General features: G+C 42.6%; 8 protein-coding genes and 1 long non-coding RNA gene across 16 annotated transcripts in view; 7 read left to right on the forward strand and 2 right to left on the reverse strand.

Annotated features, from left to right (window-relative positions):
• Positions 1–366: 366 nt before the first annotated feature.
• Positions 367–58610, forward strand: vps13c (vacuolar protein sorting 13 homolog C). Of its 5 annotated transcripts, XM_018763690.2 has the most exons (86): positions 367–547; positions 2553–2596; positions 4396–4438; positions 6790–6885; positions 11903–12004; positions 14953–15015; positions 15524–15586; positions 15938–16047; positions 16156–16215; positions 16589–16648; positions 16799–16879; positions 18535–18592; positions 19112–19239; positions 19411–19517; positions 19653–19824; positions 20137–20199; positions 20356–20491; positions 20650–20744; positions 20857–20999; positions 22083–22275; positions 22887–23001; positions 23116–23252; positions 23345–23477; positions 23779–23896; positions 24029–24161; positions 24798–24879; positions 25458–25555; positions 25819–25972; positions 26141–26220; positions 26379–26438; positions 27869–28013; positions 28273–28389; positions 28535–28638; positions 28953–29120; positions 29831–29866; positions 30998–31302; positions 31456–31603; positions 31806–31914; positions 32020–32159; positions 32267–32423; positions 32812–32891; positions 33490–33549; positions 33839–33995; positions 34445–34564; positions 34788–34891; positions 35074–35241; positions 35441–35745; positions 35840–35987; positions 36304–36454; positions 36606–36724; positions 37564–37733; positions 38375–38628; positions 39055–39278; positions 39380–39472; positions 39568–39933; positions 40205–40294; positions 40532–40687; positions 41061–41325; positions 42089–42249; positions 42357–42478; positions 43040–43337; positions 43543–43932; positions 44040–44144; positions 44259–44420; positions 44510–44635; positions 44952–45085; positions 45399–45525; positions 45650–45885; positions 46311–46455; positions 46951–47091; positions 47322–47403; positions 47517–47586; positions 47796–47907; positions 48551–48664; positions 48933–49066; positions 49437–49518; positions 49636–49749; positions 49887–49962; positions 50089–50252; positions 52032–52077; positions 52476–52599; positions 54279–54393; positions 56811–56902; positions 57148–57271; positions 57395–57478; positions 57641–58610. In XM_018763690.2, the coding sequence occupies exons 1-86, from the start codon at positions 448–450 to the stop codon at positions 57740–57742; spliced, it is 11268 nt and encodes a 3755-aa protein (XP_018619206.2). In that variant the 5' UTR covers positions 367–447; the 3' UTR covers positions 57743–58610. The 5 variants fall into 5 exon arrangements, with proteins under 5 accessions (XP_018619206.2, XP_018619208.2, XP_018619209.2 ...); XM_018763692.2 differs by lacking the exon at positions 29831–29866; XM_018763693.2 differs by lacking the exons at positions 14953–15015; positions 15524–15586.
• A 62644-nt stretch (positions 58611–121254) lies between these two features.
• Positions 121255–332728, forward strand: roraa (RAR-related orphan receptor A, paralog a). Of its 2 annotated transcripts, XM_029256184.1 has the most exons (11): positions 121255–121552; positions 269340–269369; positions 324484–324569; positions 326443–326584; positions 327218–327613; positions 328191–328312; positions 328410–328542; positions 330012–330119; positions 331193–331303; positions 331921–332033; positions 332459–332728. In XM_029256184.1, exons 1-11 carry the CDS (start codon positions 121399–121401, stop codon positions 332621–332623), a joined length of 1560 nt encoding a protein of 519 aa, XP_029112017.1. In that variant the 5' UTR covers positions 121255–121398; the 3' UTR covers positions 332624–332728. The 2 variants fall into 2 exon arrangements, with proteins under 2 accessions (XP_029112017.1, XP_029112018.1); XM_029256185.1 differs by lacking the exons at positions 121255–121552; positions 269340–269369 and adding an exon at positions 288125–288248.
• LOC108941212 (uncharacterized) lies at positions 302293–303548 on the forward strand. Its single transcript, XR_001966618.2, has 3 exons — positions 302293–302390; positions 302713–302828; positions 303165–303548. It is a non-coding gene; the product is annotated as an uncharacterized LOC108941212 (long non-coding RNA).
• A 10292-nt stretch (positions 332729–343020) lies between the features above and the next one.
• ice2 (interactor of little elongator complex ELL subunit 2) lies at positions 343021–356776 on the forward strand. Its single transcript, XM_018763984.2, has 15 exons — positions 343021–343124; positions 343623–343724; positions 344203–344431; positions 344764–344883; positions 344986–345120; positions 345477–345593; positions 346665–346824; positions 347030–347199; positions 347709–348561; positions 349214–349383; positions 349544–349673; positions 352703–352787; positions 353521–353571; positions 354043–354304; positions 356137–356776. The coding sequence occupies exons 1-15, from the start codon at positions 343111–343113 to the stop codon at positions 356374–356376; spliced, it is 2838 nt and encodes a 945-aa protein (XP_018619500.2). The 5' UTR covers positions 343021–343110; the 3' UTR covers positions 356377–356776.
• A 1039-nt stretch (positions 356777–357815) lies between these two features.
• LOC108941211 (annexin A2-like) lies at positions 357816–365667 on the forward strand. Of its 2 annotated transcripts, none has more exons than XM_018763887.2 (13): positions 357816–357896; positions 358952–359012; positions 359220–359313; positions 359942–360036; positions 360144–360257; positions 363193–363283; positions 363384–363463; positions 363574–363633; positions 363794–363887; positions 364090–364185; positions 364676–364734; positions 365068–365190; positions 365348–365667. In XM_018763887.2, the coding sequence occupies exons 2-13, from the start codon at positions 358962–358964 to the stop codon at positions 365405–365407; spliced, it is 1017 nt and encodes a 338-aa protein (XP_018619403.1). In that variant the 5' UTR covers positions 357816–357896; positions 358952–358961; the 3' UTR covers positions 365408–365667. The 2 variants fall into 2 exon arrangements, with proteins under 2 accessions (XP_018619403.1, XP_018619402.1); XM_018763886.2 differs by lacking the exon at positions 357816–357896 and adding an exon at positions 357936–358050.
• A 56025-nt stretch (positions 365668–421692) lies between these two features.
• Positions 421693–423134, reverse strand: foxb1a (forkhead box B1a). The gene has a single exon (XM_029256456.1). It carries the CDS (start codon positions 422632–422634, stop codon positions 421693–421695), a length of 942 nt encoding a protein of 313 aa, XP_029112289.1. The 5' UTR covers positions 422635–423134.
• Positions 423135–477861: 54727 nt separating this feature from the next.
• gtf2a2 (general transcription factor IIA, 2) lies at positions 477862–480498 on the forward strand. The gene is made up of 4 exons (XM_018763453.1): positions 477862–478065; positions 478685–478789; positions 479356–479482; positions 479696–480498. The coding sequence occupies exons 1-4, from the start codon at positions 477994–477996 to the stop codon at positions 479719–479721; spliced, it is 330 nt and encodes a 109-aa protein (XP_018618969.1). The 5' UTR covers positions 477862–477993; the 3' UTR covers positions 479722–480498.
• A 5263-nt stretch (positions 480499–485761) lies between these two features.
• otud7a (OTU deubiquitinase 7A) lies at positions 485762–557620 on the forward strand. 2 transcript variants are annotated; one of them, XM_018763943.1, is made up of 13 exons: positions 485762–486084; positions 504926–505020; positions 523341–523494; positions 535834–536016; positions 536709–536927; positions 537947–538048; positions 539568–539695; positions 540657–540769; positions 545291–545418; positions 546687–546836; positions 553688–553802; positions 554558–554642; positions 554866–557620. In XM_018763943.1, the coding sequence occupies exons 3-13, from the start codon at positions 523410–523412 to the stop codon at positions 556312–556314; spliced, it is 2757 nt and encodes a 918-aa protein (XP_018619459.1). In that variant the 5' UTR covers positions 485762–486084; positions 504926–505020; positions 523341–523409; the 3' UTR covers positions 556315–557620. The 2 variants fall into 2 exon arrangements, with proteins under 2 accessions (XP_018619459.1, XP_018619460.1); XM_018763944.1 differs by lacking the exon at positions 485762–486084 and adding an exon at positions 495881–495900.
• A 14532-nt stretch (positions 557621–572152) lies between these two features.
• The window catches only part of klf13 (Kruppel like factor 13), an 18264-nt gene continuing 13700 nt past the window's right edge, over positions 572153–576716 (reverse strand). The window contains exon 2 of the mRNA XM_018763706.2: positions 572153–574547. Coding sequence (XP_018619222.2) covers positions 574255–574547 — 293 coding nt within the window. The 3' untranslated portion in view covers positions 572153–574254. The remainder of the gene's footprint in view (positions 574548–576716) is intronic.

A 576716-nucleotide genomic window follows, 5' to 3' on the forward strand; every position in this document is an offset into this window, starting at 1 on the left:
CAGCAGGAGATGATCTGATTAACTCAACTGTCTGCAGGCGAAATAATATATAGCACTGAAACAGATCAGTTTTATCAGGATAGAAGCTGTACACGACGTTTCCAATAGTGGGGGAAAAAAAAACAACATCAAATACGAAATGAATTAGAATAAATAACCGCAGAAAGGACGTTTTGCTACACGATTTATCTCACACTGGCTATTTCACAAGAATCTGAGTTAGACGAAGCGAGGCAGCGTAAGGATCTGATAACTAGGGGTAAGTAGTCGATCACAGAGTCCTCTTTCGTTATCCTAGTTGGAAAGGGCCTTAGCGAGCATCGCGGAAGTTTCCTTTATCGGCTACGCGTCCTGCGGGCAGTGCTGTATCGCACAGTCAGTGTTGTGTGGTGCGGTGCTGTTCTGTTCCGTGCCGTGCGGGCTGCATATGAGTGCAGAGTCATAGCCATGGTGTTCGAGTCCCTGGTTAGCGACCTGCTGAACAGGTTCATCGGAGACTATGTGGAGAACCTGGACAAGTCGCAGCTCAAAATCGGTATTTGGGGAGGTAGGTCTGCAGCAGGCACGCACGGCTGTGCGGTGTTTTCGTACACACACTGCGACGTACTAGCTCGCTGTCCCAGTGTCTGCAAATGAGTGCAAACACCGAGTGTGTGGCAGCAAAAATACCCGGCTGTACTGTGTGTGTGAATGTACCTTATCATCTCCCTGGATGAAGCGGTGTTGTCAGTGTCCGCCTGCACCTCTCTTCTTGTGTCGTCACTTGGGTGGGTAAATATTAATTAAAAAAAAAAAAGACCAGGAAAAATGATTTAAAAAAAATGTTGGCGAAAGGAAGGATAACTATCATGTGTTCTTCTTTCACGTGACAGTGTGTGTGCGCGCGCACGGGCGGGAACTCGAGGAAAGGGACAGTACACACACACACACACACACACAGGGAAATGGGTGGTGCACTGCTGCCTGATCACCCAGGAATCCCGAGGAGTCCCAAAGGCAAATGCAGAGAGCAAGTGAAAGTACCAAGTGTGCAGTAAAGTGAAGGCAGGTGATCTGCTGGGAAATCTGTGACCGCAGTGTTTTTAAGGGAAATACACACACGCACACACACACCGCATTAGCAAATCACTGATGCAACAGGATGTCACAAGACACGGGTGAAAACCCAACGAGAGCAGTCTGGACTGGAGCGGCGAAACTCATTTCGCTGGCAGTACGGTTACGCACCCACCCTTGTTTGCATTATGCCTTCAATCCCAGTTGAGCACTTGCTCTTATTTGGAGGCCCAGGGTTAAAGGTCATCCTCAGGAATGGCATCAAAGAACAACTCGTTATTAAAAATTGCATTTGGGCATTGCGATTCTCGTTTCGTTTTCAGGAAGCCCTACGGGCTGTTTCCTGGCCTCGGCACGGTATTACCGTCGGCACCGTGTGCTCGGTCAATGCTTTGTTTGCCGTGAAAATTTGCATTAAACTTTACCCGCTTTACAGTGCTGGTAAGTCAGATTCATTTCCTGTATTGCCTGCTGAGGTTTCCCCCCAGGTATGTGCTGTCGTTCTGGCCTTTATGACAGTTCTAACCACATTCCCGATGGGTAAACACAATTAACACTGACACGGAACTAGGACAATTAGAGAAGCCTTTCCCAGAAGATATGCGGTATAATACTGCTGAGATACAGCGTAAGTGTCCTTCCCCCCCCTGCATCAGTGTCACCCGTATTGAATTTCTTTGATACGAATGACTTTTCGGGGCTTCCCTTGTGGCACTTTGGGAAACTGTGCTGCATCCTGTATCGCAGACATAAAGCGATCAAATCCCAGTTGCGGTCCTGCCGCGACCCGCTTGCTATCCGTCGCCAGAATGTCCAGAGAAAGCGAATTAGAGTACGTTCCTTCGGAGACCATGGGTGAAATGGTTGGGATTCTACGCCCTCGTTGCAACAAATGCGATCGGCCGAGCGCCTGCAGAACCGAGTGTGAAATTGTGTCATGTGTGCTCCCCGCTCCTCGTTTTATGTAACTTGATAAACCCTTTCGGCAGCAGAGTTCAAAAAAATAGACCATTCACGGTGCACACACTGGGCATTGTGTGTATTGGAGCTCTTAAGACTGCAGTCGTGCTTGAAGGGGAAGACGTGAGAAGTGGGTGTCTGGTCATGATTACATTGGAGGAAAAGGGGTTTAAATGGTACAAAAATGACTTTTTTTTTGTAGTGTCTTTACTGGATCTCAAGGTCCTCATTGTCAAAAATGGTTAAAAAATAAGTGTGATGTATCTTGAGAGTAAAGAGAGAAAGCTTTCCTTATCTTTTTTTCTGTTTGTAGTTTTGCTTCATTTCCTCCACACCTTGTGATTAATGATAGAAAGCTGGAAACCTGAAACTTTGTGTAAAACTCAGCACGGTTTTGGTTGGACTGTAGATGAAACCAGTGTACGTTACAGGGTTTCTCCTTGGGTTAAGTTTGGTATATTACTGCAGAATAACTATTTATTCAGTATTGCTCCAACCTTTAATTGTGATATAAACAAAATATTCTGTCGTTGCAGGAAATGTTGTTCTTGAAAATCTGAGAGTTAAAGAAAATGCATTGGTAAGTATTATGTGCTAAAATGAGTTAATTTGAATACAGACTGAGCCAGTGTCATCAGTGATGAATATACAGTTTTGTAGAAAAATGAAAAAAGGTGAAAATGGTTAGGGAAAAATAAATCTCATTTTCCAGCATTTATTTATTTTATTTATTTATTTTAAGTATGCTGTCAAATTGTCTCTCTGCTTTTCTAGTTTTCATCATACAGTCACTAGGCCTCTTACTGAGTAGCATTACTTGAAACTGGAGGAGGTGACAATATAGTCAGTTCTCTTGATTATAAACATTGAAAAGGAGATTTTTTTCTGTTCTTTAAGAGCACTTGTCAAACCATCATTGGAATGCTGTTCCAAATAGTAAAACATCAGAGTCCTTTGTGGAACTTGTTGCCTTTAGTTAAAAAATCCATGTCCTTAACTAAGTTTCTTATGTGATGGACTAATGGACGTCGCATGAATGTGTATGTGGTGGTGAATTAAAATAGGTTATGTCATTGTTACTTAGGAGTGCAAAACTCTATTGTAGAAAAAATATTGTCCATGTCTTTGATTTAGTCTGGACATTTATTGCAGACTGTGATGGAAAACAAGCAAGTTGGTTTTAAAGGGTCATAAAATTCTTCCATGAGTCCGTACTTTTCCTTTGTGTGGAATTCTATGCCTTGACACCACTGTTTCATGTATTTAATGAAAGTCTGTCATTTTTTAGTATTTTAAATATTATTCTTGAAAGAATCGGCTTTTACTGTTCTTTTCAAGGCACCTGTTCATGGACAGAGAAAGGGGAGAGCCTTAACATGGGCTTACAATATATGGTGCTTAGCGTTTCTTATATAAATTGAATATTTTTCTTAAAAATTAAAAAAAAAAAATTATTTTTTCCTCTAAAACATACGTTGTGTGAATTAAACACACTTTAATTAAAACTATTTCCTTTGCCAACTGGCAATTGCATTTCAGTGTTTACTTGAGTCCAAGTATCCTACGAGTAGTTATACGTGCTATTTAGAATTCCCTTTTGCTTTTTAGTGATCAAATTTTAGGTCTAATATATTGCCAGTACCTTGAGTTATGCATGGTTTTAAATGGTTAATATACTCTCTCAACTACCAGTTGTCGAAGAGAAAGTCGCAGCAGACTCAGCGATGTGGTTTTCTGTACTGAAAAGCTGGAGCGGTGGTTCTGTTGGTTTCCTGCTGGTGGAGTGTTATGTAGTGGCTAATCTTGAGTTTATGCTGCACTGTGTTGCACTGGTGATGTACCTGTGCAGCTGCTTTAGCAGTAGTGGTTAGGACCATTGCCTAGCATTCAAAAGACTGGGGTTCAAGTCCTTTCTCTTACAGTACCTGAAAGCAAGGGACTCACCCTGAACAGCTCCATTAAAAATTACCCAAGTGTATAAATAAGTCAGATTGTAAGTGGCTTAGTATGCAAACATAACATTGTAAGTCACTTTGGAGAAGGGTGTAAGCTAAATTAATAAAGTAAATTAAATTCTGATTAGCAGGCCAGAATTGAGGTTCTATATGTAATTTGTCATTTTTTTTCATTCTAACCACCGGTGGATAGTTTTAGCCACACTAGTAAAAATACCTTCTTATTGAGCACTGGCATCAACAGCACTGGCTGTTTGTTGCAGGTATGATCTATGATACTGCAAGCCCATAGCCAAAGGACAGCAGGTATTTTTCAGCATGGAGGGCAAGAGATTAAACTGACATTTACCAAAGTATTTTCTTTTTTGAAAAAAAAAAAAAAACTTGGCCTGTGCTGAATGGGATTTCTTTTTTTCTCTGATAGAGTGAATTGGATGTCCCCTTCAAAGTGAAAGCAGGACAGGTTGGTAAGTATCAACAGCTTTATTTTCACTGTGCTTTAACTGTTTCACCTCGGCTCATCAGAGAGAATGTAGATCTGAGCATATCACGCTTGATTTTTTTTTTTTTTTTTTTGTTTTTTAAAAATCCCACAATTCATCACTTTAACTTGTCTGTGCATAGCATACACTGTATAGATTTGACATTCCCTTTCAAATTCTAGCGCTTAGTTGTGTCGGTTACTGCTGCTCATCTGGCTCAATAGAAAAAGCCATTGCTCTCTAAGCTGGAGCATTTTTCAGTTTTCTTTTTATTGTTCTGAAAATAAATTTAAATGAAAGCAAATCCCAAGAGCAAAATAATAGGTCCACATTTCACTGTAATCATGTTCCTATCTTTATTCCCCCCATTTATTGATATTATCTTTAATTTATTCATTAACTGTTAAAACTATACATATAGTTCTTACATCATAAATTCTATGTACTACTAAATCTACTTCAGTGCTGTTATTTGGGTTTTCAGTCTAATAATAATTATTGTAGTAATTTGCAGATACCGTGTTTCAGATTTGCACATATTTATTCTCATATGAATGGAAACAGCACTGCGAATAAAAAAATGATGTAAAATAAAAGGGGCACAGTGGTGCAGTGGGTTGGACCGGGTCCTGCTCTCTGGTGGGTCTGGGGTTCAAGTCCCGCTTGGGGTGCCTTGCGATGGACTGGTGTCCTGTCCTGGGTGTGCCCCCTCCAGCTGTTGCCGGGTTAGGCTCCGGCTCCCAGTGACCCCGTATGGGACAAGCGGTTCAGACAGTGTGTGTGTGTGTGTGTGTGTGTGTGTGTGTGTGTGTGTGTGTGTGTGTGTGTGTGCGCGCGCGCGCGCAAAATAAAAGTTATTTAGCTTATGCTTTTGTATACATCATTGTATTTTGATGCTCAGTTTTTCAAATAATTATTTCGTAAATGAAGTGGCATCAAGAAACTAACATCTGATGATACTATTTGTTATTGAACACTCTATGACAATATAACCATTATGAATGAAGGGTTATAAACATGTGTTAAGACTTGAGCAATTTGTATGTGTTGTGCATCATATTTGTCTCTGCTGAATTGTAGCTTATTTTGATTAATTTTTCGCAATAACTGACCGATAGACTAAAGGTTTTTATTGGCTTCTTGTGAGTACACGTAACCTTTGCTTTTCATCTATTTGATATATGCTGTATTTCAGTTGTGACACCATTATTGAATAACTTGCATACGATATTTTACTGTAGGACTTGTGTTTATTAAATTACTCAGATGACATCTGCTGTCTCTTTATGGCGGCACAGAGCATGAACTCTGAAGGTCCCTTTTCGGTGTACTCATGCAACGAGGGAAATCAAATATGCAATTTGCATTTTCATTTACTTTTGACTAAGATATAGCCTGCAGTACCACACCAGTAACAGAGGATTATACTGTATTTATTCAAACAAGGTTGAAAAATACAACTGGACTTCATATTTGATAATTGTGGCACAGCCACACTACTAGGTGTTTAATAGCTGTTCAATAAACCGATTCTTTTCAAAATGCATTGTTCCTTATTGGCATCTGGTGTGGTGTCCAAAAAATGTGTGCTTCAGGGTACGGTGGGCTTCTCCCTGAGCTGAAGTCATTCTGGTATTGTTTTGCTATAGAGAGTACTTATGTACAGCAGTCTTGTTTTGTAAAGAATATTAGCTCATGCCTCCCTTATAATCTAGTACATTAAAAAAAACCCCTCACATTAGTGCTGCTGTCAGATGACATTGATATCTGTCATTTTGTCATCTCTTCTCCTTTCCATGTAAAATGTCATAGTTTCTTTGGAGTGAAGTAGGATCACATGTTGTACCAGCACAGTATGTTTTAATGCTTTGATGAAAAATCCACTTTTCTGAATACTTTGACCACCTATTTTCATGTTTATGTAGCTTTTTGGGAAATCTTGCTTCTTGTGGTGGCAACAAAGCATATAGAGGTTGTAAGGCACATTTGAGATTATAGGTACATTTCATGTTGTAATTTAATAGTTCTGAATCAAAAATCAAAATTCCAGTATCACGCCATTTCACAGAAATGTATTGATATGCATTGTTTAAAATTTAAAGGTGTCTTACATTTTGTGTGCTGTATAACTTTTAAGCTTCCAAGGAATGTGGACTGCAGATATTTATCATAACAATTATAAGAATATCTTAATATTCTCCAGCTTTGTCTACATCTGGGTGTAAATGTAGCATGTATATATATAACAGTCCATCTCATTGTAAAGGAATTTCAATTTTAGGGCGGCATTTAGTTAGTGATGTCCAGAAAGTGTAATTCTGCATTATGTCTCACAGGAAAGCTGACATTGAAGATTCCTTGGAAGAACCTCTACAGTGAGGCTGTAGTTGCTACATTAGATGGTCTGTATCTTCTTGTTGTTCCGGGAGCAAGTAAGTGCAGCTTTATTACATCCCTCTTTTCTTCAGATAGTGCCTGTCTCTGAAGCTAATGTCTCTGGTCACTGCTCTGGGGCAAGGCTATGCATCTTTCTTTGTACCAAATCTATGTTGTACAAGCTCCACATGAAAAATACTGTTTCAGCTGTTTTTTGTTTTACTGCTTTCAGGGAGCAAAGTGACTGCTTTGAGGTAGTTTTTGCTCTGTAACGCTATAAGCAAAAGAATCTATGATCTTTTTTCAGAATAGCAGAGAACATACAAATAACACGTTTTAATGAACAATCAACCAAGAATTATTGAAATGTATGATATAGGGTAAATTACTTGAAGAGTGAAATATAAGGTATTAATAAACAAATTACATAATGGGATTCTACTGATTCAATAGCAAATAAAATGTATGTGTTTCAGCTGAGTCTGATTTCTTTACAACCCCATACAATGGTAAGAGTTCTCTAGGATTCTGGGATTGGTGGTGCATGATATAAATGATGGGGGAGTTAATTACAGGGTTTTTCATGGCTGATGATTTACCCTTACTGTGTAGTGTTTAGTTTTTTGGGTGAGCTTTCAAGGTTGTTTATGTTTTTGGTTGTCAAGTTTATTTTCTTGACACAGAGTCTTCGTCTCATAAGTCACTCAAATTCTGATAATTTTATAGGTCTATTACTCAAATGAAATTTGAACTTCTTTCATATAAAATGTTAAGGAACGTGGATGTTTTATGCACACTATTTATATCACAAAAAAGTTTGTCGAATGTGATTATTTGCATGATGTTCCTAATGATTACATATACTGTGATGGAAAACAATACTATGTATAGTAAGTGGTTCTCATAGCCAGTATCTTGCATTTTCATTTAAAAAAAAAAAAAAAGCATTTCTGGCTTTGCCTGCTTTTTAGATAAAGCTTTGTTTAAATTTCATATTGTATGCTTCCCATGTATAACAAATGCTCATCTTATGAAAATTTGGACTTGCCAATACATGTATACCCTAAAATTCCAATACAAGCTGTAAATTCAGATTTATGAAACCAGAAGAAAACTCTGCTCAGATCTCAATTTATCACTCTGATAAATTGTGATAATCCCACAGAATGAATCAATGGATAGTAATTTTGAAAGCATTTTCTCAAAGAACATATAGAACAAGGATATATGAGGTACAGCTCAGAAATTTACTATCAGCATTAAAAAAAAAATGACAACAATTAAAGAACTTCAGAACTCCATACAGAGTGAGTTGGACTGGAACCCATGTTCCATTATTTATTTTTACCATTTAAATTAGTGGTAATTATGAGCTTTTTTGTGTTATACAGGAGTTTTTATTTTTTTTTTTTACATTTTTAAAAAAAAATAATTCAGGAATGAATTACACTTGTTATGCAAGGGAAGCCTCTATCAGAATGTTGCTTTTAATCAAAACACTTCAGTAGTAAATCAGGTGTATACATATTATATATCTGTGTTTATTCTGAGGTAAGAAAAATGCTGACAATTTTCAGAAGAAATGCAGATTCGTTTAAGGTACATGGAATTCCATGGAGCGGAAATTTCCTTTGCATGGAATTCGATTTAGATATGATTTTGATATGACTGACATCATCAAAAAAGAAATTAGGAATTTCCATCCAAAAATTATACTAACTAAAATATGTTATGAGACAAAGGCCAACAGTGATGTTCTGCACTACTTGGGGAAAATGCTTGGAAAACTGGGAGTATTTTTCCATGAATCATTCAAAAACTTGATTGATAATGATACCTCTTTTTCATATTCAGGTAGGTTAGTTTGTGTATGTGTTAAACACTGTTTTTCTTAAAATATAGATGTAATAATAATGTGCTATTTTTAGGGTGGCAAAGAAAAAAATTAATGATCAGACAATCTGAGAGCTGGGGTTGTGGTCTCTGCATTGTATTAGAAATATTTTATAATTTGAATAAAAAACATTTGCTATATTTCTATATTTTGAACTGCAGAAGGAGACAACCCCCCATTTCAAGGAAGACTCAGAACCTTTATAAACTGTGGGCTGTTCAAAATTGCACCTTTTATTTTCTAACTGTACATTTAACAGCAGAAAGGATTACCTGCCTCAGTTGCTCTGAAATTATGGCCTTAATCAACGTTACTTCTTCGCCTCTCTGATTATTCTCTTTTAGTCTTTTCCATGATATCTTGGACAGAGTGGTGGGCTTTAAGATCTTTTTCACCATCAGTATTATGGACTGTGTGTCTCACAGTTTCAGGGCAAGCACTGAAAAAAATTGATATTGCTGAGAAGACTGTTTATTTCATTTCAAATGCCTCTTGCTTCAGTGTACCTCATTGTGTTCCACTTCCTGCTTTCCTTTTCTGAATCTCTGCTTTTTTATCAGAAATGTGACTTTTCCAGCATGTGTTTACTCTTTTAAGAGAATTTAAAGAGGCATTAAAGCTTGTATAACAGAGCTTCTAAGACCAGCCTTCTGATGTTTTCAACTTTGGACCTGCCTCTTAATTGCCTCCACTGCTTCATCAGGGTTTTTAAGATGCCAGACCTGGTTAAAGATTAACAGCAGGCTGTTAGTGTTGCATGGCAGTCTGGCTAAATGCATTGATAGAATGGGAAACAGGGAATAAATCTTAAATCCAAAATGTCTCATGTATTTTCACATTTCATTCTCCCTCCTCTCAGCAACGATGATCCTAATCTGTGATGTAGAGTGAGTGTTGTTTTGCAAATTCAAGGAGTCATTTATTGAGTCTAACTTTCCTGTCTTGGTCTGTAACAGAAAATGTGCCAGTTTTCATGACAAATTCTTTTTTTTCCCCAAGTTCTCAAAGTATAACATTGAAATTTCAGAAGGGCCGGTTTTCAGGTCTATAATTTAGCCAACATTATGAGTGAAATGCCCTTTTATACTGGATTAGTTTTTCCATCCTCAGATTGGCTTTCTGAGATATTGTTTATAATTACAGTAGATTTAACTTAGTGTTGTTTTAAATAATCAGATTTCCTGAAAAAATACTTGCGTTCTTCCAAAACTAAATGAAATCTTAAATTAAACTTACAAGAAAGAGGCTTTACCTTCAGATTAACATTACTTGTCAGTAGATACAGTATCTGGATTATTTGAACTGTTTAAAAGATGAAACCTTTCGTTTGTGTTCATTTCACAGCTTGTATTATTTATTTTTTTTAAATATATTTCCTGCCTTAATGCCAGGTGCTTAGACTTTGTCATTTATTCCAGTTTTTATGAGCACCCTTAGGCCAGCACCATGTGCATGCTTTTACGCTAATGAGGACTGACACAGCTGCTCTGCTTAAATCTTGTTTAACTTTCAAGTCAAGTAGAAGCTAATTCAAATTTAAGGTGCATTTCAGAAAGCCGTATTTTAAGTTGTGGTTAGCAGTTTTAAATAGAGGTCTTCTCGTGTTTTAATTTATATCCTGCCTGGAAAAATGGCCCCAAGAGGTATAGAAGAGCAGTTACTGTTTTTTGAGAAAAATACAGAGAAATAATTGAGGTAGCATGCCAAGACTTGCACATGGTAGATTTTATAGTGTCCAGGATGCATTGACAGTTCTTCATATCTGAATAGAATTATTAAGAGGATTGGGCTGCTTTCATGGCCATGCTGAATGTGATGAGAATGTGTTGCAGCTTCACACTGGCATGCTCACAATGATTAATTTATGTTAAACAACAGTATGGATGATTTTCACATTATGTTTTTCAAAACATCTTTCTAGTCTAATGAAAATATATATCTGTATTAGCAGAAAGTCTCAGTCATAAACACCGGTTTGTATGATGAACATCGTTTAGTCTGGCCATTCCTTTAACCTGAGTTGCTTCACTGAAATACCCAAGTCAGCTCTATAACTTGGCAGTCTTTATCAATTTGAATGAAAAGTCTTGGCTAAGCAACAAATTGATAATCTCATTACATTTATCAAGGTAAGATCAGTAATGAATGACTTTGTTGTGTAGTATGTGCAATACTATCAAAGCCTTGGCTAGCCCTTTGGCTGCCAACCGTGTACAGACCAAGATATGGAAAGAGCATTAGACACAGTGGAGTGAGAAGCATTTCCTGCAACGTGATCGGACAGCTTGTTCAGTATTCAACACCATCGAGACCAACGTGAGAAGGATCAGAGGCCTTTCCAAGATCCTCAAGCCAGAAAATCCTGGATTTTTCAGGGCCCCAAGGTGTCATGAATGTGAAAGCCCTTAAAGCAGGAACCGGTTTTGAGTTCCATGTAAAATTCAAAAGGGCTTTTTGTGTGGCAGTTGCTTGGTAGCACAGGTGTTTCCCTACCTCAGACCAGGAGAAGGGTTGAATATTGCATCTGCACCAGCTGGATTTGCCTGCATCCATCCTGTAAATTACCAGTCATCTGAATCTGCATCTTGCCTCAGCATCAGCTGTGTCATAAATGTTAATTCTAGACATTTGTTTGCAGGAAAATGCATTTTAGACAGGATACCAGCTTATAAATTGCTCTGTGGTAGTCTATGTTCACAGCTGTTGCAGAAGTACATGTTTGGCATAGAAATAGTCCACATTAACAATGGATGCTGAATTTGGCAATGACAGGAATTTTTGAAACTTTTCACGTGTAAGACATTTAAATAATAAAAACAATTTTATTCTGTGCAACACCATAGAAAATGGTGTGGTATTTAGAATGAACAGCTGAAGATTGTTCCAGCACCTGGCAGTTTTCTGCATTGTCTTAGACACAGTGAACGTGACATCCCACCATACACTGTGCACAAAAACACAAGTGGTTGGCTATGACAGGCAGCTGAACACATGAACTGCCGCTTTTGATATCTTTTTCAGATATAAGCTCTTTTAGCTATTAAGTAATGCTTTGCTTGTTTGGTATTTATATACAAACGTGTACAGAAATGATAAATGGATTTATTTCAGTCTGTTGCCATTGAGCTGTGCTTTGTTTTTTCACTGTCTGCCCATTTGACTTTTTTCTTTTTTTAAAGCCATTAAGTATGACGCAGCAAAAGAAGAGAAATACATCCAGGAGGCCAAGCAGAAGGAGTTGCAGCGTATTGAGGAGGCTCTGCAGATGGCTATGCGCAGAGGTGGGTGTCCTTTCAACATAGGGCTACACAGTGCTGCCTACAGCTCCTTGTCCCCAGCTTGTCCCTCCAACCCCTGTCTACACTGGCTGTTGCTATCCTCATCCTGTCCACCTGCATTCACCACTGCTATATCTGTTCCTTACTTCCCAGGCATCAGCACTCACATGCTGGAAATTAGATGGAAAAAGGAAATGATTCCATGGCATTTGCAATCATTGTTGTTTCTACATTGCTGGTTCCATAGTGATGCTATTTACCTTTGATCTGTTGTAGAAAATGATTTTCTCTAAAAATTAGAATGATGTTAAAATAAATCCCCTGTAAAGAAAGACAGTTTATTATTTTCCTTTCCTTACACTTTGTGTAAAAAATTGAGAAAGCTTCATCTGAAAAAGCTGGAGATACACTCACCCTGATTGAGAATATTTGGTTTTCTCAATAGGACTTTGCTTCCTCTGCTCGGTTGAAAGTGCTGCTTTGGTATACACTATTTTGATGAGAAGTCATTCCAGGAGTACATATTATCAGCTCTCTCTGCCAAAATGAAGCCTAGTTATGCTCTTCCACAAAGCAAAGGCTGTGTTTATTTTACATACAAAATTTAGCTTGTTGCGTCACCTATTCTGAAGAGTAGCTCTTTGTCCTCCACTGTTCACTACCTGACTAGTATTGGAAATGTTGGTTGTTCTGAGTGTGAATAATGCATTAAAACTGATATTTTGTTGCATTTTTAACTCAAATACATGGGTAACAGAGAGTCCCAGGGCATATGGCTAAGTGGTATTATAATTTCCAGAGTAGGGGGGGGGAAAAAAAAACCATACGGAGGTACAAAGGCAAGGCAAAAATGTGTCCATAACCAGAGGTTTTTTTTTTTTATTTTATTATTATTATCTTCTGTGTATTCTTCTTTTCATCATTTTATATTGATACATTACCGGTGTTTGACCTCGTCAGAAATATCTGTGTGCTTGAATCACTGCTGGATGTAATATTAATGATCTGCATCTTGCAGGTTGATAGTGGAATTTATGGTGCAAAATTTCACATCACTCCAGTCTGTATTTTATTGCACTTGGTAAAAGCAGGGCAAAGGTAAATGGTAAACTGTTAAGATTCTTAACAGGAAAGAAACTTGTGTGAAGAAAGTAGTTAGGCTGTTTCTTAAATTACAAGCAGATATCTCTTGTCTCTATTTGTTCTGGGAATAGTATTATCAGAACAGATCTCTCTTTCATTGTCAGCCAGAGCGCTAAATGTCTTGTATTTATCCTGTGATTTGCATGGTCTACATTTAGTTTTGTGCTCCCGACTTGTTGCTTAGTTTGACCTTCTTTGCTCTCTGCTTTGAAACAGAGTTTTAGCATTTCAGGGTAAGACCTTTGCTGTTTAGTCAATAGTGAACACTTCACATCCCTTGATTTATGAGCTGTCTTCATCTGAAATTTTAGTATAATGGCTCTTGGCTTTGGATAACCAATTTTTAGTTTATGGAACAAAAAAATAGTATATTATTTAAGTAGTATAAATTAATTCAAAGCATGTACAAAAAATGAGAAGTCTTAATTTGCGCTAGTGAAGTGAAAGTGCCATAATGTACTGTAAGTTCCATTTATGCATCCGGATATCTCCGTCTGTTGGTGTTGGGGCATTAAGGGAAGTTTATGAAATACCACAGGAGTGTCTGTCAGCTATACTGGGTGAGTTGTTTAGTTTAATCATTGTAAAGACAGCAGAGCAATTAGCAGAAAAAATTTAGCTGATGGTCTTTTGGGAATGTATGCACATTTTGGCAACAGACTGCAGTTTTAGAAAAGTTGTTCACAAAAAACCCAATGCATTCAGGAGATCCCTGCTTGGTTTATTGCTCATCCTGTGGAGAAGTGATCCGTTAGAAAAAAAGGGAATTGCCTGGTTCAGTGAGTTTGTAAATGTAAGTGTTTTTTGGGATTACATCATGGGTTCATAGTTATATAGGTGTTGTTCTAGTGAAATTTGGGAGAATTTATTTGGTGTTATTGGGTGGAGAGAGAATGCATTATTTTTCCTCTTTTAAAATGATAGAAAATAGGCTTTTGGTATCCAAAAGTTTGATGCCTGCACTGTTTACAGGAATGGATTAATTTCATAAATCAAGAGATGTCTGTATACGCTTTATGGAATGTGGCATATATTTGGTGTACTTCTTCCTCCACATTTCTCCCTTTAACTCCTATTCCCATTTAACAAAGCACTGATTCTGATTCTTTAGATGTCAAGAATAACAGAATTAAATATGAAATGTAAGTCTCAGCATAAAGTGAGAAGGGCCAGAAGGCAGCATAGTGGTTAGAGACACCTTTTTGAAAGTGAAGGTTGCAGGTCTCACCTCCTGCTGTAGAACCCTTGAGCAAAGTTCATAACCTGAATTGGTCAGCTGTATAAACAGAAAAATTCTTGTAGATAGCACTAAATTGTTTTTTAGAAAAGTAATGTAAGTTTTAATTTGTTTAATGTGTTATCTGGGGGAAAAAACATTACATCTACCAGAGAATCCTGTGGATTCTTATGTTCACTTATAACAAACACTTTTAGTAATACTTGTGTGTTGTCTGTCATAATTGTGTAATATGAATTTTTATGAGTGGTAAGTTGTATAGTTCAAGTCTTATTTAGAATTTTCCTTTCATTACAAGGATTAATAAATTGTATACCATGTTTTTCTTAATGGTCTGAGTTGCTTTGGGGATCCTATGATAAACCCGGGGTCCTGTGAAAAGAAACATTTGTTGATTGAGCACAATGGGCTTGATTTCAGTGGGATCAGTACTATGCAGTGGATTTTAGAAAGGCTGAGCGTAGAGGTGGGCTTGGGTGAATGGAGCATGGAGCTGTGCCTCATTCTCAGGGACCTAACTAAAACTGCTGTGCTCTCTCTGCCATGTGCCTCTCGCCAATGCTGGCCACAGGCTCCCAGTCGGGGGAGTTCTTGTTCAATCTGGAAAGCTATGTGTACAACGAGTCCAAACACGGTAGGTACTGCACAGTGTTTGTGCGGCACAGCTTCAGCTGGATTTCTGCCTTCATCTCCTGCATTTTCACCCCAGTGATATCTCAGGATATCGGAGTAATAGTAGCAGAACATGCTTTCACTTTTTTCTTTTTGGTTCTGTTAAGACATTGTGTTGTGTGATAGTTTATTTTTTCGCTTTGATCTGGAGGAGCAAAACCCATACATTGTCATTTCTGTGTTCCATCACCAACATCGGACTGTATTTCATTGTGCAGTTTTGTGAAACTTGTGAATCTTATCCTTTATTTGCCAAGAAATATATATTTTTCTCTTAGTATGTAGCTTCATGCTTATCCTCATTTGAGTGTTTGTCCTCCAACTACTTTCTGTGTTTTTCCAAAATTTGTCCTTTTCCTATCTGTTAATTCAGTTTGCCTTGTATTATTTCTGTTTGTTGTTTCCCTGTTTTGTGGAGCTACTTAATAATTCTTCTTCCTCTCTTAATGCTTTCATAAAATCACAAAAAGGACATAAGCCTAAAAAACGTAAAAAACCATTTAAGAAATCTAAACGTCATGAGCACAAACAAGGTAGGTGTGCACAGTGTTTCTGCTCCTGTTGCCTTCTTTCCTGTGTGCCAAATAACTTCCATTCTTTTTAGACAGCATCCAGCAAAAAATGTGAAAAAAAACCTTCGCTATTCAGTGTCTCTGTTTGTTGTAATATATTTCACAGAAAAATGTTTGTATGTGTGATGTCATTCATGCTCCATTACCCACCTTCTGTTCTTTGCAGTACTGAATAGTAATCACAGCTCTTTTTTACTCACAGTTGCACCATAAAGGTGAAACTAAAAGCTGTCTCTTTCCATATTCGCTATTGTTAAAAAAGTAGCGCTACATGTAATTTCTTCCATTTAAAGGATATATATGAATTTTCAGAAAAATCGCAAGATGAGAAAAAGGACACATTTGCCGAGAAGCTAGCCACACAGGTCATTAAAAACCTTCAGGTCAAAATCACCAGCATTCACATCCGATATGAAGATGATGTAAGTCTTAATCATTAACTCAACATAGTTGTCAATCATTTAGTGCCACTAATTTTGTTCATAGTGTGTTGCCCAACTTGTAAGTGATCATTTGATTTTTTGCCATAGCTCTCTGATCCTGAGCATCCTCTTTCCATGGGTGTTACCCTTGCAGAGCTCAGCTTACAGGTTTGCTACAGCATCTTTTAGCTCATTTCTTTTCTGTATAATGTCTGTGGAATAAAAGGATAGTTTTTTGTTTTCATAAATAAATTAAGCTTTTTGTCAAAGGAGATTTAGCTATATCTGTCTACCTTGCTATATTTATGGATCATAGTACTTAGCAGTTATTTATGTGTTCTTATTTTAGTAATACAGTTGATTGTAGAATATAGCTCCCTATGTAAATAAACATTTTTAAAACTGATACATTAATAAAATCGATATTAAGATTGTTATTCATAATATTAATTCAACCATATCAAACAAGCATAGATTATTGTATCTGTTATACATAAATATTGATGTATTTCAATTGTTACTTTTTTATTTTAACCTGCAGACAACAGATGAAAACTGGAAGACGTGCATTTTAAATGAGGCTGCAAAAATAATCTATAAGGTACGTGAACCCTTGCAGATGGAAACATATTGCAAAACATCTCTGATATTTCCTGCACTGGTTTCTGATTAACGTAGAGCAGGCACTTCTGTGTAGGATAGATTTCTTTGTCTCACATACGACATGTTTTGTCCTTTCTCTCTATCCTAGCTGGGCCGCTTAGAGTGCCTGTGTGCATACTGGAATGTCAACAGCCAGATATTCTACAGAAGTTCCTGGGAGCAAATTGTGGTAATGTGTTTACTTACTTTACTTTACTGCCAGTTATCACTTTGTTTGCTTGCTTTGTTGATCTGTTGGAAGGGAAATTCATAAACTCTTTACTTCAGTTTAGTACTTAGCTTGGAAATGTTTTTAAATGGAAACATATTTCAAAGGTGAATAAAGCACACCAGCATAACTTTGCAATTTTGCAGAGCTCATATATCATGCTTTTAAAGTGTGTTCAAATATGGCCTTTTGAAATGGTGTAATTCTCCAGTGCATCGATTCATGTGTAAATCTCACTATCTGTGTATAACAGGAATGTTTTTTCTTTGCTTGAAAATGCAGTTCGTAATCTTTTTTTTTTTTAAATTTCACAATTTAAACACTTTAGTAAACTCATTCTTCTATTCTGTAATGATTAGTTTCAAAAGTAATATTTTTCAGATTTTATTGTATTTTATTCCTGGTAGCTCTGCACTGTGGTGCCTCATTTATGTTCTTAATTTAAGTGGGTGTCTACTGTCAGTGACCCAGTATTATTTGATAAGTGCAGAGTGAGAATTTACAGTACATCTGAACACTGGCTCTGTTTATTTTGCTCGGTCCGCTTAGAACCCTCAATCTGTGCATGGCTGCAGCAGGCTTACCCTCTTGAAGCTGCACTGCATTGTGGGAGGCTGTATGTGAGGTCATGGGGACTGCAGTAAACGTGCTTAACCAGCACACTTCAGACCCACCAGGAACCCCCTGCACCTGCCGCACCTCCTCAGCTCACCTGACGTATTGAATGGAGCTCAAACCAAGCATGACATGTTCTGTACACAGCAGCCATACATAACATGACAGAATTTAGAATATTGTACTTCCGCTGATTTTTATCCACTTTGTGTAAACAATACCACTCAACTGTACTGTGTCAAACATACTATTACAACATACTGAGACCTTTGTGTTTTCTTTTTTTTAATATATTTATACCTGGTTGTGGAAACAAATGTATAAAATTTGTTAGTTCTTACTCATCTCTGTGGTTCCTTTTCATCTCTAGAATTCCTGCTGCCATTATTAAAGATGGACAGTAACAATGTTATTACGCTCCGTGACTAAGCCTCACACAGATTCATGTGCGAGAGGCCAGGTTCCTTGCCACGTAGGATGTTGTGTAATATTGGCTCAGCATGTGTGACAACAAGTGCAAACAACTAGCTGCGAGAGCAGGTCTCTAATGTTCTGTGTCTAATGTTTTGTGCAGCAGAGCTGTAAATTACATTAGAGTGGGGCTGATGGTGCATAGATTTTATATGGGGTGATATTATCGGAGCCATGTCAAAGCTTGAATGTTCAATGTTTTAGATATCAGCTTCTCTGTGTTCATTTTTACTTGAAGAACCCACCAATGACTGAACTACAGCGTGTCATTTAGCTGTGCAATATATTTTCATTTGCACTCCCATAAAATGTAAAATATTAATTTTCATTTAACCATGTCTATCTTTGGTTATAACACATGTAATTATTACATTTGTATAAATTAACACACTCTTTAGTGTAAGAATGGAAACGGCAGCAAAAATTTTTCTCCCTGTATGGTTTACTGGTCCTCCTGAGAGGTGTCTCAAAATAAGAAACACGGCAGTATTTTACCTTGCATTTGACCTCTTGTCTTTATTGCTCCATAGGACAAACTGAAGGCAGGAATCAGCACAAAAGACGAGGAGCTCAGAGGCTACCAATATAGTATGTATGCAAATATAGGGCGGCCTATTGGAATTACCATGAGAATGAGGTGGTGGTTGTTCTGCTTATCTCTGAGGGGCTTACACTTTCTCCATGGCAACTGAAGCAAACTCATTCTGAACCAAAAGCAAATCATGGAATTCAGGTCTTATCAGTAGAGGGCTTTTATTTTCAAAACACCTACACTGATTCTGTTCTATTGTTTTTCTAATCTAGGTTAACCTAACAGTCTGTCTTATCTGCTATATTCTCTCCCAAACATAAAACAGAGGGTGATATGCAGAAGATATTCATTATGTGAATTAGTATTGCATTCCAGTGTGGACTCTAATTTCAATGTGAACTCAAACATTTGTTTTTTCAGGTTATATGCTATAAACACTGCAAATATTTGATGTACAGTTCAAAGATTATGTATTATATGAAGGGGGTTTTATTGTGTTGGCGAACTATGATTGTTGAAAGGGTGCCCTCTATAACACGGGTGCAGTTTTAATAATTATGTTATCCCAAATGCAGTTTTCAGACCCATTTTTGCATTGGCAAAAATATGCATCAATCCAAATGCTGAGACTGAACTCAAGTCTCCCAAGGCAAACCTTTACCTGGAGGTGAAGAACATTGGAATTGAGATGACCAAACCTCAGGTAGAACACTGTTTGTGTGGCCTTCACCAGAGGAGAATGCTGCATTCACAAGCACATAGATATGAACCTTTCCAGAATTCTTCTGTTAGACTTCATTCCTTTTCTCTGACAGTGCTACAGCGCATAGGGCCTAGGTGGTCTTTTTACGTTATAGTCTTTAATCTTTTTCAGTACCTCTCCATGGTGGACCTTCTAGAGTCCATAGACTGCATGGTTAAGAATGGGCCCTACAGAAAGTACAGACCTGATGTAGCTGTGCACCAGTATGCTAAACAATGGTGAGTTAATATTTATGCTTGACACTGGGTAAGGTCAGCAGGTTATGCATTCACCTGGGAGAGAAGAGTCCCATTACAGGGTTGGACTGCTGAAGCTTTGAACTGGACTCTTCATTTCCACTCTTCATTCTGTAGGTGGAAGTATGCTATAAACAGCGTCTTGGAAGTACACATCAAGAGGTTCAACCGGATGTGGTCATGGTCGCACATTGAGAAACATAGACGTACCTTGAAAGCTTACAAAGCTGCATATAAAGCCAAACTGACACAAGGAAAAATCAAAGAAGATGTTGAAAAGCACATTCAGGTGACTGAATCATTATCAAAATGATATTTTTAATGAACTTTCTTAAATGGTTTCGTTTTTGGTTGGAAATTACAATCAAAATGGGTGGTGCGGTGGCGCGGCGGGTTTTGCCGGGTCCTGCTCTCTGGCAAGTCTGGGGTTTTGTGACGGACTGGTGTCCCGTCCTGGACATGTCCCTTCCCCCTCCAGCCTTACTCCCTGTGTTGTCGGGTTAGGCTCCGGTTTGCTGCAACTCCGCTTGGGACAAACTGTTTGAGTCAATGTGTGTGTGATTACAATCAAAATGTAAAACGAATGTTGCTGTTTTTACAGGATCTTGAAAAAGTCCTGGATGTTTTCAACATCACATTAGTCCGTCAACAAGCACAAATGGAGGTTTGTATTTAGATTTTATTTCTCTTGGACAGGTTGTCTTCATAATATGTAGCTGTGCATTACTGTAGAAAAACACTGTAATTTCAGGTTCAGGGCCTAATGTACGATGAACGATACCGGAAAGGGTTGTAGCACAAATCCGCCTTTGCATTCCAGGTTATCCGGTCTGGTCAGAAGGTGGTGGGGAAGAAGGCTGTGGGGCAGAAGCAGGGTGGAGGGGGGTTCTTTAGCAGCTTTTTTGGGAAGAAAGAGGGAAAGAAGAAGGAGCAGGAAGAATCCAAGGAGCCTGACAGTGAGGATTACGGACCTGATCTCACCCGTCTTATTCTCACAATTTTTCATAGCCTGAGATTTGAGTATAAATGTGCCTTGAATGTCTGTAATTAGATTGATCTTCACAGTTTTCATAGTTCTGGTGTATATATTTTCCTCCCTTTCTTTTCCCTGCAGGCATAGATGAGTTAATGACTCCAGAGGAAAAGGCTAAACTCTACACAGCGATTGGATACAGCGGCAGTTCACACAACTTGGCGTTGCCCAAAGAGGTTCTTTTTTGTGCTTGTTTTATAATTTCCCGCTGAGACACAGTTAAAAACACATCTCTGAACAATGGCAGACAGATTGACTTTCTCGTGCTTTCTTTGTTCTGCATTTTAGTACGTGGCTGTCGTTGTGACCTTCAAGCTGATGCAGACATCTATCACGGTGCGAGAGGGACCAAATGTGCCGGAAATAATGAAAGTGCAGATGAATGACCTTAGCACAAGCATTTCGCAGAGACCGGGCGCACAAGCAATTAAGTAAGCTCCAGCTTTGGTTCTTATCACTAAGATCAGCTTTTTAATAGTCCATTAGGATACATTAATCAGCATGCTTCCGACTAATGGCTAAATACTAGTGTTGCTTTACTGATACTACAGTAATTCCATTTTATTCTTTATCCTGATTCATCTTGTTGTAGTAGTGTGGTGACTATACTACACTTAAAGGACCTTTGCAGACTGTATTCTCTCATTTTTATTAGTTCTGCAAAACATTTTTGATGTGGTACTCTGTTACAGCTTTTTCTTTCCTGCAAGTACGTTGTTTGGCTGTGCTGCTTAGACAATAAATCAGACAACAGCACCTCTCTCCAGCTGCTGGGGGAATAACAGCACAGTTGTCGTGCTGGAAAGTGGAAACTACCAAGGCTGTGTTTCATCCAAAGGCCACCTGTCAGCTGGGATACTCGAGTCACAGCTAATTGCACTGACTCATTTATAGCTTTTGGATCCTGTCCTGTTTTCTTTCTTCCTCATAATCGTTGTCAATACGTCTATCAAAGCAGCTTTGACCGATGAGCACCATCTCTCGTCCAAATTCTCTTTTTCAGTATTTTCTCCTACTGTAGTAGTTTGGGAACTAACAGCTGCTTAAAAATGAAGTGTAAAGTATATACTTATATTTAATATTTAAAAAAGAAACATAAACTTGGTTTTTCTGTAAATAAACTTGCTTATTTATGTACCTAACATTCATTTACATAACTTATGTACTTATCCCTGTGTCTTCATAGTGTGTGTATATGTAGGTTTTGTGTATGTATGTTGTACATTTTGTGCTGTTGCAACAAAACAGAATTTCTCTTTGGGAATGATAAGTATTAAAGTAAATAAAGTAATTCATTAATTCATTGGAACATAAAAGGATGTAATGTTTCAGTAATTTTTGAATGAGTCACTGTGGTGTCTTTGCTATGGTGGCAGAAGGCTGAACTGTGACGCATACAGCCAGCATGTGACCCTTTCTGCACTTGTTCTGCCTCTCAGTGCAGCTCTGCATTTCTCGAGTGACAGCTGCAGACCGTGCTGTGGTTCATTCTGAGGTATCTTTGTGTGTCCCAGGGTGGAGGCCAAGTTGATCCACTGGAATGTCACAGGGTTGCTGCAGCAAGGCTCAGTGCCCTTGCTCATCACCTCTGCGGGAGACTCCGGGTCCTCGTTACTCAGCATTCTGTTTGAGCTGAACCCAGAGGGAAGCAGTGCTGACCAGCTGCTCAGAGTCCAGTCCCAGCCAGTGGAGATCATCTATGATGCAGTACGTCTAAGCACAATCGTCCCGTGTGTGATTTGACATGCTTTTTTCTGTTCAAACATAGTTTTGAGCTGGAGATGGCATGTACCTCTGTGGGCTGACCTTTGTCTAGAACCTTGGTGCATTTGGTTTGGCTGATTGATATAGGCAGCACGGTGGCACAGTGAATAGTGCTGCTGTCTCACTGCGCCTGGGTGGTGGGAGAGGATGTGGGTTCGATCCCCGCTCAGTCTGTGTGGAGTTTGCGTGTTCTCCCTGTGTCTGCGTGGGTTTCCTCTGGGTGCTCTGGTTTCCTCCCACAGTCCAAAGACATGCTGTTCAGGTTCCCCAGAGTGTGTGTTCCACTGATGTATGGATGAGTGACCCATTGTAAGTAGTCTATCTAGCAATATAAGTCACCTTGGTGAATAAGGTGTGTGGACTGATAACACCATGTAAAGTTCACTGGAAATTGCTTTGGAGAAAAGCATCTGATAAATAAGTAAATGTAATTGAGAAGTTGGTCATATTATACCACTTAGGAAACACAAAAAAATAAGTAATAAGAATACACTTTGCACCATCAGAGGGCCAGACCATTTTATATTTTAATTTTGCTGCTTTGCTTTTTTTAGATGACAGTGAACAGCATGGCAGAGTTTTTCAAGACTGGCAAAGGGGTGGACCTTGAAGTCATTACATCTGCGACCCTCATGAAGCTGGAGGAGATCAAGGAGAAAACAGCTACTGGTGCTCTATAGTTATTACATTATAAATTCTATGAATGTACACGGGTAAAGACTTTACCTTTATGCAAAGAAGTATTTCCTCACTTTGATTAACCTTCTGTGCTTTGTCCTGCAGGGCTTTCACATATAATTGAGACGCGCAAGATTCTTGACCTGAGGATTGATCTGAAACCATCATACTTAGTCATACCAAAGTCTGGCTTCTATGATGGAAAATCAGACTTGATGATATTAGATTTTGGTAGTTTGCAGGTGAGTTTATTAAACTTTAGCTCTAATCCATAGCTAGTTGTGTAACTAGTTATGTGTTAAGAGTTTGCATGCTAAAACTCTTCTTTCTGCAGTTGAACAGCGTGGACCAAGGAGTCCATCAACAGGTTTCCAGCAGTTTCTCCTCCCTGGAGGAGATCATGGACAGAGCCTACGAGAGATATTCTCTTGAAGTCACAAATGTACAAGTGCTGTACAGCAAATCGGGTAAATAAATTCTAGTGCTCAGTCATGTCACCCAACAAGGGATATAGAAACATTTGTATGCAGTCTAGACTTTTCAACCATTTTTATTCTCCCTTTTTTATTCAATTTCTTATTTCATATTGATCTCCTTGAAGGACATATATCAATCTCCAGTGTTTGATCACCTATTAGATTTGCTAAAAGCCATCAAAACACCTACTATGGATCGAAAATATGCTCAGAATTCTGGTTTTGTAGTGCATGTGGAGTATTCAGAGATGTGCATTTGTAAGTAGATATCGCTCTTGCCTGCATTATACAGGAGAGGTGTGGAAAAGTGCTCGCTTACAGGGTTCCTCCAAGCAACATATTCTCCACCCCATGGACTTCAAACTTCAACTAGCCAAGTCCATGGTGGATAAAGATGCCAGAATGCCCAGGTTCATTAAAACAAGATGACTGCTTCTGCACAGAATGAAAATCTAAACATTTCCACAAAGAGATTTGATTGTTGTACAGTTAGCTTTTGAGTATTGTATACAAATGGCTTTTTACTCTTTATAACTTAATAGGTTAAAATTGTCTGGCGAGCTTCCCTTGCTTCATGTGAAGATTTCTGATCAGAAACTTCATGGTGTGTTGGATCTGGTGAATAGTATTCCTCTCCCTCAGATGGTTTCCACACCAACCACACCTACAAAGAAGGTCAGTTCCACAGTGCACTGTACCTAATCTTTGCCTGCAGAACTGAATGTTGTCATGTAAACATGAATCTTCTTCTTGCTAATCAGGCCAAGTCATGTAATACTTCTGTACTGTTAGACTTTTGCTTGTATTGTTGTATGAAGATGCCACCACGAAAAAGTAAATCCTATGTGAAACCTTAGAACATAATAAATATCATGGTTGATATGGAAGAGACTTTGGCTACTCAGCATACTCTATGGCTCCCACAGTGAGTCAGCACTTACTTCGTTCTTTAGTTTTGATTTCAGTATGCCTATATCAAATGAAAAATAAGTCTGTCATTCACTGGTCTTAGTGTTGATCTTTGTTAACTGACAGTTTCAAGAACACCTTTCAACACCCAAAAAGCTAATGCCTGGCATGTCCAACAAGGAGTTAAAATGTTTGTGTTTCATAAACTTTCTTCTTTTTGGTAGACCATTTCCTGCAGTTTTTACTGCGGCTTTGGCGCATGCCTCTTCCGCTGCTTTACTGTGCAAATGTGTACAGAACAGGAAAGTTCAAAGTGCATCATAGATTACCTCTGTGAGGTTCAAAACTTAAAAAATGTAATGGTATTAAACAGAAAGGGCAACTTCTCCTTTTTTGTTTCAGACACTGGCTATTCCATTAGCAGATTCTAGAGCTAGAGTGCTGAGCTTGGGTCCCTCTGCACTTCCTGATGTTATAGAAACAGGTGTGTATAAACAAGGCTTACGTTGATGTGAAGACAGGTTGGTATATGCCAAGGTTTTCTAATCCTGGTTGTGTATGCGATAGTGTATGTACACTTTTGATTCTGCCTAAGTGCTGAAATTAGCACCCCAGTCAAATAAATTTAACTTGTCTCTAAGTGTTTAAAGTGTTGAAGTTGATAGCTGGGGCAAAACCTGTATGTACATGAGCGTACATATGGGCCAAGACAGAGAATTCCTGGTGTAGAAAATATCTTATTAAAGTGCAATAGCTACCCCTGCAGGAAAATACACACTTTTACAAAATTGCACAAGCTGGGCAGAAAGTAGCATGAGCTGTTGAGTTATAATTAAATGATGCTATGTTACTGTGGCCATGTAATTTGCATTGTTATAAAAAAGGGGCAATATTACTTCTGTCCTCCTCTTACCATTTGCTGGTACAGAGTATGGGATTTTTTACTCATCTGCCGTTATAGATAGAAATTTGTGTCATTATCTCAAGTATGAAGCTTGTGCTCTGAAGAAAGTCGACGCTTTGTGTGTTTGAGCTTGTTGTGCCTGTGGTGATTCACTCCAGATTCTGATGAAGATGTGGGTGAGAGGTCACTAAGTGAAGATCCTCAGCGGGTCTCAGAGGATCTCACTAACCTGCAGTTCAAATTTGAAGTCAAAGTGGTATAACATGTCTTTCTTTTGCTTGTGTGTAAATTTTTGTTATAGAAATTATGCTGCATTATGCTTCAGTAGAACAAAATTTGTCATTTTTCTTTCTCAGCTGTGATAAAATACATGTTACTTTGTAGAAGTCAAATAAGAGCATTGCTTTGTAGTTGATACATCTGTTTTATTATGTTATAAGGATGGTGTCTTGGAGATGTGATGTCACCTCTGTCTTTTTTTTTTTTTTTTTTTTTTTTTTTTGGTCCACCCTTGCTTAGGTTTTGATCGAGCTGACCAGGCAGGTGGAGCTGGAGAACACTGTGCTTGCCCTGAACGTATCCCAACTTGGAGCACAGGGTGAAATGAGGACCTATGACCTCACAGTCACCTCGTACCTGCGCAAGATCAGCCTGGACTACTGTGAGAGCCAAGGTCAGTTTAGGTAGAATTGTGGTCCCAATGTGGATCAAGAGTGGATTCTTGTGTTAGAAATTGGTTCCACACACCTTTCATACTGTTATACGGAATGTGAATATGTAAATAACAGGATTGATAAAGGAGTTACTCATATGAGAGAGGTTCATATCCCATTTTTTTTAGGTCTCCAAAGTCAACCCCTGCATTTAATCAGCTCTTCTGATAAAGATGGATCAGACCTCTTGAAAGTGGAATACATTAAAGTAAGCACACCCTTATTGCTGGCGGCTCTCTAAATGTGTTTTTCCCTCTCCATTAAAATATCATCATTTTTGTATAACAGTTAACATGATACAGTTAGCCCCTTATCTTCAACACTTTGCAAACTCTGTTTGAGCTTCAATGAGTATTTTCTTTTCAGGCTGACACCAGTGGACCCAATTTTCAAACCATGTTTGATAACACCGAGCAAACACTAAAGGTAGGTAAAGAGCTCTTTACTTCATTAAGTAGTATAACATTTCTCTTGGTTTATTTCACCACTTATGTTTGAATAGTAGAGCACAGAGCGTCATCCTACCCCACCCATGATAATATCTTTCCTCAGGGATTTTTCATTATTAAGGTTCGTATAACTGAGTTTTAATATAGTTTGTCAGGGTTTGTTTTTATTGCTGAAATATGTAAAGAAGGCAGACAGGATATATCGGAAAAAACCTTTTTAGACCAATTCTTGGCTGTTATGATTACCTTTGGCCCAGGCATTGTGTATATATGAAGAAATTTCTTTAACAATTTTAGAACAAAGTAAAACGGCTTGTGATTTTAATTCTGAAGCATACATCTGAGAATGATCAGTAAGATCTGTACTGTTTGCTGCAGTGTGCTGTGAGTTTTTACTTATGCTGTTATGTGCTGTGGTTTATGCCATTTAAACTAGTGGTAGTAGCTGATCATACTTATGTCACAGAAATGGTGAAGTAGCACAAACAATTTCTGATTGTTTCCTGAGCTACAGGGTGCTTTTATTTTGTCTGCTCTTGCTCAGGTTTTTAATAAATTCCTTCTTAGGAATGCAGTCTGACAGACAGAAATAAAGCCATGTAATAACATGAGATGAAGTAGAAGGGCAAGAGTGTGTTTGAATGTGATCCCTTGCTGTCATATGGTGCTGCTGCTTTCCTCTGCTGACCTCTGTTATAGGCTTCACTGTGCCCTGAACTGCATGCTTTCTGTTTTGTTTTGGTGCCGATCCTGTGAGTTTTAGACTCTTTGTTGTCATGAATCCTTTGGAATAATAAGGTTATATGTGGTGTAAAGGGAACGCTGAAGGGACAGAGCAGCCTGTTTTGAGGGCTGCCGTTTTGTTTGTCTTTTTTTTCTTCCAAGTAGACTTGCCATCCTAGTACATTTAACTTAAGCTTCATGCATTGATAACAAAAGATATAGGCTGAATGGCATGATGACAGCATCACTGTGCACCGGACACATAATTATGTAGCACAAAGGTTGGATGTGCCATTTCAGTCGTGTTTTAATTGAAAATTATCCTGGCGTGATCTAGGTTAATGCATTTTTATAATAGGTTAATAAGTAATACATTTTCTTTTGATAATTAAAAGTGAACATAGAAATTGATTATGCCAAACTATTATGTGAGATTTCACCAGAACTGGTTCCCTTCTCATTTGCTATCCAAATGAGCTTTTATGTATGGAAATTAGGACATCACTGGAGGTGTTTTACTAACTGGACATTAGTGGGGAGTGTGCAGTAACAGTATGTCATTAATTGATCTACAGTCAAAAGTACTTATTGAACCTGTGAAGTCTTATGTTTAGGTTTTTTATTTAGTGCGTAACGCATGACTGCGCATACTGCATTCGCAAACCTTCTTGTGTTTGAATATAGGTGGAATTCTCTTCCCTCCATTTTCTGATGCACACCAGAGCACTACTCTCCACCATCAACTATCTCAACACTGCTGTGCCTAAAGAGCTGACTGCCCCCAAGGAGACCACCAAACAGGCAGAGAAGGATGTCTCTGGCAAGAGTGGTACAGACCACTGCCCTTCTGTTAATACACAGTGCTCATATACCTTATATACTGTAGTTTGTCAAGACATATCATAAAACACATGCACTAAAACTCTATTTATAATCAAAGTTCCATAAGTAGTCAGCTGGCCCATGTGTAATGCATGTGTGACATTTTTGCTTTTTAAATGCTTATAATAAGATTTTTTTCCCTGAGAACGTGTTTTATGTTTCACAGAATGAGGCTTGAGTAACGTGCTTCTTTTGGTTTATTACAGTGTTTAAGGCTTCCAAAGAGCAACATGTTTTTAGCTTCAAGATGTTTGCGATGCTGGGTTCCATTCGAGTGCTAGTATGTGATGACCGACACAGCATTGCTGACATCATTGTCCAAGGTAGGGGCACTTTGTATATTCACGTTTGGCTTCTGTTATGAGAAGCAGTTTTTCCTTTTTTTTCTTTGAAATTGTGAGCCATAATCCTACTTCCGATACACAACAAGTGGTTTATCTATTTATCTATTTATTTATTTAAATCCAGGCATTGATGCATCAGTGTTGGTCCATGCAAAGGAGACTGAAGTTTTTGCAAGGCTGCGGGACATTGTTGTGGCAGACGTTGATCCAAAAACCATTCATAAAAAGGTAAGATTTTGTGTTGCTTTACTGCTTTTGTAATTCACATTTGTCTCTGTGTTACAGTAGCATCTCATGCTACTAAAATAATCAGTTATATTGTATTTAGTATAATATATTTTAATGAAAAATTTGTATCATGAAACAGGTAATTGCCCAGATTATACTGTATATATTATATTGCTGTGGATGTATTTGCAATTTCTCAGTTTACTCTTTCTGTCTCTCTCGTTGTGACCCAGTGCTGATCTGTTGTTAATAAAAAAAAGATTGTATTCTGCTTGTCAGTTCTCATTTCACCTCTTGCGGTATGTTTGAAATAGGCTGTGTCCATAGTAGGAGAGGAGGTGTTTAGTTTCAAAATACTTCTGTACCCTGGTGCCACTGAGGGTGAGAGCTACACTGACACTTCCAAAGTGGATGGAAAGGTGACTCTACGACTGGGCTGTATCCAGGTTGTCTACCTACACAAGTTCCTCATGTCCCTCCTGGTGAGACTCCGCATATCTCCTTAATTGTGCTGAACATCAAACTAGAGTGAAAACCTTCCTGAAAACCATTTTCGTGTGAAAGTGGCCAAGAGTGACATTTAGAAAGCAATGCTTTTGAAAATGAAAGGATCAAAAAGTATTAAGAATATTGCGTTATGAATACATTAGTGCAGTAATCCAACTCTACAGCAGGTAGTGTAGTGGTTGAAAATGGTGCCTTTGGGGTCAAAAGACCCAGGTTTGGATCCCACCTCTTGATATAGTGCCCTTGAGCAAGGTACTTACTCTAAATTGCTCCATTAAGCATTAATGTGAATCAAATCAGTTGTATAAATGAGTAAATCATTATCAATAGCTTGTCATTGCGAGTTACTTTGGGGAAGAACAACAGGTAAATGATTAAATGTAAATAAGGTTTCCTGTTAGACGTAATTAATGCTTCCTCAAAAATCCACATACAGCAGTTTTCCAAAGAATCAAAAGAGACTCTTTGGTCAGAATGTTGAACCAAATATTGATGTGTGGCGATGTACTATAGAAGAGTGATAAGCCTTAACATCTTGTTGGAGTTAAAACAAGAACAGTTTCAAGCACGATCTTTCTAGTCTTCTAGAAACTCAGACCATAATGTATTTTCATAATTCCTTTTCCAGCTACCCACATTTTTTTCCATCCCCTGTTTCTTCCTAAACCTTTCTTGTTCTTTTCAGGAATCTCTTAGCTATCAGTATGCATCGCCTGATGAGGTACAGGCTTTGGCATGCAACCCGAAACAACACTTAATCCTGTCCATGCAGCTTCACATAAAACACTCCTGCACAGTTAACCAGAAAAAATGAGTTTTTTTTCTTTTAAAACTTCTACTGAAAAAACCTCATAAATACAGGCTGACTGTAAAAAGCATATTTTGTGTTCTGCAGCAAATGAAAAATGTTTGATCACAACAGTACAAGTACTAATGCAGAACTAAATGTCTTTTGTATTGCTTTGAATTTATTTGCCGTAGTTTGACAGTTAATGCTTGAGTGATGTGTGGGAGGCTTATGTGTTTAGCAAGGTAATACCCCACGCAAACACCAACTACATGCTTGTTTTCATATTTTTACTGTGCTGCTTGAATTAATCATTCGTTCTTATTCAAGCGATATGATAATATAACTCTTTAACCTAATTAATTATTAGATATGTCTGCTATGACTAGAAGTATAAATATACAGTTATGGAGCCTAAATGTGTTTTGTTTTAATGGAGTGATTCATTTTCCACTATACACTGCAATAAATGTATTTCAGATGTAGCTGTATACAGATTTACAGCCTGGCATCTAAATTAACATCTCGGACTTATATGTTTAGTATAGAATCAGGGTTTCTGTGGTCTATATTGCATGTCTGTAAAGTATATTACTCTTTGTAGTCTGGGTGACCCAACACATATCACTCCAAACTCTGGAATGTTCCATTTGGCATGAAAGGAATGGTTTATGCACCACAGGTACCAGGAGAGGTACCAAAATTTTAAGAATATCTGGCACATTTTGCCTAGTTGAATCTCTTTGTTGCTGTTTTATGTTTGTTTACTTCTGTTCATCTTTGCAGCTATCTTTTATATGCTTTTCTGGAATTCGATGAATTTGGTGATACACAAAGACTTTTTTTCAAATTTGCGCCCGTTTGTCAGCAAATTTGATTGTAATGAAGAAGCACTGGCCTGCTCAGAATCTTGCATGGCTTTGTACAACTAACTGAGTGTAAGACACAAGACTCCACAGACTACACCTCTTTAATGACAGTCTCTTCCACCGTGACTGCTGCAGTGCACACATTTATGGTGTAGGTCATTTGGTTTTGATTTTAATTTTAATTCTTTCTCCATAGAAATTTGTGGATAACTTCCAGACGGCAAAGGAGGCCCTGAGCGCTGCCACGGCTCAGGCAGCGGAGAAGGCAGCTTCAAGCGTGAGGGACTTTGCCCAGAAGAGTTTTCGCCTCTCCATGGACATCCGGCTGAAGGCCCCTGTCATCATAATCCCTGAGTCCTCTGTGTCCCACAATGCCGTTGAGGTGGACCTGGGTCTCATCACGGTGTCTAACAGTTTCTCTTTAATGTCAGCTGAGGGGTTCCCTCTTCCAGCTGTTGTTGAAAGAATGGAAGTGAAACTCACTCAGCTGAAGTTGTCTAGGTGAAGTAGCCAGTGTTAAACATTCCCAGTTGTCTTTGTTCTATGTCAAAACCTGCAAGAACATTTGATGTATTCTTCAGTAAATGAAAGCAAAGGTTTGCCTGTGATTTTGATAAAAGTTTTTGATGTTAAACCCCCCTTTTCATCTTCCAGGACGACATTAAAGGGGAACGCCCCACAGGCCGACATCGAGATCCTGCAGCCTGTCAACCTGGAGCTGGTCGTCAATCGAAATTTGGCCGCAGCTTGGTTTACAAAAATCCCAGGAGTGGAAGTTCAAGGAGTCTTGAAGTCCATGAATGTAGGTTCTCTGACAGAAATTACAGTAACTGTTAGCATCGCATTTATGCTTGTGCATTTTCTAAACCTCACTTTATAATATCGACTGAAAACAGATTTAAAATGCCTGCTAAAATGTGTTTAGTTCTGCTTGGTTGCTTTGAATTTATTTAATTGTACAATGATTAAGGTGGCTTCTTTTGGTGCCTTTTATGTCAACATAGATGGAGTTGGGTCAGGAAGACTTTGGTCTCTTAATGAAGATCATGGTTGAGAATATAGGGGAAGGAAGTGCAGAGCAAGCTGCAGAAACCGCAAGACTTGATAACAAAAGTGAGTATTCTTAAGCATGGGCAAATTGTAAATTGCATATAAATGTAAAAAATTATCTAAGTAGTTGGTTGTGGCTAAGGGGGTTTTGGACAATTTTTGTTGCAGTGAAAGAAAAAGTAGAGGGCAGTCAGCAGCAGAGGCCAGTTGCGGTGTCAGCAGCGACTGCTGAAAGCCAGCCAGTGATGGTCGGTGGAGGAATCAGTGAGGAAACCATCAATGTGCTCATCAGTTTTGAAGTCAAAGAGGTCTGTGGGAGTTTCCTACATCATTAGGTGTTTTTGATGCTTGTATTTAGTTTACAGGTCTACCTGTGTTATGCCATGAGGATTGCTTGTTTGTTGCCTGGACATAGGTTGTGCTGAAGCTAAAGAAAACAAGGAACCAGAGAGAATGTCCCTTTTTGGTCCTTTATGTGGACCATGTTGGAATTGACACAAGAATGCGGCAGTATGATATGTGTGCTGCAACTTACATCAAGAAGATCACTCTGAAGTGCCTTGAGTTTTCAGGTCTCTTTACTTAACTTTTTATCATTCATTCCCTTTTCTCCCAATTGTTAACCCTGCCAAATTACCTAGTTATGTCTTGCCAAATCAGGGGTGAATACAGACAGACATTTCTTTCCATATATATTGTGTCACTTTTGGGTTCAGTCCCATCTCTCTCACCCACCCAAGGCAGCGTACTGCACTTCGTGTTCCTTAGCCTCTATAGCATAGGTGACTACTGAAGCAAGGTGGGGGCAAACACTGGGGCCCCCTTTTAGAAGGTGCACAGCAATGTATTATATGTCACTGGGGAGTCCCTATATGTGTTTAAATCACTGGAAATTGTTTGAACAGCTGAAATGTGTAAACATTTAACACAGGCTTTTAACACAAATACCCTTTTTTGCAGATTCTTGTGGTGAGCCACTAAGTATAGTAAGTTCATCTGTTGAGTCAGGTGGAGAACTCCTCAAAGTGCAGTATTTCAAGGTAAGGTTTGTCTTAACAGCAGACCATATGATTTGACTCTTTTATGGGAAACTGGATTTTTTGCTTTTTTTGGCGGCATTAATTACCATATGCTGTCATATCAAACATGATATGAGATTAAATGTAAGAAATGCTGACCTCCCTTCTTAAGAATTTCTTAAGCACACTCTCTGAGTTTTATTATTTGCATTTTTAGGATACATATCTGTTTGATACATGTTTTAAAAAGTCGCAATTTTTTCTCATGATTAAGACAAGTCAACAAGCTTGCACGTGAGAGTTAAAAAGGCCTGCCTTCCTTTAGATTTTTCTGTTGTCTATTTGTACTTGTTTAATGAGAACAAGGACATGGTTGGCTAAGTAGGGAACAGTATTTCTCTTGTTGAGAAGAATGGCATTGTATTAATCCAGTATGGGCTGTGACATCATACGCTACTTCAGAGCTGAGTCGCTTTTTGAGTGTCCTAAATGCAGTGACATAATCAGATCTGCTAGAGAGAGCTCCATCTGTGGTTGAGAAGTTCACAGGTTGGTGCCTCCCAGACCATAGGATGTCACATTGCCACTCTTCACAGTTTGTTCTTGCTGTTCTCCACAGGCTGACAGAAATGGACCAAACTTTGACACTGTCTACAATAACACTGAGCAAAGGATCGATGTAAGTCCAGTTCTGATTAAAAAAAAAAAAAAAAAAAAAGTTTTTGCTTTATTACAGAAATTTTGAAAAATACAGTTCACCAGCAAAGAGATCAAGCTTTGTGTCCTTCTCCGTATTAATCCAGTTAAGCGCAATTTTGTTCCATCTGTTTGAGCACAACTGACGTCAGTAGAAGTACCTTTAATCAGTTGTTAAACAGTGTGTCTGTTTTTGGGTTTCTGTGTGTATGTATTTATCTGTGAAATAGCTGCTTTAATAATGGAACATGTGCCTATTTCCATTTCTGTAGGTGACGTTCACATCTCTTGACCTGATACTGCACACAGAGGCTCTGCTTTCAACCATTAATTTCCTGTCAGCCGCCCTGTCCTTCAGCTCCCTGCCCTCACCAGAGAGAGAGCCAAAGCTGAAGGCAGAGGATGGCCGGGCCCTTGTATCCAGGACAAGTAAACAGTCTTCTCATGACTTTTGCTTCTCTTGCTGTGAAGCCACACACTTTTTCTTTAGCTAACTATTTTAAAATTAGTTTAACACAGTTATTATTTCAATACAGTTACCTTGTATTTTCCAAGATGTATGCATCATTTGTACTTTGCTATGTTTTGAGACTGTTTTTGTGGCTCAACACATGATGAAGTTGTCAAAATGTATTCTCTGGAAAAAAGTTACATGGACGTTTTTGGTGTATTAGAGTTCTTTTGAGAGTCATGATGCTTCTCATTTATGTATGATATCACATTCTTAGGGTTTTCCTCCTTTGTCAGATAAGGGAATCTGGTTCCAGTCAGTATGACAGAATAAAATACAGATTTCACTCTCTGCTCAGAAGGTTAGAGAATTCATGTGGGCTGTGATGTTCCTCTTACCAGTCTCCTCTTGGTTCATGCATCCATAGGACCTCCAGCTTCTGTCTCCGATGGGAATGTGATCGACTTGCAAATAGCCATGCAGCTGGGTGCTTTCAATGTATTAGTGTGTGACTTGAACAGGAGCATTGCTGACATTAAAATCCAAGGTAAAAAAGTAAGCTGTTAATAACTGCTGCTGCCCTAACAGTTTGGTTTTCTTAGAAAACATCTCCACATGTATCAATCTTTTGCTGAAGAGAAAAAAGTAAAAATCACAACGTAGCAATAATTTACTTTTGGGAGATTTTGTTAATGCAGTCTGTATGGGATGTTGTGTATGTTGTCTAAATAATTGCACAATTATACATGCTAAACTCCCTTTCTCTATAGGTATTCATGGATCATTACTGATGCAAGGCACTGAAACTCACATTTCCACCCGCCTAAGAGACTTTATTGTGATTGATGATGATCCAAAGACAATCCATAAAAAGGTAAGTTAGTGGCTTCTGCCATGGACTATAGACCATGTATCTCAGACATACAGCCTAATGAATGATGGGTATTCAGTTTAGCTGTGTCTCATTTGGCACCCTTGTGACAAGGTAAAACAGTGACACCTGATTGGACCCAAACCTTGTTGTTATGAGTCCTAAGAGGTGATGCTTGCTTGCAGGCAATCTCCATTGTTGGAGATGAAGTCTTCAGCTTCAGCCTGAGCCTGACCCCAAAGGCCACTGAGGGAAACGGATATTCAGACACCTCCAAGTATGATGGCAAGGTCAAACTCAATGTGGGGTGCATCCAAGTTCTTTATGTACACAAGTTTGTCATGTCTCTTTTGGTAAGTTTCTTAAGGATTTTAGGCAGTGTTTTTACTGTACTATATTTTCCACCATACAAACGATCAGTTGAATATTTTCTGAGTTTATTGGTTGTCTCAAATACATCTCATAAATAACTGCCATTCAGTATCGTTTTATGGTATTTTTTTCGAGCTACAACAAATGCCTGCACTAATTTTCTTTTTCCCTCCATATTAGAATGTTATGAATAACTTCCAGATAGCAAAGGAGGCCTTGAGTGATGCCACAGCTCAGGCAGCAGAGAAGGCAGCCTCCAGTGTGAGGGACTTTGCCCAGAAAACCTTCCGCCTCTCCATGGACATCCGGCTGAAGGCCCCCGTCATCCTCATCCCTCAGTCGTCCGTGTCCCACAATGCTATTGAGATGGACCTGGGTCTCATCACAGTGGCGAACACTTTCTCCCTGCTCCCCGTGGAAGGCCGCCCTCTTCCAGCTGTTATTGACGAGATGGACGTGCAGCTCACGCAACTCAAGTTGTCCAGGCAAGCGGTTTCCACAGCCTTGCCTTACCATTTATTGTATTTGTGTAAGTAAAGTGTGCCTACAGTACCCTTTTCCTGTGGTATGTGTTTTCAGAATCTACATGGACAAGGACAATGTTCAGCCCAGCATTAGGCTACTAGAGCCTGTCAATTTCCTGCTGTCTGTCAAGAGGAACCTGGCATCTACTTGGTTTCAGAAGATGGCTGCAGTAGAGGTTGAAGGAGACCTGAAGCCCATGAAGGTATCAATTTTCACAAGCAGCATAAGAACTATTAAGAAATGTTATGAAATTATATTCCATTGTTCTGAAACTAGTTTCCTTCTCTTTTTGGTTAACTTCATACAGATCACTTCAATAAAGGAATACCGAAATAATTGAATATCACCATGTAATCTGATGACTTTGGATTTTATTAAGTGAATAAAGTTTACGTTTAAGGTTTGCCTACTTCTAGAGTGAAGAAAATAGTGGTTTATATCCAAAAACACCTTCTCGGTCTTTATTTTTCTGCATAATTTTCATTTTTAGGAACACGTTTTTTGGCTTGTTTTTTCAGGTAGCTCTGAGCCAAGAGGACCTGTCTGTTCTGCTGAAGATCTTAATGCAGAACATTGGAGAAGCGGCCCTTCTTCAGTCTGACTCAAATGCTTGTCAGCAGGTCCCCATCAAGCAAGAGGTTGTGCTCTCAGAGTTGGACTCTCCTAGAGGTAGGCATGGCATTAAGTGTTTTGTCCCACTAATTTCTTGCTTGTATCATATATTTAGTTTATTTACCTTTAATAAAAGTAACAACTATCATAATTATTAAAAATATGGCCGTGCTTTTCATAAACTAAAAAATATTTTATCTATGCTAAGGTGTGACCAATGTGGAAGAAGAGTCAACAAAAGTGGAGCCAGATCCTCTTATAACTATCAAGTTCAGTTTCAACATTGAGTCTCTTGCTCTGGTGTTGTACAGTAATGATCCTAAGCAGGTATTAAACTTACATTTCACGTTGTTAGTCACAGTGAATTATGTCTCTGTGGCTCGCTGGAATATGGTTCTCAGTTTGTTTGAATTTTGGTTGGCTGTTTCAGTGTTCGCCCAGACTAGTACAGGCTACAGTCAGTCCTCTGCCTACACGATGCTGTTACTGATATGACTCAAGACTGATACAAAAGTAGTGGTTTTTGTAGGTGAGGGTGTGAGGTGAGACTCCTGTTATATTGTGTCTGCTGTGATATAGTAAGTATATACCCGTGTAAATTAGTGTGAAAGTTCTCCAGTAATAATGATTCTTATAGTAAGAGGACTGCTGAATATTTGGGTCTACCAGCAACCACTAACCTGGTACAATTAAGGCAGAGGGCTAAAATAAAGTATATCATTTAAACATGTAATTTTATCCTTGTGCTTAAGTGTTTGTGTGGATAACCCACACATTCAGAAACAGAACCGTGTAGCTCAAATAGTAATAGTAACTGATGTGATCACCTTCTGTCAGGGCTTACAGCACCACACCAGTTAGCTGAGGGAATCAGTAAGGCTTGTAATTGCAGTCATTTACTTTAATTACCACACATGCACGCCACACTACAGCTAATCAGTGAAATAAAAAAACAGTAATGGCTTATTGGTGAAAATAAAATCACAGTGTGTTTATGATGCAGTTAATTAAAATAGCGTTTTGTTGCATAGGCATGAATGAACTGAAACAATCATCAGACAATAGCTGTGTAATTGCCGTATTGTGAGTCTGCACATTACAGTGATCTGTGCTGAAGAAACCAGTTTCTAAACTGGTGACATTCCCTCCCCTTCTTTCTCTTTTAGGTGGCTTCAATTAGCCAGCACCAGGAGAGTCTCTGCCTGGGGGAGTTAACCTTGCGTTTAATGAAGGCATCAGGGAAAATGTTCAGCAATGGTGCCTTGGAGGTCTCCACCATTCTCACTGCTTGTACCCTAGATGACATGAGAACAGGAATCCAGAGGGTGACTTCAAGGTAACCCAGAATGCTTTTGCAGAAGTCACATTGAAGGCCTCTCTGAGGATATCTCAAGACAGACTAGTGGCAGAAATGAAATTTACTTTCTCCAGAAAATCTTCATAACATGTTTAGATGCAGTTTTATATTTGTTATATTTGAATTTTATGTGCATTACATATTCAGCTCTCTATTTATTAAGATTACCGCTTTTTTCAGTGTGACTTCAAATGTTCAGCTACTTATAGTAATTTACCCATTTGTAAAAGAGTAATTTTTATGGCAGCAATTTAGGCTCAAAAGTACTACAGCAAGGAGGTAAGATTTGAATCTTGCTCCTTCTAGTGCAAGAAGGCAGCTCTAACCAAAACACTACTTGCTGCCCCCAGTTTTCAAATAAATGTGAAATTAATATAGCTGATATAGCAGGAAAACTGTTCTCCAGAATAAAATCAGATGGGAGATTTCAGTAAGATTAAGAAAGAGGATTGCTCTGTTATTGGGATGCAGTGTGTTTAGTCAGCTAGTGTTGGTTGCTTTCACAGATGTGAAATCCAACACTTAGAGCAACCCTAGTTCTGTTTTCTGCCTGTAGCGTGTCAGCTCCAGTATGCTGCTCTGTATGTTTGTGGACACTACAGTTTGTTATGATTTGGCAGGATGCTGGGGAAACGGTTGGAGGACAGTCCTGATGCCATGATTGACATAACGTACTCTCAGAGCGACAGTGAGCGCACTGTGGTGGCGGTCCTGCAGAAGCTCTACCTATGTGCCAGTGTGGAATTCCTTATGGCTGTGACAGACTTCTTCATCCAGGCCCTGCCCCAGAGCCCTGGTGGACTCCCTGACAAGGCTGGGCAGCTTCCCCTCAAACAGATCTCAGAGCCAAAGAGCAGCCCAGAACCCAAAGCATGTGAGTAGACGGGTGTTGTGCTGCCCCTCTGTGTACATCTAAATAACTGGAAGTTCAGCTTTGGAAAAAGTATTTTCAGACCAGATCAAGTATCAGACAAGAATCCCTGTTTCTTCCCATGCAAGCTCAGGCTGTGTTTTGAGAGTGAGACTGTGTGTGTGTGATACGTTGTTCTGTCTGAGTCCCACAGGGCACAACATACTTACAATGCCTGTGCTCTAAGAAAGAGTGAATCAGCCACAGTGCCCATATGTACAAACTTTTCTACAGATTTTCTGCTAGCTTTTAGTTACTTATTATCTTTTTCTGTAGCACTAACAGACAAGGAGGGTGAAAGAAAAGTTGAGGGGCTGTATTAGATATATACACTAAGTGCCCTTGCTACTTAAATTTGGGCAACTCATTGAGTGTTTGCTTCCTCCTTAGCTCCAATGCCCAAGACTGTGGTTCGAGCTGTGGTAGTAGACCCAGAGGTGGTCTTTGTGGCTAACCTCATGAAGGCTGATGCTCCAGCAATGGTGGCCTCATTTCAGTGTGACTTCTGCCTAGAGTCTGAGGACTCCACTCAAAAAATGAGAGCCAATCTCAGGGAGCTGAAAGTTCTGGCCTGTCCCTTTATTCGCAACAAAAACGACAAGGCTGTCACCACGGTAAGAGAGTGGTGCAAACCTTATTACAACAGAATCTGAACCTTCAGTTTTTGGTTGGCTAGTAGTCACGAGAACTTACAAAATGTTCTGTGTTCCCTCAGGTGTTGCGCCCATGCTCTGTGCTACTGGAAACTAAAATGCCTCTGAATAAACCACTGACAGGCTTTTTGACTGTCGAAGAAGTCATTATTAAAGTGAGAGTCTCTGTGTGTTCATTTAATTTGTGCTACAAATCAGTAGAAATGTTTACAGGATGTTGGAAGGAAATCCGTTTTTAATTCTTCTTCAGATCTCCCCGGTCATTCTCAACACAGTTATGACCATCCTGGCAGCCATGAAGCCAAAACCCAAAGAAGTCGAGAGTGTGGAAGAGACGAGCGATGTCACCAAGCTCTGGTCTGTTATGAATATATATGAGTCCAACTTCTGGTTTCTTGGTGTGGATACAGCTAGCGAAATCACAGAGAACTTCAGCGAGCAGGATAACAGCAATGCTGGAGAGACCTTTGCTGTTGACGTGAAGGTGGTGCAAGTGACCTTGGAGTCCGGCATGGGCCATTACACCGTGCCCTTGTTATTGGCAGAGTCGTCCCTTACAGGAATGGCTAGGAATTGGTCCTCGCTCCTCAATGTCAGTGCGGATATGACCCTTGAGGTGAGGTGAAATAAAAAACTGTGTTCAAACAGTAGGTTCCAACAGAATTATGTCCTGTATTTCAAAATTGAATTTATATTCTTATGATTAACTGAGATATTTGTATAGCCATTATGTATTTAATGTTTTTTCCTACAGATTAGTACCCTCAGTCTAGTTTGATTTTTGCTTTCTTCATATTAAAATGGAAAAGTAGAACTTTTGTAATATTGGTGAATATTTTCTAAATTCTGTTTAAATAAAGTGTTGTGGTTTCTGGCTTTTGTTTCAGGTCAATTACTTCAATGAAGCCCATGCTGTGTGGGAACCTCTCATTGAGAGAGTGGATGACGGAAACCGTAGATGGAACCTTAAATTAGAGGTACAACTTCCACTTAGTCATCTACACTTTATGACTCTGAACTATGCAGAACTTATAAATAATACTAAAATGATCAGTAACAGTGAAATGGTTCATGAAGGATATTGCATCTAAGATTTTTCAAATAAAAATTGCAGATGTGTTGCACCGTAACATTTACGTTGTGAACAGTATCTTTGCAAGAAAATGAGTAAATGTTGTGGAAGGCTGCAGGAAATCTTCTTGTTTACGCCTTAGCTGAAGAACAGTCCAATCCAAGACAGAAGTCCAGTTCCAGGAGATGATTTCATTATGCTGCCAGACCCCCAAACTGCTGTCAGCATCTGCTCAAAGGACACCATGAACATCACTATATCGAAGTGTTGTCTCAGTGTGTTCACCAATCTAGCAAAGGTACATTAATGAGAACAACTAATAACATAAACATTGGTTAGAAAACCTTAACCACTGAACAAAGCAACACAGAACATGCAGTATTGTCTATACTTCACACTGGCAAATTAAGATGTTTACTCTGTGCTTTCTTTCTGTCAGACTTGTTATGACTGATAAGCTCTTATCAGCATTTTACAGAGAATGCCCTTATGTCTGTTTAGAATATTAATATTATAGTGCCAGCCAGGACAGGACATTGCTAGGACACAGAATCTGTGCAATGATCTCTATAAATGTAGGCTGATAAGCAGCAGTTTGATAAATAACAAGCATGCACAGTTCATGAAGATTAATGCATATGTAACCCATCTTTCTCAAAAAAATTTACCAGGCATTCTCTGAGGGAACAGCATCTACTTTTGACCACTCTCTGAAGGAGAAGGCCCCCTTCAGCATCCGTAATGCCCTGGGCGTCCCACTCTTTGTCCAGCACAGTGCTAACCTGAGGCTTGTGGGCCCTCCATCAGGAGGCCGGCGGCACGAGATAGCTGTGGGTCAGAGTGTGGATCTGGAGCACTCCATCTTCGAGCCCTCGTCCCGCGGCAAGCTGTCTGCTCTGCAACGCCAGGACAGCTGCCTCTTCAACCTCAGCCTCAGTCAGTAACTTCCAAACAGTTCTGCACTGGAGTTTTTCCATGTACAAAAATGGATTTAAACACTGAATATCTTTTCCAGATTTCAGTTTATTTAAAAAAAAAAAAAAAAGAACAAAAAACACATAACCCTGTTAATCACTGCATCTGTACCAAAACAAACACAGTAAAAATTGGTGGTAAACATTGACTTTTACACACACACACACACACACACACACACACACACACATACACACACACACACACAGAGTCTGAAATTCTAGTGTGTGTGAGTGACACAGAGAGATTGTGTTCCACTGTTGTATGGATGAGTGACCCATTGTAAGTAGTGTATCTAGCAGTGTAAGTCACCTTGGTGAATAAGGTGAGTGGGCTGATAACACTACATAGAGTTCATTGGAAGTCGCTTTGGAGAAAAGCATCTGCTAAGTGATTAAATATAAATGTAAATTACTTGTTCCAAGTGGGGTCGCGGCGAATCACGCCCAGGACGGGATGCAAAGCACCCCAAGCAGAACTCAAACCCCAGACCTGCCAGAGAGCGGGACCCAGCCAGACCTGCTGCGCCACCGCTACCCCCCCCCCCCCCCCGCCCATTGGCTTTTATGAACATAATTTAAGTTTCCAAATATTATGTTTGTATTGCGAAGTGAAGCATGTTTATTACAGGATTGCTCATTGTTGAAAGCTTTGCATTGCAGTCCTGAAATCTTTCTTGTGTTTGCTTGAGCTTTCTTTCTTCCCCTCTCTTTAAACTGCTCAGTTCCTACCGGCTACAGTGAAATAACAAATATCCCTGTGGACAAGCCTGGGCGGAGACTATACAACGTGCATGGTCCCAACCTGCAGGAAACGGTGTCTGTGCTGGTACAGATAGATGCTACCGAAGGCAACAAAGTGATAACAGCACGCTCACCATTGCAGGTAGGAACCTTAAACTCAGTTCCAGGTCCTCTGACTTAAAACGGTTATATTTTGTTTTCTTGGACTCATACAGACTTCACCAACACATATACTTTGTTTTCTTCTAGATTAAGAATCATTTCTCTGTACCTTTTACCATTTTGAAATATTGCACATCATCCCGAAGCCTGGTGCCTATAGGTGTAGCTGAGCCTGAAAAGGAGTGTCATGTAGCTCTAGACTCATACAGGTACAGTATGTCCCACAGCCCCTGGGTGTGGCCTCACATTACAGTACCGCACAGGTGGTAGCTTGCAATGAGCAAAGACGAGCTAAATGTCCGATTTATTAATTGATTAATATATGCTTTGATGGGTCTCAAATTATTGTCAAAATATCATTTATTCCATAGTCTTATATGTATAAAAATAGGATAGGATGGTACTTCATTAATCCTTGCATGGAAATCTCACACACAACAGCTCAACATGACTCATAACACTTTGTAAGTACAGTTTTACTGAGAAAACAAAGTTTTAAGTAAGGAAATAACAATCAACATTTAAAAGCTATGTAAAGAATGAATTAATTGCGTTAATGAAAGAATTGTCCTTGTTATGTGCTGCACCATGAATATATCTTAATTGAGACCATCTCAGAATTGGTAATAGGTCATTACAAACAGGATGTCACTTTTGATTTACTGAGTCCGTACTGAGTTTTGAATACCTCGTCCACCAGCAGTGAGCAGAATTGTGTCTTTGTCACTTTAGGGTTCATTTGTTGCTCTTTCTGCTGCCTTTGTGTGCAGAGGCCAGCTTTTCCTGCAGCCCGTGGGGCATCTGAGAGGCCAATACAGAGAGTCCACCACCTGCATCTCCTGGAAGGAGCATGTTCACGAGACCTCTGAGGTGCACTCGGTGTTGTATTGCCCAGCCAGTGAGAGCAACTTCCTCCCGCTGGTGGTCAGCACGCTGGCGGTGCCCGACGACTTGTGCTTCATCTCCTCCCATGGCGAGCAAGACTGGGACCCGGCCTACATCATTAACCTCCACCCTCCTGTCACCCTCCGTAACCTGCTGCCCTATTCCATCCGCTATCTGCTAGAGGTAACACAGCCCTTGTGGAGTTTTTACATTTAATCTTTCTACATTCCAGGTAAAATGTGTTAATTGGCTCCCCCCCCCCCCCTTTTTTTTTAAAAAAAAAAAAAAAAACCCTCACTTGATATGTGTTTTATCATCACTTTATCCTCTCCATACATTCACACCTCCTAATGGAACTCTGATAAAGGGTGGTTTTGTTTTCCTCTAGGGGTCAGCAGAGACACACGAACTGCAGGAGGGAAATACGGCTGATGTTTTAAATGCCCGCATCAGTGGGGAGATAATGGAACTGGTTCTGGTGAAGTACCAGGGCCGCAGCTGGAACAGCCACGTGAAAATCCACCAAGCTATGGCTGAGTTCTTCCCCATCTGCTTCATGTGTGACTCTGCTGAGAAGCTCACTGTGGACCTGAGCATGCATGTGTCAAGAGTGGGTGGCCGTCTGGTGCTGTCCGTCTTCAGCCCTTACTGGATCATCAACAAGACATCTCGGGTCCTCCAGTACCGGGCCGAGGATGTCCACGTCAAGCATCCCTCAGACTTCCGTGATGTTGTTCTCTTCTCCTTCAAAAAGAAGAACATTTTCAGCAAGAACAAGGTTCTAGCTTGTCTCTAGTGATGGCAATCCACTTTTATATTTATTTATTTTTTTTACCCTTCCTGTTGTTAGTAGTGCTCTGTAGTAAATGATGTCTCTCGTTGCAGATCCAACTCTGTGTCTCCACTAGTACCTGGTCTGATGGCTTCTCCTTGGACACGGTGGGAAGTTACGGGTGTGTGAAATGCCCTGCTAACAATATGGATTACTTGGTAAGAGATTTTGTTCTGAAATACAATACACTGCACTGACCATTGCTGTTTCTGTTTTTTTTAAACGTACCTCCGTCAGTACTGCTAACATTAACTATAATCTCACAAAAATAGGTGGGTGTCAGTATCCAGATGAGCAGCTTCAACCTGACCCGCATAGTGACAATGAGCCCCTTTTACACTCTGGTCAACAAGTCTTCCTATGAACTGGAGATCGGTGAAGTCCAGAATAAGGTCACCATGAATGAAAAGTGGCACTACATTGGATCCAAAGAGGTAAATCCAAAGAGGTCCAAAAAGAAAACACAATACAGTGTTTTAACAAAAGTCTTTAGAGATCCTGTCATCTTTTTTCTGCATTTTAGTGTCTTCCATTGTGGCCTGAATCTACCACAGGAAAGCTCTGTGTTAGAGTGGTGGGGTCTGAATCATCATCAAAATCCTTCTTTTTCAACAAGCAAGACAATGGCACTCTGCTCTCTATGGATGCGGTGTGTATAAATTTTGTCTGCCCTGTGTTACTTTAGATTTTGGTTTTGATCTCAAAATTCATCTGCCAACATGAATCGGCAACAGCTCCCATGTGACCGCCTTTTATTGGGTTTGTGTAATGATCACACAGTACTTTGTTGGAGGGGAAAAATGTTACCCTGAAGCATTTGCTTTAAAAAAAAAAAAAATACCCAGTTTAGGGTGCTGTATAACAAAAACTGGCCTTTGATGTCATGCTGTTCTTACTGCTGCCAATCAATGATTGATGCTTATTATATATGCCATTGTAGTCTTATATTTCTTTTATTTCTACAGTATGGGGGTATCATAGTCGATGTTAACATCTCAGATCATTCCACTGTGATCAGTTTCACTGACTATTATGATGGAGCTGCCCCAGCTCTTATTGTAAACCATACTCCATGGACCGTGATCAGCTACAGGCAAAGGTGAGCAAGTGCAACTAACCTTCAATGGAGGGCTGTCTTTACAAAGTAAAATAGTCAAATGTTGAACCCTTGAAATGTTATGCTGCTGTCTCAAGTAATGATTCCAGTAACATGTTTTACTATTGGGCTTTTAAACAGTAAACTGGGGTGCAGTTGTGAAAAGTAAATGAAGTGATTCTACATTTCACTGAATGTTTATTAGGATGTTTGTCTGTTGTCAGGCTTTTGTATTTCTCAATTTCTGGAAATGGTGATGACCAATGTTATTGATAATGTGGAACAGGCTTACTCACAGCAGTGGTTGTTTCCGTAGCGGCTCCTCTGTAGTTCGTGAGCTGAAGCCTGGGGAAGCGCAGCGGTTCGCCTGGGATGACCCAGCTGCAGTCCGGAAGCTCATCTGGAACTGCGCAGAACACGGAGGCGAGCTGGACCTGATTAAGGTGGGACACAGTGTTTGTATGTCAATAACTGATTCTCTGGACAGCTCACGGCCAGAGCAAAACAACCAAAGCGAAACAAGCGGTCCTGAAATTTAATCTGTAGCTTCCCCCTGCTCCCCTGTAGGATGAATGTAGCCAGTTTGCCTGCAATGATAGCACGCAGATCCACTGGGTGTCCTTCTTGGATGGCCGACAGCGGGTGCTGCTCTTCACAGAGGATGTGGCACTGGTCACCAAGGCACGGCAGGCAGAGGAGCTGGAGCAGTTCCAGCAGGAGGTCAACATTTCCTTGCAGAACCTGGGGCTGTCCCTGGTCAACAATGAGAGCCGACAAGAGATCGCCTATGTGGGCATCACCAGGTAGCTTTGCCCACTGGGGCACGCATATTGCTACCTATGACTTTTGGTTGTGGATGGCAGTTGCAGGCATCACGATGTGACATAATGAATGAATGAATGAAACGTTATTAATTTCAAATGGAAATTCACCGATTACAGCAGCATAAATTGTGCAAAATACATGCATGCATGCATACAACGTGCAAATGTACACAGTCCATAAAACATATCAATAAGTAGAAAAATAAATGTGATAAATAACAATAATAAGTGAATCAATAGGCAAACATTTAAATGAAAGAAAGGGAGGACCAGACTGAAGTGAGATGGTGAGTAAAGTGAGGTGGTGCAGGGTGTTCTGGGATGCAGAGACATGCAGATGTGTTCTCAGCCAGGCTGTGGCAGTAATACACTATGTGATGTGCTTTGTCGTTTAACCATTTTAGTTCTGGTGTGGTGTGGGAGATGAAGCCAAAGAACCGCTGGAAGTCCTTTAACCAGAAGAACATCAATCTCCTAGAGAAGGCTTACCAGAACCACTTATCTGGAAAGAGTGAACCTGGCTGGGTGAAGCTGGAGTCAAATATAGAGGTGAGGCCATTTAATAATTTAGCTTTTCCTCTTCACACTCTGCTTGTGAAAGGTAGATGTGCACTGTGTTCAGTGCTTGGGGCGCTGGTGGAGGAGGGGTGCACACATACAGTAGAACTTGCCAAATGAGCTTGTATGGGCTGTATGCAGCTGCTTAGCCATCTGTAATTTATAGCTATGCTTGAAGCAAAAGCTGTGCATTTGAATTCTGCACATATATCTTTTTTCTACAATATTTTCAGCTGTTTAATAGGGTTCATAATGTACGCAGTAATTATGAGGACTGCAAGTCTACAAAGCAAGTAGGCTCAGCTGAGCAAACAAATAAATAATGTAAAATTTAAAGGTTAATCACCATAAAAATTTAATGGGGTAATGGCTAAGAGAGGTCCCATATCTTGTTGCCTTTCTGAACTACTCAGAAAGAGAGAAAAGCCCTTTTAAAGTTCAGTCCAGAATGTGTCACTGCATTATGTCATTATTGAAACCGCACAGGTGAACTTCAGCAAGGTGCCTATGGCAATGCGCCAGCCGTACGCCTGCAGCATCAGGAGGAACTTCCTGTCAGGGATCCAGGTGGAGTTCAAGCAATCCTCCCACCAGAGGAGTTTACGGGCTCAGCTGCACTGGCTCCAGGTAACGCTGCACTGCAGTACAACACCCAAAGAGGGCAGATAGACTCAAAGCACATCAGTCATTGTGTGGGCTTTCTCATTTAATTTACAGATTGTGAATCTGGAATTGTGGAACAAAGTTCTGGATTGAGAGACTTTACCAGTACATCCATGATGTGTGCACAAGCTTATCTGGGGTTTACAGTATGTGTGTCTTTGTATGCAGTTGATTTTATTTTCTGGTCCATACAGGTGGACAATCAGCTTGTTGGAGCAATATTTCCCATTGTGTTTCATCCAGTCCCCCCTCCCAAGTCCATTGCCTTAGACTCAGGTAATGGAAATACCGGCCCAAATAAAAAAAAAAAAAAAGGGCAGTCCTCTTAGCAGCAGTGTGGACACTGCAGGAGCAAGTTACCAGATGTGATGTCTTGTCTTGTTTTGCAGAACCAAAGCCTTTCATTGACATCAGTGTCATCACTAGGTTCAATGAACACAGCCAAGTCACGCAATTCAAGTAGGTTCACGGTTCATTTACCATGCAAAATATTAGGGTTTTGTTGTGCTCTTTGTTTTTCCCTGCTGTATGTTTCAATTTAAACAAGGTGATTATGATGTGAATCATACCTCTGTTATGGGAAGGTGTCAGCTATCTTTTTAATGGTGTTTACATAGGAACGTCAATGTGTCAGCTCTGCACTAAGATCTAAATGTGCATTTGTGCAGGTACTTCATGGCCCTGGTTCAGGAGATGGCTGTAAAGATTGATCAAGGCTTCCTGGGAGCCATCATTGCTTTGTTCACTCCAGCCACAGACCCACAGGCTGATAAGCAGAAGGTGATGGAGTCATGGTTCAATGTCAGATGTAGTGAATACTTCCCCCTGTAGGCAGTAGTGAGCCGCCTTTTTTATTTTTTATTTTTTAAATAAGTTCTGTGTTGTCATGATTGTCACTCTTACATCAGGTGAGAAAACTGTTTTCAAATTTTCTGCTTAATCACCTTTTTAAAATTTTGCGTATATTTTGGGGGGTACGGTGGCGCAGTGGGTTGGACCACAGTCCTGCTCTCCGGTGGGTCTGGGGTTCGAGTCCCGCTTGGGGTGCCTTGCGATGGACTGGCGTCCCGTCCTGGGTGTGTCCCCTCCCCCTCCGGCCTTACGCCCTGTGTTACCGGGTAGGCTCCAGTTCCCCGTGACCCCGTATGGGACAAGCGGTTCTGAAAGTGTGTGTGTGTGTGTGTGTGTGTGTGTGTGTGTGTGTGCGTGCGTGCGTGCGTGCGCGCGCATATATTTTGTTCACATATTTTGCGTGGTATATTTCGTTCATTTCTTAATTTAGTTTCTTAAGTCTAACAATGGCTCTATGGTTTAAAGACAGTTGCATTTATGGTAATTAGAGAGATGCTTTCTTTGCACTTCATACTTTATGTAGTCAGTATCAGTGCTCTGGGTATTAGTTGCATCTTGTGCACACTTGCAGACCAAGCTCATTGAGAGGGACCTGGAGGCACTGCAGGCAGAGCTCATGGAGGCATCCATGACAGACACTTCAGGCCTCAGCTTCTTTGAGCACTTCCACATCTCCCCCATCAAAGTGAGACTCTTCTCTCAGCACAGTTTGACGTGGCTCTCTGGAAGCAATCAGGCGGGCTCTATGATGTAGAGGCGACAGCCATGAGTAATAAAATAAAAATAATGCCTCCCCTAAAAAAAACTCCATCCACATTTTGGACAGTAAAGCAAATCTGATTTTCTGCATTCACCTTTAAATGTGTGAGTAGACAATGTGCAGATTAAAACCCCCAGCAGGTTAAAGAGGTCTATGGAAAACATTGACAGGGGGTTTCTTGTCTCCATGGCAGCTGCATCTGAGTCTGTCGCTGGGCTCCAGTGGGGGTGAATCAGATGAGCAGGATATGGTCGCCATCCAGTCTGTCAACTTGCTCCTGAAGAGCATTGGGGCGACCCTCACTGATGTCGATGACCTAATATTCAAGTGAGCTCTCTTACATTTATCATTTTAAGTGTGATTTAAACAAATTTTCACTGAAGTTAGCTGAGTCATTCCTCTGAGGCGACTTAAAATATTTTTAAGGTTTGTCAGTTGCGCTACTTAGAATGATTCAGCCTTTTATACAGCGTATCATTCAGAGCTAATACCTTGTTCAAGGGTACTTCAGTAGCCTCATGGATTTGAACCTGGATTGTTTTGATTATAAAGTGATGGCTCTGACCACTGAGCTACTGTAAGCTTTCAGAAATGAGTACTGTAGAGATCACACCATTGATTAGATTCAGTTATGTTCCATCAACTCTGCAATGGCATCCTTTCACAAATTTATTACTGCCTGTCTTGCTTTATACAGACTTGCCTGTTTTGAAGTGAAGTATCAGTTCTATCGCAGGGAAAAGCTGATGTGGACTGTGATTCGACATTACAGCGAGCAAGTAAGCCGCTTCATGCTTAGTTTGAACTTCCTTTGAAGAATAACTGCTTGTAAAGGTAATGAGGCTGTGTGGTTGCTATTGTAGCCTTGCTCCATGTTTCTGCTCACCGTCCCACAGTTCCTGAAGCAGATGTATGTGCTGGTATTGGGCCTGGATGTCCTCGGGAATCCATTTGGGCTGATCCGGGGCCTGTCAGAGGGTGTCGAAGCCTTTTTCTATGAGCCCTTCCAGGTGACAGATGATCACAGAATCACTACATAGAAAGGATAATAATTAATGTACAACCATCTTCATTTTACTTGCACAGTGTATTTACAGTTTCAGAAATAATGTTTCGTCATTACATTGTGCTTTTTTTCGTGTCTTAGGGTGCAGTGCAGGGTCCGGAGGAATTTGCAGAAGGGTTTGTGATTGGAGTGCGCAGCCTCCTGGGTCACACTGTTGGTGAGGTTCAGTGAAAGTGCCGTCTACTGTCAGCTCTTTCCACTTCTGCGTTTTTTGTGTGGATATAGTAGAATTCCCTGGCACTCGCTCTCAGTATAGCCCTTTCTTTCCATTTTCATTTTCCAGGGGGCGCTGCGGGAATGGTGTCTCGCATAACCGGCTCTGTCGGTAAAGGCCTGGCTGCCATCACCATGGATAAAGAGTACCAGCAGAAGCGTAGGGAGGAGATGAATCGACCACCCAAAGACTTTGGGGAAAGTCTGGCCAAGGGTGGGAAAGGATTCTTAAAGGTACAGCATTTTGCATTTCTCTTCTGAAGAGCCACACACTGTTTGGAGATACAGCACTCACACAGTCTTTCATCAACCTCAGTTATGAAAAAGCATCACTATTAGTTACAGTTTGGACCAATGAGTCCAACTTACTTGTGGTAAGAAAACATTAGGGTCCTAAAATTAATCTGATCATCAGCTTCAGTTTGCCCGCAGTCGGAGCTGGATCTTTACCATTTATTTAACATGTTGTTTACGGGCAAGTACAGCAACGCTTAGTGAAGACACGTTTCTGCTGCTGTTCTTACGAATCTAGGAATATGCAGGGTGAGACCTTTTTGTTCCCAGTGCTATTTTAAGAATAAGAGATGCCTTCCAGCAAATATCACATGAATATGAATGGTGCGCTTTGCTTTTTGGATGTGATTATGAGCAAAACACATGAAAGCGATGAAAGCAGCCAACAGGCTTGCAGGTACTGGGTATACGATGTTTCTCCTTGTTCTCCTGATTCCGATCAGCTCATTTTACAGTGGAGGTGGGCTTCTGATTCACAGGGGAGTAGGGCTTGTACCTAAATGGTTGATAACATTGTTAATGTCACAGCTTAATGTGTAATTTTAAGACAACATAAAGATTAATATGCAGAATCATAGACGATTTGATCAAAGGTCAAAACTACATAGGTTGTATAGTTTTTCGTTTTTTTTTTTTTTAAATATCTGAATCCTTTATAGTTCAGTATTTTTACATCAGACTTATTTAGTTTGTATCAGATATGTACAAAAAAATATTGCTGTACAGTCATATTTGGTAGAACTATTTTGAAATTGAGAAAAGGCCAACTGGGCTTAAACCTACAAAAGCTGCCATTATTTCCTATCTGGGCTACAGCTGCTGCTGTGTTGCTGCTCAAGGGTTAAAACGATTTTTTCCAGCCTCATTATGAGATGAATGAATTTTTATTGCTACTGCTAAAAGCACCTGGATCATTTATTAATATTTTTTGCTGCAAGGCTGGAATTACCATGTCACTTGCAATAAAGTAATTACTAGAAAATGATGCAGTTACCAATTACATTCATTATAGATCAAATAGGCAGCCCTAACACATTATATTATGCAGTCATTGTAGATGGCAAAAGCAGTACGGCCTTTAATTGATGCATTCTATATTTAGTAAATCTTTTATCTTCATTTCTACAGAATGGAATCTTGATCTTAAGAGCAAGTATAAATAGATTACCTTGAGTTTGTTAATGTAGTGAATTTCTGTCTGAGAAAGCCGTGAAGCAGGAAACATGCATATGCATTTTTATCTGTTTATTTTTTAGAGGGGAAGGCTGCTGCTGCAGTACACATTTTATGACTTACAAAAAGGCATGGCATTCAAGAAATGCATAAAGATTTATATATATATATATATATTTCTTTTTTTTTTCCCCCAAAGGCCTTACTGCTCCGCTGGAAGGATTAATGAGTTAATCTTTCTCAGAATAGAAGCTGGCTTTTTGGGGAGAGTGTACATGTAACATGTAACTTTAAGGTTCATTAAAAGGTTGATCAGAGCACAGTGGCTGTCCATTCCATTTTAAAAATAGTGATCATGATCACCCTTTTGCCTTTAATAAGTCTGACCACAGGTGACATAGTTACCTCTATATGGTTACCATATAGTTACCTCTGAGCCATTCTGACACAAAGTACAATGAAATGAATTCATTGCATGATGCTATAGTGCAGTTGTTTTTTCCTTAAGCAGTTTTGATCTAATGCTCGTCTTTTCTTCAATCTAAGGGTGTCGTGGGAGGGGTGACTGGAATTGTGACGAAACCTGTTGAAGGTGGGGGTCTTCATTTTGACACAATAGTCTTATTCTTTTTCTTTATTCCCTTTTGACATTTGATGTCAGTAGCTGTGATGGAGTTGAGCTGAAATGTTCAGTATTTTTGAAAGGTGCAATACTGATCCATGCTAGATGATGACCCCTCTATAATAAACAGACACTGTCAGAGGGGGAAATAAAGTGTAAGGCCCTTTTTGGCTGAACCTGATGTACTTAGTGCTGTTGTGTTGGGCAGAGTTGTGCATCGCTTTGGAAAAAAGCATCTGCTAAATGAATAAATATGAATTTAAGATGACTGGAGTTAGCTCTTTCCAGCGGCTTCAGCTGCTGGGGAACCAGCTGTTTTTAAAGCACTGCTCTTGTTTAAAGCAGCAAACGCACGGTCTGGGTTTCAGGTGCAAAGAAGGAGGGAGCAGCTGGCTTCTTCAAGGGCATCGGAAAGGGCCTGGTCGGTGTGGTGGCTCGACCTACAGGAGGCATCGTCGACATGGCCAGCAGTACTTTCCAGGGCATCCAGAGGTATAAACCATTATTCCTTCTCTCCCAGATTCACACTTTCTGCACATTTCTTACTTTATACAGTATTTATGGACATTACGTGATTTAACTGTTTCCCATTTCAGCACAGCTCTTCAGTGTTTAATTAGGTAGCTCCTCTCAGAGTACCTAACGTTTGATACATTATTGTCTTAATTCCACTTAACTAATTTAATATTCATGTTATCATTTTCTCATAAGTTGGCGCTTTGGATTTTTTGGGGGGGTTTTCGGCCGAGTGAGTATTTCATCATTGGCAGTGTGACACCAGTTCTTTCGCCGATTTCATTAAAAGCGTACTGTAATAGCTCTCACGGCTGGAACTTTGACCGGATCCCCATTCACATGACCAATGTAAAACTACCTGACAAAAAAAGAGAGTCTGCTTCTGTGCAGATTTGGCAGGGCTGTTACTGAACGACAGGTAAGCAATGCATCGTGTGAAAGGTTCAACTCATTCTGCAGTTGCACTATATCCCCATAATGTCTTATGCATATTCACCGATACGAAAATGACGGATGAATTCCCAGCATTTTAACGCCATCATTTTAACACCGCAGCTGACCTCCCTTCCCCTGCTGGAACATTTTTGAGACAAACAGCCCAACTCCGAGGGCAGAACAGCTTGGTGGTTTGTGAGTAAGGCTTTAATTTCAGCACGTGAGGCAAGCGCCGTAAAAATTAGCCCTCTGCAGAACATGCAGATAAAAGGAACAACAGTATTGCCAGCAGCCACACAACACGGTCACGTCAACACGAAAGTGAACTGCGGCGTTGACCGAACTGAGCTCCTTCCCCCAACTGTTCTCTTCTCTGGGCTTGGCCAGCTGTACGAATGCGCTGGCGTGCTGCACACCTGCAGAGCAGCTGCCTGACATCCAATAGGGACACAGTTTTTTTTTCATTTGCACAATGCAGGTCCTCAGTAACAGTGCATTGTGGTCACTTCTCTAAGTGCAGCTGTTATGATGCAGACGAGCTGTGGGTATGAATCCACGCCCCAGCTGACATGGGCCTCGCTGGCCCTTTCGAGTCTCTGTCCAAAAGGCCCTCAGTGCAATCTTGCAGATCCTCCAGTGTTTACATTGATTTTCCTTGCTTTTGTCTTGAGCTTCCCGCACCCTTCTTCTACACCAGTGGTGGTGCCCTACACCTCCCTCGAACCCCAGGAATCATGTCGTACAAAGACTCACAGCCTTTCTTCCATCTCTCATTTGGCACCATTTGTCATGAAACTGAACAGTGCATCTCTTGATAACCAAATTAACTTGTTATTCCATGCTCTCACACTAGGGGTAATGAAAGGTGAGACACAGAAGCTCCTCTGGTATTCCTGCACGCAGGTGTTTGTAGGACTCTACGTATATATGTATCTACATGTAGGTTCCCAGCATGACAGAAGACTCTGGGATTGTCATTTAGTTAGAGTTTCAGCTGTTATGCATCCATGACAGTAAGGCAAATTCTTAATACCAGATCAAAGTCTTTTTGTGGAAGCCTTTTTTTTTTTTTTTTTTTTTTTAAAAAAAAAAAAAAAACTTTATGGGATACAAAAAAATTAGAGAGAAAAAAAAAGTCTGAGTGAAAGTAGAGCCTTTGAGGGAGGTAGTGAAGGAGATATGGACACCATTGCCTCCAGTTGACTGGTGCCTCTTTGCAGGGTAGCAGAGTCTACTGAAGAGGTTACCAAGGTGAGACCGGCGCGCCTCATCCGGGAGGACGGCATCATCCGCCCCTACAACCAGGTGGAATCCAAGGGCTACGACTTATTCCAGGTGAAAAACAATGTGTATTGCATACACTTCACAGTTTATTTGGGTAGACAGAATTTTTTTGCTTTGTTTAATCCAGTAAATGCTTGTCCAGAGCAGTGCTGTTGATATTGCATGGCCTTTTCTGTTTTCCTTTTGGTCATTTTTAAATGGGAAATGGAACTAAAACAGATAGGTACAAAACAAGATACAAGACAAGTTAATATTATGATATTCAAAAAAAAAAAAAGAAAAAAAGAAAGGAAAAAAAAAAAACCCTAGGGGAGAATTCTTTAGCTGACATTTATTCCAACTCCTTACGTCTCATTCTCCTGTCCTTTCCAGTTGTTTGCTAATCTACAATTTAAATTTGGTGTCAGATTTGAATATACAAATTTAGCAGTTTTGCACTGTTTCTACTGTTTTGCAGTGTTCTGTATTTCAGAAGTAACATTTAAAATTAATTGAGGCCTAACTGAAGATTTTTTTTCTAAACCTTTTTCTTGTGTTCCCCTTTGAAATCTAACTGCTCTCCTTTCTGTTTTTTCTTTACATGCAGCATGAGAAGGAGTGAAATGGGATGGGAAGGGTTGGGGGTGCAGAGTTATACACGGAGATTTTAATATGCACATACAGAAGTGTAATATTTGTCATTACTCACATGCAGCCCTTTAGAGCACCTTTTGGGATCACACGCCTACACTGTTTTGCAATGCTTATGTGAAAGGCTTTGGAGTGTCGTGACATCAGTGACGGACAGTAGCCTCAAGCGAAGGCTCCGGCTCCGGGGCAGGGCTCTTTGCTCCGGGTCTAACAAGGTGGGCCTCTGAACCACTGACTGTGCGAGAACTCCGCAAGAAAGTAAAACTGGTTCAGAGTTTGTGGCGGTTAGCTGACAGAGAGGAAGAGATGCTAAGAGACACTGTGGCCTTCCAGTTCTGGTGTCGAACAGTCATGCTCTAGCCTGATACCGTACTTCACTTTCCGTTACACAGAACACAATTACACGATTTTTGTACTGACTGGAATTTGGGTTTCTTTCGCTTAAACTTTTGCTTAAAATGTGCTATGTTTGCCGAAACAAAATCGTATTCCCATACCACAGCTGTCTTTTAAACCTCCCCAGGGCTGTGGATATTTGTTTTGCTCACGTTGTGACAGATAGCCTGTTTCTAAATGTCACCACGTTTGCATTTCATACCGAATTAAATTTAGAAACCTCAACAAAGCAGTCTGCAGTGCCAGACTTAAAGTGGTGCAGAACATGATAGTTTTGGAATCCTTGAGAGAATGTTTACTGATAGGTATTGCTTAGCTTGACATAAAAGGTTAACCCTGTGCTGATTGTAATTTTATTGTTGCGTCATGTACATTTTTCACATGCTCTGCCAATTGAATACGATATTTTAATACTAAAATAACAATTATTTTACAAGGTTTGTGTCCTAGTTTAGCAAACCTATGCTATATATTTTTCTATAGTCATCTTGAATGGCATTTCTCAGATATTACCTGCATGATTGTAAAAATATGAATTTTAATCTTCTATCTTGTCCTGATGTCCTGTTATAACTATTGATATACCCAGTGGTTTTTACAGTAGAATTATGGAATTTATGTATAAAATTAAACTCATACATGTATTTTCATAAATCATACAGCATGACTGACCTACAATATGGCTTAGTCATGTACACTTAAAGAAAAGAAAAACAAAAAAGCTATTTAAAGAAATTTTTTTTCCCAGAACTTTTTTGTTAAATTTCTTGAATATATATTTTAATCAGGGGGTGCGGTGGCGCAGTGGGTTGGACCACAGTCCCGCTCTCCGGTGGGTCTGGGGTTCGAGTCCCGCTTGGGGTGCTTTGCGACGGACTGGCGTCCCGTCCTGGGTGTGTCCCCTCCCCCTCCGGCCTTACGCCCTGCGTTACTGGGTTGGCTCCGGTTCCCCGCGACCCCGTATGGGACAAGCGGTTCTGAAAGTGTGTGTGTATATTTTAATCTGCCCTAAAATGTCTCTGCGTTTGTGTTCCAAGAATGTATCTGTAATGTGGAAATAGTAATTTAATGTTGCTTGATGTGCATTCAGGATTTAACATCTTATGTAAAGCTCATTTGTGAAACACAATAAATTGGTGAACCCTTGCTTTGTTGTGCAGTTTTTCAAGCATCCATTAGCTGTGCCACAAGAGCTGCATTGGAAGAAAACGGAGTGAATCAACACCTGAAATAAATAACCTGAGAGAATACAACATGTTGTAATATCTGTGAAAATATGTGCTGCTGCACATTGCTTACCGGGGTGTTGGGTTGTAGTGTGTTACTGTGTGTTTCGTCAGTGTTCCTCAGTACATCTGATCAGTGGAGACAAACGCTGTGAAGCCCCTGCCGATCTGCGTGCATTTCGTTAACTGTGTAAATGTCTCCCTGTTCTGTCGCAGAGGTCAGAGATAAAGCAGTTTGATGGAGAAGTGTTCCGTGAGCACTGCGAATACCCTGGACACAAGAGAACGAATATTATTGTCACAAACAGGTAGAGTCTTCGGTCTCTCGCGCACACCGAGTCAGAATGCAAACATTTATGTTGCCCTTGCACTTCTGCATTGTTTTGGCTAAGCAGCACAGATATTTATAACAGTAGTTATATATGCATGAAGTTCCAAATGTTTAAACTTGCATTCAGTATATATGCATTTATTTATCGAAAACCAAACGTAGATGTCTGTCAGCTGGATTTCGTGCAGTGCTCCTGCATAGTTTTTCTTGTTTGCGTTACAGGAGAGTTCTGTGTGTGAAGGAGATTGAGTTTGTGGGACACTTCAATAAAGAGTGGGAATGCTTATTTGAGCACTTCTCCCGTACGCCCAACGTGGAAGGCAGCAATCTCAAAATATATTGCAAGGTAAAGCAGGCTCTCCGGGAGCCCGGGGAAGTGTGAGAGATCACAAAGATGGAGTGTGTTCCAGCACTTGGTCAATGGGCGTGTGGCGCTGTGTCAAAGTGTTTCTTCTGTTTACTGCTGCAGGAGCAAAACAAGCTGAAGATCCAGTGGAAGGATGTACAGGAGTCTGTGAGAGTGCTGCAGCTGAGGGAGACAGCCATTGCCCAGGTGCCCTACAAACTCAACAGAAGACACTGGTGCCTCTTGATTCAGTGCACCTACTGGAGCTTTATACAGGAGTCTGCTGTCTGGGTGCTGAGGTCTGCCAGGCTGGGGTGCTGTGGCTGACGTGAGGTCTGCTTTGAAACATGCTTTGGTTCTGCTCCACAGAAACTGCGAGATGCCATTGAAGAGGCCCAGGTGGCACGGCGACAGCATCAGATGGTGAAACAGAAGTCTCAGCGCTTCCTCAAAGGCAGCACCATACAGTGAAATCACTGGACTGGCTCCCATCTAGGCAGCACAATATACTTCTGCACTAATTGAATGACTTTTTTCTGTTTATTTTACCGCACACAAATTAGTACGACCTTTTCTCACGGAACGGTGCCTTTATGAGAAGTGCTAGATTTGAAATTTAATGCCAAATGATTATTTTTTATTATGTCATTGGAAAAATACCACTGAATGTAAAGAGTACTTTATAAATGTCGGGCTTGAGTACTTGGTAATACACCTTTTTTGTTGCTGTCATATTTTATAGGTATTTCACAAATATTAATTAATGGAATATAAATTGCTTGCACTGAATGTAAAATATTGCATGTGCAATTTCATGTGGGGGTTTGATGCAAACGTAAAGATGTGGCACACTCGGTTTTACATCCTTTTGCAATTTTTGCACTTCTATGCACAGGATATGTGTATCTGTATAGCAGGCCTGTCAGATTTTTTCTTTTTTTTTTTTTTTTTTAAAAAAAGTCCAGTGTTTGCACCTCTTTGGAGTAGTACTTGCTCACATAAGGCCATATTAAATTTGCACTTATTCCTATTATTTACACATGTATAATGTGTTTTCTAGATGAGATGTTTCTTACAAGACATTGTAAAGACAGTATGTTTTTAGTGCACTATAAGTAACATATCCTTTTGCAAAACTGTTTTGCTCACCCAGCATTTAAAACATTTTTTGTGTATCTGTTTCGGAACGCACGAGGTAGGAGGGAATAACTGAGATGGAAGAAACTGACTATATATTCTTTCCGGCAGGAACCAATTTATATGGGGGGGGAATCAGCTTTAACATTTTTAGCAAGAATATGACGGTTTGAAGCTTTTGTCAAAGGAAACAAAAAATAAATCCCTGATTAATATATTATACCCTGGTCTTGTATTCATAGAAACTTCTGTAAGACAAACAGCTTTCCTTTCTCAATGTTCTTTGCAAGTCAATACATTTGAACCACCTTTGTGTGTATATATAACTTTAAATAGGACAATTTTAACTTAGCACACATGCATCTTAGAAGTCGACAAGTTTATTTCGGTAAAATGTCATTTTTCAAGTCTCCTTACGCGTCAAGCCGTCTCCTTGGGAGGGAGGGCACAAGGAGTAGTGCTTTCTAAAAGGAGTTCTCTGAATCCTGGGAGGGGAGAGCTACCGCCTGCCAGCAAGTGCAGACTCTCGGCCCGCGCTCCAAGCCGCTGCCGTCGAAAGCGTGCCGCAGACCTGACTGCTGGACTGACCCCGCTTGCTTGTGTGCCTCGGGGGCGAGACTGCTGCGAGGACTCAGCGGATGCCACATGAAACCACAGTCAACTGCCCCCTTGTGGCTGAAGGCAGGAGGGTCACTTGTAAGTGGGGGTGGGGGGGAAAGGCACAGCAGATGGCAGTCCTGCTCTCTACACCTTCCTCCCCAGATTCTCGGAAGGCTCACGTGCTGCTCTGGGTGGCTGAACATGACATTGCAAAGAGGAGCTTCTTCTGCCAAGCCAGAAAAGTGCAAAGTGGGGGAAAGGTATTAACCCCCAACACACACACTTCCGGGCCCTGTACGACGGACCACTGAAAGGGATCGAGAGAGCAAATGTGAAGGAGAAGTGTCTTGGTGTGAAGGCCAATGAGTCACCCCCGGGAGGTGTGTGTGGAAGGTGCTGATAAGCCAGAGGCTGGCCAGGACAGCCGTGTGAAGAGGCCGATCTCTCACCTCCATCCTCACCAATAACAAATGGTGGAAACAATTTGGCAGCACTCAATGTGACACCTGCTTTGTGTTTGTGTGAGTCTACGTGTTAGATTAATTGGTACTCAACGGAATTTTCTGGCTAGATTGATAAAAGCTTGTTAGATGTTAATAGCACAAGCGGCGGCACTACACCTTAAGCATCTGCATGTTTTTTTCTTTTTTTTGTTTAAAAACTCTACCCTCAACGCTGTCACATGTAACATGAGAGATGGTGTTGCTGCAGTTTAGTGAGGTGTGCCCCATTAAGTAGGAACTTTTTGTCTCTCGTGTACAAGTGTTATATGAGACACCGAGGACATGCGGCCAACAACGTGTTTGTCGTCAGTATCCGTCACACGCGTTTGGATGTCAGGGAGCAGGTACGGTGAGGTACGAAGCACCCCCTGTTGTCATGCTGCTCTTCTCAGGGTTGTCACCTCTGTTAGATTCGCCTTTTTGCTCGCAATGGCCAAGTTCCTCTTGTAGCAGGAGCGCTCAGGTGCGACCGTGTCCTCGCCTGCTGGAGATGATGCGTGTCCCGCAGATGGAGCAGATACAAGGTGACGCGCGCCCTGTCACGGGACGAGATCCGCAGTACTGCCTTCTCTCCCTGCGCTCTGCTGTTTTTGTTCCCGGGAATTCATGCGCATTAATTTGCAGGGATGCAGCTGAGAGCTGTCGAAAGGACTCGGATCAGGGGAGAAAACAGCAGAGAACCTCCCATGTTCAGCCCCAGTCGGCATGACAAACATTAAATATGAACGTTGTCTTTTGGTAAGCGATGCATTAAGAAACTCCTCTTCTTCTCTCAGTTCCTCTCATTTGTTCTGTTTCCATTGAGAAGACGGATCCATTAGGGTTATAACGCCTTTAAAGGCAATAGGTTCCTCATTAAAAAAACATTTTGTTCTTTGAACAAAATAGTCTTATTACAGCTTTCTGCCAATTAGCTACTGCTTTTTTACTCACGCAATATAAAAAAAAAAAAAAAAAAAAACACATTAAAATCATTGAATCGGGGTCTTGTTCTTTGAAGAGCTAATTCCCCTTCAGTAGATGACCATTTATTTGTCTCATTTTGTTCAGAGACGGTTCTGCTCTTTTTCTGATTCCTCTTCCGTGACCGTCTAGCGACACCAGCGGCCTCGTGGTCGCTGTGCTGCAATATTGCACGAAGGGGACCGCTGGGGGAAAACCTTCGGTCGCGGCTGTAAAGGTGTGTCCAGAAAGCAGGCCGACGACACGGCTGCGGCCGCAAAGGAGGCCGTCGGGGTTGACGGGGAGGAGAGACGGATGAGCTCGATCCAGCAAAGAAGTGACTAACGGGCTTCAAAAAATAATGCACGGAGAGACGGTGAAGGAGCAGGTAGGTCAGAAGGTATCCAAAGAGACTGGGACTTGGCAACAGGGCCGCAGACAGGAAACACAGAAATCTTTCGTCTGACTTTAGAGTTGTACTCTTCTAAATAAAGCCATGTGCCAGCTATTGCTGCTAAGGACAAAATGACATTGCAAGCGCTAATATCTGCACAGCCTTGCAGTCGCAAGTGCCCCTGACCAGGACTGAGCAGACTCCGCCGACATCCTCCAAGGAGCAGCCATTTTGGAACGCACGCTCGGCACAGATGTTGCATATTAAAAGCGGTGCGCTTTTAGAAAGTGAGCCATTTTCTCCATGGGGTTCACCTGTGCTGTCATCCGATAAGGCAGCCCAAATGGGGAGGATGAATAACCGAGAGTACAAAACTGACAACAATAATAAAGTCACGCCGCTTCCGTCTGACCTTGACTTAACAAAAAGCTGGAAGAAGTAGTTCCACCGCCGTAGAACTGAAAACACTTGTTCACTTTTTTCTCCTCTGTCGTTCTAATGGGCCCCAAAGTTCCTTAAAAAATGTGTTTTAAAGCAGCCCTTATCTGATGAATGCACGTCACCCGCTGCTTCAGTGCCGTACGCACAACTAGAGCATTGCTGCGCTAAATGTTTCGAACTTCGGAAACCCCTCGGGCTGGAAGGCGCCGCACAGCTAGCAGCGGCGGCGGCGGCGGCGCACGGCGAATGTCCACCAGATGGAGATATAAACCCAACAAAAACAACCGAAAACAAAAAAACTGTACTTTTCTCTTATGCGCCATAGAAGACAATAAAAGGGATGTCAGGGAGGAGAGGGGGAGGATGAAAAAAAACCCTTTTGAAGTAACATCAAAAAGAGCCTCCCATCCAAGGTGGGAATCCGTACATGTGTGTGCTGGCTGTGCGAGCACTTCTGAGAGTCGTACTAAGATGGCAGTGTTACTCCTCCGCTGAGCCGTCAGCAGCGCGCTCCCGCCGCTCTGCTAGGCTAACTACACCCCCCACCCTCCCTCCACGAAGCCGGAGCGCCCAGGCCGTGTGACGGGTTCAGGTGTGCTCCGACCCCTGTTCCTCCAGGCAGTAAATGAAGTTGTTTGGACCTGCTGGGCTCGCACAGGGTCCTAATGGCCGCGGCGGGGGCAGCCTGGCCGCTAGCCGCTCGCTCCCTGAGCCGGCTGCCTCCCTTCTTCGAGGCTTTGCCATAAATCCTTTGAAAGCACCATGAAATTGGGTTCATTTACATGCTTGATGCTCACACATGGAAATAATGGTCATTGTGTAAAAGGACTATGCGTTAAGGACGCAATAGCGCGAGTGAATCGTCTTCTCTTTGGGTTGCTCTTTCAAGGGCAAGAGAAAAGTATTTTAAAATATTCCAGCAGAAATGACCATGCAAATTACAAACAACAGTACGTTTAACCAATATTTGAAGTGGAACAGCTTCTATGAAATTATAAGATGTTCTTTGTTCAGAATGATGTTTCATGTCAGGAAGTAATAATTTTGACAGAGGTGGTGCCAACACCAATGTGTTTTAGTTTTGAGTTCTGTGATAATGACTGGAAATATCTTTACTCTGGATATGATTAAATTTGGACTGCAATTTGTTTCTCTAATCCCAAAAGCTTTATCGCAAAAGTGGAAAAAAAAAAAACAGATCTTCTGAATTTTTCTAATTTTTGGTTTTGTGTTTGTTATTACCAGCCGCTGACAAAAAAAAAAGCACTCTTAAAAAACAAATGTGCACGCACAGAATCTCTCAACAGTGACAAATGGCTGCAGTGTACCATACATTATGATCTTGCCAATTAATCTGACAAATGCAGACTACCGTGGTTAAGATGAATTCATTCCAGCCACTGTGTCCACAGCATGGACTTCTCATCAGGAGCCCTGTGAAGGGACTCTACATCAAATACTCCATATACAAAACCTTTGCTGGGTCAACAGCACACGCAGGAAAGACACAAGAGCAGAATCTTTTTGGTTGATTGCTAACTTCACACATCTTTTTGTTAGACTACATAAATACATACCCCTCATATGTTATTATTGCTCCAGAAATGTTACCATCAGCCAGTGTCCAGGAGTTTTCCTACATCCTCCTGGGAGAAATGCACATTTTTCCTTTGTGTAATGAAACGACTGACCCATTTTAATAAGTCATAAAGACTGATTGAAAGTTGCATTTTAATAAAGTGCATGTTACGGCCAGTGGAGGTAATATTATGCAGGTGATAGGGCACCTCGAACCGATCCCCCAGACTGCAGCAGCGGGGCTGCGTGGGCTGGGCTGCAGGTCAAGGACAACTCTTGAGAGCAACAAGAGAAAGCAGCACAACTCTGGGGGGTAAGAGAGGAAAGTCAAAGCAAGGGGAAGACGTATCTGTTCTCCGTGTTGCAGGTTCTGGGAGAAAGGAGCTGGCGTAGGGGAGCAGGAGAACTCTGGCTCACCGATGGCCAAACCCCAAGGGCCAGACAGACCGGAGAGTGCAAGACGAGGAACATCTAGAGGCTCTTGATTAGAGTGGAAAGCAGCTCTGGCTCGTGGTGACTGAGATCCAGGACTAACCGTGGATGCTAGCATCAGACAGCCAGTGAGGAATACCTGCTTCCTGCAAAAGGTGTGACTATGGCTGTTCTTCTCTGGTGGGATGAATACATGAGGCGCTACTTCAGAGGAGCACTGACATCACAGAGCTGAAGACACAGGGAGACAAAGTGTGCTCCTGGGCCTTCTGTAGACCTTCCCAGCTTCTGAACTCCGTTACAGCTTCATAACTGTAGGTCGCTTAACATATTAATTCGCTTTGGAGAAAAGTGCCAGCTAAATGAATAAATGTTTATATTTTTTAATTAATTGCTTCTAATTTCAAGGCCTCGCTGATTCTGTGGTTTCCAGATTCTCCGTGGTGCCAGTCACATGGAGAACGCTCGGGCACAGGAAGGCCGCTTGCCATGAATGGAAGTCCGGAGTTCCATAACGGTTGAGCAGAGACTTTGTGAGTTACTTACCTTTGAGGAACAGTGATCTTGACAACTCCAACGGGCCACAGAGACTAGTTCCGTAAGAGTAATTATTATACGTATGGTTACCTAAATTGATAGTGCATTACCAGTCTGTACTGTAAGTCCCATAGGAAGAAGAACCTAATTAAGCATTACAGCATTTGCACCTGGTTGGCACTTAGCTGCTCTTTAAGTTTTTTGCCCTTTCTATGGCCCCAGGATTCCGAACATGAAAGATAATATCAGCTGTGCCTGTAGTACATGTGGCCCTTGCCAGTCATGGCACAGTGTGAGACACGATGTGAGGAAGACAATGAGATCAGGGACCGAGAGCAGACACGAGGCTCTGTGGAGACGCCCACATCCCTCTGGATCTAGGCTTGTGCATGAGCTGCCAGTTTGCATAACAAGTAACAGTTGATTTGTCACATTCGTTGAAGATGGAAGAATACCAAAGTTGACTTGACGAGGAAAAAACTTCATGGCAAGTGGGCAGGAAAAATAAAATCCCCCTGCTGGACCTGTCTCCACGCTAACTAAATCTGAAGAGCGTTGTGTAATTCCAGCTTGCTGCATTTCCACCACGGCCATTAGATGATCCCCTTGTGCTGCGTTCACACAAAACTGTGACCTCAGCAGGCCTTTATTGACCTTCCCTTGAACCCAGCAGCTGATGAAGACTCTGTCACACCACTGAGAGGCAATCCGTTCAGTTCTGCTCCAACATCTCTGTCACTGGTTTACGGAAGATTGAAAGCAAAATTTCTGTCTGCGCGCTTCACTTCCCGGTGCCACAATGCACACTCGAGTTTGAGAAAAGAAACATATTTTACATTATTCAAAGAAGTATGATGCAACGCCAAATAAACCATTGCAACCTAAAAAACACTTGAGAATTCATTAAATAAGTCACAATCTGTTGCAATAAACTGATGTGTCCTATTTACACTAATATCACTCCTAGTGTCACACCTGACCTTAGCTGTATCGATGACGCTGAGGTTCGGGGCATTGACCTCCCTTAAAAGATTAATCTTTCAGTGATGTTTTGTGGGCTTGCGGAGCTTTGATGATGCAGCATATCTTCCTGGGTTTCAAACAATGCTCCACCCTGTAGCTCAGCCGGCTGTCTGAGACAGCATCACTCGGAACAAAGGGCTGTCACGTCTTTGCCCAGCGGAAACTTCACCCTCCTGCCACTAATTCACTGCTCCTCCTAGGCTGCCAGCATTTTCCTGTGGAATTTGTGAAGGATTCCCAGACGCAATTACTGATATTATTAGTGATCATTGTGGAAGTGATGCGGTAGAATTCTCCATAGCAGCCCGGAGCCAATTTAAGTCCTTACAACTCACTAGACAATGTCTGAGATTAGAGAAATCAATGGCAACAAAGCATTTTAAAATAATGGAATGTCGGCAATGTTAGCGTGTTACTTTTATATTCATCTGTTGTTAGTCAGTATTTATTTTCATAGTATTATTTTGGAAATAATGTACACCTTACCTTCAATAATACCGCAATACTCATGCAATCATTTAGAGCATGGCTAATGTACAGTACATTTGTTCAATTAACAGATGTTTTTATCCAAAGCAACAAAGCTCAGGGGGGCGCAGTGGTGCAGCGGGTTTGGCCGGGGCTTCCTCTGTAGTGGGTCTGGGGTTTGAGTCCATGCTTAGGGTGCCTTGCGATGGACTGGCATCCCGTCCAGGCTGTGTCCTGTCCCCCTCCAGCCTTGTACCCTGTATTGCCAGGTTAGACTCCAGCTTGCCGTGACTCTGCCTGCACAAGTGGTTGTAGACTGTGTGTGACACAGCTCAGCGAAAACAAAAGTGAATTTCAACATCAGACAACACAGTGACACTTGATTCTGCAAAGTACGGTCACTTTGCCTGATGTTCAAACCTATCTGTGAAAATTGCTCCAATGTAAATTTATGGAGAAGATAGGTGATCTGAAGAGTAGTGAGCATGAAAGAGGTGTGTTTGAGACCATTCTTGAACTTTAAGGGGGATTCAACAATTCTGAGTGAGAGAGGGGGATCATTCCACCACCGGAGCCACAGCTGAGAACTTTCAGCTTTTTCATTTAGGACCTCCTGACTGTGGGGCCACAAAATGGCCAGAGGTGGTGGGGTGTGGGAGTCTGGTGCGGGTCTTGCAGTCAGATCTTGGGGAACAGATCTATTGATGGTCTTGTAGCCCTTAACATGAGTGTTAAACTCGATATGGGCAGCTACAGGCAGCCAGTGGAGAGAGGCAAGAAGAGGAGGTACATGGGAACACTTTGTCGGGTCAAAATATTTTTCATGTCATTCCATGTATAACATGTAAGACATATCTGTGCCAACTATCAGAAGGTTTAATTTAAATTTAGTTGATACAATACGGGACCCATATTCGAATCCTTACTCCCACTGCATTAGCCTTGATCAAGGTACTTACCCGAAATTGCTACAATAGAAATTACCCAGTTGTAGAAATGATTAATTCATTATAAATTGCATAGTATGCAAAAATTCATTAGTACATTTCCTGGAACAAAGGTGGTGATGATAATAATAATAATAATAATAATAATAATAATAATAATAATGTAATTATTATTATAGAGTTTGCAGTCAAGATATCTGCACCGTGTAAACTACTGTTCTTAACAGCATGTTCCTGGCTGTGCTCTGAAAGATACTGGATCCAGCATATATGGATGTATATTTTACATATGAATATGTAAAAGTCATGAGATAGTAATGATGGGAATGGCTTCTTAGATAACCACTGACGAGACAGTAAAGGCTGTGCTGTGCTGTCACCAACCTGGGTAAGGAATGTATTCTGAAGGGGCCCATCAGCAAGGAGCTGCTCAGGGCACATTAATTACGCACATCATCATCTGCCTCTTGGTAACGATTTACTATTACACACCACAGTAAAGAGAATGCCTAAAAAGGTATGAAACATGCATTCAGACCTCTATGAAGTCCTTTTTTCAGACTTCGACATATTCAGAAACCCGTTTAGTTGAGTCTGTACTTTTCAGCTGTTCGTTGGCTGTGATATAATGTTTTGCCAACATGCTGAGAAGAATTTATTGCCAAACAGAAGAGCAACGAGTCCACAAGGTTTAGAAAAGAGGAATCAAAACAAACTTTAAATATTGAGAATTGAACGGGATTCCACGGCTGATTAGATCCCCAATGGAATGACACAACAATGGAATCTCACACTGGCCAAGCATCAGCTATTAGTACTAACAGGCTCTTCAGCAGAAAAAAGGTGTGGTCAGAATCCAGAAAGAAAGAAAAAAAAAAACACAACTGAAGACAACATATGAGCTGTTCCCAGTATCACAGCTGGCTCTTTTATACCTCTGTTGCTCATTACGGAAACAGGAGCCAGCTGTGCCTCACTGTGTGAACCTTTCAAGCTCTGGGTGCTGAGGACTGTAGGCCTGTGATGCTCCCACTCTGCTCCCACTCTGCTCCCACTCTGCTCCCACTCCTGGCTCTGCTACAGGGCCACCATCACTTCCATCACGTGCTTTCTAGTGACACCCTGCTCTGCAAGTGGTGTCACACACACTGAGGGCACCGTGGTGAGGGTCATGTTTGACCAGGTCAAGTAAGTGTGATCTTTAATTTCTGCTTTCTCAAGGTTCATCTCACTCTTAACATCCTTGGGAAGGACACATTCTGATGTTTTGCAAAGTCCTACAGTGGAATATGTGAAGATTCTCAATCATCCAGGTCATGGTATATCTAAAAAACGAAGCTAAAACAAAGGCAACTGGACTGTCCAGTTGCCTTTGTTTTAGCTTCGTTTTTTTAGATCCTACAGTGGAGATCTTGGTTTATATTGTTTGGTTTTTACAACTTCTTTTATGTGATAAACATGTAATGATGGAAGGTAGCTTGGATGTGCTGCATGACACAAGGTGCAAGGTGGTTAAAAGTAACTTCTAGGAAAGTATTCCTATTTTACCTGCTCAGTTATTCCTACTACATTTTAAAATATGCTAAATCTGCAAAACACGGTGCTTTAAAAAAAAAAAAAAACACATTTCTGTGTTCAGCAAAAACAATGGCAACAGACATCCTGTGCTCTGAGGAAATAAAAACAAAATCAAAGGTTGGCAGAAAACAAATGATGATGGCATTTTTTTCATGGCTGTTACCGCTGGGTCAGAGTGGCTAACCTGTTAACACGATTACCCCACCAAACATCAAAATGTGTGCTGACATTTCTTTGCCTGAGGTTGTGGTTGATGGCCATTACCTTCAGAGCAGGGTGCTAACTGTGTAACACATGCCGGCCGGTGGGGAGCTAATTCATGCCCTGGGAGAGTCCGGAGAAGAACATGGATCATTTCAAGCAGTTTTATGTGGCTGAGTAGAATGTTATACATTTGCTCGGAGAAATAAATTGAATAACCACCCTGAGTTATAGACAGTTATGGAATCTTTATCGACAGGGCTGTTGCAGGACCATTTTATTTGCTGTTTACAAAGAATTATGAGTCACAAAATTATTTTAGACAATATCCTTGTGCTGAATGCGAGAGTCGGTCAGACTTTTAAAGCGCAAATCACATGGGTAAGTTACAGCTAGGGTTCATAGCGAAGGAGAGAAATGCATTCCTTCAAGATGGTGTAATGTATCATGTGTTTAAAACAGTGATATTCTTCGCTGGACTACAGATCCATCTTCTGTCTGATAACCTTACCTGTCCAGCAGCCAAATCCAAGCCCTTGGTCTGCGCTTGTAAATATCTGCGAAAGGACTACTCGCTTTACGCTCCTTTGTGATCCAGTGTGAAGAAGGGGCTCTCGTCCTGCTTGGAAGAACTATTAATGTCTGTATCCGCAGTAACTGATGAACGGCTGCCTGTGGTTTTGATTGGAAAAAAGAAGTATATGCAGGTCTTATTCTCTATTCCAAGAACGTGATTTTTAATTAAAGAACGAACAATGGAAGAATTTTTTTGAAGATACCTATACTAGGTTGTGAATAGAGTAGCACACATAGAGTACAAGAGATGCTAGCAAACAGAAATTGAGAAAATGTGTTTTAAACTGATCTTGACAGCATATTATTAGAAAACAGTCCGATTTCAAGAGGGGGTGCGGTGGTGCAGCGGGTTTGGCCAGGTTCCGCTCACTGGTGGGTCTGGACTTCGAGTCTTGCTTGGGGTGCCTTGCAATGGACTGGCATCCTGTCCTGGGTATGTCCCCCCCGAAGCCCTGCACCCTCTGTTGCCGGGTTAGGCTCCGGTTTGCCGTGACCCTACTCAGGACAAACGGCTTCAGTTAGTGTGTGTGTGTATGAGAGGGTCCTATTTCAGAGAGCGGGCTAACAACAGCTGGCATTCTTCTATGTGATGTGAGGTGATAATTGGTGCAACACTGTAAAGAACTGACCCTTGACAAAAAAGGACAAAGGTTCAAGTCCCAAGGGGGTTCCTGGAGCAATCTCATTCAAGATATTTAAAAAAAAAAAAAAAAAAGATCAATACAGTCACTCTTGACAAATGTGTCTGTTAAATAAAGTCATGCTAAAAGGACTTTACCAAAATGCACTCTTCTGTAGTTTATTTCCACAGCGCTAAGTGTTTATCCCACCCAAGAATAACCAGTACACTCTTTGCCTGGTTCTCGTAGTGCTTTAAAGCTCTGTTGCTAAGATACTTTATCAAAGTAAGTGTTCTTTAAGCCTAGCAAAAAGTATTACAAGGACCCTTTAAAAACAACCTACCAACCACACTGACACTTTTTTTCTGAACCGTGGCTTTGCTTGCTATAATGTGTTCTATTCTTTTGTTTGTGAATGGCAGTGATTTTTTTTCTTTTTCTTTTTCCCCCTTATCCTTGCAAATACATGATAAAAGGGTAGCTCTTGGCATAATAGTTATCTGCAGCTGAAAAATAGAAAATAATCACCACCCAGTGTGAAGCAGGAGTTGTTTTGTTGCACCACTGCCAAACGTAATGGGAAGTTGATTTGGCCAGTGTTCCTTATTATGGTGCGATACCTGACAAGTCGCTTTTAAATTGTTTGTCATATGTCAACGACTGAAAATTGGTTATTTTAAACGGTGAAAAAAAATGTTTTAACCTCAGAAAAATCTGACTATACCTACCTAAAAATGTCATAAAATCGCTGGCACGTTATTTCATTTTTGTAGTGTGTGTTGTTATTGATATATTTATCATTCTTAAGGGCTTAAAATGTGAGATGTATCTTGTTTCTCATTTTCTGAGCTTGTCATGTGTTTAGTTGCACGGGGCAAAGTGAGCATTATACCCGAAACTGTGCACACCGGCAATCCGAGGCACATTTTTCTGAATACTCAGACACCCTTCAGCTGAGAGAGTAAACATTGCTGACTTTTACACTTTATCATGGATTTATAGGTTTGTAAAGCTGAATCAATAGAATTAAAATGGGCTGTGCATTCTGAAGTTCCCATTCTATTTCAAAGTGTATTCTCAGCAAACCGTTTCCCCCTTTTTCTGTTGTTTGCATCAATATTATCATCAAAGAAAGAATGCTTGCAAACAGCTGGTTGTGCATAAGACAAATTATTTCGGCATGTCAACAATGTGTGGCAGAGATGATAATCTGCTTATTGGATTTTTTTTCTCAGGCATTACAGGCTACTCCTGCACTAAATGCTGTGACAGCATGCTGTGGAAAACTGCTTTGTTTGTGTTTGTCAGTTGTCTTTGTTCACACCCATTACTTTGGAAGGGGCAATTCAACATCACACCATTCCATAATTTTTTTTTTTAATGAATGCTGACTGTGCTTTAGTTTTACTTTTTGTTGTTTTAAAACGGAAACGTACAACTATACGTTTCAGTAAGGAACATTCGTTCACTTATGTCATGTGGCACAGGGTGTGAAGTGCAAATGTTCTTTCTTTTAATGCCACGGTGATGAGACTGATCTCAGAACAGCGCAATCACAAGTCAGTGACATGGCTAATCCTGTTTTCTGGTGCTGTTTGCTTTGAAACCCGAAAAACATCGGCATCATTTGGCGTGCGCATGTGTGTGTTCCGATGCTGTGTTTTTGGACATTAGCTCTTTGTTCGGTGAACCGTAGCTCCACATGCTGCACAATCTTACCTGATGGGATTCTGCCCCATGTCTCATTGTGAATTGTACTTTTACCTCACCACGTTAGTCAGGCTTTGGCATCGTTAAAAGAAAAACATGCCTGCTGTTTTGATGCAATTTGATTGGTAGTTCAGCCTCCGTTTATTTGCAGAATCCTGTTGCTGATAATTACAAAGCAATTCCATGGTGAGAAGTCAGAGGATGTCAATAACATTTGCTAAGTAGGTTCAAAGGAAGCAGGAGCATGTCGAGGGTTCAGAGAATGTATGATGACTCAGAACAATCCCATTCATCTCTGAGAAAATCAACTTCCTTTCATGTTTGGAAGGCCTCCGGTTTCCATTACCCCCAATGCTTTCTTCCAGAAACAAATTATTGAAAATTATAATTCAACTCTCCACACTTTTCACCCTCCTCATCGGTCAATTATATCACAATATTGATCAGTTCCGAAGAAATCTATTAAGGGAGCAGGGGTTGGAATTTACTCGTATGCAGACTAATATGATAAATGTGTTTAATTCCATGTTTCATTATAGGCAAAATGAATATATGGTATGATTGAACAGCTTCGGTTCCAAGCTTCCCGTAACTTCTCCGAGCTCTGAGAACCTTCATGGCATGTGTCTGCTCGGAATCCATTCTTATTTTGAAAAGGACTTAACAATTCATTACACTTACTCACAAATAACAGAGACTGTAACGACGTGGAAGTGCAAACTAATCCATCTGTATTTACTTGTGCTATAGCCGTATCTATCACGCACTGAGTACTTTTATTACAGCGATGCTTTAAGTCTGAAAGCTCAGGCGCTGCTCGGCTGGACTCGATGCTGGAGTGCGCTCGATGCTTTTGTTTCTTGTTCACGGCGGTGCTCCATGTGACATTGTGTCGGAAAGCGTGGCGCTCGTTGCCCACGGTAGCCAGTGAGCTCGGAGAATGAGGGCATCGGCTGAGCCAGCGGCCTGCTGAAGCCTGGCTGTGTGCTAGAAGCTGCCCGGTTTGGCCTGCGCTCTGCGCTCCATACGGGGAGCACTGTTCTGGGAGCCCTGGGGGCATGCGGTCCCAGGTCAGCAGATGGCCCTGTGATTATTATTTCCAGCCTGTCTTACCTGACCACTTCTTCCACTCCGTGAACAGCTGTTTCACTCGCTTCACTGAGACGCTACATGAACGGCCATTTTTCTTCTGTTCTTAACTTTGTACATAATATAAATCTTTGCTGTGACCCTGCTCTTGGCTCCATCCACCTGTGTCTTACCTCAGGCACAATCTCCCGCTAGGGTTTTCTTTTCTTTTTTTCTTTCTCCTTCCCCATATTACCCACTGAATCTAGGACTGTTAACCAAACTTTGTGAAACTGCACAATGACATTTTCAGTATTCTGAAATGCAGGCCATCGTAGGAGCTGGAGGACCGGGCGAAACATTTGACGTAAACCACACCGTTAAAGAGAGAAAAGGGGATTTTGCGGAATTCTTAGGGAAATATATCACATTTGTACATTTTCCATTTCTTGAAAACATCACTTGTATAGTATGGCCACCCTTTGGGAAAGATCTCATTTCATAGTCATCTTAGTCTAAGGACAATCCAGTATTGTCATAATGTGATTTTTCAAATTAAAAGGAAAGGTTGCAGATGGCAGTGAGACAGTGCCATTAGTATTCAAAAGCTTAGTTCCACTTCTCAAACTAAGAATAGTTCCTTTGAAAGTAGGCCAAACATCTTCCCTTCAATGCCATGGAAAGGACATCATGCACTCTTTATGATGTAACAGTGATGTCTTGATATTGACTAATTGTGACCAGGTTCAAAAGGATAATACAGCAATCCCTCATCAAATTCAAGGAATACGTTCCTGAAACCCAGTGCGGTTTCAGAGCTGTAAAGTACTGGTTTTCAGGTTAACACGTTGAGAAAACGGAACTCTAAGCAAGACTGCATTTTGTATATACCTGAGGTCTGCATTAATGCTCAAACACTAGGCTCATAAAACCTCACAAACTTAGGGTTTTGAAAACTGTCCTTTGATGACCCATGCATGTTCAAGAGGTTCACTCTCTCCTTCATGAGAAGGGAAGTGTACATTTCATTTCAGGAATTCTTGCCATTTATCCTCAGCAGTCCTCTCCTGACCTGTCAAAGTAACGTAATTAAATGTTATCACTTCAGTTTAAAGACACTGCTTACTCAACACTTGGCACAGGCTGTACCAAGTAACTCAGCTCGTGAAGTCTGCTTGCACCCATTCATCAGTAAACTCCAATACATACATAGTTAAGCACCCCCCATCAACTAAGTGATACCATGAAAAAGAATGTTACACGCACTTGTACTGCATTCTCTTACACAGTGCTTCCCATATTTCATGTTGCTGCCTTTGTGGATTCCAATATGTACACTTTCACGTTTTTTATGAGATTTGCCTAAAGTTTGGATGTACAGACCATACAGTCTTCCATCTGACACACAGGCATGAGAGTAGAGGTTAGTGAAGAAGAAACAGGAAGAAATAAAAGAGTGAAGTGGTGGAGTTCACAGCAACAGCCTTTGAGGAAAAGAGGAAGAAGGTCTATAATAAGTTCTTCATTATGGTAGCCATTAGTTGACTGTCTTTTTTTGTTTGTATCAATTTTTCTTGCTGTATGCCTGTGTTAAAGCGTTCTGTGTCACTGCGTGAGAAGAGCGCTCTATAAAAAATAAAAATAATAATAATAATAATAATAATAAGGTGGACCTTCGTCACCCACCTCGCCACCCAGGTTGTGGACAGATTAATTAGACATGAAGGAAAAGTTAATGTCTGGTTACTTGTGCATCCCATGCCTTTGGCCAAGTGGACAGCTTTACTTCTCATGCAGAAGGAAAGATTTTTTCCACTGTCTCTTCTCATTTTCCTTTCTTAAACCCATTATTGTAGCGTTCCATCATAAATTTTTTTTTCAGGAATTCATCTTTGCGTTGCCAAAATTTTAGATGTTGGCAAAAAAGCAAAGCAGGAGGATAAAAATCTCCCGATTTTTATCCTCCTGGGGTATTTAACTTAAACTTGAATAATTTCTCCATGGTAACCTTCTGCTGCATGTAACATCTCCCACCAGTGGGTGATCTTCACAGGAGTGTTAGGTACTCTTGATGTCTGTTTGTCAAATTTGAAAAAAATGCTCAAGGATTACTGGGCATGATAAAACAACATTCTGTAGTTTTTAAACAGCAGTATGAAAATACAGTCATATTCTAGATTTAATCCATGTGAGTGTGAGATTCGTTGTCAATTCATTTACATCAATAAATCTACCAATAAACCAAAAGGCTGAGTCTAGTTCATAGGAGGAAGGTGAAGTACATGTTTATCTTGAAAAGTAAAAACATTTACAAATAAAAAGTCAGCACCATTATTGGAGACTACTGCTGTATACACAAACTGATCAGGGATTCTTCCTTCCAAAATATGAGTGCGGTTCCCCTCCCATCCCCTCCTTCGCTCCATATTATGCATTTTCAAGGAAATGCATGGAAATGAATTATGTAAATTTTGATTAGGAACTTTGTGGGTTTACATTTCATTTAGCTCCCTCATGTCCTGGGGCATTTTCACAAACGGCAAGTAATGGAGTCAGAAATATCACTCTCAGCAACAGGAAAGCCCAGAGGATGTCTCTCTGTACTGCCATAGGATGGACAATTTATCTCTGAGAGGGCCGCACTAACGCGCCACACGCTGCCCTGCAGGCTTATATATCACCTCCACCTGGAGTTACCGGCCAAAGAACACAGGGTGAAACCCTTTTGTATTCAGCAAACACAAGTCTATCTGCATCCTCTGTTTATTTCTTTTCACCTTTGGGTCTTTGACCATTGTGCTTCATGTGACATATTGCACAGGGTCACTTCTTCAGAAAGATTTTTTTTTTTTTTTTTTCCCCATATTGACAAAGGGGGGCTCTTTCTCTCCAGATCTGACCTTTGATGGTGAGATTTCGGGCAAACCGTCTTGTTCGTGTTTGGCCCGTAACTTTCAGTGATTGGATGCTGGTCTTTGGCTGGCGAACTACTGTGATGGCCAGTGCTGCGAGGTGCCTCCGTAGTTCGGGAGGCAGCCTCTGGGGTCACCGAGGATACCAACCTTTCTACTTCATGGAATTTCCACTTTCCTAAGAGCAAAGGGATTGTGCCATTTTGCCGAGCAAAGGCATTTCCTCTCCAGATGTTTCCTCCCACAGAAGGTTGTCACATTGTGTCACAGTGAAAGAACTGAGAGTGTTCTGCGGTAGGAAGAAAGTCTGCCATGATGTCATATTACAAACATCATTTATGATGTGATAAATAATACAAGTATTACAGGCATGTGGACAGCAGTCCCTTTATTGGCCAGGTGCTCCGAAGTTATATATTGCTCTTTGTTACAACTGCCAAGGCATAGAAACTGTTAGGAGATTAAGGCCAGCAGTAAGTGAGTCTGTTTGATCAGCTTACACCAGTGGTGGGAACCTGCAAGCCATCATGGTCACAGTGAGGTTTGCAGGCATTGCGTCCACGTGATCCACAGAAAGTACTTTTTTTAAAAAATTTATTCTACAAATTTGAGGTTGAATACTATTTGTGGCTTATTTTGGCTTATTATTGTGCAATATCTGCAATTTTTAACTTTGACTAGTGCTTTTTTCTGCAGTTAATGTTATATATTTTTATAGTTTATATATTTATAATATTATAAAAATGTTAGCCAGTCAGACCTACGCTACGATTGACCCATGTAGAGGGCAGTGACATAACCAGGTGAAAAAGTAGAGCAGAAACAAAATGAATGCTGAACAGTTAGATTTTTAGTTATTGTTAACGTCTGTTTAAAATTAGCTATACGTATGCATATATGTTGCAACTTTTAAAGGTTGTTGGGACCACTTGAGACTTTATTTATGCTTAGCAAATATCACAAAGGGGGGGTGCTGTGGCGCAGCGGATTTGACCGGCTCCCGCTCTCCGGTGGGTCTGGGGTTCGAGTCCTGCTTGGGGTACCTCGCGATGGACTGGCATCCCCTCCTGAGTGTGTCCCTTCCGCCAGGCTTTGACTTGCTGCGACCCTGCCTGGGACGAGTGGTTTCAGACAATGTGTGTTTGTGAATTATTACAAAGGAAAATATACCAAGTATAATACATACACATTTTCTGAACCGCTTGTCCCATACAGGGTCGCGGGGAACCGGAGCCTACCCGGTAACACAGGGCGTAAGGCCAGAGGGGGAGGGGACACACCCAGGACGGGACGCCAGTCCGTCACAAGGCACCCCAAGCAGGACTTGAACCCCAGACCCACTGGAGAGAAGGACCCAGTCCAACCCACTGCACCACTGCACCCCCTACCAAGTATAATATTTTAGCTAATTAGTAAAGCAAGCTGTTTAAGCATGTGTCTCACTTTCAGTAATTGCGGTCACTTTGCATTGACTATAATCCAAACCTGTAAAAGCAGATAAACAACAATATACAGTTATATAAAATCGTTACCATGTGTATGAGACAGAATTCCTCTTTCTTTGTCAATCATATGCCTCAAAATATGAAATGAAAAATACTTTCCTTTAAAAAATTATAATGTAAATTGCAGGGCTGTGTATAAATTGAATAGGATAAAGCAATTTGAGGTCCAGTATGTCACCATTTTCATCAGTATGTCTCAGAATCATGGTAGAGGTTTTGCAAGTAAATTACTGTAGAAAGGGTTCTTTTGCTCTGAGCAAAATCAATGAAAGGTGGTAGACCCCTATGGTCGCAGCAATGGAACTTACCTTGGTATTTATTTAAACAATAATATCCGCAATCGAGGGGGTGCGGTGGCGCAGTGGGTTGGGCCGCAGTCCTACTCTCCGGTGGGTCTGGGGTTCGAGTCCCGCTTGGGGTGCCTTGCGACGGACTGGCGTCCCGTCCTGGGTGTGTCCCCTCCCCCTCCGGCCTTACGCCCTGTGTTACTGGGTAGGCTCCGGTTCCCCGTGACCCCGTATGGGACAAGCGGTTCTGAAAATGTGTGTGTGTGTGTATCCGCAATCAATTCATCAACTGAGGGAAACACTGAAAGCCATATTATTGAGACAATGGACAACTTGATTGTGAATACATGAATAGTTTTTCTCAGTATTATTTGACTACATTTTGCAGCTACAAACTCTGCTGACCTGTAGTAAATGCGGATAATGTAACATGATATGAACAAGTAATATGTAGTGCTTCACCAGAATGCCATAATTAAATGGGGTCAAGCTGAAAGGTCGCATAATTCAGTTTTGGCACACAAGATGAAATGGAGTACAATGAAAGGAACGGCTTCACAGATGTGACGTGACATGTCAGCGAGTGGGTCAGGGCTCTGGTCTCCGCTCGCTGTACTATGGCAGAGGCAAACACGGCAGACTGCCCTGACCTGGAACTGCCTTTGAGCAGCAGGAGAGAATGTTCCAGCCATTCAACACAGACAGTCAGCACTCGCAGGGCATTACCTCACACCGCCTGGGGCCTCTAATAGCACTTACGTAACTGCAAGGACTCAGAGGAAAGAACACATGAGTTGCAGGTGTGTGTCTGGGTTGTTGGTGAACGGGAGGCCGTTTCTTTGGGGGGTGTGAACGGGACTTGGGAGGCACGCCCAAGAAAATATTCGGGCAAAATGCCCCCACGAAGGTTTCAGCGCTGAAAAATATCCATCGTATAGCATTTATCAAATATGACATACACCATGTAGCATTTATCAAATATTCCACACAATCAGGTCATAACTTCAGAGGTCTGTTCTGAATAACATGAGCCATATTGCAGTAGATTGCAGCAATTATTGATTATTGCAAAAAATGCTTTTCTTTTGTATTAAAAGCAATGGCCAGTCTGTTTGGCCCAGCGCTGAGGTTTCTCACGAGCTCATTAAAACCAGATGTTCTCCTGCAACAAAATGAGACGTGATGTACTTCTTTAAACGAGGATAAATCCCACCCACTCTTTGCCGTAATATAAGAAATGGATGAAATGTGTACGTTAATAAGAACAAAAGGAAATGCAGAGAAAGGTTTGACATCCCAGTGTTATACTGTGACCCAGAGGCTCCTCAGACTTCGTGTCGAGCGTGTTGAGCACAGACAAGTCAAGCAGTCACAAATTAGTGAAGAACATGAAACGGGGAGAAAGGGACTCCTCTTACAGAGAGAATTTTATACTACTGAACTAATTGGCTTCTCTAGAGCTCATGGAAAGAAAGATCAGCATGATGCCCTTTACCCTGTCCTCGCCTGCTTAATATCGGCAATTCTTGCAAGCTGTCGTAGCATCAGGACCGAATCAGTTATACAGGTTGGGTTTTAATTGTTATCCTTTCCATTAACGAAAATGATTTTTAATACATTTTTTGCCCTTTGCACATACTGTACTTGAGCATGATCACGCAACAGACCAAGTCACTTTCCAGAAGTGCCGTAAACACATCAAAATAAAATGTGTCTTTTCTGAATATCCGCATTCAGAACCAGCGTTCACAACCAACTGGTCACCAGGCAGGAGTTGAGCCCTTCAGCCAGTGGCACGCTGGGTCCGGGCCTCCTGGGCCCCCAGGCAGGAGGCGCACGCAGGCACGCGCGCCCCGAACCTGAAGCACAGCCCCGCCCGTGCTCTGTCATGCTAGCCCGCGGTGCGAGCCTGGCAATGGCTGCTGCGCCTTGCCAGGAAAGATTTATACCTGGTGCTTGACCTACTTGAGTTTGCATCTATATTAGTGGAAGGGACGGCTTGATTGTGGGAGAGAGAAAGGTCACCGAAGGCCCAGGTACTCCACTGATGCATCAAGATGATGGAGCTGGCTAATTTAATGAGCAACAGTTGTTCCCTCCACCACCACAGATGGTGCTCTGCATTCTGAGGCACTTTGTAAATGGACCCTTGAGCAGAAATATCCTGCTACTGAAGCCATAAATATTAGTCAAGGAGTTAACTCTTTTTCCGCACGTGCGTGTAAATTTACATTTTACATTTGCATTCCATTGACTCTCTTATATGGTTATAGTGGCAACAATGAGATATGTGCAAATAACAAACAGAACCACGGCATCATTAAAGTCGAAGCATAAATCACCTGCCTTTAAGATCGAGATAATTAAACAGTGGTTAAAAAAGCAAACAGAAGAAAACAAACAAACCAACCAAAAATATCCTGCACATGGTAATTCATAAGATGGAGTCGTCTTCCTCTGCTGGGGAGGGAAAAAGAAAGAGATCAGTTATTCACAGTATCTGACATCAGCTCTTTATCACCAAGAGAATATAATTATACCACCTCACTGAAGGAATGAGCCTGGGGAGGGAAAATGAAGGAGCCTCTGGTTATAATGAATTCCTTTGAGAATAAACAATCTTCAGAATAACGACTAATCACAAATTAAATGTTTTCCTTGCCTCCCCTTTCCAAGTCTGAAACAAAATTACAGCAAAGGTACTTGTACATGAAGTAAAAATTGCAAATAAAAACATTTATTGTATGTATATAAAAATTAATCTGTAGTATAAATTTTTCTGCAAAAATTGCAACAAACTGCTATCTAGATTTATCTCACTATTTATCATTTATTATAATGACTTTTATGTCAAAAAATATACATCTTCCTAAAAACTAGTATTAGCTTCTAAGGAACTTCTTTCTATACAGATGACTGTTTTTGCACGTAATACAGTATAAAATTCTATGGAGACTTTTAAAAATGCACTACACAACCTTTTAAAATACAGGCAGGTGATAAAAAGGTGATTGGATAAACAAATAAAAACTTTGTTGAAACATAAGGAAATTGTAAAGATTCAGGACATAAAGTCAATACGCAACAATAGCAACAGATAATAAAATAACTGTTTCGCAGCTTTTCTCCGAGGCAACTTCCCGTGTTAAAAACCACCCTGCCTCATATGGGAACCTTACCCACAACCCTGAGTTTGAGCCTCATGCACTACAGAGTGAGTTTGTTGGGCCAATTACGACACATTTCAGCCGCCGTTCTTTCGTCCGCTTTTCCAGGAACCTGGCGTTGCCTCCGTGTTAGTCGGAGGCTCAACAGTTGGAGGTCGTACTTGGGAAAGATGTGTTGCAGCGATGCCTTTTGTTTAAGAAGTAGGGGGCGGTTAGAAACCTGCGTTAACGGCACGAGAAGTGTTGCTGCAGGTGCTCCTGCTGCTTCCTCTTTGATATCCACTCTTTTCCGTGCTGTTTCATCACACTGCCCCCTTTCCAAATATGGAACTGATATTTGCGGTGATGGAGACTGCTGGTGCAGAAGGGTCTTTAGCAAGTCGAGAATGCTAATTTTAACAAATGGCATCACGTAGGAAAGAAGGACGGGACTAAAACCCACAGACTCGTCGGTGGGATTCTGAAAGCTGTTATTTGAGCACAGGTCACAGTTTGAGTATCTTGTTAAATAATTGATCAATGGAAATGCAGCGAAAAAGAAACACAGCTAAGGACTAAGTTTTCCATTTCCTCTATAATGTGCCTGGCATCAAATCCGAGAGATCCATCAGCCATATGTGGAACTCCGTTGCACAGAAAAGCTTCCAAGTTCAGTTTAATTATTCAGTATCCCTCCATAATAATGAATTATTGAGGCGAAAGTATGTTCCTATATACAGCCATGCACCCCGTCTCTAACACAGCCTACTATGTAGGCTGGAGATTAAGTTGCATTCGTGGGGAGGCATGTCGGAGCAGAAGCGATGGCACTCAAAATCCTCAGGACGACATTTTGCCAACTTTCAAAATGGCGCTGAAAGGTCCTCCGTAAAGATGCCACTGGAGTCATACTTCCCCTCATTACTTGTCACCGAAATGCCTCTGGAATGCGGGCGAGCTCGTAGCCAGAAAGCACAAGATTGTGCAGAGATTAGCATGGTCCTCGCTGGAAGCTACGCGAAGCCGTGGGGGCGTCGTGAGCCTCTCGCCGGAGCTGAGGGAAACAGACAGGCGAGGTGAAGCCACGGGGTAACATGCAGTATTCATGTTTCCCCCGCCAGCCCAGACATCCACGCATAAGAGCGGCGGGAAGCGGCGTCTTCAGCGATGGCAATGGGCTCATTTTACATTTGCATACAGTAAAAAGAATACGTGCATTTGTCAACGTTGTGCTCCGTTGCTCCTGTCTGACGGCGAGTGCCGCCGCCTGGCATCTTCATCCAGCCCCGTCTCTCGCCCTCTAACGAGGTGAATTTATAATGATGTTTAATAAGGTGACATTCAAAGAGCCCGGTGCGTGGCAGCCGTAACTCTGCAGCGTCTCTCCGCCACCGCGGGCCTGACGGGGCTGCGCCCCTGCTTTCTGGCAAGCCGCGTCGGGGATCTCTTTTTGGACTTGCATGAGAGAGCAGACAGATGACGCGATAAATTATCGATAGCTCCCCGGCAAATTCAAAGCTTCTTCAGCAAGTCGTAGCGGCGCTGGCCAAACGGACCGAGCCCCGGCTTCATCTCGCATTCTAACTGCTCTTAGGCCTCCCTGTTTGAGCCCCGAGGTGTTTGAATAAACTGTTCAAATATTTTTACTGGGTAATCTCTGTGAGGTGCGAAAGTGATCCCCCCCCGTGCAGGGCCAGGGAGCGTCCTGAATGGGTTAAATCTCCGTTTGTAATGAGCACGGCTGCGGGTAAGTCGGGACCGGGTCGCTCATCATGTCTCATTACGTGTCCGTAAAGCCAGGCCTCTGTGTCTGCGTAACCACGTCTTCTGGATGAACACACATCTACTCGTTTGAGAACGGCCGGGGTGCGCGCTGTCATCGGGCCACGGTACTAAACTGAACCATTTCGCTTCTATTCCTCATTCAAAGGGTAAATAAATGCAGCAATATTTACAGCAATCTGTGCTCTTTTATAATAAAATTATGCAGTTATTTTGTAATCAGTGCCCTTTGTTGCCCATTAATTAACTGTGTGTGTGTGTGTGTGTGTACGTGAAAACATGTGGAACCTCTACATGTTTTCAAGCACATAGTAAAGGTGACATGGGAAGGCCGATGAAAGTTGTACATTTAAACTTGCACAAAGCGTACGTTTTGCATCATAGTAAAAAGAAATTTAAAAAAAAAAAAACCTAATATGTAGGCCCAACGTGACTTGAAAAAGTGGAATTTACAGCTGTCTGGAGAATATTCGCCTGTGGTAAAACACTACAACTGCTCCTTTATAAGGTTCTGTGTGTCAGTTTACGGACCGAACAGAAACCACTAACTACAAAAGCATTACGATCTGTCAGCTGAGAAACGTGTCTGAACACGTTCTGTTGAAATGGTTCGGCCTGTCAAGGCAATTGTCGTGAGTTTCCAGAGTAAATAAACAGCAGCAAATGTGGGTAAACAGGCCCTTTTGTGGGTGCTGTATAGACTTTACTCTCTTGCCTACATTTTCGTAAAACAAATACAATGGAAGGTTGGATTGTCTTCGTTTAGCGTGGTATGACAAAGTTAAACGAAATCACATTCTAAATCCCGTGGGGAAAAAGGTCTTGTTTACACGAACCTCCAGAAATTATCTCAAAATAATTTGCATTATTGGTGGTCAAGAAAAAAAGTAAATGTGGCTTGACAGATTAAGGTAGTGTTGGGAAACACCACTAGAGATGTAAACAGGAATGAGACTCTGGTGGCTCCACCACATGGTTCTCCTATGTGTTAAATCCGTATGTGCTGCTCTCTTTACATATATATATATATATACCTGGATTACCAAGCATCGCCACGCTTCCTGCCGCTTTTATACGTGCAGTAAGCCACCCAAAAAAATCCTCACTTTTGATGTTTTATGAAGTATATGTTTGCTTTGAAATGATTGTGGTGCAGGAGCCACTATTGTCTATATATTTACTATTGTGACTATATAGAGTGATTAGCTGTGTTTTTGTCTCCTTCCTGCTGCTTGTGGGATTAGCCCAGGCAAGTGATGGGCACGCAGCCGCCACTGCTCCCCTCTCCTCCCCCTCCTTCTCCCCATCCCTAGGGGGCAGCGCCTCCAGGGGCCGGACAGAGGCTCATTAGGCAGCCATCGCGGCCCATTTCCCAGCTGCAGCCCACTGCCAGACGCTGCTTTGTGTCTCACATGGCATCCCACAATGCCGCAGCTCTGGGTGTCCTGCGGTACTCACACGCGCTCAGCCTCGCCGAGAAGGGAACGTCCGCAGAGATCCCGTCTACCGTACCCGCTCCAGGACAATTACGCTCTTGTTTCCTACACCCACGTAGTACCGTGTCTTCTTCATTAACGGTTAACACGATCTCTTCATTGGCAGCAATCGCTCCATTTCAAAGACTCGCGAAAAAGAACACAGCTGTTTCATACATGTTGCAAAAATATAATCTTTCTGTCATTTTAAACTTGTTCAAAAAAGCTTTTTGCTTTTGTATAGCCCAAGTTTCGTATGGCTGTAGTATATTTTTAGAACGCTTTTAAAAAATATTGAATAAATGTATAAAAATGTTTTAAATATTTTTTACTTTATTTTCTCTTATTTCAATATGCAGAAATAAACATGATTGTTGATTTTTATTCTTTTTTGGATCATTTCTATCTGAATAAGAAAATGTAATTTATTTTTAGCGTTATCGTGTAATCTTGAATTACACTTTGCTACTTTTAGTTATTATATCTGTTTTGCTATATAAATGTTTTTTTTTTCATTATTCATGTTGTGAAAGATCTTCATTTTCTATTAGCACTTTCATCTGAGGGACAAATGAAAAACAGCTGTAGAGTCCAGTTATCAGAATTTCCCATTTACGCCACAACATTTCCACCATACATAATGTAATCTATATAAATTGCAGAGTGCTGGAGTGCACACTAATTCCATTGTTGTCCACATGTACTGGGTTCTACCTTTGTGGCAGTGTGTAGCGCTGCAGATGGTGACCCACCTGGACGAGGTGTAATCTCAGCTGTCAGAGCCGCAGCCACAGAGCAGACAGGGAAGCCCATCTTCCAGAGAGACGGCACACAATCAGACTGCATGCAGCTCACTGTGCACCACATTAAATATTCAAATCTGTGTCTCGCAAGGTTCCAAAAAGCATAATGGTTCCACTGTACCACAGACAACCTTGTCTAATCTTGTGTTTCATTGTAAAATTCAATACTTGATCGAGGAAATTTTTATTTTTTTTACCATATCGCTTTAAATAACGGTTAGACCTCTTATAGCCACCACATTTTTTGTTCTTGCAGAATTATTTTATTGCTACTATCAGTGTGGCACTACCGTCCAAATCCTTTGTCACCAAGTAGGTGGGAGAATCTGTTTGTAAAACACCACTGACAGGCTGACCATGACTTGAGGTTCTTTGGTTTCATACCCGTTACTTTACCATGCCTTCTGTGCCTAATTGCACTTATTGAAACTCAGTCACTTCTTAACCTAGAGAAACGAAAAACTACGAAAAGCATCACATATGTTACGTTTTTTTTCTCCGTGTATTCAATGGCAAACATTTTAGTGTGTTTGCACAACAAACATTGTGAGAGCAAGTACCAAACTAGAGCACTCATTTCAGCCATTCACTTGATGGTTAATTCCCTGAACAGCTTATTTTCAAAATCATTCAACTTTATACATATATTTTATTCAAATTATTTAATTTTTTGCTTTTATAAAATTCTGCTATTTGAGTGTGGTGTGGGGGGAGTCTTATCTACTTCTCAAAAATAGAAAACCCTTAAGTGGCTATTATAATTTGCATATGGAAAACTACATTTATCAACATTATATGTGCTTTTAATAAAAACATGTAGAATGTGGGCCATTCTCTTAATCAGATTGAGTATATTCAAACAAGGTCAAGGCAATATTAGATAAATTAATTTATTCACTCATTAGGCTTCATGTATCCTTTCTCAAGGTTGATCTACTGAAAGAAGCCCTTCACTCCTATCCACAGTTTTCCTCTTGAGTATACAGTATAAAATAAAAAAAAATAGTTTTGTGATAGATTTGCCAGTTTTACAGATTAAAGTAGTTTGTCATTGATGTTATAGATAATTTATGCTAAATACCACTTTTACATTCTCTGTGAAAACCTTTTGGTATATGAAAACATCTATATCCTTGCATATTTTGAAAGTTTTTCATAAATGCCATTTTGATCTGGTCTTAATTGACCTGACTATATGTCTGCACGTCATTTGCAATGAGAAAATAAAAACAGACCCATTAGAATCCACACAGGTATTACCATGTTACGTGACCTTTAAGAAGAAATTTTATGAATCTTTAAGGATCTGAGTCTTGTCTCAGTTTTGTATCCATTTCAACTTTTAACAGATGTGCTGAACAGAAGTGTTAGCACCATGTTGCTTTTATAGGTACAGGACTGGCTAAAGTTTCATGCAATGGTCTGTCAGTATACGTTTCCTGTGTAACACTTCAGGTACAGCCATGGTCAGGTAGCTGGTAGTGTAGTGGTTAGAGCTACTGCCTTTAGATCCAAAGGTCACACGTTTGGTGCTCGCGAGTGAGATACTTCCCCGGAATTGCTGTAGTAAAATTACCTGCCGGTATAAATGAATAAATAATTGTAACCTTGACATTGTAAATTGCTTTGGAGAAAAGCATCAGTTCAATGTATACATGATGGTGGTATTTATGATGGGAGTGAGTGGCTCACTGCTGATGAGTCAGTGGATAGCAGAAGACTTAGACTCAGCTGCTGGCACTGCTTTTTTTTGCTCTATAAATTCCAATAAACTGGGAGTAGAACTCTTTGTTATGTCTCAGATGTACTGGAAAGGGCTAGTTCTCAAGCTGGAAGAAATCTAATGTAAGTCAAAATATCCACTTTGGCATGTGATTGGAAAAAGGGAAAAGAATAGAAAATAGGTTGTGCACAAAGATCAGCGTTTTCTTAATTGGCAAACTTTATAAAATTAATCTATTTTTAGGACCACTATAAATTCCTGCTGTGTTCTGAGTAGAAAGTTTTTCTAAATCTAGAATTATTCACTAGTGAGAACACAACAGTTAATTTCCTGTTAAAAGGATTACTGAAGTCCTTTGGGTAAGTCTTTCAATATTCCAAAAATTACATTTGAGGCAGTTTCATAAGTTGTTTGTCTGTACTTCTTACTCTACCTTTGCCAGGATAAATATATGCATATTTTTTTTGAGGACAACTAAATTTACCCCCCTGTTATTCTGCACTTAGAACAGCATTTACATTTATATTTATTCTCTTGGCAACTCTTTTATCCAAAGTGATTTACAGTTCAGAGGAGACAGTAAGGTCATTTGCCAACAGACAAGAGCTTCAATTGTCCAAAAAAAGCGTAGCTAGTTTATGTGCACTAGTGCACTGGAATGTATTACTAATGGAAAAATGCACGGACAGATTTAGGTAAACGCAAAACAAGACAAACTTCGTCTCAAAAGAGGATTGAATGCCAGCAGGAGATCTGATGTGAACTGGGTCTCCTAAGTGTGTTTTGAGATTCTTCTTAAAAACCATGATATGAAGTTCATTCCTCCATTCTGGGGCCGCTGGTGTTTGTGCTTTGAAATGAATGGCTCAGTGCAGAAGGGTCAGTGGACAGTGGCAGCCTTGGACTTGGCTGAGTGACGCTACATCTTGCGTTGTTCAACTGACCTGGGATTTTGGCACGTCAGTGATCTCGCAACACAGCCATCGCTGAGGGCTTCTGGGTAGTATAGCACAGAATATGACTCAGCTGTTTCCAGACTGTTACTGAAAAGCCAAGCATACAATATGGGTGAAGAAGAAGTGCATCTGATGTTACCAGTTCAGAAAATTGTGCACAGTTCAACTCTGCTCTCCACCAAGGTATTGAAACTAAGAGATGCTATGTGGGGTTCCTGCGTAAGACTTTATTTCAGAAAAAGTAGCAAATGATTCATGTCAGTTTAATCACATAACATACAAATTCTTTTTTTTTCTGCAACTGTTTGAAGATTATTTTTGAAATAATTTCTATGCATCCCTTCCTAAAGTTGCGTTTGCTCAAATCCATATTGTTTCCAGTGCATTCCCCTCCAGTGCAATTTGAAAATTTAGAAAATTGTAATTGTATCTCTCTAAACCGCTTGTCCCATACGGGGTCGCGAGGAGCCGGAGCCTAACCCAGCTACACAGGGCGCAAGGCAGGGGATACACCCAGGACGGGACACCAGTCCGTCACAAGGCACCCCAAGAGGGATTCGAATCCCAGACCCACCGGAGAGCAGGACCTGGTCCAACCCACTGCGCCAGCACACCCCCCTCATAACTGTATAGCAATTAAAAATAGTTAATATTTATTCCTGGGTGTGCATAGATGTGTAGCATAGAGTGGCACACAATCATGACAATAGAGCCCACAAAGTTCAGCTAGAGTTTGAAAATTATGTAGAAACATTCCTTGTGGGAAGACTGATGCTAGACCAGCACAATGGACAAGGTGTAAAACTCATGATACTGCATGTATTCAAGGAGGAAGTGAGTAGAAGAAGATTAAAGTGATGGCAGGCCTTAAGCTCTGCAGCCTGCTGAGAAACACAGAGGAAAGTCTCGGTACCCTCATCATCCTCAGGCTGGGATGTTGCACTGGTTTTCTTTCATAGTTTGTACATTATGATTTGTGCTCTGCATGATACAAAAAAGCTTGTTAACATGATATTTTCTGTGATTTCTTTGTGTTTAATACATGACAAATGCTGTCTTGGGCAAAAGTACAAAATATTATTTCAGTTTGCTAAAAAAAGGAATGACGCTATATTAAGGCTTTTCGTGTTATATTATTATAAGTATTTACATGCATGTCATAAATTATAACTTCATAGTGAACAACAAAGTGAGCTGGGTTATATTTTAGAATTAATTATCTACATTCTGTCATTTTTTTTTCATATTCTCTGTCTGCAATGCCAACACACAGGCAGTTCACGGCATTACAATTTATAGAAATTTATTCCAGTAGATTTATTTTTCCAGTAAAAAATAATTTTAATTTCTACTGAAATGTTCTCATTTTTTTGCCATGCCTACATCTCGAGATATTTTTCTGCTTTTGAGACTTATTGACAGCATGTTTGTCGAATGGAGTTTCATAACACAGAATGTTAGGTGCAGATGCTGCTCTTTTTTCAAGTGAACCTCTGTGCACATCGCTGTTCAAAAACACACAAGTTACTGTGACAAAGAAAAAAGGAGAGGAAAAAAAAAAAAAAAAAACAATGGAACAGGTTGGTTTTTAAAGATGTGGCCACTTTTGCCAGACCCAAAAGGAAAGAGCGTGGTAAGCTGTTTTATTATTTTTTTGAACTTCACTTGAAATTCTGTGCCCTGCTCTGCCAAGTACAAAGGAAATGCAAAGCAGCCTGTGCAAATGAATTGCAATCGACTTTCTGGGGTTGCGGACGGCCTGCCTTCAAATTAAGGCTGCTAAGCAGGAGAGTCAAATTGGAATTCAAATTCTATTAAGCGTCCTTGCCCAGCAGCTAAAAACTCAAAATGGGTCCAGCACGAAGAAAAGGAGACCATTACGGGAGACACATATTAAAGCACGACTGATCTATTTCCGGAAGATAAACTTAGCGTATGTTTCAGAGTGCTCACGGGTCACGCACTGTCTAATAAAGTTGTCGCTTTGTCAGCTGATGAATGACGGACTACAAAACAAGATCTCTTGTTCGTATTAAGCGTTGCAAACTTGGCCGTGTTGTTCCAAGGCACAGAGATGCTGTCGCATATTTGCATCAATGAGAAGCCAGTTTGTAGCAGTGTTAATGTCTTACTTCATTTATCTGTGCTTACTTTCTCAAATTACATTTGCATTTATTTACTTAGCATTTATTACATTTATTCACTTAGCAGATGCTTTTCTCCAAAGCGACTTCCAATGAACTCTATGTAGTGTTATCAGTCCACACACCTTATTCACCGTGGTGACTTACACTGCTAGATACACTACTTACACTGGGCACTCATCCATAAATCAGTGAAACACACTCTCCCTCTGTCACTCACACCCTATTACCAGTTGTGCTACATGGAAGTCTTACTGAATATTTAAGAATAATGATACTGTAAGTAATATGTGTACTTTTTTATTTCTAAATACACATCCTTTTAATTCTCTTGAAACACGTGCTTGTTAAAATCTTAAAACGTATTCTGCTTAAAATGGTTATGACAATTTAATTTTTGTCCATTTTAAGGGGTATTTTATTGTTAAAGAGTTGTTGTTTTTGTGAAATTCAGACAAATGTTTAGACATTGCATATGGATATTTATGACTGTGGATGTTTTAAGAGCAATAAATATTACACAGAAAACAGTAATTCTGCAGTGAAAAAGACAGCAGGTTACAGAGTCAACTGCACCTCACTCTCTTCCTCTAAACACAATTAATACTTCATATATACGGGAAAATTGATAGCCACAACGGTTCCAGTTTTTTCATTAAGCTGAATAATGGTGCTCTCTTTCTTCATCTGTTGCTATCTGACCTCTAGCAATAACATATGTTAGTGCCAAACCCCGTGTCGAGAAGCGGCAAAGTACGCGACTCTTCCCTTTCTACAGTATCGGACTTTGCGTGCTGCCCGAGTACGTACTATCTGACGGTGCAGTGTGTCTTTGGAGTCGCACGAGGAGGCCTTGCTGGGGAGCTGCCATCACCGAGCAGCGGCTCACGCCAAGGTGCCTGCTGCACATCGTTTCCACCGACGGAGGCGCCTAATAAACACTGACGCCTCTCCGATGAGGATCTTCCACAGGGATCAAAGAATGATCAGTGCAAGGAGAAGCAAATCAGAGCCAATTACCAGGCCAACAAAGAGATGTGTTGCTGAACCGATACTGCTTATCTAGGCAAAGTGCCATCATATTGTGGACCACACATCTTGAAGTGATGCGCTGCTCCATAATCTCAGCACAGCTCATTTTGATACGATAGAACTAGACAACGTCATGTCACTATTCTTTCGTACTCTTCTTTCAAGGTCTAAAAGAGCTAGGCACCGGGATACGAGGGAAACGTCCTTAAGGAATGGACACAAAACACTTTTTGAAACGTGCAATTTACAAACAAACTACAAATTCAAGCGCAGTACATAATAACGAAAATAGATTAGAACACATTGATGAGGACACTTTATTTTACTATCAGTAGCAATTACCTTACTAATCTTTCACTGTTATTCCAGTGGTGTTTTTCACTTGCAGCAAACCAGCTGGTTTTCTGTTCAAGTATTATGTATTTTTACTTTGTCACAGAAATTTCAACACTTATCAAGATATGTTTATGACGTGCATGATATGTTTTATAGTGGCTGATTTCACCATGTTCAAAGTATAATTATTAAAAGAAAGGTATTTCTAACAAAAAAATGTCTACCATTGAGTTGATCGATTAAGTATTTATGAAGGAATGGGCAGCTATTAAGATGCTTCGTAGTTAAAGTTTAATTTCCTGCAGGAACAACAGAGCTCTACTTTTAAAATCCACACATTACTTGTGAAGTTACCTGAGCTTCCGCGGTTTATTTTTACCTCCTTGTGTTTCTCCTCATTCTTTAGTGGATTCGGGAGATGGCGTTAGTTTGGCTTCATCTCTGACAAAAGATGAATGAGCTCTGGGTCCTTGGTGATTCACTATGGCTGCCAGGGGGTTCCAAAATAGCAAACTATTTTTCATAACGGCAATGTGATATGGAGTCAGATGCAGCAGGCGCGTTAACATTTACCATCACAGTGTGTGGAGCGGGAATTAGATTCATTTTCCATTTTCCAAGTTAACTTCCCAGCCTAACATTGTAAATTTACATGGAGGCAGAACTAACTGCATTAGAATAAATAAATAATTAAGACAGCTGCCTTGCAGTGTTAAGCATAACAGAGAAAGCGGGAACAGTGCAGTGTATAAAGCCTCATACTGGTTATTAAAATGAATACAAAATTAGAGCAAATAAGAGGAACTTGATGCAATTTTTAAAAAAAAAAAAAAAAAAAAGATACATACAGTATATATTACGTTTTCATCTTCATGTAAATAAAAATTAGAACTCTCCCTGTATTTCATCTGGGATGATTTAACAGCAAAGTTGTGAAGTTATTGTGGGGGGATTTACCATGTTAAACTGAAATAGAGTAAAGGACATGGAAAAACAGAAATGGTGAGTGAAATTATAGTTAATAATTAAGTTCTGAGTAATATCTTTGCTTTTATTGTCGTTAAAAAACGTCTCCGTTAAAAGTGAACGTACTAAACGGGTGTGTTGGTGTGTGACAGCTATTCACATGGAGCAGTTTGAGAGCTGTCTTTGAAGACGTGGGCTTGGCGCAAAGAGGAAGCACAGCCCTTCCTGGGCTTTAGAACCTCAAACACCTCTGAGGCGTAATGGGTGATCAGATAGAAGTCCAAATGTTCGCTCATCCCTCTGCTCCCATTCCAAACAGAAATAAGAAGAACACTACAGATCCAGTATTTATGAATTCCTTCAGATGCAGCCACTTCCATGTGGTCTTACTTAGGCATCTTGTTAGTATTTGTATATTTTATATGGTTGTATTGCATTATGACATGGCCCAAGCAGACTACCGTGAATAGAAAGCTGGAAAAAGCCACTAGCATTTCCTGCATCAGAGGTGAAGCACTGAAATCCCATCATCACAGACATTGCCAGCGATGTAAGTCTAAGGACGACGTTCTTGCCGAACCTGTTTCACGCATGGAGAGAGGTCAGGCTCTCATTCACGCCAAAGGAATTATATTTTTATCTATCCATCCATCACTCTGGCTGCATAATAATCCAGCCTAGCCGCGAGTGCATGGCGACACATTGGTGTAATATTAGTGCGTATGACAAAGTCAGGCCCAGTCAGATTAGGAGAAGGCAGAGGGCAGCAGCAGTGGTGATGTTCTCTGTGGTGGGCTCTGCCCATCAGTGCAGCTGGGTGATTTATTCTTCAAAAAAGGGCGGCTGCTTTTGCACACTGTCTGCACACATCCTGCCAGTCCTCTGTGGGTTCCTACTGTTCACCCCTTGCTAGTTTGACAGCCAGCTTCTCGTCTCAGTCCAAGTAATTAATCTTAAGCTTATGCAGTTCATATACAGAGAATTAACTCAGTAGAGAATTAACTGCTCATTTCTTTTATTAAAAACAAGTTCTCACAGTTCATGTAGTGAGCTTTAATTTTGGTTCATTTTGAGTTCTTAACATTATAAGCAACAAAATGCGTTATATTTAGATGCTCCACAAATGCTGTGATTTAAAAGATCAGTCACTAAGTAAATTGTAAATACAAACTTATGTGATTTTCATTCGAACCTACGGTTTTTCAGTTTTACACCTAGAAAAAAAAGACAATGATGGCTCCCATGGCGCAATTTATCCTTCACCTGCTAATACTGGTTGTAAAGAACGTTATAAAGGCAATAATTAATCAGTCACAGTATCACAACAGCATACAGGTACAGAAAATATACCAAGAAACTGCAAATATGTCAACATACATACAGTGAGGGGTCATTTTTAAAAGCTTACGGTTTATCGCAGGTATGATCATGTAGCACTTTCTGAAAACTTCCAGAAGGGTGTCCAGATATTGCAGAATTCATTAGGATTGTTATGCAAATCAAATGTCAGTTTTTCAAATGGGAGAAATTCATACGCTTCAGTCACCCACATGTTTACAGACGGAACTACAGGTGTAGAGGATAGCATTAAAATACTATTCTTTGCCAAAAATGTAAGAGCAGTTAGCCTACCTACCATAGCATCATCAAGAATTTTTTTTGTTAAAGCTGTCTTGGATGGTTGCATGTTTCCCTGTCCTGACATTTATTTTCTAAATGAAATATTTTTATTCTGGATTTTTAAAAGTGTTTTGCAGCATACCCAAAATATAATATGTAAATGAGTATATTTCAACCACTTGTGTATTCATCGTTTCTTGAAACAAAGACATAAAAATTGCATGTAATAGCACAAAAAATGACAAAAACCGCAGCTTTGCTAATTTCTCTGTGCAGGACTCTGCAGGCAGGCCGAGCAAGTTCACTGTAAAAATAAATGAAGCTACACTAAATAACTAGGGTAGAGCTTGAGAAACACTCTGAACATGGTAACAGCGCAGGACAGGTGTCCTTCGCCTCAACTCCTGGCTGAGGTTCTGCAAAGACGCAAAGGTGGCTACAGTTACACGTGTTCACCAAACTCATTTAAACCATATGTGTGATCAGCTTTCAATAGCGGAGCCGAATGCGACGTTGATCAAAGAAGTTACTTTCCCCCCGGATCCTTTTGCTGTTGAAACTATTGGGAAACCAGTGGATCTGATTCTTCACTTTTAAGAGTTAAGAGCAGCAGCTTGTCATTTACCTCAGTGATGCGGCACTAACAGTCGTAAGATCAACACTAACATCTGGAGGAAAACCAAAAAATCTGTACTATCCCAGGTCTGTTTGAAATAACCAAAGAATCAGCAAGTCATTTAGGCTTTATGTTGTTCTAACAGAAACAGATATTCAGCGTGGCTCTAAGAGCCAGTAGTGAAATGCATATGAAATATATTTTAGAAAATAGAAAAAATGAACTATATTGCATACATGCTGTATATATTTCATAGCTGGGGCAAGTGAACATTGTATGTACTTATAAATAATTCATGCATTATGTAGATGAGAGGAAAGAAGCATAGCATCATAAGGAGGAGGAAAGATATATGTGTAAAAATGGGCAAAGCATTAAGTAATCTAGGCTAAGAACTACTGTGGACTATAACTCTTCATGTTAGTGTTAAAATAGTTTTTTGTGAACTTCATTTGAGCAAGGAGAAGCCAAATTTCATAAACTTGTTGAAACTATTTTTTTTCTGTGATTTTTTTTTTTTTTTTTTTTTTTTTTTTTTTTTTTTTTTTTAATACAGAATATCAGCCCATAAGAAGTAGGACATTGTGTTGTTATATTTCATAAAATGAACAATATTTTGTGAACATTGATTTTTTTTTTGTATTTTAAATACAATCATGTTTAATAGTATTTATCAAAAATTTAGTCTTACAGAGGAGCTCATTTCAGTCAGGATCTGTTTGATAGAGATATGACTTGCAGATATCTAATTTTCTAATCTTTTAAAAAATTTTTCATTTTTATATAATTCATTTTGTTTTAAATGCTGTTTCAATGCCTGTATGATGCAGAAATCGATCTACTAATTCTTAAAAATATTACCAGTCACCATAAGAACTTTGTAGCTTGTAATTACAAAGGTTGCTTGTTTTTTGCCTTTGTTTAGTTTACTATTTTTTCTTGCCGTCGATGGCACATTTATGTTAATGGGACTGCTAGACAGCCCTGAGAGTGATTTTGTAAAGATTGATCGCTGGAGTTACAGCAAGGTGACTTCCACTCAGTACCATCAGGTTGTTGCCGTCTGATCAATAGCAACAAAAAACAAACAAACAAAGGAGACAGATAGCACTATGCTGTAATGCCTCATTCATCAGCGCACTGTGGACTTTTTTGCTCTGAATTAGACACTTCTGTACAGACATCAATGATAAATCAAGCAAGGGTTTTTTTCTCAACGCAAGAATAATACGTCTTACACTGTAGAATGCTAACCAGTTGCTTGGAACAGGTGCCCTGATGGGATGTTTCTTCCGTCTTCGGTTCTAAAATTTAGGAAAATGCAAAATCCTGAGTGGTGGAAGATTGCTTTGTTTTATCTAAAAAATCAAGTGCTGAAAATAGAAGAAAAACTGCCTCTCCCTTGGATCCACATATAAGCCATTTCAGCAGTGTCACAGTGCTTTACAGTCCAATTGTCTCTTTGCTCTTGTGCCAGGCTTGGCCCCCGTCATACAGCTCTGTCATCACTGCACAGGATTCAGGCATCGTGCAAAATTAACTGCCTGCATGTCCACGTGTGTGTGCGTGTGTGTATGTGTTTGTGTGTTTCTTAGAGAAAGACTAAGAGTATTGGTGCCTGGGTATAAATCACCAAAGAAGGTGTGAGGGATTAGCATGACACCAGAACCAGGTATGCCATGTATGGCACCAGAACGTGAGAAACAAAGAGAAGCTGATCTATATAATTTTGAAGTTCTCTTTATTTTATTTATTTTATAATTTATATTTTTATCTGTAAAGTTTTTTTTTTTCGCTTGCTTGCTTGCTTGGCCAATCTGTTTTCTCCAAGTCAGTTTCAATAGCCAGTTTACTAAACCAGATGAGCAAAGGTTGACACATAACCTGCACATTTTTATGTATCCTTATAAATAATTTAAAAGGACATTGATTTTTGATGGCAGTTTATTTTGAGGGCATTTTGGCTCTCACCCCAAGGGAAACAATAGCAGAAAAAAACACAGTATGAGTCCCCTCCGAGTCAAAGCATGTGTCCCTGTTTGTGACAGCAGCGGAGAACCTAAGCAAAAACGGTAAATGTAGCCTCCAAGAGAACTTCACCACTGTGCTGATAGAATTAATATTAGCCTCACACTGACATTTACTGTCAGAGAAGTAGAGTAAGTCATTTAAGTGTCTTGCCCTATATGAATAACATCAGCAGATCCAACTATGCATGGCCATTTTGACACTACCTGAATCTCCTGACATGGTCCCTTGATGGCAGCGCGGGCCCTATCGCAGTCCTTCTGAAGTCCCTTAGCTGGGGTCACCCCATCTGCACAGATAAAAGCCCAAACCCATCCCCCCATCTCGGCCCACCCCATGTCGCTGTGGCAGAGCAGCCAGTGCCCCTGGGCTACAGCAAGCCCTGGCCTCAAAGCATCATAAACGCATGTAAATAGGGGGTCCCATGTGTTTGCCAGAAATGAAAGATCAAACCTCAGTGATCATCACGCTGTATGTGTGCATGATGTTAGTCGCGGGGAAACTTCATATGCTCCAGTTGGAAAAGGAACACCCCCAGGGCTGTTCAGTCAGGTGTTTGTTTTCATTGCCATCAAGTACAAAAAATATATATTATGCATAAAAAGGGGAAAAAAAACAGAGCTTTCTTGATCTATTCCAAGGTCCCTCACAGCATGGTCAAATTAATTAGAAGCATGAAAGATTCTGCCACTGGATGTATCCCTCTACCTTAGTGAATAACTTCTCCAGTGTCGCCTTCTCTGTCAGCCACTTTTGATCTTGCCAACTTTCTGATGTTAAATTACTGTAGGCTTATGCTGCGTATGTTACCCGACATATTTCAGGTGTGCTATTTTGTGTATCGAACATAAGACACCAGCATAAGAGATCATAATGTATGTCTGAGAAAAGCAAAAAAAAAATGTTGTATTTTTTTAAGAGTGAATAATGTAGTGTTTGTATACGCTGCCCTGGCTGGGGCAGTATGCCGCCAGTATGGTTGGCCAAGATCCCAGATTACGGAGATCCAGACAAATAATGACACAGACAGGGATGGAAACAGATTCAGCAGAGACTATTAGAGCTGTCAGTGATTTCCTCTGAATCTCCTAACCCTACCCAGCCATGACCTGATCAACCTGAATCCTTACAACTCAGAAAATGGAACTTACCCTGCCAGAATAACTGATAACATATTAAAGCATTTGTCCCGAACAAAGACGTTTAATGGCTCATGTGGCAATTATAATAAAAAACTATGCTGTCCAACAAAAAGTTAATTCTACAAACAGCCACGTAATTGAACATTTTAGGGAATGCTGTGTCCTTTAGTAGCCGTTTCTGTATATGTAGACCAAATATGTACACGACAAAGTTGTCACAAGTGATGACCGGGAACAGACTCCAACCTACTGCCGTCTAGTGTCGGGTGTTGCGTTGAGGGCTATGCTATTGAGAAATCATATATCAAACACGCACGTACAAATGTACATACTTGAACATGTATGCTAGCTGCTAGCTTTGCACACTGTTGCTTGTGTTGATGGGATGACTTCTGTTGAAGATACAGGAGAGACAGACTTTGTTTTATTTAAACCAGAGGATACTGGATATGTCCCAGTGGAGAAACTCTCTGAAAGAGTTTTGAAAGAAAGCCAAAAAGTATGATTAAAGTGAAAAAAGGACAGAGAGTCGTCAAAAGCAGCTAAATTGTTCTTGAAAGGCTCAGGTGTTGGGTTCATCAAGAATTCAATGATAGGCAGATTTCTAGAGTCGTGTCTCTTGTAAGTGAGGACAAAGTGTGACTCCGGTTCAGATCTGAGTGAAAGTGGCCACAGATCTCCCCTGTTCAGAAGATCATGCAATTTCAAGTAATAAATGTGAGCCATTTACACAAATGTTGCACACCACGCACAGGTAGATGGGATATAACCTGTCTTGACAAGTATTCTGTTAAGTGTTAATAATATGTGCTAGTCCTATATTAATTTTTATTTGTTCAGACTTATTAAATTAGTGTCTGTACAGCAGCTGTGGCTGTTTTTACTCCATCTTACTTTCATTGAGTAGATTGCAATTAGAAGATTCAATGCTGTGCCAGACTTTTTCATGTTAATTAATCCCAAGGTACATGTATCTCATTCTTAAGTGTACTCCCACGTATACCCGGTAATAATCAAAATAATATTACTACCACTGATTCTCTGTTATACAATATCTCACACATGACATTAGTCTTCTACTATTTTAGATGGCTTTGATTTGATATAAAAGGATTCATCTTTTGAAATTATTCAAGATTCACAATCAAGCAGAAACTATGTAAAAAACATTTAATAAGGGCTCTTATATACCATTTTTAAAACTTTTCCAGTGGGGGTCTGAGCATGTCAGGTATAACATTACATGAAGTTTTTTTCTTTTTTGCATTCACAAGCTTCCATCGTAATCAACTGAAAAACATTTACTCTACTTCAGTGTAAAGTGTGTAGCTCTTTCTTCAACAGCTTAATATACCATTTTGTCCTTTATCGTAATGACCTTTATCCAGCTTGTGGAAAGGGGTTAGGAATCTTTCTAAGGATAACACAACGTAAATGATAGTGACACCGAAGTATGCTCTGAGAGGGTCCCGCCCCTTCCAAAATCCCTAAGCAACCCCAGCAGGCGGGAGTAGCTGATCCCCCCCATCTGAGGTGAGGCAGCAGGCACCCAATGTGAGGAGAAAGGGAGCACCTCAAAACATGGCAGATAAAATGGTGGAGAGCAATGCTTTGCTTTTGTGGAGAGCCTACATGTACCCCGGGGGAGCATGATGGATTCATCCCTACCTGCCGATGCTGCAGGAGGACTTGGGCTGTCATGAGAGGTGAAAAATAAGTCCTGGAATGACAATGGAGAGGGTCTCGGTGATTTAAGGCATTTGTAAATATTTTTTTGGTTGAACAATAGGGTTATACAAATTTATCATGCAAGATATCTATTTGTGCTCTTTATCTCTGTGTGGGACACCATGAAAATATGAAAAGGGATAAATATTCATAAATGCTGTAGCTTTCCCACAACTGAGTTCAGCTCATTTTCCTGATCTCCATCATCATTGGCCTTAGACTGAATTTTATTGTGATCCATACTGTTCCATAAGCAAATATTTGTCTATAGTTTTCCGAGAAAAATAACCAACAAGGGAATGACTAAACAGTTGACATGTCAAAATCTATGAGAGCATTTAGTAAAGTGTCTTGATCTTAAACAGCTATTTCCACTGGCAGTTGGTTTTGTGCCAAAGCTATATTTTTAACTGACATTTAAGTAAAGAAACATGAATATGCACCCACATGAAAACATGAACTTGTTTCAGCTGAAGTTTTAAATCTTGCGTTTGTATTTGGTATCAAAGCCGCAGGCAGCCAACAACCTCCCGCAGAGGTCCCAATTGCCAGCAGTCAGTGGTGCTTGCTTGGCTTCTGACATTTACTACGAAAGGGAGATCATCTGATCATGTTCATCCCTGGGTGGCCTGCCTCATTTTTTATAATGGAATAAACAGATTACGATGTGCGGGGTCTAGAGACTTCACCATGGCTTCATTTACTTCACACGGCTTATTCTCAGTTTGATTTGAGCAGGTAACCCAGGTACTTGCAGTTCACTTGGGAAAAGAGCATTTGTAGTAAAAATCAATAGACCCACGAACATTGTAACCCTTCCTGTGCAGATCTTGACAAGGTTAGTGTGGCATGTTCTTGTTGAGTTTATCATGTACTGATCACTGCTCCAAATACATGCCGGGTCTCTGTATGGTATGCATCTGGTATCCATCTGATGTACAGAACACGCACAAGGTCATGGTTCAAAAGGGTCTGACTGAGCAACATAAAGAAATTCTGCAGTTGTAATAGTCTTCAATGTTTAAATCATCACTCTCCCGATAACCTCTATACTTGATATTTTGATATCATATTGTTATATGATATTTTCCTATACGCACGTACATACATACAAACATACATGCATACATACATTTAAAAAAATATGTTCAAATATGTTCCTGGAATCATTATAACAACTGGAAAAGGAGCTATAATAAAAACATCGGCATAATCCTTTTTTAATTGAGTAAGGTAGACAGATAATTGAAATAATATTCCATAGAAAATAACTCCAGCATAGTCTACACAGAACATGTTAATTCACCACAGCATAAGTGGATCTTTAAAATAATTGCTCCTTCTGATTTATTCAAAACCAATTACCCAATAATATTTATAGTTGTTTGCCTGTTTACAGATATGCAATTGGCTGCATGAAAAGCGAATAAAAATTAATCCATTTCACAACAGTTCTCCATGCTTGTTTGTGATTATGACTGTAGAAAATATTAATCTTTTTCAGTTAATAAATAGAACATCACTTTACAAAATAGCACATTTAAAAATAGGGCCAATGAGTATGATAAACAGAGGTAAAAGGATGCAAAAGAAGTAATGTTTATCATTACTTATCCAGCAGTTCAATCAAAGAGCCAAGAGTTGTGAATACATAGCTTTCTTTGTCTTCCACAAAATAAAAGTGTACTTAATAATATTTTTTTGCCATACCTTTTAGCATTTTAAAGTTCAAGTTAAGGGTGGCTTATGTTTCTTAAAGGACAGCTGAATCAATATATGTCACAAAGTTTATTATTAGTTCACAAAAGAATGTCATAAGACTTTGCAGATGTGTTGAAACCGTTGTTTTCACATTCCTGCTCTGCACTGCTGGAATAGAATTCTCTCTAAATTCTGATATACATTCTATTTTTTCATTATTACCATTATTAAATAATAACGTTATTCCTGATAATATTATGACACAACCAACACCATTAATGTTTTATTCATATAGATATGTATGGATATTTTCAATGCAAAAAAAGGAACTGTGAACCTAAAACTCAAAGTTTTTTTTTCCTTTCTCATATTTGGCACATATTTCAGGCTGAAGACTACTTTTAGTGCATTAGTTCATACAGAGATTAGTGTGAAGACAATCATTAGGGTTGATTGAAAAGAAGATTTAGAAATGATGTGGTTTCACCGGAAACGGTACTCTCACATTATGAGTTATAGGGTTCCACTGGGGAGGAGTCTCTTCATTAGAACTTTGATTAGAATTGATGGCACACCAAAAAGCTTTGCTTACACGGACTCTCTGAAGCATAGATTTTATTATCAGCTCATTTATTTTTGAATCTGTGTTGATCAATAGAAAGTGACCACTACTAACTATGTGGTCTCGATTAAAAAAAAAAAAAAAAAAAAAATCATTTAAAAATTAAAGGAAGCTATACTACAGTGTTCCCTTTCAGAGATAATTCGGTTGTAATGCAAATGCTAAAGGTAAAATGTATGTGTGTATGTGAGTTTACTTTGAAAAATGAATAAATGAAAAAAATGAATGTACTTTGTTTAAGTTAAAGTAATATGTTTTTTAGCATAAGATCTGTTATGGTGTGCGAATCAAAAATATTTATTAAAACCTTTATAAGCACCATGTAATAAACAGTAATAGCTAAGTAAAATGTATTTACTGGATGTATTTTTTTCTAACACATACCATGTATACAGCTCTTTGTAGTGTGTCTTCACATATTCAGTTGGGCGATATAATCGCCCTCTGTGATTTATTTTAAAATATACCCATGATTTTGTTGTTATGAAATCTTAAAATCTTGTTACGTTAGTTGAAATTTTCAGCATATGACCATGTGGTCAGAACATGTTTAAGTAATTACTGGAAAGAGTAAGTACAAATTTTTTTAAAAGTTGCTGAGAGCCAACTGCAAAGTTAAGTGAGGGTAACTGAGTCAGAGACAAAGGGAAGTGTGCAATTCCCAGTATCTGAAAGCACTCAGGAATGGTCTGAGTGTGGCCCGTTTACAGCACTGAGTGCAATTTTGCTGCCAAAGTCAAAGTCAATGTCAATTTTTTTCATTAGCTTAACATTACCTCATTTAGTTTGAATCTTTCATTATCTTTACTTAAGCTACAAACCATGTTAGTGTAAGAAATGACGTCATAATAAATGGGTAATGATAGTGATGCAGAGAGGTGACCTTCTGCATCTCAAGCATGGTTCGAGACGACTTTTCACTTTTTGGCTGCACGTTTCTGCATATCATCACTGACATGTGTCATGGAGCTGGTGGAATAAAATGATTTAATTTAACATGAATTTGTTTGTCCTCCTACATCAACACCATGCTGTCCCTAGTTGTTCCATCCTCTATGATAGAGGTCTTTGCATCATAGACTTGCTAAACCTTCTTGCACCTGCATGCACCTTCTTCCCAGATAACTGCTGGGGAGCACAAATTGCTTGATGGTTGACAGTCCCTCAAAGAGCCAGGCCAGCACCTTATGATCTCAGACCAGTCCATGGATTTTGCTGGTAACAATTTTCCCTGTGCGAATGACAATGAAGCAGCAACAGTGGCCCAGAGGAGGTGGAGGACGACAGACAGAAATGAAACGAGGGGAACAAAACACAAGTTATATAAAGGTCTCCTTGAAGCCCTGCCTTACACCTCTTTATCCGTGATGTGTCTGCTCTGCACCAGAATAAAGCAGGAATGGGAAGACATTGTCTTTTTCATCTCTAAGCCTTTTGTTAACATGCAGAAACAGAAGAAGGAGGGGCTGCAGGGGACCGAACCCGGTCCCTGCTCACCCAATTAAAGGAATCTCCTGCTCAAAGACAGCCTGGCAACATGTGTTCTGACATTTGTCATCTTGAGCATGACGATTTACAGTACCGCCGAGCTAAAGGCTTTGGAGACGGTGGCCATTTCGAAACGTCGGACTAGTCGGAGGTCTCTGGACATGCTGCACCCTGCCCTCTGCTTCCACAAGTTCTGCTGAGAGCGAGCCCATTTCTGCATTGTGCTAAGCAATTTTAAGAAATGCACAAAATAGATTATTAAAAAGGAATTTCAAGTAGCTACATATTTTGATGTGTTTAGGGGTGTTTGTGAGTCGAATGTGTCTCTCGCAAAACAGAGGGGAAGTGGAGACACCGCCAGAATTGTTGAGAGCCTCCAATGCCACAGGGAACAGCTGTTGATAGGTTTAGCAAAGGGAAGCAGAGGTATAACATACAAAGGTTCCTCCTCTCTTCCTCTAATTGGTCTACCTCACTTTAATCTTCCTTTGAGGCATCGTCAGGGAGAGCTCTTTTAATTGTTTTGAAGCCAGGATTCAGCAGAGGAATATGATGCTTCATTCTCTTATCTTAATAATTTCATTTTTAAATGGGTGGGCAGCCTTGAACCTTGTTCCTTCCATTCAGATCTACACCATATCGGGGCACCTTCCCTATTTCCAGCTTCCTTTTTCGTGATATATTTACAGGGCTCGTGGCACTTCAATTCTTTTCGGCAAATATCATTTTCAGGAGAGTGAAATGGATAATAAAGATAATTATCTGCAATAAATGAATATCAGTGTAATTAGTCCTCTATTTGTATTGGATTTTCAAATATAGAAACCTTGAGGTGTTACAAAGTTTTCCCTGGTTGCACATTTTCAAAAACAACAGAAATGACAAAGCTAAGAATAGGAATTGTAAGAAATTCAACTTCCTTTGTGTTTTATGCTTTGGTGAAGTACTGTAGAAAAGTAATACGAAGAGAAGCTATTCACCGGGCAGTTAATACGTAATAAAGTTACTCGTTGCGGTGAAAATCACAATTCTTTAAAAAATCTAAATCCTAACCATTTGTTCTGATCATACTACAGTGCATCTTTTTTCAACTATTTTTCTAGTTACCAAAGTATTAATAGGGCAGCACAGTGGCACTGGGGGTATTGCGTGGAGTTTGCACGCATTCACCGTGTCTTTCTGGGTTTCCTCTGGGTGCTCCAGTTTCCTCCCACAGTCCAAAGTCATGCATTTCAGGTGAACTGTACATGTTCAATTACCTGTAGTATGTGACTGTGTGGCTTCCCTGTAGAGTGAGCTCTCCAGCCTTGCATCTACCAATGACCTGTGACCATTACCGAGACAAGCCGTTAACAAGAATTCACTTTTCACTTTATGTCGTTTGTTCCTATGAAAAGCAGCTTGCTTTGGAGAGAGCAAACTTGAAGAGGAGGGAAGGTACAAACTTTATTTACAGTGATACATATGAATAAACTGGAACATATCTCTCTGCCAAGTTGTTCTTCTTTATTTCATAGTGATGTGGTATTTAGGGCACATAAGAGTTTCCTGCATGACCAGTCCATGGGGTGACTTCATCCCCTTACACTGCACCTCAAATCACTTTTAAGTACTTGAAACACCCAGGGTGTGCTGAGAAATCCAGTAGCCATGGTAGAATTTTTCAGCAAACGCATACAAACACATATACACACTAACACTATTGCTGGCAAAAACAGTGAGAGTTTAAGGCACAGAGGTAGATAGACCAAACCAGATGGTCAAAGGATCTACACCGCGATACCGACAAGACTTGATCACTGTCTAAACCCCAACAAAAGCGCTGTGCTCCTCCACCACAGGATGCTTAGTGGCCCAAAATCAAAAATTCAGCTCTGATGCGATGAAATGGGCTCCATCTCTCCCTCAGAACTGCTGAATCCCCTTCAGCACTCAAGAAGAGTATCAAAGCACATCACTTTCAGAGCAACTTCTCTGCTGATCTCCCAACAGGTCCATAAATTTGCATCATGCCATCTATCACAATCTCCTCCGTATTTCCTTTCAGACTCAATTCTATAGGCAGTCACTCACATACCGTGCCCTGGCAAAAATGGTGTTATAGGACAAACCAACTGTCAACAGCCAAGTGTCTGCATCTGAAGCTCTTCACCTGTTGTGAAATGCACTCTTCTTTACTCTGAGGTACACGTCACTTCGGAGAAGTGTCTGCTAAAGAAGTGTAGATGTGAATGGTAGAGACGTGGAAAGAGACATGGGTAGAGACCCAGTTAGAGACACAGCGCGGATCGACTGGAGGCTGCGCAGACGGATGCTAAGGCAGCCGAGCTCGGTGCAGACACGTGCTGCTCCGCGCCGTCCTCTCGCAAGGTGAGACGCTGCTGGAGGAGAGGCAGGCCGGCGGTCTGCTGGGAGTTTGTACGCCTCGGGGAGAAACTCTTAACTCCTGTCAGGTACAAATAACCATACCATTTTTTACCTCCTTATTTCCTAGCCAGGAACCACTTCTCTCTGTTCACATTAACTCTGTTCAACCTCTGCAGCTTGCTTTTTTATTTTACTTTAAAATGCTTTGTGTTTAATGAAAACAAAGCTGCAAATGGATCTGCAGGCACTTTTAATGAAATGGCAAAATGAAATGCTTGGCACTTTTATCCTGTAAAGACTGATTTTCACAACTTTTGTTAGATAATTATTATGTCAGTTGCATATCCGAACATTATTGTTTTTTTCTGTAGTTGTAAAATATCAGAGACATACATAATGATTTCGGTGAACTATTTGCTTTGACATATCCCTAGTTAATTTATAACGTACTTTCATTGGTAATTAATACTTAATCTATGCCATTTTTTGAAACTCCTTCTGTTGTTTAATTTATAAAGATATTGTAGGCAATGTGTGTGGTGTGCAGTTGACTGCTACTAGGTGGCACTGTTCAGTTGCATTGTCTACACAGACAATACAATAATCTGGGGAACAGGTTGTACAATCCCAGGTGCTATGATCCTACTCAGGTTTGCTCACATTCTTCTAGGTTGAAAGGAGCACGCAGCAGGAATGGGGCTGTAACGCGAGGGACTGCGATCGCAGCGTTGCCTCCGAGATGACAGGAACAGATCCCCTTCAGGGCGGCACTTGGGCATGCTCGGGTGTGCAGTGATTCAGCTTTCCTCACTTTGCCCCATCAATCATCTTTAAAACAAGCATCGTGTGTTCCTCTATCTTCCCATTCCTACGATTTTTTGATTCGGGCTGAACCTGAACTTGGAACACCTCCGTCTCGTGCACTGTCCTCCTGTCAACTCTTTCCCGCTGTCACAATGCAGAAGATGTGTATCGGTTTCCTTTGGAGTTCATGCAGCCTCACTTGTTGCTCCTGCATCTTTGGAAAGGGCTTTCAAATGTTGTGAAGCTAGCCGACGCCTTCAGAAGGAGCCCCTGCCCCCTTGGCACTTTTCCTTATATGCAGTGCATGATCCCCTTTTAACCTTGATTAAATGTAACATGCTTCCATTTCACACTCCAGTCCCATATTGCGTGCAAACGCATCGCTCTTTGTCAGTGGGTTCTCTTTCTCACTAAAGGCCAATTTTCCACCCATTCTGCAATAGGCATGCAGTCAAAACAAACTAAGCAAGATGAATGTGCTGGGAAGACACTCTGTTGGGGAAATTAAAAAGCGGGGGTGTGCCAAGGCCGAAGGCTCTTCTGCTGCTCTGACAGGGGCTCCCCTTCCCAGCATGCAGCACATCCCCACCTCCATTTCCATTTGAACAGTGTGCTGCTGGTGGAGGTCTGAGCCACACAGAATGCAGTTTGCAGACAGCTCGCCGTTCAGCCCATCAGGCGGGAAAGCAAATGCAGGTACAGCACGGATGTACCTGTCATGTGTCTCCCGTCTCGTGTAACAGCCAACTTCAGGCTGGAGTAAACCAAAACCTATTAGCAGTAGGCCCTGCATGTAGACACTGGGAGGGAAAAAAAAGCATAAAATACATGTTGGATAGTTCTTTAGGCTTTCACTCATGTTTAATAAAGGTCAGCGCGGAGCTCTGTGGAGACAGAGTGCCAGAAGGTGCAGTGTGAAACATCTTCAACATTCATTTTAACAGCCCTGTAATACAAGATATGCCTCTCACAGAAGTGGTCAGAGGTCAATGAAAAACTTCTTTAAGCCACTGCTGCCTGGAGGACAAACTTTTAGTTTTAATTCACCACAGTTAAACATAAGAGGCAGTCCGGCCCCTTCTCTTAAGAGATCAATTTGTCTTGTTACAGCATGCACATTCAGTCTAATGCAATGCATTTTTCTGTTGCTTAAGGCAAGTTAAGCCAGCGAAACACATTCTGTATCAGTGACAGAACCTCCCAACACACTCAGTGATAGGTAGCAGCATAAGGATGTTGTGTTCAATCTGTGAGTGCACTTCTTTAGCATTTGGACCCTTGCAATCTTCAGAGGACAAAATGGTGCAGCAAAAACAAATCAAATCTGAGGTTCATCTAAATAAGACAGGTGAGCGATAATTATGTAACACTTGGGTGCCTAAGATGCTTTTCTGGCTGCAGGTTTGAATCCATCTCATGTCCATCCATGTGCAAACTTTGCATTTCTCCCTGTATCTGGAAGACATGTGTGGAAGAAGGTAATGGTAAACCCATCTCTATTCCCTCCCTCACCACGAAAACCATGAAAGAGGTTGCTTTAAATTGGACTTTACTCAACAGCCTACCCTACTTTATGGTCTTGATACACCTTCTCATGGTGAGAAAAGGCACATGATATGTCTCTCTTCTAATTTGTTGAGGAAACTCACCTATAGTGTATTAAAACCTCTTACCAGCAATCCCTATGCTGAGTATGAACAAACTGCATATGCTGAGCTACCATATGACAAACCAATGAGTGTGTAAAGATTTTTTTATTCTCATAAGTAAAATATTTTCCCAGATATGTGTTGGTGTTTGTGAATCCACTCTCCAGTATTCATTTCCTTCAAACCTGTTTGATGTCACTCTTAAAAATTCTTTACTTATATCAATTCTCATTGCCACAACTGAGGTCTACAACAAGAACCTTAAACATTTTTTCGATTTATGTGTTACAAGAATTCATGTGTTACTCTGTGTGTGAGTGACAGAGTGTGTGTTCCACTGATGTATGGATGAGTGACCCAGTGTAAGTAGTGTATCTAGCAGTGTAAGTCACCACGGTGAATAAGGTGTGTGGGCCAATAACACTACATAGAGTTCATAGGAAGTCGCTTTGGAGAAAAGTGTCGGCTAAATAAATAAATGTAAATGTAAGAAAAAAACAGGTTTAATCAAAAATGCCTACAGTTATTGTAAGACAGAGAATGGCCATTGATGTTATTGCAGAAAATTAAATATTTATCTTAATAAAGCTGGAAACCACCAAATAACAGTTAAGGTCAACCCTGTTAATTGAAGTGATTCTCAACAAAATTTGTTAGCCTGGGCATATGTTATGTTCTCTGTCATTTTCTTTCGTGAGCATGACTACTATTAAATAATAAATGCTAATAATTGATAATGCTCAATTTTTGTCTGAGGTTTAACTTTATCTGAAGGATGCGATAGTACCTTGGATGTCTTCTCTTGTACTCTATTGATCTGAAATATTGTCTTATGTGAAGAGGAAGAAAAATTGATGGCTGGTGCTCTTCTTAGCTGGTGTCAGCTTAATCAATCATTTTTAAACACAGGCAGGCATGAAGCGAGGCACAGCTCAGATCTGCCGTATCCTTCTTGTGCTCCAGTCTATGACGGAAGCCATAATTCATCATAACTTAAAAATTAACCGTCAGCCTCGTCCTTGCCTCATCTTAGGTTTCAACAGCAGGAGGGAAGGGGGGTGGGAAGTGGGAGACTGGGGGTGGGGGCTTGGTGGAAGTACAGAGTGTGTCTAATCAGTGGTGTAAAATAAGAAATCCCCCCTCCACCCTGAACAAACACATGGCCCCTCTGGCACCACTGCTGCCTACATCGTTGTACTTGAAAGAGGAACTAAGTTTAGAGTAAGTGTTGGTGAGGTGAATAACACTGGGTCAAAGGGTTGCTACTTTCCTAGAGGGACCCGAGAGAGAGTGAAAGACTGAGATGAAGGGGAAGGATTTTGTCTAATCGCAGAGCAGTGTGTGATCCTTCTGGCTGTTGGGAGCATGGTATTCCCTGGAAAGTCCCCTCACCTCACCTTGCCTTGACCCTGCTCACAACCTAGGTAGGTAGCATTCATAATGTCTCACTCCGAGTCTTATCCCCATTGCTGGATACTCGGTGGTTTTCAGACGGCTGCCCTTCCCTCATCAGCTGAACTGGAAAAACCATGAGGGAGTTTCCACTTGATTAATCTGAGAAAACCTTGATCTTGTGTGTTAACCTTGTGCCACCTCTGGTCTCTGTTGATACATAAGCCTGAGTTTCCAGGATATTCATTCCATCTCTAATACTAAGTATACTCCGAAGCATTCTTCTTCCAACCCGAGAAAGGTTAAGAGCAATTAAGTCACCTAATTAAGGTAGATTTTTCTCTCCTTTTAACCTTTAAGACATCAGAACTCTCTCACTGTGCCAGCTCTTCTATATATTATCAAGTCAATATTTAACCAGGCTGTTACAGACTTTCTTTATAGATTTTTGGTTTTGTTTGTTTGCTTTCCGAGTCCTGCTAGGTTGTACACAAACTGCAAAAAACTTACTTGCTCTCACACTGCTGCCGAAAAGGCACTTCCCTTTGTAACCTCTAAATTCAGAGATTTTCTTTACATTTCTGCCCAAGAAAGAATAAATTCGGCATTGTTTTCTTATCTATAATCTGCTCACTTAATTACCGTAAATCTGCCTGGCATTGCTACTATGACGCCTCTGTAAAGTGTTTTCACAAATGAAAGCGAGAAGCATTTGCATGCATTAGTTCCCAGCCTCTTGTGACTTAATCGTACAAGTGATACATTGTGTAACACCAATTAATAACAATTAGTACAGGAACATTGCTTCTTAAGCTCATTTGTTCTTCCTGTGGAAAACAAGGTGATGTGTACTCAAGAAAAAAGTAGAGCTTTATAAGAAAACGCTGCTGCTTCGGCAATGACGGCACTAGAGCTTGAGACTGCAATTCCTTAGAACGCTACAGATCCTGATCCAAGAGGATGAGTAAATACGGGGTATTCTGTGACGGCAGATGGTTAGTTATTGTTTTCTCTGTACAGTGATGAAGTGCTCAGACGATACTCAGTTTGGTTCACGCCAGAAACAAAACAAATAGGCTGCTGTAACGCTGGTGAACACTTAATTTTTTTGCAAATGAAAATGTCAGTGAGTGGTTACTAAAAGGAATATAACGGAGAAGGTGTTTGCCCATATAATTGTGCTGTCACTGAGCTAATGTGTTTAAAGAAAGCTCCAGAAAGATTCCGATGAAAACACCCTTAAAACATTTATAATGTAGATGTAGATGAAAAATAGACATGGCTCTGCAGCCAGCTGAGTGATGAATAGATCACCAGGAACCTGGAGAGAAGAGTACAGCTCCAGTGGGCTGTGGTTATTTTAGTGTGCCTTGGACTGAAAGTTATCGTGGGCCTAAATCAGTGTTCAAAGACACCAAGCAGCACCTGAAACTATGTGAATGGTTCATTAACACTCGGCGGTTTTCGCGTTTAAAAGTTTTGCAGCAGCGGTTGTTTCAGACATGGTCTGGGGAAATGCTATTTTGCAGCGGCTGAGTCTATGAAGGGGACACCAAAGAGATGCCCTCAGTGTTGTTCAAGTGACAGGCATTTCACTTTCAGTATGCCTGCCTGTTCGCTGAATATTTTTCTATCTTTGCATTCCTGGAGAGCTGAACCATACCAAGGCCCACAGCGATGCCTTCAGAAACACAGCCACGGTCATCTGCACAATCCCCAAGCACATTTTCCTATTCCGTTCCAGGTGAGGGGCTAAATGTAAAGAAAACCAAAACAAATACTTAAGAGATGGCACTTCTTTGTGGTCATTACAAGCAGATGGTAATCAAAGCAAATTAGAGATGAATATTTTATATAGCTCGGGATGGAAACTTCATGGAGTTTAATCCATATAATCCATTTGTTGAAACTAGAAATGAGAACTTGATATTGTGGAGAAAGCTGCACCTATCCAAATATTTCCATGTCGATTCCTCGTGGTTTTACTGGTTTAGCGAAACTGAATTATTGTAAGACCCATTCATGCTTTAATTTTACTAGTGTGAGCGCTCTGCTGTCCCTAAACAAAATGTAAATGATTTGAATTTAATTTATTTTTGCATTCCGTAGTACTTCGAGAGGAAAATCTCTAATGCAACTTGGTGACCAACAATAGACAGAGTTACATGTGCTCCAAAGAGAAACCTATATTATAACAATAAAATGTTTAGACACTCACACTGCCATGAGAAAGGGCAGCAGGTCAGTTTTGTATTATGAAACAAAAGTCTGAGCTGTGCTTATATATTTGCTGTTTACATGCATTCAAATGAGCTAGTAGATCTGACTTGCAATTTACCCCCACTTCAAAGTCAACTCGCAAATGGCTGTAAATTTTCTGGAGTGGCACTTCAGTCCTTTTATTTCAGCTGTTTTGAAAACAAATGTTTACTCTCCACTGCCTGCTGTATATATTATGGAAAAAGCGGTGTTTGCACTGTAGATTGCTCTCATAGTCCAGCTGATGGACTGTACTGCAAGTGACGCTCTTATTGATGGGCATAAGGGTGGGGAGCTCGTCAGCCAAAACATATTGAGCTTTACTGAAACAGATATGAAAAATAAGTCCCCTCACTTGGAAGCATAACAGAAAGCTAATACATTCCTACACTAAATTCGTTCTCAAATTTTAAGAATTACAGTTTAGGATGTTCCAGTGACCACCAGTGAGTTTAAATAAAATATTCATACTTTCGAGTGGTTTCTGATGAGTTCTTTTTGTTGCAACTTTTTACAATTGAAAGCATTGTGTAATTTTTTTTTTTTGGTTTTTGCACCGAAAAGAGTCACATTGTAGTCATAACTTACAGCAATTTTTGAACTCCAGGGTCATATATTTTAGGTTTATATTCTTTGACCAAGACATGGAAATTCACTCTATCTTATGACATTTGGGACACTGTGCAGTAAATTTCTGAGATGGAAGCAATGATTATATAAACGATACATAGACTTCAATTTCCTTTATGAGAACACCATCAGTTTTCAGTTGCCTGTTTATTTGCAATTCAGTTCCATTGACTGGACCTGGTACCATAAAACGTTATAGTTAACAATGAATAAAAGGCTTTACATGTATTTAAAATGCTCACAGTATAGTAAAACTCCTGGATGGGGAATGTTCTTCAATATAGAGTGGATTATTTCCTGTTTTCAGCACTGTTAAAGAATCTGCCTCAGATGTTATTGAAGAAAACAATTCTCTGATGAATTACACTAATTGTTTTGTAGATAAACTATTTATCCAGGCTTCGGGGTTGAAAGAGCCCCAAGCAAAAGCTCAAGTCTACTAAGATCAGTTTTGGATCGTGAATGTCCATCCAGCAGAAACTAATAAGGTAATAATGTGTTTGTGGTGTGTGCAGAGGTGGGGGGGTTGATGTGAGGGCATCTGCATCATTGAAAAATCAACTGAAAGATGCAAAGTGGTATCAAATCACATTAGGATTCCCTCTCTTTTGGGAATAGACTCACAATTACACTAACAGCCGGGCTCAAATCCCCTGTTCGTTTCTATTTACTTCAAAGAATTGTATGGTTATAATGCTCATTTTTTGGCAAGTTTCCAAATGATTTGTTAGTGTAATAATATGCTTCAGTGTATTTATATGTGATGTACTGAAATGTGTGTTGACAGCTGATGAAATGTAAACTTATAGTTCTTTTATCAAGATTTATAGCTAAACACACACAGGGGTGTGAAAGACTGCGATAAAACAAAGTGATTTGTTTACAGCAGCATTTTGAATATATATGTATATACTGTATATAAGATTATATACAACTTGTGCATTAAAAACAACAAATAATTTAAATGTAGGTATGTAGGTATATAGGTATATATGTATATGAATTGGTACTGTATAGGTACTGTATGTAGGTATATATGTATGTATGCACTGTATACATATATTTTTGTTCAGACTGTTGATAGTGAGAAGGGCGAGAATTTTATTTAAAGTGTTGAATCAGTAATAACAGCAAACCACTTTTTAGTTTGTCACTTATCTTTGCACCATTGATGAATATCAGAACCAGAAATGTTGTGATTTACAAGTCAACCAGGACAAATGATCTCTCATCCTATAAAGCTCTTAAATTGCACAGCAAAGATAATTACTGGTGGTTCACTACTAAATCAGACAAAGAAAGCACTTCACTCTCTGAATGGTGCTGGACTTAAAATGTACTTGTACTATTAGTTTTCCTTAACAGCTCAAACAACATTTTACCTGAGCTAAAATTTGAGCTCATTTTCAAATAACTGTTGTCTAAAGTCTGTCCTTGGAGCCTATGAAAATTTAAAATATCAGAGTATGAAATATTTCAAACATAAATCGACCAAAAGCAGACCAAAAAATGACCAAAAGCATACATTACAATATTTATTATTTAGAGGCATATGCTCTATTGTTTGATCAGTGAGACAAGTGTGAACGGAGCGAAAGTGTACTTCTGTTCAGTCTTTGCACACCAGAAGTCAAACTTACAACTTAAACATGTAGTAGTTATAAATACGAGCAAAACACATAAGTTTTAATGTCTACTGTGATGTATGAAAACATCACTGACGATGTGAACCTGAGAGCTTGGCCTTTGGGTGTGATTGTTTCACCTGCATTTTCATTTTCCATCCATGGGGTGGTGGTCAAGGCAACTTTTGGAATCACAACTTGACATTTTCCGAATCTTGAATTGCCTGGGGTGGGGCAGGAGAGGGGCATGAGCAGGGGAAGAAGGTGGGGCAAGGGCAGAGCACAAGTGGAGCAAGAGTCTGGCAGACCTGGAGTCACAAGTGTGATTACAGGTCCAGCCTAGGAGCTGAGCGCAATGGCCATGATTCTGTTTCTCAAAATCCTTGAAGAAATTATTTATTTCATACCTTTCACTGAAATAATAACTGGAAACCAACCCCAATTCCTCAGACGTGTCATTCTATTCGGAAACAAATTTATTCACCATCCAAAAAATCTACTGTGTATAAAGCAATTTTCTGGAACAGCCTTGGTTTAAAGAGAACCAAAAAAAGAAAATGTAACATGTAAACACATTAACAAGGTCAGAATCATTCTGCAAATAGTAAATTATGAAATAATTAAGAGACTTAACAAAATGTTAACATCTGGCTTAGGATCTGTATTTTTATTTGTATCAGAGGTGCATGATTATCATTACATATTTTAAGGCTGGGTCACTTTTTCCAACTTTATTTTTAATGAATGCATGATAAGAAATCAGAATTCATAGTATTCAGTCAACGTATTGAAGACAGCACATTTTAACTGTATTTAATTACAACTTGCACTGAACAGAGGGAAGATTATGACTGAAATAATATTGTTCGTCATTTTGGCAAGTTGTTATTCAGCATTTGTTTTCCCCTGGAAAGTGGGTATTAAAAAATATTCTGCATGTCAAACTTTAGTCCTTATTGTGAAAATTAGAAAGCTGCACAACACGAGAAAAAAGAATCCAGCTGAAGTATTGCTGTGGTTTGAAGTTTGATCTTGCATCTTATTTTGCTGTGGGCCATCATCAGCGCAAACACAGACCTTGTAAAAGACAGCTAAAAAACAGCTGACTGAAGACTGACTTAATTTGAAATTCAAAACCTAAAACTTGACTGTGTTTAATTCTGCATTTTATTTTTCTTTTGTTGAAATCATATCCTGTATTAATCTTTCAAATTACAGAAAAAAGGACTATATAGTGCTCTATATGTGTAATTAATATGTTTTATATCTTACAGAGATGAAAGGCAGCTCACCACCAAACTCTATTAAATTTCCTTTGCATATATCACAAAATGTATAATTACTTTATTGAAAAAAAAAATGAAATTCAATTATTTAATTCTACAACCAAAATAATGCAAAAAAATTATTGAAGTGATGAAGAGCAGTCAAATACGCTGTACTTATTTACTAATTGCATTATACTGACCAATAAAACTGAATTTATTCTGCTCAGCTCTAGTAGTACTGCACATAATTTGAAAGATCCTAGACTTTTTTTGCTGAACATATTTCTTTTGTTACAGTCACTTACAGTATATGTTTAAAGTAGAAGTAATACCATTTACAGTATACTGAAGTCAGATTAGTTCAGGACTAGAAAGTAATCTTTGCTAAAATGACACACACAGGTGTGTTTCTCTCCTGCTTAATTATTTAGCATTGGATACCATGGACTAAGAGCAGGGCAATCAAAATTCTTCAATCCAACATATGTTTCGGAAGTTCACATGAAATCACTTAGTGGATGCAAACAAATTAAAAATCAAACTTTTAGGTAATCAAATGACAGTTACACGGTCATTCATTGACTGAAAATAAATGACAGGGAACATAGGTTGTATTGGCTAGCAATATTCCACAAATGAAATGGAATATGGAATGAAATGTTAAAGACGCTTCAATTCAATTCAATTGGAATATTTCACACAAGGTAATTCTTGTAACTGTTACATTGTAAAATGTCAACCCAAACATTCTGTTGTCTTTGTCAGACATATGTTATGCAACCTTAGCTTAATTTGTAGTTCAGTATGAAAAGGTAGGTATCTTTTTCAGTTGCCAAGAATTGAAGAAAGAACTGCCAAATTTAAAAAATAAAAAAAAAGAAAGGATTGTGCTGGATGACTTAGTTTCAAAGAACCATGTACAGCATGTAAGAACAGATTTTTTTTCAACTTTTAATGCAATTGTTAAATATCCTGGATTCACAATGTATTTAATTTAATGATCAATCTCCATATCAGTCTCAACAAGGCTTTTGCATTTCAATATAATGAGAAGGCCTATATTGTAGAGCTGGGCTTCTCAGTCATGATCCTTGTGGGCACATGTCCTTTGGGTATTTGTTCCAACCATGAACAGCACAATCTGATTTAAGTAATTAGTTACCTGCCTTAGTTCAAGAGGTGAACTAATTACTGAAATCATGTGTTGTGCATGGTTGGATTAAATGCCCACGGGATATGCGCCTATGAGGACCTTGATTGAGAAAGCTTGTTGTAGACTAACCATCCCACAAAAGAGAGAATATCTGAACTCAAGTCATTGTGAAAAAACACAAAATATCAATGCCATCTTACAGCAGAGGACAGTTTGACTTAAAACTGACTTTAGTCCATCACTCCTAAATGAAAAAACGGTAAATGCACTTGCAAGTCAAGTAAAACACCTCCTCATCCTCTATAATCCTGTGGGATCGTCTGCCAAAACACTTGCTATCTTGTTCTTACTTAAATTGCTAAGGGCAAAGCAGGTGGCAAACAGTTCCACTTAGCTATTCCTGTTAAGGCTGCAGTGTGCCAGGGAGTCCATTTTGGCAGACACCAGATAAGGCTCAGGCTTATTAATACATCATCGTTACACAGCTTGTGAGTTCTACAGCAAAGCCTGTCAATCCTCCCAGATAATTAATATATATCTTTAGAAAATGATTCTCAGATGCACAAAGCCTGTAGTCTGCTACACCTTGTGAACATGTATAAAAATCTCATTGTGGGCTTTCGTGTAATACCCTCTAATTTTTCTCTCCGCCACATTTGACCCTGTAGCGGCTTACAGAACACCACCTGGATCTCCTGGACTGGCTGTTGTCTCATGAGACACGGGCTCTCCCGCTGAGTCCGGTCCCCTTGAGCTTTATTCTTCCGAGGGAGCTTTTTTATATATTGTCCGAGGGACTGTTTCCTTCCTCCGAGGGTTTTACTTGACATCATTTTTCATAGCTTGCTTTTTCAGTGGCTTTCAGGTTTGTCCTTGAAAGGACCGCAGTACTCATAGACCTTACAAGCAATTAAAAACTTAAATAGGTGTGTTCAGACTACATGTTAGTTAACTTCCATTTCCCATTTTACTCCCATAAAATTGCATCTCTTAATATATGACGGGGGATATAACAGGGGTACCGAGAATTTTGAGCCAAAACCCAACATCTTAAGGATTTCAGTTTGTAAACTGAGGATGGGATAACACGCCGTTACATTGGATAGCATGTTCTTTTAACCTTACACCTCGAATTTCTACTGTTTTTTTAACTGTACCTCTTGAAAATATCTCGAATATTTTCTGTTGTCTATAACATGTATACTTAAACGGTACTCTGAAGATGTATCTTAAACTGTAGAGACAGCTAATTAAATCAACTCACATTTTGCACCGAAATGCACCTGTCGGAGATTATGTAAAATTTCAAAACATTTTAAATGTGAAAATGTATTATTAATGACTACTGAGATATTACCGGAGATATTTAGGCACCATATGGCTAACAAAGGAGTATGAAGAGCTGGTATTAAATCATCGTTTTTTTTGTTGTGACAGCTTTCTGGAGGCAAATCTTGGAAGCAAAACCTCAGCTTGTACTGTGCCTGTAGGATAATGCAGAGCTTACTGGCATGGGGTCCCCTGACAAAGGCAGGTTAAACCATAGCACCACATCAGGTATTCCTGCTATTTTCATTGTCAAGATGAACTTTTCTGTGTTTAATTCATATTCATTTTAATGTTGCAAAACATTACTGAATACGACTTCAACTACTAATCATAGAATGAAGCTCACACTGCTGTCACTCTCCATTATTGGCTTTACATTTAATTATTTTTGTGTTATTTTGTTAACATTCTACTGTTTAACATAAAAGTCATAAAACAAATTTCCTCTTTTATAGTAGTATTTTATCTGAAATTAAATAATTTAAAAAATCCTATTATATTTTTCATTTAGCTGATGCTTTTCTTCAAAGCAGCTTACACTGCTCAGCTACTTATTATTATTTACCCATATATACAGCTGGCTAAGTTAATGTAGCAATTTAGGCTAAGCACCTTGCTCAAGGGTACTACTAAAATCACAAATAATAAATTCTTTATCTTACCTTGTGATGGATAGGTATCCCATCCAGGGTGTACCCTTCCTAGCCTAACGCTCATCGATTCTGGGATTGGTTTCGGACTGCCGTGAACCCTTCAAGGACAAGTACTTTATGAATATGTGTATACATGTCTGAATTTGTGAGTATTCCTTTTCCTTTTTTGCATTAGTGTTAAGAGATATGGACAAATATCCTAATATAGCCTCAAAATACAGCTCTATATTGTGAAGGTATACAATCTGACACTTACATTAAAAGATAGCCACAGCAATATTGCAAGATATCCCAGAATGATTACGACAATGTCCCCGCTGATTTGTTCAGCTTTCTAGATTTTGCCAACTAGGTTTTACTAACTGGTAGTACCTCTTTGCAAAGTAGTTGGTGAAGCAGCAGGAAAGATAAAAGGAATAGAAGTGAGCAAAGGGCATTCACTGTCCACACCAATATTTGGAGAACCGCCTGTGAGAAGTGCTTTAGGGAGGACAAAACCAAACTTGTGTCTTCCCCATTTTTCCAGCCCTTTTGTCTTGGAGACATGTTCCAGTCATCAAGGCTTAAGCCCTGTCCTTTCCCAAGAATACAATGTCAAAGTAAGGGTAATTGCTTTTGCCAGTAGGGGCCTGAGGCCCACAAAGCACAAGATGGGAAATTATAGTCAATGAAATAAGAGCTTTTATGCCTAAAGTGGAGTGTGATGGAAAAAACTGGGAACTCCTGACAGGGAGGCATTGTGTGGTATACATCAGTAGTAATCCTCTGAAATATTTACAGGCTGCTAATGGGAACCTCGGCTAGCCAAGCAGCTTCCAGTTGTTTGAGATGGACGGCTGTCCACGTCAGCTAAATGAAAGAGCCAAAGCACTGTCGTGTCAGCAGGTGGCTAAAGTTCAGAATATGGTCAATTGGGACAACTTTTATGTAGGGGGTGCGGTGGCACAGTGGGTTGGTCCGGGTCCTGCTCTTCGGTGGGTCTGGGGTTCGAGTCCCGCTTGGGGTGCCTTGTGGCGGACTGGCGTCCTGTCCTGGATGTGTCCCATCCCCCTCTGTCCTTACGCCCTGTGTGCCGGGTTAGGCTCCGGTTCCCTGTGGGGCGAGCGGCCCGTTCGGACGGACGGGACAACTTTTATACACAGACACTGTACTTCATTTCTGTCTCTGGCAGCACTGCAAACACTAGATCCTGAAGCAGGAGCCTCCTAAAGACACACAGGAAGGATGATGTTGGTCAAAGACAATATTGGTGATTGTCTAGTACGGGGAAACATTAGTGAAAGACTGGTTTCCCTGCTGCCCACGGGCAGGTTAAGAAGCTCGTATAATGGTTGCTCCCTGAAGCATTGTACAAGAAAACAACCAGTTTACACGTCTACTTTTTGCACACGACCACCTGGAGGTGAAAGTTTACTGGCCGTGTCTGGGAATGGTTTTAATTAAGCATATGTTGAATCACGTTGTGAAACTGTTAACCGTGAAAGGCCCCTAGTAATCAATATTTGTAAATACAGCAATTAGAAAGTGTTTCTTTTTTGTATTCACTGTAAAAAAACAACTGCATGGCTTGACACAAAGGCAGCAGCTCCAACCACTACCCCTCTTTTCGCACATTTTCTCTCTTTGTGAAAATTTGAACAACTGAAGAAAAACCTTTGGAAGCAACTGAAATGAATAGGATTCAGAGACACAAATGGAACTGTAATCAAATAGCAACTGAAAAAAATTGCTATGAAAGCAAGATGATAAATTTCTCTGCCGACAGCAAGCTTATAACAACTTGTGACTGCATATACAGACTGCGTTAAAATTTTTTCATTGTAGAAGTAAATTTTTGTTACTATAACGGGGCTGGAACCAAGCAGGGATCAAACCCGCGTCATCACAATATGCTCACCAGAAAAGACTGTCAGGCTGCTGAACTATAGAACCATAGAAGTCCCCACATAAGGAAACCAGTCAAACCTTTGGCTCGACTGCAGCAGCTGACACCTCTTTTGCAATGGGCTCATACAACGGAATTGCTGTGAACCCCGTAGCAACCTGAGAAGACAGATACATTTCAGTCTGTGGACATCCATGTAACAGGTTAATGTTTTGAAACAAGGAATATCCTCTATAAATGGGTAAAAATGTTCTAGTAGTGTTACTCAGAAAGCCCACCACTGGTTTATAATAAAAAACAGGCATTTTTCCTTTTTAATAGAGTATCTTATTTGCATCTGGTGTAGAGAGTAGGTTTAAATGTAAATACAAGATTTTAATTGATAAACATCAAAGTACTGTACAATGGACATAGACTTAAAACCTAGAAATAATATGATGTGCTCACTGCCATGACATGTATTACTTTGATTACTTTTCTACTTTCATTTAAATCAACGTGGTTAGCCAGTTGTTCAGACGTACCTGTATCCATAAACTGGCAATCGTTAAAGCTCACCAAGCCGAATGAAAGAAAAAAAAAAAAACATTTCTAGTATTTTTTCAAGAAGTAAATGAAAAGAAAATAAAAAAGAATAGTCAATAGACAACTAAGATTTCTTGACTCAGCCAAAACAGCAACTTTAATCGAACAGGTCTGACCATTTCCATGGTGACCAATAATAATAAGCATTGCGCTTGCGGATATTTCCGCTGCACAAGGACTAGTTCTACTTGCTCTAATGCGCTGTTCTTACACGCTCAGCGCTAATTGCGAAACCAGTGCAACCATGCCGAAGTCCACGTGCGGGGCCCTAGGGGGCGGAGCTTCGGCAACGCACGCGAGCGGCCGCCCGCACCGGTCACATGTACAAGGCGTGCTCCTCGCGGGCGAGCGGAGTCGTCGGGCACGTTCGCAGGCGCTAATATTCGCTTCTATGCCGTTTCCCCACCTCGAGTCTCTCTCACGGGCGTTAACGAGAAAGATATTATGGGTAGTAGAGATGTGTACTCGCGTCTGACTGCGGTAAAACTGTATTTCCACAAACTTTATGAAAGGAAGAAAAGCGCGGCCCGGCAGCTGCTGGGATCAGCTGCTTCAGTCAATCACCTTCCAGACCAACTTAATCTACAGAAAAACACACACACACGTACACACACTTTCATAACTCGGCCAGCACACACACGGACATATGGATATGCACGTTGAGAAACGTATCAGATATCTCATATTAGAAAATATTATATATTACAGTGGAATTCCATTTCAAACTGCTTGTTTAGAATTTAAGTATAATCATATTGTAAATGAACCATTTTAAATTGTTGAGCCATTTTTGCAAGCATTTCTTGAAACCATTATAAATTATTCTGGTGCAACCAATTATACACGCCTCCTTGAGTTATACACCACAACTCTTAAAATATAGATGAACGAGTTAAGCCTGCCTTGAACATCTTGAGTGGCCTTAGTCGTGTGTATTCGTCAGAAAAAGAATGTTAGCAAATGCTTTTTAAAATTGCACCCTGTGCCAGAAAAATACAAAAATCTTACCAATCATTATTAGAATGACATTATGTATTATTAAGGTTTCAGTTGTATAGATTTTAAGATGGCACATATATTTTGCCCTATTTTCTTGATGAGAGCACAAATCTATATTTATTACACTACAACCGTGTTCTCATGTGAAGGAGTTTTTTCTGTGTCCAGCCTTTCCTAGGTTACCTTATCTATGTTAGTAAAATGACATATAAATAACATAAATATATACACATTTAGTTGTAAATCCTTCTATTTTTGTAAGTAATAACGCGTGGACTATGTGAAAAACAAAGTTTTTTTAACATTAAAGTACTGCAAACCCTCCCTGTCCACCTTACATGATCTGCTGGTTCTCTGTGAGTGTCAGTAACACGGCTATAATCTGATTCTTCTAATATAGCTCCTAGATAATACATGCCTCATGTGTAGCGTAACGTTTTTTTTAATAAAAACACAAGTAAACTGCACAGATTTCCCGACCACGGTGCGATGAGGCACACGCACTCCGAGATCCTCATCTATTCTCTCGGCGATTGACAGCTTTTCCCTTGGCGGCTCTGTGACCGAGGCTGAGGCTCTCTCTAGCGCTACCAGTGGACAATCCAACCAACACACCCACCTCAGCCCAGACTCACACATACACATTTCACACTTCTACTGTAAAATACACCGCTCGGCCACACTCGCACGGCTCTCAATTCATTTAGTCCAGCTTTAAAATACCTGCGACGTTTTAGGTAGTACATCTTAAATAAATAAAACATGGAGTCTCCTCCCGATCCAGCGAGCGACCCGGGCAACAGCGCCACGGAGCCGGCTACCCCGGTCAGGGACACCCCGGTAAACCTGGAGACTCTCCGAAAAGCCGAGCACCAAGCCCCCGTCCGGAGGCAGAGCTGCAGCAGCACGAACCGAGGTAAGACGCCAGTAATTTGGTGAATTGTTGCGGAAACGTCGCGGAGAAGCGCTACACCGTATAGAAGGACTGACTGTGTGTGTTTAACTTCAAAGTGGCGCCGTGCAGCTAGGATGTCGAATCGCAGAATGAAAATGCCTCAGTGTTTCCCCCCCACACATTTCTCTTAAAGTGCATCTCGAAACAGGGATGAGGAAAGTTTCTCCGACGTGTGTGTGCGTGCGTGTGTGTGTGTGTGTTGTGTTCCAGCGAGACAGGGAGGCAGAACGGCTAAGCAGCCGAGCAGCCGGAGCGCCGTCCGACACCACTGACAGCAGCAGCGGCGGCGGCGGCGGCGGCAGCAGCAGCAGCAGCAGCAGCACCGTGAGCGAGCTGTGACACATAGCTCGCATTCCAGCCGAGCGAGACGCGCACTTTTCCCGCGAATAAAACGCTCGGACACACACTCCGCACACGGCGTCCAGCTCATTCGCACCTCGAGTCCAAATTACTGCCTAATACGTGGATATTTCTGTGAAATCTTAATTACTACACAAGAAAGCTTAGTAGTGTGAACTTGTGCGGAAAAAAGTCCCGATTCTGCGGCTGTATTCGGTGGTATGGCTAACTTCGTACTTTTCGGAGGTTCTGTCTTCACATTTTTCATATAAATAAAGTTCAGTCGACCCGTGTGGACTGGTGAGAAGACATATTTTCCAGCGGGTGGATTTTTAACTCGTCTTTCCCGCCACCTCCAGGTATTCCGCGCTGTGACAGACAGACTGACATGGCAAGGGTTTAGGGGGAACATGTCGGTCCGGCGAGGCTCTGCTCAGCAGTCCAGCCTGCGGGACAATTCCATGCATGGGAAACATGGCTGGTTATCCGCGGTTGCTGTTTTACAGTACAGACAGTGTGGCCACACCCCCTCCTGCCTGCGTTCGCGCTTTGCTCTGCTCTGCTCTGCTCTGCTACTGCGAGTTCAGCGGAACGATGTGCCTCAGCAGCCACAGTGCGTGACACGACCGCTCGCGCTATAAACCTTAAACCCGCCACGGTGACCGGGCACCGTGCCGCTGCACAGCTCTCTCTCTCGCGCGCGCGCGCACACACACACACGCGCACACGGTGCGTGCCTGATTTTAACTCGGGTAGCGTTCAACGTGCAGCGAAAGCTGGTTATGTAACAGGTTTAGCCCGTGTATGGAGGCGAGAGCAGTGAGAGGGAATAAAATAAATGAAATGTAAAAATGAGTGTTTTTCAGCCAAGGGCCGAGAATCCGCGTGGGAAAGTGAGTTTATTCGTCAGAGGTGGCGTTAGGCAGGCGCGTGAGAAGCGGCGGTGGGTGTGGGTGAGAGGGCCGGCGCGGTGGCGCGCTCGCTATCCCGCGCCGTCCCCGTCTGACGAGTGGTTATGTAACAGGCAGCGCGAGGGGATGCGCGGCAAACACGGAGCCCCTTCGCTCCTCGGCTCCTCTGACGGAGGGTCTCGGCGTTTAGTGTGAAGAAGGGCGGCTTCAACAGTCTGCTAACCTGCTGACCCATATTCCCCCCCGTTTGTGGCGGGGATTAAAGTGCGCGGTGAGGAGAAAGACGAGGAGAAGGACGCCTTCCTCTCCGGTTATGTAACAGCCCGCTGACTGTTGGCGGAGAACAGTGGGGGAAAAAAAAAGGAAAAAAAAAAAAAAAAAAGCACACACACACTCGCAACGGGAGAAAACCAGACGACCAGAGTCGCGAAACAGTTTCCCTTTCAACTTATCTTCCGCGTTTTTCATTCATTAATATGTGCCTAAAACAGGCTATGAATTAATACAAATAAGCACAGAGCTGAAGTGGTGAGGAGATTCTGTTGTTGGAAAAAAAAGGGTCTTGAAAGATCCTCACACTTGTGACATTAATTATGTGGGGAAACTACCTTCCTAAAACACTGTTGAAAGAGAACATCTTTGTTCCTCGCTCCACAGACATCCTTCGGCATCTTCTTTATCACCAAACTTTTGGAGAAGTTGGCAAGTTTTATTTACTTTCGAATCAGAGTCAGTGTAAGAAATCTGCTCCAAGCCTGTGAAGATTTTGAAAAGTTAAATACTGCGCTATAGTTGCTGTCACAGTGCATTGCAAGTACATTTTTCCTATTTCATATAAATATGGATCCAAAACTAAGGCCGGTTTCTTATTGTAAATTCCGGGGGGGGGGGGGGGGGGGGGATTCAGTGTAGTCTTAATTTTAATATTAACCGAAAAAGTGGAAAAGACTGAAAATCTGAGCATTTTTGTAAGTTTCTGACAAAATACATAGTGTTCTGTTGTAGTTCCCTCAAATAAAGCAGAATTTTTAAAAGTGAATATACCTCCTCTACGGAACAGCAAATGGGCTGTTTTAAGGTGATGTGAAACTGGGTACTTGGCAGTTGGAAACACAGTGGATATGCAATACTCCTTCTGATGTTGGATTTCTCTGAATGTTTTTTAATATTAGCTTATCACATTATTTGACTTTCAGTGCACATTAGTCACCTCTGTCCACATTCTTTGATTTTTATAGAAATCAGCTATTGGTAGGCATTCATGAGAGGCAAATTTTAAATACCCTATAAGATTTGGCAATTTGTTTATTATTAACAATAGAACTGGATTGGATCACAGCAACAAAAAGACAGAAACGGGGCACTAACATATTGCAAATACATACATATAATATATATATATATATATATTATATATATATATAAAACAAGGGCAGAAGATTATAGTACTTGATACTTGACAGGTATGGTCATGTATGCTTGATCTGAGAAATTCCAGCAAGTTGTTCAGACTTTCCAGAATTCATCTGAATTATTATTCAGAATGTTACTTTTTTCTGCTGAAAGAAAGTAAGGACTTCACATTTTTGTAGAGGGACATTCAGCTGTAGACCATAACATCCATCCATCCTTCCATCGTCAACAACCGCTTGTCCCGAGCGGGGTCGCGGTGAGCCAGAGCCTTACCCAGCAATACAGGGCGCAAGGCCGAAGGGTCACACCCGGGACGGGACGCCAGTCTGTCGCAGGGCACCCCAAGGAGGACTCGAACCCCAGACTCGCCACACAGCGGGTACTGGCGGAACCCGCCATGCAACCATGCCCCCCTAGACCATAACAATACAGTACACATCTTTGCCATGTTCCTAATAGTAATCTGCCAACATTCCATAACTTAATCGGAGATAAAAAAAAAAAATAAAAAATTCTTGATCTTTTAAGTATTAATTAAAAATAATTTGGCACATTGACAGACTTAAGATATGAGGAAGGGAAGGTAAAGATGGATGGTGGAAAGTAACAAACTAAGTGTACTTTAGAATCATGCGTCTGCATCCAAGTCTCTCTTTCTGCTAATGTAATGCACATTGTTTTTTCTATGAGATGTACATTCATTCGGAGAAGAGCTTCTGTTGAATGAATGAATCGAAATGTAATGTAAATGTAGGTAGTAAAGTGATACAGTGTAAATTAATTTCTAAATTACCTTAAATTTTAATATAGGAGCAGCAGGTAGTGTGACTGCCACGTTGCAATCTGAAGGTTCCTGGTTTGAATCCCACTCCTGCTGAAGTACCCTTGAGCAAAGTACATGCTGTGTAAGTTATTGCAGTGTTCCTTATCTGACACTCTTTGGAGAAAGGTGTCAGCTAAATAAAGGCAATAATGTTTAATAACTAAAATTAATATTTAACATTCTTAAATGTTAAATAAGGCCAAAACAGTTTCTTTTCAATGTGACGAATTTAAGTGCCTGTTTCATGTGCACTCAGGCTATCAGCAGAACCAACATAACATACTTAAATAACACGCCTGACTACATTTTAAGAAAAAGTTTTTCTTTTGATGTGGTTTGTGAAAAAATGTTTGTCACGTAGAATATTTCCAGGTAGCATTTCTTTCGTTTTAACCTTCGTAATTCCACAAAAGTTAATGATAATTCCCGAATAAGGGTGTAAGATGACGAGTATGTGCACTGAGTTGGGCTGGGAATTTCTTTCTGATCAAAGGAGTATAAATGGGAATAAACTTTGTGGCACCTTTGTGTGGGTTTCTTTATCATTTGTGTTTTTTTGGTCCCTTCAACAGCCACTGGACCTGCTGATCTTTTCTCTAACTGCATTTATGAGAGCTTTCTTTTTAAAAGCCAAGATTTTTCATGCTTGGTTTACTGATAGCCCTTTGTCCCAGTTTTCCAGCAGAAATTCATGGGCTGTCCTAAGACACACCTTGATGACTTTCATTGGTCTGAACATCTCATGTACCTTTACTAAGACAGTGTACAGATAAAGTTGGTGGAATACCACCACATAACTACAAGTCTTTTGCCAGGAAATATACTCCGCAGTTAGTAAGTCATTATGATATTTCTGCTTTATGATGCGGACCCCATGAGGGGCTTATTCATGGGCAAAAAACATGTCCAGGCTTTCTTTATCCAGTGGAGAGTGTGATAGACTTCTATATGCTTGTGCTGACATAGCATAAAAGTTGTTCTTTTCGATACACAGTGAAACCTGGTATAGAACCGTTTCTGATATGTGCCTTTTCAGGCTGAAGGCCGTGTAGAAAAAGGAAATCTAGGACAAAAACGCGGCCTACCATTATGGAGGGCTGAGCGGTCTTTCCCCTCTGGTGCTTCTGTTCATCAGTAGTCCTGCTGGCTGGATGGCGGACATTGCACTTATCAAAGACAGATAGGGAACGAGGCAGGATTGGGGTGCAGACATGAGCGCTGGAGTCCCAAAATTACTACTGGCCACATGGAAGTCCACTTGTAGGCCATGTTGTTCAGCTGGGCTATTGTCAAAAGAGAATGATTGGTTTTCCCCTTAAGCATAGTGAGTGCAGACTGTAGTCACCTGCGAGACTGCCCTCAGAGATCTGAAAGCAGCCTGCGGGAGACGTGGGGCACGGACAGCACGAGCTGAAGCGCCAGACGGCGGCCACGCTCCCGTGACTGCTCTGAGATGGGAGCGCACCAACAGCTCGTCGCCACAAATATCTTTGTGGTGCTTAGTTTCTTTCCCCGCTCTTCTTTGCCTCTTTGTTTACTGTCCACGCCTTCGTTAGAGAAGCGAGATGCAGCTGCGTTGGGTTTATGCGAGTCTCGGTAGCTAGTGGTGCCGTCGGAGGGCTGAAGCAGACGGTTCCACCGCTTGGTTAGGCTGGCCCCAGCCCCGATCGTTGTTGCAGTTAGCAAGAAGCTCTGCCTTTGTGTGATCAACAGTCATTACACAGCATAGTGATGGGTTCGCTGTTTTATGTTATAGGATTGCGTTTTCATTTCTCACAGATGCTCTCAATACCTTTGTTTCAGTACAAAAACTTTTGTTAGTTTCACAGTTTTTCTTTGCTTCCTAGAACTCCAAATTGTTTGTAACAATATTGTGTAATTAATTAGTTAATTTGTTGGTTTTCGATCCCCTTAACCTAGACGATTGTGGTGACGTGAAAATTTTTCAACTTGAAAGGAATGTCACTTTGACGTCTAGGGCATTTTGTAACGACAGTACTCCTTGCATCTGCTACTGTGGGTGTCTTTAGTATGGCTCCAGCGTGTTCACAAATCTCGCTGTCTCTGTGGTCAGATTGTGGCCTCGAGTCCCTTTGCGAGCTCGGCTGCCTCCATCAGGCCCCGTGGTTACTCGCTAATGAAAGAAGCTGTTTGGACTTCATTTGAATGCACAGCCTTTTTTGAGAAGGAGCACTAGGATGAAAAACCGTGCTGTGGGACTCTAGTTTCCACATGTACTCTTTGGGGTATTTCTGTTTTCACTTGGTGGGTTTTTAATGCTTCAGACTTCCCATTTTTCTGGTCACCGACATCTGCTGTTCATTTGGCTCTACACTGTGTTAGCTGTGAGGAAAGAGGAGATGTTTTCTGTTTACATCTTGCCATCAACGGGTCAAAGATCACTCGTCATTATGTCTCATCTGTTCTAACCTGCTTGCTTTAGGAGACATGTACTGCTACCCAGTACAAGGGAGTATGCAATATATTTTTTAATGTGCTGGTGGAAACTTCATCATTTACGACATTTAAATTTTGCAGTTTCTCCTAAAGACGCAAGTTAAGAAGGAAGAAAAGCCGAATAGAGTAAGTTTCATGACAGACTCTACTGTATGTCGTATTGGACTGCAGTCTGAATACTGATGAAAAAATGAGAAAATTATGTTTTACATGAAAGATAGGTGTTTACATAAAATCTTGGTTTTGGGAATTATAATTTATGAAGAAAAAAACTTTACAGCTATGATCGGTGCTTCACAGATATGAATGATTTAGAGAAATATATTCCAGTAGAACTCAATTTCCAAACAATAGAGTTTAATTAAAATCTGAACTTCAAAGACTGCACTCATATTTTTCACCCCAACTCAGAGAAGATGACAAGTGCAGAAAGAGTGCCAAATTTTCAAACGCTGGATGTATTGCAGATCCTATTATTGTAAAAGAAGTGGCAGTGACCATTAAAACCAGACAAACAATCGAGTGCTTAAAATATGCTAAATAGGGTATATGTAACGCGCAGACATTTTTGCTCTAAGGATTCTAGAAGAGTTGGTGGTAGCTTTCTTTAGCACTGCTCAGCTCGCTCATGTGAATGGTATGTCAAAGAGAATTTATGACGCTGTTGCTTTTCAAAGCCAGAACCACAGGAGTTAGTTTCTGCGCACGACTTAAGAATTTTCCCAATAGAAGATGTCAATCATGAAAACAGTGTCAGTCACAAACAGGGATGTGTGCGTAATGAATGACTGGGTTTCACTCCGACTATCAAAGCTAGCAGGCAGAATTTACAGCTACCCAAAAACAACTTATCAACAGATTTTTCTTACTTTTTTGTGAAAAAATGTTTTTCCTTTTTTTAGACAAAAATATATCATTTTATCTATTTTATTTTTAATGTCCTGAGTCAGAAATTGAATTGTTTGTTGAGCAAAACTGTGTCTGTGGCCGAAAACTCACATTATTCATATTAGAATATTATAAAACTCATCTAACGACAAAGAAAATTTGTAAAGAAACATTGGCCTAAATATGTTTCACCTTGCAAGTTAAATGTCTGCCCTATTTTTGGTTAATTAAAATAACTTTGTGAATAACTTCAGTCTTATGTTTTATGTCATTCATTTGTTTAGACGGTTTTGGAATTTATGTCACATGTAACACTTACAGTAGCCAGCATTTGTATGAATTCTCACTGAGTGTACCTTAAATTTACAAATTCAAATGTGATGTCTAAATCCACAGAGAGTCATGTAGCCGATATTGTTGGATTTTATGTTGTTTTCGTCCTTGTCTGCACTGCAGTGGTGTAATTACAACATAAAGCTGTAAGTATTACGTAAGAGACTTTGGAAACATCTGATTCACAGCCAAACATCTGCTTACTGTGGTATTCTGAAGTGCCTTCTATATTCAGTTTATAGAGAAGAGGAGTAAACACAGGTGCATTTTTTTTTTTTTTTTTTTTTTTTTTTTTGAAGTGTCTAAATGGTGTCAGTGTGGTTGTAAAAATGAGCAGTCAGGACGATGCAAACGTTACTCAAGCTGTAATTTCTGAATTTACAGGCGTTTGTAGGGCTGTCAAGCTGCGCAGGACCTTTCTATTAAATTACAATCAATTGTGATAATAAATTCGGAAGATTTTACACGTAATCTCACTTGACACACATTTATATTGAATAGTGTAAGAATAGAATAAGTAGATTTACACACACACATTGTCAGAACCGCTTGTCCCTTATGGGGTCACGGGGAACCGGAGCCTACCCGGCAACACAGGGCGTAAGGCCGGAGGGGGAAGGGGACGCACCCAGGACGGGACGCCAGTCCGCCGCAAGGCACCCCAAGCGGGACTCGAACCCCAGACTCACCGGAGAGCAGGACTGCGGTCCAACCCACTGCACCACCGCACCCCCGCTAAGTAGATTTATATCAGCAATATTTCTGGACAGCCTTTTGCTTATGGAGCCATTCGATTTAATGTTAACTTCCTAGAATTTTCCTAGAATATGCAGCCATGCCTGCTGTTGTCAGTGGGGAGGATGGAGTCCTTTGAATAAAGGGTGTTAGATATGCCCTGGAAACCAGATTATTACTTTATCTAGGGAGCAATTTTATAGCCTTACAGCTCTTCGCATACCAGCTTAGATGTGTGATGCAAAAAACCGATTCCATTAAGTGTATTTTTATATATGCAAGCAAATAAAGTAACATTTCTGTTTATGCACTGAAATACAGTGTAGAGAAAGGAATATTTAGCAGATATTTAGACCCTGACCGCAATACATTTATCACACATTTGAAGCCTGACCTCTTTTTATTGATTAAAGCAGATGTTTTAAGTAATAAAATTCAGCAAAGTTAACTTCCTTTAAAGCAAACAGAAAGTTGTATTCTTGCGGGACAATTTATTTTGGAGTGCAGCTCACTGGGGGCTCAACTGGGCCTGGCAGTCGTGCATCCGCTGGTGACAGAGGCAGGATTTGATGTGAAGTCTCCGGTGATACGGGCCATCTCAGATCTATGGCCCATTTTAAGAAGTTAATATCTAAAATAGCTTGCTGAAATAGTAATGAACGGAAATACTCCAGATGCATTATTAGAGAGCTTTAAAGAAGTCTTTGCTTTAAGCTCAGTGATGTAATAAAGTTTGCTCTATAGCACCATTTACAAACTTGTTTCGATGGCATTAAGTCCTTGAATGTGGTTTGGACAGGCAAGGTGGCTTGTGGGATGGGAAAAGAAGAAGCGTTCAAAGAAATATTGAGGCCAAAAGCCTATTTTCATGCAATCTGTGACTTTCAAAATTAAAAGCGTTAAATTTAAATCTTTCCATTGAAGATGACCTGTTCCTGTCTTATTGGTAAGGAGATTATTTTGTCATCAGTTTAAACATCACACACATTTTATAAAATCCCGTTTTTATCTGTGATACAGTATCAGTAAAACAATATTATTTTCATTTAATAATGATTAATGAACTTCAGGCAAATGAAAGTGTGAGCCAATGTGATTGGTACCAAGTTTCCCTTTCCACTTGAGAAAAGGAATAAACATGGATTTACCACTTAAAGCAATTATAAGTATCCCCACTTTCCAGCAGAGATCATGTGCAAATGTTGCATTTTAAATTTAAATGATCAAGTTTTAGCATAGTAAGAATGTTACACTGGAACAGGACAGACACCAGATGCAGTCCCCCAGTCGCCAATATTGCGGAACTGGAGAAATGTCTGTTTCAGCGCTGCCTTGGCTTCATGCTGAACTAAAAAACCTTACCTGAAATCCCTTTTCTACAAAGGTCTAGAGCAGTGCAGCTTCCCTGTAATCTGTATACATGTTTCGGAAAGTTAATTTATTCATTAGCGTTGAACTGTATTTGCTTGATTTACCCAGTGTTCTCATATGTGGACAAGTATGGAAATACAGCCCCGGTAAGTGGAAGTCATTTCCTTAATTAGACTGCCTCTCTAGGGGCCTCTTACTAGACATTTGTGAGTGGTTTATTTTTCACAAAACACAATAAAATGTCAAATGATATTAATAAACACACTCAGTGGTATTTATGAATAGTGAGTGCGAGGGAAAAGGGATTTTAGGTCTTTGCTGTACATTGTCTGGGCTGTACTTTGGGATTGTTCAGGGAATAATTCAGACAGCATAATGAAATTGTGGTGCAATGTATCCAAGTAAAATGAATGGGAAGGATGGGATTCCTTCGGTTTTTTGTTATTCTTCACTGTTTCCACTGCCATCAACACGTCAGATAAAATAATGTATGGTAGCACAACCTCTTTAAGCTAACGTAGCAATATATTTGAAGTAAGAAATAAGGCAGACATTACTGTAATGCAATAATATTTGAAAAAAAATATGGCCCAGCTGAAGTGGATACCGTACTGGGTAATTGTTCAGAGACACTGGTCATACCAATTCTTTTATGTTCTTGTGGAATAGGCAGCACAACGTATCCAAAAGCTGGCAAGATTACCTTTATTTAAGAGGAACAGACTTTACAATGTACAATAAAACTTTTATGTCTCTTTGACTTCAGCAGTCCGCTGAACGGGAGGAGATGCCTGAAAAACATGAATCTTCCCAGTTCCACACAGCGCAGCCCCTGTTAGCTTTAGTGAAGTTAAAACAATATGTTTCATGTCTGGAAATCAGAACATGCAATCCTGATCATTTGCTGTTAAACTACTTGTGGAACAAAAAAATGCACAAATGACAGTTTTATTGTAATAACTAATTTTTCACCTTGTCATATGAACATTGGACACATGTCTGTCTCATTACCAGTAGAACTGATATTCTTACAATTTCTCACAGTTATATATTGTATAGTTGTTGGTAATTATGTTTATGTTTGGAAAACAAACTCATCGCAGCAATACAGTTCTACACGTTTGTCCCTTTCAGGTTCTAACATGAACTTAATCAAATTTATTTCATATTCATACTCATTCTTCAATTACCCATCTCAACGTGGATGGTGACCAGGTGCTATTTTCAGAATTTGATTAAAATGATAATATTCTGCCGAACAACTTGAATGAACTTACGCACTAATTATCAATTTTGGAACCTGTTTCCACAGTTAGTTCACTGCCTAAGGCCAACTGAATAGAATCTGTGCATGTTATCAAGTGAAATGAATTGGAGAGCACTGAATGATGCCTATTAACTTTACCAACTCATATTAATCTCTTGAAGATTAGTATCAGGGCTCATATTTAGGATGCACAAGTTAACATATGGACACGCAAAACTTCAATTAGTGTTGAATGGTACAAGGTAGAGCACTTTGGATACACGTCCAAGAGCCATGGCACCAGTGGAATATGACTTCACCCCGTCAATGTCTGCAATATCAATAATTTCCAAATTCCTGTCTTAAGTTTTATCCGACTCAATATTTGCCATTTTATTTTCCTAATGCTGTAATTAAGGGGTAATAATGAACCAACTGTCAGGTTATTAAAATGCTATTTTTAAGTGACAGACTGAAATAGTTGCACAGAAATAGCAAGATTGAAACTGGTCTGTCAGTGCAGGACAAGCAGTAATTTCCCAGCAGTGAGACCCAATGAGAAAGCAGTGGGTAGGCTTCTTGTACTCAGTTTCATGCAAAAATTGTTTGTTCCTCAGTGCCATCATTTATAATATACACATATACTTTTGGATATAAAATGATGTGGAAGTTATTTGCAAATAGCATAAAATAAGCGTGGTCAAATTGCTACTGAATCTTTTGTGTTCCTTGATGCAAGTAGCATGAGTATACAGAACAAAGTACTTCCAGAACCAACACAAGAGGTTTTTGATTATTTTCGTTTTGATTATTTTGATTTCATTTATGTTCCTGGGATAGTCTGCAGACAACCTCAACCCCTGCAGTGCACAAGCAGTTAATGGCAAGCGATAGATGGATGGATGCACTTTTTTTTTTTTTTTTTTTTTTTTTTTTTTGGAACAAGGGTAATTGTTTGATTTTGTTTAAGTTAAAACTGCCTTTTAAAATATTGCAGTTTTTTTGTTATGGCACATGAGCTTTTTATTCTGTAATATTTCATATTGTATCACAAGCATTCAGTTTCAGTATCTTCTGTGCAAAGAATGCATTTAATTGCAACATTTTCCATTGTGCCACAACATAAAAGACCCAATTATTTTTTGCTCTCATTTCTACATGGCTTGTGGCAATATGTCTCCATACTATATTGTACAGTTTGCAGTCTAGCAAACATTGAAGAAAGGTGTTCTGCACCACATGTTATTAGAGATAAACTATTGGAGATAATATTGTTGTTACTAGTAGACTAGCAATGACAAGTTATGTACAGTATTTTGAGCCCTTATATTCTTTTCTGTGTATGGCAGAGGAAATATTGTTGCTCTGCTGTCAAAGTGAGATTCGCTTGTTTATTAAATGCATTTTGTAGGGTAAAAGCATTATGTCATAGGTCGGAAATGGCGTTGAAATGCAGTACGTTCGTTGCTTTATGTCTTCAAATCTTAAAGCAAACCGTCTTCTCTCTTGGCATTTTACCCACTAACATTCCACTAACAGTTTACTTTATCGATGTATACTGGGCTCCTCTTGTTGCAAGCTAACATAGTAAGGCAGTGTGTGGAAACAAACCTCAGTGCTGGGGAATAATACACAAACAGAAAGAAAATGAAACAGTCATGATAAATTAGGGTTTTAATTATGAGAGAATATTCATTATCTGTCATTTCTTGTTAAGGGAGGGTTTGCCTGCAAAGCTCATTAATTGTGGCTAGCAGCGGCTGCAGTGTTTGGGCGCTTCTACCTGGCTTGGCGCCACGGTAACCACTGAAAGAGCTACTTCATCTTTGTCAGGGACAGGTGGAAATTTTCTGCACAGTTCTAATTGGACAAAGTGCCTTTCAAACTCGCAGCCATCACTCAAATATCAGATTAGCGGCCAAAGGAGGTATCAGCACAGCCCCCTACGTGCCCGTCTTCCCTGAGTCCTGGTAGCTCCGGGCCTATTGCGAAGGGTAGATCCCTAGAGAAGACAACTCAGAAGGAAGACTGAGGCCACAAGGCTTGGTCATGGGACACAAGCGTAGGCAGGGTCTGATTTTAATTACTTCTGAATGACTACAATTTATTGAACTACATTACTGTACCTTTTCTTGGTTTACAGTATCTAGAAAAATCTAATGTTACAATCCATAAAATATCACAGTAACAAGGAAACTTCCTTTGACATTTGCGTGCCTACAGTGTTTTGTCTGTTTTTGCGAAAGACATTGGATCCGATGACAGGGAAGTCTCAAGTACAGTGCGTGTTGCTGATATGTATTGAAATGACGTAAGGTGAGGGTACAGTAAAGGAACATTTAAGTACAGGTTACTCTCACAACAACATCAAATACAGTTTGAAGTGACGGTATCGTCAACAGAGTGGGAAGCTCATTTCCATACGATGATTTTATTTTGCTGCGTAGAGCGAAAGCAGGAGTTTGATGGTGAGGGCTGATAATGCTTGATTCCACCTGTGGGAACTGTCTGGCACGCGCTGTCAATGTGCCTCAGATCTAGACTTTGTTTAAGGTGAAAGACTCCCCCACTGAATGCAAATGTAGAGACAAATTAAAAGATTATTTGTGGAAGGTTGTGCCAACACAGCCTGGAGCACTTCGCGAGTCATAATTTGCGTATCAGTGGTACCTGGGAGAGTCTCAACTTGGAACAGACATTTGTGCGGATTACAAAGTACGCAGCGCATCAGTAACCAACACGATCAAGTACACGCGCACACACACACGCGCTCCAGCGCACACACACACGGGCACACAGACGCACACATTTTTTGATATACACTTAGGGTAAATCGGGAAAAGATTCGATATGTTGTTGTTTCAGCTTTTAACTGGCTTTATCTCTAGATTTTTGTAACATCTACTCTATTTAACAAAGATTGCACTTTCAACATGAGGTAGGTGGTGCCTTTGGAAAAAAAGAGGACCGTTATAATATGTTAATGGCTCAGCACTGCTCAGTTTTGGTAGTCCATGACATTCAAATGGGTTTTGTTAAGTAGGGTTTTTGCAGTCTGTCAACGTTTAGCTGTGCTGTCAATGAAAAAACACTGCAGAGACACAACCGTCTGATGCTCCAGTGATATTGTCCAGCCTTTCCCAATTACTGACTTTGCTCCTGACCGGAGGACCTTGTACCTAAGTCTGGGGAGACCTTGAAGAAAGACAGTAGACTGTCATGTCAGAGCCGAGTTTTGGAGAATACTGCTTGGAGAATACTCTTTTTTTAGCCCAGGTCACTTTGACCTTGAAATGACAAAGTTTAAAAACGGTTCTTCAGTCAACCAGTCCTTCAGCAATACCCTGTTTTTTCTTTTCATTCAAAGCATATGACAATTTGTTTGTATTGTTGTTTATATTGGTTTTGATGGAAAGGCAGAGAGATTCTGGGAATCCATGAAATATTTGAGCGCTGAGGTCCTATGTGTACCTGAAGCAGCCCTTTTTTGTTACCCCTGAACTGTATAATCTTCACAGTTTGATGACACAGATGGGCCAGCTCCGCCAAAGGCGCTGTATTTTATTTTGATTCACGTGTAAGTGTATTCTTGGAAGATGTCCCTTGAAAACAGAATGAATGTTGTTTTTCAGCCAAAAAGGTCAAGCTACTATTATAGCTGACCCACCTGACAGTTTTTTGTCATTGAACAGCACTTGAATTTGCTTTTTTTTTTTTTTTTTTGCTTCCCCATTGAGGTGCTGCACATAGATAGTATGTTGTGAATTGAGCTGGCAGTGATTGGGGCGATCATGATGTACACTATGTTGCTGTACCAAATCTGAAACAACTAGAGAAGGGTAGAATGTAGGGGAATGCTTCCCTTCGATATACAACAGATGTTTTGAATTCTGCCCTCATTCTTGTTTGATATCACTAGGCAGGCGAGAATAAAGCTAAATCAAAACACACTGTGACAGGGTAATTGACGTGTTTAACATGGGAAAAATTGATTGTGAAGAGAGGACAGTTAAACAAAAACACACTGTGACAGGTTTTAATTGATGGGTTTGAGTGAAGGAAATACTGATGGTAAGAGTAGAAAATTTACATTGTATTTACATTGTGTCCTCTTAGCTTATGCTCTTTTCCTGCTATGTACAGCAGTCACGGCTAACGTGTCACAGTCAGTTTGGCGAAGCACGATAAAAGGTGTGCGCTATACCACACAGATGTAACTGACAGGGGGACAAGAAAGACTTGAGTGCCAAATGCTTTAGAAAGCCTTGGCAGTAAAGCCCCCTGCCAGAAAAACTAATAACAAATTGAAGTTACACCCCTGCTGTGCCCACTACTAGAGGAAATGTTGGGGTGTCTTCTGGAAATATAAACAACATGCAGCCATATAAAACTAGCTCCAGTGTATTATGAATGTAACTGTTGCTTCCACTTTGGCTGCCCGTTCAGGAGCAGTGTGTAAAGCAGATGGTAGGGCACTGCTATATCATACATCTCAATATTAGCATAACGGCATGCTGGGAGAATGGACGGATGGAGTAACACAGTGTAAACCTCTTAGCAGGGACCCGAAGCAGTGACCTTCTGTCTCATCATTTACCCCCCTTATGCCCCCTGCAGCTCTCAAATTACTTTGTTTTACACAATTAAAGGAGACAGCTGGGCATCGATTGCATTGTCATTTGCGCAGTAAAATTATCTTGCTTTGATGTGTCTCACCCATGTCTCCCAGTCACAGAAGATATATGCATCGCACGGAGTCCAGATCACAGGAGGGCACTGAAACGCCACTTGGACTGTGCATATGATGTTCTGAGATCAGACACCTCTGTGCACTGACACTGGCTTTTTAGCTGTTGTTATTCTCATATAATTTCTTTTCAGCATCTTGCTTCTCCTTGCTCAAATTTACATAGAAAAATAAGCAGGAACTTCTGTGCACCATTAATAGAGAGCACATTTTATTATGATCTTCGATTATCCTGACATATCTTGCTATACCTTGAATTAAGAAGAATTGGAGAACCCCCACAGTCCTGTTTAGTGTAATAAATAAACTTGGGACCACTGGTACTGTCCATTTTTGTATTGTTTTACTTATTTGCAGGGACTAGCAACCATTGCTGTTTTTTATGATTTAGTGTCGTGCAAGTGTAATGTGCAATTTGAAGCTATAACTATACTAGTAAAGTTCTCTCATGTGCTTCCTTTTAATTTGTCAGCATTTTTAAAGCTTGTACAAAGCTCTTACCAAGTTTATAGTTGGTTTGGCAACATAATAAATTTCAGCAGCATTTTCATCCCCATGTCCTGAATCTAGCTTGGAACACAGTATTTTGTACATTCGTAGCTATGTGTAGATAGATGCAAGTGAAGATGTGCGCACAGATACAAGCTGGTATTATTTCACCAGCTGTTCCAATCACCTGATAATGGAAGAATTTTGTAGGTTAAAAGATAGTTTGCTTGCTCAAGGCAGATGGAAGGAGGTGATTTTTTGACATTTTTCTGAATGTTCACATTAGCATGATAGGACATGGTGGTATGTTGGGTAAAGCGAGTGCCTTAGAGCTCCTGAGCTGCTTGGTGGGCGTGAGGTTTGAGTCCAGTTCAGGGTGTGCAGTTTGCATGTTTCTCCCTTCGTTTGCACCCCTCTCCCAACATGCCTGGAGAAGGCCCTGGAAAAATGGTTCAATTTGTCCTTTGCCTTGGAAACCATGAGCGGTTGCTATGAGCTCATTTGGTGGAACTTCCGTCCATCTCTTCAGCATGACTCATCTGATTTTTAACTGTTTTTGCTTAGCTAACATCTTCACCCAACGCAACTCATAAATTCATTCCTTTATAGGGTTGGGTATTTCATTGGACCAAATCAAGGTGTGTCCCTTGCCTTAAGGGCTTCTTTTATGTCCTGAGCCAAAAACCTTAAACCTGGAAGTCTGTGTCCTTTATGACTATGTTGCTTGGTTTGAATTGAAAAAACAAATAAATACAACAAAGTCCTGAGGCGATCCACCTGCATACAGAAGTAATAACTGGTGTAATTTTCATTTAAACGTGTCTTCAACGCCAGTAAACATGTGCAGAAGAGTACTTGATCTGATTTGTAGGTTCATTTTAGCAAATTAGAAAATTAAGGTATGACTCCAGGCTTCGTGTTTTCAGCACAATGGAAATGGCATTCTGTGGCATTTCGAGGCATATGCTGTTGTGCCGGTTGACAACAGCGGGGGAATTTAAACATTACACAGCTGAATTTAGACAAGCCAAGCTGGGTTTCATATATTATGTGAAAGAGGGGTAGAGAGAGAAATCTCACAGTAGAAAATAGTGCTCTGTTGTTGCATTGCCTAGGGCCTTTTTGAAAAGCCTTTATTATCCGCAGGTGGTTATTGAAACTGCATATACATTTTTATTTTAATTGTCACTTTGAAATGTGCATTTGTTTATGTATATCATGCAGATTTCCACTTGTTGCAGATTCTTCCCACTGTTCTTATGTGTCTTTATTCCCTAGAAAATGGTGTTCCTTTGTCAAAAGCTTCAAAGAAAATATTAGACCTGTGCTGCCATAAGAAACTTAAACATCTTCTTCAGAGCTGAAAGTGTGCTTGCTTCGACTCGAGGAGAATATGGCTGTCTTGTCTTTGAAGTTGTCCACTTGATCCAAGTGTCTTAAGAGTAGCGTGCAATCTGGTTGCTGAAAGGCCCTCTCTTATAATGCAGTACTTGTCAGTGCTATCATGTTACTGCGTATTACCGTTAGCAGCACTGGAGTAAACGATCTGTGGTGTAAAAACAATTTGGAAAGTCTGAGCTTATCAGTTGTTGGTATGTTTATACAACATGCCAAATGAAAGCTCCAGGAATATCAGGTTGCTACGTTGTCTTTTGTCTTCCTGTATGTTTTTCTGCGAGATGACAGGATAACTAACATATGCAAAGGCAATGGCCCAGCAGTCAAGTTCCCCAGAAGTGAGTCCTGACAAGGGCAATAGTTGTTAATTGCCATATGACTTCAGATTCCCTGTTTGAACAAGTCAAAGCCAAATGCAGCAATGACAGTTGGGCTGGGAGTTGAGGTCGCTGTAGCAGTGCAGCTCAACTCTGCTCTGAGACTTCATTGGTCCTCCGCCCCTCTCTGTGGTCCATGCTGGCTTGGAGAGATGCAGGCTGGCCGGCACTCCCTGTGCCCATTGGGGAGATGGGGGGCTGGGCCTTCCTGATGAGAGCCCACTAATGGTGGCTTCTTTGAAACTCAATATGGTTTATTTGAGGAGCAGTGTCTTTTACCTCCCTCCAGCTTCACTTGGCAGATCATTCGTTAATCACCCGTCTTTGCTGTCCTGCCCACTTTCTGCCCTGCAAGGGGGTCTTTGGCAGCTCCCATTATCAATTTGCATCAGTTGCGCTCTGCCTTACTTTAAACTAAAGTTGATGATCTTGTGTAAACAACTAAAAAAAGCCCAGTGACGTTCTTTCTTTAGCTAGTGCGGAACGGTTATGGAGAAACGGGAGTTGATAACACCCAACAGAAATGGCACTCGTCTTCATCCGGAATGGCTTTAGGATGGTGATTGTTTAAATAGTGTAATGGTCTTCCGAGTTCTACTATAAATAGTGCCCGTTTTTGACTTCATTATTATTATTATCGTCGTTTTTATTGTTGTGTCGTGGCTCATAGTATGTGGCGGTGTAAGGTTCCACCTCCTGCTATCTTTTGAGTGCAGAGACTCCAGATTCCTCCATTCCAGGCTGGAATGCAGTGGGGTTGGGCCACATTCCGCTTTGATCCTAATTGAGTTGACATCAGTGGTAATCACAATTCAAAGCAATTTCTTTCCATGAGAAATGAACTGCAAAGGCAGTCTGGGTGGAAGCTTGCTACTGTGCATGCGCACGTCACAGGATCTTACCCCACTGATGCTGAAAACCGCTTCCCAGAAACTGGAGATAACCCAGTGCTGGGTCTGTGTTTGTTTCTGGTTTCGGGTGTTGTTGTCTAAGCTGTGTGTGCGCGCTAAAATTATTACTGCCCTTCAGGATATACTAACTTTCCTGTTAGGTGATGTATGTCCTGCATGGTATAGTGCCCTCATACCTTATATAACAGGTTATTTTACAATTAAAAATGCTTCAGTGGCCTATGAAAATATATACCCTTTTTCATACACTAGGCTTCTTGTTTTTTACACTTGAGATTTAGCCTGTTACACGGTCATTTAACTTCCTCAACAGGTATTATATTCTCTACAATGGCATCACCACTTACATCACGCAGCAATACACACTTGTTTCAAGCCCAAAAGGTTTTCGTCACTCGCGTAAGCAGTCTGACTATTTTTTGGCTAAATCTGTTGTATTCACTTCTACATCACCCTGGGCACAATGACCACTGGTGTAAATAAAGCCTTCATCTTCCAATCAAATGAAAATCATTTAACATAAAACATTTGTTAGTAGCACTACGCAGTCCTTCTGATGCCGTAGTGTTCGCATGGTCTGCACAGTGAAAGACATAGGCAGTGATGAAAAGCGCTGGGAAAGGCTGAAAAATTAGAGGAAGGTAAATTAAAAAGAAAAATATAACATTAAAAGAAATGTTACAAATTATCATTTTCATCTGTGAATGAATTATTTTTTTAACAGTAAATAACTTTGATGTGCTCACAACAGGAGTTCCCTAATGGTGTTTTTTTTTTTTGTCTTGAATGAATGAACCCTGTTGTGTGAGGGACAGGTGTTACTAAGGTATAGTAAGTCTCCTGCAAGGTGTTGCAAAAAATATCAGTGTGCAGGACCACAACCTGTCTGTTAGTGGCAGTGAGCTGGGTTGCTGGGAGGTATAGGACCTATTTTATGCTTATGCAGAGATTGAGGTTTGATCTTTAGTTTTGCAGTAGAGCCATGTAGTTTGAATTACAACCAGGGAAGAGCAAATTCATGACTTTTTGATATATATTTTTTTTTTGCATTTTGCAAACGCTGCAACTAATAAAAAATAAAATATAAGGAAGTACATTTATATTAATCTCACATGTTTCTTTGCATCAAGTGGTGACCCAGTCAGTTTTTTGCAACGTTATCCTGCAGAAACCTGCTTATCCTTGTGCTATACATATTGCTGGTGAATTTTGTAAAAGATCATTTTTGAAGTAAATTATTAATTTGCTCAAGTTCACGGCTGATCTTCCCGGAGCTGGGTAGAACAGAAATCTGTATGATGCCATTTTTGGTTTGCCCTTGACCTCCTCCACGAGTCGGGCAAACTGAGAGAGAAACAGCGTGTGTAGAAAAGAGGCATCCTTCTCTTTTGTTCCCTTGCGAATACCAGAATACCTTGTGCTCCTGTGGTTAGCTTTCCCTGTCTAACTTCTCTTGCCTTTCTTTCCTCTGGTTCTCCTTCTGGATGGTCTAGCGGATACCACTGTGAATTTAGTGTGAACAACAAGTAAAGGGAAAAAATGCAATTAACCCCAAATAGTGTGTTTGCATGTAGCACAATAACTAAACTTTGTTTAATATGTAAAGAATTAATAGTGGGGAACAAAAATTCACTTAACTGAGTCTTATTCTTGGAAATGTAAATTAAAAAAATAAAAAATAATAGGAGATTGTCAAGATTAATTTATCCTGCGTTTTATGCACCTACTCGATTGAAGAACATCGGTGCATCAAGCGGAAGGTAACAAACTAGGTTTACTTAAGAGTCACATGTCTGCAGCCATGTCTCTTTCTCTTAATGTAATGCACAAAATGTATTTTTGCTGAGATTTATGTCACTTTGGACAAAAGCATCTGCTAAATGAATAAATGTAAATGTAAATGTCTCAGGAGTGACAAGCAGTTGGTAAAATCTAGCTCCAGTAGTGTTTGCTATACATGTCAGTTGTATTCCTATTGCCCTTTAGGTACCCTCTTAAATAAAAAATTGTATCGGCCTTTTCTGGTGTTTCTAATCAGTACGTCTCTTGGATCTGAGAAAAAATAAGCCCTTAAAATCTGCAGTTTGGCAGTTTAAACAAATCAAATAATCATGTTGCATAATAGTAAGCACTATTAGCAGTTGAGTTGGCAGTGGTAAAAGAAGAAAAATTGAAACATAGACCAATAATTTCTGTGTGTGCATGTGTGTATCACGAGCCCATACATTTTGTCTGCTAACCTTTTTTCATGAACTCATTGATGTTGAATATTTATAATATTTATTCACAATTCTTACCTGGGTATTTAAAGAGAAAAAAAATTGGTTTGATTTATTGGGTGAATTGGTTTTACTCACTTCCATTGTATGAAAATAGTTTCCCTGGTTTTTCAAAAAGTATGTGTAGCCTGCATGGCAAGTTACTATTAATTTTACATTCAATTTGCTGTTGTCTTATATTTCAATAATTTACGAAGAATTCGATTCAATACATTTCCAACTGAATAATTTAGACTAGTCTATATACTTAAAAAATACTGGATTAGAAGTAAACAAACACTATATGGTACAGCACAGTTGCTGGGCTGTTGTAGCTTAACTTGTTTGCTTTTTGAGCATTATCACTAAGTCATTCCCCTGTGACAACACAACAGTTCAAAGCTGGGTTATTAAAAAATCTAGTGTTTTCATAGTTGTGTATGATCCAGAACATAACCCTCATGCAAGGTTACCCTCAATCTGTGTTCTGTTCAGCATGGTTACATTTAACTCTCGATATTTTACAGTGTAGCCTAAAGTCTGTCCATTTGGTCTCATCATCCGTTTCACCATTTATTTAATTGACCAAAAATACATAAGAGTTAATTACATGGGTCAGATTTTAGCTTCAGCAACATTTGCTAGCATGTTGACGTAAAACTGCAAGCACCTTCTTTGAGGTAATATGTAATTCTCTTCCAGGAAACACTCACAGCCAATTACATACCAGAATACTTCACAATTATACAACCTTTTCCTCATTCATGTGACATACAAAACCTTTTTGTGTGCATAAAATGCTTCCCTATATTAGGCAAGCACATGAATGCGGATATTCATATTTTGTTTCCTGGGAATAGTAACAGATTTTCCAGTATTAAGGGTCAAAGCAAAGAACAAGCCAGGTAAAATGCTTAGCTCTTAGGTATTGGCAAGATCGGAGCAAAAAAAGTGACAAAAAAGATGCATTTTGGGTGTAATATCACTTTCTTTCATTTACTATTCATGTACTGTTGGGAAAAAAACTTTTTGGAATTATCCAGCATTTTGCATGAATGGCTCCTAAAATATGATCTGATCTTCATCAAAGTCATGATAAAAGACTTAATTCTCAAACAACACGCAACATTTGACAATGCCATATCGATACTGAAGAAATAATCATTCATGAAAAATATTAGACAAACCCTTATTTTTAGTAACTGATTGAACCTCCTGTATGGCAATAACCAGATGGTTTCTGTAGCTTCTGATTAGACCTGCTTAGCAGTTCAATAATTTGACCCAGTCTTCTACACAAAACTGTTTCACTTCATATATTTTTGGGATCCCTTGTTTGAACAACCTGCTTCAGGCAGCGCTGCAGCATTTCAGTGAGACTTTGATTCTAAACTATGGAATAATCTTCTTTTTCAGCCACTCTGTTGTTGATTTACTTCTGTGCTTGGAATTATTGTCATGTTGCATGGCTCAACTTCTTTAGAGTTTTTAATGACAGATAGATGCCCTGACATTCTGCTGTAGAATTTCCTAATAAAAAATGGAAATTCATTCTTCCCTCAATAATTAAAGTCATCCAGGACCTGAGGTGAGGCTGCAAAGAAGCCCCACACCATTGTACTCCCTCCACAATGTTGCAGAGTTGGGATGAAGTTTTGGTATTGGTATGCAGCACTTTGTTTTCAGTAAACATGGTGCTCTGAATGTTTACCATGAAGTTCACCTTTTGTTTGATCTGTTCACAGAATATTTTCCTGTAGGTCTATGAAGAATCCAAGTGGTCCTTAGCCAACTTGAGATGGGCAGTAATACTTTTTTGGAAGCAGAGGTTTTCTCTGTGTTAACTTCCCATTAACCACCACTCTTGTTCAGTGTTTTTTTCCTATGGCAGAACACAGATGCTGTCAAGAACAAGAGGTGTCTCTTAATCCACATTTATCACCTTAGGGTTCTTCGTCACTTATGTGTGGATTATAAAATGTGCCCTTGCACCGATCTTTGTAGGATTGTCACTTTTAGGGAGAGTGGCAGTGGTGCTGTTTTTATATTTCTTATATTTGTAAAATTTCTATTTGTAAACTATCTACCTGACAATGGGCTGATGGAGGCACAGGTATTTGCAAATTCTTTTGTAACCATCTCCAGTGTTATGAGCTTCAGCAACTCTTTTTTCTGAGATCCTCTGAGTTATCTTTTGATTGGGCTGTACTGCACTTCAACAGAATTCCCCTGCGAAACCAGATAATGAAAATTGTGTGATTATTTTTTTTCATATGATAGGGTAGGTCAAACTCACTCTGAACACCTAACTCATTGTTTGGTACACCTCACTCAATATCCTTTTTTCACAATGTCATTATCCTAGTGGTTCACATACTTTTTCATCATTGACCTTGATTGTTCACACCATTTGTGCAATGTTAAGTAAAGATGTGGCAGTGTAAAATTCTTATTATTACGACTTAGTTGAAGATCAGTCACATTTTAGGAGGTGTTCATGCAGAAATCCTTGCAACTGTACCTTTGTATACACATACTGTACAGATGTACATTGTGTGTCTTTGCTCATTATTTAGTATATCACAGTGCCATTTTCATCTCTAGAAACCATTTCCATTGCATCACTTTTAATTATTATCCTAATTTTGCTGTTCTTTTGCATATTTTATTTAGTTATTAATAGACAATTGCTTTGGTATGTCTGTTCTCATTTTGTACTGAAGTAACTTGAAAGGATAATTTCATTAGTTTTGTGAGGGAAATATGTCCTTTTTTGCTGGTATTTAAACAAGGGAAAGCTTACTCACCACTCATCCTCGCCTAGCGATTTTCTTCCCTAAATAAATTAATTTTTGAAAATGACATTTTAATTGGTACATCACTCCCATTAATTAAACAAATTTTTGGTGTCTGTAGGGGAAAGACAGCTTCCAAAGTGAGATGATTTCGAAAGCACCCGTTTAAGAGTGGGTCTCGACACTCATGCTTTGTCTTTATTGTGTGGCAGTTGTGGAGAGAAATCCAAGAACACAATACTCACCATAATCACAGTGGACTTCATTGAAACCGCGCATTGTATAAATCTAGTTGATCTTCATCGGTTCCGTATTCTAAAGCACTTTGGAGATAAAAATCAAAAACTGTCAGGACAGTTCTTGGTACAAGTGTTTTTAGAATACAGAAGGATTTAATTTTCATTTAAGACATGATGAGGGTTTGCTGTGAAATGTATCGACATGACAGTTTAAACATCATCTTTTTTTTAAAAAATTGACGATTAGGATGGGAGGGACAATTTTCCTCCTGCAAATATGAGTTTACTTACTGATGTACAGTATAGGCTAATAGTGTTTTTGGCAAGGTAAAAGTTTTAATATGCATTCCTCATTTTTCTTAATTTCAACGAATTTGTTTACTAGGGATGCCATATGGGACTGGGGCCTTTTTTGTGTGGAATCCAGAGTAGAGCTGACACACACTAACTGTAAATGTAAAATTAATATTTCAGGGCAGGTTGGCCACCTGTCTGGTGAGATCCAAAGGCAGCGCTGCCCATTTGGTGAGGACGAGGAAGGTGCCAGGGGGACCAGGTGGGGCTCTTTCGCCCCATATGTCAACCGCTTGAGGAGGAATTCAGTGGGACATTTCAGCTTTGTCAACTCCTTGGCCAGACTGCCACTGAACAGTGTGGACACACTAATATCAGACTATTGTTGTTCACCTCTAGTTGTTGTCCTTTAGCATCAGAAGGTTCTCAGTTGTGACACTTACACCATAGCTAAATCATTTTTTTATACAGGCATGCTATAATAAGCTTTTGTCCAGTAACATTATTTTGGTGTATAAATCTCTCCCATGTAAATTCACTCTCCAGGGTGCAGCATTGCAGCAAGCAGACCCAAGAACAGCTGTGACATTCTTTAGGTGATTCATATTCTCCCAGACTCCATGTGCTGGGTGTAGTCACACACACAGCTGTTTTTTTCCTGAAGGTTTGAACCATCTATTTATTTCGTTCCGTTCGTTTTAGTTCAGTACAAAGTTATGGTGCAGACAAATACACTGTGTGCTTAGTGCTTGAATGGGATTGTTTCCTGCTGGTACGAAGTACGGGAGGGAGCACTAGCACTCCTTGGTGCACGCCGCCACTTTTTCAGTGCATACGTACCTTTCGCACTCCTCACAGAGAAAGTCAAGGGCACTGCCAAAAATGGCATCATACAGGTTTCTCTCTTAAGCGTACCGGACCCTTTTTACTACGCCGTTTATGTTGCTCATATTTATAAGTCTGTTAGACACCATCTTCTTCTTTACTTTATTATTACTCTGCTCTTTATTTGGCTGACAAAAGATGGCGTGAGTTCTGCATCTGAACGTTGCAGTACATTAAACTGACAAAATGTATGCGTAACTGATCACGGGGATGTAAAGTGAAACATGGGAAGAGTACGCAGGGAACCAGAAGGTAGAGCGTTACTTCTCTCAAGGCCAAACCACAATACTTTGACAGCATTATTAAGCCACACAAGGATACAAGAGTAATAAGGCAGGTGCTCCAGAGAAGATCAGAATTTGCATCTTGTCCTAATTTGACATTGTATTCGTTTCTATGTTCCATGCAGTTCTCTGGAGGTCCTTAACCGTACTTTGTAATCAGTAGATCAGTGAGTGTCAGTAAACTACAGTTTCCTTAATATTTCTCCTACTGAGACACTGATCTCTGTTTCTGGGTAAGTGAATCAAAGACGATACTTTTGAGGACTATGTACTGGAGTGTTCCTCCAGCTATATGTGTGAAGATGAACGGAAACCATCAGATTTGTGGTTCTCTTGTCGGAAGTGCGACGACTGCGGAAAAAGTTCCCCCTGCGCCTGTCAGAGCTGTATGGAAATTTATGGAAGCCGCAGTCTGCTCATTTTTGTCGAAATCACCTAAGTGGTTTGGTTAATTTTCCATCCGCCTTGCGTCCCCTGCGCTCCCCACCACCCGAACCCTTCCTGGCCTGCCTACATAGCGTGAAAGTATGAGGAGCTGACAGTAGGAACAGAAGCCTATTTTGTGCCTAGCTGACTATGAGAGCGGCGAGTACTTTTAAAGAGCAGACATGGGCCTGTGCAGCAGTGAACAAGGCAGTGGCAGGGGGAGGAAGCAATGAGGGGAAAAAGGAAGAAAAAAGGAATTGGCAGAGGGGAAGTGCTGAAAGTCAGGAGTGGACTGCAAAGGTAAAGTGTCTTTGCATCCACAAAAGTTAAAAGCACGGGTCAGGACAGCTGGGCTACAGAGGCCGCTCCGTCAGCTCCGGGTTTAAACGAACAGCCGGCTCCCTCGGGGAGGCGCCCTCTTGTTTCTCGGTTTTGCTTGCTGCTCTGTGCCTCCCAGAGACCATTTGCTGTCCAATCTTTTTTCTCCGGGCTACGACCATACTTTGGAATTGCTGTCGTAGAAAAAAAAAATAAATAAATCTTTTCCCGCACAAAGAGTACAGGAAACAACCAAGCCGAGGTGAAGATTTGAGGGAAGCGTGCCAAAAAAATGATTTATGACTTTCTTTTCAATAAGAATTTTCAAGCATATGCACGCTGTAGTTGTAGCTTTTTAATTTTACTTTTTCTCTTTAGTGCATTTGCTGTGTGTTGATTATTTAGGTAAAGGGGATTTTGGTTCCACGAAGGAGAATCAGGTGAAAGTCAAAAGGCGCTGTTGGGGTGTTTTGGCCTCATTTCTGCATATTTGTCTAAACTTGTCAATGACAGCAAGAACACCGTCTTTTCTAGTTCTGCGGATTTATATCTACTAAATCTGCTTTATTTGAGATTTTTACCTAAATATTATGCCAGTCTGTAATAATCTATGTTTTCCAATTCCATAAATTAAAGTGTTTGCAGCGGGTTCAATGAAATATCATTGAAACGTGAATATCCCTTGATATTCACTCATATCTCCTTGACTTCGAAAGACACCTTGCGGTGACTTGAATAAAAATATTAATTTGTTCAAGTGCAAAGTGCCGCTGTCCTGAAACAAATGTGAGGTGACTGTTTATATGCATGTCCTCTCGTTAGTACATGCAAATTCAGCTCCTGCACACTAATCAGATGGTGGGTCTGAGCGTCCGAGGGGATGAACAGGTCGCAGATGTGAAGAGTTCTTATTTACTTGTGGTTTCCGTTTACGTTTATGTTTTGCTGTTAACGTGTTTAATGTCAGTTTATTGCTCGCGTATCTTGGTGTTAAACATTAAGATGCAAAATGAATAATGATGTAGCGATTATAGCATTTATGTTTGTGCTGATGTGAATTTGCACTTAATTTGATGTCGTAAAAATGTCAGGAAAGGCATAAGAGAGAGATAATTATATAATCTTAGCTGTGATAAAAAGACCAGGTTTGGCTCTTCATAAGCTCAATGCATAGCGTTAAAGTTACCCCAGTGTCTCCTCGATATTTTATTTGAAAAGCAGCAGCTGACAGCCGGCCCATGTAGAGCAATGAAAGGCCAGCCCAAAGTATACAGCTAATTCATCATGCTTATCTGCGGAGACCCAGTCAAGATGACTGCGGAGCTGCTAGCCAGCTGAGCGGCCCGCTGGTGACCCTCAGAAAGTCACCTGTTTAGACCGAATGTAGACCAGCGCACTGTCAAGCTTGACTTTACTCTCTTCTGCAAACTGTGAACTTAACTGGAACTGCGAGGAGTAAACACATGGGTTTAGTAAAACCGTTAGTTTTTTTAGAGATAGCTAGTTATGAGATTGGTTATTATATGCAAGTCATTCATGTGCTGCCCAGAATGCTTTCAAAGAGGAGGAGAGGAATGGACTTCAGCTACATGAACATAGACCTACGCATCACCTAACAGATCTTTTACAGAAGCATTTAGTTTTCCTGTTTAACCCAAAATGGTCCTGGTCTGCTCCAAATTTTTCTTTGGGTAAACAACTAGAGAAAAAGTCTGTGTAGTACCACCTTTGCAATTTTCTGCAAATTTCTTCTTAAGCTGTAAAATTACTGGTATTTGCTGATTATTGTACACCGATCGTGGTGGTGTGGCGGGTTTCGCCTGTATCCGCTGTGTGGCAGGTCTGGGGTTCGAGCGCTGCTTGGGGTGCCTTATGACAGACTGGCGTCCCGTCCTGGGTGTGTCCCCTCCCTCTCCCGCCTTGCGCCCCGTGTTGCCGGGTTAGGCTCCGGTTCGCCATGGCCCAGTTTGTTCTACTGTAAGTCCCTACTTAGTGGTGTCGCACATCATTTATTCAGTTTTCTGGCCGGGGTTGCGAGATGTAGCTTAGGGATCCCTTTTCGTATAGGACACAACACCCAGGTAATACCTACAAGTGAGTGATCGTTAAGGGGCTCTTCTCTATGTATACATGACTGGCCTGAGGTCAAGTTCCACAATATTAGGTTTGTTAGGGAGGAAACGTGTCACAGGTCACAGTACATATTTTTATGTATGAGATGGTCTTGAAGGAAACATTTATATTGATTAAAATTTTATTTCTGTTATTTATTGACAATAACTGTAGACATCTTTCCAGTATCGGTAGGAGGAAGCAGCTCTGGTTTGTCGCTAAACACCATTCGGTTGGCTTAGATTTTGTTCTGTTTCTGATTTATCACACTAACTCAGAACAGAATGTGAATGACTTCTAGTTTGGTTCTTTCCCCGTAAGCAGCCTTGGACAAAAGAATCAGCTGAATAAGGGATAACAACAATACTAATACTAATACAGTATTCACGTGTGGCTGATCTGAAATTTAGAATTTTTAAAAAATTTTTTCCCCTGTGACTTTTCCATATTTTTCCCTTTATTGTATGTAACAATTGTCTCTGGTTTCACTTGTATGTAACGTGGTAACGGTCAGGCCGTACACTCTGCGTTATATGCGATGAAGGAGCTTACGGAGCTACAAGATGTCTTGAGAAGCCCAATAATGGAGTCCGCAGATGGGCCGGTCGGAAAGAGGAGCCTGCGTTCCGCTGTGACTCCTCGCTGCTGGGAGTGCTAAAGTGTCTCTGGTGCGGGATGAACTCGGCCAGATCGGCTGGCAGGCTGCTTCATTCCTCCAGTACCTGTGCTGGAGCCCGGCCAGGGTTAATTATAGTGTTCTGCCAGAGTCCCGTGGCATGCAGGGCGCGGAGAGCTGTTGAAATACTGTCACGATGCCATATCCTGGACAACAAAGACAATATGAAAGGCAGCTTTCTTTGCTTCAGCCGTGTCAACTTGCCCGTTTCTTGAAAACGTGTTTTCCTGGAATTTTAGCTCATCAGGAGCTAATCAGTCGAAACCCCGAGGTCACATTTGGGTTACCATAACAACTGTACGAACAGGAAACTAAAGTCTAATAACAGGACACTTCATGTATTCTCCAACTTCAACTTTTGTTTCTCGTTTTGTTTCTGAACTGCGCTGAGTCGAAATCACCCTGCACCCGCAATTTTGTATTCTGCCCTAGATAAAAAGAATAGAACTTTCTTTTTTACATTTTTTTCCCCCCTCTCCATCTAGTTATTTTTGAAATGGCCCATTTTCAGTATTGTTGTGGCATTGTTTTGACCTTATGCAGAGCAATTTCACAAGCCAAATTAGCTTTCATCTTTCACAAAAATGTGTGTAATATGATGGCTTGCAACGTGAAGACATGGAAGGATGTGCCACTTGGGTTAATAATATTCCTCTTCTTCAACAAGTTCCCTGGGACCCTCGGCGTCCTTGAAGCAGACAGCGGCTGACTTTGACTCCACACCTCCGAGCGCTGCTGCGCCGACAGCTCTGCACGTCCGTGTTTGAAAGTGAGAGCGGTCGTTTCTTGCGGACCCCAAAATCATTTTTTCTATGTTGACGTGCTGTCGCTTTTTTCTCCGGAATCAGTGAAACCGTTCATTTAATTAACGTGGATTGTTAACGGTGTACTCCACTAAACCGAGTGTTTGCTTTCAACGATAATGGAAAAGCAGGGACGTTTTCATCGCGATGGAGGGAAACTGAAGACGAGGAACACCGGGACCAGTGCTGTGCAGGATCCCCGAGTTAAAAATCAGACTTCGCGAACGTGTGTTTTCACCTGGAGCAGCAGTCCCCACGAGCTGTTGAGAGGGAGGGCCGGGAGACCGTAGCGGGGGTCCTGCAAACCGCTTACACACGAACGTACGGGCAAACCTGCACGAACTTGCAGGAAGTTGCACAAAGCCACGTGTGATTTCCTCTGAGGTTTACACCACCTGTTTGTTTTTCTGATCTCTGAGGGTTGAAGTCTTAAGTACTGTTCTCTGGCCACCCTGGGGAGAGGAGGTGTGAGATTAAACAATAAAGGTGGCAGAAGAGTTGGGGTTGTCCTGGCAACTGAGGATTATGATTTATTAATCTTCGCTCCTTCAGATTCAAAGAGAACCATTTTGGGTTGTGCCGCGTTTCCCCTAGGGGGTAATCTTAATGCACGGAACAAATCGGAAACGTTGCATTTTTGTTTTTTTTCAGCAGGAAAGCGGCTGAAACGGCGCGGTGCTTTGTCAGGTGGCGCTGCTTGGCTGGTGGTTGGAGGTGGTGGGTTGGAGTGCCGCAGCAAAAAGAGCAAGACGAAGGGGTCACCAGTGCTGGATTCGGTGAAGTTTGCTATTCCACAGAGCATTTTATTTTTGTCCTCGGCGACAAACGGCGAGTTTATTTTAGTGATTTGCTGTATGGAAAATACGATTCAGCACAAAAGAAGGTTAGCTGTTATAAATGCCCTTTCATTTCTGAAGTTTCCCACTTACATTACAATGTCTCCCTTGTGAACATTTTTGAATGCTTGTGCTCAACAGCAGAAGAATTTCAGAAGTTAAAAGTAAACCGCCGGTATTCATACTATGGGTAAATATTATTCAAAGAATAAACACTTTTGCAGACTGTGGACTAAGGAAGTAACCCTTGAAAACATTTTTTTTTTTTTTTTTCCTTCAACTTGTTTCATCGGTTGTAGTGTAAAATATTACTACCTCTCTGGAGCTGTGCCTAGTACGAAGGACTGTCTTCTACATCACTATGTTCCAGCTGTTCACGGCTCAACTTCACTTGCTGGCTGCAGCTCCTGTGCTAGTCAGTAGGGCAGTGAACCAAACATTGTAGTATTTTCTTCTAAAACAAGAGGGATGTTTTTATGATTTCATGGGAAGTGCTTTAAACTGGGTCTGGATTTGGTCTGTAATGCATGGGTCACTTGGTAGTGTAATGGTCAGAGGAATGACCTTGCGTTCCAAGGACTCAGGTCTGAATCCCTGCCCCTGCTGTAGTACCCTTGACCAAAGTACTTACCTTGAATTGCTCCAGTAAAAATTACCGTGCTACATAAATTAGTAAATATCTGGAAGTAGCTTAACACTCTAAAGAAAAGCAAAATGAGTACATTTTTATCTGGAGCTGAAATTTGACCAGTGACTGTGGCACGTGCCTGTTAGCGCAACTACCCTTCAGGTCATTCTGGTTAATACGGGATGTTGTTAATTGTTTGATTTTCTAAAATTATATTATCAGATTATATGAAATTTAGTATTTTAGCTTTCTACATTTACTGCTGGGCATCATTCTGTTGTTAGATCACTCTTTTTCTGTCTTACTCTCAGGTGCGGGTTTGATATCTCTTGCTCCACATTGTCTATGAATTGTGGTCCACAGTTTTCTCCTGAATAATTACAAGTTTTGTCCCATTAATTGTTTTAATGCTTTTAATAATAATAATAATAATAAGTGAATGTCAAGGTTTGTAATACTTAAGTTAAATTCATCAAGTCAAATGTTAATTTTATCTCATAGAATAGCTGTGTGGCATCAAAAGGCATTTTCCTTTTTGTCACAGTCATGGAAAGCTTGGATTCCATAATTTGCTGAAATATGTTACATGCCATTGTGTTTGTATTTTATTCCACTAATGCTGAAATCACACGCAAGTATTTCCCTCAGGGCTCAACATAAAACTCATTCATTACTGCACGATCTACCTGGCCTGACATATTACTTAGCTGTATTGAAATGTGATCCATTTTAAAGAAGGACCACAGCGGCACGGTGATTCCTTCTGCCGCGGTGTTTCTTTAATTCTGCCGTTCGGTGGCTTTGGGTCATCAGACCATAGCAGGAGTCCTGTCCCATGCGGCCTTGTTTGAGCGCTTCTTTGTGATGTCTGCTCACTTATTCCCCTCTCCGCCTCTCAAAATGTATATTTCTTCCCCACAGAGTGGTCGTCCTTTCGATGTTTTGAAAAACGAAGAACTCCCCACTGAAATGGCCTGATTACAGTTATATGTGGCACAGCATATCCTGTCCTACAATTTTGTTTGTTTGTTTATTTATTTATTATTTGTGTAATATCCTCTTCCAGAGCTATTTATATTAGTGTTACCAGATGCATATGTGGATTATGGTACAATGACAGCAAGCAGTGTAGTAGTAAAAGCGCTGCCTGGAAGGACCCAGGTTCAAGCCTCCTGTAGTACTATAAGGCACGTACCCTACGTTGCTGAAGTACAAATTACCCAGCTGTGTAAATGGATGAACTGCTTAAAATAAGTCAATTTGAAGAAAAATCTAGGTAAATAATTATATCTAAGCAAAATGCAGTGCTGAAAAACTGTGTTGAACCTATTCTTTGAGTAAACAATGAGCGAGTACTTATGCAGGTCAGTTAAATGCTCTTTTTCCATACCAGTGGCCGAAGTGTAGTTTGGGGGTGTTCAGGCAAACTCTAATGAAGTGAGAATTAAGATGCCACTGAACTGAACTAGCACTCTACTGAGTCAGCTTGGCCAATATCCTGCAGAGAGCCATTAGAGTAACACACTGGTGCCCTGGTAGTACGGTACATGCATCCTGCAAACAAAGGCACTTGGAAGTATGTAGAACAGTAAGAGTCAAAGGGACCAAATAGTTTTGATAAGGAGATTTGCTTAAGGAAGATATTTCACATTTTAGACACTTCAGCTTGAGAGCCTTGATCAGTATCTGCACATGATAAGTCACATGAGGAAGAAGGATGTGTCAGATGCCACTTCCTGCTGTAGTATCCTTGAGCAAGGTACTTACCCAAAATTTATTAAGTTAAATTATGGAGCTGTATAAATGGGTAAATAATTGTAAGTGGATTAACCTTGTAAGTCGCTTCAGGGAAAATGTGCATTCCAAAAATGAGCAGTCCTAATTAATCAGGAAAGTCACCATGTCTCTTGAGCTAAAGTCAAGTAGAGCTTTGTTGGCAATATTTAGATTTGGAAAGTGCAGGTGATTACCCTTATGTTCCTTGAGCGGGTTAGCGTTTTACGATTCCCATCACGAAGCAGCTGGAGAGGAGAAGGATGTGTAAGAAGGAAGTTGCTGAGTACTTGTTCAAATTAGTTATTTTTCTGAATTTTACTGATGCAATGATAGGTATAGGTATAGTGCAAAGGTGACCGCTGTGTTGCTTTATTTAAGATTAATCAATTTCCATTGCTCCAGCACTCAGTGACACAGGCAATCAGTGTTTATGGTACAGATCATGACAATTTGTTCACTGTAGTTTCACTGGTCTCACTGTACATGTAAGTATGCCAGTCACACTGGAAGCACAAGAATTACAGGACTGTTTGGGCTATTAAGATTATTTCATAATTGATTCATTTCACTCCATATCCAGCACATTATAATGTGATATTCATGATTGAATGTTACTCTTTTACAATCTGCCAAGTATCCAGTCTAACTTGCAAAATATTTGACCGATTGGGGAATAAAGTCTTGCTCAGCCATTAGGCAAATCCTTCCATCCTTTACCCTGCAAAGTTTGTGTCAAGGAGAGCAGCAGTGTTTCTCCTTAAGTTTTCGGACTGCAAAAGACATCAGCTGTGAGGACAGAAGTTTAGGTACCGTGTATCGGGAGATCAGGTGAGAAGGGAAAGGAGAGGCAGGTCTTAGCGGACGTGGACATGAATAGATGGTCTAAAATAAGAAGTGGCCTTGGTTAGCGTTGTGGAAGACGGGAGAACAAAGGCAGAAATGTTTCCTCTATTCTGCGTACAGCATCTTCAGCTGGCGCTGTGCTTTGTTAAGGACAAAGAGCTGGGATTTTACCACGTTGTGACATGACAGTTTCTTCAAAATGCAATCTAATCATAAGAAGGTCGATTTAGGCTATTTTATTTTGAAAATGGCAAATAAAAGACAGAAAATCCAAACTGGAAAAGTGCGAGGAAAATTAATTGGCAAGAAACAACAAGGGCATCTGCTTATAGAGAACCGAAACAAGATCAGCACAGTAATGTTGTTTGGATGTTTTTTTTTTTTTTTTTTTTCTTCCCTCTTCCCTCCACAGAAAGTAGCTGAAGCTACTGGTGAAAAGAGTGTTGAGGCTCTGTCTGGAGTCTTTCTTATCTTCAGGATCAAATTAAAGAACAATATTGACAAACTCCTGAGGGATGGCAACTGCAAACAATTCATGAACTCAGCATAGCTTGGCTCCATTTAGGTGATGTATGTTTTCAATTTGCTGCAATAAAGCGGCGTTGGGCCACACGATATGCCAGTAATGCCAGCCCACACTGCGCGCGTGTGGTACTAAGTGCCACTAAACGAATTTAATTGTCCCCACAGAGGTTCCTACAAGAGCTGGACTGCACGTTACTAAAAATTACGTTAGCAAATGAATAATTTTTAACCGGTCTATCATTTTTTCTTGATTTGAAATTTCTGCTTCCACAAGTGCAAATTTGTCCACTTCCACAGTTATGCTGTAAACATGTTGTATTTGTTTAGCTGAAAGTTTTCAGTTTTAAGCTCCTCTCGGTCTTAAGCTCTTCAGTACTAATTACAAAAGGGGCAATGATAAGATTAGAAATTGCCTGATGTGGAACGATAACGGTTTGGTCTATGAAGCTGAGATAATCCGTCAAGCCAACTGAGGGAGAATTTGTGTGCTTTTCTTGTCAACTTAGTTGATAAAAGCTGTAAACATGTCACTTCTTCTTTTGCATAACCTTAGCAATAGCATTTATATTCTATCAGCCTTATTTTATATGAAATAATTTATATGATTAAATATTAAACAGTTAAAATTTTTTAATGTACTCCCACATCATTTAATCTGAATGTTCAAGAATTAGCAATTTTTATTAGCAAAAAAGTCGCTGCTAAAACTGCATTACCTTTTATTTTTGTAAAAGCAGCTTGACTTATCAAGCACCAGGAGCATACGTTGTGCCCATGACTTAATGTCAGTACTTCAGATTTACTGTAGCTTGATAAATGTTGAAGAAGGTTTGTGATGGGGACACTACATGCAAGTGGCACCAAGACTCCTTAGAATGACTTTGAAGGCTGGAGTGACCAGCATGTCATCTCACCAGGCCTCTGTGGTCAAGGGAATGGAAGTCAGTAATTGGTATCTCGGCTAATGACTTGGGAGAATGAACCTCAGTCTCTGAACATCTTACGCTAGTATTTTTAGCCCTGGTCAACGTGAAGCTTATCCTTCATGGGGGGACCATTTTTCATGATATTGGATGTGAAATTAAAGTTGAATGACTTGAGGGCAACAAACGCACACATCAAAAGTAGGCTACACTGACCTCCAGAGGAACTGAACTTGACACCTTTTTACAGGTATGACTTCAGAATTGTTCGGTACTTGGGAAGCAGTTTCCAATTTCTTAATTAATTACAAATAATTAAATGAACAACCGTGTTTTAGCAAAAAGTGTTAACAGGAGTGTCTGTCCATGGGCTTTTTAAATTGGTTTCATTACACTCTTGATGGTTTTAGACCGTGGTGAAGGCTGGGTTACCAACAAGCCTGAGAAGCCCCAGCTGCATCTGTTGTCTCTCCAGTAGCCCCTTGCACTCGCTCATCAATAGACCCCTTGTCCTGCCCCATCAGCAACCCCCTTGCTCTGCCCATCAATCTTTTCCATTACGTTCTCTGTGTCAGAGTATCCCATTACTGTGGTTGTTTGTCAGAACATCAATAGAAAATCTTCTCTATTTTGTTGTGATTGATCCTGGAATGAATATTGGGCTCAAAAATATTCAATGATAAAGCATGGACAACATATAACTTATATAGTCCATGCCCTTGTTTGCAGTCTAATCAATTCAGTGGGCAAACTGCTGTGTCCTGTAGCATTTAGTATTAATGCACTGGGAAAGGTTTGTAATTTAGTTTCATTGCACTTTGATTTAACTGCATTCAAATGTCTGGGAAGCATATTTATTTACATTTTGAGAAAATGAACACAAAAGTCCCATAACCTTGCTCTGTCGGAGTAATCGCCAACTGCGTTGACCTAACAGGTCTTATTTACTCCATCGAGGTTTGCAATTCCGTGAAATCAAGTCAATAGAGCGGAGCTCTTATCGCGTAGATTGTATCTGTTAGCGATTTGTAGTCCTCGTTATCACCGCAGTGAGGCATGAATCTCCGCCGTGATCTCGGGGCCTCTCGGTGCAAGCAGCGAGGCTCTTTGTTTGTTAGTGTGCTGTCTCACTCATAAGTGTAGTCTCCTCTGAGGACGGGATGGAGCAGAGGCTGCCGCGTTGCCATACGTGCGCCGAGAGCGGTCCGCGAGGCCTCCGGTGGATCGAAGACGCCATCAGAGCCAATGTGAGCGCTCGCTCAGAGGCTGGAGAGTTACAGATTGATTGCTGTTGCTGCTGTTATTAATGGTTTATATCTTTGTCTCCCCTCAGACGGATCATGCCAGACAAAATCTTTCTCTTTTTTTTCCTCTCCAGACTATTAGTGGCTCCACATGACAAAATTCTTGCCCTCTCCCATCAGACAGGCTATAACTTTGCTCTCAACTGTACAGTTGGAACAGTGATGAGCAATTCCGTGTTCATATCTGACATTCATAGGGTAATTGAAAAGGCATTTGAGCGTCTTCCATTTATATGTGAGTGCTGAATAATTTTATTCATGTTTTCTTTATTCAAGTTTTATCAAATATAATTCTTTTAAGAATAACATTTCAGCAATCATCTTCTGTAGTGCAATACATGAGAATAGCTGAATTAAAAGAAAGAGTTGCTTACAGTTGTAAGTAATGCAAACCGATTAATAGAAAATAATATTTAGTAAGCTACAATTACAGAGTTGTACAATGAAATTACTGGTAAGGCAATCGTAATTATATTCTAATTAGTAGTAATATTGTGACAAGGACAGGGCTTTGATGTCTTGGTAATACCTCTCATAGCCGATTTCTACCATGCAGTATCATAGGGCTGTACAATAACAATTAGGGGCTATACAGGGGTTATAAAGTGCCAGCTGTGACGACAATTTTTGAATAGTATTTCATATCAGTATATCAAGACACAAAACAAAAGTTATAATATAGGAACGACTGATGGTGATTTGGGAAACGGAGACTTTTTTTCCTACATCGCTTACTGAAAGAAGGTCTCCAGATAATTTGATGCCAGCAAGCTTTGGAATATTTATTGGAAAATGTTTATGATGCTAGATACCAGGGCAGGCCTCTCATTAGCTGATAAATCAGTTGCAAGTGATAGAGCCATAATAGTCTTTTGGGTATGTCTTCAAAGGCTCCCCCATTTATACCCATCAACTAACAGTGACATCATTCCGAGACCCACGTGACTGCATTTGGGAAAGTTAGTTGGATGCAGCAAATGAAATGCCAGGATGGGAGGGGCATTTGAGCACTTTAAAAATAAAATGTCAGAAAGATCAAATACACTTTTTTAATGGACAGACTTTGGCCAGTGTTCTAAACATTGCATAATTCATGTTCTTCAACACTCTGCCTAATGAGGCTTACGGCACTTTTATTTCAAGCTGTGTAAATCACTGAGTGACCCACTCTGGTGCCAGAGAGCTTGCAAATACCTTCAAATTATTTACTGAAATGAATTGCAAATAATAAGCAAACGGGGGTCGGGAGAGTGTGCGTGCATGTGCGTGCATGCGTGTGCATGCGTGTGCGTGTGTGTGTGTGTTGGGGGCAGCTGTGGCCGTATTTTACCTCTGGGGGCAAGGGTGAAGGTTAATAAAAACACGAAAACCTAGGGGAAAGTGGTCTGCACACGTCAGATTTTTTTTTTTTTTTTTTTTTGCATGTGAATGTAGTTTAAGCCTTACTGAGGTACCTGAGTGTTTGCGCGGTAGATGTTGCTGCTGCAGTATTTAACAGCGCGTATCGCCATTAACAGTGTAATCAGCCATTGCCACAAATAAAGATTATCTCTCCGGGAGGTGCTGAATCTGAAGTTAAAAGCCTGTGCGAGGCCTTTGCATCCTGCCCAACTATTAATACCAGCAATCCCTTTTATAAATGTGCAACACATCGTTATTGAACAAGTCTTCTTCATTTGGGTATCAAAAGATGCAGTATAACATACTACTGCTAAAGGGCTTCAATTAGAGACTTTAAAATACTGTGTAATTGGTGTCATACTTTGCCTCCAGTAGCTGAACAAGTACATTAGGGTTTTAAAAGAAGGCCCATCTTATTTTAATGACTGGCCACGTTTCCTCCTCGCTGTCACTGGCCGCCTTCCCCGATGAAGGGCTGTGCTCTGGGCAAGCAAATCGACCGAGTGCGCTAAGGCACAGACATCAAAACACAGGCGCTGCCAGAGCTCCCCCCACCACCACCTCCAACAAAAGGCAGCCTCATTTGCTTGAGCGCACATTAACACATACACCCATTTGCACATATGCATGCACGCTCACACACATGCGCGAACACAAAATATTTTTGCGCGATTCAGTGCTCTGCATGTCCAGAATTGAACCGCAGAGAAGTTCTTTTTTTTTTTACGGATGGGAGTGTAAGGAGAGCTGTGCCTTCAGCAAGCAGTAGCAGAACGGTGTGTTTTCTGTAAGAGGCAGACAAGCTCCCTGCTATCGTAATAAGAAGAATGACGAGGCTTGTTGTCTTCTTCTCCTGAATTGTGACTGACGTCTGAACAGAATGGTGATTATCCACGAGGAGCAAAATGAGGCAGACAAGCAGCAGCGGAGGTAGTCAAAACACTGCTGGAAAGTTGACGAAAATATCAAGTTCTCAGATGAGATCGTATTCGTATCTGTTTGCCCTGTATGTGTTTGACATCGGTATTTGTAAGCAAGCCGAAAAGCACGGGGGCAGGGCTGTTGCGGGCAACGTGCAGGGGTCTGACGGAGTAAGAGCGAGGTCAGCCGACCGATGCGGTGGTCATGTTGTCGGACCACGTTATCTTTAATGTCGCTTGTAAGCCTGGGAATCCACTCACCTTCCTTAAGGTTTTCATTCTGTGCTGGGGAAACACATGGTTATGCATTAAGAGTAAACACATTATTGTGAGCTATGGAAGCAATAGTGAAGAAAACTCATTGTGAGGAGCACTACTGTGTATACTGTTAAAGTACACTAGCTCGAGTATCTCACAGTGGTCATGCGTGACCTCTGATGCTCTGTAGGCCCTGCTCGATGTCTTTTAGTCGCCGACGAGCGGGAAACAGCATGCCGCAAGGAGCGAACCCTCGAAAACCAGCTGCTTCGCCCTCGGGTTCTCCCGCCCAAAGATCCAAGGGAGGCCACGTGCGCCTCGGTACGATTTTTATAACACCGTGAAATCAGACAAAAGAGAGGGCTCATGGCTACAGGCGTCGAGTGCTCTTGACCGTACTAAAGCCCCAGGATGGCGCAAGGTGAGATCGGATCAACCAGACCGGATAGAGCCCTTGCGCTGTTACACCAAAGGGCCAGTTGCAGGTGGGGCTTAGACGCTTACGGTGTTTATTCGAAGACCTGACGCTGCAACGAAATGAGAAGTTCTGTCAGATAAGACGTTACGAATCGGAGAAATTTAAAAAGAGAAAAAAAAAAAAAACTTTTGTCTTGCATTCAGAATATGTCAGAAAAAAATCCACGTTGAATTTTATGTGTTTGGCAAATTTTGGTGATTTTATCCTTGTCACTGCAGCACGGTTTCCAGCTGTATCAGGACTTCAGGACACTTTCTTTTAACCGTGACTGAACGCTTCAACAGAGTAGGTAGTCCATAGATCCCAGTTACGTCCTTGTGTCTCAGCGGTGTTTGCCGGTGTGTGTCTGCAGCGCTCTCGCTCATTGATATGTCGAACAAGATGTTGTCCGGCAGATGCAGATATTGGACTTCGGGAGGGGGAAGCTCCGTTCTCCCTTTTCAGGAGAGCTGCAGAAAAGATTAGGATCCTCGGCCCTCTTACTGTTCTGAATCTCAACAACCCTTTATTGAAATCCTGTCAGCCCCCTTCTTCTTAGAAGTCATTAGCATTTGGTGGTGGTTTGCATGCAAAACTGCTTTAGATTGTATTCTCTTTTCGGTTCTCCAGGCCAGAAGAGCTTTTAAAGTGGGTTTCTTACATGTCACTTGACAATAATTAGGTTATTCTGATCCAGAGCAAAGTAAATGAGGTTTTTTCACTGGTATCCAATTGCGCAGCAAACGTCTAGATGGTTTCAACAGCATTAAAGTACAAAAAAAAGGAAAAAAAAAACAAAACAGTGACATACATGACTTACATGGTTTTCAGTAGTATTGCCTTGTTGCGGAATTGAAGGTTTTTGATGAATAAACTGCAAAGTTCACACACAGCTACCTACCTCACAAGGCCTAATCATCGGAAAGATGGCGAGCCCTAGACCAGAAACGCACATATACGAGAAAAGCATGGGAATTAATATTTTATAGCATTTGAATGAAATTATTGGCATCTTGAGAGGACAAATTCTGCTTTCTTCCAGTTGCTATGGACGCTTTCTGTCATGGATCCCCTGTTTTCGGTAATTAATTTGGACCAGCGCTAGAGCAGTGAGCGAGCGGAGCGCGGCATCGGCGCGCCGTTCTGCGTGAGCCCCCAGTCATCGCTGCCCTGTAGGAAGCATAGGGTGCTGCCCACTCGCTGACTCAGTAAATGCTACATTTGCATAATTGTCTGTTTAATTGCAGAGATGGAGCTGAATATTATCAGTTTATTGTGAACCAGGGAGTCCACTCTGTTTATGGTTCAGAGATGCTAGGAAGAGGAGACCACTAACCAAGCAAAATGCCAGCATGTGTTTCCCTCCTTCTGCTTTCACATTCCTTTCAACACATGGCTTACTTAAAGCAATTAGAAATATTTTGTTGTCTTTTAGGAGATAGGAATGCATCTTCATTTAGGATGTAATTAGGTATAATAATTCATTGATCATTTTGCCATGAAACATTGTGAGCAAACAGGGATGTGAGCGACAATTGGAATTTAACGTGTGAAAAAACACATTTGTGCCTAATTGAATTAGTCAGCGGAGTAGGAACAGACTGCAGTGTGCTGACGACACGTATGTCGGCTAACAAAATGTGAGACGAAGCAATGCTGCCGACAGCAGAGGGATGGACCGGCGCTGTGACGCCGTGACGATTCGCTGACGTGATGCAGCCTTTGTCTCGGCCCGTATCCGGGGGGGGCGCACTGGGGAATGCATCGGGGTGTGAACTGTGGTGGAAAAACAGCCAGACCCTTGGGGGGTAGGGGGCAGCTGGGTGCCCCTACACCGTCAGGAACGTGGAGCCGACCCATCGTACTCCTAGGCATCTCCCAGGCTTCAGCTGGGGCCCTGCGAAATCCGTCACCGCTGACCAATTAACTGGGAAAGTGTGAACTGTAATGAATGTAATTAATATTTTGTGTGGAAAAAAACCACCCAAGCTTTAATTGAATGGAAGGATGGGTACAGGTCAGGGAAGCTGAAATAGGGCAGATCGGAATTCTTCTCTTTTTTTTTCTTTTTCTCTTCCGTGGTAGAATCAGGTTCATCATGCCTCAGACAATACAGTCTTTGTTGGGCTATAATGGAAGAGGAAATTAAAAACTGGGAGCATACACAACTGCACGTAGGGAAAGACGACATACCCAGTTGGCCGGCATATTGATTCGTTATTAAAGCGGGTGTATTTCGTAGGCTCCGTCGTGCCTCTCTTGGTCGTGGAAGAGCAGGAACCCACAGGTGAAATGGCAAGGAATGTTGTTTGGAACCAGAGCTGTCTTATCGTAATTATAGACAAAGTGCATTTTGTGTAACCTACACTTCTGAAATGGCAAACTGTCAAATTGTCGACGGAGCAAAGCTCTTGCAGGTTGTCTCGTCTCGGGCTCCCCTGAATGAACCAATTATGCACACTGAGATTTTGCTCGGGTTCGCGCACGCGGTCCGTGATGCGCGTGCTCTCTTTACGGAAGGGGGCGACGGCGGAGCGCGAAGCCTGTTCAAAGTGCACGTTGGGCTCGGGGACGGTGGGCACGCTCTGATCCGGCTGCGCTTCGCCCAAAGAGAGCTGGCAGGCTCGCAGATATCCTCTGCGTTCAAAGGTAGAGCAGCCTCTCATAGGCCTGCCTTTGATGTCTTCTCCCACACAAATGTCACATCACAGCCATCCTGTGTCTTTTGGCATCACACACGAGATGCAGAAAGAAAAAGGTTAATTGGTTAGTCACAATGCGTCTCTCCGCGTGCCGCTCGTATTTCAGCCGCGGCCCCGTTTCCTCCGTTTGTTGACATTTCCCATTGTTAAGTAAGAGGTAGGAGAAAAAAAATGAAAGAGAGAAACAAACAGAAACAAAGCTGTCCGTGCTTCTCACTTTGATTATTTCCCCTCTTGTCTCCGAGTCCGGTCGGCGCTCTGAAGGGAGGCAATTTGTCAGCATCCGCAGGGCACCCCGGTTAGCAGGAGGACGTCGTCATCGCTCCACCTGCGCAGCACCGTGCTCCTCGCACCCGGCTGAACAACACGAGATTTAACCTGTTACATCCGAAATACTGAGAACGTATCAGGGTTGCACGCTTGGTCATCGTGGAGAAAAGAGACCAGTTTAAAGGAGGCAGTGAGATGGAGAGTTTCGTTAACAGTGGGCACTGTCCAGGGTGTAGCCCAACTAGCCTTGGTGTCTTGGGCTTCCGGAAGAGGTCCCGAAACCCTGCGACCCTGACTTGGACGAGCAGTTGACGAGCGAGCGAGTGAGTGAGTGAGTGAATGCATTTGATTGGTGTTGCCAGAGTTCCCTTATTGAAATGCTCTGGATTCCAGACAAGAAAACTTTTTGTGGACCTGGTGTCAATTTCATTATTAAATAAATTAATAAGACATTTTACATAAATAGGGAGGTAGGACGGTATTCCAAAAGCGAGTTTATTGCCGGTAAAAACTGCAACTGAAACAGGTCTATATTGCATATTTCACTTATCTGACTGAACGTCTGCGTTTCGGCTGTAAAAAAGTCTTCGTATCACAGCATGGAATACATGGAAATACCGGGTGACAGGTTTTGTATTACTAATGAGAAACGTGCCAGAAGTAAATTAATGAGAATTTTTTTTTGAAACCTACACTATTTTCGGTGTCTTATGGTCTTCCTGGTGGGTCCTAAACATTTAAAAGTATTTAGAAATCCATTGTAATTTTTAAAGGTAGGCTTAAATGCCAAAAGCATTATTTTTTTTTCTCAGGATATGGCAATGGAGGCTGTTTGAGTTCTGGGTCATTTTACTGAGGAATATTTACAGTAAGTGGACTCGGAAAAACCTAGAGGCAATTACAGTGCATTTCTCCACAATGAAAATTACATTTTCTAGACAACATTGGCAGTAGGAAAAAAGCCATAATAACATAAATTGTTACAATTTTGCCCAGACTGCCAATTCATCCCTGCCATTCGAGTGCTAACATTAGTGCCTAGGGAGGTTTTGTTCACTGAACAAATATAGTATATAACTGCAACCGCTGTTATGCTATATACAATATATAATTGTAAATAAAAATCCTTAAGCACCTGACTCTTGATGGAAATTATCAACAAAATACGTTAGCATAAATTATGCTTTTCAGCAGTGAGTGTTGTAAATGTGTAAACACTATAGACATATTTTTTTAGTCTATCTTTTCAAAGGCTCCTTAAAAGAAGACAATACGGTGATAGATGTGAAGAAAGTTTACATCTATTGAATCCCTTGAGTTCCATTGGATATTGGTTAATTGCCTTTACAGGATACTTTGTGGGTGATGAGAACCCAGATTTGAGTCCGATCTCCTGCTTTAATATCCTTGATTACGGAACTTACCCCAAATTGCTCTAGTAAAAATTGTGCCGACGGGTAAATAACCTTAGGTTGCTTAACGTTGGAAGTTGCTTTGCAGAAAAGTATCTGCTACATGAATAAATGTAAATGTGATGTAAAAGCTAATATGGGTTCACTGCCAACAACTTACTGTCATTTGAAATCGAACGGTGGAAAAAGATCCCTGTGAGCCCTGCCCTTCTTCCCCAGAATGAAGCCAGAGGTAAGAGCACCGGTCATTTGCGACTCCTGTTTGCCACCTAGGAGCACTGTACTGTACTGTACACCGGCAAACTAGTTTGAACAGATGCGGGGTTCAAGATCTGTCCCTACCAAAGAGTTAAATTTGACACTGCCTGGTAAAAATTAATGTACCTTTTGGGGGCTGGGGGAGGAAAAAGTGGAGACCAAGTGAATTCAAGCGCCGGCTGCAAGATGTATATGACCACCTTATTATCTCAAAGGAGATGGCTGTCTTTATGATTTATACCACCAGATAGACCTTTGAGTATTAGCTGTTGAGGGCAAGGTTTGTTCGGTAACATTTTGTACTTGGAGACAAGAGAACAGGTTTTCGGGAGTAAGCGTGGGCGTGTGTTGAACGGGGGGTCAGCCGTCTCCTTTTGTGAGACCCCGGCGTGCTCCTTTTTCCCTCCGTTCTGGTCCAGAGTGATAAAGCAGCTCGGCGGCGCGGGCCTGTCTGTCCGTGCGTCCGCTCCCAGGTGCCGGAGCCCTGCCTCATTTTCATCTCGGGCGCGGAAACCGAAAAACAAGCCCAATATAAATATATAAACCCCGGCTGCCGCCCGCTTGTGGAATAAGCGGAACAGCTGTGGCGTGTGCTGTACTGCGTAGGCCCATGGGACACGCGGGTCGTTTAAGAAAATAGGCGCGCTGTCAGGTAGAGCTCTGGAGGGACTCCTCCAGCCACCGCCGGACCAAGGCTACGCAGCAGGTACACGTCGCAGCGCAACCCCGATGGCCCGCTCCCTTAATGTGCTTCGGCACTTCAGAAGAGCAAAACTTTTCCACAGAGCAGAACTCACCTGTGCAAATGAAAGAAAAAATGACCGTTAGCGCACGGATACGTGTTCCGATACAACGTGACGGCACTGATTTTCGCCAGATTAATCGAGCTCCGAAATGGTTCGCTTTTTTGGATGTCTAACGGAAATCCAGTTTGCTGGGAAGGACTGGAAAACTTCACCATACCTACAATTAACATATGTTGAAACAAGTTTAGAAGAAGAAGCTGCTGTGCATTCCAGATGTGATAGGGACCAGAGAACGGGGGTATTTTGGCAAAGGAGAGCGCACATCTGCTCTGCCAACACAAGCACCGGTGTTTATGGAATACTTGCTGGGTAAACACAATGTACAGAGTCTCACTGTTTATCCCACAGTTTCTCAGACATATGCTGACAATAACATTCCCCCTGGAGTACTCGGGGGTGGGGGGCGGAAGGGGGTGGGCACGGCTAGGGGTGCAAGCTCCCACGGTGAGCGGGGCAGCTCCAGTAGGTGGCGGTAGAGTTGTGAATAAGCCCACCGGGGGGACCACACCCTGCGGTGCGTCCAGCGTCGCCGCACTCGCTGAGTTTGGTGCTGTCTGTTACTCATGGACTGCAACACTGCTAAAAGTAAGAGTAGATTATTACATCCTCACTCTTGTTAGCCCTTTTAACTGTTTTCTCCTGTAATGTTTTGGCCGTTAAATAAAACACCAGCTCGTACGTCTAATTTTCTTTCCACGGGATGGCTTTTCTCGGTACTATTAAAAGGCTGCTTTTGGAAGGATCTGGAAATGACAGATAAATCGATATGTTTTATAAGTTATGATGAACATGTATTTAACACAAACAAAACACACAGGAACTGCAGACCATTTTTCAGTTATTGTCCATTTTATCAGTACACAGTTGCTGTAATGAAGGTGATCAGTCTAATGGTTTTATTTTGTCTTGGATATAGTGATGAATCAGTGATTTATACTTTAAAAAAGTTATAATGACTGCATTTGCATTTATTTAGCAGATGCTTTTTCTCCAAAGCAACTTCCAATGAACTCTATGTAGTGTTATGAGCCCACACACCTTATTCACCGCGGTGACTTACACTGCGAGATACACTACTTACACTGGGTCACTCATCCATACATCAGAGAAACACACTCTCTCTGCCACTCACGCAAGGCGGGTGAACCTGAACAGCATGTCTTTGGACTGTGTGAGGAAACCAGAGCACCCAGAGGAAACCCACACAGACACGGGGAGAATGTGAAAACTCAACACAGACCGAGCGGGGATCGAACCCACGTCCTCTCGCACCACCCAGGCGCTATGAGACACCGGTGATACTCGCTTTGTACTAGACGCTCACGAGAGAGCATTTTCAGCGATTTAAGGGGTATCGGGTATGTCTCTGTTTCCTGTCATCCTTGTGTACTGCGCTGATTATTGCTGCGGTGGTCCTCCAGCAAATGTCAAGGAAAAGCAGAGCGCTGTAGTCACAAAGGATGGCGATGCACAAGGACCGGGGATTTACCGCAGGAAACGCACAGAGAACAAGAGCGCGCAACTGGCAACCCCAGGTTTTGTTCCAATTTAAGCCATTCTGCAAGGCGCTGCAGTGCGAACGTTACAGAAGCACGGGATGAAAGAGATCTTGTGGGACTCTATCAGTTTGCAGCGTGCTCTATTAGGAAATCCCTAGTCCATTAGCATTAGCTTCAAAAAGCGCAATTAAAATTCCGCTTACGCTTTATCTGGGTGCCGCATCGGTCTCTGTGATTAAAGTTTGTTGCATCGGCTCTTTGGTATCATTCAAACACGCGCTGATCAAATAATCCGGACCTGCATTATCCTCCCACTTGTTTCTTCAGTCCGTTTTATTACCTTATAATCTGCTGGAGAGATAGGGCCTGTGCTGCGACCGGCTTATTTAAACCCATTGGAGCCAATTGGTGGAGAAGGGCTGTCTTGGGACACTCCCCGGTGGAGGCTTGCTGGGCTCATTAGTTAAATCCCCACTGAGGGCTAATGCAGCCCGCTAGGAGAGCAGGAGAGTAAGACATTCCTTTTTACTCCGTCCCCCTGGCCTCTCCACCCCCCTTTCTGGCTCGCGCTCTCTCTCTTGCTCTCCTCCTCTCTCCCCGCATTGTGCACGCATCAGCAGTCGGGTGCCGACGCCCGTCCCCGTGTTATGAAGCCTCTTGTTTTCGGCAACAAACCGAGCGCGGTGTCTGCCGGGGAGGCGGGCTGCTGAGCCAGCAGCTCATAATCATCAGATTAGTGGTGTAAGGAGTCCCTGGGACTCCTAACTCAACCGGGCTACCTCGAACCCGAGGCCCCCGCGTACGTGGCGGTAGCGGCGGGTTGGGCGGGATGCTAGTGTGGACAAAGAATGGGAAAGAAAGGGATCCCCTTAGGGTTAGGGTTAGGGTCGCTCAGCTCGGCCAAAACCCCGCCGTTGCACTCCGTAGCTGTTGCGTGCCTACGCACGGGCTGACCTTTCCCGCTTTAGAGCGGGGCAACGCTTCTCTTGTGTAAATAATGACAGAGAACTGGAGACCGCAAAGCAGGCAGGTCACCACTTAACCAGAATTTATCTTTTTGGCATTTAAAGGTGGGGTTTTCAGCACCGTTATCAATGGCCTCCTCTTCGAACAAGTAAACATCCCATTTATTATTAACTTGGATTTATAGTAGATCATTAATCTCTGCTGACAGTTTGCCTACTTGTTAAGGCAGCCAGTTTGTGCAATTGAGCACAGGGGGGTTGCGTCTCTTCGTGCTCCGCCACACAATCCAACAGATATTACCTTTCCGTTTAAAACCTCTCTATTACGTGCATTGCGAATGATATGTATTAAAGCGTTTTGAAAGTGTGCTTAGCAAGAAATAGCAAATAATGGTTGGATCTGGGTAATATAGCCCGTAAAATGGGTAAAGGTGTGAGTCATTTTGGGCAAAATTGTTGGATGACGAAAGAAACTGCAGCAGAGAAAAGGAAATGTTGCCTGTATGGCTTTTGACTGCATTTGGAGGAAGGTGCTCCCCCCGTGCCGCATTTCGCTCTTTCCTCCGTGTTTAATCCATTACAGGGCTGGCTTTGACCCTGTAGCCTACGTTGGAGCGACGGTGGTGGGGGAGCTGTTATGAAGGATTAACAGCTGCGCGATACGGGAACCTCTCTTCACCGTGCTGCAGCTAGGAGGCTCCACCGCCGCTCTCCGTTCCCGCAGGCGCCCGGCCGAGGCTCGCGCGCGACGACCCTACGGGGCCGCTCACGGCCACGGCGTCTCTTCCGCTGACGTTGCGTAACAGCCTGTTGAGCTCAGCATCCAGCTGCAGGACAGCGAGTCCCCGCTTGAACCGAGCTGCCCGTTTGACTCCGCCTGCTCGTCGCGGGCGGGGTTTCTCCGAACCGCCCTCCCCCACCTGACCGGGCGCAGGGCTGGGGTCCCGAGCCCGGTGCCCGACCCTGCATCCCGCTTCGGCCTGAGCCCGTGGTGAGCCGTGTCTGAGCGCGGTGATGCTCGCGCGCGCAGTTAATCTTCTGCACAGCACTTACGAAATGATGTTAGACATAGCAGTTTTTTTGCCTTAGGTAAGAGGATTTTTTTTGCTTGCTCCTACTGCTCATCTCAAACCCTTCAATCTAATGTGGAATCCTTTGTAAATATGACTGCACAACTGTTTCCGAGCTTCATTACGTAATGTCTATAGAAACTGGCTTTTTCGTACGAGCTCAAGTTTACCCCGCAGACATTCGGTCGCTCCACGGCTGCGCTCTGGCCTGTGTAATGCGCCTACAAAGGCATAGAAAACATCTCCTTCCATCAACGCCGCTGTGCTCCTTCCTTACAAACGCTACCGAGGAGGTGGGATTCTCATATTTAGCTTGGGACGTCCACTAGTAGTTAAGGCGGAGAATTTCAATCGCAGCTATTTTTTTTTTCCCCTAAAGTGATGCACCAAACTAGCTTTTTCATCCCGAATCCAGAGCGTACGAATGCCTAAGCGCCCCCGCTGCAATGCGGTCATGCGGAGGTGCGTGTGCTGCCCTGCCCCGATGTGTGGGGCACCAGCCGCCGCACGCCTCCCGCCCCCCGCACGCCTAACCCCAAGTAGAAGAGCAGCTTTCACGGGTGCCCAGTTTCCGACCTTTTCGTCGGCTTGTCGGTCAACTTGTCGAGTGTCGTACTTCGCGGACGGCTTTTAACAGCACCGGGGGCGTTTCGGGAAAGAAGGCGCGCGTCCATCCTTGGTTTTAGTGAAAAAAAGGTCAGGAGAGCCGAACAAGTTCACCCGGTGTCTTGGGGGCAAACGGCGTAATTCGTGAGCTAATTGAACACGTGTGGTCCGTAGCGTGCGGTTAACCACACGACCGGCTCCGAGTGAAGTCGTGCAGCCGAGCTTCCCCTCTCCTCCGACGGCGGAAGTCCCCAGACACTTTATTATTATTTAGAGTCGCTGCCTGTGCGCCTGGCACACGCCCCAGCATTGCCAGTTTGATGTACATCTCTCTCCTGGTTTTCCACAGGAATTTCCTATCTGAGTTTTTGAAAGTCTCGCTCGCGCGGAAACGCACGGCCGCAAGATGTTGCTCGCTTTTTTCTTACCTTTAGATTTCCATCATGTTTTCCACCAGAAGCTTATTTTGCATCTATATCATTCTTTTGGAAATGACTTGAATGGTTGTAATCAAAGATCTCCGGGAGCCACTGGGATGGGCTGGCATTTCGGGCGCGTCTGGTGCCTCAAAGGCCACTCTTCGGCTTTGTAGTCCCCCTGCCTGACGTCTGAGTGCCAGAGTGACACTCGGGCGCAGGCTGACTTTAAACAGCGCCACGCCGCCAGCCGTAATGCGGTTTGAGCCCTCGGCTCGGAGGCCGGCGAGAGATGGGCGATCCACGGAGCGCGCGGCGTCCGCTTCCGTCCACGTGGCTCTCCGCTTAATGAACGCGCGCGTGCCGCGCCGCGCGAGAACAAAGGAACCTTTTGAGGAGACGTTACATGGTACAGGACACGTACGTTAACACGCTCAAGAGGCGGTTGTATTGTCTGTCGAATTCGGCGCGAGTTCGGCTTAAAAACCGAGAAATGAGGATCGGTCCACTCCACCTGGCGGGAAAGGCGGTAGAGGTGCCGGCGCACAAAGAGGCCCTTTTTGTGTCCTAAGCTAGCATATTGCAGCATGTAAATCAATATCTGTCTGCGAGAATCAGGTGTGAAGTTGAGAGGAAGGGGTAGAAAAGAGTTCTTTCAGCCTTGAAAGCCCTGTCTCTCGGCGGCGAGGGGAGAGGGGCGGCCTGTTGTCACTGCAGAAGGACTTTAAAGGCGGTGCAGCAGGTGGCCGGCGCTGTCGCACAGCACGAGCGCCACGTGGACTCGGCGTCGAGGAAGTGCTTCGCTCGCCCCGTGACTCCACGTGCTTCAAAGACCACCCGCGCTGGTTTTATATGTCTAACAATGCCCGAATGAAAATCCCAAATGTGTCATTTCGTGTGTAATACGTGGCACTTTTCTTTTTCGCGGTAAACACGTTACGTCCGAAACGCACGTTTTGCAGTAAACACGGCGGACGACTGCCTTTCTGTGAATGTATTTAGTTGGGTCAAAGAGTCAGTGCACTGACTGCGTTGACTGTATCCTGGTGACGGCTCCGTCCTTCACGTTTTTCGCTTTTCCGGACACGTGCACGTCCGCTGCGACGGCGTGTTCGGGAATTTCCTCCTAAACCAACTGAGGCCGTTCCCATGGGCTAAAGCTTCGTGTCGCTCTCTTCTGCACGTTACGGGTTTAATGGCGAATGGACTCGGATCCCATTTTTAAGGTAAAAGGTAAAAGTCAAGATGTATTTTCTGGTACGCCGGAAGGACTGTGCTTGCGAACAGAATTGCGCAAACAAAATTAAATATTTTACGAAGCTGCCTGATTGACGTTGTACATGTGAAAATGGCGGAACGATGTTCTTCGGCTGCTTAAACAATAATGCATAATGTTCCGGTGAGCTGCGGTTCAGACTCGAAGGCTCTCCGTAATGAAGTTGCTGCATATACGGCATGATCGAGGCCCGTCGGCTCTGATGTCACCGGCAAGGTCGGGCCGGGCTCGAGGAGGCACGGGGAGGGAGGCACGGAGAGAACCCGGCGCTCTGATTCAGCTCCAGCATCCAGTCCAGCAGGCACAGGCGGACCCGGACCCTCCCAGCGCTCAGCAGCCAGTGTGTGGGCCCACTCTGCACCTCGCTGGGGGGCAAAACACTGGAGATGGCTTTGATCTGGTTTTGCTCTGTCTTGTCCAATCACAGTCATGTCACCAGCTTCCAGCGGCAGAGACTCATTTATGGCTTCAGAGGGAGAGCTGGGCCCTGTCATCCTTAGTATAAAATGTACAAAGTCTTAGCAAATAAAAGGGATAGCGCATAAACTCTGGCACATCTTAAAGTCCCACCAGGAGCGGCCACATTTGTTTGCCCCCCTACCCCCGTCCCTTGTGGTCTTTAAATCCAAACTCAGATTCCGCGTGGTCCGATCTGATACGTCCCGACTACTAAGAAAAATCTAACAATGCTGACTACAGTTATCTCTAATGCAAACTGTTGTTTGGTGTTACAGTGCAATAAATTTCAAATTCTTTATGTGCCCTTATTCCTTTCGTGCTGCCACACAGTATGCATATAGTGATTTTTTTTTTTTTTCCCCACTGTTAATGGAATAGCTACAAAAAGATATATTAGGGAAAAAAATGCAGAAGATTGCAATTCTGTATGCTAGATGCCAAAAAAAACTGGTTTATCTGCTGCCCTCACTATTTTGAGGCAAATCACGCCTTGAGGCAATGAGAAATTCTGTTTCTGCCGCGAAGACGAAGAGGCTTCTCAGGTCTCAGGCCTGTGTACAGTGGTTTTATTCCCCCCCTTTGGTTGTTCTTGAATTTCGGCGGCAGAGTAGAAAAGGAGGAGTCCGAAGTGTGACTAACTGACAGTATGACAGGTTTGTTGATAACTAATGCTGACAGTGAATGACTGAGTGCAAAATTGTCTGCTCTCATTACCTTTTGAAATTGAAATACGGGTTCTGTTATATCTTTTGTATCCATGGCAACGGCTGCCCCACTAGCCTGTATTGTTACATTGGGCAAGGTTCAGCCATGCGCCATATCAGTATATATGTATTTTTTTTTTCGTTTTCCTGTAGTTAAAAAATATAAGAACAATTTAATTCAATAAATGTCTCTGAGCAAAAGTCCAAAAACCTTTAAAATCAATGTAGAACCGAGATGGCCGGGGCAGCGGTTTATTTAAACGATGATTGATGGCGTCTTCGCCGTTGCGCTTTTCTGCCGATTCATGTCTCTCCTTTGTGCTGCGAGGAGGACGACCCCTAACCCCCACAGGGTACCTGGCGAGGCCGAACCGAACAGGATAAGTCTGAGTGGAGCAAGAGATCCACCGCATAGTCTAGTCAAAGCCATCCTCATTCTAGACCAGTGGTTTCATAGTATTACCTTGGCAGGCAGGTGTACAGGCAGGTAAGCAATTAGCTGCTTGGAGAAGAGGGTTAAATTAGATAAACTCAAGAATCGATTGGTTCGATCGAGGCCTTAATTTACGAGCCAAAACCAAAGGCCCCGTACATCCCGACCCACCAGAATGAGCCTGAGAAACGCTGCCCGTATTTTCTCTCTCCGGTTTTTAGCTTATGTCATGGATGTGATTTCTTTCTACGTGTTTGAAATCGGAATTTGTTGAAATTCGACAACCTGCCCATTTCTCACTTATTTTTAGAGCATCTTTTTCAAACGGTTTGATTTTAATTTGCAAAAAGGGTGTTTTCGAAGGCTCGGAGAACCGCTTAAAGGTCTGAATGTGGTCACGTGAGAGTGTGCGCAAAACCCATTGAAGGGCTATGCGGCGAAAAAGCGGGAACTCGCGCACTTGATGCAAACGTGAGAGAAAACATGGGGTCCGGTAAGCGCGAGCACGCACTGCACGCCGCATCGCATCCCGTGCGGACACCGGCCCGGGGAAGACACGGCGGGTGTTTCACGTGGGCCTCGCAGGAAAGGTTTCGCTCCCCAAGGCCTTGAGAAGCAGCGCCATCCCTACTCCGAAGAAAGAGGAGAGTCGGAAGGGGGTGTGTTTGCATGTGGGGTAGGGCATCGGAACGATAACAAAGACTAATGTTGTTTATGAGAGCCGAGTTTTTGCATCTAATCACATTGTCTATTCCCATGAGTATGCTTGTTACTCATGGCTCCCTTCAGATTGCGAGAGCACCTCGCTTCCAGAGCCGCATTATTTTTAGCATGTTGTGAAGTTTCCCCTGCCGCATACCGAATGAGACGCCCTCCTTTAGGGGTATGTTGAGTTTGAAGATGATGTCCTTTGGATTTGATTAATTCAGTAGCAGGGAAATGAGCTGTCCCCAACTGAAAATAGAATCCCTGTAAACGACATTTTTTTACCCCCCCCCCTTTGTCTTCTTCTCGGTAAGACATGTATTACAACAGGAAGGAGGAAAGACGGAGAAGGATGATGGTCTAACGGCGGAGGAGCCGGTCCGCGTGCGCGCCTGCGCGTGTCTATGTGCGTGTGACAGCAGACCGAGCTCTGAGCAGTCTGCTGCGTTACTTTGCTCTGCTAATCTGGTCTCCTCTTCTTCCCAGCCTCCTCCCTTTTATTCTCCTCTTCTACAGCAAGTTTAAGGGCGTCCGAAAAGCGCGCAACATGCAAGTTTGCCGTCAGAGAGCAATTTGCTAATTACTTTCCGGTCGTGTTTTCCTCTCTTCGTGAATCCGTTCGGAGGTGTGAAAATTTGAATGTGCGACGAGCGCGAGTTACAGGTGGTTTCGCGTGGGCGTAGGTAAAGCGTGTCGGCGAAGAACCGAGCTGAAGGGGCGGGGGGACTCGGCTTGTTTTGGCTGGCTGCCTCTAACCCCCGCCGTTACGCACTGTGAACCCGCTGGGGTTGGGTGTCCGAACCGACGCTGACGGGCGGGGGGCTCGTACTCACCTGCTGTCGGCAGGTGTGACAGCATCGCCGGTTGGCGGTAATGTTACTGTGCGTGTGTTTGGAGCGCTATGAGCCACTGTAGACAAAATAAATCCACTCTCGTGGAATCCAGTGATTTCTCTTGCTCCGCTTCTCTGGCAGTTGTTTAGTCACGTACTTTTCGTTATAGTACATTTTTGTTTGTGCGGAAGGGGTTCAGTAAGTTTCCATGATGCTGCCTTACAAAAAAGCTCGGAGAAAGACTGATATTTTTGGATGTAAGAATATGCATATTCCTAATCGTATGTGTGCTGAGCGCTCTGGTTTCCTCCCACAGTCTTAAGATGTGTTTCAGGTGAATTGGTGACTCTGAATTTACCCTACCATATGCACGTATGAGTTTCTGTGTGATTTCCTTGCAACAGATTGGCATCCTGCCTTGCAGCCTGTGTTTTTGGGATAGGCCCTGTGATTGGGTCCTGCAGCCTTGCATTGGACTAGCAGTTATTGATGATGGATGGTTGGATGGTTGGATGGATGGATGAGTAATATGCTCCACTAATGAGATACTACACTAGAAAGTGTGCAAATTCATGTGATACTTGAGTACTAACACTGTCATTCCATTATTATGTTGTAGATACTGCAATACCCTCATTGCAAACTAGATGAATGCGATGTTTATACTTGTGTTCATGAAAATTTGTTTCCCGGATAAAGCAGTAACAAAAGCTGGCGGACAGCGATATTAAAAACATTCATATGTGTGATGTCATCCTCGGGTCATCCGCGAGGCCTCCGTGGAGGACCCAGCGTGAGCAACAGGACGCTGACTTTGTGCCTTGACTGTTCCCCACCTCGTATGACTAATGAAGAATACTCTGCTTCTGATCATGGTGCTTAACTCCCCTCAGCACTAATTAATAGATCAGGGAAAAGACCACATTTCCAAAGAACCTTATGCACTGCTTTAATAAAAAGCAGCTTGGATGTCATGAGCATGTATTAAGCAGCTGAGTTAAGCTGACCTGGGCAGGACTGTCCCACAGACCGCTCTTCTCTAACAAATTAAAGATCGCCCAAGGAAACACCTAGGCTGCATTTTTTAGATGCGGATTACCAGAAATGAGCACCATCTTTAATGCACATTTTCAAATCCTGGCTAAAGAAAAAAGCAGTATTTTTAAAGTCTCGTTAGAGGCACATCGCAAAGAACGCAGGGCCAGTGTCTTCTCGAACGGCATTCACCCGCTGCGTCCGTGCACGATGTTCACGAGCACCTTCCCGGTTGCGCTCACCACGTGCTGTGTAATGGCTCTCAGTCCTAAACATGCGTGACCTGAGCTTCTGACCTGCGGCCGACCTCTTGGTTTTTTACAGTCTGTGGACCGCAAGCTAAATCGCAAGTATAGCTGGGAAACCGGGCCCTAATCTGGCAGAACAGCCATAAATGTGAAAATTGCTCAATTAGAGAAGCCATAAACTCGTTAGGCCCGCATTTAGCTCACGGCGGGGCAGCGCTTTCTTCATCGCAGTCGATATTGCCTCGGCGCATTAGAGTGTGGGCCGGACAAAGGAGGCGCACATGCGGCGCAAAGTGCTCTCCGGGTGGACATTTACGCAGAGGCCCGGCCGGCGAGGCTCCCGCAGCCCACAATTACACAATTACCTGCAGCGCAACGTGGCACGCCTTTCCTGGTGGCTAATGACAGCGTTTCACACGTCGTCGTGGTTCGCGAGAGTAAACATCAAAACAAGATCCAAATCAAAGACAAAAAAGTTTCATGCGAGCGCTTATTTTTGACAGCTGGTAAGACGTCCTCCTAGATCGTGGGAAAATCGGAATGCGGGCTTATTGCTAACGGGATGTGATTTTGGTAGCGTGTCGGGAGATGCTGTCAAACTGCAGGCCATCAGGAGGCCTCTACCATGGGCTCCATTAGTGTGTGTGTGTGTGTGTGTGTGTGTGTGTGTGTGCATGTGCATCTGTGTCTGCGTAATTCTGTCTGTAGCCTGTCTCTCCAAAACATGTGAAGGTACTGCCATTAACTCCACCGCTGACGGGGTGCTTGGGACACGTCTCCTTCCGCGTGGAGCATCTTGTCAGAATCCTCGGTCACTCGGGATGCATAATGCATCGCTAGTCCAATAAGCAGCAGAGAAGCATTTATCATTGTCTGCCTTTCAAAGACACCTTTTTTTGGACATGACAAGTGGTCAGTAATTCAGACTCAAGTTCTCGAGGAGGACTTTCATTTCACCCACGTTAGCCACAAAGGACACACTTCTACATGTGGTTCCGCACATGATTCAATTACCATCGCATTTTAACCATGCCTTATATACTCTCAAGAGCGATGGAGTTAATTGATAATTTACAGAGATGCTATTCCGGATAGGGTAACAGCAGAGTGTTCCCTAAACTACCCTAAAGTAATGTTCCCTACCCTAAAATAAATTGTAAAAACCGTTAAGCAAACCATTCTTTTTATTTCAAGAATTTGTGTAAATAACACATTGTTGTTCTCTACCCTTGAGAGACCCGCTATCTTCCAGCCTTGAAAGGCCTGTACTTCTGCATGAAATGGGAATATTGTTGTGTTGAATGGATTGTGTTGGTGAAGCAACAACAAAACTTTAATAATAGATATATAGCAAATTATTTTTTAATGTGTAAACCATGTTTTTACATGTCAGGTTTATTGTGGGAGGCACCAGAATGCAAATTTAAATGTATGTGAATTTAAAATATCAGAGCGAGGCCAAAGAATTGTGAAAATATGTTGTGCGTTAAACGTAATTGCAACATGCATCTGAGCTGCTGGTTTGGGCAGTGTGTGTTGTAGCGATTAAACTGGGGAAAACATGTGAATGAATTTATGAATTTCCATGTCTGAAAGTGACCCAGATTAATATTCAATGTGTATGTCTTGTGATTGTATACATGTATGCATTATTAATTGGAAAACAGTTTTATGCTGTAGTTGTGTCGAAGGTGACGGGCAATGTGACTAATAATTCTTCCAATTTTTTCTACGTTTTGCGGCTGATGGAATTGACCAACCCAGGTAACCCAGTCTGTTCAATTTTGTGCTCATACCAGAACAGTTATACTATTATTACTGTTATCTGTTAAATATTATAGAAAAACTAGCACTGCTTGTACATTGATAACTTTACAGGACTTTTTTTTTTTTTACGTAAAATACGTAATTTGTGCTGTAACGCAAACCTTATTTAACATTTGTAAATAATCATCTAGTTATTTCTGATATGTCACCAGATATGAGTAGGCTGCTTTTATGTATCAACAATGTTTCTTACTGTACATGTTTGGTCCTTGAGCGTGCCACACATTCTTTTAGAAAGAAGACTATATAAGAGCTTATATAAGAGCTTATTAGATTCAAACCTTTGGAAAAGAGAGCCGTTCCTCCCTTTTCATACTCACCTGTTATGGTAACAAAAGAGATTGGACACAGAATGTTTTGTACAGAAGCCGACTTGGTAAGGTGCCGTATTCAGATGCAAAACATCAAGGGAATGTTGCTCGTGGTGTGTTACTGTCAAAGTTTCCTACGGATGTCTAATTGGCTCTGAAACACAAATGGTTTCACTTGTAACCAAGATAGACCATTGCTGTACTTGGCTCGGAGACGTCTGAGAAGTGAGAAGTCCTCTCTCCGTCCAGGGAGGATGTCACTCGACGCCAGACGAGAGAAAGAGCGGAAAGACTTGTTATTGTTCCTCAGATTCCAACGGTTAAAAGCCGACTCTTTACTGCTTCCCCTTCTGTATAAATATGCTATGGTGAATAATATTTTTAACTTTTTTCATTTTGGTCAAAATGTGACTTCTCTTCACGAGACATATAATTAAAAACACAGAAACAGCACTCTCATTTTCAGCGTCCTTTCCAAAATGGAGGGAATTTGAGCAAAAGGAAAAAGCTGAACAGCTATTTTGTTAGAGGGCAAAAGAACAGCTTTGCGAATTTCTGATGAGGACAAAAAAAGATCCCTGCTGATAAACCAATAAACGTATGGCTCAGCCCTGAGGTTCCGTTGAAGAAACCTGTCTTGGCACTTTTTGTTTAAAATTTTTTAAAAAAAAAAAAAAAAGGAGAGCGCACATGAGCTAAACGCAGCTTCGGATCGGATGTTACCGAAGACAGCTTAGGCTTTTCGGTTGGCGCGGTTCTTCTCCTTCTTCGGGCGTCTGGTTTTAATTTGTCTCACCGTGCCTGAGGAAAGGTCATGTTCCAGATGCTTCCAGCCTTCCACCTCTGTCCCGCAGCCTCGACGGGACGGGACGGGACGGGGCCGGGGAAATTTGAAAACCTCACACCGTTAATTTTCTCTTCTCCCCCCCAACCCCCTCCACTCCCACCCCCGCGCTGTCCTTCTTTGTTAGCATTGGCTATGTTTTGCAAGCAGACAGCTAATTTGTACTTTCGGAAAGGAGTCGGTTGGCGAGATGGGAGCGGCCGATCGATAGCTGACAGTAGCGGAGCTGAGGGGGGCGCGCTATGGCCACCGCCCGCTCCCCGAGGCTCCCTTATCTCCAGGCTGCCCTCTCCCTGTCTGACAGGTGTAATTCTTGGCTCGTGATTCTGCCCTCTGACTGGCTCCCTGCTCCTCCTCTTCCCCCTCCCAGTCCTGTCTGTGCTCACGGTCCTACGGGGAGTGCTGACTTTGCCCAAATGCGGATGTGGCCTTGAGAAAGGGTAGCTATGGACTAGAGGGTCTACGAAATAATAATGCAAATTTAAAAAAAAACGAACGGAAGCAGAACGCTCTCCCAACCTTTTTTCGTGCGCAAGAGCTCGTTAATGTTTAGTACTGGGATCAAATTAATGTTTTAATTCAGCAACATTTATAATATGATTCCATCACTGTGTATATTAACATACAAGTGTAAGTAAGCATAAAGTAATTTTTTTTCTTTTTCTTTTAAAGGAGACACCAGGGACTTTGCTGTTGAAACATATAATAAGGCAGCAATGACGAGTTTCATTTTTAAGGGACTTAGAGGAAGTATAAGCATTTGATATCGTTATTGAGATATATTCAGTCAGTGGTAAAATTTAATTTATGTTAAAGAAACAAGTTGTCTTCTACTTATAAGGAGCTTCCGTTCCAACGACCTTGTTGTAAGTCGCCTTTGTCATATGTCACAAATCACTTATGCTGTACTATACGAACCATAAGGATGTATAAACAATTGAGTTGCATCAATGCTGTGATGTACCAAGATGACTTTTTATAATAGTTTTTCATGATATTTTTTACTAATTTTACTAAAGTTAAAATAATACTGATATACAACAATAATAGTAAAAACTATAGTATTGTATAATTGTTATATTTTCATGCTGCACTGTTATTTTTACTTTCATTTCTAAATACATTGTCTTCCACCTTTTCATTTCAGCAGCAACAGAACTCTTACTTTTCCACTTGCTTGCCATTTTAAATAAAAAGTAGCTTGAAGGGAATCACAAACAAAAAGATTTGTAAACAAAATGCAGTCGCTGCTAGACACCCAAACACTGTCTATGAACAAAACAGTAATAAATATGGTGGCTTGTGGCAGGCACATAGTTGTTGTTAGATGTTACCACCAAATTTCGAGATGTGAAAAAAATATAATAAGGTTAATGGGACAGCCATCGTAAGTCTGGATTGTTGTAATTCAGAAATTACCTGGATATATACATTTGTACCCCATTAATTGGTCTGAATTTGTTCTTGAAATCTGACTGAATGTCACAAAACAGAATAATGGAATTACTTATTGTCTGTTATAGGGAAAATTTCCATTTCAGGCCATGCCTATCCAAGTCCATCCTAAAATCGGCCTAAATAATGTGTAATATCATAACAAAAAAGGTAGTGTAATGCAATAAAAATACAATTAATAACAATTATAACATTATCCACTGAGGCTGTTTTGGGTTTTTTTTTTGGTCTTTGTTGCCGGAATTTTTCTAAACCCCCTTTTCATTTGATCGAGTTTCCAAAGCTTTTTTAATTGTGCACATGGCTGAAAAAGATTTTTTTTTTGAACTGCAGAATTGGAATTTGGTTGTTGTAGCAAACATCGGCCTGCGGATAAAAGGCTTTCTCCCCGTTCTGCATCTGAGGTTTTTTTATTTTTTTATTTTTAATGAATGTCTACTTTTATCTGACACTTTCCTCCAAAGCAACTTACAGTGGTAGGCTACTTACAATGAATTACCCATTTATATACCTGGGCAGTTTTTTTTGGAGCTGAAGGCATTAGCTTTAAGCACAGTATTGCATGCTGTCCAGTTTGGAATGAAGATAAATATACACACACATAACAAATGCAGACCTGATGATTTTCTATGCCCCAACCAGACTGCTAAGCTCCTCCACCTCTGGCTGCTTGCTGGTCCCATTCACAAGAGGGTAAAAATGGTAAAAAAAAAAAAAAAGGTCCTTGGTTGTGGCTCCTTTGTGGTAAATGAGCAATGAGCTTCTTTTCTCACTCAGAACTGTTGAATCCCTCTTAACTTTCATGAAGAGCCTCAAAACACATCTCTTTCAGACTCAAATCTCTTTTGATCTCCATCCATTCATCCATCCATCCGTCCATCCAGGCAGCCAGCCAGCTTCAGTAACTGCTTTGTCCTGAGCAGGGTCACGGTGATCCGGAACCTATCCCAGAAGGTTAGGTTATCCCAGGCCAGTTTAGAGACACCAGTTCACCTGAACTGCATGTCTTTAGACTATGAGAGGAAACCCACACAGATATGGGGAGCACACGCAGACTCAACACAGACTAAGTGGAGATCGAAACCACGTTCCCTCGCACTACCTGGGCACTGTAAAGCAGAGGTAGTCATAATCGTATAGGTATGAGTGGTAATGTGTATAAATGGTAGCACTGTTAAACAGCAGCTCAGTGAGAGCACATGTTATTTGTTGGTTGATCTTGGGAGTTCTGCCAAAGTGTCACTCATATTGGATGTCCCTGTGGCTTGTCTTGAAAAATAACTGTGTGTTCACTCTGCAAAGGAGGCGCTCAGAGCAAGCGGGAGGAGGCCCGGTGAGATCCCTCTCCATACACAGAACAGCTTCACGTGCCATCTTCTCTCTCATCTTTGCAATCTAGTCACTCTTTGCAGCTTACGCCTCCTTAAAGAACATCTTTTTCCTGCGCCGTCGTAGCTACCCCCATGTACCAACCGGCAGCGGCGCCCAGAGCCACGTGAGCGCTTTGAGATTAATCGGTGAAAGTGAGTTGAAAGGAGCGAAGACGGGCGTTGCGTTGAAGGAATGCACAGAGAGCTCGGTGCAGGGAACGGGGAGGCGAAGGAGGTGCAAACAGCTCTCTGGAAGAACAGCCACCCAGAGGGCTCTGACTCATCCAAAACACAAAGTGTGGGTCCACGAGATAACGCAGGCCGTGAGGAGCCCCGAGTTGAGGGGGCCCGCCTGAATTATTGAAAAAGCACTTGATTAAAATGGCCTGCAACTGCACTGTATGTGCAGTGTTAACCCCCCCCCCCCCCGAGGCTTGGCGTCTTCATGCAGCTCCATGGGTGCAGAGGCGACTGAGAGCCACTGTCCTTCAGTGCTACACACTCCTGATTTTGATCTCATAAACTCGTGCGCCTTCCTTGAAACACAACACAAGAAATGTATCTATGAAGTGTCATATTACATATTACAAAAATATCAAAATTCTAAAGAATAAACTGCTGATGATAATGCGGTCAAAGATGATTCTGTATGATTTTCCTATAGTGTAAGAAGAAATAACATTTTGTGCATAATTTTACAGAATTTAACAACTATTGCGCATTTCTGGTGTAATTAAGAAAAAAAGAAACTGTGACGTGAAAGTGTAGTTTTAAATAATATTTAAAACTTTGTGCTCCTGCCTAAAGTAACAGGCTGAAAATTTTGAGACTGCCCTCGTTAGAGAGTACACTCGAGATATTAAATTTTCACCTTAATAGTTCCTCTTGTGCCTTATTAAATATCGTGATGTAATTGTTCAGTTAATTCGCAGTAGGATCTATTTCCACAAATGTACAGTATATATCTGCATCTTGCAGGATTTGCTGAATTACTGTTTACATGTTTACAAATCGTTCCTCGGGTTTATATTATATATCTTAGGTATGTTTCTGCGGCGTAAAAATGATCAGTAAAGCACATAAACACACAGGGACACGGTGGTACTCGAATGGCAGAACAAACGGTGGGATGAAAATCTCCAAATGTTTTATTGATGTTCAAGGCCTGTCTCAGAATTATGAATCTGAGGATTTCGAAAGTGGTGAAGCATGAAATACTTTACCATGAAAGGTGCGTTTGAACAAACGCTGATTTCCGGCTTTAGTTTTTCAGGAGAACAGGAATAGGTGCTTGCATTTTGACACAACAGGCTGCATCCTGGCTGCCTCTCCTCACTCTGTTCCCAAACCTTGCAAAGCAGCCACGCAAGTGTGTTTGGTATAACCTACTGGCCCTCTTTCTTTTCTACCACCACATGGTTTTGTTTGTATCATTCACTCAAATGCCCAGATTTTCAAATTGACTGTGGTGCGAGTTAGTTGGGCGGCGGGTATTTGTCTGGAGTGATTTTTACAGCATTTAAAAACATTGGGAAATTTTACTGGAACCGTTCAGGGTAAGAACCCTGACCAGTAGCGGGGAGTGGGATTTGAACTAGCAACTTCAGATTACGGTTCTGTGTCATTAACCTGCGTGCTGCTGCCTACCAGCATAATGGTTAAAAACACAGACTTGCAGCATTAAGATTTAATGCTAAACTGCCACAATTTGGGACAGTTTGTTTTAGAGAAATTTGTCAGCTAAGCATTTCAACTGAACATAACTAATTTTGAATTATGTAAAAAATTTAAAATAAATATAGTATAGTATAATATATATTTACATATACTCTATAAATATAGTACGTATAATAACATATATAGTAATGTGTTAGTAATTCATATTTATTAATAGCTAGATAATCTAGTTTTTTTTCTTTCTGGAAAATGTCATTGTGGCATTGTTTAGTAGATTCAGATTTCATAATACTGCAGTAATTTGATTTTTGCTGGGCTTTGGTCTATTTTGTAAGGCGTGGTATCACAGACTCCAGTCTGTGCAGAGAAAATAACAAGCTGTGGCTTCACAGATCTGGCAAATATGCAGAAAGTGTGTACAAATGGTACGCCACAGAAACGTGCTTTTTAAAGAAAACGTCTTTTTCTTTCTTTTTTCCCGCCCCGTGTTATTGTAACTGGCAAAAACCGAACAGTACCTGTTACAGTTTATATATTTTTTGGATTTAAGGAGAATGTTCAAAGTGTGTGGACCGGGCTTAAATTTGGGTTAAGTTTTCTGTTTATCCCAGATCTGAAACCTCATTCGTACGGTGACCATGTCAGGGCTTTGAAGCCCCTGGTATGGTTTCCTTCATTGGCCAGGCTGCTAAAATAGCGTTAAACACAGCATCAGTGCGTGTGAGACTCTTTGTTCCTCTTTGTCAGCCGCTCTGATGAACGTTTATTAGTGTGACCGCAACGCGGCGCACGGTCATCGTCCAGCGAGGACCACCGTAGTCATGAAGAAGGCTGTGAGATACATGATCACATACACACGTACTCACACGGCATTTACAGTATCGACCACAGTGTTTGACTCAGTTTACCCTACTTCACGCAGCCTGCCTGGTAATGTAGCGCGCAAGTTTTGCGTTCTACATTTTGCTCTTTCCTTTGAGCTTACCCATGCATACTCACACACAGAGATTTGTAAAATGTAAGAAGCCGTATAGTGTCCTTTTTAAATTAGGCTTTAAAAAAAAAAAAGGGAGACGAGACGAGGGGGGGAAGTGAGGGTCACGGGTGTAAAAATAAAAGAGGTGCGCAGAAGCGGCGACGCAAGGTCACCTCTGCTGTAGCGCCAGGGCCGGCGGAGGGAACGCGCGGCGAAGGGGCTGCCGTAATACAGGCGGGTCTCTCAGGAATGCTTCAGGAAGATCTGCTGCCATACCTGGGGCAGACGCTCATTTATCTGAGGCACTGCGCTCCGACTGCTAACGACCAGCTCAAATTGGCTTATTTTTTCACATTTGTCAGGCAGCCAGCTGCATTGGCTCAGCTGCGCATCTGTGAGGAGGGAAGGCGTAGGACAAAGAAAGTTTCAGCCCCATTTTTCTTAATCACTTCCCCTTTCATTCTTCGCTCCTGTTTTTTTTTTTTTTTTTTTTTGGGGTGGGGGTCGGGGGGTGAATTTTATTTTTCTTTTTCTGTTTTATTCCATTTTTCCCTTACGACTCTATATCTAATTTAAGCCAAATTGGTAAAGTGGATCAGGTGTCCTGTTTAAGCAGTTATCCAACGGACTTCTAAGAACTCAGATTCCTTTCACTCAATTTTCCATGGAGTAGCAGCGTTTTTGTGTGGGAAGAAGGCGCTCGAAGGGAGACAGTCTTTACATTTTAAAACGGTTTCCTATGTTTGTTGTAATAAACCTTTTTACAGTCTTCACAATTTTTGTATACCTTTAGTGCAGTTTGTCCTTGTGCCGGACGATGGGGAAGCGACACAGTGTTGTGTTGTTTCTAGCCTCCCTAATGTGTTTCATACCTGAACTATGAGAAGTTCAACTTTAGAAGCGTTAATTTCTGGTAACTGTATCCACAGCTGAGGTTACATGAAACACAATACTGTTCATCGCAGCAGCCACATGTAATTCTTACTTCAGTGAACCATTATTGCTCCTTTGCAGTTTTGCTTTACAGCGATTGACAGTTGATTAAAAGTGATTGGTTGCAGTATATTGATGGAAGCAGCTGTGCCGGACATCTACTGCCTCCCTCCAATTGTGCTGGTCAAGCGCTGTATGAAAACACCTCCCTGGTTTCTCTTTCTCTTGCATCTCCTGCGGTACTCTCTCGCAGACAATGGCAACCTCCTTTACTGTGCTTTCACTGAAGTTCTAGTTATTAAAGTGTTGCTTTCACCCATTCAAGGCTTATGCATTACCGTAAACCACCTGTGCCATGTTGAAATTGCGAAAAGGACAGCGGTGATTGCGTGGCATGGCAAACGCACGCATCCATGTGCACACATCTGTGTTTCAGCAGTTGCAGAAGGCAACTCCAGTACTGCTGGAAGAGAATCGGTGGGGAAAATCGATCTTGTGTAACAATGCTGAAATCTCCGTATTGAATATGGAAGGTCAACATCATAGCGAGTCTATTACTCATGTACTGCTGAGTTCTCTCACTGTAATAAACACATCTCAGTATGTTTGGATGATGAAATCTTTATGCAATATCAGAATGCTCTTCTTTAATATGTTCCGTTCTACAGTACAGACACTTTTTAAATTTAATTTGTATTATTTTTTCCTTATATATCTTTTTTTAAATAAAAAAATGCATCATGACCATACATGCATTTCGACGCTCAAAATGTACAGTGGCTTGTGTACTGATTGTGCAAAAAGCAGAATAGGTTCCAGTATGCTATATTAAGATATAAAAATGCAAAATTGCACTTTGATCCTTGTCCTTTGCTTTGTGCGTGTTACTTTAATACTAGCTTGAGAAGTCTGTCAGCAGCAGGAAAGTGTAAATTACTGTCACTGTCCAGGATTCTCCAGGGGGCAGTCAGTGGCCTTAGAAACAAACAAGAAGTGTTAAACCTCATAAATTAATGAGGTACTGGGATGTACCAGCGCACGCGCAGCGACACGCATTTTGGCAAATTTTGCGTCACCTTTCAGAGCAGTTTGTGGACGAACGTTCTTTCTTAAGGAAACAAAGACTTACTGTATATAAATGACATGCATTGTTTGGATTTATTTAGAATGCTGTCGTGATTCGGGCCCGCATAATCTGAGGTACATGCTCAGAACAAAACGGTTTGGATTGCCGGAGCCGGGCTAAATAGTGTGTCCCATCTCATTTATATTGTCTGTCAAAACTGCCATTGACTGGCAAGACTCATTAGGCTCCTTTCATTAACATTCAGTGGGAAACATAAACTGTCAGAGAGGCAAAGCAGAGGTGAAGGAATGCCACTAAGCCTCCGCAGGCTCTCGTGCCAGCGTTGCTCCCCACCACTTTCATTTTAATTACGAAAAGTGCTTGGCAAAATCCCCTGTGACTACTGGGCATCTCCGTTTAAGTTGCAGGCCCCATAAAATAAACATGTTATGATTTAAGATGGCTTTTTTTTTCTTTTTTTTTTTTTTTTTTTTACGCCAACTATTGGCTGTTACCCTTGTTTATTTGGCCTAAGTGCACAATTTAACACTGCTGCAGATCAGCAACAATGGGACCTGCTGGCTCACTTCGCATAGCTACAGGCTAGTGACTTCACCAAGGTGCGTGCTCTTAACGTTTTGTGCGTTAGGAACCGTGTGTCACATAATTGTGCACATCTCACACTCTGTTGAGCGCAAGGCTAAAGGCCAGCGTCACTCTTCAGTACAGACGCGGTTACTGAGCGTGACTCCTCGGCCGTCTCGTTCTGTGTGGCATCAGTTGGTTAGCTAGTTAGCTAGTTAGCGCTGTAGCACGCCCTCCGGTCCGCATTGCTGTTTGCTTCTCGTCTCTTTACGCTGCGAATACGTCCCCCAAGCAGCTGTGGTCGAGTGGCGGAGCGCGGCCCGCAGTTCCCTCGGTCCCTCGGTCCCGTCCCAGTTTCCTCTGGCCCTGCTCAGCGAGCGCCTCGGCACCGGAGGGCACTCGCCGCACGGCGTGCGGAAAAACCGGCCCGCAAAAGCAGCCCTTGTCCTCGCGGTATAATGTGAAGTGCGCTGGAGGCTTGTCACATTTCCGAGCGGTTTTGAAGTCGGCTTGCGCACCGTCTTCCTCGGAGTTTCCAGTGACAGGGCAGATCAGGCTGTCTGCATCCGCACCCCGGTACCGCGAGGCAAAGTGGCACTTGCTGTAAGACAGCAAAACACAGACTAATAAATAGTGATGCGTGATGTCGGCGTAAGGGCTGTGACACATACCTGTGAGCCGCGCTCCGTTTATTCAGGCGCTGCATGTGATTGTGTCGCAAACTGCGAAACAGCCTCGCCCGTGGTTTTGTCATTTTGGACTTTAAACTCGCTACAAGTAGGCTGCTCAATAAACAGCATATGTACGACCCTCACCTAATGCCGTTTCCGTTATGTAAAAAGACATGTCCTATAACACTGACGAACATATTCCGTAACGCAAGGAGCTTTAAAGTATTGGTACTGCAGTGGTCGTGATTTTGTAGTGAAGTGCTCTGTTGCGGGGGGGGGGTGCGGTGGCGCAGTGGGTTGGACCAGGTCTTGCTTTCCAGTGGGTGGAGGTTCAAGTCCCGCCGCTTGGGGTGCCCTGTGACGGACTGGCGTCCTGTCCTGGGTGTGTCCCCTCTCCCTCCAGCCTTATGCCCTGAGTTGCTGGGTTAGGCTCTGGTTCCCCATGACCCCGTATGGGACAAGTGGTTCAGCGTGTGCGTTCTGTCACAATATGGACACTATGACAATATGGGCAATACACGGTGGCACAGCGAGTAGTGCTGCTGCCTCACATACTCTTGGGTGGTGTGAGAGGACATGGGTCCAATCCCTGCTCAGTCCGTGTGGAGTTTATGTGTTCTCCCCATGTCTGTGTGGGTTTCCTCCGGGTACTCTGGTTTCCTCCCACAGTCAAAAGACATGCTGTTCAGGTGTCCCCCATAGTGTGTGAGTGACAGAGAGAGAGAGTGTGTGTGTGTTCCACCGATGTATGGATGAGTGACCCATTGTAAGTAGTGTATCTAGCAGTGTAAGTCACCATGGTGAATAAGGGGTGTGGGCTGATAACACTACATAGAGTTCATTGGAAGTCACTTTGGAGAAAAGCGTCGGCTAAGTGAATAAATGTAAATGCAATATACTACTAATATCCCATAATTGCAAAGCATCTGTGTCACATGTGTTAACATTGCCCATTAGTTCCCAAAATTATTGTCCCCCGAAAAACCAATGCCTTCTTGCAGTGTCTTTTCACAAATGTTTCAGTTTGTGTGTATTTCTGTTTCATATTGAAAAGTTGTTTTTTTAATTTTTTTTTTTTTTTTTTACTGCAGAGTAGATAATCACAGGTCAGTATCATGTGTTGTTTACTGTTGCAGTCTACAGAGTAGCGCAGTGTACCATATGCCCATTATCAGCAAAATTAGCAAGTTTAATATCCTTTACATGTTTACTACACATTCCACTACAACAAGTGGGGCAGAAACTTTAATTGTGGCTAATTAGTTCCCAGGAGGTTAAAGTGGATCTGCATTCTGTATTCCCCAGCTTACCTGTAATATTCAAATACTTCTACATCAGTGCCTTGAAAATAGTAATAAAAATAATAAAGAAGTTTTGTGTTGACAGTAAATAGGAGGTTAAGCTGAATTTGGTTGAGAAACACATTTCTTCAGTGCTGTAAATACACTTTGTGGCTTAGTCTTTGCTTGGCTTCTGCTATGACAATCCTATGAAACTCACTCGAATTTAAATTAATTTACTTAGAGTACAATTAACTAAAATACTACAGTTCTTCTAAGCTTAATTTAATGTATTATGAAATGCTTGATACACTCATGGCAGAACACAGGGTTTCACAAATGCCGGTAATGTACGTATAACGATAAAATACGTCTCTGGTGAATTGACAATGTACAATCGTGAAACAGATAAAATGAATCACTTAGCATACATTTTTTAAAGTTTTTTTTTTTTGTCTATATACAGAGATTTAACTTCTGACTTCTCGAGTATAGCTATTTGTCTTCATTCTACGGACAGTATAGCGTAGCCGAAGTGTAACTTAATTACTTTTAATGGCGCAACTGCAGGTGTGTTTAATTCCGTCACAATCATTTATTAGCAAAGTACCGTTGTCACCGCCCTCTGTTTTCCCACACAGGAGATTCAGATGCAAACACTGTAAGGGGGCGAGCCATTCCTGGTCTAATAGCTGTCAATCATATCCCGCTGTCGCTACTCTAATTTTAATACTGTATCCAAAGTGCTATGAGTGCTGCCAGGGTTTTATGAGAGTAGAAACTGTTTTTTTTTTCCTTCCTCGTGAGCTGAAGCTTCTCCAGCCTTGTTGGCAGGGCACATGAACACCACCAGCAGGGGCCGAGATAGGAGAAAATAGATAATCCATATCTTTTGCTAGTGATGGCGTATGACAGCTGCCAACGTTTGCGGAGTGGAGGGCTCCTTCCAGCGCCACCAGCCATTTACAAGGAGCGCACAGCACCCAGATGATCATAGTTGGTGTGATCTGCGTTCCATTCATTTTGAATGACACGCATATAAGCAGCTAGAATATTTTAGTTTATATTTAGACGAGGCAATTTTCTGGCAGTTTTTTTCATTTTCGTATTTCTGAGAGAACATTTCCCCGGGAAGCATGAGACACCACGGACACGATTGTTTGGGTTGCTGTTATTTACTTTTTACTACCAGGCCAACATCTAGTCGAGCCACAAACACAGTGGCAGATGTACAGTTCTCAGCATCTTATACCAGTAACATCTGTGCTTATGAGATGCTGAGACGTATCTCGCAGTGTAGAAAGCTCTGGTGCTCCACGGATGGTCCGAGATGATGCTGAAAATCTATAATGACTTTGACATAAAACTTTAATCTGTTTTAGGACTTTTGACTTTGCAGTGAAGTTTTTACATCACTGCATCATCATGTTTGTTCAGTTACCTCATGGAATTTTCTTTTTTTTTTTTTGGTTTTATTGTTGACAATAAAATCTGGCAGAGTTAAAATCAATCTTAATACTGTCTGAAGACAATCTTGGATACACTGTATTGTTGTTTTAAACTGTCGCCACAAAAACACAAGTTTCCTTTGCCATGTGAGATATCCTTTAACCAAAGCTATAGGAATAGTTTCTATAGCAACTGTAACCCCTTTTCTTGGATTATACTGACCGAGCCTGAATGAATAGTCAGTAACTGAACCATTAGAAAACAGGCTTTGCGTAGCTGAATATCGTTCCATTTTACGTACTGTTTCAGCTCACATTTTCATCAGCTCACTGCTTTTTTTTCCCACTTTCATGAGACTACTGTTGTGCCTGCTTAGTGAGCTGGTTTGGATTTCTCAACGGGAAACGACCTCAGTGGCATATTTGTAATTTGAAATGAGACATTGCATGAGCGTGTTAGTCTTGGAACAATAGCTAATGATAGCAATTTGACAGTATTGCAAACGGCTGTAACAGTTGTTTAAAAATTGTTATAATAGCGACAATATGCTGGAGGGAAAAAAGTTAGCGATGAAGTGGAATAGATTTGTAAGGAGACTGGGTATGGTATTTTAAAACCAAGTGGTTATGAGAATGTTTTGTTTTTCCGTGTGGAAATCTGCAATACACCTCTAGTGAAATGGTAGTTGATGCTATAGGTTTGGTGTTTCTCTGTTCCGTGGTTTTTATTCTTAACATGACAGTTTACAGGCTAAACCATCATTTTTAGATGGTATTTCCCGCTATCAAGCTTCAAGACACATTTCCCAGGAAAGATTACACAACAGAAAGCAGCCATACATTGTGTGCTGACACCAGGCAGTGTTAGGATCTTTCAGCACTTTTAGTGAAGATGGTGGGAAACTGTCCTGTAGGACTGTACACTCTCTTCCTGCAGGAATTCCTCCCATCCACGTAGGTTGGGGTGAAGTCACTACTGGAGGTCCCTTCCTTATTGGGCTTCGAAAGGTTTAAGAGAATGGGGTCTTGAGATCATGAACTTCATGAAATATGGGTAACCAGAAAGAGAATTTTACTACGTTATAGTCTTTTATTTATTTTGTATTTTTGTGAGACAGTTATAGAGAAGCGTTGAAGAAAACATTTTTGGAGAAATTTGCATTGCCTTTAGAGCAAAGTACAGTATAACCTGAATTTGATAATGCACTAAAATTTGGTTTGTGGATGATAATTGCTCCACTAGAAAGGAGTCTGGTAATCCGTTGGTGGCTGCAGGGATGTATCAAGATTGGGAATTACCAAGGTAATTGCACAGACCAGCCCTGACAATGAAGAAGATTTTTTTTTTTTTTTTTTGCTGTCAGATAGTAGAAGGTCAAAAGTACAACTGTATGACATCCATGCATGTTACAGCATATTATTCCCAAAGTGCACAGGGGTTATAAATCTTTTCATAGATATCCAGCTCATTGCCTTCATTTGCAGTATGACACTAGGAAGAGCTGATCTCCTCTGATGTTGCCCAAGTGAGATTCTGAAGCGGACTGCAGTACAGGATGCATTGTGTCAAGTGCATTAGGTCATGGTGACATCAAGCCAGTGTCATCCTTTATTTATTTCTACTTTTTGGTCAAGCCGTTATTTGATTAATGTCTGCATGGTGTTGTCACAACGCTTATACATTTACCAGAAGATGAATGACAAACAACAGCAGTTTATTTCCCAGGATTAAATATTGATCACTCAGTGTCAGCTATCTCTTCAGAGAAGGAATGTCAAATTACAGACATGATCGCCTGAGCTTGGTTCCAGCTATAGTTGTGAACCAGACATTTACACTGACAGGCAACGCTATTGACCTGTAGTTTAGCTGAAATAATATGAGCTGTAGACAAACTCACAGTTTTATATAAAAGTGAAAAAGTAAACATTAAATAAAATTTCTACTAACTGAATTGTTATAATTGGACACACCAGCTCCTTACATATCGGGATCAATTCGTTCCAATAAATCACCCTGTTAGGTTAGTTCCTGTCGGGATGCTCGAATTACCATTACTTCTTGTAGAAAAAATAATTGGTTCCTGGACAAGAAAACATGTCACCTAAAAATTAATACAGATAGCAAAATAAAGGGTATTTTATGCATGACAATGATAACACCAACATGTTTTACAATATTTATAGCAGAATTCTTTCTAGTTTTAATGTAATACTTTCAGTTATTCATTCATGATCAATCACTCGTCCAAAACATTGTGGACAAATGCCCAAAAAAGGTTGTGAAGGACTTTGCAGAAAGCACAGGGCTTGAAACTGCTAATACCCTGGATGAAGACATTTTGATAATATGGGTCCTTGGGTGTTTATGAAATAATAAATAAAAATAAGTAAATAAATTTCCAAAGATTCACTCTGCAAGTTACGTGGAAACTCTGCTGTTACAAGTGCTGTGTTGCATTACTAAGAAATGTTTCATCCTCCCAGCTGTTATAGTACCACTGATCAAGGTACCTACCTGGAAGTGCTCCATTAAAAATTACCTAGATGTATAAATGTGGTAAATTGCAGTAAGCAACTTAACATTGTAAGTTAATTTGGAGAAATATGTCAACAAAATTAATTAATAATAGTACTGAGCCTATTGTTTTGGTTACGATATTAGATGTACCTTAACCACAAGTTCTGATTGATTAAGAATGTCAGTGTAATAGGAGGTAGGAAGTGTATATTGTTATGGTTGCAACTGTCTGGAGCTCATCATAGAACCTTGGATAGGACACTCTGGACGCAATGCCAGTCCACCACAGCATAGCAACAGGCAGGAAAAAATGCCATGGTACTCCAAAAATGATTTCATAAAGCCATTGTAGTGGTTTCATTATACAGAACCCTTTTGTTTAAGGGGCTGAGTAGAAAAAAAAAAACTCAGTGAGGCTGCAAATGGTAAAACTGGTCTGTTGAATACTTGTAGTTGCACTAGAAGCGAGACTTAAATGTGCAAATGAACTCACACACACAGTCCGAAACCACTTGTCCCGAGCAGGGCTGCGGAGAACCGGGGTATAACCCGGCAACACAGGGCACAAGGCTGAGGGGGAGGGGACACACCCAGGACGAGACACTAGTCCACCGCAAGGTACCCCAAGCAGGACTCGAACTCGAGACCCGCCAAAGAGCGGGACCCAGCCAAACCAGCTGTGCCACCGCACCCCCCTACGAATGAACTAACCTACTGTTTCCAGTGAATTTTATGATTTTTTTAAATTTTTTTCAATTTTTATTTTAAATGTTTGATTTTTTTTGAAATCCAAATTGAATAGTTGGAAGGTGGCAGGAACCACAAGTGTATCACTGTAACCATCTTTTGTCATCAGTTTATTGAAGATATTCCCCTTTACAACTTCATACCCTTTGACTTTTGTACATGAATTTGATTTTATGCCAGCAACGTTAAAGAAGTGCTCATATTTCCACAGCAGAACCCAGTCAATGTTTCTGGGCTGAAAATTGAGTCCTGAAGTGCTGGGTTTTGAGTGTCTCGTTTTTATCAATACACAGGATCACATTGTGTGCTATTTACTTTGCTTCGGAAGGAAATGGTAGAGTGTGTGATCATATCTCCTTTTTAAGGCTTTAATGTTTATGTAAGACCTTTGTGCAATCTGCTGCAATGGAACAGGGCTCTTTGCTACAGATGATGATGACAGCATATCATGGCATTCATACCAGGGGATTACTTTGCATCAGGGTAAAAATTCAATCCAGTGTTTGGATTAGAAATAAAGCACAATGATAGGTAGCAACACTTAGACAAAGTACAAAGCACAGGGTAACATCTGTGAACTGCATCAAATGCTAGATGTGACAGTTGAGCTGCAGTTTCCATAGCAATTGCTAAACTGGCCCCATCCTTTTTTGTTTTGTGATTGCTTTATTGGCAATTATCTGGGGCTGGAGATGTAAACAGTGAGGCTGTGGGAATTGGTATAGTTTGCTATGGTTCATATCCCTTACATTAGCTTCACTTCAGACTTCATTTTTTTTTCCTCGTTAAACAGAAATGACAAATCCGAGTAAGGGAGAATGTCAGGCATTTAGCGAATGAGGATCGGTCTGGGGTTTTGGCAGGAAGGAGTTGATTTAATTTATCTGAGAGCTAATGAAGATGGTTTCTGAGTGGGCAGTCAGTAAAAACGAATGGGAGTTATATCCCAAGACCGCGCACTCGAGTCTGTTATCTCCACATCTGCATAATAGACCTTTGAGGAGGTTCCTTGTAAAGACTGGAAAGGGAAATGGCAGAGCATATACTCTGAAGAATTTGAAAGGCTCCTTGCTGTTGTTTTTGTTGTCTGATTCCATTTGGAGGAATGAGGATGATGACTTCATCGCAGAATGCCGAACGTGGCCCACTACAAAAATAGAAAGAAAAAAACAAATTGTAGGAGGGGAAGCCCAGTGCTGAGGGTGCTGTCATAAAACAACAAGTCATCATATCTCATTTAAACTGTGGCGTAAAGAAATATTGTCGCACGTCGGCTCGAATAAATTACCCTTTCCGAAACGTCACGCAGAGGAGGTGTCCTATCACTGTAAGTTGATTTTTGTCTATCGCCACAGCACAAACTTGCTCTGCCCCCACATGGATAATAAGAAGTACATTTGCATAGGAAAGAAACCAATGAGAGGTGGTAAGTGAACCTGCTCTTTTCCTTCATAGATGAGACACCTGCACCTGAGCTAATGGTATGGCATTGTTCCGGTAACCGTAGCGAGTATTAGACGATGGCTGAAAGCATCATACGCTCTACGAAACTGGTTTTAGACACTTGGTTATGTCCGGGTCAAAGCTTTCAGTCTGACCCTTTACCCCTTTGCACAGCATTGCTCCAAATCCACATCCACTGCTTTACACAGAAGCAGGGCGTTATATCTGTAGTGAAATGACTCGAGTGATATTAAGGAGAGCGCGGAAGCAGACGTTTGCAGCGTTGCCTCCTCTGGGCCTTAGAGGAGCCCTCCTGTTGCTCCAGCCTCCTGTTGGCTGTTGGACACTTCTGCCTCCATGTCGGAGATCAGTGAAGCGCTTCTGGCAGCGAGGAGCGGCTCTTTCCTTCGCAGATGAATGGGCGCTGACAATCTCCGCTGTCTAACCCCCATCCCCCCTCACCACCGCCACGGTCTCCGAGCTCACTTAACATCCGAGGGTCACGAAGGGATGTTTTTCTTTCTCGTTTATGTTTGTTTGCATCTTTTGTACCTCATGCCTCCTGCGTAACGTTGCTCCAGGAGTAGACACGATATTAAAATGTGAAACAGCCCGTGCTGTCAGTCTATGCTGGAGGAAGCTCTTTTTAATGGTAGCATGGCAGCCGTCCCGATGGAGCGGGACTCAGTCGAACCTCCATCGCCACCACTCTTATTCTTAGACCTGGAGCTAGTGAACGGTTTGCCGTCGCTGCTCTGATGTGTGACGTCACTCTTCTGCAGTGTTTCTTGTTGCATTCAGTTCGTAATTCCATCATGTTGCGTGCGGGTTTTTGCAAAGCCTTTGACAGCGGCGGTATTTGTGAGTAGTGGTCGTACTCTGTTCCTGGACCACGGAGCAGTACAACGGCAAAAGCGGTCCTCCTGAAGGCCTGCACTTTTTGTTTTATTTTAATCACCAGATGAAGCATTTCTAAAATATTAGTTTTTCTGGGGTAGGATGGAAGGGGGGGCGTGGTGGCGCAGTAGGTTGGACTGGGTCTTGCTCTCCGGTGAGTCTGGGGTTCGAGTCCCGCTTGGGGTACCTTGCGATGGACTGGAGTCCCATCCTGGGTGTGTCCCCTCCCCCTCCGGCCTTCCTCTCTTTGTTGCCAGGTTAGGCTCTGGCTCCCTGCGACCCCGTATGGGACAAGCGGTTTCAGACTGTGTGTGTGTGTGTGTGTGTGTGTGTGGGAGGAGGGGTAGGATGGAGAATTTTAAAAAATGCTCTGTTTAAAAACCTTGAGCAATCCCAGAAATGTTTTGTTCCAGACACCGTTTCCACCGGAGCTGCCACTTTCTTTTGCAACTGTACAAGGTTAGCAATGGTAGAGCCGTCTCAAAATGTAAAAATGACTGATGACACAGAGGGCATGTCTGTGGATATTTGCAAATAAAATTGCATCAGTGGTCTGGCATTTGTTTTCATACAACAAAGAATAATTCTGTTTATTTTTCGTATTGAATTCTGTGGCGCGGCGGGCGAGCGATGCGGCGGTTTGTTCAGCCAAACTTCTTTTTGGATTTTTTTTTAAAGTATGTAATGAATGATGAATGCTGGCGTTATGTTCGGGAAGAGAGGCCAGTCATGTCCAGCGCTTCCTTTAGGACTGTGCTCTTGCCGTGTAAAGGAGAAGGAAGACCGTGCGCTTGGAGACTGGGGAGGTGAGGGGTCGCCTGGGTCGTTGCTTTTCGGCCTGCCTGTCCGATGCTCATTTCAGAGCAGCTCTGCGGTGCTGGACCTCGGCCATGCTTCTGTGTGCTCTTCCTACGGTGAACTCCCCTCACCATGCCTCGCTGCGCTATTGCTGACTTTTAGAAGGTTTTATGGCTAGATTAAAGTCACGTCCTTTAGATTACACTTATTAGATTCGGTACATTTAGCTCACAAACACTCTCCTAAAATAATCATTCCTCTACAGCGAGGGAGATGTATTTAAGAAGGAATAGTGTGGCACGGGCCGGTCATAGCAGAACACCATGATTGTTAAATGCTGGGTAACAATATCTGCGGCGATCGAATTTTGTCCTTATTTCTTCCTTCCCCATAGTGAGAACGAGGAGAGAGCGAGGCTGCCTCTTCTCCTCCGCTAAGAGGGCGATGAATATAGCCAGGTTTTCCTTCAGGTCCCCCAGCGATTATTTCATTGCGCCAATTTTAACCATTTCTGAAAATCTCCTTTGATTTACAGGTATCTAACCACACACGCGTTTCCGGTAGAGTCCGTGATCCTAGTCTGTCTTCGCATCCAAAATCACGCGGCTTGCGACGTGTAGACATTTACTGCAACTTTGGTATCGTTAATTTAAAAAAAATTAACAAAAAAAACAGGGGAGCAGGATTTCGAAGCGCTAAATACGTGGTGCTTTTCAAGGACCGTGTATCGGCGTTGCTCATTTGCTTAGCTCAGTCACGGTTCTTTGGCTCCGTGGCGTTTGTGTGTGCGTTACGAGCGCGTGCAGCCATGTGCGACTTTCCGTGTGGCGGAGTCTTGATGCCGGAGCTCGGATTACTTCCTTCTGAGAGAAGAAAGGCGGACGAGGCAGGCATCAATTAGCCGCTCTCAGGGAGGAATAAAAAGCATCAGAAACTAATGAGTGTTTTGGGTTTACCTGCTGTTATGTAATTTATATCTTGTTAAGTCATCCATCACTTCTCAGCATAGCTGCGAGCGAGCGGCTGCCGCCGGTGCCACAATTGGGAAAAGCCCAGAAATGCAGCAAGGCAAACAAATTTTCCGCTATATTTCATTTACATACTCAAGTGGCATTGCATTTCAAAGATTATTTAGCAGATTACCACCTTAAGATGGAAGAAAGAAGAAACAATTAGTTTTTTCTGAAGACGACGCTGCTTGTTTCCAGGTATTTATTCATAAAACGTCGACTGCCGCGATGTCGTGGATGAATCACGGTGGGAGCGATGGTAGCGATCCGGTTACATAAGGCTTTTCCGGCACGGCCTTTTGCGTCCGATTAGGAAGGACAGCTGCAGCGCTGCTGTGGACACGCGGCCATCGTGACTCAGTACGACCAGGAAAGGTGTGTTTTCCAGGCCCGTACACAGGCTCCGCTTGTCCTTCCCTTGTCCCTCCAGCGAGCGGCTCCGTGGACATCTTGAAGCTGTTCGGTGCGTCACGTGAAAGATGCGCCTTAGGACCGTGTACAGTGACACTGCAGCCACACCGTGTTCCTTTGCAGGTTATCACATAGTGCTTGGTTTTCTGGAATTCAGAGAAGTTAAAGAAGCACAGTGCCAGCTTGACCGCCCTCTGCGTAAGGAAGCTTACGCGTTACCCTGGACAACGGTAACCGTTAGGCAGCGCGTTCCTCGGTTTTGCTGCCGGTGCCACGACCAGCGGTCTCAGCAGCGCTGTGTAGAGAAGGGGAAGACGCAACCCTTTTCCATATTTTGCGAGAACAAGCCCCTTTGAAAGAGAGGCCGTTAATGTCCGGAAACGTAGCCAGATGGAAAAACCAAGACGTCTTTTTCGTTGATGAGATGAGATAATGGCAATAACAGACCTTCTGGGTGGAAGGATGGACATTTCCTTGAGGAAAAGAAATGCAGAGCCGGAGCGATTATCATACCACGAGACGTACAACGTATTTAGCAATATAATTAATTCCTTCGCTCTGTGCTGGTGTTTATTCAATGGATAGTTGTCCTGTGAGAGATTTCTCAGTGGTCGTCAAGGGTGAGACTTTGCGACTTTATGTGAGAAAACATTTAAGGTTTTTTTTTTCAAAATTATTGTTCTGTTTTCTAAGGGAGGTATTTTATATATATTGATATGATGCTTTTTTTGTATTGTTTTCAGAGATGTGTGTTTCTTTGAAAAAAAGCATCTGCTAAATGAATAAATGCAAATGTAAATATATGTTTTACCTTTACAGTACTCCAAAAATCATTGCACACAAATGAGACATATCTAGACATTAATGAGTGCTGACACTAATAATGACTGGATAATTTTAAACATCTTTGAATTTAAGGGCTGTCTCGATAAGAGTGATGCTGCTCCTGCTGATGTTCATGACAATGATGAACGACGAGCGGAAGTTCAGACCCTTCAAGAGTAGTGACCACAAGGGTGAAAAAACAGCTTTGAAAGGCCTCGTGTAATTTTAAGAAAAATTTCCCCTGCGAAGTCTAAGCAGGGACAATTAAAACGTGTAGGAAACACATTCGTCTTCTCCCAGCGGGGACCGGAGACGGCCGCTCACAGGTGGGTACAGGCTGGCCGGCCGCCGCTCACCACGGGTACGCGTCCTAGTCGAGTTGATGTAGCGGCTGCTGTCTTCGAAACACGGGCGCGTGATGAAGTGCGCTAGCTGGCGTCTCCCTCACGACTCGGCGAACTTTGCGTGGCTTGTGCTTCACGGGGCTCGCGATGAACTCACCGGCGACAGCTGGGCTTCGACATGGACTTGCCAGGAGCAGTCCGACAGGCCCCGGGTCCTAGCGCACCCCCCCACGGACCCCTCATCCTCGTAGCCCGGGAAGCGAACAACTGCTGAGGATGAGGCCTGTGTTCTGGCAGTTAGGAAAGATGGGGAATCGTGTCATGTCTGTATCTGTTTCGAACAGAGTGGACCAGGTGGACCACATCTTCAAGCGGAGGTGTGTGGAAGATGTGGGCAGCTACTCTTTCGCAAGTGAACATGACCACTGGCTAAGTCCAGAGTGTTGGGACTCTGGGGTCCAAACCCACCGGCAGTTTTCTGGAAGCAACACAGTCCCCATTTAAAATAGGTCGTGCTTTTTTATAACGGACGTCTTTCCCGCAGCCAAGGACACGGTGGGAAATGATACAGGCCTCCTTCTGCCCTTTTCCCTTGTCTCCTTGGAGCAGAGTTCAGTCCTGCCAGTTAGGCAGGCGCTATTATATGGAGACTGGAATAACCCGTTAACATCTGCCAGTGTGTCACTCCCCTGACAAGGTCTAAGCAGCCGGCCCATCCTGGCTCCTCGGGCCCCCAGACGTCCTGGTCCCAGCATCCATGTTATTTCCTTATTTATGTATGCTGGATTTTCATTTTAAATCACCATTTAATGAAGGCCATCATTATGGCCTTTAAATTTTTAATTTTTTCCTCCGCATCGACTTCCAAAGATTGCGACGAGCTGGCAGGGCAGTCGCGGGGTAGGGGAAGCATTGGGGGGAATGGGTGTGCTGTCGATGTGTATGATGGGGGGGCGGTGGTTCGGGCCAGTTCCAGCTGCAGAGATGCGCACAGCTCCTCTGATAAGGCGCAAGGCCCGTCTGCCGCTGAGTGACAAGCCCGGTCCTGCGCACCGCTGCCTCTTACTCGATAAGAGAAAATGTCACCGTCGTTCAGGGAGATGTCATTTATCTGGTTCTCACATTGTGTCAGTCACACAGCCTTGTTACAGACATTTAAAGAAAAAATGTGTGTGTTTTGTCCTGCGCCTCTTGAAATTATACAGGAGTATCTGGCTTCAGGACAACGGCTCCGCGTTCTTTAGAATGGTTAGAGAAAGAGTGTCCTTTCATTGTTTGCAGTAGCCTTGGCCTGTTCGGTGCTCTTCGTAGACGCTTTCCGTTTGTCAGTTCTTCTGCTATTCTGAGACACTTCCTCCGTGCCCAAAATGCGCCACATTTTTATCGATGGTGGCAAATGTATGTATTTAAATTAAATTGGTCAAAATGATAAATACGTGGTGCCGCTCTGATTTTACCAGCTGGGGGAGTAGCGTCTCGTTCTGGTTTTCAGCTGCTGGAATGAAAGACCCTGTTGATTAATGTAAATGGCTTTGGGGCACGTCAGGCTGTCACTGTATAAAACATTGGTCAGTACAGTAGTTTTGTCAGAATCAGAAAAGGGATAAATATTATTAAATTAATTTTTATTATTGTTATTATTACTATTATTATTAGTAGTAGTAGTAGTAGTATTAAGTAGTAGTAGTAGTCTTGTCACTGTCATTCTGTCTGTGCTGCGGAAGTTTCTGTCACCAAGACAAATTCCTTGTATGTGTGAACATACTTGGCAATAAAGCTCGTTCTGATTCTGCTTAAGTACCAAAAATTCATGCAGGAGGTAAAATGTTAAGAAAAATGCTCTAAGGCGCAAAGGAAGAAACCGCATGTGTTGTTAGGCTAATATGAGACTCTGCTTTTTCACTCCTCTCACTGTCGCTGTTCCTCTTTCCCTGCATCCTCAGACTTGGTCAGTTCCACGTCTCCATGGCCAGCTGTGTCTGGAATGAGAAACGAATTGCGCCTCAGCCTCAGCAGATCGCCCGAGACTCGGTGGCTGTCCGAACGTGCAGGTGCAGTGAGTCCCGTCCTTACGGAAACGGGCAGAGCCATCTACTCTCCGACGACTCGGCCATCCCTGTTTGGGATCGGGGTTCGGCACTTTTTCTACCCGCTGGCCTTTAGTTTCCGGGCCTGGCAGACACGGGGGGAGGACAGAGACCAAGGAGCAGATTGATAGCGGAGGGAGGAGAATGAGCGGTGGGATTAATCAGCAACACCTCCTCACACACGGAAACGCACAAACATACACCACACATGCACACTCAAGTGCTCGTGCCGGCCTTCGTCGGAAGCCCGTTTTTGACATGTGCTTCCGTGGGATCAATCTGCTCTACCTCCTGGCTGTCAAGAATGCTTCTGGAAAGTGTCACTCACCCTAATGGACAAATGCGAAGCTCTCCTGCCACGAACGGAGCCGCCTGCTGGCCCGGACTGACGCTGAGCAAACCCAAGCCGCGCATCCGGCCGGGTAGACGCAGCGCTGTCAGCAGAGCCTCTGTGTCTCGGTGTGCTGTAAGTGCAACAGTGTGCAACTCGCGCTATAATGAGCGTCTTAACACGCTGTCGTGAACTGGCTTTTGAGGCCGTCCTCGGATGCTTATTGATCGCCAGCCGGGAACGGGAGGATACCGGCTACGGCGGCCCGGGTAGGGCTCAGCCCAAAGGGCATGACCTCAACGATGGAGACGTCGTGTAAGATCCCTTCGTTGAGGATCCTTTCGAACCGTCAGATCAGCTTGCACTTTGAACAAACCTGGCCGGCACTTGGATTGTGCGAAAAGAAACATCCGATAGGATAGGAGTCCTATACAGAGACAACTGGGTTGGCTCGAACTGCTCGTTTCTTTAGCGCTACAGATCGTCACTGGAGTTCGTCTAAGTTTCAAAGCGGAACATGGCTGCGTTATCATTATTTCTGCTACCGCATTCTTTTTTCGCTGTGCAAATTATTTCACTCTGGCGGTTTTCACTGCGCTGTTTATCCTGGCTTTCCAGCTTCTGATTTTGATTTGAGGGTTTAAGATGACGCGTCGCAGCAGCGTTTGTACTCGCATCATCACTTTTAATGTCTGATTCAGGCTCGAGCTGTCACGCACCGCTCTGGCAAGTTCTCCCCCCATTCAGTTTTACACACCGCATCCGTAGTCACGGCTCACTGAAGGAAATCACTCCTTTCGAGGCGCTTGAATATTTTTATTAAGCACTCAGTTTACTTACTGCTAGCCATTGGCTTTAAGCTACATCCATGGAACGCTTTGATAAAGTAATTTAAGCCGGTTCCACGGGATAACCAAGTTGTTTCTCGGTAGGCCTCCGCTTGTTTTTGAGCACATTTTTTGGGACGGGCCGCCCCGGTGATGTGCCGTAGAGCAAACAAAGCCGCTGTTTCTTTAACGCGAACCTCCATGGTGCCCTGGGGAGCCGAATGAGTATGTTGTCCCTCGCTCTTAACCAAATTTATTGCCACTCTGTCTCTGCTCCTCTAACAAAGGAGCGGGCCCGCAGTTCCCGGCTTATTTGTCAAAGCGGCGCACCTGTGAGGCTTCCTGCTCAAGATAAATTTTAGGTTGGAGCGGTCGACCAGGAATACATTTTTTTTTCTTTCTTTCTTTCTTTTTTTTCCCTCCTTTCCCCGTTCTGGCGAGCGGCAGGCTGCGAATGAGCATTCCCCTCACATGAAGCGCTTGTGAAAGCGATGATAAATTGCGCTCTTTGTTGACACCTTCATTGGGTTATTTATGGCTCATTAATTGAACTGAAAAGGAGACTTGTTGGCACAGCAGGGAAACTTAGCGAGGGTTCTATCGCTTTCCCTGCTAAGGACTGGAGGGCTAGAAGGAAAGGCGGGCTCTTTCCTCGGGGTAATTTCCTGTTTGCTGAAAATATTAGCATCAATTTCATCAGAAATAGTACGGGTGGAATGACAACCAAGAGGAATTATTTCCGTTTTTTTTCTTCCGTTCCGTCAATAGTCCTCGGTTTTAATTTAAGCCCTTTCAGAACCTGAAAGAATTTCTATATCCTGAAGCATATATTTATTTGGTGCAAGAAGGAAAATGTGTGCAGTAATAATGAAATTGTACTGTACAGTATTTATTTATCTATCAAATATAGTATTTTCTGCTTTACAACCATGAATGGTTTTAAGTTTTGCTCATTTTTACCAGATAGACTTCTGTTATCAATTTTCTTTGATGCAGTACATTATTAAAAACAAAAATAACAACAGCAGGAGCAGTTTGGGCTCTGTTAAGTATGCAACTGCGGTTTGAGTGAACTCTTCTTTTAAATGCAAAATTTTTGTAAATTTGGGGACAGAGGTGAGCAATCTTTTCAAGCCAGCGCCGTGACCATCATGGTGAACATCCTGATACAATTTTGATATCTCTGCAATCTTCTCGGAAGGATTTAAGCCTTTCAAGGAGGAAAGAGTGCTTCTGACATGAGCCCATGAGTGCTGTTAATTAACAAGTGGATTAACGATGCTTGTTTTATGCAATGAAGAACCTCAAAGCACTTCAAAGAGCCGTTCAAGTGCGGTTCGAGATACAGCAATGAGGGTTTTGTGTGCGGTGACAGCCGAGGGTCGACTGGGGGGAGGGGAGATGCTCACAAAGCAGTCCAGGATGCACCGGTCAAGTTCGATTGCACTGCTTTACTTTCTCTGCCATGTCATTCTTTCACCTGTACTTGTAGTATCGCTCTGAATAAGGTCTTACCTTTTGACCATGTGATAAAGTTTTCATCTCTTCATTTTTCAGACACTTTTCTTGAAAGTGATGTAGAAGGAGTAATCAAAAGTGCACGACATCAACAGGAGATTCTCGGAGTACAGTCACTGTTAAACCATTGTTTTTGCTGGCGCCCATTACGCTAGTAGCCGTCTATAGCCTTGATAGGCAATTTAAACGTTTTTTTGAATGATGTTGTAGCAGATAGTTGACCGCGAGAGAGCTATCTCTGCTAGAGATAATTTTTGAGTCCCTTTTTGAACATTGAGATGGATGCAGGATTTCTGAATGAGAGAGGAACATCATTCCACCACACTAAACTGAGAACCTTTGGGCTTCTGATTTAGGACCTCTTAAGTGTGGCACAAGCGAGTGGCCATAGGTGGAGGAGCGTAGCAGTCCGGTAGGGGCCTAGCGAGCAGTCATGTCTTGTGGGTTCCAGGAAGCAGATCCGTTGATGGTCTTGTCTCCCGTAAGAAAAGTGTTAAACTTGATATGGGTAGCTACAGACAGCCAATGGAGAGAGACAAGGACAAGAGATACGTGGGAGAGGTTTGATGGAGGAGGCTGGAGCTGCCGTGGTCCATGCAGGATATCACCGTGGCCCGGACCAGAAGCAACATTCAGTGTGTTTGAGAAGGTGAATCTCACAGTTGTTATGCAGGACGTATCTGCAGCGTTGGGTTACGGCTTCAGCATATTGGAAGAAGCAGAGATTTGAGTTGATCGTCGCTCCCGGGCTCTTGGCCGATAAAGTGGATAAAATGAGCCAAGTGTCCAGTTTGATGGAAAGCTCCTGACAGGTGGATGGCCCTGCTGGGAAGTCCATCTGGGAGGTACATTTACATTTATTCATTTAGCTGATGCTTTTTCTCCACAGTGGCCAACACTGTTAAGCTACTTACAATGATTTACTCTTCTATACTATGGGTAATTTTTACAGGAGTAATTCAGGGTAAGTACAAGGCTACTACAGCAGGAGGTGGAATTCAAACCTGAGTCTTCTGATCCCATAGACGATAGCTGTAACAGTACGTGACCTGCTGTCCCCATATGACAACACACATCCTTATACGAGGAGATGGAGTCCGGCCCTCTGTCCCTGGCACATCCTTCCCACGGTTTGAAATGTTGAGAATGCTGTTCACTTCCATGCGTCTGTCTGTGCCTCTCGGTGAGGCAGCGTGAGGTAATCGCCATCTTCGGCACGTGTTCTGGCCAGGAAAGCAGTAGCCGCATTCGGGGTCGTGTCACGCATGAACAGAGACACCCCCTCACCAGAGCTGGTGACTTTTCAATCTGCCCGTGGCAAACAGTGACACTCTGCCTGGTGCACCTCTCTGCGCCGTCCTTCCGGCTTGCTCCGCAAGACACAAGAGCTGCTCCGTCCCAGGGGCTGGCTGGCAGGGGGCGGGGTGCTGTTATTCTTTTCAAGGGATTAAGATTTTTCTCTCCCTCTCTGCCAGAAGAAGAGCCAGGCCTTCCGCTCGACGGGCAGATGTATTTTTAGCTACAGAAACGTGGGCTCAGTCAAAACTGCTAACAAGGTAGAGCCTCCAGAGCTGCTTTTTTATTTTGATCTAGCAAATAGACGAGCGATGATGGTAATCTGCTCCGTGCTATCATCCAGCGACTGATCAGATGCTATCTGCGCGGGAGACGGCGCGCTCAGGCACCTCCGCCGCGCCGTATGAAAGCTGCCTGGCGCTACTCGGAGGCCTACTCACGGAGGTGCCTCTCGTCCTGACAGACAGAATTCGCTCAGCCCACTAATGTATGCACGGCGGGGGTGGGGGGGGGTTAAGGGAGCTGCCTTTTCATTCACGGCTCTGACTAAGTCAAATTCATATTTATATTTAGTTTTACCGTTAATGCATTTCTGTTTACATTCAACACGCCGGGCTGAAGGGCCTCTCCAGCCGTTATCGGATGCGGCGGAACAGAAGTTATTTCTCTGTACCTTGTGATGTAGCAGAAAAATGCCTTCTGTAAGCAAAAGTGTGGAACGCAGAGAGCAGACAATAGAAGAACGGGCTCGCTTTAAACAGGCTCTGCAACTGGGTGTGCTTTTCGACGCAGTCGTCGCAAATGTAGAAAAAGATGGGTATCGACAATGCACGCTTCTCTCTACCCGCTGAACAAATTCATAATTTAGGGTTTTCTTCTCATGTCGTTATTTGCTTAAGCAGATTTTGTCCAAATTGACCTACACTGGACACAAATGAATACTTTTATCCACTTATATAGTTGGATATGTAGTGAAACAATGCACATACCGTGGTCCAGAACGCAAAAGCGGTTACGCCTCTGACATTTGGATCTGAATCATTACACCGACTGCTGTCTGTCCATACATTTTCATTTATGTCTGCATATCCGTCGCACGGCTTCACATGTACATATTGCCTTTTCCAGCATTTTGCACTGAAATGTTGCTTGTTTTCGTCGATAGCCTCAGAAATTAAAACTTTATGAGGGAATGCATCATATCCTCATCTGCAGCTGTCACTAAAACTAAGCAAGTTCAGCTCTGATGATAAAGTGCCGAGACATTTTATTGCAGAGAGGGTCCTTTTTATTGCAGCTCTCCAGTATTTAGCGTCGTGTACTCTGTTTTTCCTTTTCAATGCCAGCGTGTGCCTGTCCTGTCCCGAAGCCACGGCGGTTTCGCTCGGTCCACCCACACCAGGCAGCCGGTCACAAACAACACGCAGAAGCAATTTAGACCCGCCAGTCAGGATAATCAGCATGTCTTTGGGACGAGACGGCAGCTCCATGCAGCAAACACGCGGAGGACATGCAAATTCCCCCCACGCACAGAGCCCCCAGGCTGCAATTGGAAGGCAGCGAGTCCCACTGAGCGAGGCAGCTGTGGGACATGCAGAGCCTGAAATGTGGCCCCACACCTCTTGAGAATGTTAAGGAGCATCTCTTACCTTAATGCTACATCGACGCCAGAGTGGCCTGTGAATGACACACACTCATATCGTTTCTATTCATTTTATGTACTCTTGTATTATACATGCCAGTGGAGAATTAAAATTAGCTTCTGTCTAAATTCTGCGGTGTAAAATCTACTATAGTGTCATATTTAATGATCCAGCGAGCTCGTACAATTTAACCACGTTTGTCACTCTCCTGGATGCCTTCCGGGCTCCTTCCAGACACGGAAACATGGCACGGAGCCAGCACCTCTTGCATAATCATGTTGGTGAACAGGAAGGGGGGAAAAAAAAAGAAAACAAGTCGAAGGTTTAGTTCTGAGGTTTTAGAAGGAATGGGGTACCTCAAGGTAATGTGGGAAACAAAGCCCACCCTTCCTTCTTTATCCTCACTCCATCCGAATGTTCGGTTCTGCTTCTAGAAAGCTGGTTTGGCGAACATTTTCCTCGCAGCTCTGTGCTTAAGCACTTCATCAAACTAATTTTTCCCCTAAGTGATCCAATTTAACCACCCGTCTCACTGCTCATGTCGGTAGCTGGAAAACCTGGACCGAACGCGTCTAGAATCGGACCCCGCTGCGCTCCAGCAAGATGCGGTCGTCTTTGGGCCTGCGCGCGCATCAGGCAGGAAAGTGGCGAGATGGAAAATGCACTTGTAATTAATAAGGATACAGGTGGAAAAAGCGCTTTGCATAATGTACGGAAGTAATAACGGGTTTTACTAGTGTCACTCACACTCACATCATCATAAATACATGATCTGAGAACTTTTTCATTGCTTAGCTGTGACTGGATTTTAGCAGCTTGCCATATTTGGACAGCTGTTTTACGAAACGCACCTAGTGCTGAGAACAGGGAGGCATAACCTCACACAAGCGCTGCGGGAACGGTTGTGCCAATGAGCGAATCTGCCGACCCAAAATGTGCGCTATCGTCATCCGCAGCGCTACCCGTCCGTTGTCGGCACATCTTTCGCCAACGCTGGCTGACTTCCGCGTGCACTTTTCGGAGGAGTTTCTAATGTTTAAGAGTGTCACGCTGAGTGTGCGCGGTCCGGTGGCGTAGATGAAAAATGGCTCTTAGCAGCTCTGAGGAGGTTGGTTCTGACGTCTTTAACATTCTTCAGCTACATCGGGGTGCGCGCGAAAGTCATCCCATTGTGCCGCACCTGTCGGACGCCATATGTGACAAATTTAGGGCACGGCTGACTGGTGCGCGCCGAGACATACATCCCCAATACCCCGATGAGTTCTCAAGCGGCAGCTATCGCAGGTGGAGCGGGGGCTGCTTGGCTGCTTGGCTGCTTTTCCGACGCTTGCCAGAGGAGGGCAGCACTTCGGGCTGAGCGCACCCTGAAAGTTGTTGATGCATACAGAGCTAGGAATGTGCTAGAATACCGGGAGAAAACGCTTTAATGGAGTAAAAGCATGTCGCGGTTGTAACCCCGTGCTTTGTTTACCCGCTCCCAGCTGGAGACGAGCTGAAGTGCTATAGAATCGCTGCGACCTTCTGCCATTAGAAATCATATGCACCACTCACATTAAAGGGTGCTGTCGGTATATCAAGTATTATTACACTCATTTTGTACCTTATCTATAAGTGACCTCAGACAGAAGAGGTCACACGTAGACAGTGACAAGAGCTTTACCTGCTGTGCTAATGTTTCTCTCTCTCTCCCTCCCTCTTTTTCTCACCCTGCTTCTCTCTGCTGTGCCTGAATTCCGTCAAAAAGGTAAGCTGTTTAATTTGCTTTTCATTCACTCCACTTTTTGGCAGCCTCTCCTTGGTTGGAATTTTTGTAAGCAGGTGGCTTTCGGGAAAATAAAAAATAAATAACACAACAAAGATACGCTGCAGAACAGGAGCGATTATTAATGACAACAAACCCAACAGCTCATTCCAGTAATCACTTAGTCATGTATTAATAAGCCTGTACCAGGAGAAGGATGGAAAGGAAATGTTATTTTAAAAGTAATGTGTTTTCAACATCATAAAATCTACAGAAGAAAACCTTCGGTAGATCTCACTTTGCTTGATCCGTGTGTTTTTACGTGGGATGTGAGCCTTTTCCATGCTTTGCTTGCACACGGAGAACAGCGGCTGCGTTGACCGGCTCGTGCGAGGAAGCCTGACGAGATACTGCGACGTTTCGTCTTTTCTCAAAAACTCAGCTAATAAACTTGGGGAGGAAGGGCGGCGGGTGAAGTTCGGAGGCCTCGGAAGCCGCGTGCAGCCGCGTGCCGCGAGACGGCGCTCGCTTCGCTGGGCGTCGGCTCACCCGCGTCACGCCGTCCGCGCGCGGCCTGCCTCGCCGGGGAGCCACGTCCCCCGTTTTCTCCTGCAGCGGGTGTGAAGTCCCTCATTCGCACATCCCAGCGGCTCGCTGCCCTCAGCTCTTTTGCACAATTCAAATGCCGAGCGGTAGCCCCCGAGTTGAGAATCTCGTGCGAAAGCCGTTGCGGTTTCCATTCAGCCTGTTCCTTTATTCGATTCCGTTCCCATTTTAATGCCCATTTCATGTAAGGGGTTGTAGTACACCAGGAGTTACAGGTATATGTACAGCACAGAGTAGAAACTGTGTATTAGGTGTTCAATGTTAGAAAACCACTGAAGCTTGATAAATCGCTTTCTAATAGGCTGCACAGCTCAAATCACTCTGCAGGCTGCACAAAGTATGCCGAATTAAGATTAATATGCTTATTTCACCAGCACCAGAACTCAAGGACTGTATTGAGATTAAGCATTGTGCTATATTGAGTGCCTTCTTTTACAGGAAATTAGATTGGATTGGTGTGCATTGATTTTTACTCGGCACTTACTTCCATTTGTCTTTCATGTCAGATTATAATTTTGTCCACCGTTAAGGTTGATACATCTGATAAGCAGACAACATACAGAATGTATTTCAGATGCGTGTTTGATAACCGGTAGCGTAGCGGTTAGAGTTCTGCCTTTGGCCTTTAAGGTTGCGGGTTCAAATTCCGCCTCATGCTCTAGTACCCTTGAGCAAGATACTTTACCCTGTCTGCTGCGGTAAAATTACCCAGCTGTATAAAAGGGTAAAACATTGTAGGTAGATTAACATTGTAAGTCGCTTTGGAAAAAAGCATCAGCTAAATGAGTTAATGTAAATGCTATATTTCTGATCGACACGTTTAATTTCCAGTTTTTGGGGGTTCCCTTAGGATACATACAATATTAGTCCCCTAAGAATGTTGCAGTTTTCGTCTGAGCACTTATTGACATGTCTGTCTCCGCATTGAGCTACTGGTATCAAATGGGCCCCGAGCTGTCCTTCTTTTAACTTATTTTGACATCTTTGAGCATTAAGAAAAGTGACAGCTTACAAATAAACCCATAATTATCACATCTAAGGATGCAATCACCAGCTCAATTAGCATACCCCCAAACACTCTGAGAGCGAATGTAAAATACCCACAGGGTTGAGAAAACGCTAATAATCTGATGCTCTCATCTCATTACCATCAAGGTCCTGCTTAGGATTTAGGGCTCCATGTGTGAGATGTAAAGATAAAACCCCGTCACGAAGTACAGACCTTGAGAAAGAAACAAAACAGGAGTGCAACTTGGCACGCTGGTGAAAGTTCAACTGAGGGAACTGCGGACTGAAGGACAAGATTGTTCTTATTGTGTTCGTGCAGTTTATTTCCCAAAAGAGGGGCCTATCTGCCACGGCCTGCCGGGAATCATTTCAGCAGTATAAATGGTACACATCTTCGAGTGTCCTGGAGATAGGAGCACAATGGCGTCTGTAGAATTTCATCTTTAATTTTACAGGAGAACATAAAAGGCTAATCGGGAACATCACAAAAGGCTGGTCTCCCAGCACAGCAAGCCGCAGCTCGGGCTCCGGCAACATAAAGACTTCCGCTTTTCCCGGAGCCGAGCGAGCCAGACGGGCCTTTGAACGCGAGCTTTCGCGGAGGAGGATTTCACCCCCAGTGCCGCACGAGAAGACGCGTTAGCCACGGCCCGTAGAAAGAGCGCGACCGGTGGCGAGCGAATCGCAGGACCACATGCGCAAGGCGAGGGCTTTAAGAAATGTGTTATGCTTAACAGGGCTCTGGAGATGAAAGGGCGTAAAGAGCGGAGAACAGTTGGTGGAGAGCCATTGTACAAAATAGCAGGCTCAGATTATTAAGGCCCAAAGACAACAACGCTGTGCAAATCCAACCAAAAAGCCACCGACAGGCTATTTTTACTATGTTCATTATCGTTTCGTGGCATTGCCGGCGCTTTTGTCCAAAGCGGTCCGTAATGTGACGAATACAGTGGGCTCCGCGTAAACCGATCGGGAGGAAGCGTTTGTCTTGAATCCATCTTTTCTAACTTTTGAAATTTCCTTTAGAGTGAAAAAAGTAATCACATTTCCGGCAGCTTCTGAGGGGTAATGTGGAAGCAGTGTGAAGAGTGCGCTTTTCTGTCGAGTGAGGTCGTGTTTCTGCTCTCCCAGCTGTTTCGTTTGCCAGGCAGATCCGCTTTGGCTCCACCCCCAGACGCTCCCTCACAAGGTGCAGTGGAACCACGTCTAATTGATTGCTCCATTTTAATTAGCTCGACTCTTTTGCATATCCGCCATAAGGAATTGAACGGGGTGGAGTGATTTATGACAATTTTGTCTCTCTCCAGAATCGTCCCATGTCTCCATCGCTTTTCCCCAGATTCTGCCTTTAAAATTTTATTGACGGCATTATTTATTTAATAAGCGATTACTTATTTAGTGCATCCAATAATCCCAGAATGAATATTCATATATATGCAGATATCTGAGATATTTACAGGGACCTTTTACTTCTCATCTAAAAATATTAGAGTTGCAGCTCTGGGATAAAAACACTCAATTTAGAATTCTAAATTGGATCTTAATTGGATTATAAGTGCCATCATTGCTATTTGGTGAAAGGTACATTTTGGATGCAAACGCTTTCTCCCTCTGTGTAGTTAAGGTCGTTAAGCCAGAATGTGACATTGACCTGCTGTACACTGAGTTCCTCTCAGTCCTACTGGAACAGTTCCATTAATCTCTAAAGAGGCTTACCTCCTTTTAGCCTTATGCACTTTCATTTTTGCTGGGACCTCATTGTCTAACGGTGGATTATTCTAGAATGAGTTCATTAGTACAGCAGGATCCAGTGTTCCAGAACTAACCATCATTTTTAAAAAGAAAAAACTGTACGAGAATGTCCTATCATATCGGGTCTGAATGTCACGGCATAGGTTGAGTCGAAATGAACCCTAGTAAAGCACAGTTTACATGTGTTAGGGTGATGTGTCTATGGGAGCTATCGATGCAGCGTGATTGTTGAGCCTATCAGTGAACCTAGCTTGGTGAGGACTTGCAGCTCCTAAAGACTTACAAGAATGAACAGTGGAAAGTAGGAAGTTCTCGATTTGTTTTGCATGCTAAATATGGCCTGTAATCTTTATTCTTCTGAGTGCCTTATTAAAAGTGAAAGGAAGATGAAATTCAGCTGCCCAGGCCATCCATTCTGGTGTTTATTAGAAGGCTTTTCCTCTCTTAATATTGAGGTTATGGTAACCTTAGCCGTGATAGATGCTGCCCATAGCTTCAAGTAATAATCGCAATGATGGATTCTCACTTGAACCCTCTAGGTGTAATCTAACAGGATCTCAGAGATAAAGTGTCAGCGAGTGGCTGAAAGATACACAGGGCGGCCCGCTTGCTTTTGTACTGCTGGCAGCGGTAGGATGCAGCTCAAATTTATGATGCCCGGCCCGTTCTTTAATTTATCATCTGTTAACCATGGCTACGTTCAACCAAATCCATCCCGCAGAGACGATTCCTCTCTTATTCAAACGGACGTTTTATTTTTCTTTAGTGTGTCCAGGATTTTAAAAATATACTGCATACTTTTTTTCCCAAATAAATTAGGTCTTATTATTAAATATATTTTTTTGAGGGGTATTAATCTGTGTGAATATACCTCTCCATATATATCCAATATACCATATATACTTTATATATTTGTCATGAAAACTCTCTCTATATACAGTATATATGCAGTATATATATGTACACAGTATATTTAACATTTTTGATCAGGCTTATGAATAGATATATGGAATAGGGGAAATCTCAGATTGACTCTTAATCAGATGATTTCTCACCTGATTTTTATCCTCATGTATCCAGCATATCCTGTATGTGTAGACAGCATGCACCTTTTTTAAAGGAACGTTAGCAACGACTGTGCACTGCTGAGGTGAACGCACGTGTTCCTTGTTCTCAGAGCATCCCCGCTGTCCGGAAGATTCCGCTGAGCATCCCTGCATCACAGCACAAATGTGACATGCATAAATGATAATGATGTTTTAGCACTCATCAGTACATCTGTCTGGATGACAAGTCTCCGTTTGGAAAAGTAACTCTAATTGAATTTTTCGGAAAAAAAAAAAAAATTGCTCAAGGCGGCGGTTTTTATTTGAGACCTCACGTTAAATTATTCATAACGCAGTGTTATTGTAAAGCTGGAGATTTCATTAGATACCAATTACAGTCTAACAAAATACTTCACACGGCACATGGCACGCTTAAGTGGGAATTTAGTTCTGACAGTTACAACAGGAGGAAGAGGCCAAGGTTTTCTGAGTTTCGTGTACTGTTTGATGCCCTTATCATTTTCGCGTGGAAAGGCCTTTTCCTAGCTTGTATGGATTTAATTTTCCTGTTTGCTTGTTGTTTTTTTGCGTATGCATCTTATCCAGTGTTATCTAGAAACGAAAAAACATACGCATCTTTCGTAAGTGGAATATTGAAAAATTGACTTGCTGAATAGCGTGAGGGGAAGCAATGGGCTTTATGGCATGAGCATGGCTGAAACCCGTTCTATCAAATTTCCTCAGATATCTGACCATTCGCTGACTGCGAATCGCTCCAGTCCCGAAGCGATTAACATTCCAACAAATTTATTTGGGAAAAAGTAATAAAGAAGCACTGAAGTCATTGTTTTTTCCAACATGTATTGAAGTAATAGAGAATTGCAATTACTTTGGTACCTTTCCAGTTTGCCATAAGACTGATTTTTGCTTTCTAAGTATTTGTAGTCTGTGTAAAAAAAAATCTCAAATTAGTCGTTATTTGTGAAGTCGAGCTTTGTGGAAAGAACGTGTATTAAGCTTCCAGATAATTACTGCCCCGCATTTTCTTTTCTTCTCCTATTCACCTTATAGTAATATTTATAGTAATATGAGCATGCAAGGTGGCGCAGACGTTATTCCATTAGCAGGTAATTAATGGAGCTCATTTGTGTAACTCTTATTAAGCCCTTTGAAAGATTGTTTGTGTTCAGATGAAATAAAACACACACTAGAAGCCATTCGTTGCGGAAGATAGATTAAAAGTGCATTGTCGCTCTTTGAAAAATGTTATTTTATTGGCTGTAATTTTTCACCATACCTCAGGGGCAAGGATGACAGGCAAACACTGCAGTCTTCCTTCATGTTGATATCCTTTTTTATTCAAACCATCCAGGGAGTACACTAAGTGTGATTTATTCATCCCTTGACCAGTAAAAGGTGTCAGCCAGGTGAAAATGGATGCTCGGACTATTGACAGGAGAAATGGCCAGGCAGTTGTCCTGTTCACTCGGAAAGGGAGGCGGGGGGCGGTTTGCGGGGGGGAATCCTCCTCCCCGCCCCCCCGCCCCCCCCGGTGCCTGACTTCCACTTACACGGACAACCGCTCTCCTTGTGCCCAATGCGACCGGTCAGAATATCCTCTCTCATATCTCTGTTTTTTCCCTTAAATTCCATTTTTTCTTGGGCTTTTACACATTTTCCCTCTTTTTAAACTCATATTGGCAATTTACCTCTTATCAGCGTCTTACATAAGCCTTCCTCTGCTCTTCTATGTGAAGCACTGTATACGTTTCATTTGGTTTTGTCGCTTGCTGGTTTTTCCAGAGCGTGCGGAACATTGCTGAGGGACGAATCTGATTTTACACTAAAAACGGATCAAACGGGTGTCTTTTGTTTGTTATTTCACTGTGAAAGTACTGAGAAGGCTGAACATTTTCAATGGGCTCGCCTTTGTATGGAGGAAAAAAACAAGATGACGAAAAAAAACATTTAGGCAGAACGACAAGCTAAATTTCCAGTGACAATGCAGAGCAGTTATGCGCCATGCCATTCTAAAGCTCCGCTGGAAAAAAGCAAGTGCATTTCTATTGGATTTATATTTAGTCTTTAGTCTCTCTTCTGTGACATTTTATAGCATTTATACAAATATATTAGACGAGGAGTCACATACTCGTAAGCAATGGTCGGTGCAGTGCCATAGCAACAAGACGTTTTGCCTTAATCTTTTTGGTGCTCGTGGTTCTAAAAATGTTTGCATTTCCCCTTTTAATCAGAGAGAATTTGGGGTGCCCTACAGCAGGGATCTAGATAAAAGGATTAACTTAGCCTCTACTAGTTAATGACGTTTAGACTTTGCCAGACAGCCAAAAAAAGATGGATTTGCAATGCCTATTCCAGTGTGTTTTATTCATTCGTTTTGTATATGAAACAGAATGTAGAAGGTTTTCTTTGCATAAATCAGTTACTGTTGGTTTCTTAGTGATTCCAACATTAAAAAACTGGGGCTACTTTAAAAGAGCTGTCCTGTCCATCTGTTTCATTTTTTTTTTTTTCCCTTTTCAAATGGCAGGCCGTTACAACCATGGTAGGAGAACGCAATCAACACACAGAGCTATGTGGTCTGCAGCCGCTTCTCTCATGTGACTTCTGAAGATGTGAATTGCTAAGTGTGATTATAGAATCTTGATATTTTACGTTAAGGTCTTTTCATTAGTGTTCGGTTATTAATAATTAACATTTTTCAGATTAACATTGACCATCACCCAGTGTTGCTGTTGTTGCAACACAAAAAATTCAATAAATAAATAACATGGTGCCGATGGGACAATTACTGGAAGATCTGCTCGCCTTATGGGGCCCTCCTGCCAAATTAAACACCCCACGTACCACCTCTCTGCCCTAGTGTTGCTCCTGCTCGGGGTCACGGCAGGCCAGAGTCTATGCTGGAGTCAACGTGTGCAAAGTACACCAGGACAAGGCAGAGTTTCCATTTCACCAGAACTGCGTGACTTTGAAATGTGGGAGGAAACCAGAGCACCTAGCTGAAACCCGTGCAGACACCGGGAGAACATGCAAACTCTACCCAGACTGAGCAGGGTTTGAACCTACACCACAACAGGCCAGGTGCTGTGAGGCAACCGTGCCACCCGTTGCACCACCCTGCTGCTTGGTATTAATGTTGTACGGGAGAAATCAATAGATCTCTATTGAGGCTACCAAGCAGAGCCCTGAGGTTGCGTTTTGGTCGTAGTGTGTTCGCATTCAGAGCATAGAATGATCTTTTTACTGCCTCTATATTTGTCTGTGGTAACCAGGAACACAAGCTGACCAAAGTTTTTACAGAGGTCATAAAGTGCCGAAGCCACCCTTGAAGCACTCTTTGGAAACCGGTGTGCGTTTCAGTTGCTCTGACTTCCTTTGCACCGAGGGCCGTCATCGGATTTTCCCATATGTATAAGTATGGCCTGAATTATGATTGAAAACATAGACCATAGGCAAAATAAACTGTCACCACCTCTGTAGATTTTATGGGAAGTAAATGGGTCAAACTGACTTTAAGGGACTGGCCCATATTTACAAAAATAACAAAATGTGCTCTGATTAGCCAGATGTCTGTATTACTTCGGGTACAAACTATTTTCAACTTGTGTTGAATTTACTTGAAGTGTAAACATGAAGCATGGGGCAATTAATAATTGTATTGCATCATGTTTGATTAAAAAAAGTGATTAAAAACTTTGCAGATTAGATGATATAGCCTAGAAACTGTTTCCCTACCAACTACTATGATGAAAGAAAATATATTTCTCCTGCATAGTGCTCAGTGTGGATTTTGGTGGTGAGCAGGAAGGCTTGAAAAAGGGAGAATTTTTTTTTTATGACCGAATATGTTTTAACTTAAAAATATTTACTGTACATTATACGTTATACAGACAGTTAATCCTTTTAGCTGTATTCTTTGAATTTTTTTTATACATTCTGTTAAATCTAATTTTGAATTTGCAGCACAAGTTAAAAAAAAAAACTCCTAATGGTAGGCTAAACTATTTTCTTCTGCTTTTTTCTGTATGATGGCAAAATCTGTGACATAACTGGAGTTATATAACTGTCATAATAACATAGGATTAATTAATTTGTGTTATAAATATGTTTTACATGAGACTAGTTGGAGTTATCATTGCTGTTGCCTTGAAATGTTCACCGCAGAAAACTTTTGTTTTTTATCCAGAATCTCAGTGGGTCGTTCTGTTTTATTATGTCCATTTTTTTCTAAGGACATCTAGTGTCTGGTTTTTAGAAACAGCTTTAAAAAAAAAAAAAAATCACACAATAATACCTCACTCAGTTGTCACTAACTTTGATAAATCTCATTAGGCCGTAATTTGCTTTATCCCTGCCCATATTCTGTGGCCTCACAGTCAAAACGCCTACAATTACATATGCATTAAGGAAATTTGCATATGCATGAAGTCAAAGGTGCAGCAAGGGGGGAAAAAAAAAAAACTACTCTCTTGTACCGTTTAATGTCATTGCATGCGATTAGTAAATACTTTTATATTCTGCGTTGTCTTCATTATTAGTCGCCTGGTGACTAAATCCCCTGCAAATGCTTTGTAAATACTGAGTTCTGTATTTTGAGAATAATCATGGAGCTGCATAATTTGTTTTCACCAAGATTGTTATACACCTCCAGTCACATGCCTATATGTATACGTTACACTTAATATGGCAATATGTCCGTGATCACAGCGATCGCGTATGAATATTGAGGAGGAATGTTTGTGCACAGGGGGGCGCTGGGTGGGGGTACCGGATAACGCGGCGTGCACTACATCAGCATCCCGGCGCCGCGCTGCTGTTCGTATGTGTCCATGTGACGAGGCATCCCGATGGAGGTGCCCACGAAGCTTATCACTCTGACCTCATTCTGGAAATACGCACAATTTACAGAGCAGCTGGGGAGCGATTGAAGACCGCATGAAGCGGGCCTCCCATCACTTTTACATTAAAGCGTGCTGTTCAACATGGGGCGTTTTTACTTATTTTTTATCTATTTATTGAGTGATTATTTTACAGGAAGATCTGCTCGCCTTATGGGGCCCTGCTGGCGAATTAAACACCCCCGTACCACCTCTCTGCCCCAGCGTTGCTCCGTGCTCGGAGGGAAGGCTGACACAGGCCAGCAGAGCTCTGAATCAAGGCAATAGTTCTCAAGTTGCAGCATCCCATAATTGTTTTGCTTCATGTCCAGTAAGTTGTTCGTTCACCGGCTGTCGGGGGGCCGAGGGTACAGTAGCTGCACCCAGTCCAGGTACTCCCTGCCCCACTGCCGCCATTGCCTGTGCGTCCAGACCATTCCGGAATCGCTGCACTCCCAGCAGGTGTCAGTGTTACATAATCAGGAAGTTCTGCTCCTGTCACCGAGACAAAAGGAGTGGCAGAAGCAGCAAAACTGAAACTCCAAAGGCAGACCCTGGGGAGGACCTGGGTACCAGCAGCTCCCAGGCTTCATCCAGCACATCCAGAAGCCCGTGTCCTGAGCAAACCCGGTTCGTTTGACACCTGCGTTCGACAGCTCAGCTGCGCTGGCTCCTCGTACAGCTTCCATTGAATTATTCGGTCGAGTCTTCAAGACTTTTTCACGTTTAGACGGAAGATCAGTTTTCATTGTGTCATGCCTTATATTATTTTCTCCTGTAATTATGTCAAATTCATTACCAGTTGGTATGTCATATATGCCTTGGTGCTTTATGTTCAAATTTCATACATTTATTCATTTTATTGACACTTTTCTCCAAAGAAACTTACAGTTCTTAGGTACTATCTATCTACCAATTTATACACCTGGGTAATTTTTTTACTGGAGTAATTTTAGGGTGAGTATCTTGTTCACAGTTACTACAGCTGCAGGTGAAGCTTGAACCTGCACCCTTTGGGTCTAAAGGCAGCAGGTCTAACCACTCCGCTACCAGCTGCCCCTTCTTTTGAGGAACTCATCTTTCTTAAATCAGAATTTTGTAATCTTCCCAGTGTCTTTAGTCTACTAATATTTTCCAGTGTACTGTCACCTATTACACAAACTTTATTTTTGCTAAAGATTAGTGCATCACTTGTTGCACAGCACTCCTTAGATTGTTACTCGGTCCTTTATTGTTCTCAGAGAGCCTAATCTTGACACTTGAAATGCCAAAATAACACTGCACCTTATTACTTCCCCTCCACGCGATGTCCCTTGAACAACTGTCAGCGAGTTCGTCCAGTCCGGGCTCACCGCCTGCCCGATCCCCTCCAGTTTTGGGCATCGCCGACTCTATTATTGAAAGTTCTCTTTAATCGTTTGTTGACTCCGTTGTCTTTTACATTAATCCTTTTTTTTTTTTTTTTTTTTGTTTGTTTGTGCCTGTTTTAATATTGCTCTTCCCTCACCAGCCATTACGTGTGTGGTGCACTTTCAGGTTTTCTCTTCGCTTTGTCCACAGGGCTTATGAGGAACGCAGCCAAGTTCTCCCTCCTCTCATTTATCTATGATTATGCTGCGCGGTAAAGTTACTGAGGGCTTTTTTCAAGACCGGCTCTGTTGGCTTCATGCGGACGCTTTCGGGGTTTTTTTTTTTTTTTTTTTTGCTTCCTATTGCCGATCCCATGACATCAGTGAAGATGATTTTTGTCTTCAATACCCTTCCGCCCTCTCCCCCCAAGATTCTTCAGTATCTTTACGTATTCAGTCATGTCTGTGAGCATGTCCTAATTGTTTCCTGCTTTTTTTAAAAGTCATCCTTTCCATGCAATGACATTTTTTCCAGGTCATTTTCTGCTGTTTATTTGATTTCTCTCTAACTCAATTCTGTTGTAATCATACTTCCTCTAAAGTATCTTTTCATCAGTGGCTGTTTATTCTTTTTTAATACTTCTTTTTCAAATCAGGTTTTGTCCTCCTTGCTGCACTTATCATTTCCTTGGCCTTTGCATCTTCTCAGACTAATAGGGGATTTTGTCTTCATGTCTCACTTACTCACTCCTTTCCTACCATAGTACAGCACTGTTCTTTACACTGGTTTCCTGTTGTTTGTATTCACCATAAAACTGTGGTCTGGTGTACTTTGATCACCACACACTTCTATGTTCCATCCATCAATTTCACCCTGCACCACCTTTGTCCCACACTGACTCTCCCCCATCTCTTCTACTAGTGTTTTCCATTTCAAGGCTTCTTTTGTCTCCTTTCTAGTTCGTGTAATAAGCTTTGTAAAATTAACACCATAATTATGCTGAGGTCAAAAATGCAGTCCCCATCACTGCTACCTGAAAAATGTGTTGCCTGTCAGAGATGCGACAGTTCATGTTACGTTAAATTCTCTGTTCTCTGATTGCTTTACCAAAATCGTCCCTTTAATTCCAGTTCTAGGTTTCATCAATGATCAGTGGTTGTGTTTTGCTGTATTTAAAACAGCTTGCTAAGTCATTCTTTGTCTGAATTTTATTGCGACTCTCTTTTAATTTCATTCAAACGTAATTTAACGTTTTTAAATTATTATGCCGCTCACTAAGTTTTCAGGTCTTTTAATAAATATTTGATATTTTCAAATGCTTTTGAAATTGCAGTTTGAAATTTTCAAATTTAGAGTAACTTTTACCAAAATTGAATTTGTGGATTTAATTATTTGTTTGATATTTCACTTCGTTCTTTAATTTGCCGCAGCTTCTTGTGTTTGCAGAACAGAACAGTCTGTAGGTACCGCCAAAGATAGAACAGGACCACAGATGTAACGCAAATGGTCAGAATTAGTGGGGAGCACGCACATAATAATCCAGATTAACCAAAATAATTATGTTGTTGAGGCCCATTAGTTATGGTCTTGGTTGGGGTTGGCGGGGAGTGTTCGGGGGGGGGGGTAAGGCGGGGGAATTATGTGGCCATTTGTTATAACGCCGCTGTAAAAAATGGGCAACCTTCCAAAGGTTCATTTCGGCTCTTCTAATTGGCCTCAATGTAGATGAAAAATTAAAGGGTTGGCGCAGCCATTAATGCTGACTTTTATAGATAGGGTGCTGTTGTACTTAATAGAGCAGCTCTATCCCTTTTATTCCACTGTAGTGTATTGTCCACCATGATGTATTGGTAAGGCGGAAACTGGGAGGAACACAATGGAGTTTCGGGCCACGTGAAACTCTTCTGGCAGGAGTTCCTATCACAGTGAGGATGGCTGTAGCCTGCTGCCCAGCGCTCCATCCCTCTTTTGCTAAATTGGATATGTTTCGGAATGTGTCTGTCAGAGATTGCGGGGGATAAGCGGGTGAGAAAGGGATGGACAGCCAAAGAAGGATTGAGTGGCCAAATGTTTGAGTAAAACCCCCTACTGCTCACTCTCACCCTCGCTATTTTTCACCCCGATTTAGTCATTTCCACTTCTGTGTCAGACTGGGCAGTGTCACTGTGTCTGCCAAATGCCCCGGAGATGAAACATACGGCCCTCTGTACAGTCTGCCAAGTGCATTGCTTTCTTTACACACTCCGATCCACACAGCTGAAGATATACAAGCATGCGGCAATTGTTTTTTTTTTTTATTTGCAAAATTGACATTTATTTGTAAATATGTAGTTGCTGGATTAAAAGACAAAAGCAACTATATGCTTAGTGTGCGGTAAAAGAGCAACCAGCATTTTCAGCGTTTTTCATCTATAGTGCAGTGGTATCTTCTTTTCTCTAACAAAAATACTTAACATTTTATCTTGCGCAGCATCAGAAGCATTACCCCAACACACACTGAATAATTTACAGTACTTCCAACAACCGAGAGCTTGTCTTACTAAGTATAGTACGTCATTACAGGAATCAAGTCGTTGACTCTGCTTCCTAGTTTAAATTGAACTAGTTCATGCATGAAACCATATTCTGCATTTCTGAATGTGGGCTTTCATACTTGAATTACAATGGCCATATATATTGTTCTGCATGAAGTTATAGCATTTTCACGCAATGAAACTGTGAAAACTTCTTAATGCTGCCATAATTGGGTATGTCTGGGTGATGTACTTTGAGTGATGGTCTCCTTCTGTGTTTGATAGGCATTTGTAGGATTTTCCCTTGGCAAGATAGGAGGTGGAAGAGAGTTTGGGGTACGACCCCTTCCGAATGACGAGTTTTTGAAATTTTGTACGTAGTAGAATCTGGTTGAGACGTGGTAAATCGGTCTGCCTCAGCTGTATTACTGCTGGCACTCAGACCCCCATGGGCAGGTTAGCCTTAAAGCTTCCAGTGCCTGCAAAAGGCTCTGAAATATTCAGTGTATGGCTTTTCTTTGTTTGTGCAGCTTTTTTGGAAGGTAAATGTTTTATCGGCAGGTGAAGTTATGTGCCAGCACAAAGGTGCAACCGTAACCGTTACCATGGGAATGGCAGAAAAGGAAGATGCAGTTGGATTTGACATTTTGGCAGAAATCACTGACAGAGACAAAAGTGACATAGGTATACGAATGCATAGAGAGCTTCGGTTCATTTTTGATTCACGTTTGTGTTCTTCTTCTGAGTAGCGTGCTTAGGAAATAATGACTTTACATAGACTTGTAAAAAATACCTTTATAAAGCCTGCATATCCTTTGTGAAAATCACAAGAGGATCATTATGTTGTATATGTACATAGTCAACTTATTTCTGCCAAAGAGATAGAAATGGCTGTTAGTATCTAATGAGGCAGAGGTTAAAACATGAACCTGCACACCCTGTCAGTCACCAGGACAGGTTGGTGACATTTGTGTTGACGTGATTAAGTGACTTGGGCAAGATTTGTTTTCAAGCATTAAACCCCCTCGGAATTTCAATGCAAATGGTACACAAATAATAATAAAAAAAAAAAAAAAAAAAACTAGGGATTTCTGGTGAAGAGTTTATTTGAATGTTTGACATGTGTGATCAAAAAAAGCAGTGTTTTGGATCACTTCTTGTAGAGGCTGCACTATAGAATATTATGAAGAAAAGTGATAAACTATGTATAAATATATAATATACAGTATATAAATGAGTTTCTGCTCTGCTAACTGATTTATTACAATCATAGTATTAATACTGTTATTTTTCTTTACAAGAAGAAAACATGGTTAAATTATAACTTCTCTCCATGTGTAGTGTCTTTGATGTTTTCCTAAATGCTCTCAGCTGCTGCTTCAACTTGGAGAAAATAATCCCCTTGAGGAGCAGGCTTCTCCATGTGTTCCCTGTGGAATGAAATCATAGCATCCATTAACCTACGTTCCATGTAGGAGGTCAGATGTCAGCTTTTGGATCCTGACTGTAAGCTTTCCTTGTGACTAAGATGAGCCTCTGTGTGTTTGGAAGTTCTGCTGGGGAGTGACCCGCTGTGACTGGCCAGCACGCTGCTCTCAGAGGTACTGTTAGAGTGGACAAGCTGGGAGAAACAAACAACGAAAGAATAGAGACAAGAGGAAAGCAAGCGCACATGCAACCATACAGACACAACAAACACGGACGAGCGAGTGACTTTTCGGAGGGACCTTGAACGTAAATGCCCCCCACCTGGTAAAATAAGAATCCACGCACGGGGTGGATGATGCACTTGGAAACAGAGCCAGAACTGCATCAGACACACCGAGCAGCCTGTCCTCACTGCACCCAAAGTAAGGGGACTGTTTAATTTATTAGGCATAATTTACCTTCAGAATAATCTGATTGGTGCTCGTGGCAGGATATAAAATAATCACACCGAGGATGTCTGAGCACCACTGGAGAACAGAAAAAAGAAAACAGACCCTTGTAGCCTCGTCTCTTTCATCATAAAAACCTATTAAAAATACTTACTGCGAGCCATAGAGCAGTCTGACCTCAAGGTTTAACAAGTGAGCTTTCTCACCAGGTTTGTTCTGTGCACTCCGGGGCCTTTGTGAAGCCTTAGGGGACTCTACGTCCCATCACGCTCATTATATAATAAGGCTGTTAATATTGTAGACGCTTAAACTGAGGGGCGATTACATGAAAAGCAAGGTGAAACGCACAGTATTGTTTAAACATTTTATTAGCATCCGAGTTGTCCGTTCAAGAAGCACATTGCTGCATTGAAACAGTTTATCCCCTTTTATCTTGCGCCGATCTGCAGTTACTCTTCATTCTCACGACACCCAATGGGGTCGGTTGCGTGGCAGTCATAGATAATGCCCATTGCATAGACATGATGTAGCTAATGTACAGCAGAGCCCGCGGGACCGAGGTTCAGATAACGCACGGGCCACACGGAGATAAGGGTACCGATCCACAGGGGCGCATGCATGCATGTTACACTTTCGCTTCCAGGACCACTCCCTGCTCATAGAAGTCACACCGCCTCGCTGCTTGTCGCCAAAACTGCGGCAAAGTACCGGCAGAAGGCCATTGCCATTGCTCAGGAGCCAAAGAGTGGACCGGCTTCTTATCAGAGCAAGCCAAACACCTAGCCGGTAACTGGCAGCGAGGATCTCTGCGACAGCGCATTGGGTCCGGTTATTAAGTCGGAGCGTGCGATTTGCATGTCGTTCGGAGGTGAGCAGATTACGGCTGCAGAGCTCCAAGCCACGGCGCTCAGGAGCGCGCAATCAGGCGGGAAGCTGGGAGGGCTGCGGGCGGTAGCGGGCGGCAGCGGAAACCTGCGCCGAGGTGACGTCGTGCTGCTCTGCCGCTATCACCCTCACAGCTGCGCTGCGGGCCACCTGCCTCACTCTGTAGCCACTGGGAAGTTTCGAACCTCCAGGCGAGTTGACGCAAATCGCATCCTTGTTAGGTTAGCGACTGCAACGAGGCGAGCGCTTCTGACCCGACACACGTTCTTCGGGGGAGACGAGCTGCTCGCTCACAAATGTTAAGTTTGCAGCGCAAACACAGGGAGTTACGTCATCTGCATCTGTCGCTCGCCCGCCCGCCCGCCATAAGCAGACAGCGCAGCCAGCGCAGCCTTCCTTTCCCTGTACTCCCTAGCCGCTCTCGGCTGAGCACTGTTGTTGAGTGTTGTATGCGTTTTCGTTTAATTACGATTCAGCTGTAGCAAAGGCCTCTTTGTACTTGACAATACTGCCGTCCCTCGCGGGCTAAAAGGATCAACGACATAACAGCAGCTGATTTGTTCAGGTAGTTTTATTTGATTGCGCCTTTCAAATTTTTTGCCGAAGAAATTGCCACATAAATCGATAAATTGATTTTTAAATAAACAGTTGAGAACATTCTTTGGGAAATGAATTAGACGGAATAAAATGAAAAATGCTGACCAGCACCGGTTACGTGAGGATCAAAAGGAGAGAGAGAGAGAGAGATTCACGCAAACCTGTGCTATTTTATTCGATTATTATGTCAAAATTGATAATCTTGTGAACGCAGAGGGGAAAATGGTGTTCGCCATCCTGCGAAAAAAAAATAAATGGCACATAAATGGTTTCTGGATAATGCCTGTGCTCAAACAGATTGTAAACAGCTGTTAGTACACCTGTACGTGTACTGTTTTTCCATTTCAGTTCGTTTCCTCGCGCGTAATTTCTGAACGTGAAAAGTTTCTGAAAAGAGCTTCACGAAGAGCAAGTTAAAAGAGCACCGAAGTGCAAGTTACAGGGCTGCATACTATGCATGTCATGGATCGTAATGCGAGATGATGTACAAACGTGGAGTAAAGGCTAGCACCGAATGCACGTTACAGCCCGCACTGCCAATACCAGACAGCTGTTTGCTGTTAAAAGTGCGTCCTGGGCTCTAATGACAAGTAAAATGTATAAACAAGTGAGCACAATTGCCAAAATTAGCATCTTACCGCTTGTCTGTGACCATACATACACAAGGATGTTTCCCACAATTGGCAGGCAGGGGATGATCATCATGATGATGTGTTATGGAGGGTGGTGGCAGCACACCCCCGAAGGCGCTGATCTCATGCCTTGATTCCGCAGAGTTGACGAGCGCTTGAATGTGGTTAAGGACTGCCGTTGTGGAATGTCAGTCTCCTGCCAGCAAGCGCCTAATGGACTGAATCGAGTCAGTGCGTTTTCTTGTTGCGCACCAGTCCACCGTATTAATAGACGGCAATTTGTAAAGTCGTCTGCCTCAACATAAGCAACTTGGGCCACTCACTGTAATTGGTCAATTTCCTGCTTGCATTAAGCGCCTAGATTGATTTATTGCCTTTTTAAGAGGCCACGGGGACCGGGGAACAGCTGCGGCCGGTCTGACGCTTCAGAGATGCTGTGAAAACACGGAAGCGGGCGCCGCGCGGCACGTTTGCGAGGAACCGGCGCGGCAGACAGCTGGCAGGGTCGGCATCTGTTGTCCGCCGTGGAGAGGCGGGGTGTTTTATCAGCAGATACCTCGGTAGGAGAAGACAGGTTCCTCGCAGGATTTGGCACGGCAAACGAACCACTTCCCCGGCTTCAGTCAGCGTCGTCATGAGAATAGCCATCCCTACAGCACGGAATAGGTGCGCGCACACGGGCAAAGAATGAGCATCAGCATGCTCCCACGATCATACATGTGCACGCTCATACATGTGTCAAGCACGTATCACTGTCGTACCTCTTAAGTTTTTGTACTCACGATGTGAACTCTTGACTTTTCAGTGAAGTACAGTGTCTTCCTGGTCTTTATCGGTCTCTGATTGGCCTCATCTACATCAATGGCTTGGACACTTCCTTTCTACTAGACTCTGCTGCATATTATTGTCTTTGTAGCAGCAATAGTAACAATATCTCCATCCAGCTTCTCATCGGTCATCCGTCGATCTGTTATCTGTTGCTTCAGGTATACAGGGAGAGGGCAGATATTACGATGAACTCTAGATGAGGAGTTTATGCAGTGCTTTAACATAACAGCGTCCTGTCTTATACTAGATGTTGTGCGCAGAGCATACTCTTTCGGAGGGGGTGTGATGGTTAAGGCATTGGATGAAGGGGACTTTTAACTAAAAGGTTCCATGCAGGTAGCAGAGTGGTTAGAACTGCTGCCGTCTCATCGGAACGCTTGAGTTTGGATCAAATTCACACTATCAAGGTATTCACTCCAAATTGCACCGGTAAAAAATGACCTAGTTGGATTAACGGGTAGATCATTGTTAGTAGTTTAGTATACGAACTATTGGGGCTTGGTGGCATGGTGGGTTTGGCCTGTGTTCGTGCTCTGGTGGGTCTGGGGTACGAGTCCTTCTTGGGGTGCCTTGTGACAGACTGGCATCCCATCCTGGGTGTGTCCCCTTTTCCTCCTCCAGCCTTGCGACCTGTGTTACCGGGTTAGGCTCTGGTTCACCGTGACCCCATTGGGGATAAGCGGTTTCAGACTGTGTGTGTATACAAACTATGCGTTTTAACTTGCTTTGGGGAGAGATGTTAGCTAAGTGAATAAATGATGATAACGTTTAATCCGAGGAGAGGAACGGCGAGTCATCGGGTCGGGAAGTCACAAAATGTTCAGCCAGAATATTAGGTAAAAGCATAAAACTGAGTTATGCATATCAGTTTCAATGAAGAACGGGGCCCCAGTCAACAGCGGATTAGCTTGCATATTTGAACCTTAATATAGACTATCGGTTACTATAGAAAAAGTTTAGATTTTAATTTCAGGACTCGTGTTGGTTGTTGACGATCATTTATCGTTGATGTTTGTACTAATTATACTGGCTCCACTTTACAGAGCGCTGATTTAGGTCTTGTAAACATGTAGAAACATTTGGTAAATGAGCTTGAATTTTCTGAAAGAACCGACACCAGCATATCAAATTCATCATTACGCACCATGCATGTTGTTCCAGAGTACTTTGTAGCAAGGAAGATGTATACAGCAGATGTGTTTTCAGTTTCTTCAACTTAAATGACTGCAAGAAATAATCTGTAGCATTTTGTACACCCGAAGTGTGCCAAGTGCACCTTTCTGGCTGTCTTTGGATTCTCTGCCAAGGAGCGTCTTCCACAATTGCGAGCGGAGATTGGCGAGTGCTCCTCCGTTTGAAGTGCCGTTCTCGGGAACTCCCGCATTTAGTACTGCAGATTAGGGCTGGAAGCCACTGCAGGCATTTTAATGCAAATCTCCCCGAAGATCCCAGACGCGGGGCCTGCTTCAAGGAGGAACTTGTGAAGGGAAGGCACGGGGAGGGGGGGGGGGTTTTCGCTGCCCTTCCTCCCGTGTCCTGCCCAGGAGAGTTGGACTTTGTGTTCGGTGAAATACGGGGTTGTGGAAACGGGACCCCAGCCTGTAAGACGCTGCCCAGCTGCAGCCGACAGGCAAACGTTACGTAACACTGCTAATGCCGCACACCCCCAGTAACGCTTTAATTAGAGCACAGGGAGCAGACGTCGCGTCGCTTCGTCTGCCGTTTGCTTCTGCAGGTTTGTTAAGCAATCTGGAGCATCAGAAATGCTCTGTGACCCCCCCCGCACACTGGGCCTTTTGTGGGTACCAAGCATATTGCCGGGAATGTTAACTTGCATGTGGGAACCAGTCGTCTATGAAAGCCCTGGCCCCTTGACGTCTCGGTCCATCCTGACAAAGTAGACCGAATAACAGTATGTTCAGCCATTACGAGGCAGCAAAGGCTCAGCACGAGGGTCTTAATGTTATGACACAACCGCGTTTTTCCTTGGCCCGAGCCGTGTTTCCCATAACCTGATACGAACCGAGAGAAAGGCGCCCATTGTTCTGCTCTGGGGTTCAGCTGCGTGGCGCATGGTTAAGAGCAGCGCGGATTTCCCAAATTATATTCCCGTGTTGTGCTGGCCCACTTGGTGCCTGCAGCGTGCTCCACCGGTGGATGACAGAATGCCTTGTTCTCCACAAAGAGCCACGGTGACCTCTCCAGGGTCTACGCTCAGAGAAAGTCCCCGAGTGGTGCTGTCCATCATTTACGCATGATAAGGCTTTATCCGAAGCTGTGAATCGGACTGCCATTATTTTGACTGATAAATGTGTGACTGTGCAGGGGACAGACTTTAGATAAGACGTACACAGCACTGTGCAGCAGGGACAGCCTCTTCAGAAGGCTCACACCGAGCATGATGAATACGGCAGCGATAGCAGCCTTTGCGGTGCGGATTTGCCCGCACCCATTGTGCGGAGAGGCGAGGCGAGAGGCGGGAGAGTCACCTGGGCCTCGGAGGGAAGCGATGCAGCCGTACCCTTGGGTCAGCGTTTCGGGTCTCCCCCGGCGCGGAGTGGCCAGAAAGGGTTAAACTGCATCGCCCCAAGTGTTCTTCACATCCTGAAGGGCAAACACTTGTGGGGTGAAATTAGGCTGAATTTGATAATTGCTTATTAACAAGCTAGGATGAATAAATTAAGTGCATTGTGTGCTTATTAAAAAAAAAGAAGGATATTAATATTAACCATTTTGATTACTGAAGTGAGCAGCGAACTTGCTAATCCTCTGACAGTTAAAGGGAGGAGTTGGCAGGCAGGGTAAGAGAAATCAAGCTCGTAATATCAAAGAACGTTTGGTTAATAAGCTTTGACATCTCAATGATGTGCTACTTGTATAATTAAAATGCAACAACGGCGCAGGAAATGGTAATAAATAAAGAAAGCGCCGAGCGGTCCTTGTTGCGCGTAGCCGAGTGTCGGAAGGCAGGTCAAGTCGCTGTGATTTTTCAGCCCCTCGGTGCCTGTGACTGTTTGATTCATCCTCCATCTGCTTCTCCCGCTGAAGTACGCTCTCCCTGACGCTGATTAATTGCCCCGCTCTGCTCCTCGCGCCTTTGTTTTCTCTCCTTGTGCGGAACCAATATTTCTGCCTTATTGACCCGCGCGCACGGGCCGCGTCGCTCCCGCTCATCAGTTGCCGGGAGCCGGTTCGGCGTGGCCCCCACGGAGCCCGGGCGAAGCCGGACTGTCGGGATCGGTGCCGGTTAGCGTTCGGCTCGGGGAGATTAATGTGGTGTGAAATTAGCATTTTATCTGACTGCAGATACGGTAATGGAGGCAATTAGAGTGCGGAGGAGAGGCGGCGTTCAGGGTCGCGAGTCTGCCGAGGTAAGAGAGCGACTCGATGCCGGAAAGAGCCAGCTGTGCACGGCGAAGAGCAGCAGCGGCAGCAATAGCAGCAGCGCTAAACGGGGCTAAACAGGGCTGCTACAACATGGCTGCTCACACTTCAGACAGGAGCTGCTCTTTTTAAGAGCTCTTTCTCTCGTTACAGTCATTACTGTCATCAGCAGGTAGAGGATGACTACTGGTTCGTATGCTGGTTTAAGCTATTGCATACACGGTGTAAGTATACTGTACGTTAGCCACTGTGTCGGTGCTGTAGGCCTCTCAGTATCTTGCGTTAGCTGGAATATCAACTTATGTTGAGTATCATCTTTTATTATATTACGTTAAGGATGCCGCAGTTCCAATGTCACGGTATTTTTAGTTTTTCAGTTCCAAACTATTTTATTTCTGATTTTTTTTTTTTTTTTTTTTTTTTTTTTAAAAAAACATTTCTTTGTTAATATAAGACAGGCTGCAAGTAAAAGGTAAATAACCAGGTTTGCAGCCCCTTGCCTCTTACTGTTCTTCAGTCATTTATGTAAAAAGCATTAAAAATGCAAAATTTGGTTTGCCCATGCATGTGGGGAAAAAATGGCATTTTTAGAACTGGAGCTTATTCAATGTTGAGAATTACAAAAAAACTGGAAAATCGCTCAGGCCATGCAACCGTTGTCGAGCAATTGAGCTCATTGTACTATTTCTCGGTTGTAAGAGTTAGATGGTAACAGTAGCAGAATTTACCGCAGTGTCTGTCACTGCCTGTGATTAAAAATTGATCTTCAGAATGCAAGTGAAAGAAGAAAAAGAGGCATTTGCAGATCTTAAGATGTTGACAGAAGTCACTTTTGTCATGGTAAACTTCCGTAAGCCTCCCATTTTTCCCGGTAATTGTATTTTATTCCATATGAGCGCTGCCATCAGTCTGAAGATACCACCCCCTTCACATGATCAGCCATTGCATGATGAAGGGTTTTTGTTCAACAGCAGGAAGTTCCACGTGTTTTACCACTGAGAGACTTTACATTTATTCACTTAGCAGATGCTTTTCTCCAAAGCGACTTACAATGTAGTGTTATGAGCCCACACACCTTATTCACCATGGTGACTTACACTGCTAGATACACTACTTACAATGGGTCACTCATCCATACATACTTCTTGAACCATAGTTTTGTTACACTTAATACTGCATATCATTGTGTGGTTCTCCCACACCTTTTAATGCAGCTTAGCTCATGTTGGCGTATTTCCTGATACAACGCTAAATGATGCTGAATGTGTTCCTCAAGGTTTCGACCGACGATTAGAGCCCAGCCGTTCGTTTTGCATCGTGATGATATCTTGCCCGAGATAGAAGATATCTTGGAAATAATGTTTAGGGCACTGCACCTGGTGGAGTTTTTACGTTTACATTTAAATGTACAGGTTGTTGGAGAATTATGTTTTAATCATGCTTTATAAATCACTGTAGCAGAGCAGCCGATTGTGACATTTCAATGAGAAATCATGTTTTGTAAGTATTGCCAAATGGTCTCTTACCCCCCCGGGTAGTTCATTAAACTTGATGGAAACTGACGTCCGGTCATCTCAGAGGGGGCCTATTAATTTGGTCTAATCCAGCTTAGACAGTGAGGAAAGCCCCCAAAGGACTGTAGCGTTTACTCTCTGTTCGAGCCTGGGATGGGACAAAGAAATCCCAGATCATTGGGCCACTGCCCCTCATGAGTCTTTCCTCTGTGTATGGAGAGCTGTCTCTACTGGGCACCAGTACAGGCTTCCCCCTCCCCCACGCTCGGCCAGCACCCCCACAATCGTTTTGGTACGGTGTGGAATAGAGCTCTTAATGCACCTGTAAACTGTGCTTCAGCTAATGGAGTCTTTCCATCTCATAATTAGAGGACACCTTGTGATCCACAGGCAGAAAGCACAGCGCTTCTCTCGCACACATGCTGCTTCTTTATTCCTTTCACAGTCGCTCTCTTTCCGCTGTATACACACTGTATATGTGTCTTTGTTTATTCACAAAACAGGCTTTGAACATTATTAGGTGTAGTGGTCATTGCAGCAGTTACTACAGCGACATTTACTACTACTAGTACTATTAGAAGTAGTAGATGCAATAATAATCATCGTGCCACCACTATTACTACTACTTTTGACTTCCTTGAGACTATTGGGATGACAGAATTCTAAGGGTCTAAGATTGTAATATTTATCCATGCTTTCCTTAATTAGACTTTAGCATGAGAAAATATATTGCAGTCACTGGGAAATGTAATGTATAATTAGTATATTCATAATATGGCAGCGTGTGTTGGGGTCTCAAGAGTAGCAGACCTCCCCATCTCATGAAGTCGTCTAGTGGCACAAGCAATAGTGGAGTTTCTCACCAAGAGGTTCCATCCCTCACAGGCAGGGGTACCACTGACCTCATGCAGCTGTAGTCAAATACAGGCAGCGGTAATACTTGTCATGAGGATGGATATTTATTCTTATAAATGATGGCAATTCCTTGAGGACATGCAGTACAGTAAGAAAAAAAATTAAATGAGACGTACTAATGGCCATTTAACGTCTTTAAGATTAAGCAACTTAAGCATAAGAAGGGAAAAGATAAATTTTCTTCAAGAAACATGAGCAAGCCATCTTAAATATTCACTATTAGGGCTTGATTGTGTAGTAGGGTTGTTTGTTTAGAGTTTGTGAGCCTTTTCATTGTTTCTCCTTTCTTTATGGTGAACAGAAGCGAAAGGCTTGTTCCTTGTTACGCGGGGCCTTGGAGCGAGCAGACTTATGCAACCGTCGCCAGCCACTTAGTCCGATTTGCAGAGAGGGCCTACTCGCAGCATGTCAAATGTGGCAGAGCGCTTTAACTCTTTGTTGCCTTGCGTACTTGCGCTGTGGCTCTGGCCAGGTGCCGGGTCCGTGCGGCAAATCGCAAGCGAAGCAAAGCGGAGAATTCATCGTATTTGCCAAGAGGACACCTGCCAGCCATTTTATTCCTGCGTGAAGTACAACCGAAAAGTGCAGCTGTAATCTGTCACCGTATGTCATGTGTCGTCTCAATTCGGCAACAACGCTAAATGTAAAGAATTTTTACTGAAGCGGTATTCAAAAGAGGTTTAACTGAAGTGGTATACATTTGAATAATAATTGTGTTTTTCACTTTTGGCGTGTATTTTCGCTTTTTGTTATCGAATGTTAAATTTCTTTAGCGTTGACGGATATATATTGTATCGGCCCACGTTGCCGAAGAACATCGCGTTTGAGCGGGGAAAGATGTTTATTCTAAGTAGTTGGTGTAATGGGAATTGTGGGGAAAATTGTGAAATGGTTGTTCAACTGCCGTGGGGGCTGACGGGGATTATGAGAAGGTGAGTGCCTGTCAGGGACTGTGGAAAGGTTGGAAAAGGCTAGCTTGAGGTATGGGTCCTTGAGCAAAAGGGTTCCTCAGACCAGGAGCATTATTTCCATTGGTATTTGCCTCTACCTCTCGCTTTGTGGCAGTGTTCCAATAAACATTCATAATGAACGGTACCTGTGCGTCCTTTTCCCCATCCGAATCCAGAGCGCTGCGCACTTCGAGACACACAAAAATTTATTCTATGAGTTTCCCGCTAAAGAAGAGGATATTATTTGTATTCCTGGGTAAAACTTGGCGTAAAATCAAAATTTTATTCTGCCCGAGTTAATATAACGCACTCATCGGCAGTTACAGTTCTTGTCCTGCCCCTAGTTATTCTCTTTATCATTGGAAATTGCGAATTTATAAATCAAGTGAATGTTGTCATACAATTTTCCATTGTATGATGGCTAATCAAAAACATTCTCTGAACACCAGAATTAAATATGGCATACCACAGAAGTCGTGGTCGCTGCCTTTTTGTAGCGCTGTCATTTGTAGTCGTCATTCTGTCCACTTCCATTGGTAGCAAAGCCTTGCAAACGTCTTCAGATTTCACATGTCGTTCAGGAGGAAGAAGAAAGGATTTGCTTTGTTTTTTCTTAAAATGCATAACTTGGAGAACATGCTATCTTTAGTCTCTTAGATGAGCCACATGTCTGCTTTCAGTGTGAGTGAAAATGACACTTTTGCTTTTTAGTTTGCGTTTGTGAATCACATTTTGAGCAAAATGGATTATACGTGTTCTTGTCATCACTGAAAGGCTCTGTATTACGCTGCTTTTGGGTCCTTGGCGGAAGATGTTCCTTTATTTTCTCTGCGCTCTTTTCCCTTACTCATGCTTGCCTCTCCTTATTTGAATTTCGTTTCGGCTCACTTCAGCTGCGTGAATATGCTTAAGTGACTGCGAGACCTAGTGGACTGGAGAGTGCGGTGAACAGCAGCAGCCGAATTTGTGCAGAGGATCACGGATAGTAAATAAGCCTCGGTATGGCTGCAGCAAATAAATCTGAGTATGTCTTTTCCATATTTGGGGGCGTGACCTGGGGCAGTTAGTGAGCCACTCTTGAGTCAGGCACAGACCGTCTATCACTGGTATGGTAGTCAGCTGGCCAAAGGCTTTCCTCTTGTCTCCGTGAACAATGCCCGGTCGTGTTTGTGTTCTCCGCGGCGGGGGAATGGGGGAGTGTAAACTGGCGGAAATTCTTGCGGGTGGAAGTCAAATGCGAAGCAGATGTTTTGTAGCTGAGGAAAATATGACAATTGTTGTGTCCCTTATCTTTCCTGAAGAACTTGAGTGAGGAGCAGATCTGAGCCCAGTATAGGCTGGGGAAAGGGACCCTTCCAGCGGCTGGTGGTGATGTCCACCCACACGGTGTGCACTCTGGCAGCCCGGTGAAGCGCTCCAGCTCTGCGCACAACATGATTTTGCCATATGATATCACCCTGTCTTGAATCAAAAAGGGTATTGTCTTCTGAAGACTGATTTTGACATTTCGAGTGTCCAAGGCTTTTCTACGAACATTCCTCTAATGCCCTTATTTGTGAGCTTTAATTTAAAAAAAAATTACCATATGTTTATATGCATGAGCAAAAGCTACAAGGTGAAAGACTGCTGTTTAAAAATGCACTCAAAATACACATAGCTAGTCTTAATGAGCCACACACACACATACATTTTCAGAACCGCTTGTCCCATATGGGGTCACGGGGAACCGGAGCCAACCCGGTAACACAGGGCGTAAGGCCGGAGGGGGAAGGGGAGACACCCAGGACGGGACGCCAGTCCGCCGCAAGGCACCCCAAGAAGGATTCGAACCCCAGACCCACTGGAGAGCAGGACTGTGGTCCAACCCACTGCGCCACCGCACTCCCCCTCAATGAGCTATAGCTGTGAAAATATTTTATCACAGTTATTCCAGTGGAAAGACTTTGTTGGAAAGAGTTGTCTTCTATTTAACATAGGTCACGCAGAAAGTAATTTATTTATGTAAACAGAATCTGTACAGGTACACATGGCCTGTCCACGATGCCACATACCATGTCCACGCAAGGCTGTGGGGCACCCAAAACAATACTGGCCCTCTGCATCTCTAAGCTCACTCACCTGCTGAGCTTGTGGAATTTATCTTTGCCCCCCCATCGGGTGTTAAGCGACATGGCGGTGCACTCTGGCAGCCCGGGAACTGCAGCCGAAGCAATTAGATTGCGGAAGTCTACATGCGAAAGGTAACTGGTCTCATTTGAAGGGCCATACCCGAGAAGTTCCGTGTACCCGTTATTATTAACGCGAGTTCATTTTTGTGATGCCTTTGTCCAAAGTGACTTAGTGTTAGGTATGCATACTAAGCTACTGAGCATTATATGCACACTTGCACAGCTGGGTTTCGTAACTGTTTCAGTTCAGGATGAGTGCCTTGCTCAGAGGTGCTACTGCAGGAGTGGGGATTTGAACCCCCAGGTGGGAGTGGATTGCAAGGTGACATCTCTAACCACTCTGCTGCTTGATGCCTCCTAGGTAATCAGATGGAAATGCAGAAGTACAATACTATGAAACCATATTTGATCTCTCCCGGCTGCCTCAATTTGTATTGCTTTTTGACATTTCATCTTGTTTTTTTCTTAAGGTCTAGTAGAAGGTGAATTTAACAAAGAGGGGGGGAAAAAAAAAGTAAGACCAGTGTTGCTTTTACATTATTTTGTTGATGTGGTGAATAATGTTCAATTATAGGTGAGAAAAAGTAATTAACCCTTTAACAGTGAGTAACTTCATGTGCCACTTTTTATTGTAATAATTATAACAAAACCCTTCTGGCAGCTGATGACCAGGGTCTCGCATCGCTATGGAAGAATTTTGATTCATTCCTATATGCAGAACTACTATAGCTCAGCAACATTTGCAGGTTTTCAAGTATGAACAGCTCTTTTCAGGCTTTTACATTTGGGATCATTGCCTTACTGCATTACTCATCTGCACTTCAGCTTCAGCTCACGGACTGATGGCCTGACATTCTCCCATAGAATTTTCTGACACAAAGTAGAATTCGTGGTTTCTTCAGTGATAGCAAGTATTCAGTTCAGCAAAGTTCCACCTTTAATTCATCAGTCACTTTCTCTCAGGCTCCATTCCTCTACTACTATATTTACATTTGCATTTATTCATTTAACAGATTTTTTCTTCAGAGCTACATACATCTCAGAGAACAATGGAAAGAGTGCATTACATTTATTCATTTAGCTGATGTTTTTCTCCAAAGTGACTCACAATGTTAAGCTATTAACCATTTATACAGCTGGGTAAGTACCTTGCTCAATGGTACTTAAATCTGGAGGTGGGGATTAAACCAATGACCTTTGGGTCCAAAGGCAGCAGCTCTAAGTACTATACTACCATTATTACTACTGCTGATATGTTAAGATGTCCCCAGAACTTGACCTTTACGTGATGCTTTTCTCCAGTGCATCTTACAGTATTAAGTTACTTACAGTTATTTACCTATTTATATAGCTGGGTAATTTTGACTGGAGCAATTTAGGGTCAGTACCTTGTTCAAGGGTACTACAGCTGGAGGTGGGGATTAAACCTATGACCTTTGCGTCCAAAGGCAGCAGCTCTAACCGGTACACTATCCTGCATTACATCACTGGGAAGAGAGATTTGGATGCAGACATGTGATTCTTCAATACAGTCATCTTGTCACATACCACCGTATGAGCCAGTATATGTTGCAGCTTTTCCATTAATAAACAAATTATAAAATTTTTTAAACAGATAAATACTAGAAGAGATAAAAGATCTGTTGAGGATTAATGTGAAACCCATTTACATTTATTTATTTAGCAGATGCTTTTCTCCAAAGTGACATACATCTCAGAGAAATATAATTTGTGCATTAGAGAGACATAGTTGCAGACGTGATTCTTAAGTAAATTTAGTTTTCCTTCCATTTTATGCACCGATCTTCATTGCTGGAGTAGGTGCATAAAACTCAGAATAGACGATTGCTGATCACCTTCCTACAATTTTTTTTTTTTTTTAAAAGGTACACAAACTTTTACATACAATAAAGGAGTAGCGGCTGTGTAAAGGCTTATCTGGGCATGATCATAAAGTTATGGTGCATGAACATTCACACCATACATGAGTTTGAGAGATCATAGGTGAAGTGAGTCTGGATGGGGTGAGTTTTCAGACCCTTCTTAAATGTGGGCAGAGTTTCAGCAGTTCTGAGTGAGAGGGGGAGGTCCTTCCACCACAACGGAGCCAGAACTGAGAACCTCCGAGCTTTACCTTTCGTGCACGGGACCACCAAGCGAGCAGAAGCAGACGAGCGAAGGGGTCTGGTTGGGATGTAGCGGTTGATCAAGACTTGTAAATAGCTGGGTGCAGTTCTATTGATGCATTTGTAGGCAATAACCAGGGTCTTAAATTTGATGTGGGCAGCTATAGGAAGCCAGTGCAGAGAATCAAGTAGAGGAGATATGACATAAACATGAGATAGAAGGATAACATGAGGTAAAAACTGGAAAGAGACAACAATGACAATCGGAAAGGAGGCAAATAATTTTTCACGTGCATAATGGAGGCATTTAGAGAAATACTTTTAATCTATGTTGACATTCCAGGTAAGGAGCTCTGCACCTGTACCACTGTTTACCAGCTTCCATGAATGTTCTTTCGTATGATGGCAATTCTGCTTCGGTATCGTCAATGCATTAACGTACCGAGGCTCTCAGCGATGCACAATTTTTCAGTTCCTTCATTTAAGTTCTTCATGAGGGATGAGTAAGATCTTAAAGTAGGTGGCATTTGTGAGATCTCTTTGAAATGAGTGCCAGATAAGCATTTTATTCCTTTTTTATTTTATAGAATTTCGTCAGCAGCAGAGGCGCTTAAAGGCCGCTTAAGCTTGGTGGGCTGAGGCACGTCTATACAGCAGAGCTGCACAGTGGCAGAGCCTGGGGGGTAAAGTGGGAGAATGGCATGGATTGTGTAGAACTGGCTTAGAGGAAACCGCAGCACTCAGCCATTACAGCCCGGCAAACCAGCACAGCTGCCTCTAAATGAAGAGGCAGTAGAGACACTTTGCTAAATATAAGTGGGAAGAAGATTCAGATATGAAATAATGGAAAGAGTAATATTTTTTTTTTCCTGATTAACTGTCATCTTTATCCACTTTTTGGTATGACATGTAGGCAGCCTGATCAAACCCTATGTCCTGCCTCTCAAACACTGACATGCTGCGAGGGGCATTAGCTAAACAATACATACAGTAGCTTTTAATTTCTTTTGGAGATTCTTTAATCTCTTATCTTATTAATGTTAAAAAATATGTTTTTTTGCCGGAGGCTGCAGAAGTGGAATTTGTGTTGAGTGGATTCTGGTTCCCTAATGAGGGGAATTAAATGAGTTTGGAGGCTGCCTTAATGCTCTATAATTGTGATGAGGCACCATTCCTCCGAACAATTAAAGATGCAGGAGTCCTGTCTCTTCTGAGATTCAGGAGATGAATTCAGCAAATTGTGGGAAGGTGCAATTTTTGGATGACCACGTTGCTTTCTCCTGGCGCACGTCGTCGCCCGGAAGGCAGTCTTAAGTGGGAAGCTCAAGGTCAGACTCTGGCCCAGCAGTAGGGATCGGAGCATTATTGCCCATCAAAGCCTTCGGCGACAGTTACAGGAACCCCGGCAGCGGCTCTGGCGAGCGTTTCCTCTGATGTCGCGCAGAGCCGGCTCTCCGGCCTGATCATCGGAACAAAGCATGGGAACAAAAATACGTTTTATCAGCCCCGGCAGTGGCCTGTCTGAAAGTGACCGCTGTTACGCTGACGTATCTCAGGTGGCTGGCATGCTGTCAAACGGACAGCGAATGGAGATATCTGAGTGTGAGTGCGCAGTCTAGTCCAAGCCGAGAGCTATTTCTGGGGTGGTCCGAGTTGATTCAAATATTTATTCTCATAGCTGAAATGGCCACCCCACCCAAGCATAGAATTAAAATGCGGCGTCAAACTGAAAACCCTGTTAGTTTCCTGAAGGTATGTTTAAAAGTGGGAGCCGGAAGGAGTGTTTGGTAGGAAAAAAAAACAAACAATTTCTGACGTAAATATGAGTCACCCATCTTAGTCTCCACAATAAGCGGAATAGAGGAACTGCGTCTTTTATGCAGATAATATGACCGCTGTCTTTTCTTAGCAGCGCTCAAAATATTTCAAATATTTTGCAAAATGCTGTACAAATTTTGGGGCAGATAGAACTCAGCTTTTTACCTTCAGTAAATATGTAAATGCAAAAATATTTGAAAGAATATGCTAAATATTCCCAAAAATATTAACACTGGCACAAATGCAATAATCCACCATAATCACAAACACTTTTTAAAAAAATCACATAAAATTCACAAAGTGTGTTAAAAAAAAAATTCCAGCTTTTAAAAATAATTAATAAAAAAAAAAATACACCTAGATTGTTTGAAGTTTTATCAGAAAATAAGCCAAGGTCTTCTGAAGAATAGGGTTTTTCAAATCTTTGCGTTACACACACTGCAGTCATATTTTGCTTCAAACCTAATACAAGAGCTCTGATATCTATTCATCTGTTTTACTCGTCTCATTTATCAGACTGAGGTGATCTTTGAGTTACTGAAGGAAGCAAGAGGAATCACTGCCTTGATGTGAGTCTGATTAAAGGTCTGCTGTTTCTGTGCCCCATCATGGAGATGAAGCACCTGCAGGGCATTGCAGAGACACCACAGGCAGCAGGGTGTCCACAAAAACACAAGTCTTTATCATATCACAGAAGAAAGGGCCTTTTTTTAAAAACGACTAATAAAAGCTCGGAACTGAATCTAAACTATGCAGCAAGAGGGAAAATTTAAACGTATGGAAACCTAAGTGTGACAATCGCACAGATTGTATGGCACCCTGTCCATGCTTGCCTTTCTCGCACCCTCTTAGCTTCAAACTAGCTGTCTCTTATAGTGTATGTGATCCTTTCAGTCAGTGAAAGGTAGCTGGTCATCATTTGTTATAAAGTTGGCGTGATGCTGATACAAATAATTTATGCAGGCAAACTCAGCCCTGTTCTGTTCCTCTTTTTCAGGGGCCCACTGTTACAAACAGGTAAATGCACATGAGTCAGCTAGAGGCCAGTGTAAATGTACTTCCTTGGTTGTTACCGCGGTGTGAGACGAGAACAGCGTGATTCCAAACAGAGGTTTCGCTACAAGAGACCTGGCATCAATGGAGCTTCAGTCTTGCTCAGTCTGTGGTCAGATCCAAGAGGATTGTGGCGCTGGTCACTTCTCAGTAGTCTCACCATATTAGTGTCTGATCATCTGTCACTGCCGCCATGGCCTGCAGCACCTGGCATGCAATAGCTGCTGGATAGAGCGATGATTGGTGTGCCACCTCCTCAACTGGAGCCAGTGGTGACAGCTGGCAGGCCCCCTCTGATGTGGATTGAGGCAGTATTTGGATGACCACATTACAGTCTAGAGCAGGTAAGAATGTCTGTCATGTCCCCCTGTTGGCAAGCTACACCAGGCAAAAGCTTTGAGCAGTTTGTTGCATGGTTCAGGCAAAGGCAGAAACTTCTGGAAGGTTGTCTACCCAACTGGGGCAGACTTCTTCAAAGCTACGGATCATGGTGGTTTCAGGCTGCCTTTGTAGCAGTCCACCTCAGCTGCAAGATTTCTCGGTAACGTCTGGCAACCTGCCTATACAAGCTTGGTGGGCGGCTGTGCCCAGCATCCTACCTAGATAAAGAGAGCAGGCACAGGCTGGTCCATCTATGGCCATGTCTAGCTGGACACTTCATTGAACTGGGGTGGGCAGCTTTGTCTGAGCGGCTGCTTCTGAAGCTGGTGCAGACCGCGACATCTGACAGGCCATCTCTCTGTGGGTTGAAACTCAGCAGCTGTTATGCCGTCTGGGTCCTGTGGTAGCTGGCATGACCAGTCTGTATCTAGAGGTGATGATGACTGGTGTTCCATCTCAAGGGTTTCTCTTGGCCCAGACCTACTGTGGACCAATCCCCCAGTCAACTCACTGTAGTCCTGGGTCTGCCTTCTCCAGCTGTCCTTGGGCCAACTGGTGCCATGCAATACAGAAAGATAAAACAGGGTACTAGGAACTGGTGTCACTCCTACTACAGCTCCGAAAGTGATTCTAGTTTTGCCTGCTTATTAGTACTATATTTATTCATTAAGCTGACACTTTTCTCCAAAGCAACCTCCAATGTGTAGCTACCTACAATTATTTAGCCATTTTTACAGCTGAGTAATTTTACCAGAGCAATTTAGGGTAAGTACCTTGCTCAAGGGTACTGCACCTGGAGGTTGACTTGAACCTGAAATAGCTCTATCAACTCTGCTACCATCCACCCCCGATGATGATGATGATGATGATGATGATAGTAATAATTTCCATATACATTAATGTAGCACACCCTTTTCTTTAAAGTGACATATGTCTCAGAGAACAATACAGAACTAAATTGTTGTTGTTGTTGGACACCTTTGTCTAAGATGAATTACAGTTTCAGGACTGGTGCAATACATTACTGCCATTCAACACAAGAGTATACTCTGCAGCTAGGCTTCGCAAAGCCTTCAGATTTGTCAGACCTCAGAAAGCCTCAAGGGGCTGTCCTTAGTTTGCCGGTGTTTTCTGTCAAGGGACAGAAAATGCAACTACATGATGTTCCAATCCCACTTTCTCCTAGTCTGGCCCCATAGGCCTCATGGGGACTTTGCTGGTTGCCTCTCTAACTCAATGGGACCATAGGCCCAGCTCAGTCATTTCCTCTAGCTTGTTATCTACCTCTCAGGGGCAGGGCCTCTGTCACTGGGACCCTGGCATCTCTAACAGAAGGGATACAGCACAGAGGAAGAGATTTACTGGCATTTCCTCTTCCAGCTGGAGCACTATGTTCCCCACAGGCCTCAGTGAAATTCATTGTCCACCATCTTTCAGGCTGATCGGGCCTCCCTCTTGTGGCTTCAGCTTTTGTAATTTCATTCTCTTTTGAGTAGAGTACAGATTTGTCCCCATTCAAGTGCTGCTCCTCCAGAAGTTGTTCTCAGCCCTCAGGAGGCTACCAGTCCAAGGTCCTCATACCATTTAGGAAGAGGGAATGACGAGGTCACCAAATGGCATGATCGGTGCAGTGAATCTATCTCAAGTAACTGGGCATGTGGTGGCCTGAAAATAAGAAGGTGATAGCAATTGGCCTGAGTTTCTTACCTGGATCTATCCCACTTTACTCAGCCCAGTTTGCCTTAGTTATCCATCAATGGGATGGGCTGACTGAAGAATCTTGTCCACTGGGCAGGATAGTTACTGATAGTTGGCACACATTTGTTGGGGTTGGGGGGGGGGGGGGGGGGTCTTGTAGTTTTTTCCCTATCTTTCCTTTTGGCCGACCCCCTTTCCTACTTTGATGGTCTACTGGACATGGGTTGAATTCTCTACAGGTACCAGTTTTCAGGATTTATTTTCTTCTTTAGCATCTTTGATGGTCTTCTGAATACAGGTAGTGTGTTCTCCAGATACCATCCTCCACTCTCCAGTCTCTTCCACGGGGTTTGCTCTTCAGTGGTAATCCCCAGACAACTGAAAGTTGATCACCCCTAGCTTCTCCATCGCTGATGTTAGCCTCACCAGCTCACTAGAAGCCAAGAACCATTCATCTCTTTCTGAGCAAAGCTAACACTATTTCTGACTTCAGGGTTGGACATAGGAGCCCTCCCTTCAGGTCATCACTCCACCATCCTGAGGTCAGAAATTTCTTCTTAGGTCAAGACCAGGAGGGTATCCTTCTTGCGTGGTGGCTACAACTATCAAATTAAAAGCCTTTAAAGGAAAATCAAGTTCCTCTGCAGACCGCTAGGTAGCGTCATATTTCTCGCATTCTCCAACACATTGTCGCACCAGCTACTGTAAATAATGTGCCTTTTTGTAGTCGAATTTGGGAAAGCTCTTCTTCCTTGTTTCAGAGGATTGGCACAAGGTTCAAAAGCTGTCAGTCAACCCCTGCACAGTCCCATGCCGTGGTTCTGCCTCCTGCAAGCTCACAGTATTTTTAGGAATTTGATTTAGTTCACAGCAGTGTAGCTAAAAACTGGAAGAAGACTTGTGTCTGTTACTTCATACAAAAACATAACAGCACATTAAAATATACAGTCTCCGCAGGCACACTAAGATACATGGTTGCTATAATGGAATGCCAGTTTTTGAAGCTGTCACACAGCGGTGTGTGTAGTCAGGTTTGCGGAGCCTTACTGACACAATTAATGAGCCACCTCAAGGTAGTCGCCTTCATAGTGTATTAACGTGTTCGCAGTGCTGCACGTTGACCATATGTTTTAACAGTGATAGATGTGTTAGTCCTTGGTAGGTGCCAAAAAAGAAGCCTTGTTCCAGGAGTCCTTGTACCATTTTTAGGCCTTCTCATGATTGATTTGCAGGTAATTTATGTGAGAAGCTACATTATTTTATTTATTTATTTATTTAGCAGATGGGCCTGTCCAGAGGAACTCGGGCCAAGTGAGATGTACGTCGCTTTGGACAAAAGCGTCTGCTAAATGAATGAATGTAAATGTAAATGTAAGTGCCCGAAATTGTACTAGCAGGAAAACAGAGTTGCTCATAAGAGTCATTCTTTAAACGGCGCCTAAAGCAACTGATGGGTGGACATCAGTATTACACTGTTCGCTGGCTGTTAAACGCTGCCCAGAAACCCGAAGTATGAGAGCATGTGGCTTCATGCTTTTCTTTTCCTTTTCTTTCGAGAGCCTACAAGGGGGGGGGGGGAGCGCATTGTGTCACGTTCCCAAGAGATGGAAGTGTGTGATGCGAGCCCTCGCTATGCTGGCTACTGCTGTTTGCGCTTCCTCAGCTGGAGGCACCACACCCCATGCTGTCCCACCCTCTCCGGGGTGCGCCGGGTTCGCGCAGCCTGCTGCCCTCGCCAGCTCATCATTAACTCTCCAGCCGAGAGTGGAATGATGGCCACCAGCTGCTCACTTTCATTCCCTAGACGGGCCAGCCCTGCTGAGATCAGTCCGTGTCTGTAGCACGCACGCACACACACACACACACACACACACACACACACACACACACACACAAATACTTCCATTTCCAGCCCTGTCCTCTCACCATAAAAGTGCCAAACAAGCAGCACTCAATGTAACATTTAGGCTCTTAGTACTTCTGCATTTTGCGGTATTTCTTGTTAGAGCACTGCCAAGTTCTATTACATTACTGTACAGTATATACTGGGTGTGCACAGAAATAAAAAAAAAAAAAAATGTTTTATTAATTTGCTTTAAGAACAGTGGTTTTTGCCATTGTTCTTTTTTGTCTTCTGTGTCATTGAGGGCACTATGTACTTAAATTTAAAAAAAAAAAAACGCAATAAAAGGCAAAGGAAACAAAATTTAAATCCAAATGTTATAAAACAGGCTAATTGCTGTTGCCCTACCCCCCTTTGCATTTATACTAGCCTATGCAACAAAATGCTAGTTTCCGCACTATTTTCCACATTTTGCAATACGGCCCTGCTGGAAGTGTGTATGGAATTATGAGCTCAACTCTGGGATGTATTTAGACTGTCTGAAAGTAGCCTGTAATTTAATTTCTTCCACGAGGCATGTTTAGTGGTCACCGGGGGGTGGGCGGGTGAAAAACCATCTGGCCGGACGACTGGTGCCGAAACCCCTGTCCCCGTCTGCGCTTCCGCCACAGGTGTGTCACCGTGCCGCACCGTGGTAACGTCAGTCGCTTGGTGACTCTGTCCCTCCAGATGTCTCCACCCCTCCCACCCCGTGCGAGTGCTCTCTCCAACATCTGGATGAGGGAGCGTGATCCAGGTCGCTCGCCAACCCCACTGCTATGGCGTGCTCGAAGCGGTTACTTTTTTTGGTTCTGCGCTTCGCGACGCTCCGTCTCCTTGAACAAGTGAGCTGATTGGGCCCGTGTAGGAGCGAAAGAGGGCTGCGGATTATGCTCCTTAGCAAAGTTCCGCCGAAGTCTGCGATGTTTGTTTCGATCTAGGAGTCGCTCGAGCTTCCGCTTCCTGTTAACGGTGACACATCTTGCGTACCTGCACCTCTACAGTCTTTTGTGAGTCAGAGGCGCGGATATACCAGCGTCATCAAACAGGAGGCGGATCCTCGGCTTCAGAGCTCATCTTGTCACTTCTCATTTAGGGGTCTTTTGTTCTTTCATTCGGTCTCATTTTATTTATTTATATGCCGCATTAATCATGTCACGTATGTATTTGCGGGTAGTGAAAGTGGTGTTAAAGGGATAATTCAGCCACCCCGGTGCATCTTGTGTATTTTCTCAGCTTCTGGTGTGACGGGATTCAGGAGCTCTCGTTAGGAGAGTAACGAATGACGGTGCATTTTTTTTTTTTTTTTTTTTTTTTTTTTGCATGCCCGTCTGAGGGCTGAGGTACTCCACATGCTTTGTGCAGAGGCGTGAGAACAGCGGTGGGCGCTGCGTCTTCCTGTAGCCCCCTCGCTTTGATGTCTGTGGTGAGACGTGGGTGCCTTCCCACTCCATCTCGTTTTCATGGCTCACCGCTTCGCACAAAGCAACTTGAGTCGGTAATTATTTTAGTAACGTTCTGACGTCAATGTGTTGTCCGAGGTGGGCAAAGAAGAAAGCCCGCCGCGCCACCGCGCACCTCTGCGCCGTTTGGCGTTACGGAAGCCGTCTCGCAGCAGAGGCGCTCTCCAAACCCGGGCGTTTGCCGGCGAGCTTTTGTGCGTGGTGGCCTCCCTGCGGTGCCGCCGCGCTCCCCGAGTCTGGATTGCAAAAGAAGCCGGGGTCTGAATGGAAAAGCAGCGTATGATTACGGCACTCGGTTACGTGGGGCTGCCGCGCTCCCCCTTTCGACCGGAACGGTCCTCGCCTCCGGCCTTCCTGATGAGCTCCTCCCATGTTTACCCTCTTTGGTTTGCAAGGTCACCGGTGACGTCCAACTTAATTTTTTTTTTTTTTTTGTTTAATTTTTTCCCCCCAGCAGTGCTCTACTGACCCACTTCACTATAATCCCTTGATGTCGCTTTAATAGAGCGAGGAGTGGAGGGGTGGGGGAGGGGTGTGTTTGTGTAAGCGGGTGCACGGGGAGGGAGACGCTGGGAGGAGAGTAAGGGTGAGATTTGAGAGCCTGAGTGATTTCCTGCTGCTGCCGCCGCTGCACTCGGCTGCAAATTAATTTGATGCTGTTATGTAACTGTAATCATCATCCCCTCTAATCGCATCAGCGGCTTTGTGAGCCTCCAGAAATAGAGGGATGGAACATTCGAAAGAATACTGACAGAGAGGAAAACAAACAATGGGGGCCAGTGAGATGGAGCATGGGACAGGGCACCCTACCCTACGCCCGTGGATGTGTGTGTGTGTGCGTGCGCGTGTGTGTGTGTGTGTGTGTGTGTGTGTGTGTGTGTGTGTGTGTGCGCGATCCAGTCCACCGCTGACTGGTACCTGTCAGCAAAGACGGACGGATGTGGTGGGGCAGTGGTGAAGAGAGCTCAAAGATCTGTAGAGGGATTAAATCCTCAATGCCTTGTGCACCTGTAAACAAGTCTCCAATCCCCCCCCCCCAGGCTTACGTGAGTGAAAGAACTTCACCGGTATCTTCCCTCGTGTCCCTTCTGTGTTTCAGGCAAAGGAAATAAGATCCTGTAAAAAATCTTTTTTATAGTTTCCAATAATATAGCTGTGCTGAAGCAGCTTTGGCTTAATCTCCAGGAATGCAGTAAAGTCTCAGCTGCTGTTGTTGGTTGAGGAACAACAGTCCAATGCTTGTTCAGCTGCATGTTGTTATTGAGTTTAAGATTTTTTTTTTTTTTTTTTTTTTCTGATCACCCTTAGATCTCCAGTTGTAGATCTTGTTGAGCAAAATGAGGATGATGGCCGGTACGTGGCCTGCTTATAGCTCAACGCGCTTCTCATTCGGAGCAGAGTCTGACCGCATTGTTAGTTGCCATTTGCTTTTGGTGTGCTGCACAATTTCACCTTCTACTCTGAAGTTGTACTGTGGTTAAACTACAGGAGGCCCAGCTGGTAGGGTAGTGGTTAGCGCTGCTGTCTTTGGACTCAAAGTTTGCAGGTTTGGTTCCCACTTCTGGCTGTAGTACCCTTGAGCAAGGTACTCACCCTAAATTACTCCAGTAAAATTCCCCAGCTGTGTAAATGGGTAAATAATTATATGTTGCTTTTAGGAAAGTGTCAGCCGAATGAATACACGAAATGTCGACTCTTAAAATTCCCAGACATTTGTTTCTGTCATCCGGAGCCCTTCTGCTGCTCTTATCTGTTTGGTCTCGTCTTTTGGTTTTGTCTGAACTTTCGCTTTCTTCTAGCTCTTGAAATCCACTCGGTATCGAAGCGCAAAGTAGCAGCTCTTGCTTTGGGCAGGGGGCACTGTGGGTCCTGTGTCGGCTGGCTTCCCGTAAACAGGGCAGCTTGAATTTCTTCAGCGGATATCTAGCCATACGTGCGACAAAACTGTACGCCGTGCGATTTGTGTTGGACGAAGGCATCTGCAAGGGAAGTTTCACTGTGTTCCACTGAGCTCATTTTGCAACAAGTTGTGACTGAGAAAGGTTTAAAAAAAAAATAAATAAATAAATAAAAAAAACGAATATTGTACATGCGTTACAGTAGTGTGCTGTGGTTTCTGTTTACTGAATGCCACTGAGCAGAATTATGTCATTTTACATGATTGCCTTCGGTATATTTGCTGTATCTCTTTAACAAGTTGGTTTTAATGCTGGCAATTGCATTTGCTCTTTGCGTCTTGTTGCAGATTTTAAGACCGCAAACACGTATCGATGATAATGGTATTTTTTTTCTGAATTAAGAATCAGATTTCTGATGGATTTCTGCTTTTGTTGAGATGGGCTCTGGCTCCTTTCTCCAGGCTTCCGCCAACTGGCACGTCCACGGCCCCTGGCTGAGTCGACCACGGTTCCGATTGGCTGTCGGCTGGCGGTCCCGGACCCGGTGGGCCACGGTCGTTCCGGACGGCCCCGGGGGTTAACTAGTTTGTAGAGACGACCCGCCGGGGGTCTAATTGTGGCCGTGCAGTCGTGAGGAGGCCTTCAGGAACATCCTCTTGAGAGCTGTGGACGTCTGTCATTAAACGCGGCCTCCCGCGTTTGCCTTTTCTGTGACTGCTCTCCTGTCTCCTCTTTTTTTCTTCTCCTTTTCAGTCTCCATGAGGGGGTAACACAATCCTTGCATTTCTTCCACTGATTGTTTTGTTTGTAGTTTGGGCAGTAAATTTAACTGGCTTATTATTATTATTATTATTATTATTATTATTATTATTATTAGCAGCAGCAGCCACTGGTCCTAATGCAGGGTCACACACATACACAGTGTAGGCAATTTTGAATGACCGGTTTACCTGAAAAGCACCAGCAGTTGTTTATTGCTGTTTACTCTATTCTTTTTGTTCAGTATAAATTTGACATTTTTTATTTAAATAATATAAAACACCTTGGAACAGGTGGACCGTTGTCTTGGATTAATGCACTACCGTACGGACACTGAAATGGAACGAGTTGCAGGGAAGCGAACGTCACTATTTCGGCTGCGACGCACTCGGGGGAACACGTGCGCTGCCCGCGAGCGGAGCGCTGCTCGTTGTGTGTTTGTGGGCACCTTTGAGTACGGATGACAACCCATGTAGTGTGAAGCTGCGCATGTTTAGCCTCAGCCCTCCGCTCACCTCCGATCGCTCCCTTCCTGCCAAGTTATTTTTTTTTTTTGCGTCCAGCACTTTCACGTTTAATTAGAATCACTTGTCATGTCTCATATATCACCTGTGCCTTTAGGTGTCAGCTGCCAGCTAAGGAAATGTGATAGTTATTCATGACTGTGCTGTGTGTAACAGCAAGGTCACAGGACAGAACACACCTTGAGCTAACTACACCCAAGGTATGAGCCGCTGTTTGACACGATGCTGTAAATGATCCGGGTGTGGCTGAAACGGGTGATCCATTCTCGCGCTTCGGGGATTTAAAATCTGATGTCGAGATTTATGAAGACGTTCGATTTCAAACTCCCGCCAGGACCGTATAAATGTATATTTTTGAAATTTTGCCGAGTTGCACACGTTCATTTTCTGTGCTCCCGCTTTCGTTTTTGTGTTGTCGCGGTTGAATGCGCTGATGCGGAGAAGTAGAAAATGACCTTTAAACAGGCAATCCTTCATTTAGCTAGAAACAAACAGTATTTAAAGAAGGCGAGCGGTGAGCTAAGCGCTTTGCCGTACCGGTTGTGAGCGAGCCTCACCGGGTAGCGGGACCCGGGTCAGGCCTCCCTCGGAGCGCCGTCCACCTCGCTTTGGAGGCGAGCGAGCTGTCGAGGCATGCTGTGCCAGCATAATGCAAGCGTGATGGAATCAGTGAACCCCTGCACACTGTGGCGGGCCCGCTTGTCGCTGCGCTGTCAGGGGTAGCTGTCCTTCTGGCCAGCATTCTGAATTAGCCCTTTAAAGGGTTCGTATGACTCCCTTTCCCTCCCTCACCAAGCCCTGGCGCCCAGTCAGCTGACGAAACCCACATTTCGGCTTATAAACACAAACTCCTTTTTTATGTCCCTCCCCCCTTCCTTTCCACGTCGCCTCCTCCCCCACGCCTCCACATCCCATTCTTCTGCGATTAACGATTGATTTGTTCTCCTGTCCTTCTGCCTCCTCTCCGTTCGGTGGACACAATATCCCCAGGCCAGTTTCCACATATTAGCACCCGAGGCCAAGGCAAGAAGGCAGATAGGCATTGCCTGCCACGGCCGGGTTCCAGCCAGCAAGTGAAAAATGAGCTTTAGAGAGGCAATAAATTGCTTCCAATTTAGAAATGATGGCAGAAATAAATTTCTCCTTTACAAAGACTGAAGGAAAAAAAAAAAAAAAAGAAAAACTCATGATGTTTTTCCCCCCTCTCTCTGCTTTTCCGTGAATCATGGAAATAATCTTTCTGTGCGTTTCGCCCAGTTTATGCAGTAATTATAGTTTTATGTTTTAGATTGCCTTTTTGTGTTTTGGCAAGATGTTATGAAAATAATCATTTTTGCATCTTGTTGCAAAATTTCTTTTGAGTTGGAGGCGACATTTCAAATGGATGAATTCAGCAGGCATGGCCAGCGATATGGAGGATTGTTTTGTTGTTCTTGTTGCTGTTTTTTTTTTTTTTTCCTCCCCTCTTCTCATTGTGTTATCTCAAATGAACTGTCCAAGAGGATTTACGTACTGTACCTCTGCTGGCATGGAGCTCAGTCAAAAGAGCCACGATCCAGTCTGCTATTCAGCATCCGCCCGCCTTGTGCATGCACAAGGAGACGTAATTGTTCCAATTTTGATTTACAGCCAATGTGATATGCTGAGATTTCCCAATACCCACCTTTTTCTTGCATTTTATTCATGTTTTATGTACACACTTTTCTTTCTCGTTTTATCAGTCTGATTCTGGGTTTTCTGGCACTTTTTTCTGTATTGTACTTTATATCATTTTATACACACACACAGAGCTGTGAAAGACCTTTTGGAATTAACCGGATGTCTGTACCATTAAATTTCAAAATGTGATCTGATTTTCGTCTGAGTCATAACAATAAATCTAGACAATCTTATTAATAAACAACACATTTTACACAAAAGTATAAGAATGCAAATGCCACAAAAGTACAATTACTGAAATTCCGAAAATAACAATAAAATTGCTCCCTGGCATTTTAGGTCATCAGTATTATCATCGTTCATTTTTATTTTATTTTTAAGGAGGTTTTACTGGTGAAATACTACAGCATCACAGTTTTAAAATAATTAAAAGTGTATGAACATTATAGAAAACATTCATACATTCTTAGCTTTGTGGATTACAGAATAAAATTAGACAAATGGGGTATGGAATCTTATTTGTGACTATTTTGTTTTGTTGTTTTCAGTACGGTATTGTTTTCTTTCTCTACTCTGGCTGTGTTGTTGACATCGCTCATGAGAACATGAAGTTTTTGTACTCACAATACAGGTGAAGACTGGTGGAAATGGTGTGTCTGTGTGTGTGTGTGTGCGCGGTGCAATATGCAGTATGTCATGTGTAGTGTGTATAGTGTGGAAAGAGACCCGAGACCATGTGGAGCAGGCAGAGTGGCAGTAAAATAGCTTATTATGTCATGATTGCTGTCAGCCTGACTTAAATACCCATATGCAGCCTAAATATTTTAACAAGACCTTTAAACTGTTTCAAGTGAACGAGTGCTACAGCCATTACTAGAGTTCAGCACAAAGGATTCATTTGTACTGGCACTTTCAGGAGTGATTCCCATTTATTTGATTACTTGAGTAACTGAGAGGGACTGAAATGTGCTCCTGGTCATAAAGAAATTAATCTACATCATATAAGTGTCTTTACAGGGGTAGCGAGAATTCCTTTAGTTGTATATAGCTCTTTAGATGCTTTGTCCACATTCCCATTTCGATGTGAAATTTTCCCTTTAAATCCTTCAATTGAACATGTAGAGTTTTCGGTTTTTTTTTTTTTTTTTTTGGCTATTTGGGAAGTTCTCTGTGGACGGTCGAGGCAGTCAGATCGGACGGCTTTCCGCCAGACAATTAGCCAAACTCAGCTGATTAATAAATAACCATGCTGCAGTCTTGGAGCAGTTCTCCTTTAATGTGCTTTGACGTGGCGCACCGTCTCCGTGCCCACCGCATTCTGCTTGGCTAAGTAAATGGAGGACCTCCCTATCGCTTCCCCTATCTGTCAGTGCCCCAGAGAAGCGTCTTAACATGTTGCCATCAAAGCAGCCATTTTTCTTTGCCGCGCGCCGCCCCCCGCGTTTGTCTTCCGCCCGTCTCCAAACCCGACAGGACGTGGAGTCCCTGTAGCTCTACCTCGGCCGCCCCTTTTCCCTCAGCCCTCTAAATTATGTAAGGGCCCGGACCCCGGCGCTCGCAGGACGTGAAGGAATGTGCCGGATCGTAGCTCCGCTAGCTTCTCCTCGGGAGCCCGTACCCCCACCCGGCGCTCCTTTCACCTAATGCATTTTTAACCTGGGTCCTCAGAGCAGTCTGACCAGCCAGGGAAAACACAGTAGGTTAATGGGTTTCGCTCACCACTTTGCCTTTAGTAAAGTAAGCCCTCTCGCAACCGCGCGCTCGTCGGCTCGACGCTCCCACTTCGGCTACAGTCGGGAGTCTGGCTCGGTGCTAATGCCCCTCCATGTTTGCGGGGGGGAGAAAACAACATAAAAATAATAACAACGCATTTTCTCCCCTCTCTTTAAGCAGGGTTGCGGACGCACGGCCGCGGAATAAAACAAACAGTAATTGGTGCAGCATGCCTTTGGCCTTGGTAAGCGCAGCCGTGACGCCCAAGGCTTGACGCGGGCCAAGGTATTCTGTTGATTTTATTCAGTGTAGGAATGCAAAAGCAAAGCTTTGATCAGTTTAAGTCTTTGGCCTAGTTCAAGAGAATATTGTACTCTGAACATAGATAAAAGATAAAAGAGAGCAGCTACAGTAAGAATTAAAGTTGCATGTTGGATGCAGTCATTCTAATTTCATAGCCTCTCGCTGCTGCTCATCTTTGAAGAAGCCATGGGTTCGGGTTGCTTGCGTGACTCATATAGCTGAAGATCGGCCTTCTTGTTTTTATGTTTTCTTTTTTGATTTTATTCTTACATATTTGAGGTACTGGAAATATGGAAGTCCGCTCTGCTCTTAAGAATGCGACTTCGCGTTGCTTCGTAACCGCGTTCGGCGCGTGGAGTTTTCTTTCTTGTCAAGTGAGCGTCGGTGGTAATTTTACAGTGTTGCGTTTTGATTCCGCCAGTGGAACGTTTGCGGTCATCAAACAAACTGTAACAGTAAACTGCTGCTTTTGAAAGAACCCCCGTGACCAGCCGAGTCTGATTGCCTCCCGCAGCTGCGGCGTCTAATCAGAGCGAAACTCTCTGCTGGGCGAGTCGATCGTAGGCCGGCTCGCAGATCGACCGCACGCGGAACCCATTTCTCCTCTACAGTTGGCTGTTGACACACAAGAAACATCCTTCCCCTCCATCTGTTTTTTTTTTCTTTCTCTCTTTCTTTTTTGCTGCTGCTTTTGAATCCGATGCGCGCCTGCGCTTGTCCTCGTGGGAGGTGTCAACATGTGGGTTCCGTGTGGCAAGTTTTCCACGACTGCAGCGTCCCCGCCCGGGCAGGACTTCTTCCTGTTCTCCTCCACTTTCCGGCTCGTCGGCTCCCGCGTGAAGTTACGGCGTGACGTGCCGGTGAAGGATACGGAGCGATCGATGGCGCTCGTCCCGCTCGGGGAGAGTAATTAAAGAGCAAAGGCGCTCTTGCGGCGGTGACGACGGGGCCTCCTCAGGATCTCTCCCGTTACATAAATCAATACATTTTTCAAAACGGCCAAAGTTGTCCGTTCGGTTTTAGGTCAGTGTGTCACTGTGCTGCATGGCTGAATGCGATTTGTTTTGACAGCATCTCGCTAAATATTTTCCGCCGAAGAGGACACGGATAGCACGCGTCTCCCTGACTACAGCATTGGAGCGAAGTGTGCGAGCTCGCGCCGCCGCTTCCCTGCCGCGACAATCAGTCAGGGGACCACGTTTTTTTTTCTCTTTGTGTTGCTAAGTCATTATCATAAATCGTCATTTGTGTCCAAAAGACATCCCTGTACAGTCATTACAAAAACACACACAAATCACAAGCCATTAAATTTCTTGCTCGACTTTTACAATATATAAATGAATTTCTCTGCTGAATTACTGTTCCAATTGTTCCACGCATAGATCATTTCCTTTCTCATCAACATCTGACCTGACCTGCCAAGAAAGAGGGTGGATGCCAGTGATTATCACATGTTCAGGGCAGAGGAGATTAATCTGTAATTGTTCAACAGGGACACAGTTAAACACACCCAGGACTTCAGTGGGGTCGGTGGGGTCTAGGAGCGGGTGCTATGTTGTGTGCTCTCGGCTTTGACGCGCACAGCCTGTGCTGCTGTAAATCACAATAAGCAGAAGTGTCAATGTAATAATAATAATACACTTTTTTTTTCTCATTTTCTGTTACTGCTAATCCAGTGCAAGGTTGCACTGATCTAGGGCCTACCCCAGAAGCACAGGGCATGAAGCGGGATACACCCTGGACAAGCCAGCAGTGTACTGCGGGACACACACTTTGTCAGTTAGTCTTACACATACTCTCCGGGCAGTTTAGCGTTACCAATTCACCTGAAACCCATGTGTCTGGAGCATGAGAGGACACTGGAACACCCAGATTAAACCCACTCAAACGCTACGCGGACCGAGCCGGATTCCAACTTATGCCTAAACGCGCAGCCCAGTCTGCGATGCACCAGCACCGCCGTGCTGCCCCCTGCCAACACGCAAGTTCACTTTTAACGTGAGAAACTCCACTTTGTGGGCACACACACACACAAACACGCACCCATACACACCGGGGTGGTGCTCAGGCACACTAGCGTTGCTCTCTGATCTATCTTTAAGGTCTTTGGAAGAATTAAAGTCCTGACCTGCAAGGTTAGGACTTTGGAAGCATCAGATGAGCACAGTGTTATGTGGATTGACTGCTGACTTTGATCATCAGTCTGTGAGAGCTTTAGCGTTGAGGGCTGTCACACAGACGAGGGTTACATAACCCCGAACAGAGCGAAGAGGAAAGGGCTTCAGACCGATGCTAACCGAGCACACTCCAGCTCTCTTGTAGCAGATCTCTTGGCAAGTGTGCAGAGAGCAGGATACAAATAGAAAGGACACCGAGGATGGGTATTAAGAGCGTAAGTGTTAGGATATTATGTTACAAGGACACGGCGCAGGAGATGAAGGGAGATCGCACGCGGGGTTGCCATTCCACAGGTGTGCCTCATTTGCTCAGTGCCAGGCAGCGCGAAGACTGGCACCCAACTGTCACCGCTGGCGGAAGTCCGCCGGGGCGCTCTGGAGCGAGCCGTGACCTCGCGTCCCCCCGCGCTACCCCGGAGACGCAAACCCTGGTCGCATACCAGGCTTCCTGAAGTTCACTCAAAGAGCTGCAAGCCTGCGGAGGGACCTCTCCGATGTCCGCTTTCCATTTCAGCCCATCTTAAAGCTAAAAAAAAAAAAAAAAAAAAAAAAACTGCTCCCACTGCACAGTGTTTTAAGCTGCTGTGTCGCATTGCTGAACTTCCTGTGCCCTTCTTAGGTTAATCTAGGAACATATAAAACACAAACTGTCAGACTTCTCTGCAGAGTGTCCTTGCTTTCTTCCTCTCCAACTGAGGTCTGTCCGTTTTTAGCCATTAATGAAAAGCAACGGTGGAATTTGCCGTATTCGTGTTCTGTCCAAGAAAACCACAGTAGATGCTCCCTGGAGACACCGCTATTATGCAACTTGTAGCAGCTGTTGTTTTTGTTTTTTTGTGTGTGTTGCCCTGATTCTCGTTGCATGCCGTATCGCGACACGAAAATAAAAGGAACGACGAACGCAGCCCATGCCTAACGCTAGTCAGCAGACCTCGGTGAGGTGCCAGAATCTGAGTAAATAGCAACACAGCTCATTTTTTAATTGCCGTTTTCATGATACTTTACATATGGCGTATCCTTGTGTGACACTCAGGCGTGTGTGAATTTAAAGCACATTTTCATCTTCCTTCTACAACACTCTGCTCTCTAAACCGGGCCTCTGTAAACAGCCACAAAAAAGCATGAGCGATTCCGTTCCCCGATTCAGAACAAAAAAGGTGAAAACGATTCAAAGATCGTTTCAGCGGAGTCAGAATAGAAGTAAGTAAAATAAGAATGAGTTAATGAACGAATGAATGAGCGGCAGAGGCTGGTAGTCGGCGTGAAGGTCCTAACCTGTGAGCGCCGAGGCACTGATGTGAAAGAGGACCTCCCATGGCTGTAGTAAAGGATCAGTGGGACAACCTGAAGGTATGAGGCTGCTAGGTGAATCTCCTAACAAGCTGACTGTTCAAAGGCTTTTTAGTGCTCTAGAGAACATGAAAGGCATGTTTAAAAATTTAACAGCCCGATCTGTTCCAGTGCCGTGAAGTGGTGGAAGGAAGCAGATTTTTACGGAGCCATAATTCCCCAGTTACTTGCTTTTTAAATTAATTAAGATGTTTATGACAGCTGCTTGCACCTAATGGAATTCGTATAGACTTTGACATTAATTATTGCTGTTTTGCAAAGCTATTACTGTCTTTTATTGCTCCAAAGGTATGGCATATCCCTATAGTTTCAGTTCAGACTGAACCCTTTTATATGAGCAAAGGTGTGCTGCTTTCTGAAAAGTACTGGTCGTGTGTGTGATGTATTTGTGTATATATATCATAAATGTATAAATTTAGAAGGATCTTTAGTTCGCTTCTTATCGTCCTTGTCCTGAATGGCATTGAACATTGTTTGACTCGGTGCCGTAGCGCTTATTTTGGAGAAGCGCATGACGAAACAAAAATGCTTGAAGCAATGGCTATTTCGATCGCTCTTGGGTTGAATGTCACACTGAAGCGTCCCTCCGTCAACAGCGGCGCGTTACTTACGGTTGTTGGAAGAACAACTGTCGTACGAGCGAACAAAGATGCGTTGAAATTCTTTGCTGTTACACATCTTATGGCTACACGAGCTGTGTAGGCACAGCTGGTTTAATGTACGTGGTGAAATGGGTGTGCAGATATACAATGCATATGAAGATGTAGAAATGATGCTTGCAGCTCCGCTCAGTTTTCATATTGTAGCTATTTTCCAGTTGCGGTAAGCCAGAGGTTCTGAACCTCTAAGAATTCAGGTTCAAGGGTGTTCAGAACCCCTGTACACTGGGGAAAGTGGCCCAAAAGGCCATCACGAAGGTCAAGCCTCTTAATCTCCACTGAAAGGTCTTGTTTACCACTGTGACCATTGAAAAACCAATGCAACGCTGTCCATGTAATGAACATAAGCCTAAATTGTGTGCTTAACACACATGGTGGATAGAAAAGCCTTTAGTGAGTTTTGCCATCAATTTTTAAACAGCCAATATTTGGATAGAAAACTCAACAAAGTGTTTTAGGCCAATACAAAATGTACTTGACATGTAAAGGTCTTGAATAAATTGTCAGAACTGTTGTTTACATGGACTTGCGAGAAGAGCAATCGGCGAAGGCACTCATGTGAAGCGCCGCGAGAGCCGCCGTTCACCATCCGCCAGCGGTGCCACAACCTAATTAGCATTGTACCACTGGGGAAGAGGGTTTCTACCCAAAGATGACACCAAGCTATTAATTTCCGAATTTGAAACACATCACTCAGTGATTAATTTCTGCCAATATTGCCGAGGGAGCACCATTAAACTTCTATTGATTGTAAACGTTTCTTGGACCGAGAGCAGAGACTGTAGGTAGAACGGTTTGTTTTACTCGGAGTCTTCGTGCGTGCGTGCGTGAGCCTGCATTTACATTTATGCATTTGGGCAAATGTATTTTTCCAAAGCAGTGTACAAATCTAGGTGAACAGAAGCACATTTCACAATAGGCAGAGGCCTATGTGACTAACGCACCATTACCGAAGCGCTGCTTCTTCCGTTCGGTCCCGCCGTTCTCCCGGCACACGTTTAAACGGCTACGCGCAGAAACGACCAACAAATACCAAACCGCGTGGACAAAAGCGAACGAAGGTGAACCGCGGAGGACTAAGGAGAGCTGAGGATGACGCAGTCGAGCCCCACCGGTACGGGTGCACTGGTGAGTTCGTGTCCTCTCAGTAACCTGCCCTGTCTCCGACTGTTACTGTATCTCGACTTCCTGCTTCCTCTTGCGTGAGCTCGCGGAGGAAGCCGGCGGCTGTATATTTGGACTGTTACTGGAAACGCAGCGCAGTAACAACACATCCTGTCGCCCATTATTGCAATTTAATTGCTTTATGTTCCTGGACAGCATAGTCATCCGCGAAACGACTAGTATTAATAGGTTGTTTCTGTACGACTGCTTGCGTAACATTAAACAGGAATGCAGGCTCTGTGTGTGTGTGTGTGTGTGTGTGTGTGTGTGTGTGTGTGTGTGTGAGAGCAAAGCTCCCTCCAGTAAAGCTGACTTAAATGTAAAAGAGGATAGGGCATTGAATTCTCTCCCAAGCCAGCTGAACTGAAAGCATGGAAAGATTCTCCCTGGCGGACTATTCAGATGGAAAGCCCTGTGGGTGTTGTGTTACTCAGGAGTCAATAGGACAAATAAATAAATAAACACACCGCATTTCATCTCGTCTGAAGGCAGTAAATTTTTCCGCCCTTCAATGAGCGGCTCGATACGATCTTCCTGCCGCGCGCCCGCGCCCGGCCTGCTTTCTCTCCGTGTCCGACGCCCGCGTCACGTGCTGCGAGTTTCTGCACTTTGTGAATTATTTCATCTTTTATCAGATCTCCCGCTAGCTGCCGATCCGTCACACACGTATGCGAAAAGTGAAAAGCTGCCGTTTCCTTCCTGTGTTCTAACGCAGAGTATGGTATGAGGGAAAAGATGATTTGCGTTCTCAGCCCAGCCGCCAGCGGCGGTGCATGGGAGCCCTTGGCGGGTTCACGCCACCGCTCCTGACGGTCGTGCACATGTCCCGAACGCGCGTGTGACTGGCCGTTCTCGGTCTCTCGTCCACGTGCTTGGATGGACTTTTTATACTCTCTGCTTGGCTAGCCCGCGTTGGATCCTCATCCACACGACGATGTCAACACCAAGTTAAAATAAATGTCTGTTTCTTTGTTTGGTTTGCTGGCTTCTGGCACGTTTTGCATTTTTTCGGGATAAATGGAAGGCACGGTCAAGGCAGCTCTAGGTTTGGACGCGGGTTTGAGCCTGTGTGGGGTTTGTACGTCCTTCACGTGTTCATGCGGGTTTCCTCCAGGTGCTCTTCTTTCCTCCAACAGTTCAAAGCCCCGGTTTCCAGGAGAAATGGTGAATAAATGTCAGTGTAAGAGATTTGGTTGAATCTATAAGAGGGATTGCTCTATTCAGGCCCCAGTTTGTTCAGTTGACCAGTATATACTGCTACCTGGACTTCACCGTGGCAGTGTCCAAGAGCAAAAAGGAGCGCGCCGAACCTTATGCTGTTGCTCGAATGCAGTTTGAGATCTACCAACAGAAAACTAAGGGAAACCACCCCGTATCTGCTTTCTTCAGCAATTCCACAGTTCCAGTTTTTGGAAAAAATGTGCATCGTGTGCCTAATTAATTGGCAGACTTGTTACCCTGCCTGCTTCTCATCAAGATGAGCGATAGGAAGGGATCACTTGAGGTCTTCTCGTCGGGACCTTGAGATGCCATATGAGCGCTGCGTTCCGGTCTTTCACATGAGACGCGGTGTCCTACACGGACCGAGTTCAGCCCGCACGTCGACAGCGTATCTGTGAGGGCACGCAAACACGTCTGCTTTGCGTTCAGTCGTGAGAAGGTCACTTAACGTGTCCAGAAAATATAAATACGTTTGCGTGTTGCTGTGCGTGTTCACGCGCGAGGGAAGGAGAACACCGGTGTTTCGGCTTGCAGCGCCAACAGCGTGTGCTCGGTACGAGAGCAAGAAATGAGTTGACGGAGCTGGATTTTCGGTGGTCACTGAGCTCACACACAGCCGTCGCCAGTCGCCACATTTGATTTGGCCCGTGCAAGAAGTCATCACGCTGGCTTTGTTTGGATGATGCAGACTGGCGGAATTGTTTAATCATTCGCTCTGTGACTTTTCTATTGTGGTTTTTTTTTTTTTGAAAGGTTTGCAAGTGCTTTCGCGCATCTTTTAGACGCATGAGTGATAGCAGACATGAAAGAATTGGTTCAAATACAAAGAAGTGAGATGTCTGCCTTTGTCGATCTGTATGATGGAACCGTATGGGACTAACGCTTAGGTCCAGACACCTGCCAAGAATAGAACGCTCCTTGTATAATATGGCTTTGATTAGCAAGCTGACTGCCATGGAAATGACAAAGTTTTCTTTTTTTTTTCTCTTTTTTTTAAATTTTTGTAAGATATGTGAGGCAATTACAGGGAACTATGTGTAATACTAATAACAAACATGATATAACTGCTCGTACGCTTGGAAACGAGTGCGTTTAAACTCGAACGCCACGTTCGCTTCTCATCGCGTTTAGTTTGAAATGGCCGAGATATCATTTTCCTGAAAATAATGAAAGGCATGTAGGCATTTCAGAAAAGTTTCCGCATACCCCTATCATACACATCTGTTGTGTCTTTGCGTTAGTGTTTACCGCAGTCGGTGTACTCTTTTACTTAGCTTTCAAAATGACAGAAATGTTGAAAATGTTAAATGCCCACATTCACGTGTGCAGCGGCAGCAGAGTCCAAGAGCTGTGATTTAAAGTTTCTGCTGTGGTGTGGCTGTGAAGAGAGCTGTTACCTGCAGCACGGCGGAGCGCCCGTCTCTTTCGGCGTCGCTCACGAGACGCTACGGGTCTGCGACCTACCGTCCGCTTCCGGCGTACGCTGGGTCATTGACGGTCTCCCCTCCCTTCCGCGCCTCTCGAACCCCGCTCGAGGCGGAGCGCGTCCCCCCCCGGCCTGCTCCTGGAACCGCGCCGACGAAACGACCGGCTTGCGGACACGCGGCCCTCTAAAGTTCCGTATATTCCGTTGCTGTGTTTGTCAATTTATAAATGTGAGCGCCGTCGAAGGAGCTTCTCAAGGAGAGGAAGAAAACACATTCTTTCGTTGAACCCCGGGCCATAACCCGTTGCTCGGGGATTTACTGGCAAAACCTCTGGTTTCCTTTCCCAAGTTCAGTTCAGTAGTGAACATGACAGTCCTGGGAGGCGTACGTTTATAGAAGATGAACGGCTCAATTTCGCTCCTACGACTGTCCACGCTACCTCTCTGCGCTCAAGGTAAACCGCGTCTCTTGGCCGCAAGCCCTCCGTTGGCTCCGCAAACAATATTTACCGCAGTTTGTCTCGCCGTTTCCTAATCACATCAAGGAGAGCAGCAAGACTGACTTCTTACAAATCGGTCATGCAAGGCACAACTCGATGTCTAGGAGGGAATAGATGCTGCCCACCGTTCGGCAGAAAAGGCTTCCTTGCGCCTGTCGTTCTGCCGCCGCTGGCGAAACGCCAGTGACTCCGCCGAGTTACTCAGGAGCTCGAGCAGAATAAAAAATAATCCGTTTTGTTATTCATTGCTGCTTTTGAATTATAACCCTAATTGATAACGCTTTCTTTCCAGTCACTCGACAACATGCGCCGGTGATAGATTTCATTTTTGCACTCGCCGACAGTTCTAATAATTTTAATGTGGGGAACCAACCGCAATGTTTACAGCGTACAATTAGAGTTATTGCGCTCTCGGAGAAACGGCACAAGCGCGCGAACGAGGGAGCGTCTGGTGCGGCATCTTATCGATAACAATAATGCCAATCACACAGTTCCCGGTGGGACAATTAAAACCGGACCGCCGAGTTCTGCTGCTTCCCCAGCAACGCCTGCTGTTCCTGCACCTCTTGGTGGGCTTTCTCACTTCATCTGCTGCACTGCATAATTCATGAGCTACCGGTCCAGGGGTGAAGAGTAACTCGGAGTAACTCGGAGTAATGGAGCTGGGGAGTAAAACACACGTTCACCAGGAGGACAGTCTGCAGCCTCCATCTCTGCTCAACGTTCTCTTTGTTGGGGCAAAGACGTGCCATTATGTCTTCTTCTTCCGGATCGATGACCTTATGACTGCAGCTGCTGGATGATGTCTTTGGAGCCGAGCATCGCGAGCCCTGCCTCGCATCTGAGTTTGTACTGCAGAAAGGCAGATATTCATACTATACTAAAAATACTGTACTATAACTTCCTCTCTATTTACAGAACGTTCTATGGCGATAAAAGGATACAATGAGTAACTTGTTGAGCTTCTAAGTGGTAGATACAAGTAAAACCAATTAAAAATGACCAGAAATAACACTGCCTAGAGATTAAGAAGTCATTTTTCTCTTAAACATCCCTGGAGAGATGGCCTCTCCATGGATTAGTTAAGTGTTTCAGAAATTAGGGGGTAGCTGATTAGAACGATTATTTTTTTAATCATTACATTTTTGTGTTTCTAGTTTATATCGGGCTAATTGTGTCACGGGAGTCGAGAAGTTTGTTCGAATAAGTTTGGATGTGAAGTTGGAAGACGGGTCGCTGCACTGTCCGACTGCGGGGCGATGGATCCCGCGCCCGACTCGCGCCTGGAAAGAGGGGCCGTGTGGATCGCAAACCTGAACGAATCCCGCTTGGGAAGCTCAGCCTGTTTACAACGATGTTTAGGTTTTAGCTTTTTTGCATCCTCAGAGGCATTGTTACATCAGGATGCATTCCTGCAGTTGTCAAGACCCCACAGTGCCGAGAAAAAACTGATTTTAAACTAGTTCTCTTTCTTTTGTTGCAACTGTTCAGTTTAGTTAGACAACTGAATTGTGTTCAACCTTTATGAAAGTGAAGATAATGGCAAGCAGTGTTGACTGACAAAGGAGTTGCTATCCGAAATGAAGGTTGGGAGAGATGAAAGGGAAAGCTTATTTGCATTGCTTACAGTGTCAGGTATGGATGGTGCATTATTTTCCTTTTTCCAGCTTGTTTAATTAGCCATGCATAAATATTTCCTTTCAAGTCTACATGAGTGATTGTTAGCCTTCAATGAAGTGTTCTCCTCCATTTGTTTTCTCATTGAACCAGGTCTAATTAGCCGAATTTGAGCGCTTTACTCAGCATCTAGCGACAAATCAATGACATGCAGTTACCTGCCGGTGAGCAGCCTTTCGTGGTGCGAGAAAGCGTTCGGCACCGCGTTGCTAGCGAAACGCCACTTGCGGCACTATTGCGCCGAACTGGCTTTGCATGTTTTCAAATAGTTGTATCGAGCAAGCGTTCTGGGATTTTTAAACCCCAACAACACACGGAAAACACACTCCTAACTCCTAACACACGGAAAACACAAAGAAGTGTTTTAAAGGCTCAAATGATATTAGTTATTTAGCTGAGGCCTTTGACAAGGACACTTCTGATGAGAGGCTTGGAGACTGAGCTCCTTACACCGGCTTGCCCATTTGTACAGCAGGATGTTTTTACTGTAGTAATTCAGTATGTAATACTGTGGTAAAGCATCTGTAGTAATTCAGGGTAAGTACCTTCAAGGCAGGTACCACAACTGGAGCACGACTTCAATTTGGTAACCTTTAGATTGTAAGATAATTGCCCTAACCACCGCACTGTGTACCGAACTAGTACGCTACTCACACATTCATATACGATGAAAAGGAAGAGGGGGTGGCACAGTGGCACGACGGGTAGCGCTCCAGGCTGCGGGTTTCGACAGGAGTTCAAATCTGGGACGTGTGTGCAGAGTTTGAATGTTTTCCTCATATTCCCGTGGGTTTCCTCCGGGTGCTCTGGTTTCCTCCCACAGTCTAAAGACATGTGCTTCAAGTGAATTTGTGACTCATATTTTCCTTTTGCGTGCGTACGTGTGATTACCCTGTAATGGATTTCCCGGTAACGGACTTAGATCCTGTCCAGGGTGCACGTGCACGCGATCCTGTGCTTCGGGGATAGGCTCCAGAGCACGACGACCCTGCACGGGACCAGGCGTTATTGGTAGAGGATGGACTAGTAGAAGGTGGGGGGAGGGAGGTAAAATCCCTTTAGTCACTGTCCAGAAGTCATATATTCTAACAGTTGGTTTCCTGATTACAATTCACGGTCGATGAACCTGCCCCGGGAACAGCAATAATGGCGTTAGCAGGTGTGCGCTTCGCACCCGGAACGGGGCGCGCTTCGGCACCGAGGCCCACCTTTGTCTGTCGTGTCCTTGCGTGCAGCCGGCGGAAGCCCCCCTCACCACCGCCCCCCACCCCACCCCACCCCACCCTCCGGTCCCCTTCGTCTCCACAGACTGAGCAGTGAATGAGGATAAGTGAGGAGCAGCAGTCAATGAATCAAGTGGCAAGACGGGCCAGCCGGGGGGGATTGATTTCCCCCCAGGATTCGCCTCACATTAGGAAGTTCCTTGGCTGTGTGTATCTGGCGCAGGTTAAATGAATCGCTCCCATTAGTGCGCTGAGAGGACAGCTCCATTATACGAAGGAGACTGTAACTTTGAATGTCACGGCGCGCGGACCCCGAGAGCCGCCGTCTCGGAGGGAAGGTGACAATGCCATTTATGATAATCATTCGCTGTCAGAGTTAAGGATCCCGAAATTATGACTTACAGCCTGGCACGAGGCTCAGACTTAATTTCTTCTCTGTCAGTTAAATGGCAGCTTCTGACCACTTTGCGGCCTGGCTGTCCGGGCCCCCCCCCCCCCCCTCCCCCGCCTCCCGTGCTCCACTCCCGGTGTTTGTGGTGGTCCGCCTGAGTCAACACACGCGATTTTAAGAGGCATATTCAAAACATGTTTGCCCCCTGCGGTTTGAAATGCGACAGAAATGTGCCTCTCTTGGTCCTCCCTCACCCTTTCCATTAAAACACAAGCTGCTTCTAACAAGAAGACGGAGAAAGCCGGAGTGAGCATCGGCAAAATGGTGTGTTTTTTTCCAGTGCCACAAGCTGTTCCTCATTTTTAATAGCACTGCTCTCAATATTGAAGGTTCCATATCCATGTGCCATAACTTTGTTCCTAAATGAAGAAATGTCAATGGTCAGCAATGTGTAGGCTGCGTCTTTTATCCGGGGAGCTGCACCACTGATGTACTTTCTGTTAACTCCTAAAGGAAATATTTATCTGACATCAGTGACGATTCTGTGTAAAGCACAGCACCCAGAGTGATGTGAAGTGATTCACACAAGAAACGGGTAGCAGGACCTGTTGAGCATCGCTGTGTAAGTGAAGGACTCTGCCTGTGGACACGAGATTATTAACTGGATGGAAACGGACAAAATACAAAGAAATTTGGAACAAACGGCTAATTAGAAAACCCAGCGATAGCCAACCTTAATATGAACAAAACTTAACGTGCTGATTTTCAGCAGCATCCATAAGATCTGTGGTTTGGTCTGACAAATCCATACACATACAGACATATTTAGAAAGGTCGTCATAAATTAACACGAAATGAAACTGACTTGTGTTATTTTCTTGAAATGGCTAAATAACGTTTGGAAACTAAAGGAGCAGGTCAGTTTGGGTCAGTCGTGACAGCGGCGATCACATGGCAGTCATACACAGGAAAAGAGTGCAGAGACACACACACACACACACAGAGACAGACAGAGCGAGAGCAATCAAAGTGGTGAGACTGGCACACAGCATGGCTGGAGTACTGGGTACAGACAGCAATCACGTTTTACATTTAAAACAGCATGTGCTCTCCTATGGATTTAGGATCATATGTGAAAAGGATCTTTAGGCCTCCGTGAGTCACCCTGTTAGCAGCATTCGCTTGAAGCAAGGGGACATTAAAGAAGCAAAAAAGCAAGCCGAATAATGGGATATTCACCAAGCAGAACCAAAAACGCAACCTTGTCCTCACCAGGACAGGGCAACTGCTAGATCTCCCATCCGTCAAGGGTAGAGTCACCTCCACATTGAACTTTGAACTCCTCCCCTGCTTGTGACGGACAGCGCAGCAGACGTAACCTGGCAGACAATGCCGGTGTCAGCGCCTGGGCCGAGATGCCCCCGCCCCGGCGCGGAAACGGACCCGCCCACCGGTTTCCAGGCTCCTGCCCCTCCAATCCCTGAACCCTGAAAGACACGCAGAGGAGGAAGCTGGGTCCCTGACCGCCCACCCCTCCTCCGTCCCTCTTCTAGCAACAGGCCATTTATTCTTAGTGGGCCTATATCACAGCTGACAGTAATGATTTCCTAGCAAGTAAATTTTTTGTTAAGATTAGTTTTCATATCTCCGAGTGACATTGACAGAATGACTGTTGCAGTCTTGCTGGATGGGGGGGGAAGGAGCCAGATGGTTGATAGGAGTGACTCGACAGGAGCGAGGCGCAGCAGGGGGCAAAGGGGAGGACAGGGTGGGCTCCAGGAATAAGGGTAGGCAGGGAGCGAACTCAGAGCGGGTACCAATTACTTTCCGGCGAGCTACGTTATCGGGATGCTGAAGGGTGGCGCGCTGAAAAGTCCTAGTTTGCGACAGACTGGATGTGAGCTGTGCGAACGTGCCAGGGCTGAGTGTATCATCTCTCCATGTGACTTCCCCGAGCTTTAATCAGTCTCCGGAGGGGCTCGGCTCAAGACAGATTCCAAAGCAGAATGTTAAAGCGTCGCACGTTTCCCACGTACCTTCAAACAGGCAACGAGCAAATTAATTTGCGACCGTCTACATTTCGGCCGTTTCAGTTGGTACACTTCAGCTGGGTTGAGTGGAAGGAAGACTCCGTCGAGGGATGAATGGGATGTTTCTGTGTGGTCGCGCTCATTATTATTGTTATCAAAGAGAACATAGGTGGATGCTGTTCCACTGTCGCGCGGAACCGAGGGAGCGGGACGGCTGGACCCAAGTGCAGAGTCGTTCGTCTGAAGTCAAGGGATCAGGCAAGGTCTCGGCGTTGGGGACAGGTGAAGGGTCGGTCGGTCGGGGTCAGAGCAAGGATCCATGGGCGTGGTCAGGGGACGAGGCGAAGGGTCGGTCGAGTGGCGGTCGGGGTAAGAGCGAAGATCCATGGGCCTGGTAAGGGGACAAAGCGAAGGGTCGGTCCAGCAACGATCGGCGTTGGAACGAGGATCCGTAGACGTGGTTGGGAAGCAAAGCGAGTGGTCGATAACCGGAGAACGTGAACAGTGAACTAGAGATGTGTGAACGAGACGTCACGAGGAAGGGGCGGTTATTCCTGACGAGATTCCGCAAAGGTATCGGCGCTGAGGAGGGTCTTTTAAAGGGTGAGGGGTTAGTCAGGAACTGGAGTCAGGTGCTGTCAATTGGGTTGTGGGCGTGAACGTGACATCCACACTACCTTCACGCAGCGCAGCGCTTTGTACGCGCTCGACTTCTTCGTCCATGTCCGACGTGGCACTGCCGCCTTGCGCGTGCACCTCACGCCCAGCATGCACTGCTCTTCTTAAGCTGTTGCCTGCTATGCTGGGAGGAGAGCCTTTTTTCCCCTCATTCATTTCCTTGCATTACGTGGCAGACTGTCAGAAGTTGGCAGAGCGTCCAAGACTAAAGTAAAGCAGCTTCACAAGGCTGAACCGAGTTGTGACCATGTGTTGTTCTTATAAGTAGATGCTGTAGAGAAATGAGCTGTTATTTCCCCGTGAAGGACCAGACATGTGAGTTCGCTCTTCGCAGTTCATCGCGTGGGTGTTCTCGGCTGTCCGAGGAGCGATTCGGCTTTTCTCGGGGCCTTTCTTTCATCAGGTCGGGCCTCACAGAGAACAAACCCACACTGTACATGTTGAGAAGACAGACACGTCCAGTTCGGAGCTCCACATGAGGTGGCACTGAAGGGAAGGCGTGAGCCATGGCTAAGTGCCGCCAAATGTAAAACGGACAGAGGTTCAGTGGAGGGACGCAGAGCTTGTGGCTTTACGGTAGGCTGAGTCAGGTGAGGTCAAGGGCTTAACAAAGTCGTACCCAAACGGTACACGCGCAGCCGCAGGATAGAGGAGCTACATGGTAGGCGCATCTCATTTGCAGCCCAGACGTGTTTTCCGTGAATATCCATGAGGTAGTCCCCCATCCGCGAGGGCGGCCACACGGCTCTGTCCTGGCTGCCACGTCTCGTTTGGCGTGCGGGGTGTGGACGGGCTGCTCGGCCTGCCTTTCGCGCCCGGTGACCTTGCCCAGACACGGCGGACCTGTGTGTCACTGTATGCCCTGGGACCTGCCAGCCTGCAGGTTCCTCTGGGTTCCTACTGTGCAAGGAGATTGTCCACAATTTATTTGTGCATTTATTTATTTACCTGCGTATTTTTATATTTGTCTCACATTCCAGGTGTTTCATCGGAAGCCGTCATCCAAATCTCGGCTGTAACATCACATTATAATGGTTTTGAAAAGTTTTTTTAACGGTTCTCTCCTTTTTTCAGGTATTTCAGTGACAAAGAAGACACACACTTGTGAGTATGAACACCTTGTCTATTTTTTACTTAGAGTGGATAGTGCTACAATCACTGTCTCAGTGCATTCCTATTATATTGTAATTCATATGAAATTATTCTGAAGTGTAAAAATGACTTTCGGATATGTTACATGTTGACTTGTCCGATGGACAAAAATTCCGCTCTTGGTGCGACCTGCGTGGTAGGAGGGTAGATGGTTTGTATTTCAGTTTGTGAAAAATCCCACCATTTTCCCCATTCAGTCTCTTCTTTTTTGCTTGCTATGAATCAAAAACTGTGTTTTAGTTAAACTCCTTGATTCTTTCTTGCCGCTGTTCTATTCCTCAGACTTATTGCTTACATTGCCTTAAGGGTGGGTCATTTGTTATTTAGAGGAAGTGGTCATAGAGCGTCGAAAATGGTTCAGTTGTTCATCGTGAGACTTATCTGCACTGTTAGCTGTTATCTACTGTACGGTCTAGAGCTGCAGTCAGATGGGCCCACGCTATGAGGTTTGCAGAAACTGTACCTTTTGGCAGCATGATAGCACAGTTGTGGACAATAATTCTCTGCATTTTCAGTTTTCGATATTTCAGTGTTTCGCACTGTAATGCACTTCACCGAAATTGATCTTCAAGGAACTGGCGTACGATAACGATTTGATGTGAAAATACTGTAAATACTTACCCTCACGCAATTCATTGCTGAAGATCAGCTCGTCAAGAGAATACCTGTAAAAAGAACTCTTCAATGGAAAAATAGACCGCACGCACGTACGCACGCACGCAATGCCTATAACCACTTGTCGCAAGCGGGGTTGCGGCGAACCGGAGCCAAACTTGGCAACACGGGGCGCAAGGCTGGAGGGGGAAGGGACATTCACTTTGATTACAGCAGAATTCAGTAGAAATACATATGTGCGCATGAGACACATGTACATGCAGTACATTAACATGTAACTAAACATGTAAATACTCAGAAAAATAAATGTTAAAATATTATGATGGCTTAAGCCATTTTCTGTGTTTTATAAGTCAGATTCCCCTGATCTGTTATGATGCCCAATAGCAGTGAGTCAACTTTTCACTCTCCTTTTCTAAACCATCATAACCTTCCTAATCTCACAAAACAATCCACAGAATAACGTGTCGGTGACTGAATGTTTCTTGCAAAAGTATGCTTTTTAATTATTTCCCTTTGTTTTTCACATTTTTCTAATGAGGAGGCACAGCTGAATTGTGATCTACAGCAGAGGTGAAATCAGATAATCAGATATTGATTTCTGGCTTTGTGATCCTGTTATATCAGTATTTTTTTTGTTTTTTGCATTTTCCTTTGTTGCATGTGTAGATCACAAAAAGGATGTGGTTTATTTTTATATTTGTATACCTAGAGGACACTCTAAGAGTGTTTGTTTCTGAAATGATTAGGAGGAAAAAAACAAAAAATATATAATATATATATATATATACACACACGCAGTATATACTGTATAACATAATTGCATTTTGGAGCTATTTTGTGACATATCAGAGTATGTATTGCCAGATATTTCAACACAAATGGAAATGAATTACATGCAATGTGCCTCTGCACACTTCCTATCAAATCTCCATTAGGAATATATTTTTCTCCTGTCTTAAAGCTTCAGTGTGATTGAAACTGCAACAGAGGCCCGTATAACGTTGAGGCAGTCTGAAGGTTCCCCAGGAGGAGTTTATCCTATTTGCAGGCTCCAACCGGCAGTCGCCGTACAGCAACAGCCGAGTCCGAGCAACAAATTGTGTCCAAATGGGGCTTATTGTGACATACATTCAGATGTGTTTGCGATGTGCCTTTATGGCCCACGCTGGATTGTAGCTTCAACAAATTATTTCCTTGGAAAGAAATGCCAATTTTACTGAACAGGGGAGTTCAGTTTGCTGACAAATTAAGTCTTGCACTGGATTCTAATGGTGCCAACCGGATTTTCGTAGAGGTTTCCGTACCGTGTAAAGTACTGTCTAATGAGACAGTGCCGAAAAATGGGGCGGTTGCGCTGCAAGATGCGAGATTTGGAGGACGACGCTACATATGGCTGGAATTGCTTCTCTGAGGACTATTTTGTTCTGCTTTAGCACAGACAGATAGAAGGAAATTCCATATTCCCAGCAAAATGTCCATTAACTGAGAGCAAATATTTTGCAGATGTGAGAATATTCAATAGGTTTTTTAACGGTTGCTCTTGTCTTTCTGAGTAATCTGTGTGTGGCTACCTACTCTCTCCTTCCACTACATCGTTTCTAGCTATGAGCACTGCTATAAGCTCACTGTAAATGCAGTGCACAGAATTTGCTGACGTCTTTTTTTTTCCTCAGGTCTTTGTGCCTCTAAACCCTTTAATTTATACGGAACAGTGTACAACGATTATGCAGTCCTTACTGCTTTCCAGTAGACACTGCCGTTGTGATGATGGCCAGTTACTCATCATCCTGATACTCATTGAAACTTTGAGCTGAAGAAGTTTTATTGTGCTAACGATGGTTGAAGCCACGTCTTTGCCTCCGCGCAGCCCTCTCCACCTACCTCACTCCACTGCTGGTGTGCTTCCTTCTGCCGTCATAATTGGACCAGGTTAGACGCCATACATATGGGAAGTCAGAAGAGCCGAAATCAAAGTGCAAGTTTTACGAGCTTGGGTTCAAAGCCCTTGGAGAAACCTATGCTCTTTTATTTAAATTTGAACATGGAAGAAAATGCAACTACTGTATTTTTTAAAAAAAAAAAAAAGAGAAAAAAAATCAAAGCAAACCTTGAACTTCTTGATGACCTGATTAAAGTATAATCTATACGGGGAACGCTTGGGTTGCAGGCTAAAAGATGTGTTTTGGAGGAAATTCGAAAAGGTCAAATACAGCTTAATATTTTCTAAGTCTCTCCGGACGTCCCCGTCCACCAAACCCCTAAACAAACATGTCGGCCAGCAACCCAGGGTAATAATTCCACCACAGCGACACTAGCACCGAGTGCCGACATGACGGTGAATCTAGACATAATGGACGTCGCACCATCTTCGCTTGCACTTCAGTTGTAGAGGGGGCAGCTTCATTGTGGCGCCTTGTGATGGGAGTTGAGGTAGGAGGCAGACGCAAAGGCCCACCTTTGTACGCTGCGGGGAGACGGAGCTGTTGGCGAGCGCACTCTTACACCGTTACTCCGCTCTCCTCACCACGCTCCACACATTGGTCTCTGGTTGAAAGACGAACAACAGCTGCACTATTGCAGCTGTGTTTTACAACAAGCTGCTCGGTCAGAGTAAACAGCTATGAGGTATTCTGTAAAAGAATGGGTAAACACTTTGACCTTCCTCCTCATTGAACATTATTGCAAGGAGACAAGATTTATGGTAATGATAACATGTATATAAAAACCGACGGACAATAGGTGTAATGCACACGGCGAAGCATAACAAGATGTTTTATCTGGAGTTCAGCCATGCACTTGAGGTCTGTTTTCTGCTGGTAACTAAAGATGGTCCTTTTATCAGCAATGGGTATCTAGAACATTGCAGCACAACAAGCGGTTTCTTTAGCTGTGGAAGCAACAGCCCTAGAAGAGATCCCGTATTCATTCTTGCTTCAATGACTTTATATTTTCAGAATTAAAATACTCGGCAAAGAATTATTTAAAAAAAAATTATTTTTCATTTCAGCTGTTTCAAAGTTACACCTTAACATCCTTGTTTTCTCAATTATTTGACATAGCAAATGTAACAAATACTGGGTCCTTTAAAATTTTTCTTTAAATTACAATGTCTCGCAGGACTCTTTGTACCGTATGTGTTAATAAAGCAGTAACTTAAAGGCTAAATTTTCTCAGAGGAAAATAACATTTTTCACCCTTGACCTCACTTACAAGGGATGTTGTGCATTTTTTCTCACCGTGTATTCTAGGTGCTGTGTATACGTGATCGAAGACCATGTTACCTCTTATCTTTCATCACCAGGCTGATGCAGCACTTTCATTCTTCAATATTCAAGTACAGACCACATGGTAAAGTGTAAAACCATGATTAAAAATACAAACAGACCTGCTAGTCTGTCTGATGAAAGATTCGGTGGATGATTACCTGAACTTAATCTTCTTATGTGACTTTCCTTTTAAAGAGAGAAAGGGAGAATAACAAATTTAGGGAAAAAAAAAAATACAAAATCATTTGAGAAAACAATGAAAATCATTTACTCATTTTATGTCATGTAAGCATAATTTTGTGGCACCTTTATCTGTAACATAACCCAACACGCAATTAGTGTTAATTTATTCTGAGATCTCATATCACAAGGCATTTCTAAGAATCCCTTATGAAGTTATACTATTTATGAATGTGAATACATGCATGTTAATATTTTATCCACAGTCGCAATGACTTATATTTTGTAATATATATTTTGTTACAAGGGGGAGGCGGTGGCGCAGCAGGTTTGGCCAGGTCCTCCTCTCTGGTTGGCCTGGGGTTCGAGTCCTGTTTGGGGTGCCTTGCAATGGACTGGCGTCCTGTCCTGGGTGTGTCCCATTCCCCTCCAGCCTTGAGCCTTGTGTTGCTGGGTTTGGCTCGAGCATGCTGCGACCCCGCTTGGGACAAGTGGTTTCTCTGTGTGTATGTATGTATTTTGTTACACCATGATGGAAGTATCATTCATAACGTTACATCCATTCCATAAGAACTTTGCAGAAAGTGTGTCCAGTCAGTTGTTTTGCAACACAGAATTGTTTTGTATTATGCTAATAGGAAGGTAAAATTGAGAATAAACTGGTTCAGATGTGTCACTGTGATATTTCAACTGGTAAGGTAAATAGTTCAAACAGATGTTTTATTTGACACACAAACAGACTTTTTTAAATCAATGCAGCAAATTTAATTTGGATTGTGTTCAAATGCTGGAGCTTTCCCACGGAATATACCAACTTATAAAAATCTTAGGGGTGCCAATATAATGTCTAGCAGCAGTTGTATGTAAGCAATGCAGTATCATGTTTTTAGAAACGTGCATATGGTGAAAAATTATTTCCTTTTTTTTTTTTTTTTTTTTAAAGCTTTGCGCAAACACGGTGAGAATATCTCAGAGAAATAGTGACAGGATTCATTCATTAATTAACAAATCCCTCTTAGTAATGCCCAGCTGAAAATTCAATCCTCAGATTAAACTACTTCTAATTATTTGTTGGGTTATATTGTTACGGGAGAGCGGTGATGAAACATGTTTTGGTAATCTGACCTACTTACTGATTTAGTCAGATTAACAATGCTGGAAATTTTGAAACGACAATGTCTCTATTGCAGCTCACTAAACAGTAACAAGTAAGTAAGCGGAATTTATTAATCCATCTGTATTTGGTAGAGTACTCCAACGTAATTAGTAAATTAAAAAATTACTCGCGCAGTCGGTTTGCTTGTTTTGCTTTTCTAAGTTGTGCCACGAGTACACTTTTCTCATAAACGTGAAGAACGTACAGTTACAGCCCAACAATGAAATCAGCGTGGGTGTCTATGGATGGTGCCGCCCTATTGTGCCAAGAAGAGTAACTGGATGCTGTGAAAGAACATAAGCTACTTTCCTTACTGTGAATTGTAACTCATTCTGCTCAGGAGACTCCATTGAAATTTCAAGTGTGTAAAGAATACAGCAGGGTAGTAAAACGATACATCAAAGTATAATTGTGCATATCTCTGCTGGTGTTTTTCTGCCATCCTGCTGAGGTTTTAAAGAGTTGTAATGAATGTTAGAGCTAATAGATCGTTTGAATGCTCAGAATGGCAACACTGATGAATATCATATGAGGCGGAAACTGACAGTCACGTGCCTCACCGTGTAATAGCATCTTGAAATGGCCACGTTCAGATCTAGCAGTAATAAGTTGTGTCATCTTTAGCCTTTGTGTGGTGCATGAAAGGAACGCTCTTGTTTTTTGTTACCCCCTTCATTTAATCCCCGGTAAATGTTATTCTGGGTAAAATAGGTCAATGTAATATCAAAAGTGAGTGGCAGAAAGGAATAACATAAGAAAACGAGGAAGAGACATCTATTTAGCATATTTGGGATAAATCGGGCCACCTTTTTCTCCAACTTTTTTCTTAGACAAATTGTCAGTTCCTCATTTTTTTTCTGGGACAATGTTTGTCCTGTCATGTTTGTAAAACTGTACTTGCCTCTCTTTAGTTCTCTGGGGCAAAAAAAAAAAAAAAAAAAAGAGTGGTTTTTCAAAAATGCCTTCAGATTTTGAATTTTAGCGTTAGACAATTCCCAGCACCCTGAGTTACACCCGCCGGTCTTCGGAATGAGGATCCGAGGGGCTGAGCGGCTGCCCTTTGTGGCCCCCTCGTCGCGGCGCGGCTCGAGCTTTGTGAGGGCCGGAGCCGGAGCGGGGAGAGGCCCGCATCAGCATTTCTGCGCTCTGTCCCTTTGTGTCCTACCGGCGGAGAAGGAGCCATTGTTGTGAAGTGTTGTCACACAGGGAAATAAGAGCATGTGACATTTGACAAGGACACAATGCACTGATGAGGTTGCTGAAAATGGACCAATCTGTTCCAGTAGATTTGCCTCCCACCACCCCTACCCACAACCCCGCACCCAGTAAGACGGGCGGCGCCCGCTGAGGAGGCAGAGCCCGGGCAGGCCGCCGGAGGGTGGGGCCCTTAGTCTGCCGGACCGGGGTCGGCCTTGCGACGGTGCCGTCGCTCTCCGTGCCTCGTCGCTCTCCCATCCTGCGGGCCGGTCAGACGTGGGCCGAGATGTTGATTCGGCGTCTGAGCGGGCACATTGATTCATCTAGCTTGACAGAAAGCGGAGGTCAGCGCGCATCTTCAGAAGTGATGTGCATATCGGTTGGCCGGGAAAGTTTCACGTGCGTATCGTAACGAAATGTCCTTGCGCCACCATTAACTTCCTCTTCCAGGAGAGCCCTCATGTGGGTTCAGCTTGCTCCTGCTCACATGCCTGCTTGGGTGGCTCTGTGCTGCACTCTTCTCTCCCTCAAACCAGCCTTATCTCCAACTAAAACAGGCCTGCAGGGATAAAGGTCGTTTACATATCTAATTGCCGTATCTCTGGCAGTATAATAGTTTCTCATCAAAAGCGTTGTAAGATTTAAATGACAATAAGTATAAAAGTCAAAACGGCAGTAATCAATTAAATCAAGTCACATTTGAATTTAAACAGTATAATTATCATGTTGAACTTAATGTCTAAATTATTTTGGAGTAACAATATTTCATGAAGTCCGCTGAGCCGGATTTCCGATGTAGTGTTGAATTCAAGGGGGGTGCGGTGGTGCAGTGGGTTTGGCCGGGTACCTCTCTCTCTCCGGTGGGTCTGGGGTTCGAGTCCTGCTTGGGGTGCCTTGCGATGGACTGGCATCCCGGTCCCGGGTGGGTCCCCGGGTGGGGGTCCCCTCCCCCTCCAGCCCTGCCCCCTCTGTTGCCGGGTTAGGCTCCGGTTCACCTCGACCCCCCTCGGGACAAGTGGCTTCAGACTGTGTGTTTTAATTCAAAGTATGGCAGATGCCACCGGTCAGAAGACTGAAATTAGTTCCTCTTATTGGACACGTCGGTACACACAGACTCATTTATAGTAGACGCACATGCGTGCAAACCACAGCTTTGCCTTCGCTACCTGGAAGTAAGCGGCCGCTGAATTTGCTTATGGGAACTGCGACCTGAATGGGAACAAACGTGAAGGAAAGACCGTTTTTAACTGAACGATACAGAATTGTTCTTCAGAATCAAACCGTGTCACGTTATGTTCCTTCTCAAATTGATAAAAATTTCCACGTCGCGGGGCTACCCAAGTGCCAGCGAGGACCTCTATTTGTAAGAATGTGCGAAGGAATTGCAGTGACAGAATAATTCAAAAACAGCCTCCTTCCTTTCTGCGATCGCTGTAGAAGAAAGATGATTTGGGGATGATAGTCAAAGTCAGAGCGCCGGTGACAAATGGCTCGGTGACAGGCGACTATTAAAGAGAAACCGGGCCCATGAAATAGATTGTGTGCTTTGTTAACCCGGCTGACATTTGGGAGACAGGCAGTGTCTGTGGTGCTAGCAGGCTGATTACCCAGCCCATAAATCAATTACACGGAGCAGGAGGTGAGGCCACCGAGATGATGTTTAGACACACAGAGCATGAGTCACTCCTGTAAGGGCACAGGCACACAGAGAACTTAATTATCCATGTCACAGAGAAGATGCCCCCATCCTCCCGTAGAATTTGCTTACTTATTTCTAGCCATGCTGCACGATTACAGCGTGATGAACCATTTTCAGACGATCAATGCAAGTCTGCTAATGTGCGTGTGCGTAGTTATTAATTACCCACATCCGATGACTTTACAATTCCGCGCAACAATACGGCGTGCGGTAGCCAGGAGAGGCCAGGTGCGTCCCCGTCGGGGAAGGCGGCCGTGAGCGTGAGCCACGGTTTTAAGTGTCGCCGAGCCAGGCTCGCAAACAAGAGCGTACGAGAAAAAGAGGAAGCGCGGGCCGGCCTTTTGTTGAGAAAGCCGTGCCGAAGATTCGACAGATAATGGGCGGGTGGATCCGCTCGCCTCGGCGACATCAAAGGGCGGCTCGGAGAAAGAAGCGAGAGCAACGCCGGTCTTTTTTCATCCGTGTGTTGCCTTGGTGGAAAACGCCTTTGCCCATAATTAACACCTTGCTAAATTGGTGTCCGCGATGATTAAGTGACAGCTTCCCTAATGAGGTGGAGCTTGTCTGGAGGTTAGTTCACGCGAAAGATCAAGTTCATTTCTCACCCGGTGATAGTCATTAAAACCGTAGCCTAAATACTTCAAAATTTTAAATCAAATATGGGGGAAACCTGAAGAATAAAGTTGTGCCCGAGCTTGTGCTCGCACTCTTTGTTTAAAGAGCAGCCAGACGTGTACGAAACATGTAGAGGAAGCCCACACTCCTGTGTTGTAGAACTCCTGTCTTTCGCTCATGTTCATTCTGTCTGGCTTTGGATGAGAAACTTGAGGGCAGCTTAGGCTGAAGCATTGCTTTTTTGACATGATTGCATCAAAATGTTGCACTTAGGACTTCTTGAGTTATGGTCTTTTATAGTGCCCCAGAGAACAACACTTTTTTTTCTGCTGGAATCCAGATTCCTCTCATTTTTCTGAAGTTTTAAGGTGATTTTCTGCAAGCCTTTTCAACATCAGCGTTGGTACGGAATTAGCACCCAGTGCTCAGTGCTTGGCTACCTCAAAAATTCTGTCTTTCATTCATTCATGGTATTTTGTCATCATATTTCTCTTGTAATTTTAGGGTTTTATGTTGGCCGTTTTATTTTTTTAATCCAAAAACCAGAAGTTAAACTAAATACATAAATGCAGATCATCTATACATCTACTGAAATATATTTTGAAATTCTGTTGGAATTTAATTTTGTAAAAAATTTGAGGACATTTCAAAGGTGTCAGTGTATGTTAAGGTAATAAGGGCATCCTCTGTTTTAGCTCAAGTGACACCCTTCTATTACTGTATGTTCTTTAGCACGCAATGAAGTCTTTCCATCCTGTGTACACAAGGCACAGATGCCATGTCCCAATCTTAACAATATGCCATATTCCAGATCATCTTTAAGCATCTTCTTATTTTCTTGCTGACTAATTAACACCGAATTATTTTGATGTGTGATGTTGTTGTGCTGGTTTTCTAAATCAGAGTCAATATTCTTTTTAAAAAAAATAAATAAATAATATTATAAAAGTTTTGATAAGCACTAAATACATTTTTCATCTACTTTACTGTATAAAGCATAGCCCATCATGATCTTTGCAATAAATGTAAAGCACTTATCTCCCAGCAGAATCTAAAAAAGTCACCTGGATCAGTTATTTACTGTTTTTTCGTAATGATTGAACTGCATGTTGGTTGAATGCAGTTTGTCTTCTCTTGGGGCCATTGAACCTGAAGAAACTTAAAGGCATCCTGAAAGACTAAAAGTGGGCCAGGAGCCGGTGCTTCCTGGTGACCTACCTCGCTCACTGGTTCCAAGAACAAAGTTCTGACAGGCTTCCTCCTCTGCGGACCACATTACAAATGTGAAAACGGTATGGGAGGAACAGGCCGCCGTGATGAATCGCACCTCCTTGCTGATGGCATCCTCATAAGTCAGGAGTAGGAGTGTGACGTCCATGCTAAAAAGACTCTACCTGGCATAACTGAAAGCGTGCAGGAGGCGTGGACCGAAACCGGGGGGTGGGCAATATGGTGAGAGCGTGTATCTGTGATAGCCTCGAGATCCCCCTCAATCTTATGCACAGACCACACTCCCGGCAGTAACTGTCTTGTCTTTTTTTCTTTTTTGTCATTAAAGGATCCTTGGAAAAGTTATTTCTTTCCCTGACAGGGCAGGACAATTTTGATATTAATAAATGACCATAATCTGCTGAGGGACATCTGCAAGGCTCGCTGGTGCTGTCCAGACTTTGCTTAACAAAAGGAAAAGCTGAAGAGCTGCAAACGAAACTGAGCAGCCATCTGCTGAAATCGACCGAGCTTGTGTTTTCGTTTTAATTTTTGTACTTTCTGAAACCGGAAAAATAGATTTGCCCGAATAAATACCTTTCGTGTTTCTCAGAGCTTCTCGTCAAGAAAACAGTAACCGGTGACTACTAATGTATATATAATAGAGAACAAATTTTCAAAAAGTTCAGTAAAGCATTTTTTGTTTCGTTATCATGCACATTGTATGGACTTTGTTCATAAAATAAGTTCTGACATCATTCATTTGTAACAATCGCTCCTTAAAATATACGTTCGTATTATTTGCATGGCATCTTAGTCCAAGGCAGCTTGCAATGGTAGTCTTGTACACTGAGCTACTTGCAACGACTACGACTTACCCTTTTACATGGCAGGGTATGCTTATTTTATCAATTCAGACTAAGCACCTTGATCAAGAGTACTAGAGTGGGAGTGGGATTCAAACCTGCATCTTATGATTGCAGGGTGACAGCTCAAACCACTACATTACCTGCTGCCTCTGAGTACGGTGGGGTGTAATTTTTTTTTTTTTTTTTTTTTCCCCCCCTGTTCCCAGAAGCTTAACTATTTTCGTTTGTATCATCATCCTTTACAGCTGAAGTATGTCAGAAGCGGCGAAGTTGGAGGAGAGTGCCAGGGCTTCGTTGTGGGGCAATACATCATACGCCATAGGGAGTCTGCCTTGTATGCTCTGCTATAATGAAGTTTATTTGTTACGTTCTCCCAAAAGGCCGTGTTCCCCCTGCTGCCCTTTTTTGACACTCTTACAGGAGTTGCGTGGCAAAACAAAAGTATAATTATGTTTTCCCTAACGATGGCCCGGTGAGCAGGGGAAGTGCCACGTGAAGAAAAAGCGGCCGCATTATCGGTGCCTTGTACCTGGTTATGACCATGATTATTATGCGGGAATTGACCCGACCTCTTTTCTTCAAGGCAGCCCTCGGTGAAGAGGGAACATACATCAGGTTTGGGGAACCATGCGGTGTGCCAGTTAATTTGGATTCAGATGGTTCCGCTCACAGTGGCATCTCCCCGCTGAGCCCAGCTAAGCTCCTCGTGCAGACTGCAGTCTCCTAGAGGCAGCCCTTCTTCCGTCCTTCTGTGGCTTTTTCTTCTTCTGGACAGATTGCTATGAATGAGAGTAAATCCCCATGTGCATATCTGTGAAATGTAATAAAGTGTCGTCGCTGAACACTGAGCCTCTATTACATGTCTGTTTTTAGCATTTCAAACGAGATAACGTGCCATTTTTAGAGTATGGTTAAGTGATTGATGAATATGCAGCGCATTTGTTGTACTGCATGTGACTGCTGCTGAATGCTGCAAAAAGGACTCGCGCAGAACTGGAATAAAAGACGTTCCGGATGTGTTTTATTCCACGTCGTGTTACCATTGTATTTTCCCTACTGCTTTTTTGGGCTTTTGCCTTGGAATAATAGGAGTCCAAATGAGCCACATTGACCTTATGGATGCAAAATGTGCTTCCTGCTCTTCTCATCTGAGGCACGGTCGTTTGTCTCCCCGCTCTTCGTTTTAGAAATAAATGCCCTAAGACAAAGAAATCTCCCTGACATTCCACCCCTATTAAAACTAGCCAAGCGATGACAACAACAACAAGAAAAAAGGAAGGAAAAAAAAAACAGCAAAATAGCTCTGAGGGCCAAGGGGATGTTTTCAATTAGAGGAAGTACAAGAGGAGTTTATCAAATTGTTTACCGCCAAATGTAACATGTACCTGGAAGGGTCCAGATTTAATTACGAGCAGGGCGATCCTGCGCATCGGTCTCGGAGAGCATCCGAGCACGGCACGCCAAAGCTGCCCCAGCGCTTCCTCTTCAAACACGTCCATTCTGCGTACCCAGCGCTATGTAAAGTACGCCGAAAACTCCCTGACGCCTGCGTTCGGGTCCATTGTTTCTGCTTTCTCTGGGTTTTTTGTTTCCTCCCGGGTCGCCTTACGCGACTCGGCTCTCGTGCGGTAATCTCGTAAGTAAGCTAATTAAAAGATGGCCTTGATTGGAAGATATTGGGCTGTGAATTATTCAATCTGCCAGGGGTGGATTGAGCTCCGAGTCAGGAAGCCTCCACACACTGTCAGCCTGATTAAACTACAGGGAGAGACGAGAGCCAGTCTACAATTTGCTGAGAGAAAAAAAAAAAAAAAAAAAAGCTAAATGAGCTGTGTGCCGCTAACCCTATCAGATTCGCAATTAAATTACATATCGGTTAGAATGCATCAGAAGGCCACAGTGCACGGTGGGTCAGTTTGATTGATAAACTGAAATGCGGGTCTTTGTGCACGCATGAACCGTTGGCTTATATCAGCCTCTGCATCTGCCTCCGTGGGATTCCGTTACACCGCAAGTTATTGCGTCTCCTGCCGATACAAAGCGGCACCTGATGCTTTTCTAGAGAACGCCGTTCTGTTCGCTCCTTCAGGATGACAGCTTCAGTGGCGTTCTTACAATAAAATCCTTCTTTCATTTTCCTGACGGAGCTTGTTGAGAGCACTCTTACGGAGTCCTAAATTACTTCGGTCTGAATGATCGAGACAGTTCCCTTAGTGAGAAATACACATAAACAGAAGGGAGAAAAGAGCTGTATGAGTTGTTTTCTGAAGCGAACTATTACGTAATAATTGTGGAGGACACCGGTGACCTAAATCTTGTCGGCGGCTGTGTTACTGAAGTCACTGTGTCATTCCCCATATTTTCCCGACTACTACGTCGACAAAAATGTATGTCGTGTTTACAAAAAAAAAAAAAAAAAAAAAGAAGAAAAGGATCTTCTCTAGGTACTTCTGTTTTTTCCAAAATATTCTTTTTTTTTTTTTTTTTATTACAAATGGAGGGACAAGCATTTGTGAAGCGCCAGTGTAGAGATACTATGATCCCAAATGCTTGTCGGACCATAGGCATGGTGCTCAATCTGTGTCGGACTGCATGTAGATAATATTGGAGCCAATTGCTTGTCAGGTTGTGTGCAGATAATAATTGAATCAAACGCTTGTCGGAGAGCACCTCTCTTCGGGTGGGTCTTCTCTTGAGTCCGTTTACTTCAAAAATAGTATCTTTATATTATTTTTGTTCTTACCAAATATTGTCGTGGTAATAATGCAAATATATTAATGTCACCTGGACAATTTCCTTAGTCACTTAACTTTTCTTCGTAACCTCTTGTGGGGAACGTGTGGCAGCCCGTGCAGGGTGCCGTCATGAGACGTTAATGTGGAGAAAAGACGTTCAACTGAGTTGAAAATAAACTGGAAAAAAATATTAGGAAAACAGCTATGACAATTTCCAGACATCCCACCTAAAGTCAAGATGAGTGAATGAGTGAGAGACCGACTGCCTGTTCTTCCAGACCTTGTCCTAGCTGCCTCATATATGGGTTCAGTCAGTGAGAGGCAGCTGGTTGAATTTTCCAGGAGGCTAAAAAGAGCAGATCCTATGGCTTCTTCATGAAGTCAGACCCTATCCGTGCCATGGTTCTGCCTCCGACCATCTCACACTGCGTAATTTAAAACAAAGTATAGCAGTCTGTGTATTTTTTCTTATTCAGATTGACTGTAATAAGTTTCTTAATGTGTAATCATCTTGCAGTTATTACACTTATTGTAAAAAAATGTACGTTTTAATTATTTTATATCTACTTTTTAGAATTCAATCTATTACTACATTCATAATGTTTAAGTCTGTGTGCGTAAGAGTAATTTTAAAAAACTGTTGAAATATTTTCGAAAACAATCCCTCTAAATCAGTAATTCTAGCATACTCACAATGCAGAAGATTAGACACCACAGCAGAAGCATTAGAAATAATTATAAGCAGTACCTGAAGGTAAACAAAGCTGCATTCGCAATGCTTACTTTGTATATGTTAAATATAACTGTAATCGGTTCAAGTCAACGTACAGAAAGTACAATCTTGTACACTTTACCTTTCCCTTTGAAAACCGCAGCGATGTATAACAAGCATACTACATTTTTTCAACATTCATTTAAATTTGCTTGCATTTTATTGCACTGAAATGAGGTGAACTGGACAATTTCATTTGCACGTATATTTGCGTGGAATACATTTTTTGGAGCTTTCATGTATTTGGCAGTCCTATGGTCTGTTTAAAGAGACTTTTCTGTTGTGAACTCAAGCCAGCAGTATTTTTTTTTTTCCCCCTTGAAGAAGATATTCCTGGTGTTGTCTGCTTGATCTATTGAAGTCTTTCATAAGAAAAAGCCCCAGGAAATTGCTTAAAATGGCTCTAAATTGCTTTATGATTTTCTGTTGGTTTGTGCAGATATGAGTTGATATTATGTTCTCTACTCGTGGCATTTGCACTAAATTAACCTGCATTGTTTTATACCTTCCGAAGCGTAGGTTAAATCCATAACACTGTTCCCTAACAGGGCAAATCTTGTTTGCGTTCAGCTACTTCCCAGGCTCTTTCTGCAGACTGCTTGCTAAGTGTGATGTATTTCTGTGTCTCGTGCTACAAGAGGTCAGACATCATGTGTTTGCCAGTAAGTCTCACCGGTCTCGGGGAGCCCGGGCTCTGCTCTGGGCAGCGAAGCGGGCAGAAGCCCGGCCGGGGCCGCACGGTTAAAGAGCATAATTTGCGTCCTCCGCCAGTGCGTGGGCCGCCATTGACAGACTGCTAATGAGGCCATTATCAGCTCCGGTCCTTCCTGTTCTCCAGGGCTCCGCTGGAAGCTCCGCGCCACCCCTCAATTGAATTCCATCCCACGGAGTTTATTTACAATAAATACATTTGTTTTAATCAATTAAAGGGAGCGAAAGCCACTTGACATGTGTTTATCGGAAGAGGCTGGGGGCTTGTCCCCCTCCCCCATCTGCTGAGGGCTGTAGCTATCAGTGGGCTCGTGCCTTCTCTGTGCGGACATGATGGCTCTTCAAAGCGTGGCGTTTACTCACGCGCCCAGCACAGCTAATGCGGCCGTAAAACGTGTGACTCAACACGGAGAATTTAGCAATTGTCCGCAGTTCATTGAGGAGCGTGTTCCTTTCTCCGTCACAAAGTCCAAATCAAAGACTTTTTTGCCTCGTTTCCTCGTTCGCTTCCTTTCCGAGGATTCATTTTCATTTTCTGTTGTACTTTCAGAATTTACTGGAACACTCGGAGCATGGGCTAATGACCTCTTGTCTTCAGACAATAAGCGCAGGCTCTTCCACGTTCCCATTTTCGCTTTACCTTTTTTTCCGTGCCAACAACAGGCCATTTGTACCAGATAACGGTGACCTCTACGGGTAAACCGGGTGAAAGAACCATCTTTTCTCAAGCATGCTGAGGAAATTGGCTGACAGCTTCACTGTCTGCTAACTGATTCCTTCATCACTTTTGGGTTCAACAATTATCCTTAAACATACGTTTTTAGCATGAAGCAAAACCCAGAAACCCAGAGTTATATTGCATGTTGTTAATGTACTACAATAAAATGGTAAGTTGTGCTTAGTCAGAGCCAGTTTAGTGTGTGTGTGTGTGTGTCTGTGTCTGTCTATGGCTATAAATTGTATATATCTTTCTGTAAATATTATGTATATCTCCTCATTTTACCTTTAACTGGCATTAAATATTGAACATTTGTCTGTACATTATTCTGCTATTATTTTTTAAGCTAAATTTAATTTAAAGTTAAAATGTTTATTTACTTACAATAAATAGCCATCATTACTGATCATGTGACATTTCTATTGAAACTAGTGTTTTTTCACTTTACAACTTAATGAATTTATCAAACATTCTGGTTTCAGACTCACTGCCAATCAATGTGAATTATCCAGTCTGTCTGTTACTTTGTAGTTATATTGGTTTTACCATCATTTCATGAACATAAAACTGCTTTTCTTGTAATATCTTTGTGTGTTTAAAAAAATGTGCATTTGCTTATATATACTCAGAATTGTAAGTTATTTCAGTATTGGTGCATTTAACATTTTGGTACCAAAATTTTCATGACAAGAATTACAAACTAAAATCTGACAAAATATGTCAGTCAGCGTGGGAAATATGTCTGAAGAGTAGTTTCCTCAGTGGGTTATCACAGAAGTCACCAGTGAACTGTGCAACTCTTGGAAATTGATGAAAACCAAACTACAAAAAAAAATTAATTCTTTATAAATCTCAGTGTTCTTTAATCTGACAAGTTTTCACTCTTTCCTGTTAGACCTTTGCACATAATCACGTATACAGTCCAATGTTATCTTTAGGACAAAACAAAAGCGTCGTGCAATTTCCAGCTACTCTCTCTCCCTTTTTCTCTCTCTTTCTGTCTTACTCACACACACACACACACACACACACACAAAAACAAACACGCCCACCGTTTCTTACCCACACAAAGCGTATTTCTTTTTTTGAAAGGCGGGAGTGGGACGAAACTAATTCTATCACTCAAACATCTCAAGTAGGGGCTGTTCATGGGTTACAAAAGGTTTTTCACTGGAGTGCCTTTTGTGAAACATTCGAGTTCTTGGCAAACAGCAGTTCAGACTCACGGCCCAACGGGGAGGATTATGCAGTCGTGCTATATGTCTTCACCTCAGCATTGTTGTTTGAAATCTGCAGTGGAACGTCTTTCCGTTTGTGGTGACTGAGGGAGGCTTCTGAAGTGCGAAAGAGGTGCGCGGGTAAAGACAATATGAGCCCTCGACACCGTCCATATTTACATATGTACAATTAGTTCAGATATAATCTGGTCCTCCTGGGGTGGTGACATTTTAGCGACCTTGTTTGTTTAACTGGTCATTGGGTTTCGTGTCACCTACGTGTTCACTACCTGGCAACCGTGCACCGATTAAGCGAATCCAAACCCGTAGAAGCATGTTTCACTACAGCTGTGTTTTTTTTTTTTTTTTTTTAAATCGTCGTCTGTCCTTAATTTGAGGCTGCAACAATGCAATTAAGATAAATCTTAGAAAGTGGCGAAATCTGTCCTCTTTGCGATTTATGACATTTGGTCCAGCATGTGGCTTTGCATAAATACCCCAGTGGGGACAGAGCTTGCATTGGCATACATTTATTGATTTATTCTCAGCTGACAGTTCCCCACATGAACAGTGACAGTGTAATAATTATGATGAAGATATCCTTGTGCAGAGGGATTGGGTCAGCCAGATCTGTGACGCAGCAAGCTCACCTAAACCTCAATTAACAACCGGATGAAATCACCTAAATTAACAAAAGGGATGCATGAACACGGGCGAAGGCGAACATGGCAGCGAAGCACGCATGTGAAACGGAAGAGCATTGTTCGGAGGCGACTGAGGAAAACAACGGTGTAGACATGTTTGTCTTCCGCCGAGATTATGGGCCAACCGGGCTTTTTACACTGGCTTATTATTGGGAATTCAAAATTGAGATTTGATGCTGCCAGCGCAGGCTTGTAAGTCCAGAGTATTGTATCAGGGAAAGGCAGCTGGAGAGACTGATCAGCTTACAGTGCAAGCCAAGGAGAATAGAGTGTGGGAGAGGGATGTGTGTGTGTGCGCGTGTGCGTGCGCGCGCCACTGCGCCTGTGCGTGCGTGTTCTTTTCCCCCCCCCCCATCTCCTCTCCCCATCCACACATCTGCCTCATCTCATCTGACTGTCGGGTCGGAGGGACGAGTCGGCCCACGATGCTCGGCACAGGCCCTTAGCATTACCTTAGCCCCCACGGCATGGCGGCGGGAGGGGACGGCGTGTACGCCGTAGAGCCGCGCGCTGCAGCAGAGCAGAGGGCGGGAGCTGCAGCCAGTCAGAGGCTGTCGATCCGAGCCGTGCTGCTGCTGCAGCTGCAGGAGGGCCGCGCTGTCGTCACGCATCTGGAGTCACTTCGAGCCTCGTCTGTCTAATCATTCATATTTATTGGTCTGGAGGGGAGGGCCACTTTGGTGTCGGGAAGCCTCAGCCGAGCGCACGAGGCTCCACGTCTCTTATTTTTCTTTGCATTCCACCGTTGGAGCTGCCGAGGGGAGGGAGGGGGAAGACAGTCAAGTCGAGCTTCTGTTATGACTCTTTTCCCCCTGCAAGAGATAAGCGTGGCGAGATAGTGACAGCGTGCTGTGTCTGCCGGCTGCAGACGCAGACGCTGCACTGCAATCAGTGGGAAGTGGTCCAGGTGCCGCTTTAAAAGCCCTCGCCGACCGCGCTCTAGTGGCTGCCTGCTGTGCCACTCAGAACGCGGGGGCGGGGCCAAGCCCGTATCTGCGCTGATGTCACAGTCACATGGATTTTCATGTGGTCATGCACTAGGCAGCGATAGAGCGGTGCTGGCCAGCTGCTGCTGAAACAGCAGTGGAGGGCTTTGCTCTGGTCGTAGCGTTTTTCTTATGGACTTGGAGCTTAATGATGTATTTTGTGATTTCAGCTATGAAAGGTAAGAGGAAAGCGCATGCTCTTCATGTGGGGATTTAGACAGGCTGATTAACAAGTGGTTCGCAAATGGTTGGCATGTGTCTCTGTCTGTCTCTGTGGTACTATTCGTCATCTCCATTTCGGTAGCTTGCAAGGAAAGAGAAGAGTGCGAGGGGAGGCAGCCTCACAATGAATGTGCTCTTTGCTGGGGAACGAAGATGTGGCAGAACTAAGTTGCAAGCCTTTTTTTTTTGACATGTTAATTCTCTGTGCATGATACTGTCAGTGAAATTCTTACTCTTTGATGGAGCGAAAAAGGGTTCTTCTCCTCCTCCCTTTCAGTTTGGGGGATGTGTTGTGGATTAAAATAACCGTTGCCTGCACAGACATCGTGCACCTAATCTGGATGTTTCCTCATGATCACTACGTTTATATTTTCCAAAAAAGAAATGAATCCGGCAATATTAATTAGTGTGGCGCTGCTCTGCCTGCGTCTATAAAACAGCTGAAAGTTGCCCAGTGTGTTGAGTAAGAGAGAGGGCATCTGCATGCAAATCAAATATCCCCCCCCCACCACCACCCTTACTTAATCCTGTTTTTCCAGTCCCGGAGATGCCAGAGATGAGTGTGTTTTGAATGCGGACAAGAGACACACATTGACATTACAAGTTTGCACGTTGGTGCCCAGCCTAGGAGGCTGCTGCTGATGTTGGTCGTGTCGCCGGAGCCCTCGGCTCTCCCTCGTTCTCCTGCCTCATATTTGTGTGTTGTGCTCCACTGACCTATTTTCTGGGCATCGGCGCTGGTGCACATGATGGGCGTCCGTTGGAGCGCGAGACTTGTTTTTCCCCTATCCCGGCGGTGATATGGATCCCGCACTCCGGACTGAGCATGCTTAATCCCTCCGCCCCACCCCCCACCACCACTGCTAGACCTACAACAGCCCCCCCCCCATCCACCCTTGCCTTGCTGCAGCCCAGCTTCCATAAACACCACCACCACCACCCCCCTGTCCTGAAGAGGACCGCTGCCAGCTGTCATTATCTATTAGCCGAAAAGTGGCGGGAATGGAAAAAGCGACGTATTCCAACGTTTGAGCTTCAGCAGCACGCGGCACCCGAAACACGCGCCGTATCTCACAGTTCCAGTCAGTGGTCACCTCAGATCACTTGGCCTTTACTTCGTTTCTAGAGTTTTGCCTGTGTACTTATTCGTTATTGTTCTCAAATGTATGTATGTATGTATGTATGTATGAGTGTTTTTGTAAACGGCCCGAGACAGCGCATCTAATTGCTGTTATTAAATAAATGTTGTTTTTTGGAGACGACGTGGCTTGGTTGATGCGTTGCTGGAAGATTCTGCACATGATTATATTGCATTTTTGTGACTTCAGATGTGTTATAAACATTTAATTTCATAATTTCATGTGCTTTTTTTCTTTACAATGAGCTCAAAACTGTCAGATTACGTTTTCTGCTTTTGATAGAGGATAAGAACGACCCTGCAGCCCTGACAAAAAAAAAAAATGCAAAGGGGACCATCCATCCTGAATTCATTGAGCCTAAAAATGACAGTGTGACATTATTGTTTTGTAGCTATTGCGAGTGTCCTTTTGTTGTCCATGTAATGAGCAGCGTCTCTCAGTTTCACAGATTGGACACGGCCAAACCCGGCGCTGTGGGAATAATGTGCGCTAGTTTGATAATGGCAGGTTGCACAGCTCCCCCTCGGCGCGTCGTCGAGGACTGATGTTAATAGCCCACTTGTGTTACTGGAGAATACACTTGTTCGTTAAAAATGTCTGATTATGTGGGTTCGCCTGCCCGCTTGCCAAGGGTGCCCGTTTTTGCTGTGTGAACCATTTCCACTGATATTGAGACATCATATCAAGAGATTAAATGGCACCGATGCAGAAAAATGGTCGGTCGCAACCTACACAGAAAACGCTCGTTTCAGATGTCCCCCTAGGTTTTCTCGATTCGGTCGCCCTCTCAAAGACTCCTTCATTTTTAAATTCGGTCTGCTAAAGCAGAGGCGGGCCGGGCCGTCGTTAGCCGAGAGCGTTTGTGCCTGTGCTGTAATTTCTGGTCATCCGAAGAGTCATTGTAAGCCCGTATCCTGGACGGGCCCCAGAAGCTTCCGCGCTTCATCGTGACGGCCTCGTCGTTACAGCATGTACGCAAACGTAGACTTCGTACTGCGATTATTTTTTTTTTCCCCTTTTCTCCTCTGTGCTTCGCTCTCTCGCTCCCTCTCCACAGCTCTCTCTCGCCATTCTCGTCACAAAGAGCTCTCTACAAAGTCTGCCAGCCATCTGATAGCCTGTAAAGCACCTAATTACCTTTAATTGAAACATTCCAGTCATTATAGCATGCAAATTGGCTGGTCTGCTCAGCAAAATTAAGCGGAATATTGCTTACATCCGATGAATCGTTGAAGAAAGTGGGAAAACAAAGGCATATGTTGCCCAAAATATTTTTCTCTTTCGGAAAACATTAATAGTAGGGACATGGCATGTGAACTCCTGAACGGTTTAGAACGTGCTGTACTGTACTGTACTCTTCTCTACTCTACATGTACGTTGAGCCGTAGCACTGGGCCTTACAGGACAGCGGATACACAGTGACTGACGCTCGAAGGACGGCAGCCATCGGACTGCGGTGATTCGGTGCTTTCGGTGCAAAGCGAAAGAAGTGCTTTGAGTCCAGGTGGGGCGAGTCAGATCGTGTCCTTGGTACGCCAATGCGTTGGGCTCGGTGGCCTTTGTCGCTGTCCGTCATCTTCTAGGTGAGCCGCGCGCCCGTCTATCTGGCCGCACGCTTCGTTCGCACCACGGCAGAGGTTAAAAAGATTTGCTCTGATCTTATTAGTGGCACAGGACATGGAGAGAGAAAGAGAGCCTCTTCAGATTAAGGTGAATGCAAAATATAGCCAGTAAATGCAGGATAAAGTAAAATCCCAATTAGCTCGAAAGAGGTTAGTCTATTAATTATGGCAAACGGTAGATGGTAGATAAATTAATTTTGGGTAAAGTGTGAATGTCAAATTAGGTAAAGTGCTCATTGTGTTTTATAATTTTTGCATGTAGTTTATTATCAAATATTATTATGGTTGTAATCAGTACAATATAAATACAGATAAAAATGCAATTTTACATTGTTTCAGTCTCTTTTTATATTTTAGATTTTTATTTCCTTTATTTTATAAAAGTTCATACTTCTGGGTTTATATGAACAGGTATACATGGTCATTTATTCATTAGACAGGGTTAAAGGACAACATTTTTTTTTTTTTTTTTTTTTTTTTTTTTTTTGTTTGTTTGTTCAGTTTTATAGGTCCAATAAGTGAACACTCTTTATGAAATAGTATGTGACTGTATGGAACACAGTGTCAGTAGGGCATGTCTGGACCCACAGCTCAGTGACAGCTTTCCCCTGAGCTAAAACAGGGCTGCAGTGGGCAGATTTGGTGCGCTGTGAAGGTGTGCCATTTGTCTGCATCTCTGGGCCCCCTCCCACGAAGCACGTGGTCCGCCAGCGTGCAGGGCTGCTTAACAACGTATTGACTGCTCTTTGAATGTGTGGATTTTTGATTTGCAGAGCTGCTTCACAGGGAGCACTTGCAGGTTTCAGATGACAGTTGTCCAGGTCTCTGCGTGTGATACTGAGCACATGGATCGGCACTCATTAAGACAGACAGACAGATAAATAGTGTACTGTGGCATGTACAAATGGAGCGCGGAGTAGCAGACTATAATCAAATTCATGTTCTTGTATTTTTATGTTTATACAGTTTAGCTGTTTAATCTCATGACCTCTTCCTTGAAGCATATCTTTGTATTTCTAATCTATTATTAATATTATTACTTAGCCAGCACTTTTATCCTAAGTGACTTACATTTTTGCCCATTTATATGGTTGGCTATTTTACTGGAGTAGTTCAGTTTAAGTACTGTACATTTTTTCCGTGGTACTTCAGTGAGGACTTGAACCAGCTGCGATCCAGGTACAAGTCTGTCTTATTAACAGTTATACTGCCTTCCTTCCATATTTATGTTGATCTTTTTAAACTCCTTCTTCATTCTTGCGGGCTGTTTGAAGAGCGGCGTCTTGTTCCTCACCATGCCTTCCAGTTCTCTGTGGTTGGCACTTCTTGCACGGGCCGACGTGCAGCTGTGCGGTGGTTACACTTGTGTGAGAACGTAAGTGGAAAGGGCAAGTACCCCTCCGAGGTGAGCCTGCTGGAGCGATCATCTTGAAAAGTGTCTAACACGAGAAGAATTGCTCATTATTTACCTGTTATTATGAACTGCATTTATCACAGCTTCCAATCCATCAGCCAGTCCGCCATGCTCACTGGACCGCGTGATGTCCGGTGCCGGGTCCTCGCTAGCGCTTGGGCACGGTGTGGCGTTCGTCTGAGATTTTTCGCTCCTTTTTATGGAACGCAACTGTCATTGCACGAACGCTCTATTATTAACTTTTTGCGCTCGTATGTTTGTCTCGCACCCTCCTTTGTCCCTTGTTGAAGTGCTGACCGGTAAGACCCTGACGCGCGCGGTAGGCTGTGCTGGGACAGGGCGTCCGGGCTGGCGATGCATCACCTGGGCGCAGCATGCGAGCCATGGCTCCTTGTCGACGGCAGTCCCGGGAATGCATGCGCTCTGGAGGCCAGTGCCGACGATTCGAGAACACGCGGTTAGGAGAGGAAGGGGGTTTTTGTTGTTCTTTTATTTGAGCCGTGTTTTGTAGCGTGTCTCTCTTTCTGTGGATTCCTCTGGAGGGCTGTCCGATACCCTTTTGAAGTCTCATCAAAGCAGGAAGGGGAAGAAAAAGTGTTATTGATTGTGCGTTTTGTCTGACTCAAATACTCCGAAATAAAGTAACATAAGCAGAAATGTGTCGAGACTCTGGCAGCCTCCTTTGCCACTGAAAATGCAGAGATGAACTGAAACCCGCAGACAGGCCCGAAGATGGTCTCCCCAGCGTAGTCGGTTGGCTCTCTGTTGTTCTTGTGTCTGGAGAGCTAACTTTGTGTGTAGTGCTTAACTCTTTTGTAAAAAATAGCTGATAAAGAGAAACGGTAGGCCTTGAAAACACACATTTATATGTTTCAAAGATGACGGTTTTTCTTTTTTTTCCTTTTTTGGCAAGTCTTTCCTTAACGAAACCTTCTCAGTCGATTTTTATTGGCAGAGAAAATGTCCTGGTCTAAGCAATAATGCAGTTACAGGGCTTTACGTGGTAAAGTGGTCACTTGGAGGAAGGGGGCTGCTTTAAAGGTGTCTCTTCAGTGAAGGGTGTGATGTGGAGTGAAGTGAGTTGGTCTCTTGTCATCCACAGCCATCAAAGAGTGACACAGAATCTTGGCCTGACACAAGACAGTAAAGGCACATGCTAAGCGCAAGGAGACGGCCTTATTACCACGGTATCGGGCAGGAGTAGCTTTAATGTGGCGCTGGAAGAAGAAGTGAGAAATCTGCGTGATGGTTGAGCCAAGGTCTGCACAAGGTGGTTGTGCTGGAGTCACAGCAGTTGTGTGGGAGTCCTGTCCGGGGTCGGGGCGGAGCGGCTTTCTGCTGCATCCGGCACATACTCCATGTCTCTCTGTGGTGATCCATCCCGGAGGGGGAAAGAGCACAAGGAATAAAGGGACAAAGCATTGTTTCGGAATTTTAATAACCGAGCTCATGGTCTGAGAGCAGGACATCTTGCATCCAGGGAGGTAGATGGATTGGAAAAGCGGCAGCAAGTTAATAGTAAGCCCTGCAGGAGTGGACAGAACTGTCCCGGCGAGACCAATGGCATGTGGGTAACGCTGAAATTAAACATGTAGACCGCTGAGCTACCTGCGTTCATTCCTACGCATTCTCACACGTTCGCACCTCTGGCTGGCACTCCGGCCTGCTGCTGGACCCGCTTCCTGCGGCTCCTTTCATTTCGAGCCTCAGCAAAGGGGCAGCTGGCGGCCCGTCGTGGTGCGATTTGACGACTTTGCGCTGGAATTTTCCTCTCGACCTGGATCTCGTCCCTTCAGATGTTCAGTCCTTGCGCCGAACCCACCTGCTTGCGCCAACGGCACAGCACATTTTGCAAATAACGCAAGGCTTCCTCTGTCAGGCGCCCGTACAGTATCGCCCACATGCGTAACGCAGTTGAAGCCTTTCTCTATCTAAAGTCATCTCAGTGTAATCCATACTCCCCCCCCTCCCCAATAATTCATAAAATGTGATGTAAAGTATCCACACAGTTCTGTTTGCCTGAAAAGCAGCGAGAGATAGATGCAGATGCATAAAAGAATTTTAAATGATCTGCTTACTCAAGGTTTTCAGGACTCTGCACACAATTAAAAAGCAAGGACAATGAAAGCAAGAAAATACTGAAAATAGTCTACTCTTTTCAAGGGCTTTGGTAGACAAATCTGACAGAAGTCTAGTAGGTCTGCCTGTTATTATGTTATTATGTTATTTAATTTATTTAATAATATCATATTCCATTACAAGACAAAGTGGGTTTTGATTCTTGTTTTTTTTTTTTTTCCCCCCAACATTTCAAAGTTAGAATTGCCATCAAAGTTTATTACAGTCCTGCTCTAGCAAATGTTTTGAGTGCTGAAGAAAGGCGAATCGATGTAAAGATTGTACTGAAAAAGCAAGCTCTGATTATGCAGTCTGTTTAGACTCAGCCACTTTTCATGCTGTCTGTTTTGTGAGATTTAGATTATAATATTAACATTTGCCTTCAGCAAGTCTTTTTTTCACAGTTATAATTCGCAACATTATTTTATACATTTACATAATGAGTACGCTAGCTTCTTGACTTAAAAATTATAATCTCAATTACCTCTATTCTCTTTTCAGTTTTATATTCTTCTCATGCGCGGTACGGTACTGTGTGCTTTAATGTGTCCACAAAGAGGAATGGTGAATCATATGAACTTTTGTGGTAGATGTATGCATGACTGGATTTTGGTACAGCGAAACCGTTGTAAGTATCGAAGCAGGTGTGGGCAGTACCGAAGTGGGAGGGGGAAGACATTTTTTACGGCTCCTTTTGAAGCCCTGACCTTTTACGCAGAAGGACACCACTCTTTGTGTGGTCAGACTTTTTTTTTTTTCTACTAATTATTTCTTTATCTCCCTGCTAAAAGTGCGTATCGTGCAGTGCATCATCATTTGCCTGGAGACTGCAGGCTGTTTTCGGTCCTTGCCCTTCTGAACCGATGGGCTGAAAGGTACGAGTTCGGGCACAGCGCTCGGGAGCGCCGGTGGCTCCTCCGCTCATGTGAGAAAACCACGGTGCCCTCGGGGGGCCCCGGCTAAGAGCGGGCCTCGTCTCGCCCCGGCTGGCTGCGTCGCCCATCCCCCCTCCCTCGGCGTCCGCTGGGTCCAGCGTCAGCAGACAGGCTCGCCCACAGGCCTCCGTACAGCCCTCGCCGCTCGCTTGCGCTTGCGCTCAATGATTATCTCCAGTTGGAGACGCACCACCCTCGGTTCTGCTTCTGCTGGAAGACGGCATTATCGCGAGCATCGGATGAATTGTTGTTCAAAGGGGCCCTGAAACCGGAGGGCCGCCGCTTAATTGGTCTTGAGGGCAGCAAAACAAACAGGAAGGAAACGCCTGGAATTCACGTGATATGGATTTAACAGAGCTGGGTCAAGACACCGATACGCAGCTGGTGTGAAAAAATGCCCTTTGTTTCAAAAGCACGGCGAGGCCGAAGCGGCACGAGGATGCCCTGCTGGGACGGCCGTCTCGCCGCCCTTCGTTTATGACTCGGGCCGGATGTTCAGGAAGCGGCTCCGGCAAAGGGTCCTCTATTAATATTGAGGATTCGCGGCTCCTCGCTGCCCTTCGATGACTTCCCGCTGCCGAGCAAATTAGCTCGGGTTTCGCCAAGTAAATCAACTTCCCTGTCAGGACGTCTTAAATACGGGACGTATCACTTCTTCAATAATGTGTGTTCCAGACAGGGCCTCCGCAGTTATGAGTCCATACCTGCCAGTTACGGTCGTGTGCGCTTCAGCTCGCTTGCCTGGATATCTGTCGCTTTTCCACGTACGCAGTTTTTTAATGTTTGATTTAAAGGTGTGTTTAAACTGAATCGGTGGGTGCGAAGAACACATGGCTACTCAAGGTAAGAATCAAAAATAAGAGGCGCTTGAGTAAAGAGAGAGAATAAACATTTCTTGCGGGAGCCAATATTAGGGCAGGGCTGCTATAAGCATCTGAGACGGAAAGAGCAAACCGAGAGGATGTTTGTTCTTTGCTTCTGTTTTGTCTGCGCGGTTGTGTGTGCGTGCGCGCGCACGCGTGTGGATGTGTGCACTTTTCTGTGTGCGGGGGCGGGGGTTGCTTGTTCGCAGGGCTGCCTGTTTTTGCTCTTTTACAATCGTCTTGGCTCTCCGGACACGGTGCGGTCTCGGGCGTCTCTGCATTGTTCCATGTAGAGGATATCACTTTTCTGAAAGCATCCCGAGCTCATGGGGAGGGTTTCGCACAGGCAGCCGGCAGTGAGAGCGCCTCCTCACTGCTGTTCCCAGAAGCCAGGTGAGTTCAGGTGGAGCGGCCTTGCAGTAATCTCCAAAACGCTCGCTTCCTTCTCTGTGTGTGTGTGTGTGTGTGTGTGTGCGCCTGCGTGTTCCTCTGTGGGTGCGTCTGAGCGGGTGCTTGCAAGTCTTTCTTTTTTCTTTTTTTTTTTTTTTTTTCCTTTCTCCTTACTCTATCTCTGTATTGTTTGCGTCAAGAAGTTAAAAAAAAAAAATTCAAAGATCAGAGGAAAAAAGGGGAAACCTTGCTTCCATCACCTTTTCGCACACGGTGAGTCAATGTGCCCGGATTCATCAGCTCGCCGGAACTCGTGCCCACTGGTGCAGAGGGACCGGAAGACCGTGCTCTTCTTGAGTCGTACGTTTCCCAAGCTCGCCTGTACTCCTTATGCACGGAGACCCTTATTGTCACCAGTCAGCTGATCTTCCCTGGCACATCGATATCCTGTTCAGGAAGTTCTCCCTTTGATACTTCCCACTGTTCGATAACAATAGTCTGCTATAGATTCGGAGCTCTTTGTCCACTCCGGTTTGCTCTTCTGTACAGCCGAAGGGTGCTGGTCTGTCACCGCTGGTGTGTCTGATTATTCAGTGGGAATCCATAGTACTGGCATGTTGTTGCTTTTAAACTCAAATGACTGCATCTGTTCCCCAGGGGAGCCCCAGGGGAGCCCCAGGAGACCCGGAGGTCAAAAGGTGGGCAGAGTTGTTTCATTTGAAATGATCAGCTGTAGTTAAGTACAGCACGCGTGAAGGTGAAATTGCTGTTCATCAACGCAGGATGGGAAACGGTCCTCCACCTTCGAGACCATCTGCATGGCTGGGAAGCGAACTGCGCAAGCGCTTGGTTTAAAAACAACAATGGAAATGGCCCAAGTCCGTGACATGTTTATGTTCCTCGTCTCTAAGAGATGCAGCACAATTAAAATAGGATTATAACCTCACGAGATGTGCCGTTATGATGGATGGATACTAGTGTTCGGCTGTATACTGAGAGTCACAGGCATCATTCTTGCTGCAATTTACACCAGTGCTTATCTGCAAAATATTCGACGGAGGGGGGAAAGTAAGAATAAAGGCAAGTGATGCTAGAAACAATCAGCCCATACAGATCATTTTGTTTCGTATGTAGAAATGATACCGTTCGCGTTGTATGTGTGTGCGCTTACGTACCTATACAGTAATTTTACACACACGCAGTCGCATGCTGGCACAGACGTGCTCTTTGTGCGTAGAAGCTGATCTCAAGAGTCAGAAGAGCTGCTTTGTCAGAATACTGTTTTGAGCGGCGCAGTTTCTGTTGTGGTACTGTAGTAAGACTGCTTGTGGTTTGTGCACTCATTTGTCTGTGTGTCCACTTGCATTATTACGAACTGATGCTGAGAAAGCTTCAACCCCCCCGAAGAGCAGATTTCTGATGGATCTCAGGGTCCCTCAGATCAGATCCCTCGCTCTGTTGTCAGATTATTTTCAGTGTTCATTTTCAAGCCAAAATCAGTGCATTTCAGTACATCTAGTACATGAAACAAAGTACGTGTAGATGACAAATATGGGAATCGTGATCTTAGCGTGCCCCGTGAAGGATTACAGTACAGACCCGGGCGTTCGTTTTACCTCACGATTCCGTTTTACTGTAAGAGTCGGTCGAGCTGAATTCCATTTTTCTATATTCCATTAATTAAATGCGAGCAGTCAGTCTTAAAAACGCCATTTCTCCCCAACACCTGATGGGATTACCGTAAAATGTGCAATAATTCCACCCCGGCACTTTTCCTGCGCCTCATATTTGTTGTGTAAATACACGTACAACGCAAATACACAGGGCTGTTTACCCTTGTGCACCAAAACTATTTGCTGAAGGTCATGTTTCATGCTATTAATAATTCCTGAAAGTACGCAATCTCTCTTCCCCTGCATTTCTCCCTCTCGAAGAACAAAGCCATGTCTTCAGGTTGGAGTCAAGCGTGTCTGTGGGGCTCGAGTTTTGGAAACGGCACTTTGAGCGGTGGAGGAGATCAGCTCCGCGGAGCCCCGCGCGCTGGGTGCGGATCGGCGTGCTCACGCGGCGCCTAATTAGAGGACGTGTTTATGCTAACTCCTGCCTTTCTCTCACCCTTCGTGCTGCGGTTCTGGTTTAGGGAGGAAATCCCCCGGCCTGGTAATTCCCAATTCCCAGCCCGGCACATCTTCCCAACCAAACACCGGTGCTACAGGGATGCAATTATCACATTCCCAGAAGCCCAGTGGAGGAGCATGACAAGGTGTTACTAGAGAAATCATCAAAGCCTGATTTTAAATTAAGCATTTAATTAAGTGAAAAGCACGCTGTTGTGCGTGCGTGTTTGTGTGTGCGCATGTGCATTTATGTGCATTGTGAGGTGTTCTTAAACAAGTTTTCGAGGTAACTTCGCTTCTCCGGATTGTAGCACCTGTCCTCCAGAGACCCTCCGGTTCAGCAGGGAGTAGCCCCTTGGGGAGTAAATTAATAAGGAGTAATTTTGCCCATGTAGGAGTCACATGGGCAGCAGGCAGGACCCGGTGGAGGACTAGCGGTGCGGGGTGTGTGACGTCTCCCGGGGAACAAGCCTTGCGCTCATAGCAGTAGATGGCACCGCCCGCCCAGCTCCGCATCCATAGCCGCAAGGTTGTCAACCCATCGCTGTCGCTTGTCGGTCCTGCCCAGCCTCCCCCAGGTTTGGCTTTCGCAGCCTTTCCGCAACACGGTGACAGACGAACACAAAGTGCACCGCTGGCAAGCTGCAATTTCTTACACTCCGGCAGGATTTTTTTTTATGTTCGGGCAGCCTGTTCACCTTTTCCCTCCTTTTCCGTCCTTCCGTTTGTCAGACTGAAAGCCTTTGTTGACATTTTTCCTATACATCACCATCTGCGGTAGAAACTCATCCTCTTCGTGAAGTTTGCTGTAAATAATTTAGTCCGACTCAGACTGGGTTATTAATTGCACTGTACGAATACATGGTGGCTGTTTTGTTTGTAAATTATCACCTAGTTTGAAGACACACGTTTACTTTTATTTATTTAACTGACACTTTTCTCCAGCACAACATATAATTATTTACCCATTTATACAGCTGAGTAATTTTACTAGAGTGGTTTAGGGCAAGTACATTGCTTGACAGTCCTACAGCTGGATTTGGTTCTTAAGGCAGCAGTTTGAGCCACTGAACTATCAGCTGCCCCACAACTGTTATGTTTGTTACTGCTGTTCATAGTTTTCTGTGTCTGTTCTGTTGGCTATAACCCTTTATAACCCGGATCGACATCAAGATTTAGAGTCTAGTCGTGGGAAATAAAGCAGCGAATGTGCTACACTTTGAGAAGAAAATTCCTGCATTACCTGAAGAAACTTAGATACTCAAATGACGGATTATAGTGTTCTGATTTGTTGGTTTTAACTGTGATCAATCAAGAATATTCGGCGATCCAAAAAAAAAATAAAAATCACGGTGAAACTTTTTTTCCGCCTGACAAATAGATCAGAATTCTGCAGAATATTTGAACGTGGGCCACATTTCATTTCCACCTGTGTGCACATCTGGAATTGAAGGTACTTCAAGTTCCTGAAGATAATGTTGATTTGCCGAGCCACATTAATATAACATTGAAAACAGTTTGCAAATCAGCAGTTTTTTTTTTTTTTTTTGTTCAACCTGTCTTAAGTGGGTGTCCATTTCTGAGTTTTCCTGACAGGCTGCAAATGCCAATATAAGTATTCCTTGTGGTTTTCCCTCCTATTCTCATTCATTCATTCATGTGTGTTGCATAAGTCTTTTACAACATTTGGTATTGTTGGTGCTTTAAAAACCTGATTTGCCACCGTGTTGCTGATCTTGGCTTTATAGTAATGGTTTCATGGTGTTGCATGATGGTTGTTTGATTTTCGGACATGCTTTTTTTGCTTGTTTTTCTTTTATGCATAGATCTGTGAACTCGCTGTTTAATTTCTGACAGGTTGTTATGTTGGGATAGCAATGGAGCAGAGCTTGTGGCCGATGTGGCACGGGCTGTTTAAGCTCTAGGGTGAAACGGCAATATCCTGACCGAGCAGAGATGGCGTTAAGGCTGTAGTGTTATACAAAGGTGTGCTTATGCAGTTGAACGAGGATGTCCGAATGCATTAGGCTCTTCCGTCCGGTTGTCTCTGTCAGGGCACTGAAAGGGCAATGGGCTTGTCAGTGACAAAGTGTCGATGTTACTTAGCTGGCCTGTCAATGACATGCATGCAAATCTGAACACACACACACACACATATTGACTGATGCCACTTGTCCCAAGCAGGGTCGCGGCAAACCGGAGCCTAACCCAGCAATACAGGGTGTAAGGCTGGAGGGGAGGGGACACACCAAGGATGGGATGCCAGTCTGTCACAAGGAACCCCATTGGGACTCAAACCTCAGACCCACCAGAGAGCAGGCACAGGCCAAACCTGCTGTGCCACCGTGCCCCCCATATCTGAACAGTGAAGTGTAAATTTTAACAGAGGTTGGGAACACTGTACACAAAGCACTTCCACTGCTGGGAGGAAAAACCTTGGTTTTGTAATTTTCCTTTTACTTTGAACATCAATACTTGGGGGTGGGAGTTTGGGTTGATGCCTATTATTTCATGGAGGCCAGACTCTAACAGCTGTTTCTTTACTGGCAAGACTGCAGGACAATGTAAACTGCTGTTTCGAATTGTTTCACATATATTAATAGCACATCATACTGCTGAGTCACAATTTTATAAATGATTGAAGAACCAGAAATGTGCAATACAGATAATAATATTATAAATTTTGTATTTGCCTTTCCTGTCATACACTTTAATTTTTCTTTGTGCTTATTTAGCTCCCATCCTGGAGCAGTTTTTTTTTTTTTTTTTTTTTTGGGAGAATTTCCTACAGAGAATCAGATCTGGCTTCAAAAAGAAGTACTGCCAATATCGTGGATTAATAATATATTTTTCCTAGTTTCTGTTAACCAACTAGATAAGCAACAAATATATTAAATTGTAAGCTGGGCTGCAGCTAAGGTAACCAAAATCTTAGAGCGGATATTATTTGCAAACGTGGACATTATTGTATGCTTTTGAGTTTATTATAGCTTGCCTGAAAGGATGTTATTGTGTCATGAGAATGATGTCAACACACACACACACACACACACACACACACACACACACACACACACACACACACACACACACTCTTTCGGAACCGCTTGTCCCATACGGGGTCGCAGGGAACCGGAGCCTAACCCGGCAACACAGGGCGTAAGGCCGGAGGGGGAGGGGACACACCCAGGACGGGACGCCAGTCCGCCGCAAGGCACCCCAAGCGGGACTCGAACCCCAGACCTACTGGAGAGCAGGACCCGGTCTAACCCACTGCGCCTGATGTCAACATATATACATCAAAAACATTTGCTATGTTACAGAAGCTCTAATTTATACTGTACTAATACATTTAATTCTAGCTAGCATGAAAACATGTTATCGTCATGCTTTGTGTAAAAAAGTGTTTGCTGTGTTACAGAGGCTACAATATTGCAGCACTCTACCATGTACCATATGCCTCAACTGTTTTTTGCTAGCTGCAGGGCCTCTTCACTTCAGGTGAGTTGGCTGTTCGCATACCATCAGTCTATAGCCACCGTTTACATTATTGTTACCGTATCAGCTGCGGAATCCTGGATAGGTTGGTAGTTCACATAACTGGAAAATTTGATTATTTGCCTGGATAACAAAGACTTGTAACGCCTGTTACAGTCAATCTTTCAAAATGTGTACCGTAACAAATATCGCTTAGGGGACGCTTAATTTCAAGAACAACTTCACGCACAGCGGACTCGAAGACTAGGAGCAGAGACGGACGTGGTTTGGCACGGAGAAAACAAAGCGCGCTCCGTTTGTTCACTTTCATGTCCCGTTTTCTTAGGTCTCGGATTCAGTCCTGCCTGACCGTGGCCTGTGCAGCTTGTAAACCAGATGGACTACCACCGATCCTATCATTTAATGGCTTCATTTCAACAGCATGCAGAGGGAGCAAATAAGGTAGCACGGCCCCGTGCTGCATCATGTAACAGGCCTTATCTGGTCATACTCGGTGCCTCAGCCTTGCCAGGCACATTTACCGAGGCGTTCACTCATTCCTTCCCCTCCTTGCTTCCGTCTCCACTCCCGCCAGGATGCTTGGAAAACCTAAGACTCCGCGAGTCAGTTTAAATAAACCTCCGCACTACGCTCTTCATTATTCCCTGCACCGAGCTGTTTAGAGAATCACCTCGGCCTCCTTTTGCCCACGTACACATTGGAAGGAGTCCCGCATTTATTTTCCATAAATCATTTATCGGAATATAATAGTTTCTTCATCTTGTTGTTCCGTCACAGCCCTGACTGACAATATCTGGCTTGACGTTCTTCGCAAGCAGAGCTGAAGCGGACCGGAGCTGGGAATCTCGGTGAATAATTGGATGCTTGTGTGGATGCTTGGCTCTGCTCTCCGCGAGCACCGTTACTCTGCCAGCCTAGGCGTGCAGCTCGGTCCACAGGTTTCGCGCCCTCGGCCGAGACGTCCCAGGCTGCAGACTTTGAAACCGGCGAATCCTGGATGATATGAAACCGCAGACGTCATTGCATTGTGAATTGAAAATGATGATAAAATGACCGAATGACTAATAAAGGGCTAATAAAATGACTAATGATGCTCGATGAGAAGTATGTCGTGTTAACGCTCCGATTCCAAACCTCCTGCACTAATGGTGCTGGTTCTGATATGACCCCTTAGCGAACAATGATCTATTACTGAAATTGTTTACGTACTTTAATAATAACCTTTGTGGCTTCCTTGCTGCTTAGAGGGCTAACTCTAAGTTGCAATAAAAACATAACATCAGCTGCCTTGGTCCACTAGCAGGTGTCTACAGGAAACTTTCACCTGTTAGTTTGAATTCACTTCTTTGAACATACATAGCTAAATAAATTGCTGAAATACATCTTCACATCATAATTTTAGATGTAATTCACTGAGCATATCGCTAAGTTGAAAGCTAGGGTAAAACTGAAAATGGGTAAATGAGAAGAAACTTTCTTGTAATAAAATTAATTTATTTAAAGCTCATTTAAAGATTTTGCTGATACAGCTGTGGTATAATAAAATATTTTTCATATCAGAATTGTTCAGAGCAAAAATGCTGTCAGTACTTTGAACAAAAATATTGTCGCTTCCATGAAATTTATTCCATAATTCTAAAAATACATATAAGAGAAAAGCCAGAACACGCTGCACGTCAGAAATATTGCATGGCATGAGGTCATGGAGGCCATGAGCTGTATCAATGAAGATTCATAATCTTAGTGCATCAAATGAAAATTCTTCAGATGTTTCTTCTTCCTCAGATAGACAGCTCAATTTATAATCCATAAAGAGTAGTGCTTTAAACAAGTGACTTTCTGAATTTTGCAGTGGAACAAAGTGTGAGGAACCTTTGTAAATGAATGGGTTTTATTTAATATAGTTATTGTGGAGAGAAAGACTATACATCAGAATCTTTGATCGCTCTTTAAATATGCAGACTTTCTGTTCACTTCCGGTATATAGCACAGCCACTGCTGATGTGGGAAAAATAGTGATTTGTACAAAAATAAAGATCACCCATTGATAGATACATATCCACACCTCATGGAGCGCTTCTTCTGAACAGGCCTCCTGGGTGTGCGCTGCAAACAGGTTTTTCGTTGAGAAGTTAAGCCTGAAGGTAGCATCATGCCCGGTTTGTGTTCGTAGCAACCTAAAGCTCTGCCAGGTGCCGGCAGGGATATGTAACGTACACTGAGTTTGGGAAAAAGGGAGGGTTATGAATAGATAAATCTGTCTTTTCCCATCAAACACAGAGGCTTTTTCATTCTCGATACGGCCCCATTGTGGTTGCAGGAAAGAGCTGTGAGATGAGCCGTAATTGAGTAGAGTGAGACGTCGACCCGAACTCGCTGCTGGCGGAAGCTGCTCTGAACTGTCCATTTTTAATGAAGTTTGAAAATTGAAAGTTGCAATTTACGGTGTTTGAAGTAGCGGAGTTTTACTTCGCCCGACCATATCGACCCGCTCAAGTTGAGGTAGCGGACCGGCTGCGTGTCCGCCGCCCTCGACGCGTAATGGCTACCCCGTGGAAAGAGTTGTTAACGTCTGCACGTCTGGCGAACGCATACTTTTGAGATGAACGCGGCGAAGCCCCAGCCGTGTTCGCGGCGCTGGAACAATGCCCGATCCCGCAGCAGACGCGCTTACCTAAAGAGACCCTTCAGCCTGAGCTGGATGAATGGAGGAATTTAAAACTTTTATTGTGGTGCCCCTCCCTGAGTGCTGGCTAATGCTCCCCTGTGCCCTGTTTGCTGTGTGCGCGCATTAGTCTCTGTTCACTTTGGGCTTTGTATTGTCACTGTAATTTGCATTAGTCACTGGGTTGCCCTCGAAGTGCGTTCCTTAAAGCGCCGCTCGGGTATCTTTCCGGAGGTTCGACCGGTGCCGAAAACTAAGGGGCGACGACGACGTTGCTGTGCTTTCGTATTTGTGTCTGGAGCTCTTCATCTGTTGTCGAATACAATTTTGCTTACTGTACGTCTGCTGAAGGAATAAACAGAAATGCACGAACATAATTCCGTATAAATGTAACTTTAAGCAAGGGTGGAAGGTAGCCATGGTTCGAGCTGCTGGCTCCCGCTTGAAGAACCCGGTTTTAAATCCCCCTCCCGTTCCAGTAGCCTTGAGTAAGGAGGTACTTATCCTAAATTACTCTATAAATGGGTAAATAATTGTAAGTAGCTTAACGTTACGAGTCCTTTCGAGAGCAGCGTCAGATAGATAAATGAATGCAAGAAAGCAAAAAAGGGCAGCCCTGTACATTTGCGTGACTGGGTTTATTTCCCGAGTCTCGTATTGCGATCACGTACAAAAGGCCCCGCGCGCCATCGAAGGAATCTTTGCGGCAAATGCTCTACTGCCTTCGGAATCACTGGCGGGCTTGGTGTTGCCCATGTAGAGGCGTTACAGCTCTTCTGCCTCTGCAGCCCTTTGCAGAGCACCTAGGGAAGGGGGCAGGAGCGGCGCCTGTAAGGACGGCACAAAGCTGTTCCCACATCGAGCTCTCGGAGGGGGCTGCCTGGGGCTCGGCGATTTACTAAGCCTGCTCCCATGCAGCCCTCGCTAATGAGTGCCTTGTAGTGGGGTCCGGTGCGGGACCGAGCCCCCCCCTCGCCCCGATGAGGCCCGCTCTCTGCTACAGGCTCCATTGTGCGTGCGCGGCGCTCTCGGCTCCACGGCACTCTCCGGCTTTGCTTTCGCCGTGCAGCAGTTCAATCGCAGCGCTCAGGCTTTGTGGAGACAAAGACACGGGCCTTTGTGCAAGCAAAAATAACTGTTACGGTTGGACAGCAGCGCTTCGCGACTTGCGCTGGATTCGTATCCGAGTTCTTACCTGCCTTTCGCTCGTTTTGCGGAACGCGCGCGGTGGCCGGTTGCGGCCCGGCGCAAAGGTTCTTCAGCGCTTTAACGCTCTCTCTGCTCCGAAGAAAGCTGTAACGCAAAGAGAGGTCATAAACGTGGTATTTCCACCGGAGATCCATGTGCGTTGCGATCGTGACGGATAGCGCTTTGTTTTCCGTCCTTTGAGGTGCGTAAAGTTTACGGCGAGGGTCGGCACCGTCACAAAGCAAACTCGTGCGGTTTATTCCTAATCTCGAAAAGCACCGAGTACCTTGGAGCAAGAAAATCAACATTTTTGTCGTCTGTACACCGACTCCATGTGTTTAGTGCAGAAGGGTTGCTAATGAGAAACAGCTCACATTCAATCACACACACACACACACACACACACACACATATCAATTCAACGGTTGACAGTGGTAAGATGAGGCTGCGTATTTGATACAATGTTTTTTTTTTTTTTCCCCCCCGTTCTTATGTACCTCGGTAAATCCCATGGTGACAAGGCGTAGAATCTGTCATGGAGACAGCTTAAGCCTTTCATATGCATAGCAGAGATAAGAAACAGCCATTTTATCAGTGGAGCTGTCGCCCAGCCGCACTCGCGCGTATTGCTCCAGGAGCACCTCCGGAAACCTGCTCCTTTAATGACACGGCTTGCCTCTGCCAAAGAGACGGGGGCTTGTTTTGCACGGTAACCTGACAATTTTGCCAATTACACAAGGCAGCCCTGTTGACAAATACAAGAGGAGCATCGCTACGCTTGAGCTTGGCGGAGCAGCGCGGTGCCCCCCCCCTCCCTCCAGCCCCCACCCACCGGTGCCCTTTCCGTTATCTAAGTGGGCACGGAAGCAAAGTGGGAGGTGTTCCTCGAAAACTCCTCCAGCTGCGTTCCCCTCATTCTTCAGCGCCAAGCCTTTCCTCTTCACCATAGAGGCAAAGGTAATTGATATGGTGTGTTTGAGGCAGATAAACATCTCATTTAACACCCGTCTTTCTTACTTTGATGTATTCTAGATTTTCAAGGCGTTTTTCTGCATGTGTGTCTCTATTGAATGCGCGGAGGGCTGTTTACATAAATAGGATTTCTCCCCAGAAGTGCATTCCAGGAAAAGGTCTTCCCGAAATAGCCTTCTCCCATGCCACCGGTAGCTGTTGCGAGGGCTCGCCTTCACAGCTCACTACACAAAGTGTGAAAGTGGCTAGCCACCACATAAGATTAATAACAATGTGGTTGCACACCAGTGTGTTGAGAAATGTGGAAGCCCACAGTAAGATACTACTTCTCGCAATAGCAAAAGAGGCCTAAAAATGAACTATGATCATTGAATCCGAAGCAGACCTTTTTCCTCGGCTTGTTGAGGTTTAGAAACCGTGATGGGCATTGCGTCATTTTATCTCTACTTCGCTAACCCTCTTTGTATGAATGGGGTTCTTCCGCTCTGACCTGCGGTAAAAATCGATCATCGCATTAGCGACATTATGCCACGTAACCGAAATCTTCTCTTAGAACCATAAGTTCTACGCGTTCGAGCGCTGGCTGTCGTTCGCACACGTGCGCGTTGGCCTCTTCTGAGAGAAACGGTGAGGGGCCAGTGTTCTACGTGCGAGGCGTTAGCGGTCACACTTGCTGCCTTTCTCTCGCTTGCTGGGCGCCTGAACCTCAAGACGTCGAAGCGATGCTGTAGAGCTGTGGACACTTCGGTGGCCTGACTGACCAGGGCGTCTTTCTGGGGTTGCAGAAAAAGCTGCCGCTTGCCGTTTGGCTTCGGAACAGCATGTTGTAGAGATCAACACAGGCTTGTTTGCAGTCACTCAATCTCCGAGGTCTGCGGAAACGGGCATCGGGGGAGGGGCGGTGCCGTGGAACAGCGGCCTCGGGTTACACGGGGCCCTGCGTAGGCGTAAGACCTCATCGTGGAATTTCAGGGCCAGCACCTGCCGGCCTTATTTGCGGCGCCCGGGCAGCTGACTCGCCGTTGGAGCGGCCTAGGAATTGGCCGAGTGCTTGGATGAGTACTCAGCTGCAGTTGCATAACCCACAGTTATCTTTAGTTTGCTAGCGGAGGAGCCAGTTGGCCATGGAGCGGGCGGTAATGTGTTTTCATGACACCGCCACACGCAGCAGTTGCTCCGGGACTCCGGCGTGCTCTCCTCACTGACGGAGGGGGGAGGGACCACGTTTGCGGACTAACACCGCTGTCGGGCGCTTCTCCGGCTATGACTGGCAAACGCGGGACACTTCACCTCTTCCCTTGGAATTTTCTGTCGTTTACACGTACGCGTGATTAATGATTAATTGTCGGAACTTCTTAGACATACCTTGGGATGTCCCCCCCCACCCCATTGTTTTATTGAGATTCGTACAATCGTACGTTTATCTCGCAGTCGACGCGTGCGGTTTTATTTCGTACGCTTCTTCGCAGTTCGGACGTTCGCTGTTATCGACAATGCTGTCGGGTGGAAACGGCCCGGCGATTCGGTCGAATTCCCAGGGTGCCGGCGCGTTGAGAGCACAGTATCAGTTCAGGGTGAGTGGCTGCGTTCCCTGGCCCTGCTCTGGCACGGTAATGTGGCCCGCTCTTCCCCGTGTTTTATCATTTGCGCTACATTATGTGGAGATAATGAGCATTCGTTTACATTTGTTCCCCCTCGTCCGCAAATCAATTTACAACCTCACGAGCCGGGAGCCCGCGGGACATTGCTGTTTAAACAATGGCTGCCCCCGCCCCCTCCCAAGCAAGGCGGCGTGAGGTGGACCTTTGGCAGGGTCCTGTTGGCCCACCCCTGCCATCCTGCCGTCGAGGCGTGCCACGAAGGCGCGTGATTTACTGCGACACCGCTACTGGATGAGGTGAGGGACAAGGGGATCCATTAGCCGGCGTCTAGATTACATCAGTGAAATTCAGATTTGTTTCATGGCCACTATCCAAGAATGTCACTGAATTATTTAATGACAGTGTTTGCCTTGTTATATAACTGTTTTTCAATGAATTGCTGTTCGCAAACCTCTAATTACAGTCTTAACCCTAAAGATATCACAGTGTGGTTTTGGCAAAGCGGAAGAAACGGCTGTTTTTTGTTTCTATGAATTTGATAACGTTGTTGAGAAGCAGTTCTTTGAGGTGCTGGGATCCTTTAAAATTAAGAAGACATTGCAGAAGATTAGCAAAACTGGGAAGGCGCGTCAGACCTCTTCTTTCTCCTACAGCGTTGCACAGATATTACAGTTAAACGAGTTTTGTAACTACTGTAATGCAAACCGGTACAGCAGCCCGAGCTGTTATGTTTGACTACTCGTTACTGCTCAGTTATATAACATCATATCCGTGGTATTATGAAAATTTTAAATGTTACCAACATCTTTTCACGTTGGCATCAGTGCACTCACCATTACAAAATGAGGGTTATTTTAACATCATCCTCGGTTCAAACATTTTAAGGATCTCTGCTGAGGTGTCCATTTGCAAACGTTCAGCTCAACAAAATAGATTCCAGTGCGGCTGAAATGAATGAATATTAAACCAAAGCATATTTTTCTAATTATCGCTCACATTGACTGTAGGTGCATGTACTCACGTCCTTGTGTCACACGAGCCACCTTATGTATTCTAAATATATCAAGGTAAATCTTTGCGACTTTTTCTAAGTACTGACCACGGGTGAAAGTGCCATCGAGTCGTCCGACTTGTAATGACCGCCCATATCCCTTCCAAGGCAAGGCAGGAAAGAAGTGGTTGCCGTTGCCTTCTTCCGTGCATTTTTGGGTGTGCCAACATGAGGAGAAACGTGCCAGCTTCACACACCATGAGCTGCCCTCGAACCCATGGCCAACAAGCAGCTCAGCCTGTTGTGCCACCCTGACCCCAGTAAGTTCTAACCATAGCTGGCTTCAGTCTATTCTGTGTGTGTATTGATGAGAGTTTACTGTTAGTAACGTAAAGTGTAATAGTTGCTCTGCAGGCAGCTACCGAGGGCCTAAATAGTCCTTATTTAAACATCGAAGACAATGCTTGTAATGTGAAATGGTTAAGGGTTATTAAAGGGGCAGATGGAACCACGGCAGCTGAGGATCTGGACAAGGGATCGGAAAGAGTGTTGGTTCAACTCTCAAACCGGGGGGCCTGTGTCTGAACTCAAACCGTGAATTAATTCGATCCGCGTATAAAAACAATTAAAAACACAAATACGTTCACACGCAGGCTAAAACCACTGTAAAGTGCCAATTACTTCAGCAGCTACAGTCATTCCGTCCGCTTCAGTTTTCAGTACAATATTGTTATTCAAGCCGTAATTCTTAGGAAAAAATATTAAAAATGTGTATATAGTTTGATCAGCAAATCATTACGCTTTTCCACTCAGTCAGAAAAGTCTTCCCTGGCCTACAGAAGTTAGTCATAAAGCAGACTTAGTTAATCATGATTAGTGTCACACAAGGTGATTTCCATCATTCAAAGCCTGGTGAGAGAGTGAAAATAACAGCCGTCTTTGTGGTTTGTTTGAAATGTCAGTGACAAACCTACAATGGATTCCCGCCCCCGCTGAAGCGGCAGTGTGTGAACGGAGGTTTGTTTGGTCCACTGTGTCTGGGCAGTGCCGCGGCCCTCCGGTCCTCCCTGCGGTTCTCTTGGAGCCCCGCGGGTTCTACCTCCGTCGTTTAATGTTGTCGAAGAGCAACTTTGACGCACGGGCTGCTCTCTCTTTCTCACTGGTTAGGATTTCATTATTCCCCTCCGCCGAGGGTTCGAAGACGTCCGTTTTCTCTGCGTGTGGGAAAGTTTTCTGGCTCGATTTCCCCCCCCCGTTTTAATCTGGCCTTTCTGCAGCCTTCGGAGCTCTGGCCTTGGGTGATAGATAAGAGACCGTCCGATGCGTTGATGTCGAATTTCTGAGCAAACTCGAGCATAAATGGGATGGATTGGCTGCTATAGTGCTAAGATAAGCTGTGAACACCAGTTCAACTACCGGTGACTGCATTAAACAGAGGAGCAGTCTTTGTTGTTAAGTCTGGCAATTAATGGCCCTGCAAAAAAGAAAAAAAAAAAAACACACACTTTACATATTTAAGAATACACCGTGCCTTCCATCAAGGTGGCTCACACTGTAATGTTACAGTGCACTGCAAGCGGAAAGGAAGACTTGTGTACTATGCTGCACGTTGCGAAATTTGACTGTGCATCCACATCTAGCGTCGACTCTATTTTTGGTGCTCACTAGAATGGATTGAAGATGCTGTACAGAAAGCCCATGGGATTCTGGCAGACATAAAAGGGGAGACTGTTTGTGAGCATGCTATACAAATAATTGCAGGTTTCAAATGAGCTAATTTCAAGCTCTGGCTATATTGGAACGTACGCTTTGATGTTCAAATCCATAATTCAGGCGGGATTAATACCCCAAAGGTTAGGAATTGCTAATTACTTGAGATTGGTTATACATATCTAACAAGGAAATTAGACAGTGTTAATAAATTGAGAATTTATAAGGACGGGGGATGAACTCTTGCGATAAGGAAATGCATTTGGATGTCAGTCTGGCACAGAGCATCTCCTCCTCTCTCTCTCGTCATACTTCGTACTGAGTCGCTGGGAGATAGCTGCCGTAGACACCAGGGGCAGGAACTTGTTCGTACATTTATTCTGTTATCGCCCTCCTAACGTACGTCGGTTACATCTGGCGCTCGCGCGCTCGACGTTTACGATCAGTAATTCGGTGCTCTTCGGAGAATTGCCGAAGACCGAGTTTTGGCGATGGCTTCTCTCTGTCTGGTTGTCCTGAGAAATGGAGGAGGTAGACAGCGTGAGACGGTTTGCATGGAATCCCACGCACAGCGCTGTGGTTGCCACTGCAGTCTTAACTGGAAGAGATCAGATGCTGCCTTGGCGTGTGGTGAGCATGACAGCGGCGTGATGAGGCAAGCTTTCGGATGGTGCTAGACAACTGCGGCAAGGAAGCCTTACAGGGCGGACAGCCACCTTTTACGTGACTCCATGTGACATATTGATACGCGGTTTAATTACGTACACCTGTCTTTTGTGACAAGTAACGGCGACTCTATTATTGAATGTGTCATTTATTTATGAAACAACACGAACTTGATGTCTGTGTCTTAATTCTTGCTTTGCTGTGCAAGCTGTTTTATGCAGAGCGAGCTGCCTAGCCTACCACTCACCTCTGCTGGTTTATATTTACCGAAGCTTTACGAAAGATACAAAAGCAGTATGTATCTCTAGAGATCAGGGTTCCTATAGAGCTTTCAGTCCTAGCCTTGTTGATTACAGCAAATCCAGACAAAGAAGTCAGTATTTACTGAGTATTCAGTTGGAGGTTGCACTGGTCTTGGGTGATCATTGTCATCACTCCATGTGTTCCATCAGGTTCTTTTGTATATCGGTTCTTTGGCCCACTCTCAGCATGAGAACACATGCCTGCGTAGTAGGGGAGGGGGCCAATTACCCCTTTGCGCTCATCTTTGAACCTCACGCATCCTGTCTGTTATCGGTTATGGCCGGCCTGCCAGACTGGGACCGGCCAATGTGACTCTTCTACAGATGGGCCTAAATGAAAGATGGATCAGGCAGACGGCCTTTTACTGTGGGAAACACTTTTTTTCATCTCCTAATGAATTTGCCTGGGGGGGGTCCCTGAGGTTCTCTCATTCACCCTTCATTAAATTGGCTTTATTTTGGCGTTGCTGCTGGAGAGCAGTTGTCGGAGAGATGGCCCTTCGGCTTTTTTTTTTTTTCCCTGCGCCATCTATCCCGGCCCTCTCCCCCCCCAAGCTATAGGCCTCCCAGCTCACGTCAGGCCGTGCTGCCTCCGCACACATGTACCGCTTCACACGGGCGCTCTCGGATGTACGGCATAGCGGCGGGGGTGTGTTTATGGCTATGGTTTGTCGGTGATGATGTAATGCTCAGCACGCCAGCGATCAATGTGAAGTGTTCATTTTTACCTTCCTCGACATCTGTAAAGGAAGTTTCTTAATCTTTTCCTAGGGGTCATATTCACAGGCGAGACGGACTTCTGCCGAATGCGTTCGAAAACCGTCAACTGAAGATGACGCGATTGTTTCTTTTCCACACGTTCTAAAATTCCTCGGTGCGCTGTTGTTAATTCGAAGTCCGTTTTTATAGGGGGAAAAACGCGCGCGACTCGTTTTTCCGACGTGGAGACGGAAGGTTGGCAACGCGGCGGGGGCGGGCTGTAGCGCTCCTGCTCGATCAACAGTTCCGCCCAGGCTGTCCAGCCGTTTCCCCCTGCGGAAAGCATCGACTGGTCCCCGGTGTTAATGAGGTCGCGGAAGCGTGGACGCTGGCCGTTTCGAAGATCGGGTGGGATTTACGGCCGTCAGCTGACTTCGAAAAGCCGTTGGATACAAGCAGAATAGCTGATTATTATTCCAGGGCTTTCGGACTCCTTTATGTAACCATTAATCTTAGCACTTCTTTATTTACCAGGGATTAGAGCCTTACAGCCCTTTCTCTGGCAGTCGGTAAAGCAGGTTCACGGAAAGGTAATCGTAAACATGCCCCCCCCCCCCCACCCGGTTCCCTGCCACGTACCTGGGGAATGCAAGTTTTCTACGTAGCTTCCTAATCCCGCCGTGTTGAACAGGGACACACGCGTTTGTAACATTGTGAGAACAGTCTTCTAGGAGGAATCCACCACAAAGTAAAGCTGTAGCTTCCCGGCCCAGGTCCGTGCTCTCTTCGCTGTACGCTTCCGTTTTTAGTGTTCTGATGTTCTGTGTTTAGTGATGAACGTGAGGCAGCGCACCATCCCTGCCTGCTTTTGTCGGAATGCTGAAGGATATTTGCATAAATACGCAAACGGTTATGGCCATAAAATGTTACACGTAGACAAAATCATGAAATGGATGTAGCAGCCTCAAGTGTATGGTTCACCTAGACACATGTAGATACCATCCACTGCTGTGACAGGGATTTTCTCTTGTTCCAAATGTTCTGCATTATTTTTTCCTTTTTGGTAACAGAAATACAGACACACACACGCACGCACACTGACTGAAACCGCTTGTCGCGGCGAGCCGGAGCCTAACCTGGCAACGCAGGCCGGAAGGGTGGAGGGGGAGGGGACGCACCCAGGACGGGACGCCAGTCCATCGCAAGGCACCTCAAGCGGAACTCAAACCCCAGACCCACCAGAGACCAGGCGCAGGCCAAACCCGCTGCGCCACCGCAACCCCCCCCCCCCCCGGAAATATACATTCTTTTGCAAATACGCATTATTTATTTGTTGGACTTTTTGCATATGTCCTGGGCATGAGTTTACTTGCTACTAGGCAGAATATTCAAAATCCTGCTATATAGCTGTGGTTATTGCACGCGGGATTTAGCGCCGTGCATGAGGTTCCATATGGAATAACTGTGTGGTATTGAATTTAGATATTGTAGCATACGTGTATCCATGAAAACGCAACACTTCCGTTCGTTCCCAGTAGCGCAAGTAACAGGAAACAAATAATTCTTAGTTTTAAAGAAAGACTCTCTCCTGTTTTAACGCGACGTGCAGAAATTCACTTCGGAGACCGCGGTCACTTTGTTCGTAGACATCGGCTCTTTCGATTTGCTCTTTAAACCAGGCTGTTTCTTCCCCTCGTGAATTGATTTGCCTTCCTTTGAGACCAAAATAGCGATCAAAGGGTGAGCGTGCAGGTTGCGTGGAGAAGAGGCCCTTATCGAGGGCTCAGTGCTGAATGTGCATGAAGAGCCGGGACCGGGGAGCCTGCAGCAGAGCTGCGGGCCTCCTGGAAGCCGGTCTGTGGCTTTGCATCGGAGCGGGGCGTGCTAGCTGTGGTCACGCTCACTGCTCTCCCTCGGCGCTCGCCTTTCACATGGCACAGTGGTAGCGCTGCAGAGCCCTCTGTTTTTTCTTCTTCTTCTTCTTCTTCTTCTTCTTCTCGTTTCATTTGCAACCTGCACCTGCATGCAACGCAGAAAACCTCAGCGGCAAGCGAGGGTAACTAAATCACTCTTACGAGTGAGGCGAAACAAAAAATAAATGAATAAGTAAAGAATCAAGTGCAAGCTGAGACGCGAGCATTGATTGCACCCGAGAGTCTGGAAGGGCTCTCTTTCTAATGACCCCGAGAGAACGTATCCCCGAACCGGCAGCTAATGGCCGGCGGCCTCGCCTTACCCGTCTATCTCTATGAATCTCGGAGATCCGAGACTCGGCGGCCCCGCTGACGCAACGAGTCGCGTTCGTTTTCGGCCGCTCGGCCCTCCGCGTGTCACCTGCTCGCCGACGTCGCTCGCGTTTCCTTTCTCGCTGCCGCAACTGCGAGCGCCAGCCGTTCCGGCGAGGTGCGGGAGGCCAGGTGGTTCTGTTCGTCGCCTAAGAATCGCTCGATCTCTGCCTGCTCGATGAAAGCGCCCTCTCACGTGTCAACAGTTCAGATAATGCAGCCCTTTATTGGAACAAACACTTGTTACCGCTTTGCGATACACTCTAGAGGAGGTTAATTCACGCTAAAGCTTCGTAAACAGCTTTTTTCCATGTCTGCGGTCAGAAATATTTGCCTACATTAGAGAGCCAGCAGTTGCGAGCCAAGTTGCGAGCTCTTTTCTTTCTCTCCTGCATGCATCCCCTCTTTGTGGAAACCGACCTTGAGGTCGCTATGGAAATTGTCGTGCGGACCAATCCCATTGCTGTCGGTGTGCGGTTACGCAGTCACCTGCGTTGAGCTAGCGCAGGCGGTCGAAATGCGCCGCGGCGGAGGCTTGAGGAGGGAGGTAAAGAGCCTCGGCGAGGAGGAGAGTAATCCGGGGCTTGCTCTGCTTCGCTGGACTGTGGAGCATGTCACAGAGGACTCAATTCACAGGGTCACAAGGTAAATCCTTTCTCGGGAGGGAAGGTGACACCTCTCAGATGCGGACAGGGGATAAAATGCCCACTTTGTACTCGCGGGCGATCCCGAAACAACAAAATCCACTTCAGCTTGGCGGCTGCTTCGGCAGAAAATGCCCACCGTGCTGACGGTCGGACCACGGGAAAATAAATAACAGAAACCAAATCCCAAACCAAATCGAGCATCTTTTTTTCTTTTTGTTTTTTTTTTTTTTTTCCCCTCCCCCCCCCCCCTCCAAATGATGTTATTCCTGTTGTTCTTTTTAGATGGCGGTTAATTAAAACGGCGCAATTACGTTGCAATCGCATGCTCGAATCTGCTTTACAGTGCAGCTCACAGCACAGATGCACAATCAGCGTGATGACTTATTGCTCCCGTCTAATGACTGGTTCGAGTGTCTCCTATAAATATTCATGTTGGGAATGGGACGGAGTGGATGTAAACCATCTTTTGTTCCCGCTTCCCATCGCTGCCGAACACCGCCGGCCTTTTCTGTCCGGAGCGACGGGAACAGCGCTAAGCTCCAGGCCCAGACTGGAAGTTCCTTCCCTCATCAGGCTCGCCGCTGGCGCCCGGACTCAGTGGTCCGATGCGTTGTCCCAAGCCGAGGGACATTTTACGGGGTGCTCCTCACCCCGGCAGCGGCCGCACTGCAACGCATCGTTGTCGGCACGGGGCGGCATACGGGCGCGCTGCTGCCGTGCCCCCCCCCCCCCCCCCCGTCGCACTCCTCTTCGAACGGATACACGGGGACGGGTGCCAGGGGCACGTCCGGAGGCTCTCCATCAGAAGAAGCTCGCGTTCGGTCCGCACGACAATCGCAGTATTGTGGACCGGTGTCACTAATGCTGGAGCGGCGCGAGGTGTGGCCTGCTGGTGTGATTTATTCCCCTTGTGCAATGAAACAGGCCTCTCGTTGTTATGTAAGATGTTCTTTGCGTAATTGCAGTGGATGTTATGAAGGTTTTCATTGTTTATATTCCCTTTTGTTTTAATGCCAAGTTGCCTGTTTCCCTGCAGGCTTCGAGGCCCGTAGGGATCGCAGCCAGCTTGACAGAGCTGTTTTCAAGCAGGGTGCCCACATGCGGTCTCGGTTAAGGGTTTGAGCACCGCTTGTTCATCCTAAGTGGCCAATCGAGGCTGAAAGGCACGGAGTTTATCCTCCGTCTTTCCGATATCAAGCAATTCGGAAACCGTCCGAAAATCTTACCTCCGTTGGCTCCTCGAAGAAGTCCGCGGTTATATTGGTCAGGTATAATTTTAGCGTCGGAGAATTCGAGCGCTGGAAGCGTCTCACGTTGCCAGATTAAAAATATTTTTCCCGATCAGTAATCCTGATATTTACAGGATTACTACACGCATGTTAATTACTGTACATTTCAGATTTCTGCCACTTGTATGATTTCTCAAGTGCGCACACAGTAAAAGCTGCTTTAATTTGCCCTTAATATCCAGTATTCTCTTCAGGCGGAGGCAAACGGGGGACCATTTTCAGCAGCAGACTAGTCCAGCTGGGCTGTTCCAAAGAGGTCTTTTCTACCCGCAGCCACGGAGCTCTACAATGAGTCCTCGGGTTGTTGGGACGGTACAGATCTCCAAACGCCCAAGTTGTACCGATATCAGCATTACTGCTATAGTTTGCACCGCATAGTCCGTACGTGTCTTCATGTGTGTATTGTTGGGTTACCCTGGTGTCCTCCTGTCACTTCTGTACGTGACAGTTGTACTGGTTGGTGGGAACAGGGACAAAACGATGGGGACTCGGGTCCTCTTGTTTCGGTATGTCTTCATTGAAGCCGGGCAAGTTTTCGGGGAGAAGGGGAACTGTCGGCAGACACTCGAACCCTTGGGCCGTCTCTCGCTCCGGGGTTGGGGTTTAGAGATCGTCTCGCTGTAGGCAGAAGGGGCTTAAAGGTGAGTCGTGGAAACTCGCTGTTACTTAGTTGGGAAGGATGTTGAGAAGGTGCTTCGGTGTTGTTTGGATCTTGTGTCGTTGGGGCCACGTGCCGCGTGCGTTGATGCGCTTTGTGCGTGTGTCACAGTGTATGTTTTGGCAATAACTGTTGTATGCATGCTGCTGTAAGCCTGTGTTATCTGTCTATCCTTCCATCAAGTGTTATTGCTGAGATTATAGTTGTGTTGATGTTCCCAGAACATATTGCATCAGTACAACTTGGACCCGAAAGCTGAGAATCCCGGAAGGCGGACGGGGCCGCGGCGCTCGGCGCACGGGACTCGTTTCTTCGGGTCGTCGCGGCTTTCGCTCGTGCGGTACGGGACCGTCGGCGCCGCCGTCGCCCGCTCCCAGGGCGGAGCGCGAGCTGTCAGGGCAGCCGAAAAATGATGCGGCGCAGGTGAAGCGTGGTGGGGGGGGGGGGGGGGCAAGGCGGGCCTGTCGCGCCGCGCCGCACCCCACCGCACAGCACCGTGCTCACTTTCAAGGCACTTGTCTGGTTTGTAAACTCTGGCTTTTGTTGTATCCCCCCGAGTGCAAACACACAGGCTCGCGCTCAGGAAGCTCAGCAGTCTCCACAGCAGCACATGAATTAGAAGCCCAATTACTGTTCCGCCAACGAAAAAAGTAGAAAAAGATGTCTGCCGCTGAGGTTTGAAGTCGCCCCCCACCCCCCCGTGAGCCCCCCCCCCCCCCAACTTTCACTTTCCGCGCTTTCTGTGAGCGTCAGGAAGCGTCTCAATGAGTCAAGCGCATTGCGAAACACTTCTGAAATATTAAAAGTGTAAAGCGCGCGCACACACACACACACACAGAGAGACACACACAAATGGGCTGAACGAGAAGGAGCCCAAGGCGAGCATCAGGACTGGAACGGCAGCCAGTGAGCGGCCTGACAGGAATCACGGGGGTCTTAAACCTATTAGAGCACCATTTAATGTTTTGCCAGACTCAGTTAGAGAAACCTCCTCCTGTTGTCGTTCTTCACACTCTTTTTTTTTTTTTTTTTTTAGCAAAACCGTTAAAACTGAGACATGACCCCCCCCCCCCCCCACACACACACACACACACACTGGGAGAGACTGCAGTGTTTCTGCAGGTTGCACTACATGTTGTGTTCTCCTCCTCTACATATTGTGATGTCTCTTGCTTTCCCTTCATTATCCCTCTAAAAAAGGAGACCGTTTCATGTTTTCGGTGTCACGCAGGGATTTCCCCAGGTGCACACATTAACTGGAAAGAGCAGCGTAATGATTGAAAAAGCATCTCCGTCTCCCCCCCGCCCCCCCCCCCCCCCCCCCCCCCAGTCTCTCTCCATCCCTGCACAGAGGGCGTAGTGAAGCGTGCTCCGGGACCTGTACCGCGTGCTGTTTTGCCAGCGTATTGCAGTTCCCAAACAAACGACACTTGCTCCTGCGTGTGTGCGCGTGCGCTCGCCGTGGCACCGTCCTTTGTCACTCTGCGCCGGAGCTCCAGAGGGCCGAACGGAGCTCTCCCCCTCCACTTACACGGCGGAGGCCTCTGCGCGCAAGGAAAGGGCAAAGTCGGGACCCTCGCTCCAGCAGCGCGGCTCCTTCCCCGCTTCCCGAGTTTCGCGCGCGTCGCCGTAGGACGTACTCTTTGTTACGGAAGTGCGGCCGATCGCTTTAGCCTGAAGGAAACGGTCTCCTTGTGTGCGTGTCGTGATGCGGTCCTTTTATTTTGCTAAGCAAAAACAGGACCGTGTGTCATCTGCGGTTCTCTTTCAATACTTACTTTATGCCGCATATTTACGCTCACGTAAAAGGGTTAAACCGATTGCGTGCGTCCCTTAAACTTTGATCGGTCCTATGTCCCTTCGTAGTGTCTTCTGCATTGCCGGCCGCCTTGTTACGCTGTTTTTACAGGTGCCGCCCGTGAGCGAGGACACAAAGCGGCGCAGCCTCGCCGTCTCGGTCCAGTCACTTACATAATGCATTAATGTGCGGCCTGCGTCATGCGTCACTCTGTCGGTGACAACGCACACATGCCCGTCTGCGCGTGCGCAGGGCTGCAAACCAGCTAATTTACACCCTAATACCTGAGAGCTGTTATTTCGTGTTATTATTTCAGCATCAACTTTTTTATTAATCCCGATTATTCTTTGATTCTTAATTTTTATTTATTTTTTTTTTTAAACCAACATATACAGTTGTAAAAAATATTTGAGAAGTTTCACTCTATAATACCTTAAATGTACTATATGGCAGGTGGCAGTCTGTTAATGTATTTTTTTTTAATTTCTGATCAGGCAGACCACCTACATTCTTGATTAATAAACGACGACAGTGCCGAATGACATAACGCAGACCACACACCATACGTCGTTCTTAATTGCTAGTTGATAAACAAGACACATTGCATACAAATAATACACTATCCATTACATTGTTATACGTTACAGCGCTGACTGACAGATGTTTAATAAACTTTATTCTGTTCTTAATCACACTGATACTTCATTGTTATGCACTAATTGGGGGGCAGAATGGTTATACACGCTGGAGGGTGAAGGTCGCCATGTCAGATCGTGCCAGGATGGACTGTCGTACCATCGAATAAGGTCCTAATTTAAGGAATGATATGTATTTATTGGAAGCAACCTAGTAATAATAATAATAATAATAATAATGGGTACAGATAGTGCCGATGCTGTAGATACATCCTGCCTCTTTAACACAACTCAAACGTTATTTGTGCTGGTTACGCTTTATGTGGGATTGCGGTGTTACGACTTGCCTTGTTCTGTAGGTTTGTAATGTGAAGGATCATCTTTATCCAGAAAGGTTACATCAAGTAGCTCAAGAGATCATGGCAGCTGTGCGATGGTCAGTGCTGCTGCAGGCCTCTTTTTTTTCTTCTTCTTTTTTTCTTTTTTTTTTTTTATGGGCCATTTGAGGAGGTGCTGCGCCCAGATTAGCCCGTGCGAAACCCATTGTGCACGTTCGCGCGCGCCGTCGAGAGCGGAGCCTCAAAGACAAAGAAGCGATTGTGCAGATACGCACGACGCGTTACAGTCGTCCGGATACTTAGCGAAACGCCGTCGCGGCACACCTCGCGCCGTAGCGCAACGTGTGCAAAATGGAGGAAATTTCTCCGGGGAGCCTGTTACTAATCACCCATCTTTCTACGACTCGCTTCTCGAAGTTATACGAACACGTAATAGTCCTAACAAAGCATTTTTTTTTCGCATTGAATCTATGCATTGTGTCAACAAGGCACTTTGAATATCCTCTTCATGGCTTTCTCTGGGCACAAATGAACCGATGGCGCTTTTAAGTGTTGACAGAATAAATGCTCACGCTAAGAAGATTCTCCTCCTGCCGCTGATGTCAGCGGTAAAGCTCAGAGGAAGCGGGGCCACGCGCACTAAGCTTTGACAGAGCCCCGGCAAGCGGTGAACATGTTTCATTTGAAGCGTTAGTCTCCTTTTTAATGAGAAATTGTGCATTTTTTGTTTTTTTTTTCTTTTTTTTTTACTGGGTACGCCGGGAGTTTTGTTGTCTGTTGCCACGGCAGCAAAAAATACAACGCATGTCAAAGGCCGCCGGGTTGTCTGCACGGAACGCGTAGGAAATGAGTGTCAGTGGGTGAGCTCGGGGCCTCTCCGTACCAGCGCTCCTGTCCCCTCGCGCTCAGTGGTCCAACGTGCTGAGGAGCTCCCAGGCTTCTTTCCCCACCGACACGCCAGCCTGCCTACAGCGACGCACCCGTATCCGGGGACGGATTCCTTTTAGGGAGCTCATTTCTTAAAGAAGGCCTTAATAATTGATGAGTGTTGGATACTGTAAATCCTTTTTTTCCCCCCCCTTTTTTTGCTTGACTATAAAAAAAAAAAAAATGCCCTATAATTTACACCGATCTGAGGAACTCTCTTAAAACGGCCGTCTTTCTCCCGGCCTCTTTGATCCAGCCCGTAATTGGGTACCATCTCGTCGCGAGGTGCTGCAAGAAGCACCAGTTAGATGTGCAGATGGGGTTGCGTGTGGGTATATGGGTGTGAGGGAGAGGGTGTCTTTGAAATTGCACACTCTGGTCCTGCAATAACCTGGGCAGGGAGAATGCGAACCGTTGGCCTGAGCATTCGTGTCAATAGATATCGACTCGCTGGACCCACGTCCTTAACCGTTCGGCTTTGTGCTTGGTAAACATTCTCGAGAGAATCGGCTCATCATTTCGCCTCCCGTTTGAGTCATTGCTTGGGAGCCTCGGCATGACCTTGTTCAAGGGGCACCTGGTACATTTTTAATCAGGAGCAGAGGTTCCCTGCAGGGGAAGCGCCGTCTCTTGCAACGTAAATGTAATGCGCAAATTTGTATTTTCGCTGAGATGTCCGTCGCTTTGGAGAAAAGCGTCCGCTAAATGAATACCCGTAAATGTGCGCGTAGCCAAAAACGTACCTAAGCTCGCATTTTAACAATCTCTTCTCCACTCCTGTGAATTCTCTTAAGCGTTTTTATTCCCCCCCGAAAGAGCAGCCGACTTCAGCTGGGTTGTAAAGGCAGGTGAGGGAAGTGTGTCTGAACACGGTGAATATGCAGCATGATGCACGGCACTGTTTACTGGACCCCCGGAGGCTCTCGCAGGACCAACAGAAGCAGACCTGGGCTTCACCTCGTTGCGGAGGCTCATAGAGAAATTAAGGCATCACGGAGCTGCGCCTTCTTAAACCCGTACGGGGGGGCAAGGGTGGGGGTGAAAGAAAGAGCCGGAAGCCTCGGAGGGCCGCGTGCTTGCGGGAGACCCCCCGCCAACGTGGCGCCGCACTGCCACCTGCTGCTCGGCAGCCGCACGTACGCTCGGCCCCTTTCCCTTTCCGCGCGCAGCCAGCCTTAATTACCGCACGCCCGAGTTGTTGTGAGTGCATGTCAGAACAAATTATGTAAGTAATGAAGCTGAAAATGCTAAGGGAGTAGAAATACAATGAACTGTTAATATTCATACAGGGGGGAAAACATAAAAAAACTAAACATGGGAACACACAGGAGGAGTCAATGCTGGGAGCACATTAAAAAGCAGGGCCCTACTGTAAGTAAATAATAACAATGATAATTGAAAAACATAAATAGTGATAATCACACACTTTTTTTTTTAATTTTTTTTTTTCCCGCCTTTCTGATAGTCACTCCACACTCACTACCTCCAAGTTTTTAAAGTGCTGCTAAGTGTAAATAAACTAGTGCGGAAGAACCATTTTCCTCGTATCGCTGTCATATTTTTCATGGCATTCTCAAATGATTTAATGGAAATGGGAGTGGGCTGGGGGGGTGAAGTTGACAGTAATAGAGAGCGTCTGTCTCTTCTGCCTCCGCTCATTGAAATGTAGGTTAATACAGCATTTACCGAGTGGATTGCGCTGATTTTGTTGTGGCGCGCAGCTGGCCCGGACCCCTCGATCAGCGGGACGGCGCAGGAGTACCCGCTCGGTACGGGCCCTACGGAGCCCGACATCGTGCCGGCGACCGGACGGCTGCTGGACGGCGGCTCATCAAGTGGGTTTTGCGGTTCAGGCGTAGTGTCGGCGGTGGTGCTGCTGCTCTCTCTCGGTGCAGGGGCGAACAGCTCGAGATCCGATCGTCGCCGATCCTGCTCGGTCCTTCGGTGCCGGAGCAGGCGACACTTTGAGCTGCGCGCGAAATCTGCGCTCCATGCCAGGGCCTCTGGCCTCGGAAGGTCAAAGGGCGAAGGCGAGGAAATCGTGGTTGGGGCTAGCGTGCGGCGTCTCTGGGCTTTCCGTTCGCGGCGCACGCGGGTGGTCGTCCGGCTTCGCCACGCGGTTTCCGCTCCCGTCGGCGGCGGCGGCGGCGACATCGGGATGCAGCTCATCCCGGGGCCCGCAGCGTCCTGGTCCTCAGAGACAGCAACGCGGGTCGGTTGCCTTCCCACGTGTCAGAGGGCTGCAGAGCGTGCCTCTGGGAAGCCCTTCGTAGGCTGAGGCCGCGTGGTGCGGGGCAAGGGGCATGTTTTTCACTTTTGCGGCTGAAAGTTTTTTATTTCTGGATTAAAGCGGCATTTCAGTGGGGATTTTCACCGCTTTGATGTTGAAACTGTGACATTTAGCGAAGTTTCCCCGGCCTGAGAAAGCCCTTTGATTGGGTTTGCACAAGAACGGCGGTACAACAACTTGTGAATCGATCCACTATTGTGACTGTAATGGGAGTTTTGGCCAGTCAGACTTCTATTAGCTCGGCGGGAGATAAGATGGCCCGAGCCGTACAGCGCGGCGGAATCAGAATGCTACGCGAGTGGGAAGAAACGATTCCCTCAGATGTTTCACGAGCGCGTTTTCCTGTACCGGTGTTCATCTGCGGTGGCCTGCCTTTCATGTGACAGATGACGGCAAAACTTACGAAACTTTCGTCTCTGCCTTGTCTCCCTCCAGCTCAAATCGAAATTATTCCTTGCAAGATCTGCGGAGATAAGTCGTCTGGCATCCACTATGGTGTGATAACGTGCGAGGGCTGCAAGGTAAGATCGCCGAGACCTCCCCCCCCCCCAAAATCACCACCGAAAAAGGCGCGACTCGGAGGGGTCGTCGTGAGCCCCTGGGTGGAGTTCGAGACGGCCGAGACACTTGGCGTTCCCGTCCAAACTTGAGCGACCCAATACAGCGCTTTATAAATGCAGTTACAAAACACAGATTGTGGCCTAATGCGGTCTCGCGCCAACTGCATTGTCACAAGGTCTAGACGCTTACTTCGTTGTGGAACGAAAGGCCTACGCACGTCACGTACCTGAAACATACCGTTCGCACGCGCCCTCCATGTTCTGCTGAATCTTGCCTTTGATATCCTTTATTATAGTCTTATTTATTCATTTACGCTGGTCGGACAAATCTGAGCGAACATATAAAATGCGAATAAGACACGTATAATTCAGAAGCACCGGCGATCATTGATTTGCGTTCGAGTGCCGTGTGGAAGATGTCCCCGAGCCTCTTGGGAATAAGAGGGGTGGGGGGGAAAAAAAAAAAAAAAACCTTTGTTACATAAACATAGCAAATGTGGACAGCTGGTATTGTAGCGGTAGAGCTTCTGCCTTTGGGCCTAAAGGTTGCACGCTCGAATCCCGCCTCCGCTTGTAGTATCCTTGACTCCCTTGAGCAGGGTACTCGGGTAGGTACCCAGCTGTATAAACCGGTAAACAGTTGTAGGTGGCTTCACGTTGCAAGTCGCTCTCGAGAAAAGCGTCGCCTAAATAGGTAAATGGGCCAGGTTTGACCGGGGCGCGAGCCGAGGATTAGGACGCTTGAGCGCGGCTCAGCGGTCGTGTGCGTTTTGTGCCACGGCGCCAGGCTGAGGTCGCTAAATGAGCGGCGTCCTTGAGCGCCGAAGCGCTCGCTGCGACATATTGCCTTCGCCGAAGACACCTTTTTGTAACGTTTGAAATACTTTGGCGGTACGATAAAGAGAACTTTGCTCCCCGTGTATTTTTATTTCCTCCTCGTTACCGAGCGGGTCGTCGGCATTCCGGGAGCGGCTCGCGCCTCGGCTCGTCCTGCGGGGGGACGCTCTGGGTCGCGCTGCGCTGCGCTGCACTCCGTCTGTGCTCCCCTTTAACTAAAAGGAAAGGCTGCGGAATAAACTGCTGAAATGTGCCTTTAATGATTGCTAATTACTTCAGGCATAGAAGCTCTTTAATGATATGTGCAAGTACACGAGTTTGGTCCATAAATCACAGCATTATGAAAAAGTCCTGCTTGTCACCCAGCACTTGTACCCCAGTTCTGTAATGGCTGCCATTAGAAAGCAACTTGGCAGCTGTCAGCTGTTTTCTTGTAATTAAACAGCCAATGAGCAACTAATTAAGACATATGTGTATTGAGCGGCGGAATGGGGTATGTAAATGATGTGCCGGAATCAATTCATTAAGTGGGAAATCGTCAAACGACGAGGCGTCCGACGTGCACGTGGGCCTCCGGGTTCGCGCGCCTCGGCCGCGTCGATGGACGTCGACGCGCCCGCCTTCGTCCGAACCGGCTTGTGCTGCAAACGGCCCGTAGCCTCCTACTTTCAAAAGCACTGGCACGAGAGAGTGACTTTGACCCCAAGCTCGGTGTTTCCATTCATGCTGCCGGTCGCCTCCCCTTCGGATTCGGAAATGTGATCGTTCTGGGCCTTAGTGCCACGTTCTAGCTCTGTGCTTTCACGGAGCCCGTGACACGTGCAGACAGTGGTTACCAGCGCAGTATCGTGGGCGGGACTCCCGGAGGACAAGTGACGGCAGCAGAAAGAGCGCTGACTCCTTTTGCTTCATTGGGTGACGAGAGCGCGTGGCCGTGGCGGCTTATGACTGCAGCGTGTCCCCTTACATCCATGTTGCTGTTCGCCCGGTGTCTCAGGGCTTCTTCCGGAGGAGTCAGCAGAGCAACGCGGCGTACTCCTGCCCCCGGCAGAAGAACTGCCTGATCGACCGCACCAGCCGCAACCGCTGCCAGCACTGCCGCCTGCAGAAGTGCTTGGCCGTGGGCATGTCGCGAGACGGTAAGGGCCGGGGCAGAGCTCGGTCGGGGCCGCGGGTGCGAGGGCGGCTCCGGGGCACCAAGTAACTCTCATCAAACGAGGGTAATTAGTGTGCCTCGATAGGGTGGGGTGTGCAGGTGAGCAGCATCGGCATGGGGCCGTTCCGCAGGGCCTGAGGGCAGGAGGTGCGCGGAGGGGGGCGCCCCTGGCTGTAATGAGGCCAGCCCTGCTGTGCCTCCTCTCTGCTCCCTCACACAATCAGCACCGGCAAGGTGACCCCAGTGGCCCCTGCACCCCTCCTTCACACACACACACACACACGCACACTGTCCTGCCTCCTAAATGGGACCGGTTGCTGTACACGCTAACTTCCTGTACTTTTTTACCGTATTGCATAGACCTTAGCAGCGCAGTTGCGCCGCCGTTTCGTGTCTGGAACGCAGACGTGATGTACCTTAATGGCTCACGTTCCCATGTAAAGAGATGTTTCGCATATCCAGCCGTGTTCATTGCGGCGGCATATTGCAGTATCTGAGTTTCACAGCCTTCTGATGCGTCAGAAGTGCCTTTAGAAGGAGGTGAGCCCGTGCATTCCCCCTCCCTCCCTCCCTCCCTCCCGCGTGCCGCTCAGCCGCACTTGTTTCCCCCGCCCAGCTGTCAAGTTCGGCCGCATGTCGAAGAAGCAGCGGGACAGCCTGTACGCGGAGGTACAGAAGCACCGGCTGCAGCAGCAGCAGCGGGACCACCAGCAGCAGCCGGGTGAGGCCGAGCCGCTCACGCCCACCTACGGCTTGTCCGCCAGTGGGCTCACCGAGCTGCATGACGACCTCAGCGGCTACATGGACGGCCACACGCCGGACGGCGGCAAGCCAGACTCGGCCATCAACAGCTTCTACCTGGACATCCAGCCGTCGCCGGACCAATCGGGCCTGGACATCAACGGCATCAAGCCCGAGCCCATCTGCGACTTTGCGCCAGGGTCCGGCTTCTTCCCCTACTGCTCGTTCACCAACGGGGAGACCTCTCCCACCGTGTCCATGGCAGAGCTTGGTGAGGAGGGGGACAGAGGGCTGCCAGGGGGAGGGAGTGGAGCGCAACTGTGGGGCAAATGACACAAAGGTGGTTTAAAATAGCAGGAGGTTGGAAACTCATCTCCAGGACTCATTAAAAAAGCCTTTTCGTAATTAGTTTCCATTAATTAGGGCCAATCAAGATCCAGCAGGGCACGAGTCAGGGGAAATCATTTTTTTAGGCTCCCCCGTGCATTGGAACCCTTTTCCTTTTAACGAATGTATTTTAAAAAAAAAAAAAAAAGATTAAATCTTAGCCCTTTTTCCAAGAGAAAATACGACCTTTGTTTCTGTGAGTAATATTGTGCGCTCCCTCCAACAATTCTTAATTCATATCAAAACTTAACTGGGTAGAAGCTGCCCACTTGTGTGAGACTACAGGAGGCAGAGAGTAAAGGTTAACAAGCTGCTTACTCTTTTACCTCTGAGGAGAAATAAGTAAACAGATGAATAAATGGGCACATGGCTAAGAGGTTGGCAGCAGGGCACCGTGGCTGTAGCCTACGTTCTTGTTCTCTCTAACTGCTTGCTGCTTGTTGTTGCCATTGCTCCTGCAGAACATCTGGCACAGAACATCTCCAAGTCCCACATGGAGACGTGTCAGTACTTGAGAGAGGAGCTTCAGCAGATGACCTGGCAGGCCTTCCTGCAGGAGGAGATGGAAAACTACCAGAACAAGGTACCGAACGCCCGTCGCGCCGCGGAAGTCGAACCTGCGCTGTTCCTTTCCTCTTTCGCCCACAGCCAATATTGTTCATTCTGCCTTTCCCCGTCAGCCCCGGGAAGTCATGTGGCAACTGTGTGCGATCAAGATTACCGAGGCTATTCAGTACGTGGTGGAGTTTGCCAAACGCATCGATGGCTTCATGGAGTTGTGCCAGAATGATCAAATAGTACTCCTGAAAGCAGGTACGTTGGCCGGAGCTCATGCCATCGAGCAGCGGTATTGGAGGTGCTGAGGAGAATGATGAACAACGGGGTGGCTGTGGCCACGTGGCCATCTATGGTTTTCGAGACGCTTTTTCGACTTGCTGCCGTTCGATCTCCCTCAGATGGGCATTTCGTAAAGAGCACGAGGAAATCGCATTTTAGTTATTTTCAGACTATACTTAATATTACATTTGCGTTTATTTATTCAGCACACGCTTTTCTCCGAGGTGGCGTACGGTGACTGCAGTGTAGTATTTAGCTTACATCTCTCCCTCTATCCAAGAAGACTTACAAATGCTACACACATGCACGCACGCATACATTGGCTGAAGCCGCTTGTCCCAAGTAGGGTCGTGGCAAGCCAGAGCCTAGCCCGGCAACACAGGGCGGAGGGCTGGAGGGGGAGGGGACACACCCAGGACGGGATGCCAGTCCGTCGCAAGGCACCCCAAGCGGTACTCGAACCCCAGACCTGCCAGAGACCAGGATCCGACCAAACCCGCTGCACCACCGCGCCACCACACCCCCCTCCCTGCAATTATTCACCCCAAAATATACCACAGTAGTGGAACGCACATGCATACATGCACGTTAAGGGCAATTTAGACTCACTAGTTCACCTGAAACACATAACTTTGGACTTTGGGAGCAAACCAGAGCACCCAGAGGAAACATGCACAAACATGAGGGGGACATGCAAACGCCACAGAGATTGAGCAGATATCGAACCCACGTCCAATCTCTTCGTACAGGCACTCTAAGGCAGCAGTGCTTTGCGCTGTGCCAATTATCGGTGTAACAATCACCGATAATTGGTAATAATAGGTGCAACGCTGCACCGGACACACCCTGGTGGAAGTAACAGTGGATGAAAAGGGTAATGCTGTCACAGGACCGGTTTGCCTGCACCAGGCAGTGTCTCCCCAAACCAGAAGACAAATTGCTCTCCGCTGCACAAATAAACAAATGCAAAACTCCCGTGGGTGTTCATGTACTGAGTTTGCATTTTATTTGCATTGCCACTGCCGATATTAATAATTAATTACAGTCAGAGATCCAGAGTCTAATGTGACACTTTAAACCAGGGCCTATTCATAAAGCGTGATAATGGTTTCTGTTACATCCCTTTTATCCTGTAATTCAGCTTTTCAAGGTTATAATACATGCTCCATTCATCACTTCAGTGCATCATAGTATTACCTTTCCTAAACATTTTGTATGGCTGGAAGGAGGTTGGCTTTCAACTTACCTAGATACATTTACTCTTTATTTCTTGTTACCTGGCCATAAAGTGCACTGAACAGATTTTGACTAAAGGTGCAAGCATCTGGAATTATTATTAAAGCTGTGTTTTACGGTTGCTGATTCCTGCACAGTTGCACGGTAAGAAAGAGTAAAAGGCACAATAAATGATGGCACGCGTTGAATTTTTTTTTTTTTTTTCCTAGGTTCTTTGGAGGTTGTGTTTGTGCGAATGTGCCGTGCCTTCGACTCCCAGAACAACACCGTCTACTTTGATGGGAAATATGCAGGGCCTGATGTCTTCAAATCATTAGGTGAGTGTTCCTGTGTGTGTCTTTCTGTGCATGTGCAAGCGTGTTCAAGTGTCGTGTGTGTGTGTGTGTGTGTGTGTGTGTGTGTGTGTGTGTGTGTGTGTGTGTGTGTGTGTGATAATGACACAGCTCCCATGGGTCTTATGTTTCCATATGGTCTGCATTTGACCACTTTCTATGGCTAGTGAGGTAAAAGCACCACATGGGAGGCCTGTGCAACCAGAAGTCCAGGACAGAGCTGCTGCAGTAAATGTGTGCTTATATCATCAAAACTATGAAGTTAACAATAAATCTATCAAGGCATAACACGTAGTTAGTGTTTTCGTGCTTTTTGTTTACTAAACAGCCTTTGCTGCCCGTCCTCTTACGCAACGCCGCGTTCGCCGAGGCGGAAACCCAGCACAGCGAGGCGACCGAAATTAAAAATGTGAACGAAGCAGATGAAAGCACGAGTGTCCGGCCATTATAATCGGGAGCATTGCGTGAATGTGCGTGTGTGTGTTCGTGCGACAAAAAGAGAGAAAGGGAGAGAGAGGAGAACAGAGCTGGATGCTTGCTTGTCTTTGCGAGCGTATGTACCGGACACGTTATGATTTTGCGTTAAATTGCGTAGACGTGGCCCCTCTGTTCGAGGTGTTGCTGTCGTGTCGGCACGGCCCATCTCTGCGGTGCGTCGTGGCTGTGCGTGTTCGATTGTGAGCGCATGGCCCCTCTGTGCGGTACACCTGTTGTGTGTTTGATTGCGTGCGCATGGCTCTTGTATGTTGTGCACTGTTTTGCGTGTTTCATTGTGTGTGTGCGTGGCGCCACTCCCTGGTGCAGCGTGTTTATTTTAGACACCTGTGCAAGAGCTTTGCCTCCGTTTCTGTGTGAGCTTCCAGCTATTGATTTAGGCAGATATGATCTTATTTTGAGCCCGTTTGTACTTCGCGTGGTTGCTGGCTGTACGATGGCACCTTTCTCCGACAGCGTGCGATGAGTTAAAGTGAGCCCTGTAAGCTGACTCCTGGGAGCTCCCACTGCGTGCTGCCGTTGCTGACACCCACCCCCAACTCCCATTTGTGTGCCCCCGCTAGGCTGCGACGACTTGATCAGCTCCGTCTTTGAGTTTGGAAAAAACCTGTGTTCTATGCACCTGTCTGAGGACGAGATCGCCTTGTTCTCTGCGTTCGTGTTGATGTCGGCAGGTAAGCCGTTTCCGTGAGCGCTGCGCCATGGGCAGCGTGCGCCGTGGGGACGTGGGATCTGATCCGCCGTGTTTCTCAACGCCGCCGTAGGGCATGCGCCGCGCTCTGATATTCTCCTTGCTCGTTTATATATTTATTATATTATGTTAAACGTGCCATTGGAAGCAGGAAGCATAGTGGTTAGGGGTTTTTAACCTCATGATTACCTCTGTTAAGTCCCAGTGACCCAGCTGTTGAAGGGATTAATACGAAATGCGCAAGGAGGACATATCTAAAGAGTATAAATGGTCAAGCTAATTTTTTAAAGCCTGCTGTTTGGGCCAGCGAGCATCGAGGTGGTTACAGGTGTTGTTTTCAGGAACAGGACGTTGGTTCGAATCCTTTCGTAACACCCTTGATAAAAGGTACTTACCCTGATTTGACACAGTAACAAATACCCAGCTATATGAATGGGAAAGTCATTGTGAATAGTGTAGCTCGCAAATCAACCAGTATAAGTTAATTTTTGAAGAATGCGGCAGCTAAGTGGATCGGTGCTCATCACTGCTCTTTCACCACACGCTTGGCAGCACCGGCACTGTTTATGTACCGTACCGTTTCTCTCCACCTGCCTGTAGATCGGTCCTGGCTTCAGGAGAAGGTGAAGGTGGAGAAACTGCAGCAGAAGATCCAGCTGGCCCTTCAGCACGTCCTGCAGAAGAACCACAGGGAGGACGGGATACTAACAAAGGTAACAAGTTCTCCCGCAGGCGTCTCTGTCCAGCCGAGTGAGATCCCCATTTCGTCGGGGGCATCAAGCTGCCTTTGGGGAAAAATGTAAGAAGGTTGCACTTAATGAAGTCTGCCGCTTTCCTTTCAGTGGGTGAATGTATAAACGACAAGACTGTGCACCCTGGGCCACCGCATGCATTTTTTTTCTCTATGGGGTCATTAAAGAATGTGTATTGTAAAGTTTAAAAATGTTTTGGATTGCAAAAGAATTTGAAAGGCGGCGTTAATCTTGCTGGAATTCTAAACCGGAGTCCTTATTGCATCACCTCTGCCGAAGCCACCATTACTTTGTGCGCAAGCGACCATGGGAGCGCTTTGAATGCAAGCCTGGCTCTTCCAGCGCGGCTGAATCAGAATAACACCCCGCTTGTCGTCTCTTCGCAGTTGATATGCAAAGTGTCGACACTGCGAGCACTGTGCAGCAGGCATACAGAGAAGCTGACGGCCTTCAAAGCAATATACCCAGACATTGTGCGCACCCACTTCCCCCCGCTGTACAAGGAGCTGTTCGGCTCGGACTTCGAGCAGTCGATGCCCGTGGACGGCTAGTGACCACCGCGGCGGCGAGAGCCCTGTCCGCATCGCTGGGAGGAGCGGAGCGGAGCACATCTGAGACACTTTACCGGTGCCCGGCGTGAGCCAGGACAGCCAGCACGCTGCACAATTGGGGGGGGGGTGGGCGGGCGGTAAGGGGCGGGCGGGACTTTATGCTACTCTTCGGTTTGTTCGGTTGATTTTTGTTTTTTTTTTTCCCTTTTTCTTTTTTGTGCTTTTCTGAACGCGGACGGGATTCTTAGCCCAGGGGGCAGGAGAGAAGACAGACATGGAGATTTCAGCCTTTTCTTTCAGATGAACTTGGCCTTCCCATGCTTGTGTGTTCAGGGTGTCCCCATGGCCTGTACTTCTCACAAATCCTTTTCAAATTGGCGCTAATTGTTATGACTTGTTTTACAGGGGGGGGAAAAAAAAAAAAAAAACACGAAAAAAAGTGAATTAACGTCCTTTAAATTACTTTCGGCGCATCAGCTAATTTAAATGTCCTAGCTTTAATTTGAGTTTTAAACTCAGTTGTACTTTTCTGTAGAGCTCTATTTGACTTTTAAATGTGTACCATTCCCTCTGAGAAAATGGTACACAATAAATGCAATTAAAAAGTTTTAGACCTGAAAGGATAGCACTTACTAAGCCCAGTAGATCAGTGTCAAGCTGTTTGCATGTCCTGGTCAAGTTCACTCCTTTGTTCTTTTGTCTTGTATTTTACTGCTGTGTTTTTATATATATGGAATGCAGTGTTCAGGATGCAAGCTCACAGTGACACAGGGAGCGGAACGGGTTCTGGGGCAAAGAGGGAGTCTAAACAGCAATGGTGACATGAACCGCACCTTCCTACGGACAATCGTCGCAATGAAATGTAGAATTCTGGTAATTCTAGTTTAAACACAAAGACTTTAGCTGTCAAAGACTCCATCCATCCTCCAATGTTGTGTAGTGAAGTCATCTAAGGCCACTTGCTACTATAAATCCCTCACTGGAGAGGTATCCCAGTAAAACTGAGGGTACTGACACAATAAGAAGGGTCCATTTCACCTGTTTTTAATGTACTACAGGGTATACGGTCATAAGTACTTATTATACAGAAACAAATGTTTTTAGATTCTATTTTAAATAACTTGTATGATAGTAGTAGCTAGACTATTCTTTATCGTCGAATTGATAAGGCACTTTTTTGCACCTTTTCTTTTATTTAAGACTTGTGTATTACCTAGTGATGTGTTGCATGTGCACAGAAAATACACGTTTTACCACGGTCCTGGAGGCTAGTCCCGACAGACAGAGACGCTGCTGATTCCTCGAGTTTTGCCGTCTGGGTTGTCGGGACGGACGGAAAGTTGTCGGAAGCCGAAACGTCGCTTTTCATCCTTTGCTCCGAGTCAGTAGCTTAGGGCCCTGGATGCTCTCCTCCAGCTGTTCCTCACTGGGGACATCTCTCTAGCAGCACAGAAGCCTCCAGGCAGGAAGAAGCTTCTGAGGAAGGAGAATCCCTGAGGCCAGTCACAGCGTCCCTTACGTTAGACCCACCAACTAGCATTAGACACGGTAAAATGCCTGCCTTTCTGACGGATTCTTGCTAAATTGGATATTATTCTTAGGTTTCATTTACGGGCATGGTCCCCAGTCCCCTCCCCCAGCCCACCTTTCTTCAGTTAGGGTTTTAAAAGGTGCCCCATGTCAGTTAGACTGATTTATAGCACAGTGAGCCCATATTATAGCATGAAGAACAGCCAGAGAGCATCACTTCAGAGTGATATGTATGATGTTACCGCACGTCCCGCACCGTTTGCCGAGATTGAAATACGGGGCACCTTTCACCTGTGACCATGCCTGTCTTTTTCATTCATCTGTGGTATAAAATAAAGCCTTTCTGGAAGCCCAGCTCAGTTTGACTTTTAAAAAAAGCCTGAGGATTAATTAGCCTTTGCTCAGTGGGTTTAGAGAAACATGACTCATATAAACAAGTCAATGACCTCATCATTAAGTCATTACTTTTAATTCCGGTTTAGAACTTCGCCACTGCCTTGTAATGTTCGTTCTCCCCAAAATTTTGTTTTCTTTAACGGTCACTGTTGCCTGCAGACAGTCAGACAATGTACACTCTCCACTGGCTTGGTTTTTCTAATCGGGCTAAAGTCATGAAATGGATCTGCTCAATGAGTTCCGCACAAAATGCTGAGTATAAGGAGGTGTGGTTTTTTGCAGAATGCTGTGAATCCGTTGCTGCCCAACTGTACCACCTAACGGCCAGAGAGGATCATGGCACTCCCTCATTCATTGCCACCTTTCCATTAAAAAAAAAAAAAACAAAGTCAAAGGACAGGAGTAGTGAACTGAGCCGATGGCATGTCTTTAGGACGAAAGCAGGCACGTGGTTATAGTCATGGTCCAGTCCCCATCCATGGTCACCATCCCGCTGGTCTGCTATCCCACCCTCTACTCGTCTGTCGGTCTGTATGCATATGAGTGTCTGTGGAGGTGTGTATTTGTCAGAGACTGTTCTGTAGTCAAGAGTCTGTCAGCAGTAAGACTCACCATTGGACTGTTGATATGAGAGGACAGGAATACAATATTCAAAGCCTTGTCTGGTAACAAATAAAATGTTTGTGAACTTTAATAAAAGTAAAGAAAGAGGAAAAAAAGAAAAAGAAAGCACTTCTAATACTCCTGCAATAATTGTAATTGGTTTAATTTGTGTAACAAAAGAGAAGATAGAATTACAATGCACGACAATGCTATTATTATTTTCTTCCGCTTTATTGTTGTTCTTTCTTGCTACTGTTGTGTCAGACCTCGTCATTTGTCCCTGAAGGTGCCATAGTACAAGTTCAGACTAGGTTTTCACTGTGTCAAATGGGCATGACTTTGTGGTGTTGTAGTATTATGACATTCCAGGAACTAGGTTTGTAGCATTTAGTTAGGGACTACTGGCTTCTACTTGTAGTCACGGAGGGGGTTCGAGTTAGGAAGCCAGTGTCATAGCAGACCTTCCTTTTTTCTTTTTTTTTTTTTTATTTTCATTATTTTTGCACGTTTTTCATTCCTTTGTAGTGCAATATGTACATGACTTACCTGTTATGTACTGTTATCCCTCAGGGAATAATGAACAGTTTATTCACGCTTTCAGTTGAAAATAATTGTGTTTAATTGTTTTGATTTGGTTCTGTGGTTTTGTTTTTTTTTTTTTTTTTTTTTTTTAAATAATTTTTTTTCTTACGGATAGAAATACGAGTTAAACGTCCAGTAGAGTCCATTTACAGCAGCCGGTAAGAGGAACACTTTTAAGCTCTTGTGACTCCACATTCTAACATTAGGTAGCCATAATGTATAAATGAATTTGTGCTCACTTCATAAACGTTAGATTTCATTGTGCCCCAGTCATGTCTTTTGTATACTCTCTGAAAAGCCAAGAACAAAAAAAAGAACCCCTCTGTTGACACAAACCTCCATTTTTAATGTTCCACTGAGGTTGTAATGATTTGTGTAATCCGTGTCGATGATAGCGTTTTATCTGCAACACTTTCTGTGACTTTGAATAATAAATTCATCCTCCTCTAAATTTACATTATAGAATATTTTATGTAACGTTTTGTTCTCCACTAAGAATAGAAGCAATACTTTAGTATGTGCAGTGTGTACACATCTGTGTTTAAGTGTTTTTCAAAGGCCATCCAAACACAATGTATGTGTGTGACTACCACTGTCTGCGGAATTCAAAAACAAGAGACAAATGATCAAACTGTGAATGACAATCCACGTGAATATGAACCTCCGGCCTCTTTGTTCCACTATGCGTATTGGACTTTGAAATGAATGCTCAGGGAGAATAACATTCACAAGTATTACGGCAGAGAGGCGATGGGTTTTTCCTGTTAAGCGTGCATGGATTTACAGTGCGATTTGCTATTTTACAGACCCTACGACTCTGTTGATTTGCAAATATATTCATCTGAATATAGTCTGAAAGATGTTCTCTTAAAGCAAGATGCATCTGGAAACTTCCGCGAACGCTTTGAAATGCTGAAAATCTTTTCTTTCGTTTCTCACACTGTATTGCAGAAAGAGCGTGTTAGTATGGAGAATTTTTATTATTCGTCTCTTTGTTTGAATCTTCCATGTTAAAAAATTATATATACACAAATAGAAATTTAGTGCTGCTTTCGTTGTTTGCAGCTCAAAGCCACTTTGGTCTGGAAAATCAGTGTGGAGTTATCTTCATAATTCTCTCTTTTCTGCCCTCCTTGAATTCCGTGTGATATGCATATCAAAAACGATATTACACGGTGGTGACAATGTCACGATCAGATTTTGACAGAATCCTGTATATCCTTTCTAATTTTAACATAAAACAAGTATATATCAGAAGTGGAGGCATATAAGGAACTTTCTGCTACCTGTGTGAGTGTCAGTTATGTTTGAAAAGAGTCATTTAAAGGGTGCGCTTAACAAAGCGGGGTCGAATTTCCCGGGTCAGCCCGAGAGAGCTTCAGACTGAGTCGAAGAATTGCAGTTTGACCGAAGCAGAGAAAAAGTGTCGCAGTGTGCCAAATTTTCTGCCACCTCAAAATGTATGAAAGGAATACGCTACGCCCAACGACGGCACATGCGTTGTGCATCATTAATACGGGTTTTAGAGCAGTCACTGCAGTCACTGTGGTGAAACACTCTTCTCACGTGGTTTCAGTCAGCTGGTGCTAAACATCTCCATCGGGGAATGAATGTTAAACACGTCCTCAGAACTGCAAATCAAGTTTCCCCACCGTCGTACAAACGTGGTATTTGTCATTTTCGCCCGTTGTGACTCTCTGTCAGATGTAGTACGAGCAATACGATTCAGACACGAAACTGGTGAAGGAAAGCCGTCGCAGATGCATACGCGCCCTTGCGATTGTCGTGCAGTTCGGTGTACCCGCCGTGGCTACACTGAGGCCGTTGGCTCCAGAAGAGCTTCATCTGGGATGCAGTGACTCGCGGCCCATTTTCAGCGACGCCGTCCTCAAATATCGTGATTTGTCTGTTGAAACAGCTGGTTTCTAACCGCCACAGAGCTCGAGTTGTGCTGTGTGTTGCAATGTAAGGGACGTCGCTGTGTGGACGTAGCTGTCTGCTGGGCTGTTCTTAGGTTTGAAATAGTGTCAATCTTATTATATGAAGCATTAGAATTCCTCATGGATGCAGGCAGCTGTCTCAGCCCCACACCCGTGCGTTTTAACCGTGGTGAATAATGTCCTTTAGGTCGAACACCCGTGATCGACGGCCTCCTGTCTGTGCTTGTTCATGTCAAAACTGTGTTAGAGCAATATAGTTAAAAAAGAGGAGTTGACTAACCACTGGTCTTATGATATCTGTGTGTGTGTGTGTGTGTGTGTGTGTGTGTGTGTGTGTGTGCGCGTGCGCTTGGCACCATTAATATAGGACAAAACCCAGACAAGGCTTTAAAGAGGTTACAGTGTCAGGGTCAGGTGGTGAGTTTGTGCTCTTTTACCTTCGTTGTCTCGCCTTGTATGAAATATTTGTATCAGTCCGTTTCATTGAACCTTTTTAACAATATTCCCATTTTCCAAAGTACTGCAGGCATAGTAAATAATTAAAAAATTGAAAACAATAAAAAAAGAATTTCTAGCCATAACTGAATGTCAAGCAATAATATAAATGTTGTATTATTCTTAATTTTTTTGCAAAGGTTTTAGACATTTGCATGTAAATACAACCTATTATTTATCACTTTTGTTTCGGGTGGTGTCATTTTTTTCATGTGTATATTTGACTTGATGGGTTCAGTTCCTTTGTAGAGAACGAAGAACTTCAGCTGGCCTATACATCTTTATCTCTCTTTCTCTCTCTGTCTCTGTTTCTCTCTCTCTCTCTCTCTCTCTCTCTCTTTCTCCTCTCTGCTTTTATTTCACAATATTTAATGTTATTATTGATCACATGTATAGAGTTAACTAAAAGTTCTGTCTGTATAGGTAAGAAGAACATACTGCTATAAACGCCTACTCAGTGCAAATATTTATCTGTTTATTAAATACATCATGTTGTACAATATCTGTTTTAGTATACTACTCTCTTCTAGACTTAGTTTGATAGAGGTAGGGTGTGCTAAAATTTATTTTGTGTTATTCTGACGTGTGGTGCTAGGTAAGTTAATTTTGTGAACAAAACCTTAATTCTTAGACTAGGCCACCCTATTTGTCCTATTAATTTCGCAGAGTATTGATGCATTATTAATATTAGGACTAAAGAAATAATAATAACGATAATAATAAAACGATTACGATACCCAGCAAGTACCTGTATCAGCGTGCTAGTCTTGGGACGAGGCTTTTTTTCCTCACACTTTAAGGTTATTAGCAAAAACAGTATCGGTTTAATTAAAGCTAGACGCAGGTGTGTTTCCCGCTACAAAAAATGCATTGATTTAATTTTGGCTGAAAAGCAGTATTATCTGTGTTTGTTTGTTTTTTTTTTTGTTCGTTTGTTTGTTTATTTGTTTGTTTTTCTTAATAATTTGATTTTTTTTTTTCTTTTTTCTTTTTTTTTTGTCTGTCATGGCAGTTCTGATTGTGAAAAAAGCTGGTCGAAGCTGTGGTGTTAGACCAGTGGACAAGCTAGTCCTCTAAGGGAGCATCGACACTGTACTTCCTTGTTTGAGGATCCACTGGAGTCCCTGCTAATCTGGATCATTAGTTTTCTCTCAGCAAACAAATCCAAACGATGGCTTCTTAATTGAAGGAGGATGTATTTATGTGGAGATGACCCAGCTTCATGTACCCTTGTTTTCACAAGCAGGCTATGTTAGCATGAAGGTAGCCTACAGTATAGAAGTTCATTCGCTTTTACAAGCGCCCACCACAGACACTGTTATTGTTGTTTTACAAAGATGCACAAGAAGAATTCACTTTCAGACGTAATGAGTTTTTAAACTTTCATATTCTTTTTGTAGCCAATATCAGCCAGAATATGCTCGCAATAATACGTGATAAATTACGCCAAGGGATTCTTGGCGTTAAAGGATGCACAAGTTATATTTAACGGTTCCTGTTGTTTTTATTTTTCAAATTGTATTGTGAATGACAATGTATTTGCACATTGAAAATTCTATCTATCTTGTGTTTCAAACTATTTTCATATGTCTTTAATAGTAACTGATAATTTTCATGTTTGTATATCTGCTAAGACCTCTGAATCAGTATACGGTATCTTCTTTCTTACAATATGCTCCATAATTAAGTTGGTAACAAATACTATAAATGCAGCGTACCACATTCACGTTTCCCTTGTATCGGTCAATATGAACAGGACAGGTGAGAACCATTCAGTGTACTCTGAAGAAGACCACAGTGACATCAGGATAGCAAGCTTCTTAGGAGTACATTCTGGTTGACATTAGCTAGGAAAAGGAGAGTTCTGGGTGTCTGAAGCAAGAAAACAGTGCTTGTCGGTGTTTTTGTTACAAGCAGGAGTGAATTTAGATATTTGATGTAATACAGAAAATTGACTACAGCATTGTATTTCAAGCATTCAGGTGTGTTTGTATATACTTTGGAAAGGCATACAACACATTTGGATCTCTTCTACATTGTTTTTGTTAACTGTAAGATCAAAAGGATATTTTCCATGCTTAAAGCAGAATAAAATATGTAAATGCAGATGCAGGATTGTGGTTCCCACAAATGTATATGTTTGCTACTGATCTTAAAATGGGGACAAATTATCATGAAACTTTTTATCCAGCTCATTTGAATTCTCTCTAGGAGTATTTCTCTTCACAATGGTAGTTTTGCTCCTTCTTGTCTAATTCTTAAATATAAAAATAAGTATTTTGATTCATTTTGTAAATACAGCTGTAAAGAAAATAAGAAATTTAATGTTGTCTTTTAAATACTTTTCATTCTAATATGAATGTTGTTATATTGTACTTAGAAGCTGTACCTTTAATATTACCTTTATTAAAAGTGCATTGGACACATCGATTTTAGATGTGCTTTATGTGCTGTTACCCCATAATAAAATTACAGCTTGTAATGGGCTCTTACTTTCTGCTTTTTTTGTTGTCCTCTGTCTCTATCTTTAACTGTGTATGTTTTGCTCTTAAGGAATAATGAGGTCTGCTCTTTATACTGTGTATCTTGTTCTTATATCTTGCAAACAACTTATTATACTAAAATGAAACAACAGTCAAAGAAGCAGATGCAGAAATAACATGTATACACCTTATTGCTACTAAAATTTGTAAGCCTCCCAGTGCTCTATAATACATGCTATTGTGAGCTAAAATGCATCTGTGCTGGCATGCATTATGCTGTGTGATGATATACTATGATAGATGTCATGATATAATTTTATAATCGGGAATGATAAATAGGATGTTCTGTAAATGGGACAGCTGGTGATGTATGGGACAGGCGATAGTGTAGTGTCTCACCTATGTGCAGGTTTTCAGAGTTTTAGTCCCAAGGGAAGGGAACTTCTATTGTTAAAGAAAGTAACTGATTTCAACTGCTTTGGCCAAATACTATGTATACAAGTAAGATGTATAGGTCGAATTTTAAATTCTCTGGCAACCAAGCAGTAGTAATTCCATTGTTTTACTTTACACGGCGGTCTTATAAAGTTGTACTTTCAGATTTGCTGTTGACATTTTACAGAAGGAAAAAAAAAATCCAATGTACATCTACATTTATTGAACAAATAATTTTCTCCGAATTGACATGCAGTGATTATTAACTTGTATTTAACTGATGCCTTTATCCAAGGTGATTTACAGTGCTGCATGCAGTACCCTAAACTCCTTACCATCATTCATCCATTTATGCAACAGAGCAATGTAACACTATTATTCAGTGACACACACACACACTAAGTGCAATCTGAAATCACCGTTTCACCAAAAACACCAATCTAAAATCACTCCTGCCTGAGCTCTTGTAGGAAGTCACACACACACATTTTCGGAACCGCTTGTCCCATACGGGGTCACGGAGCCTACCCGGTAACACAGGGCGCAAGGCCAGAGGGGGAAGGGACACACCCAGGACGGGACGCCAGTCCGTCGCAAGGCACCCCAAGCGGGACTCGAACCCCAGACCCACCAGAGAGCAGGACTGTGGTCCAACCCACTGCGCCACCACACCCCCTCTTGTAGGAAGTCATGAAGTACAATTCTTGAAATATAATTTAAACATAGCCATGTGAGGGTATTGATTTTAAAAAGTTTACTGCAAATGTTTAAACAGTGCTTCCGGCTGGAGACAGCTGCATGTGTATGTACAATATTTAGTTCTCAGATAATGAGTGTTAATGTCCTAAATGTCAAAAAAAAAAAAAAAAAAACAGATTTGTGTTATGTGTGAAAAAGTAGCAAAATAACAGCTAAGTCCGAAGCTGAAATATCGCAGAAATCGGCGGTATGGAGCCTGATGCAGAAAATAAGGTGCGAGGCAGGGTACACCCTGGGCAGGACACCACTCCATCACATGTTACTGGCAAATCATAAGAGTCACAGATGCACCTGTAATACATGTACACTTTAAATACAGTATTATTACACTTGTGGGAGGCACACGCCTATTGTGCTGAAAGCTCGGGAAAAGCAGAACACTAGAAGAACACCAGGAGGGCAGAGGTTCTGCTCAAAAAGACAAGTCTACAGTTACAGATGTATCATGTAGCGAAGCTCCCGCTTCTCCTGATCAGCATCAGGTCACTGGTTTGCTACAGGAACTCTAAAAAAAAAATCCTAGACACTTCAAGTTCAACCGTGCTTTCCAGTGTGTGAGATGATGAGCGACAAGAGCGCTCTTACACAGAGTAATGGAAACATTCTCTTCACAGCGAGTGCAGAACCTGCTAATAATGACATTTTTGACTTGAACAGTAGCCGTGCCTTGAACCCGCTCATCACATGAACGTGTGGTACGGCCAGGGAGAAATTTATTTTTCTATTAAGATCTATGTAATTATCTGCTCTTCATACTTATTTATAAAGACACTATGATAATATAGACTTTGTAAATGGAAAGTAGTAACAGGAAGTAATCAGGCAGTGATACCTGACTTCCGGAAGACACAATTACAATATGTAGCCTATGTAGTTATTGTAACACCCTGCCTCACCCGCTTTTTTTTAGATCACTACGTGATAACGCTAAAAAATAATTGCGTTCACCATTTTTAAATTAGAAGGCCTCAGCATATTAAGTTTTAATAGCCTTTCTGTGCCTGGCTCCGCTGTGCAGGGCGGGGCCACAGCAGCGCTACGTAGGCCGCCGTTGCATACAGAGCACGAAACGGGCAACGTGACGTAGTTCCCCTCCTCCACGTTCCGCCCCGCCCCGCCCTTTCACGCACAGCAACGTAAGGAAGTGACGCAAGGTGGGAACGCGCTCGCGGGCCTCTGTTTCCTGGGGGTTTACATTACATGTGACACGCGCTCCTCGTAGTGTCGTTGCGTTTGTTGTGCGGCGGTTCCAGAATCCATACTGATGGAATTGACGTGGTTAGTAGTGGGTACGGAGAACATGAGAACGTTGAGTCCTTCGTGAAGTGTTTGTGTCGTGTTGGTGTGACGTGTCGTCTGCAGTTTGTCGTTAGTTACTCCTCGGTTAGGTAGCCGGCGGTCGGGCTGTGTGTGTGTGTGTGTGTGTGTGTGTGTGTGTGTGTGTGTGTGTGTGTGTGTGTGTGTGTGTGTGTGTGTGTGTGTGAGAGAGAGAGAGAGAGAGAGAGAGAGAGAGAGAGAGACACTGTACTAGGAAACGAGTAGCTGAACCGCACATGCACAGTTGGTCAGCTGTGTGTTTGTTTCTAAGTGACCGACTGCCCCTCTGCGTTAGTTTCAGAGAAAATCCATCTCTGCTTTGCAGTAACTAGGGGAAGAGAGACTGTGTGTGTGTGTGTGTGTGTGTGTGTGAGAGAGAGAGAGAGAGAGACAGTGAGAGAAGAAAAAGGTTCCCTAACAGACACTATTCAGTGACTAATGTGCCCTCTGACCCCACAGGGAGGACACCCCATTCAATGGCACTGTGTGTTTCTCCAGAGACCTTTATGACAAGTTCTCTCTGGGGAGCACCATCAAAGATCTCTGGGCTATAGCACATGGGTATGTATGCAGCTGTGTGTGTTGCACATCGTGTTGCACATCATCATGTTGCAAACAGTACCTTGTGTAGTGATACAACACATAACGAATGGTTTTACATCATTATCATCACTGTTGTTTGACTCCTTGGTCCAGGGTAGCTAACACTGTGACTGTTAGATAACCGCCTGTACAGTCACCTACACAGCAGGGTGTTCTATGGTATCCATTCAGAGTCAGCACCTTGATCAAGGACACTACACCGAAGTGGGATTCAAATCTGGCATTTTCGGGTCTCGAGAGGACAGCCTAACAACGCACTGCTTGTGTCCTCTAAACATAGTGGCTGGATGTGTAGAAGCAAATTGCAGTCAACAAACATAAAGCATCTAATTTATTTAATGTGAACTGTTATTATTTTCAAGATATTTATTAATGTTTGTGAATTGCTTTTCTGCTCTCAAAATGCCAAGACTGCTGAGTGTTTGTTTATGCGAAGCCCTCCAGACGCAGCTGAAGTTAGGAAGGAGGAGACGGCGGCATCCGTTAAACAAGAGAGTGCGCCCACGTGTGGACAGGATGTTCATCACTGGAACACCAGCAGCGATGAGAGCGAGGCCTTTCCTGAACCCAGGATACCTTTCCCCTGCTACTCTTGTCTCAATTCAAGAGAACAACAGTTGTACCTGCGCAAGTTCATGAACAAGAACAGCACAGAGGCTTTTAAGGTACACCTTCTCTACAATGGAATGCTTCCTTGGGGTTTTTTGGCCCCTTTGATCACATTTTTGCTCCGTTTAAGTTCATTTTTGCACTACATCTGGTAATTGCCCTCCTTGTTTGAAATTGCAGTCATTCTACACTGACCTCCTCCATCAGTTTGCATAGTATCACTTTGCACTGTTTATTTTTAGCCTGTGCTCTCATCTCCCTCACCCACAAACTAATACCTTTATTTAATGAATATTTCATACAAAGTGCAACTTTTTATTTTTATGAGAGGAAGGGGCTGGAATTATTTTTGTGTGGCAGCTGATGGTCACTAATATTTGTTCCATAGCAACAGGAAGAGCTTGTAAGGAATGAAGTTGCTGGGTTCATGAGGTATCTGCAGGATGTTGCGAGGGCATGTTCAGAAGACTACCGTCACCTCTGTGAGGGAGCAACACATTACATGGAGGTGCTCCTTGTTTCCCCATCCTCATTCTGAACTCACATTGAGGTATTATTGGGCTGCACTGCATTTTTATTTTTTCTTTTTGGGGGGGATTTGTGTAAGCAGGAGTGTCTCAGAGCCAGCATGGAGAAAGTGAAGAGTTACCCACAGTTTTATCTCATCCATGAGATGACGAGCATTACAGGTGGGAAATTCAACCCAGATCTGTCTCTGAAGTTTGAGAAACGGCTGCTTACGCTGGTAAGCTCTTATATAACCTGGATGTGTTCTATGAATGTACAAATTTACTTTTATTCATGTAGCTGATGCTTTTCTCCAATGCGACTTACAATGTTAAGGTTACAGTTATTAGTTACAAGCTTACAATTTTTTACCCATTTATACATCTGGGTAATTGTACTGGAGCAATTTTAGGGTAAGCACTGGATTAAACCTGCAACCTTTAGATCCAAAGGCAGTAACTTTAACCACTTCTCCACCAGCTATCCCTACAAATTATGTAGAATGCATGCCTGTTCACACTTGTGCTCAGTGTTCCTAAATTTTAAAAACATTAACATTACATGAGTAAATTTGATTCTGTTTTCTTTCTGAAGGGAAAGGTACAAGTTTTAGACTGTAAGAAACTGCCAAAGGATGTTCAGCTGCCAGTGGACTATGGCTTGGTGGCTTCAGAGGTTCCCCCTGACAAGAAGGCCAAACAGATGCACTCGGTATGGGCGTCCCTTCTTTTTATCTATTGTGTTGATTCACTTCTCATCTTATATCATCTTAACTTTATTCCTTCTAGTGAGGATTCTACGTTTCTCATTTGTTTTGTTTAAATGAGAACATTGCAGTGGTATATGTGATGTACAATAAACCAGTTCTTGTTATGAGACAATTTTCAAAACACTACTTGTACCACTGAGGAAGATGCTTAAAAGTAAAGTGTGCAACTGTCTACACAGATAAAACTGTAAGGTGTTGAAAGTGTAAGCTAAACATTAATATTGTTATTGTTAAATTGTGTATATTCACTGGTATGTTACTATCGTTTCGCCACTAGGGGGTGCAAATACACTTCCATTTGCTTAACTTTAAACTGAATACATTAACTTTTTACTGTACTATTGAAATATTTTATAGTAACTTTTTGTGATGTTTCATGTCTTGCATCAGATATTCTCATTTTGGCCCCATACAATTCTTAAGGTTGTACACAACAGTGAAGAAAGAGATCATTATTGTATAAATTGGATTTTTTTTTTTGTGTCTGGATGTGTTGATAAAGTACAATGAATGCTTTAAAACTTGAATTGGTAAAGTCTTCTCTGAATTTGCATATAGTAGTCTTTACACTAGAATAGTTTTTTTTTTTTTTTTTAACACCAAAGTAAACCATTTTTAGTTCTGGGTAGTCTTTGTCTAAGCTCTCAAGCATTATTTAAGTAGAAAAACCCTAGTTTTCTAGGTGTACTTCCGTATCTTATCTAAAGGAAGCTTTTTGACGATGTCCCAAAACCTGGGTTTGATCTCTAGCTATTGTAACCTGTAGTTCAGCAGTGATAGTGGGGAGTTCAAACCCCAAAAAAATATAATTCTTTGGTTGAGAATCAGTAAGTTTAAGATTGAGTCATATCAAGACACAGACAATAAAGGTAGTTTAAGGCATTAGTATTTTGCAGTATGTAATATATTTCCTTTGCTATGGGGTGCTGCCTTCATGCCTCTCCTGGGACTTGGACCAGGCACACTTAGGTGAACTCTGTTCTGTTTTGGTGACTTTCATGAACCTTTTCCAGGACATAAGTGCTGATGTGAATGCACAGAAGCTCTGTGAGAAGTACAAGCCCCATGTGTGTCTGACCAGCGGTGCATTTTTCACACTGCTCAACAATCAGGGGCCTGAGTACAGCGAGACCTGGGAAGTGCCTGTGTGGGTCAGAACCACAGTTAGGTCCGGTATGAAGTCCCAGGGAGTACCCTCTCTCTGTCATGTGTCTCTAAAATTCCTCATGAGCTTCATTAATATTGAAATTCTTTGCTGCATTTGAAAATATTACCAGCGTGTTTTTTTTTTTTTTTTTTTTTTTTAAATCTTAGTTTTTAAAAAGACATTTAGGAGAATTTTTAGCAGTGCCAGTGTCAGTGCGTTTCGTCTTTGCAGGAAACTCATCAAGAAAAGAGGTGTACATAGACTCCCCCCTGGTGAAGACTGACATGACTGAACGGGAGAAGAACAGCCTTTTCCATGAGGAGAGTTTGAAACTGTCCCTGAAGAAGACCAGCTCAAAGAAAGCAGCTGAGTTAACTCTTGAAAAACCACCTTCCTTACAAGTAAGTGTGGTGTCTGTCACTGACAGAAAATACTTGTGACAATGAAGTTGGTTTAAATGTAGGGTTGACTGCAGACCTGCTGTGTTCAGATTACTTCAGATTGCATCTTCGTAGCGACTTCAAAGCTAAAGAAATGAATACAGTTGTCGGTTGATTTGGAGAAAGGTCAGGTAAATAGGTACGCTATTAATACCTGTGAACTGTGAATATTAATGCGTTTAATTTGTAAACTATTGAATGTGTAGTCAGTATAGGAGTACTAAGATTTGTTTAACAGTTGGATAAACAGTTTTTGATGTGGTGTATTTACCTGTAATTGGCAAATATTCATTAGTTGGAAAAATCAGTTGTTCAGTAATTTCAAATATAAAGAACAGAATAAGAGCATTAATGAATTGATGAGCATATTGAACCATGTTAGGATTTGTAATTTTGCAAAAGCAGAGCATGTAACGCCTTGGATTGTGGATTTACGTTTTGTGGTTTCAGTGTGTGTGTTTTTTATTCAGGAAAGATGCCCAAGAAGTCTTGTCTGTTTCGATGATACGGGCGTTGATTTTGAGGCAGACTTCACAGACCTGGAGACCTTTGGAGAATCATCATGTATCTCCAAGAAACAGGACACTGATAAGCAACCAAATCAGTCTTTGCACAGATCGAAACCAGCCAGTTCCTCTACATGCGGCAAGTTGTCTGTGTCGACTAATGCAAGGTCTGTTAAAACTCAATCAACACAGAAAGCGAATGCAGAGGACTCCTCGTGGACAGACATAGAGGACACTTCTATGATTGACAGTTTTCCAGCAGGCACTCCACTCTCGCAGAAAGACCTGAGCATGTCAAGTCCAGCAGGGGAGATCAAGCAACTCCAGGACTCGCCACTGGCAAAGCGGCAGAGGCGCACTGAGTCCACCTGTTGCGCGAGTGATTCTGAAGAGGATAGGCTGGTGATTGACCACTACGAGGACTTTCCTGAAACCAACAGGCCTGTTTCGCAGGCAGCTCACAGCTCTACAAAAGCTCCTTCTTTCTCTGATGCCATCCCTGATACTCCCAGGTCTCCTTCACCAGCAGCAGAGGGGCCAACCAGCAGGCGTTGTGCCACCAAGGTCCCCCAGAGCTGTGACCAGCTGGGCAAGATTTTGCGCATGCAGAGCAAGTTACTGAAGCCCACTGCTCAGCCCACTCCAGAACCCATGTCCCCATCTACCCACACTGCCCTCCCAGCCCAAGCACAACCACAGTCCCTGGTCAAGCCTTGTGTGGCCTCCTACCTGGGGGCCACTCAGAGCCCAGTTCGGGGGACTGTGTCTGCTGTGGGCTCTGCGGCAGCTGATGCTGACACAGGAGTGCAGCGGAAGAGTGAGTTTTCTGTCTTGTATCTGTTACAGCCTCTGCAGAGTTTTAAGTTTTTGACCAAAATGAGCACATGTAGGCAGATCTTTTTTCAGGACATAACAAATCATTAAAACAAAAAAAATTACTGCCATTATTATATTTTAATATTTTATTATTATAATTAAAATTGTGTCTGGTGGCACAATAGCACAGCAGGCGGCACTGCTGCCTCGCTGCTTCCAGACTGCAGGTTCGAATGTGGATTCGAATCCAGTTATCTTTGTGAAGTTTGGATGTTCTCCCAGTGTTTACATACGTCTTCACTATGTACTGGGGTCTCGTCCTACTGTTTCAGGTCAATTGGTAACTCCAAATTGCCTGTGGTGTGTGTTTGTTTGTCTCTCTGGGAGAAAGAGACGTTGTCTCTGACAGACTGACGTCGCATCCAAGGTGTGTCCTGCCTCATGCACTAAGTGCCAAGGACAAGGTCTAGACCACAATCATCCTGAACTGGATAAATGGTTACTGAGGATGGATGTCTGTGTTATGAAAAAATGCAGCTCAATTTAAAAAAAAAAAAAAAAAAGTTCATATTTGATGGTGTAGATGTGGAGGGGACCTTATGGTCCATGAAGTTGCTCAGTGTTGTGATGTTGAATACTTTGCTACGTTCCAGCTCTGCTGTCAGAGGAGTTGCTGGCAGCAGAGGAGGATGAGGGGAACTACCAGCAGCCAGATGAGGGCAACCTAGTGTACAAGCTGTACAGCCTACAGGACGTGCTTCTCATGGTCCGCTGCAGTGTACCCTTCGCTCGAAGCAAGAAAAGCAATATGGACTCCAAAACAGTGAGCATCTCCCAGTCCTTCGTGTGCAGCAGTGCTGTCCACCAGCAGCAAATCACATTTCATTCAAGGCTGCTGTTAATGTGCTCTCTAGCAAACTTGTACTAGTATATGTAGCATGTGGTGTTTTTGACGTACAGCTGTGGTCGCTCCTCCCTTTCAGATCGTTCCCTTTCATCTCTTATCCAAGCTGGAGTATCAGCTTTGCTACGGTGTTGAGTGTTTCACTAAGACTGAGTTCTGTCAGTTATGGGCTGAAAGGCTTCTACATTCCGCCTCTACGACCTTTGTAGGTAAGACTGCATGTTGATAGTAATGTAGAAGAAACTGCTCTTGGATTACTTATTTACGTTTACATTTTGAACACATTTCCTGCTTTCTCTCCACATAGCTTTACTGAAACAGAAGCTCACCATATTTGTGCAAAGATAGGGGAGAGAAGTGGGTTAATTTGCAATGAGGGTAGGATATATACATAAGAATTAGATCAGTTCTGTCCTCCTTTTGACTTGCTTGTAGTCTTTTTTTTTTTTTAAAAGAGGAAAAGTTCATAATTTCAAAAGGTGTTTCTGTAATGGCCACTAAAATGGTATTAAAAGTATGCTGCCTCACACCAAAATGTTCACATAGCTGTGGCACTAGGCACTGAAATCCATGTCTGGTTAGTTTCCTAATGAAATTTAATTTATTAAACTTTTGCCATTCACTTCTTGGAATCCAGTTTGGGTTTAAAGGTACTCTGTTGAGGATCTCTTTTGTTTAAATTCTGAGAAAACTAGAAAGTGGTTCTGGTATAGAAGCTTGTTGATCATGGAAACAAAAGGGAATGATGGTTTATTGCCAGGATTCTTCTCCAGTTTGGTTCAAGGCCAGGCCACATTATACCACCCTGCCCCTTCTTCCTGTAAGCGATGCTGAGCAACAGAGTCCTTTGACTGATTTTACCACATACCACAGCCTCTGCTTCATCTGTCATTGGCTCCACCTTGTTAAACCTTCCATTAGCAGAGCCATTAATGCTGCGTTGGGAGAAAGTGAGCTCAGGCTGTGATTCACAAGAGATTTTGGAAAATGGAATTGCAGCTGAAAGTAATTGTACGTGTGTGTGCTGACAGTGTGGCGAGAGCCTGCGTTTGCTGTGAGGGGCTGTGCACCAGCGAGGCCTGCTATCAGAGGCAAAGACTCCCACAGACACGAAGCCTTTCCCAGATGACTCACTGCGTAAGAGTGCCTGTTTGTAGTTTGTTTGCACTGTTGCCATACCTACTGGCACTGTGTTGAGAGACTAACAAAATCACTAGGAAGCCCTGAGGTTTTCATTTTTTTTTTTTTTTTGCATTTTTCAAGCTTTGTGGAGTTTATCCTCTCTAATGTTATTCAATGGATGTGTTTAGAAGGGTTGGGGATAAGAAAAGCTGCCAAACTGGTGCACTTCATTGAGCATGCCCCTCTAATGAAGGTTTTTATTCCTCCTATCAGTGTTTACCACTGCTCCCTGGTGCTCATTTACAGTAAATACTTGTGCTGCCTAAAAAATGTTGCTAAATTACTACCCTGGGCTCCTCGTGTTGCTTTCTACTACAGCGAGTCCTTCAGCACACACCTAGTCAAACTGCAGAGCTCATCTTTCCCCTAAGGTGGTGCTCATGTGTCCTCACATACCTCTCTCACAGTTTTACTCACATTGGACACAATTCAATTTAAATTGTTGCAGCATCTCAAGAAACCATATCCACCCCTAGTCTAAATACCCCCAATGATTTTTTCTGAGCTTCATGCAGTTGTGCTACATATAACTTGTATTGGTTTCTTATGTAATAGTATGAGTATAGTAGTCTTTTATATGAATGTTACTTCCAAGCTGGTTGATGCATTTGTGTGCATGCAGTGGGGGAGCTGTGGGAATGTGTGAGTGTGTGTGTGCCTGATGGGGTTGTGCAAGAGTGTCTCCCTCAGGTATTCTGTGAAATGACAGATTCATCATTCCCCACTGTGGTGGGAGTGGTATAGTGCCAAAGGTCTCTGTCATTCACTCCAATCCTTTACACTTATTTTTTTTACACTAATTTTGCTAACATTTTTCTCCAAGTAGACATGCAGCTCAGTATAGAAGTGCATTTGAAAACAAAGAGCTTTAGATGCAGACAGAGGATTATCAGCACATACTTTTCTGATACCATTGTTTTTATATGAAATATGATGATGGTTGTGACAGATCATGATGCAAATTCAATTAAAATGTGTTCACAGTACTATTTTGTAAGCGGTACTTTAAGATGCCAGCAGCAAATGCTAAGGAGATGCAATATGCCTTGGAATGAATTGAACGAAGATATTTAAAACAAATGCGAAATATGAAGAGTGAATGTTAGCAGACACTTAACACTAATATGCAGTTTCTTTTTATAGCCTACAATAATTCCTCTTGAGTTTCTTGATGTGCTTCACATGACATGGGCTTAGAGGAAGTGTTGAAATGCTGTCTGTTGGTCAGGCGTGAGCTCTGCAGTGGTGAGGAAAGGGTGCTGTAGCACATGTTTTTTGCCACCCCTTCCCCCCACCTTTGCGGTGACATTCCCTCCCAGAACCTGGCTGATGTCAGCACCCTTCCCACAATCGCCCACCTACCATAGCCCTGTGAGTGAAACTATTGCAAGAGCCTCAGTGATAAATTCTGCCCCTTGTTTCACACTGTTGCCGCTTGTTGTTCTCTGAAGCGATTGGCCTGTTGGTAATAGGTTTGAGCTTGTGTACAAGTCTCCCTGTGGGCACAACTCCACCTGTGTTTTTTCTATCTATCTATAGCAAAGACACTTCAATTTAGCATGCAGGAACACTGAGCCCCTGTGCTGTACAAACAGTGTTCTCACACCAGACAAGTGTGTCACACCAGTGATTCTGCGCTTCGGCGATTCATTGAAAGGCCAAACCTGTTGCAGCTAGTTTGCTCGACCTGTCTGCGCAATCAGCCACGAAGTGTCTGAACTTGTCTGCAGGCTATATAATCTTGACGCTTTTCTTTTTCTTTAGCGAAAGACGGTGTAAAAGTGTCATGCTCTAGCTCGGTCAGCCCCAAACGACAGTGACGTCTTCCAGCATGGGAGTGCTCTGGGCCTGCAACGGCATGTCTCTTTGCTTTTTGTCGAGCGCCCGTTGTTACGTAACAGGAATGCGGGAAAGCTGGGGCTCTGACCAGGGCAGCCCTGAAGATGAAAGCCATTGCTTGTCTATGGAAATCAGTGTGAAAGTAACTGCGTACATTTCCCTCTCATGGATTCCAGTGGATCTCAAGCTGTGTGTCTGCTTGCATCTTACTTTGCAGGTCACATCAACGCATACACGTCAAAGCTGTTCTTAATGGAAGAGCTCTCCCCACAAAGGATGAGGAGTATGTCCTGTGACTTCTCGTGAGTGCTCAAAACACTGGCTAGTACGATGTTACCAGATATTTTTACACAAGAGCTACGATATGCTAATATGTAAATGTTTGTTACAGTTTTGTGATTACAAATTGTCGATTAATGAATAAACCTTTAGGCAGCTACTTGTGTGATGTATATTGGTTCACAAGGTGGAATGTAAAAATAACTGCTTAGAATCATGTGTGCGTCTAAGTCTCTCTGATGTAATGCACTCTATTTTTCTGAGAGATGTCTGTCACTTTGGAGGAAAGCATCTGCTAAATCTAAATATTTTATATATGTAATACTGTTTATTTTCTTAGCTTTAAAGTAATTTCCTTTTTAAAACTAAGAACTTTAATTTCACAAAAAAATGATCGATCCCATTAATTCGATTAATACGATTAAGATTCTACGATAAGTCTTAATCCCTGGATCATCTTGCGTTTATATTTAACAAGATGTGACTCAGAGGTGCCTCAGGGTTTTCATTTCTTTCATTGACTAAAGAACCTCTGGTCAGGAAAGGGTGCTGTAGATGTTTTTTGCCTCCCCCTTACCCCCACCCTCGAGGTAACATTCCCTTCCAGAACCTGGCTCATCTGTTAGCATCCCTCCCACAACCACCCAAGAACTTAAGATTGCAGTTGCATCAGTGCTGTCCCAACATCTTCAGCATAAATAGTTTACCTGGTCACCAGATGTCTTACATTCACACTCTTTGTCCTCCAATCTGCAGACCAGCCAAGTCTCTTAATACACTGCACCATTTGCTGAAAAAAGTTGTTGGGTGAGTAAGTTTTGCAGTATGCATGTTTATTGATGTTTGTGTTAATTCAAATAAATGTACATTTTGTTAGTAGGCTAGGCAATCTGTTAATTATAACTTTAACTGTAAACATTACTAAGAAACAAGGAATTCATAATGCTGTATGAAGCTAAAAGCAGTAGTAGTACACGTATTTTCACCTATTTCAAAACCACATTCTCAAGACTCTTCGGTGGTTCTTCTTTGCAATCACCTGTTATACCTGCAGGCATCTTGCAGCCTGGACATGTTGTGCAACTAGACTGTTTCTTTTCCACATTTCTTGGCGCATGATCCTTTGAACCTAGAAAGTAACACATCATTCTGCTTGTGCTCTGCTGGCAAATGCAAGTCATGGAGAGTAAAGTATAATAGCTGGCATTCTAAATACTGCTTCTGCCTGGTGAGAACATAGATGCATTTAGGTAGGGGTGGTATTTTGTCTGTTTGTAGCCTACAGGAGGGCCGGTATCTTTTGAACCACAAAGCTGGAGAGCCCATTGTAACCATTGCCAAAGCCACCGATGGCAAGAAGATCTCTCGGGCCACCTACGACCTGCACCAGGCCCACAGCGGGATTCCCCAACCCCCAGCCAATGGCGCTGTGCCCTGGGTGCCAGTGGACCCATCTCGAGTGTTGTCCTTCCACCTGAAACATGGCCGTGTGCCCTGCACGTTTCCCCCACTGCCCGTAGGCAACACACCTGGCAACAAGGTACATCAGAGATGCACTTTGTCACTGAGTTTCCTTCCGTGACGATTGTTGTTAAATTCCATCAAGTCAATGTTTAGGTCTATTGGAGACCAAATAGTTCTTCCAGGAGCTGCTGTCTTTCACTTGTCCCGAGCATTGAAAGGCCTGTGTCCATTGTGATTGAGTCCGTCTGTCTGATTGCTGGCCGACCTTTTTTTATTTATTTATTCCCCCCCCCCCTTCAGTTTTCCAAAGCATTACAGTATTTTCAAAAACAAGTGTAGTGTTTGCATGATACGTCCAAACTACATTAACCTCAGCCTTATCATTTGTACTTTTGAACGTTTGAGAGTTCAGGTCTGATTTGACCCACTATCCCTTTATTTTCCTTTCTGTTCATAATATCCTTAAAACTGGCCTCCAGCACCATAGTTCAAGACTGAAGTATAAGATATTCCATAACATTATTGGTAATGGCTGGATGATGTTAGTTTTTTTTACATTTCAACAAGAATGGAAAATTATTAGTGTGTGTGCGCACTATTATTAAAGTGTGCACTGAGTCAATAGGTCAGTTGAGAAGGCCAGTTCCTCGTGTTGAAATTCTGAGAATTACGAGGTATGAGTCATTGCAAACGTTAAGACATTCCTTAGCACCACACCAAGAACCATTTTAAATCCAGCGACTACTACATGCTTTAAAAAGCTCCATTTCCCTTTGTTCTGTTAACTGAGTCTAGTTTAAAACTGAGATCGTTGTGTTCCAAATATAGCCTTGGGAATTTATGTGCTTTCAATACATTATTAAAAGTGCTGCATACAAGTTAACTGTGTGCCAAGAAGCAAATGTGCCTTTAATGACTGTCATCCCATCTCTAATTAGTGTGTCCTCAGGTTATATTTTATACGCAGCACTGCATCACATTACCATTATGTTACATCATGTGTGGAGCTTCTGTAGGTGAGGGCTTGGCATATCTTTCCTGTTCTCTATCAGATATTCATCTGCTATTGCAATATAGAAGTGCTCTTTAGTCAGCTCAGTTAATTCACTAGTGAATTGCATGTGCCCTCACTTCTGCTTGAATCAGAAAGCACAATCTATTTACATTTTGTGGATCTACCTTTTAAAAAAAAAAAAAAAAAAAAAAAAAAATCATGTAGCCCTAGTTTGGAAATCTTTGTGCTTTACTGTCATGAGTACAGGGGTCAAGTAAAGGCTTAGGTCATTTTGGTTGATTTTAAGTCTTTTAATTTCCTGTGCCATCCTTTTCTCCCTGGCTCCGATACTACTTATTTTCTTTTTGTTCATTTGTCAATAATTGCTTTCTACAGGGTCTGTTGCAGGGTCCTGGTATTTTGGAGCCTTTCCCAGAAGCATACTAGGGTGTGAGACAGGGTACAGCCTGCACAGGATGCCAATACAGGGCAAACATACTCATTCACTCATGCACACTGTGGGCCATTTAGTTTACCGGTTCACCTGAAACTTCTCTCTGGGCTGTGGGAGCGAACCAGTGAACACTGGGAGAATATGCAAACTCTACAGACTAAGTCAAGTTCAACCCCCCAAGAACCCATAGCCAAGGCGTTGTGGCACCATGCTGCCAATACTCTTATTTAATAAAGTAAATTACAGTAAAACGACAATAGCATCTGCTATAGTGTCTATCATTTAGAAGGGAGGATTCTAGATTTTCATCAAAACTGTCTCAGCATGAAGAGATTCTTAATGAATTTTCAGTTTTACTAAGCCTGTGGAGGTGTACAGCAGTCATGTTATATAAAATGTCGACAGTGCAATTGAAGTTCTGCAGTCCTGTGCTGATGGCCCTTCCCATGTGTCCCCAAAGGCAGGTAATGTTAAAGGAGCTTGTGCTGCTGTGGCCAAAGGTCCTTCAATTGCGGGGAGAGCCCAGGCTGGGATGGCCTTGTCAACTGGCAACCAAGATGGTTCCAAGAAGAAGAAGAAGAAAAAGAACAAGGGAAATCGTGCCAAACGCTTTCAGAAGTGGCAGGAGAACAAAAAGGCAAAGCAGACCGAGCAGCAGAGGCAGATGCAGAAGGCAGAGCATCAGCCTGCCATCTCGTAGCACAAAACATCTGTTGCTCTCTGCTCTCGAGGCCGGCTGGAGTATTTCTGGATTGATGTGTTACGTCTATAAATGGTCACACAATGCCTTAATTAAAAAGTTTTACTTTTGTTGTGCACTGAATTTTTTTAGAAAGCATGTGTATGTACAATTTGAGTCTGACTTGTGTGTTCTTTCAGGTAACTGTAGGTCAGCAGTGAATTTAAGATGTAAATATTGAACTGTTAAAACATTGATTAAAGTCCTGCCCCCCCCCCCCCACTTGTTATAAAAAAGTTTGGTAATTTGTTAATCTGATTGAATGTGAAAAGCTATGAAGGAGGAGGCAGTAAAGGGTAGGTTAACTTTTTTTTTTTTTTTAATTCTTCCTTAACTTAATGGGCAGCTGGTAGCATAGTGGTTAGAGCTCCTTCCTTTAGACCCAAAGGCTACAGGTTTGAATCTCACTTCCAGCTGTAGTACCCTTGAGCAAGGTACTTATAATAAATGACTCTAGTAATATTACCCAGCTGTATAAATGGATAAATAACTGTAAGTAGCTTAACATTGTAAGTTGCTTTGGAAAAAGTGTCAGCTAAATGAATAAATGTAACTTTTTTTTGCGTAATATTGTACACCACACAGTTGCATGTTATGTTACTCATGGAAAATGGAGCTGTTCCAGTTCTCATTAGTGTCCTTCTCCAAGGAATATTTCACTGTGTTGTCATTTACCACTCAGGCATCCAGCTTTGACACCTGAAATCTTGACTCTGAGTGAATAGGCTCATTTCATGAAAGCAGGTACCAATGTTCACTACAACCAGGACTGGTCAGTATTTGATGTAGATTTGATGCCCAGTTCTTCAGACCTCCACTAAGCATATTTTAAGGTGTTTAAACTGCTGTTTTTACAAGTCTGATGCAAGTTTACTGCAACAACAAAGCTTGTATTGTGGTCGATGACTTTGTGTGTCTGGTTGAAACTCAAAACTGTTGTTTGGTCCAGTGTAACATCTGCAAAGTAAATGCACAAAAGATTGCATGATGTCAGAGACCACCAATTAACAATAAAGAACCAAGATTAGGTAATTTCTTTCCTCACAAATCACCAGTGCGGAGTGTGACGTACAATTAATGCAACGTCCAGTTTTCCGGTCTCCCTCTGGCCTGAATTTGTCACTGGACACGGACAGCTATGAGTCTTTTTCACGCGTCGCATTTAGTCCAAGCAGGAGGGCAGCGCTGCTGTGGTGCAGTCCAGTGTTTTTCCTCTTCGTCGGTCCAAAACACGACGGTGACTCCTACCAGCGGAGTGTGTGCGCTGCCTCTTGAGTAAAGTGCCAGTAGAATGAGGAGTCCAGTTTGCAGCAGCCCTCTAAAGAGTGCGCAGGCAGGGGAGGAGGACTCTGGCAAGGGGTGGAGCCTGGAGCTCGGCTCTGAGGTTCCTGAACACGGCCTCCTGGTATTTAACCACCACACCCAGGAGAGATCTCATAGCTTGGGCTATTCTGTGCAGCATCTGAGTTCTGTCCACGAAGGTAAGGCTCTTACCTGATCTTTCTGGGGTTCTCTTTGAATGCAGCCTCTGCCTCTAGGAAACTCCTCGACCTGCACTTGTCACAAGATGTGGGTTGTTTCTTGTTGGGAAGTTGGCTTCAGTACAGACTGCCCTCAGACAAGTAAGGCAACCTGGTAAGCCACTACTGGACGTAACGTTTGTCACTTGCAGTCTCTTCCCCGAGTTCTTCTGCAAGATCTGTGTACATAGTAAACTGCTGGCGTCTGTTCCGTTTATTCATTTAACAGCTGGAATATTTATAAGAACAAGTATGACTAAGTCGAGGTGGGGGAGGGGGAGCTGGGTAAATTCTTTCCCATCCTGCTTTCGGTATGCTAATTGTACACCGAGCAAACTTTTCCACATTGTTGCATTTCTACTGTATTCTTTTAGTGTCTCTGAATTTTTTTTTTTTTTTTAATTTTTTATTTAAATTTAAAAAAAAAAATCCTGTGACACACCCTTCGGTCTCCTCCAGAATATTTTTTTCTTGGGTGTGTCTGGGGCAGGAAACTCAACCTTTGGCACCACTCATTACTTTAAAGACTAGATAAACTTTGCAGTTGTTTCTTATCAGAGTTTAAGTACTGTGAATTCCTCAAACTCATTCCCATTTTTGTATTTTTTTTTTTTTTTTTTTTTTTTTTTTTAACTTGCACGTCACGCCTCATGAATGACTAAAAACTTCCGAGCCCAATGGCCATATCTGTGGTGCGTTCGGCTCCAACGTACACCCGTAATTGTGTCTGTGCAAGACACGCAGTCAATTTTGTGCTACGTTGTGCTTTATTGCAAACGTGGGTATTTACTCTGCTTTCCTTCTCATTAGCGAGATCGTTAGGGTTTAGGTACATTCTTACCCAAAAATGCAGTAAATGTAGCTCTGTGACTCTCGGCCTCCTGGATGCGGTTGAGAAGGAGACCGAGCGGAATTACTGAAGGTACAGCAACGCTTGTGCGAGGTTTTGGAAACGGTTCAAAAATACGCGTCCTCCCGCTGATCCGATTAAACTTTTAAATCTGAACTGGTTGCAGGAAGGTCAAGATGGCACTGGTGTCTGAGTTCTTGGGCCAGCTTACCCTCAATCTGGGTGGGGTAAGTACTGCGCGTGTGGTACGACCCAGGCAGGTGCTGTACGCAGCACTGCGCTCACAGCGTGCTACGGTGCGCTCTCTGCTGTATTTCCTATATTTTCGAACGGTGGCTTTTTCTCCTGCCAGCCAAACCGTTAAGTCAGCGATTTTAATTTGCTCAACTGCTGCCATGTGTGCATCATTCCGTTTTCTTCTCCTGAACCTTCAGAGCAGCGAGCCCAAATACCCGACCGTGGTGCCTTTTCCTGACTTTGACCCTGACAAGGATGCTGCCAGAATAGAGACTGCTATCAAAACTAAGGGTAAGAATGTTGGCAGCCACAGAATGGGAAGGGACACGCCCTTGGCCACCCTTACCGCATTCCGTTCCAAAGAAAATACAAATCTAAGCATGTATAAACACACTGAGCTGAAGTACTGACCGAACAGGAATCCTGCTGTCATCTGATAAGGAACGCAAGACATGATGATAAATAGGCAGGTATTCTTTTCCTCTCAGACGTTTTCCGTGGAACGGTGGAGTGATGAAAATGAGAACACTGCTTATGAGTCACTTCCTGGCTGCAGCATTAAATTCTGAGAGCGGAGGGAGTGGTGGCCAGGCAATACTGCGGTACAGGCCTGGCCTTTGTCCTCATGTACCCCTTGCTGCGCCGCTACAGATAAATGCAGGAAACCTGAAATGCGGTTTTACGTATCGATCACACGATCCTCATTTCTGCTGAGCTACTTAGTCAAGATGACCTTTTTGTTAGGCTCTACCGATTTAATCGAAACCAATCACGTAATTGATTACACGAGTAGAACCGGCAGATTGCTCTCTACGGTTTAACTGCGATAGCCGGTTTCCGTACACCAAAGCAACGTAAACTCCCCGAGTTATTTGTGCCGCGCAAGTCAGATTTGTAAAAAATGACGGGTTTTTCTCAGGGGTGGATGAGCAGACCATCGTTGACATTTTGACCAAACGCAGCTATCCCCAGCGCCGTGAAATCGCCTTTGCCTATGAAAAACGAGTCAAGAAGGTGAGGGGAGATCACACCGATCTATCTTTTTCCCACAATGTCTTATTACTGGTGCGAGGATCTTGTTTTTAGCAGGATCATACTTTATGTATGTGCTGTGTTTGCAGGACATGATCAGCGCTCTGAAGGGGGCGCTGTCCGGCTCCCTGGAATCTGTGATTCTGGGGCTAATGAAGAGCACGGCCCAGTTCGACGCCACGGAGATCAGGGCTTCCATGAAGGTGAGGATTGCAGGGCATCGCACACCCGAGCCCCCCCCCCAGGCTCGCCCCCATGTCGGCCCACCTCCGTAAAACCACGTTCTGTGCGCCTCTCCTTGCAAGTGTCGCATCGGCCCTGATCGTACCTTCAGGTTTGGTCTGGTGCCTTGGAGCTTTTAAAATTCTGCATCAGTTCGGCATATTTCCCACTTAGCTTCTCTTTTAAATAATTCCTCCTGTTTCAGCTGGCTTCACATTTCTTACAATATCACCGTCGTTCTTGCAATACAAGTCCTAAAACCGTTATGAGGAAAAATGCGCCATCATTTCACACCTTTGCTCTGGAACAGTTCTGACTTTCCTCTAGCATGCAGTGAGGTTCATTCTTTATTGTGCTCCTGCTCCAGCTTCTTACTCACATCACTGCACAGCCTACACAGCTGCAAGAGCACGTGACGGAAACAGAGCAACGTAAAAACGCGTCTCATGTTTCAAAACCACATTAAACTGTGATGCTTTATCCTAAGAACAATGTCCGACAGTTGCTGTAATCCAGTAAGCAATCTAATGGGGGAATGGGTAGAAAACCATTACTAACAATTAATTTCACTTCGTTTGTGCACAGCAGCCGTCCCTGCAGTGCTCTTCTGGGGTCTTAATGCAGAAAAATGTTAAAAACGTAGAAACGCATGGAACGGAGGAGAGAACACTAAACTCTGGACAACACCTCTGCTGGTCCACACTCATGGGGCCCCTACCTTATCTGGCCATAGCGGCACTGAACAGTTAGGAAATGTAGTGTTGTATAAGCTAACGCGGTCATCCGGATACATATATAGATAGAAACATTATTGATCGCCAGGGAAACTGCGCCTTGTCGGCTCAGCAAGCATCGCAACGTAGTGGAAACGCCGAGGGCAAACAGGTGCTTCCCCATTTACGTTCGGCTGACACTTTCACCAAAGCGACTTACAGTTGTTAACACGTTATTTATACATGTCAGAAATGTCATACCGGAGGAATTTAGGGCCAGTACCTTGCTCAAGAGTGTTACCACTGAAGGTGGGATTTGAACCTGTGACCTTTGGGTGCTATGGCCACAGTGATAACTGCTCCGTTTAGATAGTGTACTACTGCTGTTTTTTACTGAGCCAACACATGACCTACAGAGTCGAGGTTATCGCAGTACTGTCGTACCTCCGAGCACAAGCATCAGTAAGCGGGCGCGCACACGCGGTCCGAAGCCGCTTGTCCCAGGCGGGGTCGCGGGGAGCCGGAGCCTAACCCAGGGCACAAGGCTGGAGAGGGAGGGGACACATCCAGAACAGGACGCCAGTCCATCGCAAGGCACCCCAAGCGGGACTCGAACCCCAGACCCACCAGAAAGCAGGCGTAGGCCAAACCCGCTGCGCCACCGCACCCCCTCACACAGTAACAGTTTTGGGCAAAATACAGGACTGCAGTTAAGATCCTGCCTGTGTGGGGCCATGGGAGGGATGTGAGCTGGATGAGGTTTGAAAAGAATAAGCCTCTCTGTTTCTGGTGGAATTGCTGCTGGCTGTTCTCAGTGAGATTCTGGGGTGGGGAAGGAGGCAGCTTTGGAGGGGCAGTTCCACTGGTCAGAAGCACAAGGCCTTGAGGTCCCGCCTTAAGGTAACTGTGCTTCTCAGCCATTGGCTGCTTGGTAGATCAATGAAGCAGCAGCAGCTCTGATTGGTTGTCACTTAAAGAAGGGAGAAGGTGGGTGGGGCTTGAAGATCTGGCCAGTTGGAAAAGCAGCTGGACTACAGTTGTCTGCCTGAGTAGGAATCACATGGTTCACGGGGGGGGGGTCAGAACAACCAGAATGGTGTCAATGAAATGACCAGGAGGTAATGGCTCTGAGACGCTGGACAGGAGTTACATGTCAATAAAGAAATGTCAGGTGGAGGTACAGATACAGACTGCACCTCTCGGAGTGCAGTCGCAGGTCAACGCCGCTGGTTTTTGCGTAGGAACGTTGGTCAGATTTCGCTATCTAAACATGCTGCTCTTTTGCAGCAGCGTAAACATTGATTTCTACACACAAATTATTTATAGCTCATGGTAATGGCTCATGTATAGTTTATGGTTAATAAGACACAAACTAGCCAGTTTAGTTCAGCTAGATGCTAAAAGCTTGTTGCTTGGACAACAGACAGATTGTGCTGTTATGTCACAATAAAGAACATCTGGCCTGTCCCACCCCCAGAATAACTTAGTAACTATGGTAATTAATGGAGAATACAGTTGTTGGTGAAACCCTGTCATCACTTGTGGTAGGAAACACTAGCATTTCTGTTTGACTAAAGAAGTAAACACACACACTTGACAGATGGTATTTTGTGAACGAGGGGGTCATGCGATGCTCTGCTGCCCTCTGGTGGTCGGTAACTATAAGCGTTTTTCTAAAGGACATCAGATGGGAAAAAAAGAATATTTATACACTTTTTCTTCACGATTCCTATCTGGCCTTAATGATGTCTGTTTCATTCTGTATATCAAGCAGAATTGTAAAATAGGTATAGGCCAGACTTTGTCTTTGATTGTCCGCTTTTGCATTATCCATGCATTTCGGATGCTGGCCGGTAATTGTCCGCTTCCATCCGTGGTGATAAACAGTAATTCTATGGATAATAAGTTCTTCTTACCATTAAATTCCCAAGTTAAAATATTAGCTCCTCTGGGTATGGCTTTTATTTTCAAACTTTCAACTTTTTCTCTTGTGCAGAACCAGATTCCTCCTGGAGAAACTGAACATTTTCGTGCAGAGCACCACTCAGCTCTGACAACAGCAGCTGAGCAGATACACTTAAATCTTTAATGCATTAAAATCACTCCCGTTGCCAGTTATTTCTCAAAATTTTTATATTCCTGGTAGCTTAAAAGACATCTTTTACCTGCCCCTGGTGTAAAGTCAAATCGCATTTCTCTGCAGGGTTTGGGAACAGATGAAGAAACCCTGATTGAAATGGTGTGTTCCCGCAGTAATGACGAATTGATGGAAATCAAAAAGGTCTACAAGGAGTGTGAGTGAGAGCATCGGCACTGCGTCTGCATGCTGCGCGTGTCTTTCCGCTGTAGCACACTGGCTCTCTCTCATCCGCAATGCCTTTCTTGGTTCGTCAGTGTTTAAGAAAGATCTGGCGAAGGACGTGGCCGGGGACACCTCGGGGAACTTTGCGAAGCTGCTGCTGGCCCTGGTCGAGGTACGCTCAGAGCTCCGCTCGTCCACAACCGAGAGATGAGCTTTCCGTGTGGACTGTGGCCCGGGTTGATGTTACGTTATGTTAATTAATCTTCCTGCTTCTCTCAACAGACCAAAAGGGATGAACCCAGCAGTGTTGTGGACTATGAAAAGATTGACCAGGATGCCAGAGTAAGCGTACACCCTTGTTTTGAGTCCGAGACGCATTTCACGCAACGTACTTGTCCGAAGTCAAAATACTGGCGCTATTGAAACATGGAGCAACACACTGTTCCTTTAAGTATTTTGTTATGCCCTTTGAGTTGCTCTATGTTTGCTGTCTTGCCCGCAGGCCTTGTATGAGGCTGGCGTGAAGAGGAAAGGAACAGATGTGGCCACCTGGATCTCCATCATGTCAGAGAGGAGTGTCCCCCACCTGCAGAAAGGTACTCCGCGTATCATGACATTTCGCAAAACTTTACACTGTGCAAAAAACTAATTGTGTGTGTGTGTGTGTGTGTGTGTGTGTGTGTGTGTGTGTGTGTGTGTGTATTTGCCCAGTTGGAAATTGGAGCAAGGGTAATTTTACTCTTGTGCTGTCGCTGACCGTAGTTGAAAACCACTCATCTGTACATTGTTCCTTTCCAGTTTTTGAAAGGTACAAGAGCTACAGCCCCTATGACATGAAGGAGAGCATCAGAAAAGAAGTGAAAGGAGACCTGGAGAAGTCTTTTCTCACACTGGGTACTGAAATCATATTTCACTTGTTTAGTCCCCTGTGATCGGCAGCACCCTCTGTTTCCGCCCACCGTCACCGCAGCGCATCGCAGCTAACTGAGGACGTGGGGTGGCTTTCACTTTGTAACTCGCCTCTCGACGCTGTGCGACACCGTGCAATCAGCCCACATCTTTCTGTGCCCCCCAAAGCGCTCCAGCTCCATGACCATGGGCGGCGTGAGCGGGCTGCCGCGCCCAGGGGCCTCCTGCCGTCCCCAGATCCCAGTTCTGCTCTGCTAGCAGTTGATTCATTTCTTATTAAACATAATTGCAAGCTGTTTTGAGAAAAACAACATTTGATTTCAAGAGATGCCCCAAAGAAAGGGTGGCCTTGTGCCCAGGAACCAGAGGCAGCCTCCTAACCAGGAACACTGATGGAGTCCCAGGGAAAGAGCCAAAGAAAATAGAAGGCAGCAAGAGTGGGTTATTCAAATGCGCCCTTTCTTTCTCCTTGCAGTGGAGTGCTTTGAAAACAAACAGCTGTACTTCGCAAGCCGGCTATCCGATGCCATGAAGGTAATTAATTCCAGAAAGAGTAATACTTTCTCTAATTCTACAATATTTTATCTGCAGCGTTTATTTTTCTGCATACAGACGTCGGTAGTACAAAATACATTATTCAAGTGCTAGATGTACTTCCGAAAAATATACCTTAGGGTGGCAGCGATAGATGGGTTTCATGAATATTATTTGACAGTCGCAAAAGGATTAACATAAATTTGCAGCAGAAAGTGAGGCAAGTCAAACTTCCTAGTGCTTGGTCACCGCGGTAAAGGGGCAGCGTGAAAGAGCCCGACGTGTTCGAACCCCACTGCTGCAATCTGACACGTTTGTCTCGCTGCTGATCAGAGCAAAGGCGCCAAGGAGAAGGTGGTGACCAGGATCATGGTGTCTCGCTGTGAAGTTGACCTCATGAAGATCCGCTCTGAGTTCAAGAAGCAAACGGGCAAGTCGCTGTACCAGACCATCGCGGTAAGTGTGACCATCGCCGTTAAGGCCACCTCGAGCTTTATCGTTTCGCCCTTCTCCTGCCTTGAGCGCTGCCTTTCGTTGCATGGGTGGGATGAGATTGAGAGGAAGGTTCTGGAAAAGCCTTCTTTTCTAAACACCTGCAATTGTCCATTGCCAGGAGCACACCAAGGGAGACTACCAGAGGGCCCTGCTGAGTCTCTGCGGGGGAGATGACTAGATCACACCTGTGGTGTTCCTCCGTGGGCAGATGCTCACAAGTGTGTGTCCTCTCCTCTGCTACTGCTGAGGGCAACCGGCGACACACATGAGCGCTCGCTGTGGCCTTATCTCCATATCTCCCTGTAGACACAACAGTATTACAGCTTTTACTGTGTTTCAGAGCTTCCCCCAGATTATCCCAACACTAAGATTCTGAATACTGGTAACTGGTATTTGTCATTTTTTGCCTGGTAAATACAATTACCGTATGAAATGCCACTCTTGGTTGGTGTTGTTATTGTGAAACCCCTCACCGGTTCAGGAGTCTTTAACATGCAGTCAACGCCGCTGTTGCGCTGAACGGACCGCACGTGATTCTCCACTTGGCCACTAGAGGGCGCTGCAGTGAAAGAATTAAGTGGCAGCCAAAGATTGTGGCCTAAAACCATCGGCAACCTGCTGTGGTTCTACTTTGATGTTCGGAGCTTTTTAAATATACAAAGTGCAGTCAGACGTGTTCATTTTAAACCCCTAACCATTTCAAAAATATCTAAACACTAACTTCATTGACATTTCTCATGTTTAAATTTTTCATACCTTGTCAGGTTATTTGTGAGTCTTGGAGAAAGTTTCAAAAACAGGAAACCGTGATTGTTTATTCTGTTCGTTTGAGATTTACTGGTCATGAATCAGTGTATACCACAGTGAAAACGGGAGTTAGTTACGAAACATCTAAACTGTAGTTTTGCATATTTTTGCAATGTCTTTTGCAGAAATGGTAAACTTTAAAACAACCCTAAACCTACACTGATTTCTGTATGTTCGTAATACATTTTTAGGTGACTACCGGCCTTTTAATCTCTGCATACATGCTTAAACCAGCTGTCTGACAGGAAAATTTCCATTTAATTTCCAAAAAGTAAACAGCTGCATAAATTAAAGAGAGCGAAACAAAAGACTTCTCTACTCCGCACAACATGAAAGCTGCACTTTTCCTCAACTACCTCCTTCAAGTGGAGGCTTTATTTAGATTTTTTAATCGTTAGTGTGTTTTGCTTTGTTTGTTTGGCACTAATTTTTTTAATTAAAAATGTTAATTTAACCTCCAGCTACACTCATTTGCATACTACCAAACAGCTTCTATATATTTCTGCTGTTTAGTTTGCGGTCTCTCAGGATGAGGGATCTGCCATAGCGATGACAAGGCTCTTCCTCACAGAGCAGCGGAGGAAGAAACTCAATGGCTTTTTTGGAAGTAAAGCTGCCTATGCAACAGCCTACACACACACACGCACACGCACGCACGCACACGTAAGGCAGTGTGTGCTCTGCAGATCGGTCTCAGCCGCAAAGAAATTTCCTCGCTTTTGCAGCTGTGTAATTATTTTTTAACCGAGTCCAGTCTTTATACACCCATCTGAGATCACCTGATCTTCAAACAAAGGCACCTGCGCAGCTCTGGAAACGAGCGACACACCAATGTCAGACGCGAGCCGCTCGGCTGGTTAGCGGGAAGGTGGAAGGGCGAAAATATCTCCCGCAAGTGCGGCGAAGGACACGCTGGCTCGTTCTTTGGGGGACCGTGGCGAACATAAACAAGCTCTTTGTGACACGCGGAGCCTAATGTCACCACGTCCTTCCCTTTTCTGCCCACGCGGCAGCCTTGAAGCCTTTTCGTCGGGCCTCATATTATCCACATTAAATATATGACAGGAGTTGCAAATCCGAACCCCAGAATGCAGCAGTTTCTTTAATGTATGTGTATTCCTGCAAAAACTCCTTCAGAGTTTATAAGCCCCCAAATTTATTATCATTAAGCAATAATATTGATGAGAACATTACCCCTTTGTGGTGTTTTATGTTTATTGGCTATAAAAGATAAAATATAGTGTAAAGGAAGGTAAAATAGTATTTTGTAAAGCTAGGATTACGATTTATGCCTGGATCCATTGACAGATTAATCTGTGGGTCATAAAGAGAAGAGTACCTGCCATATTTTAACTTTTATGTGGATGTACAACATGCTATGCTGTCACAGAGCTGCCCTTTGGGACATCCACCAGATCCTCAGCAACTTTCTCCCAGCTCAAATGATGCCATTTATTGTTGCAAACACTGGCAATTAATTTTGCTGGTATCGTTGTTACTCACTGAATGCACATGTACACGCAAAGGAGGAAATGCCCCATAAATAGGGTGCGCAAAGGCAAATGAATGAGATCTCTAAGAGTTTTTCATTACGTCCACTATTCAGAAAAGGCTTCTGAAAAGAGTGCTTTTTCTTTTTCTTGTACAAAAGGAATCACTGTAATATTTTTGTTTCCTGGTTCAAACAGATGCAGCCTTCCAAAGGTCATGTTCTTAATGCAACACTTGTGCGAACAGCACTAGAAAACATATTTTTTTGGATTCTTCGTTATACATTTACAATGAGTCTGCTAATAACATCAATATTTTTTGTGTCCGGAAGCTGTAAATTCACCTTTCTTCACGTGCGTGGGTTTAGCACAAAATTACTACAGTAAACGCCTCCGAAATCAGCACCATTGTAGTCACTATAACTGCATTCAGTACAATATTGCAACTATTGTTCTACACACTCAGTCACTTTGCACGGACAAAACGGAAATGTACAAGAGAGTAATAAAGAAATACATCAGGTTTACAATACGCAGTGCGCACGTGACACCTTTCATTCCTAATTTTAAGCAGTATTATGACAGAAAAAAGTTGATAGTGTGTCCAGGGGAGCCACTGAGCCTTTAACATGAGCAAAAATATGAAATGGGTGAGAAACTGAGATTTGTGTTTCTGCGCAGAGGACGCTGGCAGAAATGAACGCGAGGTGATACAGGCCTGCTGTGTTTGGCCGTAACCCCGCTCCAGAATTAAGGGCACCTGAGAGCGGGTCGGTGGAGGGTGCCGGGCCCCTCGCCGTCCGTCCGCTAACAGCGCTGCCTAGCAGCTCTCAGCAGCCGCTTCCGCGAACAAAGCAAGGCGAAAGTCAGTCAGAGTTCCCGGCACCTCCCGCCTGCGCGCTCGAGCCCGTGTCGGGACGCGGGAAGCACGAGCTGCGCTGTCCCAGTTATGCGGGGAGCTGGGTGTGGCCCCGGGCAAGACGCAGCCAAATTAAAATTTGAAAGCACAGCTGTTGAGCGGCACACGGCTCGGCTGAAGCTACAGCTGCACGCTGGACGGGCGGCCGCGGCGTTGTTGCCCACCTCAACGGGGGGAGGGGCTACTGGCCGCCGTCTTCTCACATTTCCACCAAAGGAGCGTTTCGCTCTAGATGGCCGTGAAGGTGCTCGACATAGCCCGCACCCCGGTGTGTGTCGCAGGCACGCTGGAAGACGCTGATCCCAGAGGCTAAGCTAGAGGACTCCCCTCCCCCCTCCGCCGTAGAGCCGAGGACCCGGGCAGCTTTGGGAACCAGGTCTCTTCCAACCTTTCTGCTGTTTCTCTTCGATCGGGGATTCTCGACCCACCGTTAAGCGAAGGGGAATAAACTGCAGCTCATTATAATTACTGAGCACGCTGTATATAATAAATAAGACCCACTTCCCCAGCCGCAACCAGGGCCGCCATCTTTCTGCACCCCTAGGCATGTTGGCAGCGCACTGAAGGGGAGCTCATCTTAACAACTCTTGTTATCGAGCTTTTTGAAAGCAGTAAGAGAATTTCCTGCCTTTGTTGTTGTCAAGGCCATCTCCTTTTATGAAGAAGCTTAGAGAGAAACAACAGAAAAAGACAGATCACTTGCGTGCTCACTGAGTTTCCACTCTTCCGTCTTTGTAGTGACTTGATGGAAACCAGCTGAAAAATAGCACAATAGTACAAACTTTCCGTTTTTGTTTCCATCAACGGAGACAGCGGCGCATTAAAAAAAAAAAAATGCAAAGTTCTGAAACTTTACTCAAACAGTATATTGTTAGCTATTCTTTGAGAATGTCTGCTGTGTTTAAATTTAGTGAGATATTTTATGAACCACCACGAATCTGAGCGGATATTTAAGTAATAGTGGTTGTGCTGGGTAATACCCTACTAGACGAAAGTAGTTTGCATCTCTTAACGGCACAGCGGATTGAAACTCTTTCCCTAAAGCACCGTCTGTGGGGAAAAACAACTGTGGACAGAACCTCAGTACAAGGTTATGTTTCTGCATTTGTAGTCTGCACTTTTAAAAAATATATTCTCATACTGTGATCCATACTGATAGTTGGTTAAACAGTTTTCTCTGTGTATTTCTGAACAGTAACAATATCGGACAGAATTTAGGGCGCTCATTACATCACCTGCGCTGATGCTCCAATGTCGCAGTTTGCAAAGCAGCGCAAAGCAACGTGAAATTGTGTATGATGCTTTATTAATAGCAGTCTTCGCCTCAATGGGAGAAAATGGCCTTTGTGGGGATGCTGGGAGGGACCCCGTGGCCCCACAATACACAGAAGCACACGTACACTGAGACCGGTGCATTCTACCACATCAGCAGCATTGGCACCTCGGGGCTCAGCTCTGGGCTGACACACTGTGTGCTTGGAAACGGCACCTGTCCCCTCTGGATGTGTGTTGGCTGGGGGTACAGAGAGGCCCTGTAACACCCCCCCACCCCACACACTCATTAACCACCAAGGAGCAGCGTCCTCCTCTCCACTCCTTGTGCGTCCAACGAGACAAGGTGCTCTCATGGGCCCCACTGACAGCCAGGCTGCAGGACGAAATAACACATTTATAGAGAAAAGAGCGAAAACACCAGTCACTGGCAACCTCTGGAGCGAGGGGAGCAATAATTCACTCAGTTAATGCCATGAAAAAACGAGCTTGTCGCGATAACGGAGGGCCTGCGACATGGGCCGCCCCAGCGGATGTGGTGGGAACGCTAAGGCCGTGGCCTCCTGACCCCGCTGGTGGCTCTCCGGCAACAGGCATGATTTACTGCACGGCTTCATGTCATCGCGTGGTTTCGCACAAGAGCGCAAAGAGAGCCCCGCGCTTCGCGGGCACAGCTCAGCTCCGAGCGCCGGCGCTCACATTAAAGCCGCCGTGTCGGCGCACGGAGGCGGAAGGGCTGCCCTCCACCTTTTCCCCACTAATATTAACCCGGCTCATCGACGGGCACGTGGGGAAACAAAAGTTTTATTCAGTTACAAAAGTAGTTGACTAAGCGAGGCAGGAACAATACTCCTGGGTCGCAGAGCCTTTGCGATGCGTGACAGGTTGACGGAGGGAAGGGGCGTGTCCTTAAAGAGCGAGCGCTTCCTGGCAACAGTCAAACTGACGGCCGTTCAAGTCTTCCGCCTCCTGGAGGTGCGCCCTGCCGACTTCGGCGCACCGCTTCCGTACGGCGCCTAATTGACAGTGTCTGGGAGCGTGCGCTGGAACGGCGGCGGGAAGTGGGCGGGGACACGTGGCGCCAAGCCAACGTGCTAATCATGATTGCCTGTGAAGTGGCTCTAATCATCTGTTCGCGGCTGCACCAGCTCTCTGCTTGTTTGTACAAGCCAGTGGCTCAGCACGCGCCGCGTATACGCCTTATTTGTAATCGTAATTTTCTGGGAACGGGTTAAGGCAAACATTACGGGAGGTTGCATGTTAATGTCTGGATCCTCACCATCACTTGCGCGCTTTCTTCAAGAGGCCTGATTTGCTCACTGCGATCCCATGACAAGACGTCGATGCGAATGTGTGACGAGTGTGTCGGCGGCGGCAGTCTCAACTTAGCAGCAGGCAGTGAATCATGTAACGGTTACCAGATGAAATTATGTGACTATAATACAGAAGAATGTGTAGTTGGGGAGAGCAGTGCAGCGGCAGGTGATGCATCAGTTCAGAACCCGAATTTGCTCGGGCATCTGCGCGCACAAGTGCTTTCACTAAAATGCCATTTTTCCTTTATAATATGGCTGTATCAGTTAATTGTATGAGTTTATTTAGCCAAGTCCCTGCAGAGAAACATTTATCTATTTACCTGATGCTTTTCTCCAAAGCGACTGACAACATTAAGTTACTTACCCTTTTATACAGCTGGGTAATTTTAGGGTTAGTACCTTGTTCAAGGAAGCTACAGCTGGAGGTGGGATTTGAACCTACAACTTTGGGGTCCAAAGGCAGTAGCTCTAACCACTGCTTTTACTATCAATTTACTGCATAGTCAGAGAAAACACCTGAACATGACATGAACAAATAATAGTATCCAATACATTGTGACAAGACAATATTTCCACATAACTTTGTTTCCATATAATGCTGTCTATAATTTCCATATAACATACAGAATGACATTACAGCCAATCATGTAGGTTCCACAGTTACATCGCCGACAATTTTTCATGTAAGAACCGAACAGGCTATATTTTTGATGGGGCAAATAACAAAATGTGCTGCCTGCACCCCATCAAACAATGAATTTGACGGAGTCACACTGCACCTTGCCAAAATGTTTGACAATTTGGTTTTTACTTTGTCTTTCCCAATCCAGCTGAAATTGTGAGTAAAAGATTTTACAGAAATGTTGAACACAGTTCTCTTACAAGAATGGATTTCTGTGCACATTATGTAGTGATGAAATGGTATTTTTCATAGCCCTTGAAAAATGCACCTCATTCAAACAACAGCTGTAAAATATGATCACATAACCCACCTTCTGCAGAAAGACTGAGCTTCATTATCACAGTGAATGGATAAAAAATCAATTCTGAAGGCTGTCCTGCACACACCCCAGTCTCACTATTTAACATTGAACTTGTGACCTTTCAGAACAGACGCTGTGGTTTAAAACAGGTCTAATCCATGATAGTCACGGTGCCTTAATCCCGTTTTAGGAGACCTGCTTGTTGCACTTCCTCCCTCGCTCACTGCCTGCATTTCAGACACAAACCTCCTAACCTTCATGCAAGAGATCCAAATCAGCTCACCAGACACTCGAACATGAACCAAATGTCAGCCACAAGGCATGGAGAAATAAGTAGACACATTATTAATTAGACCACGAACACCTCTTCCTATTTCACATGGTGTTGTATAGAATTCAGTGTCTATCTATGAGAGATCATTTATTTTCAGAGCAGAATGCAACACGCAGAACTCAATTAACTTATTGACTTATCTGAAAACAATATTACCAATGATGACGATTTAATGCACTCATTGTATTTTTTCCTCTGAGATGTACATCACATTGGAGAAAAGCATCAGCTAAATTAATAAATGTAAATGTAATATTACAATGTGAACAGGGGTAAACTGCTGCATTTACAATAATGAACAAGTTAGAAAAGAAATACATTATAATATTAAACATTTTCTGGGGTTTACTACTTGCTGTAGGAACGATTAGAACTGCCCCCTTCTACTTAAAGGACACAGATTGAAATCCCACCTCCTACTGTACCACTATTGACCAACGGGTCCTGAATTGCTCCAATAAACATTACCCACCTATATAAATATGTGAATTATTCCTTCAGAGAAAACTATCAGCTAATTAAATAAATGTAAATGAACCTGCTGTCTTTAAGCATCACTACAGTTAAATTCCCCAACAGTTGCATTCAGTTGAATGAAAATTTAATTTCTGAATAGTTCTTTATTATAAACTTGAAATGGTCAGGTACATATTTATGTTTTACTGTTACAGAAAAAAAAAAGGCACCACTTTCAACAGTTATTTTGAAAAAAATCCTACACGGAGCTTACTTCTTTCGTTAAATTATGGAAGGAAAAAACATCTCTATAGCTGATAACACGTTTCCCTGGTGACATTTCACCTTTGGAGATTTTCTATTCTCTCTGATCGTTCATTGTTGGTTCATGTTAATTAACCCCAAGGCACTGAAGAGAGTTAACGACTTTCAAGAGGGAAACTAGGAGGAGGAGAGGAAGATGCCCTTGTTTTCTTGTTTTTGCGGCGACTGCTTTTCCCACTTTATGTACCAGTTGTGCTCCTGTTGTCAAAGCAGAGTTGGAGACATGAGCAGCGGGTTTGGCGTTTGAACCCACGGAGCCGATGCTTCCTGGCCTTGCGAGCGCCCCTCCCCCTCCAGGCTCCCCCTCCCGGCCATCCTGACCGCAGAGTCCGGCCTCCCTCCGGTGGCCTTGGATATGGAAATGAGTGCCGGAGCAGCACTTGAAATGATGCTCGTAGCCTACAGCTCCCACACTAAAAAGAAGTAGATTTGTTTCTTTTTCTCTTTTTTGTGTTTGGCTGCTAGGGAAATGGTCTCTTCTCCTCTTGCTTGACAACACAAAGCAAATTTAAAAAGTGCCACTGGCGGCCAGCAGAATTATGTTGCCTGAACCCAAAAGAGTAAGATGTTCCTATGCAATTATTTTGTTAACCAGTTCACTGCTTCTTCCTCCCCTCTGCTGGGTGCTGGAGCGAGGCAGCTTATGGGAAACTTCCGCTGCGAGACCCCTGCGTGCCGTCTGCCTTGCCTCACACGCCTCCCTCGCGCTCATTAAAATACTGCACAGCACACGGCAAGACGGCGAGGTACCTAGGCACTTAGAAATAAACCGAAACACACCGACACACTGCTTTCTCGCCTTATGTTTCACTCTTAACTAAAGTACACAGCTATTAAGTGCTAGAATTATAATTAGTCTCTGAGAAGAGAAGAGAGCAAATTCCCCTCTAGGATAAGTCTGGTGGAGAGGCTTTGATGAAAGCTACGCCCAGGGAAACATAGGCTTGAGTTACATATTTCCACTGACTGCCTACCACAGAGCCAAACTTTGCTCTCCGAAGTTGCGCTACAGCAAACAGGAGGAAGACAGAGGGTTGTGTCGAGGACCCATGGAGGACAAGCAGAGATCGGCGAAGCTGCGGAATGTCGGTGGTCAACAGATAGTCAGTGTGAGTGAAGAGCACACCACTCAAGTGTGGACCAAGAGAACTGGGGGCACTGGCGATAACTCGGAAATTGCTTTTTTAAAGCGTCACACTGGTATCGCGGTCACTTGGTCGAGACGGCACATTCCAGTTTATGCTCACGAAAAACAGGGGTGCGCTAACACATTACCTCTGTGTTGCACCGTTACAACATCAACGGTCCGAGATCTTGCATCCTGTTCCTAACAACATTCCCTCGTTACCTAAAGCTCAAAGCCATCAAATATAGATGCACGCAAAAAAAAAGTGCTGATCAGAGGCCAGTAGAACATTTCCTGTGCGCGAGGAAATGTAGGCAGATTTTAACACGGCCCCTGTAAAAACGGCAGCAACAGGGTTTCGGCGCATGCTATTAGGAATAACATTTGTTTTGTTTTCTTTCCTAAAGCAGTATGCACAGCTTAAATGCTTTACCTGTCAGCATAATAAATGGAGCCACTGGATTTGAAAAAGAGTGCTAATTAGTCACATGATCATAGAGTACGCTTACAGAAGTAGACCCCCTCTACCAACACACACACTTAATATTCACTCTCCTTTTCCAAATATTCCCTTCACCCAACCCATCTGACTCACATACCCACTTATCCACTTACTCTGTTTGTGATTATCTTTGCCTACAGGGACTTTGCTAATAAAAACCCACACTTAAACACTGTGGAAGGTAGCACAGATTAAACAAGTCATTGTTCATATCATATTTTGCAAATGTAAACAATTTGCATTACATAAATTACAATACTGTGTCTTGGGGTGATAAGAGATCACTGGTGGGATCATTTAAATTCTTCAGCTCCAGGTACCATAATGAAGAACGTAGAATGACGTCCCGTTAAACGCACGACCACAATACAAATTTGGTAGCTCTGAACATTTAAAATGAATAGTTTTTTTCCTTAGAAAATTATTTTCTGTAGAAACTGGTATCTGTGCAATAAAGGATAATCTGGAGCAAAAGCACTAAAATACATCACATATCATATCGTTGGTATAAACCTGGTTGCTGTAATGGACCAGAGAATTACACATTTTAAGACCATGAATATATGAGATTGGATTCATAACTTTGGTTGGTGACACCACTGGGTGTCACTTCCACAGAATACTGAATGAGGGCTGGATACAGTAAGGAAGCGAATAACACACACAGATATATATATGTGTGTCTGTGTATGTGTGTGTGTATATATATATATATATATATATAAAAGAAGCATTAAAATGCAGTTTTAGAGTGCAGAGTAGCATCAGTTGTCTGTCATGGCATTGTGTGTCTCTCTCTCTTTCTCTCTCTTTCTAAAGCAATGCAAATGAGCCTCTAAACCAGGAAGCCAAGACCCGGCATTTTAAAAATTTCATTTGTGCCCGCCTACTGTGTTCCCCTTGTTTAATCACGCCATTCCTTTTCTTCCACATTGTGTGCTCTTGTTCTCGGGAATATGCAAACTTCATCAGCCGTGCCTCGCTTTCAAGTTGCGCTTGGCTTTTTGTCGGAGAGCAGCGAATCAGGTACATTTAGAGGGCGCCCGAGGGGGAGAGTTGGTGCGGAGAAGGCTCTGCTGGTAATCTGGGCTGACAATCTCCTGATGCCAGCCCTTCATTATAAATATTTTTAAAGGGCTGCACCTCTCTGGGCCTGGGTAGGACTGCCGATATCAAAAAAGGCCCTTTGATATCTGCTCCTCAACAGTTAAGCTTGTCGTCGTGACAGCGCCGTTGACAGCTCTCCTTCATCTGGTTGTCTTTTTTTTTTTTTTTCTGTGGGAAGTTTCTCTACAATTAGCATAAATATTTAATCTTTCAGCCTGAGCTCGGGTGTTTCTGCAGAGGGAGCAACTGGGGGCAATTCGCTCAGCTGTTAGGATTCCAACAAATGTCACTGTGATGTACAATCGAAAAGCTGCTCTGTCTTTGTAAAGTGTACTTTTCCCTACATCCTACATTCCAGTACTGTAGCGCTCCCTTTTACCGCCAAAAATTAGGTTGTCACGAGCCACAGGGACAGTACCCGTATGAGCCTGAGGAGGCGCCAGTCGGCGCCATTACTAGTAGTAGCACTAGTAGCCCAGACTCGTGCGCATGTCCTCAATCTGGTGGTTAGTACGGTATAAAAGGAGCAGGCGGCCATGGGTAGATCGTGGATTCTTAATCGGCGTTTCATTGTGCTCTCTTGGCGATACGTAGTTACCTGTTTCCCCACTTTTGTTCCATAGGTGTTTATGTTCCGGTCCCGAGCGCCCGTCCTCTCTACTCCCGCCTTTCGTGCTCCAGTCCTGGTCCCGCGTTCCAGTCCGGTGTTTCGTCACACCTCCGCGTTCGACTCCTACTCGCAGATTCGTGTTTCACTTTTCACCTTTGTGAGAATACGCTGTGTGTGTCGCCTCCTTGTCCCACGATCATCGTTTCACCTCTACGCTGTACTTTACCGTTTGCACTGTGCACTTATAAATACACTCTGCACGTGGGCTCATTATACTCTTCGGACGTTACAGCGAGCAACGCGCGTCCGTGTCGGACTGTGTGTTGGTTGAGCAACCAGCACTTGTCTTCCTGATATAATTACTAATATTATATTCCGAATATCATCATTGTCTTCTCATAACGTAAGATGGTGATATGGGCCAGAATCAGCTCCCAAAATTTTAGTCAGTAATTAGGATATGACCCACAAGAATAACTGAAAGAGATATGAATAATCTGAGAATAGAATATAATCAGTTCATTATGTACATTATATCTGTAAATTAAGATTTCTAATATTTTCTTAATGCTTCAGGATTTCAGAAAAGATCTATCACCAAGATGAAATGATATGCCGGTGCTGGCCCATTTCAGAGTCTGCTTAAAGCTCCAGGCTTTAAGAAAAGGCGAAATTAAAAATATACTTGCATCTTATTTCAAAGGATTTAAAAATCCTCACTGGTTTTCAGATTTGTGGAGGAGAATATTACTTTAGGATAGGAAACACATCATTAAAATTAAAAATGAAAAAATAAAGTGAATTTTGGCTTGCCTTTGGCTACTCAGCAGCTTCAAAAAAAGCTACAGGACCACATCTGCTATGATCAAACCAGCAGTACTTCTCCCTATGTAATTCTCTTCAGTGGTTTTAATTTGTTTACCCTATTAACACATTTAAATGTGGCATAAGCATTAAACACAACAGCAAGGAAACCACAAAATCAACAGAAATTCTCATTTACTTATGTCATGTTGTAACATGGGTTGCAGGAGCAGCGCACCTTTACACCCACCTTCATGCTCTGATCTTGCCCGGTCATGGACTGGTAGTGCTGGTTCCATCAAAAGCTTTTTGTCTCCATGTCTCCCAGTGGAGAGAGCACTGGCTGGCTGGGGGTAATAATACATTACAATTCTTTGCAAAGCCTCTGGTCTCACGAATAGGTCTATGAGGTAATTACCAGATTTTTATTTCTTTCTTTCTGTTTTTTCACTCCCTCTATGTTAATCCTCCATCAACAGTGTGAAGTTCAGAAAGCATAAGAATTGCTGCTGTCAGGTTTCGTGACTTTCAGGCCTGCAATTAGCCATTACCGCCGGTACCTTATGGATAATGGAACAAGGTGTTCTTTTTAATGATAAACAAAATTACTCCAAGAACCCATAAAGATCACTCGAGCCTGTGCTTCTTTTATCCTTGCACAGTAGGCAGAACATATGTTATGCAAAGTGCAGCCAAGGTTCCTGAGTGCAGCCTGCCTACCTATATAACTTGAGGGCATGATCGACAATTCAGTATCTACCCATTTGCACTTTCAGCAACGTTGAAAACTATGTAGAACCGCGGTCACTGTCCTTTTTCTTTCACAGCTCAGTCACTTTCATCAGCCAAGTTCTGTACGCATTACCATATTGTGTCTTTGTATTAGCATACCACTGGTTTATATTACCTTTTAATGAAGAGGCACACGAACCCACCAAAGTAAAGCTGTATGTGCATGGAGGAGAGGATAATAAATAATTCTGGAACTTGTCACAACATGAAAAAAATAAAAATAAACTGAAATAGAATTAAATATTGATAGAATTAAAAATGACAAAAAATCCAGTATTCTATCCTTTAGTAAACAACATTCTGCAGCATACTCTTGATAATACCGGTTCATCTGTTTATTTTCATTTATACAGACCTTACAACAAATCAAAACAAAATAAAGATATTTTAAGATCTTTTGTTAAAGACGACTAGCGAGATGTTTTGTTGCAGAAAAATAGCTGGCAGGAATGTTGCTCCGCTCTTGCACTTGGTTAGAACACACGTTTCAAGTCTCCAGAAATCGACTGCAGTGCTGTTTGCAGAGAACCAAAACCATTTTTGAAGAAGGAAAGTCTTTGTAATTGAATGTAAATGGGAGCAGAGGTGTCTGAATATATATTGTTTAACGTGTTTAGGTAGCGGTAGAAAATTATTTGAAAAGCATTCAGTCAGTATCAGAAGTACTAGAAAATCCCTTTAATTACAGAAACCTGCCAATCAGCTTTTGGTTTTCAGTCTGCTTATTTATACTGTTCCGTGCATCTAACGAAGCTTGTGTTTCAAACAGTGTTACTGGCTTTCTCCGAGTAACAGAACTGTCGAACAAAACTACATGGGAGCCTTTTACCCAGCAGTTTGAACTTCATCTCAGAAAGCTCAAAAAGCAAATACAGTCGAACGATTTCATTGCCATATGCTATCTTAGAAATGTCACCCCGTTTCACATTGGTTTTGGTTATGTACTGTGTGCAGTGCATATTGCTCTATGTTATTATGAGGACAAATTAAATTTCCTTTAGGTCTCCAAAGACACCCTTCAGCCCGGTTCCATGTTATATTACTGAAGGGAGCAGAAAGGATTTGAAGCTGCTATGAATGTGGCAAATGCAGTCATCTTACTGCCTTATTAAAGGAAACATCAGGTGGATCTGATCAATTCTGGATGGCCCATCCTTTAATATTTCTCTGTGCTTCATGGTCTTAGGTCAAGCAAGTGAGTTATTATTGCAGTCTAAGAATATGCAAATTGAAATACTCTGAAGGTGTATGTTTTTTGATGGAAGAATACAAATCACCCGAGACATGACACTTTTTTAATTTTGCTGATGAATGTAATGGTTCTGAAAAGAGAAGGATTGATGACAGTGCAAGTCCCTGCTTGCATTAGGAAACCCTATTGCCCTTCCACTGCAAGACCAGCGTTTCACAGAGATGACCCTCACTGAACAGTGGAGATCCTCACTGTCTGAGTCTTTACAATATGTGTCTCGAGCTCTCACAAAGCAATATGGGATCACTACTGGAGAAACATACCGCAAGTGCAGCTTGAGGAACATGCGGACATATTAAAGGTCACACCCACAATGGTGCGTGCTGTCCTTTTATGCTGTCCTGAGGAACAAAAAAAATACTATTGTATTGAATTGTTTTTTCATTCTTTTCTTCTCTCTCCAAAACACTAAATCATTTTAGGTAGAAGGAAAATTGCTGATTACATTTTGTATACTCACTATCAGTAACCAGTGGTCTGCAGCCTACCCCTGATACAGAAGGTGCTAAGCATGTTCAGGTATACCTGGATGAAACAGTACTCCGTTGCAGAGTACATTCTGTATTATTCTATTATTTTTAATTCAATATTTTCTTGATTCATTATTTTCACTGAACTTGAGTCTGATCACAATATACAACACATTATTTAATGTCAGTTCCTTGGGATGTGAAGAATAAGAATATTAGTAATGGTAAATGTGGTAGAGAAGCTCACTATGCACATGAGCCTAAGCAGCACCAACCCAAAGAAATGTTAAAGTAAATGTTCACCCATCTTACTGTACATTTAAGGTTGTGAAACAGTAACTGTACATTTATATTTATTCATTTAGCAGAAGCTTTTTTCCGAAGTGATGCACATCTCCGAGAACAACGAAATAAAATGTTAAATGCAGTTTAGGGGTGAACACGCAAATGAAACTATAAATGAAAGTTGAATAAAGTTTGAAAGCTGGATAAAGTTTGCCACTGGTATGCTTACATTGTAGCAAAATATGGCCAGGGACGCAAACAAGACTTGGGAAAGGAAGTCTTTTATGCTACTGGTGGCTAGTGTAGCCCATATTGTTACATGCAGGGGAAATAAAATAATTTCACATTTCTTAAATGGATTTGCTGTTTTATGTAAACATGTAATGTAAATGTTATGACACTCTGGAACTCTGTATTGTGATATAGACAAGAAAATATTAAAACTAAAAAATCTGGGATAAAGCTTGTTCATAAGCCATTTTGTGTCAGTCCCAGTTGGTGATGGTGTCGGTGGTTGAAGAGTTCTGTTGGAGATCTTATGGTGGTTGACTAGTGATTTTTAATTAAGAGCTGTTTGTTAACTAAGCTAAGGGGTTGCCTGGAGTTTCACCTTGTGCATCCATACTCTCACGGATGTCTTTTGTTTTCTATTTTGTACATTTTGTAATACTACATATATGTCTACACTTTTCTTCAATGTGGATTTTTCCAGCATTTTTGTAAATGGCACAAAAAAAAATCCTTGTGTATCCATCCAACTTTTCTGTCGTTGTCCTTTCTCGATCAGTGCTGCCAATGTTAAACGTAACATAATACTCAACAGTGACATGTAAAGTTATTGTTAAAAGCAAGTGATCTTGAAAATATTTCACAACTTTTGCCCTGCTGATAGAACTCCATTCAATGTGTTTGCAAAAATGTGAGAAATGGTACCAGGAGCAGGTGAGCAGCATGGCAGGTAGAGGCTGTGGCCCTGGCTGATCAGATGGAAGCTCCTAGAAGGGGGCGGGGGGTGGGCATCATGAAGCCAGGCGTAATGCCTCCCAAAGAGGATCCTCAAGCAGCACGCAGCCTAGAGTAATGGGCTCCATTCATTATTGCCCCAGTTGATTTTCATTTACTCTTGGCTCTAACAATTAAATGGAGCAGCTGCGGGGGTGATGAAGGGACCACGCACTCAGAGGTCACATGCCAGCGTAAGTGATAAATTAAACACCGTTATCAGCACCCAGCTCACCCGCCTTGCGCTTGTCAACAGCCAGAAGTGAGCTGGGATATTCCTTTACTCTTGGGAGATTGGGGGGGGGGGCAAATGTTTGCTTTAGTAGTTTCTGATATCGCAATTAGGGTTAACTTGCACTTACATACATGCGTTATTGACCGCAAGTTACACCTTTTATCTTATTGAATGTAGTCAGTTCTGTAGGTTTCAAAGTAATTACACTGTGTGAAATGCTTATGCATGGAGAGATTCTATAGACTGTGCCAAATTAACAGACTGCTGTTGGTTGTGATTTTGCGCAATTCTCAGGTGCTCAATTCACCTTACACACTCCATTCAACAATAAGAGCTTTTCCCCCATTTACTCCCAGGCGATGTGTCTGAAATGAGTCTTTCCAACCAATCAAGTTGTCTAGTGTGCGCGTGTGCATGCTGAAGAGAGTTCCGGGTCTAAAATATCAGCCCACTAGATCGCCGTTTATAAACGAAATGGACTCATCACAGCCAGACTCTAGCCTTGAACAACGGACAGTAAACTTGGCAGACACACCCACCCAGAACTAAACACATATTGGTATAATAGAGCAAACTAATGTATTAGTGTGATGTTCATTTGTGCTCGGATAGGAGCCCGAGCACTATTACTCATCCTGGGAGTGACAAATACAATTACACTGGAGCACTAATAGAGGGGAAGGGCAAGGCGGCCTGACCTCCGCATCTTGGGTCCATTTAAATGTTTGATGTCTCATTGAATTAGTATCACACTGTGAAAGACAAAGCTCCTGCTAATGTAAATGAGCCCGGACATGCAATACTGCTGATTGGGCTGATATAATTAGAATAATATTGCTCCCAGTGTTAATAACAAGGAGAGGAAATAAATAACCAAGAGATAACTTAATGGCTGCATGCTAAAATGCTCCTTTTAAATATGCTAAGGCCAGCAGTTTCTGTTTACTCATGAGCTGCTGATAATTTGATTATTGATGTCACAGTACCATAGGAGGGGAACGTTTTCTCACATGGAATTTAGATGCAGGATAGTCTGCATATGTTTCATAATATACATATTGCATATCAGCTGAAAAAGATGCTGTGAACGTAACTAACACACATGTTTCTGTAAACTTGTCTCAATCTAACTTTCAGCGCTTCACAAAAAAGCATTAAAATATATTTCTAGTGATCACTTCCGTAAACATCTGGGCACACAGATCAAACAATGTCATCAAGAAAACGTCCTTCAGTTGAGTGTCAGGAATCACAGTACAGAATCCAAACACGGTAAATGACAGAAAACCATGTATTAACACTATAGTCAGCTGAGAACATTAAGATAGGGCAGAAATCTCTTGAGGTCCAAGGCCCACGGCTTCCTATCCCACGGAGAGAGAAGCCGTAGCTCAGTGTTCATGATTTATGGCTGCATCTTCATGCTCATTACAGTGAAATAATAAATTAAATGCCATCAGCAGTCCCGTCATGGGCATTGCGTCTCCCTCTTTGTTGACAGGCATTGCAAAAAGTCGCAAATGGTAAGCAAGGGTATTTATATAGCGGGTAAAACTGTGTCAGTAAAATGAAGGAGTGCTTGTTTGCTGATTTAAGCTCTTCCTGTCACAGACATTATCTAGACTGTCAACCCAAGAAGCTGTATTCTTTTAAAAGGCCTTGCAAGCTTATTTTATGTACAATTTTCATTAAAAACCTAAAGCAGTCTACATATATTACAGCACAGTGCATCTACTATGATCTCAGCAGATTAATTTTTCAGGAGTCAGGAGTTGAAATTCCAAAAGGAAGTTGTTTTTCTCATGTTTTATTTACTGTGTACACAATCACACACTGTCTGTTGTTTCCAGCTCCATTTTCACTATATTAAGTGAGCATGCAGGTGCAGTCCTTGCCTCTCCAAGTATATTCACAGGCTGCCTGCTCCGGTGCACCGAATTAGCTCCACTGTTGTCAGTGAGCCATAGCCACTATTTAGTGGGCGTTGACATGGAGTTAACACAGTTCATGTGACTTGCAAACAAATGCAAGACTGTGCACTTCACGGGTGGGAGTGTATCAATCAGTCCAAGCACCTCGACTAAGAAGAGTGTTCCATAGTGATCATCACTCTTGAGGACCTGACTTACATGACTTTTACCACATGTTTTTCTCTACTAGTCCTCTCCTTCAAAGTGTCTGTCCGATGCAACCTCAAACAATCATCAGCACACAATCTGTTCAGATGGTCTCTTTAAAGCGGTATACAAAAGCTTGAAACATGCTATGTCCTGAAGATATTGCTTGAGTCTTTGGTGTCACCTTGAATTATCTTCAGTCAAAACATAATAATATAGGAAAAGCCATTATCTTTGCAAAATTTGTGCAATGAGCTGTTTTTTTTTTTTCTGTGGAGTCATATTTGGATTCCAGGCAGCCAAGCTTGTCCTACAACTTGAATTGTTCCACCTCACATCCTCATATACTGCAAATATTGCCCTGACCCCATCTGATGAGCCGTAATGCACCGTTCACAGCACCTCTCGCTATTAATTCTGGTCCTTATTACCAAGAGCACATCTTCAATACTCTTCCATGTTCAGATTGTACATGCTTTCCAGAAACATTAAATTCCCATCCAGAAACGGAGATATGAAATAAGATGCACATGAGAAATATGTAAAACAACCCACCCCAACCCCCCCAAAATAAGAAAAAAGGTACATTCCATATCTTTAAGCATAATTTAAAATATAAAAGACAAGCAGTTGAACAGTCTCATTTTATTTCCAAGAACAAGAAGGGAATAAGAGATTAAAGCGATAAAACTTTTCTTTTTATGTCTTAAGCAGTTGGCTAATTAGCTGGATTAAAAAGGAGCTTTGGGAACAGAATTAATTTCTGGGTGAAGAGTACTTAATTGAGCTGAAAAAAAAAAAAAAACAAAACAAATGGAATGAAAACCAGTTGACAAAAACCCTCGGGGGGGGATTCTGTTCACGGTGCGTCATTGCAAACCATAGACAGTTCGTTGATACTCCAACGTGTAACTGTCCCCCTCCGCCGCATCCTTTACCCGCTGTTTTACATATAGATGCACCGACATGACTATGATATTTAATACTGTACTGAGTGCGCGAGGGGGCCTCTGCCGCCATGGATAGCATGTATAATTCACGGAGCCGCCCGTCCCCGACTTAATTTGGCCCCGAGCAGTGTTTATTTCTGCTTTGTACTTTGTTTAAAGCCAGTTGTTGACAACTCTTGAGCATGTCAAACTATCACCGCTAATAATTGCTTAAGGACCTGGAACTTTTGCAAATGTTGGTTCCAGCACAAAACACATTCTCCTCGCCCCCTCTCCCGCTCTCTCTCCGCTCAACATCTTTTTTTTTTTCTGATGAATTTTTGATTCCTCTCCCTCACTCTTTTTTAACAAAGAGTTTCTCTGTAATTCAAAGCGATAGCTGTAAGTGAAATAATAAAAAAGAATATTGTAGCGCGCGCGCTCTCTCTGCCGAAACAAGCCGCTCTCCCTCTCTCTCACTTTTTAATGTGCGGTGGGAAAATTGTCAAGTAGTGCTCTTTTCACTGCCTTTTCCTTTTCTCTTTTTTTGATTAGTTGAGATTTTTTTTTTTGTTCTTGACCCAAGAATCCGAAGGAAGCCGCTCGTCGGATGTGAATAAGCTATGAGGCGGAGTGTCGTGTGGAAGATGAAGATGAAGAGGCGCCGGGTTCCCTCAGGCTCTACCTATTTCTGTGGGTCAACGGCGGCACGCGTCAGATCGCTGCGGTGCCACTCAGCTCCAACTGCCGCTTGATTAGTCCCAATTAGACAGTCTGTCACTTTCCCCCACGGTGAGAGAGTGAGGGAGAGAGACAGGGAGGGAGCGGGAGAGAGACGGCCTCGTTCCCGGCACTTCCTGTCTAACGTCGGACGTGAAGCTCAACGGAAAAAAGAGCGAAAAAGTAAAATGGCCGCAGGCGGCAGCAATGTTATTTCGAGAGGGAGACGAGGAGAGGCGTGGGAAGAAGCAACACTTTTTTTTCTTGACAATATATCGCTGACTTCTGGGACACGAGCGGAAAGCTTGTCACCCTGCAAACTGTCTCTTCTGGGGTCTTCAACGCTTCCCTCAGAGTCGGCGGAGGAGACATTTACCTTGGCCGTGTCATAAAACACACGGAGCAGCAGGCCCAGTCTCAGCAGCGCCGACACCCAGCGAAAAGAGTGACTGTACCACAATTCACTGCACTGCTTGGCCCCTCGTACTCACATTTCTCTCCACAGAAAAATATGTTACAGCTAGCTGGAGGCAAGCTAACTGAATAAATTATGCTAATAAAGTGTTTAATTATACAAACTTACATGCAAATTGATAGTGTTCTTTTAATTAATTTTATTTATATTTACTGTTGGTAATTATGGGATCCTGCCTTAGATGCGAAGCAAACGTATGTTTGAAGCATTATTGGGCATGGGAAAAGCATAATGATTCGTACAGTAAAATACATTTCAAATGCTATGCATCACCAGAGCTGACAAGATACCATTTGTTTTTCATATCTAAAACGTGCCAGCATTCATTTACCCACAATTCCATCTTCAATGTGATTTTTTTTTTTTTTTTCCAGGAGAAACATTGCTGCTATGTGTTTGTTTGCTCTGCCCTGTGTGGAACCCTTCCATTTCCCAGCTCAGTGCCCGAATGAGCATTTGAAAAAACAGCAGCTCCTCTCAAGAATAAAGAGGTTAGCTTTAATGTCGGTATCTCCTGCGGGAATAAACAAGTCTGTTGTTGTATGGCGCATACACAAGTCTTTAGAGTCTTTATATTAAAGGCTATTAAATATTCATGCGGATTTCATTGTGTGTGAAATGTCAATAGGGTATTTGCCTATTAACAAGTAGACTGCAAATATTTAAAGCAATAAAACAGATGTCTGTTTTCAAAATAATGATCTGTATTTTTCAATGCGAAAGGCAGGTCTAGGTTTATCTCAACAGGAAACAACACCTGCTGAATTCAGTGGGTAGCACTGTATGGGATGTTTGGATAGGGACACATTCTTAAAGCATGTCAGTGGTAGAAACAAAAGAAAACAATGTTAAAAATGAGTAATTATGGTCTAGACATGCCTCCCCCAATATAGCAAAATAGTCTACTAATTCATTATGCCAGGTACTTCGTATATACTGCATGTGTATTTTTTACACTTAAACAAACAGCTTGACCATCGCGAACATTTTGAATGCTTGGCATGATTATGTCAGATAAATAATGTCAGGGATGTTTTTCTACATTAAAGTGTGAGAATTTCTTAGGCACCCTCTATGTATGTATGTATATATGTCTGTACGTATATACGTATGTATGTATGTACATATATATCTGTATGTGATTTTGGATCCAAAGGTCATGGGTTCGATCCCCGCCACCGGCTGTAGTACCCTTGAGCAAGGTACTTACCCTAAATTGTTCCAGCCAAAATTACCCAGCTATATAAATGGGTAAATAATTGTAAGTAGCTTAACATTGTAAGTTGTTTTGGAGAAAAAGTTAGCTAAATGAATAAATGTAAAAATGATATATATATATATATTTATGTACTGTATATATACACATACACACACAGAGGATGTCTCAAAAATATATACATGTATGTGTGTGTATATATATAATATAAACACACACACACACACACACACACACAATGTATATATGTATGTACTATGTTTCCATTAATATGTATATTGAATTAAACTGCAGAATCTTGTACTGAGCACATTAGTTCAAAGCTGAAGATCCAGAAAGTTGACGTGCGAGGCTCTTGCTATTGCTGACGGAGAGGTTGAGGCTGAGGCAGAGGTAGGTGTCTTGAGGGGTATCTCTGGCAGCTCTTTCATGGATCAGCTTTGAGCCGTGTGCCCCGCGCGCCCTCCTCTCCCTCCTGGTGCCTCAGGGACCATGTCATTGCAGCAGGACAGCCAGCAAGGGCACTGTAATTGCCACCCCCTTCAAACTCACACGCAATACTGAGCGCCCTGATTAATTCCAGAAAATCCGCTGCAAACCCCTGTTCTTACCTTAGAGGCAAAACAGCGAGCTCCTCTGGGACGAGGCCCGCTGTGCGCCGCGCTCCCCCTGTGATCTCAGGCAGAGCCCAGCTGGCGACAGGCGCAAAACAGCACCTGCTTACTGGTGTTTCAGTCAGCAACACATCGAGAAGGGCTACGACAGGGGGCACGGGGGAGTAGCAAACTGTACACTCCTGTACGCATGTGTGCAAACAGTACTGCACAAACAATTCTGCATACACACAAATACATTCCTGCATGTATGCCTTCACACACGCTTGCTAACATGCTTGCACGTGCATCCACACACACATACAAATATACACGACTGTACACACATCTGCATACGTGCTTGCTCACGTGGTTCCCATCCCCTGCTCAACCTCTGTGTACATAGAGTAGCAGTCGCCATGGACACACACTGCCCTGTTCAGGAGTTTCCAGATGATTTCCTTGGAACTTCCTCTGTATACCTGTACACGTTTATGCAATTTTACCTTTCTTCCTCTATGCCTATTCCGACTACTACCAAAATTTTCCCGTGCAATGTTATTTCCTGCTATTAATTAAGATTTAGTTAGTGTAATATGAAATGTTTTAAAAATTATAATGTGGTGAGAAGACATGTACAGATTTCCATAAAGTGCACAGTCAAATCACACACACACACACACACACACATTTTCTGAACCGCGTGTCCCATACGGGGTCGCGGGGAACCGGAGCCTACCCGGCAACACAGGGCATAAAGCCGGAGGGGGAGGGGACACACCCAGGACGGGACGCCAGTCCGTCGCAAGGCACCCCAAGCGGGACTCGAACCCCAGACCCACCGGACAGCAGGACCCGGTCCAACCCACTGCGCCACCGCACCCCCTTACAGTCAAATCAAATCAAATCAAATCAAAATTATAAAATCAATACAGGGATTGAACATACATATGAAAATTGATGCAATATTGTGTGAAAGGGGGGGGTGTGGTGGCGCAGTGGGTTGGACCACAGTCCTGCTCTCCAGTGGGTCTGGGGTTCAAATCCCGCTTGGGGTGCCTTGTGGCGGACTGGCGTCCCGTCCTGGGTGTGTCCCCTTCCCCCTCCGGCCTTACGCCCTGCGTTACCGGGTAGGCTCCAGTTCCCTGTGACCCCGTCTGGGACAAGCGGTTCTGAAAATGTATGTATTGTGTAAAATGCAAAATTGATGTCACATTGCAATAATGATTGTGTGAAAGAGACAATCATTTCAGACAGATTTGAGGGTGGGTGTTTAATTTGTGTAGGTGCTGTCACAGGTTTATCTATTTAGAATTTACTGCTGGTAAATTAGAGTTTCTCCTTGAAAACTGGGCTTAAGCACAAGAACTGCACTTCATAAGGCAGACAACACAATAAGAAAATAAAAACACACAAATACACACAAAACCCATAATAAATTAAATTAGCTCCTATGCTAATGAGGGGAGGTAAACTGCATCAGTGTCTGCGATTAATCTGTCACATGCTGTCATACTCTGGGTTGGGGAGCCAGGTTATTGGTGATATTGGTAGATTAATACCTCTGTTCCAAACCAGTGCAGTGATTTAGGCTTGGGTTAATTAAACATTTACATATATATGCCCAACAATCTATTGTACTCAGAGGTAATTTATACCATCAATATGCACTTTAATCAGAAACTACAGGAGGGGCATATGTTTGCTTGCAACATACTAATTGGCACCATGCTGGCTTGTGGCAATGGCATTTTGGTGGATTAAGGATCATATCAAGTACTGTGCTTCAGACATTTCTGGCAGCCACTGGAGGAAGCCTTGCACAGCAAAACAACAGCTCAGTTCATTTAACTGTACCATTTCACTGTGTGCCACATTTCTTAGGGGGCAATGACTCCTCCAAGAGTAAAGGGAAAGGTTCCCAGCCCTCCACCAGCAGAGTCCCTTAGAGCTGCCCAGATGAGGCTCTCCGATGCCACGGGAGAGGCTTGCAAAGGCCACAACTGGCAGCACAAAGTAACACTTTTTTCACCGGAAGGTCTCTGACATGTGCTTTGGTGCACCACTGCGATGAAAGGGAAGAATGATTTCATTGTTTTCCAACAACTCCTTGCATACCACTGAAGTAAGAACTGTCTGCCACAGAGGTTTTCAAAGTGCTGCCAAAGAAACAGCATTTTACTAGGACTTTGTTATCAGTTGTGCTGTGACTAGTCCACCAGCAAAAATATAATCAAGAATCTGAAGAATATGATGTACTTTTCACATATACTGTACCCTTTTGCAATGACTATTAACCATAAAATAAAAAAAAATGTCAGTTAAAAAAAGAAAAAATCAAAATTAGCTGTGTTCCAAACAATACTTAGACCAGCAGAAATGCTCCTGTTTAGAATCCATCATCCTTGCAGAATATAAAACAATATCCCCTCTTTGTACGTATGAACACGTATTAGAAACAGCAGAATAAGTTCACAGTGGAATTGTACGGCGCTATAATCTCTGACACTCTGGAAGCACTAAAAGCAGAGCTGGCCAAGCGACAGCTATGCTCACAGCTTCCCGGCTACCTAGACCTCCCCTGCATTGTGTTTGGTTCCATGCTGAGGATTGGCGGCGCAGTCTCGTCACAGAGATTTATGCTGTTTACTGTCATAAATAAGAGGCTGTTAATTGCTGTGGATTTTGAGGTATCAGGGGCCATTTTTAACACGCAATCTGTCTTGTCACAAAACCAATACACTAATATACTCATCAGAACTGGCAAGCAGGGTGGTTGTCATTTCTGGGAAGAATTCAAGATACATCAAGAGCGGAAACAAGACATTCCTTTAGCACACAGAATATGATGCCTCTGTGTAAAGCAAACTATTTAGGCAACAAAAATTCTTTGTACGTCAGACATGTATGTGTACAAAAAAGGCTCTATTTAATGTTTTCCCACTAGTTTAGGTTCGGAGAAATACCAAGGCTATCCGGCAGCATTTTATTCTTGACCGTTCAGAAGACAACCCTCTGAGAGAGACATTTAAAACACTTTGCAGGATAATTTACTGTAAATTTCACGTTAAATGTGTAGGTTTTCGTTACAACTGTAAATGTATAACCAGATACGTTTAAGAGGAGCATTACACAAGGCAGATTTAGAGATTAGGAGAAGACTGTTAGAAATGTCAGTTTCAGAGATGAAAATAAATGTGTCTGAAAGTGCAGAGAGAGCGATCAGTCATGGCTGTAGCCGGCAAGCGCTCTCTTTTTCTTCCTCTCTCCTCCCTTCCTTGTCACTACATTTTTAATCTCCTTTTTTCTCTTTTTTTTCATACAAGCATCTTTTCATTATTTCATGGCATGGATATTTGTGTTCTTCAGTTTGTTACATACTGACGAAAGTATTAAAAAAATAACAACTTTCCTCTTTTCGCGTTTTCTATTCCTCCGTTACAATATTTTGTGGATGCAGTTCTTTAATGATTAATGTCATATTTTCAATTAAATGAGGCTGTAAAGTACAATTTTGCTCCACTGTTGCATCATACGCTATTCAGATTTTTTTAAATTCCAACTGTTCCATACCTCTTGCATGAAACAATCGCTTATAATTACAGAGGGGACTAAAAGTGAGCAAGAGAAAGCAAACTTCTAAAAACAGTGACAAGTTGCAGGCTACCATCACAGAGATGTGAGACAAGAGATATATTTGCAGAACTGATTGACTCTCCTCTTGTCATCAAATGATGCACTTCTTAAGAAGTGAATCTCATTATATTTGTAGGAAGGCGTCCTGTTGGGATGCTCTGCTTTCGGTAGGGATACGAGGCCTCCCCCGAGCAATTCTGGACGAGGCGAGCTCTGCGCTCCGCTAAGGAGCTGCTTTCGTTCCCATGCCAAGTGCCTGGGTCCGGGCTGGGATGGTCTGCTCTCCGCCAGCATTCAGGGAACTCCGTTGCGGTGAAACTGTGGCGCCCATTCCTTTAGCATGCAGTATCGGTAAACAACATATTTAAGCCTACAACAATGCCTGTCCCCAGTGGCTCAAATTATTTATGAAATCAAACATAATCTGGCTGTTTACTGCTGGGAAACCTTTGAAGATGTTGTTATATTTGATACACATCCTCAGTACATCCAGTTTTTATTAATCTACTATTGGGTATCACAGTAGGAATATGTTGTGTCCTGTTGTGCATTGCTGAATTAATGTAATGCATGAAACATCAACAGATCAAGTGTGTGTCTAGGTGTGAGAAGGATTTAAGAACTATAAGAAGAGAATCACAATGTTTCCATTACTATGCCTCTGGTCATGCACTTCTCATATTTCAATATCTTGGACAGCTCTTGAGAAATGCATCCTTCTTACTCTAACTACAAAGTGTACCATTTTATAACCTGCTTGTACATTGATTGGGGTGGGTACTTCTATTGGAAATGGAATACATTTGGGGGAGATGCCAGTGTTCATTTTTTTTTTTTTTTTACCAGATGAGCTCAGTTCTCATCTTAACTGGCCCCTGAGTAGTAGGACTGTCGTACATGGCCAGGGCAGTCCACTCCAGCCCAGTCCACCCCAGCCCAGTCCATCATATAGGCCATTTTGCATACACTTTTAAAAAAAAAAATGCAGATGAGCAACAGGGAATTCTGGAACTGCAGAAAACTGGGGGAGACGGCTGCTGTGGCAACATGGCCACAGGTACATAAACAACAGATGCAAGCTGGATGCCTTGTTCACCATTTTAACCTAATTTGAACATGTGGCGGGAGTTGCCCGACCGGGAATGTTTACCCAGATGGGGTGGTTAGCGTTGGCGTACTTTGATTCCAGACGCCAATAAAAAGTTAAAAGGGCTAAATTATTTAAACGGGGAGATTATTATTCCTAATTTGGATCACACAAGTCTGATAGAAGGTAGAGGATTCGTGCAGTGAACAGAGTTTCTGAGCTTCAGCCTTCAGCCTGAGCACAGACAACTGGGCCTTCCTTCCAATCAGTCTCCCAACACTCCAGAGAGGCAAAGCAATCAAAAGGTGACTGTTCTCTATACACAACGTGGCCCTGCATTAGGATGAGCGGTCATCAACAGTGAGTGAGTGGACATTCAAGAATGCCTTCATTCTCATCTCTTAGCTTCAGCGAGAACCTCTGCTCAATTAAACAATACATTTTACATTATCTACAGTCATATTACTTCCAATTTCATATTTGCATAGTGATTAGTAGGTCTCTGCATACAGTGCTGAACTTCCATTCCTTAATTATGATTTAAATTCACAGATTTCCTTCCAAAAATAATTTTCCCTCTCAAGCCTATACTACTAGGTATCTAACTTGGAACTAACTTATTTATGAAAGAAAAATAAAATATGAAAATAAATACAAGATCTTGTCAGGTAAACTGGCTGAAAGGGATAAATATTATTCACTATGGAGCAGAATGACACGAAATGTCCCATAGAACATCCTTCCTCAGAATCAAACTGTAGGGAATTGATTTTCTGTCTGCTTTTTTGCTCTTTTTTATTTTAAAAAATCTTGTTAGCCAGTCAATTTCATGGAAGATAACACCTATAATAAGATTAAATTAAAATGGAACAGTCCCTTATTGTGAAGAATGGGTCCCAAGGGCACAGAAAGACAGGATTTTCTCTTTTTCACTCATCGATTCCATCACTTTATCTTAGCTTATGCTTTCCAAAACCTTACAGGAAGTGATGTCAAACAGAAAATTTCATTAGCAGGGAATAATATAAATACTGTATGTACAGTTGTGCAAAATGAGAAGAGAATGAAAGGCTCTGAGTGATGATTAATAGGACCTAAATACCTATGTTCTCTGTTTCGCTTCACCATATTCATCAGCTGCAGACACATGCCTTCTCAGACCTTCTGACATAGTGAGAGAATACATTAATAGATGTGGGAAGTAAAATACAAAAACTCTTTTTTTATGTTAAAACTTACAATACACTGTTCATTAAATATTCCACATAACTATGTCCAGCTTGCAGTTACTGAAAAAATAAATACTGAACCTGAATTTAAGGGAAAGTAAAACTGTAACGATCAAAGGTATTATAGAGCATATGCTGACATACACTGACTGAAACTGCTTGTCTCAGGTGGGGTCGCGGCGAGCCGGAGCCTAACCCGGCAACACAGGGCGCAAGGTTGGAGGGGGAGGGGACACACCCGGGACGGGACGCCAGTCCGTCACATGGCACCCGAAGCGGGACTCAAACCCCGGACCCACCAGAGAGCAGGCACAGGACAAATCGCTGTGCCACCGCACCCCCTGTTATAGAGCATATATTAACTTGAAAAATATGAATAATTTTGCAGTCAGTTCAGCCAGACAATTCTACGTTATCGCCCGGTGTAATTTAAAATGATACCATGGTCGACAGAAAGTGACTTATAGACAAGATACTTTTTAAGGGGACTACCGATAAGATGAAGGTGTGTTTTATTTAATTAGATATTATATTCCCATAAATGCAAATATGAATGAACATTATCTAGTACACAGGCAACTTACACTTTCCAAGTTTCCACTGGTAAACACCTAAATGAAACAAACTGCAGTGGTGGGTACTTGGTGTAATTTATGAACTCCAATAAGTATTTAATGTTGCATGTTATGGTACTTAGGTTTTTATGACTTGACTTAATTGCTTTTTCGCCCTTTGTTTTCTTTACAAAGCTGTCAGCACACATTAAGCAGCACTGTCATCTAAGATGTGATTTTGTGGATATATTACAATCACCAAGACCAGTTTTACTGGGATACAGCAACAACACTTTTTTTTGAATGGAGAGATGAAAAACATACAGGATATTTATCAGTTATGAATATCTATTAGGGACATGCACCTTGCATGAATGAATAGAATGATAAAGCAGGCAATTAGCAATTAAAAAAAAAGTACATTTTTTAAATTATGATTTTGTCAGATAAATTCCACACTATTTAAACAAAGGCCTTGCTTTGATTTCCACCCTCTGTGTTGAGGGATGTGTTCCCCGTAATTCTGTATCATTCAAAACCTTCAACAGCTGAACACTTGACAGATTTGCTAGAAAGAACATCCCTGGATTGAAAGCTCGCAAATAAAATGTAGGGTGACCAGTTCTTTTTTTGGAATACCACAGCTACCCACCCCACGTTACCCATGCCACAACAGTGAGATGCTAATTCAATAAATCAAAGAAAGAAGATGAATATGGCATGCTGACTAAATTAAATGGTAGTTAGCCTTGGGAGAGGCACTGTAATAGATCTGAATGGGAGGAGTGTCAGGAACACAGAGCCACCTGTCTCTCCCTGAGGCCATTTGCCCCTCTTTTGCTGGGGGTCAGAGCCCTTGACGATATCTCATAAAGCACCGACAATCAGTGGGCAGTCGACACACATTATACATATGCTGCGGCTCTTTTGCAATGGATTCCTGCTGAAAGTCTTTGAGAGAGTGTGCGGGATACATTAACGGTTCCCCTGCAATCTATGGGGAAAAGAAACAAGATGATATCCCTCCAGGAATTTTTGTCAGTAAAAAGAGGAATAAATGGGGGGTGGAGTGGTGGGGGAGGGGGAAAGAGAGGGCTCTTGCCATCGCTGTCTCTGTTCTGCTGTCATAGTCAGCTTAATTGTGATTAATTGCATACCTGGGAAGATTGCTTCAGTGGAGTTTACTGTGAAGAGCGCTCACTAAATATTATCACTGTGGGATCTGCTGAGGCACTTGCACCGAAAAGTGGGACTTCTATCCGAGGCCTGGTGCGATTTAGAGATCGAGGATGCCTGTAAAATCTGGGGCTCTGCAGACGTTCTGAGCAACTCCCTGCAACTGCGGGCTTCTCTGTAATGGTGTGTATCCTCACTGCCCAGTCAGGCATCACAGGAAGAGAGCTTGCTTCGCACAGAACTCATTCCCCCCAAAAAACATTACAACCGTTGCATGTTAATTACTTTTGAAAACAATGCCGACAATACCCTCACACAAAGATCCCCTAAATAATAAAGTGGGAAGGCAAAGAGGGTGTGTTCCACAAAAAAAAGAAAAAAAAAAACAGCAGCAGGGCAATTTAAAAGTACTATGAAAAAATTTTGAGTTTTTTTTTTTCTCCAAAATTGGTTGTTATATATAAAAGTTTTGGCTACAGTTTCTTTTAGCTGAAATCAGCGAGGGATTGTGATGGTACATTTAACCTGCCGGTGTCACCGCTGGACTCAGCCCCTAGTCGGGCCTTTCCAATCTGAATATTTTCTGCATGCTAAGCAGAGCGTTGGAAGCCTTCACCCTAGGCTAGATTGTTATAAATGCTGTTTATGATCCTGCTATGACAACTGTGAAGGGCACGGCAAAGAATTTATCATGGGATTATTCCCTCAATGTCTGAATATGTTATGGGATTGTAAATGACCCCAGATAATGAAAGAGGATCTTGCTTGTAGCATTAAGGTATTAATAAAACACTCTACCTCTCATCTGAGTGAATTTCTGGCTTCATTGCACTCCTCTATTTGTTTTCCCTTTAATTTAGTGAACCTCAAGGAAACACAGAAATAGCCCTGTGTAAGACATGATCTCTAGACCAGATAGTTGTTCTCAGATTTTTAAAGCTAGATTCTCTGACAGGAAAAGGAAAAATGACATAAATTTTTTATTTAACAGTAATTATATATGATATGGAGTTTAGGCAGTGTGATCTGAATAATGTATACAATCCATAATTTACAAAATACATATTTCTAGAAAACAAAAGCTCAAGAACAGTGGGCAACTTTTTTGACAAACCAGTGCTGCATGCATGGAGTGCAGCAAAATAGGTCAACAACATAAATTTGACATGCAAAAATGGGTGGCAATTCATGCTAATTACAACAGCGTCTGTCAAATTGGTGCCAGGGACAAACACTGGTATATTTGATTTGGTATCCCAAGCATATGGCAAGCGATCAGCATGGTATGATGGCCTAGGGGTGTCTGTTTTATAGCACAGCATCCCTGTGTTTCCATGGCTTTACAACAAAGTGATGAAACAAGGTTCAGGGGCATATGTACTCTCCACTTGCCAGTTGGTTTTTAACAAAGCAAGTGCTGAATTACCAGTGCCAGAACAGCCTTGTGATACAAAAGAGCCCATGTCAACAACGGGATGGGCACCAACCAGACATAACAAAATAGATCTATTTCAACCTCAGTAACAGGGGCAACATAACAGGAACAAACATGACAACAAAACGGTAGGCATTTGCTTCCACAGCAATTTCTTAAACAAAATGATTGGCCTCTTGCTCCAATAACATACGTGCAGAGCTATGAAGTGTAACGTTCACTGGCAAACCTTATAGTGCAAGGGTAGCACTGTTGCACTGGCATGGATTAAAACACCGTTTAAGTGAAAAAACATAAAAACAGATGAATAAAATAATAAATTAACAAAAAATCTCTCACCAAAAAATGGCAGAGTATCATTCCAGTAGTATTGTTCTAAAAGTGTAAAACGCAGAGGTCAGATTTAATGGAGGATCTGGAATCCGGTTTATAACTTTTGATGCGATGAGTTTATGGCTCTTCGTTGAAAGAATTGTGTGGCAATATTAAAATGTGAGCTGGAACTCCATACATTTTCCAGATGGTGAAGAGAGCACTGCATTCAAAAGCTGCCTGATCCACTACAGCACCTCTATCTTCTCTCTACCTTTGGCATATGGTTTATGGCTAATAATAAAATATTTTAGTGCAAAATAAATTGAGATTTTATTGAAATACTGGCCCTATATATGTCATAGAAGACGCACGGTTATTTTTGCAATGCTGAGACATATTTTATCATAATTTGTATTGGGCAAGAGAGCCTAGTACACATCATTGGCTTTTCTTGCTTAGTTAGATTGTGAAGGTCAGAGTTCTTTAGCCTTTTATGGCTGTTTAACTTTTAAGAATTATTGCATGTAAGGACCTGACCCAATTTATAACCCTCTCCAGAGTATCACTGAAAGCAGGATAGGAATTTTGGACCATTGAAGGATAAACCTTCAACCCTTTTGCTAGTGTCTATAACAGTTGCCACACTTGGACTTTTTTTGGTTTTGCAATTTAGAAATAATAATTTAAAAGTAATCAAAAGCAGCAGTGTATGTCAGTTTATACACAAGCCTGGACAACATGTATCATAAATACATGTACTTAAAACATCTGATTCAAGACATGTCTCAGCAATGTTTCTGCAACTAGGTCATCTTCAAAGCTTATAGCCACGGCTGAACTGGATGAAGAAATTGTGCTCTGCTTTCTGAGCTGCCACTAACCAGTCTAGCACTGTGATTATCAAAAGTCCTTTATTCAGATTTACTTTAGCTTTAACCTCACGATCATCATAATAGTGCCAAGGTTTTGGAAAACTGATTGCTATGGCTTTGTTGCAAATAGTCCACATTCTCTCATGACCATTTATATGATTATTATTGCAGTTAGTTTTTAACTGGGAAAGTTATGTGTAAAAAGAGGATTTCAGTTATTGTGCCTAAATACTTCTGGCACAATGACTGAAAGGCTTTAGTCTTTGAATTCATAACACACATGAATCAACACAATTCAATTTCTGTTTGGCATCATGTCCTTGTGGACAACTTTACTTAGAATATACAGAATTGTGGAAGGTTATCAGGATTCATTTATCCTGCGTTTTATGCACCTGCTCGAGCGATGAACATCGGTGCATCAAGTGGAAGGTAACAAACTAGGTTTACTTAAGAGTCACATGAGTGCAGCCATGTCTCTTTCTCCTAATGTAATACACAAATTTGTATTTTCGTCGAAATATACGTCACTTTGGAGAAAAGCGTCTGCTAAATGAATACATGTAAATGTAAATGCACTTTGATACTTCCGTTTACCTTCGCCAAAGTACTTATTCATGACCAAAGATAATTACATCCCATTCATGTTTTAGAATTAAGTGTTTCACTTCATTAAGTTAATATTTGTTTTCTTCTAAACAAAGAATTATTATGGTAATTGTAGCTTCAATTATTTTGAAGCAAAATGCTAAATTCTGCAAAGCTGAATGCAGAAAAGGGTGGCTTCTCTTCACAGGCTGTTAGGATTTATGGCTGCTACCAGCCTCCCCTCTGTACAAGCATTTTACAAACCTTATTCCTGGAAATTAAATTGCAGTGCAGTATTAATTAAGGATTGACCAGTCTATGCATTATTTTACACAAAGTGGGAAGATTGAATTATTAACTAGCTGATTCAAGTGACTGGAACAAAACATACAGTGGTAATTACATTGTGACCCTTAAGAATTGTCTGATTTACATGATAACTAAATATAGGCTTGTTGCACAACAACAAGAAGAAAAAAAGACTTTTCCATCTCCTCTGCAACCTGCTTCCTTAACTGGCAATTACAACAGACAGTACAGCGCAAATTAAACAAGTTTCTGGCAGGTATAACTCCTGCAGGTATTGAAATATCTTTCCCGAAAAAACGCACAGCTAGAAGAATGGTCTCATTGAAATGGCAAGGTGACATTTTTTTACATTTCTTAATTTGTGTTTTGCTTATAGTAGCACAATTTTCTGCTGACCAGAGGCTAATGCAGAATCTATTTCCGTAATGATATCAATTTGTGACCAGGGTTTGCTTCAGCATTACAAGTCCTGCATTAAATTTTATTTACCCTTGGTGTGCTTGCATTGTAATTTGGGTTTTAATTGACTTCACTGTCCACTGAATGCTCAGAAATACGTCGGCTAAAAATTGCAAAACTACAGTATGCTCGAAGAAACTTTCATTATAAACGTGTAGAAATTTCAGTTCAAATTATGAAATGATTCATGTATGTTTGATTTTTCATGGTTCAGAAGTGCTGTAAATGGTAATTGACAGCATTCACAACATAATTGCTATCCCTAAATCATCACTTTTACCTGCAAAGTCATCAGAAATTCTACATTAAAATGTATCTTGATTACCTACAATGCAATAAACCGATTGCTTGTAAATGTGAAAATTAAATGAATTAGGAATTTTGCCTTGATCATTTGAGTTTATAGCTGGAAAGCCCAGGAAGAATGCCACACTGAGAGATGTTCCTGAACATACCTGCCATTGTGTCGCATGCTTACGACCAGCTTGCATACATTTCCTTATGAAAGAAATATTCTGAAATTCATTTAATAATAGGGTTTGCATGAACACTACAAGCATTTGAGACAGATACGCGGGTTGAAATGCATTTGTTAATGAACTGGAGAAACTACAGTATCTGTACTATTACATTGTTTTTAATCAAAATCTTTCACATTCTCAAAGGAAAATATTGGTATTTTCTTAAGGTTATCTTTTCAAAATGCACACTTGTTTATCATATATGCTAGAAAAAAATGTATTTTTAAAAACCACTTCTGACTAAACAAATTCTGTTTAGTCAACAAAACCTGCATAATTTACACTGGTGGCTTAAATGCTTATATTCACTGATAGCAAAACTAAGAATTTTTTTTTTTTACTGTTTGTGCATATTAGCCCAGGACTAATTAATATGCGTTCCAGAACCCAATTAAGCCACAAGCTATATTAATACATAATGTGGATATTAAGCACATAGTGGGACAGTATTATTTTCACAAATATAATCACAGTTACAAAAGCAGTATTCACTAGAAATGTATGTTTGAGGCAACTCTTAAAAGTAATAAAAGAATCTTTTGTTGTCATTATATTCACAAGTGAAGTCACCCAGTGATTACCAGTAAATCTCAACGTGCTTGTTCCTCAGAAGCTAATCATTGTCAGTGCTCCGAGTGGACCACCGTGTTCACGCGAGGTTCTTGAGCCTCTCACGGAAGCCTGGTCGAAGCCTGCTGCCACTAGAGGGAGAGTTGCTCCTCAGCATCAAGTTACTCTATAGCATCAGTGGTTTCACCAACGACCAAAGATCTGCAGCAGAGCAATAGCAGCAGGACTGGCAGCAGGAAGAACAAGTAGCACCTCCACCACCACAGTGTAACAGCAACAACACAACAGAGAGTGGCAGTAACAGTGACAGCTGTGTGACAGAGCCCTCATTCATGTCAACGTTCATGTCTCAAGACAGTAAGGAACTTTAACCGTCACACTGAAACCACTCTTTTCCCCGTTTCATAGATTTGAGCGTACATTTCCCTTTCCAGGGTTATTGAAGCTTTTTCTGGAAATTCTTGTTAAAGGGGAACCTGGATTTGCAACATAGCTTTGTGATTGTCAACAATTGTCTTTTTTAGATGTTTTTTCTTCCTTCCAGGATACTTTTATAGCAATGTTTATTTGTTTGGGGGACAGAAATGTTGAGTCTGCTGTTCAGCTCACAATATGTTGCACACTGGAGGATAATTTGCACAAAGCCGCTCTGGTCTCAATTCATGTGCAAATGAGTTCATTTACATATTTTTAAAGGATCACTCTAGATTAGTTAAAGATTTAACACACGTAACTTGTGTGTTTGTTTAGTTTGCAAAGATGATCCTTCAGTACATGCCAAACCATACACACAAAATATATGTTACAAACAGATGTGGGAACGTCTACAAATGAAAAATACTGCAGTCAATGTTTTGAATGTAACAGAAGAGATGCTACCGAAGCACAATAAAATGTCTTAAGATGATGAGCAAAAGGCACTAAATTACTTGATGCAATTTCACATTGCACGTTAACTTGACACTTACTTTGACCCCTGAGAACATGGCCCAAATGGAACAGATTTGAATGGAAGATATTACCTTACTCTGAAACTTGCCTATAGCAGATATATGGAAACATGCAGTATATTCAAAGCTTTTAGAATATCAAAATATGAAAATCAGCAGGAATTAATATGATAGGACTGAGACCTTTATTTGCTCTCCTACTTCTCTTTTGTATTAAATAACCTTGGAGAACCCTATGTAATGGCCACAAGGGGGTAGTTGGGTAGGGAGGGGGTGCTTAAATATTTATGTTCAAACCTCTTGTGGGTATCTATTAGCCATTAAATGTTTTCATTTCTTAGACTATCCCTTTGCCTCCGCTGCCATTTTCAACAGGGGTACTAGGGACCTCTGGGTCAAACATTTTGAGGTGACAAAAGAGTTGATGGAATCCCGCAGTCGGACCCAAATTACTTCTGTGTCATTGCTGAACAATATTCACCCTCAGTGAATTCCTACTTTTGTTTAGGCTTTGACCCGCCACAGTGCATGTGGAAATGGGTGTTTGTATTTTACTTGAGGGGGGACTTCATCATTAATGTTGTGGTATAGTGCTGGACCACTGGCGTGGCTTGGTCTTGGCCTTGATGAAAAAATGAATAAAAATAAGCGTGAAAGTGAGGTCTGCAGCACAACATGGAATTGACATGTCAGGTGAGGTGCTGAAGAAGGGAATCCAAAGCGACACTTCCTCACAGTGAAACCAAGCCCAAAGTGGAGCAGCAATCAGCTATTTTTGCTTATTAAACAATTGCTTTCTAAAAAAACAAATTGGGCAGTCCATTAAAAAGGTAAGGTACACCTTGGAGATTGCAGGAATTTTCCTGTGACATTTTTGTTTTGTGATTTAAAAAATCACTTATTTTATTAATCCACCTTAATGATTGAAAATATGTAAATGAACGCCATTTTATGCAAACAATAACTCAAAAACTAAACAATTTGCAGTTGCATATCCCACACACTTTTATAAATAACATTAACCATATGTGAAACGTTTTCACGGGGTTAAGTCACATGAAATGGTAAAGTATGACATGACTTGGCTTAAAAATGTTTTCATCTCTGTGTTAATAAAAAATGTGTATATTCAAGTTTGGCATTATTTGGCAATCTTTCAACACCTACACAAATTCATGTTTTTGGTTTAGTTTGTTGCGTGTTTGTTTTCTTTAAGCTTGACAGTACCAGCTTAGTACTAGAGTGAAAGGAGTAATGTTATGGTTGGCACAATTGGGTACAACTGCAAATAGTCTGAAAGACGAAGCAAAAGAATTGAACAGGCATGCAGGCTTGAAATCCCCTCTCACCCCTAAGTGGGTGGTCCCTTCACAGTGGGGTAACTGTGCAGTCGCCAGGCATCTGGGGCAGTTCTCATTGAGGCTCTGCTGCTCTGACAGAACATTCACGATACCCCGCTATACACCAGCGAATTATATTCACGCTACACTACCTTTATTTAAGCTGTGACTGCAAGCAGTGACAGTTGAAATGCCAAGGGGAATTTGAATTTTAGTAGATTGCAAAACATTAAAAAAAGGACCTGCATATTAAAGTAACGTGGTCTACCTCTCAAAACTGCACATTCCCATTAATTTCATTCTGATAAACTACTCTGAAATATCAGGAAACTAAACAGACAACATGCTGGTAGTGAATTATAATTTAAACAACTGCAGTAGTTTATAAAGCTCTTTCAGCAGAGGAACCTGTGGCAGGGTCTATACAAAAGTTTTTTTTTTCTTTTTTTGTCCTTTCTATAAAAAGAAAGATCCAGAAGGAAGCTTTCTGCCCATGCATGGTTCATACTGACAGAAAGAACAGAATGCTGCTTTAGCAGTGACACTTCTCTTAACCCGTCGCCCTTTCAGCTGGGGAAAGAGTCCTGCAGGGGAGCAGCACTGAACGTCTCCTCACACCAGTCACTGTCTGCTAGCATCACAATACACACTTTTTCTCCTGCATTTTTAATGCTCTATAAACAGTGTGCTGCTTTTTCAAACTGAGATTCAGTTCACAGAGGGAAATACTGCACTTCATTTTTCTACATGCGCAGAATCACAGCACATCATCTACATGCACATATCTGGGAAATATGATTTTTGCTAAATGGAGTCTGAAAAATAAAATGCGATCCTTACCAGAAACCGGAGAGTCTGAACAGAAAACTGGAAGCAATTTGACAAAGTACTACTATCCCACAATCAGAAGGACATAAAACTGACCTCAGATTGCACAGCACATGAAACTAATTTGCTATTTATCTTATATTTATTCTGCATCAGAGTAGAACCGAAAAAAGTGTAGCAAGTGTCCAATTAAATACTGGGAAAATATTGCAAATATCCAGGAATAAGATTGCATTTTATTTTTACATTCTGTTTTAAACCAGTAAACAAGAAAGAGGCTGTCAGTTACATTGCTGAAAACATAACGTCTCCATGCCCCGAAAAGTAATCATTTTACCTCCGCATCTAAATATGACATGATAATGAGAGCAGTCCTATCAATTCCAGCAAAACAACACAGGACTGTTTAAACAGGATACACAAGTCATGCATTTCAATGATTTGTTAAAGCAGCCTGCAATTAAAAACTGCAAACAAGTCTTTTGAATCCAAACACAGACAATTAAAAGTGTTTCATGAGTGCATTAGTGGAATAAGTTCTGAATTAGTACTTAGAATACACAAGGCTCTGGTTTTATCTCCTTCCCCTTTCAGTCTTTCAAGAGACAGAAGAAGGGAGACAGAGAGAGAAAGAGAGAGAGAAAGAGAGAGAGGGAGAGAGAGAGAGAGAGAGAGAGAGAGAGAGAGAAGGGCTTTTTGAAGTCTAAGGGTTTTCTTTTTCTTTTTTTTTCCAAGGAAAGAAGATTGAATCAGCCTAATCTTCTACTTGTACATTTGAATGTCTTTTGCTTCTTGAGGGAGATCATCCTTGTTGCTTGATAATGGCCCAGGTGCAGGGACACTGGCCATGTCTAACTTGTTCACAGCGGGGGTCGTAAATCACTTAAAGCAGCCCAGCGCTTTGAAGATGCATGCCTGTTTTCAGTTGTGATTTGTGGTCACCCAAGCAAACGTTTACAGCCCCACAGACGGCCGCCTCTCCAAAACAAGGTGTGAGAATCGGCAGAGCGCTGCCCTGCGTATTGAAAGGCCTTATGTCAAAAATGCAGACAGTCCTGCCAGTGGCAGGCGAGGGCTCTGACTGCCACTAGTACAGGAGTAAGCACGGTGCTTCTTGTGGCTGGACTGGAAAAATATGTATTCTTTTAGTCATTCCTATACCCCCCACAATTAGTAGCATAATAGAAAACTTCTAGGCAAATCTCTCCTGATGTAACTGTTTTTTTCACATTGAACTCAAAAGGCAAAAAAATATGCTGGTGATCATGGAAAATAACATCTGTATCATCTGCAAAAATTCTGAAAAAGAATACGATTTGCAGCCACAAAGGAAATTGAGGAAAATATATATAATACATGGACAAACACCTGTGAAATGAAGGCCTGCTTCCTCTGTATAGTAGCAGAGAGAGTGTGTGTGTGTTCCACTGGTGTATGGATGAGTGACCCGTTGTAAGTAGTGTATCTAGCAGTGTAAGTCACCTTGGTGAATAAGATGTGTGGCCTGATAACACTACATAGAGTTCAGCGGAAGTCGCTTTGCAGAAAAGCGTCCGCTAAACAAATAAATGTAAACGTAAATGTAAGCAGACAAGTACTATTGGAAATGAAGAAGAGAGTCACACCCTCCCATGCAATTTACCCTGGGTCTCCAGCACTGATTTATCCGCTCACCTCTAGGGCAGCTGCTTGTACTTTTGAACCGAATTGTTGCTCTACATGTATCAAGAAGCTCTCACCATTCCTGAAATTTGTGAACATGAAAGGGCCCATAATGGAATCATTTATAAATCAAGTCCTCCCCCCCGACGTAAAAGGCTATGTTTGACATCACATTTTAAACTGATGCTGCAGTCAGAAAGAACATAAAACGTCTATTTTCCAGAATGTAAAACTACATTTAATGAGACAGGGGTCAAATAAAAAATCAGAGGCAGAAGCACAAACACAGTCTATGAGTACATTCGCAGACAAGCAAATCTGTTTCACGTCTTGTTCCTGGAGACTCAACGCAATGTGTATGCTAATAAAATTTAGCAGAGCATCTTTACTCTTGGCTACAGGGCCATGAAATGTGTCAGTCACCCTGCGATCACACAGCACCTTCCAAAAGAGCTCTTACAGAGAGCACACCTTATACGTTTCATCAAATTTCCGTGAAGACACCGCAAACTCATACGACGATAAACGTTCTCCATTTCATTGCAGAGATACACGTCACATTATTAACAGACGACAACAATAAAATACGCAACTTTTGTATGAATGGCGTTGCTAAATATGTATTCTAAGAGATGCAACTTTAACTCCTCCTTTTGCCCAAGGACGTTCCTTGGAGCTCTCTTGGTTGGAGCTGTATTTCGGTGGCACATTACCAAGACGCAGTCTGCTACCATCCAGATCTGTTGCCAGGGTTTGAATTAATCATTCCGTTCAGCTAGAGGTGATTTTGTTTGCTTTTTCCTGACCTATATAACAAGACAACAGCCAGTGCCTCTCTCCTATTGCCCTCACGATTCATTTGTTAGCTGCAGTGCCATCTAATGAAGCTAAAGAAAGGGAATTAGTAGTCCATTGGGTGCCCCTATTGACGTGTCGTTATGGTGCCAGGCTGCGGGGTTGAGCTGGTCTCTGTGAAGTTCACGTTGACATGTAGACCTTGCATTCCTATGTTTGTTATTTAGATGCTTATTTACACTTGTCAGAGGCTGGCTGTAAGCACAGCAGTAGCTTCCTCCTTCACTTGTATGACAATTAGCCATGGGTAGCAGCTCAGGGAGGTATTGTTGCCCAGCGCAGTTCGGGAAAGGGAGCAGTTTTATTGCCAATGAATTAGTGGGGTTTTTTTTCACACGCCCGCGCTTCCCTTCTAACAGCTTCCAGCAGGCTGACCCGCTACCCCAGACCCCCCCCACCACCCCATTGAGCTCTCCGCGCAGAGAGGCAGTACACCTGCAGGAAGAGTCGTGAAACTGAGGGGAAACTTCCACATCTCTTTCACCAAGAATTCAATATCTAAACGGAGGAAAATAAAGTCCTGGGCGTCACAGTTTACTGCAGCGCAAATTCTAGCTCCGTGTTACCAGGGAGTATGCAGGCCGCGTCGTTCTCGGAAGACTATTCTAAATTTTAGACGACGCTCGAAGCAACATTTTTTAAAAGCGAAGACTGCACGTGGCTCCGTATTTCAACGCTTTGAATTTTTTATTAGTACAGCTAGGAATTTACTAAGCCAAACTCTCGAGCTTTTTTTTTTTTTTTTTAAATTATTATTTAGCATGATTTAGTCATTTCCTCATTTCCTTTTAAAAGAACCTCAATATTTTGGGCCACTGTTGTAAACTTAAAATTCCTGTATGACTTATTGACTACTATAAGCAATTTCTTTCATCTCATTTCATCATTCTATGCATTTATTAATTAATTCCGATAGCCTACATTACTTCCCAGTTAGGACGCAGAGTTTTCTACCCGAATATCATTATTTCTGATAGGAATTTCCATGCTCGGGCTCTGTTGTTCTGAATGATTACTAATCTCTGCTATATTTAGTGGGCTCTCTAATTAGTAACCTCTTTCTGCTGGAGCACAAACACCTCAGTGTCACTGCGCCCCCCTCAAACACAGTAATTAACTAACACACAACCTTGCAAGTAACATGATTAATTATAGCTCAAGGTGCAGTGTGACCAGTGTGTTACTGTGCGGCACTGACAACATCCGCTGACACCACGAGCCACAACACTTCTGGATAATGAGGAACGTTCGCACCAATGGTGCACCGTTTCAAGAGCGGAAGCCGCACGGCTTACCCGTCCACTCGTCCATTCCAAAACTCACTCGTCCGTGAATTTTAAAATGTCTCTAGTTGAATTTCTCTGAAATGCACACACCACAACATTTTGAAAACACGTTTCTGAGGTTCTGTACAAACACTCCAGGGCATAAGACAAACAATGGCCTCTGCGGAATTGGCAGCTGTGTGCCGCATGGTACCAAGCCGGGGAACGATCAACTTCCTGACATTTGTATTAATTACTTGCTTCACATGAGAAATTGGATTGCAGTGGAACCCCCCAGAAGTTTCTTTTCTTCAGAGATCACCCCATGGACTTGCAGATGGTTTCAGTCTGATGTGCTCTCCATAGAGACTAATTACACATGGGACTGTGGCGCTAGCACTAACCTGGCGTGCGGGTCTAAATTCGCAAAATTCAAAACAGCCATGGGGAAGGTATATGACTTAACATAAATTAGGCCACCCGGGAATCCGGAAATCGAACATACAATGAGAGAGCTATGGATAAAGGGACTGCGGAAAGTTTGGAGGAAAGCTGTTAATGCAGAAGAAACTGTGTGTGTGTGTGTGTGTGTGTGTGTGCGTGCGTGTGTGCGTGCGCGTATGTGTTTTCTTCTCCAAGAAATTTTATTGTGTATTTTCATTATTCTTGGGTTAATTTTTAAATTCTAATTCAATCATATTTGCAGTATTTTATTGCTGAATGCGTCTTTAAAAACAGAAATCTATAGGCACCTTTAACATATTCTGAAATGATCATGTGGGGAGAAAGAAAATAGAATCCCACCCCATACTAGAAACATAGTTGTATGACAAAAGATGCAGATGTGTATCCACTAACTTTTCAAAATAATTTCAAAATTTTACAATTTCACTTCAGTATAATTTGGATAATTTCCCTATTAATTGACCATTATATTACTGCATTATTTTAATGTTATCAAATTATTTTACAGGGTTAAACTTGCATTAGGATGGGTATTGTCTTCTGAAGGTGGTGCAAGTAATCTTTTACTTCTTTCCATGAATGATACCAGGCAGTTACCTCTTTCTGACACACTCGGAATCCACTTATTTAAAAGACTCATTTTGCCAGAGTAACAAAAAATGTATTATTAGTTCGTACAAGAAAGAAAAGAAAAGGACTTACACTAGAAGGATAGGAAGTGAACTCTAGCCTAGAGTACACTAGTGACTGCTAATAAACCTCATATTGGGTTAGCCAACAAAGAGACAAAAGAACAAAGTGCAATTTAAATACATGAGATTAGCGCAATAACAAAAGATTGAATCGTGCCGCTGGTGAGGACTTTTACACTCTTCACAACAAACATGAGATCAGATCAAAGACGCTCTTTGCATTGACGATACAGTGAAGCTAGACTCTCTGACAATGTACAAAATAATTGATCAACCTCTGTGACACAAAAGGCTGTCTTACACTTCAAGTTTTTTTTTTTTTCATTTTTTTTAATTCCACTAAACTGTTAAATTTTAATGTCAAACTGTTTGTTGCCCCAAACCATTAGATCACATTCCCTAATGTAATATTACAGTATCACATAAAGGTCTACTGACTGTCTGTGGCTGCTTAACAAGGGGAGGTAGCCCTCCTTAGAAAACACTTTGCGATGACGTCTGATCTCAAATGAGCGGGTGAACACGGGAAACGGAGCGGCTCTCATCTTCCTTCCACCATTCCTCTGACTTCCACCGAATGGGAATTGCTGCCGACGTCCTACTGAAGCTGACTCACAGTAACAGCGGCAGCGGACTGACCCAGAACTGTCCAGGGGGAGGGGCTACCACTGCGGAGGATCACACCTACTAGCACAGCTGAGGAGGGGGAGGGGGTGGGGGTGGGGGTGGAGCTGGGGGGGAGGCAGCTGCAGGCCTACCGGGCTTTGTCCACACTTCCAATAAATCAGCTCATCAGAAACATCTCATCTATCTGTTGATCTTGCTCATAGCAAAATGGTGCCTTTTGCCACCTCTGGTTCCCAAACTACCTTTGAAGTGCAGCACAAGTGTTAGTTTATGGCTATACTGAGAGGGAGAGAGGACTCCGACAGGTGATAAATTAATTTGTTGCTCCATGGTTGCAGGGGAAATAGTGGGTACTAAAATCCACTGAGCCTGTTATTATCCCAACACATTTTGAGAATGGCAAATAGTAGCTGGAGTCTGTTAAAACCAGAGCACCTTCGTGTCAATGTTGTTGAATGCTTTTATTAAAGAGAGTGGTTTATATTTGAAATTAAAGAAGGTTTTACTTTGGTTCAGCTTCCAGGGAGGATGTATCAATATTCACTGAGCTTCATCCTGGACTGTCCGCTATATATATTCTAATTTGGGGAAGTGCTTTTAAAGTCTCTATAATTTACTCAAGATTCACGTACCTGCATCCAAATCTCTCCTTCTGTTGATGCAATGCACTTTCGCATTCTTCTTAGACATGTAATTCACTCTGGAGGAAAGCATCTGCTAAATGAATAAATGTAATGCAAATGTCAATAAATGGGGAAGAAAGCGTGGCCTAAAATTGCGGGGGTGTTCTAATTTATTTCAATGGAAGACATGCAATTACCCGATTCTCATCGAATCTCCGTAAAATAACTGCTAATGTGAGAGACTTATTAATACACAAGTGTTATCCTTGTATTTCTGCTGAATTATATGCGCCTCTTAATACTACTTGCACTTTAAAATCTGAGCTTGAACATTATTATTATAACATTATCGAACATTATTAGGGTCATGAGATATGACTGCCGAAATACTTTTAACAAATCGATCAAACAAACAAGAGCATTTTAGATTTCACCTGGCCGATTTTTATTCGGTGTGAGTCCAATTTGATATTAATGCAATATGAAGCTCTGCTGCAGATGAACCTGCTGTGCTAACCCCCGCTGTTCCCATGTGAGATGACTTTGGCAGAGAAAAGCAGTGTGTGCCAGGCCACTCCGAGAGGAGGAAACATCCCCACAGGAGCAGGAGATTAAGCAGCGAGTTCATAGCAGAGCGTTCTGTCGCGAGGGCAGGTGTACGGGAGACCCTGCACAGACATGCTGGAGCTGCGCAGTCGCAAACAGCCTCACAGCCAAATCCGCGGCCCTCCGACTAAATTATGGAGCGTTTCTGTTAAGTGAAGCCATTTATCTTCACCGTCCAAATTAAAACTCCACAACAAGCACAGCTAACCTGGCCCGTCTCCAACCCGAGGTAAAGATGAGTTTTGGACGGGAGAGTTTGCTTCCCCAGCCCAGACAGAGGCTTGCTTGACAGTGCTGGAGCCTGGAGGATGATCGATGTTAGATGTTACTACACACCCCAGGCCCTGTCAGCACTTGTTCAGGCAGAAGAAACGAGGGCCAAGCTGGCCTCTCCGTTGGGAAGTCAGCTTTGAACTTTATCGCACCCGAGCTCTCGGCTCTGCGGTGCCTGTGCCGTGCACGATGGGGAGCGTTGCAAAGCATCACTCTGGGGCGAGAAAGCGAAGAACCGAGCGGAAACGTCGGCAGACTTCACAGCAACGCTCACGCGCTCCGAAACAGGGCTGTTAACCGCCCTGATTTTTCATTCTGTGTCTGTAAAAAGGGTCGCAGAATTTCTCGCACGCTTGCAATATCGTGTCTCGGAACGTGTATTTGCAAGTCATTTTGTGGCATTAGGCTCAATTTCGGAAAACCTGAAAAAGCGCTTAAAGGAACACGATTTAAGGTACCGCCACACATTTCGGCAACTGATCTTGCGTCGTCGCACGCTGTAAAGCATGCCATTTTGTCTTACAAAGAATTACGTCACACAAAGCACATTCCTGCTGGCAGCCCTGCACTGGCAATCGATGGTAATTTTGACTCACGCAGAGATTTCCCAGTGCTCGAGGTGAAAGTGAAGGGACAGGGCTTTTCCACGCTGATCTTGCTTGACTAATGGCTTCCATTATCACTTTCTTGTGACAATACACATCCCTTTCCCGAATAACAAATGGCCCTCCTTCTGCTGCTCCCGCTGTGTTGGCAGAAACTTTTTATTTTAATCAACCATATTATTGTTACCCACACAAATTTAACACACCCATGCAAGATTTGCAGGATGCGGAAGTGATAAACATGCGAAAAGAAGTGCAAGGCTTCAGTTTTATGAAAAGCGCTACTTACTATCCCGCGTGGAAATAAGATGTAAACACTACTTGAAAACGTGGTCAACCGGTCACTACAGTACAGTTGGAGAATGGATATCTCTTACCCTCTGCATGCTGTTTAATTTTTTTTAAAATATGAGATGATCTCTCAAAATCTAACTAAATGGCAGATTAACCTGAAATACTGCAAGCGCATAACTGAAATAGTGGGCCTCGTGCTGGTTTCAGCTCATCTCTCTGTCTCTGTCCGTGTCTCTGTCTCGCTCGCTCGTCCGCCGTCTAGACCCCGCGATCAGTGTGCTTCTTTTCTGTGACGAGACACTGCGCGGCCAGCAAGGGAGCTGAACTTGAAGCTCTCTGGTGTATGACAAGTGGGCGAGCGCCCTGCTGTGCTGGCTTCTCCGCTTGCCCGAAATGGCTCACTATTGTATTGCGACGGCCTTGTCTCACAGCCAGGACCTGCACAGCCTCCCTCCACACACACACCCACACACCCACACACACACACACACGTATGTTGAAATACTTCCTAAACTTTAAAAAAACAAGAGGCGTTGGTTTCAACACATTCACGTATTTTTACGGTGTTCTCTAATAAATAACTTCAACAATCTTTTAAAATGTAGTATTCACATGATCGACTTCACTCCATTTTCCAGCAAAACCTGTGTTCACAGGTAAAGCAAAGCGCAACGTTTGCATTTCATCGTGGCAGTTAGAAACACACCAGAAAGCAAAAGGAGAGAATCAAGCCGTGTGCTTCTCCACATTTGGACAGAGGATGCAGCCAGAAACTGACATTTTTACATTGATAGTGCTTGTAACTTAGCAACGCAGTGAAAAGCCCTATATGCATTGATTGCACTCAATTGTCTTGACTTTGTGGAAGTGTTAACCGAGTAATCCCCTATGGTTGACCAGACGGTAACTGCTGTTACCATAGCACTTGCTAAAAAAACACACTCTTTATTTCATACACAACAAAATAAGGTTTGTCAAACAGTAATACATTTACTGAGAATGAGAACAAAAATATTTTTGTTTAGAATTTTACATTTTGTTATCATTACTTACATATTCTGTGGTAATTAGTGGAGTTACATTTCTGATTAAAAATTATTATCATTACTACTGCTACTGCTGGTGATGGTAATAGTAGTATCAGGAACTGAAAAATATAATAATAGAATTATGTTTCGGGGGGTTGTGACCACATAAATATTATGTGGCATGTTCAATTACATTTTTCAGTGTGCACATAATTAGTATAAATAACAACAGCTCTTGGTTTCAGGGGATGATAAGCCTTTAGGTTTTAACTAGTTGTGAATACTAATACCAAGACTAGGTTTGCAGTCACTATGCATAATGAGTTTAAATTACATACTTTATACAAAACACAGTATTATAATATATTGTATACGTGACATAAATACAATACATTATAATACTGTAAGATGCATATATATGTACACACACCATATTTTGTGTCCACATGTTGCATGCAAGCACAATCTTTAAAACCTTAAGGTCTGAAACTCTATACTCAGTTTAGAATATACTCTGATTAGTCTCGATCTTCTTTCTATATGTATACATAACCCTCTCCCAATTCAAAAACAAACATTTCATTTCATTGCATGTCAGAGACATAAAATAATATTATTTAATCTTTTAATTTGCTCTAATTACTAGATTCTGATTAAAATTGTGATGCCGAAGGCACTGAATTAGTTGCTTTCTCAAGATAAATGGTAAAAACAGATGTGGAGCACCTTGGGAAACACAAAGGCTGCATTTGCTGAGGTTCTTCAGTGTGACTGTTTGGAACCTGACTATCACAGTTTCTAATGGGACTGACATTAAAGAGTTGTAGGATAAAGGCAAGCAGACTATGACCGTCCAATTAGGAGTTATCTGCTTAGGCTAATATTGCAATTGCCACCCATCGACATAATTTGTTTCACAGTCACAGCTCGGTAGCATGAATCAAATGTTGACACTCTAATTTCATGCACACATGGGTGTTTGGCTGGCTGATCTTAAGTTCCTCCACCGCTCCCTTCACTCCCCACCTGATGCTTTCCAGCACAGATAAGTCTTAGTCAAGCTCATTAAGCCCTGTGACGTCTTAAGATAAGCACATCACATCACCTAAACATGAGTGAACAATGGTCTATCACCAGATTAGAAACAGTCTCCTTACAGTTATTAAATCTATAGGACACTAATATTAGAATCTTACAAGGAGATTTAGATGATACCGAGAACCAGGGAAAAGACAGAGTTTGATCAAAAGAGTAGAATATGGGATATAATACAGCAGCAGAATCCCTATTTGCAAACAGGACGCTACACTGAAATCCTTTTAAAGCACTCAAGATGAAACAGTAGTTAATACTGGATTGTCATTGCGGTGTCCTCCGTCTTGATTTGTCCTGCAGAAAGTGCATTGTAATAAAGATAGAGGAAATATCTGCCTCAGCGCATTTCCTCATTAAAGCTACTGGAAATTGATGAGAGCCTGAGAGGAGCTGTTGATTTTTACAGTGAATTATAGCCTTTATTTACTTACATGGGTAGATGCGGCTGCACAGACTAAACATATATTACAAAAATATAAAATGTTTGTAGATTACGGAATACTACCTTAATAATACATTCAAAAATAAACATCTCAGAGAACTTGCAGCATCAATATTGATATTTACCGATCTTTGGTTCACAGTGATGCTTTTGTTTATCTTCCACATAATGTGAGATATGAATTACTATTCTTTTGTTGCTTAACCGAAACTTTCATCCAAAGCACCATCCATTTTGGGCAATTTATATAGCTGAATATCTTACTGGAGCAATTTATTTTAAGTACATATCTCAAGGGTATTACAGCAGGGCCCTCTGTGAAACTTTAAGGTTCCAAAGTACAAGTCTGTGTTCTTCACCACTACTCTACCTGGTGACAAATAAATACTGATGCAAATGAAGAACTGATTAACCAGTAAATCTGTAGTATACATGGACAGGAATGCTGCTTAGCATAGTTCAGGGTGAACAGTGAAATCAAGGGCATATAAATATTAAATAAAGCCAAATTTTTCCATCAGTCCTTCAGACAATACAGACTAGAATCGAGCACTTTCCTGTGTATCCAAGAAACTGCAAATGCATTTTTTATTTTTTGTTGTTTTACTAAAGTGATGAGGTGACAGATTTCCAGAAAAAAACATAGCCATAAGCAGCTTGCAGACTTAAAAAAAAATTATCTGCATCACACTGTCACATTTACTGAGCAAACTTGATTCAAGTTTTACCAGCTCTACATAAATTTAACGGCCTTTTCAGACTCAATCTTGACAGCACCCTAACATCTAAGACAGAGCTGACTCAGCCCTGTGTGAGATTGGGTCTTTATTTAATATGTAGACTTAGTCATGAGGTATAGACATGGTAAATAAATACACTGAGCATGTTAATAAATGGCACCTGATATGTACTTCAGCATTTAAGTGAATTCAGTCTGTTTTCCCCAAAACTGTCGTTGCATCTACAATAAACCAATCAGTCGAGGAAAAAAGATACTAAACAGGTGAAATGATATGAAGTTTTTGAGACAATAACAAAAAGGAAACTTGTTGGAAGAGCTATTCGAGTCCTCAGTTACATTTACTGCTCTGAGTCAATTGTTTCCTTTGGTGTACCAACTTTTTTTAACAGTACAAACTTCTCACTCAGCTTGCAGCCATTTGCAGAAACATAAATTTCTTTGCAAATGGACATTTACCACATTTATCCTTTACTTCTTCTGCAATTGCAGCAAGAGACATATATATTCCGAATGAATGGTCAAACAATTATACAAATAGAAATATCAGTAAAATATATTCCGTTTACTGAAAGGCAAAAACCAAACAATGTTATGCAGAATGATTTCCACCCTTCTGACATTAGCTCTACTATAAACACATTATAAATAACAAGTTCCTGTGCAGTCCATCTCTCCCTACTTAAGGTTATGTTGAGTTTATTATTCAGGCCACTGCCCCTATGCATTAAGCAAAACATAAATTATGCATACTAATTATCTTGGATGGGCTACCACTTTAATGAATTCTTTTAATTAAACTGCAACATTGTGGTTTTGCACAAGATGGCCTATATTTCATTCCCTGCCTCAGTTAACCTTCATCTTGGTCTGAATGGATCATATAAGCTGATAGTGCAAGGACACCAGTTTAATGTCTTTGATTATCGGATGTATGCTACACCTCGGTGTTAGTGTATTCTCCTGATCAGAAAGTTTATTGTGAAGGCACAAAACCAATGGGCAGATAAAAAGCATATGCCTCATCATCTCCAAAAAAATATTTGTAAACCACACTGACACACACACACATTTTCAGAACCGCTTGTCCCTTACGGGGTCACAGGGAACCGGAGCCTACCCGGCAACACAGGACGCAAGGCCAGAGAGGGAAGGGGACACACCCAGGATGGGACGCCAGTCCGCCACAAGGCACCCCAAGTGGGACTCGAACCCCAGATCTACCGGAGAGCAGGACTGCGGTCCAACCCACTGCGCCACCGCACCCCTCTCCACACTGACACTTTCAATCTATATCTATGAATTGAACTGAACATCTGAAAAATTAGTTTCATTTAACTATTATAACTAACATGCAAGTAACACAGCAATGCCCTGACAAATTGAAGAGTATATATATTTTGCACTAATTTGAGGTTTTTAATGGCACTGTGGTTTAATTGGGCCTCGGAATGTCCTAATTACTGCAGGTTCTACTTGAAAACCTCAGTGACATTGGCCAAAACTGGAACATTTCATCCTTACAGTGGACACACATTTGTGGAATTTCACAGGGCATACCAGTTCATCCCCAAAATTAATTTCTGTAAAAGACAGGTGCTGCGGTGATTCAATAACTGGAAAATTTGTCCACAAACCTAAGGCAAAAATGCTGGCAAGAAACCAAATCCAGTGAAAAGATCTGCTGTTTTGATGGATAGAGTTGATGTAGGGAAAAAAGCTATTTAAAAGCGTATATTTTTCACTTAAGCAAGATTTTTATAGTGTCCTCTGAACCAGCATGGAAATATGAAATTGTACGAACTGAATCCAAGTCTGCTAGAGAATATCTGAAAAAGGAGAAATCAGCCGCTGTAGGTGAGAAGAGACCAATTCATAATGTGTTGCAGCAGCCATTGCCTCCAAGAGGACCAAGTTATGAGTTTCTGCTTGTTACGTTAAGCTTCTCTTATTGTCACCCATGGTAACTGTCCATTGTGTCCTCGAGTGCAGTTATCAAAACTAAGAGACAAGGAAGGACACACACAGCTAAAACAGCGTAATCCACACGTCTGCAGAACAGTGTTGGAAAAATCGCAGCTGATCAACAAAAGTCATGAAATTACTTTGGATCAATACAGTAGTAAATTATTAAATCAGAAGAAAAGAAATATCAAATTTTATGCCTTTTAATGGTAAGCACTCTATTTGCATGTTTATTTCCTGAAGTCAGTCCAAATACAAAACAAAAGATATTACTTATAAATATTTTCCTTTCGAGTGGGTAAGTGTCACCACTTGAAACAGAGGAAAAGAAACTAACTGTAGAAATTAATGTTATTTGGACACAACACTAGTTCTTGACCACATACTTCCGCTGCAATAGACATTTATAAAACACACTATGTTGGTTCTTCGCCAAATTAAAGTTAATGAACTGGCATGCAAACCAAAGCTGAAAGCAACTCCATCTGTGTTACAGCAATGATAGCTGCAAGTTAAAGGTTTGATGTAAAAATTTATATTTTATTAGGAGTTCCTGCCCCAGAGGAAGTATTAGGGCTTCTGGATAAGTATCCAAACAGTAAATAGATACTACAGTTGCATCTTGTAGGGTAGTGCACACAACCATGGACTCTCTGTCTAAATAGTCTTTGACTGGCCAATGTTGAAAGAAGGCACCACCAATTAAACCATATCAAGTGCTGCATAACCTATCGAAACCATTTCAGAAGAAAACAACGCTGCGAAAATATCATGAACTTTTTGCTAAATATTTGCAGGTTTGTATGTGATTCAGTTGTGTCTTTAGTATTGCAGCTTTACAGATGTCACAAGAGTAAAAGGGTTAAAAGTACTTATAAATTAGGCTGTCATGTAAGGGTACATTATACTAAAGGTTTTAAGGTGAAAGTTTCTGTTCACAGAATATTAATTTAAAAAGGGCTTCTTAAGATTACAGGGCACGTTTCAGCTGGTACCCAGCAATCTACCTTTATGTTGCAGGTACAGTCTAATTAATTACCATGCTTAGCAAGACATGGCTTGTCATTCTGCACAACACAAATGTATGTAAGAGAGAAGTTTTGGAATTTCAATATCACTAAATACCAGATAAAGAGTCTAGCACAAACCCAAGCTGTCAGGTAAGGTTGGATAAAGAATTTTAATTCTCCAGGGAACTTTTAATAAAAAACACTAAATTTAGGACTTTTTGTCCAGTTACTTATTAATTAATTTTTCATTAAGAAGGGTTAGAATATTTAATGCTCATAGATTATGAAAAGTGTATTGTTGGCAATTGAAGACCTAACTCTCACATAACAAAATAGATGTTCAGTTTTTCTAAATCCCACACAGAACACACTTGTTCGATTTTTTAAAAAAATAATAATATTAATATTAAGTCTGTACATGTCTGAATACATTTAGGGGTATATAAACACGAGTGTTAGTTACACACTATGCATACTGTATGCACATAGTCTGCATGCCAGCATGTCAGTGGAGGTATATTAATTCATTTCGCCTATGGACATGATATAATTAACCAAAACAAGTACCTCTGGACAAGGCAGATAAGAAACACAAAAAAACGTGAAAAACATGGCATATAAAATAACTAAGTGACTCACTGATTTCAAGAACAACTTTCGAATGAACGTCAGCGATGGGTGCGCCAGTTTATTCTTTAACCTGTAATTTAATATACAACAAGAGAATGTTAGTGGCAAAACTGCAGTCTAGTAAACAGCAAACAGCTGAGCTGGTGAGAATTCAGAATGAAAACACACAAAATACTGATTAGTGGTGTAATTTATCCAAACTGCACTTGGATGAAGTGAAATTTCGCACCCAGGAAGACAGAGCTTCAATTAAAAAAAAGAGTGTTGGACGGGAAATGTACAGGGAAATGTGTAAAAGACAGAACGTGAATAGGGCCAAGTGTGAAAGTAAGAAAATGAGACAAAGGTAAGAAGGCGTTCGGTTTGTCGAAATGAATGAATGGGTCGCTCACAAACAGCAGCCTTAATGAAACAGATACAGTGTTTAGTGGAAATGCTCCGCACTGTTGTGCAAACAGACTCGACAGGGGGAAACCGGGGGGGTTGGGGTGTAGAATTTAAATTCCAAAGGGGTCTCAGAACTGGTTTCCTAGTCCCCCAGTCAGCAATGTGTTTGTGAAAATCAGTCTTTTTGTCTCTTAGAAAAAAAGGCAAAAATCTACATCGGTGGCCCAGTCTAAGTTTACCATTCTTTGCGTTTTCTATTCAAGTGAATGAGGTTGAATGAAGTAGCCGCAGACCCTTTATTTGATCCACTCAATTGCATAAAGTGACGGAATTCTAATATATTTGTTTAATACTCCACGATGGACACTTGCTCTCCGCGGTGGAAGGCTTTGCGGGGGCGCCGGGGTCCGCGGTGCGCGGTGCGTGGTGCGTGGGCCACCGTGGGCATGATATTTCATAAGTTGTGCTGCTGCGTTCGAGCGGATCTCCGCGCCGCTTTACATGCGAATCAAAACACATGTGTCCCAATTGAGGCTCCCGGCAGTGGGGTCTGGGGCTGCTGTCACATCCTCTGCAGGCGGTCGCTCTTAGGAACCCCTGCTTTACCAAGTTCTTTTTTTTTTTTTCTTTTTTCTTTTTTTTTTTTTAATCAACGAAACATATTAATCTTGTTTTCATTTGGCAAAACGCTCAAACATTTCGGTCTCCCGTAAGAAATCCTCTGCAGGTCTGAATGCTGCGAAACTTTTAAGGAAGGCCCGGCTGTGTGTAAAGAAAATCTTTGGTGTTTTTTTTTTTTTTTTTTTTTTCTTTCTTTCACCGGCTGAGACAGGTCGCAACGGACCACGCAAGTGTTCGCGAACAAGTAAACACTGATTGTTATATAATCGCAAGGAAAATGAAATAAAAAAAATGTTGCGTAGCTTCGTTTACTTAGTTTTGTGCTTCACGGGCAGTTTGGAGTTTCTGTGTTTGCATCTGAAGACATGATGATCAGACTCCTGGCAAATTTTAAGCAGTCTAACTGTAACACGGTTTAGCGAGTACAGATGTAACACAGGAACGTGATATGCAGCAATGTGTCCGCTGTGTTTCTTATATGTTATTTCCAAGTAAATGTGTGAAATGAAGTCCTTATTGAAGTTGCCTGTGCTGTGCGCCTGTGTGGGGCGTGATGAATGAAGGCGGTTGTCCGCACTGTGACTATAGCATGGTAACTTCATGCATTTTAATCAAGAGCTTGATTTATTTATTTCCATGCCTTCCCTGGAGTGTTCGTGTGGGATCCAGATCCAGCGGCCCGACCGTGTGACACTTCGCATCGCATTTCCCCACAATTGTTACCATAATAACGATTCTTTCTGCCAAGAAACACCTCTGGATCGCACGGAATGAAGAGATGGCACTTTAAGTTTAACGAAATAAGAAATAAAATTATCCGTGGGTGCTTTTAGATTCACTAAGACTTCGTTTTGCCCGAACTGAATAAACAAGGCTAATTAGAATTACAGCGATTCCTATTTAGAGTCAATTTCCGAGTTGCATTATTTCCAGGAACATAACAAAACTGACGCCGTACGGATCAAATAGGGAGAAATTCTATAACACAGAAAAAAGTGGATATAAACTGTATAAAAATAGTTTGAAGTATGCCTTAACAGTTACACAAAATTAAAATGAAGGGGAAATTAAAATGTCCTTGCCTTTAAGGAAAGTACTGCTAAAATAATTCAGATTATTAAAAGCGAAAATGAAAAATAATTATTGAGTAACATCTTAAACCTTATGTAACTGGATAAACGTGAAGCTTGTTTATGTGCAAGAGATTTAAAGAGTAAGGCTGTTCCAGAAAACTATGCTAAAATAAGTACTATAATTACTGTAGAAAGTAATTTAACAAAGCACAAAACCATATTTTACATTTAGGCAACTTTTAATGAGAAAATATTCTGATGACCAATTTTATAATTTATTGCAGACACGTCGCACACTTTTTAAAAGCACGCATGCTTGCAGCAAAAACAACACAAAGTTTGGAAACAGCATGCTTCATCTATACAGAAACGTACAAATTTACAGCATTTTTACACATGGTCACCACAGCCTTTAAATTAAATGGTTCACAGACCAACAATTTTTCTGCAGACTACAGATAATCTAAAACATTTGTACTAAAAAGTGCATTTACACATTTTAATCTCCCCTATTTGCAATAACTCATATCTGCTTCGAGTGTACATAACACGTTTTTGTACCCTTTCGGTGAATATATTTCAAGTTCGACTGCTTTTAATGTTATATTTGTGATTGTTCTTTTTTTTAATAAAATCAATAATAATAATAATCTAATAACTAGGTATTTGGTATGCCAAATGCAAAGAGCATTCTGAAGACTTTGAAAAAGTTAATACTGAACTTTCAAAACTGATCCTTTAGATTAACTTTACCTAATTGTCAGCAAAATCGTTGATTTGCATCTTTTAAATATAACTAATGCCTCTGTACGAAAACGACTGCCAACAGTGGACAAGGAATATATTTCAGATATTGATAATATGAACTGCGAGAAACAATTACTGAAAATCATTTCGCAAGAAGCGTGATATTATTGTAGATTTTTTTTTTTTTTAAATATCCGGCAATTTGCGATAAAATACTCGCCAACCATTCTAACAATTAGCATTTTACTTTTGTCAACACATATGGAACAGAAGAAACTGCTTGCGGTACTTGAATAATAAACAACTAATCCAGGACTCCTCTGGAATGACAACACGATTTCAGAACACCTGCAAAATAGTTTGTTTTTAAATAGCTTGTGCGTTCAAAAAGGAAACATGACAACATCTAACCATTACTCAAACCATGTGATGACATTAACATCCGAAGTTGCACGTTATTAAAGTTTTTACACGCATACATAAACATTACTGGATATCACAAATATCTTTCCTGGACGACTGTAGATGGTTTTTTAAAGTTTTTTTTTTTTTTTTTTTTTTTTTTTTTAGTTTTGTTTTAGTTGTCATGGCGACAATAAAAATACAGCTTTGGAAATGGTAAAAACCGGAGGCCTAGTTTCTTTTTTGTTGTTGTTGTTGTTGTTTATAAGTCCCCCTAACCAAAAAAAAAAAAAAAAAAAAAACCTCCCGACCCCCCTCCCTCCCCCAAAAGAAAGGTGTCCTCCCTTCCTTGTCAGTGTACCGCGACCGACTGGAGCGCGGAGGCCGGGTTCGTGAGCGCCTCGCTGGGGGTGGCCGGGCTGCTTTGGCTCGTAGCTGTCTGCGGGGACGTGGGGCTCAGAGACTGGGGGGAGTTCGACAGGAAGGCGGGAATGTGAGCTGGCAGCGCCGACAGACCGGGCACCGAGGCCGGGGTGGGCTTTATGGGCACCGGTATGGCGGGCAGAGTCTGCCCCCCGTGGCACAGAGACTTGATGGGCATCCCGTAGGCACTGTAATCACTGCTGGCCATGGAAATGGGCGCCGCCGTGTCGATCACGCTCGTGCTGTACATGTGCGGCCACGCCGTGGTCAGCTGGTTGTGCAGGGGGTAGCCGGCCGACATGGACTGCATGGTGGAGAAGGCCAGTCCTCCGGGCATCTTGTACTCTCTTGCGATGATGTTCTCGATGGCGAACGGGTGCTTGAAGGTGGACGGCTGCGACACCCCCAGGTTGTAGCTGGACATCTGCGGGAGGTGGGTGCCGCCGGCGGCCAGCGCGCTCAGCCGCAGCTTCGCCTGCTGCTGCAGGTAATGGGCGGCGTCCGACGGCTTGCTGGGCGCCAGGGGGTCCGAGGCCATCACCTTGAAGCGCTTGCGGCGCCGCAGGAAGCTGCCGTTCTCGAACATGTCGCCGCAGCTGGGATGGAGCGCCCAGAAGCTCCCCTTTCCCGGCTGATCCGGTCGCCGAGGGATTTTGATGAAGCAGTCGTTGAAGGAGAGGTTGTGGCGCAGCGAGTTCTGCCACCTCTGCGTGTTCTCCCGGTAGTAGGGAAACCTGTCCATGATGAACTTGTAGATCTCGCTGAGGGGGAGCATCTTCTCCGGGCAGCTCTGGATGGCCATGGCGGTCAGCGAGATGTACGAGTACGGCGGCTTCTGGTCGCTGTACGTGTTTCTCCCGGGCCGAGGCATCGTCGTCGCCTTCCAAAAAAAAAAACACAGTCGGTCGCGTCGGGGAAAAGTCCGCCGATTTCAAAGCCCGAGCAAAAAAAAAAGGAATAAATAAAAAAAAACAAACAATCTCGGGAGGTGTCTATACACAGCCTGAGCCTGGCAGCGGCGCGCGAGCCGTAAACATAAACACGCCGGGTCCTGTGTGAGAGCCGAAAAACTGGTCCTTTCTCAACGCAACGGCTTCTCAAAAAGTTGCGGAAAGTTGAGCAAGTGCGCGAGGCGAGCCGCCGCTGTTTACATGGAGAGGGGCTTCCCGAGCTCGCAGGCTGTGCTTCATGTGCGACGTCCTAAGAAAACAGACTTCTGCTTTTCTGCTTTCCCGAGACGAGCTCTGATCTTTACTTAAGCAAGCGGCGGTAAAGCTTCCCCCTCTTCCCCTCTTTTTTTCTCCCCCTACAAGCTGAATGGGGGCAGATCTGTTCTCCCTTCCTTCGATGAGATGAGCTAAGTAGCTGCATCCATGTCCTTCCTCTAAACCATCTGATAGTTTTATGTGGTGACATGAGCAGAAAAGACCCCTGTAGAGGCGCTTCATTAATGTGCCACTTCTTTGCTATCACATGACAATCGCCTTGGGAGGAGGAGGGAGGGGGGGGCGGGGGGTCTGAGAGAAAGGCATAATCTGGTTTCATTTACACCTATTTACATGGACACCTTGGACCAATAGAAATCATTTCCATTTGAAGACGGAGCAAAGGGGGTGAAAAGGCTCAGCAGCCGGAATTGAAGTGTGTGATGGCACCCGGTAACAGTGTGTGAAGGTATGCGCTAACCTTTCTGTGGACGTCGCAGGGTGCTTAGTCTACAATTCACACTTACAAATGGGGGCTAGCGAGCAATGGGATGTTTGACATGGAAATTGGCTGGCATCGGCTGTTTGCTCAGCATTGTCAATGTAGTATTTTTGCTGCCATGTGATTGCTATGAGAAAATAGTATTTAGGCGTTTTCCAAGTTGAGAAAAGTGCAGCGCAGTATTCATAGCAGTCGTTCCGGGGTGCAAGTGTGTGGAGTGACTGGTGCGAAGGGATTTGGTGTGCCGAGAGAAATAGGTAGCAGCGCTGTTTTGATTTATTTGCATTCGTCCTTATAATAATGTGCACAGTACATCGTTCAATCAATGTGCGTCAACGTCGAGGATCTACATTGTAACGATTTAGTAAAAGGTGAGCTTACGAAAACATCACATTGTTTTTGCTTGTTGATAAAACATAAAGGACAAAAAATCCGGTCGAAATTTTTTGCCACTTTGACAACAATCTACGTTAATTATATTGGGCACATGGGTCGCTGCTTGAAATTTTCTTATAATTAAGTCACACATATAAGACAAATAAAATTAATTAATATATGCATTAGATTAAAAAAAAACACGTATCCGCAGTTTGGGCATTTAGTTTTTAGTAGAACCATGACAGTAACATAAAACCACACCTGTCATTGTTGTTTCATCTTTGCTGTCCATTCAGTGCTTGAAAATACATAGTGCACTCTTCGCATAAGGACAACTTATATTACCACACTGAATGTTTTCTTTAAAACTGAAGATGTTTGCATTAATCAGTGTTAAGATTAAAAGTAAACTTTACCACCGATCTTATGCTGTAACCGTTATGTCTCCAAACTGCAAATCTCCTTAAATTATATTTTAATGCAACACACACATCGCCCTTATATAAACATTTGTCTGGTCATCATACATGTCTAAGTAAAATATTTTACAGGGGGTGCACAAAATAATGACAGAAAAATACTAAATGACTTGTTCATGTTCGCAGTGTGGTTATAACATATCTGGCTCGTTAAAACTGAGTAACTCAGGCAACTGACATATACACAAAATTACAAAATTAAACAAGAGCTTGACTTATGAAAGTCCATAAGGCGAACCAGCCTTTTCACTTTATGCAAAGCGAGTTGAGAAGTACTTCACAAATGCAAATAAACTATTTAGGTCGTCGTTGTGAAAACTGTATAAAATACTCATAAGTCAATTATGTGAACGTGGAAAGCGAATGGAAGCCTATTTTGAGCAATAGGCATTCAGTCCTTTCTCTGAGCTCACCAAGGGCCACCTTTCTGCTTGGCCAGTTTGCTCTAAGGAGGACCACACACACATTCGGGGATTTGCTCATAATTTATGCTAATTTCCTTCCATAAATCCACAATGCACTTCATCAGCATTCAGAAACATTGAGAAAGGATGAGGAACAGAATGTTGACTCAGATGCTGATATGTTGAACCTTAACACTTTTTTTAAGGGAGATGGATCAATGGGAACGCTGATGTTCTTGTTTACTATAGAGTGTTTGTGTGTGTGCGCGCACGCGCTTGAAGAAAGGAAAGTGAAGTTTGCAGAAAAAGTCTCATAGCTGTTAATATTAACGGGCATTTAAAAAAAATTATATTGTTTCTTAGGTTCCCAAAGAATGTTTGGTTCTATTCAGAAAAAAAATACAACACAATGTCTTCAATCTTGTCTCTTTTTTTTTTCCACACAATAATTTAAAGGGATTGTTCTTTCTCTGTTTGTGTATTAGCAGAATTGGGGAAAGGATTTCAATTTCCCAGGCTTTTCACACGAACTTTACCAAAGTGATCCGAGAGAGTCTGAGAAGCAGCGTCAAACAAGGCGGATCTTTTGTGGTAGTTCAGGTACTCTTTTGCAAGTGTGCAGCTGGCCAGAGATACGCTTTATCACTTTTTATTACCACAATGAAATACACACACACCTGTACATTCTGTAAGTATGCATTCATGTTTCACATTAAGCCCACGGCTGGATTTCATTCGTATTTTTCCCATTATTATATTCCCAGATAAATCTGAATTAAACCCACAAAATAAAAAAAACACATAAAGTCACAATCCTACGTATTAACGTTACACATGTAGTTAAGTAAATGTTATATTCGCAGTGTATAGAGAAAATTGAGCTAAAGTTCAGAAAGTTAAAAAATATTTTTTTTAAAAAAAAAGGACTGTTCTTATTATATGCAATAAAGCTATGTTCCAAGTACCAAGTGTCTTTTAAATTAAAAAAAAAAAAAAAAAACTTTTTGTTAATTTTTAACGAAGTTTAGTCTATATGTTAAAATCTCCGAGTACGTGATGTTACAGTATTTCTTGGAGAGAGTGTCTTTTAACGTGACGGTTAACCAGTTGAGACGAGGACGCGCTTTCGCGGCGCAGGAGCGCGCGGCTTTTTCCGCACGTTTCCCCGCGTTCGTCACGCGGAGCCGCAGCCATTGTCCCGCTCGAAAGGCGCGCTGAAAATGCCACCATGATTCTGAATAGATTAACTCGCCTTTCTCCGGGCAGCCCTAAGTCCTGTGTTAAGGCAGCAGTAGATCAACTGTATAATGTGTGCACTGTTTGGTCATTTGTACAAGCTGAACAAAGGTTGGGCTTAGCCAAATTGCATTGCACTTGTGAACCGAGCCTTCTATCTGAAGTATCTTTTTACAGCGGAGGGGGGCGGGGGGGACCAACAATTTTGTGTGTGTCTTTTTTAAAAAAGGAAAAAACAAAGGCACTTTCTGAAGCATCTCAAAGTAAAGTAGTGAGGCGTGACATTCCCAGGGTGACGGGACACAAAAGGTGAGGTCACGAGGATGAAAAAGAGAATCAAACAGCCACTTTCACACGTCTGCCCTCAACTGCTGCACCTCGGCACAATGGCACAACAAATGTCCCCAGAAAGGAGGATCGCTGCCATTCATTCTCCTGGAGCAAATGATGGCTAAAAACAACATTGTCAAAACCGAATCAGTTCTGGATACACCGCCACCCAGACGCTTGAATGAAATCAGGTGGTGCGCATTATCATGGAAATTGATGTGGCCGGTGTAGTGGGGGCGGGGGGCGCGGGGAGTGGGGCGGGGGGGGGGGCGGTTTCTGAAAACATGTCAAAGTTATTCAACACTTTGCACGTAGCGTTATAAATATGAAAATAATTTTCAAGTTTACGGTGAAAAGTGTTGCGAATTTACGGATAATGCCCATTAACTGGGAAAATTCACACCACATCAGTCATTATAACTATATTTGCAGGGCTGCTCAGGTATTTGGGAATCAATTTGTGTTTTACCCTCTCCAGTGAGGGTAAAAGTCCGCGTTGCAAAACTTTGTACTCTGTGCGATTTTACTACAAATTTTCAATTAGGTTGTTAAGGCAAATTGAAAGTAAGTTTTATTAAATAAATTTACATTTATTTTTTATTTTTACAATTTTTAGAATTATACACATCTAAGAACACATACGTATACCTTTTTGAATCTTTGCATAGTTTCGTCTAAAAAGCTATTGAAACTATTTCAAGACCGACTAATGTAATAACATTTAAAAAATAGGGTATTTCGGAGTAATGTTACTATTTCTTTGTTATAAATTGGTAATGATTAACAAAACCATTTACACTTGCGGGAAGCTGTCAAGAGTCATAAAAATTTCATCTTTACAGCAAAAAAAAATAATCTGGCGATTTTAAATCAACAAAATAATATTGAACAAATACAATTACATTGTGTAATCTCATCGTGAACAAATGGAGTAAAGCAACTTCCTGCACAGGTAATTGTTCGTTAACACATTTTGTGTTAATGAACATATTTAACGTTTAAACCTTGCGTTTCATTGAGCCCATACATGTCATGTGTCACTGACCCCTGATCCTTTAAAGAGTGCTCCGTCGTGCTCTTTAAACCTGTTCTCACCTTGTTACTGAACCCAGGATCCCGCTGAGCTCTGGATGTGTGTGTTTCATTATTAGTCCTCTGTATCTGCAGGCAATGTAGATTTTCTAAAGAACTAATGAATAAACAAATTGCAACTGCTGGCGGTGCAATTTACATTGTTAATGCAAACATTTGTATACATATGCAATTAAAACCTTTGAATAAACTTTTGCTAAGCATTTTTTTTGTGCAGGATAATCATAAAGTGACTCTTGTACACCCTACATTTTAAATTCCGAATACAAACTTTCTGTCATTTAGTTATAGCTGCATTTACAGTAACTGAGGTCCCAACCGTGAAGACAGCAACCGTGGCTAAGTGATATTTCATCGATGTAACAATTTACATGCTGATGAAGCATCTTAATCTCCTCAAAACAAATTCTTAAAATTTGTTGATCATTGTTAGCCTTTAACTGACAGCGCGTCCTCCAGCTGCTTTGCAAAGCTGTGTACTGAACTAATCAACTTAGAATAAATGTCTTGATCTAGGGCACTAAAGCAGCGGTGGTATTCCAAGGGGGTCATTCACATCGCAAGGTGACACCCCAACCACCACGCCACCTGCTGCCCTGAGCCGGAACTGGTTAAACGAACTACTGTCTTATCCAGTATTCGCATCCCCCTTACGATCGTCCTCATATCTGTTATGTCTGCTGCTCCCATTGGTTGTTCGGTGCGTTTATACCTGGGCAGCGCAGCCAATCGCTGGGGCTGACGTGAGTCCAGGTGTCACGCGCCCTCATCCTCCGGCGGCGGCTCGTGACTCGACACGCTGTACCTGACACGCCTACATCGTTTTAATGAAGTCTGTGGTGAATTCATTCTCCGAAATCCGTTCCGCGAAGCAATTAGAAGCGTATTGACGATAACGCGCATGAATATTCAAGAGAATGTCAATTAATTATCAGACAGAGAGATCTCATTATAGCGCTCAAAGCCCTTTTAGTACTAAACAGAATTAAGGGGGCTTTTGCCAGTGTGCTATAGGGTTAGAGATCGTTTTATAATACGTGAATTTAACTTTATTATCATTTCACTTCTCATGCACTCGGATTTTTTTTAAAAATGAGTTAAAGGAGGACACATTAAAACGTTGCAAACTTAAATAGTCGCCATTAACGATAACTTGGGATAGTAATTTTGGGAGTTATTTCGCAAGATTTTGGACCAGTCAGTCTAAAGACGCAAAATCCTACGATAGACAGACGATATTAAGAAGGCGCGTGCGTGTGTATGTGCGCGCACACTTTTCCGGGTGTAAATCAATGCGCATTAGCAGCCACGTATCATTCTCCACGCGATAAATAAGAGTAATTTCACTCACGCTGTAAAAAAAACACCATAATTCAAAACTAGGGGAAAAGTAACATGAAGTATATATTAACATTATTACCTAAAAACAAATTTCCCGAAGTCTAAATAGAAGATATACATAAAACCTCATTTCATGAAAAGAGAACGCTGATATGGATTTCGATTTAATATGCGTGGGTAATTAATTATGTACTTCTCAGTGACATCAAAATAAGTACCCTACCTGGAAACAAACCTTCCGGGCATTTTGAACATATGCTGGAATTACGGACAATTGACTAGATACATAAATTCTAAATTCATGAATTTTAAAGGGCTTCAGCGAGTGCCGTATATATTTGTACTATAAAAGACAAAATGGATACCCTAAAATGATACTTCACGTTAAATTATAAGGAGCATTATTTTTATTTTTACTGCTGGACATTTTTCACCGCGGCCATGATCCACAGAAAGCGCGTAGAGTGGCAAAGTTTTTTTTTTTTCTTCCCCCCCCAATAGGACCAGAGGCAGTCATTAATGCTGATAAATACTTCATTAAAATCAATTACATCAGAAAAGACTGATAAGCTTCTGTCTCAACCCACCTCCACCCCCATTTCTTTCCTGTGGTTCCACAATAGCTGTATGGAGATTGGGAATAGCCTACAAGATTAATCATTTTAGTATTTATGTCTTCCGCCGAAATAATGATAAATTAAGACGAAATACAATACAGTGAATGTATACATATCTTTTAATTTTATGCTCGTAATGAACACTGAAAAACTAGAAACAGAAAAAAGTTGGAAAAATACAGTCAATCAAAGCCCTCGGTACTTTTCTCCAAAGGATTGAAATTAACTGACTTTTCCCTTTACACGCTAACATCTCTTTATCTTTGTTTTTAAAGTTTATCTAAATGCTTACGTGTAAATACTATATGAATGACGTCATTTGAATAAAAAAACCTCTGCTATGGTCTTTAGTGTTAAATATGGTTAAAAATGTTAAAAGGCTTACAAAGAGCTTGCTGTGATACCCTGGACGTATATACTCTGACAAAATGTATCTGGCAGCGGATAACATTATTATACTCAAAATTTATGTTAGAACTTTAATGACAAATTTGATGATAATATACAGATAAAACCGTTGTCGTCTAAAATGGATTAAACATTGTCTCCAGAAAGTTTTTCAGTAAACAGAACCTCAACATGATTCCCAGTGACGTTCAGTGGCTTTGAGTTTTCAAATGTAAACATAGCTTGTGTAATATGTTCTTAAAATTGCACACTGATGCCCTTCAACAATGTGTTGACATCTGAATTTTTCAGTATGTTCAAAATGTATAATATTATGCAATAAAATGTAATTGTAGCTCAATTGTAGCTTACACAACAGGCTCTGAGTGCAAGTGAAACAGGTGATAGAACTTCAGTACCATGGACAGTTCCAAACACGCACAACTCAGTCCCCACTCCAAAACAGTTAGTAGACAATGAAAAATTAAAGCAAGTCTGAATAAGAAAACAGATCCTCTTGAAAACTGAGGTATATTAAAACAATGATTTTAAAGACTCGTGAAACATGCTTAACATGGTTGGGCAGTATTTCATATTTTAAATCTGGCAAGGCTGCTGTAGGTGTACTCATATGACCCATGCCTTGTCACATCACACGGATTCATGCCTTGTTTAGACTTGAACTTGTCTGGTTATCACTCGATTTTTAATGATATCATATAGATGGAGAAAACATGACAGTGACAACTCTGGGGAGGGGCTTGAAAACCCATCATTACAAGTAGGTTTACTTCACTCTGAGCAGTTCATTGGATCCATATGGTGGAGAACAGCTGGAGAGATGAGCCTGCTACCAGAGGTCAATGTTTGTGTTGTCAACCACACCGGGGCTTGCTGACCCTTGTATAATTCATTGCAGATGAGGAAATGTGACACGCTCTCCTTACGTTTTGTGATGGATTGCATTACTTAACACAGCAATGACTTTCCTGCCACCAAACAGCTGTGAGCAAAAGAAGTGGTTAGTAAATACTGTGGCATATCCAGACACAGGCTGCACCTTGAGTGAATATCGTTTTACCTAACAGCAAATGCATCTCAACAAAACACTCCTGGATATCTTTAGTCAAACAATTTGTTAATTGAAAATAAAAATCCTTAGGTTGTAAATTAGTTCTCCTGATTTGTGTCTTCATGTAAACACACACACACACACACACACACACATTTTCAGAACCGCTTGTCCCTTACGGGGTCACGGGGAACCGGAGCCTACCCGGCAGCACAAGGCGTAAGGCCGGAGGGGGAAGGGGACACACCCAGGACGGGACGCCAGTCCGCCGCAAGGCACCCCAAGCGGGACTTGAACCCCAGACCCACCGGAGAGCAGGACTGCGGTCCAACCCACTGCGCCACTGCACCCCCTTTCATGTAAACATTTGTATGTTATTCAGCACAGAGAAATCTTTCATGTAACTTGTACTATTCATCATTAACATTAAATTTTTTAAATATTTTTTGTAAGAAAAGATCTGCTCTTACCCTAAATTTAATATGAAGTTTTGTAAGCTGAGAGGATAACTGAAACGAATGATTGCATGGAATCTCTATTTTTCTGCCAATTAGAGTTGCACTAAAATGCTTTTTGCATTTCTGTAATTTCTTTTCTTTCTTTCTTTGTATTATAGACACTGTTGATCAGGTCAAAAACACATCACACAAGTTTGAAACCACCACCCTGCAGGAGTTGCAAAGCATGTACCTGCACACTCAGTCTACAACAACTCTCTTTAAGTGTTTTTGGGCTATTTTTGTTTATGGTAAATTAGAGTAGCCTCTTTCCAAAGATATTGTTCTCCACAATAGTTCTCGGCAATTTTCTAGGGATTTAAAGAGCTCAGTGTAAGCACTGTATCTCTGAGTCCATACAGGCATGCATAAGTGTGTCTGTATAGTGGGGGCAAGAAGATGGACCTAAAACAAACAGATCTTATCCTCTTTTGAGGGTGACACTCAGGCAATGTGCAACACTAAGGATAAATGGGTCAAGAAAGTAAGAGCAAATTATGTGTCACTTGGGTCCAGGGGTCACTGGTATACAGTTAACCCTGATCTCATGGCTATGACTGGATGTCTAGATATATGTGTTATACCTTGAATTATGAGATACACAACGTTTGGCTTTCATTAATTGGATACTGGCTGAGATTAGACAGACAAAAAAAAATATTGTATTCAACGACTGGTTTTTTTCCACAGACTTGTTAATCATTAAAATTTTACAGAAATTCAGAATTACAACTGACAGTAAGTAAAGAAATTAAAAATTTCAGAAACATCTACCTTATTTTTATGTCAGCCACATAAAGGTTGTGAAGGTTTATGTTCCAGTCCAGCAGCAAACAACTTGTAATAATTTACTCTTCTGACTAAATCTTTTAAAGTCCTTTTCTGAGCTGTCGATGCTGTAATGAAAGCTGGAAAACCTGTTGGACTCCAACTTGCAGGACTGTAACACAATGGCCCTGCTTCGCTGTATATCGTTTCTGAGATGAATATCGTAACTGAACAATCTGCTGAGTGATCCCTAGGCGATTTAATACACAGTTTTCCTACGAAAGAGAAAAGAAAACAAATGCACTCTCTCCATACACCGCACACTGAGCGAGTGTGTGATACATTCCTCAGGCAGGTCCTGGGTAGGGGAGTGAGTGTCACTGCGAACTGTGAACCTCTGTCTGCCAGAGATATTCAAATACTGTAATTGGGTATGATTTACATTGTTTTGAATGAACCTCAATTTCCACTGTTAAGCATAAATAGGCCTTCTCAATAAATCAAGGCTTTATTAGGGCCTTGCGAGCGAGTCGCTGAGCAGGCTGAGGATTTACAGAGCTCCTGAGGAGTTGACCGGTGCGCTGTGCCTCCTGCTGTCAGCTAATATGCATGACACATTTCCAGGCACTAATTCATTTATACAATAATAACACTACACTAACCTGAGCTGTAAATAGTGGGCTGAAAGTAAAACATAATGGTCTTTTTTAATCCATGGCGAATCAAAGGGCAGCAAAAGACAGCTACCGTTACATTTGTTTCGTCAATCAATATACGGATTTTATGTAATAGATCTGGTTAATGTGGAGCAGTGCTAATATTGGCTCATCTGAATAAAGAATTAACTGTGCCTAATTATTCCACTACAGTCTTGAGGTGCTGTGTGCTAAATGAACGGGTGGAGCGGCCTGCCTGTTACACTACGGTAATGTAATGCAAATATATTTCAGATGGAAACAAACAAATGTTCAAAGTATATTCCTGAATTCATGAATTGACCTGGAAATGTAATGATTCTGTGTTGAAGGGTAAAACTGGTGAATTGTGACATGGAGTTTTCACACGTTTACGTGCAGAGATGCATAACACCATTGACACGTTCCATTATAAGACGTAAAACACTATTAGTATAATTATACTATCATTATACTATACATACTATACTGCATTACCATAATTAATTATGAATTTATATTGCCTAGTGGATTTTTTCAAAGTAAACTGCATTTTAGCTGAATATAATTGAATTTTGAACAGAGCGCAAACCAGATCACACATTTTGCCGGTGTTTGCATGTTTGGAAATTAATACATTTTGTAACAGACTGGAAGTGGCCTGATTAAGCTGTCAAACATGCCACCTAGTGCCCATGCAATAAATAATAAAGCATTTCTTCTGTTCCTCTGAAACCATTCCAGATTCCGACTGAACCTGTTCTATTGGAGGCAAATGCCACCCCCCAGGATTCCAGGAGGAAGAATTTGGAACCTGTCCAAAACACTTCACACCAATAACTGAAGCATATTTTCGGTTATTACTGACTTGAGTAGGTCATCTGTTCTTTTGTAACGTGAGCAATATACATCATAAAAGACGCATTCATCCAGACTGCGTGGGTGTGTGTGTTTCTTTCGCACCTCTTGTGTTCTAATGAAAGGCTACGTGAGCAGACGCGAAGTACACAAGTTGATGATAAGCGTGCTTCATGCACTGCTGCAAGCTACCTATTCCCCACACCTTGTAGTAAATATGAAGTCCCTTTTCATCCAGGCAACGAGATCCAATAATGATAATTAATCCTTCGTGACATTACAGCTAAACTGTTGACAGGTCAGCTGTACCCACTGCACTGGAACATTTATATGATTAAGAACCTTTGACACAAACTGGCAAAAACAAACTTCTCTTTATAGTGAGCACATTTCATGCAGTATATTTTGAGCCTTAATTCAAATAAAATCTAGCTCATATTGCTCATGGAAAAATGCAAACAAAACTGAAGTATTACCCCAGTTTCAAAACAAAAGTGGTTGCAACAGCAGCTTTGAACGGACCACTGGGGGAAAGGATGCTGAACACCCATTGGTTTCATTTGTTACTATCGCTAGATTTGTCAGAGTCCTATCTTGAAGCGGGCTGTGCTGTGTGGATGCATGCATTGCCCTAACTTCATAGCAGGAGTCCACACAATAGAAGGCCACACATACATTTGTTTTGTGAGTCAACTAATACAATGCAAGTAGATTACTGTGACAAGAGGTGTCTAATCATGTAAACTGCATAATGTTAGGATCTCTTAGTGACAGTTGTAGATATACCTGTGCGGTAATACATTAGGAAGCTTACATATTTAGAAGTACAACATCCTCAATTTTTTTTCTTGCTGTATTATGATAATAGTAAAAAGATCAATATGCTCTTCCAGCCATATGGTAGGTAAAAGAAAAATTATAGGTTCTTTAAATGCTGCAAAATATCTAAACCTGTCTATTAAGAATAATTCAGACTGAAGAAATGGTAGGATATTAGTATGGTATCGAATTTTCAGTATTTACAAATATGTATTAGAATTATTTTTACAGAATTGTTCCCATCTGAGAAAGGCAAACTCACGCTCCACACACAGTCTCACACACACACACCCACACACGCCATTTACCCCATAAAGTTCCTAAGCAAATCACAAAAACATCAGTGTAACACAATGAATGATAACCAACTTATGTCAGCATTTAGCTTTGAAATATGTAAGTATTAAGTTAAATAGACACAGGATGTAAGATTACCCCATGAGATGACATGGCTTAAGAACCACAGTTAGCAGTAATTTAGACATACCACAAGCTCAGCGATATAGCAGGTAATATTCGTTCTGTAAACCAGCTGTGGTAACACGTTAAATCTCACCACATACTTCTCAACAAGCTTGGTACTTCTAACAGTAGCTCGTGTCAGCAGCTCACAACACACAGATGATGCCAGTCAACTTCTGTTGCATTGTCAATTATGTTCTCTGCAAAAACAGATTCCTTTCTCATAGTTTACAAACTCAAATATATGATAAGTTTCAAACATTCATGAAAGAGTAAGGGTTATGAAAAGCGGGTGGCAGAAAAATCTAATGTAATTTAAACACAATTTAAGAAGTTTCAGAAGTCAGGTGTAGACGTACTAAGAAAATTACAGAATATTTAATAGCATTCGGATCTCAGCACACATAAAGCTCCAGCAAATGAAATGCAACTGTCAAGTGCCACTGGATAATATTACTGCAGTCTGTCACAACCAGACACAGGGTCTGATTTGAAATCTAATTCTGATCATTAGGGAAATATGCAGTTCCACTGCCCGAACAGAAGCCATTACAATCCCAAATAATTGAGTCTGAAAAACCCATTTCCTTGACAACAGAGTGAAGCAGAAGAGAATCCTGTCTGTACAAGTGTAAAACACAGCCAGAAACAATGGAAATGAAGACTCAAAGACTGATACGTGGAGTACTTTACAGAAGGCGATATCTCAAGATCCCAGCTCCTTCAGTTTGCCTGTAATTTACTCAGAAAAAGCAGTAAACATGGGTGCATGTTTTGCAAAATGTGACATTTCTTGGTTAATGATTAAGTTAAACAGAAAAAGCGCAACTTTTTTTCCTTAATCTACACAAACACCCTTGGAGTAACAAATAGCAGATAATGCCACAAAAATATACTGACTGAATGGAACAACTGTTTTGGCAAAGCAATTTATCTGGATAGGTGCCCTGTAGCAATTCACTACTTTGTTTGTATGCTTTCCAATTTATGTAAAAACACAGCCAGGAAGGAACTTATGCTTAGTAATGCTGTAGGCCTGACCCCTTAAAATGCTTAGCTATAAACATTTGAGCTAGTAAAATCACTTCCCTACCCCTAAAAACATACTAAGGCGTAACTACTGTATTGCTAGTAGGCTGAAATCTAAAGCACTACCTTATCATTACTACATTGTAGAGAGGCATTGCTGGAGTTGAAGGGTAAAAGGTATAATTATTTCATAAAACATAATTATTTATTCCATTTACCCACAAAGGAGGAATGCAATTGGAGCAGTGAAGTTTGCAGGAAACTCAAGACTATTTTTTTTTTTTGACTGGCTTGAAGCATCCTGAGGGGCTTCCTGATTGCTGGAGACACTTTTTAACACAAATCTTGCCTGCTTTTGTTAGTTTAAAAACTCCAGGATTCAAAGAATCCCCAGTGTTACAGCATGGCTACAGCAACTACAGCAACCACAAAGAAAAAAAAAAAAAAAACTGATATTTATCTAATTAAATCAATTAAACTGGCGATTAACCAAATGAAGCCTGATTACAAAAATTAGTGGGTTGCTTTTTGGAGGACTTTAAATGAGCTAATTACTGGAGTGATTACTTGAATATGAAGAGCCTAAGATGTGAAGTAAATTGAATAGTCACTGCACACTGAAGTGGAGACTGATTGCAGCTGTAAAGGTTTGTTGATACGCAGGAGAATATATAGCATTTTTACACCATAAGACGCAGTTACAAGCAGCTGCTGAGAACATAGACTTGTAGCCTGAAAGCTGTTTATTAGAGGCCAACCGTACTGTACCGTACACTTCAGCACTTACAATATTCCTCTAAAAAAATATAGCTACACAAATGGATAAAAGATGCTTTGGACATAAGCGTAATAACAGTAGCTGCAAACATGGACAAATGTGCACAGCTGCACACAACAGAAAATGCACTGAATAATTTCTGCAAATTCAATTAATAATGGAATTAAAATATTGCAGTTTCTCCCAAAGCCCAGCCTGAATGCTCTCACTTAAAGCTGATCGTGTTGTTTTGTTCATTGTGTAATCATTCTAAATCTAAAATATTAAAATGTAATGGTTAGCACAGTTAATTTTCTTAAATGATTATTGTTCATGAAACAATTATGAAACAATGCCAGCCAACGCTTACAATTAAATATTAATGTATACTTGATTTTCACTGCCATACAGGAAAACTATTTATGCTGTATAATCAATATAAACTCATGAGCTACTTTTATTTTAACACCTAATTCTTGATACCCATTTAGATTTACAAAATCATTAAATTAAGTGAATGCCCATGTCTCCTTGTCGCTTGGGATAACCCTTGATACATCCCATTTTCTTGACTCTAATTATTCCATTTGTACACCAGAATGCCATTTAGATGCAAGGTAATTCAGCATGGTAACTCAATTAGATTTTTACTGACCGGGATTTATGAAACATCAATAGATTTTTAGTGGGACCAAAGGGAACACAGGTTATTTGTCTCTACATAGTACTGATTTTGCATTTCCACAGCTCAATTAAGTACAGCAGTAAGAAAGACTTCTGAAACAAGCTTAATGAGATAAGACACAATTTCCCCTTCCATACTATTGTCAGTCTCAAGGCTTGGGAATTAGTAGGAGCTCCCACTCACTGCCTCTTAAATTAACTGAAAAAAATTGCCTATCATATAATTTCAAATTACTCTTCTGCACCAATTGTCTCGTTTCTTCAATATAGACATTAAATGTGTACTGATAAACAAAAGAAAAAACTGACATCTGAACCATGCTGAGGATTCTGAGTACTGTGCTTTTTCAGTAAGAGCACTGATTTCAGATATATACCTATAAATTAAATTTCATGTTTCACATCTTCCGTTTTGACATTATTTCCTCACCTCGATGTGAATGAAGGTATTTGCTCATGTAATATGACCTGTGGTGTCATCAGTCTAAACAACAATAAATTATTTGGTTTCTACCTTACTCGCTGTCTGCTTGATGTAGAAAAGTCAGGAATTTTCATTATTGCGTAAAATTAGTTCAGGAAGCCCGGGTCAGCAGCCTACATATATATTTCATTTTTTCCAATATAATAATAATCATAATATGATGTAATATGATGTTACACTGAAGGGCGGTGCGGTGGTGTGGTTTGACCAGGTCCCACTCTCTGGCAGGTCTGCGGTTCGAGTCCTGCTTGGGGTGCCTTGCGACAGACTGGTGTCCCATCCCGAGTGTGTCCCCTCCCCCTCCAGCATTGCGCCCTGTGCTGCCGGGTTAGGCTCCAGTTCGCCAAGACCCCGTTTGGGACAAGAGGCTTCAGGCAGTGTGTGTGTGTTATACTGACTCATGTATTTTAATTAGAATTGACACATTGCTTTAAAATCAACAGCATATCAGAAGAAGACAGATCACACAAAAGAGAAAAGCATTAGAGAAAGTGTTGAGAAAAATGTTTGCACAGAAAAAAATCCGATAATTACTTTTGAGTGATACTATGAGTCAGTTAAACACAACCAGACATAAATGCCAATGTACCATTGTAAAGTCCATGATATAGTAACTTTACAAATAGGTGAAGAAGGAGACTTAAGCAGTCTATTAATGATGCTGCAAGCTTGCTGTCTAGATAATATATGGAAAAACTGTGAACTTTTTGTTAATGCACATGACATCTTTACTTTGGGATCTAAATATTTTTGTAGGAGAAATATGCAGAATATGTTTTATAATCCCTTTCCTTATTTAATAATGTGACATTTGACACAAATAAGATGTCTTTTTGCTTAATGCTGAATGTGGTCACAAAATGAGTCCCTTACATCTGGAGGGTAAATGTGTTACTTTTCTTAACAGCAAAGGATTTTGGAAAACATACCTTCCAGTCGGAGCCATTGCCATTTATGTGTATTACAGTTTAGCTTTTTCAGAGATCTTTCAATCCATATCATTCACGGCAGATTCAGCCAACACGTTTTGGTCTGAGACTTCATTGCCATCTGTTGGACCACAGGAGAAAATAACTGAGAAACAATGTCATGGAAATAATTTTTAATTAACCCATGATGCCAAATGAACCGAGAAGTAGGCATTGCATGACAGCTGTAAGAAAACTGAACTAAAAACAATTTCTTAAACTGATTAAATGTATCAGTCAGTTTCCCCGAGCTCTATGACAAAACCTAAAAATGTCCAAACTGGTGCCAAAATCTGGTAGAGAAGCATTTCGCTCTTAGTTCAGCTGTCTGTTTTGTCTACGTCGTCATCTCTAGTCTAATTAATAGTAATAACTCTGATTTACATTTAAAAAAAATTACTGAGATTTAGAGGAACAGTACAAGTTACACATGGGCGGTGTTAGTTTTCAGAAGAGGTTTGATATCAGTGAATTTTAGGGCATTTAAATGTACCAAGTACTGTACAGTGACATGGGCTGGTAATAATGTCCTAAAAGCCTGTCAAGCTACATCTGAGGAGAAAAGTTAGAGCTTCAGGCAACCTTTGGCCTGTGTTTTATAGTAATGGATTTCACAGGAATTACTTTGAAGCATGAAATAGTTGGAATTAATAGAAAGAGTCATTTAAATGCCGTGACACTGTGATGTTAAGCAATGTATTTAAAAAAGTAGCACTTTGAATGTTAATGTTATGACAGATGAAGTGATATAGGGGTCACTACAAAACATGCCCCAAAGGTTGGCTACACTGAATTTATTAGAGTATCCATTAAAAACAAGCAATGAATTAATTTCAATTAAAAATGAATATTGTTGTATGATGCCCTGTCAGTGGACCTCTCTTTACCGCTAGTAAGCTAACCAGAATGACAATAAAACCAAGAATTAGGCTTTATCTTTTGATGAACTTGTTTCAGCTGCTGTTTCATTATGTATAAAGGAAGTCTGGTTAATATCTTGTCATTGGTGAGAAACAATTTTCTATAAAATATAATATATAATGTATAGCATTCACATGGCTTTCATTCCATTTATTTTATATTTACTTTAAAGATGATAATGTATAAGCATGTCATCATGTATAAAAAGCATAAGAACCAGTCAAATTATGGAGAAATCCCCTTGTGACAATATTAAGCATATTTACACACATACATAGATAATCAATAACTGCAAGTCTTAATACAGGGTGGCTGAGATTTGAACCCATCTTCAGAAGCAGCTGATCCACATACAGTATATGGGCCCAAAATACACAGTATACTTGACTGTGTTGCCAAAAATTCCTCTATATATGAAGATATATATTTGCGGACCAATTTAAACATATTCTTTGCAGAATAAACCAACTGGTAATATGTAAAAAAAAATATATATATATATACATATATTATATATATGTGCCATATATTTTTTTCTGGACCATTTCCAAATATTTAAACATGTTTCACAGCTGTACTGAGAACCAATTCTTAAGCAAGACTGAGGCCTTTATTTTTGCCCAGCATACTTGTGTTTACAGGCAAGGAATAATTTCAACAAGAACTAAACCAACTCAGGTGATACCCTTTCTCAATAAAACAAGTCCAATTAAAAGCATTTTATTTTGGATGTCATCATGATTAATAGTACACTAAAATGGATCAGAGACCTTCACATCAGAATGGCTGTATAAAAGACATTTCGCATCTCAGCATTATTGGCAACAAGGCAAGCAGTTAAAGGAGCCAGCCCCTGCAATAGTATGAATATTTAATTAATAATTAGTCATGTAATTTCTCCTCAGGAATTATTATCCCTCAAACTGGTTTGTGAATTTAATTATTAGCAGCCTTTTTGTTTTCATGTCCCCTCATTACTGTCAGGATTGATGTAACATAAACTTCATTAAAAATTAAAGTAAGAGTCTTAATTACAAGGCTACCCTGACTGAAGTTAGAATTAGCCAACTCAGTGATGTGCAAATGAGTGCATTATTTAAGAAACATGCTGGAAGTAGTTATGCTAATTTGGAGGGTTCACAGTAGCAGACCTTTTCACTTGCAGTTGCATATTCATTAAACGCACTATGCAAATTTAATGTAGCAGTCTTAGTAATGCCTTGTTAATTTATTCAGATTTATTGAGTACGACTTGTAAAAAGTACCAATTTAATTACTCTATCTTCTTGGATGGTAGGTGGCGATATCTGAGGTTTTAAAGTGTGTAAATCTGGATTACTGCAGTTTGATGGAGAAAGAGGTATCAGAGGACACTGCTTTTTAAATAACCCGACTAGAAAGAAGAATTTGATTTACTTATAACATGATCTCAGAGAAATCATTTAAATTACACCCAGTTTCCCAATAGGAAAGTAAAAAAGCGGAATGGAAAAAATTGTCTCGGTTGTATTAACTGAAGAGCCAAAGCAGTTGCTGAGTCCACAGTCTAATGGTTCTAATGATTCTACAGAGACCGGTAAAGGTTATAAATGGAGATCTATGGACAATCAACCGTCTCAAGAAGACATTTATTAGCAAGTCCCACTACTGCTATCACTACCATCAAAGACAGACACACACACACACACACACACACACACACACACAGATAGCCATGCACCTGCCATTAAAAGCCAGGGGTTTAATTCCAGCATACCCCTGGAAACCAGAGGTTTAATAAGACTCTTCTAGCAGAAATATGGAGAATGTGCATAAACAAAGCATCACTCTACTGATCAAACATCTTTATCATCATTTTTCAAAAGTTTTTCATGACTGCAAACGAAGGACGTTCGACACTGAAAAAGGAAAAGTTATAGAAAACGTGTAGATGGGTAAAATATGCGTCATAGACCCGGCAACATAGGGCGCAAGGCTGGGGGGGAGGGGACACACCCAGGACAGGATGCATATGTAACCTTTATTCACTATTCACTATGAAATGCCAACTGTGCTAACAAATTAAAATGTAATATGTAATAATTAATATACGACTATGTAACATTTTTAAATGCTCTATATGGAATATGACAATCTGTTTGATGAGGTCATAACAAAATAATTCTATAAATCTCTGTTGCTTTTTAGTTGTCATTTAATTCTAACAAAATCTTCATCCATTATCCTTGGTCATTTCATGTAAATGAGTATATAGCAGACAGCTCAAAGATGTTCACGGAGCAGGACGAAAAGCATTTGACAGACTGCCGGCATTGTAGTGGAGGGTACCTGGGTCAAAGTACAGCTGGGGTTCTAGATCTCCTGGAGCTACTGACTATTTGTTATCTCCTCCCCTCAGGAAAAGCTGGTGGGTCATGTCACTGCAAGCACTCATTGCTGCACTAACAGAGTCTGGGATTCTACTCTCTTTCCCCCTCTAATTACAATCTACATTGAAATAAACATGCTAAACATTAATATACCAAACTTCATTACAGAAAGTATATATTTGTGTTGTGGAAAAAATCCAGCATTTCTAACATTGCTACTACAGGCAATGTTATTGCAAATACTTATTTATACTCAATCTCAAGAAGCACTGGCTTGCTGTGATTTGCATAAGAAAATAAATAAGGAAACACATTTGCCTCTAGTTGTATATCACCATATGAACTACATGCCCATAGCTGCAACTTGGATGTATTCTGTATCTAATCATGCTAATATTTGCATTCAGAATTTAAATATACCGTATATACCAATTCACTTTTTGCTAAATATATATATGTGGAAATAATAGATGAAATTGTTGTTGCTGTGTATGTAAATATTAAGGTTTTCATAAGCCCCCCAACATTGTTTTGGATAATTAATGAAACATGTTTATGCTTAATAAGTTTGTTTAAATATATTTCAAATGTGGAATGGGACTAAGTAATTCTGGGCCAAATGAATAGAAAGTTTCCTTCAGATTTATGAGATCTGGAGTCTATTTAAGAGCAGTGGTCAGGGGCTAGTTCAAGGGTGAGCGAAATTTAAATAGTGTGGTCCCATTGTCATAGCCACAAGAAGCACAATGTAACTCTCTTTGAGACGCTGCACTGAAGCTTAATTATTGAGTTTCCATTTATAATAGAACAAGTATTTACTTTCACAGCAAACAAAGGGTGAGAAAGAGCAAACTACAATACTAAAGCCACTCGGCCTACTATCTAAGAATATGTTCTGTGTGCAGGGGGTGCGGTGGCACAGTGGGTTGGACCACAGTCCTGCTCTTCGGTGGGTCTGGGGTTCGAGTCCTGCTTGGGGTGCCTTGCGACAGACTGGCGTCCCGTCCTGGGTGTGTCCCCTCCCCCTCCAGCCTTACGCCCTGAGTTGCCGGGTTAGGCTCCGGTTCCCCGTGATCCCGTATGGGATGAGCGGTTCTGAAAATGTGTGTGTTCTGTGTGCAATACATTCTGTTCAAAGGCTCCAACAACAGTGTCACATCTTTCTTACATTTGGCAAGCCCTCTGCAGTATGATCATCCCCTTACTATGAGTGATGTGGCTGGGTACCAGTGTGATACTTTGATGGAGATGAGATTAGTTCAATCAAGTTCCTCAGTTGGACTAGGCCACCAAATCTCATCACTTCACCCCTCCCCTCAGTTTCCTTTCTGCCGGCAACATTAACAGAATAAATTTATGACATCGTTAGCTTTAAGTATTAGCTCTGTTAGGACCGAGCGTAACTTAAAAATATCACTCATCTTGAATCTTAATAAAATGCTTTTAACCCTTGAATAACAGTTAGTTTGTGCACCTTCCTGGCTGCAGTTATTCTACATTTAATCACGTTTTAATTAATTTATTTTTCGTATAATTTTTATTGTCATTCACTCAGCATCAAAAATAATAACTTTTATTTCATACTGAAGTTTGAAGAGATACAATTGTATCAATGTAATGTAAATTGCAAGGCATGCATTTCACAAACAAATACATTGCAATTTACCGTAACCCCTAATATAAATATATTAACAACAGATAGTTGTGTTGTGCTTTATGTTTTATATCCGTGATCTGGTATGCAACAGAAAACAGACTCAAACATATTTAAGTTTTATTGTAATATTGGGCTTGTATTATGAACTTAAAAAGCTTCTCCTTGGGGTCTGGCCATTAAACCAAGAGATTAGAAAAGGATCATTAAAGATTAAAGAGGTGTATTTAGTTCATTGACCCTCAAACAGCTGTCAGTGTGGGATATTTGTAACAGATCAGTATGTTGTCAATAATGTGCACATGTCATGTGTACCTTCTGTACTAAGGAAATCTAGAAAAAAGGGAACTATTATCTTCAAAATGTGAAAATGAATAACAAATTGCTCTATAGGGAGGTTCAAGAGAACATATACCTACACCTTCAGCTGCTACAGTCTGGGATAGAGCAAAAGTTATTCTTTGTTGCCTTGTTTCCAAAGGTTCCCATCAGAAAAAAAAGATGGAAGAAGGAGCATAAAAAACTTAAAATTAGAATAAAAAATGTGAAAAACATGCAGTGATAAGTGTTATTTTTTCCAATGATTATATATGCATTATGGCCATGTTTCTTAATTCCTTTCTAGGACAAGTATAAACATTGAAAGGTGTATTAAAATAATAGCACTAATATGATATCTCTAATTGCTAATCACAGACACACAAATGGTGCAATGCTGGAGGGGGAAGGGACACACCCTGAGCAGGACACCAGTCCACCGCAAGGCACGCCAAGCAGGACTTGAACCCCAGACCCACCACAGAACAAGCCCTAACCAAGCCCACTGCACCACTGTGTCCCCCCAATTGCTAATTATCAATGTATTATTATAACACACTCACATAATGAGACTATCAGTTTTTTATTTCCCCTTTGTTTCTATTTGCATCAAAAATAATCAAAATCTATTTCATTCTCTTTTCAGTACATTTAACAAATGTGTTTTTTAAAGAATGTTTCATCAGGGATCCAGTCTGTTCATAATAATATATGGTCCCAAATGTTGTTGCAATTGTGTCAAATAAGCATAATGAAACTAATATTATATATCAAAGTGTAACATACTTTACCACAGTAAGCTCTTGCTCAAGCGATGAAAGATCAATGTAATGGATCACCACATAAATAACCTCAGCAATACACCACCAATTTGTATAAGACTGAAACACAATTAAATGGCAAATGAACTGTATCAGGATAAAATGAACAATTAATCGTTTCCCATTATTAGCTGTTTGTTTGGTTGCCATAAAAATTAAGTAATTACTTACATGACATTTTTGTCTACTTAGAACTTCCTTTGTCAGCAAACACCAAATTTCAGTGAATGAACTAATGAAAAATATAGAAAAATGAACAGCATTTAAAAGCTTTTAAATACCTCTCATTAGCAAGACAAACATGGAATTTGTCAACATAATGTGTTTATCCCTGAGGCTGATATTCATGTAGGGCAAAAAATAGAACACCATGTACACAGACAACAAATCATCCCTGTCAAAAACTTGATAAAAGTTGGAGGCTTTACAGTTTGCTCTTTTATGGAAAGAGAGCGGGAAGTTTTTCATCTTCCAACCAAGACACGAAAAATGAAACATACTAAAATTAAACTGAAGGAAAGAAGCTTACAAAATGTCTTAGAAGAAGCAGTGTTAAGGTTGAGAAGGTTGCTGTGCGCTGGTTGTCTTCAGCTTCGGCTTCGACTTTCACACCCCTAGTGTCAAAACCCAGCCGCCCTGTTCATGAGGAAGGTATGGTGCCAGTACAGCACAATTTAAAACTCATTTATCAAAGGAGAGACAAGATTAATTAAGCTTGAAGTCTGGATTACCCTCACTCTCCTCTCATCAAGGTATACTTCAAGCCCAGGGGCCTAGGGCGAAGACACGCTTAAGGGGGTCCTGCTGGGGAAACATCCAGTTCTATTGTTGAACATGTCTCTGCAGACATGTCGACCTAGGCCAGGTACATTGTATTTGGAGTTTCCTGCTCTGTTTGACAATACAAAATTTACCACTATAAGAAACACCAGACCATAATTTGCCGTATTAGTTCCTCTGATAAATGACTACGTCAGTCAGGTCTTACATATCTTTTTGTGTTTATTTACAATAAGGGTATGCCATGAAGCATTAGTTTGCTATATAGGAAGCTCCACATTTATATTTGGAGTTGTGCAAATGTGTTGCCCTTCTACAGAATAAAGTGGAAAATGGTTTTGGAACTTAAACCTTGGTCTGGAAATTAAAAAAATTCCATTCTTTCACTCAAATGAGTGTAAAGCACTGAGTGAGAGAGCAGCACAGCTCATCTGAGCTCCATCAGCATGGAGTAAGCCCAGCAGCTGAGGACTAAAACAGCACCAATCCCTGCAGCCCACTAGTTCATTATTAAAACAAATATATTAGAAGAGCTTTTTCTATATATGTATATAGCCACTGTGGCACTAAAATCATAACCATAGCCAAATTAATCACTGGCTGATGGGGTCTGTGTCCAGCATTCCAAATCAACGTCAGGTGTCCCACTGGTACCGAATACATCCTGCGGTATGTTTGATGCATCCCTGCTTGGCCACACAATGACTGCTGGCTTCCCCACAGTCAGTGATTCTGTGATTATTGGTACAGAAAGACAGAATCTAAACTTTGAGGTGGCTACTGTATGTTTTGTCATTAATTTTTGTTGTTTGTTTAGGATGAATTCTTTGCGCAAAAACAGGCTGGCCCAGTGTACATTATTTTCTATGATATGCAAACATATGTGCTGAGATACTGTATATATGTATATAATATCAAATCATTAGATGAGCCAGTTGTATCCTGAGCCTCATGTGAGCAGGTCACAGCTGTGATGAATGGTCGGTGTGTAAGTAGCTCCAGGGTACGATTTCATAGCTCAGGAGGCAGTGCAGACCCCCACAATCAGGACGGAACTAAGAAAAATAAGAGCGAGAAGTAAAGGCAAGAAGGGCATTTGGCTCACCAGAGAATTTTCTCTCCTGAGTCTAGCATATCAAAGACATTAAGAATCTAATGTGCTATTATTCTCCATCGCCCCCCTAAGCCTTAAACATCTGTCCTCTGGGTCCCTGTTGTAATAGACCAGGGCTTTAGGACTTGTTTCTGAGAGAAGACACCAGCGCTTACGAGAGCCCTTGACATGCCACCGACTTAATGTTGACTGCATCTGTGGCTACTTGGGCAAAATTGACATTGTCTAGAGAGCAGAGTAATCACCAGGAATGGTATTACAGGGCATTTATGTTTGAGCTGTGCTTCCAGACAGCAAATCTTGACCTTTATTGGGCCTGTTGTTAGATTTTGCTGCCACAGTCTGCCCAGCTTGTTTTGAATTAGCCCGTCATTCCGAGCGGCTTTCCTCGGCCTCTCTTGTGGGTTTACATCATGGCAGCAATCAGTTTCTCCTAATGCCATGGCAAACTTGAATCGAAAGGGGACAGAAAGCAAAATAAAAAAAGAACATGTCAAAGAAATACTGAAAAAGGATTAGACTGTTACACTTATCAGGTGTAAGCTGATGTATCTGTTGACAGGTTGACGCCAGTCACAGAGCAATGGCAGCACTTGTCTGTGTTTTACAATTCTCATGTTGAGAACACTTATCAAATGGGACATTATTTCCTGGGTTGGTGAAGTTCACATGGGCACAGGATCAAACAAATTTCAGAAAGTAGACTGATTTCATGCTTTGATCGATAGTTGTTGACATTTAAAAAAAAAAAAAAAAAAAAAAACTGCTTTCTGAATTACGATTGACTGAAATTCACTTAGGTTTTGCATCTCAGATTGATTCATTAATATAAAACTATTTAATTAAAAAAAGATTTAACCAAATAAATAGACCAGTATTTTGATGTAGAAACATTAATCCACTCAGATATTTCTAAATGACTTGTGTAAGCATATTTTAAAACAGCAGACAAATAATTAGAAGTCTTATATGGCAGTCTACTTTCAGATTAATAAATCATTTTAGTGAACAGATTTATATTTTAGTATTTCTTCAAATGTCCAAAAAAATAATGCACACTAATGGTCTTTACATTACACTTACTGCTATAGTAGCAACATAAGTTTAAATAATATAGATACTGGCTTGCAATGCACATTATTAATTTTTCATTATGCAGTACTTGTGCACAACTGAATACATTTTAGAACATTACTAAAAACTCCTTACTTCATTAATACAGAAGCCATTACACAGCGACCAAGGCTTATTTCAACTCAATGTTCATAAGCCTCCAGTATAGTCAAGAGTGTCAATTGCACCCTTTGCTTTCTAACTGCTGTCTCATTGGCCTGCATGAGATTAGCACTGAAGATTCCAAATTTAATGAGATTGAGCAGTATTCACGCCTCGTTGTCATTGGGCTTTATGGTGTCATTGTCCTTTATTTTACTCCAGTATGAATGCTTCATCATGTACCAAGGAACAAGCTAAAATAAGCACACGGGAGGTCAGGGAATGGCAGTTGAAAGCAATTCATATTTATAAGTCAGGTAATTAAGGTGACGAAAAAGGAACAGATGCTAAAACCATCAAAAGAATTCGTTTTCTCCAAATATTCGTAAAACATTACATTTACTTCTTTTAGTGTCACTTAACCTTTGCTCTGCCATGTATTCTGCAAAAAACATACAGTATTATTTAAGGGTGGCGATGATAGTCACCTTGCTGACTAAAGCAAGTGTTAGGGCATGTTCTTGTGTACAGAGGTATTAATAAGAAAGGTCTAGCTGTTAAATAATACTACAATAACAGTATTAGGAAAATAGTATTTGAGTATATTATTGGTCACACCAACTAAATAACGGTGATAAAAACAAGGATTAAGTATGTGTTTATACACCACAGAATAATGTTTTTCATTATTTAGTAATGGCTAAATCATCATCAGCTGCAACTGCGACAAATATGAAAAATTAATAAAAGTTCCTTTTCAAAAAGAAAAATCAATTAACATATTTTGATTTTTCAGGTTGTCTTTCCGTTAATTGTCATATATTGCGGTTCATACTGACTTAGAGGCTTTCAGTGGCCCCTAGGCCATAATTAAAATACAATTCTTTCTTAAACAAAAATGTATTCAGCTCATTAAATATTAACAAGACGGAGAAATTGTAGGAGCGATGCTTTGAAATCTTTTAGAAATGTCTTGTTTTGTGTGTCGGCTAACTGAAGAATAAATTTTAATTAAAACACTGGTACCTAGAAGTTTGATAGTTAATGCACTGCAAAATGACCACCTTTCTATTGGACAGTAAACCTGTGGAGTGCCTTTAATGTGTACAGCCAATGAGAATCGCCAGAGGGAAAAACAAACAGTCGGTGCCCTTTCTGTTTTTGTGTTGAAACCATCTTTTCTTTTTCCAAGAGACAAACAGTGACTCTAGACATAGTTAACAGATGGCTTAAACTATGCCTTTAAGTGCTTTTTTTCGTTTAGCAATTAAAAGTTTGTAGCTGTCATTTTTCTCCCCAAGTACAGATTGCAAACAACAAGAGAGGTCAAATATCTGCGAGGGAAATGGAAGGGAAGCAACTGTTCCAGTGGGCTGCTAGCTGCCTCAGCTGCTGTGGAACTGGCCAGGGAAGCACCTGAAGCGGCGCTAGTAATCACCCTCCACCGCCATGAATAATTAGCCGCAATAATTACCAGCCTTAAGATGAATCTGTGCACTGCATTTGCCCACATTGCGACCAAGGATAACAGGTGTTGAAAGTGCCTTGAAGGGACAAAGATTAAAGATTATTTCATTATCCCCATTCCTTCAGGCAGAAATGTCCTGTATTTTATCCTGTCATGCACAACGAGGTCTAAGAAGGGGCTAATTTTCCTCTAGCTTGGCAGTTTTGGAGCTGCGCGTTTGACAGAGAGTGAATATTGTTTAATCTGGGAGAAGGCTCTGTCCTTGAGACTTCTGTAAACTCAGTGTCCACATAACCTCCAGCCACATTCTGCTCCCCAAATACACTCACACGCACCTGTCCCCATGTCCGTGCCTGTGCTGCTGCCCACGCGGTGGCCCGCCATCCCCCGGACTCACACTGCAGCTGTGTGAGGAGAGGTGTAAAGGAGGAGCAGCGGTGGTCCTTCTGCCACAGAGTGTCTCACTGTGGGCAACAGGTTCTGTTTAATGAGAGAAAGCTCTTGATGCAGCCCTTTTCCTAGCACAGGGAGCGGGTCATTATGCCCTAAACAAAGGCAGAGGAAGGGGTGGAAGTTCATTTTAAATACAGCTAAACTGGGGTCGGCACAAAAGCCTAACAAAGGGCAAGATGGACGAGAATCCCAGGACCCACACAGTGCCGATACCATGTGCACAAAAGCCTTTCTTCTGCAAGCTGCTGCCCGCATCTTGGAATTAAAAATGAAGAAAACAAATATTATTGATCAAATAAATGTAAAACTGCAATACATTTAGTTTACATGTTTCTCCAAAGCTCCTTATACCGTTAAGGTATTTACCCATTTATACAGCTGGGTAGTTTTACTGGAGCAATTTAGGGTAAGTACTTTGCTCAAAGGTGGGAATCAAACCTGCAACCTTTGGGTCTAAAGGCAGTAGTTCTAATCACAGCGTTACTCACTCTCCCTGGCTATAAGCACTCTTTTAAAATATATACAAATGGTTTATTATGTATAATTTACAGTACATATTGTTAACCTATAAAGTTCTTTCAGCATTTTGATAAATGCTGTACTTAAATAAAGGAAAACCGTAACGAAAACAAAGCACGGCAAAACAGTCGCAGAACTCGTTGCAGATGATTCAAAACGTGAATGTTTCGATCGGGTTTCTAGAACTTGCCCATAGCTTCCTCAGCCATTCGTGGCTTCAGTTTCTCTGAAGCTGTGAAAAGGCTCTTCCCATCCACAGCTTTCATGTTAGCATCTTACCAACTTAGCAATAAAGCCAGGCTGCCTGGGGCTGTTTGTTCTTCGTGGAATTACTTTAAGACTTGTCAAGATGCCACAGACATTCCTTGCGTGCTCAGCCTCTTCCTCTGTTTGTTATTCAGACTTGTGGGTTTTTACAATTCCAACAACAGGTGTAAAAGATCTGAAACCCAGCAGTGGCCAGCGGTGTTTACATTGATCACAATTTTTTCCCCCACCAAGAAAAATATAGCTATGACTAAATCATACCAATACATGGAATCCATTATTACATATTTTACAATAAATTGCATTCACCACAAAACTTTCACATGTACATTTAACTTGCTTCTATTACTTTGGACCAGCGCTCGTGAATCCACAGTAACTGATAGCTCTACGTTCTCACTGACCAAATTCACATTACTATAGCAAAAACATTATGATATTTTCCTAGCAGTCAGCAAAAAATGCAAGAAGGGTATTTCAAAGGCATGCAGCAGAACAAAACATTTTCTGTCTTGATTATTCTGTTTTCATTTATCTTTTAAGCAACTACAAAAACCTGTGCTACTTACAATTTAAATAAACAGTGTGTCATTCTCGGAGATGTGTTGATAAATCCCTACAGTGTAAAGCAGAGTAAGTGAATATCTATGCAAAATAAAGATGGATGCAGGATGGAAAACACGGCGGTTGATTAAGCCATGAGAGATCACACTCCATCTTGCATTGTGTTCTGTGTCTTATGATATCTTATCATTAGTTTCCTTGACAATGATTTAGCAGTCAGTATTCCATCTCAGTGTCTGGCACTGTGTTTAAAAGTAACCTTCTTTTAATAATAATAGCCATTTGTCACGTTTTGACTGTCACGTACAAGGGCTGCAGACAAAATTGGACACTACCAACCCGTGGCCCTTGTCCCAAATGCGAGGATGACAGTTATGCAGAAGCAGAGAGCAAGCAGCCCCCTGGGTGTATTGCGCCATTTAAATGGTGTTGGAAGGTTACGGAGCCGACTCCTCTAAGATTACTACCTTTAATTTCTTTGGGGAAGAAGGGACCTCGCTCCCGCAGCCAAGCCTGCTCCAAAGGAGCACTCTCCTGGACGTTAAATAAGATTCGGGAGCGGGTGAGCGGGCAGGCCAGGCGAGCTCGGGAGCGGCTGCCCCTTTGCTCCGTCACACAGCAGGTGGCAACTCGTGCGGAGAGTCGCCATCCATCTCTGGCAATCTGCTAATGGTGCATTCTGGGAATGGACTTCGGTCAGACACGCGCTTCTAGGTTACCCAACGCCGCTCCCCTGCTGTTAGGAGCCGTTAAAGCCTTTGCCAGCAAAATAAAAGCTAGCAGTGGCAAGAAAACAAAAGCCTCTAGTATCCCTTCCAGGTATTGTAGCTGTGTTTCATGTCCTTTTCATCCCCTGCTCAACCCCTGTGGTAGTCTGCTTCTAACTATATTTCTGGGGAAAAAAACCCGAGGAGCCCTATGGTGCTGCCGTGTTTTTAAAACTTCTTGTGGTTATTTCGAAAAGAAATTTGCGTGTGGTAAATATGCGATATCGGTCTAAACATCGTGTCTGGGAAAAAAAAAAAAAAAAAAAAAACTTTCGAAACCTTTGCAGCGCTGCGGAGCGATGCGGCAGGGCAGGAGCTGCAGCTGGATCGTGCTCACACCTCACTCCTCTCCTTCCGCAGTGGCCTAATCAAATCAGAATTTGTGACATACTAAACTGAACATGTGTTGCGAGCAGGAGCCGCCGCATGTTTTGAGGTGGAACACTGGGGATAATTAACTGTTAATAATTAAGTAGCATGTTTTCCTTCCTACAGGGAATTCTGAGCATAATGTGGCTTTGATTCCGAAGCTGTCTGAAAGAAGCCACATGGCTCTCGCGTGCTGCAGACCACCTGACGTACAACAGGGACACAACCAACCGCAGCTGAAGCTAGTCTTAGGAGTTTAATTCACTGGATTGAAGGACACGTTACACTTTATGGTATCATCCGACACAGACGGCAATTTGTGGACACACGGCGACACGTTGCAAGAATGAATGGATGCTGCTTCACGCCTATCTCGTACCTCCAGCCGAACCGAACAGCTCCACCGCATCAAAACCAGACCAACCTGACCACACACACACACACACACACACATTTTCAGGACCGCTCATCCCATACGGGGTCACGGGGAACCGGAGCCTACCCGGCAACACAGGGCGGAAGGCCGGAGGGGGAGGGGACACACCCAGGACGGGATGCCAGTCCGTCGCAAGGCACCCCAAGCGGGACTCGAACCCCAGACCCACCGGAGAGCAGGACTGTGGCCCAACCCACTGCGCCACCGCGCCACCGCGCCCCCCTCCAACCTGACCACTTTCCGTTAATCATCTGTGATGCCGCTGTTTAACATCATGCATCATTCCAGTTGCCACCTTTCTTTATTTTGGACACAATGTCAATCCCTGACAAACCACCACTCCTCTCCCACCGTTGAAATCCCGAACTGTCGACGCAATCAAGAAGGACATTCCTAAGCCGTGACTGCAATGCTGCATTTCAACTTTCGCACCGATGGACATCGACTGCACGCAGAGTATTGTTGCAGAAGTCGCTGGAAACACTTCTTCTGGCCCTTCTCGCACATTTCTTTGCAACAGTCTTTTCTGTTACAGAATCTCTCTGAAGGGTGCTTTCAATAGGATCTCTGTCCTTTTTTTTTTAGTTTGCCTCACAGCTTTAACTCAGAGCTGAATATGGATGAGAGGCCTGGAGCTTCCCCAAAAAGCGCTACATTCTAGCTGAAAAAAGAGCATTTTCAGCACACACAATGTAAATGTGATGTTATTTGCCTCTCAGTTGCACATCACAAAATATAATGCTTGGGGAATTAAAATATATACACCATTTTATTTAATAATAAAACAATAAAGCAGTTGCACACAATGAAGTAACAGTTGTAAAATTGGCATGAGAAAATATGGATGATGTTCATATACACATGCGATATATTCCTCTATCTCAAAAACAGACTTTGTGGCATGGTAAATATTTTCCAGTGTGTTCGATCTTGGTCACTAATGAAAGATGTATCCTCCCAGTCACAGTGGCTGACAGGGCTCATAATTCAGGCGGCTTGACGGCTCCTAATCCTTGACAGCCATTTTTTTTGCAGCTACAGAAGCTGGTTCTGCCTGGAGCAAGTATTTCAACTAAATGTCATTTTGCTCGTCCAAGTGATGTTTTTTTGAATAAAAAGATGTAATATGTTTATCTTTCTATACAATTAGTTCACCACGGACCTTGGAGGATTTTAAATTGATGTTATCAATATTTTGTTTGTCTAACATCCTTACCTGTTTGTACATAACCGAGTCTGGCTTCAACAGAGCAGAACAACAAACCATCAACACTTCTTTAAAGTGAGAATCAACCCACAGAATAGTGATGGCTGTGCAAAAAAAATAATGAAAGTGGTAAGTGAATCTGTATTTGTTAGGCAATATGTGACAACATTTTACAAAAAAAAAAGCAAACATGAAACCACCTGATAAGTTGGATTTTTTTTTTTTTTTTCGTTAACAGGACCTTATGCCAGTATGACAGGAAAGTATGCGTGGCAATTGTCATATTCTCCAAAATTTAATAGAAATGGCCATGAGACGTACCAGACAAGTAGACTTCAAAGTTTCAGTTACTACTGCTGTTTACTATCTGTTTGGTTTCTTAAAATGAACAATTCATCTTAAGTCAAAATACTAAGAGTCTGTCTGTTTCTCACACTACACTGTACTCAGGTCCCGCTCTAGGGCATGGTCTTTGGACTACTGTAGCTCCTTTTTGTCTCGTCCAACTATACTCACCATCAAACCCATCCATCTGTTTCAGAACACCACTGCACTGGTTGTCTTTGGCATTCCTCTGTGTTTTAAAGCACCTCTTCATTTCTCTTCAGGGGCTTTGTTTGTGTGTGTGTGTGTGTTTGTGTGTGTCTGTTTTCCTTTTCCTTTCCAGGTCAAGTTCAAGACTTTGGTCTATGCATACAAAGTGGCTTAAAGAAGAGTACAACTTCATGAAAAGAAAAAGTACATTGGCTTTTGTTTTTACTTTCAGTGTATTGAAGCAAACTTTTCCCCAAGATTGCAGAATCACTCACAGTGTCCAAAACTGTGTCAAAACCCATCCTTTTTTACATTTTTTTAATGAAATTTCTCAGCACGTAATTAAATTATTTTACATATATACGAATTTAAGCAACTTAATTTACATGGGGCATGGCGGCAATGCAGGTGAAGCTGGTACCTCACACCTGTTGAACTGCTTGGTGGATGTGGGTTTGACTCAAGCTCAGGTTATGCAGAGATTGCATGCTCTTTTGTGTCTGCACCCTACAGATGTTCATGTCCAAAGTAATGAATAACTTCCATTTCCTTCCTTACCTAGAAATACATGCGACTGGTCACTATGGCTCTGATTTGACTTGATGGAACTTCCATTAATTTAATTTATAAGCTGTTGTACTTTAGTTAAATAATAGTAAAGGACAACCTATCTACACTTTAATGATCACGTGAAGCTTTGTCTTTGCTTGTATACACTTTTGTGCCCTTGGAACAGTACAACACTTTGCAGAAAAGTCTGCTAAATGGATAAATGTAAATGTAGATGTGAATAGTTACATATGGTTGCAGTAACTAAAGTAACATGCATCAGTCGACCATCAAGCCTGACTGCTGGCTCTGAATTTATGGGCCCATACCACTAAACCACAAAGGCTAATTGGCCATAATAGCTATTTCTATGATCAACGCAGAGAATGTTTTAGAGTTATGATGAGTGACATTTGACAGGTGTGTAGAAAGAGGAGCAGCAAAAGCATCCATGTCAGTTATTCTTTTTTTACTGTGAACACATACAGACTACATGCTACATACTGTACAGTATATAGTAACTGACATCATTTTAAAAGCTAATTGTTGGCATAATACTTTAACAAAAAGATTCCCACTTGGGTTTCAAATAAACTGTGTAGTGTGTCCTTTGAAAACTTTTTAAAGACATGTTAAAATATTTGCATAACCTTTTTTGTAGGCTTTTTATAAGCATAGCTTTCATGTGATGTATTCTCTGGTGACAACTTAATAGTGATGTGTTTGAATGCGTTTAGTACCAGTTGGAAACTCTATTCCCAAAACTGAGGATCTTGCCTGAAAAGTTTATTTGGCACAGTGGAGTACATGTTGTAATGTCACATCGAACAAACATTTAAGTTCAGAATTTACAGTGAAACTGCAGTTTTAGCCTGTTACTCAGGGAGCTGAAATTCCTGATGGTCAACAAACACATAGTACACGAATAATACCTTTTACACTTTGCTGCATTATCCTTAAGGCTGCTACAATAAAAAAACTATCCTGTCTGAAGCTCCCCTGCAACTCGGTAAATGCGTAAAAAGACAGGCATGTGCATTTTGAGCAAGAAAAAGTGTTACCCGCCACAGGAGAAAGAGGTGATGCATGTTCTCAAAGTGGAAGCCAAGTAAGTAGGCAAGAGAACAACCCATGTTCTAACACCGGTATAAGCAGTAGGGTTATGTGCAGACAACTGGGGCTCAGATGGCAAAAGATGCACAAGGGTCCATTGTTGAGATGGTCAGAAAGGGTACTAACATGGATAGTGTTGCTGAAAGGGCAGGGACTTGAGACCCAGCTGTCTCTCCCCACTTCCACCTTCTTTGATTTCTACACAAAGTCTATGTATTGAGTGTATATTACAAGCCACTTTTTCGAAATGGAGAATGGAAAACGTGGGCAAAATGTGACACGCTCTTTGTATGGAGGCAATTATTCAACATAGAAAAAATGTGCACAAAGAATAAATATATACAATAATTAAAAATGACACTTCTGTTCAAAGAAAGGTACGTTTCAATGCGTTATGAAATATTAAATTAAGCATATTTGAAAATAAACACAACCAAAGCATTGCTCTACACACAGATATAAATCTAGAACAAACTGGTTCAAAATAATCACACAAGCCTTTCTGATCATTTTCTTAATTTTCAAAAGCTATTGGTTTGGTGAGAGGTATTTGCAAAATGTGTTGAAAAACATTTGCTTTGCTCAGCATCAGAAATCTTCCAGCTTAAATAACAAAGATGTTTAGGAGAATAGAAAGGAGGCTCTGTTTTCTTTAGCCCTGTGTCCCATCATTTTAGCTAATTTGGTCAACAATAAAATGGCTAATTAAAACATAACGTAACATAAAGTAGACAGATTGACTCTGGGGAACATTTTGTGGGCAGTTAATTATGCACAGCGATACTTTCAAACCCACTGTGCAAACGTGTGGCAGTAAAACGGTTATTGTACATCCTGCTCTTGCAGAGCCGCTATTCAGCAGAGCAGACTTCCAGATTCCTCAGAATCCTGACATTAAAAGGAAGACAAATTAGCCATTTTTTACCTGCAGCTGATGAGTTACAGCTGACCAAGACTTATTTCATATTTTCTGAAGAACAAAAGGAACAACAAGGGACTTGAACCTCTTTGTTTCTTTCTTTCCCATCAGACAAAATAAAAATGAAAATAAAAAATAACTGAAACGAAAATGTCAGCGTTGAATATGATTCCTCAGTTCACACCGTATGGTGGTATTGGCGATTCACATTAATGATCCTACAACACTCATGAGGAGTGGAAGATCATTCATGATGCAGGTTAGAGCAATAAAGCAGCCCGTCCAGTGATCGAACTGCAGACCCCTCAGAAAGAAAAATGGGCCAGTAATAGGACAAGTACTGCTTCTGCCAGAGCACTGGCATTTGGTCAATATACTATTGGCGTTCCAGTTAGGCTGAGGAACGAGCAGATTATTTTGTTGTTGCAGGTTAGTAAATGGATTGTTTGTTATGATGCCTACCATCCATCAGTAAACAGTATAAACATGGGCTATAGCTGTCCAGTGTAATCTCTCTCAGAAGACTTGCCACTATACTTTGGAATTAATCTTGCTGACTTACACAAATTGTCCTTCTTAGCTGTGTGTCTCTTTAATGGGAAGTGAATTTGCAATACTCAATTTCAGCAAGAGCATAGGCTGTATAGTACAATGAAATATTAATAATCTCACCGTAAGCAGCACTCATGTTGTTAGAACTGGTATCCTTTAAATAATTATACTTCATACATAATTTTATTTTGTCTGGTATTTTCCCTTGACTATTTAAAATTTAACAGCATTAAAACACATTAAAATGTATAGCAATTCATGAAATTACTCAACAGTTTTTCGTATTTTAGGATCTGGAGAGAGGCTGAAACTTACATGGCACTCCAGCCTCCAGCACTTGCAATTTTCTATTAATGAAAAACAGCTGCTCTTAATTGAAAAATCAAGGTGTTATATGAAGCAGCTTGTCAAAGCTTGAGAAAAACTGATATAGTGTTGGCTGGCAGTGCCTTGTTGGAATTTTGGACAGTTTGGTTGACAATTGTCATCCTCTTTGTCTCCATTGTTTTGTTTTTGGTTTAAATGGTCCGGGCCTCTGTTTTATGGTTGCCATTTGCGATGTACAAGTTACATAACTTTATATAGTCCTAAAACTTTTACATCATCTAAGAAGAGTACAGGAATGGGTGTAAATGCAAATTAAAAGGAGCAGAGGGCTGTAGTGTTTCTTTAAAACTTGAAGAAGACACAACATCAACATCAGTTTTATGTCCTGTCCCTTTGCCCTCTTCATGGGGTGGCCTCAATCCCACAACCAGGTCTATCTTACAACACTGTTACACAACTGTTGTTCTTTTAGTTTCAGACCCTACTTTTTTATGGACTCCACTCAAGGACAGATAATGAGATGATGTTCCTCCCTTAAAATTGTCAGAATACCATAATCCACCAAATGAAGTGTTTTTTGACCTGCATCTGATCAGATGGAGCACAAACAGGGTAACAAATATATGCCTCATCTTCACAGCTAAATGTGAGGTTCTAGGAATTGGGAATTTAAGGTCGGTACAACAATGAATCTCATGTTTTGTTGTCAGATCACTGCAGGGCAAACACTGGCATACAGTCAGTGGGGTACAGAGAATTGCTCGGCTGTGTGTCAGAAATACATCAGATTGTAGATGCATCCTGATATCCCGTTTAGACACACATTAACATCCATACAACTTGGCTGAATATAATCCATTCATGTCCGAAGTCTTTTCAGACTGTTACAAGCAGACACATCATGCTGCACTAACAAATTAAAATCCGATCTCTCAAACTCATGTACGGTGTAAATGTTCATGCACCGTAACTTTATGATTGTGCCCAGATAAGCCTTTACACAGCCCCGACTCCTGTATTGTATGTAAATATTTGTGTATCTTTTTTTTAAAAAAAGGAAGGTGATCAGGATTTGTCTATCCTGAGTTTTGTGCACCTACTCATGCAATGAACATCGGTGCACAAAGCGGAAAAAAATAAAGTTTACTTAAGAATCACACGTCTTCAGCTATGTCTCTTTCTCCTAATGTAATGGACAAATTGTATTTTCTCTGAGATGTACATCGCTTTGGAGAAAAGCCCTGCTAAATGAATTAATGTAAATGTAAATGTAAAATTACGCACTTTTGCTTGTTATTGAAGAAGCAGAATATAAAAACAGCATATATAATTTTTACTGAGTCACCACTTGAAACTTAACGGTTAACATTAATGAGAATGTAGTAGTAACATTGATGGATTGAGAGAGCAGATAGCAGTGGCTTTTTGTACATACCACTTAAATGAGGTTTATGTCTTAAAGATAAATATTCTGTGCTTTGGACTGTAGCGTAAATTTTTCAATTAGGGTGCAAAGTGGAATATAACAAAATATTGAACATGAGCAACTGCGAGAGCAAATGTTTGAGATCTTTCCACCAAAATAATTGCAATTTGAATAATATAATTTTGTATACTTGAGCCATTTTGGACTGCAGTTCTGTATTTACGTCATCATAGGGTTTACAAAAGTGCTTTGTTGCAATCCGCTGCACAGACCACCCACTCTGCAGAAATTTAAGTTTGCACTTTTGAATTATAAGAGCAGATGTATTCGGACAACACAAAAAAGAAACGGCCATGCATACGACTGGGCCTTCAGCCGTTTGTTGCCTGTGTGTTAAATGACGCTTTCAAAGCAGGGGAACGACTTGCCATTGACTGGCCGGCGCTGAGAAGGTCTCTGTCTGTGTTCCAAGGGTTAGTCTTCCACGATCCTGCACAGACACCAGGAGTTTAGGTATATTAATGACACTCTTTCGCCAGGGATCTGCTGGGCTTTCGGCAGGGTGAGGAATCGCCAGGGCCCGATGCAGATATGTTAAATAAAGACGAAGTGGCTGACATGTCACCGCTGATGAAATTTTTTCAGTGCTAAAGTTCAATGAAAGCGTTCCTTCAACATGACACATGCTGCTCAAGTTGTGGTATATCATAATTCCTGGAGTGGTCATGATATCTGCTCACATTCTGGCTAAAAATACATGGAATGCAAGGAGGAGGAATGAAAGTAGGTGTAGAGAGCAAACAGCAGCGTGTATAAAATAATGTTAATTGCTACTTTTTTTTCGATATTTTCATAAGAGGATTTGAGGGTTTTTTTTTTTAATTCAAAAGATGCACTTGAGTGTTAGACTGAGTTGTCATTCTCGTAATACTAAAGACTATTTCAGAGTAGCCATTAGGATGTAGGCATGAGTATCTTCTGCAGTATTTCATTTAGTTCTCTAGGACTGGACACTTTGCCCGGAAAATTCATATGTGAAAGCATATCGCAAATATAGGATTTCTCAATAGGGAAGGCCTTTCAGAGAATGTATATTCTCATATAACATCTTTCGACAAGAAATGCTTCAGAGGCAAAAGCTGGAATGGTACTTTTGAATCCAAGAGTAATCATCAGATCTAGTGTGTTGGCTAAACTGCTCTGGCTATAGTTCAAACTCAGAGAGCAAGCAAAAGGCTTCATTAAGCAGGCACCTCATTAATCTTTGTGCCACTTAACTAAAATCACTGGGAAAAAAAATATTAATGTAGATACTGTTGGGTTAACATGATTGATCTGTTAAATTACATTAATACAGCGCACTCTGCAGAGGTTGGCGATGTCATGTATCACAAAGGGATTATGATGTTTAATTTCTAGGGATAGGCATTTGCTTACAAGTTAAGTTAAATGGATGAAGGCGAAGAGTATGGCTCAGCCTTACACCATAAAAGAAAGTTAATATGTGATTTGTCTCAGCTTGTTAGATTTTTACTCTCCTCTCTCTCCTGTCAGCTCTCTTATTAACCCTTTGCAACGACAAGGAACGATGTCAGGAGAATGCCGCGGCCCAGCAAGAATGAAAAAATAATGCCTTTTAACTGCCACATAAAAGGAAGGAGACACTGCAGGCCATCCTAACTCCAGGGAGCCCACAGGGATTACAGGAGATCTAACTACTGCTCGTGCACACACTCACACACACACACACACACACACACACACACACACACACACACAGTTCACACACAGCCTGTAATCATTGTGGGAATTGTCAGTAAATAGGTACCATTCTCACACCGCACGCCTGTACCACACAAATCAGACCTCAAAGAAATAAAATACTGAATACATTTGGAACAAAAATGTGCTGCACCTCTCCTGCTAATTGAGTTGCTACTAAGAATGTTAGGGCTCTGGAGTATAATTTGTCAGAGCAAAACATTGAATGGTCCAATTTTCTACTTGCTGCAGGCTGCAAAGTTCCAGCAGTCTTTGATCAACCTTTTTAGGTCAGTATCACTTGCAAGAAATCCACGGCGCCAGAGAGAATATCATTTCCTATTATCATCTTTTTTGGAAAAAATAAAAATGTGTTTTTTTTTTTTTTTCCGGTTTTACATTGTTTGCATTGAAGCAAAAAAAAAAAAAAGAAAAGAAACACTCCCTGTTCTAAATCTCAAGCATGAAAAAGAAAAACAAAATTAAACAATTTGTTTATTTGTACTTCTCCATAGGTAATAAGTTAAAGATTTATAATAAAAACAGCAGGAACAACAATTATAAGTTTGGTTGCTCTTCCCTCACACTTGTTCAAGTTAAACTGAATTGAGACTTATTAAACAGACACTCCATACAAAGCATATCAAATTTTTTGTTACATTCAGAGTGCTGTCAAACACTGAAAAAAACTTAAAAGAGCATTTTCTGACAGCTTGCTTGTCAAGCAACTGTAAAATACCGCTGTTGTATTTCTTTCCTCCAAATCATTCCCAGCAATAAAGAATGACAAACCTTTTCTCTTTCAAATCTGTGAAAATGTTATACATAGTAAGTTCATATTCATGTTCTTTTTATCCTCAGAATATTAAAGACTCGATATAAATATTTCTGGAAATGTTAAATTCCAAACCCAAGACTTAAATATGCGTTCCTCTACGGCTGTGGAAATTTATTTCTGAAAGATGAAAACAGTTTGTTAATAAAATCAGTTTTTGAAAAGTACAAATTGGGACTTGATCCATCCAAATGTAAATGCTGCGCTCTAATAGAAAAAAAGACTCTCCACCCAAGTGTCCCATTTAGTATTTACCAGATCACAAGTACTCAGATATTTTATTGTTCTCAGGCTTCTGTCTCCGGTGAATATGTCTCCTGTCTTGACCTTGACAATGTTACCCAGTGTCTTTGCTTCTGTGGACAGTCAGAGTTGCTTCCACGTTGATTATCTCCTTTATCTCATTTATAATCTCAGAAAATGGTCTCAAGGTCACAGGGCTGGAAATTTAATTATGGAGGCGGTATATTAAGTGGCACATTTAAAAATGCTGAATCGAAGTAATTAATTTTTTGGACGGTAGTCCCAGAAGACCGGGCTCTTTCTCCCCCTTCCGCCTGCTCTCCCTCCACTCTGCTGTGTATGGACATCCATCAGACCCATTGTAGATGACAGCTGTCTTTTAGCTGTAAACAGCATCGTTATTCTTGTTTTACGATAGCTTTTTAAAACACTATACCATGCCCTCTGTTTTTAATACATAATATATGCCTGTCTGTCACCCTACGCCATACTTCACCTTTGTTGTAAAACACGTTCTGAGGTTTATACCAGTTCTGGCCTGTGAATTTAAATAACGCTCACCCTTTGCTTACATCTAATGTGAAAACACAGAGCGGACATTTGATACTGGTCCAGAAAAGGTAGCGCAGTTTAGCGCTTGAGCCCAATGACCCGAGTGCGGCACAGCAGTGGACATAATTAGCAAACGCCAGACATGCACTTGGCATTCGCTGTTGACTTTGTAACAGCTTTCAGCTGTTGAGCAAAAACGATTTCCCACTCACCATTTTCACCATCCTGCACTTTCCAAGCCTGTAATGTTTAATGAACTATTTGTCATTAAATTTGCCATAATTTGCCATCTTAATATTAGGCAAGATATGGTTCGTATATATTTAATAAAGATATGGAAATGGCATCGTTGACTTAAAGCATCGCTCTCATGTACACTTATTAAAAAGCTATCTGGATTTATTTCTCCAAAAAAAATAAAGCATTTTGAGGTTAAAATGCACTGAGGGATTTCATGCAGATTCACATCTGGATTTGCAGGAACAGCTGTCTACTCAGTTCATTAGAATACTGTATCATTTATTTTCCTGTAATTACAGTTAACATAATTAATACATTACAACATATGCATACATTTAAAAAAGAAAAACACAACATACACATACATTAAATATTTTAAAAAAGACTAAATTCTACACTTACAAAAAAGAACATAAAATGGGCATAAAAGAATTATTTGAATTTCTGAACTCTTAATCAAAAAAAATAAAATAGTTATTTTTTATTTTAATTGATTTCGCCTTTAATAGCAGTGCAAATGTCTCAAATTTTCTTACGATATTGCTTCATGTCATAGGGATAATATTTTACATATATCTTATCAGCAAAAAATGAGGTCAAAACAATGATAGTATGGTACAGACTATTTTGTTGGCTTCCCAAGCTGCAATTCAAAGAAGCACAGATATATATGGCTCTCCACAAAAAAAAAAAAAAAAAAAAAAAAATATTTATTACTTGATGCCACAAAAGAGCCTGAAACATCCAAAATTTAGCTACATTTTTTGGTCTGGTTATTATCCAAAACAAAAACATTGGTATGTTGACAATGTACTTCTGTCTGCGTGCAGAAATTTTCCAGTTACTGTAAATAATTTAACAATTCCCGTTCAGTACCGGCAATTGCAGGTATAGCAATTGCATACTTCATTTCTGAACACGGTCAAGCAAAAAAGTTTCTGCTGCTTCCTTCAATGTTCTGCGACACTCTTCGCTCCGAGTGAAGTCTGACTTCCTCAAGTCGCTGTATAATGAAAGCTCATCACCGCAGTGTTAAACAGCGCTGCTAACAGCACTGCGCTTAAGTCCCGTCTTGCAGGAAAATCTGTTGCAAATTGGAATCCTTCCGCTTGGGTACGATCATGCAAACAATCACACAGAATTTATTTAACCTTCAGCCGGCTGCTCAGCCAGCCTGAAATTGTTGATAGCCCATCAGCGATGATCAAGATCGAGGGGCTAAATAAAGGGGCCCATTTTTACGACAGAGCCATTGAGCTGGTAACAGGACTTGAAAGGTTGTGTCCGCTGAGCTAGCATGGTCAAGGAGCTCAGCTGCGGGAGGGAAATAAAACTGTTAAGTCACGGCTGCCCTCCCATCACTCACGGAGGTAATGATCTTTGACTTCGGCTGGGTTATATGTCAGCAAATATTCGTCTGTCAGAAGGCCTCAGCGGAAGACTACAGCCCTGCATTGTTATCAGAGAAAGCGCCTCTGATGCATAGAGCTCGCACACCAGCCATATAAATAATTTTCACAGCCTTCAGCAGGAATACTGAATTTTAATAGTGAGGACTTTTAACACGGCTCCCAGAAGACTGTTTTGTTATTCGCCCATACTGGTGTCCGGCCTCGTATTTCATTTTGCAAAACACAAATTGCGCTACTGCATGTGTACATCTCGCACAGCTGTATAATTTGGGATAATTGGGAAGAAGTTTTTCTCGCACATCAAACATATATCCTATTAATATTTTCAGCGGGGACTGAAAAGTATACAGAAAAGCATAAATTATTTAAATATGCCTTCAGGTGACAGCTGTTTTAAGGTTGAATACAAAGTGCACCTTCAAGGGTGTGGCGTTGAGTGTCGTACTGAAAAGCGAAACTCAAGAAAATTCTAAACATATATTCAAGCAAACATTTTTCATAATTGTTCAGTTTCTTTAAGACATTTCACATTATTTCCAAATAAACATGCACAGTAACGAGGACAGCAACGTACAACAGAAGCAACAGAGTTTTACCACTGGTTTCTAGTAAACTTTTGCTTGACCATTCCGTGGAAATATAGAGAAACGTAGAATATGTGGAAGCACACAACAGCATTTTTTAGACTTTATTGGCAGTCCGACAGAGATAACGGTGCAGATGATAGGGATTTAATAGGGCAAAAAATAAAGAAATTAGGTGATGCAGAGTTGGGGGCGCAGTGGTGCAGTGGGCCGGACTGGGTTCTGCTCTCTGGTGGGTCTGGGGTTCGAGTCCCGCTTTGGGTGCCTTGTGACAGACTGGCGTCCCGTCCTGGATGAGTTCCCTCCCCCTCAAGCCTTGTGCCCTGTGTTGCCGGGTGAGGCTCCAGCTCCCCGTGACCCTGTATGGGACAAGCGGTTCAGAGGGTGTGTGTGATGCAGAGAGTACTGCTTGTTACTTCTCGACTTGAATGAGTTTTCTTACTTTTCTAGCAGTGGGACGGAAGGGTAGCAGTGGCATGGGGGACTGGCACAGGTTATTGTCGCTGTTGCCGCTATTACTTTCAGTGATTAAGAGCAAATGTTTTAAAAGAACCACATGAAGCTAGAGCATCATGTGTTTCCTATCAGCAAAATGTGTAAATCTGCGCTCAAACTAGAAATCCATCCATATCTTACAGACAAAATCCTACATCCCAAAATTCCTGAACCAAAGAATTCTAAGTTTCATTTAATTATTTTCCAGTATGATAATGAACTAATTCGCTATGCACATTCAATTCTCAAAGGCATTCCAGTACTAATTGTTCTCATTGACTCGACTAATTATTTGTTTGCAGATTTAATTATTTGTAGGTTTCAAAAGTGTGCTTAAAATGAGCGGAAAAATTAATAATGGCAACTTATGAACAATTCAAGCTCTTTTTGCAGAGCCAGTGTGGCGACGTGAAAAAATGGCATGAATTATGACACATTTGGCTCTGCACACATGTACACAGTCTCTTCACCACTGCTTTTTATTTTTTTAAAAATTACAACTGGAGAAAAAACGTAGAGTCACTCAGATATAATTATTACTAAGTACAACAGTTTGACCAGAACAATTTTTTTCATTTAATTTCATTTAAAATCAGGCGGTCAGTAAGTATTCTGCTGCATTCCTAAGTACATCTTAGGCACCAGTGAAAAACGTCGGTTTCCAGGAGCTTTCTAGAACCTTCCAGAAGGAATCCGTGTTCAGTTAATGCTGTTATTTGGAGAGTCTCCTTATTTAATTCAATTTGGAATGTCTTTGAGTAAAGCACAATAGAAGAATTGTTCTTTGAGGTTGTAATTATCACAGCTGCAGACACTCTTGAGTTTGGGAACATCAAAGAGGCCCAAGAATGAAAATGCTGGTCAATCATATATTAATCTAGAGCCTTCAGCTCAACATCACTTACCCAACAAGAGTTACTTTTTACTTGTCAAGTGAGGCACAGAAGATATTGCCGTCTGTGTTCACTGCTTTGATGTTTGCCTTTAGGTGAAACACTTAAACATCAGCTCATCAACTTGGGCACAGAGCCAAGCAAACATCAGCATCAGTAATGAGCAAATGGGGCTTTCAGTCAATTAAACATAAAATGCTTAAAATTGCTCGCCAACTTAATATGGCTCGACGTGCAATGTGTATCACCCGAAATTTCTATGCCATTTCCTTAAGTTCAGTCTGCCGAATGTGTTTCAGGCCATTGTCTCCTTAAGAGAAGTTACTGAGCGTCGGTTACATTTTATACACATCTGTTTGATACATATTTGTGAACACACAATTATGCACAAAGTCAGATTCGAATTAAAGGAATATAGTTCATGTATTTTAGGCAATATTCGGGAGTAAATTGTCTTTCTTCATTAATACACAGTACAGTCAGCAGGGGAAAGAATAAATTCAGTGCTCAGCTAAACTGTTCTGCTCTGCATTTTTTTCTTTTTCCTGGCATGAAATATTATCTCTTGGTCATGCAAACACCACTGTGACACCCAGCACTAACAAAGAAATTAATCATAATTGCCACGTGGCTTGAATTCAAAATACAGTGACTCAAAAACGAATAGTGACCGGTTACAGATGGGCCGGTAATGCTGAACTACTACATTTTCCTGACCTTTGAACGGTGACCATATTTAAACCACAATATACAGACTAGATTTGGATGGAGCTGGAAGAATATGCTCAAGCCTGAAGACTTTGTGGGAACAGCAGAAAATGGGAAAATTACATATCAAGCCTGTTGTCCTTGTGGACACTTCTGTATCCTGGAATTTTAAAATGGTCTGTCAATGTTTTCCTCAAACATTGTCTTTTTTAACTTCCTTGCTTATTTTTAAAGAAATTATTTCCTTATTCCTAACAAATTCACTCTGTGGTGAAAAATTATTAATTACTGATTAATAACATTTATTGTTAATGTTTGCAAATACTAAATCAGCCAGGCTCATAGCAACAGCTAAAGACATGAACCTGGTCATGCATACATTACGCAATATTTATAACAAAGCTAATAAGTGCTACCTTGCTATCAAACATAATATATATTATGTATTAGCTAAGAAAAAAAAAAGACTTTGGTTTGTGTCTTACAGCACCACTAGTATTAAAGTGGAGTTCAGACCAAACCTCTCACCCAAACCACAATTATACATGGGTCAAAAGTCAAAAGAGGGCAGATCTATGTCTTCATTTCATTCATTTATAAAACGTTCAATCAGAAAAATTCAAAAAGGAACAGATTTTACATTTCGCTGTGCATCACAACAATGACCTCAGTCCAATTTTTAAAAGTGAAATTTGCCAGACATATCCTTTCCTGCCACAAGCATGGTATTTGAGAGTGGACCAGACGAACACGGAGAAACATTATCCCTAGCTGGTCTGAAGATACAATAAGAAGAAAAACTTGCAAAAACCGTCAGTGACGTGGAAATTATTTGCCAAGAAAACCTAACCCTAACCTTCACCTTTCTTACAGAAGTTTTTAATATTTAAAGTTATTTACTGAGTTGATATTTTTCTCCAAGGCGGCTTGCAGTGATGAGCTAATTACAGTGATTTACCCATTCATATGGCTGTCAGTTCAAGGTGATCATCTGGCTCAAGGGCACTCTAGTAGGAGCCGGGATTCAACCTTGTGTCCTTTGACCTCAAGGTCACAATGCGAATCACATACGACCTGCGCTACAGTAGCTGTCACAGCTAACTTCAAGCAGTTGAGACTTCTGCATAACCATTTTTCAGTCTCCTTCTTAACAGCATTATGCACATTTGCACCATCGTCTTCCAGCAAACATACATTCAAATACATTGATTTATGCTGACGGCCTTGTCCCTGCAGACAATTTTTTCAAAATAAGGCCGAAAAGTTTAAGCCTATGTTTTCCATACATTAAACATTTTCATTAAATGACAAGAAAAAAATGCAAAGTTTTACATCTAACATTTCATAATTCATATTAATGGTCCTCATTTGTAGTTCACAAAGGCTGGTACAGTAAGCAGGTTTGCAGGATTTAAAATGATAAAAATTCAATTTAATAATGTACTTTGAAAAAAACATCCAGATCCCTGATAACATTAGTGTTACCATATAAAGCCCTATTAATCAGAATCAGAACGGGCTTTTTTGCCAAGTATGTTCACGCATACAAGGAATTTGTCTTGGTGCCGTGGAAGTTTCTGTCACCAAGACAAATTCCTTGTATGCGTGAACATACTTGGCAATAAAGCTCGTTCTGATTCTGATTCTCATTCTTTTAATATTAAGATTGGATGCAGTACATATCTTGAAGATACTATCTTAACATTAACTAAAGAAAATAGTTCACAGACCAACATTTTAAGATATTTTTGATGTATGTAACAAACGTATTGTTTTTAAAAACTGTTATCCACATACAAATGAACTTTATTCACGGTTTATGTACTATTCACTGAACATTGTTCTCAAGCCTTGTCGTCCGAGCCCATGGTTATAATAAACCAATTATTTCATGCAATACTCAGCCACGTTCTTTTATCTTTTTAAAAAGTTTAACTCATATGTTTCCTTCTTAACGGTGTACGTGTTATCATTTTATCCGTTATGTAACACTCTTGTAGACATTTTGACAATTATCGTTTGAAAAACTAAAACTACCGATTTTTTTGCCCAGAGTGCTTCGCTCACTTCTTCTGAAGAAAAGGAAATGTGTTTGCTTAATAGCTTTCTTGTTAAGATCTCATAAATAAAGCACCCGCTTCATCTTTTTGTCTGCCAGATGATAATACCAGTAATTTTCAGTGGAGAATCATTCTTGACTTGGAGGTATTTTCTGTGAAAAACATTTTAATACTGTATCTGGGGAAAAAAACCGTGATAACCTTTCCTCAATTTCCAGCTAAGTTGGGGCTCAGCGTATAGATATTATTGACTCATTGTTGCCTCCGGCTGCCCAGTTCACACAGAAAGCTGAGGAAGCTTTTCAATTATTGTCGCATAATAGTTTGTATCCTGCCATAAACCTCTGTGAATCTTCCTCAGCGGAAAGAGACTGGGCTAGCAGGTAGAGGATTTGATGTCAAACAAAACAAGTGTGCAGCCATTATGAATAAATCACACACCATCTCAACAGTTCCAGTATTTTCCTCATGACTTTTTTCCCCACTTTTAGCAAGCACCTTTAATTGTCTTTGTTTATTCCCATTGCATGTTTCGTCAGTGTTTGTCTGTATTCATATTCTCTTGATATTTGCCACATCCATCACATATAAATAAAAAAAGAGCTTTTTCCTCGTTTTTTTTTTTTTTGAAGCAAGAACAAAATGCTTCCCTATTTAACAATCGTAAGTAACGTTTTCAGCGTGGTCTCGGTCTGTTAATGAAAAATGCTCAAATCTGTCTTCAAGACATGCAGGTACAAGTGTTTCTTTTTTGGTACATGTATTGCATAAATGGCTATGCCAGGCTTCAAAACAAAACACTGGACCTGATCACACTACAATACTATCAGAGGCCCTTTGCAAACACAGCTATGACAGGAAAGGAAATGTTCAATAAACCAATTTCCCTGGCTTATCTTTTACTTAACAAGGCGCACTGGTCCGAGAGTAAATAGTAGTGTGTTAATTAGTAATTATACCCTATAATCCAAAGTAAACAGCAGACAGTTATTAGGCAGCATTACAGAGAATTGTGCTGTGTACTTACTGGGGATGAACGGCAGCTGTTGTCAAACCATGCATGACATTTTTATTATGGAGGCAGTAACTTCAGTTCCCAGCCTTGCAATACGTACGAATTGAATTACTTCGTCCGGACATATAAATTATTAAGTTAACAGTGAAACATGGAAATGGAAACTCTAGAATCAAGTAGAGGAGATGGGATTCGAACGAGCGAACCTCCTTCGGGTTATATGGTATTGTCCTTAGGTGTGGTGTGACCTGCAAAGAAAAAATACAGTAGGTTACATACATGCCATATCATTCCTCCAGATGACCTAATCGCTTGAGTTGTATGACCAATTTTATGAATCCGTTAAAAGAATCAATTTCAGCCCATGGTTTTTGTACTACCCCTTTTCTCTTGCAAGTCGTACTTGTGTCACCTGGTTTTAACATGGTAATATTTGCTAGTTGTGCCTTCTCTAATTTGCATGAACAAACAATCACTGTTTTTCCACTCAGGAAGAACAACGACAGAAGTTTAAAGGTTGCAGGAAACAGAGCACATTGTACTTCCGTTTGTTTTCGAACATTGCTGCAAATTGCAGCGTATTTTAACGTGGACACCGGACAACTTTGAATAGCGGGAAAGAGGATAGGAAGAAATTTGCATTTCAAAAGGTTTTTGTGACACAACGAAAGCGAACCTGTGTACCTCGGGTGTGTTGATCACAGTGCTGTGTCACCAAGGACAGAGGAGAGTAACACCAGATTCCATCTGGCTGCATGTCCCTTTCCTGGGTCTCTGTCACACTGCAGCTCTCAGAGGGGATGCATTCCTTTTCAGTCTTTCTGCTCTGACATCAATGAAAATAATATAAACAGCTTTCCTGTGATATTCAGAAGTGAAAAGTTTTTTATGCAACGGCTAGATGCAATTTGACACTTCTGAAATATGCATTATGCCAGTGTAAGAACGATTTTAAACATTTAAATATTAATGTTGATCATACAAATACTTCTGAAAGGGTTCATTATTTTCCCCCATTAAATTCTCACAAAGACGGAGCGGAGGCCGAATTCTGGCTACTCTGCCATTTTCACAACAGTCTTTGAACACACACCAGAGGCAATGTTTAGAGCAGGATAAAATTATCACGAAATAGGCAAAACAATTATACCTCACTAATTTAACATTAGCAGTTCCTTTAAACATGGAAGAGCTGATGCAAGGTAGATAATCTGTGGACCGGTTGAGTTCCAGTCTACATTTCACATTTAAAGCAGTTCAGTTCTTTTGTGGCCCTTGTTTCTGCCTCGGAAGATGGCCTTTCTCTAATTACGGCACTGTTGGAGGCTATGAGCTTTCTGCATTACGCCAAGGTGTATGCTAAGTGAGACTATTGCACAGGCAAGGCATTTGCAATGCATGAAGCCCTCGCTCTGCAAAAAACATATCTGTCTCATTTATAATTACAACATTGCAGCTGTACAGTCGGAAAAAAATTTCGTGTTAAAAGCCCGTAATTAGTTCAATGTTGCTGAAATAAGGAAAGTAAGTAAAGAAACAATTTCCAAGGAAAAAACAATGCACAAAGTACTTTGATTACAAATTACAAGAAGCGAAACAACATTTACAGTTTATTCTCATTTATATTGTCAGAACAGAAGAACAGGGAAAAGTAACACTATACTTCTTTTAAGAAATGCTGTGTTCTCTAAATGTAATGTGTACATGTGGTTATTTCACTTCTTAGCATCACACAGAAAAGAAAAGAAATTTCATTTAAAATTCCAACTATGATGTCCAAAATTGCCAGTAATGCAAAGTAGTTAATGTGGAGTATCTTGAATAATCTTATGTCTAGAGTTCTCTATATTTAATTTCATGAATATTTCATCTTAAAATATTCCGCAGAGATGAGTGCAGGGATCGGCTGTCAGATATTTTATGGTTCTCATGAAGATGCTTCTAATATGCCAAAATGACACAAGTCCAATATGGCAGAAGTTATGATTTCTTCGGCACAACTGAGATCGCGGCTCCAAGGGTCGTATCTTCCTGCCAAGCGGTGCGACGTGTCGATTTTTAATGCACTACAGCGCCACCATGTGGCCAGACTCTATAATACTCAGTTTGAAGCATATATACTGTACATACATACATATATAGTATATATACACATAGATTTTTTTCATTTACGTTGTCATTATATTTCATTTACATTTATATATATGTGCATACAGACGTTACAAAAATAAAGTAAAGATTGAAATTTGCAATAAGAGCAGGGATTTCGCTGATTCCCGAGGAAGGCCTTCGGTTCACCTACTCGTAAGGCAATAATATTAATAAGTGTTCACACCAGAAACAGCTCGCAACTTTGCTGGACGAAGTAAAAGAGAAGAAGAAAGCCAAATAAGTACCTGTGTTATGACACATTTTACAGTGTAAGTGTATCGCATGTCCCAATTTTTAGATCTCTTAATTAATTCATTTTGACAGAGCAATTAAATCAAGAAGCTGGTCCCATTTCCTACGTGTTTCTGCAATTTATCATCGTTTGCTTCTTCACATTCCCCCCCATTAATAAATAAAGCTGTAAAGAGAGATAAATAATTTAAACGAATGCAATTACTTCAAACTGAATTCACAGATAAATTCTAATAGTTTGGTTTATGTTCAGCGCACAGTCATTCACTCACTGTGTCAAAATAATTAAATCCAGTTTTCAGTTTTTATAAAATTAATATTTACAGAGAAGCTTCTTCTACTTGTATTCTAAATAAACAGAGAAAGAAATCTTGGCACCTCAGATCGATTTTTAAGAGTTTTATCCGCTATTAAAGCCAAAATATATTATGCCGAAGCATTTTTGTAAGAAGCTTATTACATATTTCCGGCAAAACTGATTTATCAACCGTTTTGCGCACGTGAATATGCTTATTCTAGCAAACTGTGGGCGGCAAGGACATTTTTCAGAGCTTGCTTTACTGGTACGGGCCCGCGTCCTGCCAGCGCAGCAGCGGGCTCTTTTTCTCACCTAGGAACTCTTCATTCATTCATTCATTCATTCATTCGTTCGTTCGTTCGTTCGTTCATTCATTTGTTCATTCGTTCATTATTACCTTTTCCCTCGCGAGGAATAAACGTGACAACAGTTCGCTGCCAGTCTCGTCACGTGCGCTAAAATCACTTCTCCTTACTTGCAGTGGCGACTTTCTGGTACCGCTGAGAGTTTTAAGGCGCAGTTACTCTGTAGTCCGAAGGCACATTTGATTTGTGCGTGTCACCAACCAAGAAGTAGTGCTACTTCCATATGTATCGAAAAGTACTGGGTTTTCAGCTTTTACTCTATCTTTTCTTCATTCCATATTTCTGTATTCATGCAAAGGATTTTAAAAATAAAACATTTGTTACAAGCTGTGATTATTATTTCAGTGTAATTCTTTTTTAAAAGAATCTTGCACGTTTTTTTTATTTGAATTGGAACTCCAAGTCAAATACGCATTGATGTAGAAAAACGATCAATCTGAAAATAAAGATGAAAATTAATGCTCAATTTCACACAAAACACATTTTATGCTCCAGCTGGGATGTAATGCTTCCTTTCTTGGATTAATGTAAAAATTACAGATCTCATTTTCAGCCACTTCATTTGTAACCCTACTGATCACATTTCACTCACTGAAATGTTGATGATGCTGCATGCAATCGTTTTTCCTCCATGTGATGACAAATTCTTCATTTAGTTATTTGCCGCCATCTAGTGGACAACACTAACATTTCTATATCGCTATTCCTCTTTTAATTCTGTAATACTGTTTCCTGTCGTGAAATCTACTGAATATGGGAACTGTGTTCCCTTCATTTCTTTAAATAAATAAATAAATAAATAAATAAATAAATAAATAAATTTTTGTCGTTGTTGTTGTTGCTGCTGTGAGTAACAGTGACAGAGAGAGTGTGTTCCACTGATGTATGGATGCGTGACCCGTTGTTAGTGTACCAAGCAGTGTAAGTCACCTTGGTGAATAAGGTGTGTGGGCTCATAACACTACATAGTATCCATTGGAAGTCGCTTTGGAGAAAATGGATGGATGGATGGATGGATGGATGGATAATAATAATAATAATGATCCAAAGATGTAAATGAAATAGCATGTCAGCATCTAAAAAACACACATAACTAAAAAGAAACCACCAATCAAACCCAGCTCAGCCACAGTCTACAAATCCCTCCATCAACTTGCTAAGGATTTTCTCAAACTGCCCCAATCCTTGGAAATGCTTATAAAAACTCTCTTTACTGCCCTAACTTGCCGGCTGGCTTTCACTTGCCATAAACTCCCATGATGCCATTGATATCTGGATGAAAGTTACACACCTCTCTATTGTCGACATTATTGTTGTTGCAATTTGTGTCAACACGTCCAGATGTACTGTATATCTACATAATGCAAAGGTGTGGTGTAATGACTCTTAAAACCACAGTTCTTGGAAGTCTAATGATATTTGAATAATATCAGTTTGAATCATTTGAATGCATTGCCAGGCCACCAGTTCAGCTAACATACAAGTAAAGTAACTTAACACTGAAACAAACTCTTCTGTATCAAACCAGAATCAAATACTATTAGACATTGTATAACTCCACTTCATATCTGTGGCTGTTCTGAAGGTAAGGGGTGGATGTATCCCATATTGTACACACAAACACACACACACACACACAATACACACACATTGACTGAAACCGCTTGTCTCAAGCGGGGTCGTGGTGAACTGGAGTCTAACCCGGCAACACAGGGCATAAGGCTGGAGGGGGAGGGGATACACCCAGGACAGGATGCCAGTCCATCACAAGGCACACCAAGCAAGACTTGAACCCCAGACCCACTGGAGAGCAGGACCCAGTCAAACCCGCTGCGACACCACGCACCCCCATCCTGTATTGCTTGATATTATATTATAGTTAATATAGTTTCTTGTTTCCATCACATTGTTTGTGGGCAGCTAGTAGCGTAGTGACTAGAGCTGTTGCTTTTGAACCCCAAGGCCTCAGGTTTGAATCTCATCTGCACCTGTCGGACCCTTGAATAACTGATCTGGTAAAATTACCCAGCTGTATAAAGAGGTACATAATTTTAAGTTTCTTTGGAGAGAAGTGTCAGGTAAGTGAATGAATGTAAATGTACCCTGAAATTAACCACTTGTATAAAAGGGTAAATAGCTGTAACATAGATTATAAACTGAAAAAAAGTGTCAGATAAATGTGTATGAGGGAGAGGGATTGGGAGTGTATAACATGAAATGCAAAACAGCGATATTTTGCTGAACTGGCATTTTTATATCAGTGTCCTCATACACCTGGGACACAGCGAGGCCCAACACTGGGAAACACACACATCAGCTTGTGGCACAGTTACACACCAGAGCATGCACACACTGGGCTATAATTTCTTCTATGTCACTCCAGAGGAGAAAAGGAGGACAAGCTTGCAGTGGCTGTATATGGATTCTCCATTCTGAAATATTTGGTTTATTAAAGATAAAGTGGTAAATGAGCCCTTTAAATCCACAGATATGAATAATCCACAGAGAAGGAAGTGCAGACAGAGCTACAACTGTTGGCCTTAGCCAGTCTTCAGCCTCCTAAGGCACTTAGATTTCAGCATGAAAGATCTGCCCCCAGTAGATTCACTGCTGCAAGCTGTTGGAAGCCAAATCTTCCCAACTGTCTCAAGCCAAAGACCACAGAGGGGCTGCTAGACAACAAAGGCAATGGCATGGACTCAGTCCAGGAGCAGCCTGTGCGGGAGCACGGGCAGCAGGACTGGGTCTTACATATCAAAGCACCAGAGAACAAGGTGGACATGAAAGCTGCCAAGACCAACAAGACAATTGTCAGCCATACAGGTTATTCATATTAATGTTCACCTGAGAAAAATGGGGCGGTCTGAATGGCCCCTGTCGGATCGATTGAGGAAGCCTCCACGTTCTTCTCAGCTGCTTCTGAGGAGGTTCTGCTCGTGGTAACTGAACCGGTAACTGAGTTTTTCATTTGATGGGTACTGAAGGTGGTGAGAAACACATTACTCGACAGCGACACCACGGGTATCTTTTTTTTTGAAAGCTTTCCGCCAACAAGGAGCCAAGTTGTTAAAGTACCTCTGTGGAGCGCTGCAGCAAACACAACCCTGGACAGGCTTTCATCGTTAAACTCCCACCGAGCAAGGGCCTGCTGTACGAATGTTTCGTGAGAAGGTCTGGGGGCTTGTTTTACAGAGCTCCCTCAAACATGCAACCCCCCAGGTCATTTGGAAGACCTGTAGACGCTACTTGATTAATGGAGAAGACGGATAATGGGTGCCCTCAACATCCTTGAGTAGCACTGGAGCACCATCTGTTTCCCTTGCTGGTGTTCTTTACTCTGACAGCTGCGTCCAAAAGCTTGTTTGGCAAGCTGTATTTATCTCCTAATTACAATGAGACTTAACCAAGCTCCTGTGATGTGGTGAGCTGCATGGGGCTTGCTCTGGTAACTCCCTGGGGTGCCTTGTGTATGTATGAGTGTGTATATATATAGATATATGTGTGTGTGTGCGTGTCTGTGGGTGTATATATACATACACATACACACATGTATGTGTGTATGTATATATAAACACACACACACACACATATATACACATGCACATATATACATACTGTATATATGTATTTATGTATACCCTCTCATGTATACCCACCCTCTCATTTAAAACTGTTCTTAATGTTAATATAGAAATATTAGTAATATACATTATTGCAATGAGAAGACACCTTTGTTGTTACTGGACTTGATTTCCCATTCATTATCATTCAACATGATACCATGATGCAGTATTCTAAAAATATTCTGGAATGTGTTTGTGATCGATGACAAGATGACCAATGTTGCATATATATATATATGGGATAAATCAGTCAACACAGGGCATGGAACAGGAGTTTGTGGAGACAATGTTACTTAAGTTGGTTTTATTTTAATGTAGCTTGAGGTTGATGAAAATGTTTAGTTTTATAGTGTATCTTCAATTTATCTTGGCTATATCTGAGACCTTTACAGAACCTACACAGTAAAAAAATTAAAGTATCTCTCTATTTTGATGCCTCGAGATTTTATGGACAATAGGGGATTGGTGGTTGATGAAAATGGGATGAATAAATAAAAGTTTCACTGTGAATTTTTAATTCCTTATAATTTTTTTCTCCACAGAACCTAGCTGGTGAATACGTTGACGGATGTCTGCATTATTATGACGCTTTTACTGATTTTGACATAGTGGTTGGATTTACGAACAAACTGGAGTTACAAACAGACACACGGGGACACACCCCCGCAAGCATTCTTACGATTTCTGCCTTTAATTCAATATTAACTAAATCGAAAACTGCATATTTCGTGTCAGTGACCTCCAATATATGTAACTTACATAGTTTCCCGCACGGACAATTCATACTATCGACGATTAAACCTCATATATTGTTCTCGCTGTTCCTCCTATAGGTGTGGAAGACACGTTCCGCGAAGCAGTAAAGCCTCGAAGCATCGTACGGCGTGTCTGTAGTTTGTCCCTCTTTGTGCTCCGTAGCAAAGTCGTGGTTCCTGTGTGAGAGGACAAGGCCTGCAGGACTGATACTCTGAGGATACGTGTTGTGTGTGTTTTTTTTTTCGCTAAACAGCCGCTAATTTTAACCGTAGAAAAACTATAATGGCTTACCAACTTTACAGAAACACCACGCTGGGAAATAGTCTGCAGGAAAGTCTGGACGAGCTTATTCAGGTGACGAGCTAGCTGGTAATGTGTGTGCAGTTGTCGTTGAGTTCGTTAGCAAAAATCATCATGTTGTGCTGTTTTCTTATTTTATTATTGCTCAAGACACACTGATTGCTGTGTCACAAATGTGGAGGAGATGTAACTGTTAAAGTAGTTTGTATTTCTGTTACTGACGTGCATCCGTACGTATGATTATTAATCAAGTAGTCTGATTCGCTAGCGATTCTTAAGACTTTTAAGTTTGAATTATGGGATATCATATGTGGGTGTAGCTCCACTGTGACTTTCCACAACACAGTGTGTATAAATAAGTGCTTGCAGTGTGCATGAGCAACATCTGCCCTGCTTAAGTTGTCATAATAATGGTTAGATCCTCATTGTAACTAGCTCTGCATAATCCGAATTCCTTCTTAATTTTCTACTTGTTCTGCCTTGGATGGTATAATCCACATCTCACCCTTTAACTCTACAGTTTGTTTTAAGCATCTAAGGCCTCAGCAACCAGGGAGGAAACATTTTAGGTTTTCTTTTTCACCCCCTGATTAGAGTAAGAATGTCTGTCAGTTTTTAATATTTTGCCACTAAGGATAAATCTGTGTTTTTGGCTGTTGGTTTTGTCCTGCAGACTCAGCAGATCACCCCTCAGTTGGCTCTCCAAGTCCTCCTCCAGTTTGATAAAGCCATCAACACCGCCCTGGCCAACAGGGTGCGCAACAGGGTCAACTTCCGGGTGAGTATTGAGCACCCAGGGGTTGTAGATGCTAACCTTTAGTTACCTGACAACTTTGTTCAAGACAGCTTGTTTCACAATGGTCTACCAATTTATATAACTTGGTATTTGTACTGTAAAAATTCATTGTAAGTACATTTATTAACAGTACTGTAGCATGAGTGATTTAAAAAAAAAAAAATGTATCTTAAGATTGTAAGGAATTGGCTCTAACCACTACTCTCCATGCTAGAGATCTTTCATCTCGTTGAGATCTTGGGCTGAGACACCCAGCATTTATTTAGTGTTTTCTGTCCCCATGTAACACTGAGTTACAGGTTTTGATGCAGAATTTTGTTTTATTGTTGTTCTGCTAGTACACCATTAGAGGTCAGCTATGTTCCATATATACACTTGTTTTCATAAATGATGTGGTGCTTTGACTTTTTGCAAAGATTTTTTTTTTTCCTTTCTTATCTGGTACCAGTGATTTGTTTAGTGTAGAGTTTAATAAATTAAAAATGTTGACATGTGTTTTTACCTGGTCCTGCAAGTTGGGTTTTTCATTGAACATTTCTACCTCTCAGGGATCACTGAACACATACAGATTTTGTGACAACGTTTGGACGTTTGTGCTGAATGATGTGGAATTCAGAGAAGTTACTGACTTGGTTAAAGTGGACAAAGTAAAGATTGTTGCCTGCGATGGGAAGAGTAAGGAATTTTTTGGCCAAATATTGAAATTTTGAAGTGTATATGGTGATGTACATGTTAAAACAGCTCAAACTGCACAGTCTCTTATTTCTTATGTTTTTATTAATGTAGTGCTCATTTCCACTGCTTAGACTGGAGAGAGAATCATAACATGGTGTGGAAACTAATGCATTAAATGTGAAGATTTGAAATGCTTTTTTTTTTTACCCCCAGATACTGGTTCCAATGCTACAGAGTGAAAGGCTGAGACAAGTGGTACATGACTGAAAAACCAGGCTTGTCAGAAAGACCAACTGATTGGACTGTATATATTTATAATTTATTGCAGTGATTTCTGTATATAAGTCAAACAAAATGAGAAGCAAATGGAGGGATTTGTTTAGACCCATGAAAGCGTCAAAACTTTTTTAAAAAAGTTTCAATGCCCAGTTACTTTCAGTTAGTCATTTTTGATCTCTTTATTACATTTTTATTTAAATATACATTTGGTATTATTTTATGATGCATAAATGCAATAAATGTACATTGTAAAATGTGTGTGGGTTACTTTTTTGGTTCAATGTGATGTCAGTTTTGTGCCCCTAGCTCTGTGAAGATCTGTTGGTCAGTAGACAACTGTGGTGTCCTCTCTTTAGGAGTTATGACCAAATAGTGATACTTACCTGAATGTGGAACTGTCATTTAACACAAGTTGTGTGCAATTGTTTTGGATAATGTAGAAATATGGATAGGAAGTATGTGTATGCAGTGGCTCCCCAACTTACAAACCTTTTGCCATTACAAACTTTTTGAGAAGTATTTATAATTTATTTTTTTAATAAGTAGATTTAGAAAACCAGTTTAGCACCAAAGCTTCACTCAGGGCAGCCATGTAAGAGCTAACTTAGGTTTATCAGCATTCTGCTCCAGGGTTTTTCTTTTTGCTTTGTACAATGGACCATAAATACCCAGCCAGGGGACCCAGAATGGGTAGGCACAGGAATGAGGTATCCAGAAAGGGAGATTATCTACCAGCCTGTTTTCTACAAACTGTTTCTTGGGAAAGAGTGTTGCTGTCTTTCCGTTCGACATGCTTAGTTGTCATGTTGCGGAAATTTACATTTATTCATTGAGCAGATGCTTCTAACCAAAGCAACATTCACCTTAGAGCAACCAAAAGTGCATTTCACTGCGGACATAGACGTGATACAGTCACTTAGTCCAAAACCAACATTTTTGCTCGTGCACGTTACACGAATAGCTGCATGTGGATTACAGAATTGAAGACGAGCCATTGGGCCACTTTGTGTTGCATTAGAGTAACTTTTCAAGTAATAAACCAACTTCCAGTTAAGTTCATAAGTACGAATGAATGACGTAGAGGGCCCCCTGTACTGATAGATGTGCAAAATAAATCTGAACATGGTACTTCTGTATTTTCCAGCTTGTATTTCTTTGAAGTCAATGAAATGTCAGACATTGCTTAACTGACTTTGCTCATGGGGTAAACATTCAGAATCACAACATGGGACTTAATTCAAAAAGGAAATCATTTACCTTGAGGCAGTTCATTTTGTTTCCCTTGTTTAATTGTGAGTTCCTTTTTGTGCATTTCAGTTAAAAAAGGATCTCCAAAGTGACCATTAATACCCCATGCTATTAGTTTTAGCACAACTGAGAAGTAGACTTTAAGAAAAGGCAGGAAGGCACGTCAGGTATTTGGGAGACTCACGTCTTAGAGCTTGGACATGTGAGGTCTCCTCTGTTAGAGCAGCCAGGATCAGTACTGTATCTTTCTCCACGTTTCTGCTAGCAGTCCGGCCGTGAAACTGTGACCCAAATTACTGAGAACAGGGCCTGTCTCTTACATGGCAAAAAGAGGAGAGACAGAAGCAGTGTAAGATGAGCGTGGGCTGCTTGGAACTACCGTAAATTGGATTACCTCAATCAAAGTGCTTGCAGAGATGAGGCAGTTGTGGCACCAGTGTGAAGATTTTTTTATTTTTCTTTTTTTTTTTTAAAAAGCGGTTTAGTCTGCAACGTGCACTATTATTGTAGTACAGAGAGCAATTAAATTTAATTTTTTTTTAAGTTAGACAATATGATGTGTTGTTTTAAGTATTTGTGTTAGTATGAACAAGAAAAGAATAATATTCTCACAGAGTTCCTTCACCATTCTGTATGTTGTTTATATTTGCATTATATTTTTACATCATATTTCATTTGGTTAACAAAATAGAAATTGTGACTTCTGGGATTGCACTATAAATCTCTGACTTTACTATGAGTCCTGTGTATGGTCTTTTTCACAGCACTATCCATAAAATGTGTGATTTATTAACCCAGCAAATAGTGATATGCGGGTTCTTCTGTGTGGAGCAAGCAACAAAGTGTGAGCAGAAGTTCTGATGGTCACATGTCCTCCAACACCAGGTACATCATCAAAAATGATGAGACTAAACCTGCCAGAACGGCTTCCATGGAGAAGAAGCAGAATCTTTGTAAAACTGGGTCTTCTCATAGACACCAACCAAGTGGCTCCAAGACACAGTTAAGGGCGAGTGAGAGATCAGTTTTGATTTTCAAAGTGTATTTTTTAAAATTCTTTATCAGTGTTCAAAGGCCTTTAGATTCACCATCTAAATGTAATCATTACACAATGTCTGCAGAGCCAAAATTTGGCAGAAAATGCACACAAAGATGCTCAACACTACAGAGAGCAGCTAGTAATGACTGGGGTGAATTATGTTCTGTAATGTAACTCAGCTTTGTAAATAAGGGTCATGAGGATTTTGCATCAGATATTATTTTTCATACAGCATTAAATATGTTCTGAGATTCAATGTTTTGATTGCCCTACTTGTTCAGTTAATCAAACAAGGAGACCTTCTGGCAGGGCAAGGCAATCATGTATGCACAAGAGTTAGGTCATGCCACATCTGCAGTGTGCTTTTTTCAGTTTTAAATAGTATTAATAAAAGCTGCTTGGGTAATGAGAAAACCCACCGATTTATCACACTACCTTTGCAAAAAGGCTGCCACACCCACCCGGATTCCAGTATGTGCCCTCCTCAAATACACCTTCTACTGTATCTTATTATTACTAGTTGAACTTCTATATTACCTTTCTTAAGCAATGCAAAGCTATGCACAGGGACACTACCCACAAGGGCAAGTGGTTTACAGTACTGTGCAAAAGTTTTAGGCACTTGGTTGGGGAAAAAAGCTGTAAAGTGAGAATGCTTCCAGAAATAATGCTCCTAGTTAATAAACTTCCTACAAGGCTTGGTAACCAGCCACCGTCAACAACCGCTTGTCCCGAGTGGGGTCGTGGCAGGCTTGGTGGGTCCCACTCTCTGGCAGGTCTGGGGGTCGAGTCCCACTCGGGGTGCCTTGTGACAGACTGGCGTCCCGTCCTGGGTGTGTCCCCTTCCCCTCCAGCCTTGCGCCCTGTGTTGCTGGGTTGGGCTATGGTTCGTCGCGACCCCACTCGGAACAAGCAGTTTCAGACTCTGTGTGTGTGTGTGTGTGTGTGTGTGTGTGTGTGTGTGTGTGTGTGTATGTACTTTCTTTCTTTAACGACATACAAAACCCTTACTGTAACACTGTAACTTTTTGCAAAGGGAATGCTTGGAAATCTAAAATATGCTTTTTCCCATTGACACTAATGCAGAAGACATTAAATACCCATCTAAAACAAATATTTCTGCGAAGCATCTAAGTACCTAAGACTTTTGCACAGTAGTGTACATGTTTATGTCACAATACAGGAAAAAACCCTTTTCATTGAATATTTAATGAGACAAACAATTATGACCAACAGAAAACTGGAGAATGAGATTTCACCTAAAAAGTGTTCTGTAGATGTACACAACTGGACAAATCGGCTGTCCATCATACTACATTTCTTAGACACAATTATGCATATTAATGCAAAGTAAACTTCATTAATACTAGATAAAAAGAGGAAGGCACAGAAATTAACCTGAAGGTGTTTGCTTATAGTTGATAGTTGTTTATACTTTTAACCAGCTAGCTTGAAATGAAGAAACTCCTATCAACCTTCTAAATGAATGAAAGAATAGAAAGTCACTAATAATAGTCAAATAAAAACAAAGTAATAATCATAACTCTTATTGTGAGATTTTTCTTGTGTTTGTTGTTACTTTAATTTTAGTACTTTACAAACAGAAAGTTTTAAATAACTTCATGTACTTTTTGTTTGTAAATCTACTTTATAATCCCTGAATGCCTTTATTACAGAAAGTTCCGATCTTAACCCATCATGATACATTAATTAGAATGTGACGTGAATTTAATCTTATTTTTCTGTGACTTGGTCTTATTGTTCTTACATGTTGTAGCTGACCTCGAGTTGTGATTACTCAATGAGTATGTTTTAGTAGATTACATCATTTACATAGCCTACTTTTAGTAAATACTAATTTCTTACTTTAGGCAAAGAACTTTAAAATCTTTAATCAGAATGCAATGTAATGCTGTTCTTATTTACTAAGCCCTAGTAATTCCCAAAAGAAAAATGAACCCAAAGCATGCTTTGCCATTTTGCACCAGTCCTCCATTGTCCTCCATCTGCAAACAATGAAGGGTTCAATAAAATTACATTTATTCATTTACTAGACGCTTTTTTCCAAAGCGACTTCCAATGAACCCTATGTAGTGTTATCAGCCCACACACCTTATTCACCAAGGTGACTTACACTGCTAGATACACTACTTACAATGGGTCACTTATCCATACATCAGTGGGATATACACTCTCTGTTACTGACACACTATGGGTGAACCCGAACAGCATGTCTTTGGACTGTGGGAGGAAACCAGAGCACCCAGAGGAAACCCACACAGAGACGGGGAGAACATGCAAACTCCACACCCACTGAGCGGGGATCAAACCCATGTCCTCTAGCACCTCCCAGGCACTGTGAGACAGCAGCGCTGCTCGCTATGCCACCATGCTGCCCGATAAAATAACCATAGTTCTGCATAAATGTGCAAATAAATTAAACAAATTTATTTCTGTTATGTTAGAATTCATGTTGATAAGGACCACTGACATATTTATACAAAATACCATATTCAGACATCATATCTCCTTCCAGTTTTCTCCATGGGGTACTCAGATTGGTGTGTGGGTGGTAAGAAGATATTGCCACCTATATTAATTGGTCTCCTGTAGGTCAGTCAAACCATCCTTCCTAATGTTTTGTTTCTATATTCTTTCATTTAACTCTAAGCAGAAAGAGACACAAACAAGTGTCTTCAAATTTCTTTTTGTGACGTATCTCTAGATAATTAACATCTGAGACTGCACCAGCCTAATAATTAGGGAATTGTATTTCATTTTTATAAGGAGGGGCTATTTAGATGTCCTCCATAAGTTAGTTGCAACAGGGCCCTTAACACAGGTCCTAACTTGATTTGTTGAATCAAAGAAGAGCAGAGAAGCAACAAGGTAAAGAGCTGTCAGAGAAACATCTCCAACAAGACACCGCAACAGATCATCACATGTATGATCTAAGTCTCAGGACATGAATCTAGGCCCTAGATTCTAAATCCCCTGACCTCTACTCCTTACAATGAGGACAGAACTATTAATACATACAACCCATCCTTTTATTGCAAGTATGTTGTTTCTGTTTGTGTATGCTAAAAATATTGAAATTTGCAAGATGGAGGGGAAAAAAACAATATTTTCTACTGTGTGCAGGTAATTTAAAAAGAACATTACATTATGTTTGGAATTTTCTGAAAGTGTCAAATCATCTTCCATTCCTTTTCTGTTTGCTACTTTACCCGGCCTGGGAAGAAGATCACACTCAATACCGTTACATAACATCACAGATCCAGACCTCGGCAGTCAATTGTATTTAGGACAGTAAATTCTCCCTGTCGAACCGAACCAACTTTGCCCCCATTACTCTGGTCTGGGAGAGAAAGTTTCAGCAGCACCGCGTGAGCTCAGCGCATCAGAACACAACACGCAAGCAAGTGCAGCCCAACGCGCTAAAACGATCACACGCCGAGAATAAAGATGCTGCCCGCTGTATGTATAAGTAGGATGCCCCGCCGCTCGTCGTTTCGCTCCAACTCGCGCTTTTTCCCTTCCCGTCCGCGCCGCGAGCGGGACCATGTAACGGTATGCAACGCTCCTCTCGAGAAGGACACCAAGCGCCATCCATCGGCGCAAACGCGCAACTTCTGCAGCGGCGCCCGCGCCGTGCGCCATTTTCACGATTCCGGCTGCCTCGCAAAGCGAAGCCCACCTCCCCGGATTTAACTGACGCCGTGACGGTCGAACTGAGGAGCCGCCGTCGCTCCGAGCGCCCGGCGCCAGGTGAGCAGCTCGCCAATGGTGCGGCCGCGGAGGCTGGATGCTGAGGCGGGATGGAGGAGGGTGGATGCTGCTCATCCCTGACGTCATGATGTGGAAGCGACACGGGGAGGAGTGACTTTGTGCTTCTGGTGCAGCGGAGAATGACAAGAAGAGGATGAGAGCGGAGCGGAGGCAGACGTGTTTATTATAGGGGGCGACGGAAGGCATCCATAGGAAAGCCGGCGGGGAGATTTAACAATGGGGAGTGATGACTGAGCACACGGCGGTAAGAAGTCTTAGACGCCGGTCTCTCTTTTTTATGTCACGGCAGTTGGGCAAATATGAAATATTCAACGGAGCCAGCTGTTTTAATCACTGCAGTCACAGAGCCGGAGCAGGTGCACCTGCTTCTATTCATGGACACGTTGTACGTGACCGCGGTAACTTGCACCTCGTACGTTAGTAGTGTTCGTGGTAAAGCATGTGAAGCTAAGCTGTATGTATAATATAATGTGGATGGGCTGATCAGGTGTTTTCTGTTCCTTTAATAAGAAATGTGTAGGCAGCTTGGACCAAGCCTTGGTGCAGTGAGATAGATAGGCATCTAAGCAGGGAAACGCGAGCAGTGGGAGGCGTATATCTCCCGTCCCGACCGGGTGCACGTCGAAGCGCTCGCGCTGTGTGTTGCAGCCGTGGGTGGGGGTGTGTACGTGCCTTTGAGGAGCGCTCTTCTTTTTTTTTTTTTTTTTTTTTTTTTCCGAGCCCGTACCGTAGACACAAGGCAGGTGGCCAAGGTGTGCTGTTTTTGTCACCTGACGTCGCGGCCGAGGAGGATGCGCCGCGCGACGACCGTGCGCGCGCTCGCGCGCGCGCTCGACGGCGAAGGAGCGAGAGCTCGCGGCGCCGCGTGCGCCGGCCCGGCGCTGTTTCCTGTTTTCCTCGCGCCGGCGTTACGGGGTTAACGCGACCTGTTTGCTGCTTTATGAAACGCGGATAGAAGCGTCTCCCGTGGGTGTCTGTGTCGGCGCGTTGCCTCCGTCGTTCGGCGCAACACCGATTCCAGTCCAGCGCGTCGCCTTTTTTGGACCAAATTTCTCTTGGAAACGCATGATACACAATAATATACACAAATACTATATACGGCTTCTTCCCATTCAGTGTTTCCAGACACGATCGTATATATGTCTGCTAACACATAGTCACTCTTATAGGTGAAATATGAAGAGGAAACGGCCTGCTACAATAATTACTATTCATTCATTCTACGTTTTGTAGTTTTATAGTTAAATCCTGTATCACGTGGGCAGGTTACCATGTGTCAAATAGGCCATGATTACTTGAGCCTTAGCCTTGATACTTAGGTTTTCTTTTTTTTTTTTTATTGGTTTACATGTCAATGTGAAGAACAGCTGTAGTACACCTCCATTCATTGTGTTTTGTTTATGCAGAATAGCTATTTGTAGCTCTTTGTTGTACAAGAATGGCATAATTGTTGTAGTGCGCATTGGCGCACATGATTTCCTGAATGTAAAAATGTTCGAACGGGTCACATCTTACCACTTGTGTTGAGCAGAATGAACTGAGTGTGAGCGAGTTTGTGATGGAGCACAAAAGTATGGTGTGAGACCTTCATCTGAAGCATTCAGTCCTACGGAGAAGAAAAGGAGTAGATTCACACAGTGTGTGAAATTAGTGTTGCATGGGGATGCTTTTGAGAAATTAAACTTGTTTCCCAAATACCAGAGTGAAACATATTTATGCATTTGCATTTTCCTCTCCTCGTTTCTAGAATAATTTCTCTCAAAGTTAATTACCTTTGTTCCTTTGCGGGATGGCCCTTGTAGACGTTGATCCTTCTGTTCTCCGGATGAAGCTCTTTCCAGAATGTATGTTTGTGTAATTATTACAAAGCAGAAGTGGCACACTGAACTGTCAAATGTCTCACCACCTTGCAATACTCTTCATATACAATACAGTATCCCCTTCGACACAGCTGTGAACAGGCCCGTAGGCCTCCTTTGCATTTGTGGAATTTTATACAGAACTGTACATTCTTAATTTTGAAGGACAGGAGGACTTTAGTCAGTTTTGTGTCAACATCAGAAACGTTTATTTGATCTAAAGGTCCAGCAATCGTCCGAATAGAGTTGTGACGTCGAGGTCGGCCGCATGGCAGAGAATGTAGTGAAATATAAGAAAATCAATAACTGTGGCTTTCTCTTCTTTATATTTCCACCTCATTGTGATACTTAATACGTGGGACTTTGTGGTTCTGCTGTCCTCCGCGTGCATTGAGCTTGTCTTCCTCTTATAGAAATGGACCGTCCCGGGGCAAGTCATGTGATCATGATATGTGATGATCAGTGAAGCATTTCTGTGAGTGTGTCTGGGAGTGTGAGTGAGAACGCCGTGTCTGTCACTTGCCGTTGGCTTATTAGCATGTCAGTTATAACCCACTGTTTTTATGGTGGCTAATTTGCCTGGCTTTTGGGGGATGTGCAGTACCTGGTGCCAGCCTTCACAGCCCTTCTTTAAGACCTTATGTTATGCACGGACTCTTCACAGTGTATTCTAGGCCTAAGTGAAACCTTTAACTGTCAGTGGTCCAAAATGCCTAGTCTGTAAATGTTGCTGCAGGCATATTGGAATGTCAGGAAATATCTGATTTTGGATCTTAAGGAAAATAAATAGCTAGAACCCTTATAAAACTGTAAAAAGGTTGATTTAAAAAAGCAGTTTGAATTTGCAAAATGTTTGACAGCTGCTCTTGTCAACCCACGTGTCTCCAATGTTGTGCTTTTTTTAGGAAGCCACCTTTTGGGTGGAAGGAAAAACAATACCTTCCTGATTATGACCGTTTGTATAATGCTTAGGAGTCCTGAACTGACACTGTGGATGGGTGGGAAACAGTACAATTGCTTTATTTTACACTTTACAAAGATAAAATCCTCAAAATTATAAAACGTAATATGTTCATTTTAAGACACTTTTACAGAACAAATGTTAATACAAATATGTAGGAGAGCTTTGTTTGAGAAGTGCTGTCAAACCTTTACAGCTGGGCTCTGCTGAGTTATATGAATTCAACATCTGGGTGTTGTCTAAAAAAAATATTGCCAGAGTCAAAGGCCGACAGAACAATAAGGGCTTGGCAGCTCAGTGCAAACACTCTGGAGCTGCCACTGGGGTCTTGTGGACACAAGCAACCAAGGACAGTGCTTGGCTTCTGATCAGCTACCACTGTGAATTTTGTCCTATTTTTTCCAGAAAGACCTACTGCAAAGTTGTTATTGTTTTTAAACCAAGAGGGTTCTGTTGGCTGAGGTTCAGTAACCATTGAAACACTAAAAGAGGCAAAGACTACTGCATTACAGTGTTTTGTGTTCCATGGAGTCGTTTCTTTTAGGGGTATCTAGTAACATCTGAATACCTATACAGTACATATATCGATGAAGGGCACTGTGTCCGTACATCCCCTGTATGTCACATGCACACTGGCTGTGGTGAGTTGTTTGTATACTTATTATTATGCATTATTATAATGCATATGGGGAGGTATCCCTTAACAAGTCCTCAGGTCTCAGCGGAATAAATTTGAATTTTTCAAAATATTAAGAAATAATTCACTCATCATTAATCACTCCCTACTTTAATATTATTTTCTGAGCTGCAAATAGCTCAGGCTAATTTGAATTTTCCATTCTCATCTAGGATTTATTAGTTTCTTTCTCTAAAATCCAAAATGTCATTGTCAGTTTTTTAACATACATTTTAACATTGTCAGTTTTTTCACCATAGATCCTGTTGCAAAAAGGTTATACAAAAGCTACGAAAAAGAGTGTTCAAGATAAAAGCATTTGTGTTTATAGTTTGTCAGATTATGTAAATCAGTTTGCTGATATGGCTTAGTCATATTCGTTCATTTGTCAACAGAAAATATCAATACAAGTTTACTTAAAAAAAAAAAAATCACAGCCATGTCTTTGAAATAGGACCTTTACTTTTAGTACAGTATAATCTCAATTTTTGCTCAGACTTCAATTTGGAAAATGGATGGAATGAGTCAAGTGGCCCGAAGCAATCATTGTTCAATTTACCCTGAAGACTGCTGCACTCTTCAGATGGATCTGTATTTGTCTGCAATCACCACAGGTAGAAAGGCAGTGTCAAGCGTGCTGTCTGCGGAAGCTCTGCTCAGCCCAAGGTCAGGGCAGCCGGGCTGGGGGGACTTCAGACATACATGAAGAATGGCTGAGAGGCCAAGTGTACCAGCATTCATTTTTCCTCCATTGATTGTATTTACAAAGGGCATAAGGTCATGGAAAAATAAAAAGTCATCTAAAAGAAAAACTTACTGCTCAAAGATTTCATGGTAAATACAAACAAAAGCGGTGGAAATTAACATAAGAAAAAATTCATGATGTAAAACCGTACATTCACAATGGGATGGAATTTCTGCAACATATCCATGAAGAGAGGGTGACAAGGATATTTTGTATTCATTACATTTTATGTCCCTGTCCCTTAAATGTGATTTTCACTCCATTTACTCATTTAGCTGATGCTTTTCTCCAAAGCAACTTACAATGTTAAGGTTACAATTATCATCAGCTTATAATTATTTACCCATTTATACAGCTGGGTAATTTTTACTGGAGTAATTTTAGGGCAAGTACCTTGCTCAAGGGTACTATAGCTAGAGGCAGGGATCAAACCTGTGACCCTTAGGTCTAAAGGCAGCAGCACCAACCAGTACACTACCAGCTGTATTATTGCATTCAGGTTGGAATTTTGCAACTAAATAAAATGTTCAAATTCATCAGTACTTTCTTTAAGACATTTTAAAATGTCTTTTTTTTTTCACCTGTGGAATACATTAAGGGCAGAATGTACTGTATGTGTAGCTATAATACTACCGAAACCTGCTTTAGATGCTCACCGTTTCTCTGCAACATTTCCACCAAGACATTCAAGGCCTCATTTAGAGTATAGTATAGTATGTTTTTGATGTGTCTTCCACACGCAGGCTGCTGCAGTAGACAGACCGCTTAAATGCGAGCCTGTAAATGTAGCTTATGAGAGAAATTACTCCAGTGAATCATGTTGGCTGGAAGACCTAAAGGTCTTGCTTCATAATGTGCTGAGTCAGACATCAGTTACTGGGACATGATCATATTTCACCTGTCACAGTCAAATAATGACATTTCAGGAAAGTCCCTCTTCTTGGGAAACCAATAAACGTGAACAGAATGAGGGCGATGTTTTGGTCATTATCTAGTGGTGTGGGTGACGAGTGTGGCCTGTGCCGTCTTGTAGTTGCTTTAGTGTCTTGAATGATTTGTTCCTCTCTTGTTTCTTGCTGTGCCCACAGTTTTAATGGTTATCCATTCCTTTAAGGGATGATTTGTTAGCCCAGGAGTGTTTTAGGTGCAAGCAGGCAGTGCTTCCCTGATGTATACCCCAGTTTGCAGAGCAACGGTAGTAATACCTGCCCTGACCTAGTAACAGAGCGCGGGTGTCCTTGCCGCTCCGTGAGAGATGTTTATTCTGCTGGGGTATGAACCAGGACGATATAGAGTCCCTGCTTCTTAGAAACATTGCTGGGTTAATGTTGTCAACTGGACTAACATTACTAGCTTAACGTAATTGTTTATTATTATGTATCTGCTGGTAAATGTAAAAGTGAACCAGTGGTTGTTAGACACAACTTGTCGAAATAGTAGCAAAAATAAAATATTTCATACAGAGACATATTCATATGTGTTCCGTCATTTAAAGTTTATTAGTATTCCATAATTCTTTACAATAATTAGTTAACTAATTTGCATAAGTGGGATGAAATCTGAACATTTAATGCATAGAAAACTTGCATAAATTTGTTGTTACAGAGTACGACAAGTAGTACAAATACTAATTTGTGGGTTTTTTTTTTTTTTTTACAGTTTTTCTGTCTTGCTAGGATATATGCATAACAGAATTTGACTCTGGAAAGTGGTACATCATTTTAAAACATTTTAAAACTTTTTTCTGTACACTTAAGGTTACTCTAGCAAACTCTTCCGTATTACTGTAGTATAATACAAATATACTCACCGTATACTCTACAGTTCCACGATTCTTTGAGACTGAATGAGTGCACCTCTAGTGTTTTTACCATAATGTTGAGTACAGAAACTATACTTTTATTCTTTGCAGACTAACTGATATAAGAATGATATTTACAACGTACCCTGGAGTGTATTTGATTTTTTTTTTTTTTCCTCCCCTCTTGCTTGCTTGTGAAGGAGGTTAGGAGATTTTTCTTGGAAAAAAAGAAACACTGATATTCCAGAACTTAAAGTTGTGAAGTCACGCACAGTGCCCTGAGTCATTCTGTAGCCAGTCTCCAGCAGGAGAGGCAGTCCCATTCTGCCTGGCCAGCTGTATGTCTGCAGGAGGCCACAGCTGAAGGGAGAAGGCTCTGTGGGTGGTGCCGGCCTTTCCTCACGCTCCCTGTCCCTGTGATGCGATGCGAAGGGGCAGCGCGGCCCGGAGGCACCGGCGCTCACGTCCGGGGCGTCGCCAGGCGGCTGCAGGGGCCGTCTGCTCTGACAGCAGCTGGGCGAAGAGCTCGTGCCCTTGCTGCGGTGCGGTCCCAGTGTGGACAGCCACCTCCTAATTGTATTTGCTGGCATATCGCACCTCCCGCTGGGTCTGGGAACGGGGCCGCTGGTGACGTGTGACATTGCCCTGCGCTTCCCAGAAGGGTTCTTCTAGATTCCTGTGACTGATGACTTGTTAGGCATTCCTCATATATATACTAAAAATGGATTAACTATTGGAGTGGCGTAGCTATGGAGTAACTATCATTATTGATAGAGCTATTTTACAGTAGCACAACATGGATAAGATTAGTTTTTAATTGTGTTAATTCATGATTTCCCGGGACAGAAAAGGAAAGCAAATTAGCCGGGAAATAATTTGTGATTCATTTATGGGGGAAATCTGGTTCATCAATGGTGTGTAATACAAAATTAAATTTCCTTCAGGCCTGGATTTAGTTCTGCTTTAAACCTGTCGTTGTGCTGTAGTCATGTTGACTTTCATATACGTTTAATTACTGTTATCCATTCTGATCTGAGAACCGTCACACCCGGAGCGCATTCTGTAGGTCTGCAGGTCATGTTGTACCTTATTCTTGCAGTCCTGTCCAGGACAGAGATTGCCTCCACTAGGACACGGTTCCCTAGGTCCATCCCTGCGTCGTTTTAACAGAGACGCGTTACCGTTACCCTTGGGTACAGATGCAGTGCTTAGTTCTATTTGCAGGGAATTCAGCTACCAGGAGCTCTGAGTTTTTTTTTTCTTTTTTTTTTTTTTAATTGAGATCAGTAATTTTTACTGACCCACTTAAATTGTAGTCCAGTGAGATTCAGCATGTAGGTGATTTTCATGAGAAAAAAACTTCCCAGAAATTATGGTACATTTAATGCAAAATAACCAAGATTATATTGAATGAATGATGGATGTTCCCTATACAACAAATGTGGAAATGTACCATGTTTTAAGAATGTTTCCCAATAGCCTGTCAGATTTGGAGTTTGTTTTTTGCATCTAACTCTAAATTAGTCACAATCCTTTTGTGACCACTATAATTTGTGTTCTGCTAATTACCTTGTATTTGGAAAAAACATTGTACTCGTGTTACTATAATGAAGTCTTGTGTTCACAATAAGCAAACAACAGGCAACAAAGATTTTGCTTTGTAGACTGGCAGCTCTGTAGCTGCAGCAACTGTTATACCCAGGAGAGCAAATCTTGAGGGAAACTTAATTAAAAGGTTAAATTCAGTCCAGAACTTCATGATAAGGGAGTGTGACAGTGGTGTTTCTGAATCAGCACTCTCAGAATTTTCTAGATGCACCTGCACAAATGTCAGTCATTGAAGTACACATTGCTGATGAAAGTGTGCAGTTAAAGTATAATGAGAATGTGCCAAAGTGAATTCTAGAGCAATAAAATACAGAATGAAGGCTTTTGTTAATTCTGTAGACTCCAATGTAGCAAGATTTGTAGGTACAGCTTAATTTTTTTAAAATTATATTTTAGATGTTCTTGTCGGTGATCTGGTTTCCTCCCACCATCCAAAATTTTAGGTTAATTGGTTACTCTAAAATGGCCTTTGTGTGTGTGTGTGTGTGTGTGTGTGTGTGTGTTTGGTTGCCCTGCTATTCAGGGATGTCTAAGGTGTTCTCTGCCTCACAGCCACTACTACTGGGATGGGCTCTGGACCACTGAAACCCTGCTCTAGACAAATGGTTATTGATGGAGGGATGAAGGAGGGATGAATGAGTGGATGGATGTTTTAGATGTAATTATGTTTCTAGGTTTTAAAATTTGCTTGGCCATTATTATATGAACAGCCATTAAAGTGATGTGATTAGGGTATTCTGATTTATAATCATAAAGGAGTTAAATATGTCCAGTGGCTTAAAATGTTGTATATGGTCATGGTCATCAGACAGAAGAACTTTTATGTTTAATGCTCCCTGCAGCCTTCCAGTTGTAAGTCAGTCCAGTGAGATTTTTTTTTTTATTTCGACCCTGTTTTTCTTGTTCTTTCAAAATACAGAACTACTTGGATTTCCTTGAAACTACTGTTAGAATTATGGGCAGACAACATGTCCACATGAGTCTCTCCAGAACCTATTTTGCGGTTCCTCTTAGTAATGTAATCTCAAAGTAAGTTAGTAAATCTGAGCAAATGGTTGATTTTCAGTTTTATATACACACAGATGTTACATTTTTTGACTACTTTCTTAGTGCATGGGGTTGTAGGAAGTGAGATGAGAATGTTATACCTGTGCTCCGATAACACTTTTTTTTATTCCAAGTGACTGACATTTCCTTCTATTTATAATGAATTATTTCAGGTTACAAGTCCATGTTCTTCACTATTACAGTACCTTGTGCCCTTTGCTGGATGATAGCAGTGACTAGAATGGCTGTTGAGTAGGGCCACTGATCCAGACTATTAACACACACACACACACACACACACACACACACACAGTCTGAAACCACTTGTCCCAAGCAGGGTCACGGTGAACTGGAGCCTAACCCGGCAACATAGGGTGCAAGGCTGGAGGGAGAGGGGACACACCCAGGATGGAACGCCAGTCCATCAAAAGGTACCCCAAGTGGGACTCAAACCCTAGACCTACTGGAGAGCAGGACCCGGTCAAACCTGCTGCGCCACTGCACCACCACACCCTCTCTACACTATTAAGAAATTATTGAAATGTTGAAAAAAAAAAATTAATATCATGTACAGTTCTGAGCATTCGGTAATATACATAACGTATTGAAATATGACAAGTTAGAAGGAGAATAATGGAGAAAGGTGTCCATTTTCCTCTCATTGCACTGTCAGTGGATAGTGTTATATCTTGAATCAGAGACAATTGTTTGAACTGGGCAGCACAGACAGTGTGAAGGATGAGAGCGCTTTATTCTGATATTTCTCGGTTGACAAATGGACCTAGGATGAAGGGCTCAAGCTCCACTGAGCACAAGCCATTGTCTGGCTCAGCCTCAGGAAAATGTCATGCTTTGTGGCCTGGCCCATGGAGGTTCTGCTGAAGTCCAGCAGATTTTCTTTGTGCAAAGCCAGGCAATGAGCGTGTGGAACTCAACAGTCCGAAATGCCACGTGAATCTCCGGCCGTGTACCTCCCTGTCTTCCGGTTTCAACCTGGTAAGCATACAGGAGGACAGGATAGAGGATGTTTCCCAGACTGAAAAATGGAAATGTAACAAGATCAACTCAATTTTGTCAACTCAATTTTGAGTTCTGGAAATTCTGTGAGGTTGGAGGTCAGAATTACTGTACATGAGCCATTGCTGAATTTTACTTCATAATTTGTACATGCTTGCTTTGTCCAACTCCTTTTCCTTGATCCTAGTTTTGCAAAATATAGCGTGCTGGATAGGGTGTACTGCACAACTGCAGGTTTTCTGTTGTACATTGTTATTGTGGCCTGATTTATAGGTGGATTCCCTCCTCAGAGGGGCAAGCGCCAGCAACTCCCATTCATCAAAGTCACACAGTTTCTGCATTGGAGGTGAGGAAAAAACGTGCCCTAACGTGGACTGCAGGTTACATCATCAGTGGTAACTCAATGTGCGCAACATCTGGAGCTGCCAATTTTTAATTTCTCACGCAGATTCTCACAGTCATGTCTCTCTTTGAATGATGTGGAAAGACGATTCCTCTTTAACCTTTTCCTGCAAGTTGCTGCCGTACGATAGTGTACTATTTCAAATAATTTCTTAGTTTCTCACATTTGTGGCCTTTTTTATATGGTCAAATGCAAAGTGCTCCTATGGTTTCTCTTCCGAACTTGCGTATGTATACATGTGTAAGGGACAGAAGTGGACCCCTAACTGTGAAATCCATGGATGTGAACTTTATTGTAGAATATATTGTTATTTTTTCTTAGTTTTAAAATTATTTTGTCAAAAACAGTATGTAACAATGTGTGATAATACATCTTCAGTACTTCAAAACGGCATTACCAGTTTCTCCGATAGTGTATTGACATCAGTGTTGTAGTCATATGTGGGGCACTGCTTAGTATAGTGGTTGGAAACATTAGAAGATCTTCAAATCCCTCTGACTTTAGAATCTCGATCAAGTTCTCACCCTTAATTGTTCCTGTATAATTATATATAAAGTACAATATATGCATATATAAAATCTGTGTAGATATACTGTATGTTTGTATATATTTATATAAAAGTCCATGCAAAGCACTGTTATATGCATAAATAATACTTTAATTAACATAAATAAAGCTTTATTCTATCAGAGGTACAAAAAGTAGTGCAGTGCTGGGTCTTCCTTTTAAACTGAAGTGAAGATGAGGTAGTTAATAAGCAATAAATCTGTCAATTCTGAAACCAATGGTAACTGGTTCCACAAACTACTATTTAATGCAGACTGTAGAGCAATTCCTAGCATAAATGTGCAACATTCACAATCTTGTTACTGAATACCAGTAGTTTGGAAAAATGGATACAAGCTATAAATACTTTGGAAAAGAGCTGAATCTGAGTCCGATTCCACACTCCTGTACTGTTTTGGCAAATTTTATTATGTTTTAATGGCTAGACACAGAAACACAGGTCATATTTGCCCCAGAAATTGACAGAAATTTTAGAAAACAGATAAATATAGAAAATACAATTTATTGATTTTTAAAGGCAACTCAAACTTTCATAACACCAGGAGCCAATGTAATTGGCCATAATTCAGTTAACTATACTGTATTCACTTTTTTAGAAGCATAAATAATAAATTACAGGAAAATAAGGAATATATTCATATACATTTTTTGATACCGATACATTATAATTTATATTGCTATTGTGCTTGGCTAACATAGGATATTTATGATAGGTCCTGAATTTTTTTTATTACAGGAAATCATGATATTGAAAAATACATATTTTTTTCACCTCTGCTATAGTACCCTTGATCAAGATAAAGTACCCTGAATTGATACAGTAACCAAACTCTGCTGTATAAATTGGTAAATAATTGTAGATTTATCAAACCTTATCTGAAGTAAACTGTTAGTGTTAATAGGGAAGAGAAAAGAAAAGGACAACTCCTGAAAAGTTTACAGATGAAATACATGTGACTCCACTTAAAACAGATATTCAAGAAGACTGGAAGTGAAAGTGTCCTTACTGATGTGAGGGATTCATCTGGGAGGCCGACGAGGTTTTCTAGAGGTACCAGTGTAGGAGAGTGCCATATGAAGCATCGTTTCTTTGGGAATGCCCCATGAAAGGGCAAGCATGCATTCGCTGAGGTTCACAGAGCCCGTGATGGCACCCGAAACGCATCTCAGCGTTCGGAAGGAAAAGGGAAATTAGGGCTCTTTCTCTAGACACATTATGCCACAGACAATTAATTATACAGAGACAAAGATGAGCCATAACAGTGCACTGAAAAAGAGGGTAACCCCTCTCAATTATAGCGGGGAGACTTTTGTTTTACAGACATGTCAATATGCAGTTAATATGCAATTATTAATGTTATAATGCGTCTTCCTCAATGGGTAATTTCATGTGATCATGGTCCCTCATTAGAAGGATGCTTCACCTCTTGTTTGATGGTTTCCTGTTTCATCTCCAAAGGACCCGTTCTATGTTCTCCATAGCTGTATTTTTTTCATTCTTCAAACGAAGACTAGTACTCAAAATATTTCATGAATACCTGCAAATTTGCTTTAGGTCTTTGTGAGTCACTAGGAGCAGAATGGGAAGCAAACAGCTGGCAGGGTGGACAGATGTGTGTCCTGTTCCTTTCCCAGGAAATATGCTTTGGAAGATCACGCTGTATTACTATTGGGATGGCGTCACTGGGATGGGGGTCCTTTATCGTTTGCTTCTGTGGCTCTACACGTTAGGGGCTGGACTTAATTTGTATGTAGTGTTGCTTCACCACATCTGCATAAGTATTCTGTTTTTGCATCACCTTAAATCTCACATGCATTAATATTGTCTCGGTGGATTACGTCCTGGATAAAGCTCAGTTCTTGCAGAATTACTTTGCCTTTCCTTTGTTTTATGCTGTTGGTCCATCTCTCTTTCAGTAAGAAAATACATTCAATGAAGTGTCAGTGAATTTAAGCCCATAACATGTAATTGTATTAGTTTAACAGATTACATAAATCAAAAGAAGCCTGAATCCTCTTTAATATTCTTTCAACAGTTAACTAAAGCGGAAACCCTTTAAGAAAAAATGTCTATAGCTTTGTTGAAATGTTTTCCATTTTTTCTTTTGAAAGAAAAGACATGTAAAAATTTTGCTTCATTGGAGATATAATAAAGGCTAGAAATATGTGTTTTTACATGTATTGTAAAGGACAGAGAAAACGTCTGGAGGTCGTTGCCAGTTTATTTGTAGATCCATTTTCCTGCCCCATATTACATTTGTACGCATTCCATATTTGCTTTTGCCGATCATTTTGACATTTTGCAAATAAATGTGACAGTTTAAATATTTGCCTTCATCATGTGGCTTGCCTTCTGTGTGAAGAAAAACTGCACACCGTTTGTCAAATGTGGCACTGAGGCCTATATTCAGTAACAGTGAGGAAATGCACAGTCAGGTGGAGGCAGTACTGTGTGAAATGATGAGTAGGAGGAAATTAAAGAATGTATTGGATTTCGTAACGCGCCCGCTGAGCTGCAGCAGTCAGACAAATGGCCACCTCACCATCTGCATATTATTCCTCATGTTGTTGCCTTTCCAAATTCTACCTACATTGCACAGCTATGTGTTGATCCCATGCCTCTAATAATGTTTGACATTTTGTTCTCTTGTTAAAGTGGTCACCGTGATCCCTGCAGATCTGCAGCATCTTGCCTTTCCTGTAGTCCACATGAAAGCGTGCTGTGACCATCAGTTAAAGCCAGAATCATGTTGGAACACCTTTTTTTCATGTTCGTAGTCCCGTGTAGTTATTTTTATGGGATGAATCATAATACAGAATAAAAGAAAATGTAAGAATCAATATTTTGAACCTTTTGTGAAACATTTGCCAGAGACAGGAATGTGATCTGCAGCATGTCTCTGCTGTCAGCCACCACTGGATGAGGCTGATTTGCACCATGTGCTTTTGTGAAAGGATTTGCCCATTCATGGCACTTGACTGTCCGGGTGACAGTAGCGAATTGCTTCAGCATGTGCATTTTGCTTCGTGTGTCTGCTGTAACGGCCCCCGCACGGGAATTTGGAAAAGCTTTTTCAGCCCTCTTGAATCTGACAATGCCGAGTGACAGGACACTAATCGCTGAAACCCCAACCGTTTTTCAGTGACTTAAGCAGACGGTCCTTAGTGCAACAGTGAAAGGGCAGCAGAGCGGGTTTACATGGCTTATTCTCTTGTCGAGTCATTTCTTTTGTTCCATTGAGGCTTCTGGAGGCAGGGGGTGCCGTATTTGTGGGAGCCATGTGCTAAGAAAGGAGGACAGGAGCGAGATCAGCCTGTCTGCCCACACTACTGTGCTACAGGCAAAAGAAAAGCCCCAACTGGCAAACGAGATGTGACTTGAAGGTGACCGGTTTTGGAGCAATTTAGCTTTGAACAGGAGCAGTCTCAGATGGTTTCCCCTGATGAATCTCATTACATATTTTACTGCTGACATTTGTCTTAAGGACCCTGGCGAAATTTTGAAGTTTGCTTGTGTTCCAGTTTGTGGGCAAGAGATGCTGTTGGGTGATTGCTGGCAGCTTATGGTGACACTTAGGATGGCGCTGCAAGGATATGCATCTGAACCAACCAGTTCCCTTTGAATGACATGGCCATGTGGTTGGGGACGCCGCCGTGAGTTCTTCCAGCCGACCTGCAGATGGGTCTCTCTCTCTCTCTCTCTCTCTCTCTCTCTCGCTCTCTCTCTCTCTCTCTCTCTCTCTCGCTCTTCAAGAAGGTGCCCAAGGGTCTTCTGAGTCTCTACTGTGATGGAAACGAGTGGCTGGAGCTGTCGGATGTCTTCTGCATCAGCTACAAAAGTGAAACCTCCTGAAGCCTGCCTAACTGGGGGAAAATGGGCAACAATCCTTGCCAGTAGCACAAACTCCACTTGTCTCACTTAACTGGGGAAAAATCCATTTGCATTTTATTCACTCAGCTGACACTTTTCTCCAAAGCAACCTGCAATTATTTTACCCAGCTGGCTTTTTGTTACTGAAGTAATTAAGGGTACATTCCTTGCTCAAGGTCACTACAGGTAGAGGTGGGGTTCAGACCTACAACCTTTGGGCCGAAAAGTGGCAGCTCCAACCACTACACTACCGACTGCCCCTGAACAAACCAAAACGTGATACTGCCCCTCCAGTGAGCAAAGGCAAGACAAGCGCGAAAGATAAAAGAAGACTGATGGGAAAGTCTCTTCGCTTGGAAGCATTCTCATTGTGTCAGTTAAATCCAATTTAGTGGGACTTTAATCTGTCCCAGTACTCCACTGTCCAATCACAACATCGTGAAAAAGTTAGCTACTGGATTCCAGAATTAGCAATTTGTTTCAGTCTTCACAGCAAAATCCTAATCTCCTTGTTTTTATTGGGAGTTTGGCTTTGTAGTTGTGTTAGCTCACACATTCATTTAGCAAATAAAGTACTATACTGAGGATAGAAATATTACCGCGCAGGAAACTAATTTTTGAGAAGGAAACAAATTCAGAGGTTTTTCTGTGCTATCAAAGTAAATGAACCAGTTTATAATCCTTGTGTTTTAAATAATGATAAATTTATTGTATTTTCTAGCCACACACAAACACACTCACTCACCCATTCATGCACTACAGGCAATTTAGCTTCACCAGGGAGGACATGGAAGCTCACAGACTGAGCTGCTGCCTGCTGCACCACTGTGCCACCCTATTTTTTCACCCTATCCATACTATTCATAAATCAGCATTCCTGTTCACATAAAATTTGCGTTGGAGTCCATAGCAAGATGATTATCAAATCTAATAACTTCTAGTACAGTTTATTGGCCATTCAGACAATAGGAAGTAGAACCAGGGACTGGAAGATCTTTTTTGTGTGTTAATAATATGCATATCTGACCTTATGTTATAAAAGTCACTACATTGGGGAGAAAATTAATTTTAAAAATGGTCAGAGATTCCTAGTTCCTGCAGAATCGTTGTAATTTTAGTTTAATTCTCATTTATTTTGTGATTTTCCTTGATTTTGGGGCAAGGCTGGAGGACTGACCATTGCTGTATGTGCGCTTGTAATAGGTATAGATGTGTGCTTCTGTGTAGCTGTTTAAAGTAAATGATGTGAACTTTCTACTGATTGCCCTGGTGCTGTGTAATTATTCTTCTTAAAACACACTCCATCCTGTTCAGATGTAATTGTGTGGCTTTGCCATTAAAGCATTAGGCACCGCGGTAATTCATGAAAGCATGAAAGGAGGATCTAGAAACCTGGATGTGTCTCATGCCGTCCCCGTCCTCAGCCCGCTTCCTGCCCAGCGCCTCCACCTCACCTCCTCCTTCCAGAGCACAAGCAGGCCATTGTGACCAGGGAAGCAGAGATGGGGACTGACTGATTGATTCCCAGCCTGAATACAAATGTGTATTTTCACTGGTCATTAAAATTCAGACATTGAGTTTGTGAGCACTCTGGCATGCCTGCACAGGTTTGTGAAATATTATGTCCCATTAACTTATTCTGTGGCTGCTATAGCATGTCAGTGACACTGATTTACAATAATGGACAAACATACAGTAGAAACACTAAGTGACAAACTGTGTGCTATTGTTTTGGTGTGAGGAGGGCCTTGTCGGCTGTTATTTTAACTGCCCTTCATAGTTGTGCTACATTTCAGTTTAATCAGGAAAAAGTAGTCCATCTAAACGTTGTTCCAAAATTAATAATGGTCCTTAATTAGGGCATAAATAGGGCCAATAGAAGAATAATTTGCGTAATACGTTTTGTTAGCATTACATATGAAATTGTTTTTTCGTTAAGGTTTCTCTTTTATCCAAGTCGACACATATTCCAGGGTGAAAGGGGGACTGACATTTTCAGGCCTAAAAAATGGAAATCAGAGCTGACTGTGGCATCTTTTCTTTGAAACCTTGGTGTGGAATCAGTAGCTTGACTGTCACACTGAGTACAGAGGTGTCGATGAGCAAGACTTGTGTCATGCCTGTGTGTCAATGTTCTGCATAAAGCGCTAAAGCCATATCTAAAACTAGTGACTCCAGCAAGAGGAATCTGCAACACCTTTGACATTTGTGGTTATGATTGTATTGCCGTGGCTACCTTGTTTAAGGTCCAGCCAGGTGGCCTGTTGTGGGTGTGAAGTCACTTGTCTGAATATAGTAAGATATACAGTATAGTCTTATTTCAACTTCATGTAGTAAAAGGTGGAAATCTCATTTAGTTGCCATAATTTATTAAATGTAAATATTTACTATTCCTCCTAATAATGTTCTGTACTTTCTCAGCCTATACAGGGAGAGCAGCAAGGCTGGATAGATATTATATTTGACTGTTTATGGTACCATGTCATGAACAAATTTTATGGTGGATTTTCAAGGATTATTCTACACACAATTTGCAGGGCATTTTATTTAATCTGACAGTCTGTTTCATTTGAAAGTTTTACCATCAAATACTTTTATAGTCCGGAGGGTGCGGTTGTGCAGTGGGTTGGACCGGGTCCTGCTCTCCGGTGGGTCTGGGGTTCGAGTCCCACTTGGGGTGCCTTGCAACAGACTGGCGTCCTGTCCTGGGTGTGTCCCCTCTCCCCCTCCAGCCTTATGCCCTGTGTTGCCAGGTTAGGCTCCCGTTCCCCGCAACCCCGTATGGGACAAGCGGTTCAGAAAGTGTGTGTACTTTTATAGTAGTGAATTTTAGATAAGATGAAAGTTTATTCAATCAAATATAATGGTCAAAATATGACATGAACATTTTTAAAATGAAAAATATCAGGTTATCCTCTGCATACACAATACAGGCATCACTCTTGAGTTGATTTGAAATGTATTCGTTCCTGAATTATCGTGGACATCAAAATTTCAGATACCAAAAGCTGCTTTCTTATTATTATAAAATTGGGAAAAATAATAGTTTCCAGCCCATCCAAAAACACCAAATGACTTTTTCAAATATCTTTAAAACACATAACCTAATTTCAGCACAATTTTGAATTTATAAAACACACACAGAGATTTTACACTTGACTCAGGTCATTTCCACTGATTGATTCAGTTCTCCTCAGGATAAGCAAAAAATCATACAGAGGTCAAGTGACCACATTGCATTTTTGTGAAAAACTTTATAAAACTGCACATTGCTGCAAAAAAAAAATGCCCATACATACCTGAAAAACCATCGGCTAAACTTTTCCCTCTATTGCTCTGCTGTCTGTTCCACAATCATTCAGTTAAATAACACACCCAATATGGCCGACAGACCCTCCTGTGGAATTTCATACACTTCCCACAATGCCCCACTCTCTTAAAGCAACATTCTCACATTCGTAACACATCAACAGATGGAGAGAGCTGAATGCAGATGTGCCAAATACAGTACACATACTGCATTTCTACTTCACTCACACAATATGTGACTTTCAGCTTTTTCTGTACATGCTTTCGATAAATTTCATTACTCTGATTTTTTTTTTTTTTTTTTTCTGTAAATCAAAATTTGGGTATCAAAAGCCAAGAGCTGTTATACCAAAATTTCAGATAAAGATAGTTTGTAAACTTCCACATGCTTCAATAATGAAGATGTTATATAGCCCACTGTCAGGGCAGAACTGAACAAATTAAACATTTTTCTTTCATGAGTACAGACTAAGTCATTCTACTTTCAGACTTGGTTTTCTGCTGCACTTCTCTGGCGACAGCATCAGAATGTGGTTTGGCTTTACTGTATTTTGGAGGGTGATTGAGGCTTTTTTGAGAGAGGATTGAGCAGTGGCCTTATTTGTAATCTGAAGATGATAGACAAAGAAAGACATTTTCCTTGGATCCACTGTGCTCCAGAACCCAACCACAACACTCAGAAGGCACTCTGATAGTGGTCTTTGCTGCCTGAGTCATCTCTGGTTGTTGTTCTCGAAGACTTAAGAGTGTACCACTCTTTCCCAGTAAGAGAAAAATTGCGTTCATGCAAATGTCTTTGTAAGCCTTTGATTGTACCGTTGTTAAGTGAACCTCTAGGGGAGGGAAATGATGATTCACACTCTGCATATAAGAACGATGAGCATGATGGTGTAAAACAGCCATCTGAATCATTTTCCCATGATGCCCAGGAGAACAACAAACACATTCCTTATCACCCTGACACATTCAGATTCACATTTGGATAGTGCTCTTATACTCGCTGTTCTATCACTATAGCCTTGACCTTAATTTTATGGAACTTTCACTCTCATTCATATTTCACATATACCCTGGAAGAAAGATTCTGTAAAAAAAATTGCTTGAGGTGAACATTTGAAATGGTATTCTTTATCTGTGGGTCTCATGACATTAGTGTTTAATCTTTTTTTTATTCCATTGTTATCATGAAACACTATCTAATTCATTTCCTTATCCTTGTAGCCAAGACATCAGAAGCAGTGCTGTTCTGCAGGAGGTTTTGATATTTTGGGATACCGAAGACACAGCATCCCTGTGCCCAAGATTAAAAACTCATGGTAAGTGCAATGTGTGTAGGAGCTGCTTTCTATTTATGGCTTTATTTACTATTTTACTGCTATGTTGTAATGTCCTCTTATGTCCTCCAACACTGAAATATCACTTGAGGCATTTTGATCAGTGACTAATTTACTCCACTCGCTTGTGTTTATTTTTCAGTGATAAATCACAGTAGCATAGTGTGCAAATTTTTCATTGTCCTTACTGGTTAATGCGAGATCGTACAACAATCACTCAGCGACCGATTGGAAAGTGGAAAACGTAACGCTGAAAAAAAACTCTCAGAACTGCGAATACTAGAAAACATCTTGTCGAGCACCTGGAAATTAAAAGCAAATGCTCCATAATGTGTTTCATTTATTGATTTTTCATTTCACTGAATATCACTAGATATTTTTACCTTAAACTGAATGTAAACTCCAAAAATAGCTAAATCTAATGAAAATTTCATCTTCTGTTAATCAAATGTAGAAAAGAAAACTGAAAGTACTGCAGGATGATTACAAAATCAAGAATGGGAGATGCATTCATCAACTGCTGGTGTCTGCATTGCTGCACTGGCCTTTATTATCCTTGATTGCCAAACGCGAAGAAGCAGTGAAATAGGGAAGAAATGATAGAGCAGTCACAGTATGAAGCCTTTTTGCTTAACCTGCCTTTGTGATGCTGCCCAGTGCTGCTCAAAGCCCATCTGGTGTCTTTGGATGCAGGTGGAGGTCATTGGCTCCTGCTACTTATCATGTGCCCTCAGACTCTGTCCAAAGCCTGCAACAATCTATTTTTGGACAGGATGTTGTGTTTAATTCATAGAAGTCCATACTAAAAGTAATGTAAAAGCTAATTTTCAAAAGAAATTAAATAACAAATGGTTGTCTAACTATATTAAAATAAATATAACCTTTCAACTAATGTGATTTAATTAAATGTAAGATTCGTATCCATAGGAGAAGCATATTTATAGGCATTTATATCAGTTGTCAAAGCATAACATGTTATTAAAACTGTTCAATAAAAAAAAAAAACTTTTCAGAAACATTAATAAAAGCATGGATAGCAGTATGACAATATGTATCTGTATCTTTGACACAAACAAACAGCTGAGTCCATGTCTGCTGAGATGTGGACAGTGACACAGAGTACATGGAAGGCCCGGTCCCCCACTTGGCTCTATCTGTCTCCATTGGACCCTTCACTTAGGAACAGTAAGGACAGCAGATGGTCTATCGGTGGCAGGTCCACAGCCAGTTCCATAATACAAAATCTGAGCACTTGACTGCTGTCAGCTTTTTTTTACATTTTATGTTAAAATTTTGATTTATTTCACAAGAGCAAAGGAGTTGCCACAGATTTCCATGTAATTTGCAAGACATTCTACCCTAATAATTAATGCCTCTGTGATGTTGACAGTATACTTACACTTCTTCATTCAGCTGATGCTTTTCTCCAAAGTAGAGGGGTGTGGTGGCACCATGGGTTTGGCCTGTGACTGCTCTCTGGTGGGTCTGTGGTTTGAGTCTCGGTTGGGGTGCCTTGCGACGGACTGGTGTCCCGTCCCGGGTGTGTCCCCTCCCCCTCCAGCCTTGCGCCCTGTGTTGCCAGGTTAGGTGCTGGCTTAAGGAAATTTTGTAATTGTAAAATACCTTGACATTGTAAGTCCACTTCTCCAAAGTGACTTACAATGTTACAGTACTTTACAATTATTTTTTCAGTACGGTAATTTTTTACAGTAGCAATTTATGGTAGGGACTTTGCTCAAGGGTACTACAGCTGGAGGTGGGGCTGAAACCTATAACCTTTGGATCCAAAGGCAGCAACTCTACCCACTATGTTACCAGCTGCTCCTGCTTGTGTTTATGTTTTCCACATGTAGGAAATACTCTTTCTCCTGTTAATAAAGTTCTTTACACTTTGCTAAAATTATTGTAGCATTTTGTGTTTTGTTTATCAGTTTGCCAATGGTTGTTAAGCAATAAAAATATACAGATTAAATAAGTGAAAAAAAAATCTATTTATGTGTTCTATATGTTAATTAGCAACTTGTTTGTCCTTAATGTCCCATTTGAAGCACTTTACCCTGTGTGAGACAGTGTTTTTGTCTGTTTATTGCTTTCTGTTTGGGAGATTCTCAGCGCTGGACAAAATAGGCCCGTTTCAGCTCCCTGGAGTGTAAATACCATATTGCAGTAGTGTCAAATATATATACTTTTGAGGATGTTTCTAGTGCTTTTAGAAAAAAGCAATAAATGGTTCAAAAATGTCATGTCTTTGTAGTGAATACGATCTTTCAGTCACGTTCTCTCTGAGTAGTGTGGGAAGTTTTCATACTATTTCTGAATAGTACAAAATTATAGATGAGGAGACAAATCCAAAGAAAAGTACATTTAGACAATAGTATACGTACAACGGGGGGGGCGCAGTGGCATGGCAGGTTCGGCCGGTGCCCGCTGGGTGGTGGGTCTGGGGTTCGAGCCCTGCTTGGGGTTTCTTGTGGCAGGCTGGCATCCTGTCCAGGGTGTCCCCCCTCTCCCTGTCATCCCTGTGCCCTGTGTTGCTGGGATAGGCTCCGGCTTGCCTTGGGACAAGTGGTTGTAGACATTGGTTAGTTATGTGCAAGGTGGTGACATTGATAGTGTCCAGGTCATGGCATACAACCCTCAATGTCCTTCCCCAGTTTTATGTTCCTTGTAACCCTTTGTCGGAGCTGCTTCACCACTATGTGCATTAGAAACATTTGTTTGGTGCACTGTCAAAAAAACTCCATTACTTTAACTTGATAATGGCCTGTGCTTTTAAGGAATTACCAAATTTTTATCTCTGTGCCACAGAGCAAATCAAGTCTGACTAACAGACTAAACAAACTCAGTAGGAATGAAGTGGCTCTTTTGTTGTAGTTTGATATTGCTTTCTCTTTTTTATTTTTTCTTTAATGCAAAGCCTGCAGTATGAAACCATTGTGGGTCCTAAAGAGCCTGATTTGGTAACATTACAGTCTTATAGCGTCAGTGTTGGGGTTTTCAATCCAGCCCCAGTACTCTCCCGGTACTGTTTTTCCTCCCATAATGTAAAGACATGTTCATCAGGTTGCCAAGTGACTCTGAATTGCCCTTATTTTGTGTGTGTGTGTCTGTCTGTCTGTCTGTCCATACTTTGTTATGGATTCTCTCTGCTGTTCTTTCTGGGATTGGCTCCAGGTTACTACAGTGTTACTGAAAATGTTTATCTGAAAGTGTTGCAGTCAGATAAAACATACTGTATTTATATAACTCTTTAATGTTGCTAGTTTTGGGAAGTATGATTACTAATTGGGATATTTCCAGATACATTTGCATTGCAATATATAGATTGTCCAAAAGCTTTGAAACAGCCTGCTGCTATAGTTGCCCTTTTCAGGAGAAGCATTTAGATGATTGTTATGATGTCATTGAAAATCATAATTTCAGTGTTGTGAAAGAGGCATCGTATCATCTGGACATACAGTATAAAGTTGAACTTTTTACGTCTGGCAGACATACACATGTTTCCTACCGTGACACAATTCACAATTCATTATTAGTGCATAGGCTTTATAATTTCATAAAAGTGTATATTTTGCCTGCATTGTAAGAAGTGCTTTTGTCTTCCTTTGTTTCCCTTTCCTGCTCATTTCCTGTTTTACAGTGATTTTCTTTTTGGGTTGTTTAAGCTATTCTGCTCAAAAAGAATGAGATGTGTTGAATGACTGGTTCCTGTAAATTATGGATAAACAACAGATGATAAGTGAAAATACGCAGGACTACTATAATATCTTCAGGTACCATCCACACAAAATTTAATGTTTGGTAGGGATCCATGTCCCCAGTTGTGTCCCTCTCATGTCAGTCCTTTGTCAGCTGTCACGTTATAGTGTAGACCAGCTGCTCATGTTAATCTCTATACAAAATCTCCTTTGATTTGTAACACCTCTTATTTCAGTCATATGTACCAAACTGCCTATTCTTTCCATGTTCCATCTCACTGATGTTCAGTTACATGTGAATCATTCTTATTTCTCTCATGTGATTTCATATGCAGCCTACGGATTCGCATAAATTCCCTAGTTCCAGTTGTGCATTTACTGAGTTGAGCCTGTGTTACCTTACAGTCATACTACATTAAACCGTTTTTTACATCACAATATTTCACATTTCACAGTTAACCCAGTGCACTCCCAGCAAAAAGAATCAGTGTTTGGGGCTCTTTGAGCTCAGTCCAGAAGAGCTCAGGTATAACACAGGCAGAAATATGTTTAGTTGAAAAGAATATCAGAAATTTCGGATATCGTTGTGTATATGATCATTTATACGAACAAATCCTACATCAAATTTGAATCCATGTGGTTTAACAGCATAGGAATGCCTGTTTTTCAAAGCCTCAGTTTCGCTGCTCAAGTATAGCAAACTTCAAGGGGGGTTTCATATATGAAATTTTAAAATACATTAAAATATATTATTTCTGTTTAGTTTTTATTATTTATTAAAATGTAATTCTGACATGAATACAATATAATCCTTAGAAATTCATGTTAATCCATGCTACAAAATATTGCATAGACATTGCTACAGATTTGTGCTTTCTGATAATGTAATTCTTCAGGTGACACAACAGCTGGTGCAAAATCCAGATATTGTGGAGCAAGACTTTCAAAGAAACTGGAAGTTTGTTTGCCAAACAAAAATCCTACACCACTGCAGGGTCATTCACAATTATAGAAACATTTTACAAAAATACAATGAGCATTAATAGTTAAAAATATTGCGTTTTAACTTTCCAGCATGTAGACTGCAAAATAATGTTTTGTGTAATAGGTAGCTACTTGAGAAATATGTGTTAACAAAATGGTGGTATCAAACCAACAGGCTGTGCTTGATAATCGTCTATTGTTTCCGAAGTTCTGCATCTGTTGTGAAATGCACTTTTGAGTTCCATAGAACCAAGAGTTCTATGCCACTGTGAAGAAAGCATCTGTTAAATTAATACATGTAAATATAAATGTAAAACACCTGTGGCAGGCTATCCATGTCCTAACCATGTCCTGACAACACTGTTGTCTGCTAACAAGTTAACAGTGATATAGTCAACAGGAGGAAATGATTATTTAGTTAGCTAGCAAGCTAACAGTACTGTAGTCAGCTAACAAGCTAATGATGTAGTCAGCTAACATGCTAATGATACTGTAGTCGGTTAACAGGCTAATGATACTGTCGTTGGCTAACAAGCTAACGATACTGTAGTCAGCTAACAGGCTAATGATACTGTAGTCGGCTAACAGGCTAACGATACTGTAGTTGGCTAACAAGCTAACGATACTGTAGTCAGCTAACAGGCTAATGATACTGTAGTCGGCTAACAGGCTAATGATACTGTAGTCAGTCTACAGGCTTATTATCTCATTATCAGGATACCTTTCTGTCTTAAATTCTACCATTGAATAGAACCACCTCTCTGTCTGGCAGTTTAGTGAGAACTGCTACAGTGGATTTAGGAGGGATATAACATATTTTATTCTGTTGCAGTTCGGCTCCTGTCTTAACTCAAACTGTTTTAGAAGCCGCAGTGTGTAATTATTTGGAATAGGGCAGCAAACTGGAAGGTCAGCATTGACTTTGTGCTTGAACAGGTTAGAAACACTTTCGTTATGAAACAGGCTGTATTTATATGCATTGTTGTACCACTAGATTTTGTTTTAAAACTAGGCCGGTTTTGTTCCCTTCAAAAATTCCAAGGATCACTATCAAAACACAGAAACAACAAAAACCATTTAAACTTATTTGGGGTTAAAAAAAAATAAATTACGCCGTTTTCATCAGCAGAGAAAATTTTTTTTTTTTTTCACTTTCTACAGCTTTTATTTATTTATTTATTGGTTAAATCACCCAGAGATGTAACTAGCAGCTCTGAATTATGCATGGGTTCAAGCAGCAACCTCTCTAAGTATGCTGACGATGGAGGATTCTAGCTTGAGTGTCATGTGGAACTCTAAAGCACCTTTTTATTTACCTGTTTCATTTCCCACTGAATAATTCAACCTTATCACCAGTCCTGTGGGGAGATTTCGAGTGGTTGTTAGATATGGAGCAGAGTGCCAGATACAGTGGTCTCTCTGGAACATTCATGCTACCATCTCTGTCACTGTACAGTGAAGACCATTCCTGCACCTTACTTTGGCCCCTCCAGTAGGTCACCTTACCATCAGTTCACACTAGAGATGCTCATCCTCACCAGAGATTTGATGGCTTTCTGTTTTGAACAAGGGTTTCAGCTGCTAGAAACTATTTGTCATTTAAATGTGGTAGAACTGGACCACTGATAACATACAGGTTATTGGAATGGTGTAGGTCAGTAAATTCAATTCATTGTCATGATGATGGGGGTGCGGTAGCGCAGTGGGTTGGCCCGGGTCCTGCTCTCCGGTGGGTCTGGGGTTTGAGTCCCGCTTGGGGTGCCTTGCGACGGACTGGCGTCCTGTCCTGGGTGTGTCCCCTCCCCCTCCGGCTCTACGCCCTGAGTTGCCGGGTTAGACTCCGGTTCCCCGCGACCCTGTATTGGACAAGCGGTTCGGAAAGTGTGTGTGTGTGTCATGATGACAAAAATTTTCATTTTAACAATGATTTTCATGTTTCTGACAAATTTATGTGGTTTTAAGGCCATTATTTGAAAAACCACAAAGTACAAATAGAAAGAGTTTCTCATGTACAACAAATTTGAGAAATACATAATGGTAACATCCCAAGGACCTTAACATGTGCATTCTGACTTTTTGGCTATGTGTGGCTCGTTTTATAAATATTGATTCATTTGTGGATTATGGATTAATTAATCACTGTCTTTTCTAGAGCTACTGCTCTTATCACGGTAAAGAATAAAATGAAAAAGAAAAGTGAAAAGTTTGAAAAACTAAAATAAATGACACAGCATGAGGACACCTGGAACTGAAGAAAATGGAAGATGGAGGATTATGCTCATGTACCTACATTCTACTCATGTATTCTTCCAAAATGAGTTTAGTTTTTCTAAAAAAAAGCTATTTTTATGTTTGCCAGTTTTATATTTTTAGATTTTTAAAAGTCAAAATGTGAATTTACTAATGCAGATTACATACCTTGGGAAACAGTGTACTGTCTAATTTCGAGGTAGGTTCGTGTTAACTCGTTCAAGACAATGTTATGTCTGGTCTGTTTTGCAAAAGAATACTAGCAGTTGTCATTGAAGGATGTGGAGATGGTATGGAGATAATCAGTTTTAATGAACTATTACATTGTTTGCATTCTTTTCAGCAAGGCTCATGTATACCAGACATACTGTTCTGTGAATCTGAAGAGTGGATTGCATTCTGTAGGCCAGGACTGTTCATGCTGTGTTGTGGAGGGCCAAATCTAGGAGGTTGTTCTTCCAGCCTGGTGGTGAGACACCGTTTATAATATACTCTCCTGAATAAACTAGTATAATTCAATTTCTGAGCTATTGGTGCAAGGAGAGCTGAGAAATCCTTCAGGGTTCTTGCCTCCACCACTGAAGTTAAGGAGCTCTTGTGAATTGTCCAGGAACAGTCTAAAGTTTATTTATGTCATCAGACAGATTTGCTGTTCTTCAGTTTTTCATTTCAGAATCGGTTGGTTATTGAACCATTCGAGGGGAATTAGTTTAGTACCTTCAGTGATATCTTCGTTCAAGGTGTTTCTTTAAGTTGGCTCGCCAAGATCTCCAGACACCTCATTAGGATGAGTGGACATATGCCCCATTCGTTCTATGTGAGTCATGCCCTGAGAGCTTGGAGTCTTCTGGAGGATCACCTGTGGAAGTGATTGTTCAGCTGGCAACACTTTTAATTTCCTGTGGACTCCAGTACTTTAGGTGTGTTTTTTTGATGGCAGTGCAAATGTGTAATTTCTTGCCATTTCTGGTGGCAGTGGTTAGGGTACACTCGAGCCGCTGCTTCAGGACTCAGAGCAGGAGCATGGTATGGTTTTCACGCTGTGACCTCTGGTTTTTACAGGGCTGGCTCTACAGTCTGTGTTTCTGCAACCACAGAACATTCAGAGGAAAGGGTAAAATGCAGTAATTTTCTGCCCTGGCTTCTGTTGCTGCAATTTTGTTCTTTGCCATTAAGGCTATATGCAGACATTCAAAAACATTCAAAAATTATATATTATAAACAAAAACATTGTTTATAGTTGTGTGAACTTTGTACCCTGGGCAGTGGGAGGTGGTGTCTCTTTCATTGTGGTTAAATAATATATGAGTCCATTTGCACAAGTCCCTTGCTGTAAAGAAGCAGTCCTGATGCTGAATTCCGACACAGGAAAGGCACAGTCCACAGCGTACAAGTGTATAAACCTCAGTTGAGATGTACACTCAATGCCAAACTGAAGGTTATATGGGAGAGTGAAATTGATGAAATCTGAATATGCAGGAGCCCTTCCACCCATCTACCATATGCTGTAGCACATCACGCACTAAATTCCACAGATGTATGTCACTGCTGCCATGGCTGGGCAAAGGTATATGCTGGACAAATTTCAAGCACACTCAGATTTCAAGTTAGCACATCATTTTGAAATCATTTGATGTCTTTTTTCATTGTACCATTTAGGTTAGGATTAGACTCCAAGAAGTGCATTATGCAGTCTTGGTAATCACCAAACCCAAAAAAGGCGAAGATTAAGGAGCGATCTGGGCGCATAGGCTTCAGTTGTTGGTCTCGGCTAAAGAAGATAGAGGGTCTGTAGGCAGTAACCTACTCTACGTTTGAACCACTCACATCCAAATGGACAAGATGGCATTCTCAGAAAGAAACCTGGATTAATATGGTGGCAGGTGTTAGTGAAAGTTTTTTCTAAAGGATGAAAACAGCACTTGTTTATGAAAAAGACTTTGGTTTCACTTTCTTTCATAGAAACAGTGGAAAAACAGCTTCATAAAAAGAGACACTCAAAACCCTTGGAACGTATTGGTGTTTGTTATCTTTTGTTATGCTGTCCTTTTATCATTTTGTATTTATTTTTTACAAATTTATTAATCGGAAACCCATTCTGTCATAGAAATTCCTGTCATTTTTACACTCATTTCCTAGATGTGAATGTGACTTGCTATTGAAAAATATAATTATTCTTTACACAGTATCCTAGATGGGGGGGGGGGAAGGAATCTCAGTTTTACTAATAGACATTAGTCTATTAGTCATAGATCGATGGATGAAAATGAGCAACTTGCTTCCTGTCTTTCACTGTATAAGTGGCTTTTCTTGAAATGGAGGAGAGATCTTTACTGACAGAGTTATAGCTAATGGGTATGTCTGTAAGGCCTTTTAAACTGTACCACAGGCAACCACAAGCCCAGTCCAAATTCAAGGCTTTGTACTCATTTGCAATATCCATCAAATGGGAACTCCATGCTGAATCTATGCCAGCACCTGTGTAAACTGCCTTTATAGTTGAACCCAACCCATGTATTCCGAATTCTTGGGTGTTTGCTGAAAAGTTTGCTTTAATTCTTGAAATAGTCTTACAGCATCGCTAATCTGTGTAACAGTATAGTATAAAACAACAAACAGTGTTACCTTTGAGATGGACTAAAAAAAAATGGTGAAATCAGTTTATGTAATGTTTTGACTGTAAAGTATGACTACTCTAGCAGCATAACATTTTCCCTTTACAGGAAATTTGTGCCAATACTTCTCAGACTATCAATGTTTTGGTTTTTTCCACTAACTGTAACTATACATGCATAATGATCCATTGACGGGAAAATGTATGAAAACTATATTTGTGAAAAATGAGTTAAGCACAGTTCAGTGTGCATCTCTGTAGAAACATGAACTGAGTTAAGGTTTCACACTCATGGCTGAATGCAGATATGATGGAAAGTGCTTTACCACCTCCGTTAGTGGCAAGTGCTTCCTGTCAGAAGACAAAGGTTGGCCTCTCTAGGACTTTGTTGTGTGGGAAGGAACAGGGTGTTCAAAACAAGCATACCAGCTTTGATTAATAGAGTTTGAAGATTCCAATTTACCATCACAGCTATCTTGTGCTTATGATATCGGGTGTCATTGTGTACATTTCCTGTTCACTTGTCTGCAGAAATTTTATGTGGGAAATTTAAAAAGAAAAGGTGAAACAAAAGTCACCCAGTGCCTGTGTGTATGTACCTGTCAGTATTAATTAAATGCACTTGACATAAAAATGTTCCAATCTAGTTTAGAGGCTTGGGAACTATTATAGTCAAGATTTATATTTACTACATAAAGTATGAAAATGACACTTGTATGTACATATAAGCTGCCAGCTTCACAATATGTTTATGGTAAAGTATTACAGTAGGGGGTGCGGTGGCGCAGTGGGTTGGACCACAGTCCTGCTCTCCAGTGGGTCTGGGGTTCAAGTCCCGCTTGGGGTGCCTTGCGGCGGACTGGCGTCCTGTCCTGGGTGTGTCCCCTTCCCCCTCCGGCCTTACGCCCTGTGTTGCCGGGTAGGCTCCGGTTCCCCGTGACCCCGTCTGGGACAAGCGGTTCTGAAAATGTGTGTATTACAGTACTATTGCTGCAGTTTTTTGGCAGACTGATCATGAAGAGGCTGTAATTATGTCTCTGTATTTTATCAGCAAGAAAAACATGGTTGTAAACACTGAAGAACTACAAGCAGGTTCTCCACAGTCACCGTGCTTGGGCTTGTGTCTTTGTCTTTGCGTATACTGTACATTTATGTGATTTTTTTTTTTTTCCTGAAATATTCACAGTGGCTGACATTAGCATCCTGCACCAGTTAGATATGGGTGAATTATCATGGGAGAATTTCTCTTACATCATTCTTCAGTCCTTAATAGTTGTCTTCATTAGCATTTCTGTTTGGCTTATTCTCCTTCAGCCTTGTCCAGATCGGTTATGCTATTTTATGAATCCATTCCATTTACGGGGTTTATGTAGGAAACCTGTTTTGGTTCTCACCTGCAGCGAACTACAAGGGTGTGTGAAGTAACTGTGCTGAAATCCATATTCAAACAGATTAATAGTGTAAACTGAAAGAATATATAATCTTTGGCTATGAACTTCCTCTAACACTGGACCTTCAGCTGCTCTGAGCGGACAGCCACCATACTGCCAGGAGGAGCTGAGTTAAAATTAGCGCAATTGTATATCACATTTTCCTGTGCACTGTAGGCGACATCATCCGCTGCATCGGAGACACTTTTGCCCACTAAGTATCTCCTCCACGCTCGCTTATGCGCAGTAGCTTGGTCTCACTTTTTCCACTGTCACAGCTTCAGATGTACATACATGACGCAGGTCACTGCTTCTGTGGGTCCGACCTCTTTGTCACAGAGACCCACAGACCTCGTCCTTTTTTCTCAAAGTGTCTGTTAAAAACTATTATGTAGACACATGACAAACTCACCAGTTGTGTTGGCGACATAATACGGTGAATTAAGTGTGTGCTCTTACCGTCATTCTTTGTCCAGATGGCTAAGTGCAGTGACTTGGTGCAATGATCTAAGAAAAGGTCCTATACTCATGATGGTGAGTAAAAACTGTTTACTTAGATTTATGTGCGAGTTGTGTGATGCAAAAACAGTTACACCTTTGGGGTGAATCCTTTTAGTGGTACGAGAGTTCTGTTTATCGTTGTTTAAACACTGGTGCAGTTGTCGTTGTGTGTAGGTTGACAAGGATTTTTCTGAGAAACTCCAGTAAGGCTTCGGGTGATATTTGAAAAGCAAGTGGAATTGTTTTTCTCAGCCTGTAGTATATTTTTTTTTCTCAGGTTTCTGAGGAAGACTTTCTTCTATAAATAAACAAATGTCACGGTCAGCCATTCAAAGGGTGCCTCTTCTTTAAGATACATGGTTGTGCTAATAATGTGTCTACACTTGCTTTTTAACTTCAGGTCTCATAGCAACTGTTTTCTTGCCTCCTCACTCTTGCGTTAGAGAGCATGGGCTAGAGTGACCAGCGCAATGTCAGACACAAGCAGGCCCTGAGTGGGCTGCTCAAGAATCCACAGTGAACACACAGAAAGTAAGCGTCTCATTGTCCTATCTCCTCCCGTTCTCCATCTTCACTGATGGAACGTACATTACATGGATACATGGATATCAAACATGGATATGTTTTCTTAACCGCTTGTCAGTGACAGCAGGTGAAGTAAGAAAGGCCAGAACTCCTTTCCCCAAAAGCAGAATATCCTATGGGATTCCCAGACAAGTTCAAAGCACTGTCTCTCCAGAAGATGCTTGCAAGGTGCTTCGCTCACCACCTCGTGTGATGTGACCAGAAATAGATTAGTGATTGAATGCAAGGAGAGTGCTGGTATGTGAAATTTAAAATTGTATTTAATTCCACAATATCATTCTCAAGCAATTATATAATGATTGGTTCTTTTGATTTAATTTGTCTACACTGTAATAGCCAAAGCTGAAAAAAGCCCATTCACCTGTTTGGAATCACCTTCTACAGTATTTTAGAAATTGGAACACCTGGCCGCGAAATGTGATCACATATGTAACGTAATGAATAATGCTGTAGGATTACATCTAAATTACTTTTGATGAATCTGATGAATAATAGATATTTATACAGCTGACTGGCAGCAGAGGTGCACAAACATCCTCTTCATGATGTTCACTTATCATCTATTACTAAACATTGTAGTAGTTCCATGGAATTTTAGCAGTCTCCTCAGCTGAGATACTAAGCCTTCATAGCGGTCCAGGTTTTAGGAGGAAAAATTCTGCAGTAAAGCACTTTAATTTTCTGATAATGTCAGGCATTCACTAAAATGAAGAATGTATTATTTGTCAACAGGATGATGTGCTGACGTCAGCCTATTTTCAACCCCAGGCTATTGACTTTCCTTTGCTTTGTGAATGCCGAGCTGCAAAACTGAGTTTGGAAAGGACTCCAGCAAGCCTGCTCCCTGTGAACTCAGCACCTAGGTAGAAACTGGCACTGTTCTCTTTTTAACGGACAGCACTGTGTTAGTCACTGTAATACAAGAAAAGTACCTACAAGGCAGAGGAGGGACATTACTGCAAACACAAACAAGGCCTCTGACTGTGAGCCCAGCGAAAGACATCATTCAGCACTCGTGAGGGCAGGTGGGAGGTTCACGTTTCATTTAGCCCAGCTATGTAAACCCTGGAAGTTGGTGGATTTGTATTAGTCCTCATGCAATATTTAGCCTTGAGTGGGCTGATTGACCAAACTTCCTTGTCTATATCAATGAGGGAAGTGGGAATATGAAGGTTACACTAAAAACACAGATCCATGACTGTTCTGCACTGCATTGTAGAAGTGGTAACCAAAGTCAGTCATCAATAAGACCATCTTTACTGCTTCTGCTGATAGCTGAAGTCAGCAGGGTGCAGTTCAACTGCTTATTCCTACACTTTGGAGAACCCATAATTATAGTTCTGGGAGAGATTATACACTTTCTGGAAGACATTACCTAATGGGTCTCTCATTTCACACTGATGTGGAATTAACCATGTGTCAGTCTCTTGTTTCTATGGTTAATCACTACCTTTTCATGTTTTCGTAAACTTTTGAGTCTTTGGAATTACTTGTTTGGGCTTCGTGTTTGGTTAGTTTGCCAACAAAGAAATAGGAGTCACGACAACTTCAGCAAAGCAACTTTGTCCAGATGTCCACTCAGTAAGCCTCATCATTCTTACATCATTTCAGACAGCTTGTTATTTTGAAAGGGTTGTTCTCGCGCATGGGAACTGGACACAAATGTACACACATTGTAGATAGGAGTAAGTGAGTCATGCTGTTCCAAATAATATTTTGCTGTCTCACCAGTGAAGTTCCACAGGCTGACAGAAAACTGCTAGAGGTGGAGAACTCATTTAGATGTTTCCTGCTCACAAGTAACCATAACTTTCATGCCTGTCATCCTTGATGCTGTAAAGTATGCCTCTTTCTTATGAGATTTTTATGAATCTTTCAAGCCTACTTGTGGTAGCCATATTTCTATCTCTTTTTATGTTATCCAGCTGGTAATTGTGCTTGCCGGACGCAGGGTTTTATGATAGTGTGATTTTGTTCATGTATGTGAGTCACTAGACCGTTTTTTCAGTGGCAGAAGTATAATGGTATGAACATGACAGGACCTTTAGAAAACTCAAAAAAATTGAGAAAGTTGTTTATTTTTTTAAATTAATGAGCAGTTAGTAACCCATGGGGTACAGCAGCGCAGCGAGTTCAGCTGGTGCTTGCTGTGTGGCAGGTCGGGGGTTCGAGTTCTGCTTGGGGTGCCTTGCGACGGACTGGTGTCCTTTCCTGGGTGTGTCCCCTCCCCCTCCAGTCTTGCAGCCTGTGTTGCTGGGTGAGGTTCTGGTTCACCATGACCCTGCTTGGGACAAGCAGTTTCAGCTGTGTGTGTGTGTTAGTATCTTGTTACAAATAAAATAAGAAACAATAGCCAAACTGCACTGTTTAAGAAAAAAGACCCAGCAGCTTCTGCATATGTACATCTATTTTCTCAACATGGGTTGTTTTATCATGGTGCATTGGTGGTAACAGAATACACTGTAGACCAGTTAAGCCAAGATATGAGTATTACAGATTCTGCTTCGATTCAATAAAGATTTTTGAGCGGTTTCTGTAAAAATTTGACATTGGTACATGAAAAATCCTTCCAGTTAAAGTCTGCTTGATGGAAATAGTCAAAGTCAGCTTTATTGTCATTCTGCCTATATGTGCGTTATGCATACATCCATCATCAACAACCACTTGTCCTGAGCAGGGTCGTGTTAAGCCAGAACTTTACCAGGCAACAGAAGGGCACAAGGCCAAAGAGGGAGGGGACACACCCAAGACAGGACTCCAGTCTGTCACAAGGCACCCCAAGCAGGACTTGAACCCTAGAACCACCACATAGCGGGCCCTGGCTGAACCCTCCACACCTCCACACCCCCACGCCCCCCTAGGTACACATACAGGAGAATGAAATTCCTTTTGTCTTTGGACCTCCGTGCCACATACAACATACTGTGCAGTTTGTAAAAACAAATAAATAAATACAACAGACGAATGCAGAAACAAGACATTGCAGTACACAGGCCAGAGTCTGGCAGGGGTATACACAATATATAATATACACAGACAACGTACACTATGCTATAAAAAAGTTTTACACATAATATAAACATAAATACCAAAAAGGCTATACGGGACATGTAATGTTACACTATAAAGTAGGACAATTAAACATTAGACACAGGAAAGTAGACTAGAGATACTAGCTACAGGAGCAGTAATAAATTAAATAACTGTTATATTGTTATTTTCTTAAAGAGATGTGCAGGTACATCCTTTAGCACTCCATGAGCTGTCTGTATGATTGAGGCCTTCCATTTTTAAGGGCTGTGGGAGATAGGTACCTTTGTACCCGTGCTTCGGCTCTCTGACAATCTCTGCCCCGTGTTCTAGAGCATGGCGATCCTGCAATACATTTCCCCATAAGCCTAATCTATAGTCACATCCATTCATGGGAGGCAGATGGCTACTAAAGACAGTAATGTATTGCACTCCACAAACTCTGCTTTCTAATGGAATGAGTGGATGGGGCCATTCCAGGAAAATGCACATCATTAGTGGACCAGTTACTAATGGAACCAGGAAACATTTGTAGATGTATAGCTCATCTGTTGCTACTCACATGTTTGTCAAGAACATCAGTAACATTTTAGGTATGTTCATGCAGAATGCTCACATCCTATGTTATTACAATTATGACTGTATTTCTTTTGCAACTAACAATCTCGGACAATACAACTGCACACTTGACTTGTGCAAGACAGCACAAGGGTGCAACAGTGAGTGTACTGGGTCTTGAGACAAGCAGCCTTCATGTGGTCTTAAGCACAGATTTTCTGGTATAATACCAGTTATGAAGTATGACCTGTGTCCAATTTTTGATCTTTGATGACGTCTGTCTTTTCCCCAAATGCTCATATTTTCCCTTTGTCATTTCCACTGAGGCACCTTCCCTATATCTTTCAAAAATTCATAATGACTGGAATCTTCGTCTACATCGAAACTGGATCAAACTACCAGAAATTACGGGTTCTTATGTGTTCGCGTAATGTGTGGCAGCCACATGCTTTGCATACATGAATGGCCCCTGTTCCTCCAGTTTTCCATTTTGTTGTTGGCCACCAATTGTATACACTGCAGTATAATACAACGAAATGCAAACTGACTTATAGTGCTTTGGCTCGCTAAGTACAAAACTTGTGATAAATTATGTGCATGCTTGCAAACTTTTTGTCATGAAGAGAAATATTTGTTTTAGTTTTGACACACATGATTTGTTCAACCAGTATATGAACAGTATTTTTTCAAATATTGTGTTTTTAGTTTTGATATGGAATAAATGACAAGGGTTGGCCTGAGGATACAGAACATTTTACTGGCCACTTGGGATGTAATGAACTCAGTAGTGATCTCATTACTAAGTAACAATGAAGCCTATAGGTGGCCTATAATACCATTCAGATGAATCCATGAGTTAATGTTTGAATAATGGTGAACTGTGGTAATGAACTTGCATAAGGTAGGAATGAGGAATTTTATTCAGACACCCTAGTCCATTCTAGGGCCTGAGTGTTAAATGTTTGAGGCTAGGAAGGCATTTCAGGATGGGGGCACAGTGGAGAGATCAGTGTCTTATAATGGCTGGAACTTAATTGTTTCAGAATGTTGCCCAGTTGTGCTCCGTGGGTTTCCTCCTAGCAAAGAAAACAGCACTTCATCTACCTGGCGCGATACCCAAATCCGTGCTGTGCTGTTTTGACAAAATCATAGCTGGAAGAAAACTGGAACATCCTTTACCTGCTACACAACACGAGGTGCAGAAAATAGTCTAGATTTTTCATAGCCTACATCTTATAAACTGCAGTCTCCAGCTGTGATATTTACCAGTAGACAGTTTCTTTGACTTTGTGTGACATCTAGGCGTCTCACACCCCAAAGCGAGTGCCTCTGCCATGGTGTTAACCACCGGTTTAATGCACTTGATGTGCTTTTACTCTGAGAGGAGACAGGCAATTGAATTTGTGTTGATTTCTAGCAGCTAAGGAAGCCTAGGGTGTTGGCGGTGGACCGCAAAGTGTATTAGAAAGCCCGGTGCCAGACTCCAGGATGGAATGCAGCAGATTCCATGTCTAATCAGAGTTTCTCTCTTTGTGATAAACTTTGGATCAGAGTGTACTGTGCCATGTAATAAGCCTGGCTGCCAGGGCTCTGATGTAGCAGAACAAAGAGAACAGGTTTTTTCCCCAAATAAATAAACAAAACAGGATTTTTTTAAAAAAAAAAAACTAACTATAAATCTTTCTCATACATGATACTGATTAGGACAGCAATTGTGAAATGGTGTGGTGTTCAAAAAAGTGATTGTAACACATCAGTAACTGGCTTTTTTGTTACGCTTGGCCTACAAAGTCGGACATCGTCGCTCTTACGGGGGACGTTTTGGAGGAGCGCAGAAGGTCCAGTGTGTTAGCCTGTGCTTGTGTAAGCGGTTTATTGCAGATGATTAGTGTGCTTGTGCTGTTTCAGTGATGCAAATAGGAAGCAGAAGAGAACGGAGCGAGCGATGGGGAAAACAATGAGGGTGAGAACACACTGCACCGACTTGGTTGGTACGAGCGTGAGTCACTTTCACACACTGGTGGAATTGTTGCTGCCTTTGGAATGGGATGGGGTGGGGTGGCACACGGGTGCGTTCTCTGACCGTGGCTCAGCTCAGCCCAGGGTGCGCTGCCTTCGCGACAAACAGGACGCTTCATTTCCTCCCCCCGCAGGTACAGTAGTGGGCTCCTCATGAAGCACACCTTCTCATCACCCACTATGGAAAATGGGTTGGCCTGTCATGTGGGGGTGGGGGGGTCCCACAAACGGAGAAGTGGTTTCTAGGCTTGGGTGAACTCTCGTGACCTTTTTTTTGCAAGCCTAGCAATATTTCTGGTCAGCTCTGTGTACTGCAGCGTAGGGGTATAAATATTCAAAGGGAGCAGACAATTTAATGCGAAGAACATTAACATGCCAGTTGGCTCCCGCCTTTCATGTTCGATGGGGAGAGGGCGGTCTCATGACAACGTAATGCTGCGAAGTCCGAGTCAAACACTTCTCTTAAAACCAGTCAATCAATGTATGCATCTTTATGGAAGTGTTTACTACACACTGGGTATGTTCTTTCCATGGCACTTCTGTGATTTCTGACTGAGCAGGTGTCACGATGAGCCCATGTGAACGTGTTGCGCTGAAGTTAACTCACATGTTCATTCATTCATTCATTCACAGATGACAGCGTAAAGCCTGGCGACCACAAAGGCTTCCGCTGCGGGCTGGGCGGCGCATCCACATGATCACATGACTCTGGACATGGACGCGGTCCTGTCAGACTTTGTTCGGTCCACGGGGGCAGAACCTGGTCTGGCAAGAGACCTGCTGGAAGGTAAGAGCCATGGCTGAGATGTGAGGTGTTGGCAGCTGTTCTCTCTTCAAAGGCGCTCGTATTGGATGTGCTTTTGCGCACACTTTTCTGTGATAGATTTATTGTGATACGAGTCCTCTGGCTGACCCGTATGTCTTCTGTTTTTCGTAATTTATTTGACTCCCAGTCAATCAAATTATCAGGGAGGCTTCTGAAGATGAACGAAGCATTTATTACAGTCAAGCTTGAATTTCTTAGTTTGGGTCAGCTCCAAGTTTTTGTGATTGGTATCTATGTTTTCCATTCAAGAGCGGGTATTTAGTGTAAAACAAATACGTCTGTATACAGAGAGTCTTCACCCCTGCTGAATTTTCATGAAGGGATAAACCAGTGTGAAAAAACCAGGTCAGAATACGATCTGAAATTGTAGCCCTTGTGACTTTTAACACATGAACTTGCTTATGAAAATTAAACTTTACCAAAGGAAACAAATTAAATGTTGCATTTATTACTGTTTAGGTTACAGCCTTTGAATTTGACATTAAGCCGTTCTGTTTCAGAGTATATCTAAGGGTAGCATTCATATTTGTCCATCATGTTTCATCCTGGGTACTGTGATCATTTTCTTTCTGGGCCTCTTATCTCAGGTGGCTGTAGACCATGTGAGTGCATGCTCATGTATGTGTGACACCGTGTGGGTTTACCCATGGCTTCAGAGTAGATGTAGGTGTGTACATATATAATATTTAAAATACTTAAGATGATGTGCTACGTTAAATTTAAAGGATGCCAATGTGAACATGCCTATGAGGGTGGGTGGGTGTTCATTACTGTGGGTGTGTGTGTGTGTGAGAGAGAGCGTGTGTGCATCCATGCTTGTGTAGAAGAGGCCTGGATGCTGATTTAGAGGTCGCCATGACTGTTTTATGAGCTCGGTCCCCATTGAGAGCTCTGTGCTCATTCACTAGAACTCATTCAGGACTGTGGCCCAGTCCACATACCACCGGGCCTCTCTGTAAAACTTGGGAAAGCACAGCGCTTTGTGAGGAAAGGACACTCTTGCAGTTTTCAAAAGACCCCTCTGACATAGGCTTAGTCATTGTGACACTGAATGTACAGCCCCCCATGTCAGATGGGAATCATATCTAGACAAAATTATTGACATCCAGAACAAAAGAACTTTAGTTTATCAAGACATAATTCAGACTTGTCCCAGTGAACCCTGTAATTTTGTGCGGTAGGTTCTCATTTCAGTCCTAGCTGGGCATGAATGTCGTACCTCAGTGCCTTTAAAGTACATCCAAAATTTTGTTATGACCCCAGGGTTTTTTACTTGGTTAATAAACTATAGCAAACAGTACAAATGACAACCAAACTTGGCTGATCCCAGCGCCTTTCTAAGAGACTTGAGTGCTGAATTCATACAATCAAACTCACAGGCTCATAAAGCCGTTTGGAGAAAAGTTGAAAAAGCTGCATGTAAACCTTTTCCTTTCGTTTCACTTTCCCGTCAAGCACATATGCAGAAGGGGGTTTGTGAAGTCTGTGTAACTCATACGGTTCGATTACAAACTCTGTAGGGGACAGCGTGTCACCTGGTGGGAATTGTGTCTGTTGAGTGATGGATATCTGGGGCAGTTTCTCAACAGTGTAGTTTTCTGCGTCCGACCTACATGTCCTGTGTTGTTATTCAGCCATAGCAGAGAATAAGTTGAAGTAACTAAACCCGCGCATCTTAAATGTGTTACTGGCAATAAGTGACACCAGCATTTCCTAATGTCCTTTCCAATATGCAGTGCAGAAAAACTTGTTTGTATTGTATTTTATAGAAGTGTATACAAGAAACAAGTTGAAGTATGTACTCGGGTTGTGCTTGCTCGATATACGATGGCCAGTTCATCCTTATCCAAGTGGAATCTCGTTTGATTTTCATATATATCGCCGATTGCAGTGACTGTTGGCCTAGATTACAGAAATTGGTTTAGGGGGCTCTGAAGTCCAAAAGTTAAATTGCTTCAGTCATGAGTCATGCGGCTGTATGCATGTAAATATTAATTAAGTAGGCTTGGGAGATTGGTATCCTGGTCTGAAATACCACATGGGAATTAAAGCACGTGGTGGAGATGGTGGGCAGGGAGTCACAGATGTACTTTTCCTTTGTGGTTTTTAGTACCCCTCTGTTTAGACCAGTAGCAGCTTGGTGGTCTGAACTGGATTGACAGGCAGGACATGTGGGAAAGTATATGCTTCTTTATGCCACATGATTGCAGTATTACTGAATGCTCTGTTCTTACTCAAACATGCATTTTTTTTCCAACATGGCTCTTTCTTGCCTCTCTGCGTGTGTCCGTTTAGAATGGGTTAGTACTTTTTCGTCGAATGTACCGGTTGTTCACCGTGTAACGAATGTTAACTTTTAAATCTGTCAGACCTGTGTAATGTAATGCATTTCTGCTACTTGTTTAAACTGGCATAAAGTCGCCATGCCTGTTCTCTTTCTTCTAGCAGATGTGCTTACGGTGTCCTGTGGAGGCAGGATTTCCGAATTAAGCAGAGTGTTGCCCTCTAGGGGAGCTGAGCGGTACTGACATGGAGCCTGGCTGCTCTGCAGGTCGTTCTTTGAGTTGCCTTCACTTCTCCAGTTGTTTGGTGAGGTTGGTGTTGAAAGCCTTTGAGGATTAAGTGATTAAGTGTGGGGCTTAGCTGTATACTGAATATGATGTGTCTCTTTTTAGCAAGAGTGAGTCTTTAATCCTGTGTATTGGTGGAATTGACTAGCACCTGTTATTATCACTCTGATTGTCTCCATCTGCACAGCCTCGGTGGCCGTTGACCTTGTAATAACCCTCCCTGCTGTCATGCTTCAGGGTCCAGCGACACAGGTCGAACAGAGCACTCAAGGTTCTCAGTGAGGAAACCCTCTCAATGTCATCACGATCAATGGGAACGGGAGCCAGAATGGCTTGGCATGTTATAACAAGCTGTCAGGTCAAACAAGTGTATTGCTTGTGAGCTAATAACTACAAGGATATAAGAGGTGCTGGGGCCATTATCACTATTTTTCATTTGCTTCGATTTAAAAATAAGCAGCTTCAGCAGACTGATTCGTAGTACAAGCTCCAGAAAATGGTGTCACAGCGGCTCAGCAGGCAACACAGGTAAATCACAGCTCATCAACTGTGCAATTGGTTGTGGGTTTGATCCCTGTTGAGTCTGTATGGAATTTACACGCTCTCCCCACGTTCACGTGGTTTCCCTCCCACAGTCAAAAGACATGTGCTTCGGGTGGGTTGGTGACTTTGAATTGCCCATAGTGCGTGCGTGTTTGTGTGTGGCTTCCCTGCAAAGGACCGGCGTTCCATTCAGCATGTACCCTGTCTGGCTTAGCACCCTATTCTGGAACCGGCTCTGGACTGGACCACCATGACCCTGCAGTAGGATAAGTGATTATTGATAATGAGAGAGGTCCATATCAGGTACTACGCTCACACTCGCTTAGTAACTGCATGCGGTGGGTCTGCTACAGTTTAATCTGTCTAAGTTCTAGCACCGCATGGATCGATCAGTAAATTTACTGTGCGGAATTTTGATGTGCTGACACGTGGAGATGTACACGATGGTGGCTGAATGTACGTTTCCCTTTCTGAGTTTCCTTTTTAAAAGTATACGTCATTGTCGCATTAAGGAGATTTGGAAAGTCAACAAAGACCTTCACACTGACATCTCGGAAGACATTAAGGAGCAGCGAGTGAAGAGCCAGTGTCTGTGTGCAAGAATCCAGAGCGATAGATCAGGTTAATTTGAATAAAACAGAACACTTCCCTGTTCTTTATATTTTGCAAATAGAAAATAATGTACTTTACGTTAAGCACTTTAATTAGTTGTGAGCATGACTAACCTAGTGGGGATTAAAAGTGTCTTACAGGAAGCGTGCTAAGAGATTTGGGATGAGCTCTTAAGTGAATTGCACTGAGGAAGAGTGAATGTTTCCTAGATAAAGATTAAATAGGCATTATTTCAAAGAAAATTTGTTCAGTTAATGAGTAATTCCTGCCATTTAAGTGTGAGTCCGTTGTCAGCGAGAAGCCGTGCGGTGCGATACTTCCACTGAAAATAGATGCAAAACGGAAAAATTTTGAATGTCACAAGTAAACTTTCCGAAAGTGCTTTTTGTGTTTCAGCCGATGCAGAAAATACTTATCAGGCTACAGTAGTTTTGTCTTGCATGTGCTAAAAAGTCATTAGGTTAAACCCTGAATTAATTTTCAAATTGAGTTAACTGGAAATCCATAGACCTAATACAATTTGCTTTGACTACTTTCAGTTTCTATGCCTCGTAGTGTTAAACAAAGGCTTCAGAATGCAAGAGCAGCGCTCCATGCAGCTCTAATAGCCAACAAATTAAGACAAAGAAATTGAAGACAGTCTTTATAAGTTAACCTAGAAAGGCTCTAGGGCAGCAACTGGAGAAGAATTGTGTCCGTAATTCTAAGCATGCACAGAGGTGTAGAAAATAAGTGCTATACCCTGCGTAAGGAGACCTGGCCTGCATTTGGGTTCTGAATCAGTGCTGAAGTCAGATTTCCGGTATAAAGTCCTGCGTAGTGTTTTTCCTCTCTAGCTGCGGGCTGCACAGATGCACAGCTGTTTTCCCTGTGGCTCTGGGGATGCACAGCTACTCACCTGTGACCGTGATTCATGGTTAATTCCCCAACGACTGCGGGACGCACGGCCGCTCATCTGAAGGTTGGAAGGAAGGGATGATCATCGTTTCAGCGCGGCACGTTACTGCATACTGCCCTATGGAAAGTCCCAGTTGCTCAGCGGTGCACTCGAAAAAGTAAGAGCGCATTGGACGTGACGGTCAGACTCCCAGGCCCCGTCAGAAGCCGTTGTGTGGGTTTTCTGCCTGCGGGCCGACCGTCGGTCCGATCACCTCGCTTCCTGTGACCCTTAAACACAATGGACTGCTGGCTGGTAGGCCCGGGTGTCCTTTTTAGGGTGCTTTGTACGTCTCATTAGTTTACAAAATGTCACTTCAAATTTAATTAAGCAAGCATTCATATTTAAAAAGCAGGAGCTTATACAAAGTTTCTTTTTGCATAAGGAATGTTGGAACGGTTCCATGGAGATAACCCAGATTGCTGAATACGGGAGGGGAAACTTTCAGTATAAATTTGAGAAGCATGGACATTTTGTCACACTGTATGGTTGCGTACTGTGCATGTGGCTTCATCTTTGTGTTGACCTGCCGTGCCGTACACTGCAGTATTAAATTTAGCGGTTTCAGCTTTTCAAAGACATTTTGGAGTAAACAGAGCTGGTCGGATCGCAGTGGCAGAGAAATAAAACAAGTGGCTCCAATTTAATGCTGGACATTTAATACATTTGTTGGCCGACAATATTCATTGAAAAGCTTAAATACTTGACATACTCTAGATTTGTGTATTTGACAAATAATACGGATGTGTTCAGCTGACAGTTGTTATCCGGTGAGCCACTCGCCCTACTCTTTTCGCTTATACCGAGACAGTACTTATTATTCCTCCAAGGGTTTGCCTCTTCTGATGAGCGCGCTTGTTCTTGAGGCGCTGGGTTGGCATTATGTGGAAGGACTGGTGAGAAAGTGGCACGGTGAAATGGAGCAGGTGGCAGCGGTGCGACTCCTTTGGGGATTTGCGGGGTTAGTGCAGCACGGCACATCCCCTGCTGAGTGCGTGCTGCAGTGTGCGCTCGCCATGGACGTGTACGTGCAGCCACTGTGTGTGTCAGCCGCGTTTTACCGGCCTGTCACCAGTGTGTAAGAGCTGGAGTCCTTTTTCTGACTGCTGACTGACGACTGATGACTGCTGCTGCTTCTTCACCATGAGTACCGGTGTCTCTCTTGCAGATGCCCAGAAAGGTAGCTTCAGCTCAGAATGGTTCCCCGGAGTAGCCGTTGCTGTGGAGCGTACCGCTAGTGTGATCCCAAACTGCTCCGTTTCAGTTAATTTCATCTTGGTTACTCTGAGCCGTTTCATTACTCTTTGATATGTTTATTTTCATTGTTCCCTTTGAGTCCTACGGCTGAGAGGCTCTGCGGTGATTTTGCCCATTATTCTTGCAATGATGGATGTCTCTCAAAGCCTCCAACACACACTCTGATCCCAGGCCTGGCAGATGATAGATCAGATGTGATGTGCAGTAGACGTTGCACATGAGAGATTTTTTATTGCAGTATGATTATTGGTCCCATATTAGAATATGCTCATATTTTCTGATTCTTTACTGCTTGGCTGCATTTACTGGAAATTCACATTTTAGTTTGATTCTTTGAACCTATAACATATACAGAAGCAGCAGGCTGGTGCAGCTTTCAGAGCCATTGCCTTGTAGCCTGAAGGTTCCTGATTTGAATCATGTGCTCCTGTTGTATTTCCCTTGATCAAGGCACTTACCCTGTATTGGTATTCTAGAACACCTTACTGTGTAATTTTGTAAATCATTGTAAAGGTTATCTCACATTTTTACTCTCCTTGACAAAGGTGTTTGCTAAAAGACAATTAATTTTCCTATGGGCAGCCTATATTCTCTCCATATCTCTGTAGTACTCTGGTTTCCTCTCACAATTCAAAGACATGCTGCAAGCAAATTGATGACCCATTGTGTGTGTCTGTGTCTGTTATGTTGCCTTATGTGAACTATTACAAGGAGTTTCGTATAGTGTATCTGTCATTGCCAGGTTGGAAAAAGGTTCCGGTTCCATCTTAGTAATCGTTGTATTTTGCTTTGGAGAAAATACCTGCTAAATTAATAAAGGTGTAAAATGTTAGATTATTTGTAATAAAAATATATTATATGCAAAAGGATTGTAGCATTTTGTATTTTTGTGCTGTGATCTTCCAGGGCTTAATGTCAATGTGGCCATTTTAATAATTGCTGTAGCTTGTGAAATGAACATTGGTAGAAATGTACGCGAAAGCATAATGAACACACAGTAGTGATGTTTCAGCCAGAAGTTTCTGCTGTGTGAACATACACAGATTGCCAATGAAAATCCCTGGAGTTTTCTGCAGGCGCTGAGGAGCCTGATCCTGTCTGCGTTACCATGGGGATTTGCATTTTTCGGCTCACACAGCTGCAGCTTGCACAACATCTGCCGCCGCCCCCCCCCCCCCCCCCCCCCCCACACACACACACACACACACACACACACACACACACACACACACACACACACAGGACCGTTTCCCGCCAGCATACACACATGCTTGCACTAGCCTGCCTGTGCCTGAGCGTGTATGTGATCCTGCATGTGTGTACGTGAGCTCCCATCATGTGCACGTTTCCCCGCATCTCCGTCACGTCTCTTGGCATTTGTCGACATCCTGAGCATCTGTACCCACAATGCCTTGCTGGCAGCCGATCTTGTGATCCGCACACTCTTCTCTCCGTTCTCAGCATGACTGCATGCAGCACAAATCCCTGAAATGGCACATGATTCCATACATATAAACCTCAGTTCAGAACGACAGCACTGTTTTCTCTTTTTTCTTAGCCATCGCACTTGTTTTCTGCTGTAATAAATTCAGTACAGAACAAGCAACAAGGGCATTCGTTGAATATAAATTCCGGTCGAAATTTATATGGATTTGATCAGATAGGGGCAGCAGGTGTTGTAGTGGTCAGAGCTGCCGCCTTGCACCTGAAGGACCCAGGTTCAAACCCGTCTCCTGCCGTAGTATCCTTGAGAAAGGTGCTTGACCCTGAACTGCTGCAGTAAAAATTACCCAGCTGTATAAATAGGTAAATAACTGTAATCCTTCTGTAGAAATGCATCAGCTAAATACCGTATTTAAATGTAAAAATGTACATATAGAAAATAAAGTTGTGTTGTCCTTGTGTGTTGTCTACTCCGTAACTCATACTGATTAGAAGTTTAATTTGTGTTACATATCAGCAGCTAAGTTTTAAAATCCGGCTTGTGTAATACAGTCCAGACCAACAATTATTGATGGTTACCTACTCATAAAAATACAGCAAAGATAATTTGGAGTTAATGCAACAGAATTACTGGAAGCGCACGCTTTTCGCCACTGTTGATGCTGGCCTGTATTTTGGGAGTAACGCATCGTGAGGAGAATGAGGGCGGTGTCACGAGGGGACTGAAGGGACCTTGCAGAGGACAACGGTGACATTGATTCTGCAGGATAGACAGTTGCAGTGAGGACATCATGAAGGCAGCTGCTTCTTTTGCAGCCTGCGGAAGGTGTGTGCGTATGTGTCTCTGTGCGTATGTGTGGGATGTGGTGTGTGTGTGTGTGTGTGTGCCAGGGAGGTAATAAATAGCAGCTGGAGCGGTGCAGAGCCAGCTGTCACTTCGTGTTAGAAGACCTTAGCCTTGGTTCCGTGCACTCTTCCTCCCCATCCTCATCCTTTACAGATCTGCACCAGAGCCTTCAATTCTCCACGTGACATCCTTGTCCATTTCGGTCTTAAATGTACCTTTTCCATTATGAGGAGTTTGCAAAGACAGCGTGCTCAAACGTGCATTTATTCGTTGCTTTAGGGTCTCATACCTTAAGAACTCAACATACTATTAAATTACTCGTTCTGTTCACTATGTACGTTTGCGGTTTTCGTGAGTGTGTGCAGGCTGTCGTGTGACTCCTTTCGTCGCCCGGAAATCGTGTTATCGGCAAGCTAAAATACACACGTGCTCACGCCGTTACTTTCTTAAGCTGTTTTCATTTTGTCCTCCGTTTAGAACTCGGTGGCAGTGGGAGGCCATTCTGTGAACTCTGCTACTGAAGTTCACGTCCATATGTACCGTTGTGCACCATTTTCCGCCTCCACTTACACTTCGTAGCAGTAGATGTGTTACTGCGCTGTTATATCAGCAAGGGGAGAAAAGCAGGGAATGAAGCAACCCTATAGCACTGTTACGTGTTCCCGTCGCAGGCTCAAAGGCCTCCCATGCCGCTCTATTTCAGAAAGTGCCTGTCGTTGCAACCCACCATCCCACCGTTCCTCCGTCCTCTATCATCCCCTGCTTTTCAGTCCTGCAGCAGCAGCAGCAGCGGCGCTTCACATGAGGAAATTAGCCTCCAGCATCCATTATGTAGGCTCCAGAATTTCCCATGGTTTCGCACGCTCCGCTGTGCGGGTGTGTGCTCCTCTTCTCCCTACCAGGTGACCCTGCAGTAGCTGTCCGTGTGTGGGAGGTGGCAGGGGTTCGCAGTGGGACACGAATTATCCTTTGCTGCTTGAAATTTCAAAGGAGAAAGTGTCTCTTTCTTGTTGCTGAGTGGGTGAGTTCACTTTTTTTAGTGCAACGTTGTGTGAAATGATATGTCTTCGTATTCCTTCTTGAAAAGGACACCAGACCGGAGCTTCATTTCTATGTACGTGCACGGTTAACGCAGTAAAAGCTAATGACATCCGGGTCAGCACGTGGTGTAGTGTTCAGTGTTGTTGCCTTGCAGTCTGGTGGTCCCTGATTCCAGCACCGTCTTCTGCTGTTGAACACTTCATCAGAGTACTTGCTTAGAATAAAAAATACTGCCTATCAATGGGGGGCGGTGGGTTTGACCGGGTCCTGCTCTCTGGTGGGTCTGGGGTTCGAGTCCCGCTTGGGGTGCCTTGCGACGGACTGGCGTCCCGTCCTGGGTGTGTCCCCTCCCCCCTCCGGCCTTAGGCCCTGTGTTGCTAGGTTAAGCTCTGGCTCCCCCCAACCCTGTATGGGACAAGCGGTTTCAGATGATATGTGTGTGTGTGTGTGTGTGTGTGTGTGTGTATCATTGGTAAGTCATTGTAAAATTGACAATCTAACATTGTAAGTGACCTTGATCAAAGGAACGAGCTTAATAATGATCACAGTAAACAATGGTGGCTTAACAACATTTACATTCATTTATTTAGCAGACATGGGGGTGCGGTGGCGCAGTGGGTTGGACCGCAGTCCTGCTCTTCGGTGGGTCTGGGGTTCAAGTCCCGCTTGGGGTGCCTTGCGGTGGACTGGCGTCCCGTCCTGGGTGTGTCCCCTTCCCCCTCCGGCCTTACGCCCTGTGTTGCCGGGTAGGCTCCGGTTCCCCGTGACCCCGTAAGGGACAAGCGGTTCTGAAAATGTGTGTGTGTGTGTGTGTATTTAGCAGACATTTTTCTCCAAAGCAGCTTCCAATAGATACTATGTAGTGTTATGAGCCCACACACCTTATTCACCAAGGTGACTTACACTCCTAGATACACTACTTCCAATGGGTCACTCATCCATACATCAGTGGAACACACTCTGTCACTCACACACTATGGGTGAACCTGAACAGCATGTCTTTGGACTCTGAGAGGAAACCAGAGCACTCAGAGGAAACCCACACAGACACAGGGAGAACATGCAGACTCCACAGAGACTGAGTGGGGATCAAACCCACGTCCTCTCACACCCCCCAGGCACCGTGAGACAGCAGCGCTACTCACTGTGCCACCCACTTTCAAGTTTTAAAATATACTACACATATTTTCAGTTTGCCAGCATGTATTTTCTCTTCTGTGTAGCCTTTACAAGCATTTGATACTATGGTGCAGTTGTAACTGATATTTAACACTGCTGAGGTATTGATTTTGAATATGGCATGCCGGTTTTTTTGGGTATATTTTTTGTCGCAAACAAACTGAAGCTAAGAACAAGCCTAGGTTTTTGTAATAGCTCTTGTGAAAAGGGCACTAATTCCAGATTTGTCTTTATCCTGCTCAGCTAAAACGCTTCACTTCTGATGCGGCCGTACACTGACCATGATCCCTATCAATCCCTATCATATCCATTTTTGGTTTTATTGAACCGGGCACCGTGTACTAGTGTTATAAATCCTGTCACTGTATCAGAGCGAGTCACAGACCTGCTTCATTACTGCTTTGTCATCTTAATGTCTTTCCATTACAATCCATCACCACTTCTTGTATCAGACCGAGCAGGACGATCCACCCCACTACTTAACCCTGCGCACCGACTCGTTCGAGGGGGCAACGTGCTCTTCGCGTCCGTGTCTTTGTGACCTTTCTTTAAGGAATTGGGAGTATTAGACTGACGGTGAGCTAGGCTGAATGTTCAGTGTCCTTTCCACGTTTGCGCTGAGCGCACTGGAGGGCTCAGAACTGTTGCTGAGCCCCTGCACCGGGACGCTTGGTGGAGGCCCGAGGTGATGGGTTCTCCGAAAATAGCCTCATGGCTATTGGACATTTATATACGTACGCTGTGTGTAATTGTCAGCTTCGCGTGGCTGCGGGTTTGGTCTAGTGCTTCCCTCCAGAAATTTCGTTTTAACAAACTGGAAAAAGGATCAACCTGTCTGGTGTCAGCGCACCTCCCTGCAGATCGACTAATTACTTTTTATCTTGACAATTGTACAGTGTACCTAATACTTAATAACTATATCAACAACAACACCTTTTTACGAATGAAAAGGTAAAATAAAAAAAAAAAAGCATTTTTTATTTTCTTGTTTAAATAATTTACAAATTCCGTATATGCTACTTAATGTCATGTGGTAATTGCAAAATGGGGCATGTATAAGTAAGGAGTCTTCATTCTGCCGCTCCTTCTTAGTGACAGTGAAGGACTGTGGTAGGCAGAATGGTTCCTACGGGGCTGGATAAACTTTGTTTTCTGTTCCGCGAGAATCTTAATCTTTAAATATCTCTTTCTTTCTGCCGATCCGATGTTCAGCAGCTCAGCGTTCCTCTGCGTTTGCCGGATTGGGTTTCTGAGATACCGGCAAGATGAATCGTCTACTAGTGTTTTACACGGTCGAGTGTGTCTGAGCTCTGCGGGATGTGAAGCTGCCCTAGAGAAGGGCACACTTTCTCGTGTGGCTCCTCTCCTTCTGTCGTCCTACAGCCTTTACCACTCATCAAACAATTAATCTGTTTACATATGTTCATCTGTTCACTACTGAAAATGTGAACGCGAGCCAGTAAAGGGTGGACTCTTTCTGTACTGCTTTCTTTCTTTGTCGTTTGTCGGTGTCATATCTCGATGCGTTTTACGCAACTAAAGGGCTGGACTCCTCTTCCTTTTCAAGTTCATTTTCCCTCTGAACTTAGTACACTACCTATCTGTCTACCTCTTACTACATCTTTCGGAAACTTGGCCAGTAAAGAATCACACTGAAGGACAAGCGCACTTGATTCTTTTTTTCTTTATTCTTTATCACGTTAGTATGTTGCTGAGCTGTGAAAAATCATTTTATGATCCTTGCGGTCACCCGTTGGAGACAAGCTGTCTCTGTACTACAAGAGGTGGGGCAGCATCTTGCATGTGGGAGATTGTGATTCTGTTTCTTCAGCCTATAGCAACAGGGCCATGACTTTGCTAACTGCTCGCAGGTAAAAACTGGGACCTGAGTGCTGCTCTGAACGACTACGAGCAGCTCCGACAAGTGCACACCGCCAACCTGCCCCACGTCTTCAACGAGGGCCGCTACTACAAGCAGCCTGAGCACGGCACGCCTCAGCACCCGAGCAAGGTCGAGCGGCCCTGCACGCAGCGGCAGGATGACAATGCTCAAGGTAGGACCGTCTGCCTGAACCTCCCTCAGGCCTCTGGCTCCCTGTCCCTTCCACTTTGCTCATGTAAATCAGCAGGAATGCCTGCTTGGATTATTGAAGCCCTGGTGTTCTCAGGAATATCCTGTCCACTGTCCATTTTTTCAGTCTATTCGGCCAATATTGACAATCAGATTTGAGTGTTGAATATAGTCTGTGGCTGCAGCAAAGCTGAGGGAACACTATTCTATATACCTCCTTAAGCACACTGAATGCAACATGTCACTTGTGCAATATGTTGCTACATTTGATTTATTGCATGTTGGGTCTGCAGGTGGTGTAGTGGTTAGAGCTGCCGCCTTCTGCTGAAAGGACCAGTTGTGTTCAAATTGTGTTCCTACTCTAGTACTCTTGAGCAAGGTACTAACAATGGATCGCTCTAGAAATTTCTTTTCTGTCTGAATAATTAAATCATTGCAACTCACTTTGGTCTGGAGAAAAGTGTCACCCACAATTAAAAAAAAATAATAATAACAAATCTGTTGCTACCAGTTTCTTCATCGTCACTTTCTGCACCAAAAAACTGTCTATCTTCAGACAACATATTCAGCAGCGTTCCCTCAACTTTACTTCTCACTTGTGGTGCAGCCTCTTGACTGTCTGGTGCCTTGAAAGAAGTGCTTTGTGTTCCCTCCACCTGACCAAACCCCCCACAGAGAAGCGGCTGTCACGTGGAATCTCGCACGCCAGTTCAGCCATCGTGTCCCTGGCGCGCTCGCACGTGGCCAACGAGTGCAACAGCGAGCAGTTCCCCCTGGACTTGCCCATATACACATTCCAGCTGCCCGACCTCAGCGTGTACAGTGAAGACTTCCGTAGCTTCATTGAGCGAGACCTTATTGAACAGTCCACCATGGTAGCCCTTGAACAAGCAGGTGGGTCTGGTGTAAGCCTACTTCATAACGGTGCTATTATTCTTAACGACTGTTTAACTACTTACATTTAGTTCACTATTTATACAGCTGAGTAATTTTTACTGGGTCAATTCAGTAAAACTGTGTGATACTCTTGCTCTAGGATATTGCAATAAAAGCAGCGATTCAAACCCAGGTTTGCTGATTGCAAGATGACAGTGATAGTACGTCAAGAACATTTAGTGTATTCACTTTAAAAAAAATCCTTGCATTTATGGGGTTTTTTTTTTTTTACAGCAATATGGTCTCCAGACTTGCAGTCTTAATGACTAAGCTGTTTAGTTCTACTGTACTTCCACAGAGCAGCCAAACAAAATTACGGTATTAAACATATCCTGATTACAGACTGAACTGTTAGCATATATTTACTGTAAAACAACATTTATTTTTTGCAGCCAATGTTTTCCTATAAATTTCTTCAGTTTTCAGACAGGTTTTTTTTTTTTTTTCCTCCCAGGAAAATGCATAAAGCATCAGTAATTTGTTTAAATCATGGTATAAAACCATAATATTCCACTTCATTCTGTTGTGATGAGTGCTGGAAAGTGTCATGTCAAACTCTTTTTGGTTAATGGGTGAATATAACATTAAGAATAAATTTCAATACGTCTATACAGTGGTCTCAAAGGCGGTATTCTACATAGCTGGACAAAGACAGTGCTCATCAAAATATGAGAATAAGGGCACTCGGGTGTGATTAATATCCCCATGTTTGCCGCTAGGAATGAATTACACATCAGCGCTAATGAAAGATGGTATCGCATTTTGCGGGCAAGTTACGGTATGTGGCTGAGAGCACTTAATACACTTTCCTCTGTGAAATAAGTTCATCTAAATATGTACCTCACACACACACACACACACACACATCTGTTTGCATTGTCATGGAGGTGGCTTGTTGGACTGATGACATCGTTCTTGACGTGCGAGCACCCTGTCGCTGTCGTCGTTTCCTGACGGTGGTCCCTGGTGGTCCACAGGTCGCCTCAACTGGTGGTCCACCATGTGCACCAGCTGCAAGCGTCTGCTTCCACTTGCCACAACGGGGGACGGGAACTGCCTCCTGCATGCAGCATCGCTGGGTAAGTCGGGACCAGTGACCCTTCTCCTGGACGGCTGGATGTGAATCCCCAGTGCCGGACGGCAGGACGACAACAAGTGCTTGGTTAAAAAGTGCCATTTCCTAGTGCATCTCAAGAGGTCTCAGGAGGAACCCACTGCTGCGAGGAGCACTGCTGGAAATGACACCGGTTCGGTGGAGGGGAGGGTTGGGAAGCAGCCGGAGAGAGCAGGAAGATTGCTGTCTAGATCTAATAGCCTGTCTGACTATCTCACCCCCCAGATTGCAATGCTGCGCTATCTTTGGATGGCCTGGTGATACAATTTTAAAAGGAGGCTGCATCTTGCAGTTAAAACATGTTACAGTGGAATATGTACTCCTTCCGAATTTTCTCTTCCTAGGATAGCAAGGGAATCGCCCGGTTTCGGTACAGATATTTCTCGCCAGAAATGTGTTGGAATCAAAGTGGCGCCACGTAATTTTCCCCGTCTTACAATTCAACAGATTCCTCGTGGCAATTCTTTCAGTAACACAGATATCCTTTGTTTACTTTTAGTCTTAATTACATACCTATCAACTAAAATAGTCTTCGTAATAGCCAACAGTAAATGCTTTACATGCTGTATTTCACTCTGTTTTGGCAGTCTTTTAATGTTGCATAGGGTTCTTATTTTTTATTATTTATGAGTCTAACTTTGCCATCCTAGGAAAAAACCACATAGTCAGAAAAAAGCTCTGGAGTCTTAGAAAATACATGTGAACACTACACACACACATTTTCAGAACCGCTTGTCCCATACGGGGTCGCGGAGCCTACCCTGCAACGCAGGGCGTAAGGCCAGAGGGGACGCACCCAGGACGGGACGCCAGTCTGTCGCAAGGCACCCCAAGCAGGACTCAAACCCCAGACCCACTGGAGAGCAGGACCCGGTCCAACCCACCTCGCCACCGCACCCCCTTCATGTGAATGCTAATAAATAAATATTCAAGATGGTTATTGTGTTAGTTGGGGGCGCGGTGCCGCAGTGGGTTGGCCCGGGTCCTGCTCTCCTGGTGGGTCTGGGGTTCAAGTCCCACTTGGGGTCCCTTGCGACGGACTGGTGTCCTGTCCTGAGTGTGTCCCCTCCCCCTCCAGCCTTTCGCCCTGTTCTGCTGGGTTAAGCTCCGGCTCCCCGCGATCCCGTATGGGACAAGTGGTTCCGAAAATGTGTGTGTGTGTGTGTGTGTGTGTGTGTGTGTATGTATGTATGTATTGTGTAAGTTCTCATTCACTTCAGAAAGGTTAATGAATAATTGGATACACACATCTGTGACTCACATGATGCTGCTAGAGGATGGATGGAAGTGTGGGTGTGTAAGAAAGGCTCCAATGGTAACAGACACCTGCACACAACACTGCAACCTTCCTTGGACAACCCTGTGTGACTACGTGCGTGTATATATTTGCGAGTGTGCCATTGACGCACAGTCCTCTTGAGCTTTGGTACTGTGTAACCATTAACACCTTAAAGGTTGTGTGTGTGTGTGTGTGTGTGTACCAGGGATGTGGGGCTTCCATGACAGGGACCTGGTGCTGAGGAAGTCCCTGTATGCCATGATGAAGAGCGGGGCACAGAGGGAGGCGCTCAAGAGGAGGTGGAGGTGGCAGCAGACGCAGCAAAACAAGGAGGTCGGTCCCCGAGCCCCAATCCCGAACTTGGGGGGTAAAATGTGATGTGAGATCTACATCTGACCACTGGGAGTGCCTGAAGCACCCCGTCATAGTGTCTCTTTCCTTGTGGGTCCCAGGGGGCACACACTAACCGTGGTATAGGGCCTTTACCTACTCCTCAACGTCCATTTTTCTGCCCTTCGATTTGTAATTTACCGATTACAGTTGCACAAGGTGAGGTTCCATCCTGTGCAAATCAGTGACTTCATAGAAGCAGCAGGAGGTTGGAAGCAGTGATTCAGAAGAAATACTGCAGTCCACTAACCCTGTTGTACCCCTGTATGGCAGGGAAAGATTTTATAAAAAAGAAAACGGCTATTTGTAGTATACCGTGACCTGGTATGAGCAGTATTAGTGTAGTTCCACTTTCCCTTAGCCCCAGTGTCTGACATCTTTTTTAGACAGTGAAGCTCTCAGGAGGTCATTATGCGCACCAGAGGCAATAGAAGGCAATTCCTGAAAAGTTGCAGTAGCTTGTCTGCTTCGTGATTAAAAGGCAGGTTGAGTTGTCCACAGTCGCTTAAGCAAAGGAAACTTACTTCTTCAGGTCGGATGTCCTCTTTTCACATCCGAAGGAGCTGTCGAGCAGGTGATTTATTTTCAAAGTCTACGGCTCCTTCGGGGAGTTTGCGGCGCAGGTTCCAAATTAAATTGAACGCTCCCCGCTGCAGCGGTGCATCTGAGAAATTGGCCCCGCCTCTCCGAGCAGCAGAGCCGTGGCATTGACGTCAGCCGTGTCCCAGGCCCCACTGCGCTCGCTGTGGGACGCAGCAGCTCCTCAAGTGTGTGTCTCAGCTCTGCCATTAGAATGTACCACCTAGGTGAACAAAAGCCCATCTCTCCCTCTCTCTCTCTCTCTCTCTCTCTCTCTCTCTCTCTCTCTCTCTCTCTCTCTCTCTCTCTCCCTCGCTCTGTGCAGTCAGGACTAGTGTACACTGAGGAAGAGTGGGAGAGAGAGTGGAACGAGCTGCTGAAGTTGGCCTCCAGCGAGCCACGCACACACTTGAGCAAGAGTGGCAACACCAGTGGGGGGTAAGTGGCCTAACACACACGCACACACACGCACACACACACACACACGCACGCACTTTCTGTGCATACTATTTCATGTGTCAAGCTCCTTTCAGCTACCGCCCAAATAATGATTTAGGGTCTTAGCTAGCAAAGGCTAAACAAAACAAAGAGCAGAAGGAAACAAGTGTGGGAATGAAACCAAAAGGAGGGAATTAAGTGGATCAGGGAGAGCTGGGTGATTTGGAGCCATTAAGCACGCTGCTCGGGAGCTGTTCTCACAGACACGGACCATGTGTTTTTCAGAGCATGACTTTAGCGAGCAGCATCTCTCTGCCAGAGAGCACGATGAGGCCCTGCCTCCGAATTCCAGCATCCTCCTTAATATTTCTGTAGACGCGGCTATTACTGCGTTCATTGCAGCTCTACAAATATGACCGGTTCAGTGGGACTCCGAGCATGCATCTAAATCCTTGATATTTCGGCAGACCGACTTATTCTAGAGATTGTGGCAGGCGACCCTGTTTTTTGCGATTACTCTGTTTTTACAAATTGCAGGATGTTGAAATCTCGAAGTTTCTGAATGGAGTCATTTTGCATCCCTGGGTAATGATCGAATAAATGTGAAAGATCGCCATCTACTGGCGGGGCCTGGTCATTGAGGCTCTGCGGGGAAAAGTCACTTCGGTGTTCCTCGTGTGTCCTGGTGTAGGTGACTCACCTGAGAAGAGTGTGGAGCCCAGCTTGTGTCTGGGCCTTGCGTCTCGCCAAACGGGTTGCACGCGCTTCTCCGTCACTGCAGTGCTGCTCACCCACCCATCTCTCATTTGCGCATTCTTGCCTGCGGACTGCGCCATTTTCGAAACAGGTTCGACGCAGATGCTGGCAGAACTTAGTAATCAGCAGCTGACATTAAGATACTTCCATATTTTTCATATACTATAACTCTGAGATCGTTCGTGTGCCGTAAAATATCGGCGCAAGAGAAATCAGCACGGATCCGTCTGATATATCGCAATATATTTTTTGCCGTGTTTTTGTTCTGTATAGCTTTAAAACGTATTTAATTGCTCTGTTTCTGTGGTGCTGCGAGACTTCTTGAAAATGAAGCTGAAAGAGCACGTGATCATGCCAAAGAAGCAAATCTGAGAAGAAGGCAACGCGGTGGAAAACAGGCGCTTCCTGCCGAGCACTGGCTGTCGCGCACTCCGCGGTGACAGTGAAAGTAGCAGTTAGAGCTGGTTCTGTGGGTGTGACTCAAAGTTGTGTAATCAATGGTACGTGAAGTCAATATGTTGTTACTCTAATGAGGCTACAGTTTAGTGCTGTGTAACTCCAGCTGCAGGTTGCGCATGACTAAAGTGAAATTGCAGAGTGGTAAAATGTACACAGGTAGATAGGGCAATGCTTTACGTAGCCACTCGTATTCTTATAAGCTGTGTAGATGATCTTAAGATTGCAGTTCAGCGAGGAAGCACACATACACATCATCTGAAACTGCTTGTCTCACATGGAGTCGGAGCCTGACCCGGCAACACACGGCATAAGGCTAGGGGAGGAGAGGACACACCCAGGACGGGACGCCAGTCCATCACAAGGCACCCCAAAGGGGACTCGAACCCCAGACCCATCGGAGAGCAGGACCCGGGCCGACCCGCTGCACCATCACGGCCAGTGAGAAAGCTCGGTTGGAAATTTCTTTAACAATACATTCCATGTGCAGCTCACTGTTATTTACATGGACAAATGGAACTGAACCCATTGTACCCAAACCACGACTCAAAAATCATACTTTGAAATTAAGCCGTGCATTTATCATTATTCACCTGTCGTTTCCCATGGGAGAAGCTGGGCTCTGCTGTAGCATTATCTGAAGTTTAATCGGGTTAGAACAGGCTCGCATTTTAATTAGGTTTACATTGTGCTATTGTACAGCGAGTCCGTGGATTCTGAAGAGATGCCACGGAAGCCAGGGGGCAGGCAGGCAGCTTGCCTATATCCAAACACCAGTGGATTTTTTAATAGTTACATGCCCCTGTGATGGACAGCTTGGCTGGTAAAGATTTTTCCATTGAGCAGGCCCTCTACCTAGCAACTGACTAGCTAGCTGATTATTGGCAATTTATTTCAGTCTAAACAGAATGTGCAGAATGAAGGTCAGAGAGGAATAAATACTAGAAGCTCCTGAAATTGTACGACACAGCTGCGCAAAAAAGTATGAAGCAACATGGCATTTGAATTTAACAAGTATTTATGTAAGCCCTAATGTATTTTTGTTTTCTTCCGTCGGAAAAATAGTTTCATTGTTCTGGTGAAATGTGCATTCATCAAACGACGGACTCCAGACTTGCGTGCCCCCATTAACCAGAGCGGTTGCCTGGTTTGGACACTCAGTTTTCAACAGGGGATTAAAATGTGTGCGTGTGAGCTGATTATACAAACATTTAGTTTTACAGTAATCTTTTGTAATTAATCCTGAAAAAGACATACATGAGTACATATGAACGCTGGTTTGAGACCGATGTCCGGACAAAACAGCCTCTCATTAGTGCTTTTAGGCTTCTAGGCCAATCCCAGATATGCAGCGAGAGCAAGCTGTACTGGCGCTCACGTTGCGTAAAGGGCTGTAATCACACAAAGTAGTGCATGGCAGGCTCATGCCACAGAGGCTTGACCTTGTCTGTGGGTAAATGATTTCTGTTTTCCTGGCTTTTTCTTTTTTTCCGATGGCTCCTGTACTGACTGAGCCTCACTGGCCTGCGGACTGGAAGTGGGGTCACTGCAGCATCCCAGCGTTTTCCTGGACCAGTCCATATGACATTCCTCTCAGTCTCATATCCAGGTTCCTTCAGTCCCCCGTTCCACAGTACCCCGCAGCTATGTGTCCCTGTCCTCCTCCACCCGGATCTTTACACTATTGCATGGGGACAAACCGTCAACACGCTGCAGTAGTTTACCCACTGTCTTGAAAATGTTTCCGTTGCTATGAATATTCCCATATCTCCAAAACTGTTACTACTGCTCGGATGGACACCTAGACAGTTTCATATTCAGATGTTTTTAGAAGACACACACATCTTCTGAACCGCTTGTTCCATACGGGGTCACAGGGAGCCAGAGCCTACCTGGCAACACAGGGCATAAGGCCAGAGGACACACCCAGGACGGGACGCCGGTCCATCGCAAGGCACCCCAAGCGGGACTCGAACCCCAGACCCACTAGAGAGCATGACCCGGTCCAACCCACTGCGCCACCACACCTCCTGGTTTTAGAAGACTTCTACAGTAAATCTGGATTAATTGGGTCCTGATTTAATAACCGGACAGTCATCTCAGAATATTCGACTTCAGAATGGTTACAAGTGGTTTCGTCTCCCGCGAATACACCAGGCTCCTAAATTTGCGTTCTTAATAAAAATGAACAAAACAGCAATATGAAATAAACAGCTACAAAACCTCAGGCATTTATTCAGGTACGCTTCTTTCAGAACAAAGTAATACCGTGGTTTCTTCAGAACTGCAGGTTTCACAACTATTGCATCCCCTGTTGGCAGTAGGTGCTGCAGCCTCCTTTGACGCAGGTAATAGCCTTTTCCTGTAATTTTTGACAAGGTAGGAAGACACACACTGGATGGGATTTGTGACCATTCCTCCATGCAGAGCCTTCCAGATCCTCGATGCATTTAGGTCTACGCTCATGGACTGCCACCTCCATGTGGAAACACGGGTTTCGCGCAAAACAAAGTTATCGTCTGCAGGCCCCGTGTTCACCTGCGCAGGTCTCAAAATAAGTAGTAAAACCACAGAGCGTACGCATCAGACTTCTCGCTACACACACCACGAGTCAGATGAGCCTGCGGTCGGCTGGGCAGGAAGCCGGCAGACATTTCCACTGCAGCGCTCGCTGCCGGAGAAAAACAATCACCCGATCGAGTGAAATGTCTGCCCATCGTGTTCGTTCTGTTTTAATGTGGAATTCCATCAAAACTGTGACTCACTTATCACTCTAAGCCTTTTCATGGCAGTTCGGCCTCGCTGCAGTGCTCTGGCGTAGTCTCCAGTCCTGCGCTTTGCCGCTGTGGAAGGAAGCAGCAGTGTCCTGCGTTGGCTGTGTGTGACGGGGATATTAAGCGGGCGAAAGGCGAATCTGCATGTTAAAAAGCCCTAAATTAGCATGAATTTTGCATCGCTGTTGTTTTTGTGTGAGCGCGCATTTGTCCCGTGGTCCCGGGAGCGCAGGGGCCTGGCTGCGCTCTGGTGCGCTCGCACACTAGTCTCTGTGTGGCCCACAGCATGGCCTTTGTGCCTCACGGTCGTGTGGGTGAATCGCAACTCACAGCTGCAGCTCACACACTCTCTGCACAGGATAGGCTCTCGGAGAGACAGAACACAGAGAGGGAACATCAGATCCGACACCCGTGTGTGTGTGTGTGTGTGTCTGTGTGTGCGGGGCAGCAAGTACTATACTTACCAGCAGGGGGCGTGCCGTCGGGCCTTTCGGCGGGGGAAGATGCTGACGTGGTGGTCCGTGTCCCTCTGCAGGGTGGACAACTCAGAGGAGCCTGTGTATGAGAGCCTGGAGGAGTTCCATGTCTTTGTGCTGGCTCATGTTCTGCGGAGGCCCATAGTGGTGGTGGCAGACACCGTGCTGAGGGACTCTGGTGGAGAAGGTGAGCCAGTCTGGCCCGTAGGTTTCATCTTCAAATACCAGGATGATGCCTTTCACCCCCAGGCAAAACTGTTTTATTAAAATATTCACATCTGTCAATCCAGTATAACTGGACTCTATCTATCTATCTATCTATCTATCTATCTATCTATCTATCTATCTAAACTGGGTTAATGCAGACTTTATGACTACTGTGCTCTTTTCAAAATCTACATTGCTATAGCTACATTTTTTAAAGAGCAATAACCTTTCAACAGTGCTAGCTTTGTACAAACACGTTTTCGTATCACGTAATTTACTGCTCCGCGTTTAAAATTTACAAGCTTATATAAAATTTTTAAACGCTCACCAGCGTTTCATTCCATTTGCATGTCCCTCGGGACAACTCATTAGCTATTAATCGACTTAAAACGAATCCTCCTATGGTTCCAGTGTTTCCCAGAAACAGATGTTATCTGTTTATTTTCAAAGGAACCTGGTCATGTGACCAGCCCAGCAGTGGCTCATTGCCCTGGACGATAAGTGGAGATGGACACAAATTCTCATGTCTGATGCAGTCATTGCATAAACAGGATTGGAGAGTGGCCTTTGGTCTCTGTGATCTTTCTCAGGACAAGGACAGGGGTTGTAAGATTTATATCAGACAGCTTTTACCTGCATCACGGCAGCCTTTACAACACTGGCTGAATGCATACATATGTATACTGGCACCTCCTCCCATCACTGTGCTTTGGGAGCGGTGCATTGCTGCTGCACCAGCCAGAATCATTGCTTATTAATTAATTTATCAGAAATTTCGTGAGCAGGAGAAAAGAGTTTGAACATATGTATTGGTATTAATCGAGTTAAAAAGAATCCTCCTCTGATTCCGGTGTTTCCCAGAAACAGATGTTACTTGTTTATTTTCAAAGGAATCTTTGAAAATAAACATTGATGTATTTTTATGTATTAAATGCATTAATTTAATGTGTTACAATGGATGGATGAACAATACATTAATGTATTGTAATGTAACAACAATGTATTGTTCATGAATTTCTTTTATCAATGTGTTTTTCAATTTGTTCTTCGAGAATTTTAAACTAAATGACATTGGTGTATAGTCTTGTTGAACTGCAGTTTGTCTTCTTAGTAATCCTGAGTACTGTCATTATACTGTATTATCCATGTATACAGCACTTCCCAGTTGTTTGACAGTTACCCGATGAGAGGAGGGGGATTCTCATCTTTTGAGATCACTTTGAAAAAATGTTCCTCTTCACATTTCAGCATTCGCGCCGATCCCATTTGGAGGCCTCTACCTGCCGCTGGAGGTCCCGCCGAGCCGCTGTCACTGCTCTCCGCTGGTGCTGGCCTACGACCAGGCGCACTTCTCTGCCCTGGTGTCCATGGAGCAGAAAGACCAACAGCGAGAACAAGGTACAGAGTGGCCAAGTCCAGGTCCAGGACAAGGGCGGTCACAGTGTAAACGGACACGTAGACTACACGACACTAACCATAGCAGAATCAGCTCCAAAACGGACACACCGAACACCGCAAGTCTTTCGCCTTACCTCCCTGACATGCTCTTGCTGATTCTGAACTGATATTCTGATTGTATCAGAAGCCCACAGTAGGTAACATCACAGCTACAGTACAGTGACAGTGGTTTGGTTTCACCGTTTTGCCACATTATCCTGTCTGACTTGAAATCATACCAGCCATGTCACAAATAGTGCTTGTCACAGAGCCACTATCTACCATGGACTCCCCCCATCAGTCACACATGTGCGAAAAAACTAAAGATGGACTACTTGTATGTAAATGTTTCTGTACCTTTAAAAAATATATATTTTGTTGGAAGGTGATTGGGAATCGTCTATTCTGAGTTTTGTGCACCTACTTGTGCGATGAGCATTGGTGCATATAGTGGAGAAAAACAAAGTATACTTAAGAATCACACGTCTGCAACTATGTCTCTCTATTCTCCTAATGTAATGCACAAATTGTATTTCTCTGAGATATACGTCACGTTGGAGAAAAGCATCTGCTAAATGAGTAAATGTAAATGTAAATCAAAAGATGAGCTTTGTTTTCTTGTATTTGTGGTGCATTTCAAGCCCAGGTGCCAGGTGAGGCTGCTAAGTCTGTATTCACAGAGATAAGAGGTGAATTGGTTCGGAAATAATTTCTCTTGGGATTTAATACTGAAACCATTAACTATGTCCCATTAGCATTAATGTCTGTCCAGTAACACTGTAAATAAGCATTTATTCATTTACATTTATTCATTTACATTTATTCATTTAGCAGGCGCTTTTGTCCAAAGTGACAAAATGTCCTACTAGCCAGAGCGCGCGCGCGCACACACACACACACACACACACACACACACACACACACACACACACACACACTCTCTCTCTATACATATTTATATATATATGTATAAGAAAGAGACAACATCCACTATACTGTGTGTATGTGTATATATGTATTATGTTTTATGTGTTATGTATTATAGTTTTTTATGTATGTATATATATGTATAAAATCATTGATCCTATGGGGAGTTAGGTTCCAAAAAAGGGGGTTAGGTTCTTTCAGGACCCTGCTCATTTACATTTACATTTACATTTATTAATTTAGCAGATGCTTTTGTCCAAAGTGACGTACATCTCAGCAAAAGTACAATTTATGCATTAGGTTGAGAGAAAGAGACACGGCTGCAGACATGTGACTCTCAGGTGAACCTAGTTTGTTACCTTCCACTTGCTGCACTGATGTTCATCGTTCAAGTAGGTGCATAAAACACAGGATAGACAAATCCTGATAACCTCCTACCACACACACACACACACACACATTTTCAGAACCGCTTGTCCCATACGGGGTCACGGGGAACCGGAGCCTAACCCGGCAACACAGGGCGTAAGGCTGGAGGGGGAGGGGACACACCCAGGACGGGACGCCAGTCCATCGCAAGGCACCCCAAGCGGGACTCGAACCCCAGACCCACCGGAGAGCAGGACTGCGGTCCAACCCACTGCGCCACCGCACCCCCCTCTAACCTCCTACCAATTTGTTTTAATTTTTTTATATAAGATACACAAACAATCACATACAATGCCAGAGTAGTGGCTGAATAAAGGCTTATCTGGAGATGCTCATGAAGTTACGGTGCATGAACATTTACACCGTACATGAGCTGGAGAGATCTTGGGCGAAATGAGTCCGGAAAAGGTGGTTTTTCAGACCCTTCTTGAAAATAGACAGTTTCCGCAGTTCTGAACGACAGGGGAAGGTCATTCCACCACAACGGAGCCAGAACCGAGAACCTCCAAGCTTTACCTTTCGTGCGCGGGACCACCAAGCGAGCAGAAGTAGACGAGCGAAGGGATCTAGCTGGGGTGTAGCGGTTGATCAAGCCCTGTAAATAGCTGGGAGCGGTTCTATTGATGCATTTGTAGAAATAACCAGGGTCTTCAATTTGATTCGGGCAGCTATAGGAAGCCAGTGCAGAGAATCGAGTAGAGGAGATACGTGGGAACGCTTTGGCAAATCAAACACAACTCGTGCAGCAGCATTTTGTACTAGCTGCAGAGGTTTGATGGTAGTAGCGGGAAGGCCACAGAGGAGAAATAGGCGCTGGCATTTAGTGTCCAATTTAATGCAAATAAGTGATCAGCTGGCACCGCTGTATGAAGTGAAACACACCCTTAGCTAAGAGCCTCAGCAGCGTTTCTCAGTGCTGGTAGGAAGCAGACAGACCGGAGAGAAGTTTCGTTGGTGTAACTCAACAGGACTTTAAAACAGGCCCATTAACTGCCAGCTGTTTATTGCTGGAACCTGTCCAGATTCCATAGTTCGTCCCATGGAGGTGTGCCCTTGTCTTTCCATGAACATAAGGAGTTTAATTTTCTAGAATCATTTGCCATCTGAATGAGGAGCTTTGCAGTAGACAGGATGGTTCGAATTGAGATATGCAGAATAATAATAACTTTGCAGAGCTGTGGCACAGGTGTTAGAGTCGCAGGCGTCTCCTGGACCCACTGTGTGTGTGCTTAGCAGACTGTCTGGGCAGGATGAGGTGTAGTTCTGTTAGTGCCTCTAGACCACCATCTGAGGCCTGACGCAGCAGTAGCTGGAGAGGAAGCTCCACCTCAGGCAGTCCCGTAGAAACGCGACGATGCCCTGAACCCAGGTCGGGCTGGATGGGGCGCCAGCCGACCACATCTGGGTGCCGCCTGCCTCCACAACCACTGCTTTTTTATCCCCGCTGACCTCTTTTGCCCTCCCCTCAAAAGCCCAGAGGGACATTTCACTAAGGTCACTCCACAGGTTGTCAATGTTGGTCCCAAAGGCCTATGTGAGAACCCCGTGTATTTACTCAGCAAACAGAAAGGCAGCACTTCTGTCCCTTCTGTGTCCCCATATCCCTCTCAGTGTCCAAAGTCCCAGGCTAACAGGGTGTCACACATTTACATGTGATTTCAGGCTCTGCCCGGCTGCTGTTCCTGTAGTCGCCACTTCGTTTGTTTTTGTTTTTTTTGCAGCAACGCCATCCAGCTAAGTGGTCAAACGGATCCGACGGGCCAAAATATATATGTTTTTTTTTTTTTTTTTTGCGATCTAACAGAACGCAGAAAAACCACCGTTCACTGAGCAGATTCTACTCTTAGAAAAAAGGAGTAAAATGAGTTTGTGGTGATTAATGTTACCTGGAGTGGCTTGGGGATTCCTTTGCTCACGCTCACAGAGACACAGTGAGACACGTGTTGGGCCTTAGTGGCCTGGCCTCTGACTGCCCGCCAGCATCGCTGCGTTTCAGACGCTTGTTTGTGCTGCTGCGGTTATAGAAACATGAGACAAGTTAGACCATGTAAACTTCCAGGGTTTTTTTTTAGATACGCCTAGGTTCTCAAAAGACTCATGGCTTTCATTGGCATGATCTTTGTTTTTAATTTCATGTGTAAACAGTGAAAAGCTCCTTTTCTGCATCAAAGCTACTGCCTCAGCAGCCCCTCTAGTCAGCAAAGGTTTTCGTGAAGTTTGTTCATTTTGATTAGCTGGAAAGTAATCTGCGGGAAATAATTGTTGTAAAAAATACGTCAGATAAACGATGCTGAGTTTTCTTGACGACAATGATTTTGGTACAGCGATGAGTGTTAAAATACTATGAAATATTAAACAGGTACGGAAAGATCCATGTTTTAACATCTCGTTTATGACTGACCTTCAGTGATAGACTATCTTTAGGTATTGAAAACTAGATTTCATAGTAACATTTGAACAAAAACACCAATTTGGTTGTCAGCAATGAACTGCCCAGCTCTTGTGCATGTATAAAGTATATATATTTTCATAGAGTATAGTAAGTGGTACATGATATACACACACACACACAGTCTGAACCGATTGTCCCATACGGGTTGCGGGAGCCTAACCCGGCGACACAGGGCATAAGGCTGGAGGGGGAGGGGACACACCCAGGATGGGACGCCAGTCTGTCGCAAGGCATCCCAAGCAGGACTCGAACCCCAGGCCCACCGGAGAGCAGGACCCAGTCCAACCCACTGCGCCACCACACCCCATGGTACATGGTATATTAGGCATTTATTCGTCTAAGGATTGTGTGATGAGTGCCCTCTGTGTGAGGGGGAAAGGTGGCCAATATGACAACCAGACCACCAGAGGGCATCCCTGTATAAACTAACATAGGAACAAAGAACACCGGGTTTATAATATTAGATTTCTATTGTTTAATGTAAAACATAAATTGGATAATATCCACAGGCTGTATTAAAGCTTAAACATTTCCAAAATGACTAAAATGTATTGCATATATCACTGAGTAAACTTGTATTTATTACACTGGCCTTTTTAGTTGTTATTGGATTACATTATGGTTGTAATCCAGGTTGAAGATGTTTTTTTTCTCAAGTTTTCTGTTATTTTCACCCGCTAGCGCTTAGGAATTTTTGAATGTTTTAAGTAAACGTCATAGCTCTGCAGCTCTTTTAACCCTCATGACCGGAAGCATCGATTCACTCCTAATCATTGATAGTAGAAGGGTGTGGTGGCGCAGCAGGTTTGGCCTGGTCCTGCTCTCCGGTGGGTCTGGGGTTCGGGTCCTGCATGGGGCGCCCTGCGATGGACTGGCGTCCCGTCCGGGGTGTGACCCCTTCCCCTCTAGCCTTGCGCCCTGTGTTGCTGGGTTAGGCTCTGGTTCACCGCAAGCCCATTTAGGACAAGTGGTTTCAGATAATGTGTGTAATCATTGAAAAATAAAAATAGTGTTGTCTTACATGGGAAAGTCTTAACAGGGATATGTCACGGTGGTGAAATGGCAGTAAGTAAGGAGTACGCAGCTGTGTTCAGCCAGTGTGTACACTGTACTCCAGGGCTTTCTTGCTCTGTGGAGCTCTCATGGAGTTTGTTATGACAACCATGTTTTTCGGAACGGTGCTCTTTGTCACACATACGCGGCTACAATTTGTTTTGTTTTGTGGCCGTAATGGATTAAAGCACCTGCGTGTGTTCTCCTTGTTTACCCTTGATGCGAAAGGAGACAGAGATAACCACAGTAAGCACGTTCAAGCAAGACGGTGCAGGCCCCGCTCTCTTGTTTACTCACCGGCTCCTTCGCCAGCCTTGCCAGTTTGGCCCTATCATTTCCTCTGCATCACCGCCGTCAGCGCTTCCCAAAGACGACCAGCATGCCGCTCGCATTTCTGGGAGAACCGTGACGTCATCTATGCAAATGGGGTTTGGGAAGGTCGTCCAGGGACAGGCCGCTCCAGCTGCCAACCAGCATAGTAAATACAGTGCGCTCGGATTCTCTGGAGCCAAACTGGCCGTGGTTTCTGGAAGTGGTCGTGCAACAGAGCGGCGGCTGGGCCTACGCTGCGTGGTGTGGCTCAGCAGGTACCACAGCTGCATTGTGGGACTTGACTCTCGGACTGCTGTCGTCAATGCGGAAAATGCTCCCCCAGGGCACGGGCTGTGTTGATGCACGTGCGCACGGCCCCTGTGGGCCCCAACCCCTCCGTCTGTCTGCATGCGCTAGCCAGGCTTTGGACGGAGTTGGCAAGGGGACGAGCTGCACTCCCTGCCCTTCCATGCCGGGAGTTTTTGGGAGTGTGGGGTCGACGGCAGCCTTGGCCACCCTGCACTGCCCGTGTTTGCAGTGCAAACACATGTCCCGCGTTTCTCCGGCAATGTTTGGCATCTCTAGTTAATGAAACAGAAGTGAAATGAGGTAATGAGTGTTTTCCTCCCCATTTAGGGCAGGAAGGTCCACCACATTGTAGCAAGGCTTAAACTGATGTTTTGGGGCCATTCTGTTTTTCTATCTACCTGCGAGTCTCGCAGCTTTTCAGGAATAATAATGCGGAGCAGAAAAGCATGGAGAGCAGCGTATTTATACGACAGCTGGTTTTAAAGACGCCGGCGCAGTGCAGCAGCTGACAGTTGCACTGCTCAAGTGCTGCAGGGATGCTGGATTAGCGCTCAATTACACAGTCGCATTTTATGTCAACTAAACAGCCTGTCTTAAATCGGCAGTAACCCAGCACTGGAGGTCTCGGTGTGTCTACCTTTGGCTTTACTGTTGGTCTAGAGGGGTTGGGGGGGTGAGCAGTATCACCACTGCCATGAAACTTCTATACTTTATCAACACATACACACAGCAGCAGTTCAACCCAGTTATGACTCAGGGTAAAACGTGTCATTTGGAACACGGTGAACCTTCGGTTACTTCAGGGAACTGTCCCTACTTCGAGCACAAGAAGTCCTTAAGTCCTTCCTTTCCCGAGTGTTTCTTCTCTGAGTGCAGTGCGAACGGCTGGCTGCTCGAAGGGCAGATCGCTCCGCACAGCGAAGCTGAGAAACAGCCAGGCCACATAAGACTCCTTTGTTTGTTGTCTTTCAATTATTCTGGCTGAAGTTCTCCTCTGCGCAAAAGGGGCTGTTTGTAATCGCACCGAGGTGAACCAACAGCCCGCCAGTCCCTGACGGCAGTAATTGCTTTGTTGCCTTAGTGATGCAGCGTGCCAGAATTTGTACCTGAACGGCACTTCCGTCAAGTACCTCCGCACCTTGTTGCACAGGCATATTAGAGCTACGGTCGTGACACAGGAACGGGGGACGGGACGTCCGTGACTTAGGGTGACCTCTCCCTAGGCTGGCATACACAAAGCAGGATGGGTGAGGGTCTGCTGTGTGCCAGCTACATGGCAGGAGGGGAGCGGGGTCCTCGCTGAGCTGTCTGTCCTTGCCCTTTGTTCCAGCTGTTATTCCCCTGACCGACTCGGAGCACAGGCTGCTATCGCTGCACTTCGCCGTGGACCCCGGGAAGGACTGGGAGTGGGGGAGGGACGACAACGACAACAGCAAACTGGCAGGGTAAGCTACGTGCCCCGTGGCCCCTGTACCGCCTCAAGGCCAGTCGCAGCGCTGTGGAGACGAACAAAGGGGGGCGGAGTAAACCCGCGCTCCCAAGATCCTCTGGTGCACTGTCCCACCCGGCAGCAGAGGAGTTAGCCATGTAGAGTTAGAGTGCTTCTAGAGTCGGTTCTGTCTCATGAAGGACCCATATAGTACTAGTGAAATGTAGAGGGAAATCCTGATGATGCTTTGTAGTTGTGAATAATTGTAATTGCAACAGTTAATTTTGGGCTCTGCAACATCTGCGTAAAGCAGCTAGCTGACACAGAAAAGAGTAGTTAGGAAAGTTACACTGCTCTGACTTTAGACCAGTGTCCATAATGGGGATTTGAAACCACTTCTAACCAGACCTTGTAGCCTTGCTGCGAACTTAATGTAATATAAATATAAATCATTGTCCAGACAGAGTAATAAGACGCCAGACACCCGTTGTGTTTGTAAATGAGGCCGATGGCTGAATTGGCACTAAGCTGTACAGATGAATTACCCTGTGGAGCCCTCGTTGCTGTGTAAAAAATAAATACATACTTCAGAAGACTGATACATGTAATTTGTTAGGAAGTCTGAGTGGTGACTGGTGTGTTATAGCGCCTCCTGTGATGTTCATGTTCTTGTTAAAGTACAGGTACAAAATCCACACTATGCACCATTCTAAGCTCTGCTCCATTTACTTGAGCACTGTGCTAATGATTCAGATTTCTTACTCCTTCCAGCCTCATCCTGTCTTTGGAAGCCAAACTCAACCTGCTGCACAACTACATGAATGTAACATGGATTCGAATTCCTTCTGAAACAAGGGTAACTTTTTCCTTCATTTCTTTATGTACTGTTTGTCTATTTATACAAGTAAGTACTGAGATTTCAGTATTTTATTCTTTGTTTACTTCCGAGCCTTCTTGTCAGTAAATCTCATTATCCCGTTTACTGTAAATCACTTTTTTCTAGATATGACAGGCCAGTCCAGTTCCTCACATTCTCACCAGAGGACCGTCTTTTAGGCCGTTTCTCATTGCCTTTGCAGGCTCCCCTTGCTCAGCCCGAGTCCCCCACAGCCTCTGCGGGAGAGGACGTGCAGTCTCTGGCGGACTCCATGGACTCGGATCGCGAGTCTGTCTGCAGCAACTCCAACGTCAACAACGGTAAGGCCAGCAAAGAGAAGGAAAAAGACAAGCAGCGTAAAGAGAAGGACAAAACGCGTGCTGACTCTGTGGCCAACAAGTTGGGAAGCCTGAGCAAGTCTCTGGGGATCAAGCTGAAGAAGAACATGGGGGGCCTGGGGGGGCTCGTCCATGGAAAGATTAGCAAGACCAACTCTGCCAACGGGCGGAACATGGAGAACGGGGAAAAGGCAAAGAAGAAGGATGTGAAATCCAATAAAGCAAGTAAAGAGGACTCGGGACAGTCCGCTAGCACGTCCTCATCAGAGAAGACCACCAGCCCATCTCCCACGGAACGGGCGTCGGGGTCCTCCCCAGTGGAAAAGCATGGCACATCAGGAAAGTCTTCGGGCGACAAGGCATCAGACCCCTGGAAGTACAGCACTGATGTCAAGTTGAGCCTCAGCATCCTGCGTGCAGCCATGCAGGGCGAGAGGAAGTTCATCTTTGCCGGCTTGCTCCTGACTAGCCACAGGCACCAGTTCCACCAGGAGATGATCAGCTTCTACCTGGCCAATGCCCAGGAGCGCTTTAGTGCCGAGCAGGAACAGAAAAGAAAGGAGGCGGAGAAGAAGACTGTGGTCAACGGGACTGCCTTGAAGAAGCCGGAGCAGGAGAGCACTTTCCCAAAGGAGAAGTCAGACAGCTCTCCTAATGATGGCTGCTCGCCGGTCCTGCACCAAAGCCATAACTCTCAGCTGGTTCTAAAGTTGCAAGAGAGGAATAGCCCCACCCCTGCTCCCTACTCGTCCCCTAGTAATGGTGCTAAGAAGTCCGGGCCCATCCCCGTGTCTGCCCACTATAGCCATACCCCGCCCATCCAGAGACACAGTGTCATCCATCTACGGGATGTCAACATGCAGCCGTCCAGCTTCTTGGACGACCCCTACAAGCCCGCGGTGGGGACTCTGAAGACCTGCGCGACGTACCCGCAGCAGAACCGCTCACTGTCCTCTCAGAGCTACAGCCCGGCTCGCATGTCCGGAGTGCGCACCGTCAATGTGCCGGAGGCACTGCCGTACAACATGCCCGGGGAACACAAATCCCACACTTACACCAACGGCTTCAACTCCAACGACGTCCGTGACTGCCTGGAGTTTGCCGACGAGGGCTCCCCGAAGGCCTGGCTGAACCACGACAAAACCAAAGGCCGCAACGCAGGGTGCCCCCTCTACTGTCTGCAGCAGAAGCGCTGCAAGAGGGAGAACTGCTCCTTTTACGGCAGGCCGGAGACAGAGAACTACTGCTCGTACTGCTACAGGGAGGAGCTCAAACGCAGGGAGAGGGACAGCAAGATGCACAGACCCGGATAGCCCATAGCAAACGCACCAGCCGGTTTGACCAGCTGGTCAGAGTAACAACTGCAGAATTCCTCAGAGGATTAGCAACGCAAACCAGTCCTCTGCGCTGTAAGAATAACACGATAGCATAATAGAACAAATTTCCTACCGTGGTTAGGAAGTTCTCCTTTCGTTCTTGTACCTGACAATAAAGAAAGCGCAGCTGAAGTCAGTTTACAGCTTTGGCCAGAGATTTTGTCATTTCTGTTTCTGAATTTGTGTTACTTTTTCAAAGTGGACTCTAATCTGTTGTCTGATGGCTGGGAAGCCATGTTGTAATATTGTGAAATTATAGAGATCGTAGCTGCCAGCCTGCCAGACCCGCAGCATATTCACAGCTCCGCATGAGGAGCTCCATTTAGAAAAATCAAACTAATGCAATGCAATACAGCACAGCTTTAACTATTAACCTCTTAATAGGATGATTTAATTTAGATGTTTGAGAAAAGGGTTGCGTAGGGTGGCCAGTGTATGTGATTAACAGTCGTGACTTTTTAAAAGAGCAATAAGTTCGTCGTGTCAGCGGACTTTATGTGAACCCTCTATTCTATGCATCCATCCTTTCGCCAACTGTCAGTTTCCACGTGTAAGGTATTCGAACCATGAAATTCTTTTTACTTGTAATTGTAACATACATCCTTTTAGCCAGCTACATTATGCATTTTTTCCATGAAAAATACACATTTTCTTGTTCTTCCACAAATAGTCTTACCGATGTTACACTGATTTAGATTATTTAAACTTAAATTCTCACAAAAACATGTGCCAAAAAATATCAAAGCATGGAATTTTTAAATATCAATGTGTATAAATGTATATTAAATGAATATTTGCAGCTCTTCCACAAAAATCCAATGAAAAAGCCAAAACTGGCAGATTTGTAGAGAAAGGCAGTGCTGCTATAGGGGGAGGAGGCAGGGTATTCAGTCTTCCCATCTGCCCTGGACACTTCAGTCAGAGGCTGCATCCCTGTCTTTAGATATATCCGGCATTCATTTTGCTGTCACGGCATGTCATAAAACAAGTATAGCTGAGTAGAAAAAAGAAGTGTCTTATTTTAAATGCCTTCTTCGTTAGAAATTGCTGAACTGCTGTACATCACCCGTTACTGTACTGATAATTTAAGGCTTATTATTGTGATGCTCCCGGGTTCCGTACTGTTCAAAGTGAAAGTCTGCTGGCCAAAGATGTCTACTGCGTTTTCAGTTCGCTTTCGTGTTTCTACAAAACACACTGCAACTCTCCTTCCTTCTTTGTATGTAACAGGTTCATGGACTACACCATTAGAAATGTAAAATATTATTTTGTATTCATTTGAAAGTTTTACACTACTTTAAATTATTAATTTGCACATTAGGTATCAATGTAAATAGAAAAAAAGATTAGTTTATTGTTAAAAAAGAGTTTGTGTGTTTCTGTTTGTGGACTAGAGAATGTGACTACATTGGGAATTTACAAGCCAAGGTTAAATTGTAATATAGAAGAATATTTTTATATTATTTTCACAAAATGCCATAAAGCAATATTTTGCGCTTTTACTTATGGGCAACATTATTAATTTGGTAGGCAGGCCTTTAGGAAGACAACCTTAAAAATATTTTCTTTTAAAGAGATTTTTGAGTGAATGTTTGGTCACACTTAATATTAAGTGGGCAGTAGACCTTCAGGAAAATAGGTCCATTTAACCTTTGACAGGCAAGTGCTCAGTAACAGTGGTGGAGCTGCCTATTGCTACATTTTTCTATTCCCACATGTAATATGATCATTTTGCAGCCAAGATGGAGTATATCTAGGCTTCGGTTTATGGTTAAGGTAACATCATGATTGTTCAGAGATTGTAAATTACAGTACACAATCAGAAAATAAGTGTAACGGCGGAATCTTCATGGAGCTTACAATGGTTAATTGCCTACAGAATGTGAAGTGTCACTAGATATTTGAAAACAAGGGAATATTTCAGTTGTAAAAGGTCTTAGCATTTCTAAAAAATTCTTTCATCACATTGGGAAACATGAGGATGAAAAAACTTTAATTTTATTTTCTACTATTATTCTTTAAAGTAGTGTTTCCATGATACCACCATGTAGCCTATTCTTAAGAAACACAGGGTGTAAATTTGAGTGTGTGGGTACATTAATACATTCTCAGACTTACATTCTCAGATAGTGGTGTTTCACAGCGCATATTACTGCAGAGGTTCACGTAACAAACAAAATGCGCACAGGTAATATATTCTACTATACAATATATGCAGTACCAATGCTTGATTCAGTGCTCAATATTCAACACAGGCCTTGGTGGAACATTGTATTTGGATGTGACAGCTGTGTACATCTCGGGATGTTGGAGATGTCTCAGAGCTGTCTCTCAAGGTGGCTTGTCTTCTTCAATAGCTGGCCGTGATTTGCGTTGACCTTCCAGGTCTTTGATTTGAAATAAAATGTCCTTGTATTAAGTTTGTGGATATAGAGTACCATATAGTTTTCTTTTTTTTTTTTTTTTTTTTTAACAGAGAAAACCAAATTACATTAGCAAATCATTGCAGGCAATTCTCCACTGTAGTGAACTTCAGTTAAATATTTGACTCGTTACTATACATTTATTAGCCTCAGAAAATGCAGCAGAGACAGAAAAGCTTTAGGGTGAGTTGCAGCCAGTAAGGATGTGAGCTGAATTGCTTAACTCCTCTTACTTTTTTCTGTGGTTACTGTGAGTTTGATAACCTATAGAGTCAGAGTGAGCATTCACATCCCTTTGTAGGAGAGCTATGCCATTGTCTCATTTGGATCAAGATACTGGTGAATTATCAAGTGCAATAGACAGTGCATTTTGAAATGAAATATATCTTTTCACACGTTGCAGATATAGATAAAGAAATTGTTTCCTCACAGTGTTGGTACCATTGGGATAAGTGGATAGTTATGATGTAATAATACTACAACTTGCTAACTACCATCACATGAAATGAATCATGATTAGTTATTGCTAACTAATCCCTCAGTTATCTCAAGTCAGTTATGTTAACTTAATGTAAGTGCTAAAAGAATTAATGAAGGAATCAATCAATCAGTAAAGCAATACATAAATACAGGTATGCAAATGCTACAGACAATTAATGAACAAAGAAAGTGGATGCCAGAGGAAGTGAGCCCATGCTGCCCTCTGGATCAGTGCAGTTACCTTTAGACATGTGAAAATTACTTTGAATAATTTAGTATCTACTACTTACATGTGCCTGATATTAGCTATATATGTAACACAATATACTCCATTCATGTAGTCATGTTCTGTAATAATACATTTGTTGTCTTACAGGGCATGTATGAGGCTGCTCATATCATACAACCTATGAAAATTGAAGTAATTGTATTTTATTTATGTAAAGGTTAAGACAAAGGCCTGTAGAGCAGGTCTGAAAGGATCTAGAGATGTTTTGCATGAATGCATATTTAATGCTGTATATTGTTCATAATTTTGTGTTGCCATGGCCAACAAACTGAAGATGGGAACATAAATGTTCTGTAATACACCACCTATGCAACAAGCCGCTGCGTCGTTGCAGGTAAGACTCTAAATTCTAAACAAACCTATTTATTTATTATTCATTTTAGGTTCAAGTTCCTATGTAAGCCTCTCATTCAGAACCCTCCTGAATGTCTTTTATATTGAACTCCTCCGAGCAGAGATTTTAGGGTGGAGCGATGACAAAAAATTTCCGCACGATTTCTTTGTGTTCACATGACTCCACAAAAAGCCTCGCCGTTATCATCGGGTCTCTTTTATAGTTGCAAGAGTCATTAAAAACCCATCAAATGTAGACACATTTAAAAGTAGTTTTTCTAAATGAATATTCACAGCAGAATGTAGGATAGCACCTTCCAGCAAGACAGCAAGTGGAAACGTCTAAACACTGCCAATTTCAGCCTTTCCATAGCCACGTGAATATTACGTATATAATTGCTTGTATCACTGTTGGGTTGTGGGGGTTGTTATACTCAATGAGCTGTAAATATGCAGTTCTGCATATTTACTACATAAATTGCTGCACAGCGCATATCTTTGAATGATTGTCCTTTTTTAGCCAAGTCTACATGCTTCTGTGCTCTGAAAACATTCAGTACCACGAGAAACACAAATAACCATTTCATACTCCACGTTTTGACCATCCTAATAAAAGACTTGCTAAAGACTCTAAAGACTTCAAAAAATAAGATATGGTACTGACTAACACAGTTCCTCTGGCTTCCCTTTCCTATCATTTTTTTTTTTCCGAGGCATGAAAACATGATGTTCGGTTATTAGAGCACAGGGATTGAGAGACATAGTTGTGTTGTCAGTCTGAACCAAACTCAAGTGTCATTCGAGACACAGGTGGAAGAATGGTGGACTGCTCTGCGTGTGATGCTCTCGTGCCTCCTGTATTCAGACGCTAAAGGCTTCTGTCAGCTTGTCTGGCTGCTGGGATCCTTCCATGCCATCACATCTCTCTGTCCACGTACACACACAGCACTCTTCTGCCCACTCCCAGCGCTGCATGTTCCATATCGCCACTGGTGCTGGGATGGGGGTGGACAATGTCCACACAGTTAAAGAGCAAACGGAGACAAGGAGGAGTGAATTACCAGCAAATGAGGCCAGTGTGGCAAAGCATCCAGCGAAAGAGGCATAAACCGCTCAAGACACACAACATGTCAATAAATCCCACAATACCCTCAACAATGACACTGGTGACTATTGACATCCACCTCTTCAGACGTGAGCACTGAGCCACTGGCTTTTCAGGGATGAGAATGATGTCACTTCTGAATTTCTGCATCTGGCTCAGGGACTTACAATGACTTACATGTTCGTCGTGCAGCGGGATCACGGGGGCAGAGTAGCTGAGTTCCTGCTGCCCCCTTTTCCCTGCTGCTCAGTGCTCGGAGTGGGCTGCGAGGCACAGCCAACCACCGGGTTTGCATGATGCGAGCACCCCGAAATTAAATTCGCCAGGGACTGTTCCATGTCCCCACATGCCTGGAAGAGATTTCCAAACATAAGCACTTATCAAAGGCACTAATTAAAATCTCCCGTTTCATGTCATAATAAAAGCAGCTGCTGCAGTTCTCACGTGATCGGGCCTTTATTTAGGGAACAGAATGGTAATGCCTTTGATAATATTAATGTTTGCTTTTAGCCAAACACTTCTTTAAAGTGTTACATTAAAAACAGGACCGACCCCGCTATGGTAATTTCGTACATGGTCAGAACGAGAACCGTTGACCAAACTGCAATTTGCTTCATAAGAATATAGTTTTAAAATCACAAGACTCTGCTGTGCACCCCCACACACCAGAAAACATCAGCAACAGACTGCTGCATGAGGTTTCCAGCAAACCATTCAATAAATAGTGCGGCACTCTTTTCCTGCACCAAACCTGCATCTAAAACACTACATCAGTGCAGTTATTCAAAGCCCACGAGCGACAATATCAGTTATGAAGTGCCTTTGTGCTCGGGGGGAATGTTTATTAAGGCTGTTATAAGAGCTGCTCTGTGTGGACCGGTGTCCACGGCAGGAGCTGCACTGCAGCCTCTCCGTTGAAAGAGGGGGCATTGAGAAGTTGTAGGCACAGTGAGGCCTTGTTCCCCTGTGCCAGTCTGTGCATTCTGAGCACATCCTGTTCCACAGCACACAGGGCTGTCAACCCAGCCGGTGGGGAGTGGGCGGCACTGGATGCCTCTCCAGCACTGCGCCTCGCAGTTTCCCTCCCTGAGACTACAGGAGGAAGGGCGCATTGTTTTCTGTAAAAATGTCTCTTTTTGTATTTCTTTGTCCTCCGGCTCAGACTGCAGTCTCTTTGCTCAGCTGTAGTTTCCAGCGTAGCCGGTCCGCGACGCCGGCGCTGGCAAGAGCGCCACCCACGGAGCGCGTGGAAGTGGGGCGCGTTGGGGGCAGGTCAGGCAACATGAGAGCTCAACCCACGGAAGGAGTCATCCAGACTCAGAACGCTCGTCTAGCCTGGGTGCCTCACAAAGGAACAGCACGATTGCACAGTTCCCGCCCCCTCCTTGCCATCTTGAGTCATGCCATGTGGGCTTCTTAGTTTTTTTCATCGGTACACATTGTTCAGTGCTAGTGTCAGACACTCAGAGACTTTCTCACATAAATGTTCCTTTAACGATGATGCCTTCTGCGCAACGCTTAATGGACCCCATACGTAGACACAAATGACCACTTACATACTGTTTAACAACATATGGTAAAATTAATATGAAACCCCACCCCTTACTGCTGATAAATTGCGCCTGTTACATCTTGGGCAGATATATATCCTTCAAACTCTTTCAACTTTAAAAATGTAAAGTGAAAGAAGCAGACGCACATATATAATTTCAGTCCTACATCTGTGGAAATCCTACCATTTTTAAGTGTGATCACTGCATGATCTCATGTTTCAACTGAGATGTAACCCAAGATGTGCAACTCATATTGTATGTCTGTTGAACCTCCTGGAGCTTAAGGCTCTCAAGAGGGTCATGTCTGAATTGTCTAGGAGTCAGAAACAGGAAATCTAGCGGTATCTGTGTGTCGCCAGTACCCTAGTATTGGAAGTGCCTGTACCAGCAAGCTGTCTGACATGGCTGCTGGCATGTGGGAGGCTTAGACTGGCACGAAGAGAGACAGCAGGCTGATAACTAGCTTGAGTGTAGAGTACACCAGCGTGTTCTCTGGTTATTTTTAGTCTTCCTTCCCATTACATTTCGGACTGAGTGATTCACATGCAGCATTGGTACGCAGAAGACATACAAAGATTTGTACGCAGGGAGTTGGCAGAGACGCGTTTTAGAGGGGGAAAGCATTATCATCGCTTCCCCCCGAATAGAAACATCTAAGGCATTCAGTCACTCCAAGCTGGTCTTACTGTTGAACAACAGGAATAAAATTCTGCACAAACACATTTTTCTTAAATAACAAAACCAGTCCATTTTAAGCGGTACTGAGGCTGCCTGTTCTAGTAAATATTTACACAAAAAAGAAGGAACAATGAGTAGCTTCCTGCTTATACCACAGGCAACAGGAAGTGAGGCCTGTATTATCCCCATGGTAGATGTGTCACCCTTAGAACAAATGAAGCGCTGGGTCGTGGGGTCCAATAATCGTTGCTCGCAGGCCCTGGGGTTGTACATCACCGTGGGCTCTGTCCAGGGCGGGGGCTTCGTTTCCAGCACGCTCTGCCGCAGCTGCAGAGGAAACCAGTCGTGGGACCCGCAGCCAGCGGTGAGGACGGCAGCAGCAACAGGGATGGGCCGCTCTCGCTCTGGAACCCAGCTATAAGGATGTGGCTTCGCTTCAGCGTTATAACGGGGCCAGTAAGAGAATGATTCACGTGTGCAGAAAGCAGAAGAGCTGCTGCAAATGGAGGGGAGAGAAGAGCGGAGCCCAAGCAGCAGCGCCACTGCACGCTCGTACAAGGAGGGCTTCCGCAACGGTTTACAAATCACAAACATGTACGTTTATTCGTCAAGCTGACGCTTCTCTCCAAAGCAAGTTAGCAGAACAAGTCAGACCACTTACAATTATTTACAAATTTATACAGCTGGGGAATTTTACTGGAGTAATTCAGGGTAAGTACATTGCTCAAGGTATTTCTAGGGAATTCTAAACACAGGTCATCTGCTGTCCACATAGGAATAGGAATAAACAATTCTACAGAACCTGTTGAGATTGAATTATAAAAGTAAATATAGTGTCTGTTTTCCTTTGCCTGGTAAGCAGCGGTATTAGGCAGTTTTATTGCCTTGGGCTTTTGAGCTTTTGCGATTTTTTTTTTAAAAATACCACAGCCCTTCTGGGTTTAAAGTGCCTGAGCCAATCACACTCTGCACTGAACAGAAGTTAGCCTAATTCTCATTTAAATCCATATTTTTCTGCTAGTCATTATGAATGTGATTAAAGATTTAAAAAAAAAACAAGTAGAGTAGCCTCTGCCAAGTGAGATGAATAGAGCACCACCCTTTTTCTAGAACACTAACTGGAAAAACATAGTGCTGTCTTGAACAGCTCTCAGTACATTACTTTAGCTCACTTTCAATGGCTCGGGCAAGTTTCTGAAGGCTTTCAGGTGCAACTTTTATATTCACCCGCTCCTCCGTTTTTCAGTCATTTTCTGATTAATCATCCAGTTACAGGTACACAGGTCTCCGCACTTACAGACTTGACTCAGACTCCATATATTTAACCACAAATTGAAATACATTGCTACTGCTGCACCTTCTCACTAACTCTGGCACGTCGTCTCAAAATTCAAAATATTTGACAAAAAAAAACTTTCAAACAAGGACAAAAACTTAATATTCAATTCTCACTTAAGAACGATATCCAAACTTTCACTCAACTCTCAGGCATAATTAGTTGTCTGTCATGGACAAAAAAAACAAAAAGCCAGGGTTGAAGCTGCTGGACTCGGTGCAGAGTTTAAGGAAAACACTTGAGTATTGTTAATGTCAAGTGTAGATAAGGCAGGAACAAGGTACCGAAGGTCTTGGAATAACTTGACAAACTAAGACAAGGTCAAAAGGCAGATTAATTGGCACACTTAGTGAAATTTGTACAGCTAGCAGGGCTAACAGACTCATTCATAACAAGGAATTAATGTCAGTCACAAAGAAGAACGTTTCTCCTATGGAAACCCTGAGAGATGCGACTTTGCGTCATATCTCCAGTCCATGATGTCAGTTCAAGTTGTTTTTATTGTCATTCCTCTATATAGCTTGTATACAGTGGAACAAAATGTCATTTCTCCGGAGACCATGGTGCAACACAGAACAATGTTGAACCGTTGAAAAAATGAACAGTCCGTGATCTCAGACCTCAAACCGTCTATCAGTGAAGCAGGTGGGTCCATGTCTGCATCTGTGTCCCTGATTCTGAGTCTATGACATTGCCAAATTGGTGCTTATTATCATTTAATTTGCAAAGCTGACATTATTTTTACACTTTAAGCAATCTAGGTTAAGAGTGTTGCTTGAGCTTAAACACCGTATGTCAGCAATCTTGAGATATGATCAACTTTTGTTAACAAGTACCATATCCATTGTTATAAGGCCACTGCACACATGTCTCCAGGGTAATGTTAGAAACCATCATCTAAAGAGAAAACACACCTGCGAAAGAAGCCATAACCCTTGAATCCCTGTGTTCAATTTTGTCTTTGTTTTAGCTTTGTGTCCCATCCAGTGTGTCCCATACTTAGCTTTTCACCCTGTGCTTCTGGGATAGGATCCAACCTGCCACAGCCCAAACTTGGACAAGCAGTTAAGGAAAGTGAGTGAGTGATTTTGTATTAAAATCAACCATATGTTTGTAATTTCAGTAAATGGTTGATAGTTTGTCAGTGAAACATTTGGTTTCAATAATATCAGCCCCCATCATTGAATCTGAGCTGTTGATTAAACTTTGTTATGTGCTTGAATGTATTATTGAATTTATTATCAAATGGAAAATAAATATATCTAATGTATAGGCCCGTCTGTACATTACTGGGAACTCACAATTTGCTATTTTTGTCTTTTGAGTGGGGGGTGCGGTGGCGCAGTGGGTTGGACCACAGTCCTGCTCTCCAGTGGGTCTGGGGTTCAAGTCCCCCTTGGGGTGCCTTGCGACGGACTGGCGTCCCGTCCTGGGTGTGTCCCCTCCCCCTCCAGCCTTACGCCCTGTGTTGCCGGGTAGGCTCCGGTTCCCCGTGACCCCGTATGGGACAAGCGGTTCTGAAAGTGTGTGTGTGTGTGTGTCTGTGTCTGTGTCTGTCTTTTGAGTATATCATGATGGGGACGCTGTGGCACAGCGGGTTTGTCTGGGTCCTGCTCTCTGGCGGGTCTGGCGTTCAAGTCTTGCTTGGGGTACCTTGCGATGAACTGGTGTCCCATCCCAGGGGTGTCTCCACCCCCTCCAGCCATGTGCCCTGTGTTGCCGGGTTAGGCTCCAGCTTGCTGTGACCTCGCTTGGGACAAGCGGTTTCAGGCAGTCTGTGTGTGCGTGATTATATCGTCATATCGTCATCAATCCCACTGCGATAAGCCCTTATGAAATACAAAGTATAAGCCTACAGGTTGACCCAATGCTTAGGCACACTTTACCATAAAGAAGATACAAATGAAGTCAACAATGCCTTATTTATGAATTTATTTCCCAATGTAAACTTCACTAATTCATGCATACAAGGTAAGACAACGTACAATATTTTACATTTTTGTTAATTTTTGCATAGGACATAGTCACAATATATCATCTAACAAGTAAAAAATAATGTCATAAAAAGATACAGCAGAGCAACAATAGACCAGCACGTTAAGATCTATATCTTTTATGGAACTGTACAACTGCAATACTTCAGTGTAGTGATTTGGTTGATTGAGAGAAGTATGTTACACGGTAGATTTAATTTGGTCATGGGAAAAGAAAAGAACTGGCCAATGTTTAATAAAAGTTATTTTACAAAGCAAGTAACACTGGTGCTGGGAAGGGAAGTAAGCACCATCAAATTATTAAAACAGGCATCGCAGGTGATGTACAAAATAGACAGATTCATCAGGAAGGCAAGTTTTGTTCGTAAGGAGGAAATCTAAAGGACAAGTAGTAGACAAAGTCTATGGCCATGCTAAATGCTCCTTGCGATACTTAAAGTCTGCAAAACGTTGGAGAATATCACGTAAGTAGCACTGAAGCCATGCATTCTTGACTCTGGGTAAATGAACAAAATAAAACCACCACGTACATTGTGGTTATGACATATAAATTAGGACGTATTGCCATTGGAATTACTGCCCAGTTTACCACAGGTTTTCAGGCTGGATTATAACCAAAATCAGGTCCCCCCTTTAACACGTGAAGTCAAAGATGGGTTTTAATTTCTGCTGATGCAGACCATAGGCCTAGTGTTTTTGCTGGCTCCTGTGTAAATTTGTACATTGGTGTGTGATCACAGTGTTTGAGACAAACCATAATAATAAACCTGAAGCCCACAAATCACAAAATACTATCCTCTGTAACAGGGAAACTGAAAGCATTGACTCGTAAGTGAGGTGCGTGCCGCGCACTGCTTTACCTACGCGTTACCAGCATCAACGGAAAGCAGCCTACACCTGCGCTTAATTAGTCCATTAAAACAATCTGATTTACGCAACATTCTTCATAGATTTGTAAGCAACAATGTATTCATAATTAAGTTTTACAATTGCAGTAGTACACTAGTCCTGAATCAAGAAATGACAGGTGGTCATGGAAATGCCTCTTTGCATGCTCAGTGGCAAGATAGCATTTACATATCCACATGGAGGTCTTTGAAGAAAACATCACAGCAAAGGCCTAGAGCTATTTCCATGGCAAAAAAAGCATTTGCCCACCACACCACATAAGACTAGACCACCACTTACGGTGGCCTCGGTCATCGACTGTGGCAAGGGGCACAACGCAGCCTGAAAACACATGGTGTGCTGAGGGCCAGTGTGGAACATGGGAGGTTCACGCATCAATGAAGAAGCAGATATGAGGGCAATGGTCACTGTGCAAATCCTCATGGCAACGTTCTGAGGAAAATCAAGTCATCAAATATTATAGGAACATTTTTCCTTTCCTGAAACCTTTGGTTATAACTCCTTGACTCCATCTAAATGAAATGAAGAGAGGGTAATTAACTGCATTCTTTTTTGCAACACGTGCACCAGTATGTACCAGTTGTTCTTGCTAAAGTCTGTTTTTAATTTGTTTTTCATTTCCCCTGCATTCTCTTGTCACATTTTTACTTGTGTGAGTTTCTAGTGTGTCTTGCACCGCAAAAACCCCATGTAGGAAGCACTGGGGCAAGAGGGCATGTGAGAGACATCCCTGCCAAGCGAAGGCTATTGTACACACTGTAGGGCACCGAGTCAGTCTGAGGAGCAACACATCCATCTTCTGAAGGCAACCAGCATGCAACAGGTGTCTGACCACCCCCTAGGAGGCCAGCTGCAATAGCCAGTTATGATCCAGCACTAGAGAACTCCCATGTCACACTCAGCTAATGATATGAATCAGCCTTGAACACACACAGTATCACAATATCTGGGTTGTAGGAACCAGGCTGTGCTTGGGATGGCCAACTTCGCTGGCTGTGCTGCTTGGTTGCCCCCAAATTGTGTCCTTACAATGTTGGTTTGCCATTTTAATATGCATCGCATTTCATTCAGCAGATTCTGCTTTTACTGTCCATACATTAACATTTTAAAAGAGTACGAAGTGTATCAAATTCCCTTTTATGGCAAAGTTCAGGTATGTTGAATTTAACAGAAAAATATTTGTGAAGGACCAGCCTGTTAGACAAAAGTGAAGGAAATGCACTGTAAAAAAAAAAGACAACTAGGCAATGAAACTAATAAAAAAAAAAGCAAGTTTAACTTTAAAGAAAAAGTACCAGAAAGTACTCACAAATTCTTATCATAAATGAATCACAGTCAATGTATAGAACACATAAAAATAAATATGTACAATGTAAATGAAGATCTGGTACACTAGATTGATGCAAAGCAGCATATATGGATAAAAAGCAATTGCAATATTTTGGAATGGACAAGATTTCACTTGCACTGAGGATGATTTTTAACCAGAGATCTGCTACAGTTGACTGCCTTACATTAATCCTGTACAACAAAGACTTTTAACATAAAAAACTTTAAACAAAAAGCTTCAACTAATATTGGAATGGGACACAATAACCTTTTTAATTAGTATATACCAAAGCAAATTACTAGTAAACCAACTGTAATTTTTCAACAGAAAAATGGTGTATTTAATACACAAAGATTTTCATCCAATCATGTATACATACATAAAACAACAGTCATTTATTCAAATGTATGTTTTTAATGCCTCAGATCTTACTTTAGAGTCTCCAATTAAATTGTGTAACCTTACAAGAATGTTTTATATGCCTTTGGTGAATAAGTTCAAATTTAATTCCACACAACTCATTCACATTATTTTAAAGTCCACATAACACACTCATAATCTTGTTAAGCAGTCATAATGTGTACACAAGCTGAATAATGAAAAAGTATGAAATTCTAAAATGAATATTGTGGTAGGTGTAGAAAAGACAATCAAATTTACTGTGCAGTCAAATGAAATAAGTCTTACAGAGTACAAACAGTTTTTAAGTCAGTTCATCTGCAATGCCATCCATCATCATGTTGTTTAAACATGACTTAGTTGATTGGACACCCTGAACAGTTTATATGCTTCAAAAATGTTAAAAGTTATGAAAATATGGATTGCAAGCCCCTTTTTCGAATTCAAAAGCATCGTTTTTCCGTTGAGTCATATGGAAACATTTTGTATTTTGAAAGAAGATGAGTGTATGTATGTGGTCTGTCTGGCTGGTTTAAAAAGCAACTAAGAATAAATGTATATAATGTACTACATCACAATGCTGTGGTCTCTATGGTTATGCAACATTCAGAATCAAGCGGATAACATTGCAAAGGACTTGAATACCTTTATGAAAAGTCTTGCAAATTCCCTTATAATTTCTTCTTATGCTATTTCTTCTCTGCTGCTTAGCCCCACATGCTCACACACACAGAAAACAGTATACTTTAGATACCGGAAACAAAAAGAAATATTCAGTGTCTTTAGATTGAGGGAAATTGTTTGGGTTTTCATTTTCAGTATTCAACATACTTTGCGTCTAAGGCAAGGTAAAAATATAACGATGCCACTAGATGAACAACTGAAGGTATAACACATATAATGAAATACAAACAAAAATACATTACAATAACAGAAAAAAAAAAATCACGATTATTCAATGTGACCTGAAAACAGTAAAAGTATCTCCAAAATGGGGAAAAAAAAAAAAAAAAAAATCAACCCAATACAGGAAAATACATTACAAATTAGAAAATACCCACAATACCATAGTCAAATGTTAATTTGTTAGCCAAGCACTGAATAAATACTGATGAACTACACATTTTTCAGGCAGTTATAAATGGCCTTTCTCATGTTTCTCAAGTAGATTTGGTACAGTGGAAAAAAACTTTTATCCGTGAATAATTTTAATGTATACTAGAAACAAATCACAGAACATTACATCCTTATTCCATTAATATGTGTCTTTACAAGTTTTCACACCAGTACTCTCGCAACTATTTGCTATGGCTAATTGTAACAGCCTTTTGTGAGGAGCCGAACAAATGTTACTGCGTGTCTGTTATCCGTTATGTTCTCACCAGAAGTGTAGAAGAGCAGAGCTGTAAATGGAAATAATGAGTGGTGTGGAGACCAGGTGTGGCGCCATGGTGCGGGAGGTGCAATATTCCAGTATGGACCGAGGGAGGCGCCGCGACAGACATTGCCTCAGGGACCACGAGGGAGAGCTTCCTGTCTGGTCGCTCCTACACTGGCCCGCAGTGTAAGGGCAGAGCGAGGAAATTGATAAAGCCGTCTAAAGCTAAAATAGCAGACATGGCGGACCTGAAAGGCGAGTGGGAAAGAAAAGGGGAGAGAGAGAAAAAAAAAAAAAAAAAAACCACGGTACGTTTAACTGTCCAAAACGAGTCTTGTAATGGGAGTCTTAAAATAAACCTGTAGTCTGTGGATTGAGAAATTATTACCCTGGTTTGTAAATTAGGTGGACGAATGAGCACAAAAAAACAGCTCTGAAACAAAACACCAAAGTAGGCTGCCCGCTTGAAGCCTGTCATCTTTCAAGTATTTCTTCTTTAAAGCAAACTCTCGCGTGCCATTTCCACGTTTTGTCCCCTGAAGACGCCAGCGGTTTACGGACGCGACGCCGCCGGCGAGCACGGACTGGGCGGAGGAAGTCGAGGCGCTTGTAGGTGCAGATGCGCTCGGTGACCGCTTGGCAAGTACTTCTGGGAAGATGTCATCTATTTGTATCAGCTGGCTCTTAAAACGAGGCCTGCGAGACGAGAAAAATGCCCGTCGTGGGCTATTTTCCCCGTTTCTTTCAGCCCTGGCCGACACACGGAGAATCCCAAGTATCACGTTGCAGTCTGGAGTCTGTTTAACAGCACAGGGGTTATCTAATAGTGAAGCTGCTCTCTGCCTTAAATTGTAGGAATACAGCTGCACCGGGGTGTTTTCTTTACGCGGGGAGCCGATTATGTGCCTTTTCAGTGGCTTTGAAAGAGAGCCTGGGTGGAGGTGTAGGGACAAAGCTGGTCATTCATGGGGATACACCTGCTTCCTTCCCAGAGAAGCGATCCTCTCATTTTTCAGGCAGCAGGTACAGCCCCCACCACGTGTTGCACAAAGACAGCCCGAGGCGGGCCTTGCACGCACTTCCCCTGGATCTCGAGCCCACTCAGTTCTTAGAGGGCAGCTTGACTGGAAATGTCCTTTTTTTGGGGCACTCGTGTAGGTGCCCAGCAGGAACACGGGCGCGTGACCGCGAACACTGAGAGAAATGTGTGGAATACCACGCAGCGTCCGCCCCTTGATGGGTTCACTAGGCCTGCATCCTGGACTAGTGAGGTAAGTCCACATGACATCAGAACAGCGGCTTCCGTCGCCGCAGAGCTAACGCTAGTTTCCGTCCTTGCGTTCTACTTGATATGCCTGAATTGTGTTTTGGTCGCAACAGTTGTTAGATGGGCATGGAGGCTAGGCATGATGAGAGGGTTTAAAAGCAGCTGTTCAATAGCACGTCTGAGGTAATGTATTCTACTGCGCATTGGAATCATTTGCAACAAAATGGACATGAAGTGTTTTCGGCTGCATGGGAAAGAGGCTCATTACGGTCTCTTGATGCGGTGACAGATCTTGTCGGGGGGGGGGGGGGGGGGGGTGTCTGTAACACTGCATATTCTCTTCAGTTGCAGGGAGTATCATCGGAGGAACATCTTTACCCCTCGCCCTGTCTAGACAAACAACAGTGCATCAAGGAAGAGGCTCTTCAAGACTTTCTGAAGATGTATCAGAAGCACTTAATCCAATTCATACAAGTCAATATGCTTTTGTTCACAACTGATCCCACATTGCTCTCCAAGACCCTTGCAGTAACACATCAAGTTCCAAGAGGATATGGAGGACCAACAGCACATAACACACGAGATCCGCAAGTGTCCTCCACTTATGTTCTGCATTAGAAGCCAGCCATATCTCCCTGCTGGCATGCCCCCAGCAAGCCCTCGTCAAACAACTGCACTGCCGGCTTACATGGTACCTTTGTTCTGCTTGCGCTGTACGGGTGTAGCTGGGCACAGCTGGGCGCCGCATCTTTGTTCAGGCTGCCCTCGATAGCCTTCGCCTCTTTCTCTGAGGCCTATGCATCAGTCTCTTGTCGGTAGGAGACAGTTGCCGTGTGCAGATCGTGGTCCCACACTCCATCCCCACCCCCAACTACACACCTGCCCAACCCATTCTTTGCTCCACAATGCCCCACAGCTGTCCATATTGGCCTCGAGTCTCCTTGGGTTTTTTTTTTTTTAAAATTCTCTACCCTGCAGCACAAGACAGCGAGTTGTACGAATATCTGGATGGGAAAGGCAAACTCTTTTTAATTAGGGGGGCCACAGCAGGCAGAGTGGTGTGTACAGCACAGACATGCTAGGGCCAGAGAGCAGCCTTTTTCTCATGACCAGAACCACCAGGGAGATATAAACACACAGCCTTTGCCTCCTACAACACAGACTAGTTTCTCCAAGTGACAAGGGGGAATCTTGAAGAGCAAAAACAGAAAACACCCACTCCTCACCACTACACTTGTGGGATGCAACTGAATAGGAAACCGTGTGGCCTAGCAGGTTTGGTGTGTGCTTTACACTTTTGAGTGGATTAGAAGTCTGCTTAAATCAGTTCAGTCCCTTTTTCCATGGCATCTGCTGCCCTGTATTGCTTGAAAACAGCTGCTTTGAAATATCGTCTTAATCGCAACCATTTCAGACACACTGTGTGGAAGGCATTGCCTCCCTGTTCATTACACTCACTAGGCAGGGTAGAGTTTTTTGAGGAATCATCAAATCATTTGTTGATAACTTTCACTTCCATAGCATAGCAATGCGTCCCTTTAAAGAAAAATCTGTGAAGTCTCCGCTGTTGTGGTTGCCAACAGAGCATGTGTCGAAGATCCATTTTTTTTCCCCCTCTCGGATGAAATGAGAATGGAGTTTGGTGGCGTTATTTCCAGTCTCAAGGAAAAGAAATTTAAAAGAAAAAAAAAAAAAAAAAAAAAAAAAACGAAAACCTTGGGTTTAATGACGTTAATCCAGTGCTAGTTTTCCCCAGTGTGAAAACTAACAGATGAAAAAAAAGAGTGCAAATCTTTGAGTGTAAGGCTGTTTTATGTGTGTTTATCTTCATTGCATTCATTCTTTCAAGCTAACGAGGCCATCCCTGAGCAGGGCGCAAAATTCAACCATGTTGAATTTCAGAGTAAAGTGATGCTTGTATTGTGCAGTCAAGTAAGTAGTTAAGAAAACAACTGTCTTGAATCCTGAGGTGTAGATGTGATTCCCCCTCCCCCATTTTAAATAAAGGTGAAGAATACTTAATACACCGGTCAATTAATTTTTTGTTGTAGTTTTTCTTTTTACCTGAACTGAGTTGTTTAAAATGAAAGAAAACAATTTAAAAAATACCAACACTATGGATAACCTGGCAGTCACCATTAGCTAAAATCGGTACATAAATATTGAATACTAAGCAAATGCTGCCTTCTGGGAACAGCAGTTTTTCCACCTTTTTTGAGTTGCACGAAACATTGCACTACAATATGCAGTTATGTACAGTACAGCAAGCGGGAAATTAGCATGAGGGACGCCAACAACTGTGCAACACAAGTGTTATTGGGGGGGGAGAAGACTCCACAAGCTTGGGGCGCATCAGGCTGAGGCGGAAAAAAAAAAAAGTGCGGCAGGGTATTTATTCTTTCTTCAAGGCGAGCTGGCAGGGCTGAGGGTGGGGCTGGAGGCGTCCGAGCGGCTGTAGTCGCTGAGAGATCCGGTACGCGCCCCTGCGCCGTGCGGCCTCTTTAGCATGCCAGGTTGGAAGCCTGAGTGGCGGCGGGCGTGCTTCATCAGGTGATCGCTGCGCATGAAGCGCTTGTCGCACAGCGGGCAGCCAAACTTCTTCTCCCCGGTGTGGGTGCGGTAGTGGCGTGCCAGCTCATCTGATCGGGCAAACTTCTTGTTGCAGTCTGGCCAGGTGCAAGGGAAGGGCCTCTCTCCTGCAAAGTATGAATTCAAAAAATGCTTAGGTAAACCATTGCACTTCCGATTTCAGGAACACTGCTACACAGTTAATGCACACATCAGGGGGAAAAAAAAAGGAGGGGGCGCGGGGGCGGGGACCCTTTACTCCCAGAACACTAGGCCTTCACATCCATAGTTTCTTTCACCACCAACACTGCTTACCAGAGTGGTTTGCAGAGCTTATATTTTCCATATCTTTGGACATTTTTCACTAAAGCAGCTTATACTAAGTACCTTTATCACCTTTACAACAAAAGTTTCCATTCTGGGTTTAAACCTGAAACAGCTGGGTCACGAGTTCACTTCCTTAATCACTATGCTGCTTGGTTGCATGCCAACAAGTAATCACAATTACATACACATTACATATTTAAAAAAAAAAAAAGAGAAAAAAAAGAAATTATGCTGATATAGCAACTGAGAGCACTAGCACTACAAGAGTTCAATTCCTCTCCTTCCTTCAAGCAAAAATTGATGACATGCAAACATTGTAACTTCTGGATGTTTCTTCTTCTCTTCCAGTATCATATATGCTATACCACAGCGTTTTCTGTACAATGAACCAGCCACGTTTTGAACGAGTGCCGCAAGATGTTACCGAAATCAACCTGCAAATCCCCCACAGAGAATATGTCACATGGAGCAAATAATAGAATAAGCACAAAGCCAACTGGTTCTTGCCAACGAACATCCTTCTTTTCTGCAAGATACCTCATTGAATTCCCAAACAGGCATACATTAACAGCCATCTGAAAACTGCCTGATCTTAGTTATGTTACAGACAAACCTGCAGAGTGACCCATACCACTGTTCGAGCCTAAAATTTGTCTGCTACCTTCTGAGATTTAAAACCTGAGGTCTTATTTAACAAGAGGAGCTCAGTTGTTCAGCACATCTGGGAATGATGCACAAGCAACAATCCAAAAGGTAGGCGAGCACACCCTACAGTCTCCTCAAAACATTTCCAATATCTCCCATTCTCAGGCTTTCCCCCCCAAATGTCCTTAGATGGTGACTATATTTCATTCTGTGCTTACTTATTGCACTTGTCAAAAGGCTGCTGAAAGCTGGGACAATGCTATGACAGTACTGTGCAAAATACCCCACAGAACAAAATCCAATTAAAAAGGAAAAAAAAAAAAAAAACTCCAAAAAAATGATCCAATGACTGCTGCAAAGTGCGGTAGATATGGAAGCGCACCATGCTTCTTGTTTTGACAGTATACAGAGGTGCTTTTGTGCTCCTACTTTTTTGACAGTGACATTAAAGATTAGTTGCTTGGAATAGCTATATTTACAGTGCTTGGTTATTTAATGGTTGGTTTGGGGGGAGGGAAAAGACTTTAAGACTTGCTTAAGAAACTTTATAATGAAACATGAGAATTGAATAAAGGCAAAATTTTTAATTCCCTGATTTCCAACACGTGATTTTTCACTCACTCAGAGAAGAAAGTGAAAAGAAGAAATCTTTCCTAAGGTTACTTGTAATTTTGCAAACTCTTATCCAAAGTGACCTATACTGCCACCCATTTTTTTTTTTTTTTTAATAAATGGGTTACTAGAGCAGTTGAGGTTTAGCACTGTGCTCAAGGGTGCTATGACAGTGTGCCTTTCCTGGACTTCAGTTATTCAGCTTCAGGTTTCAAGGTCATGTCCTTACCCACTGCATATCATAGGCTGAAATGATATTTTCATTCAGGTGACAAGCGTCATAACCACAGAACAGTGTCAAAATAACTGCTCATGCTCAGGCTGAATGTGAGAGACCGATCAAAGGCATACAGGGTGGAGTAAAGAGGGTGCATGCTGAGACTAGCAGCGCAATAGCTAGACAATATGATTATTTAACATCGCTAAACACTGATGCACACTGTGCCTTGAATTTTCAACAGGGGGGCTCAGAAAAGTGCTATGTTATATTTTTTCAATGATGGCCTCATCTTCTACACCCAGACAGCCCATTTAATTTGCTCGGTGCCAAATGATAATGACCTTAAAATTAGCACCCCACCCATGCTCCAGCAAGTAACTATCCATCACAGGATGAATAAGAAGCTACGCCCTCCCCCCGCATGGACTGTAAAAGTAGGCTTCAGCACACGTCCACAAGATGCCAGATGTTCTTCTGCCGTCTTCTCAGAACC

Source organism: Scleropages formosus, chromosome 11, assembly GCF_900964775.1.
Source record: "Scleropages formosus chromosome 11, fSclFor1.1, whole genome shotgun sequence".
Taxonomy (NCBI): domain Eukaryota; kingdom Metazoa; phylum Chordata; class Actinopteri; order Osteoglossiformes; family Osteoglossidae; genus Scleropages; species Scleropages formosus.

What these genes read in the sequence shown, in the direction of transcription:
- vps13c (XM_018763690.2), top strand. Translation starts at nt 448, where the DNA reads ATGGTGTTCGAGTCCCTGGTTAGCGACCTGCTGAACAGGTTCATCGGA. An exon ending in ACTTGGCGTTGCCCAAAGAG is followed by an intron (nt 20,745 to 20,856) that starts GTTCTTTTTTGT and finishes TCTGCATTTTAG; the next exon opens with TACGTGGCTGTCGTTGTGAC. An exon ending in ACACTGAGCAAAGGATCGAT is followed by an intron (nt 33,550 to 33,838) that starts GTAAGTCCAGTT and finishes CCATTTCTGTAG; the next exon opens with GTGACGTTCACATCTCTTGA.
- roraa (XM_029256184.1), top strand. Translation starts at nt 121,399, where the DNA reads ATGGAGTCTCCTCCCGATCCAGCGAGCGACCCGGGCAACAGCGCCACG. An exon ending in TGATGTCTTCAAATCATTAG is followed by an intron (nt 330,120 to 331,192) that starts GTGAGTGTTCCT and finishes TGCCCCCGCTAG; the next exon opens with GCTGCGACGACTTGATCAGC. An exon ending in GTTCGTGTTGATGTCGGCAG is followed by an intron (nt 331,304 to 331,920) that starts GTAAGCCGTTTC and finishes ACCTGCCTGTAG; the next exon opens with ATCGGTCCTGGCTTCAGGAG.
- ice2 (XM_018763984.2), top strand. An exon ending in GAGCAACACATTACATGGAG is followed by an intron (nt 344,884 to 344,985) that starts GTGCTCCTTGTT and finishes TTGTGTAAGCAG; the next exon opens with GAGTGTCTCAGAGCCAGCAT. An exon ending in AGGCCAAACAGATGCACTCG is followed by an intron (nt 345,594 to 346,664) that starts GTATGGGCGTCC and finishes AACCTTTTCCAG; the next exon opens with GACATAAGTGCTGATGTGAA.
- LOC108941211 (XM_018763886.2), top strand. Translation starts at nt 357,983, where the DNA reads ATGTGGGTTGTTTCTTGTTGGGAAGTTGGCTTCAGTACAGACTGCCCT. An exon ending in CAGACAAGTAAGGCAACCTG is followed by an intron (nt 358,051 to 358,951) that starts GTAAGCCACTAC and finishes AACTGGTTGCAG; the next exon opens with GAAGGTCAAGATGGCACTGG. An exon ending in TTACCCTCAATCTGGGTGGG is followed by an intron (nt 359,013 to 359,219) that starts GTAAGTACTGCG and finishes CTGAACCTTCAG; the next exon opens with AGCAGCGAGCCCAAATACCC.
- foxb1a (XM_029256456.1), bottom strand. Translation starts at nt 422,634, where the DNA reads ATGCCTCGGCCCGGGAGAAACACGTACAGCGACCAGAAGCCGCCGTAC.
- gtf2a2 (XM_018763453.1), top strand. Translation starts at nt 477,994, where the DNA reads ATGGCTTACCAACTTTACAGAAACACCACGCTGGGAAATAGTCTGCAG. An exon ending in GTCTGGACGAGCTTATTCAG is followed by an intron (nt 478,066 to 478,684) that starts GTGACGAGCTAG and finishes TTTGTCCTGCAG; the next exon opens with ACTCAGCAGATCACCCCTCA. An exon ending in TGTTGCCTGCGATGGGAAGA is followed by an intron (nt 479,483 to 479,695) that starts GTAAGGAATTTT and finishes TTTTACCCCCAG; the next exon opens with ATACTGGTTCCAATGCTACA.
- otud7a (XM_018763943.1), top strand. Translation starts at nt 523,410, where the DNA reads ATGACTCTGGACATGGACGCGGTCCTGTCAGACTTTGTTCGGTCCACG. An exon ending in GGCAAGAGACCTGCTGGAAG is followed by an intron (nt 523,495 to 535,833) that starts GTAAGAGCCATG and finishes AACTGCTCGCAG; the next exon opens with GTAAAAACTGGGACCTGAGT. An exon ending in GGTAGCCCTTGAACAAGCAG is followed by an intron (nt 536,928 to 537,946) that starts GTGGGTCTGGTG and finishes GGTGGTCCACAG; the next exon opens with GTCGCCTCAACTGGTGGTCC.